Consider the following 576,716-nt stretch of genomic DNA (forward strand, 5'->3'; position numbering starts at 1 on the left):
GCCATCTATCTATCTCTCTATCTATCTATCTATATGTCTGTCTGTCTGTCTATGTATGTATATACTGTATCTATCCATCTATCTAGATAGATAGATACAGTATATACATACATAGACAGACAGTATATATATATATATATACATATATATATATGTATATATATATATATATATATATACATATATATATATATATATATGCATATATATATATATATATATATATATATATATATATATGTATATATATTCTAGCTGTAGTACCCGGAGTTACCTGGGATAGTGACTAGAGGGCGCTTTACACGCTGAAACATCGCTAACGATAGCTAGCGATGTCGGGCGAGATTGCACCCCCCCCGGTCACTCGTGCGACATTTGGTGCTCGCTGCTGTAACAACATCGTACCTGCAGCAGTAACGATATTAAGGAAAGGAGCGACGTGTCAACGATCACCATTTTTGAACGATTTTGCGATCGTTGATCGTCGCTCCTTGGTGTCACACGCAGCGATGTCGCTACCTGGCGCCGGATGTGCATCACTAACGACGTGCCCCCGACGATATATCGGTAGCGATGTGGCAGCGTGTAAAGCACCCTTATGTCTATCGCTCTCCTGCTCTCCCATTCTCACACTCTCTCTCTCGTCTCTCCCACTCTCCCTCTCTCTCTCTCTCTCAAACTCTCCCTCTCTTTCTTTCTCCCACTCTCTCTCCCTCTCATCACCAAAATCATATTAACTGACTGTTATGTTCCACTACCTGGGAAATAATTTAAAGTCTTGCCTTGCCTTGTATGGTATCCCTGTTGCTTCCCTCTGTAATTTGACCCTGCTCATTCCCTGTAGCCCTGTGATGTATGTTTGTTCCCTCCCTCATTCTCCATTTTGTGAGTGTCCCTCCATCTGCAAGCATCATGTGCATGCTCTCTGGAGAAATTATTTCTTTTCACCTGCTGCTATCTCCTTCATAATACAAGATTTTCAGTTTAAAGCAATCCTCTTTTCCTGAAGTCTTCGTACATGAGATGGTGGCTGAGTTTAAACTATCTGAGGAACCGGTATCTACGTAAGTACTGGTCAGGGCCTGGAAAGAGCGGTCGGTTCAAGCACAATAACGTAGCACATACCCATGAATCAGAATACTGACACAAGCTGTCCTATACTAAGAATGTGCTTTGTTGCGTAGAGCAACCAATCAGAGCTCCTATTATTGATCAGTAGCAAAATAGAAATAGAGCTGTGATTGGTTGCTATAGGTCTCCTGATAAATATCCAGGCTAACTGACAAAACAGCCAATACATTGTCTCATAAAGCCGCACACAAGTGGTATACAGGTTAGGTCAAGTGACTTACATTAGCCTCTACAACAGTGTTGGCTAAATGTCATCACTGAAATCATATTAACTCACACATAAGCTGTCCTCTTACAATGTCCTTCTTTGCCATTAGCAACTAATCAGAGCTCCTTGACCTTTAAAAAAATAGAAGCTGAGCTGTGATTGGTTGCTATAGGCCACCTGATAAATATCCAGGGTAACTGCCAAAACAGCCAATATATTACCTCAAACATCCAAACAGTTTTTGTGTGTGTGTGTGTGCGTGTGTCTTTCGGTGTGTGTGTGTCTCTTTATTTGTATGTGTTTCTTTCTGTGTATGTGTCTCTTTCTGTGTGTCTCTTTCGTGTATGTTTCTCTTTCTGTGTATGTGTCTCTGTGTGTGTGTCTCTTTTTGTGTGTGTCTCTTTTTGTGTGTGTCTTTCTGAGTGTGTGTTTTTGTGAGTGTATCTTTTGCCTTGTGTGTCTCTTTCTGTGTGCATGTGTGTGTTTCTTTCTTTGTGTATGTGTCTCTTTCTGTGTGTGTATGTGTCTCTTTCTGTGTCTGTCGATCGCACTGTGTGTCTCTTTCTCTGTCCGTAATAGGCATCTATAATAACAGATCGGTTACCAGCTCCATTGACTTTAATATAAGCAGGTTTTTTGGCAAATAACTGTAAATTGTAAGGCTAAATTTACCAATAAAACATAGTCTATGACTAGAGATTAGCGAGCCTCTGAAGGCTCGAGTTCAGTTCGGTTCGTTGAACGGATGCCCCGTTCGAGAACCATTCGACGAACTGTTCGAGGAACCTCTCGAACCCCATTGAAAACAATGGAAGGCAAACACAAACACATAAAAACACATAGAAAACACCTTCAAAGGTGTCCAAAAGGTGACAAACCACTCCCAAGACACCACAAACACATGGGAAAGTGACAAGGACATATACTCATGCGAAAACAAAACAGCTGGATGAGGAAAAAGAGGAGGAGACACAGATATAGGCATGTCATGCCCTTCTAAAATCATGTAAAACACAGCAAGGGGACTCAAAGCAGAGTCTCCCTTTTTTCCAAAAATTGGGCCCCACAGACACCCTTTCAGTGGCATCACTTGTGCCTCAGTTGCAAACTTGACAGGTAGATTTGCATCAAGCACATTCAAAAATACGCCAGCCTTTACTCTCCCCAGGATGACACAGGGGTAGTAAAGTCCTGGCGGATCCATGACTTGTTCATCTTGATGAACGTTAGTCTGTCCACATTGTCACTGGACAGACGCATGCACTTATCTGTCAGCACACACCCAGCAGCAATAAAGACACGTTCACAGACAACGCTGGCTGCGGGACACGACAAGATCTCCAAGGCGTAAGTGGCAAGCTCAGGCCATTTTTCAAGATTGGAAGCCCAAAATGAGCAAGGCTCTAGTTGCACAGTCATGGCATCGATGTTCATTTGGAGATACTCCTTATCATCCTCTCCAGCCATTGACTATGTGTCAGACTTCTTGTCTCTTGTGGCCTTGCATTGGATGGTCTAAAAAAATTATGAAACGATTCCATAAAATTGCTGTTACCAGCACCAGATACGGTGTTGCTGGTACGGTTTGACTGATAATGACAAGACAGTCCCATGTTTGGCAAGTTACAACTGGGAGATTCACTCCGTGCACCACTGGTGTTTGGTGGAAAAGCCGAGCTAAGATTGAGTAACAGCTTCTGCTGATACTCCTGCATATGTGCGTCCCTTTCTATGGCTGGAATTATTTCTCCAAATTTGGATTTGTACCGGGGATCTAATAGTGTGGCAACCCAGTAGTCATCATCACTTCTAATTCGGACAAACCGAGGGTCATGTTGTAGGTAGTGCAGCAAGAAGGCACTCATGTGTCTTGCGCATCCATGCAGACCAAGTCCTCGCTGTGTTTGTGGCGGTGAGGTGATAACCGTGCTTTCGTTCTCTGACATCTCCCCCAACCTCGTTCAACCGAAATTTGACCAAGGTCTCCCTCATTTGCTGAGTCTTCCATGCCCATTGAGAGTTCGTCCTCCATTTCTTCCTAGGCTCCTGCACCTTCCTCAACATTTCGGCTGCTACCATGCGCCCTTGTTAATCCCTCTCCCCCACCGTCTTATGCCTGCCACCTTGGTGATGCTGAACGTCTGGACCTTGTAGATGTTGGTATCCCCTGCGCATATGAATCCTCCTGTACTTCCTCCCCTTCCTCTTGTCCCACCACCTGACTCCGAATAGTGTTTAGCGTGTGCTCCAGCATGTATGACTGGAATTTTCATGCTGATAATGGCATTTTCAACGCCAAACATATTGGCCGCCATGTCGAAACTGTACAGAAGGGTGCATAGGCCCTTGATCTGAGACCACTCCAGCAGCGTGATCTGCCCCACCTCTGCATCTCGTTGGCCCAGGCTATATGTCATAACGCATTGCACCAGGGGTCGGTGGTGCTGCCACAGTCGCTGCAACATGTGGAGAGTCGAATTCCAGCGTGTCGGCACATCGCATTTCAGGTGATGAACCGGCAGGCCGAAAGACTTCTGGAGCGATGCAAGTCGGTCAGCTGTAGCGATTGAATGGCGGAAGTGAGCAGAGAGGGACCGTGCCCTCAACTGTGTGACTCTTATTTCCAAGACACTTTAAGGTAAAGACCGCCTGATGCCGTTGAGCTCTGCTGCCAGCATAGTAAGGAGGTGTGCGGGATTCCTTGTGCGCAGTTACAACGCGGGTGGCCTGACCAGGCAGGCTTGGGGCGGAGGTGGAGGACCCAGGTTGAGGAGGCAGATGCAGCGGAGGAACTTCTAGATACAGAGGATGGACGCACAAGTCATGGGGACGGCAAGACTTGTTCAGCAGACCCTTCTCCATCTCTCACCATAGTTACCCAGTGCCCAGTCAGCGACATATAACGCCCCTGTCCATGCCTACTGGTCCAAGTATCTGTGGTGAAATGCACCCTGACACCCACAGAGTTTCTCAAGGAAGCGGTGATGTTCTGTGCGACATGCTGGTGTAGCGCAGGCACACCTTTTTTGGAGAAGTAGTGGCGACTGGGCATCTGGTACTGGGGCACTGTGACTGATATAAGGTCTCGAAAATCCTCTGTGTGCACCAGGCGGAAAGGCAGCATTTCGGTAGCCAAGGGCTTACAGAGGGTGAAAGTCAACCTCTTAGCTTTGTCATGGCTCGGAGGAAATGGCCTTTTATTGGTCCACATCTGAGGACCCAGATCTTGCTGCTGTGTGGAGACAGTGTTGAGGAGGGTGTCCCTGGAAAACTGCAGGTCTTTGGGGAAAGTGCAGGCGGAGACATGATGTTGCCTTCATCCAAAGTTGGTGCTCTTGATGTCTGAGAGAGCTCTACACCAGCACTTGTTTCCCCTTCCAAAACAACTGACGACTTGGCAAGCAAACTGCCTGTTGTGGTTAAAGAGGTGGAAGGTCTGCGTGGAAAAACATGTGTGCCAGCTGTCCCCACAGTCATAGAGGATGAAGAGCGCGCGGATGCACTTGAAGGGGCAGACGGTGGTTGGCCCGCTCCGCTAGGCCGCATTGTAGCACGGTGAGCTTCCCACTGGGACTTATGCTTGTTGTTCATGTGACGATTCATGGAAGAAGTGGTGCAGGGCAGTGTGCTGAGGATCTAATGGCTACTGCTGGTATGTGTTAATTATGGGGTCCCGCTCCCATACTCTTTGATTGTAATAATGCTAATGTTGTATTATCTATGGTGCAGTGATTATGATTGATGTGCTCTATACTGGGACATGCTACTGTTCTCTGTGCTATTTAAACTTATGACTTTAACAATGGTCTGTGCAATTTAAATATATGACCTGAATGATGAATTGTACATGCACATCACACTAAGCTGGGAAATTTATCCTATGATATAATACTGATATATGAATATCTATGCATTACCTTGTAGTACGCCTATAGTCTAATCTCCAGCCTGCTTTATATATTCTAAACTCTGGGTTGCACCCTTTAAATGTATAATATATTTTGCTGAGGAATTGTTCCTGTTAATATCAATCTCTGTAGACATCCTAATGTCCATATACTGGTGTGTTGCACACCTTCTACCAATACGGACTACAACTTCTGACCACTGATATAAATTAGCTTCATCTAATTAATACGCTGGGAAATCTATCTTATGACAAAGTTTTGACACATGAACATCCATGTGTTGTTCTGTAGTAACCCTCAGTCAAACCTTTATGTCAGCATTATACATCCCATATTCTGGGTCGTACCTTCTAAATAGATTTAATATATTTGTAGTAGCAAATTTGTATGAAGTACATAAAAAAACATGTTGGCTGAGGAACTGTTCCCATTAATATTAATATTTATTGATATAGACATTTAAGTGTTCATATACTGGTGTGCCATACACGCTCTATCAATACCGATCATAATTTTTGACTATTGGCGTACATTATTAACTTTTTCTAACTTATATGACCAGCGCCATTATACATAATCTCATGCGAAATAGATCCAACACACTGTCCTGTTATATGTATGCATGTTTTTAAAATTCACTTCATGCACTGTGTGCTCTCTAATTATTTATTAATAACAATAAAAATATATTGATTTTGCATAATAATTGTGTCTATGGACTTTATTAGACTATGTAATTGAATACTGGTGGTCATTTTTAGGACTAAATTACAAGTGAGGGACCCTGGTTAATATGATAACCTCAAAATATACATGGATCTGAGGATTCATTTTTTGTTTTTTCGATTCATGGAAGAAGTTGTCAAACTAGTGAGGTTTTGGCCTCTACTTATAGATTGGCAACAAATCTTACAGAGCACATGATTTGGGAGATCCTTTGCGATGTCAATAAAGGACCAGGCTAGGCAAGGGTTAGAGCCCATGCGACCTGCAGAGCCACCTCGACTTGTGCTCAGAGGCAGAGTTGTAGCTGAGGATGCAATTGTTGACATGCTTCCAGTACTCCGACTCTGTCCAGGAAGGTGCAAGGTAACTTTGTCGTCAGTCGCATCCTCCTCCACCGCCTCTGGTGACCTCCTCGAGTGCCTGACTGTGGGTTGACAGTAAGTGGGATCTAAAACTTCATCATCAAGCGTTTTGTTTGCACTCCCCTCGCCCTCAGACCTAATCTCTTCCTGCCCTGACTGAATAGTTAAGTTGTCATCCCAATCAGGTATCTGCATCTCATCGTCATCAGTATGTTCCTCATTGTCTCCACCAACAGGTGTTACAGTTTGGAAATGAGGGTCTACATTATGCTCAAAAACTTGGTCATCAGGGCCTGAATCTGAGTCACAAAGCTTCTGGGCATCACTACAGACCATTTCTTTGTCTGTACTCACTGTAGCTTGGGAGCAGACCTCTGATTCCCAGGCTATAGTGTGACTGAACAGCTCTGCAGACTCAGCCATCTTTGTTACACCATACTCTGCAAGGCGGGTGGAGAGTTGTAGAAAGCAAGTGCGATTGGGGTGACAACTCAGAGGACTGTTGTTTTTTGGATGTTGAAGTTGAGGTGGAGCAGAGGGCACTTGTTGGAGCACTTGAGGTCCATTCAAGCATGTTCTTTATTTGTGCATCATCTACCTTTTGTTACAGTTGTTCGGTTCCGTAAAAAAGGTAGCACATCCGATTGTCCACGGAAAGTAGTAGACATCTTACTTTTGCTGGAAGATGGCCTTTCTTCAGCAGATGTTAATGTAGCTTTCCCACCTATCCCACGGACACAAACTTTTTTCCTTTTCCAACACACCTGTTCCCCATTCCACCAGCATCTGTCCTTTTTGCCACTCATTTTGTTAGCAACAAGATTGGACACTTAAAATGTGGTAGCAAAAATGGAGAGGTGGTGTAGATTGCAGAGGTGGTCTAGCTTTATTGACAGCTGAAGAACCAATACTGACTATCCCAGTCAATTTTAGTATGCCCCTAACAGTGGCAGCACAGTTTGCAATTAGAATTGCGTAGCAAAAATGGACAGGTGTGTAGCATGCACGGGTGCTGTACCATGATTGGCAGCAAAGAAACACTAAGGTAGTATTCCAGTCAATTTTAGTATGCCCCTAACAGTGGCAGCACAGTTTGCAATTAGAATTGCGTATCAAAAATGGACAGGTGGGTATATTGCACGGGTGCTGTGGGTCAGTGGACAGCAAAGGAACACTAACTTAGTATTCCAGACACTTTTAGGATGCTACAAAAAAGTGTCAGCTCTTTGGGGAAATAAAATAACGTGGCAAAACTGGGCAGGTGGGTAGAATGCACGGGTGCTGTGGGTCAGTAGACAGCAAAGGAACACTAACTTAGTATTCCAGACACTTTTAGGATGCCACAAAAAAGTGTCAGCTCTTTGGGGAAAAAAAATAACGTGGCAAAACTGGGCAGGTGGGTAGAATGCACGGGTGCTGTGGGTCACTGGACAGCAAAGGAACACTAACTTAGTATTCCAGACACTTTTAGGAGGCCACAAATGAGTGTCAGCTCTTTGAGGAAATAAAATAACGTGGCAAAACTGGGCAGGTTGGTAGAATGCACGGGTGCTGTGGGTCAGTGGACAGCAAAGGAACACTAAGTTAGTATTCCAGACACTTTTAGGATGCCACAAAAAAGTGTCAGCTCTTTGGGGAAATAAAATAACGTGGCAAAACTGGGCAGGTGGGTAGAATGCATGGGTGCTGTCGGTTAATGGACAGCAAAGGAACACTAAGTTAGTATTCCAGACACTTTTAGGATGCCAGAGAAAGTGTCAGCTCTTTGGTGAAATAAAATTGCGTGGCAAAACTGAGCAGGTGGGTAGAATGCATGGGTGGTGTGGGTCAGTGGACAGCAAAGGAACACTAAGTTAGTATTCCAGACACTTTTAGGATGCCAGTAAAAGTGTCAGCTCTTTGGAGAAATAAAAGAGCGTGGAAAAAATGGGCAGGTGGGTAGAATGCACGGGTGCTGTATGTAGCAGGACAGCAAAGGAAGCCTCACTTTCTATCCCTGCTAGTGAAAAAATGCAGCAAGGATTTGCCTGAGCTGAGGTAGCCAGACGCTGTTATCTAAAGCCCTACACAGCGTTTGCACAGACCTGCCTAGCAGCTATGTCTATGAACGCCTTTAAATCAGCCCTTAAAAGGGCTGAAATAACCAGTAGTCCCTAATCCCTAAAGCGCTGTGTAGATTGCACTGTATCTCTATAGCGCACACAGCAGCAGCAGCGGGAGCGGGAGCGGTGACTGTCACCCACACGCAGCAGAGATATAATGGCGGTGATGAGGAAAATGGCCGTGTCTTATAAGGCAAGGACATGTGACATGCACAGCCTATGACACATGCCCCTGTTTCTCTGGCAAAAATCCACTTTGCAGTGTGTGTCTCTGTGATTTGCTGACAGCCTGGTCCGCCCCACTGTACGCGCCGTTAGGGAAAAAAAATGGCGATCGGCATTCTCTCAACACTCAGCAGCAGCACTGATCTAAACCCTGTCCACCCCGCACACTACACGCTGAATTTTGATAATAGCTTGATTCACAGTGACTCACACTATTATAGTGAAAAGCCAGCTACTAACTAGCTAGGCTTTTTGTTGATCAAACCGTTCTCGAACGCTACTCAAACTGTCGAGTTTTTAGCAAAAGGCTTGAGTTCGTCGAACGTCTCGAATACCCCACAAAATCACTCGAACATGAAATTGGCGAACCTCAAGCCTTGAACATCGCTCATCTCTATCTATGACGTTCCTGAGTCAAATGAGGTGGCTGTGCAAAATTTTGTGATTTCAAATGCGACGGTGCAGAATCCTTTAGTGGAAATACACAGATACAGACATACACACATACGTGCATACACACATACATACATACATACATACACTCAGCTTTAATATATATTTCTCTATCATTTCATTGGGGGACACAGGACCATGGGTTATGCTGCTGTCACTAGGAGGCTGACACTAAGTAGACACAAAAAGTTAGCTCCTCCCTAGCAGTATACACCCCGAGCCGGAGGCGGACTCAGATCAGTTTTTGCTTAGTGTCGTAGGAGGCTGATGTGGGCCGTCTATTTGATTTTTGCGCTTTTTTGCTTTATTTCGGCGCCGCTCTTCGCTCTAACACCTGTCTTCTCATTTTCTGCAGGTATTCTCTCATCACTCATCCTCTGCAGCCCTGTCGGTACCACTCCCCAGGGTCGCAGGGGCTTGAGACTTCGGGCCCTCTCCCCCGCCCATCCCCATGGTACCACTCCCGGGTTTGCGCGAGGGGGCAGAACCTCGTGGCCACCCCTGATTCGCTCTGGGGTATGCGGTATCACCCCAAAGTGCGTACAGGGGCATACAGCAGGGACGGGACCTCTGCAGCGCGTTTGGATCTGATGGGGCCCGCATCGCTGCCTTCTCCTGCGGGGGGGCTCATTCCCCCCCCTCCTATGTCACTTCCCTGCCTCTACACGCTGCCCCCCGGAGCCCGCAGACTTCCAGGACAGGGATCTTCCCTGCCTCTCCCACGGGCTCTGCACATAGGCTGATCTCCCGGAGCCACAGTTACAGGACGGGGGCACTGCATACAGGCAGGGGCAGACCACCCTGCCTGCACCGCATCCATCGCTGGGCCCGGCGGCGCCGAGATCAGGTAGGACCGACCTTCTCCTACCTTCTTCCCTCGGCTGCCTCAAAATTTAGGCCCCGGTCTCGGCCTAGTCGCTCCTGCGTTAGCCACGCCGCCCCGCTGCAGCGCTATTGGCCGCCGAATGTCAGGCCAGTCTCCTCCCACCGCTCAGCCTCCTGGCAGATGGTGGGGGCTCTGGACACTCCGTGTTTTTTCGCGCTCTAACGCGGCTCCTCCCCCAAACTCCTCCAGCGTCCCCTCGCCATTTTAGCCTGCTCCTGGTCCCCTGAGGCTGCAGCGCGCCGGCGATCTCTCTCTTCCTGGCCACGTTCACTCTTGGACTCCCTCTCTGGACTGGTGGGCAGCACACAGGACCTGGATAAGCTCTGCTCCTCTGGAGTAGCCCTCACTAGGTAGCATTCACTTAGTTTAGGGACGATTTAACCCTCTCCTGTCTCCTTCCCAGCAGCCCCAGAGAGAGTACCGTTGCACCATGCCTAATGCGAAGTCTGCCCGACCCAAGCAGGCCCCTTTTGCCCTATTTTTTGCATGCTCCTCCTGCAAGACCAAATTTCCTCTAGGCCAGGACGCCCCGCTATGCTCCGGCTGTTCCGCAGACTCGCAGCCTCTGCAGGACTCCTCTGCCGACGCTTCTGATACTGCAGTCTCCGCAGCGCCAGATGCTACAGGGCCCTGCGTCCCGCCCCCCCCTAACTGGCTGGCATCCCTGTCCCAGTCCGTCGATTCCCTCTCTGAGGCGTCTCGGACCATCGCACAAGCACTGCGCCTGCTGCCGTCGCGCGACCAGACTCCCACAGACCCGACGCAATCGCCTCCGGAGCAGGTGAGCCCCGTTGCAGGGACTTCCTCGGCTGCTCAGAAGCGGACCCAGGGCTCATCTGCAGCGTCTTCCCAGGTTTCACCTTCATCCCCAGGTCCAGACTATCATTCCTCCTGGGAGTCTTCCGACTGCTCCAATGATGATTCTGATGCAGCACCCCTGCTGGATTCAGAGCAGGCGGCTGATGTTCGGCGCATGTTGAATAGCCTGGTAGAAGCAGTAAACCAGACCTTAAAGGTACAGGTGGACACCATCTCCTCCCAGAACACCCAGGTCTCTTTTAAGCGGATGAAGCGGGCCCACAGCGCATTCAGCAGACATCCAGAATTCGCTGAGTTACTGCGTAACCACAGGCAACAGCCGGACAAGGTATTTACCAGCGGTAAGTCCATTGATTTACATTATCCCTTTCCTGAGGGACTTCGAAAGGAATGGGCGGGCTCCCCTGTGGTCGACCCCCCAATCTCCCGCCTGTCTTTTCACACAGTCCTTCCGCTCACTAACGGTACGTCTCTCAAGGACCCCACGGACCGTACTATTGACAGGTTGGCCCGTTCCGCCTTCGAGGCAGCGGGCACATCCCTCTCTCCGGCATTTGCCTCGGTTTGGGTTGCAAAGGCACTGATGTCCTGGGCGGACACGCTACGCTGCGGACTCCGCGCCATTTCGGCCAATCCGGATCTGGTCCACATCTCTTCGCAGATTTCACTCGCGGGTGAGTACCTGCTTAACGCAGCTCTGGCGTCTGCCAATTGCGCGGCCCAGGCCTCCAGCAACAATGTGGCCATCCGTCGAGCCCTCTGGCTCCGGTCCTGGAACGCGGATGCGGCCTCTAAGAAGTCGCTGACTTCCCTGCCCTTCCTGGGGGAGCGACTTTTCGGAGATAAGCTGGACCAGTTGATCTCCGAGGCGACGGGAGGAAAGAGTACATCCCTCCCCCAATTTCGCCCCAAGCGCGTCCAGACTCGGCGTCCCACCGCTCGTTTCTGGCCCTTTCACAGCTTCAACTCCCCATCCCAACCTCGGAAAAGCCGCTCCTCTCCGAGAGACAGGAGGACCCCGTCATTCAAGACCAATACCTCCTGGCGTTCACGTCCCCGCCAGTCCACAAAGTCCTCTTCCGGTTACCGCTGTCGCTCCTCCAAGTGACTCGCGGTCGGCGCGTAACAGCGCCAGACTCGTGGGAGGGTGTCTGTCTCAGTTCCAGCATGTGTGGATCCCCCTGACCGCGGATGCCTGGGTCAGAGAGATCATCATCTCAGGTTACAAAATAGAATTCGACTCAAAGCCACCAAGACGTTTTTTCCAATCTCGCCCTCCCGAGTCTCCCGCGCGGGCTCACGCGTTTTTTCACTCCATAGAATCCCTCCTCCAAGCCAGAGTCGTGGTACCGGTCCCTCCCTCAGAACGTTTCAAAGGGTTCTATTCCAACCTTTTTGTGGTCCCCAAGAAGGACGGCTCTGTTCGCCCCGTCCTCGACCTAAAGCTTCTCAACAGGTCAGTGAGACCTCGGCCGTTTCGAATGGAGTCCCTCCGCTCCGTGATCGCGTCCATGGAGATCGGCAAATTCCTGGCATCGCTGGATATTCAAGACGCCTATCTGCACGTTCCTATAGCCACCTCTCACCAACAGTTCCTCCGCTTTGCGATAGCAGAGGATCACTTCCGGTTCACGGCTCTTCCTTTTGGCCTCGCATCCGCCCCCAGAGTCTTCACGAAGATCATGGCGGCTGCCATGTCCGTCCTACATTCCAGAGGTGTTATGGTTATTCCGTACTTGGACGATATGTTGATCAAAGGCTCTTCCTTCGAGGACTTTCGTCTTGGAGTTCAGGTCACGATCGACACCCTGTCTCGGTTAGGGTGGCTGATCAATCGGAAGAAGTCCTCTCTGACCCCGGCCCGACGGATCACCTTCTTAGGCATGGTATTCGATACCACCCAAGGGCGGGATTTCCTCACACAGGAGAAGATGTCTTCCCTGCAACGAGGACTCCGCGTTCTCCGACGTCGGCGCCAGGTCTCCATCAGGTTCGGCATGCGAGTCCTCGGTCGTATGGTGGCAGCGATGAATGCGGTACCCTTTGCCCAGTTCCACCTCCGGCCTCTCCAGCTGGCCTTGTTGAGGAAGTGGGACAGGTCTCCCTTTTCTCTGGACCGCAGGTTTCATCTTTCACCGGAGACCCACCACTCACTTCGTTTCAAATCCAATGTGGTGGCATGCAGAGCCCAACTCGCGAAAATTGTGTCACTGTCCAAATATTTCTGGACCTAACTGTATATATAATTTTCTCCCAGAAAATTATTGCAGTCATACATGTTCTGATATACACATTTATTTCCATTGTGTGTATTGGAACAACACAAAAAAAAGAGAAAAAAAGGCAAATTGAACATGATTTTACTCAAACCCCCAAGTAACCTTTCCAAAATTTTGAGTAAACAACTTTGTTTCAAGCATGTGATGCTCGTTTAAACTCACCTGTGGCTAGTACTAGGCATGAGCAATATGAAAATCACACATTATATCAGATAAAAAGGGGAGAGGCTGACTCAATATTTGCATTGTGTCCATGTGCCACATTGAGCATGGCGAACAGAAAGATGAGATGAGAACATTTTGAGGACTTGAGAACCAAAAATGTTGAAAAATATACAATCTCAAGGGTACAAATCTATCTCCAGAGATCTTGATGTTTCTTTGTCCACGATGTGCAACATAATCAAGAAATTTACAACCCATGGGTGTATCAGTGTCTACTCAATCTATCCATTGACATTTGCCAAAATGTACATGCATAAGCCAAGATCCTTCTGGTAAAGCATCTTGTGGACAGATGAAACCAAGGTTGAGATTTTTGGTAAAGCACATCATTCTTTTGTTTGATGAAAATGGAATGAGGCCTATAAAGAAAATAACACAGTACCTACAGTCAAATATGGTGGAGATTAAAAGATGTTTTGGGGTAATTTTGCTGCCTATGGCACTGGGTTCATTGACTGTGTGCTAGTTATCATAAAACATGAAGATTACCAAATGATTTTGGGTCACAATGAAGTGACCAGAGTTAGAAAGCCGGGTTTGCATCCTGTGTCATGGATTGCCCAACAAAACAATGATCCCAAATATAATTAAAAAAAATAATAATCCAGAAATAGATGGAAATAAAGCCCTGGAGTGTTCTTAAGTGGTTAGCAATGAGTCTGGCTATAAACTCCATTGAACACCTAAGGTGAGATCTTAAAATTGCCTTTGGGAGAAGACACTATTCAAATATGACAGACCTGGAGCAGTTTACAAAAGAAGAGTAGTCCATAATTCCAGGTGAGAGGTGTAAGAAGATTGTTGATGGTTGAAACGATTGATTGAAATTATTTATTCCAAAAGGTGTGCAACCAAATATTAAGTTGAGGGTGCCAACAATTTTGTCCAGCCCATTTTGGGGGTTTTGCGTGAAATAATGTCCATTTTGGGTTTTTTTCCTCTTTATTTTGTGTTGTTGTTATACATGTGTATAATAATACATCTGTAATTGCTATAATTTTCTGAGAGAAATACTTCATTTTCCAGAACACTTTCAAGGGTGCCAACATTTTTGGCCATGACTGTATATACAGTACTATAGAAAATTCATCTAAGCACAGAACTGTATGTGAAGTCCTGTAAGTAAATGTGGCCCCCCTGACCTGGTCAGGCACTACTGAGTACTGCACCCATGCTGGGACAGTGCTTGCAGGTAATCCTAAGGGCCAGAACGAGGTGCGTATGCACAGACACATAGCAACCAGGTCTCCCACACCTTTAGAGGGGACCCTTGGTTAGTCTCCAGAGAGGGCTAGCCTTCAATTCTTTTCAAGGGGTGTAGTGGAGGGGCTGGGAGCTAAAGTGCAGAGGCTGTCAGGAAAGGAGTGGAGCGAGCCAGTCTGGTAGTGGTGAGCAGCGGTTGCTAAGGGATATGCGCGCTCACACTAGTCAGACCCTGCGCAGTGTAGTGACAGTTGGTGGGGGAGAACGGTCATGTGGTCAGTCAGTCAGACAGTCAGTCAGTATGAGGTTGCCGGTGACTAGGCACGTACGGGGAACAGGTCCGTAGAGCAGATTTCAGTTTTAACTACCTGCTAAACCTGTCGGTGAGGGGAACTACAAGTACCTCACCAACCTTACAGAGTCTGAGCCTCAGCAGCAACGCAGGGACCCAAAAGGGGACAGATCTTGAAGCCGTCTCACCTGGTCCACGCTGCCGGCAAACGGTTCAAAAAGGGGAGAAAAGGCAGTTGCGACTCCCTGGATAGACCCCACGGTACTTCAAGTCAGGGGTTAACCGAACACAGAAGTGCTAGGAAGGCGAGCCAACTAGTTACCCTCAGACTGGTCCGAAGGAGCCCTGGTTCAACCTGGTTTATCTCAGCATCGCCTGGGTCAGCTCACCACAACAACAACTGAAGTGAGTATAAAGCAGTTGAAAGACTTTTGGACTCTGCCTGAGTTACTCCTGACCCGCTATTCTACACACCTGAGCCCCTGGGGCCTGCCTCACTCACGAGAGGCTACAACATCTGACTGCAGACTCCATCAGCCCCAGAGGCTCATAAAATCTGCAGTGGCGGTCATCCATATCCCTGACCGCAAGCCGTGAGTGGCGTCATGACATATGTTTAAAACTGACATACCTGTTTAACATACAGAAGAAATCCTGTGGCGTCCCTGAAGCTGGATTGGTATCCCTTGGGCGACACATGAACATCACTGCATAAGACAAATTTGCACTTGAAAGTCACATGTCAGCTTTGTCTGTTTATAATTTGTGTAAAAAATGTGTCTCTTTTCATTGCAAATGAAAAAGTAATTGAAATGCAAATGAAAATTAGTAACTGTTAGCTATATTTTCTGCTTTATATAAGCCCACAATTATACAAAAAAAAATCTTTAAATATAAAAAGAATGCAGATATCTCTTATTTATATTATTTTGAAATGAGGGTTTTTTTTTACCCTATAGATACGCCCATAGTGAAATACAAAAAAGACACCAGCAACCCAATAAGGAGCAAAAAGATGAGACAATGTCACAGAAATAAATGCTTTTTAATTAATTTATTTATTTATTTCACGAATAAAGATGAAAAAAAATCATTGAAATAGGTTTTCCAATTTATTTTCATTTAATTTGTCATTTCTAGCACACAACTCACCCCAATTCAGTTGGCTTCAATCTCTTCCTGTAAATTTAAAAAGTTTGAAATACTGGAGGAGACAGTAAGGGTTACTTTCAACGATGCGACATCGCTACTGCGATTTCGTCGGGGTCAAATCGAAAGTGACGCACATCCGGCGCTGGTAACGACGTCGCAACGTGTAAAGCCTAGGAGAGAAGATGAACGAGCATGAAACAGTCAAAAACCGCTGATCTGTGTCACGTCGTTCATTTTCATAATGCCGGTGCGTCCGCAGGTATGATGTTGTTTGTCGTTCCTGCAGCTCCATTCATCGCTGTGTGTGAAGCCGCAGGACCGACAAACATCTCCTTATCTGCGCCCGCCGTCCACCGGCAATGCGGAAGGGAGAAGGTGGGCGGGATGTTTACATCCCGCTCATCTCCGCCCCTCCGCTTCTATTGGCCGGCTGCCGTGTGACGTTGCTGTGACGCCGCACGACCCGCCCCCTTAGGAAAGAGGTGGGTCGCCGGCCAGAGCGACGTCGCAGGGCAGATAAGTGCGTGTGAAGCTGCCGTAGCGATAATGTTCGCTACGGCAGCTATCACAAGATATCGCATGTGCGACGGGGTAGGTACTATCGCGCTTGGCATTGCTATCATCGGCTAGCAATGTCGCAGCGTGCAAAGTACCCCTAAGGGTCTTATCCTAAAACACAATCAAACAAAGGTGCTGTAGGGTAGACTCACCTGGCGTGGTTGTGAGAGTCGCAACCACTGTAATGGTATAAATACGGCTGCAGCAGAACCCACGTGGATGCTGTTCAAATTTGGAGAGAAAAGGGTTAATAGACCGCACTGCCATAGAAAAGAGGATCCATGTAGAAGAAATTATTTTATTTGTCTATGCGTTTCAAAACCTTATGGCTTTTTTCTCAGGACAAATCATAGGTGTATGATTTGTCCTGAGGAACAAGCCATAAGACTTTGAAACCCTTAGACAAATAAAATGATTCCTTCTACATGGATCCTCTTTTCTACAGCACCACGGTCTATTAACCCTTTTCTCTCCAAATTTGAACTGTAAATTTAAAAAGATACATCACTCAAGCAATTTTTTTTTCCAAAGATAAAGTACTACTTTAAATCCAAGTCCCCTGCCACCTGTTTTATTCTTAATGTTTGGTATTTTCATCCTTTTTTGGCACTGCTCCTGTCCCGTGGCATCATTTTGTGCCCATAACTTCTGACTGGCTGGAAGTCATAAGTTACATCACAAGCTCGCAATGGAAGTATATGAGAGCCAGAACAAAACCAGAACGAGGGTCTCATAGACTTGTATTAAGTTGTGACCCCCAACGCTCTCCATAAAATACTGTATCTGCAAGAAGGTCACAAATCTCCAAGACCAACCAGAGGGGTGGCGATAGAGGGTGAAGCCACCGAAAAGTGAGTATAATATAGGGTCAGCGAACTTATATTTAAAGCACCTTTCCAGCGGAGTAATAAAAAAAAAATAAAAACGCTAGACTGGTGCTTTAAAGCCCATTTAAGTTACAAAACTTTTCTCTATTCACTTCTTTAATGAAATGGACTGGCATGAATTGGGAAACAGTTTCTCAGGAGCCCTACTCATCATATAGGTGAGTATCCAAACAATGGGATGTACATTTATTTTGTGGATATTCAAAATAGAAATACTCTCTGTTATATTCTATAAATATATACTGAATGGTAAACTTAAGTATATATTTATAAACTATAAAAGAGAGTATTTCTATCTTGCATATCCACAAAATAAGTGTACATCCCATAGTTTGGATACTCACCTATATGATGAGTAGAGATCCTGAGAAACTGTTTGCCCAATTCATGCCAGTCAATTTCATTACAGATGTGAATAGAGAAAAGTTTTGAAACTTAAATAAATTTAAAGGGAAAGTGATCAACATGTATCACCTGATAGCTGAGAACCTTATGGTTTTTTATTTTCCTTATATGTTTCAGATGTAAAAACTTTCCTAACAGGTTAAGAGTAAATATCCTATAAAAATATTGGGAGCTAATTTACCATATTTGCATTTAATAAACAGATTATTTTTCCCACAAAAATTAATGATATAAATAATATTTATAGTCCTCCTGACTTCAGTCAATTTGTCATTATAGTGTTTAATGCAATGATATAAAAGTAAATAAGGGGAACAAAACAAACAAAAAGAAAACAAATCTAGGCAAGAATGCAAGAATCCATCTCTTTTTATGCTTTAACATCTTGTAGTGTACTGCCCCCTCCAGGAAAAAGAGATATCCTTCCAAAGATGTCTGAATTAAGACAACTGATTCAAGAAACATTATGACCATATGTGCACTTTATGATTGTGCTGTAAAACAATATTTGGCCCACAGATGGTAATTTAACAAAGTTTAACTTAACAACTGTAAAAGTCATATATGTATTTTTCATTTCTTTATCCCAGCTATTCCTTCTCAGGAATACTAATTGAAATCTGATAGTCCCTAAGAATTGTAATATTTGTAACATGTTTTTAGGATATCTACGATATAAATAATAATTCACAATATTAATAATTTGTACAGTGTTTTATTGGTTTATATATTGGCTTATTTATTTTAATAGTGCCAGGTTAATATTCATTTTATAACTAATAAAACTGCAAAAGTTTTTTTTATTTTCAAATAAACGTGGCCATGTTTTATATTTTCATAAAAGTGGAATTTTATAGAAATGTGTAAAATGAATTTCAACGTAATGAGCCTGAGAGCTGGAAAGCAGCGACGTAACTAAAGGACTTGGACAGCTGCAACATTTTGAAATCAAACCAGATGTTTATATCAGAAAGAGAGAAAGTACAAGCAACAGGGGCCCAGTGCTTTGTGACGAATGGAAAGACTGTTGTATAAACATGAAAGAGCATGTGATTTCTAAGGATGAGTATGTTTTGTAACAATCACTCCTATAAACATATATAGGAGGTTGTGTATCAAGGGTTTTTTGCACAAAACATTGCCTTTTGAGGCAATGAGAATGAGAATGGAGATTTCTGTAACAAATAGTCAAAGTTTTGTGGTAACAAACAACAGGTAAAAGTTGTCCATCACAAGATTCATAAAAACATGGGACCTAACACTCTATTGATAGATTTTCCAAATGTACTAAACTTTTATTAAAGGTAATGTCCTCTACTTTGCTTAGATTTGTACATATTTTATGTCTGTATAGAAGTAAGGGAGCATTGGCATCTGTTTTTCTGACTTGATTGATATTTTTTGTGGTGTATACAACCTCCACTACAGGAAGTTAAAGGGAACCAATCACCAGGATTTTTGTATATAATCTAAAGCTAGTGCTATACTGGCACTATCAGGCTGATTCTCTACATACCTTTAGTGGTCAGCTCGGATGTTTAGGTTTTGAAATCCAAGAAAGTAAAGTTTATAAAAAAAATTAGCTGCTTGTTGAGTGACAGCAGCAAAGGAGCAGATAAAATATTCATTGTTATCCCCTCCCTCTGTTAGAATTAGTATAAGTAGTATACGAATGATTCTCTTTGTTTTCTGGCAGGACCTGTGTGAGGTTATACCCATGTGACCAGAAGGGATGGGGCCTCAGCCAACAAAGCTAGATACCAGGTCAAATGGGTATGACCTCACACAGGTCCTGCAAGAGACAGAGTGAATCGTTTGTATAATACTTATGTTAATTCTAACAGAGGGAGGGGATAACTATAAATATATGATCTGCTCCATTGCCACTCAACAAGCAACTCATTTATAAACTTTACTTTCTTGTGTTTCAAAACCTAAACATCCGAGCTGACAACTACAGGTATATAATCAGCCTAATAGTGCCAGTATTGCACTGGCTTTAGGTTATATAGGAAAATACTGGTGATTGGTTCCCTTTAACTATACATAGTATTTTCTTCTTAAAGGGAAGGTATCGTCAAAAAAAAAAAATTCCAATAACTGAAAAAATGTAAAGTAATAATGTTTTAATGTTTTGTTTAAATATTATTATTTGTTTTTAATTGAGCAAAATCTAAAAAAAAAAAATTAGAAAGTTTGATATTTTCCACTGTTAAACACTAGGGGGAGCAGCTGCTGAAATCCTACAGAAATCAGACTGTATAAAAAGCTCAGATTACAGCCTGCTGTAAAGTGGGCGGAGTCTGCTCTCCTGTGTGTGATGGCACGCCTCCCTCTCCTAATCTGAGTGTATACAACAGATAACAGAGAATGACATGTAAGGACACAGTGCACAGCCATTTTCCTGGTGACCAGAAATGTCTAAAGTGTCACCAAGGACAGCAGGAGTATCACACAGGATAGGATTAGATACACAGCTCAGCAGACAGTATCACACGATAGGATTAGATACACAGCCCTGCAGACAGTATCACACAGGAGAGGATTAGATACACAGCTCAGCAGACAGGATCCCACAGGATAGGATTAGATACACAGCTCAGCAGACAGTATCACACAGGAGAGGATTAGATACACGGCTCAGCAGACAGTATCACACAGGATAGGATTAGATACACAGCTCAGCAGACAGTATCACACAGGAGAGGATTAGATACACAGCTCAGCAGACAGTATCCCACAGGATAGAATTAGATACACAGCTCAGCAGACAGGATCCCACAGGATAGGATTAGATACACAGCTCAGCAGACAGTATCACACAGGATAGGATTAGATACACAGCTCAGCAGACAGTATCCCACAGGATAGGATTAGATACACAGCTCAGCAGACAGTATCACACAGGATAGGATTAGATACACAGCTCAGCAGACAGTATCACACAGGATAGGATTAGATACACAGCTCAGCAGACAGTATCCCACAGGATAGGATTAGATACACGGCTCTGCAGACAGTATCACACAGGAGAGGATTAGATACACAGCTCAGCAGACAGTATCACACAGGATAGGATTAGATACACAGCTCAGCAGACAGTATCCCACAGGATAGAATTAGATACACAGCTCAGCAGACAGTATCCCACAGGATAGAATTAGATACACAGCTCAGCAGACAGGATCCCACAGGATAGGATTAGATACACAGCTCAGCAGACAGTATCACACAGGATAGGATTAGATACACAGCTCAGCAGACAGTATCACACAGGATAGGATTAGATACACAGCTCAGCAGACAGTATCACACAGGATAGGATTAGATACACAGCTCAGGAGACAGTATCCCACAGGATAGGATTAGATACACAGCTCAGCAGACAGTATCCCACAGGAGAGGATTAGATACACGGCTCTGCAGACAGTATCACACAGGATAGGATTAGATACACAGCTCAGCAGACAGTATCACACAGGATAGGATTAGATACACGGCTCTGCAGACAGTATCACACAGGAGAGGATTAGATACACAGCTCAGCAGACAGTATCACACAGGATAGGATTAGATACACAGCTCAGCAGACAGTATCCCACAGGATAGAATTAGATACACAGCTCAGCAGACAGTATCCCACAGGATAGAATTAGATACACAGCTCAGCAGACAGGATCCCACAGGATAGGATTAGATACACAGCTCAGCAGACAGTATCACACAGGATAGGATTAGATACACAGCTCAGCAGACAGTATCACACAGGATAGGATTAGATACACAGCTCAGCAGACAGTATCACACAGGATAGGATTAGATACACAGCTCAGGAGACAGTATCCCACAGGATAGGATTAGATACACAGCTCAGCAGACAGTATCCCACAGGAGAGGATTAGATACACAGCTCAGCAGACAGGATCCCACAGGATAGGATTAGATACACAGCTCAGCAGACAGTATCACACAGGATAGGATTAGATACACAGCTCAGCAGACAGTATCACACAGGATAGGATTAGATACACAGCTCAGCAGACAGTATCACACAGGATAGGATTAGATACACAGCTCAGGAGACAGTATCCCACAGGATAGGATTAGATACACAGCTCAGCAGACAGTATCCCACAGGAGAGGATTAGATACACGGCTCTGCAGACAGTATCACACAGGATAGGATTAGATACACAGCTCAGCAGACAGTATCACACAGGAGAGGATTAGATACACAGCTCAGCAGACAGTATCCCACAGGATAGGATTAGATACACAGCTCAGCAGACAGTATCCCACAGGATAGGATTAGATACACAGCTCAGCAGACAGTATCCCACAGGATAGAATTAGATACACAGCTCAGCAGACAGAATCCCACAGGATAGGATTAGATACACAGCTCAGCAGACAGTATCACACAGGATAGGATTAGATACACAGCTCAGCAGACAGTATCCCACAGGATAGAATTAGATACACAGCTCAGCAGACAGGATCCCACAGGATAGGATTAGATACACAGCTCAGCAGACAGTATCCCACAGGATAGGATTACATACACAGCTCAGCAGACAGTATCACACAGGAGAGGATTAGATACACGGCTCAGCAGACAGTATCCCACAGGATAGGATTAGATACACAGCTCAGCAGACAGTATCACACAGGATAGGATTAGATACACAGCTCAGCAGACAGTATCACACAGGATAGGATTAGATACACAGCTCAGCAGACAGTATCACACAGGAGAGGATTAGATACACAGCTCAGCAGACAGTATCCCACAGGATAGAATTAGATACACAGCTCAGCAGACAGGATCCCACAGGATAGGATTAGATACACAGCTCAGCAGACAGTATCCCACAGGATAGGATTACATACACAGCTCAGCAGACAGTATCACACAGGAGAGGATTAGATACACGGCTCAGCAGACAGTATCCCACAGGATAGGATTAGATACACAGCTCAGCAGACAGTATCACACAGGATAGGATTAGATACACAGCTCAGCAGACAGTATCACACAGGATAGGATTAGATACACAGCTCAGCAGACAGTATCACACAGGAGAGGATTAGATACACAGCTCAGCAGACAGTATCCCACAGGATAGGATTAGATACACAGCTCACCAGACAGAATCCCACAGGAGAGGATTAGATACACAGCTCAGCAGACAGTATCACACAGGATAGGATTAGATACACGGCTCAGCAGACAGGATAGGATTAGATACACGGCTCAGCAGACAGCTTTTTCTCTGCTTTTCACTTGTCCCTACTGACAGTCTTGGAAAAAAGAAACGTTGATACCATTATTACTGATGGACATAAAAAGAAAAAATTGTAGCAATAATCAAAAGAATAAAAAATAATACAGAGCAAAAAACATCTGGATTCTACTTTTTCTTGTTGTCCCGTTTTGAGTGCCGGACTTATTTTTCTTGTATATATTAAAATAAATACAGTCGTAGCAAACAAACGTTTTGTTGGTTGAAGAATAAAAAGGCATCAATCCGATTGTAAAACAATTTCTTTTTTATTTACAACTGTTGTACACAGAAAAGAAAACATTTTTATTTTTTGCCAAAACGAGAAATGTGTTCTTGAGCAGGAGCACAGAGAATGTCAGGGGAGGTGAGCGCTGATCTGACAGGAGCTCACAGACAGACACAGAGGAAGGAGCAGGTCCACAGCAGCACAGAGGATGTCAGGGGAGGTGAGCGCTGATCTGACAGGAGCTCACAGACAGACACAGAGGAAGGAGCAGGTCCACAGCAGCACAGAGGATGTCAGGGGAGGTGAGCGCTGATCTGACAGGAGCTCACAGACAGACACAGAGGAACGAGCAGGTCCACAGCAGCACAGAGGATGTCAGGGGAGGTGAGCGCTGATCTGACAGGAGCTCACAGACAGACACAGAGGAAGGAGCAGGTCCACAGCAGCACAGAGGATGTCAGGGGAGGTGAGCGCTGATCTGACAGGAGCTCACAGACAGACATAGAGGAAGGAGCAGGTCCACAGCAGCACAGAGGATGTCAGGGGAGATGAGCGCTGATCTGACAGGAGCTCACAGACAGACACAGAGGAAGGAGCAGGTCCACAGCAGCACAGAGGATGTCAGGGGAGGTGAGCGCTGATCTGACAGGAGCTCACAGACAGACACAGAGGAAGGAGCAGGTCCACAGCAGCACAGAGGATGTCAGGAGAGATGAGCGCTGATCTTACAGGAGCTCACGGAGACACAGAGAACGGAGCAGGTCCACAGCAGCACAGAGGATGTCAGGAGAGATGAGCGCTGATCTTACAGGAGCTCACGGAGACACAGAGGAAGGAGCAGGTCCACAGCAGCACAGAGGAAGTCAGGAGAGGAGAGCGCTGATCTTACAGTCTAGGTGTATATGTGTTGTGGCTCTGTGAACAGTGTATATACATATGGGGGGGCTCTAAGCATAGTCATATATATATAGGGGGAAGGGGCTCTAACCACAGTCACATATATATATATACTAGAAGGTGGCCCGATTCTACGCATCGGGTATTCTAGAATTTACGTATTGTGTAGTTCATGTATGATTTTTCATATATATATATATATATATATATATATATATATAGATGTTGTGTGTAGTTACCAAGTGTTTGTGTAGGGCGCTGTACATGTTCTGGATGTTGTCTGGGTGTGATGGGGGGTGAGAGCGGTGTTGTATGTGTGTTGCGTTGTTTGTGGAGCGCTGTGTGTCTGTAGCGTTGTGTGTGTGTTGCGCAGTTTGTGTGTGTGTGTGTGTGGTGTGTTTTGGGGGGAGGTATGTTTTGTGCAATGTGCGTGTTGTGCGGTATGTGCGTATATTTGTGTGTGCAGCGTTGTCTGTGTGTGTGGGTGTCTGTGTAGGGCAGTTGTTTGTGGTTCCCAGTGTGTGTGTGTGGTGTGGTGTGTTGTGCAGTGCGCGCGCGTATGTGTGTGTGTGTGTGTGTGTGTGTGTGTGTGTGTGTGTTGGGGGGGAGGTGTGCACTTCCCATCGTGCTCCATCCGCCATGCTGCGCACTCCCAAACGTGCTCCATCCCCCATGCTGCGCATTCCCAAACGTGCTCCATCCGCCATGCTGCGCACTCCCAAACGTGCTCCATCCCCTATGCTGCGCACCCCCCATCGTGCTCCATCTCCCATCCTGCGCACTCCCAAACGTGCTCCATTCGCCATGCTGCGCACTCCCAAACGTGCTCCATCCGCCATGCTGCGCACTCCCAAACGTGCTCCATCCGCCATGCTGCGCACTCCCCATCGTGCTCCATCCCCCATGCTGCGCACTCCCAAACGTGCTCCATCCGCCATGCTGCGCACTCCCAAACGTGCTCCATCCGCCATGCTGCGCACTCCCCATCGTGCTCCATCTCCCATGCTGCGCACTCCCAAACGTGCTCCATCCGCCATGCTGCGCACTCCCAAACGTGGTCCATCCGCCATGCTGCGCACTCCCAAACGTGGTCCATCCGCCATACTCCGCACTCCCCATCGTGCTGCATCCTCCATGCTGCGCACTCCCAAACGTGCTCCATCCCCCATGCTGCGCACCCCCCATTGTAATCCATCCCCCATGCTGCACCAGCATCAGCCTCTCTACCCGCAGCATCAGCCTTCTGTCCCCAGCATCATCCCCTCTCTGTCCCCAGCCTCAGCCCCTCTCTGTCCCCAGCCTCAGCCCCTCTCTGTCCCCAGCCTCAGCCCCTCTCTGTCCCCAGCCTCAGCCCCTCTCTGTCCCCTCCTCTGGCGACACTCACACACACGATCGCATCCACTCACACACACGATCGCATACACTCACACACACCCGATCCCGACACTCACACACACGATCGCATCCACTCACACACACGATCGCATCCACTCACACACACGATCGCATCCACTCACACACACCCGATCCCGACACACACACACCCGATCGCATACACTCACACACACAGACACTGACGATATCGCACATACGCGCTCACAGTCACAACATCCGGAGATACCACATGCTTCTGGCCATGTGATCCTCCATCAGGTCCTGGAAGGTCACAACAGCACAGTATCGAGGCCGAGAAGCAAGGGATATCGCCGGATGCTGTGAGTGTGTGGATGCGATGTGATGTGTGTGTGAGGTGTGTGTGAGAGTGAGTGTGAGAGTGAGTGTGAGCTGATGTGTGTGTGTGTGTGTGCGTGTGGATCTTCTGCCGCTACAGGACCTCGATGCGCTTGTAACCATGCCAACGTATCCCGTCCCCCGCTCGCACGGGAGCCCACACCACTCCCGTGCGAGCGGGGGATGGGGGGAGTACAGTACTCACCCCCCTTAACAGCCGTGTCAGTTCGGGGAATGCGCGGGGGGGGGGGAGAGGGGGGGGGGAGTACAGTACTCACCTCCGTGACAGCCCTGTCAGTTCGGGGAATGCGCGGGGGGAGGTGGGCGGGGCCAGAGCTAACGTGCGTTGCGTGAGGGGGGCGGGGCGTGGCGTGGCCGAATTGCCAATGCCTGCAGGGTGCCGGGGCGAGAGGCCAATCTGTGGGGGGGGGCGGAGGCTGGGCGAGCGGCTGGCCAATCCGTGTGGGGGCGCAGCCTGGGCGAGCGGCCAATCGGTGTGGGGGGGCGGGGCCATGGCGAGCCCAGCGGCCAATCAGCTTTGTGTCACCGTAAGGACATGTCACGGTGACACTGTCACGGTGACACAATTTTGGAGCATGACAGACAGACAGAATAAGGCAATTATTTATATATATATATATATATATATATATATATATATATATATATACACACATACACACATATACATACATACATACATACATACATACATACACACACACTGATCGGTGGAGGAGCGGCGGTGAAGGAGCGTCGCTAATCGGTGGAGCGGCGGCGCTGATCGGTGGAGCGGCGGCGTCCAGCGGTATAGGAGCGGCGCTGATCGGTGGAGCGGTGGCATGCACCTGAAGATAATAAACCACAGGAGAGTGACGGTGACAGATAACACACATATACATACTGTTACACATGTACACAGACAGATCAGAGCCCCCACATATATACAGACTTAGCAGGCTCTAACCCCAGTCTGTATATATGTGGGGGCTCTGATCTGTCTGTGTACATGTGTAACAGTATGTATATGTGTGTTATCTGTCACCGTCACTCTCCTGTGGTTTATTATCTTCAGATGCACGCCACCGATCCACCGATTAGCGCCGCTCCTCCACCGATCAGCGCCGTTTCTCCACCGATCAGCGCTGCTCCTCCACAGATGAACGCTGCTCCTCCACCGCTGCACGCTGCTCCACAGGTCAGCTCCGGTCCTCCACCGCTGCACGCCGCCGTTCCTCCACCGATCAGCGCTGCTCCTCCACAGATGAACGCTGCTCCTCCACTGCTGCACGCTGCTCCACAGGTCAGCTCCGGTCCTCCACCGCTGCACGCCGCCGTTCCTCCACCGATCAGCGCTGCTCCTCCACAGATGAATGCTGCTCCTCCACCGCTGCACGCTGCTCCACAGGTCAGCTCCGGTCCTCCACCGCTGCACGCCGCCGTTCCTCCACCGATCAGCGCTGCTCCTCCACAGATGAATGCTGCTCCTCCACCGCTGCACGCTGCTCCACAGGTCAGCTCCGGTCCTCCACCGCTGCACGCCGCCCCTCAACGGATCAACGCTGATCTTCAGCTGTCGGTAAGGCTGGTTCTGTTCTAGGAGGCGGAGCTGTTAGGACAGAAGCTGGTGCTGCTTGTTCCTTCAGATCCTGGCGGTAGGGGGAAAAAATACAGCCCAGCCAAAATCGTGGGCTATGGAAAAATGGCGGCTGAACCCACCCACGGCTGGGAATTGGGCAGCCCACATAGGCGTTACCATTTGAGTAGTAACAGAACTAAAGGGGTCGGGATCCGACTACTATCCCCTATGTCCATGAGGTGCTGTAAATTGAGGCTGCACTGTCGTGCTAGAACTTGGAATGTGACATGGCAGCCCCCATTGCCAGCTTTCAAAGATTATAAAAACTGAAAGACATCTTTATTTATTGCAAGATAACATTATAACTTCATGTTATCTTACAAGTAATCATTGTTTGGATTATAAAAATCCGCGACACCTTCCCTTTAAAAGCCTGTGCTCTTCACCAGAGTCTGCTTAAAAAAGTACACTTGGATGCCAACTTTTGCCTCCCACTCCCAAAGGACAAGGTCCCCCAATAAACGTGTTGCCTTACCTCCTGAAAAAAGGCCACAGCAACAATTAGAGACTGGCGGCCTTCCCACAATGAAAGTCAGTGGTATGTCCAACATCCATATTGGCTCCATCTAGTAGAACAAGAAGCTCTGTATAAAGTGGATCTCCTCTAAAAGGAAGAAATCCAAGGATTTGCAGTGGAAGAGCAGAACCTGATGACCACACATTCCCCATAGACTGATCAGGAAAGAACCCATAAGGAACCACAACCTCAAATGTCCTTTTCAGAAATACTGTAGTGAATCTAATAAAAATAAATTAGTGAAAGCTTTTCAGTGCAAAAGTGACCTAAAGGCCATGTCACACTAAGCAACATTGCTAGCAACATTGCTGCTAAGGAACAACTTTTGTGACGTAGCAGCGATGTTGCTAGTGATGTTGCTGTGTGTGACATCCAGCAACAACCTGGCCCCTACTGTGAGGTCGTTGGTTGTTGCTGAATGTCCTGGGCCATTTTTTAGTTGTTGCTCTCCCACTGTGAAGCACAGATAGCTGTGTGTGACAGCGACAGAGCAACAACTAAATGTGCAGGCAGCAGGAGCCGGCTTCTGCGGACGCTGGTAACCACAGTAAACATCGGGTAACCAAGAAGCCCTTACCTTGGTTACCCGATGTTTACCTTCGTTACCAGCGTCCGCCTTTCTCAGCTGTCAGTGCCGGCTCCTGCTCCCTGCACACATAGCCAGAGTACACATGGGGTAATTAACAATTAATTTGTTGTACATTTGCCGGTTCATGCATGTGGTAGTCAAATTATTGCAATTTCTGCCTCTACTGAGTTTTTTACAAAATTCACAGATATCGTAAGTTGAATTATTGTTTGCACTCTCAAAAAAGACCTAGGCTAGGTAACTCATGCCGCCCATGCAAATTGCAAACCTGCAACCGATGCTGGGCAGAGCACTGGCCAGATCCAGAGTTGTGGCTGAGGATACAGTGCTCGCCATAATTGCATCATTTCCTCCTCCTCCTCAACCTCCTCTTCTGATCTAATCAGCTGCGTTCTCTTTCCGGCCTTCATCTATAAGTGATACCGGCTGCCAAAGAAAGGGAGTCGAGTAGCCCATCCCATAACAGAAGTTGTCAGTTGTCTTTGGCTAGGACAAGTCGGTGTCTGTTCAATAGAGCTTTCAGTAACATTATCGCCTATCTCACATACACCTCCACCACTACGCCTGTTCCCTATTCCACCACGATTGTGGAATTTCCCCCTCATGTTTGATGTACCTCTCCTCTTTTCACCAGCTGTTTCACAACCCTAATTCTACACCTGTCTAAATTAGCAATGACTATTTAGATGCTGAAAAGGCAATTTTTGCCTGGACCACAAATTTTGCATCATTTAGATCCTGAAATGGGAATTTTGAGCTGGACCACAGATTTTGCACTATTTAGATGACAAAATAGCATTTTTTGGCTGAATCACATAATTACCACTATTTAGATGATAAAATAGCAATTTTTGGATGAACTACATATTTTTGCAACTATCTAGATGATCTAGAAACCATTTTTTTTGGTTCATTCTTGTTCTTCACCTTTTAGAATTTCACTTCCACACTGCAAGTTGCAGATCTCTTTATTTTCTCACAGAGCCACCACTAATCCAAGTAGCTTAGTCAGCTATCATACTGATATACAAAAAAACCCTTCCATATCACAGTGGGGATCTAGACCATAGACCTACATTTTAAATTTTGTTTTTGGTTTGTTTGTTTCTAGTAGTTTGCATATGTATAAAATTCTACAGATGCAATTTTTCATTTGCATGCTTTACATACCGTATTTATTGTTTGTATCATACCAACTGTCCGTGTATAAAATGGGGATGTTTTCTGTTCTCTGATACTGTTTTTTCTCACAGTGAACCCTTTTTTTTTCTAAATTGAAGGGGAGGTGCTTTGAGATACCTGTTCCCTATATATACCCAGCTATGTACAACTCCTTATATATGTGATTTTTTTTTTTTCACTTGTGGGGGGTTTGTGCTGTTTACGTACCTTAGGGGCCCTCCAAATGCGACATGGTGCCCGCAATCTTTTTCAGCCAAAATTCCTTTCCAAAATTCAAATATTGCTCCTTCCGTTCCAAGCACTCCTATTTGTCCAAACAAAGGTTTCAGACCACATGTGAGGTATCACCGCGCTCATAAGAAAGTGGGTAACAAACGTTGGGGTCAAATTTTTGGAATTACCTCTTGAAAAAGTGAGAAAATTGATGCTAAAGCAACATTTTTGAAAAAAAAGAAAATTTTCAATATGATAACGTAACGTTATCAAAATCTGTGAAGTACCTGTGGGTCTAAAATGGTCACTGTACCCCTAGATAGAAGTCTTGAGAGGTTTAGTTTCCAAAATGGCGTCACTTGTGTGGGGTTTCTGCTCTTTAGGTACCTTAGCGGACCTGTAAATGCAACCTAGTGCCCACAATCTATTTCAGCCAAATTTGCATTCCAAAATTCAAATATTGCTCCTTCTATGCCAAGACCTCCCATTTGTCCAAACAGAGGTTTCTTACCACATGTGGGGTATTGGCGCGTTCATAAGAAAGTGGGTAACAAGTTTTGGGGTCCATTTTGTTGTGTTATTTCTTCTAAAAGTGAAAAAATTTGGGGTGTCACTTTTGGGTATTTTCTGTCACCTAGGCCTCTCAAAGTCTCTTCAAATGTAATGTGGTCCCTAAAAAATGGTTTTGTAAATTCTGATGTAAAAATGAGAAATTGCTGATAAACTTTGAACCCTTCTAACCTCCTGACAAAAAAAAAAATTGTTTCCAAAATTGCTCTGGTGTAAAGTAGACATGTGGGAAATGTTGTTTATTAAGTATTTTGTGTCACAGAACTCTCTGGTTTAACGGTATAAAAATTCAAAAGTTGAAAATTGCTAAATTTTCAAAATTTTTTGCTAAAATTCAATTTTTTTCATAAATAAGCACAAAAAATATTGTACTAAATTTGGTACTAACATAAAGTCCAATATGTAACGAAAAAACAATCTCAGAATCACTGAGACCCATTGAAGCGTTCCAGAGTTATAACCTCATAAAGGGACACTGGTCAGAATTGCAAAATTTGGTCTGGTCATTAAGGTGAAAATTAGCTCCGTCACTAAGGGGTTAATTACTGTACCTTTCAGTAAGTTTGTTCAATACGTTTGTTCAATACTTTTTCCCTGTATCATTTCTCATTTTTACACATAACTTAATTTGTAGACATTTAGGATTTAATTTCTTTGCCTGTGTGGATTGCATGGCTTGTTACCAATATCTGGTGAGAAATTCAAGATCAATAGCACCTTTAGAAGTATATTTACTTAGAAATTGGTGACATCATCAATACTTATTTCATCCTCTGTATATGGTATGTAGAGGTGTATAGTTGTAAGAGTTCTACTCTGCTCAATCAGAGCACCATGGTGGAGGTCTGCTACCTCTGAACAGAAAACTACAAGTGATTCCAGAGGCCTTCCTTTACCTCCTGGACCACACCCTGAGATGGAGATATGGTGAGCAGACACCCCACCCATCTCTTTAGGGTATGTGCGCACTAGGCGTTTTTTTCACGCTGCGTTTCTATGTGCGTTTTTGTCTAAAAAACGCACCCGCGGCTAAAAAAACGCGGTTTGGTGCGTTTTTTGCTGCGTTTTTGCTCACTGCGTTTTTAATCAGTGCACAATGCCATTAAAGATTGTTGATGAAAAAAAAAAAAAAAGGTCTGATGTCATTTCCTTCTTCAAAATGTTCATTGTATGCAGGAGAGCAGACAGCTGCAGAACTAGTGTATGCAGGAGAGCAGACAGCAGCTGCAGAACTACAAGTCTCAGCATCCTCCATTCACTAGTGTATGCAGGAGAGCAGACAGCAGCTGCAGAACTACAAGGCTCAGCATCCTCCATCCAGGACTGTATGCAGTTTTTTGCCCAAAAAGAAAAAAAAAATGACGTGGGCTTCGCCATATTTTTGTATGCTAGCCGGGTACAGCAGGCAGGTACGGGCTGCCCCCAACCCCCAGCTGCCTATTTGTACCCGGCTGGGAACAAAAAATATAGAGAAGCCCTTTTTTTTTAATTATTTCATGAAATAATTAAAAAAAAAATGACGTGGGCTTCGCCTAATATTTGAGTCCAGCCGGGTACAACTAGGCAGCTGGGGATTGGAATCCACAGTGCAGGGTTCCCATGCTTTCTGGGCACCCCCACTGCGAATTGCAGTCCGCAGCCACCCCAGAAAATGGCGCTTTCATAGAAGCGCCATCTTCTGGCGCTGTATCCAACTCTTCCAGCTGCCCTGAAGCCGGGTGGCTAGCTAGGTAATAATGGGGTTAGGGCTAGCTGTATAGCTGGCCCTAAGCCCGAAATTCATGGTGTCACGCCAATATTAGACATGGCCACCATGAATTTCTAGTAATGATAAAAAAAAAACACAACACAGAGAAAAATATTTTTATTAGAAATAAAACACAACACAATTAGTGACTCCATCTTTATTGAAATAAACCCCCCTCCGCAGTAATCCTGGGTCAGGGTCCCGCGCCGTCCAATCAGGATCCAATATCATCTGATCGGTTTGCTGGAAGGCAAAGCGATCAGATGATGTGTCAGGATCAAGTGCCTGAATCACATCATACATCAGCTGATTGCATAAAAGCCGATTATACAATCAGCTGATGCATCAGTAGAAAAAAAAAAAAAAATAATACTCACTTATGTGCTGTGGTGATACCGGCAGCTCCTGGAGCGATCGATTGGACAGGAGTCTGATCCTATACGATCGCTGCCGGAGCTGCCGGTAATCAGCTGATGAAGTCCCCTGACGGCAGGATCAGCTGATAGCCGGCCGGGCGCGAAAAAGCCGGCGACACCGCGATCAGCTGATGCGTCAGGTGACTGCATCAGGTGATCAGCGCCAGGTCCTGCAAGCAAGGTCCTGCCCCGGGGAGACTGCACACAGCCAGAGCGGCGGGACCGGGAGGAGATGGGAGCGGGCATGGCACCGGGACCCTGCGGACAGGTGAGTATATGACATTTTTTTTTCTACTGTTCACTTTGGTTTTCGCCGCTGCCTCCACCTCCCGCCCAGACATGGCGCCGCACGGAGCTGACATGCACAGGACGGGAGGTGGAGGCAGCGGTGACGGTACCGGGAGGATTCATGCTTCTGTGTTTACCAACAGAAGGAATCCTCTTCCTGTACACGTCACTGTAGTACCCACCCCTTGCGTTTATAGCTGCGTTTTTAGTCATAGAAACGCGGCTATATGCGTTATTCATTGCGTTTTTAACATCTCATTGAATTCAATGAGTGAAAAACGCAGTGGAAAACGCAGAAATAATTGACATGCTGCGTTTTTGTGGTCACCACAAAAACGCAGCTAAAAAAAAACGCTGTGTGAGGACAGCACTTCTGAAAACCCATTGACATTGCTGGGGAAGCAATGTCACTGCGTTTTCAGCACAAAAACGCGGTAAAAAACGCCGCTAAAAACGCGGCAAAAACGCCTAGTGCGCACATAGCTTAAAGCTGTGTTCACAAAAACCTGGTCCTGTTAAAAGCTGTTTAACCCTTTCAGCTCTTAGCATCCTGGAGAATATCTGGGTTCACATCACTAAGCCTAATAATCTCAGAGATACATATTTCCCCTCTTGTATTTTACCATTGACCACCTTACACATAAAATAATTGTCATGGTTTAAAATTAAAGGGGTATTCCCATCTCCAAGATCATATCCGAATATGTAGTAGGTGTTATTATTATTATAATAATCTTAGCAAATACCTCCAATTAGAAATGTAGCACAGTTCTCCTGATTAGAGTTGAGCGCGGTTCTAGGTTCGAGGTTCTCCAGTTCTAGGCTCGAGTGATTTTGGGGGCTGTTCGAGATCGAACTAGAACTCGAGCTTTTTGCAAAAGCTCGATAGTTCTAGATACGTTTGAGAACGGTTCTAGCAGCAAAAAGCAGGGCGTTTTACAGCTACAGTGTGCAGGAGCCATCGCTGGCAGCCTGCCAGAAGCTTGTAACCAAGATAAACATCGGGTATCCAAGCAAAGCGCTTTGGTTAGTAACCCGATGTTTATCTTAGTTACGTGCAGGAAGCCCACACTTCCCCGCTCAGCTCGCTCCGCCCCCTCCTGCCCGCGGCATGTACACATATACACACACACACACACACACACACATGGTCCCGCTCGGCTTACCTGCGGTGATGAAGCTCCGCCATCCCGATCTCAGCGCTGTCACTGTTCTCCATGGCCGCCGCTTGTCACATCACGTCTCGCTTCCGACCCGAGACTGACTAGCGGTGACGTCACGGGCCTCTCGCGATACTTGGCTGTGAAGGCGGCGGTCATTGAACTCAGTGACAGGGGCTGTCAGTGTACTGGAGATCAGCGCAGGTAATGTACCTCGCTGACAGCAGCACTTGTCATCCCCTGCAGTGACCTGGGCTGACCCATTGATGTTAGCTCAGGTCACTGCACTGCTCTCCCAGCCAATGGGGAACATCCTGCTCTTCATTGACTGGGACAGTGTGGATCGTCATGGCAACCCCTTGGATTACACCAGACCTGGATTTGTTTTTCATTCTAATAAATTGGTTAAAGAGGGAATGTTTTGGGGAGTGTTTTTTCAAATAAAAATGTGGTTGTCGTCTATTTTTTTTTATTACTGACTGGGTTGGTGATGTCGGGTATCTGATAGACGCCTGACATCACCAACCGCAGGGCTTGATGCCAGGTGACATTACACATCTGGTATTAACCCCATATATTAACCCGTTTGCCACCGCACCAGGGCGCGGGATGAGCTGGGGCGAAGCTCCAGGATTGGCACATCTAATGGATGCGCCACTTCTGGGGCGGCTGCGGCCTGCTATTTTTAGGCTGGGGAGAGTCCAATAACCATGGACCTCCCTAGTCTGAGAATATCAGGCCCCAGCTGTCTGCTTTACCTTGGCTGGTGATCCAATTTTGGGGGACCCCTACGTGTTTTTTTTTCAAAATTATTTATTTAATTTAAAATAACAGCGTGGGGTGCCCTCAGTTTTGGATTACCAGCCAAGGTGAGGTTGCCAGCTGTGGTCTGCAGGCTGCAGCCGTCTGCTTTACCCTAGCTGGCTACAAAACTAGGGGGAACCCTACGGCATTTTTTTTTCCTTTTTTTGGCTAAATACAAAGCTAAGCACCCCTTAGTGCCACATGAAAGGCACCAAAGGGTGCTCCACTTTTTCTCCATTTTTTCTCCACTTTTTCTCCATTTTTTCTCCATTTTTTCTCCACTTTTTCTCCACTTTTTCTCCACTTTTTCTCCACTTTTTCTTCATTTTTTTCTCCACTTTTTCTCCACTTTTTCTCCATTTTTTTCTCCACTTTTTCTCCATTTTTTCTCCACTTTTTCTACATTTTTTTCTCCACTTTTTCTCCACTTTTTCTCCACTTTTTCTCCATTTTTTTCTCCACTTTTTCTCCACTTTTTCTCCACTTTTTCTCCATTTTTTTTCTCCACTTATTCTCCACTTTTTCTCCACTTTTTCTCCACTTTTTCTCCATTTTTTTCTCCACTTTTTCTCCACTTTTTCTCCATTTTTTCTCCACTTTTTCTCCACTTTTTCTCCATTTATTCTCCACTTTTTCTCCACTTTTTCTCCACTTTTTCTCCACTTTTTCTCCATTTATTCTCCATTTATTCTCCACTTTTTCTCCACTTTTTCTCCACTTTTTCTCCACTTTTTCTCCACTTTTTCTCCACTTATTCTCCATTTTTTCCTCCACTTTTTCTCCACTTTTTCTCCACTTTTTCTCCACTTTTTCTCCACTTATTCTCCACTTTTTCTCCATTTTTTTCTCCACTTTTTCTCCACTTTTTCTCCACTTTTTCTCCACTTTTTCTCCACTTATTCTCCACTTATTCTCCACTTTTTCTCCATTTTTTTCTCCACTTTTTCTCTTTACCTTTTCTCCACTTTTTCTCCACTTTTTCTCCGTTCTTTTTCTATGGTCGGTCTACCCATTAGCTCTGCCATGCATACTGTAGCTCTACACCTACTGCACATGTTACTTTATGATTGACATCTCTTTCGTACCAGAGCTGTCTAAGTCTACTCTGACCCCATATTTGTCATTACTATATTGTCCTTGTACTGTATTATGACATTTGTATCATGTGTTTCATTTCTTGCTGTGTTGCAATTTTTTTGCTGCATCCCAATTGTACCTCTACATTGTTCGAGTTTATGTTATTGTTCTCTCACTCTTATGTGATACTGATTATTGTCATTTTTCATGATTACATGCAGATAAGTCCAATCTGACGAAGGCTCAGGCCGAAACGTCATTTGTAACTTGTTTTGGACAAAAACATATATGCTTATGAAAAAAATTTTTTTCTTAATACGGACCAATAAAGAGTGATTTTGTATTACTATCCATTGTGACTTACTGACTTAGTCTGGGAGATTTGGAGTGCTGAGGTTACTCACTAATTTTATCTATTATTACCTCTGAGCACCTATATACCAGTGAGCAGAGCTTCCTCTACAGTAGTTCTCCTGATTAGGCATGCCCTTACCTCATGAGCAGGGCATTGCAGCTTTGGTAGCAACCATTACGACATGGACTCTGCTGCTGTGGACCCGGGGAGAGTGAGTGCAGATTCATTGCACCCACACTCCTCACATGAAGGGTCCGCACTCCTAGAAAATGGGGGATACGTTCCCTGAGTGTCTCCCCCCCAGGTGAGGTTGCCAGCTGTGGTCTGCAGGCTGCAGCCGTCTGCTTTACCCTAGCTGGCTACAAAACTAGGGGGAACCCTACGTCATTTTTTTTTCATTTTTTTGGCTAAATACAAAGCTAAGCACCCCTTAGTGCCACATGAAAGGCACCAAAGGGTGCTCCACTTTTTCTCCACTTATTCTCCACTTATTCTCCACTTTTTCTCCATTTTTTTCTCCACTTTTTCTCCACTTTTTCTCCATTTTTTTCTCCACTTTTTCTCCACTTTTTCTCCACTTTTTCTCCACTTTTTCTCCACTTTTTCTCCACTTTTTCTCCATTTTTTTCTCCACTTTTTCTCCACTTATTCTCCACTTATTCTCCACTTTTTCCTCCACTTTTTCTCCACTTTTTCTCCACTTTTTCTCCACTTTTTCTCCACTTTTTCTCCACTTTTTCTCCATTTTTTTCTCCACTTTTTCTCCACTTATTCTCCACTTATTCTCCACTTATTCTCCACTTTTTCTCCATTTGTTTCTCCACTTTTTCTCCACTTTTTCTCCATTTTTTTCTCCACTTTTTCTCCACTTTTTCTCCACTTTTTCTCCACTTTTTCTCCACTTTTTCTCCATTTTTTTCTCCACTTTTTCTCCACTTATTCTCCACTTTTTCTCCACTTTTTCTCCATTTTTTTCTCCACTTTTTCTCCACTTTTTCTCCACTTTTTCTTCACTTTTTCTCCACTTTTTCTCTTTACTTTTTCTCCACTTTTTCTCCGTTCTTTTTCTATGGTCGGTCTACCCATTAGCTCTGCCATGCATACTGTAGCTCTACACCTACTGCACATGTTACTTTACGATTGACATCTCTTTCGTACCAGAGCTGTCTAAGTCTACTCTGACCCCATATTTGTCATTACTATATTGTCCTTGTACTGTATTATGACATTTGTATCATGTGTTTCATTTCTTGCTGTGTTGCAATTTTTTTGCTGCATCCCAATTGTACCTCTACATTGTTCGAGTTTATGTTATTGTTCTCTCACTCTTATGTGATACTGATTATTGTCATTTTTCATGATTACATGCAGATAAGTCCAATCTGACGAAGGCTCAGGCCGAAACGTCATTTGTAACTTGTTTTGGACAAAAACATATATGCTTATGAAATTTTTTTTTTTCTTAATACGGACCAATAAAGAGTGATTTTGCATTACTATCCATTGTGACTTACTGACTTAGTCTGGGAGATTTGGAGTGCTGAGGTTACTCACTAATTTTATCTATTATTACCTCTGAGCACCTATATACCAGTGAGCAGAGTTTCCTCTACAGTAGTTCTCCTGATTAGGCATGCCCTTACCTCATGAGCAGGGCATTGCAGCTTTGGTAGCAACCATTACGACATGGACTCTGCTGCTGTGGACCCGGGGAGAGTGAGTGCAGATTCATTGCACCCACACTCCTCACATGAAGGGTCCGCACTCCTAGAAAATGGGGGATACGTTCCCTGAGTGTCTCCCCCCCATATTCTAGACGGTCCAGAGTCGTCTTGGGACCCCTTTATTTTTTTTCTTACAATAAATTGGTGAAAGAGGAAATGTTTTGGGGACTGTTTTTTCAAATAAATTTCTTTTGTCGATTTTTTGTTTTTGTTAGTACTGACAGTTTATGATGTTGGGTATCTAATAGACGCCATGACATCACAAACTGCTGGGCTTGATCTCAGGTGACTTTACAGCTAGTATCAACCCGATTTATTACCCCGTTTGCCACTGCACCAGGGCACGGGATGAGCTGGGGTGAAGCGCCAGGATTGGCGCATCTAGTGGATGCGCCACGTCTGGGGTGCCTGCGGCCTGCTATTTTTAGGCTGTGAAGGCCCAATAACTATGGACCTTCCCACCCTGAGAATACCAGACCACAGCTGTCCGCTTTACCTTGGCTGGTGATCCAATTTGGGGGGGACCCTACTTTTATTGTGTAATTATTAATATTTATAAAATAATTATAAAAAAGAGCCTGAGGGGACCTCCACATTGGATCCCCAACCACGGTAAAGCTGCCAGCTGTGGTTTTCAGGCTACAGCCGTCTGCTTTACCCTAGCTGGCTATCAAAAATGACCCAACGTCATTTTTTTTTTTTAACTATTTTTTAAATAGAAAAAATGAATGGGCTTCCCTGTATTTTGATTGCCAACCAAGGTAACGGCAGGCAGATGGGGGTGGCAACCCATAACTGTCTGCTTTATCTGCGCTGAGAATCAAAAATACCGTGGAGCGCTACGTCATTTTTTTAAAGATTTATTTTTACAGCACTGTGATGTCGAGCAATCAAAATACAGGGAAGCCCATTTTATTTTTAGTTATTTAAATAAATAATTAAAAAAAATATATATGGGCTCCCGCTGCATTTTTTGTATTGCTAGCTAAGGGTAATCCAAGCAGCTACTGGCTGCTAACCCCCACTGCTTGGTGTTACCTTCACTGGCAATGGAAAATCCAGGGAAGCATTTTTTATTTTTTTTGCCAAAAAACTACAAAAAAAGGACGTGAGCTTCGCCATATTTTTGTATGCTAGCCAGGTATAGCAGGCAGGTGCTGGAAGAGTTGGATACAGCGCCAGAAGATGGCGCTTCTATGAAAATGCTATTTTCTGAGGCAGCTGCAGACTGCAATTCGCAGCAGTGGGGCCCAGAAAGCTCAGGCCAACCTGTGGTGCGGATTCCAATCCCCAGCTGCCTAGTTGTACCTGGCTGGACACAAAAATGGGGCGAAGCCTACGTCATTTGTTTTCTAATTATTTCATGAAATTCATGAAATAATAAAAAAAGGACTTCCCTTTATTTTTGGTTCCCAGCCAGGTACAAATAGGCAACGGGGGGTTGGGGGCAGCCGTACCTGCCTGCTGTACCTGGCTAGCATACAAAAATATGGCGAAGCCCACATAATTTTTTCAGGGGGCAAAAAACTTCTGCATACAGTCCTGGATGGAGTATGCTGAGCCTTGTAGTTCTGCAGCTGCTGTCTGTCTGTATGGAGAAGAGCAGACAGCAGCTGCAGAACTACAAGGCTCAGCATACTCCATCCAGGACTGTATGCAGAATTTTTTTGCCCACCAAAAAAATGACGTGGGCTTCGCCATATTTTTGTATGCTAGCCAGGTACAGCTGGCAGCCACGGGCTGCCTCCAACCCCCAGTTGCCTATTTGTACCCGGCTGGGAACCAAAAATATAGGGAAGCCCGTTTTTTTTTAATTATTTCACTTATTTCATGAAATAATTAAAAAACAAATGACATGGGCTTCGCCCCATTTTTGTGTCCAGCCGGGTACAACTAGGCAGCTGGGGATTGGAATCCGCAGCACAGGTTAGCCCGAGGTTTCTGGGCGCCTCTACTGCGGATTTCAGTCCGCAGCCATCCCAGAAAATGGCGCTCTCATAGAAGCGCCATCATCTGGCGCTGTATCCAACTCTTCCAACAGCCCTGGAGCCGGGTGGCTTGTTGGGTAATCATGAGTTAATACTGGCTTTGTTTTACTAGCCAGTATTAAGCCAGAGATTCTTAATGTCAGGCACGTTTGACCCGGCCATTAAGAATCTCCAATAAAGGGTTAAAAAAAACACCACACAGAGAAAAAATACTTTAATAGAAATAAATACACAGACACATTAGAGACTCCATCTTTATTACCCCCTGTCAGCCCTCCACGATCCTGCTCTTCTGTCTTCTTTCTTTCTAGTGTAGTAGTAGTGACGATTGTAGTGAGGAAGGAAGATTCACCAGCTCATCACTTGGGGCTGGGGAACCTCATCCTCACTTTAATCCTCACTACAATCGGGAAGCAGCGTGCAGCCTTCACTCCGTGAGTGATCAGTGCTGGCTGTCAGCGGTAACAGCGGTAACGCTGACAGACGCGTTACCATAGCAACGGTGCTCTCGGAGCCGCGGTTAGCAGTGACGTCACCGCTAACTGCGTTGCTATGGCAACGGTGATCTCCGTTAATGACCGGCTGTGTCAGCCGGTCCCTAACGGAACGGGGAGTCGACCGTGTGCTAGAGCATGTCGCCGGTACACGGCGATACACATATGTGCACCGTGTACCGGAGAGATGCACTCGCAGGTCCTACATGACGTGTCATAGTCATGTGACCAGTCTGTAGCCAATGAGATAATAGCCACGTGACTGGTCACATGGCTATTTTGATGTCACGATAGGTCCTGCATCTCTGCTGGCAGTGCCATCACCGGGAGGATTCAGCGATCATCGGATGGAATAGCGGCAGGAGACAGAGTGCAGAAGGGATCGCGAGGACCGGTAAGTGTTATGGCAATGTTTATTAACTGTTTGTGTACGCCTATCATGCATTTTTATGTGTTTGTGATTGCCTCCCATTCTAGCCTATTGGTTCGAGTTCGGTTCGTCGAACGTTCGACGAACCGAACTCGAACGGGACCCCCGTTCGGCGAACCGACCTCGAGCCGAACCGCGACCGGTTCACTCATCTCTACTCCTGATATAGCCATGTCTCTTACCTCATGTGCAGGGCATTGCAGATAAGGTATCCATGGTTATGACCATAATCAGCTAACAAACTGTCTCTATATGAGTGGACGTAATCATGGATACTTAAGCTGCAATGTCCTGCATATGAGATAAAAGACATGGCTATATCAGGAGAACTATACTATATTTGTAATTGGAGGTATTTATTATTATTATTATTATTATTATTATTATTATTACACCTACTACATATTGGGATAGGATCTTGGAGATGAGAATACCCCTTTAAGGAGTGGGGAGAGGAGTGTATGCTTAGACATCCTTTAGCCCTTGAAGTTTTAAGATCCTAGAAATGTCCCTTGATTGACGAGTTCATGAAAAAGTAGGTGTAACATGGTCTAGACTCAGAAACAGAGAACATGCAAATTTTCTTAATGTATTGTGCAGCTTGTAGTAATCTAAAGTTTCATGTAAATACCATTTCTGCTAGAAAAACAATTTCTGGAAAATGGAACGCTTATCTTTTATTACTTAACAAATGGATTCAAGTCGATCCCAATATTTATAGATATAAATATTTTTCCAAGTCTTATTATATATGAGACATTTCAAACTCTTGGTCATTTTACAATAAAAATAATTATTTAAATTTATTAATATTGGGATTTACTAAAATCCATTCATCAGATAGCATAACCACGTGCAAACCTTCAATTTTCCAGGGAATATCCATTTCATACAATGGACCATTCTGTTTACTCATTGTAAAGACTGGCAGCAGCCTATCACTTTATAGATACAATAAGTGCCCCGAGCACAACATGGCAAAGTGACCATACATACTGGGAGTAAGATTTCATAAAAGTCAGATACCTACAAGTCGAGTTATCAAACAAAGCAATGTCCTTTTCTTTTTAAACAGCTTTTATGTTTTCTGTTGTGGGGAAGGGAGGACTTACCTTTACTTACCTTTACAGCTCTTAGAATTTGCACATTTACATTGCATTTGACAACTTTGGAATGGTTCAACAAATGTCTGTCCTACCAGTATGGAGAAGTAGCAATCGAGTGGTTTCTTTTAATTCATTCTGTAATAAGTCAACGAATATATATAATTCCCTAAGGTTTATTTCATTTAGTTGTTTCTTAGTATCTGAAAATTCATGGTATAGATCTCTTCAAATAAGCCATGTGATCACCTGATAACTCTTTGGGAACTACATTTTTTACACTCTCTGAAAGGGTCACCATCAGAAGTTCCTGTATAATAAAATGACATAGATAATACTACATAATTTCTCCAAATAGACACATAAATTACCACAATTACTGATGATGACTAGACAGCTGCATTTATAATTTAGGAGATGAGAGTTCAGCCTCCATGATTGTATATGCTACATAATCTATCATTTTATTTAAGGGATAATGGGTAGTTGGGTTATCACTTTTATTAAAGCACCACTCTAGCAGTTTTTTACATTTTACTGTAGGAATGGTGCTTCACATCTAAGTTATCTGACCCTAATCTTACACTTACATGCCACCGTCTTCACCTTCTTCTACACCACTCCGATACGTCTTTTGCAGTTTGTGACCTTAAAGCGCACCAATCACCAAGATTTTTCTATATAAACTAAACCAGTGCTATACTGACACTATCAGGCTGATTCTATACATACCCTTAGTTGTCATCTCGGATGTATAGTTTTTGAAACACAAGCAAGTAAAGCTTGTAAAATGAATAGTTTTTTGATAGGCAGTAGGTGCCGATCAGCTGATAGCTGGGGTGGGTATTCATAGTGATTCCCGGCCCCTGCCTGTCCGTTCTCCCCCTATCTATTATTTATAATAAATCCATTATAGAAGGCTGTGGCAATAAATCATGGTGGCTAGAAGGACCTTGTTGATGTCATACCCATGTGACCAGAAGGGGAGGACGGACATATAGAGGGGCGGGAATAACTTTCAAAACCAACCTCAGTTATTAGCTGCTGCACCTGCTGTCAATCAAAAAACTATTCATTTTACAAACTTTACTTGATTGTGTTTCAAAAACTATACATCCTAGCTGACAACTAAAGGCATGTATAGAATCGGCATGATAGTGCCAGTATAGCACTGGCTTTAGGTTATATAGGAAAATCCTGGTGATTGGTGTGCTTTAAGGCTGCTCCAGTGTTTCATGGAGTAAGCCGGAGGTCACTCTTCAATGCAAGTCTATGAGAGGCTGGTGTTGCTCTCATAGACTTGAATTGAGCGTTTGTGATGTAATTTCTGACTTCCAGCAAATCAGAAGCTGTGGTTACAAGATAACACCATGGGACCAGAATGGAGTAGATAAAAGGGGAAGACACTGGAGAGCGAGTATAAGAGTAGGAGTAGGGCGCTTAGCATAAAACCACTATTCCAGAGCTGAAAAAAAACAAACTATGGAGTGGTGCTTTAAGCAGACAGATATGGTACTTGCTCTAGCAGGTGATATGATGCTGACACTCTTGTAGTATACATTTGGTCAATACAGTTTACCGGTAATTCTAAAGTGCTGTTAATCAGGGCGTAATCAGGAGGAGGGACTTAGGTAGCAATTACATAGAAGCACTGGTGCCTAAGGGATATCATACGCCATAATAACATTATTATACATTGCACAATGGTGCCTATGGGGGCTCATACGTCATAATAACATTATTATACATTGCACAATGTGTGTGCACATAAATAAGAAATAAACATGAAGTTTTATCCTTCCATTCCTGTGGCGGTGTGGTTCCTCAGCTGGATCATTTCTTCTATTTCGATGTGTGTGCACTCTCACGTTAATTTTGTATTTTGGGCCTAAGAGCTTCAGTTCTGCTTACAATACACAATTATGTCCACTGTCAGTAACATCAAGAGGAAGATTTTTTTTAATGAAAAAAATGCACATATGTCATTCTTGAAATAACTTTATTGTTCTTGTCAGTCCATTGTCGTACACCTGCTTGCTCTGTTTAACTGAACCTGCAATTCAGTTGCCATAATTTATCCATACGCTCTAAAAATATTAAACCTGGGAATGAAATGATTAAAAAATACATAGGAATACTCTGTACAGGAAATAATGATAGTGAGAACATGGTCCATACACTGGAACATATACAATCTGGACCAGAAAATTATTAAATCATCAGAAAACCTTTACAATAACCTTTACAAGAAGAGAACAGTTCATTTTCATTGCACACTGTATGCCAATATTGTTTGTATCACTTTATAATTAATTCACAAATAACACTTATTAAAAAATAGATCACATAATTTGATGTCCTTCAGGTTTTTAAAATTCCCAAACCTGTTGCCTGTAAAATTTGTCCCTAAGAATTGCACTCTTCGCAATGACATGATAGAATATATCGGTACGTGGCGGTGAGCCGGATACCTCCAGAGCAGCGAAGCCTTATTGCTTTCAGCTTAGAGGTTTGCGGCCGACAGCAATGGCACGTGGAGCGAAAAGGTTGTTTTAAAACTGTGCTGAAGGAAACAAGAGGGTCCGAGCGGGAGGTTTGACTGCAGCGTCCTTCACACCGGGCCAGCAAGACCATCTATAAAGTAAAAAGAAAAAGTATAATGAAAGGAAGAGTAAACTTCAATTTCTTAATATTGGTGTTTGAGGGGGTTCTCTAAGAATTCAATTAAATGACATTCCTGATATATTTAACCCCTTCATCCACAAGCAATTTTCCATTTTTCATTTTCATTTTTTCCCCAAGTCTACCAAGAGCCATAACGTTTCTATTTTTTCATCAATATAGCAGTATGAGCGTTTGTTTTTTGCGGGATAACTTGTACTTTTGAATGACACCATTCATTTTGGCACATAGTGTACTGCTCAATTCCACAATGGTTTTTCAGGCTTTTTAAGCCTGCTTTACACGCTGCAATATATCTTACGATGTGTCGGCGGGGTCACGGCGTAAGTGACGCACATCCGGCATCGTAAGGTACATTGCAGTGTGTGACAAATACGTGCAATTGCGATTGAACGGTAAAACGTTCATCGCATACACATCGTACCTTTCTCTAGAATTGCACGTCAGATTGTTCATCGTACCCGGGGTAGCACACATCGCAGTGTGTGACACCCTGGGAATGATGAACAGATCTTATCAGCGTCCTGCGGCTCCCGGCGAACAATGCGGAAGGAAGGAGGTGGGAGGTATGTTTACGTCCTGCTCAGCTCCGCCCCTCCGCTTCTATTGGCCGGCTGCCGCGTGACGTCGATGTGACGCCGAACGTCCCTCCCACTCCAGGAAGTGGACGTTCGCTGCCCACATTGAGGTCGCATGGAAGGTAAGTACGTGTGACGGGGGTTACTCGTTGAACAAATTGAACGTGCCACACATACGATGGGGGCGTTTTTAGCGCTTTTTACATGCTTTTCCATTGCATTTTGAAAGATGCGTTTTGAACATAAAGACACTGCTAAATAAAGTTTAAAGAGTCAAACACAATGAAAAAAGAGAAAAAAAAGAACACAAATTATTGAAATAATAAAGAAAATAGTTATATTTCATATAATTATAGCGTTTTTTTACTATTTAGTGGTAAAATAGCAATACATGTATATTTTTCATTAATTTAATTGTTGGACTATGTGTGTGTGTAAAGGGACATATTATTCCATTATTTTAATGTCAGAAGAGCATGCGTTTTGGAATTCCAAAACGCCTTGTTTCTGCAGCTAAAAAGCAGGTAAAACGCTGGAATTTTGATGTTGGTTGCTTTTTGCTACTTCTCATTAACTTCAATGTTAGCAAAACGCAGCAGAAATGGCAAAAACAATTGACATGCTGCTTCTTTGAACGCATGGTTATTGCCACAAAATATGCAAATTAAACGCAGCGTTTTGAAACGCAAAGTGCGGTCAGGAAATCTTCCTTTTCCATAGACTATTATGGAAAATCAAAACGCATGCTTTTTGGCATGAAAACGCTGCAGCTCAAAACGCTGCGGAAACGCAGGTGAAAACGCAAAGTGCGCACATAGCCTTAGGGACATGGATAGGGGATAATTTCATTGCCTTATTCATTTTGACAAATGTAAGGTTTTTCACCTGGTCCTTTTCATTGTGACACGGCCACCTGCCATGCTGATAACCTTCTATGACATTACAGTGAAGGATAGACACAACAGTACACCCATAGCCAACTGAACCATTTCTTGCCACTGGACAAATCTGTTGACCCAGAAGTGCATGGGATTGTAACTCATGGTATTTTCCTGAGAAAGGACACAGTCTAAGGCTATGTGTCCACGATGCGTTTTTACATGCTTTTCAGCAGCGTTTTCAACAGCACCTTTTTAATGCCAAAATGCATGCGTTGTGATTTCCAAGCAAAGTCTAAGGGAAATGTGGATTTCTTGTGCGCTGTTATAAACGCTGCGTGAAATTTGCATATTTTGTGGGAAAAACTCAGCGTTCAAAGAAGCAGCATGTCAATTGTTTTTGCCATTTGGGCTGCGTTTTGCTAACATTGAAGTCAATGAGAAGTAGCAAAAGCAACAAGCATCAAAATTCCAGCGTTTTATCTGCTTTTTAGCTGCAGAAAGAGTGCGTTTTGAACTACATAAACGGATGCGTTTCTGACATCAAAATAATGGAATGCTATGTCCCTTTACACACACACATAGTACGACAATTAAAATAATAAAAAATATTAATGTTATTTTAGCCATAAATTGTATAAAACCGCTATAATTTTAATAAATATAACTATTTTCGTTTTGATATAAATAATTATATTTGTTTTATTTTTTTTTTCCTTTTTTCACAGTGTTTGTATGTATAAACTTTATTTAGCAGTGTCTTTATGTTCAAAACGCATCTGAGTTTAAGCAATGAAAAAGCATGTAAATCGCACTAAAACGCGGAAAAAAAAATGCACGCGTATTTATCGCATTTTGTGATCAGAACCAACTTTGGCAAAAACCATTTCTGCCAGAGGATGCGTTTAGACTGCAACTAGCTCGACGCATCATGGACACATAAGCCTAAAAGCGTGACTGACCTTGGTTGTTCAGCTGGTGCATCTTTGTTTGCTGACGTGCGGCAAGTTAGTTCATTGGCAGATAAAACATCTAGTCCATCAGGTCAAAAATACCATAGCTATTGGTGCCTTAGTTAATTGCCATAAGATGAACTCTGGCACAAGTGGGGGGAGCACTGGGTCATCACTTGTTCTAGAGCTGACCACAGAATGAAAAGATTTTGCCACAGAGGATCTTTAAGCCGCACATTACTAGTGTTGTGTATCAAAAGTGCCATTCAGCACCTTCGATATTATCACCCTTCTTTTTTTCCAGGTTTAATCTACCACATAATCATCATCATCATTACCATCATTGTCATCCTGGATTCAGCAGACAGTTGAGTCAGTGTGAGTAAATGGCTTTAATGCCTTGCCAACCCCCCCAACCAGGAGATTTGCCTTAGTTCAGAGTGCTACTATCACTGCCAGTGTCCCTGCCACTGTAGCTCATAGAAACAGCAACATAACCTGACATTAGAATTGGGTTCTCCATCTCCTTCGGCACTATGTATTCCAAGTTCAATGGATCATTGTCTATTTCTTCCAAAAAAATCAACTAATCAAGTGAAGTTGTTCTGGTGTATTATCTTCCCTAGACCTAAAGGTACCGTCACACTAAGTGACGCTCCAGCGATCCCACCAGCCACCTGACCTGGCAGAGATCGCTGGAGCGTCGCTACATGGGTTGCTGGTGAGCTGTCAAACAGGCTTATCTCACCAGCAACCAGTGACCAGCCCCCAGCCAGCAGAGACGCATGGAAGCGATGCTGTGCTTGGTAACTAAGGTAAATGTCGGGTAACCAACCCGATATTTACCTTGGTTACCAGCGCACACCGCTTAGCGCTGGCTCCCTGCACACCTAGCCAGAGTACACATCGGGTTAATTACCTGATGTGTACTCCAGCTACGTGTGCAGGGAGAAGGGAGCCAGCACTGACAGGGTGAGAGTGGCGGACGCTGGTAACGAAGGTAAATATCGGGTAACCAAGGAAAGGGCTTCTTGGTTACCCGATATTTACATTGGTTACCAGCGTCCGCAGAAGCCGGCTCACTGCACATTCAGTTGTTCCTCTCTCGCTGTCACACACAGCGATGTGTGCTTCACAGCGGGAGAGCAACAACTAAAAAATGGTCCAGGACATTCAGCAACAACAAGCGACCTCACAGCAGGGGCCAGGTTGTTGCTGGATGTCACACACACCAACATCGCTAGCAACATCGCTGTTACGTCACAAAAGTCGTGCCTAAGCAGCGATGTTGCTAGCGATGTTGCTTAGTGTGACGTGGCCTTTAGGGTGCTCAAGGTTGCGCAATTAAGTTACAGAACAGAAATGGAAGTCATTGATGGAATGAAAATTCCACTCTATGTAGTGGCAGAGGATGTGGACTGAGTAAATTCCAGGTCTGGCGCTGACAGAAGTGACCTATGGAGCCTTGTTCTCTGAATGAGGCTCCATAGGTTGAAGTACAAATTCAGGGGACAACGTGGGACCACTACACAATGAATTAGGTTGTATTTTCATATTATTTTTTTTTAACTAAATTGATGAAGGAAGGATAGTGTGAGGGAGGCTTTATTCACATAGACTATTTTCTCTTGTGCGTGTGTTGTTTTTTTTTTAACTTTTACACTTACTGGGTTAGTAATAAGGGTGTTTGATAGATTCCTCTCCATTACTAACCCCTGGGCTTGAAGTCAGCTGACAATTCACAGTTGACATCATCCCCCTCAAAAAAATTATCTCAATTCCACCTGAAAAATCTGGGGAAGCTCTGTATGGAGGAATAGGCCAAAATCCCTGCTGCACTGTGTGCAAACTTCGTCAAGAACTACACGAAACGTCTTACCTCTGCAACAGGAAACAAAGGTTTCTGTACCAAATATTAAGTTCTGTTTTTCTATTATTTCAAATACATATTACTTATTTCATGCAATAAAATGCAAATTAATTATTTAGAAAACATACATTGTGTTTTTTTTATTCTATCTGTCACAGTTGAAGTGTACCTATGATAAAAAAAATTACAGCTCTTTCCATTCTTTGTAGGTGGGAAAACTTGCAAAATCATCAGTGTATCAAATACTTATTTTCCACACTGTACATCAGGGAGACCCTACTGATCTAAAAGTCTGTAGTATTGAAAGAGTCAACCGTCCTCCTAGGGATTTTGGCTGGTTAATGCATTTACGCACTCGGGAGGGTTCTTGAATTTTGTGTATGGAAACCAGAATACCACAAAGTCTTAATTTTAAAACACACCTCCTATGTTACTACTGATTCACTTCACCACGGGCAATTTTCCTTCTTGTTTTTTTTTCGCTCCTGTTCTTCCGAGAGCCGTAATTATTTAATTTTTCTGTCAATCTTGCCATATGAGGGCTTGGTTTTTGCGGACAAGTTTGACTTTTAAATTAAACCATAGGTTTTACCATATAGTGTACTGGAAAATGGCAAAAAAAGTCCAAGTGCAAAAAAAATTGCAAAAAAAAAGTGCATGATTGTTTTTGGGCTAGTTTATTCACAGTGTTCACTATATGGTAAAACTGATGTGTCAGTGTGATGTCTCAGGTCGGTACAAGTTTGTAGACACCAAACAAGTATAGGTTTACTTTTATCTAAGGTGTCAAAAAAAATCAGAAGTTTGTCCCAAAAAAATGGCACACTTTTTGCACCATTTTCCATGTTCTCAATTTTCAGGCTCTATGGCTAAGTGATGGCTTGTTTTTTGCATCTTGAACTGACGTTTTTAACTTTACCATTTTTGTGCAGAAGCGCTGTTTTAATCGCCTGTTATTGCATTTTGCGCAAGATTTGCGGAGACCAAAAAACATAATTTTGGTGTTTGGAATTTTTTTTCTGCTACGCTGTTTACCGATCAGATTAATTGATTTTATATTTTGATAGATTGGGCATTTCTGAACGCGGCGATACCAAATGTGAATATATTTTTTATTTATTTAACCTTTTAATTTTTAATGTGGTGAATGGGGGGTGATTTGAACTTTTAGGTTTTTTTATTATTTTTTTTTTAAAAAAAAATTAACTTTTTTTTTATTTTAGTAGGTCCCCTAGGGGACTATAACAATCAGCAGTCTCATCGCTCATTCTTTTCTGTAGAAAACACAAAAGCAGCTTTCCTCTCACATATGGCCCTCTGCCGGCTGTAAGAGGAACTGACTCATGATAGCTACAGGAGTCATCACATGCTCTGTGCTACCATGGCAACCATCAGATTCCGATGGAGCTGGATAACTTAACGCTTACCGTGGCCGGCATGTACAGCGCACTGTGAAATTTTCACAGCGCGCTGTAAGGGGTTATCAGGCACGAGTGGGTAGCGAATCCACTCATGCTTGATAGCCGCACATGTCAGCTGTTCAAATCAGCTGACATGTATAGCGATTGCTGCCGGCGGCAGCAGGCAGGGATTAACCTGACACGATCCATGATGTACCCAGTACGTCATGTGTTGTGAAGAGGTTAAGCATAATTTATATGTGTGCCTTAATTATTGAAGGCAATGGATTATATGTCATATTTATACAATGCATTAAAATGACATGTCTGCTTATATTATGTGATCTTCTGTATATGTGTAGCTAAATATAGTGTTTTTTGGATGTGGTTATTTCTGATATGTAAAATGTGCATATTTGTTATAATGCATAATTGGTGGAGGAAGGTTGAACTAGATGGACCTAGGACTTTTTTTCAACTTATGTATCTATCTTATAGAGTTGTATTTGCTATAGCTATGTCCACCCCTCCATCTAGGGTGTACCTTTCCTTACTTAATGAGGCCTAAAACACACTTCCGCATAAAAAACGTCCATGTGACACGGTCCGTTTTTCGGGTCCGTGTTCCGTTTTTTTGGGGCGTTTCTCCGGTACGTATGGCATCCGTGTGATGGCATATGCGAGCCGTGTGTACGTGTAAAATGTCTGTGTTTGTGTGTAAAATGCCCGTGTATGTGTACGTGGAATGTCCGTGTGGAATATCCGTTTGTGTGTTGCACAATGCCGTTGATACATGTCGGCTGACAGCAGACAGTGTTGCGCGATGAGAATGAACTCGGATGAACTTCACCCGACTTCATTGTCATGCCGCGGCTCTGTCTGTGTGCCGCGTACTGATTAGCGGTCACCTGTGAAGTATTCACCAGTGACCGCTAATCCCCCGAGTGACTGAAGTGAGCAGCCGTCTCTCATACTTACCGCTCCCCGATCACCAGCGCGGCGAGGAACAGCTGTGCAGAGAATACGCGGCAACAATTACTTTGATTATGCCGGCCGCTCATTAATCAATCTCGTATTCCCTGCTTTCCCCACCCACAGACGCCTGTGATTGGTTGCAGTCAGACACGCCCCCCACGCTGAGTGACAGCTGTCTCACTGCACCCAATCACAGCAGCCGGTGGGCGTGTCTATACTGTGCAGTAAAATAAATAAATAAATAATTAAAAAAAAACGGCGTGCGGTCCCCCCAATTTTAATACCAGCCAGATAAAGCCATACGGCTGAAGGCTGGTATTCTCAGGATGGGGAGCCCCACGTTATGAGGAGCCCCCCAGCCTAACAATATCAGTCACCAGCCGCCCAGAATTGCCGCATATATTAGATGCAACAGTTCTGGGACTGTACCCGGCTCTTCCCGATTTGCCCTGGTGCATTGGCAAATTGGGGTAATAAGGAGTTAATAGCAGCCCATAGCTGCCAATAAGTCCTAGATTAATCATGTCAGGCGTCTCCCCGAGATACCTTCCATGATTAATCTGTAAATTACAGTAAATAAACACACACACCCGAACAATCCTTTATTAGATAAAAAAACACTAACAAATTGCCTTGTTCACCAATTTTATAAGCCCGAAAAAGCCCTCCATGTCCGGCGTTATCCAGGATGGTCCAGCGTCGCTTCCAGCTGTGCTGCATGAAGGTGACCGGAGCTGCAGAAGACACCGCCACTCCTGTCAGCTCCACTCAGCTAATAAAGGGAATAGTGCGATCAGCTGAGCTGTCACTGAGGTTACTTGCGGCCAACGCTGAATACAGCTGATCGCGCTATTCCCTTCATTAGCTGCGTGGAGCTGACAGGAGCGGCGGTGTCTTCTGCAGCTCCGGTCACCTTCATGCAGCAGAGCTGGAAGCGACGCTGGACCATCTTGGATAACGCCGGACATGGAGGGCTTTTTCGGGCTTATAAAATTGGTGAACAAGGCAATTTGTTAGTGTTTTTTTTTTCTAATAAAGGATTTTTCAGGTGTGTGTGTTTATTTACTGTAATTTACAGATTAATCATGGAAGGTATCTCGGGGAGACACCTGACATGATTAATCTAGGACTTATTGGCAGCTATGGGCTGCCAAAAACTCCTTATTACCCCGATTTGCCAACGCACCAGGGCAAATCGGGAAGAGCCGGGTACAGTCCCAGAACTATCGCATCTAATGTATACGGCAATTCTGGACGGCTGCTGACTGATATTGTTAGGCTGGGGGGCTCCCCATAACGTGGGGCTCCCCATCCTGAGAATACCAGCCTTCAGCCGTATGGCTTTATCTGGCTGGTATTAAAATTGGGGGGGACCGCACGCCGTTTTTTTTAATTATTTATTTATTTTACTGCACAGTATAGACACGCCCACCGACTGCTGTGATTGGGTGCAGTGAGACAGCTGTCACTCAGCATGGGGGGGCGTGTCTGACTGCAACCAATCACAGGCGTCTGTGGGTGGGGAAAGCAGGGAATACGAGATTGATTAATGAGCGGCCGGCATATTTAAAGTAATTGTTGCCGCGTATTCTCTGCACAGCTGTTCCTCGCCGCGCTGGTGATCGGGGAGCGGTATGAGCCGGGGGAAGAAAAAAAACGAGCGCCAATGTAAGCATGACTGAGAACAGCAGAAAAAAAGGTAAGTATACTGAATTTAATTTAAAAAAAAATAAAAATAAGATCGCTAGTGTAAAAACGCACATGCACGAAACGTGCTGAACACGGACATACTCCGTGTGCGGTCCGTGCAGGCATGGACCCATAGACTAAAGCGGGTCCGTGCCTGCGTACTGCCGGCCAAAAAGAACATGTCGTCTGTGCAGAAAAGAGCACACACGTACTTATCACATGGACACACGTTCCGTGTGATTTTACGTGTGGGTGCCATATACCATTGAATAACATGGGTCTCCGTGTGTACGTGTCTCCGGTACGTGCAAATACGTACCGCACACGTACAAAAAAAACGGATGTGTGTTGCGGGTCTGAGAGGGAGTTACACGTGGTGTTTTTTATGCAATAGTCATAGATATAGAAGACTTGTCATTTGTAATTATCTTTGCTATGATTAAGAGTGTGTTATAGCTCAAAACATAGAAGCCAAGGGTTTATATTGCAATTTTATCCATGACTTTTTTTGAGATGTATTAATGAATATAATGTGTTTATAAAAAGAAAAAACATTTTTTGTGGGAGATAGATTTTGTCTAAAAATCGTCCATTTGCAACCGGGGTGCCATCCTTTGGATTCCTTCCATGCACCACAACTAAAACAGTAATGTCCACATGGAGCTGTGAGCTGATGTAACAAGTTTTTCTCTTTCAATCAACCAAGATGAATTATCTGTTAGATGTTACACCATTATGGGTGGAACCATTAAAGGCGAAGTGTAATCAGACCTTTCTATTCTGTTTAAGATAATTTTTATAGCAGTCATATAATTATTGTGAGTGGCCAGTTTTCCAACGCAATGTAACACCTATAAATAGTCTACACAGGATCTTACTTAGATATATATACTTAGGATATATACTTAGGTTACCCTTCTCCTTGTAGAATAACATCCGCATAGGTTACAGAGCATGCCCACAACACTGTCCCATGCAATTCATGGAGTCTTTTACAGTTTACAATGTCTATGGGACCATATACTACTGTATAACTGTTGTAAGGCACATATCTAAAAGTGGTTAACAGTAGCTCAGGCAAAATGGATGCACTTCAAATGTGAATTTTAAAAAATTGACAACAAGAAAATAAAAGCTGATTAGTGTTAAATAATGTATGTATCACCATCAAGTTTTCATTGCTAGAATAAATGATGGATTTCCTTTAGGGAATATTAAATGAACACACTAACGTAACATCCCGTTACAATGCACAATGATGGATGGCACAGTGGCTCAGTGGTTAGCACTGCATTCTCGCAGCGCTGGGGTCCTGGGTTCAAATCCCATCAAAGACAACACTGCATGTAGTTTGTATGTTCTCCTCGTGTTTGCATGTGTTTCCTCCCACACTCCAAAAATATACTCATAGGGAACCTAGATTGTGAGCCCAAATGGGGACAGTATTGCCAATGTATGTAAAGCTCTGTGGAATTAACAGCACTATATAAATGAATAAATATTATTATTATTATTATGAACATGTGATCCTAGCAATGCTTATTCACAATAAAAAAAAGAAAGCAAAAAGAAATCGACTGTTCATCAGTAGAGATGAGCGAACCGGTCCCGGTTCGGCTCGAGGTCGGTTCGCCGAACGGAGGTCCCGTTCGAGTTCGGCTCGTCGAACGTTCGACGAACCGAACTCGAGCTGCATAGGAAACAATGGCAGGCAATCACAAACACAGAAAAACACCTAGAAAACACCCTCAAAGGTGTCCAAAAGGTGACAAACAACTCACAACACATGGGAAAGTGACAAGGACATATACTCATGTGAAAACAAAAGAGCTGGACAAGGAAAAAGAGGAGGAGACACAGATATATGAGTATATGCAAGGAAACATCGATTCCATTATTGTGCAACTTGAGCCCTGCTCATTTTAGGCTTCCAATCTTGATAAATTGCCTGAGCTCGCCACGTACGCCTTGGGGATCTTGTCGTGTCCTGCAGCCAGCGTTCTCTCGGAACCTGTCTTCAGTGCTGCTGGGGGTCTGCTGGCAGATAAGCACACATGTCTGTCCACTGACAATGTGGACATGGCTCTCAGAGGACTTTTCTTCCCCTGGGTCAGCCAGGGGAGGCGAAAGGCACGCGTATTTTTGAGAGTGCTTCATGCAAAGCATCTTTTTCATTTTGAAAAGGGGCATCAACTGATGTCAGTCAAGAGGGGTGTGTGTGGCCCATTTAGTGGAAACGAGGGAGACTGTGGTTGGAGTCCCCTCGCTGTGTCTGTAAAAGAACCAAGATGAACAAGTCATGGCTCTCAGAGGACTTTTCTTCCCCTGGGTCAGCCAGGGGACGGGAAAGGCACGCGTATTTTTGAGAGTGCTTCATGCAAAGCATCTTTTTCTTTTTCAAAAGGGGGCTCAACCGATGCCAGTCAAGTGGGGTGTGTGTGGCCCAGTTAGTGGAAACGAGGGAGACTGTGGTTGGAGTCCCCTCGCTGTGTCTCTAAAAGAACCAAGATGAATAAGTCATGGCTCTCAGAGGACTTTTCTTCCCCTGGGTCAGCCAGGGGACAGGAAAGGCACGCGTATTTTTGAGAGTGCTTCATGCAAAGCATCTTTTTCTTTTTCAAAAGGGGGCTCAACCGATGCCAGTCAAGTGGGGTGTGTGTGGCCCAGTTAGTGGAAACGAGGGAGACTGTGGTTGGAGTCCCCTCGCTGTGTCTCTAAAAGAACCAAGATGAACAAGTCATGGCTCTCAGAGGACTTTTATTCCCCTGGGTCAGCCAGGGGACGGGAAAGGCACGCGTATTTTTGAGAGTGCTTCATGCAAAGCATCTTTTTCATTTTGAAAAGGGGCATCAACTGATGTCAGTCAAGAGGGGTGTGTGTGGCCCAGTTAGTGGAAACGAGGGAGACTGTGGTTGGAGTCCCCTCGCTGTGTCTGTAAAAGAACCAAGATAAACAAGTCATGGCTCTCAGAGGACTTTTCTTCCCCTGGGTCAGCCAGGGGACGGGAAAGGCACGCGTATTTTTGAGAGTGCTTCATGCAAAGCATCTTTTTCTTTTTCAAAAGGGGGCTCAACCGATGCCAGTCAAGTGGGGTGTGTGTGGCCCAGTTAGTGGAAACGAGGGAGACTGTGGTTGGAGTCCCCTCGCTGTGTCTCTAAAAGAACCAAGATGAACAAGCCATGGCTCTCAGAGGACTTTTCTTCCCCTGGGTCAGCCAGGGGACGGGAAAGGCACGCGTATTTTTGAGAGTGCTTCATGCAAAGCATCTTTTTCTTTTTCAAAAGGGGGCTCAACCGATGCCAGTCAAGTGGGGTGTGTGTGGCCCAGTTAGTGGAAACGAGGGAGACTGTGGTTGGAGTCCCCTCGCTGTGTCTCTAAAAGAACCAAGATGAACAAGTCATGGCTCTCAGAGGACTTTTCTTCCCCTGGGTCAGCCAGGGGACGGGAAAGGCACGCGTATTTTTGAGAGTGCTTCATGCAAAGCATCTTTTTCTTTTTCAAAAGGGGGCTCAACCGATGCCAGTCAAGTGGGGTGTGTGTGGCCCAGTTAGTGGAAACGAGGGAGACTGTGGTTGGAGTCCCCTCGCTGTGTCTCTAAAAGAACCAAGATGAACAAGTCATGGCTCTCAGAGGACTTTTCTTCCCCTGGGTCAGCCAGGGGACGGGAAAGGCAAGCGTATTTTTGAGAGTGCTTCATGCAAAGCATCTTTTTCATTTTGAAAAGGGGCATCAACTGATGTCAGTCAAGAGGGGTGTGTGTGGCCCATTTAGTGGAAACGAGGGAGACTGTGGTTGGAGTCCCCTCGCTGTGTCTCTAAAAGAACCAAGATGAACAAGTCATGGCTCTCAGAGGACTTTTCTTCCCCTGGGTCAGCCAGGGGACGGGAAAGGCACGCGTATTTTTGAGAGTGCTTCATGCAAAGCATCTTTTTCTTTTTCAAAAGGGGGATCAACCGATGCCAGTCAAGTGGGGTGTGTGTGGCCCAGTTAGTGGAAACGAGGGAGACTGTGGTTGGAGTCCCCTCGCTGTGTCTCTAAAAGAACCAAGATGAACAAGTCATGGCTCTCAGAGGACTTTTCTTCCCCTGGGTCAGCCAGGGGACGGGAAAGGCAAGCGTATTTTTGAGAGTGCTTCATGCAAAGCATCTTTTTCATTTTGAAAAGGGGCATCAACTGATGTCAGTCAAGAGGGGTGTGTGTGGCCCATTTAGTGGAAACGAGGGAGACTGTGGTTGGAGTCCCCTCGCTGTGTCTCTAAAAGAACCAAGATGAACAAGTCATGGCTCTCAGAGGACTTTTCTTCCCCTGGGTCAGCCAGGGGACGGGAAAGGCACGCGTATTTTTGAGAGTGCTTCATGCAAAGCATCTTTTTCTTTTTCAAAAGGGGGCTCAACCGATGCCAGTCAAGTGGGGTGTGTGTGGCCCAGTTAGTGGAAACGAGGGAGACTGTGGTTGGAGTCCCCTCGCTGTGTTTTACATGCTTTTAGAAGGGCATGACATGGCTTGGAGGTTGACTTTCATCATCTGCAAACTGTTGGCTACCAAAATGCTGCCTTTCCAACAACTGTGGTTATAGACAATGAGGAACATACTGATGAAGATGAGACGCAGATACCCGATTGGGATGACAACTTAAATATTCGGTCAGGGCAAGAAGAGGCTCGGTCTGAGGGGGAGGGGAGTGCAAACACAACAATTGATGATGAAGTTCTAGATCCCACCTACTGTCAACCTACAGTCAGACAGTCGAGGAGGTCAACAGAGGCGGTGGAGGAGGATGCAACCGACGTCGAAGTAACCTTGCGCCTTCCTGGACACAGTCGGAGCACTGGTAGCACGTCTACAACTGCATCCTCAGCCACCACTCTGCCTCTGAGCATTATTCGGGGTGGATCAACAGGTCGCATGGCCTCTAAGCCTTGCCTAGCCTGGTCCTTTTTTGACATAAAAAAAGATCGCCCAAATTATGTGATCTGTAACATTTGGCATGGTTATCTTACTAGAGGTCAAAACCTCAGCAGTTTGACAACTTCTTCCATGAATCGTCACATGAATAAATATCATATGGCCTGGTGGGAAGCTCACCGTGCTGCAATGCGGCCTAGCGGAGCCAACCATCCACCGCCTGCCCCTTCCAGTGCATCCGCACGCTCTTCATCTTCTAGGACTGTGGGGACAGCTGTCACACCTGTTTTTCCACCCACAACTTCCACCACTGTAACCGCAACAGGCAGTTTGCTTGGTAGGTCATCAGTTGGTTTGGAAGGGGAAACAAGTGATTGTGTACAGCTCTCTCAAACATCGATAGCACCAACGTTGGATGAAGGCAACATCATGTCTCCGCCTGCACTTTCCTCACAAACCTGCATTTTTCAAGGGACACCCTACTCAACACCGTCTACACACAGCAGCCAGATCTCTGTCCCTCAGATGTGGTGAAATAAAAGGCCACTTCCTGCGACCCATGACAAAGCTAAGAGGTTGACTCTATCCCTCTGTAAGCTGTTGGCTACCGAAATGCTGCCTTTCCGCCTAGTGGACACACAGGATTTTACAGACCTTATGTCTGTCGCTGTGCCCCAGTACCAGATGCCTAGTCGCCACTACTTCTCTAAGAAAGGTGTGCCCGCGCTACACCAGCATGTCACACACAACATCACCGCTTCCTTGAGAAACTCTGTGTGTGAACGGGTGCATTTCACCACAGATACTTGGACCAGTAAGCATGGACAGGGACGTTACATGTCGCTGACTGGCCACTGGGTAACTATGGTGATTGATGGTGAAGGGTCTGCTGCACAAGTCTTGCCGTCCCCACGACTTGTGTGTCAATCCTCTGTCTGTCCAAGTTCCGCCACTGCTTCTGCATCCTCCACCTCATCTGGGTCCTCCACCTCCGCCCCAAGCCTGCCTGGTCAGGCCACCAGCGTTCTCACTGCGCAGAAGGAATCACGCACCCCTCATTACTATGCTGGCAGCAGAGCGCAACGGCATCAGGCGGTCTTTAGCTTGACATGTCTTGGGAATAAGAGTCACACAGCTGAGGAGTTGTGGTCAGCTCTGCGGTCCGAGTTTAATAAATGGTTGTCTCCACTCAACCTGCAGCCTGGTAAGGCCGTGTGCGACAATGCTGCAAACCTGGGTGCGGCCCTTCGCCTGGGCAAGGTGACACACGTACCTTGTATGGCTCACGTGTTGAACCTTGTCGTCCAGCAATTTTTAACACACTATCCCGGCCTAGATGGCCTTCTGAACAGGGCACGAAAACTGTCTGCTCACTTCCGCCGTTCAAGCGCTGCAGCTGAGCGACTTGCATCACTCCAGAAGTCTTTCGGCCTGCCGGTTCATCGCCTGAAATGCGATGTGGCGACACGCTGGAATTCAACTCTCCACATGTTACAGCGACTGTGGCAGCACCGCAGAGCCCTGGTGCAATACGTCATGACGTATAGCCTGGGCCAACGAGATGCAGAGGTGGGGCAGATCACCCTGATGGAGTGGTCTCAGATCAAGGACCTAGGCACCCTTCTGCGCAGTTTCGACATGGCGACGAATATGTTTAGCGCTGACAATGCCATTATCAGCATGACGATTCCAGTCATTTACATGCTGGAGCACACGCTAAACACTATTCGGAGTCAGGGGGTGGGACAACAGGAAGGGGAGGAACTACAGGAGGATTCATATGCGCAAGACACAACAACATCACCAAGGTCCAGACGTTCATCATCACCAACGCGGCAGGCATGGGACCATGGGGGACAGGGATCAACAAGGGCGCATGGTAGCAGGCGAGATGTTGAGGAAGGTGCAGGAGGACATGAAGATATGGAGGACGAACTGTCCATGGACATGGAAGACTCAGCAGATGAGGGGGACCTTGGTCAAATTTCAGTTGAAAGAGGTTGGGGGGAGATGTCAGAGGAAGAAAGAACGGTTAGCACCTCTATGCCACAAACACAGCGTGGACATGGTCCGCATGGCTGCGCAAGACACATGAGTGCCTTCTTGTTGCACTACCTCCAACATGACCCTCGTATTGTCAAAATTAGAAGTGATGATGACTACTGGCTTGCCACACTATTAGATCCCCGGTACAAGTCCAAATTTTGTGACATAATTCCAGCCATAGAAAGGGACGCACTTATGCAGGAGTATCAGCAGAAGCTGTTACTCGATCTTAGATCCGCTTTTCCACCAAACAACCGTGCAGGTGCAGGGAGGTAATCTCCCAGTTGTAACTTGACAAACATGGGACGGTCTCGTCATCTTCAACAGTCTACACGTACCAGTAGGACCGTATCTGGTGCTGGTAACAGCAATTTAATGGAATCTTTTCATAATTTTTTTTAGACCCTCCTTTGCAAGGCCACCAGAGACAACAAGTCTGACACATAGTCAACGGCTGGAGAGGATGATACAGGAGTATCTACAAATGAACATCGATGCCATGACTTTGCAAATAGAGCCTTGCTCATTTTTGGCTTCAAATCTAGAAAAATGGCCAGAGCTATCCAGTTACGCCTTGGAGATTTTGTCGTGTACAGCTGCCAGCGTTGTCTCTGAACGTGTCTTCAGTGCTGCTGGGTGTGTGCTGACAGATAAGCGCACGCGTCTGTCCAGTGACAATGTGGACAGACTGACGTTCATCAAAATTAACAAGTCATGGATCCAGAAGGAATTTACAACCCCTGTGTCATCCTGGGGAGAGTAAATGCTTGTGGATTTGGAATGTGCTTGATGCAAATCTAGCTGTGAAGTGTACAACTATGGCACAACTGCTGCCACTGAATGGGTGGGTGTGTGTGGGGCACAATTTTTGGAAAAAAGGGAGGCTCCGCTTTGAGTAACCCTTGCTTACATTGTTTTTAAAAGGAGCCAAGATGACCAAGTCATGGTTCAGCAAAGACTTTATCTACCTACCCCGGTGTCATGCTGGGGACGGTTAATTATGGCGTAATTTTGAATGTGCTTGATGCAAATCAAAACATCCTGTTTGCAACTAGGGCACAAGTGCTGCCACTGATGGGGTGTCTGTGTGCCCAATTTTTGGAAAAAAGGTATACTCCGCTTGGAGTAACCCTTGCTTGCTGTGTTTTTTAAAAATGATACAAGATGAACAGATCTGAAGGCAAGATGAAGGCAACATCATGTCTCCGCCTGCACTTTCCTCACAAACCTGCATTTTTCCAGGGACACCCTACTCAACACCGTCTACAGACAGCAGCCAGATCTCTGTCCCTCAGATGTGGTCAAATAAAAGGCCACTTACTGCGACCCATGACAAAGCTAAGTGGTTGACTCTATCCCTCTGTAAGCTGTTGGCTACCGAAATGCTGCCTTTACGCCTAGTGGACACACAGGATTTTACAGACCTTATGTCTGTCGCTGTGCCCCAGTACCAGATGCCCAATCACCACTGCTTCTCCAAGAAAAGCATGCCCGCGCTACACCAGCATGTCGCACACAACATCACCACTTCCTTGAGAAAATCTGTGTGCGACAGGGTGCATTTCAACACAGATACTTGGACCAGTAAGCATAGACAGGGTCATTACATGTCACTGACTGGGCACTGGCAAACTATGGTGAGAGATGGAGAAGGGTCTGCTGTACAAGTCTTGCCGTCCCCACGAGTTGTTTCAATCCTTCTTCTGTATGTAGAAGTTAATACACTGCTTCTGCCTCTTCAACCTCGTGTGGGTCCTCCACCTTGGCGCAAACCCTGTGTGGTCAGGCCACCCTTCCTTGCAACTGCGCACAAGGACTACCACACACCTCCTTACTATGCTGGCAGCAGAGCTCAATGCCATCAGGCGGTCAAAGTTTTACTTTGAAATGTATGGGAAATGTGAGTCACACCGCTATTCCAGAGAATAGTAGTCAGGCAGGGTCAAAACATTAATTGAGGAACAGGAACACAATGGGACGGCCAGGACTTAATCAGAAAACAAGCAGAGGTGAAATGCGGATCGGCCAACAAGGTACATAAACAGCAAGCAGGAAAAGTAGTCAGGTAACAAGCACACAAAATCATAAAACTGAACTGGGGTAAAATTAACCAGAGGTTCATAGCTATGTCTGGCAGTGGTCTGCAGACAGGATGGGCATAAAAAAGGGTGTGGTGTCTTCCCATTGGTTGTAGCTGAATGATGGTATTTCATCTGTGAGATACCCACCAGCTACATTCAGCCAGAGATTCTGCATCTGTCAAGGTAATGCAGCCCAGTGGGTGAGCATAACCTGCGTCCACCTGCGCCGCTGGCATCGACTACTCTCCCATCATCAGCACTATTCATGAAAGGAACACGTTGTCACCTGGCGACCGGAGTACAAATTGACGGAGCGGACTCCGTTGGTGACTTAACAGCCGTGTGCGGCAATGATGCAAACCTGGCTGCGGGCCATCCTCAGGGCAATGTGACACACGTGCCTTGTATGGCTCACGTGTTGAACCGAATTCTCCAGCAATTTTTAAAACACCATCACGGCCTACATGGCCTTGTGCAGCGTGCACGCTCGCTATGTGCTCACTTCCATCGTGCGCACACAGCAGCTCAACAACTTTCATCACTCCGGAAGTCTTAGGGTCTGGCAGTTAAACGCCGGAAATGCGATGTTCCGACACGCAGGAATTGGAATCTGCACATGTTGCAGCGTGTGTGGCAGCACCGCAGAGCCCTGCTGAAATACGGTATGACATATATCCTGGGATAACTTGATCAAGAGGTGGTGCAGATCACGCTGCTGGAGTGGTGTCAGATCAAGGACCTATGCACCCTGCTACACAGTTCACAAATGTCGACGAAGATGTTTAGCACTGGCAATGTCATTCTCAGCGTGACAATTCTGGTCATCTACATGATGGAGCACACTGTAATTATTATTCGGAGTCAGGTGTTGGGACAAGAGGAAGGGGAGGAAGTACAGGAGGAGTCATATGCGGAAGGGATAACAAGATCTACGAGGTCCAGATGGTCAGCGGCACCTATGCGGCAGTCATGGTGAGGGAGAGGGATTAACAAGGGCGCATAGTATCAGCAAAAAGTGTTGATGAAAGTGCAGGAGCCCATGAAGAAATGGAGGACGAACTGGCGATGGGCATGGAAGACTCAGCAGATGAGTGAGAGCTTGCTCACATTTCGGTTGTGCGAGGTTGTGGGGAGAGGGCAGAGGAAGGAGGCACGATTCTCACCTCTCTGCCACCAACACACCAAGGACTTGGTCCTCCTGGATGCACAAGACACATGAGCGCTTTCTTGCTGCACTACCTACATGACCCTCGGATTGTATGAATTTGAAGTAATCCTGAATACTGGGTTGCCACACTGTTAGATCCCCGGTACAAGACAAAATTTGGCGAACTAATTCCTGCCATAGAAATGGACGCACGTATACAGGAGTATCTGCAGAATGTGGTACGCAATCTTAGATCTACTTTTCCACTAAACACCAGTGCTGCACAGAGTGAATCACAACGCTTTGTCATGGATAGGAGGAAATGGTCTTTTACTTGTCCACATCGGAGGGACCGAGGGATGGCTGCTGTGCTGAGATGGCGTTGAGTACGGTGTCCCTGCACAGTTGCACTTTTGGTCATATCCCAAAATGAGTTGAAAAAGGACAGATGCTGTTGGAAAGGGGAACAGGTGTGTTGGAAAGGGGAAAAAAGTTTTGGTCCGTGGATTTGGTGGTTAAGCAACTGTAACATTTGCTGAAGAAACACCATCTGTTACAGTGGGACTGGCAGATTTGGATAAAGTGGTATATAATCTGTGACCGCTATATAACGAAAATTAATAAGAAAAGAAAGAGAAAGGTATATATCCCCATCAGCAGTCAGTGTCCACCGTGCTCCCAGTTGGAAAAGGAGAGGTTGGCAACTGGAAGGTTTGGTGGAGGATACAGAGCTGTGTGGCTATGAAACTAATAGTAGCCTGAACCGAGTTAGACGCCATTCGGATCTGGAGACTGTGAGCCCTGTTAGCGTCACAGGGTCCACATGCCCACCCAGCCCAGGAACTCACTGTTAACAACACAGGGGCCATTGAGTACGCTGACCGTGTGCGTAGGGGCCACACCTGTGGACAGCAGGCGCATCAGCAGCAGCAGGCCTGTTAATGCCACTGGGCTGCACAAGCAGGACAGGTAGGACAGGAGCTGGTCTTAACCGTTCTGCGTTACCAACTGTGGTGGTGGCCTGCATCCACCACCCTATCCCTGCCTACCTCTGGCCTAAAGCCGCAATGGGTTCAACACATGGAGGTGTGCTCTTTCGGAGCATAATAGAAGACTGCGCACCTCCTTGTTGGCTCCAGCCCCTTTTATAACCTGGGTCCGCCCCAAACCAGGGTGAACCACAATGCACCTCCTGGAGACAAAAGTAGAGTGACACGTCATGAGTGGCATAACTAGCGTCCTATTTTGAACCGCAACTTCAATGATGACCTCATGGCTGCCATGACCCAAACACCTCACCAGTCATCGTCTGACCATCAATAATGCGGTGACAAGTCATAGGTGTGGGCCTCTGCAAGCCATTTGGGAGGACACCTGATGCCCTGTGGTCTATATGGGACCCCCACATCAGGGCCAGGGCCAAAGAGTTCATTACCGGACCTAGTCTCTGATGCAGGAAGTGCCTGAGCATGCTCAGTAGCATGAAATACAGTCTCTGAAAAAAGACTATCAGCTTTAGCATGGTGTCTAGGCCTGTGCAAAGAGGCTTTTCACACTTAGTGTGGGAGCATGCGCTGTATCCCGAAAAGAAGACTTAGCGTCAGGAATAACACAGTCAGGCTGAGCATACTTACTACGCAAAACACTGTAATTATGCTGCAGCTGCGGTACATCGGCACACGCATGCGCACTAGCTGCCTCTCCACACTTAGACGTGGAGGGGAAATTGCTCTTGGAGATGCTGTCTATGAACAGAAGGAAAAGCTAAAGGAAGCCTGACTTTCTATCCCTCCGAATTATGAAATGCAGCAATGAATTCCATGAGTTTGCTATAACATTAGCGTAGCAAAATGTGCATGAGGGTGTGATGTAGAGGTGCTAGAAATAGCTTGTCACCAGTGGGGCACTAATGGAATACAACAGCCAGTTCTATGATGCCACTAAATGGCAGTATTTTGTGCTATCATTATAGCTTATTAAAAACAGAGCAGGAGGTTGTCATGCAGAGGTGCTGCACATAGATTTGCAGTAGTGTGAATAGACAAAAGTACAATAGCCACGTTTAGGATGCCACTAGGTACAATGAGTGTTTGCTAGTATAATGGCTGAGTTTAAAAAAGTTTGAGTGTGCAATGCAGGCAGACGTGCTGCAAATATCGTTCCAATAGTGTGAATAGACAAAAGTACAATAGCCACGTTTAGGATGCCACTAGGTACACTGAGTGTTTGCTAGTATAATGGCTGAGTTTAAAAAAAGTTTGAGTGTGCAATGCAGGCAGACGTGCTGCAAATATGTTTACAATAGTGTGAATAGACAAAAGTACAATAGCCACGTTTAGGATGCCAATAGGTACACTGAGTGTTTGCTAGTATAATGGCTGAGTTTAAAAAAGTTTGAGTGTGCAATGCAGGCAGACGTGCTGCAAATATGTTTACAATAGTGTGAATAGACAAAAGTACAATAGCCACGTTTAGGATGCCAATAGGTACACTGAGTGTTTGCTAGTATAATGGCTGAGTTTAAAAAAGTTTGAGTGTGCAATGCAGGCAGACGTGCTGCAAATATCGTTCCAATAGTGTGAATAGACAAAAGTACAATAGCCACGTTTAGGATGCCACTAGGTACACTGAGTGTTTGCTAGTATAATGGCTGAGTTTAAAAAAGTTTGAGTGTGCAATGCAGGCAGACGTGCTGCAAATATCGTTCCAATAGTGTGAATAGACAAAAGTACAATAGCCACGTTTAGGATGCCACTAGGTACACTGAGTGTTTTCTAGTATAATGGCTTAGTTTAAAAAAGTTTGAGTGTGCAATGCAGGCATACGTGCTGCAAATATGTTTACAATAGTGTGAATAGACAAAAGTACAATAGCCACGTTTAGGATGCCACTAGGTACACTGAGTGTTTGCTAGTATAATGGCTGAGTTTAAAAAAGTTTGAGTGTGCAATGCAGGCAGACGTGCTGCAAATATCGTTCCAATAGTGTGAATGGACAAAAGTACAATAGCCACGTTTAGGATGCCACTAGGTACACTGAGTGTTTGCTAGTATAATGGCTGAGTTTAAAAAAGTTTGAGTGTGCAATGCAGGCAGACGTGCTGCAAATATCGTTCCAATAGTGTGAATAGACAAAAGTACAATAGCCACGTTTAGGATGCCACTAGGTACACTGAGTGTTTTCTAGTATAATGGCTTAGTTTAAAAAAGTTTGAGTGTGCAATGCAGGCATACGTGCTGCAAATATGTTTACAATAGTGTGAATAGACAAAAGTACAATAGCCACGTTTAGGATGCCACTAGGTACACTGAGTGTTTGCTAGTATAATGGCTGAGTTTAAAAAAGTTTGAGTGTGCAATGCAGGCAGACGTGCTGCAAATATCGTTCCAATAGTGTGAATAGACAAAAGTACAATAGCCACGTTTAGGATGCCACTAGGTACACTGAGTGTTTGCTAGTATAATGGCTGAGTTTAAAAAAGTTTGAGTGTGCAATGCAGGCAGACGTGCTGCAAATATCGTTCCAATAGTGTGAATAGACAAAAGTACAATAGCCACGTTTAGGATGCCAATAGGTACAATGAGTGTTTGCTAGTATAATGGCTTAGTTTAAAAAAGTTTGAGTGTGCAATGCAGGCAGACGTGCTGCAAATATCGTTCCAATAGTGTGAATAGACAAAAGTACAATAGCCACGTTTAGGATGCCACTAGGTACACTGAGTGTTTGCTAGTATAATGGCTGAGTTTAAAAAAGTTTGAGTGTGCAATGCAGGCAGACGTGCTGCAAATATCGTTCCAATAGTGTGAATAGACAAAAGTACAATAGCCACGTTTAGGATGCCAGTAGGTACAATGAGTGTTTGCTAGTATAATGGCTTAGTTTAAAAAAGTTTGAGTGTGCAATGCAGGCAGACGTGCTGCAAATATGTTTACAATAGTGTGAATAGACAAAAGTACAATAGCCACGTTTAGGATGCCACTAGGTACACTGAGTGTTTGCTAGTATAATGGCTGAGTTTAAAAAAGTTTGAGTGTGCAATGCAGGCAGACGTGCTGCAAATATCGTTCCAATAGTGTGAATAGACAAAAGTACAATAGCCACGTTTAGGATGCCACTAGGTACACTGAGTGTTTGCTAGTATAATGGCTGAGTTTAAAAAAGTTTGAGTGTGCAATGCAGGCAGACGTGCTGCAAATATCGTTCCAATAGTGTGAATAGACAAAAGTACAATAGCCACGTTTAGGATGCCAATAGGTACAATGAGTGTTTGCTAGTATAATGGCTTAGTTTAAAAAAGTTTGAGTGTGCAATGCAGGCAGACGTGCTGCAAATATGTTTACAATAGTGTGAATAGACAAAAGTACAATAGCCACGTTTAGGATGCCACTAGGTACACTGAGTGTTTGCTAGTATAATGGCTGAGTTTAAAAAAGTTTGAGTGTGCAATGCAGGCAGACGTGCTGCAAATATCGTTCCAATAGTGTGAATAGACAAAAGTACAATAGCCACGTTTAGGATGCCACTAGGTACACTGAGTGTTTGCTAGTATAATGGCTGAGTTTAAAAAAGTTTGAGTGTGCAATTCAGGCAGACGTGCTGCAAATATCGTTCCAATAGTGTGAATAGACAAAAGTACAATAGCCACGTTTAGGATGCCACTAGGTACACTGAGTGTTTGCTAGTATAATGGCTGAGTTTAAAAAAGTTTGAGTGTGCAATGCAGGCAGACGTGCTGCAAATATCGTTCCAATAGTGTGAATAGACAAAAGTACAATAGCCACGTTTAGGATGCCACTAGGTACACTGAGTGTTTGCTAGTATAATGGCTGAGTTTAAAAAAGTTTGAGTGTGCAATGCAGGCAAACGTGCTGCAAATATGTTTACAATAGTGTTTATAGACAAAAGTACAATAGCCACGTTTAGGATGCCACTAGGTACACTGAGTGTTTGCTAGTATAATGGCTGAGTTTAAAAAAGTTTGAGTGTGCAATGCAGGCAGACGTGCTGCAAATATGTTTACAATAGTGTGAATAGACAAAAGTACAATAGCCACGTTTAGGATGCCACTAGGTACACTGAGTGTTTGCTAGTAAAATTGCTTAGTTTAAAAAAGTTGGAGTGTGCAATGCAGGCAGACGTGCTCTGCAAATGTCTTTGCACTAGTGGGACTATAGCAAAGTCCAATAGCCACGTTTAGGATGCCACTAGGTACACTGAGTGTTTGCTAGTAAAATTGCTTAGTTTAAAAAAGTTGGAGTGTGCAATGCAGGCAGACGTGCTCTGCAAATGTCTTTGCACTAGTGGGACTATAGCAAAGTCCAATAGCCACGTATAGGATGCCACTAGGTACACTGAGTGTTTGCTAGTAAAATTGCTTAGTTTAAAAAAGTTGGAGTGTGCAATGCAGGCAGACGTGCTCTGCAAATGTCTTTGCACTAGTGAGACTATAGCAAAGTCCAATAGCCACGTTTAGGATGCCACTAGGTACACTGAGTGTTTGCTAGTAAAATTGCTTAGTTTAAAAAAGTTGGAGTGTGCAATGCAGGCAGACGTGCTCTGCAAATGTCTTTGCACTAGTGGGACTATAGCAAAGTCCAATAGCCACGTTTAGGATGCCACTAGGTACACTGAGTGTTTGCTAGTATAATGGCTTAGTTATAATTAGTTGGAGTGTGCAGAGGACAAGAGGGTACAGTGGCAGGATTGTGGTGCTCTGGGTAGAGGAATGGAAGCCTGCCTTTCTATTCCCTCCTAATGGTGAAATGCAGGGAGGAAATCCCTGACCTTGGCTACACAGACGCTGTGGCTGTTTTCAGGACCTGTCACCTATGGCTCTCTGACCCTGCCGGTTTGAGCCCTTAAAAGGACTGCTATAAAGTGCTCTCCCTAAGCTGTCTAACGCTGTGTATGCAGCGCATACAGCTGTATCGGCGATAGGACTCAGGAGGAGGACGGAGCTGCGACAGTGATGTCTGACACCAAAGACGCAGAAGGCAGATAATGGCGTCCTGGAAGAAAATGTCCGGTTTTATAATGCAGGGACATGTGACATGGACATCCTATCACACATGCCGTTGCTTCTCTGGCTCAAAGTCCACTTAGCTGTGTGTGTGTCTGGGATTGGCTGACATGCTGGCCCGCCCCACAAGACGCGCGCGCTTAGGGAAGGAAGACAAGAAAAAAAAAAAAAAAAATGGCGATCGCCATTATAGAAACAGCAGTGATCTGAAGGCGCTGTTCACGCACACTATACACTGAAATGTCATAATAGTGTGATTCACAGAGTGACTTACACTATTACAGCAGAAACCAAGCTATGATTTAGCTGTTTTTTTGCTGCTAGAACCGTTCTCGAACGTTTCTAGAACTATCGAGCTTTTGCAAAAAGCTCGAGTTCTAGTTCGATCTAGAACAGGCCCCAAAATCACTCGAGCCTAGAACTGGAGAACCACGAACCACGAACCGCGCTCAACTCTATTCATCAGGTGAAACTAATTTTTGGGCTGCACAAAAGTTCATTGTTCTCGGCAGCTCATTGTCCTCCCGAGAGCAATAGCAGCCTATGGGCAGTGATTGATGTATTAATTTACAGATCATACGGTGTGCATATAAAACTGGACTTGACTGTGTTAAAGGGAACCTGTCACCGTATTTGGCAACTATAAGCTGCGGCCACCACCAGTGAGTCCTTGTATACAGCATTCCATAATACTGTATATAAGAGCCCAGGCCGCGCTGTACAACTTAAAAAACACTTTTATAATACTCATCTAGGGGGCAGTCCAATCTGATGCGTGTCACTGCTCTCCAGTCCGGCGTCTCTTCTCTCCAGTCTGGAGACTCTTCTCTGCTGAGCTCTCCGTCTTCCATCTACTCAGCCCAGTATGGATGATGCATTTATGTCATCCACACAGGCGACATTGCGATCCTGCTCGGGCACATGTTGATCTGTCCTGCTGAGGGCAAATCAAGGTACTGTAATGTGCAGGCACGAGGAAAGGTTAAAGACGGCCCGCTCATGTGCATTAAAATACTTCGATCTGCCCTGAGTTGGGCAGATCAAAGTGCACCTGCGTAGGGCCTGAATGCCGGCGAGTGAGCATGACGTAGGACGCATCATGCACACAGGCCTCTGAAGGAAGACAGAGATTGCCGCAGAGAGGAGGTGCCAGACCGGAGAGAGTAGAATCCGGACCGGAAAGCAGCGACACCCATCGCACCAGACCGCCCCTTAGGTGAGTATTATTGTGACGCCCTGGCAAAACCAGGTAGTCACAGATAGGCCCCCGCATAGCACCCTTCCCTCACTTAGGTGACACACAGCCGACCTGAAACCCTAGTCACCCCCCCTTAGGGAAAGACAGACACACCAGTGGGCGGACCAGGCAGTTGGATGCTCCCACCCAGAGGTCTAGACAGCCCGGGGCGGGAAAACAAGCAGATTAGTTTGGAGTTCAAGTTGAGAGGAGTGTGGGCTGGAGCTAGGTGTAGCTCCAGCAGAGGAAGTTCAAGTTGAACGGTGCCAGGGTTGGAGCCCTGGTGCCTTTGGCTAGGTGGCAGACGGTGGTCTCCGTCAGCAGGAGACGGGAAGATGGCTCGGCAGATCCGAGGTGGACCGGGACAGGGTTGTAGCCCACCGGTACCAACACGGAAAAGTGACCCAGAAACCGAAGCACAGAAGGGGTACTCGGACCCTGAAGCCAGGACCGAAACCAGCGGCCTAGCTAATTAACCGATTGAGAGCAGGATTATAGTCCTATCCCACCCAAAGTCCCTAAGAGAAGACAACAGTTCACCGTTAGGGATAAGGCCACCGCCAGGGCCCATAGATCCCACGGGCCAGCATCTGCAGGCACGGCTCCTTAGGCAACATCCAGCCAGGAGCGGACTCCTGAGTTCCAGACCAGGCAGTCCACCATACACAAAGCAAGTGCAGAGGGAAAAAGACAGCGACCACCAGCCCGGGTGGGGGACCTGAATACAACCGGCCGTGGCGGCCGGCCACCAGCACCTTGGTTTACCAAAAGACTCGTGTGTTTCATTTACTGTGAGTAACCAACCATTCCCTCGCACGTCCGGGCGCGCCGGCCCTTGCCATCGCCATACCCTGCACCAGGACACTGGGCCCCGGGGCAACCATCCCTACCCACGGAGGGGTTAACATCCAGCTGCCACTACATCTCCCCCGGGTGCCCCACAACAGCAGCGGTGATGTCCCACCTCACCACACACCGTGGGTAGCATCACGAACTTAATACGGCCTAGTCCGTACATCTACGTTCCTCTTTTATTCGGCATGTCTTCGAGATCCCCGGGTCCGGAGACCCTCGAGCCACCCGTAGAAGGGCCGGATCCGAGCAGCGGCGGCTGCTGGTGCGGGGGCGGCACATTATAAAACTGGTCTTTGCTTTCTACACAGAGGCCTAGGCTCTTATATACAGTATTCTAGAATGCTATATATAAGAGCTTAGTGGTGGTGGCCGCAGCTTATAGTCGCCAAATCTGGTGACAGGTTCCCTTTAATAGGCTGTTAAACAACATGTTGCAGTATAAACACTTCTTTAATTCAGTCATATTCAGTCATATATGTAGACAACCTCACTCTAATCAAATGCAATATCATGCCTTCTTGGGATGCCAACTGGTAGAAGATAGAGATACTATACTTGTATACTCTATACACTGTGCTGTATCAAATGTCCACAGTTAATTAAAAGGGGTTGTCTACTACTTAAATAACACCTTCTCATTCCCCTTTGTTCACCCCCATCAAAATAAATAAGCCTTTACTCACCTCCAGTCAGGCCGCGGTCCCAGAGATGTCTAAAAGCCCAGTCACACACAATGACTTGTCAGCGATCCCGACAACGATACGACCTCATAAGGATCGCTGGTAAGTTGCTGGGAGGTCGCTAGTGAGATGTCACATAGTCAGACCTTACCAACGATGCAGTAATGATGAGCGACCTGTATAACGATCTCGGCGGATGTTGGGACCCTGTTAGGAGGTCGTTGGTAAGCGTCAAACACGGCAATGCGCCCTGCCCAGCAGGACATCGCCTTTGAAGAAAATGATCCGGACGATTCGGCAAAGATTAGCGATCTCACAGCAGGGGCCTGATCGCTGGTAGGTGTCACACATAACGAGATCTCTGGCGAGATCGTTGCTGCGTCACAGAAACTGCGACTCAGCAACAATCTTGTTGTTAGTGATCTCGTTGTGTGTGATGGGGCCTTAAATCTGCATTCTTGGGGCCCATGTGACATTGTTATGGCAAGGAAGCCCCAAGATCAATTAGCTCTCGGCATCTGTCTCCATGCCTTTGGACATTTCTGCAGGATATGAGCGCTGCACTGACTTCCTGCTAAAATGTCCGAAGACGGGGAGAAGGAAGTCGGCGCTGATTGGTGTCAGGGCTCGTGTGTAATAACAATGCCATATGGGTCCATGGAACGCGGCTTTACACAATTACTGGTACTGCGGCCGAACCAGAGGAGAGTATAGGCTTATTTATTATTGCGGGGGGAATAAGGGGAATGAGAACGGGTTGTCCAAGTAGTACACAACCCCTTTAAACCATTTTAAAATATTACCACCAAATAATCTGAGAGTTGAGAGATCTATGCGTCCTTCTTTTTAACATCTGCATCCATTATGATTACTGCATGTGTCTTTGCTTAACTCACAAGAACTAGATAAACAGGAGAGCAAACTAGCAAAAGTACAAAAGACCACAGCTAAGAAAATCTTGTTGAAAACTAAATGTAACAACCATTCTCCAAACAATGTAAACTAACACTGAGGCTCAGTCATGCTTGGCCTGTTCTTTATTTCAGCGCAAGAATCTTTGGTTTACATCTTCACAGTTTTTAGGGATAATATCTACAGAAAACTACATATTATGCAAATTAGTATCATTTTAGGTTTTTTTTATAAACATTTTTTATATGTAATGATTTTGAATCTTAAGCATGGTATGCTGTTTACTTAAATCTGTAAATATTTTGTAATTTATGGAGTAAAATTAAAATATCTTGAACAAAAGTGTAGAAAATAATGGCTAAAAGTGCAGGAGACAAGCCATATATTGAAGAAAATAAATAAGAGTGGGAATACAACCATCTGATGTCTAGAAAGGATTTTCAATTGTCCTGTTCAAATACGGTTTACAAAGCAAATTGCTATCTGAATGGATTTTATTGTGAAGCCATCTTTGCATTTAATAAGCCGCGATAATAATGTTTCCTACTATAATAACAAATAACTTAAGCATATATACATTTTTTTATTAATATCATTTCTGGTTTTACATGTAAGTCTTATCAATGGAAAATATTATAGAAATAATGTTCTATTAAAAAAAACATAGGCCATATTGTTTCAAATAACTAATCAAGTGGAAAATAAAGAATCACCTTCTTATCTCACAAACATTATTAGTGGAAAATACAGATAAAAAGTGCAATAATACATCAATATTTAACGTACTAAAGAATGAGGTGCTCCACAATCCATTTTACACTAGTACTAATTCATTTTACCCAGTGACATGAATAAAAAAATCAGTAGTAATAGAATTGATTTTTTAAAAAAAAATCAAGTCATATTTTAAAACATTCCACTTTAATTCCATATAGATTTTTTTTAATCAACTAAAGATGAATGTATTGCTTTATCTACCTCAAAAAATGACAGTTTTGCCCATTCATGACAAGGCACATTTTTAAGGGGTTTTGATGCATGCATTTTTAATACCTCTAAAAATTGTCAGAAAAAAGAAAACAAGTGTCTGTTTTCACATATTGCTAAAATATATTTTAAAATATGTTCCCCTAACAATAATTTTCATATTTCGGTCACAAGTTTGATACGGAGGCTGGGCTAGATAAAGTGATTCGAACTGTTAGTAACGTCCTCTTTTTTTTCCTATGATTTATTTATTTATTCAATTTATTTGCTTATTATGCCCCCAATTTAGTGCATAAAATAATTTTGAGGACACTTCAACATATCAACATTCAAGATATCTTTTTTTTTTATATATCTTATGTCTTCTGTATGTAACTGGGATTTGCATAGCAGCCCCAGTCACATGGGAAATTCAACCTTTTGGCTACACAGCAGAGCTGATCTGGGTCTGTTTGAAATCTACTCCTACCCTTCAATCATATGATCACTTGGGCCAGAGGAGGGAGCACTGTCAGAGCTCTCTAATCTTTTTATACAGTGCTCCTTTATAGAGCATTCAGAATCTCTATGTGGTGTCTGACTTTACGAATTACGATGTAACAACCTTTCAGAACATCATTGCAAGGAACTATGTGAACGACCTATGGGCAGTGCAGAAGTAGATAACTTGTTAATTGTGACATACAGCTCTGGCAAAAATTAAGAGACCACTGCAAACTTGTCTGATTTTTCTCTACATTTTTGAGTAAAATGTAAATTGTTCTTTTATTCTATAAACTACTGGCAACCTGTCTACGAATTTCCAAGCAATACATTTTGTATTTATTTTCTGAAAATGAGAAATTGTCGAAATAACAAAAAAAGCATTGCTTTCAGACCTCAAATAATACAAGAAAAAAAGTTCATAATAATTTAGAAACAACAATACTAATATTTTGTTAATTCAGGAAGAGTTCAGAAATCAATATTTTGTGGAATAACCATGATGTTTAACACTAGAAGTCCCAGAGAGGGGTCTCTACCATTGAAACCCTATGGAGCTCGAAATTCCTGGGACTTCTAGTGTTAATCACAGCTTCCATGCGTCTTGGCATGCTTTCCACCAGTCTTTCACACTGGTGCAAAAATATAAGCAGTTCTTATTTGTTTGATGACTTGTGGCTATCCATCTTCCTCTTGATTACATTCCAGAGGTTTTCAATGGGGTTCAGATCTGGAGATTGGGCTGGCCATGACAGGGTTTTGTTGTGGTGGTCCTTCATCCACACATTGATTGACCTAGCTGTGTGGCATGGAACATTGTCCTGCTGGAAAAAACAGTCCTCAGAGTTGAGGAACATTGCCTGAGCAGAAGGAAGCAACTGTTTTTCCAGGATAACCTTGTAGGCGGCTTGATTCATAAAGTAGCTGCCCAATTAATTTTTAATCAATTATACCTGAACAACATTTTAGCATTTCAAAACTACCATAGATCTCATATTCCTGCACCCAATCTACACCTCCTGGAATAAAACTTCATCACTACTGCATCATACCTCGTGTGTGGTTTTGATGCATTTTCTTGCAAGGAAATGTAGATTGGGTGCACATATATGTTGTAAAAATTTGATTACCAAACTTGCATCTCTTGGCCCAAAAATGCAAAAAAAAAGAAAAAAAAAAAGGCGTTGATGCCATTTCGGTGTAATTTCCTACACCAAATCTGTGCCTCCTGGCAGAAAGCAGCACCAAAACCAATTTTGTGCATTTTTGGGCCAAGAAATGCAGATTTTCTGAAATGTATAAAGCAATTCCTACACCTAATCTACACATCCTGACAGCAAAATCACATCAAAACTGCATCATAATGTGTTTTGATGCCTTTTTTTTTTTACAGGAAGTAAAAATAAAATAAAATAAAAAATTGCCGTTGGTTCCCCCCCATATTATGATACCCAGCACAGATAAAGTATATGGCTACAGGCTGCAGCCCCCAGCCTAGCACTTATCTTGGCTGTGCATCAAAAGAAGAGGAACCGCATGCTTTTTTAAATTATGTAAATAAATTAATAACTAAAACAACAGCATGCAGTCCCCTCTTACAGGGAGGCTGATGGTTTGAAATAAAGATGGAAGGATACTCCAACCATCAGTCAGGGTCCACCGTGCAGTGATGAACCTGCAGCTGATAGCCCGAGGGCGAGACAGATGCACAACAGCGAACACTAGGGATGGATTACATGGGCTGTGTTAACTATCACACAGAACCCAGGATACAACAGATACCTCCATTAACTGCACAGAGGTACAAATGGAAACTAATGCAAAAGCAGACTCCTGAGTGGAACTTAAACACTCAGAGAGGAAGGCAAGCACCCTTGCACTCCTGTTAGACTCACAGGAGTACAGAATCTGGTACTACCTTAGCCACTGAAAGGCAGCACAGTGGCGACCCAGGTACTACCAGAAACCTCAGTGACCTCACAGAGGCCAATAACCCACATACACTGTATGGAGAGGATAAACTGACAATGTTCCCATCACACTGCCAGACATCAGGGCAGATAACTGGACTGTTACTAGGACTGGTCACTTGTCCTATACAGACACCCACTAGCCTGTCTGGTATGCCCCTAGGTGAGCTGCAGCTTACTACAGTACCCCCACATCAGATGTAGTCAGGTCCCAACGCCTCCCTAAGACTCAGTTCACCACTGATAAGGAGACTATGCTGAAGCAACCTTGTTCTAGCATGGAGTTTGATGGCTGCGCACCCATGTGCGCCATCAGGGGTCTTTTAAAACCTTAGCTCCACCTCCAACATGGACGCCCGGTCAATGATGATGTCACCTGCTGCAGTGCTGACCAATCGGAGAGTGCCACATCAGTGGTAATGTCACACATGTCCAATCAGAACATGGCACTTCAGCACTGACATCACCCGCCAACCAATCCGGACGTGATGTGTCAGTCATTACATCACCTGCTGGCCAATCACAACACTGCACATCATCAAGCCTGGTGATGTCACAGAACCAATCAGACATTGCCACATCACCAGCATGTGCTACTTGGGATATAGTCGAAGGATACCAAGTAACAAAGCGCCAAACACATGGGTGAGCCAGACGCTGGGACCGGTGCCTAGATTGAGCAGCACTCTATGTGGCCGGCCCAGAATGGGAAACTTCAGCATGCGAGGACACCCGACATGTATCCCACGAGGCAGGAACATCCTGGTGCATAACAGTTTCCCCCAAATTCTGATACCCAGCCATGATAAAGCCAATAATTGGGGGCTGGTATTCTCAGGTTGGGATGACCCATGGTTATTGAGCTCCCCCCAGCCTAGAAATAGCTGCCCACAGGTACCTGAAATTGTCCCATCCATTAGATGCGACAGTTCCGGAACCTTACCCGGCTTTTCCCAATTGCTCTGGTCAGGTGGCAATCAGGGTAATAAGGAGTTAATAACAGCCCACAGCTGCCTCTGAGCCCTAGATTAGTAATGAGACGTGTCCATGCCCACTATTACTAATCTTTAAGTGAAAAGAAATAAACACAAACATAAAAAAAATTGTTTATTTGAAATAAAAGACAAAAAAGCATCCTTTTTCTCCTCAGCCTGAGAATGCCAGCCCCCAGCTGTCGGGTTTTATCTTTGCTGGGTATTAAAATTGGGGGGAGCCGCATGCAGTTTTTTCAATTTATTTATTTATTTAAATAATTAAAAAAAAAAGCCGCCTGCGGTTCCTCCTATTTTGATACACAACAAAGGTATGCGCACAGCTAAGGGCTGTAGCCTGTAGCCAAATATTTAATTTATTTATACCACTCAGGGTGGGGGCATGTCTAACTGCAACCAATTACAGATGCCGGTAGGTGGGGAAAGCAGTGCATATGCAATGAACGTGAAGTAGTGTTACAGCTGTGATGGAGTCTTGGTAAGTACAGTGCGCTTGCTTCTATCCCCCTATGCCTTCTACTAACATTTTTAATTGCTGGATTCTGGTCCCCATAGACTTATATGGGGACCGAAGTTCATCCCGGAACCGGATTTTAAAAACAGGATCACAGGGATCCGCCGGTCCCAGTTATCTGTGAGTCTGCTCATAGGACATTCACATCAGTGCAGAAAAAAAGATACAAATCAAGCAAACTCCAATTTCATTTGTGGTTGACCTATGATGCAATGAGACATAGCAAAAATTTTCCACTAAAGGTGAACATGAGTTAAGCGGGCTTTGCACGTTGCGACATTGCAAGCCGATGCTGCGATGTCGCACGCGATAGTCCCCGCCCCCATCGCAGCAGCGATATCTTGTGGCCGCCGTCCCGCCTCCTTCCTAAGGGGGCGGGTCGTGCAATGTCAGAGCGACGTCACACGGCAGGTGGCCAATCAAAGTGGAGGGGCGGAGATGAGCAGGATGTAAACATCCCGCCCACCTTCTTCCTTCCGTATAGCCGCCGGTGGCAGGTAAAGTGATGTTCCTCGCTCCTGCGGCTTCACACACAGCGATGTGTGCTGCCGCAGGAACGAGGAACAACATCGTACCTGTCGCTGCAACATAATTTTGAAAAAGTCGGAGCCTACACCGATGATACGATAACGACGCTTTTGCGCTCGTTAATTGTTTCATCTAGGATTTACACACTACGATGTCCAAAGTGACGCCGGATGTGCGTCACTTTCGATTTGACCCCACCGACATCGCACGTGCGATGTTGCAACGTGCAAAGCCGCCCTTACACCCTGCCAGATCGACAAGCAGCATGTGTCAGGCACTGGCTGTATGATTTCATTTAGGTATATATTTTTGACACTAAAATGCTGCAGCGTTTCTGAGAAAAACATACTTTTAAAGCCGCCAAGGACTGAGCTGCTCTTGGACTAGTCAGACAGGAGGGTCTCTGGCTCCTTCTCTATGTCCCTTGCCCTGGAGTGACAGGTATTTTATTACACAAGCATATAAAAAGAGACTTGTCATTACAGGGCAGCAGGCAGGGAGCAGCCACAGGGAATCCAAATGTCCGACTAGTTTCCAACCTTGCTTTTAAAGTATACTTTTCTCTGTAAGCTTGCAGCGTTTTATATTCAAACATACCATGCTTAGATCATGCCGCCATTTCTTCATGCATGCTACCCATGGATCAGCCAGCATGTATCAGCTTTCAGATTCACTTAAGGTTTTGCTATGAATCGCCACATCTTGCTTGGTATTTTGTAAGGTATCTTCTGAGGTATTATTTGTGTTGAATTGAAACAGGTTCTTCAATCAACCCATAACATTTGCTACTGGAAAAAGTACCTCTCGCTGTGGAAAACAGTTGTGGCGCCTGAGGCTTCAGTCGCCACAGGGTACTGCATCTCACTTAAGGTGCAGTACTTATCCCGGATAATGAAAAGGTTAATCGCTGGTGTTTAGCACTTATACAACATTCATAGAAACACCCAGTTAGTGAGCCAGTCATATACACAACAGAAAAAGGAAGTCAGCCAGCCTTTGAAATTCCCGGTTACCAGGGCAACGACAGAGCCCTAGGGTGGAACATACTCCATGTTAGACTACCAGAATCTGCAGGACATTGGGATTGTACGTCCCTGTGGCCACCACCAATTAATGGAGCAGAGTGGCACATAGGGCTCAGGGTTAGGATTACGGTCAGGCCCCACAGCGGACCCGCGTCACCTGCATACGGGACGATAGCTGAGTTAAAAGAAGATTCAGGCCGCGGAGAACCAACACCAAGCGCAAGGAGGAAGGTCTCTCAGTTCACAGCACCGACGTTGACTTTGGACTTCCCCGGGATCGGCTGAGGCCCATCACGGCGGAGACCGGTACACTGAGTGCAGCACCAGAACTGTGAGTAAATAGATCTTGACCTGCACCTGCTGTTTCAGTCTATCATTACCGGCGCCTTCGCCCCGTGCTCTTGTGCCAGCAGCCGACTATCATTTCTGTGGGGAGCAGAACCATCTTTGCTGCGACACCATCAGCCCCGGAGGACATCACCCAAAGTGGCAGCTAATCCCGCGTACCACAGGTGGTGTAACGAGACAAACTTCTATTCCATCATCCTTTACTTTTATTGTACGCCTCAGGGTTACAAAGCCGGGCAGGGCCACCCGTGACATTCCCAGACATGACATCACCAGCCCGGCGATGAATAAAGTTAACCCCTTGCGCCGTGGGTGCTACATTTAGGCATCACTAACAGGATTCCGTGCCCGCAACAACGGGTACTGTGCTCCTTACAGGACTGTGCAAAATGTCTCTTGAGGACAGAATCTGGTGCCCGCGGCCGTGGGTACTGTACACCTAACAGACTGACTGTACACTGGCATCCATTGCAAAAGGACAGGTGCCACGTATACCAAAAAGGGCAGGGGGTGCCCGCCCTTCGTAGGTGGGATTGCAGCGTGGCGCAAAAAACAACACACACAAATGAGGCTGCTGGAAAGGCATGCAAATAAAATGCCCTAAGATACTCCTGAATTTATCCACAATGCAAAGAGCAGAATTAGCCACTTGTAATCTCTAGTAATATAAGGGAGACTAGGGTGTCAATACATCGTTAGTACAATATTGTTATTAGCATCTGAGTAATTAGGATACAAACAGACTATTAGTATGCAGCATCTCTAGTTGGGTCAGGGCCGTATTTACCACTAGGCACCCGTGGTCCCGTGCCTGGGGTGGCAGGTTGCGGGGGGCAGCACCTTCTGGCAGCAAAAAAAATATTTTTTTTATTTAGGGGAGGGGGGAGAAGCACACCTTCATTTATTTGTATCCACGTCAATTAAGATGCGAATGCAGACAAACTGCGGCAGCCGGGCACAGGGAGCTGATTGACCCGGAACTGCCGTCGCCTGCACTTCCGGGGTCACAGGTGAGCGCCAATCAGCTCCTTCCTCTGTGCTGCATCCAATGCTGTGTGGACATCACATGCAGAGCTCACAGCAGGACACCGCGGAGGATGCCGCGATGGAAGCCGGTGTCAGAAGAGGATACTCACGTGAGCCAGGAAGATGGCGGCGGGCACTGGAGCAGGTAAGTGCTCGCAGAGCTGAAGATTCATAAGGAGTGTTTGGGTGATGCAGACCGGAGATCTGCGCATGCGGTGGGGGGAGAGAGGTTGATAGTGGGGGAGATTTGGGGGAAGAGAGGCTGATACTGGGGTAGACTTGGGGGAAGAGAGGCTGATAGTGGGGGAGACTTGGCAGAAGAGAGGCTGATAGTGGGGGAAACTTGGGGCAAGAGAGGCTGATACTGGGGGAATCTGATGCTGGGGAGGCTGATGCTGGGGAGGCTGGGAGGGAGGAGGCTGATGCTGGGGAGGCTGATGCTGGGGGAGGCTAGGAGGGGGGAGACTGATGCTGGGGGAGGCTTATGCTGGGGGAGGCTGATGCTGGGGGAGGCTGGCAGCAGGGAGGCTTATGCTGGGGTAGGCTGGGAGGAGAGAGGCTGATGCTGGGGGAGGCTGGGAGGAGAGAGGCTGATGCTGGGGGAGGCCGATGCTGGGGGAGGCTGGGATTAGAGAGGCTGATGCTGTGGGTAGGCTGGGAGGAGAGAGGCTGATGCTGGGGGAGACTGATGCTGGGGGAGGCTGGAAGGAGAGAGGCTGATGCTGGGGGAGGCTGGGAGGGGAGAGGCTGATGCTGGGGGAGGCTGGGAGGAGAGAGGCTGATGCTGGGGGTGGCTGATGCTATGGGAGCCTGGGAGGAGAGAGGCTGATGCTGAGGGAGGCTGATTCTGGGGGAGGCTGGGAGGAGAGAGGCTGATGCTGGGAGAGGCCTGGAGGAGAGAGGCTGATGCTGCGGGGAGGCTGATGCTGGGGGAGGCTGGTAGGGGGGAGGCTGATGCTTGGGGAGGCTGATGCTGGGTAGGCTGATGCTGGGGGAGGCTGATGCTGGGGGAGGCTGATGCTGGGGGAGGCTGGGAGGAGAGAGGCTGATGCTGGGGGAGGCTGGGAGGAGAGAGGCTGATGCTGGGGGAGGCTGATGCTGGGGGAGGCTGGGAGAAGAGAGGCTGATGCTGGGGGAGGCTGGGAGGAGAGAGGCTGATGCTGGGAGAGGCTGATGCTGGGGGAGACTGGGAGGGGGGAGGCTGAAACTGGGGGAGGCTGATGCTGGGGAGGTTGATGCTAGGGGAGGCTGATGCTGGGGGAGGCTGATGCTGGGGAGGCTGATGCTGGGGGCAGCTGATGCTGAGGGAGGATGGGAGGGGGAGGCTGATGCTGGGGGAGGCTGATGCTGAGGGAGGCTGGGAGGAGGGAGGCTGATGCTGAGGGAGGCTGGGAGGAGAGAGGCTGATGCTGGGGGAGGCTGATGCTTGCGGAGGCTGGGAGGGAAGGGGCTGATGCTGGGGGAGGCTGATGCTAGGGGAGGCTGATGCTGAGGAGGCTGATGCTGGGGGAGGCTGATGATGGGGGAGGCTGATGATGGGGGAGGCTGGGAGGGGGAGGCTGATGCTTGGGGAGGCTATGAGGGGGGAGGCTGGGAGGGGGAGGCTGATACTGGGGGAGGCTGATGCTGGGGGAGGCTGGGAGGAGAGAGGCTGATGGTGGGGGCAGAGAGGCTGATGCTGGGAGGAGAGAGGCTGATGCTGGGAGGAGAGAGGCTGATGCAGGGAGGAGAGAGGCTGATGCTGGGGGCAGAGAGGCTGATGCTGGGGGAAGCTGGGGGCAGAGAGGCTGATGCTGGGGGAAGCAGGGGCAGAGAGGCTGATGCTGGGGGAAGCTGGGGGAGAGAGGCTGATGCTGCGGAAGCTGGGGGAGAGAGGCTGATGCTGGGGGAAGCTGGGGGAGAGAGTCTGATGCTGCCAAAAGAGAGGTTGATGCTGGGGGAGGCGGGGGGGAGAGAGGCTGATGCTGGGGAGAGAGAGGCTGATGCTGGGGGTGCTGGGGGGTGAGAGGCTGATGCTGAGGGAGACTGGGGGGAGAGAGGCTGATGCTGGGGGAGAGGCTGCTGCTGGAGGCAGGGGGAGAGAGGCTGCTGCTGGGGGAGTGGGAGACAGGGGCCAATGCTAGAGACAGAGGACAAGGGTTGAGGGATAGTGCAATGGCAAAATCGATGGGGGGAGTGTAAGGACTCAGAATGAGAGGGGGGCAGCATTGGGAGCTCATTATGGAGAAGGGGAAGCATGTGTGGGCTCAGTATGCAGTGGAGCAATGTAGGGGAGTCAACATCAAGAGTGGGGTAGTGTGTATGTGGGGGGGTGTCTCAGTATAAGCGCTAGTCAGGTGGTCTTAGTATGATGAGTGGGGCAGCATGGAGGTGTCATTATGGAAAAGAGAAAGGCAGCATTAAGAGCTCATGGAGAGGGGCAGCAGGCATGGGACATTGTGAGAAGGGGGCAACATGCATGGGACATTGTGAGGAGGGGGCAGCATGCATGGGACATTGTGAGGAGGGGGCAGCATGATATGAAGACAGTGTGCAGATCATATTTCATAATCGAGGAAGGTGTGGTGGGTATAATTTATAAGGGAGGGCAGTGTGTAGTTTATTAGGGGCAGTGTGACAGTCACAGTAGATAAGTGGGGACGGTGTGGTGGGAATATTTTATACTCATGCTATATTTTGATTTGCCTGTGGTGATCCCTATTGGGGGGGGGGTTAGTGCCCTTCGTTTCTCATTGATACTTTTTCAAGTGTTTTACAGAGTAAATCTGCCTTAAACAGATGTCATGTGCGAAAACTCATAGTTTTACGTTGTCACTAAGGGGCGCGACCACTTAAAGTTCCTAGAGCAGCATCAAGGCAAAATACAGCCCTGAGTTGGGTAATTGTTTTATGTAGGTATAATCCTCATTAATTATACTAATGATGTATTGACACCCTAGTCTCCCATATATTACTAGAGATTGAAATAAAAAAATTTGTTTAAAAGAACTGAAGTCCTCAGTGGTTGATACCTTTTAATGGCTAACTGTAAAGATGGTAATAATTGCAAGCTTTCGAGACTACTCAGGTCTCTTCATCAGGCATGGTATAACACAAAATCTGAAGAGTCACATATTTATACACAACAGGACATAGAATGGGGCAGTAAAAAAAAAACCCAAAAAAAAAACAACCAAGTTATATAAAACAGAACTATCACTAAGGCAGGGGGGCAAACTGTTGTGGCCATACATTTTGCTGAATTTATGGCCACAACAGTTTGCCCCCCTGCCATAGTGATAGTTCTGTTTTATATAACTTGGTTGTTTTTTTTTTTTGTTGTTTTTTTTTACTGCCCCATTCTATGTCCTGTTGTGTATAAATATGTGACTCTTCAGATTTTGTGTTATACCATGCCTGATGAAGAGACCTGAGTAGTCTCGAAAGCTTGCAATTATTACCATCTTTTCAGTTAGCCATTAAAAGGTATCAACCACTGAGGACTTCAGTTCTTTTAATCAAATTTTTTTATCTCTACTGGCTATCATGGTACAAAGATATATTTTACTTGTATAGAGATTGAAAGTAGCTAATTCTGCTCTTTGTATTGTGGATACATTCAGGAGTGTCTTAGGGTTGTTCATTTGCATACCTTTCCAGCAGCCTCATCTGCGTGTGTTGTTTTTTGCATTGGAGGCTCTGAAATTCTATACATTGTTTTTATGTAATTAATATTGTCAATAAAGGTTTTTTTGTTTGTTTTTAAATTTCAACAAAAGTGTATTGGTATTCTAAGTAATTTTTATCTTCTGTATTATATTGTCCCATAGGAAGTTTTTTCAATTATAATGATTTTCAGAATGAGGCTGCTGGAAAGGTATGCAAATGAGTAACCCTAAGACAATTCTGCTCTTTGTATTGTGGATAAATTCAAGAGTGTCTTAGGGTCTCAAATTTATACCAGGTGGTCTCAAACATGCGGGCCGCATGCGGCCCCTCAGGCTGCTTCGTGCGGCCCACAGGCCCATGCCCCTGGTCACTATCGCGGCAGGTGCAGGGGCCGCACCCACTGTCTGCGATTTATGTCGGTGGATCGCTTTACAAATACCTTAGATTCGGGGAGGAGGGGACCTCTGCCTGACCTCAGGAGGGAACGTCGCTCAGCCTATCACAGCAGCTGTAATGTTTCATGAAAATGGCTGAAACATTGAAATCCAGCCATGATCAATGCAGCTATAGCACTGCTCATTGGCTGGAGCTGGGTGACCTCAGTTTCACTCACCCCCAGCTCTGATTGGAGACACCGGCCTTGTGACCGATCTCTCTAATCACTGTGGATCTGGGTCCGGAGACCGCCCCCTCAGCTTCACTCCGGCGTCTGTGGAAGGTGAGGAGAGCGATGGGTAAGTTATAGTGCTACTGCCCACTGTCAGCCTCCACTGCCGCCCCTCCCCCCCATTACTACAGGATGGGGACAAAGTGTGCACATTACTAAGGGATGGGGATAAGGCTGGGGACATTACTATAGGATGGGGACATTACAAGGATGGACACAATACTATTGGATGGGGACATTATTACTATAGACTGGGAACATTACTGTAGGATGGGATAAAAAAATTGTTTAAAAGAACAGAGAGTCCTCAGTGGTTGATACCTTTTAATGGCTAACTGAAAAGATGGTAATAATTGCAAGCTTTCGAGACTACTCAGGTCTCTTCATCAGGCATGGTATAACACAAAATCTGAAGAGTCACGTATTTATACACAACAGGACTTAGAATAGTGCAGTAAAAAAAAAAAAAAAAAAGAACAAGTTATATGAAACAGAACTATCTCTATGGCAGGGGGACAAGCTGTTCTAGCCATAAATACTGCTGCAGTTCAGTGTGAAAGTTTTATTGTCCTTTGATAAGGGTCTGGTCCAGGGCTGTGACATGCTCGGATGGTCAGAGGAGCACATCTTTTAACTGATGTAAAAAGACATGAATCCATGAGACACATTCATTCCTTCTCTGAATGTGTCAAAGGTCATCATAAGTTTGTACTCCCATAGTCTCCTGTCTCTCTGGGACTTGAAGTTTCCTTTCAATACCAGCAATTTCATGTCCATGATGCTGTGGTCTGGGTTACAAAAATGTTTGGCCACAGGTAGATCCATCCTTTTTTCTCTAATTGTGTGGCGGTGAGAATTCATCCTTGTCCTGAGCTGTTGTCCTGTCTCCCCTACATACAGACCCCCAGTTGGACATTTGGTACATATAATTAAGTACACCACATTGGTTGTGGTGCAGCTGAACGTACCTGGGATCTTGTAGTCCTGATGTGATCTGGGAATCTTTATCTTGTCCGTTGTCAATATTAATGGACAGGTCTTGCATTTTTTCTGGTTGCAGGGAAATGTTCCTGTTGATGTTGGAGAGGACAGGGAGCTTCTGACAATGATGCTTCTTAGATTTGGGGGCTGTCTAAAACACAGAAGTGGGGGGTCTGGAAAAATAGATTTTAACCGGGCATCTTTTTGCAGTAATGGTTGTAGTTTCCGTGCAGCTCCTCTAAACACCTCCAGATGTGGAGGTGTTTAGAGGAGACAAATCTGGAAACCCAGGAAGACCCATCATTTCATGTGTGGGCACCCTCACTGAACAAGTCTCTGGATGGGTAGAGGGTATCCTTAAACCCTTGGTAAGGGATACAACCAGCTACATCCAGGACACTACTGACCTATTGAAAAAACTATCAGCAATAGGTCCTCTTCCAGAGGGAACCATCCTTGCCACCATGGATGTGGAATCCTTGTACTCGAATATTCCACACCAGGATGGATTAAATGCTTGCAAAATTTTCCTGGAAAATACAGGAACTGATGCCAATTCTGTGGTGAAGCTTACAAAATTTATCCTCACCCATAATTACTTTGAATTTGACAATGACATATATCTACAGGAGACTGGGACTGCAATGGGAAGCAAAATGGCACCACAATATGCAAATTTTTTCATGGCCAAGCTTGAGAGTGACTTTTTATCCTCTTGTCCTATCAGGCCTCTGGCCTACTACCGTTACATTGATGATATTTTAATCATCTGGACAGAGTCTGAGGAGCAGCTGAAGACCTTCCATGAACAATTTAATCAGTTTCATCCCACCATCAACCTAACACTCAACTACTCCTGCACGGAAATCAACTTCTTGGACACCATCATTAAACTACGGAACAATGAAATACAGACATCCCTGTACAAGAAGCCAATTGACCGTCCAACATACCTGAAATGGGACAGTTTTCATCCAAAACACATAAAAAACTCTATTGTATACAGCCAGGCTATCAGGTACAATCGGATATGTTCCAACAGTACAGATAGAGACAATCACCTTGAGGGCCTCAGAAAAACCTTTTTGAATCAAGGCTACCACCCAAGAACAATTGAAAACCAGATTATAAGAGCCACCAGAATATCAAGAAACCATCTTCTACATTATAAAACCAAAGAAGAGAACAACCGGGTCCCTCTTGTAGTCACCTACAATCCACATCTGGAGGTGTTTAGAGGAGCTGCACGGAAACTACAACCATTACTGCAAAAAGATGCCCGGTTAAAATCTATTTTTCCAGACCCCCCACTTCTGTGTTTTAGACAGCCCCCAAATCTAAGAAGCATCATTGTCAGAAGCTCCCTGTCCTCTCCAACATCAACAGGAACATTTCCCTGCAACCAGAAAAAATGCAAGACCTGTCCATTAATATTGACAACGGACAAGATAAAGATTCCCAGATCACATCAGGACTACAAGATCCCAGGTACGTTCAGCTGCACCACAACCAATGTGGTGTACTTAATTATATGTACCAAATGTCCAACTGGGGGTCTGTATGTAGGGGAGACAGGACAACAGCTCAGGACAAGGATGAATTCTCACCGCCACACAATTAGAGAAAAAAGGATGGATCTACCTGTGGCCAAACATTTTTGTAACCCAGACCACAGCATCATGGACATGAAATTGCTGGTATTGAAAGGAAACTTCAAGTCCCAGAGAGACAGGAGACTATGGGAGTACAAACTTATGATGACCTTTGACACATTCAGAGAAGGAATGAATGTGTCTCATGGATTCATGTCTTTTTACATCAGTTAAAAGATGTGCTCCTCTGACCATCCGAGCATGTCACAGCCCTGGACCAGACCCTTATCAAAGGACAATAAAACTTTCACACTGAACTGCAGCAGTATTTATGGCTAGAACAGCTTGTCCCCCTGCCATAGAGATAGTTCTGTTTCATATAACTTGTTCTTTTTTTTTTTTTTTTTACTGCACTATTCTAAGTCCTGTTGTGTATAAATACGTGACTCTTCAGATTTTGTGTTATACCATGCCTGATGAAGAGACCTGAGTAGTCTCGAAAGCTTGCAATTATTACCATCTTTTCAGTTAGCCATTAAAAGGTATCAACCACTGAGGACTCTCTGTTCTTTTAAACAATTTTTTTATCTCTACTGGCTAACACGGTACAAAGATATATTTTACTTGTAGGATGGGAACAAGTTGAGCACATTACTATAGGATGGGGACTAGGATGGGAACAGTACTACAGAATAGGGACATTACTACAAGGGGACTAGGATGGGAAACATTACTATAGAATAGGGATAAGGCTGGGGACAATACTATAGGATGGGGACAAGGTTGGCACATTACTATAGGATTGGCACATTATTATAGAATGGGGACATTACTATAGGATGGGACAGTACTATAGGATGGGGACATTGCTACAAGGGGACAAGGATAGGGAACATTACTATAAGATGGGGGACAAGGATGGACACATTAATATAAATTGGGGACATTACTATAGGATGGGGACAAGGATGGGCACATTACGATAAGATTGGGACAAGGCTGGGGACATTACGATAGGATGGGGATAAGGATTGGCACATTACTATAACATGGGGACAAGGATGAGTCACATTACTACAAGATGGGGACAAGGATGGGGAACATTACTTAAGGATGGGGAAATGGATGAGCACATTACTGTAAGATGGAGACTAGGATGGGGCACAATACTACAAGGGGACAAGGATGGGCACGTTACAACAAGATGGGGAACATTACTAAAAGATGTTGGTCAAAATTTCTATATAGTGCTAATTGTAAGACTATTAGTTACAAGAAAGGAATAAAATGTAAAAAAAAATGTTATATTTAAAAGAATGTGCATGTTTGCTATAATAAACAAGTGAAAATGTTCAAAATCAGTGATCCAAAGGTGTGTAAAAAAAAAAATGTATATTATATATGGTACCAATAAAAATGTCACTTTGTCCTGCAAAGATTGCGGCCCCCCAACTTATTTTTTTTCCTCTGTGCGGCCCATACACCCAGCCGAGTTTGAGACCCCTGTTCTATACATTGCTTTTATATAAATAATATTGTCAATAAAGTTTATATTAAAACATTATTTTCAACAAAAGTGAATTGGTATTCTAAGTCATTTTTTTGTCTTCTGTATTATATTGTCCTATTGGAGATTTTTTACTGGACTGGTTGCTGTAAATTTAATAAAATCACTGTTTTATCAGCAGGAGATTATTGTGACGCCCTGGCCTATCAGGTCGTCACAGGGTATTGTGCAATCTGCCCTTCTGTACAATATCCACCTCCTCCTTGGTTACGGGTTCCCAACCAATGGTGTTGCCAACATCAGCCAATCAAAATCCTAGGAACACTCTACACCACACCCACCAGACACACCAGTGGACGGCCTGAGTGGAATAGGGTCGCCCACTTGGGGGGTTTGTAAGGGGAGGTCAGGAGTGTCAGGAGTAGATCAGTAGGAGAGAAGAAGTGTAAGATTGAAGGAGAGAGGAGGTCAGGAGCCGGGCTCCTTGGAAGCAACTAGGTAGCAGACGGTGGTCTGGGCCTAGTAGGAGCTGGACCCCCGGTCACAGGGGATTGTGACAAGGGGCACGGAACTGTCAAGGAGGACAGCCGGCGGCCTTGTACCATCACCGGGCTGGGACCAGGGCACGACGGGGTACGTGTACCCTAGGTCAGGGAGTAACTTCAGGCAAGCTGACAATTGACCCGAAGTGAACGGAGCCTTCAAGATCCACTCTCTACCAGCTCCAAAATCGGGGTACTAGCACAACGAGGGGGATAGGACTTTCCACTAAAACGGTCCAGGAAATCCCAAGCGTGAACCCTGAGAGCAAGCTCCCTCAGTTAGCCACACTGGGGAGCGGGACCCAACTAGTTCTACACTACAGGGACCAACTAGCAAGAGAACTTAGTGCCAAGAGGAAAGTCACAGATCATCAGGCAACACCAGTGGGAACAGGACCCAAACATGCTCCCCTCAGCGGCAGCGGTGTCAAGAACTTTGGTTTACCAAGTTGTCGGTGTCAGCTTTATGGACTGAGTGAGTACACAAGTGACCCTTTCATTCCCAACGGCACTCACCAACACCATCACCGAGTCCCGGGGCATCCCCCTACCCGTGGAGGGGTTAATCACCTAGCTGCCTGCTCCATCGTCCTGGGTGCTCCCAGCTGCAGCGGTGGTACTCCACCTTACCACACACCACGGTTGCATCACAAACGTTAAATATACAATCCCCTGTAAATACCCCCTTTATTTGAGTGGCTGCACGACCCCTGGATCCGGACGCCCCTCGAGCCACTGCGGATCTGGATCCGAGCAGCTCGGCTGCTGACGCGGGGGCAGCACATTATCTTTAGAGTCAAGAAATCTGCTGCAATATTGTCCTACTCGTAAGCTTTTTGTAACTCCACTTTCTGCATAAACCATCCTAGTTTTCTGCCTTTGCACAGTGTTCACAGAAAGCTGTCAATCAATTGTGTGGAAGAAGTTTTACACAGCTCAGTATTAAGAGAACTGATAGTCATGCATCAGATTTTACCAAAACTATAGAAAAAAGCCTGACAAAAAACGTGACACATTGATGAAATTAGGGTTTAGGTTTACACGTTATGTTGACAGATTCTTGTTATTGATCAGTTCCAAAACAGAGACACGTAAAAGGAAACTATAGACAGAGCTACTAGAACCAAAGTGATGGAAAGATTTAGTTTATTCCAAATGCAAACTCCCTGAAGGAGGTTTCGATTTCCCCTATTGTTTGGGTGTAATCAGTGTAACATCTTTCGTCACTTCCTACGTTCCGTATTATTTGTTTTTTTAAATTACACTGGGGATTCAGGAAAACCCATAAACCACATTACATTATAATTGCTTGGATTTGACCATTACTAAATGTAATCCTTTGATATGTTGCAGTGAGCAGCAGCGTAAGTCTGTGTTATACAAGGGATTTTGGTGGATATGAAATTACATTTTGAACATGAGCTCTGTTTCTGAAATGTTTCATGTTTTACTGGAAGCGAGCGGGATGTTCATGACAAAACTAATTATTGTGCATCACTGCTAGATTAAAGTTTTCATTAAATAAACTTCTGGTTTACATTACAAATCCTCGTTCGGACGATGCTCTGTAGGGTTGAACATTTTTATTCTTAAGTGGGGGTTTAATTTGGAAACGTTCACCTTGTCTTTGGATAACAATTTGTGATTTATTTAATTATTTCTTTGCTCTCTTGGTAATTGAATTATTTATTTAGACATGATAGAGACAAGTATGGGATTATTGGTTGCAGACTGTTGGTGTTCACAATTTCTTTTAGGCCCCCTTTACACGTCAGTGATTCTGGAACATGTGTTGCAGTTTTTACACGTACCAGAATCATAGGCATACGCAGACCCATTAAAATCAATGGGTCTGCGCACACATCAGTGATTTCTCACTAATGTGTTTACGTGTGGCCACACACGTGTCTGTGTGTTCCACGTGGAGACATGTCCATTTTTTATTGCATCACTGATGTCCCATGGACCACACTATGTTGTAATCCATAAAACACGTACCAGAAAAATCACGTACATTTTAAATAAAAAGCTTTTTAAACTCACCCGTCTTCAGTGTTGCTGTCTTCAGCCGCTGCTATCTCTGCTTCCAGGCCAGCTAATTATGCTCATTCATGTTCACTGCATCATGACTCAGAAGTAACAGCAGAGGGGAGACAGTAGCGGCGGACACATCATCGCAGGAGATATCAGCACCACATACAGCAGTGGAATGGACAGGTGAGTATAAGTGCCTGATTTCCATGTATTATTATGGATAGCACACAGAGGTCATCAAAATCACGGCACACGGAGGGACATATGCACATTTGTCACATCATTGAAAAATGTGTGTTTTTCACTGACTTGTGAAGGGGGCCTATTGTGTTTGGCCTCAAAGGAGTATACTGAGTATAATGTCTCTGAGTCTAAAATAGAAAAATAATGAACATTATTATATAGCTATTTTATGCTCTTTGTTTCCATTGGTGCCTAATGATTAGTGATGAGCGAGTATGCTTGTTACTACTCGGTACTCGCACGAGTATCACTGTACTCGGGCTACTCGGCGGGTACCGAGTAATTTTGCAATACTCGTGCTGTACTCGTGGTCTTCATCCCTGCATGTTGGCGCTCTTTTGAGAGCCAGCCCTCATGCAGGGATTGGCTGGCAGACCACTGCAATGCCACAGCCCTGTTAGTTGTGGAATTGCAGTGATTGGCCGGCCTGCACAGCGTGACCGAGCCTTTATACCGGCGGGCGCGCTGTGCTCTGTACACAGTCATCTCATATTCCCTGCTTTCCACGCCCACAGGCACCTATGATTGGTTGCAGTGAGACACGCCCCCACGCTGAGTGACAGGTGTCACACTGCACCCAATAACAGCAACCGGTGGGCGGGTCTATACTGTGCAGTAAAATAAATAAATAAATAATTTAAAAAAACGGCGTGCGGTCCCCCCCAATTTTAATACCAGCCAGGTAAAGCCATACAGCTGAAGGCTGGTATTCTCAGGATGGGGAGCCCCACGTTATGGGGAGCCCCCCACCCTAACAATATCAGTCAGCAGCTGCCCAGAATTGCCGCATACATTATATGTGACAGTTCTGGGACTGTACCCGGCTCTTCCCGATTTACCCTAGTGCGTTGGCAAATCGGGGTAATAAGGAGTTAATGGCAGCCCATAGCTGCCACTAAATCCTAGATTAATCATGTCAGGCGTCTCCCCGAGATTCCTTCCATGATTAATCTGTAAATTACAGTTAAAAAACACACACACCCGAAAAATCCTTTATTAGAAATAAAAAACAATAACAAAGTCCCTCATTACCAATTTATTAACCCCGACAAACCCTCCATGTCCGGCGTACTCCACAGTCCTCCAGCGTCGCGTCCAGCTCTGCTGCATGGAAGTGACAGGAGCTGCAGAATACACCGCCGCTCCGGTCACCTCCACACAGCTAATGAAGGGAATAGCGCGATCAGCTGCTGTCAGTCAGGTAACTCCCGGCCACCTCTGGATCCAGCGGTGGCCGCGATTAACCTCAGTGACAGCAGCTGATCGCTATACTCACCTCAGTTGGTGCATGGAGCTGACCGGAGCGGCGGTGAGTAGCGCGATCAGCTGAGCTGTCACTGAGGTTACCCGCGGCCACCGCTGCATCCACCGTTGGATCCAGGTAACCTCAGTGACAGCTCAGCTGATCGCTATACTCATCTCATTAGCTGCGTGGAGGTGACCGGAGCGGCGGTGTCTTCTGCTGCTCCTGTCACCTCCATGCAGCAGAGCTGGATCCGACGCTGGAGGACTGTGGAGTACGCCGGACATGGAGGGTTTGTCGGGGTTAATAAATTGGTAATGAGGGACTTTGTTAGTGTTTTTTATTTCTAATAAAGGATTTTTCGGGTGTGTGTGTTTTTTTACTGTCACTTACAGATTAATCATGGAAGGAATCTCGGGGAGACGCCTGACATGATTAATCTAGGATTTAGTGGCAGCTATGGGCTGCCATTAACTCCTTATTACCCCGATTTGCCAACGCACTAGGGTAAATCGGGAAGAGCCGGGTACAGCCCCAGAACTGTCGCATATAATGTATGCGGCAATTCTGGGCGGCTGCTGACTGATATTGTTAGGGTGGGGGGCTCCCCATAACGTGGAGCTCCCCATCCTGAGAATACCAGCCTTCAGCCGTATTGCTTTATCTGGCTGGCATTAAAATTGGGGGGACCGCACGCCGCTTTTTTTAATTATTTAATTATTTATTTCACTGCACAGTATACACACGCCCACCGGCTGCTGTGATTGGGTGCAGTGAGACAGCTGTCACTCAGTGTGGGGGCGTGTCTCACTGCAACCAATCATAGGCGCCGAAAAGCAGGAAAGCAGGGAATACGAGATTGATTAATGAGCGGCCGGCTTTTTCAAAAGAGGAAAAGCCGCCGGAGTTTAGTGAACAGCCGTGCAGCGCCGCGCCGGAGATCGGGGAACGGTAAGTAAGAGAGAGGGGGGAGAATGACCGACAGACTGTGAGAGGGGGACAGACAAGACAGAGAGAGACAGACAGAGCGAGACCGACCGACGGGAGATAGAATGAAAAAAAAAATGACCGACATCGCTAGTAAAAAGCACAAAACGTGCGTTTTGGACATCGGAGTGCCACACAATGTTTTACGTAAAATCTTTCATGTATTATTAATCTCCAAAAGTAACATACACCAGCTCTATCTCACTATTGGGTATGTGCCCATAACATTTCCGCCATTAAAATTCATTTTGGTGTCATTTTGGAAGGTTTTCTGGTGAGTCCGTAAAAATGGCGTAAAACTCGGACAAAATTGTTCACAGCTGTGACTTTTGAGTGATAAATGCTTCAAGGGGTCTTCCCCATGCTGTTGCCATGTCATTTGAGCACTCTTCTGAGACTTTTGTGACATTTTTAGGGTTTCTACATGCTGCCGGGGGTCATTTCACAAAAATACTCGGGTCTCCCATAGGATAACATTGGGCTCGGTGCTCGGGCCGAGTACACGAGTATCTTGGGATGCTCGGCCCGAGCCTCGAGCACCCGAGCTTTTTAGTACTCGCTCATCACTACTAATGATGAGTGTTCAACATCAATAGAAAAACATGGTATTACACATTACATAATGTAGAAACTGTAGCACATTGGCTCAGGGGGACAGTGAAAAATTGGCAAAGTAAGGATATTGGGAAGTTTTTGTAATCTTACTATTTTAGGCACAAATATACTTTATGCAAGTTAATTGAACACATGGGACAACCATGACGGTGTTTAATTGTCTATGTCCAATCCTAAGGAACATTGTCAGTTTACAAACTAGGATATGTCTCTGCAACGTCTTTTAAATATTTCTGATGTATATTTTTTTCCCTCAAGCATCTTTTGTTTCATTTTTTAGGTAGTTTCCTGAGCGCTTTTCCTATGATTTGGTAATGCAGGCCATTTTTCCCCTTCGGTAATATTGCTGCCCAGGCGGTTGTTGCCTATTGTTGTGGTTATGCTTCTGCTAGAGGCTCCCACACTCCTAATAATGATATGTTTTTTTTCTCCCTTTACATTACTCTGTCCATTGTTGTTACCACTTTATCTATTACTAAACATTTTGCACACTAAGTTATAATTATTAATAAAACATTATTATTATTATAGTTATTTACATTTTTACAGACTTTTTAACACCAATTATTAAATCTTTGGTATAAAGGACATAACAATAATTTCTTGGTAGGTACATGACTAAAAATCCAGTACATGGAACAGAGCACACGATTGGTGTAATAATAAAGGATTATCCAGCTTCACGGATACAAACATTTATTGGTGAGCATATAAAATCATGGTAACATTATAGAAAAGTTCATGTTAGAAGCACAAACATCACACTGCATTTGAGAGGCATCAGTGTAAGAAAAATTTGACTACTAAATTATGCAAAATAAAACTTTGTGTTATGCACACGGTGTGAGTGTTTAATGTCTGAACTTTGTCAATTTTTTTTTTTCAAACAACAATTATTCCCCCTTTACAAAAACGATTTGGTAAGAAATGTAAAGACATATTTCTGTTAACCAGCAAGCAAACTGCCTGACATTTATTTTCAGATTTATTTTTTTTTTAAATATTGTGCTGTCTTGCTTAAGCCTGCTTTACACATTGCAATTTCGCATACGATTTCGTATGCGATTTGCAACGCCCCCATCGTATGTGTGGCACGTTTAATTTGTTGAACGTGCCGCACATACGAGTAACCCCCGTCACACGTACTTACCCGTCCATACGACCTCGATGTGGGCGGCGAACGTCCACTTCCTGGAGTGGGAGGGACGTTCGGCGTCACATTGACGTCACGCGGCAGGCGGCCAATAGAAGCGGAGGGGCGGAGCTAAGCGGGACGTAAATATCCCGCCCACCTCCTTCCTTCCGTATTGTGGGCCAGGAGCCGCAGGACATAGGTAAGATCTGTTCATCGTTCCCGGGGTGTCACACACTGCAATGTGTGCTACCCCGGGTACGATGAACAATCTGACGTGCAATTCTAGAGACAGGTACGATGTGTATGCGATGCACGTTTTAACGTTCAATCGCAATTGCACATACCTGTCACACACTGCAATGTAGCTTACAATGCCAGATGTGCGTCACTTACGCCGTGACCCCGCCGACACATTGTAAGATATATTGCAGCGTGTAAAGCAGGCTTTAGGCTATCTAGTGTATGAGAATAAAGAAAAAAAAGGTGTAATTGTAATTCAAATGCTGTAAGACCTTTGCCAACTACAACATTTTACTGATTACTCACACTGAGGCTGTCACTGCTGCTCTCATCTCGCCCATCTCTGTCTCCCCCTGTTCACTGAAACTCGACTATTCGCAAACTGCTACACTCATGTTCTTTACTGCTGAAGTTATACAACACATTACCTTCTGAAGTGTTTGTCTTATATTTTAGGGCTTTCTTTTCCCATTTCTTTTGCTAAGCTGTGAGCTCTGACATACTCTCATTATTCTAAAATTTCATTAAAATGGCTGCTTTCTTCCCATGTGGGTTTTATACAAGCTGGGATAATCCGAGCCTGATTGGGTATGCTATATACCCTGTGATGCCTGAGCTGCAATGCATCATGTGGAAGACTGAGTCTCACACCTGAGGTCATGTCAACCTTCTGAGATTGATTAAATCTAATGCAATGTGTAAAAAGGCAGCAGATATTTTTTGGGTAATTTGCACAAACCAAACACAAATTGTATAAATTGTCCAGGTCCTGGGAATATCAATACTTCTCTTTTCCAATGGTTGTGCTGGTATTTCAGCTAAGTCATGGAATACCACAATACCAGACTGTCATGAACAGCCAGGCGAGTCACTCAGATATCCCGCAGCTGTTCGCTGATTTGTCACGAACACAACTACTTTCTAGCGCCCCCCTTGTCGGCAGGCCACTTTTGGTACTGCAGGACAATCCATAAAATGAGGCTGCTGAGCTAATAATGCCAAATATTGGAGGGCTCACAGCAAGGGTAAATGTATATATCACCGATTCCCGCTAATGGAATATATATATACACCTCGGTACCCTTAATGATAGCACTCCAATAATTGTATGCAATAATAATTACATTGCCACCACCGGACATTTCACAGGCGGTCCAGGCACCCGTTGCAGATAGCATAAGGCCCTTCGGGTTTTTGGATTTGTATATAAAGCATGAGGAAAGAAACTATTAAATTTGATATATTTAATCCAAAATAGAAGGCAGTGTTTATAAAAATATGCAATAATTTACAAAAGGGAACAATACAAATACAGTATAGACAGTTACATAAAAAGTAAAGGTATAAATGTGAAACTTACTAAACTCGTGCCATACATGTGATATCTGAATTTAGGGAGGGAAGGTCTCCAAGAGAAGAAGATGGTAGAGAGACGGTCAGCATCACCACTTACTGATGCCTTCCAGTACTGACTCCCCCCATCAAGGAGCTAATCGCTCTTATGCCCTCAGGTAACCCCCCTCTCTGTGACCTCATTTTACAGTCTCTTGTGGGCTGTGCCAAGATTGTCACAAAGTTCTTTAATTATAGCTTTTCACATATCTTTGCCCCTGGACCACACAGGTGAAAGATATTAGCATCATATTTTATATCTCGATTTTACATTTACATAGATACCAAACACAACGCATGTAGCATGATTTTACTGGCCAATACTAATTTGTCGTGATACTAGCGATCTCCCAGTCAAGCTAAACAGTGCGCTGGGTTCAGTGCTCCACAGGGATTCTGGCAGTATGTTTTTCATTTTACTAGCATTAACGGGCCATATAATAAACTGTATTAGGAGTTTTTCCCTCCAACAGAACAAAGGATTGTCTTTTCTATGCATCCTTTGGCTGCAGCTCTACCATCACCCAAAGTCATAAATACCTAAACTTTCAGGCCGACCAGATAATTGTCATGACGATCTGTAGCTGATGGTGGGGAGGGGGGTAAGGACCCTTCAGGGGTTTTACATGACACAGACTAACTCATTTTGTTTTATTGGCATGTTTTTCACACGTGGTCAAAATTGTTGGTACCCCTCGTTTAATGAAAGAAAAACCCACAATGGTCACAGAAATAACTTGAATCTGACAAAAGTAATAATAAATAAAAAATCTATGAAAATGAACAAATGAAAGTCAGACATTGCTTTTCAACCATGTTTCCACAGGATTTAAAAAAAAATAAAACTCAAGAAACAGGCCTGGACAGAAATAATGGTACCTCTGAAAATAATGGGACAAAAGGGACATGTTAAATCAAGTTGTGTTCACTAATTAGCATTATAGGTGTCTACAAACTTGTAATCAGTCAGTGGGCCTGTGTAAAAGGCTACAGATACTCACAATGATGTTTGGTGACATGGTGTGTACCACACTCAACATTGACCAGAGGAAGTGAAGGAAAGAGTTGTCTCAGGAGATTAGAAAGAAAATTTATAGACAACTATGTTAAAGGTAAAGGTTATAAGATCATCTTTAAGCAGCTTGATGATCCTGTGACTACAGTTGCACATATTATTCAGAAATTTAAGATCCATGGGATTGTAGCTAACCTTCCTGGACGTGGCTACAGGAGGAAAATTGATGACAAGTCAAAGAGACAGTATGAAGAATATTCGGATATGATGAAAATTATGACAAAGGTCAGTCAGCTGACACTATACATATTCTCTTTAAGAAATTCACAGTTTTTTTAATTTTTTTGTACATATTCCCAAACCCCCTTGCAGCTCTGCTAGAAGGCAAGGTGTCAAAATTCAATTAGGATAGTTCCTGAGCCACCACACCCCCTGTGAAATGAATTGTCCTGCACAGGAGATGGGAGGGGAACTCCAGGTTTATAACCTAGCTTCAATCAACCTTCCTCAGCCCTTTCAAACCCGTTAGAAGAGTTACATTATTGGGGAGTGCATATTTATAGAGGAAAGAAGAAGGAGTATTAAAGGGCCTATGCAGTGCAAAAAAGAGAGTAAAGGCTCCTTGTGAATATCAAAATGGTAATTTATTGGACAATCAAGTATAAACAAGGAGACAAAGATCATGATAAACATTAAAAATACGTAAGTGCAGGAAGGAAGTCCCAGAAAAAGGTTCCCAGACCATGGGCCTCTGCCTCAATAGATAACCAAGGTGGATCAGCAGCATTACCATACCATTAAAGAGAACTAAATATAAGTCAATGCTAGAATTGCCGCTTACCCATTAGTAAAGTGCAGTAGTGCTTTGGCAAATGCCAGGGCAGAAGTCCGGTGCAGGGGAAGGGGGCTTCCTTCCCCTGCACCGGACTTCTGCCCTGGCATTTGCCAAAGCACTACTGCACTTTACTAATGGGTAAGCGGCAATTCTAGCATTGACTTATATTTAGTTCTCTTTAATGGTATGGGAATGCTGCTGATCCACCTTGGTTATTTATTGAGGCAGAGGCCCATGGTCTGGGAACCTTTTTCTGGGACTTCCTTCCTGCACTTACGTATTTTTAATGTTTATCATGATCTTTGTCTCCTTGTTTATACTTGATTGTCTAATAAATTACCATTTTGATATTCACAAGGAGCCTTTACTCTCTTTTTTACACTGCATAGACCCTTTAATGCTCCTTCTTTCCTCTATAAATATGCATATGTGGAGTGGCCTGAAAAGAATTCTCTTTATTCCATCTGATACCCTGAAATTTTGTTATTTAATTATTGGGGAGTGCGTCGCCCAAACAAATGAGTTAGGCACATTTTCAGATTCCTGAGGGCCAGACGCACTTAACACATTTTTCTGTAAAATTGTGTGATGTGCGTAGCCCTCAATAATTAATAGCTCCCCAAAAGAAGCCTACAGAGATATTATTTTTACAGTCAATGGATAGATCCATTAATAAGAAGAAATATGATAGTCATATCTTCCATGTAAGATGCTCAGTGGCAGAGCTATGAATGAAAACTGAAAATCCATACTTTAACTGGATAAGTAGAAGACAGCCATGCAAGGTCACCAGGTTGGCGGGGGGCATGTAGTTTGTGTGGATTGATAACCTCATTTCTGCCATTTTACTTTGTCTTTACTTGGGGGTCATGCGTACTACACATATGTGAGGAAGTCCATGAGACCATGGTCTAACAGCGCCCCCACTGTGGCCAGATGCATAAGGTAATTGCTCGATCTGTCTGTCTGTTTGTGACCGCGTCTTACCTGTAAATATATTCTGACATATTCTGTAAATTCCATCCTGTATATATTGTAATATTTAGTATGCCCTTAAGGCAATTAATTATATAATTTAATCTTGAGCTGTTTCCACAATTGGCCTGAGAATAAGAGGGGTACTAGAAAGCGAGTCTCGCCTTAGGGGAAAGGGGGTGTCCTTTCCCCCCCTTTCCCCGGTTCCCTGATAGATGGATAATACGAATGGTAACAAAAGAGCCCAGAAAAACTTCTAAAGAGATTAAGGGTGAACTTCAAGCTCAAGCAACATCAGTGTCAGATCGCACCATGCATTGTTGTTTCAGCCAAAGTGGATTTTATGGGAGATGACCAAGGAGAACACCATTGTTGAAAAAATATAAAAAAGCCAGACTGGAATTTGCCAAACTACATGTTGACGAGCCACAAAGCTTCTGGGAGAATGTCGTATGGAGAGATGAGACGAAAATGAACCTTTTTGGCAAGGCATATTAGCTCAATGTTCACAGCCTGAAAAATGAAGCATATCAAGAAAAGAACATTGTTCCTACTGTGAAACATGGAGGAGGCTCAGTAATGTTCTGGGGCTTCTTTGCTGCATCTGGCACAGGGTGTCTTGAACCTGTGCAGGGTACAATGAATTCTCAAGACTATCAAGGGATTCTAGAGAGAAATGTGCTGCCCAGAGTCAGAAAGCTTGGTCTCAATCGCAGGTCATGGGTCTTTCAACAGGATAATGACCCAAAACACACAGCTAAAAACACCCAAGAATGGCTAAGAAGAAAACATTGGACTATTCTGAAGTGGCCTTCTATGAGCCCTAACCTAAATCCTATTGAGCATCTTTGGAGAGAGCTGAAACATGCCGTCTGGAAGAGGAAACCTTCAAACACGAGAAAACTGGAGCAGTTTGCTCTTGAGGAGTGGCCAAAATACCTGTCGAGAGGTGCAGAAGTCTCATTGACAGTTACAGGAATTGTTTGATTGCAGTGATTACCTCAAAAGGTTGTTCAACAAAATATTAAGTTAAGGAGGGAACCATCATTTGTGTCCAGGGCTATTTCACGAGTTTTATCTTTTAGAAATTCTGTGGAAGCAGAAAAGCAGCAATGTCTGACTTTCATTTGTTCATTTTCATAGATTTTTCTTAATTTATTATTCCTTTTGTCAGATTCAAGTTATTTCTGTGACCATTATGGGTTTTTCTTTCATTAAGCAAGGGGTACCAACAATTTTTACCACGTGTGTATAACATTTACATTAACGGTATCCAATTTGTTCCAGAAATAATACCACCTTTCTCTGATATTGTGCTGTTGTATAGCTCACCAGGCACAATGACTGGACAAGAGAAGCATCTTTTTTTGTCACTTGTTAGGTAATTTCCTGACTGCTGTCCATTGTTATTCCACTTTTTCTATTACCAAACATTTTGTACACTAACATAATTATTATAATTATTATTTATATAATATTTTGATTATTATATGTATTTACATTTTGACAGACTGTCTATTGAGGAACAAAAAAATGAACGGTGCAATTGCTTTTTTCACTTGAAAAAGATGCTAGTACAGATTTGAAACTCGTAGAAATAAACACTATTCAACTCATCTTGGTCCTAAGGATGCTCTATTACAGCAGCACGGCGTAATATCGTGCTATCGTCCAAATTGGTCAACTTTACTGGAAAACATAATCCTCCAGCTACGAGGCAACGGCAGCTGAAATTTTCAGGCGTTCATAGGAGTTGTGTATACACAAAACCTGCTCAGGTGAGCACCTTCTGAAGTGGTACCTGCAGACAAGCTACTCAGGTGAGCACCTTTTAAAGTGGTACCTGTTGACATCCTACTCAGGTGAGCACCTTCAGAGTGGTGCCTTCACACAACCTGCTCAGATCAGCACATTCGGATTGTCGCCTGCACACAGCCTACTCAGGTGAGCACCTTCTGGAGTGGTGCCTGCACACAACTTGTTTAGGTGAGCACCTTATGAAGTGGTACCTGCAGACTGTCACGCTCCCCGGGTCCTCTGCTCCGCTCCCCGGCTCACCTGCCACGCTCCCCGCTCTCCAGCCTCCATTGCCCGCGCTTCCCAGGCCTCCTGGTCCCCGCTCCCGGCGCCCGTCGGCTTCCCAGCCCCAGCCCGGCTCTGCTGCTTCCTCCTCTCAGCTTCCTGCTCTGGCTTCTGGCACCCGGGCCGCGCGCATGCGCATTAGGGCGCGCGCGCGGTCACTGACCCTTTCTTAAAGGGCCAGTGTCCACTGACAGGAAATGAAGCACACAGGTACAGGGTATAAAGGGGTTTAATGTCCAAGGGGGCTGGGCCTGTTCTTCGTGTTTCCCTAGCTAGGAGTCAGGTCTCCTTGTGTTCCTGTGAGATACTTACCTCTCTCTCTTCTAGAGCCGATCCTGCATTGCCATCCGGTCCTGCCGAATCCCGAACCCCGAACGCTGCCTATCTGCCATCCTGACAGTCCGTACCATCTCTGTTCCCTGCGGTGACCCGTCATCTCGCTCCAACGGTTCCGGACCCCGCCTGACATCATCCCGGCTTCCGAACCTGAGCTCCGTCACCCGGACTACCATCAGTGACCCCGTGGTCCCAGGGACTTCTCCATTGTGCTCTTGTGCGCGGACTGTCCTGCTACCTATAGTGCTCTGGCTACCGGACCCCTTGCCCTCAGCGGGGAGTTCGGCCCAGTGGATCCACCTCCCGGGTCTGCCCATCCACCTGGCCCTAACAGTAAGAACAGGCCATGGATCCCGCCGAAGCACTAGCGGCCTTGCATGAGGAACTCCAACGCCAGCGTGAAGTCCAGACCCGCATGCTGAACTTTATGACTTCCGTGGACGCCCGCTTGAACACGCTACAAGCATCGGTCACATCTTCAGCGCCTCGGGCCTCCACTAGACAATCCACGGCCCCAGCTCCTGTGGCAGCCTCCTCGGATGCTTCCAGGCTTCGTTTGGCCTCACCACCCCGGTACGCCGGAGATCCCAAGACCTGCAGGGGGTTTATAAACCAATGCTCCCTCCATTTCACGCAGCTGCCGCATTTGTTTGCCTCCGACCAAGCCAAGGTCGCCTTCATAATGTCTCACCTAGAGGGCGAGGCACTGGCGTGGATGAACCCCTTGTGGGAGAAGGAGGACCCTATGACCAAGAACCTCCAGGAGTTCCTGCAGGCCTTTCGTGGCACCTTTGACGAGCCCGGACACGCCTCCGCGTCTGCCTCATCTCTTCTCCGGTTACGTCAGGGAACTCTGACGGTGGGCCAATACGCCATCCGTTTCCGCACCTTGGCTTTGGAACTCGGGTGGAATAACGAGGCCCTAACCGCCGCCTTCTGGGAAGGACTCTCGGGTCGAATCAAAGATGAGCTGGCTGGTCGTGAGTCACGTACCGTCCACCCTGGATGCCCTGATTACCCTAGCGACTCGAGTGGACATTCGCTTTCAGGAGCGGTCCAAAGAGGTGTCCCGTGAGAGACGTCCAGTACGGCATTCCTCTCCTCCACAGAAGCCCGCCGTACTCCAGTCAACGGCATCAGGTGTCTCCGTCCATGAGCCCATGCAGATCGACCGTGTGCGACAGTCTGAACAACGTCGAGCAGAGCGGCTCGCCAAGGGTCTCTGCTTCTACTGCGGAGAGCGCACACACCTGCTACGCTCCTGTCCAGAGAGGCCGGGAAACTCCAAAGCCTAGGGTTGGTAGGAGAGGCCACCCTAGGTGCTGGGACTCTCTCAGACCCGGTTACATGGACTGTGCAAGTGACAACGGGAGAGATGCGGTTCACAGCTGAGGCGTACCTCGATTCTGGGGCAGCAGGCAATTTCATCCAGCAGGCCACGGTGGACAAGTACCAGGTGCCTGTTACTCCACTCGCCAAACCCCTCGTGATTGCCTCTGTGGATGGGAGACCCCTCTCTGACACCATCTCCTGGATCACCAGGCCGGTCGAACTGCGTATCGGTGCTCTGCACACCGAGAACATCGCTCTCTACGTCCTCCCACACATGTCACATCAAATCCTGCTGGGCCTTCCTTGGTTACGGACACACGAACCTTCAGTCAGCTGGGGCACTGGTGAAATCACCCGATGGGGCTCTTCTTGCCATGAGAACTGTCTGAAGACCATACAACCCATCCGGCGACCTCCGGTTCCAGAGTCCCTACCGGGACTGCCCTCAGCCTATTGGTCCTTCGCGGACGTCTTTGATAAGAAGGAGTCAGAGGTGCTTCCGCCACATCGTCCTTACGATTGTGCCATTGACCTGCTCCCGGGAACTACACCACCTCGAGGACGGATATATCCACTGTCTCCAGCCGAAACAAGGGCCATGTCTACTTACATCACAGAGAGCCTGGCAAGGGGATTCATTCGGAGATCCTCCTCTCCTGCTGGAGCAGGCTTCTTCTTCGTTAAGAAGAAAGAGGGCGACTTACGCCCATGCATAGACTACCGGGGATTGAACCAAATCACCGTAAAAAACAAGTACCCCCTGCCGCTCATCCCCGAATTGTTTGATCGGCTCAGAGGAGCTCGTGTGTTCACCAAGTTGGATCTTCGGGGTGCCTACAACCTGGTCCGCATCCGCTCGGGGGACGAATGGAAGACCGCGTTCAACACTCGCGATGGGCACTATGAATACTGCGTGATGCCCTTCGGCCTGTGTAACGCACCAGCAGTCTTCCAAGAATTAGTGAACGACGTGTTCCGGGACCTTCTCTACGTCTGTGTGGTGGTATATCTGGATGACATCCTTGTCTTCTCTCCGGACCTCCAGACCCACCGAGAGAACGTGCAACTGGTTCTACAAAGACTGAGAGAGAATCGTCTGTACGCCAAGTACGAGAAGTGTGTCTTCGAACAGTCTTCTCTCCCCTTCCTGGGTTACCTCATCACCGATACCGGACTGCAGATGGATCCAAAGAAGGTCTCTTCCATTCTCAACTGGCCTCCTCCTTCTGGACTGAAGGCAATCCAACGCTTTCTGGGATTCGCCAACTATTACCGCCAGTTCATCTCACACTTCTCTGCTCTGACTGCTCCTCTCTCCGCCTTGACCAAGAAGGGGGCTAATCCAAAGGACTGGTCACCTGCGGCCGACGCCGCGTTTGGCTCTCTAAAGCGGGCCTTTGCCTCCTCTCCTGTACTCCACCGACCGGAGTTAAACCGCCAGTTCACCTTGGAGGTGGATGCCTCCTCCTCGGGAGCCGGAGCAGTGCTCATGCAGAAGTCCTCCTCCGGGAAGATGGTGACTTGCGGTTTCTTCTCCAAGAGCTTCTCAGCGCCTGAACGCAATTACACCATCGGTGACCGAGAGCTATTGGCAGTCAAACTGGCTCTGGAGGAATGGCGCTATCTTCTGGAAGGAGCAGTGTACCCCGTTATTATTTACACGGACCACAAGAACCTGGAATACCTGCGGTCTGCTCAGCGACTGAACCCACGGCAAGCCAGGTGGTCCTTGTTCTTTGCCCGGTTCGATTTCCAGCTCCATTTCCGACCCGCGAACAAGAATGTACGCGCTGATGCCTTGTCTAGGTCTTTCATGCCCATGGAGCAGGAGGAGGAGACATCCCAACCCATCATCTGTCCAAGTAAGATTATTCCGGTGGCTCCTGTCACCCTGGCCCAGATACCGCCCGGGAAGACCTATGTCTCTGAGACTGACAGGCAAAAAGTGTTACACTGGGGCCATGCCTCGAAAACAGCCGGTCATGCTGGTCAGAAGAGAACTTGGAGTGCGATTGTACGTCATTACTGGTGGCCATCCCTTCGCACGGACGTCGCCTCTTTTGTCTCTGCCTGCTCCTCTTGTGCCAGGAACAAGACGCCCAAACACCTGCCATATGGCCGTCTTCTGCCTCTGCCTATACCCTCAGTTCCCTGGCAACACATTGCGATGGACTTTATTACGGACTTGCCATTGTCCTCCGGACACACAGTCATATGGGTCGTGGTGGATCGGTTCTCTAAAATGGCCCATTTCGTCCCTATGGCTGGACTGCCCTCTGCCCAGGAACTCGCGGACGCCTATATACATCACATCTTCCGCTTGCATGGCTTTCCATCACACATTGTGTCCGACAGAGGAACTCAGTTCACCTCCCGCTTCTGGAGGGCTCTCTGCAAACATCTGGGAGTGACTCTGGACTTTTCTTCTGCCTACCATCCTCAGTCGAACGGCCAAGTGGAACGGGTCAATCAGATATTGACCTCTTTCTTACGTCACTACGTCAACGCCCATCATGACGATTGGTCCACGCTTCTTCCTTGGGCTGAATTCTCCCATAATCACCACGTCAGTGAGTCCTCCTCCAGCTCTCCCTTCCATGTCGTCTACGGACTTCAGCCTTCTGTCCCATTGCCTGTATCCTCTTCCTCGGATATCCCTGCTGCTGATGCTGTAGTCCGTGACTTCACAACCATTTGGGACTCAGTTAAGGCGTCCCTTGCACGTGCATCCCTGCGGATGAAGAGACACGCAGACAAGAGACGTCTGGATCCTCCGTGTTTCTCCCCTGGAGATCTCGTCTGGCTTGCTTCCAAGTACGTCCGATTGAAGCTACCATCCTACAAGCTGGGACCTCGCTACATCGGGCCGTTTAAAGTCCTCAGCAAGATCAATGAGGTCTCCTACAAACTGCAGCTCCCGGCCACGATGAGGATACCCAACTCCTTCCACGTCTCTCTGCTCAAGCCGGTTGTCCTTGGTCCCTTCTCCGCTGCTGCCAGTTCGGCTCCTCCTCCTATTGCTGATGACGACATCTATGCAGTAAGGGATATCGTGGCCATGAAGACCGTACGGGGTCGGCAGTTCTTTCTGGTGGACTTGGCAGGGTATGGTCCTGAGGATAGGTCCTGGGAGCCCAGGGAGAATGTGGGCACTCCTCTGATCCGTGCCTTCCTGTCCCGGTTGCGGGGAGGGGGGCGTGGGGGGGGGTACTGTCACGCTCCCCGGGTCCTCTGCTCCGCTCCCCGGCTCACCTGCCACGCTCCCCGCTCTCCAGCCTCCATTGCCCGCGCTTCCCAGGCCTCCTGGTCCCCGCTCCCGGCGCCCGTCGGCTTCCCAGCCCCAGCCCGGCTCTGCTGCTTCCTCCTCTCAGCTTCCTGCTCTGGCTTCTGGCACCCGGGCCGCGCGCATGCGCATTAGGACGCGCGCGCGGTCACTGACCCTTTCTTAAAGGGCCAGTGTCCACTGACAGGAAATGAAGCACACAGGTACAGGGTATAAAGGGGTTTAATGTCCAAGGGGGCGGGGCCTGTTCTTCGTGTTTCCCAAGCTAGGAGTCAGGTCTCCTTGTGTTCCTGTGAGATACTTACCTCTCTCTCTTCTAGAGCCGATCCTGCATTGCCATCCGGTCCTGCCGAATCCCGAACCCCGAACGCTGCCTATCTGCCATCCTGACAGTCCGTACCATCTCTGTTCCCTGCGGTGACCCGTCATCTCGCTCCAACGGTTCCGGACCCCGCCTGACATCATCCCGGCTTCCGAACCTGAGCTCCGTCACCCGGACTACCATCAGTGACCCCGTGGTCCCAGGGACTTCTCCATTGTGCTCTTGTGCGCGGACTGTCCTGCTACCTATAGTGCTCCGGCTACCGGACCCCTTGCCCTCAGCGGGGAGTTCGGCCCAGTGGATCGACCTCCCGGGTCTGCCCATCCACCTGGCCCTAACACAGACAACCTACTCAAGTTGACCACTTTCGAAATGGTGACTGCACACAACCAGCTCAGATGAACACCTTCCGGAATGGTGCCTGTACACAGCCTTCTCAGGTGAGCACATTCCGGAGTGCTGCCTGTACACAACCTGCTCAGGTGAGCACCTTCTTGAGTGGTGCTTGCACACAACCTGCTCAGGTGACCACCTTCCGGAGTGGTGCCTGCACACAACCTGCTCAGGTGACCACCTTCAGGTGTGGTGCCTGAACACAACTTCCGGAGTGGTGCCTGCATACAACCTGCTTAGGTGACCACCTTTTGGAGTGGTGCTTGCACACAACCTGTTCAGGTGAGCACATTCGGTATTGTGACTGCACACAACCTGCTCAGATGAGTACTTTTCAGAGTGGTGCCTGCACACAACTTGCTCAGGTGAGCACCTTCTGGAGTAGTGTTTGCACACAACCTACTCAGGTGAGCACCTTCTGGAGTGGTGCTTGCACACAACCTGCTGAGGTATAACACCATCCTTTTACTTTCCTTAAACTCAAAAGGGTATCCCCCGATGATCTGAAGCATTTTTCCTCCCCCCACAGAGCCAAAAATGCAAAAGGTGGAATTATTTCTGGAACAATTTGAATACTTTTAAATAACCTAGTACAGCACCAACAACTATGCCCCTGAACTGTAGCATCAACATCTAACTATGCAGAAGTAGAAAAATAATCTGATGTATGTGACAAATCTATGTTCTAGAAACATTTCACATCACAATGTGTTATACTGTGTTCTAGAGTCAATATTTCTATTAAATTCTTGTTGCTGAATTATGCCAAGATATTCCACAACATCTGTATACAGTTATGTGTTAACTTCAATTTTATCAACTTGTGATGTGTCATACATGATATACTTACATTTGAATGCATGCATTTGGGGAACAGATGTTAATTGTAAATGAAACTAATAAAACAAGCAAACCTTATCTGGTTGAAATATATTTTGATACTTCATGAATTCTTTATGACTAATCTTTACCATTTTACCTAAAAGATATACAGTTTACATGAAGCTATTATCATCATATCAAATTGAAGGAGTTTGTAAACATACTCTGCAATGCTGAAATTGCAACATTGAGAAGGAAAAGTTATGGGATTATGTAAATTGCAGGATCATTAGACATGCTAACAGTATGTAAATAATGAAAAAATTAAAACAACATTTTTAAAACATCTTGATTTATTCAGTATTGAGTATGAGCACCACACTCAGAAATACATGCATTTATGTCTGGTCATGCTATCAATGAAGTTACTAGTGACTATCTGAAGAATTTTCTATCCGCCTGAATGCACTTGGGAAATCATCAAGTTTTAATGTAGGTATCTACTTTGCAATGGATAACCAGTGATGTGCTAAATGGGAGACAAGTTTGGAGATGCTGTAGGCCATAGTAGCACCTTTAGTCTAAGCAGACAGCTCAGAGTAGCTTGATTAGCATATGTGCCACCCCTTCAGCAGGCGAACTGCTCGGATCCGGGGTTGCTGTGGCTCGAGGGTCACTGGACCCGAGGCTCAGCGGCCACTCAATTGAAAAGGGGATATTTACAGGGCATTAGTTTGTGACGCCACCTGCGGGGTGCGGTAATAAGAGAGTACCGCTGCTGCTGAGGGGAGTACCGGGGCAGATGATGTGGGGGCAGGTAGGTGACAGTTCCCTCCACAGGTAGGGAGGCCCCGGTACTCTGGAGGTTTGGTGGATGGTGTTGTGCAGGCTTGCTGGGCAGGAAGGATGCAGGGAGAGGGGCAGTTTACTCACTCAGGTTGTGGTAATGTTAGATGCAACCAATGAAGCAGACCCACACACTGTAGTAAACCAAAGTCTCTGGGTACCACTGAAACTGCGGGGAGCCCGTCCGGGTGTCTGTTCCCACCGGTATCACTTTAATGGTCCGGAGCCTGCCTCCGTGCACAATTTTTATTTGTTCTTGTGACCCTTTGGCCTGAAGCTGTCAGGGTCCCGCTCCATATGTGTAGAAGAGCTATGCTCTCGATGGCTGGCACTTGGGATCTCAGTGGGTTGCATAAGCTGGAAAACCCTATTCCCCTCGCTGTGCTGATGCCTTTGATCTCTGAGGTCTTGGGGAAGTTCAGAAAGAGACTATCCTCCACAGGTTAATTATCAAGGCGCTTGAAGCTTTTCCCTGATCTAGGGTCCTGTACCCCGCCGTGCTCGGTACCGGTCCGGTTATTGGACTTTATGATGCCGCCCTTCCTCCAAGACTAAATCAGTACACCCTTTTCCAATACCCGGTGACCGGGTCTCCGACTCCTCTGGTCCCGGACCACTGTCTGCAACCCAACCTAGGTAACTCCAGGGAGCTACAACTCCCAGCTCCTCACTCTCTGGGAGCTACTACTCTTCTCCCCCTCCAAACTGAAACTGACTTATTTCCTCCCACCAGTCTGCCTAGGTGGGTGGCCCTTTTCCAGCTAGACCAACCCACTGGTGTGTCTGACAGGTCATGATGTGAGGTGTGGTTGGGATTTGTGGTGCTGATGGGAGTGATACCAGTTTTCAGGAACCTGGAACCATGGAGGGTAGGTCCTGCATCATAGAAAGAGAGGATGCAGTCCCCTGTGACACCCCGATATAGTCAGGGGCATCACACGTATGTACAACCTGGCATTGCCCTGTTGAAAAATGGCTTCCTGGATACTTTGGAGAAATGGCGTTACCACTGGTTCTACAACTGATCCAATCTGTACTGCAAGTGAAATTAGGCATCACATACTAAGCCAAAAGCATCCAATTGTGTCTACACAAACCATCACAAAGCATATACATAATATCGAACTATGAAACAGTTGTTCAGCTAGGGGGATCTATTGACCGCATGCCACCACTCTCAAAGGCTAATATTTTGCAGAATTAGACGGTAATGGAAGGCAATCCTTTTCAGCAATGAGTTGCGCTTTTATCTTGGATTCAATGATAACCGGTCATTGGTTTTGAGATCATATGGGCAATGCCATAAACAGACCTTTAATAGGGATTGTCACTCTGTTCTTACTCTCTGAATTATAGTGTGGGGTGGCATATTGAACACATATTGAACCTGTGTGTCACGTGGAGATTTTCACAAACTTCGACAACTGTCATGATGTCATCAGGTTCTGTTCAGGTTACAGATCCTGACAATTAGCCTGAGAAATTCCCTGGAGTCTGGGATCAACACAGGCAGACTGTTACGGTTGCTGCGAGCACTGGAGACTATGTCCAGATTTCTTGCTACTGCACATGTGCGAGCGCTGTAGACTAAGTCTAGATTTCTTGCTACTGCACATGTGCGAGCGCTGGAGACTAAGTCCAGATTTCTTGCTACTGCACATGTGCGAGCGCCGGAGACTAAGTCCAATCTTGGAGCCATTGCACATGTGCGGGTGACATCATCGCTGACACGAGGTCACATGTCTCTGACACCTTCTATGCCGAGTGGTCGCTGGTCATGTGCTTGTGACGTCTTGCTCGGTGATAGGCCAGCATGACGTCACTCCTGTCGTTCTGGCAGCGGATTGGCTCTGGTGTCCTCCATCTTGGATGAGGCACAGAGTCTATATAAGACCCTGACACACGCCGCATGGTGCTCAGTCCTCTTGGTTCATGCATATGAGTAGACGCTCTGTGCGCGTTCCTCTAGGCATTCCTCTGTCTATGCTAGGTGAGCGCTACCGGCAGGGTAGCGTTCTTATACCTTACAGCTTCGGCTGCTGTCCGTATCCTTACCTCTTAGAGGAGCGGACATAGGCAGGTGCCTGAGGCACATGGTCTGGCTGAGCCTTGTGATTCTACTCGTAGGTGGACGTTGCCGCTAGGGTAACGTTCCTTATACTGCGTCTGGCAGTTGTTCGTATCCTCGCACACTAGGGGAGCGAACAGAGGTAGGAGCTTTGTGCGGCTTACGCTGCTGTTCGTCTCTTTTGCACCACTAGAAGAGCGGACCTAGGCAGGTGCCATATCTAGTGGTTCGTGTCCTCGCACACTAGTGGAGCGAACGCAGGTAGGAGCTTTGTGCGGCTTACGCTGCTGTTCGTCTCTTTTGCACCACTAGAAGAGCGGACCTAGGTAGGTGCCATTTCGCACACATTGCCTTTGTCTCTGTGATTATTAACAGAGATCATTCCACACACCCTCCAAGTAAGGGAGGAATTGCTTTACTTACGTATTATATCCTTCTGTGAGTTAACAGAGGTATTGCACTCTGCCATAGTCTGCAGCAAAGTCTTTGCACGGTGGACCCTGACTGTCTGATACTCCTTTCAGTTATTATCAGACAGCCCCCCGTAACATTAGGACTGAGCCAAGGGTCTGGCAGTTATGGCAGAATATCAGCAGTTACACCGTTACATACAATACTTGAGTCACGGCTCAAGAGTATAGAGGATAAACCTCAGACCATGGTGACATCTGCACATGATCCTCGACTTGCTCTGCCAAACAGATATTCTGGTGATGCCAGATCATGTCGTGGTTTCATTAGTCAGTGTCAGATACACCTAGAGGTCAACTCTTCTCGCTTCTCTACGGAGAGGTCCAGAGTAGGCTTTATCATATCCTTACTTCAGGACAAAGCCTTAGAATGGGCGACTCCCCTATGGGAGCGCTCTGATGTGGTTACTCTGAGACATCAAGACTTTCTTGATGCTCTTAAGGCGGTATTCATGGGTCCGCAGGTTACCCATGATGCGGCCCTGAGACTGTTAGATCTATCTCAGGGTTCGTTATCCACTAGTTCTTATGCCATTGCTTTTAGAACTCTGGTGGCAGAACTAGATTGGCCAGAGAAGGTGTTGATTCCTATCTTCTGGAGAGGGTTGGCAGGCTATGTCAAGGATGCCCTTGCTACTCGTGAGGTCCCTGCTTCTCTGGAGGACTTGATCACAGTAGCAACGAGGATCGATGTACGCCATAAGGAACGTAGACTCGAGGTCTCTTCCTCACGCCCTAAGCATCGGGCTATTCCAGTTGTTGAGGGTCCACTACCATCTTCCTCAGCATCTGAAACATCTCCCACTCCTATGGAGTTAGGTCATACGTTCTCCAGACTACGCAAGTCTGGTCCTCCTATATGTTATGTATGTCGTCAGGCTGGGCACTATGCCAACAAGTGTCCTAGTCGTCAGGGAAACTCCCTGGCCTAGTAACCATTAGAGGGGGGTTACTAGAGACGTCTTCTGCACCCTCTAAGTGTTGTATCCCAGGTCAGCTCTCGTTATCTGAGAATACATGGCCTATTATGGCTTTTGTGGATTCCGGAGCTGACGGGATTTTTGTGTCCTCAGGATTTGTAAAGGGACACAGTATTCCCTCTATCATGTTAGAGGCGCCTATTCCTGTCCGTGTTGTTAATGGAACTATGTTGTCTGACTCCATTACATTGAGGACAGTTCCCTTGCGCCTTTCCCTGTCTCAGGGTCACATAGAGGAGATTTCTTTTCTTGTTTTGCCTGAGGGTATAGACGACGTCCTTCTGGGTCTTCCATGGCTTCGGACTCATGCTCCTCACATTGACTGGGAGTCTGACAGCATTATTAGTTGGGGTTCGAAATGTCAGTCCCGATGTCTTCCCTTACCACCTAAGGTCGTTGCGGTTGCATCAACTGATCTCTCTCCCATACCTACACCCTATTTGGATTTCGCTGACGTGTTCTCCAAACAGGGTGCTGAGGTTCTTCCACCCCATAGGCCGTATGACTGTGCCATAGACCTTATCCCAGGTTCGGTTCCACCTAAAGGCAGGGTTTACCCCCTGTCGATACCTGAGTCGGAGGCCATGTCGACCTATATAAGAGAGAGTTTAGAGAAGGGGTTCATTCGTAAGTCTGTCTCTCCCGCGGGAGCTGGGTTTTTCTTTGTTCGGAAGAAAGAGGGTGATTTGCGTCCCTGCATAGATTACAGGGGTCTCAACGCAATCACAATAAAGAACAAATACCCATTACCTTTAATTTCGGAGCTCTTTGACAGACTGAGAGGAGCTCAAGTTTTTACGAAGTTGGATCTGCGGGGTGCGTATAACTTGGTACGAATTCGAAAGGGTGACGAATGGAAGACCGCTTTTAACACCCGAGACGGTCTCTATGAATACCTCGTCATGCCTTTTGGGCTATGTAATGCACCCGCAGTATTTCAGGACTTCGTAAACGATGTGTTCAGGGATTTACTGTTATCCTCAGTAGTGGTGTATCTGGACGACATCCTGATTTTTTCTCCTGATCTGGAGACTCATCGTCAGGATGTCGTTCGTGTCCTTTCCCGTTTAAGGGAGCACTCATTGTTTGCTAAACTCGAGAAATGTGTATTCGAGCAGTCCTCATTGCCTTTTTTGGGTTACATTATCTCACAAGAGGGTCTGGCTATGGATCCTGCGAAGCTCTCTGCTGTCCTGCAATGGTCCGAACCTCATTCCTTGAAGGCGGTGCAACGCTTCTTAGGATTCATAAATTATTACAGGCAGTTCATACCCCATTTTTCTACTTTGGTGGCCCCTTTGGTGGCCTTGACTAAGAAAGCTGCTAATCCCAAAGCCTGGTCTACTGAGACATCTCAGGCTTTTGTGGCAGTAAAAAGACACTTTTCAACTGCTCCCGTTCTTCAAAGACCCGATGAGAATAAGCCCTTCCTCTTAGAGGTTGATGCCTCTTCAGTGGGTGCTGGTGCGGTCTTGTATCAAAAGAACGGTGCAGGTAGAAAAAGGCCGTGTTTCTTCTTTGCTAAAACCTTTTCACCGGCAGAGAGAAACTATACCATTGGGGATAGGGAACTGCTCGCCTTGAGATTAGCCTTGGAGGAGTGGCGTCACTTGCTGGAAGGAGAGAAAAATCCTTTCCAGGTCTATACAGACCATAAGAATCTGACGTACTTACAGACCGCTCAGCGTCTGAATCCTCGCCAAGCCCGCTGGTCCTTGTTTTTCTCCCGCTTTCACTTCTCCATCAACTATCTGTCTGGGAGTAAGAATAACAAGGCAGACGCCCTGTCTCGCTCTATGCTTTCTACCCAGGAAGAGATTGACGAACCTCGTCTTATCCTTCCCTCCAGGGTTTTTCATACGCTCTCCCCTGTGACGTTAGACCAAATCCCACCGGGCAAGACCTTTGTTCCGCCTGATCGACAGAATGATATACTGTCATGGGCCCACACCTCAAAGGTGGATGGGCATTTTGGTATTAGGCGGACACGAGAGTTACTGGAGAGGTGGTATTGGTGGCCACACTTAGCCAGCCACGTCAAGAGATATGTCGGTTCCTGCTACTCGTGTGCTCGCAACCGTCCATTACGGCAGAGACCGGCTGGGCTCTTGCATCCTTTACCAGTGCCAGATAGACCATGGGAGGTGGTAGGCATGGACTTTGTGGGTGATCTTCCATGTTCACAGGGACATAGATTTGTGTGGGTCATTACGGACCATTTCTCCCGGATGGTTCATCTCGTACCGTTATCGAGAATCCCATCTTCCAGGGTACTAGCCAAACTATTCCTCAAGCATGTCTTTAGGCTTCACGGGATGCCAGATCGTATCATTTGTGATAGAGGCCCTCAATTTACTTCCCGTTTCTGGCGAGATCTTTGTAGCCTTCTGCAAATTGAGTTGAATCTCTCTTCGGCATACCATCCGGAGACCAATGGTTTGGTTGAGCGTACCAATCAATCTATGATTATATACCTTCGACACTTTGTTGCTGAGAACCACGATAACTGGTCCTCCCTCCTACCCTGGGCAGAATTTGCCCTTAACAATTCGCTGGCTGAGGCCACTGGGCAGACACCGTTCGTACTCAATAATGGGCAACACCCTAGGGTACCGGTACCGTTTCCCGCTGCTGCACCTCCTCCTCTTGTGGCCGACTGGGCAACTAATGCCAGAGAGGTTTGGGATCGGACTCAAGAGTCGATCCAAGCAGCTAAGGACCGTATGAAGACGGTGTCCGATCGGTTTCGTCACCCGGCTCCTGTCTTTTCTCCAGGGGACTTTGTGTGGCTCTCTTCAAAACACGTGAGACTTAGAGTGAGCTCTGTAAAATTTGCTCCTCGCTTCCTGGGTCCTTATGAGGTTCTTTGACAGGTAAATCCTGTAGTCTATCAATTGAAGTTACCTGTCCATCTTAGGATTCATGACAAATTCCATGTCTCACTGCTAAAGCCGGCTATTTTACCTCACGCTCGTGAAGTGCACTCTCCTGCCTCTGATTCCTCTCGCTCTAGCTATGAGGTACGAGCCATAGTTGGTTCTAAGATGGTTAGAGGGCGCAGGTTCTTCTTGATAGATTGGGAGGGCTATGGCCCGGAACATCGCTCTTGGGAGCCTGAGGAGGCTGTCCATGCTCCCGACTTAGTTGCCGATTACCTGCGTCGCCGGGAGGGGGGCCCTTGAGGGGGAGGTACTGTTACGGTTGCTGCGAGCACTGGAGACTATGTCCAGATTTCTTGCTACTGCACATGTGCGAGCGCTGGAGACTAAGTCCAGATTTCTTGCTACTGCACATGTGCGAGCGCTGGAGACTAAGTCCAGATTTCTTGCTACTGCACATGTGCGAGCGCCGGAGACTAAGTCCAATCTTGGAGCCATTGCACATGTGCGGGTGACATCATCGCTGACACGAGGTCACATGTCTCTGACACCTTCTATGCCGATTGGTCGCTGGTCATGTGCTTGTGACGTCTTGCTCGGTGATAGGCCAGCATGACGTCACTCCTGTCGTTCTGGCAGCGGATTGGCTCTGGTGTCCTCCATCTTGGATGAGGCACAGAGTCTATATAAGACCCTGACACACGCCGCATGGTGCTCAGTCCTCTTGGTTCATGCATATGAGTAGACGCTCTGTGCGCGTTCCTCTAGGCATTCCTCTGTCTATGCTAGGTGAGCGCTACCGGCAGGGTAGCGTTCTTATACCTTACAGCTTCGGCTGCTGTCCGTATCCTTACCTCTTAGAGGAGCGGACATAGGCAGGTGCCTGAGGCACATGGTCTGGCTTGGCCTTGTGATTCTACTCGTAGGTGGACGTTGCCGCTAGGGTAACGTTCCTTATACTGCGTCTGGCAGTTGTTCGTATCCTCGCACACTAGGGGAGCGAACAGAGGTAGGAGCTTTGTGCGGCTTACGCTGCTGTTCGTCTCTTTTGCACCACTAGAAGAGCGGACCTAGGCAGGTGCCATATCTAGTGGTTCGTGTCCTCGCACACTAGTGGAGCGAACGCAGGTAGGAGCTTTGTGCGGCTTACGCTGCTGTTCATCTCTTTTGCACCACTAGAAGAGCGGACCTAGGTAGGTGCCATTTCGCACACATTGCCTTTGTCTCTGTGATTATTAACAGAGATCATTCCACACACCCTCCAAGTAAGGGAGGAATTGCTTTACTTACGTATTATATCCTTCTGTGAGTTAACAGAGGTATTGCACTCTGCCATAGTCTGCAGCAAAGTCTTTGCACGGTGGACCCTGACTGTCTGATACTCCTTTCGGTTATTATCAGACAGCCCCCCGTAACACAGACTTGGTAGTCAACCTGTTGTATGCTGATTCATAGGCAGGATAGCAAAAGTTAATCTCTGCTAGTTTGCTTGCTCCTTTAATCACATGTTATGGGAAGACCTATCACATCTGCTTCCCTCCTACTTATGCTTACTGAATCCTTCCACCCATGCCAGCTATAGTTTATCTTAGTTGGTCTAGTGAGTTGTGGTGTTCCGGACAATCTGGTAGAAGTAGTGCTTATTGCTTTGTGTGGTTGTGAAGTTTACCCCTATTGTCTTTTGTAGCTACCTTCCTGCTCTTGTTTTCCTCCTGATTCTCATAGGGTCTAATCGTGTGTGTGTGTGTGTGTGTATGTGTGCAATGTGTCAGAGTTTTGGTTTTCCTTTGTCTGTTTATATCTGTGGTTTACCTCACACTCCTGTCCTGTCCTTCCCTGGTGGGAGGGGAGTATCAGATTAAGTCTGGTCAGGAGCAGGGACAGTAACGGGACTCAGACATCTTCACCATTAGGGTATCCATGAGGTATGGGATTGCTAGGGCCCCCTAGCAAGAGGGACAGCCTAGGGGTCCCTGTCTCTTGTTATCCAACAGTAACATTGTGACATTGTGTGACCTAAACAAGCTACCATGACCTACAATGCATTTGGACTTATATCCAACCAAGCACATCTGGAATGTTATTGTTCGGCAATTGCAATGGGATCTGCCAGAAGTAGATCTTGTCTAGTATTTGTACAGTAACTAGATAAAAACAGAGAGAAAGTTATGATGCTATAAAGGAAGAATGTCCAAACCAGTGTGTAATGAAGATGGATATTATTAATTTCAACATGTTTCATAGTGTTTCCTCACTTTTTCATCAAGAAATTCACCTGAGGTCACTTCTGACAATTCCCATGCTGGTCTCAGTGTGTCCTGGAGGCTGCGGTGAGGGTCACATGTTCTAATGTCACCTCTCACCATGGCCTCCAGATGTAGCAGAGCCAAAATCGCCATGGAAAGACGTGTGGATTACGTCAGACATGCAGGGGTGTTTTGGGGGTTAATAAAATGATGATAGAAAAGAGGATGTGGTTTTTTATTATTTAAAATAAAGATTTTTGTGTGTTTGTGTTTTATTTACTTACAAGGTTGATAATGGAGGGGTCTAATAGATTTTTGACAAATCACAGCTGACATCAGCCCCATATATTACCTTGATTGCCATTGCACTAGGGCAATGGGGAAAAGATGGGCAAAGCACCAGAAGTGATGCATTTAATGGATGCCCCAACTCTGGGGTGGCTGCGGGCTGCTATTTTTAGGCTGGGAGGACCCAATAACCATGACCTTCCCAGCCGGATAATACCAGTCCCCAGCTTTCTTCTTTATTTGCACTGATTATCAAAAATTATTTTTTTGATTAACAAAAACATCCGGGCACCTGTATTTTTGATAACCAGCCCAGATAAAGCAGACAGTTGGGAGCTTAAGCCCACAGCTATTTGCTTTATCACAAATTGGTGGGTAACCGAATGTCAACGTGGCATAATACTCTGACAACATTGTTGCCAGAAGAGACCTGTATTTCATAGATGCATCCAGGCATCTTATCATGCTGTTTCTCTTCAATTACAGCACTTTTCCATCAATTTCAGCATTTTACAACCCTGCCAGACATCTTGGGAGGGTCTGCCGAAACATTATTCAAGTTTCCTATTGACTTGCATTAGATTCGTTAATCATGATGAATAGACGAATAGTACCAAATATTCAAGACTAATAACCCGAACCCCAATATTTTAGTATTTGCCTATCACTATTAAGCCCTTAATATAACCTGTCCTTATCACCCATAAACACACATAGCAAAATGACTGCAGTGAAGACGTTGTATGGAATGGCAGTCCTGTTTTTCCATATTTAAACAGTGATTACAGGGAAAAGGAAGCAGGACAAGAAAGAAATACTGATGTAAAAATAATAAATGAAAAAAAATGCAATTCCCCAATTGTATGGACAAAAAATGATCGTAGACTTTAAATCCTGTTAGTTTCCTACATGTTATTTATGAGCAGGTAAAAATCTGCTTTAAATAAATTACAACAAGTGGCCTCATAAGAACTTTAGAAAATTAAGCAGAAATAGTAACCCATGCTTGTTTCATGTTACCGTACTGTAAACATTCTCCTTAGGTGTCTGGACATCTAACAATAACAATACTTTCCAGCAGTGTTAAAACTTTTTTTTATGTGTGAACTTGTAGCCAACCTTTTCTAATAGAACCCAGATAAAACAATAACATTGTTGAGTTTAACCACTGCAGCAAATCAAATAACTGGAAATAGTGTTTAGGGTCGATTCATTAAAACTAGCATTGTGACAAATTCATTAAGAAATGCTCACTGCTTAATGAATTTAGCACATCTTTGTAGTGGTGTGTACCTCGACAAAAATGCTACTCCAGTCAGGGACTGGAGTAACATATCTGGCATAAGAGACTCCGGCACTTCTAATAAATTTGACGGGCATAGCTATGCCCCAACCTAACACAGCTCCTCCCCAGATCTACGCAATTTGGCTGAACTTCTTTAAACTAAATGAAATGCCAAAAGTGACCAAATCTTTGTACAAATCCAAATTGCACTAACAAATTACACAACAGATTTCTGGCTTTTATGAATCGGCCCTTATATATTTTCTTTTGAAATCTATTGGATGTATTCACTCCATGAATGACTGAAAACCATAATGCAGGGCATGCAACATTTTCGAAAGTCATCAATGTGCAATTGTGGATCATTATTCAAAATATTCGTTTTGTTTTTGTGTTTGGTTAAGGTCTCATATATGGCAGATGCATGCAGTCAAACACCACATTCAAAATACATGGGAAAAACAGTGCAAGAGTTTAACAGTGAAATCTCAGTATTACTGTAAATTCATGCCTTCATACACTCCCAAATGTGGGCTTTTCTGGAACATGTGGCTCATATTCCGAGGCATTTTATTTGATAGAAAATTAAATATGAAAAATATGAAATGAGAAATGAAATATGAGATATGAAAAATAAAAAAAAAATCACCCGTTTTTTCCCCCATTAAAAATAAAGATAATTTAAAAAAACAAAACAAAAAACATATAAGTGGTATCACTGAGTTCAGAAAGTTCTATCAAGATCTAAAAATAATTAATCCGATTAGTAAACCCTGTAAACAGAAAAGAAATCATCCAAAACACCAAACGTAATATTTTTTTGGTCTCCACAATATCACAAAAATTGCTGTGTTAAGCGATCACATGTCATATCAAAACCAAAATGGTATCACTAAGTAGGTTGTCTTGCTCTACAAAAATAAGCCCTCACATGGATCAGCTGAAAAATGAAAACATTTTGGATCTTTTTGGCTATGTCACATCAGCGCCATCATCACTGATGCATTCCAGAGTTTATGGCTCAACCGCATCACTTCCGGATACAATCTATGACATTCATAATTCACTTCCGCCACTCAAGGAAAAGGGTGTGTGTCTAATCACATTATCCCCACCTCAGGCAACGTGACACTTGTTGAATCAACTCCAGCAGCAGGGAGATGTTTGAGTAGACAATCTTGTTGTCATAGCAACAATGGAAAACATCTTCCTTCCATCCCACATATGTCGAGGCATATGTCCATCACACCCTTTGACCACCCATATTATGAGGAGAAGCCTTGTTGTTGTCAAAGAAACCAAGTTAACCCTATATATAGGTCTGAGATTTAACCCCTTAGTGACGGAGCTAATTTTCACCTTAATGACCAGACCAAATTTTGCACTTCTGACCAGTGTCACTTCATGAGGTTATAACTCTAGAACGCTTCAACGGATCCTGGTGATTTTGAGATTGTCTTTTCGACACATATTGGACTTCATGTTAGTACTAAATTTAGGACAATATTTTTTGCGTTTATTTCTGAAAAAAATTGAATTTTGGCAAAAATTTTGAAAATTTAGCAATTTTCAACTTTTGAATTTTTATACCGTTAAACCAGAGATTTCTGTGACACAAATAGTTAATAAATAACATTTCCCACATGTCTACTTTACATCAGCACAATTTTGGAAATAAATTTTTTTTTTGTTAGGAGTTTAGAGGGGTTCAAAGTTTATCAGCGATTTCTCATTTTTACATCAAAATTTACAAAACCATTTTTTTAGGGACCACATCACATTTGAAGTGACTTCAATAGGCCTAGATGACAGAAAATACCCAAAAGTGACACCATTCTAAAAACTGCACCCCCCAAAGTACTCAAAACCATATTCAAGAAGTTTATTAACCCTTCAGGTGCTTCACATGAACAAAAGCAATGTGGAATGAAAAAAAGCAAAAATTAAATTTTACCTAAAAATGTTGCTCTAACCCAAATGTATTCACTTTTAGAAGAAATAACACAACAAAATGGACCCCAAAACTTGTTCCCCACTTTCTTATGAGCGCGCCGATACCCCACATGTGGTCAGAAACCTCTGTTTGGACAAATGGGAGGGCTCGGAACAGAAGGAGCAATATTTGAATTTTGGAAAGCAAATTTGGCTGAAATAGATTGCGGGCACCATGTTGCATTTACAGGTCCGCTAAGGTACCTAAACAGAAGAAACCCCTCACAAGTGACACCATTTTGGAAACTAGACCCCTCAAGGCTTCTATCTAGGGGTATAGTGAGCATTTTAGATCCACAGGTACTTCACAGATTTTGTTAACGTTACGTTGTCATATTGAAAATTTTAATAATTTTCTCAAAAATGTTGCTTTAGCATCAATTTTCTCACTTTTTCAAGAGGTAATTCCAAAAATGTGACCTCAAGGTTTGTTGACCACTTTTTTATGAGCGCGGTGATACCTCACATGGGGTCTGAAACCTTTGTTTGGACAAATGGGAGGGCTTGGAACGAAGGGAGCAATATTTGAATTTTGGAAAGGAAATTTGGCTGAAAAAGATTGCGGGCACCATGTCACATTTGGAGGACCCCTAAGGTACCTAAACAGCAGAAACCCCGCACAAGTGACCCCATTTTGGAAACTAGGCCCCTCAAGGAATTTATCTAGATGTTTGGTGAGTACCCTGAACCCCCAGGTGCTTCACAGAATTTTATAACGTTGAGCCATGAAAAAAAATAAATAAAATTTTACCACAAAATTGTTATTTCAACCAGGTAGCTTTTTTTTTTACAAGAGTAAAAGGAAAAAATTCAGCATAATATTTATTGTGCAATTTCTCCTGAGTTTGGCGATACCTTATATGTGGTGGAAATCAACTGTTTGGGCGCATGGCAGGGCTCGGAAGGGAAGGAGTGCCATTTGACTGCAAAATTGGCTGGAATCAATAGCGGACGCCAGGTTGCATTTGGAGAGCCCTTGAGGTGCCTAAACAGTGGCTGTCCCCCACAAGTGACTCCATTCTGGAAACAAGACACCTCAAAGCTTTTATCTAGGTGTATAGTGAGCAGTTTGAATCCACGAATACTTCACAGAATTTGATAAGCTTAGGTTGCCATATTGAAAATTTTCATTTTTTTCACAAAAATGTTGCTTCAGCATCAAATTTCTCACTTTTTCAAGAGACAACAACAAACCGTGGACCCAACAGGTTTTTATCCAATGTCTTATGAGCACAGGGATACCCCACATGTGGCCAAAAACCTCTGTTTGGATAAATTGGAGGGCTTGGGATGGAAGGAGCACCATTTGAATTCTGGAAAAGTTGAGATAAATTGCGGGCACCATGTCACATTTGCAGGGCCCCTTGGGTACCTATACATTAGAAACCCCCCACAAGTGACCCCATTTTGGAAACTGGATTTTATTCAGGAGTATAGTAAGCATTTTGAATCCACAGGTACTTCACAAAAATGTTGCTGTAGCAACAAATGTCTCACTTTTAGGCTATGTGGCCATGATCCAGCGACACGGCGTCTAGTACACAGTGTCAGCCTTCCTGCAGAGATGTGAGTGTTGTCCACGGGAGAACGCAGCTGCCCATGCCCACGATTTGGGTTCAGGCCGCTGTGGAGCTCTATGCTACCTGCAGAGAACACTCATCTCCGCAGCATAAATTGACATGCGGAGGCTTGGGAAGCTGCACCACAGGTCAGTGTATGCTGCGGAGAAGAGAAGCACAGTGGGCATGGGATTTCTAAAAATCCTTCCACTGTGCTTCTACTGCACAACGCAGCGTTATGGACGCAGGGAAAACACTCTGCGCCCAAATTGCTGCAAACCCTGATCGTGGGCACACAGCCTAAAATGCTACAATGGATGAATGGATAGATGTCAAACAAATATAACGTCCCACCCCCTGCATATTCTAAGCTGGCGCCCTTTAGTGCCTTTCATGTGGCACTAAAGGGTGCCTAGCCTTGTATTTAGCCCCCCAAAAAATTAATAATTAAAATAAACGACGTGGGGTCCCCCCTATTTTTGATAGCCAGCTAGGGTAAAGCAGACAGCTGTAGCCTGCAAACCACAGCTGACAGCTTCACCTTGGCTGGTGATCAATTTGGAGGGCTCCCCAGGCGTTTTTTAAAAAAAAAACAAAAAAACAAACGTGGGGTTCCCCCCAAATTAGATCACCAGCCAAGGTGAAGCGGACAGCTGGGGTCTGGTATTCTCAGGGTGGGAAGAGCCATGGTTATTGGACTCTTCCCAGCCTAAAAATAGCAGGCCGCAGCCACCCCAGAAGTGGCGCATCCATTAGATGCGCCAATCCTGGCGCTTCGCTCCAGCTCATCCTGCGTCCTGGTGCGGTGGCAAACGGGGTAATATACGGGGTTGATACCAGCTGTAATGTCACCTGGCATCAAGCCCTGGGGTTAGTGATGTCACGGCATCTAAACAGATACCCAACATCCGTAACCCAGTCAGTAATAGAAAAAAATAAAGACAAAAAAAAAATTATTTGAAAAAAAACCTCCCCGAAACATTCCTTTTTCACCAATTTGTTGAAAATAAATAAATTTCGGTCGCTGTAATCCATTTTGGAGGTCCCTCGGCGACTCTGGACCTTCTAGAATATGGGGCGCACGTTCAGGGAACGTATGCCCCATTTTCTGGAAGAGCAAGCTCTCCATGAGCAGTGTGGGTGCAGTAATCTGAGAATACTGCACTCACACTGCCCCGGTCCAACCTAGGGCAGAGTGACCTGCAGTAAACTCATTTCAGAATATGAGGGGCACGCTCACAGAACGTACCCCCCATTTTCTAGAACAGCAGGCTCTCCATGTGAGGAGTGTGGCTGCAGATTACTGCACTCACTCTCCCCCGGTCCACAGCGCAGCAGCAAGGTCAGCGTCCCTGCTTGCAAGGATCCAGCTGACATCTGCTGTCTGCGCATGCGCAGCCAGCTTTCTAGGAGGCGGAGTGATCGCGGGGACGGAGCAGCAGCCAGGTAACGGGGCTGACCGGGGCTGACCGGGGCTGACCGGGGGCTGACCGGGGGACCTGGGGACGACTTTTCTGCCGCATGTGACGTGTCACATGCGGCAGAAAGAGCAGAATGAATGCGGCCGCCGCTGTGCGCTGCGCGCCGCAATCTTGCATGCTCCGAAGGGGGGGAAGGGGGAGCGCTCTAGAGAACCGGAGGGGCTCCGGTGGACCAGAGGGCTCCGGTGTACCGGAGGAGGGGTCAGGGGGAGGACATTTCCCTCCGATCTGAAATGTTTGATCATTTCAGATCGGAGGGAAATGAATGCAGAGCCGGCGGCGGCAGTTTTCTGTGCGCTTCGGCGCCATTTTGACTGCTCCGGAAAAGGGTAGGGGGGGGGACTCTCCGGTACCGGGGGCTTTGGGGACACTAGGGGTTTAGATTTCGTTCTCATCTCACGTTTGATCACGTCAGATGAAAAAGAAATCAGTTTTACCGGCCATTTATTTTTTTTTCATGTGTTCGTCGGTATACGGTGTATACCGCCGATCACATTATCGGGGTCCAAAAAAAACACCCCGATTCATAATCTGGGGGGTCTCAGCTACCCCCGGTAGCTGAAACCCCCAAGATTTTCGGTCACTGGGGGGCGCTACAGGGTTTTTTCGGGAACAGAATAAGTACCCTGTTTTGCCGCCGCTTTAAGTCGTACGGCCGTCGTTATGAGGTTAAGGCACTTTTTATTACCACAAAAGGCAGAAAACAGAATATTCCAAGACTAGATAGAAATGAATCATCAGATGAAAAAAGAAAAATTCCACAGTTTCAAAAGATTATTTTCAAAAGAACAGAGACAGACAAATTCAGGGGGAGATCATTTCCAAAAGAAGGAAAGATGTTAAAGGGAAATTATATTATTTTTTTTTATTATTATTTTTGTTATATCTTGAAAGGATAATATAATGAGATAAACTCAAAAATTGTTAATCTAAACAATCAATAATTATTTATAAAGAAATGCTGATTTCTAAGAGGAACATGGGGCTATGAAATGATAAGGATTAACTTGAACATAAATAATGTCCTTAAGGCCGCTTTACACGCTTCGACATCGCTAGGCAATGCTAGCGATGTCGAGCGCGATAGCACCCGTCCCCATCATACGGCCGATATGTGGTGAGCGCTGCCGTAGCAAACATTATCGCTACGGCAGCGTCACACGCACATACCTGCTCTGCGATGTCGCTGTGACCGGCGAACCGCCTCCTTTCTAAGGGGGCGGTTCGTTTAGCATCACAGCAACGTCACAGCAGCGTCATTAAGTGGCCACCCAATCAAAGCGGAGGGTCGGAGATGAGCGGAACGAACATCCCGCCCACCTCCTTCCTTCCTCATTGCTGGCGGGACGCAGGTAAGGTGAGGTTCCTCGTTCCTGCGGTGTCACACGGAGCGACGTGTGGTGCCGCAGAAACGAGGAACAACATCATTACTGCAGCAGCAACGATATTTGGGAAGAGGGGGGTATGTCACCGATTAGCGATTTTGAACGTTTTTGCAACGACTCAAAATCCCTAATAGGTGTCACACGCAGCGACATCGCTAAAGCGACCGGATGTGCGTCACAAATTCCGTGACCCCAACGAGATCGCTTTAGCAATCTCGTAGCGTGTAAAGCCACCTTTAGGTTCCCCTAATAAATCCTTATTATTTATGTGCACCTACCTCACCACTTGGGTTGGAACAAGTGATGAGTGAGCACTAAAATGCTCCTTACTCAAATCGAGCAGGTCATAACTTAAATTAGAGCAGGGTTTGTACACTAGCACCCTTTAGTGAGGCAATAAAGGGTGTTTTAAGCCTTGTTTAACTTAATAAATAAATAATTTAAAAAAATGGTCCCCTCCATTTTTGATAGAAATTCAAGGTAAAGCAGACAGCTGTGGGCTAGTATTACCAGGCTGGGACGGTCTATGGATATTGGCCCCTTCCTATCCTAAAAATAACAGCCCTGATAGATGCACTAATTCTGGCACTTTGCACAGCTCTTCCCAATTGCCCTGGCGTGGTGGCAATTGAGGGTATATTATTTGGGGTTGATGTCAGCTGTGTAATGTCAGCTGGCATCAAACCCAGACGTTAGTAATGGAGAGGCAACTATCAGCCACCATCATTACTAATCAAGTAAGTTAAAAGAAATGGGACCAATATCTATGGATCTTCCCAGCCTGATAATACTAGCCCTCAGCAGTTTGCATTAGGCTATGTGCGCACGCTGTATTTTTTTGACGCTGCGTTTTTGTGCGTTTCCAACTCTATTACTATTTAATATGTCGAAACGTGTTGGATGAATTTTATTACTATTTGCCTTATTCCTGCCTGTATCTGCTGGATTCCATATGAAATGGACTTTTAAATGTAAGAAATAAAGAAGCTTTTTTCTTATTTTGCCTGTGATCCGCTGGATATTTTGCCTTTTTCTGAATCATGGACGTCCTCATCTGGGATCATCCGTGCAGGATCTAGTGGGTCAGTCCTACATGTATCTCGGGCACTGAGCCGGCTTTTTATGTATTTACTCAAAAATATAGGGAAGCCCTTTTTTTAAAAATTATTTCATGAATTTCATGAAATAATTAAAAAAAAAAGGACGTGGGCTTTGCCGAATATTTGAGTCCAGCCAGGTACAACTAGGCAGCTGGGGATTGGAATCCGCAGTGTAGGGGTGTAGGGTGCCCAAGCTTTCTGTCCACCCCCACTGCGAATTGCAGTCCGCAGCCACCCCAGAAAATGGCGCTTTCATAGAAGCGCCATCTTCTGGCGCTGTATCCAACTCTTCCAGCTGCGCTGATGCCGGGTGGCTCACTGGGTAATAATGGGGTTAGGGCTAGCAATATATTATCAACTGGCCTTAGGCCCGAAATTCATGGTGTCACGCCAATATTAGACATGGCCACCATGAATTTCTAGTAAAGATAAAAAAAACACAACACACAGAAAAATATTTTTATTAGAAATAAAACACAACACAATTAGTGACTCCATCTTTATTGATCTAAAGAAACCCCCCCTCTGCAGTAATCCTAGGTCAAGGGTCCCGCGCCGTCCAATCCAGATCCAATATCATCTGATCGGTTTGCTGGAAGGCAAATCGATCAGATGATGTGTCAGGTTCAAGACGTGAATCACATGATACATCAGCTGATTGTATAAAAGCCGTTTATACAATCAGCTGCTGCATCAGTGCAAAAAAAAAACAACTACTCACTTCTGTGTAGACTCCCGTCCGATTGCTGCAGGACCCGGCGGTAATCAGCTGATGAAGTCACCTGACCGCATCAGCTGATAGTTTAAGCCAGGCGGGCGGTAAAAAGCATGGCCGACTTAATATGATCAGCTGATGCCATCAGGTGCCGCATCAGCTGATAAGCGGCAGGTTCTACAGCCATTGGACGTGTCCTGGGAGTCTGCAGATAGGTGAGTATGAGATTTTTATTTTTTCTACTGTTCACGTTTGATTTCGCAGCTGCTTCCACCTCCCGTCCGGACATGGTATCACTGTACTACCCACCCCCTGCATTTATAGCTGTGTTTTTAGTCATAGAATTGCACTAAAATGCAACTATATTTGCAATTTGCGTTTTTCATTGTGTTTTTGAACATCTCATTGAACTCAATGCATGGAAAATGCCGTGAAAACGCAGGAATAATTGACATGCTGCGTTTTTGTGGGCACCACATAAACACAGCTAAAAAAACGCTGTGTGCAGACAGCAAAAATGAAAACTCATAGACTTTGCTTGTGAAGCAAAATCGTGCAGTTTTCTGAACAAAAACGCACCTGAAAAACGTGAAAAACACACTGTGCGCACATAGCCTAAAGGTACCATCACACATAACGAGATCGCTAGCGAGATCGCTGCTGAGTCACCGTTTTGGTGACGCAGTAGCGATCCCATTAGCGATCTCGTTATGTGTGACATCTACCAGCGATCAGGCCCCTGCTGTGAGATCTCTAGTCGTTGCAGAATGGTCCAGGCCATTTTCTTTAAAGGTGATGTCCTGCTGGGCAGGACACATCGCTGTGTTTGACACTGTGTGACAGGGTTACAGTGACTGCTGAGACCGTTATACAGGTCGCTACTGCGACCTGTATCATTCCTGCATCGTTGGTAAGGTCTGACTGTGTGACATCTCACCAGCGACCTCAAAGCGACTTACCAGCGATCCTTATCAGGTCACACCGTTTTCGGGATTGCTGGTAAGTCGTTGTGTGTGACTGGGCCTTAACTGTGGCTTTTTATCAAAAATAGAGTGACCCCACGCTGTTTTTTTTTTTAAATGTTTATTTAAAGTAGTTAAAAAAACAGCATGGGATCCCTTCTATTTCTGATAACCAGCCAAGGCAAAATTTATTTATTAGGTTAAGCAAGGCTAAAAACACCTTTTAGTGCCATATGAAAGGCACTAAAGGGTGTGAGTGTACAAACCCTACACTAATCTAAGCTTTCCCTCTTACATCAACTCTCTTTGTACTGCTTCTAGAGGACAGTGCACTGAGCATTGCACCCCCTGGTCTCATATAAGACCCGATAATGCAATGTGACAGACGAATCACAATAATGCCATTAGCAAATACAGCAGTACCATGTATGACAGACAATGCTGCATGTTTATTGGCTGTCTAACAGCTGCAAACATGGTGTTTTATCCCCAGTGATACTCAATCAAGTATTACGCAGTACCGAGCATGCTCACTTATCACTAGTTGGAACCCTATTACCTGCATATATGTACCTCCATTCTACGTTGTCTCTCCTTTCCACACCCTATTATTCCCTAATAATCTCAAAGAAAACAACATAGTTGAGCTGCTCATTCAAATGTAATTGTGTAACTGTTTTTTAAAGGGAAAAATCCATTTGGTTTCGTATTATAGAATCTGTTTATCCTAGTTAATTCCTCTTGGTTGTGCCTTTATTCTACCATACATTTTAAAGGACAAATTTAAACCTGTATTCATTGTGTTGACATGTCTTCTAATGTGGTATCCTGTTTGTTTACAAATCTCATTTGTGAATCCTGATTTTACTTCTGAACTCCCATATGATTTTTCCTACATATTCAAGACCACAACATGTTGCTTTACAGATGATGCTTCTTGTACGACAATTGATCATAGATCTAATGTTATATATTTATTTTGATACTGTGCCTCCATAAATTTTCCTGTAAGGTAAGGGTATGCCACACACTCACTACGTATAAAACATCTCATGATATCAGAAGATAGTCAAGTGATAGATTTTGGAGACTATCCCTTAATACTTTCCTTTTCTTGTATGCTATTTGAGGATAAGAGTTAATGACATCACCAATATTATTATGTGTAAGGAGGATAAGCCTGTACTTTTCCAAGATTAGTCTTACCTTTTGAGCTCCATTATTGTTGGTAATGATAAAGATAAACTTAGCGTTGTCTTTCTGATTGTTGAGGTTGAGGGTGAGTAGTTGGCCACAAATATCTTCTTTAAAAAAGTTTGAGGGTATCCACTCTCATTAAATCTGTTTTTTCAGATCTGCTGTCTGTTCTTTAAATATATAATTATCAAAACAGTTTCTATGGATTCTAAAGCACTGACCCTTTTTTTTTTTTTAAAAGCAGGATGGATGTCTGTTCTCCCATTTTAACAATTAATTAGTAGCTGTTGACTTTATGAGTCTGTGTTACCAACATTCCATTGGTGTTTTCTGAATTTTATCAAAAAATGATAGCTTCTCAGCATCTATGTCAAAATTAAACTGTAGATCTAAATTAATATTTAGCCTTACCAAAAATTTTAATAATTGCAAAGTATCATCCTTCCATATCACAAAAGTATCATTAATGTACCTTGGCCATAATACAATTCTTTCTATATCAAGAGTAAATTCATCCCCAAATACAATAGTTTCCGCCCAACAGCTCAGGTTTGTGTACGATGGAGCAAATGGGCTTCCCATAGACATACCACTGTGCTGGTGGGAGGACTTCTGATCAAAAATAAAGGAGTATTTTGTAAGACAAAACTGTAAACTCTTAAGTACAAATGTATTATCTTTCTGAAACTTGCATTCCCTACACTTTAAGAAACAATCAACAGCTTCTAGATCTTTTTCCTGTGGAATAGATGAATAGAGAGCTTCCACATCTATAAATGTGTCTGGTTTCATAGCAAGCACTTCTATCTTTCGGAGTAGATTTGTAGTATCTCGTGTATATAAGTTCAATGTCATGACAAATGGTCTCAGTATTTTATCCACGTAAATACTCATGCTCGAACACAGAATACCAACCCTAAACAATGGGTCTCCCTTTTAAAGAGGTTAAGCCTTTGTGTATTTTTGGCAGGCAATAAAAGTAGATATTTATCACTTGTAAAATAAATTCATGATCATTTTTATCAATTACCCCAGAAGATAAAACTTCTAAAAGAAGTGTTTTAGCTCACTAAGAAAAATATTTGTCGGATTTGAAGAGTTTTCTACAACATTCTCTGTCATCTAAAAGGCCATCTCTAATTAATTTATTATGATTCTATTATTGAAATATAGATATATATTGTTTTCTATAAAATCCTATGGCTCTCTAGTATAATGTTTATGTCACTAGTGGACACAAACAGAAAAGAGACCCTTTTGGTAAACAGTGTATAGGCCCTTTGTAGTCCAATAGCTCATCAAAGTGCATATTTCCACTTAAATTTGAGGTAAATAAGGGACCCTAACCTTGCACCAATGAAATGTCTGCCCCTGGTGTAAATGTGAACAGGGTGCTAGCCAATCTCTTTTTTTCAAATAATCCTCAGCAGTTATGCAGACTGCGGTGTGTAATAGGAGAGCTCCTTTTCTGCAGATCTCAGCTGTGTAGCTGTGATCTGGAGAAATGGAAGAGTGATCAGATTGCTGATTGTTATAGTCCCCTAGGGAATCTAGTAAAATAAAAAAAGTTAAAAAAAGTTTTCAAAATTTAAAAAAACCCAAAAAACTAAAAGTTCAAATCACCCCTATTCTCCCCATTGAAAATTAAAGAGTTAAAAAAATAAAAAAATATACCCATATTTGGTATCACCACGTTCAGAAATGCTCGATATATCAAAATAAAAATCAATTAATCTGATCGGTAAACGGCGTAACAGCAAAAAAATTTACTCAAAATACAATAACAGGCGATCAAAAATTAGCATCTGTGCAAAAATGATGCCATTAAAAATGTCAGCTCAAGATGCAAAAAATAAGCCATCACTGAGCCATAGGTCCAGAAATATGAGAACTCTACGGGTTTCGGATAATAGCTCAAAACGTGCAACACTTTTTTTGGACACGCTTGTGAATTTTTTTAACCCCTTAGATACAAGTAACCCTATACATGTTTGGTGTCTACAAACTCGCACCAACCTCAGGCATCACAGTGATACATCAGTTTAACCATATAGTGAACATGATGAATAAAATATCCCAAAAACTATTGTGTGATTGAACTTTTTTTGCAGTTTTTCCACACTTGACATTTTTTTGCTCTTTTCCAGTACACTATTTGGTAAAACTTATGGTTTAATTTAAAAATACAACTCGTCCCGCCAAAAACAAGCCCTCATATGGTAAGACTGATGGAAAAGTAAAAAAGTTATGGCTCTTGGAAGAAAGAGAGGGGAAAAAAATGGAAAAACGCAAAAACACCTGGGGTGAAAGGGTTAATCTATGTTTTTCTCAAACATATTTCCCTTTAAGATTTTGCTATTTCTTTTGTTCTCTTTTTAAACAGTAAATATTTTGCCATCTGCTGATCCCGAAACAGTTTTTTTGATGCCTGTAAAAAAGCAATTGCTTCTTTTCTTTTTTTGTAACAAAGAACAATTCCCTTGATACTCCCCAAATAGATATTATTTTTGTACCACCCATTGTGAAAAAGCTTCAACTTTTTCTGTGTGTACAGCTTGTATATCAACACCAGCAAAGCAGGTATTTGTCGCCAAAAAGGGATAATTTTTGGACCATATTTACAATTAAAAAACCTAAAATGTTTTTAGTGCAGTGTGTTGTTAATTCAGGCTGGTGGTTTCCACTGATTACCATCTGTTTATTTAATGAGGTCACTTGACATTTCTAAGGATGTTTTTGCTTTAAAAACCTTGAAAGTAGTTCGGTCCTTAAATGCCTTATACTGTGTTGCACATCTTTTCTGGGCAATTAAAGTTTTTGCAGTACTGACTGCAAATCCTTTTTTTTTTACATTTCGCCAAAGCTGGTGAACTGATATTAAAAATTACAAAAGATTTGGTCTTCCGTAGAGATGAGTGGATCTTTGATATTTAAATTTGCGAAAAATATTTGATTTTCGGTTAATAAATTAGCTCGAAGAACATAAAAAAGCTTTAATTGCCTGTAAAACATGTGTAGAACACTTTCTGTTCCCCTTGGAAACAGTTAAACATGTTTTGACCTTTGTAATGCAAACACAGCCTATTTATTGTCCAAATTACTTCCACCTATCTGGTAGGGGAAAACAGATGGCAACCAGAGGTACCCAACAGTGCATTTCACGACACATTGCAATATCGGATTTTTTTGGCTACCTAGATTGTATAAATGGTCTAAAAAGTATCTGTTTTGCGGAGGGAACAAATGCATGCATAGCTGTTGTAGACAGGTGGTGCAAGCAGAAGAAGCTGTGGCATTTACCCATGATTGGGTGTAATAATTATTCCTGTTTGGGGGTATAAAAAGCTTTGTGTAATACTATTGTATGTTTTGAGGATTTCGATAGCGTTAGGGCAATGACAGCCAGAGACGAGTTTGTGGTACAAGATGTTTATGATATGTAACCACGGTAGATACACAACGGAACAAACACAGCAGAACAAACACAGCAGAACAAACACACGAAATACCTTCCCGAAACGGAGCGGAGGGAATTCCCGGGGCCACGCACCGGACTCCCCCAGGGAGACCACCAGAGCGAACCCCTATACAGGGACTGTCCGGCAATCAACCCCGGAAGGCCTAAATGCGCCGCAGCCGGGACACAAGGGGCAAGCGGTAAAGTCCAGAAGTGTCCGTACGGGATGAAAGTCCAGAATGGTTACGAACCGGAAGAAACCGGGCAGACGTGCTGACCAAAGACGGCAGACGGAGTCCGGGCACAGTTTGAAGAAACCGGGTGTGGTCCAGAGTCGGTCGGTAGATTTTCAGGAGGATCCAAGTAGCAGCAGCAGTAAGGCAGGAGCACACAGCAAGCAGTATACTCAGGCACTGGACTAGGCTTAGAGGCGGCCTTTTAAGCAGCTGGACAGGAAGTAGGGCAACAGAACATAAAACTCCATGTTAACCGAGGGCAAGCTTTTTCAAAAGAGGACTGGAAAACCCGGAAACCTGACATTACTCCCCCCCCCAGAAACGGCCTCAGGACGGGTCAGGGCCCGGCTTGTCCGGGTACCGTCGATGAAACTGAGCGATCTTCCGGGGTGCTCGAATGTTACCCAACGGTTCCCAGGAATCGTCCTCGGGGGCGTACCCCTGCCAACGTACCAGATACTGAAGCCGACGACGATGGAGCCGGGAGTCAATAATGTCCTCAACCACGAACTGCTCCTCGCCGTCGACCATCACAGGCGGAGGAGGAGGCACGACACGACCATGAAACGTATTGGGAGAGACGGATTTGAGGAGAGAAACATGAAAGACCGGGTGTACCTTTAGATGGTGCGGTAACCGCAGCCGACAGGCCACAGGGCTCACGATCCCGGTGATCTTGAACGGACCGATGAATTTTTGTCCCAGCTTCTGCGAAGGGACACCCAATCTCAGGTTCTTGGTGGACAACCATACAGAGTCCCCTACCTTATACATGGGTGCCGGTTTCCGGTGAGCGTCTGCCGACCTCTTGTAACGCTCCTGAGCTGTAGCCACAGTGTCCTTCAGAACCTCCAGATTTTGTCGTAGCTCTGTCAATCTGTCCTCCACCGCAGGCACTGAGACCGCAACCGGCGACCTAGGCAAAATAGTCGGATGGTAACCCAAGTTAGCAAAGAAGGGTGTTACCTTAGTGGAGCTGCTCTGAGTGTTGTTATACGAGAACTCCGCCAACGGAAGCATCTTCAACCAATCGTCCTGCAGATGGCTGACATAACAGCGAAGGTATTGTTCCAGGGTTTGATTGGTCCGTTCGGTCTGCCCATTTGTCTGAGGATGGTATGCAGAAGACAAACAGACATCAATCTGGAGTGCCGTACAAAACCCCTTCCAGAACCTAGACGTGAACTGCACGCCCCGGTCAGAGATGATCTCGTCTGGTACCCCATGCAATCGGAATACGTTCTGGATAACCAGATCCACTGTCTCTGAGGCTGAGGGAAGACCGGTACACGGAATAAAGTGAGCAGCTTTAGTCAACCGATCCACCACCACTAAAATGGTATTGTGACCGTCTGAGACGGGCAACTCCACAATAAAATCCATTGAGATAGATCCCCAAGGGCGAGATGGCACGGGTAACGGTTGGAGGAGTCCTGTAGGAGCCACACGAGGGACCTTGCACCGGGCACAAACCACACATGAGTGGACATAGTCCTTTACGTCCTTTAAACAGGTAGGCCACCAGAAGAAACGGTTCAGAAATTCCTGCGTCTTCTGTACCCCCCTATGACCAGCCAACACGGAGTCATGGACCAACTTGAGAACCCGAAGTCTTACGGCCTCCGGGACATAAATGCGTCGCTCTCTCAACCACACACCATTCCGAAGAACAAGAGTTACATTATTCGATTCGGGGGGGCAGCAAGAAATACGTCACCATCATAGGCCAGCTTGATGTCCTTCCACAAGTCCCGGTCCTGGATTACTCCAACGAAATTGGCATCCGATAACACGGTCTGAGACGGGGTTCCAGGCACGGAGTCCACGGCGTGGATTCGGGACAAGGCATCGGCTTTCCCATTACGTGAACCTGGACGGTATGTAACGACAAAATTGAACTGGTTAAGGAATAGGCTCCAACGGGCTTGCCGTGGAGACAGGCACCTGGCAGACTTAAGAAATTCCAGATTACGATGATCTGTGAGTACTATCACTTGCTGCGCGGCTCCCTGTAAGTGGTGTCTCCATTCCTTGAAAGCGGAAATAATCGCTAACAATTCTTTGTCCGCAATGTCATAGTTCCTTTCTGCAGGGGACAACCGGCGGGAAAAGAAAGCACACGGATGTAAGAGACTCTTGTCCCCAGTCCTTTGAGAAAGGATGGCCCCTAATGCGTAGTCGGAAGCGTCGACTTCCACGATAAAGGGAAGTGCGGGATTCGGATGTACCAATATAGGCGCTGAGGTAAAACAGACCTTGAGACGATGGAAGGCTTCCTGGGCCTGGGCGGACCACACAAACTTCTGTCCTTTCTTGGTTAACAGAGTGATGGGACGAACGATCTCTGAAAAATTACGGATAAAACGTCGGTAAAAGTTGGCAAAACCGACAAAGCGTTGTACCTCTTTGATGTTTCCCGGTTCCGGCCAGTCTAGAATTGCTTGTATTTTGCCAGACTCCATGTTCAGTCCCTGAGGAGAGATGACATAACCTAAGAATTGTATCTGTGAGCAATGGAATTCGCATTTCTCCAGTTTGATGTACAGGTGGTTTTCCCTCAGCCGGGTAAGTACGGTCTTGACGTGCTCCTGGTGTTCCTGTAGGGAATCAGAAAAGATTAGGATATCGTCCAGATAAATCACCATGAATTGGTCCATGATATCCCTAAAAATATCGTTAACTAGATGTTGGAAAGCCGCGGGAGCGTTACAAAGTCCAAAAGGCATCACTAGGTACTCAAAATGTCCATACCGACATCGGAACGCGGTCTTCCACTCGTCTCCGGGACGTATGCGGAGTAGATTGTATGCCCCACGGAGGTCCAATTTGGTGAATATTTTTGCCTGTTGGACCCTCTCCAATAGCTCAGGAATCAATGGTAACGGATACCGGTTCCGGATGGTTATTTTATTCAGTTCCCGGTAGTCAATACAGGGTCTTAGAGTCCCCTCTTTCTTTTTCACAAAAAAGATGGGTGCTCCTGCTGGTGAGGTAGACGGACGAATAAATCCCTTAGCCAGACTTTCATCAATGTAGTTTTTTAGTGTTTCTAACTCAGGTGCCGCCAACGGGTAGACATGACCAAACGGGATCTCCGCCCCTGGGAGTAAGTCTATGGGGCAATCATACGGTCTATGCGGGGGAAGCCGATCGGCTTTTCTTTTGTCGCATATGTCCGCAAAGTCGTTATACACCGGGGGTAGAACAGGTACCTGTACAGTGCCCTCCGCATTCGGTGTTACTGGAACCGGAACAGTTGGACTAATGGTCGGAATACTCTGCGGTGGGAAGGATATTTCCTTAGTTTCCCAATCGATGACCGGATTTGTAGACCGTAGCCACGGAATACCTAAAATAATCGGAAAATGAGGAGAAGAAATTAGCATGAAAACAAGGGTCTCCTGCTGACCTGGCTTCATGACGCATTCTAGCGGTACGGTTTCCCGATCAACTGGTCCAGAGATTAACGGAGATCCGTCTACCGTCTCCATGGTAACCGGTGAGGCTCTTTGCTGAGTCCGGATACCGTGTTTCCTGGCAAAAGAGGAGTCCATGAAATTTCCCCCTGCCCCAGAATCTATCATTGCAGAGGTAGGTATTAGCTGTCCCTCCCACCGGATCTGAATGGGGAGCGAGCAATGGGTATATTTCCCTTCCGAGTCCTTCGGTGAGGTTGACATTACAGTCAAGGGAAATACCGCATCCAAGTGTCCACTTGCCTCAGAGATATCGGACTCTGCGTCCGTGTTGTCACACTCTGCCATGGCTGCCAATACCTTATTTGGGCGATTCGGACGTTTCGGGCAGTCGATCAAGAAATGGTCCGATTGACCGCAATAGAAACACAGACGCTCACGGAGCCGGTGTTCGCGACGTTCATTGGTCTCTCGCTTTTGCAGAGAGTCCACTTGCATAGGAACGTCCTCGGCCTCCCGTGGCGTCCTGAGAGCGGGTTCTCTGGAAGGAAATGCAAAGTTGTTTACACGGTTTACAGCTGCCCATTTTTCCTGTCTACGTTCCGTCAAGCGGGTATCAATACGCACACAGTGCTGGAGAAACAGTTCAAAATCCCCTGGAGATTCAGAACGAGCTAACTCGTCCTTGATGGTACCGGACAACCCCTTTCTGAAAACAGACAATAATGCATTGTTTCCCCAGTCGGTGTCTACCACTAACCTCTTGAACTCAGTGGCGTATTCAACTACAGAACACTTTCCCTGACGTAAGGAAAGGAGAGCCGATTCAGCGGTAGCACGGCGATTCGGATCATCAAACATCTGCGCCATTGCGGTCAGAAAATCATCTAGGTGATTTAAACGGATGTCCCGGTTCTCTATCATAGGATTAGCCCAAGCCAGTGCTCGTGAGGTTAATAACATAATTATACATAACACTTTGGACCGGTCAGAACGGTAATAATCAGCATGTACATCAAAAAACAGTATACATTGGTTCACAAATCCACGAAACTGACTACGGTCACCATTGAAACGGAATGGGGGTAACCTAGGCATACCGGCAGCTGATACGGACGTAGTGGGGTCGGCTTCCTGAGCCTCCACTCTGACTTGCAAATCCTGAATAGCCGGACCCAGTACCTGGTGATCATGGCCCAGCTGTGCCTCCACATCTCTAAGCTTAGTCTGCACCACCTCCATCTCCTGCTGCAAGGAGTTAATCATAGAAAAGAGCTGATCTACTCCTCGTGTCTCAGTCATTGCCCCAGCGAAATCCTCTTGTGGCCTGAGTATAATGTAATACTATTGTATGTTTTGAGGATTTCGATAGCGTTAGGGCAATGACAGCCAGAGACGAGTTTGTGGTACAAGATGTTTATGATATGTAACCACGGTAGATACACAACGGAACAAACACAGCAGAACAAACACAGCAGAACAAACACACGAAATACCTTCCCGAAACGGAGCGGAGGGAATTCCCGGGGCCACGCACCGGACTCCCCCAGGGAGACCACCAGAGCGAACCCCTATACAGGGACTGTCCGGCAATCAACCCCGGAAGGCCTAAATGCGTCGCAGCCGGGACACAAGGGGCAAGCGGTAAAGTCCAGAAGTGTCCGTACGGGATGAAAGTCCAGAATGGTTACGAACCGGAAGAAACCGGGCAGACGTGCTGACCAAAGACGGCAGACGGAGTCCGGGCACAGTTTGAAGAAACCGGGTGTGGTCCAGAGTCGGTCGGTAGATTTTCAGGAGGATCCAAGTAGCAGCAGCAGTAAGGCAGGAGCACACAGCAAGCAGTATACTCAGGCACTGGACTAGGCTTAGAGGCGGCCTTTTAAGCAGCTGGACAGGAAGTAGGGCAACAGAACATAAAACTCCATGTTAACCGAGGGCAAGCTTTTTCAAAAGAGGACTGGAAAACCCGGAAACCTGACATTTTGCGCTTTGCTAAATAAAGAAGCAATAGTTTTTTTTCTTCATTCAATAGAGAAATAAAATAAGTATACTGTACAGTTTTGAATGTGAAGAAGCAATGGCCTTTCACCCCCCCCAAAACAATAATTTTGGGGGGTCTATAACTAGTATGCTAATCCCAAAATCATTAGGCAATTACTCAGACATTTTAGCAAGCCATCCAAAAATTATCCCTCTTTTTCTAGAGATAAAACAGTAGTATTGTTTTGAACGTGGAGAAGTTCTGGTTTGTTGCCATTATAGCTTTTAAGAAATTAGCCTTATTTTCTGGCTACCATACAATATGCAACCCTACAAAATAATCACCGGAATAGGATCGATCTGACAACATGGAAACATCAGGCCACATGTTGCTCGTGCTACTGTGATACTGTGAGCAGCCTGCTTGGCCTAAAGGTGCTACACTGGCCTGCAGCATCTTAAAAATCATAAGGGACGTCATTGGCTGGGAATTGCAAAAGGATCTGCCAGAGCAGTCTTTATGATTTGAGTATGTTGTGGCAGAACATTCCTCAGAAAACCATTGATCACCTCATTGATAGCAGCAAATATGTTGGCGCTATAGAAATAAAACTTATTATTATAAGAGTGTAAGTGCATATATTTCTTTGTGAGGAACTTATACTTATGAATCAATATGTTTTCAAAAATTGGTTTCCAATTGGTAACATGTCTCATCGATCCTTTGATTTCCATAATTCCACAACTTTTCCTTCTTGGTGGTAAAAGTTCAATCTTGAGGAGTGTATAATAAGATCTATACCATATAATCCAAAAATCTCTATCCCTATCAGTGTAAAATGTGTGCCTGTAAATGTTCAGTTTTGATTTTTTTTTTTGTATGTTACTTAACTTTATATGTGCTATCTTGATTAAAAACAAAAACCTTCTTAGGCCCCTTTCACACTTCAGTTTTTTGCCATCAGTCAAAATGCGTTGGCTTGATGGATTGACGGATCCGTCGCAGATTGTGGAAAAACTGATGCGACGGAAAATGGATCCATCGCATCATTTTTTTTCAGCCCAACAGTGTTTTTACACCCCATCTGAGCATGCTCAGTTAAAAAAAATGGATCGTCGCCGGATTCCATCATTTGACGGATTACAACGGATCCTGTGCCCATAGACTTGCATTCTACCAAGCGATGGATCCGTCGCTGTCAGTTTTTTCGATGCACACAAAAAACTTTACTGTGCACGTCGTCTCTGTCCATCTGACAAACATTTTTCGACAATGAAATGTGAGGCCATCCGTCGCAATCCATACAATGAGAAAAAATTGATCCAGCGGCATCAGTCATTTTTTTCCAAATTCGACGGATTGTGACTGATTGCAAAAAACTGATGTGTGAAAGGGGGCCTAAGGCGGGCTTTGCACATTGCGACATCGCAGGTGCGATGTCGGTGGGGTCAAATTGAAAGTGACGCACATCCGGCATCGCATGCGACATCGTAGTGTGTAAAGGCTCGATGATACGATTAACGAGCGCAAAAGCGTCGTAATCGTATCATCGGTGCAGCATTGGCATAATCCATAATTACGCTGACGCGACGGTCCGATGTTGTTCCTCGCTCCTGCGGCAGCACACATCGCTGTGTGTGAAGCCGCAGGAGCGAGGAACATCTCCTACCGGCGTCACCGCGGCTTCCGTAGGTTATGCGGAAGGAAGGAGGTGGGCGGGATGTTTACATCCTGCTCATCTCCACCCCTCCGCTCCTATTGGCCGCCTGCCGTGTGACGTCGCAGTGACGCCGCACGACCCGCCCCCTTAATAAGGAGGCGGGTCGCCGGCCAGAGCGACGGTCGCAGGGCAGGTGAGTGCATGTGAAGCCGGCGTAGCGATATTTTTCGCTACGCTAGCTTTCACAAGATATTGTACCTGCGACGGGGGCAGGGACTATCGCGTGCGACATCGCAGCATCGGCTTGCGATGTCGCAACGTGCAAAGCCCGCCTTAGTGTGTATCTCCAAACATCGTAATTGTTTGTTATCATTTCTTTACTATGACATATAATTGCATTGTTTGTTGTAACGACATGCTCCTTTAGTGATGTATGCTGTGATTATATTTCTTCATCTTGAAAAAAAATAAAGATTTAGACATTTAACAAAAAAAAATCTTATTACATATTTCTTAAAGGGATGCCTGTGCTTATGATGGATGCCGTAGCATCCGTAGTATCAATCATTCGTTGATTACAGCTATGCTCCCATGATGAGTCTTGACACTGTATATTTTTGCATAAAAACGCATCTCACAGTTCCAGAAAAGTGTATGGGATATATAGAAATCTCATGCCCAATGTCCTTTTTTACTAAGCGTAACTTGACCTGCCTTGGGGGTTTCAAATCCACAAAATGTAAATTTCTCTTGTGGGTATGCCAGTTTTCTGTGCAGAAAGCCACAGGTAAAAAAATAAATGTACCTGCGTTTTTAGTGCATCAAATACACATGTAATCCGCACGTTAGTATGTCAATAAAGTTTTGTCAAAGCAAAATATCAGGAAGTATAAATAACTAGGCAGCTTTGCATAGCACCAAAAAGAGAAAAAAACAGTAACATCAAAAATGTGCTAAAAATGCATGTTAAAAAATGCACACAAAACCACAATGAAAAAAACGAACTGAAAGTAACCGAACTTAAATAAAAGGTGCAAAAATGGTGCAGAAATTTTGCAACATCAAAATCTCACCTTAATCACATTGTGGAGACGTAGCCTAATATGGTTTCCTTTTTATAGATAATTTATGAAATCCATGGTATTAAAATCAATTTGAAGGGAATCTGTCCCCAGGTTTTTGCCTCCTAATCTTAGAGTAACATGATGTAGGAGTAGAGATTGTGATTCCAGTGATGTGTTACTTACTGAGCTGCTTAGTTTAGTTTGGACAAAATCATTGTTTAATCAGCAGTAGATTATGATTACATTATCATTAGAGGACTACTTGGCATACTATCAGGTAGTCCAGCATATTCATGAGCTCTGTATAACTGCTAGATTTGCAACAGAGAAAACTTTTATTTTATTTTATCAAAATGACAGCAAATAGCTCAGTAAGGGACATATCACTGGAATCAGGATCTCTGCCCCTACGTTATGCTGCTCTTAAATGGGGAGGAAAACCAGGTGACAGATTCCCTTTAACACATGAAAATAAGACATTCTGTAATGTATCTTATTAGAGAAATCTTATTTCTCCTCCTGAACTCAATTTTCATTTTCAAACTTGCAATTTATGGTTAAAATCTGTCTTCATTGAATAATGGTTTTCACATCAGAGGGATCAAAGTTGGTGCTAGTGATGGGCGGACTCGAAAATACCCGGGAGTGACGACTCTAACCAGGTTAAAAAAATCCCGGTTCTGACCTGGAATTGATCCCGGGTATCTGGCCAGAAACTAGTCCCCATAAAAGTCTATGGGGACCAGAATCCGGCAATTAAAAATGGTGGTATAAAGGATAGGAGGATAGGAACAAGCTGGCTATACTTACCAAGTCTCTGGCATGGCTGTAACTGATTTTGTGGCCGCTCATTCCCTTTCGGGGCCAGTCATTACCTTCATTGCATATACACTGCTTTCCCCAATCACCAGCGTCTGTGACTGAATGTAATCAGACGTGCCCCCACCCTGAGTGGCAGCGTGGCAGCTGACTGCTTCCAATCACAGCCGCTGTCTGCGGGTCTATCGTGGTATAAAAATAAATAAATAAAATATTTGGTGTAGAGTAATAAGGGGTTAGTCGCAGCTCACAGCTGCCACTAAGCCCTAGATTAGAAATATGATACTCCCCATTACTAATCTGTAAGTGAAAAGAAATAAACACAAACAAAAAAATCCTTTATTTGAAATAAAATACAAGAAAGCACCCTATGCCAATTTTCTTATTTATTTATTTTTACTGTATGATATAGATATGCAGACAGGGTCTGTGATTGGAAGCGTCAGGCACACTGTCACTCAGCGTGGGGGCGCTGCCTGACTGCAACCAATCACAGACGCTGGTGGGCGGCGGAAGCAGTACATATTCATGAAGAATAATGTGAGGCCCCGGAAGTAGAATGAGCAGACCTGGAAGCAGTTACAGCCTCGATAAGCATAGCGTGCTTGTTTTATATTTTTTACTTTATTTTTCCTTTATTTTTTTATTACCCAAGTGCCGGATCTTGATCAATACCCGGAATTCCCTGAGAATTCCGGTCCCAGGCCCTGCACTCAGGTACCTTTGAACCTAGTGACAAAACCAAGGAAAGACTTACTTGTTAACATTCGGGATCTCTGAATAAGGTTTACAAAATATTTTATTATGATTCAACAAGGGCAAACATCATTAGTAGTGATGAGCGAGTACTAAAAAGCTCGGGTGCTCGAAGCTCGGGCCGAGCATCCCAAGATACTCGTGTACTCGGGCCGAGCAACGAGCCCAATGTTATCCTATGGGAGACCCGAGTATTTTTGTGAAATGACCCCCCGGCAGCATGGAGAAACCCTAAAAATGTCACAAAAGTCTCAGAAGAGTGCTCAAATGACATGGCAACAGCATGGGGAAGACCCCTTGAAGCATTTATCACTGAAAAGTCACAGCTGTGAACAATTTTGTCCGCGTTTTACGCCATTTTTACAGACTCACCAGAAAACCTTCCAAAATGACCCCAAAATGATTTTTCATGGCAGAAATGTTAAGGGCACATACGCAATAGTGAGATAGAGCTGGTGTATGTTACTTTTTGAGATTAATACATGAAAGATTTTACGTGAAAACATTGTGTGGCACTCCGATGTCCCTGAGAAGAGACGTACATGAAGGCCCTTGAGTCTAATGTGCCCATTTTGAGGAAGTGAGTCTTTGTAGTATTTTCCTTTGCCAGGGCAGTCCAAAATTGTGAGGTTCACCAATGCCCCTGCATACAGACGTGCATGAGGGCCTGTAAACCTGAAGTGCCCATTGGAAGGAAGTGGGTCTATTGTAGTATAGCCCTTAGGCAGGGCAGCCAAAAATTGGGAGGCTCCACGTTGTCCCTGGATAGAGACGTGCATGAGGGCCTGTAAACCTGAAGTGCCCATTGGAAGGAAGTGGGTGTATTATAGTATAGCCCTTAGGCAGGGCAGCCAAAAATTGGGAGGCTCCACGTTGTCCCTGGATAGAGACGTGCATGAGGGCCTGTAAACCTGAAGTGCCCATTGGAAGGAAGTGGGTCTATTGTAGTATAGCCCTTAGGCAGGGCAGCCAAAAATTGGGAGGCTCCACGTTGTCCCTGGATAGAGACGTGCATGAGGGCCTGTAAACCTGAAGTGCCCATTGGAAGGAAGTGGGTGTATTGTAGTATAGCCCTTAGGCAGGGCAGCCAAAAATTGGGAGGCTCCACGTTGTCCCTGGATAGAGACGTGCATGAGGGCCTGTAAACCTGAAGTGCCCATTGGAAGGAAGTGGGTGTATTAAAGTATAGCCCTTAGGCAGGGCAGCCAAAAATTGGGAGGCTCCACGTTGTCCCTGGATAGAGACGTGCATGAGGGCCTGTAAACCTGAAGTGCCCATTGGAAGGAAGTGGGTCTATTGTAGTATAGCCCTTAGGCAGGGCAGCCAAAAATTGGGAGGCTCCACGTTGTCCCTGGATAGAGACGTGCATGAGGGCCTGTAAACCTGAAGTGCCCATTGGAAGGAAGTGGGTGTATTAAAGTATAGCCCTTAGGCAGGGCAGCCAAAAATTGGGAGGCTCCACGTTGTCCCTGGATAGAGACGTGCATGAGGGCCTGTAAACCTGAAGTGCCCATTGGAAGGAAGTGGGTCTATTGTAGTATAGCCCTTAGGCAGGGCAGCCAAAAATTGGGAGGCTCCACGTTGTCCCTGGATAGAGACGTGCATGAGGGCCTGTAAACCTGAAGTGCCCATTGGAAGGAAGTGGGTGTATTGTAGTATAGCCCTTAGGCAGGGCAGCCAAAAATTGGGAGGCTCCACGTTGTCCCTGGATAGAGACGTGCATGAGGGCCTGTAAACCTGAAGTGCCCATTGGAAGGAAGTGGGTGTATTATAGTATAGCCCTTAGGCAGGGCAGCCAAAAATTGGGAGGCTCCACGTTGTCCCTGGATAGAGACCTGTTAGGTTCTTAGAGCCTCCGTGCTTGCATTTAAAAAACGCACGTGTGTGCCTGTTGGTGGCAGCTTTCCGCTGCATTTGTGTGAGTTTTGCAAAAACTTGGATATAACGCACAAGTCTAGTGAATAATACACATCAGCACAGCATTGCAAAATGCGCAAGGGCGTTGTCAACGAACAAGGAAGTGGACGTGATGGTGGTGCAGGCAGAGACCGAGGTTGTGTGCAAGCTCTAATTTCGCCACAACAAAGGGCCACATCTAGTCGCTCGCACGTCCTGTCCCAAATTCTTGGGGACCGCAGCAGTACACCGCTCTTGAACCAAGACCAGTGTCAACAGGTTGTTAGTTGGATAGCGGATAATGCTTCTAGTCAGATTGGCACCACCACAAACACTCTGTCTTCCACACGGTCAAGTGTCAGTAGCCGTGATACTGCACCGCACATTTCAGAACCTGATCCTCCTTCCTACCACCAGGCCGAGTACACGTCCACGGACATTACTGATCCCACACTTGTACACTCGGAAGAGCTGTTCGTTCACGTTTCCATTCACAAATTCTGGCCTCTCGCCAGCTCCTGTTGAAGTGGGCCATGACGAGATTGTATGTACAGATGCCCAAATATTTGAGCAGCCACGTTCTCACGAAGTTGGCAACGTGTCTCAACAAGGGGTGGACGATGATGAGACACAATTGTCAGGAAGTCAGGAGGAGGAGCAGGGTGTGGAAGAGGAAGACGACGTGGTGGATGATCCAGTAACTGACCCAACCAGGCAGGAGGATATGCAGAGCGAGGACAGCAGTGCACAGGGGGAGGGAGGCGTAGCATCACAACAGGCAGTAAGAAGCAGAGTGGTGGCCCCAGGCAGACGTCAGGCAACTGTTCCCCGGAACAACACGACACAAGGTGCCTGTACAAATGTTAGGTCTTCCCGAGTCTGGCTGTAATACTATTGTATGTATTGAGGATTTCGATTGCGTTAGGGCAATGACAACCAGAGACGAGTTCTTGGTGCAAGACGTTTATAATATGCAACCAGCAAATATGTACATAAACGGAACAAAAACACAGTAGAACATAAATACAGGAAATACCTTCCAGGGACGGAGCGAAAGGGAATTCCCGGGACCGCGCACCGGACTCCCCCAGGGAGACCACCAAGAGCGAACCCCTATACAGGGACTGTCTGGCAATCACCCCAGAAGCCCTAAATGCGCAGCAGCCGGGACACAAAAGGGCAATAAGTAAGTCCAAAAATGTCCGTACGTGATGTGAGTCCAGAGTGGTATTAAACGGAAGGAACCGGGCAGAAGTGCCGACCAAAGACGGCAAACGGAGTCCGGGCACAGCTAGATGATACCAGATGAAGTCCAGAGTCGGTGTCGGTTGTTTTCCAAGAGGATCCGAATAACAATCAGGAACCAAAAGCAGCAGGGCAGGAGCACACAGGAAGCAGTATACTCAGGCACTGGACTAAGCTTTAGGGGCGGCTTTTAAACAGATGGACAGGAAGTAGGGCAACAGAACAGAAAACTCCATGTTAACAAAGGGCAAGCTCTTTCAAAAGAAAACTGGAAAACCCGGAACTCTGACACTGGCAGTTTTTTAAGTTGGCTCCAGATGATTCTAAAAAGGCCATTTGCAACACCTGCCATGCCAGCATCAGCAGGGGTACCAAAACTAGCAGCCTGACCACCACCAGCATGATCAGGCACATGTCAGCCAAGCACCCGACTTTGTGGGAAGTACAACAGAGTCGAGGAGCAGTGCTTGCTGATGTCACTGCTACGTCTTCGCTGGTTGTGCATGCGAGCCAATCCCCTGTCCATGCTGCCTGCGAACAAGCCTCCTCCACTCCTGCACCTGCAGTTGCCTACGCAGAAAGAACACCATCATCAAGCACGTCCTTGTCCCAGCGCAACGTTCAGTTATCCATTCAGCAAACCTTTGAACGCAGGCGCAAATACACTGCCAACACCCCACATGCCACAGTTCTAAATGCTAACATTTCGCGACTGCTTGCGCTGGAAATGTTGCCTTTTAGGCTGGTTGAGACAGAAGCATTCCGCGACCTGATGGTGGCAGCTGTTCCACGTTACTCGGTCCACAGCCGCCACTATTTCTCCCGGTGTGCCGTCCCCGCATTGCATAACCACGTGTCACAAAACATCACACGTGCCCTGAACAACGCTGTTTCAGCCAAAGTCCACCTAACCACAGACACGTGGACAAGTGCATGTGGGCAAGGCCGCTACATCTCGTTGACGTCACACTGGGTTAATATTGTGCAAGCTGGGACCCAGTCTGAGCGAGGGACGGAACACGTCCTTCACACACCAAGTTTTGCAGGCCCTACCTCAGTCAGGGTTTCACACACACTCTACAGCTCCGGAATGTCATGCTCCTCAGCCTCCTCCTCCTCCTGCGCATCCTGATCCACTTTACCCTCCACACCAGTCCCAAGCTGGAAGTGTCGCGGGCGGAGGAGGGGACGGTGCGCTCTCCCACTGCTCGGGTCCGGCTGACGCTGCTCTATGGCTGCTGCTGCTCGTTGGCTCGAGCGATGGCCGGATCCCGGGGACTCGAGCGGCGCTACTCGCCCGTGAGTGAAAAGGGGTGGTTTGGGTTTTGGGGATATTGTCCGTGACGCCACCCACGGTTGTGGTGATTGTGTGGACACCACCGCTGCTCTGGACGGGGATCCCGGGAGCCTGTGACAGGGAGCAGCTTTGTTGTTATTTCTCCCCTCCGTGGGTAGGGGGGTTGGTTGTCCCGGGGCCTGGTGATGGGGTAGACATGGATGACAGGCGGGTTGCGGGGCCTGATGAGGTGCAGGGTCGCAGGGGCAGCGCTGTGCCGCACGGCACGGAGGTACTCACTCAGCCCAATGATGATGACACAGTTCACGGTTAAACAAGTGGCTGGATGGACGGGTCACTCGGACGGCTGCGGTTGTTCCTCCCTGCAGGTTAGTGATGACTGTCTCTCCCTGCACCTAAGTTAAGTGTTGGTAGTGATGGTTTCCCAACGGTAACCCGCTCCCCGACCTGGATATGGGCCGGAGGAGCCCCTTTTGCCCACAGGCGCTGGCCCTGGGAGACGGTTGCCCTTGGCGATGGCTGTGTCTCCCCTTCACGGTTGTACGGTTGCCTTCTATCTGGACTTGGCTGTTTGGAAACCCTGAGGTTCCCTTCACTAACGGATTTGTCAAATTCACGGCGACACCAAGCCTTGCCGGGATCCGAAAGTCCTCTGCCAATGGTGCTGGCTTCTCTTTGTATACCGGTCCGGTACGGCCGGGTCACCACCCGTCCACGGTCCTTACGGCAGACTCCAATCGGCCTCCACTGCAGACGGTCACCACATCCTGCCAACCTTGCTGTCCTGTCCGGGCCACACACCCGGACCAACTTCAGGCTCTTTGCTGTCACTTTTCTCCTCTCTACTACTTTCCTCCTTCCACTTCCTTAGCTTAACTCTCACTGCCTGTGTTTTCCCTCCTCCTCGGTGGGTGGAGACCAACCGCCTGGCTCCACACCCTGGTGTGGACAACAGCCCCTGGGGAAGGCAACAAGGATTTTGTGTTTTGACTATGATATGCCTGCAGGGAGTGTGGGGTGTTTAAGTGTTGTGCTCTGTGGCCCCTGGCTTGTCCAGGGCGACACAGAAGCACTGCAGCACTGCCTCGGCGAAGCGGCAACAGGCAGTGCTGAAGCTAATCTGCATAGGTGACAAACCCCACAATGCAGAAGAGGTGTGGACAGCTCTGAAACAGCAGGCAGATCACTGGCTCACAACTCTGAACCTAAAGCCAGGAAAGGTCGTGTGTGACAATGGCCGGAACCTGGTGGCGGCTTTGAGGCGAGGCCAGCTGACACATGTTCCATGCGTGGCCCATGTGCTCAACCTCGTGGTTCAGCGGTTTCTAAAGTCATACTCAGAGCTGTCTGATCTGCTGGTAAAAGTTCGCCGCCTGTCTGCACATTTTCGAAAGTCACCTACTGCTTCAGCCGGCCTTGCCGGCTTAAGACGCCGTTTGCATCTTCCGGCACACAGACTGGTGTGTGATGTCCCCACGCGTTGGAATTCAACTCTGCACAAGTTGGTCAGGATATGTGAGCAGAAGAGGGCAGTTGTTGAGTACCTGCATCACCTAAGCCGTCGGGAAATGGGTCAAACTCCACACATAACACCTGAGGAGTGGAGATGGATGTCCGAACTATGCACCATCCGCCAAAACTTTGAGGACTCCACCAAGATGGTGAGCGGCGATGACGACATTATTAGCGTCACCATACCGCTTCTCTGCCTTCTAAAATGGTCTCTGCTCAAAAAACAACCATGATGCATTGCAGGCGGAGCGCGATGAGTTTGAGCAAGAAACAGTAGTGGGTGTGGGTGATGATAACACACAGCCCAGCCTCGTCTCATCACAACGTGCAGTGGAGGACTATGACGAGGAGGAGGATGAAGACATGGAGCAACTCTCTGGCCAAATTGAGGATATGACATGCAGTCATATCCTCGGTTCAGCGTGGCTGGCCAGAGGACAGGGTAGATGATGAGGAGGAGGAGGAGGAGGACAGCATGTTCAGTCATCGTGTTGGTCAGGATACTGAAGTGATGGCTGTTAAGAGTCTGGCACACATGGCTGACTTTATGGTAAGCTGCCTGTCTCGTGACCCTCGCGTTAAGAACATCTTGGCCGACAATCATTACTGGTTGGTAACACTGTTAGACCCACGCTAAAAGGAGAACTTTATGTCTCTTATTCCCGAGGCGGAGAGGTCAGGCAAAATGCAGCAGTTCCAGAAGGCCATAGTCACGGAAGTAGGCAAAGCATTCCCCTCACAAAACGCTAGCGGCATAGGTCATGAATCAGTGGACAACCGAGGCGTACAGCCGAGAGAGGCACAAGTCCAATCCGCCAGAGGTAGGGGAACAGTCTTTAAGATGTGGGACAGTTTTCTCAGCCCCTCACGTACCACAGCCCCTGAGGTGCGGGGTAGTGCCACAAGAAATCCTAAGTTTGCCCAGATGCTGAAGGAGTACCTTGCAGATCGAACAACTGTACTCCGACATTCCTCTGTGCCTTACAATTATTGGGTATCCAAGCTGGACACGTGGCATGAATTGGCTCTCTACGCCTTGGAAGTCCTGGCCTGCCCTGCTGCTAGCGTTTTGTCAGAGCGTGTTTTTAGTGCCGCAGGTGGAATCATTACAGATAAACGCACCCGCCTGTCAACTGTAAATGCTGACAGGCTGACTCTGATCAAGATGAACAAGGGTTGGATTTGGCCAGACTTCACCACACACACCAACAGCAAATTACAGCGGAATTTAAAGTTTGTAACGGGAATTTGCCATGTACCTCCACTCACCCATGGTAACACACTTCTGGACTTTGGCTAATCGCTGGACTGCTCCTCCTTCTCCTCATGCGCCATCATGGTGACCGTTACAATAGTTAAGCCGTTGTTTCAGGTATACCCCCAGTGGTAAATTTTTTCGCCCATTCTTTCTGAATGGGCATTACAACGACAGGAGACCCGCTCCTTTGCAATGGGAACAATGTTTTGAGGCCCTCATGCACATCTCTATCCAGGGACAATGTGGAGCCTCCCAATTTTTGGCTGCCCTGCCTAAGGGCTATACTACAATAGACCCACTTCCTTCCAATGGGCACTTCATGTTTACAGGCCATCATGCACGTCTCTATCCAGGGACAATATGGAGCCTCCCAATTTTTGGCTGCCCTGCCTAAGGGCTATACTACAATAGACCCACTTCCTTACAATGGGCACTTCATGTTTACAGGCCATCATGCACGTCTCTATCCAGGGACAATATGGAGCCTGACGCTGCCACCGACTGCCACACACGTGCTGTTTTTAAATGCAAGCACGGACGCAATAAGAACCTAACTGGTTTTTAGGAGCGACAATTACTGAGAAGTCTGACACTATCAGACACTGCTGACTGACGTGTATTATACACTAGACTTGTGCGTTATATAATAGTTTGTGCAAAACGCGCACCTGTACGCTGCCACCGACTGCCACACACGTGCTGTTTTTAAATGCAAGCACGGACGCAATAAGAACCTAACTGGTTTTTAGGAGCGACAATTACATACTGAGAAGTCTGACACTATCAGACACCGCTGACTGACGTGTATTATACACTAGACTTGTGCGTTATATAATAGTTTGTGCAAAACGCGCACCTGTACCCTGCCACCGACTGCCACACACGTGCTGTTTTTAAATGCAAGCACGGACGCAATAAGAACCTAACTGGTTTTTAGGAGCGACAATTACTGAGAAGTCTGACACTATCAGACACTGCTGACTGACGTGTATTATACACTAGACTTGTGCGTTATATAATAGTTTGTGCAAAACGCGCACCTGTACGCTGCCACCGACTGCCACACACGTGCTGTTTTTAAATGCAAGCACGGACGCAATAAGAACCTAACTGGTTTTTAGGAGCGACAATTACTGAGAAGTCTGACACTATCAGACACTGCTGACTGACGTGTATTATACACTAGACTTGTGCGTTATATAATAGTTTGTTCAAAACGCGCACCTGTACGCTGCCACCGACTGCCACACACGTGCTGTTTTTAAATGCAAGCACGGACGCAATAAGAACCTAACTGGTTTTTAGGAGCGACAATTACATACTGAGAAGTCTGACACTATCAGACACTGCTGACTGACGTGTATTAAACACTAGACTTGTGCGTTATATAATAGTTTGTGCAAAACGCGCACCTGTACCCTGCCACCGACTGCCACACACGTGCTGTTTTTAAATGCAAGCACGGACGCAATAAGAACCTAACTGGTTTTTAGGAGCGACAATTACTGAGAAGTCTGACACTATCAGACACTGCTGACTGACGTGTATTATACACTAGACTTGTGCGTTATATAATAGTTTGTGCAAAACGCGCACCTGTACGCTGCCACCGACTGCCACACACGTGCTGTTTTTAAATGCAAGCACGGACGCAATAAGAACCTAACTGGTTTTTAGGAGCGACAATTACTGAGAAGTCTGACACTATCAGACACTGCTGACTGACGTGTATTATACACTAGACTTGTGCGTTATATAATAGTTTGTGCAAAACGCGCACCTGTACCCTGCCACCGACTGCCACACACGTGCTGTTTTTAAATGCAAGCACGGACGCAATAAGAACCTAACTGGTTTTTAGGAGCGACAATTACTGAGAAGTCTGACACTATCAGACACTGCTGACTGACGTGTATTATACACTAGACTTGTGCGTTATATAATAGTTTGTGCAAAACGCGCACCTGTACGCTGCCACCGACTGCCACACACGTGCTGTTTTTAAATGCAAGCACGGACGCAATAAGAACCTAACTGGTTTTTAGGAGCGACAATTACATACTGAGAAGTCTGACACTATCAGACACTGCTGACTGACGTGTATTATACACTAGACTTGTGCGTTATATAATAGTTTGTGCAAAACGCGCACCTGTACGCTGCCACCGACTGCCACACACGTGCTGTTTTTAAATGCAAGCACGGACGCAATAAGAACCTAACTGGTTTTTAGGAGCGACAATTACTGAGAAGTCTGACACTATCAGACACTGCTGACTGACGTGTATTATACACTAGACTTGTGCGTTATATAATAGTTTGTGCAAAACGCGCACCTGTACGCTGCCACCGACTGCCACACACGTGCTGTTTTTAAATGCAAGCACGGACGCAATAAGAACCTAACTGGTTTTTAGGAGCGACAATTACTGAGAAGTCTGACACTATCTGGACTGTTTTACACTGTGTACACCAGCCCCAGATATGATGAAGGCTGGTATACGGTCACCACTAGGAATGGCTATATACCCTGCCTGCCTGCCTGTATACTGCTACAATAGTCCTGACAAGGACTCTTCTGGTCACTAGCCTGTATTCCGACCTGGCTATACCCTGCCTGTATATAGCAACAATAGTCCTGAGAAGGACTCTGCTACTGTACTCTGACCTGGCTATACCCTGCCTGCCTGTATACAACTAGAATAGTCCTGAGAAGGACTTCTGGTCACACTGTTTGCAGCCCTGCTCCGGAACTAACTATAAAGGGCCGCAAAGCTTTCCCTGAATCAGCGACACTCTCCCTACACTGAATGTCTGAATAGCTGTGAGCAGAGCACAGCGTGCCGGCCGATATAAAGGCTCGGTCACGCTGTGCAGGCCGGCCAATCACTGCAATTCCACAACTAACAGGGCTGTGGCATTGCAGTGGTCTGCCAGCCAATCCCTGCATGAGGGCTGGCTCTCAAAAGAGCGCCAACATGCAGAAATGAAGACCACGAGTACAGCACGAGTATCGCGAGATTACTCGGTCCCCGCCGAGCAGCCCGAGTACAGCGATACTCGTGCGAGTACCGAGTAGTGACAAGCATGCTCGCTCATCACTAATCATTAGCACACAATTAAAACCATTTAAAAGAAACATAAAGAAACACGTTCTTGTAAAGAATCTGTGCTTTCCTCCAACACTATTAGGGCAAATAAATGAATATATTGTGGAATGATCTAGTGGTGCCCTATTCTTTCTTATATTGGACTCGGGTACCTTTAAACCCGCGCGGGTCCAGGTATGGCCATCATTATTCAGGACAAGTTGCAACAGAATGTCTGTGTCTGTCTGTAACTCCTCCCTCCTCCACCCTCTCTTCTCCATGCAATTGTAAAAGCACCAATTGTCATCTTCTATATCAATTATGGAAACATCTGTCTTCACTGAATACAGATTTTATCTATTAATTGAATGTGAAAGATCCATTTAAGAGCAGAAAGAAGCAAATGTCTCTAATAACATATATTACAAAGTTGCTTATTTCCATGTGTACTATTGAATTATGAAGTAAAAATTAAAACACCAATTGCTCTTTAAGGCAACAGAAAATATCTCACTCAGTTCTTTAAAAAAGACTTTGTGTCTTCTACGATAAGAAAAAACAAAAAAATGGTAATGAGTTGTGAGACCTATCCCTAGAAGAAGGAATCTGTTTTTCAGCAATTTTGTGGGTAGGGCTGTGACTTGTGACATGAAAATGGCATGAGAATGAATTTTAATGTTTTCTGCATAAACCAATATATTGTTGTAGTAGAGTAATACTTCAAAATATTAGAACCACATGTTTCTCTGATTATCAAGGTATTGTTTTGTGTGCTTTTGTTTCAAGGATAAAGATTAGTGGTGAACGAGCACTAAAATTATGGTATGTGCATGGTATTTGAATGGAGCAGGACAGATGTTCGGACAGGCTTGACTCAAGTAACGAGTATAATGGAAGTCAATGGAAAATTCAAGCATTTTTCCGGAAGACCTCCATCTCCCAGCATGGACTGTTTGAATTTGTTACCTGTATTAAAGACACCTTTCCACACTCAGTCAATCACACTACAACCTCTCTACCATGGCCAAGACCAAAGAGATGTCTAAGAACACCAAGAAAAAAATTGTAGACCTGCACAACCCTGGGATGGGCTACGGGATAATAGCCAAGCAGCTTGGTAAGAAAGCCACAACTGTTGGTGTAATTATTAGAAATGGAAGAAACACAAGTTGACTGTCAATTTAACTTGGTCAGGGACTCCATGAAAGATCTCACCTCATGGGTTAAGGAGGATTCTGAGAAAGGTCAGGAATCAGCCCAGAACTACAGTGAAGGACCGAGTCTATGACCTGAAGAGAGCTAGGACCACAGTCTCAAAGATTACCGTTAGTAACACACTATGCAGTCATAAATTAAAATCTTGCAGGGCATGCAAGGTCCCCCTGCTCACGCCAACACAGGCCCATTTGAAGTTTGCCAATGATCATCTGGATAATCCAGAGAAAGCATGGGAGAAGATCATGTGGTAAGTTGAGAGTGAGACCAAACTAGAACCATGTCGACATATGTCGTGTTTGAAGAAAGAAGAAGGAAGAGCACAACCCCAAGAACCCAATCCCAACTGTGAAGCATGGGGTGGAAACATCATACTTTGGAAGTGCTTTTCTGCAAAGGGGACCGTATGAGTGCACTGTATTGAAGGGATGATGGATGGCTTCATGTATTGCAAGATTTTTGCCGACAACTTCCTTCCATCGGTAAGAGCATTGAAGATGGGTCATGGCTCAGTCTTCCAGCATGACAATGACCTAAAACACACAGCCAGGAAAACTAAGGAGTGAACTTTTCTAAGGAGTGATTTTCTGGACGTTTTTATGTATTTATTTTGTCAGTCACAGTTGAAGTGTACCTATGATAAAAATTACAGATTTCTGGAGTTTTCGTAGGTGGGAAAAGTTACAAAAACGGCAGTGTATCAAATACTTATTTTCCCAACTGTATGGAGATATATGCTCCTCTCAGATCCAGTTTAGGAAACCACTTGGCCCCTGCTAGTTGATTAAATAAATCAGGAATAAGAGATAGTGGGTATGGATTACATACTGTAAAATCCCACAGCAATGGTTAATTGGAAGCCCTTATGTGACCCTTAGAGAGACTCTTTTTAAGGCACCTCTTTCAGTGAGAGAGATTAAACAGACAAGATTTAGGCAATTTTGTCCCTCGTATAAATTTGATAGTACAAATCACATGACCTATGCGGGTGAAGAACTTCACATTCAGTCTCAGAAAAATCATCCCCAAAATCCTGAATAAAATCTGGATGAATTGAAGAGATCTCATAGATGCCAGGGATTTAAATAAACAATTCAAAAACAAACATTCCCCCATGACTTAACCTCACGAGTCTCTCAGTTGATGGTGGGATTGTGTTTCACCTACCAGGGCATACCCAACACAACTTTAGCTGTTAAGGAAGGAAACAACATAAATGAAATTTATTCTGTGTGTGACACAGCCACTGTCATACATACATTCTCAACATTAGAAGCAACATTACTTTCAGTAAAGGGAGAATTATCAATTGCGGATACTTGAATAGGAAGACTGATGGTAGAAACTGTGTACCGACACTCAATAGCAAGATCACTATCAATAAGAACCAAGGCGGAGCCTGAATCATCAAGTGGAGAGGTAATTATAATTCCAGATTTAGTTACCAAAGACTTTTGTAAAAATTAATCAGTAGCTTGCATGAGCGATAACTTCAAACCTTTAGAATCAGTGTCTTGCATATTAATGATTTTTCTTTCTTTAAGCTTAAGAAATTCATTATTGTATCTGACACATTGAAACATTACACGGTCCACTCGATCACAGTATAGATAGAAATGAGCAGGTGTCCCAGGTTCAAATCCCTGCTTGGTCTCTCTGCAGGCCCCAATTTCAATGTGTTCTTCTGCCTCAATAGGATGAGACTGAGAAGTCACTGAAACACCCTCAAATTTAGTCTTATCCCTAATCCCTTATCCCAAATGCACTCTCAGTGACATAGTTTCTTTGAAGGACAATGAGGAAGGACTATAAATCATCATATCTCCTATCTGACTAGAGTCAGGCAGAATTGACTGTGGAGAGCTGAGCGATTCCAGGAGGTTTCCACTGACCAGTATCTTATCTAAGAGCAGTAGTCCTCCCCTTTACGATTTTAATGAATCAACCTGTGAATCATTGATTCAGCAACAGAAACCTTATCGGGATTATCAAATATGAGCCTGAGAGCAAAAAACAGGTGTTAACTGAGGAAAAAATTGGGGAATCCTTCTGCAGAGAAAATGAAGAGCAGAAGAGCACAATATATATATATATATATATATATATATTTATAAATATAAACACCACATTTCAGCACATTACCTCCACAATAGTACCAAAGAAATAGCCCAGCGTGCCAAAAACCATATTGCAAAACAATTCCTTCTGCACCACTAAATGAAAATCTATTCCACTCACGCAGTGATTTCATCATCATTATCACTATAACCCCTACTTCCCACCACACCTCCACTGGTAGCCCCACACATACATATACACGCTAGTAGAAGCAGCAACACCTCTTCCACAGACATAGTCTGGTAGCAACATCATATCCTAGTTAACCACTGAAGAAGGATGGTCCCCTTATACAATCCTTCCTCTCGGTCAGCATTCTTTAATCTTCTCCCAAGTGCTGCTGAAGGCAAGAGGGAGTGTACATAGAGCTATCAATGATGCTGTAAGTGGTAGTTTACAGAGTGCTATCAATGATACTATAGGTGGGTGTGTACAGAGAGCTATCAATAATGCTGTAGGTGTGAGTGTACAGAGAGCTCTTGAGGTTCTTCTATCTATCTTCTATCAACTATCCTGTAGTTAAGACAGGAGGAGGAAAGATCCGGCATCCAAATGCCATAAAATCCAGATTTACTGTATTAGAAATACTCTTAAAAAACGTTCATTCCATAAAAACAATTAAGGACATGTAGATCCGAAACACGTATATGTGTGAACGTGGATATTCCTCTTTATTGCATTTTCCTGTTTTTATGGAATAAAAGTTTTTTAAGAGAATTTCTAATAAATCTGGATTTATGGAATTTGGATGCCGGATCTTTCCTCCTCCTATGTTACTTTCCAGTGAGACAGCTGTTATCCGCTGCACGGTTCCATGCATGGATCGGTGAGCCGACTTCTAATCCTTTTAGCTTGAAAGATCCTGTAGTTAACTCGCAGTCTTCAGAGTTCCCACTACCTCTGTGCGGCTACAGCTGAGTGCAGGCCTTGATGGCAGGACACCATTATTTAGAGCTGGACGGACTGGGACCAAAAAAGAGCCCTGGCACACAAATCCCACAATCCCACATATAACACACCTCACTACTCACTTAAAAAAGTTATTTGAAGAGCCACATGTGAGTGATCAACCACAGCTCAATTTACATGGTGCTACTCAAAGATACCTTTCTCAGGATTGTGAAGGTCTAAGTGGTCAGATGTGCAGTGAATGAAAAGTCATCCCGATCCACAAGATAATGGATTACTTCCAAACTTGGGATTACCCATTTAAACAAAATTTTCACATTTTATTTTTATTAAGAGTGTAAATCCAATGCAGCCTATCCAAAAACAGAACAGGAGAAGCAGCACTCTGCAGTGTATATATACAGAATAATACATATACTGAGAATTTCAGCCAGTATACAGAACAGGAGAAGTGGTATTATGCAGTGCATATATATATATATATCAATATTGAGAATTGTACCCAAAAACTATGCCTTTTCATCATACAGGTGACAAAAAGTTATATGTATATAAAAATGGTATCACTGAAAATGTCATCTAATCCTACAAACAACAAGCAACCAAAACAAAAAATAAAAAAAAAACTATAGCTTACAGAATACAGCAATGCAAAAACATTTTTTTTTCTATAAAATTGTTTTTATTATGTAAAAGCGACAAAAACAATATAAATGTGGATCCCTTGTATTTGTAATCACCCAAAGAATAAAGCTGTCTAATCACTTTTACAACATGATCAATGGTGTAAAAAAAAAATTCTGAATGGTTGTTTCTTCTTGATTCTACCTCACAAAAAGTGGAATAGAAAGCCATCGATAAAATATTAAATGGACCAAAATGGTACCAATAAAACCTCCAATTCATCCCACAAAAAACAAACCCTCACCTGGAGGGAAAAAACTTTATTATGTAAAAAAAACAAACAAACATTTTTTTAGTGTGATAGTAGCCAAACCTTAAAAAAACTATATAAATCTAGTATTGCTGTAATCGTACTGACCTGAGGAATAAAGCCATCTTATCACTTTACCGCAAAGTGAACAGAGTAAAAAAAACAAAAAAAACCTCTTCAACTGCTGTCGATTTGTTTATCCTGCCTCCCAAAGATTGCAGTAAGGGTCAGTTCACATTTATCCTGTACTCTATGCTCAGTGCTTACACCAGCGGTTATGTGTAAATCTCTGACAATTGTGATTTACACAAGAATTACAGTAAAGTAGTTCATTGTAACATAGGAGAGGAAGTCACTTTGAATTGCTGTCTGGCCTGTGGTTCAGCATTGTCCATCTTTTTATGTGTCTTTTTAGGTGTGCACGAAAGGACGGTCAACAAGTGTTTTGTACATCTTTCAAAAAAGGGACAGTGCTAAATAGAGGCCAAATGGAGTCTGGTGTAACTCTGCCGCTTCATTAGTGAATGGATCCATTAGTGAATGGATCCATTGGGGGTTTCATATGAATCACATATTTCAGCATAGTGCACAGGATAAATATGAATTGATCCAAAATGATCTGTACTCAAATTGCCACAATATAGATTTCAACTCAACCCACAAAAAACAAGTCCCCACTCAGGTCCGTCACCAGTTAACGGAAATATTGGGGGATTCCACATTACTAGCAGCAGCCAGGCTCTAGAAAAGCTCTATGGCTCCCTCCCTTCAAAAAAGAAATTCAGCAAAATCTACTCTTCCAAATCCAAATGCCCACCTTCTGAGCACCTCAATGTGCCTAAACCACATGTAGCATCCACATGTTTGGCATTATTGTAGTGAGTACAGCCGGCTTAATTTGTGGGATGTGTGTCTCCAGAAGCTCGAGCTAGGAACAATGTAAGGTCACTACAAGGGCTTATTTGCAATTTTTAATTCTGCAATATTCACTTTGTTTGAACCTATGGGTGCTGAATGGTTAATACACTACTTGAATGTGGTTTTGAGCATTTTTGGGGGTGCATTTTTTTAAATTGGTGTCACTTCGAGGTATTTTCTGTCATATATGCCCCTCAAGGTCACGTCAAATGTGATGTGGTCCCTAAAAAAATTGGCTTGTAAATATTGTTATAAAAATAAGAAATTGCGCATAATCTTTTAACCCTTCTAACTTCCTAACAAACAAAAAAGTTTAAAAAATGATGCTCATGTAAAGTAGACATGTGAGAAATGTAACTTAATAACTATTTGTGTGACATAACTCTCTGGTTTAAGGTGCATAAAAATTGAAAGTTTGAAAATTGCGAAACTTTCAAAATGTTCGCCACCATTCTGATATTTTTACAAACTAATTAAAAAAAAAAATGTCTTAAATTTACAACTATCATGAAGTACAATGTGTCATGAAAAAGTCTCAGAATCACTGGCATCCATTCAAACATTTCAGAGTTATTACCATATAAATTGATATTGGTCAAAATTGTATAATTTGGCGAAGTCAGAAATGTAAAAACAGGCTTCAGTGGTGAGAGGTTAAAGAAGAGTGTTCACTGCAATTTTTTATTGTGATCCTAAATAGGTTTTGCTGTAAATTTATACCCTGATTAAACATATTTTTAATAAGAAATATAATTCAGTGCTATATAGACTAACACAATAATCATCTAGCCTAATTATAAAATGTTGCAAAATATATACAATAAAAGAGCAAGAGAAACCATGGTGACTTTACCTTTGCAGTGCATTTGTGCTGTGGGTGATTGATGGAATCCACATAATGGTGCCTCATACATCGGGCAGGGTCTGATTCTGTGATGAAAGTGTTACTTTTTTTAATGTTGGCATTAGTTAATATTGCTATCAGGGACAGTGCAGTAATCCATGAGACTAGAACATAGTTTCCCATTGTTTTCAATTTTTGTTTGAGCACAGAAAGTCAGGACCTTAAAAATGTAGGATCCAAAAGTATAAGTTGCTTGGTGTATTTAGATGAGAGTCAACTCCTTTCATTATCTTCGCTGTAGCCATTGGTCTTGGAGCTTTGGTTGGATAAAAAAGCGGTAATCCATTTTTGCATCTGCTGGAGGGTTGAACAAAGAAACATCTATTATAACACTGAATAAAATAAGCAGAAAATAAACTTTATCTGTCTACAGTGGTTGAAATAAGTATTGAACACATCACCAATTTTCTAAGTATATATACTTCTAAAAGTGCTATTGACATAAATTTCTCACCAGATGTTAGTAACAACTCCTCCTATCCACAGAGCCAAAGAAAGCAAACCATAGATGTCCATAAATTAAGTTATGTGCAATAATGAGAAATGACACATGGAAAATGTACTGAACACATGAAGAAAGAGAGGTGCAACAAGCCATGGAAAGGCATGACACCAGCTGAAATCTATGAATATTTAAAAAGCAATCCTACCACTTAGTGCAAAATTAATATCAACTGGTTCAACTGAAGGCTTATAAAATAGTGTCTCATTACCAAGGTGCCACATAAGAAACAATTCATGATGAGTAAAACTAGTGAGCTGCCTCAAGACCTTCGCAAGTTTACTGTTGTAAAATATATTGGTGGCATTGATTTCATATAAGAATTTCTAAACTACTGAAGATTCCAGTAAGCACTGTTAAGGCCGTAAAATACAAACGTGTAAAGAACATAATTTTACCATAAACTGGCCACAACCAGGTGCTCCACGCAAGATTTCAGACAGAGTGAAAAGAATTATCAAAATAGTTGTTCAAGAGCTAATAACCACCTGAAAAGAGGTACAGAAAGACCTTGAATCATTAGGAACAATTGTTTAAAAAAAAACGGTAATGCACTCAACCTTAATGGCATGTATGTGCAGTTGTGCACTCAACACACAAGACTCCATTGTTGAACAAATAGCATGTTCAAGCACGTTTAAAGTTTTTTCAGCAACATTTAGAGAATATTGTCTGGTCAGATGAGACTAATATTGAACACTTTGGATGCCATAATAAAAACCATGTTTAGAGGCCAATAGACACTGCATATCACCCCCACACACCATAGTGTGGAGCTATTTTACTGGTACTAGCAAACTTCATGTGGTTGAAGGAAGGATGAATAGATAAATGTATTGAGACATTCTTGATAAAAATCTGCTGCCATTTACCAGGATGATGAAGATGAAATGTGGGTGTACATTTCGGGAAGTCAGTGAACTCAAACAAACAGCCAAGTAAACTCAACTTTTTCAGAGAAAGAAAATAAAGCATTTAGAATGGACCAGCCAATCACCTGACCTGAATCCAATAGAAAATGTATGGAAGGAACTGAAACTCAGAGTTCATAGAAGGAGCCCACTGAACATGAAGAGTGTTTGTGTGGAAGAATCGTCCAAAATCACACTTGAGCAATGCATGGGGCTAGTTTCTTCTACTGGAGACACCTTGAAGCCATCATGCCATCACCAACAAAAGCTTTTGTATAAAGTATTAAGTAAATTTCAATAAGCATGTTCAATACTTTTTCCTTTAGTAATTTCTTACTATTACACATCACTAAGTTTATAGACATCTATGGTTTGATTTCTTTGTCTATGTGGATTGGATGGTTGTAATCGACATCTGGTGAGTAATTCATGTAAATAGCACTTTTAGAAATATATTTACTTAGAAAATTGGTGACATGTTCAATACTTATGTCACTTGCTCTTTCTAATTTCTTTATCCTGTCTGTTCTTAAAAATGCACAAAAAAATTTGGTAGACAAAATAGCCTGACACTTCTTCTGATGAAAGCCTAGATATTTTTGGCATTCTCTTAACCAAATCATCAAGTAGCTAGCCACCAAGGATGTCTTCTCAACAGTCGTGAAGTTATTTCCAATATATAGTATATGTGAGCACTTGTTGGCTTTTACTGTCTTCTATGTCCAACGTAACCTAAGCACTCTTTGATTCTCCTTTTCTTAAAGCAGCTCCTACACATTCTCAATGTATGTTTGGGCCATTGTCTTGTTCAAAACAAAGGATGATCGAACTACAGTTGAAAATCAAAATTATTCAACCTCAATTTCAAATTTGTTGGTTTTTTTTAGCAATTTGACAAACTTTCTGCTGTTTCCAATATATCACCAAACAAAAATAATTTAAATAGCTTAACACAAATAATATAACAAATGATATCTCCACGTTTAACGCAAAATGACAGTTTTAATAACTGCTGCAGTCTCAGAATCATTTAACCCATTCTTGACAAGTGCCTTTAGTATTTAGTAGAGCAACTTTGGCTTAAATGACCTCCTGTAAATGTAGCATGAAACAAAATCCAGAAATGGCACACATGAGGTTAAAAGAAATGCAGCCTGACTATATGTATGGGTGGGCTAAGGATGTTCACTTGGATGGGTTCTGCTACAGTAGGTACAGCTCCAATGTAGGCATGTAATGTAGTAAAGTTGGATATCACTTTTACCAGTGTGGACACTGGTTGAGGTGCAAAACTCAAGATGACCACTGAATGAAACAGCAATAATGACAACTAGTGTCCACCTTAGTGGAAAAGTCTCCTGAATATACAACTCATATCAGGGTTCAAAGATCCCTTAATCAAGTAACAGAAGTGTGACACTGGTCCGTAAGAAAAAGGTTATTAAACCACGACAAGTGCTTTATTTTCGGGATACTTTTCCAAAAAAGTGAATAGTTATCATTATTGCGGCTTCATTGAGCCATCAAATGAAGCTTTGCACCTGAACCAGTGTCCAGTCCTGTGGCATACCAAGCCATATTCCATCTTCTATTGATGTAAGGCTGAACTGACATGAGCATAAGGCATCCGATGCGAAAACTGTTGCGAGCGTGAGCCGAGTGTCATGCTACTGTGACACAATCTTGCGATCGGGTCACAGCTGCGAAGCTGAGGGTGGGCGCTGCGGAGGAGAGGGAGGGGTTAATCCCCCAATCTCATCCATTGTCAGGCTGTGGGTATATTGCACTGCACTGGGATAACATCCGAGTGCAGTCCGATGTATCTCTCGCACCCATTCACTTGAATAGGTGCGTGTGATACGGCTCTCGCAGAGAATCGCAGCATGCTGCGACTTTTCTCTCATCCAGAATCTGGATGTGAGAAAAGCTGACCAACTGCTCTCCCTCATTGACTAGCATTGGTCAGAGTGCAATGCGAGATTTTCTCACATTGTACTCTTCCGATTTCAACGCTCGTGTGAGGGTGCCCTAACTGTGATGCACAGCGATGAGCAGCTTATGACAGTTCTCCTAATTAATCTTAGCTCATACCTCAATTCCAGTGGTTTCCAGTTCAGTAATAATCTTTGGTTATTAATAAAGCTGGGTGAACTCACAAAAAAAAAAAATGGTACTGGCGGGTCCTGCTCTCTTTTTAAAAAATACAATCCGGTCCAGAATCCTGCCCCAATATGTCTATGGGGATGAGAATCTGGAGATTAAAAATGGTGGTAGAAAGGATAGAGGAATGGGAGCGCAAGCGGTGGACTTACCAAGGCTATGGCATGGCTGTATGCTGCTCCCAGGCCTCACATTCACTTCCTGGGTTGTTAATTACAGTCACACACACCCCCAGCCTGAGTGGCAGCATATCAGCTAACTGCACTCAATCACAGGCGCAACGACAGCCGGTCGGCGGAGAAAGCAGTGTAACTGAAGGAGCCAATGCTCTCTAGCATCTACCATGAGGCTAGAATGGCCAGGCTCCTTCCATTTTAATAGGCATGACTGGCTTGGTTAGTGGGCATCGTGATGTTTCCTCTCATCCACCATAATCATGCCCCACCTGTACTCCCCCTATCTGGTGTTCTTAACCCCAGTTCCCCGTTTCTATTATAAACAACTCCATGCCCATGTGGAGTTAGAAAAATAATGTTTTTTTCTGGCTGGAAATATTGTACATCATGTGATAAGGGCATGTTGAAATTACAATACATCTTGCTGGAAGGAGCCAATACACTCTAGCATCTACCGTCAGTGTAGTGGTATAAAAATAAATGAATAAATAAAAGAATTGGTGTAGGGTCCTCATGGTATTCTGATACCCAGCACAGATAAAGCCCATGGCTACAGACTCATCGCTGCGCTCATCTTGGCTGTGTATCAAAACAAGAGGAACCACATACAGCTTATTTTCAATTTAAATAAATAATTAAAAAAAAAAACCCTGTGTAGTTCACCCCAATTTTGATACCCAGCTAAGATAAAGCCCCACAGCTGGGGGCAGGTATTTTCAGGCTGGGTAGACCCAGCCTAAAAATATTAGGCTGAATGGACACCGGCGTTCACAGGCGAAGGATAGTGGAGTGGGTGAATGAACTGGCTGATAAACCGGAGTAGGTAGTGTATACGTCAGGGAATTAGATTAGGGTTAGGGTTGGACTCTGGTGACAGAAGGGTAACTAATCGGAAGCCGCAGGTTGTAGACAGGTTCCGCGTTTATCCTGTCTGGAAGTGGTAAACACTGCCTAGAAAATAGAATATAAAACTACCGTGCTACTAAGTAGAATGGGAAAAGGATGTGGAAGACAAGGTAAGGTGTGTAGTAAATAAAGTAAAACTAGTTAGAAAGTGTAACTTGCACAATAAATAAGGAAAGGTATGTGAAATAAAAAATGTTTATTAATTTCTTAGAATTAGATAATTAAAAAATATTTTGTCTAAAAATATCAATTGAAAATGCCAAGCTCCAGATGTCCGGGCAGGGAGCTGGGTCGGTGTAGGACCTGTAAAATGAAAAGAGGAGGGCTGTGTGAGTGTCAAAAAATTGACAGATATTATGATATGTTGTACAGTGTTTAAATGAAAAAGAATTCTTGGAGGCTGGATGCTGATATTTTTAGGCAGGGTCTCCTCAGCCTGAGACTACCAGCCCTCAGCTGGCTTTATCATGGTTGGGTATTAAAATTGGGGGGACCGCATATTGGGTTTTTTAAATTATTTATTTAAGTAATTGAAGAAAAAAAAAAAAAGCCGCATGCAGTTCCTCTTCTTTTGATACACAGCCAAGATAGGCATAGGACTGAATCTGCAGCCTGTAGTTGTATGCTTTATCTGTGCTGGGTATCAGAATATGGGAGGACCTTGCACCAATTGTTTTATTTATTTTTATACCTCAATACTGACCCTGATATAGCGTCTCTCAGTGATTGCAGGCAGGCACTGTCACAGGCTGGGGGTGCGTCTTTCTGCAACTAATCACAGACAACAAAGAACGGCCGGTGGGCAGGGAAAGCAGGAAAAGCCTTGTGCATGCGATAAGCCTAATGCACAGCACAGGAAGTGAATGCGCGACCTGGAAGCAGTGTGCCACCATAACACGGAGCCTTGGTAAGCATGAAGCGCTCGCTTCATTCTTGTTTTCTTAATTTTTCCTTTTTTTTTTTAAATTTCCCTAGTGCCGAATCCTGATCAAGCACCAAGAATCCTGGACATGGGCCCGGCACCCGGGCATCTTTGAAACCACGCGGATCCGGACTTTTACTGTCCAGGTCTACTCAGCCCTAGTTGTTAAGCAACTGGTCCAAAAAGAATAAATCATTGTCTTCCACAAACAAGGAAACGGATTTAAAAAAGATAGCAAAGGCTTTGAATGTTCATAGGGTTACAATTTGAAACAGGGTTGACAAGTTAAAAGATAATGGAACACTAGCTACAGTTAAAGCAAAACTGACTACACTACCCAGACACAGCAGAACAAGGAAGTTATCACTGGCTGCCTCAAGGTTCCTGAGCAGCCAGGTGGTCAAAAACACTTGAGTGCTTTTGATACAAAAAAACTGTGTATCAAAATTTGGTGGCAGCAGTCACTGAGGTTTGAGTTTGCACAGTAAGATCTCTATGTCAAAGCTCCAAGATGTACACCTCTTCTGAAAGAAGAACACAAGACATGTAAGCACCAGTAAGCTCTTAAAAATAAGCCACAGAAGTTTCAGAATTCTGTGGAGTGATGAAAGAAAAAATGTCATGCCTATTTATCAGTGGTATGTCTAGAAGAGGAAGAATGAAGCATATGTTGAAAAGAACATCCTGCCTACAGTGCAGCCTGGTGGTGGCTCTGTGATTCCCCGGGGTTGCTTTACTTTCTCTAGCATTTGAAAGTTGCTGTATTTGGAGGACAAAATACAATTAAATGTCAGGAAATCCAAGAAAAAAAATATTCCTTCTGTAAGGATTCTGAAGCTTGGGGATTATTGGACCTACTAACAGGACAACGATCCAAAACTTTCCTCAGAGTCTACTAAAGGTTGAGTTCAGAAGAAATCCTGGAAAATTCTGAAGTGGCCATCACAGAGCACCACAAAATATTTTGGATTTAAATAATGCATTGCATCACACAAACACAGACATATTTGTCAACTAGTGGCTCTAGACTATGAGGAATGGGCTAAGATTACTCAAAAATTATACCAAAAGCTGTTTATGGAGGTGTATCACATTTACAGCAGGTCACAAAAGCTATGGGTTACTCTACTTAATTCACTTTCTTTGCACCAAACAAAGGCACAGAACTGGAGATGACTGACACAAATTCAGCACAAATTCTACTAAAAGTTACAGTTCACCAGAATCCACAGTGTTGGTAATTTGATTTTCTTGAATTCAGGAAATTGGTGTCTGGCCTCCATTTTGCTTTTTTTCTTTTTTCTAAAGCAGGGGTTAAAAAATGTTAATTATACTCACCTTTCCATTCCAGTCCTACACTCACTCCCACTGGTCTTCTGGTGCTGATTACTTGTACTATAGCATGCCCCTTTGATGATTAGGCCATATGAACCTCCTTGCCTTTATTGACAAATGTCATGATCTGGGGCGCAATGGAAATCATAGATAGCATGATAACATAGCCATGATCATAATCTCTGATAACAAAGAATGATGTACGAGTGACTCAGTCATCACTGAACATGCTGGAGACTTTAGATTCAGCACTGAAGGACCAGAAAGAGCAAGCGGAGGACCTAGCAAGAAGCTGCATCAGCAGAACAGGTGAACGGAAAGGTGACTATAATATATTTTTTTGAATCCCCTCTCAGACCTCCATTTCTGATGCTTTGGGGTCTGGAAACACCTTAGAGCACCTTAAACATCTCTTAGGGTAAGTGCCCACAATCTATAGACACTGTGTTCTTGATACAGTGTCTTCCCTCCTGCGGAGATACTAGTGTTCTCTGCTGGAGAACACAGCGGTCTGTGCCCAAAATCAGGGCTCTGGGCACTGCAGATTTTTTCTATGTTCTCCCCGCTGAGAACACTTGCGTCTCTGGAAGCATAAAGTGACATGCTGCAGCTCAGAAATCAGCTCCGCATGTCAGTTTATGCTGTGGTTAAAAGGGGCATAGTGGGCATGTGATTTCTATAAATCCCATCCACTGTGCTTGTACGGTACAATCCACTGTTTTGGATGCAGCAAAAATATGCTGTGTCCATAATGCTATGGACTCTAATTGTGGGAATGTACCCTTAATGTCTACCAGGACACTATTAATTTGCATCAAATAAATTTGATGTGAATCAAATTCCCCTGCCAAATTTGAGCAACTCTCCCAAAATTTGACTTTCAGAGGACTAGATCATCTCGGTTTTGAACTCATCAGACAGAATGATGGGTGTCCAACTGATGAGATCATCACAAATGATCATATTGATGGAACTAGGGTAATAGTTACAGGGGTATTTGGATATATTTACATGTGCAGTTATTTGTTGTAGAACTTTCTGTGAAATAGTGTTCCGCTAATCTAAATGAGATTGTTTCTGTAGCATGTATATGGATTTCTGCTTAAATTTGTAAATGACAGAAAAATGGTCCAGCAAATCTATTGCAAATTTACCTCTACAGCAAACATACATTCTGTGTAATTTGTCATACATTTTAGGATCTCTGCAGTCATTCAATAGTACTTTCATCATTTTGGTTAAAATTCTGTCCTGATCATATAATAGACAAACTGTTGCATGAAATTGATGCAAGATACCTATCTATACTGTAACTGTATTTTCATCACATGACCAAGACATATATATGCCCGCTAATCATGAAGCCCTAGTAATATTCTAACACTTTCTACAATGGAAAAATGCTGTTGGCTATAACATGTTTTTCAAATCAGGGGTACACTGTAATATCAAAATAAATGCATAAAAATGCCTACAAATGTGTTGAAATTGCTGTTTACTTGGCCATAAAGAACTGAATAACTAAGCAAAACACTAAATTCAAACACATTCTGCTGCTTAATACCAAAACCTATTGTACAGCATATTAATATTTTGTTAGTAATTTGCCCCATATGCGTCTCAATCCCTATAAACTGCTTTTTATTAACTCTTGGCAATAATGCGAGTTTGGAATCTAAGAGAACAATATGAGTGTACATATGAATGAAACAAACACTGCCACAAAACCTTGGGTCAAAAACTTGCTCTGCATAAAAAAACATCGTACATGATCCTTGCCTGATGGCACTTCCTCACTATTGATGTGTTAAGAAGCCATGTTACAATTAGAAACAGATGAATGTAAGTGATTAGCTTTGCCAAGACTTTAAGACATTGGGTTAAGCTGTAAAATACATAAAAAATGTATGTTACAATGTTAACCCCTCACATTAAGAATAGAACTTCAGTTTTGTCAGACTGAGATATTTAATAATTAATTGATACAACATGACTGAAAAGCATTCTGAAATGCAAGAATATTACAGTTTTTGTTACAACTAGTAAGTAGTCTAAAATCATACAAAAAAGCAAATAAAAAATATCTAAAAGTTAGAGTAAACATGTATGTATTATCTGATTAACACCTTAACGACCAGGGACATACCAACAAATCCCTAGTCATGTTGCGATAGTCACTACCGGCTGCTGTGGCGAGTCTCCAGGAATCCGTGCACATGTCAGCTGATTTAATCAGCTAACATGTGTGCCTCGCAGGCGTGGGTTGATGCGAGATCCACCCACACCTGCTTCTCAGTTAAATCATGCTACCAAAGTGCAGCAGCGTGATTTAAATGGCCACGGCTGGGATGAGCTTCCCGACCGCCATCGGCAGCCCTGTGAAGTGACCACAGAGTGCCGATGGTTGCTATGGTAGCGTCGGGTCATGTGATGACCCTGACTCTTCCATACCATAGAAAGGAGTAAGGTACCTCAACTGTCGTGTTTTTGGTGCTCAGAAGTAAGTGTGGCAATAATAGTATAATAGTAACAATAAACTCCAGCACAGAATAAAATATTTTGTACAACAAGGAATAATGTCTACTTTACTAACAAAAATAATGAGGAAACAATACACATAAAAATGAGTATCCACCATCTGTGTATACACCTCTGACATTTCGTCTAAATTGTAGCCTCTATCAAGGACTATCTAAATTAAAATGCAATAAAGATACATCAGTCAAAATGTAACCTAAATATGTTTTGACTGATGTATCTTTATTGCATTCTAATTTAGATAATCGTTGATAAAGGCTACAATTTAGCGGAAACGTCGAAGGTGTATAGACAGGTGGTGTATACACATTTTTGTGTGTATTGTTTTCTCATTATTTTTGTTATTAAAGTGGATACTATTCCTTTTTGTGCAAAAGATTTTATTGTGTGCCAGAACTTCCATACCGTAGCTCCTCCAAGAGCCGCGCGAGTGGCGATCTTAAAGGAACAGTACCCTTTTTCTGATCAGAGCTTTGCAGCTCTGATCAGAAAAAGGGCAGCAGCAATCACACTGCTGAGCCATATTGTCTCCTAGGGGGACTAGTAAAATATAAAAAAGTTATTAAAACTTTTTAAAAAATAAAATAAACTAAAAGTTCAAATCAACCCCCCATTCGCCTCACTGAAAATTAAACAATAAAAAATATATACACATATTTGGTATCACTGTGTTCAGAAATGCCTAATCTATCAAAATATAAAATCAATTAATCTGATCGGTAAACTGTGTAGCTGCAAAAACTTCCAAATGCCAAAATTACAAAATTATTTTTTGGTCATTGCAAATTTTGTGAAAAATGCAATAACAGACAATCAAAAAGACACTTTTTGGACAAACTTCTGAATTTTTTTCAACGCTTTAGATAAAAGTAAACCTATACTAGTTTAATATCTATAAACTCGCACCGACCTGCGGCATCACACTGACACATCAGTTTTACCATAACTTAAACATGGTGAATAGAATACACCAAAAATAATCGTGCAATCACACTTTTTTTTCAATTTTTCCGCACTTGGAATTCTTTGTGCCCCTTTCCAGTACACTACATGGTAAAACTCATGTTTTTAGTTAAAAGTACAACTCATCCTACAAACAACAAGCCCCAATATGGCAAGATTGACGGAAAAATAAAAAAGTTAAGGCTCTCCAAAGAAGGGGAGCAAAAAACAAAAACGAAAAATGGAAAATCGCCCCGTAATTAAGGGGTTAATATAATATTAATTAGTTATGGATTGTTATAAATGTCAATGCTTTAAAAAACACAGTTTATGCGATTTCTTTTTATGTGTGTCATGAGGACAATTACGTTGGAGACTCCAGCAGTAGTCTGACATCATGTGTATGTCCCCTATGCTTTGATATCCCTCCTCCATCACCTTCATATCCTGGTGGAACCTCTTGTTTTGTTCCTCGCTGAAGTCTTCAAGTTTATCTGAAAATCTGTTTAAATGGCTATGGAGATAGTGCATCTTTATGTTCATATTAACTTCCAAATTTCTGAAGTTAATGAGAGTATCTTGCACCAGTTTTTCATAATTGAATTCTCTGTGATTACACAAGTAGTTATTCATAACAGAGACAAAACTCTTCTAGGTCGAAGCCTCAGAGTCATTCATGCATGTTACATAGTTACATAGTTACTAAGGTTGAAAAAAGACCTAGGTCCATCTAGTTCAACCTTCCTCCACCAGTTCTACATTTGGTCACTTAGTCATTTATAACCAACAATGTTGTGTGTACTGAGGAAATCATCCAGCCCTTTTTTGAAAGCTGTTATAGTATCTGCCATTACTACCTCTTGTGGTAGGGTATTCCACAGTCTGACTGCTCTAACTATAAAGAACCCTTTCCTATTTAGCTGCCGGAATCTCTTTTCTTCCACTCGCAGTGAGTGCCCCCTGGTCCTTAGTATTGTTTTCGGAAGAAATAAGTCATTTGCCAGTCCTTTATATTGACCACACATATATTTATACATATAAACGAGATCTCCTCTGAGACGTCTTTTTTATAAGCTAAACATATCTAACTTTTTCAACCTATCATCATATGGGAGGCCTTCCATTCCTTGTAGTAGTCTAGTTGCCTGCCTTTGAACTGACTCTAACTTCTGAATGTCCTTTTTAAAATGTGGAGTCCAAAACTGGACCCCATATTCCAGATGTGGCCTTACAAGTGATTTATAGAGAGGTAACAATACGTTGGGATCCCGGGATCTAATCTCTCTTTTTATACACCCTAGAATCTTGTTTGCTTTTGCAGCTGCTGCTTGACATTGAGTGCTGCTGCTCAGCTTATTTGTAATGAGAATACCCAAGTCCTTCTCCTGTTCTGTAGTCCCGAGTTTACTTCCATTTAATGTATACGCAGTTATAGGATTACTCCGTCCTAGGTGCTTTACTTTACATTTATCAACATTAAATCTCATTTGCCAAGTATCTGCCCATTCTGACATCTTATCCAGATCTTTTTGTAATATTGTACTATCAAGTTCAGTTTTTAATATCCTACATAGTTTTGTGTCATCAGCAAAGACTGACACTTTACTATCAATCTCATCCACAAGGTCATTAATAAAAAGATTAAAAAGAATCGGTCCTAGCACAGATCCCTGTGGCACCCCATTGCTGACTATAGCCCATTTAGAGAATGTACCATTTATGACTACTCTTTGTTTCCTATCTTTTAGCCAATTCCTTACCCAGTTGCATATAGTTTCCCCCAGTCCTTGCTTCTGGAGCTTTAGTATAAGGCTATTATGTGGTACAGTATCAAATGCCTTTGCAAAGTCCAAATAAATCACATCAGCTGCATTACCAATATCCAGGTTTGCACTTACCCCCTCATAGAACCCCAACAGGTTGGTTAGACACGACTTATCTTTCATGAATCCATGCTGTCTGTCAGATATTATATTATTTTCTGCAACATATTTTTGCATGTCATCCCTTAAAATGCCCTCAAAAACTTTGCATACTACTGATGTCAGGCTTACTGGACGGTAGTTGCCTGGATCTACCCTCTTACCTTTCTTAAATATCGGTACCACATCAGCAATCCTCCAATCCTGAGGCACCAACCCTGTTACAAGTGAGTCTAAAAAGATGAGATACAGCGGTCTGTCAATTACGGAGCTCAATTCCCTCAATATTCGTGGATGAATGCCATCTGGCCCTGGGGATTTGTCAATGTTTAATTTACTCAGACGTAGGCGTACTTCTTCTTGTGTTAAATTAATTATATCGGGTGGTGAACTTTGATTTTTCACTTGTTGAATGATCCCTGGTACAGTCAGTTCCTTGGTGAACACAGATGAGAAATGCCTATTTAATATCTCAGCTTTTGTTTGTCATCTATAACTAACTTGTTATTATATTTTAAGGGGCCAATACTATTGTGATAAATATGGAATTTTTTCATGACTTTACAAATATGAGGACCCTCAAAGATTCCAGATTTTAGTTTCTCCATATTCAGTCCAGAGATTAATCTAAAAATGTACTTGAAAAAATTACCCAATTTGTCCAAATCCCTAACAAATCGCTTTATTAATCTTAGCTTAATATGAAGCGGTGGGAGAATGATCATGTTCTTTAGAGATGAATGGTTCCATGGAGGTTCGGTTCGCTGGCAGCCAAGGAGCCAAGCCTCCACTGGCTCGTGTGTGATCCAAATCCTGGAGCAAGTAACTGATTGGCAGTTTGAGTCTCCTCCCACAAATAGTCATAAGCAGATCACTTCCAGGGGGAAGAGTGGGCGGACTTTTTCAAACAATTTTTTGGGATGCACACTATGTGATCACGGTGTTGTTACCCCCAATGCGAGCCATTCAAACACTGCAAGAGGCTCGCACAGAGCTGAGCACCAAGTATACCTGAGCACAGCATTGCTCGCGCGAATTAAGTGTGCACGTACAGCATCCAAACCCCAAACCCGAACCTTGATTTATTTAAGTTGGTGTTCGGTTCGAAAATTAAACCTCAAGTTCGTTCATCTCTAATGTTCTTGTCCATCAGTGGCTTATTGATGTTATTTGTAACACCCCCACCAGGGCCGTAGGGCACTCAGAATCGGTCCGGTTCTGTTTGGGAGGCGGTCACGGCGGCAGGGCCCAACTCCGTGATCCTGACGGTGTCATTTTAAATGAGGAGGGAATATATTTACAGGGGATAATGAGTCGTGACGCCACCTGTGGTATTTGGCAACGTATAGCTGACGCTGCTGAATCGGGCCGCTGAGAAAGATGGTGACGCAGCTAAGATGGTACAGCTCCCCACAGGTGGAGCTGGGCCCTAGGGCAGCCGCAGGTAGTCTTTAGCAGATGAAGTGTTTGAATAGCATGGGGCTGGCAGTGTGGACAATTAATCCAGGAATAGAAAAGATCTCCAGCTTCCAAATGCATACAATCAATTTATTTTATTCCAAAAGTTAAAATCCAACATACAGGACTTGATCCAAAATAGTAAGAGCAATTAGAAATGCAACGCGTTTCAGACAGGATGTCCTTTGTCAGAGCATATAGCTTATGTTTCCTAAAGGCTCACTTTTAACCTTTAGGGGTTGAATGACACAGGTGGTATAATCAAATAATCCCAAATTATTGTAAATCAATTTTGTAACAAAATTGATTTACAATTTATTTAATATTACTATTTAATGATCAATGCATTATATTTTGTATTTGTACATATTTTATAAAGCCTTTACGGGTATTATACTGCCATAGCTTGGTACTAATTTCCCCTTCATTTAGGATTATTTGATTATATCACCTGTGTCATTTATCCCCTAAAGGTTAAAAGTGAGCCTTTATGAAACATAAGCTATATGCTCTGACAAAGGACATCTTGTCTGAAACGCGTTGTAATTCTAATTACTCTTACTATTTTTGATCAAGTCCTGTATTTTGGATTTTAACTTTTGGAATAAAAGAAATTGATTTTATGCATTTGGAAGCTGGAGAGCTTTTCTATTTCAAGTCCCTGCACCAGCAGCGCCGTTATCCTTGCTTCTAAAACAGGGAGGTGTTCCTATACAGGTGAGCTGGTTAAAACCCTTTCTTCACAATTAATCAAGGACACAGCGAGGTGCAGTCATTAGCTGTTTTACTCACAGTTGGCAGTTCCAGGTTAACATGGCTGGCAGGCCAAATACAAATACTGCCCTTGGAATGCTGAGTCCTGCGGTAATGGGATCCAACCAATCCCTAGGTAACTTGGGAGGCACAAAACCAATGTCCCTTTCTGCAGTCCCTTTCCTGGTCATCTTCCTGTGCTAGCTTCTCCCTCCTGCCCTGCGCCTCACACACAGTGCCCTGAGCCGGTGTCCGTGGGCCTTACCTGGGAGGCTTCTCTGCCCTGTACCCTAGCCCTCTGTGGTTGTCTTTTCAGCAGATTCGTGTGTGGCTGTGGCTTTGGCACATGAACATACCTCAACCTCCGGTTTGCTAGCTGACCTGATTGTTCTCCAATAGTCTGGGGGCCGGTCCCCCTTTGCAGCTTAGTCCCTCCACGCTGGTGATTCGGATGTGGATGCGAGCCCACGGGTGGATCTCCCACTGCCCGTGGCTCAAGGACCCTTTCTTCCTCTCCTGTTTCCTTCTTGTCCATGGACGAGCTCCACCGGCTCCAGTCCTCAGGACCTCTTTCTCCCTTCCATCGTTGGCCTTCTTCGTTCTTGTTCTCCCTCGTTTTGCCTCTCACGTATTCTACCTAATTCCACCCACTACCTAAGCCCCACGTCCAGACTAGCTCCGGTGCTGTGCTCTCCCTTAGGAGCAATCTTGCCCTCACCCTAGCCTGAAGTGATGTGTCTATGCTGTGAGTGTGTGGACAACGACCTGTGCCTCTTCCTTACCAAGGAATGGGGTATCACACCTCTGGCTGAGGTGTAGTACCTCTGTAGCGACTGGACCCTCAGGGGTGCCACACTCCCCACCGCAAAGCCCAGCAAGTCCTCGGACTGGAACAGAGAAAAAAATCACAACTGGTGTTAAGTAGTGATGAGCGAGTATGCTTGCTACTACTCGGTACTCGCACGAGTATCACTGTACTCGGGCTACTCGGCGGGGACTGAGTAATCTCGCGATACTCGTGCTGTACTCGTGGTCTTCATCCCTGCATGTTGGCGCTCTTTTGAGAGCCAGCCCTCATGCAGGGATTGGCTGGCAGACGACTGCAATGCCACAGCCCTGTTAGTTGTGGAATTGCAGTGATTGGCCGGCCCGCACAGCGTGACCGAGCCTTTATACCGGCGGGCGCGCTGTGCTCTGCTCACAGCCATCCAGACAGTCAGTGCAGGGAGAGGGTTGCTGCTTCAGGGAAAGGTTTGCGGCCTTTATAGTTAGTTCCGGAGCAGGGCTGCAAACAGTGTGACCAGAAGTCCTTCTCAGGACATACAATAAGTTGTATACAGGCAGGCAGGGAATAGCCAGGTCGGAGTACAGTAGCAGAGTCCTTCTCAGGACTATTGTTGCTATATACAGGCAGGGTATAGCCAGGTCGGAATACAGGCTAGTGACCAGAAGAGTCCTTGTCAGGACTATTGTAGCAGTATACAGGCAGACAGGCAGGCAGGCAGGCAGGGTATATAGCCATTCCTAGTGGTGACCGTATACCAGCCTTCATCATATCTGGGGCTGGTGTACACAGTCTAAAACAGTCCAGATAGTGTCAGACTTCTCAGTAATTGTCGCTCCTAAAAACCTGTTAGGTTCTTAGTGCGTCCGTGCTTGCATTTAAAAACCGCACGTGTGTGCCTGTCGGTGGCAGCGTACAGGTGCACTTGTGTGCGTTTTCACAAACTATCTATTATATAACGCACAAGTGTAGTGTATAATACACGTCAGTCAGCAGTGGCTGATAGTGTCAGACATCTCAGTAATTGTCACTCCTAAAAACCTGTTAGGTTCTTAGTGCGTCCGTGCTTGCATTTAAAAACCGCACATGTGTGCCTGTCGGTGGCAGCGTACAGGTGCACGATTTGCACAAACTTGGATATAACGCACAAGTCTAGTGAATACACGTCAGCACAGCATTGCAAAATGCGCAAGGGCGTTGGCAAGGAACAAGGAAGTGGACGTGATGGTGGTGCAGGCAGAGGCCGAGGTCGTGGGCAAGCTCTAATTTCGCCACAACAAAGGGCCACATCTAGTCGCTCGCACGTCCTGTCCCAAATTCTTGGGGACCGCAGCAGTACACCGCTCTTGAACCAAGACCAGTGTCAACAGGTTGTTAGTTGGATAGCGGATAATGCTTCCAGTCAGATTGGCACCACCACAAACACTCTGTCTTCCACACGGTCAAGTGTCAGTAGCCGTGATACTGCACCGCACATTTCAGAACCTGATCCTCCTTCCTACCACAAGGCTGAGTACACGTCCTCGGACATTACTGATCCCACACTTGGACACTCGGAAGAGCTGTTCACGTTTCCATTCGCACATTCTGGCCTCTCGCCAGCTCATGTTGAAGTGGGTCATGAAGAGATCGTATGTACAGATGCCCAAATATTTGAGCAGCCACGTTCTCACGAAGTTGGCAACGTGTCTCAACAAGGGGTGGACGATGACGAGACACAATTGTCAGGAAGTCAGGAGGAGGAGCAGGGTGCGGAAGAGGAAGACGACGTGGTGGATGATCCAGTAACTGACCCAACCTGGCAGGAGGATATGCAGATCGAGGACAGCAGTGCACAGGGGGAGGGAGGCGTAGCATCCCAACAGGCAGTAAGAAGCAGGGTGGTGGCTCCAGGTAGAAGTCAGGCAACCGTTCCCCGGAACAACAACACGACACAAGGTGCCTGTACAAATGTTAGGTCTTCCCGAGTCTGGCAGTTTTTTAAGTTGGCTCCAGATGATTCTAAAAAGGCCATTTGCAACACCTGCCGTGCCAGCATCAGCAGGGGTACCAAAACAAGCAGCCTGACCACCACCAGCATGATCAGGCACATGTCAGCCAAGCACCCTACTTTGTGGGAAGTACAACAGAGTCGAGGAGCAGTGCTTGCTGATGTCACTGCTACGTCTTTGCTGGTTGTGCATGCGAGCCAATCCCCTGTCCATGCTGCCTGCAAACAAGCCTCCTCCGGTCCTGCAGTTGCCTACGCAGAAATAACACCATCATCAAGCACGTCCTTGTCCCAGCGCAGCGTTCAGTTATCCATTCAGCAAACCTTTGAACGCAGGCGCAAATACACTGCCAACGCCCCACATGCCACAGTTCTAAATGCTAACATTTCGTGACTGCTTGCGCTGGAAATGTTGCCTTTTAGGCTGGTGGAGACAGAAGCATTCCGCGACCTGATGGCGGCAGCTGTCCCACGTTACTCGGTCCCCAGCCGCCACTATTTCTCCCGGTGTGCCGTCCCCGCGTTGCATAACCACGTGTCACAAAACATCACACGTGCCATGAACAACGCTGTTTCACCCAAAGTCCACCTAACCACAGACACGTGGACAAGTGCTTGTGGGCAAGGCCGCTACATCTCGTTGACGGCACACTGGGTTAATATTGTGGAAGCTGGGACCCAGTCTGAGCGAGGGACGGAACACGTCCTTCCCACACCAAGGTTTGCAGGCCCTACCTCAGTCAGGGTTTCACCCACACTCTACAGCTCCGGAATGTCATGCTCTTCAGCCTCCTCCTCCTCCTGCGCATCCTCATCCACTTTACCCTCCACACCAGTCCCAAGCTGGAAGCACTGCAGCACTGCCTCGGCGAAGCGGCAACAGGCTGTGCTGAAGCTAATCTGCATAGGTGACAAACCCCACAATGCAGAAGAGGTGTGGACAGCTCTGAAACAGCAGGCAGATCACTGGCTCACACCTCTGAACCTAAAGCCAGGAAAGGTTGTGTGTGACAATGGCCGGAACCTGGTGGCGGCTTTGAGGCGAGGCCAGCTGACACATGTTCCATGCGTGGCCCATGTGCTCAACCTCGTGGTTCAGCGGTTTCTAAAGTCATACCCAGAGCTGTCTGATCTGCTGGTAAAAGTTCGCCGCCTGTCTGCACATTTTCGAAAGTCACCTACTGCTTCAGCCGGCCTTGCCGGCTTTCAGCGCCGTTTGCATCTTCCGGCTCACAGACTGGTGTGTGATGTCCCCACGCGTTGGAATTCAACTCTGCACATGTTGGTCAGGATATGTGAGCAGAAGAGGGCAGTTGTTGAGTACCTGCATCACCTAAGCCGTCGGGAAATGGGTCAAACTCCACACATAACACCTGAGGAGTGGAGATGGATGTCCGACCTATGTACCATCCTCCAAAACTTTGAGGACTCCACCAAGATGGTGAGTGGTGATGACGCCATTATTAGCGTCACCATACCGCTACTCTGCCTTCTAAAACGGTCTCTGCTCAAAAACAAACATGATGCATTGCAGGCGGAGCGCGATGAGTTGCAGCAAGAAACAGTAGTGGGTGTGGGTGATAACACACAGCCCAGCCTCGTCTCATAACAACGTGCAGTGGAGGACTATGACGAGGAGGAGGATGAAGACATGGAGCAACTCTCCGGCCAAATTGAGGATATGACATGCACACCAGTCATATCCTCGGTTCAGCGTGGCTGGCCAGAGGACAGGGTAGATGAGGAGGAGGAGGAGGAGGAGGACAGCATGTTCAGTCATCGTGTTGGTCAGGCTACTGAAGTCCTGGCTGTTAAGAGTCTGGCGCACATGGCTGACTTTATGGTAAGCTGCCTGTCTCGTGACCCTCGCGTTAAGAACATCTTGGCCGACAATCATTACTGGTTGGTAACACTGTTAGACCCACGCTACAAGGAGAACTTTATGTCTCTTATTCCCGAGGCGGAGAGGTCAACCAAAATGCAGCAGTTCCGGAAGGCCATAGTCACGGAAGTAGGCAAAGCATTCCCCTCACAAAACGCTAGCGGCATAGGTCAGGAATCAGTGGACAACCAAGGCGTACAGCCAAGAGAGGTACAAGTCCAATCCGCCAGAGGTAGGGGAACAGTCTTTAAGATGTGGGACAGTTTTCTCAGCCCCTCACGTACCACAGCCCCTGAGGTGCGGGGTAGTGCCACAAGAAATCCTAAGTTTGCCCAGATGCTCAAGGAGTACCTTGCAGATCGAACAACTGTACTCCGACATTCCTCTGTGCCTTACAATTATTGGGTATCCGAGGTGGACACGTGGAATGAATTGGCTCTCTACGCCTTGGAAGTCCTGGCCTGCCCTGCCGCTAGCGTTTTGTCAGAGCGTGTTTTTAGTGCCGCAGGTGGAATCATTACAGATAAACGCACCCGCCTGTCAACTGAAAATGCTGACAGGCTGACTCTGATCAAGATGAACAAGGGTTGGATTGGGCCAGACTTCACCACACCACCAGCAAATGAGAGCGGAATTTAAAGTTTGTAACGGGAATTTGCCATGTACCTCCACTCACCCATGGGTACACACTTCTGGACTTTGGATAATCGCTGGACTGCTCCTCCTTCTCCTCATGCGCCACCATGATGACCGTTACAATAGTTAGGCCTTTGTTTCAGGTATACCCCCAGTGGTAAACTTTTTCGCCCATTCTTTGCAGAATGGACATTACAACGACAGGAGACCCGCTCCTTTGCAATGGGAACAATGTTTTGAGGCCCTCATGCACGTCTCTATCCAGGGACAACGTGGAGCCTCCCAATTTTTGGCTGCCCTGCCTAAGGGCTATACTATAATACACCCACTTCCTGACAATGGACACTTAATGTTTTGAGGCCCTCATGCACGTCTCTATCCAGGGACAACGTGGAGCCTCCCAATTTTTGGCTGCCCTGCCTAAGGGCTATACTATAATACACCCACTTCCTGACAATGGACACTTAATGTTTTGAGGCCCTCATGCACGTCTCTATCCAGGGACAACGTGGAGCCTCCCAATTTTTGGTTGCCCTGCCTAAGGGCTATACTATAATACACCCACTTCCTGACAATGGACACTTAATGTTTTGAGGCCCTCATGCACGTCTCTATCCAGGGACAACGTGGAGCCTCCCAATTTTTGGCTGCCCTGCCTAAGGGCTATACTACAATAGACCCACTTCCTTACAATGGGCACTTCAGGTTTACATGCCCTCATGCACGTCTGTATGCAGGGGCATTGGTGAACATCACAATTTTGGACTGCCCTGGCAAAGGAAAATACTACAAAGACTCACTTCCTCAAAATGGGCACATTAGACTCAGAGGCCTTTATGTACGTCTCTTCTCAGGGACATCGGAGTGCCACACAATGTTTTACGTAAAATCTTTCATGTATTAATCTCAAAAAGTAACATACATTAGCTCTATCTCACTATTGGGTATGTGCCCTTAACATTTCCGCCATGAAAATTCATTTTGGTGTCATTTTGGAAGGTTTTCTGGTGAGTCCGTAAAAATGGCGTAAAACGCGGACACAATTGTTCACAGCTGTGACTTTTGAGTGATAAATGCTTCAAGGGGTCTTCCCCATGCTGTTGCCATGTCATTTGAGCACTCTTCTGAGACTTTTGTGCCATTTTTAGGGTTTCTACATGCTGCCGGGGGTCATTTCACAAAAATACTCGGGTCTCCCATAGGATAACATTGGGCTCGGTGCTCGGGCCGAGTACACGAGTATCTTGGGATGCTCGGCCCGAGCCTCGAGCACCCGAGCTTTTTAGTACTCGCTCATCACTAGTGTTAAGACATTCAAAAATTTTAGAAATGCATTTCAACAGGTAACAATTAAACTTTTCATCCCTTTATGGGAGGCACTATTACTTTAACGTTACAAAAAAACACTAAGATATAACTCCAGGAGTCCATGGTGACACACTCTCGAATGTTCCTTACACCGCTCCAAATACAAGCAGCAGTATGGGGGACCCATCACCAACAAACCCCCAATGTAGGCTCTGGGCGTGGCGACAGAGCATCGCCTGACCATCTTTTGGTTCTTTGGCCACACCAGACGGGTTTTTGCTTTTGTGGTCTATTAAATCTACTAGGGAGCATGTCTAACCAGTGCTAATTATTTACAATGAGTTCAGTTGTTCACTGTCCACAACTTAAAAGTCCTCAAAATGTTCATAGGTAAACATTCCTTATCTAATTAACTTAACTGTGATACTTTTATACTATATAACATAATCTATCTACTCACTTTACAGTCCACAGTTCCATGTATAGTGTTTGTGTTTCCTGGTCACACTGCACCTTTTTGCAGCTTGATACAGCACCCAGGTCTGGCACTGCTGGTGCATGCTCCATGTCCATGAATTTTCACGTCCAGAGCGTACCATCCCCTTTCTCCTCCTTGTCGCATGTACGTGACTACATCACTCAGGTACAAGTCACTGTCTGGGTGTCCTTGCAACAAGTCTGACTCCACTTCCAACGGGTGACAAAAATGTCTAAGGGCAGTCCTGGTTCCTTAATGAAACCCCAGCCCCTCTCCAAGTCAAAGTGAACCACTGTCCCATGTCTCAGTGGCCCTTGCTGCGCAGGACTGGACTTATGGAGTCTCTTCTTAGCCTGCATGTTTTTGGCCTCCATGGCTTCCCACTGGGCTTGGCGTTCTTCTTGCTCCGTTGCTAATTTGGCTACCTGCTGCTGGCAAATCTTTTCACTGGCGCTGCAGGGAATCGTGCCTTGGCCCCCGTCCTTAACTTCTGCACTGAAGATCCCCCAGCCTTCTCCTTCCTCACTCCATAAGATGGCTGTCCCCATTCCTTATGCCTCCCGGGGTATGGTCATTGGCTGTAAAGGGATCTCTAGTCCTTCCCCACTGTTGGACATCTGAGCCCAGGCCCAGTAACGTGAGACCTGACTGGGTGCAGGAGCCTTTGGGGTTGCTAGGGGTCCCACTAAAGTGTCCTCGGCTACCGGGGCAACAATTCATTCTGCAACCGTTACCTTTCCGATGCCGGTCTCTGGTGATGTCGCTTTAGAAGTTGCTCGTCCCTCCACCACTTTCTCCAGAGGGGACTTCCGCCATCTCGTCACCACTTTCACCTGAACCTCCACCAGCCAACGGCTAAGCTCCTCCATCTCCTTTTCCATGAAGTCCGGGTCTAATGTGGACAGCTTCACTAGTATCTCTTCTGGACAGCTGGGGGAGTCCATGACTTCCACCCCCCGATCCAGGCCTTTCTGGTCACCTGTCGCCATCACACACACTGGGTCCTTCATCTGCATAGATGCTCCATTCCTCTCCCTTACTTTTCTGTCTGCTTCCTGGGAAGACGGAGCTCTTGAGTCATTTAACAAGTTTATTTTCTCTGCAGCCTCTGCGGTCGGTGGGAACGGCTCTTCCTGCCGTTTTGTGGTCCGACCCACGAAAGGAAGACTCACCCCTCCCCTCTGGTTACACATGGCGTCTGTTCTTTTTGTTAGACACTATTACACAGTCTTTCACACAGTCTCTAGACACACAGTATCCATTGTAACAGGCATGAAATCCTGTTTGTGATGCCAAAATTTGACACGCCCACTAAGGGGTACTTTGCACACTACGACATCGCAGGTGCGATGTCGGTGGGGTCATGTCAAAAGTGACGCACTTCCTGCGTCGCTCTCGACATCGTAGTGTGTAAATCCTAGATGATACGATTAACGAGCGCAAAAGAATCGTAATCGTATCATCGGTGTAGCGTCGGCGAATTCCATAATTACGCTGACGCGACGGTCCGATGTTGTTCCTCGTTCCTGCGGTAGCACAAATCACTGTGTGTGAAGCTGCAGGAGCGAGGAACATCTCCTACCTGCGTCCACCGGCTATGCGGAAGGAAGGAGGTGGGCAGGATGTTTACATCCCGCTCATCTCCGCCCCTCCGCTCCTATTGCCACCTGCCGTGTTACGTCGCTGTGACGCCGCACGACCCGCCCCCTTAATAAGGAGGCGGTTTGCCAGCCAGAGCGCTGTCGCAGGTCAGGTGAGTGCATGTGAAGCAGCCGTAGCGATAATGTTCGCTATGGCAGCTCTCACAATGATATCGCAGCTGCGACGGGGGCGGGGACTATCGCGCTCGGCATCGCAGCATCGGCTTGCAATGTCGTAGTGTGCAAAGTACCCCTAAGGCCATAGGGCACTCAGATTAGGGCCAGTTCTGTTTGGGAGGATCAATTAAAAAAAATACGTAGGTTCCCTGTTGAATTTTGATCGCGTCAGGTAAAACCAGGCAGCTGGGGGCTGGGATTCTCGGCAGCCCACAGCCGCCCCTGGAAATGACGCATTGTTTCTTAGCGCCATTTCCAGGTACTTTACCCAGCTCATCCAGTGGCCCTGGTGGCGGTGGCACGCTGGGTAATAAAGGGGTTAATACCAGCTTTGTATTCTCAGATGGTACTAAGCCTGAAATTCATGGTGTCACACTAAATTAGACATGGCCACCGTGAATTTCTAGTAAACAGTAAAAAGAAACACAACACAGAGAATTTTTTTTATTAGAAATAAAACAAAAAATTATTTAGAGACTCCATCTTTATTATAAAAATCCTTAGTCCGACGTAAGCCACAAGGATAGCAATGTCAGCTTCATCACTCTGCACAGACACAGTCTATACAAAGTGAGAAGTATAGAGAGCCATGTAGCTCTGCTACATCACTTTGTACAGAGCGAGAAGCAGGCTGACAGTGAGGGTATGATTGCACGTGTGTCTTGCACTGCATCACCCTGCAAAGCCTGTGGCTCTCAGGACAGGAGTGCCTCAGCTGCATGGAAATACATGCAGCTGACCGCTCCTGTCGGGAGATTGTGCGCCGTGATGCGATGTGATGCTTTGATGACATCATAGTCATGTGACCAGTCTGTAAGCCAATGTATGTACAACATTCACACCAGAGTGGTCACGTCATGGATGGTTCTTTAGGCAGTGGTGCTTACTGGGGGGCACAGCAATGATCGGACGGGGAAGCAAAAGTGGCCGGGAAACAGAGTCTGCAGGATGCGTCGCGGGATCTGTAAGTATGATCATAATGTTTTTTAATAGTGTTTTTTTTAAAGCCCCTGGACCCGATCTTGACCTGATCTGTAACACGAGCTTCCCAGGAAAGCTCGTGAGCGGGATTCTGTACACGATCACTATGTGATCGGTACAATCCCCGAATTTTACAGTTCGGGATCGCCCATCACTATTTATAAACCATCTATTCTCCACAGATGTAGCAGAATACATCAGGATTATTGATGCAGGCTCTTCTTGATGAAGTCATAATTTTTGGATGTATTGATATACTTATTCATACAAAAATGTTTAGGTATAAACCAAAACTTGGTTGACAACCTCTTACTGTAGCCTATTTTCCTCAGCAAATTCACAGCAGAATTCTGGCTAAAAGGGTCACTTTACAGCATTGTAGACCTATAAATTGAAATACAAAATAATTATATGGGAACATTGGGGAATGCATGATTTTCATGGATGTCAGTTATCTAAACTAATAGAACCAATTCAGCAAAATTAATGAGATTTTTTTTTATTCAGCACCCTCAAAATATTAAATCTATTAAAAAAAACCTTAGCACCTGAAAAAAAATATTTTTTGCACACCTATGTTATATATAGCTCAGTTATTGAAGTGGCTGCTCCTTTCTATAGGTGACTTTTGCACTCAGTAGGTAGAGTTTTTGTTTTCCCCTTTTGATTACTTTTTGCAATGTAATCTGAAGACAGCAGGCCATAGAGGCTTAAACACAGATTTCAGTGATATGTCATTTATTAAGCTGTTTGCTGTTTTTTACTTACAGTGAAGGTTTTATCACTAGGACATTAACATTACTAAGACTAGATACCTTCGTGCTAAGATGTCAGACCATGCCCCCTCCTAAGCGGCTCACTGTCAAATAATAGTGCCCAAAGAGTCACTCTTCAAGATGCAGCAACCATATAGTCGCTAACATGCGGCAACCTGATAACTCACTATATAATCTGTTACTATAGCAATGGCGGTCAAAACCAAGTGCACAAGTAACTGGCGCCTCATTTATGAGACTTGTCTCACAGTAAGATTGTTCTGGTTGCCTATAGGCACTGTAGAAGTATCTGGGGCCTCATACATGAGAATTGCCTCACAGTAAGATCATTCTGTTTGCCTATAGCCATTGCAGAAGTAACTGAGGCTTAATTTATGAAGAATTCCTCACAGTAAGAGCGTTCTGGTTGCCTATAGGAGCTTTTAGCATTGAAGCTGTTGACACAGTGTTTGCCCAAAGGGTCATTAAAAAGCAACAACGCTCAAAGATTCATTCTTAAAGGGCAGCAACCATATAGTCATAAATTGGAGCAACCTTATAAGTTGCTCTAAAGTCTGTAATTATACAATAAAATCGTTCTGGTTGCCTCTAACCACTTCAATGGTAAATGGGGCCTCATTTATGAAAATTGTGTCACAGTAAGATCGCTTTGGTTGCCTATAGCAACCAGAGTACAGCTTTCATTATTGAAATGGCTGAGGTAAAGTGAAAGCTGAGCTCTGATTGGTAGCTATCTAGAACAGTTTGAATGTGAGCTAGTTTTCATAACTGAGATTTGAGGTCCTTCAGTACACATTTTCTGCTTTCTTAAAATGCCACCCAAAAAATGGCTATCTATTGGGCAAGTTAATCCAAAAGCTAAGAAAGCAAAACTGTCTAAACAGCTGAGACTAGTGAACAACGCGAGTCTCAGCCTGAAAGGAAACAGAATAACTTTAATATTTAATAAAAATATGTTTGAAGAGTTGTTGTTTGCCTCAGTGCTATGACAAATTTGTAAAAATAAACAAATACTAATGGCAAACTAACAAAAAGTTGAAAAAAACCCACAAATTTTAAACACTGAAGATGTCAATTTTAGGGTGAAGCTGAAAATGTAACAATAGCAAGCGTAACCAGCAATTTAACATATAATTTTTCGCTATTGAAGCCTTGGGTATTTTACTGGTGAGTACTGCAATTCATCTCTTACAGTCATATGAAAAGGTTTGGGCACCCCTATTAATGTTAACCTTTTTTCTTTATAACAATTTGGGTTTTTGTAACAGCTATTTCAGTTTCATATATCTAATAACTGATGGACTGAGTAATATTTCTGGATTGAAATGAGGTTTATTGTACTAACAGAAAATTTGCAATCCGCATTTAAACAAAATTTGACCGGTGCAAAAGAATGGGCACCTCAACATAATAGTGACATTAATATTTTGTAGATCCTCCTGTTGCAAAAATAACAGCCTCTAGTCGCTTCCTGTAGCTTTTAATGAGTTCCTGGATCCTGGATGAAGGTATATTTGACCATTCCTGTTTACAAAACAATTCCAGTTCAGTTAAGTTTGATGGTCGCCGAGCATGGGCAGTACGCTTCAAATCATCCCACAGATGTTCAATGATATTCAGGTCTAGAGACTGGGATGGCCATTCCAGAACATTGTAATTGTTCCTCTGCATGAATGGCTGAGTAGATATGGAGCGGTGTTTTGGATCATTGTCTTGCTGAAATATCCATCCCCTGTGTAACTTCAACTTCGTCACTGATTCTTGCACATTATTGTCAAGAATCTGCTGATACTGAGTTGAATCCATGCGACCCTCAACTTTAACAAGATTCCCGGTGCCGGCATTGGCCAAACAGCCCCAAAGCATGATGGAACCTCCACCAAATTTTACTGTGGGCAGCAAGTGCTTTTCTTGGAATGCCGTGTTTTTTTGCCTCCATGCATAATGCCTTTTTGTATGACCAAATAACTCAATCTTTGTTTCATCAGTGCACAGGACCTTCTTCCAAAATGTAACTGGCTTGTCCAAATGTGCTTTTGCATACCTCAGGCGACTCTGTTTGTGGCGTGCTTGCAGAAACGGCTTCTTTCGCATCACTCTCCCATACAGCTTCTCCTTGTGCAACGTGCGCTGTATTGTTGACTGATGCACATTGACACCATCTGCAGCAAGATGATGCTGCAGATCTTTGGAAGTGGTCTGTGGATTGTCCTTGACTGTTCTCACCATTCTTCTTCTCTGACTTTCTGATATTTTTCTTTGCCTGCCACTTCTGGGCTTAACAAGAACTGTACCTGTGTTCTTCCATTTCCTTACTATGTTCCTCACAGTGGAAACTGACAGTTTAAATCTCTGAGACAACTTTTTGTATCCTTCCCCTGAACAACTCTGTTGAATAATCTTTGTTTTCAGATCATTTGAGAGTTGTTTTGAGGAGCCCATGATGCCACTCTTCATAGGAGATTCACATAGGAGAACTACTTGCAAGTGGCCACCTTAAATACCTTTTCTCATGATTGGATACACCTGCCTATGAAGTTCAAAGCTCAATGAGGTTACAAAACCAATTTAGTGCTTTAGTAATATAAAGAGTCCCTCACCACTTTCAAGTCCACACTAACTGCTGCAAAACAAACCTACTTCTCATCCCTCATATCTTCTTTCTCTCACAACCCTAAACAGCTATTCAACACTTTCAATTCTCTCCTCCGTCCTCCGGCACCACCTCCCTCTCCTCTCATCTCAGCTGAAGACTTTGCCTCTTTCTTCAAGCGGAAGATTGACAACATCAGAGCAAGCTTTGGCCCACAATCACCACAGCCCCTCATCATAGCTACTCATCCCTCTTCCTCCAAATCCAGCTTCTCCACTATGACAGAAAACAATCTCTCCACTCTACTCTCAAGATCACATCTAACCACCTGTGCACTGGACCCACTCCCATCGCACCTCATCCCCAACATCACCGCAGTCCTCATCCCAGCCCTAACCCATCTCTTCAACCTATCACTAGCAAGTGGTGTATTCCCTTCATGCTTTAAACATGCCTCTATTACACCCATCCTCAAAAAGCCCTCCCTTGACCCATCCTCTGTGTCAAACTATCGCCCCATATCCCTTCTCCCCTACGCCTCAAAACTACTGGAACAGCATGTCCATCTTGAATTGTCCTCATACCTCTCCTCCTGCTCCCTCTTTGACCGGCTTCAATCTGGCTTCCGACCACATCATTCTACCGAAACTGCCCTAACCAAAGTCACCAATGATCTACTAACCGCCAAAGCCAAGCGACACTATTCTATCCTCCTCCTCCTGGACCTGTCCTCTGCCTTCGACACAGTAGACCATTCCCTCCTACTACAGATTCTCTCATCTCTGGGCATCACAGACTTGGCCCTATCTTGGATCTCCTCATACCTAACCGACCGAACTTTCAGCGTCTCCCATTCTCACACCACTTCCTCATCTCGCCCCCTACCTGTCGGTGTCCCTCAAGGCTCAGTTCTTGGACCCCTGCTGTTCTCCATCTACACCTTCGGCCTGGGACAGCTCATAGAGTCCCATGGCTTCCAGTATCATCTCTATGCCGATGACACACAGATCTACCTCTCTGGACCTGACATTACCTCTCTACTAACCAAAATACCACAATGTCTCTCTGCTATTTCATCCTTCTTCTCTGCACGATTCCTAAAACTTAACATGGACAAAACAGAGTTTATTGTCTTTCCTTCTCCTCACTCATCTCCTCCAACAAGCCTTTCCATCAAACTTGATGGTTGCTCACTCACCCCAGTCTCACAAGCTCGTTGCCTTGGAGTGACCCTCGACTCTGCTCTATCCTTCAAGCCACACATCCAAGCCCTCTTCAACTCATGCCGATTACAACTCAAAAATATCTCCCGGATCCGTGCTTTCCTTAACCAAGAATCTGCAAAAACATTAGTGCATGCCCTCATCATCTCCCGCCTCGACTACTGCAACCTCCTGCTCTCTGGCCTACCTTCCAACACTCTTGCACCCCTCCAATCTATCCTAAACTCTGCAGCCCGCTTAATCCACCTCTCCCCTCGCTACTCCCCAGCCTTGCCACTCTGCCAATCCCTTCACTGGCTTCCCATCGCCCAACGACTCCAGTTCAAAACATTAACCATGACATACAAAGCCATGCACAACCTGTCTCCTCCCTACATCTGTGACCTAGTCTCCCGGTACCTACCTGCACGCAACCTTAGATCCTCACAAGATCTCCTTCTCTGCTCCTCTCTTATCTCCTCCTCCCACAATCGTGTACAAGATTTCTCCCGTGCATCCCCCATACTCTGGAACGCTCTACCTCAGCATATCAGACTCTCCCTTACCGTGGAAAGCTTCAAGAGGAACCTCAAGACCCACCTCTTCCAACAAGCCTACAACCTACAATAGCCCTCAGTCCAGTAGACCACTGCACAACCAGCTCTGTCCTCACCTATTGTATCATCGCCCATTCCCTGTAGACTGTGAGCCCTCGCAGGCAGGGTCCTCTCTCCTCCTATACCAGTCTGTCTTGTACTGTTAATGATTGTTGTACGTATACCCTCTTTCACTTGTAAAGCGCCATGGAATAAATGGCGCTATAATAATAAATAATAATAATAATAATAATAGTAAGTCAGTAAAAAGTAGTTAGGAGTGTTCAAATCAAGAAATTGATAAGGGTGCCCATACTTTTGCACCGGTCAAATTGCACATTTTCTGTTAGTACAATAAACCTCATTTCAATCCAGAGATATATTATATATTACTCAGTCCATCAGTTATTGGATATATGAAACTGAAATAGCTGTTGCAAAAACCCAAAGTGTTATAAAGAAAAAAGGTTAACATTAATAGGGGTGCCCAAACCTTTTCATATGTAATATATAGTTGAGACCAATTTACATACAATATCTAAAAAGACACATATGCATGTTTTTCTCACTATCTGACATGAAATCAGAATCAATCTTTCCCATTTTAGGTCAATTATGAACCCATCTATATATATAATTGCCTTATTCTGTCTGTCTGTCTGTCATGCTCCAAAATTGTGTCACGGTGACATGTCCTTACGGTGACACAAAGCTGATTGGCCGCTGGGTTCGCCATGGCCCCGCCCCCCCACACGGATTGGCCTCTCGCCCCGGCTGCGCCCCCACACGGATTGGCCAGCCGCTCGCCCAGGCTCTGCCCCCCCCCACAGATTGGCCTCTCGCCCCGGCACCCTGCAGGCATTGGCAACTCGCCCACGCCACGCCCCGCCCCCCTCACGCAATAGACGTTAGCTCTCCCCCCCCCCCACATTGCCCGAACTGACACGGTCACGGAGCCACGAATCCCAGGTGAGTACTGTACTCCCCCCCCTTTCCCCCCTCACCAACGGGAGCCCACATCAGCGTACGCCGCCGCCGTATGCTGGTGTTGGCTCCCGTGCGAGCGGGGGACGTGTTGCGCTGGTAACCATGCTTGCATAGTTACCAGTAAATCAAGGTCCTGCAGCGGCGGGACTTCCAGACGCACAAACATAACAGCACACACACACGCATACACACACACATCAGATCGCACTCACTCTCACAAACACCTCACACACACCTCACACACACCTCACACACACATCGCATCCACATACTCACAGCATCCGGCGATATCGCTTGCTTCTCGGCCTCGATACTGTGCTGTTGTGATCTTCCAGGACCTGACGGAGGATCACATGGCCATAGGCATGTGGTATGTCCGGATGTTGTGAGTATCAGCGCGTATGTGCGATATCGTCAGTGTCTGTGTGTGTGAGTGGATGCGATCGGGTGTGTGTGAGTGGATGCGATCGGGTGTGTGTGAGTGGATGCGATCGGGTGTGTGTGAGTGGATGCGATCGGGTGTGTGTGAGTGGATGCGATCGGGTGTGTGTGAGTGGATGCGATCGGGTGTGTGTGAGTGGATGCGATCGGGTGTGTGAGTGTCGGCAGAGGAGCACGGCGTGCTGGAGGAGGCTGGGAGCAGAGAGGCTGATCATGGGGAAGGCTGGGAGGAGAGAGGCTGATGCTGGGGGAGGCTGGGAGGGGGAGGCTGATGCTGGGGGAGGCTGGGACGAGGGAGGCTGATGCTGGTGGAGGCTGATGCTTGGGGAGGCTGATGCTGGGGGAGGCTGGAAGGAGAGAGGCTAATGCTGGTGGAGGCTGATGCTTGGGGAGGCTGATGCTGGGGGAGACTGGGAGGGGAAGGCTGATGCTGAGGGAGGCTGGGAGGAAGGAGGCTGGGAGGAGAGAGGCTGATCCTGGGGAAGGCTGGGAACGGGAGGCTGATGCTGATGGAGGCTGGAAGGAGTGAGGCTGATGCTGGGGGAGGCTGGAAGGAAAGAGGCTGATGCTGGTGGAGGCTGATGCTTGGGGAGGCTGATGCTGGGGGAGACTGGAAGCGGAAGGCTGTTGCTGAGGGAGGCTGGGAGGGGGAGGCTGGGAGGAAGGAGGCTGGGAGGAGAGAGGCTGATCCTGGGGAAGGCTGGGAAGGGGAGGCTGATGCTGGGGGAGGCTGGAAGGAGAGAGGCTGATGCTGGTGGAGGCTGATGCTTGGGGAGGCTGATGCTGGGGGAGACTGGGAGCGGAAGGCTGATGCTGAGGGAGGCTGGGAGGGGGAGGCTGGGAGGAAGGAGGCTGGGAGGAGAGAGGCTGATCCTCGGGAAGGCTGGGAAGGGGAGGCTGATGCTGAGGGAAGCTGGAAGGAGAGAGGCTGATGCTGGGGGAGGCTGGAAGGAGAGAGGCTGAGGCTGGGAGGAGAGAGGCTGATGCTGGGGAAGGCTGATGCTGAGGGAGGCTGGGAGGGGAAAGCTGATGCTGGGGAAGGCTGGGAGGACGGAGGCTGGGAGGAGAGAGGCTGATCCTGGGGAAGGCTGGGAGAGGGAGGCTGATGCTGGAGGAGGCTGGAAGGAAAGAGGCTGATGCTGGCGGACTCTGATGCTGGGGGAGGCTGGAAGGAGAGAGTCTGAAGCTGGTGGAGGCTGATGCTTGGGGAGGCTGGGAGAGGGAGGCTGATGCTGAGGGAGGCTGGGAGGAGGGAGGCTGGGAGAGGTAGGCTGAGAGAAGAGAAGCTGATGCTGGGGGAGGCTGATGCTGGGGGAGGCTGGGAGAGGGAAGCTGATGCTGGGGGAGGGTGGGAGGAGGGAGGCTGGGAGGAGAGAGGCTGATGCTGGGGAAGGCTGGGAGGAGAGAGGCTGATGCTGGGGACAGAGAGGAGAGGCTGATGCTGGGAGGAGAGAGGCTGATGCTAGGATGAGAGAGGCTGATGCTGGGAGGAGAGAGGCTGATGCTGGGAGGAGAGAGGCTGATGCTGGGGGCAGAGAAGCTGATGCTGGGGGCAGAGAGGCTGATGCTGGTGCAGCATGGGGGATGGAGCACGATAGGGGGGTGCGCAGCATCGGGAATGGAGCATGATGGGGGGGTGCGCAGCATCGGGGATGGAGCACGATGGGGAGTTCACAGCATGGGGGATGGAGCACGTTTGGGAGTGCGCAGCATGGCGAGTGGAGCACATTTGGGAGTGCGCAGCATGGGAGATGGAGCACGATAGGGGGTGCGCAGCATAGGGGATGGAGCACGATGGAGAGTGCGCTGCATGGGGGATGGAGCACGATGGGGAGTGCGGAGTATGGCGGATGGAGCACGTTTGGGAGTGCGCAGCATGGCGGATGGAGCACGTTTGGGAGTGCGCAGCATGGCGGATGGAGCACGTTTGGGAGTGCGCAGCATGGGAGATGGAGCACGATGGGGGGTGCGCAGCATAGGGGATGGAGCACGATGGGGAGTGCGCTGCATGGGGGATGGAGCACGATGGTGAGTGCGCTGCATGGGGGATGGAGCACGTTTGGGAGTGTGCACCTCCCCCCAAAACACACACACACACACGCGCACGCGCACTGCACAACACACCACACACCACACATCACACACACACACACACTGGGAACCACAAACAACTGCCCTACACAGACACCCACACACACAGACAACGCTGCGCACACACAGCACCCAACACACAAACACCGCGGCACACACAAATATACGCACATACCGCACAACACACACATTGCACAAAACATACCTCCCCCCAAAACACACCACACACACACAAACCGCGCAACACACACACAACGCTACAGACACACAGCGCTCCACAAACAACGCAACACACGCAACACACATACAACACCGCTCTCACCCCCCGTCACACCCAGACAACACCCAGAACATGTACAGCCCCTACACAAACACTTGGTAACTACACACAACAACATCTATATATATATCTATATATATATATATATATATATATATATATATAACAAAAATCATACATGAACTACACAATACGTAAATTCTAGAATACCCGATGCGTAGAATCGGGCCACCTTCTAGTATTATTTATATTTGACAAGTGCCAGAATAATGAGACAGAGAGAGAATGTTTTAAAGCATTTGCATTACTTTCTGCAAAGTAAAATGTTTACATACACTAAGAGTACTATGCCTTAAAACAATACGGAACAGCCCATATGATGATGTCATGTCTTTGGAAGCTTCTGATGATGTCATGTCTTTTGGCAACATCTGAGTTAGAGACACATCTGTGGATGTAATTTAATGCACAAATGAAACACACTGCTTCTTTGTGTAGAATCATGGGAAAGTCAAAATATATCAGCCAAGATCTCAGGAAGAAAATTGTGGACTCTACACAAGTCTGGTTCATCCTTGGGTGCAATTTCTAGATACCTAAAGGTGCCTCCTTCATCTGTACAAACAATTATACACAAGTACAAACAAGATGGGAATGTTTAGTAATCATTCCACACAGGAAGGAGATGGGTTATGTGTACCACAGTTGAACGTGCTTTGGTCACACATGTACATATTAAGCCAAGAACAAAAGCAAAAGACCTTGTGAAGATGCTGGCGGAAGCTGGTAACATTGTGCTATTATCCACAGTGAAACGAGTACTGAATCAACATGAGCTGAAAGGCCACTGTGCCAGGAAGAAGCCATTATTCCAAAAGAAACATAAAAGAACAGATTAATGTTTGCAAATGCACACAGGAAAAATACCTTCATTTTTGGAGACATGTCCTGTGATCTGACAAAACTAAAATTGAACTGTTTGACCACAATGACCATCATTATATTTGGAAGAAAAAGGGAGAAGCTTTGAAGCCCCAGAACACCATCCCAACAAAGGTGGCAGCATTATGTTGTGGGGTTGCTTTGTTGCAGGAGGAACTGGGGCACTTCACTAAATAGATGGCATAATGATTTAAGAAGAAGATTATGTGGCAATACTGAAGCAACATCTCAAGAGATCAGCCAGGAATTTAAAGCTTGGGCAGAAATGGATCTTCCAAATGGACAATGACCCAAAGCACACTGCCAAACTGGTTAAAAAGTGACTTAAGGATAACAAAGTCAATGTTTTGGAGTGGCCATCATAAAACTCTGATCTCAATCCTATTGAACATTTATGGGCAAAGCTGAAATGGCCGGTAGGAGCAAGGCAGCCTACAAACATGGCTCAGTTACACCAGTCCTGTCACGAGGAAAGGGCCCAAATTCCTACCTACAATTGTGAGAAGCTTGTGGAAGGATATCCAAAACATTTCACCCAAGTCATACAGTTTAAGGCTATGTGCGCACAGTGCGTTTTTCGCGGCGTTTTTGCGCGTTTTTCGGGTGCGTTTTTGGCCTCAAAACTGCAGCACGTTGCTTCCCCAGCAAAGTCTATGAGTTTTCATTTTTGCTGTCCGCACACATCTGTTTTTTTTACCTGCGTCTTTGAGTTAAAAAAAAAAATGGACATGTCAGTTCTTTCCTGCGTTTTTCTGCGTTTTCCGCCCATGCAATGCATTTGAAAAACGCAGCAAAACACAGAGATCAAAAACGCAGCAAAACGCAGCCAAAAACGCACCAAATCGCGGCAAAAACGCATGCGTTTTTTTATGCGTTTTTTTGACGCAGGTGCGTTTTTGTGCGTTTTTAGCGTCCAAAAACGCACAAAAACGCAGCGTCAAAAAGACACAGTGTGCGAACCTAGCCTAAGGGCAATGGTACCAAACACTAATGAAATGTATGTAAATGTTTGACTTTGCAGAACGTAATAAAAAGGCCTTAAAACATTCTCTCTCTTATCATTCTGGCATTTGGCAAATATAAATAGTTTTAGTTCCTAATTGACCTACAAAGGAAAAGGCTTATTCTGATTTCATGTCAGATAGTGAGAAAAACGTGCAGATGTGTCCTTTTAGATAGTGTATGTAAACTTCTGGTTTCAACTGTATGATTTACACCTTTCTTCTGGGCATTATAATTATCTTTGCTTAGCACTACTGAAATGTATGAGGTAGTGTTTTCTGTTGAGTGCCTATACTGGTGCATGTGGATAAGAAAGTCTGAATTGTCTCGAAATCTTGCAATTTATTACCATCTTTTCAGTCAGCCATTAAAAGGTATCAACCACTGAGGACTTTCAGTTCTTTTAAACATTTTTTTTGGGGTGGGGTGTGTATATTTATCAAATCTAACCTAAAACCTGTGTTGAATTATGACATTGGGGGGAACTGCAACAATGTAGAGTCAGTATGGGTAAATGTACATGGGGAGGGGAATAATGGAAAAATGCTAATTGGAGTTTGCTATAAGCCTCCTAACATACCTGAACAAATAGAGGGTGAAATGCTGGAACAAATTGAAAAGGCAGCTAATAATAATAATCGGGTTCTTATTATGGGGGATTTCAACTATCCAGACATACAGTGGGATATAGAATCTTCTGGTTCTGCTAAAAGCTGTAAGTTCTTATCTACTATTCAAGACCATTTCCTCTCTCAGATGGTAGATGAACCGACAAGGGGTATAATCTGCTGGATCTGGTCCTGTCAAATAGACCGGATACAATTTCAGATCTACAGGTCCGGGAGCACTTGGGCACCAGCGATCATAATATGATAAGCTTCAACGTAATATTCAATAGAACATTTCAAAGGGGAAATGCTAAAACCTGGAATTTTAGGAAAACTAATTTCAACAAATTAAGGGAAGAGCTTAAATGTGTAGATGGGACAAAGCCATGATAACTGGGGATACTGAACATAAGTGGGGTAAGTTTAAGAATATACAGTGGTACCTTGCTTAACGAGAACAATCCGTTCTGGGACTGTGCTTGATAATCAAGGTACTCGTTCAGCAGAGCAAGATTTCCCATAGGAAATCATTGCAATGCTGACGATCCGTTCCACAACTTCTAAAATGTCCCATCTTGGTCCCCTATTCTGTCATTCCACACATGCACAAACATGCACAACCACACACAAACACACACAAACTCACACAAACACACATGCACGCATGCACACACACATATTATATGCTCACCTTACCTTCCGTTCCATCGCCGGTCTGCTGGGACTTGCTGTTCTCTGGTACGGGGCCGGGCTGTGTAACGCGTTACCATAACGACGAGGCAGGAACTTCCCGGCCAGAGCGCTGATGTCAAAGGCAGAGCCGCTTGCCTCTGATTGGCCAGCGCTCTGCCTTTCATTAGCGGTGACAGGAAGTTCCTCCCTCGTCGCTATGGATGCCGATACACAGCGTGGACTTGAGCGCAGCGGCGCACTACAGCACCCAGGAGGCCGGCGATGAAACGAAAGGTAAACATATTATGTTATATTATATGCTCACCTTACCTTCCGTTCTATCGCAGGCCTCCTGAGTCTTATAGTTCGCCGCAAGGACGTCGCGATGTACCCGGGAACTACAAGAACCATGAGGCCGGCGGTGGAACGGAAGGTAAGGTGAGCATAATACTGTTTGTGTGTGTTTGTGCGTACATGTGTGTGTTTGTGTGGACTGCAAGTGCGGGTCAGAGTGTGGTGGATGGACGAAACTAGAAGTGTGTGCGGTGAGAATTTCGCTCGTACAGCAAAGCTTTCTCGTAAAGCGGGATACAAATTTACAGAAAGCTTTCCTTGTTAAGCAAAATTCTCGTTAAGAGGGTTACTCATTAAGCGAGGTACCACTGTACTACTAGAGTCCTGTAAAAAACTTATACCCTCTGGTAATAAAATGTCCAGGAATAAAAAGAAACCACTATGGATAAATAAGACTGTAAAAAGTATAATAAAACAAAAACAAACAGTGTTTAAAATCGTAAAGGCTGAGAATACAGAAATAGCATTTCAGAAGTATAAAAATATCAAAAGGAAATGTAAAAAAGAAATCAAACAAGCAAAACTAGCTACTGAAACAAAAATCGCCAATGCTATTAATATAAATCCCAAAATCTTTTATAAATACATTACTGCCAAAAGGAAAACAAAGAATAGTATTGGCCCCTTAAAATATAATAACATGTTAGTTATAGAGGACAAACAAAAGACTGAGATATTAAACAGGCATTTCTCATCTGTGTTCACCAAGGAACTAACTGTACCAGGGATCATTCAACAAATGAAAAATCAAAGTTCACCACCCGATATAATTAATTTAACACAAGATGAAGTACGCCTACGTCTGAGTAAATTAAACATTGACAAATCCCCATGGCCAGATGGCATTCATCCACAAATATTGAGGGAATTGAGCTCCGTAATCGACAGACCGCTGTATCTCATTTTTTTAGATTCTCTTGTAACAGGGTTGGTGCCTCAGGATTGGAGGATTGCTGATGTGGTACCGATATTTAAGAAAGGTAAGAGGGAAGATCCAGGCAACTACTGTCCAGTAAGCCTGACATCAGTAGTATGCAAAGTTTTTGAGTGCATATTAAGGGATGACATGCAAAAATATATTGCAGAAAATAATATAATAACTGACAGACAGCATGGATTCATGAAAGATAAATCGTGTCTAACCAATCTGTTGGGGTTCTATGAGGGGGTAAGTGCAAACCTGGATACTGGTAATGCAGCTGATGTGATTTATTTGAACTTTGCAAAGGCATTTGATACTGTACCACATAATAGCCTTATACTAAAGCTCCAGAAGCAAGGACTAGGGGAAACTATATGCAACTGGGTAAGGAATTGGCTAAAAGATAGGAAACAAAGAGTAGTCATAAATGGTACATTCTCTAAATGGGCTATAGTCAGCAGTGGGGTGCCACAGGGATCTGTGCTAGGACCGATTCTTTTTAATCTTTTTATTAATGACCTTGTGGATGAGATTGATAGTAAAGTGTCAGTCTTTGCTGATGACACCAAACTATGTAGGATGTTAAAAACTGAACTTGATAGTACAATATTACAAAAAGATCTGGATAAGATGTCAGAATGGGCAGATACTTGGCAAATGAGATTTAATGTTGATAAATGTAAAGTAAAGCACCTAGGACGGAGTAATCCTATAACTGCGTATACATTAAATGGAAGTAAACTCGGGACTACAGAACAGGAGAAGGACTTGGGTATTCTCATTACAAATAAGCTGAGCAGCAGCACTCAATGTCAAGCAGCAGCTGCTAAAGCAAACAAGATTTTAGCGTGTATAAAAAGATTAGATCCCGTGATCCCAACGTATTGTTACCCCTCTATAAATCACTTGTAAGGCCACATCTGGAATATGGGAACCAGTTTTGGGCTCCACATTTTAAAAAGGACATGAAGAAGTTAGAGTCAGTTCAAAGGCAGGCAACTAGACTACTACAAGGAATGGAAGGACTCCCATATGAAGAGAGGTTGAAAAAGTTAGATATGTTTAGCTTAGAAAAAAGACGTCTCAGAGGAGATCTCATTTATATGTATAAATACATGTGTGGTCAATATAAAGGACTGGCAAATTACTTATTTCTTCCAAAGACAATACTAAGGACCAGGGGGCACTCACTGCGAGTGGAAGAAAAGCGATTCCGACAGCTAAATAGGAAAGGGTTCTTTACAGTTAGAGCAGTCAGACTGTGGAATGCCCTACCACAAGAGGTAGTAATGGCTGATACTATAACAGCTTTTTAAAAAAGGGCTGGATGATTTCCTCACTACACACAACATTATTGGTTATAAATGACTTAGTGACCAAATGTAGAACTGGTGGAGGAAGGTTGAACAAGATGGACCTAGGTCTTTTTTCAACCTAAGTAACTATGTAACTATGGTGCACAAAATTTAATTATTGTGTATAATATCTAAGCCCTACTATGGAAATGTGTATGAAAAAAACCTTTCATTACATTACCATGTTCGGCATAGGACTTTATCAATGGCAATGGATAAATATATAATATAAAAAAGCCCTCAAAATTGTTACATTTACATTCCCTTCCACATAAATGAGTATGAAAGAATAGAGGTATAACATTTTGATTTTGGCTATAGGATACTTCTGCACTATAAATACTCCTGTTTGGCTTGGCTAGCTAAAATAATAAATTATTTTCTTTAAAGGACTCTTGTTATCTTCTATTCAGTGTTTAAATAAAACCCGGAATCTTGTAGGTGGCTATGCCCTGAGAAAAATCCTATCTTTCCTGTTAAAATCCATTAGGTATTTTTCACAAAATCATCCTGTATTACATCAATCAATGTAGCACCCTTTACATGGCCAAGTGGCTCAGTACACCTTCTCATGTACATACAGTATCTTCAGCCTATCTCCAACTTTGTCTACTTTAACCAACAGTGCTGGCTTCACAAATGTCAGTGCTTTCTCCAATGACATCTTGCCTACCTCGTAAAATTACCAGCACATGTACATAACAGGCATCAAAAGGTCTTCAGGAGAAATGCTGTTATTTGCACATGCGCCAGTACTTTTACAAACGGTGTCAGATTTCATTAGAGACAGAGCTAGTTCCCTTGAAGCCAATGCTTTTAATCAAGCAGGACATATAAGCTGAAATCATATACCCAAGACAGTGCAACAAACGATTCAGTGACACTGAAGGTGCACCAAGCACCTCATTAGCATATTGAAATAAAGGACGATTTTGTCAAAATAAACCAGTGGATTTTAAAAGAAATTGTAAAGTTATCTACAAGGTGCATTGCTTGGTTGAGTGATAACAGGCTTTCTTTGAAGCATATATCCAGTGATCTAGGAAAAAACCTTTGCAGACTTGTGGTCAGCCAAATGTTTATTTAGACCTGCATTCAACTGGAAGTTATTATTGTTCCCTTCCATGATATAGATATGAACATCAGTATGTTCATCAACAGATATGGTATATGTATAGCTGCCAGCCATTCCAGATTCAGGGGGACTGTCACGATTTGAGGACTCAGTCCTGCTGTTTTGGCAAATCAAGGTTTTGTCCCAACTCACTCTCACTGTCTCTGCTGGGTCCATTGCTCCTCCTTCTCAAAGACAGACCTGGCTTCTCTCTGCACAGATGAATTAAATAAAGAATTCTCCTCTTCTTAATGTTCGAAGGCATCAGCTCTAGCAATGAGCCATTGTTCTTAGGAGAATTTGGTACACTTGAGCTGTATTGCAGGCAGTGAACCCAGAAGCACATTATTCAGGTACATAGAAAAACATTGCTATTTACAGATGTTTGTCTATGTACCTGTATTATATAGGTGAAGAAAAATTATTTTTTTTTGTTTCCTCTAGTACTGCTAAAAATAAGATAAAACAGTTACAAAAATTGCATCGCTAATCCCAATCGTCCTTGATGAAGCAGGACAGTCCTGTATTTTGGTCTACACACTGCAGCCTCAGAGTTCTGCTGAATGTCCCTCACTGCCACCACCGCTTTGACGTCTCCTCCGACCACGGTTGAAAGAAATGGAAGTTGGGCATGGCTTGGAATGTGGATGGGGCATCGTCAAAATTTGGCACATAATTTGTCCCTCTTTCTGTTTTTCAAAAGTTAGGGAGTTTGTATATTATCTACTTAATGATGTAAAGGTTGAAGAAAAGCAGCATTCTAAGTATAAACTGAGATTGCAAGTTTGTAGAAACAGTGACTATGACCGAGGCTCTACTTCTGAATCTGCAATAACGCAGGTAATGATAAAAAGTTAATGCTTTAGGGTCAGCACACACGACGAGTAATACAGAGTGAGAGGATTGCGATAAAAAAATCGCATTCTACACGGACCAATATTACACCATGGGGCCGCTCCCATGAGCAATTGTTTTCTCAGCCCTAACCGGACCGAGGAAACAGTCACAGCATGCTGCGGGTGTAATGCGATCTTGTTCCACTCGCACGCATTCAAGTCTATGAGGCGAGAGTAACATTGCATTGCTCTCGCGTTACACCGGTGTTACGAGAGATCAGTGCGATTCTCGCATCAGCCGGCAACGGAGGAGATAGGGAGATAAATCCATCCCTTTCCTCTGCAGCGCCAGCTCTTCCCTCTGCAACTGTAGTCTGATCGCACGATCGGACCACAGTCGCATGACACTCGCATGACACTCGGCTCCCGCTGTGCTGTGAGTGTGTCAGGAGTGTCATGCGAGCACTCACAGTAATTCCCGTGTTGCCTCAGCCTTACAGAGCTACTAAATATAACAATCATAGAGTATATAGAAGTTTTTATTAACTTTAATAACTTAGACAAATAGTATTTGGAGTGAATAAATATTTTCACTTGCCATGCATAAAACCTGTTTATCATTTTATTGCTGAAGAATTTATTTTCTGAGATGAGCTATAGAGAAAGTCTGTTTATGCTGGTTTTTAACAATTTAATAGAATGAGATACTTTGCTGTCATATGTGAAGAAGATGGCTATCAATCAGTCCACACTCTACTCATCTGCTTTCTCTGAGGACAGATAGGATCTCCTATTGCCAGAATTCAGAGCTTTTATTGATTAACTATAATAAGATTTAAATAGCTGTCTACAAGCTGGAATTTTGGCTTTACACCCTTTACTGGGCTTTGCATCAAACACAGCATGCAATTGTCTCCTGAATTAATTTTTTGTCGGCGCTTATACTTTGATGGAATTTATACTTTTTATCTAAGTTTAATGGGCTTTAAACGTTTTCTAAAACAGGTAAATAATTCATAGATATTACTAAAGCCTGCTTTACACGCTTCAATAGATCTTTCAATCCGTCGTCGGGGTCAAGTTGTAAGTGACGCACATCCGGCATCGTTCGTGATGTATTTGCGTGTGAAACCTACATGCGATCGATATTGAACGAAAATACGGTGATCGCATACACGTCGTTTATTCCTCATACATTGGACGTTTTGTTGTATGAACCTAGTGAATTGTAACGTGTGACATCCCTCATACGATTTTGATGTCTGATGCTATGTGCGCAGGTGTGCGCTCTGCACCGCAGCTTAAAAAAGGTCTGCTTCAGAGCGCAGCTGAAAAGCTGCGTTCTGAAGCGCCTCACAATGTCTGTCATGCACTAATCTCTGTCAGTCCGTCACTATCTCTGTCCCTCTCTCTCTGTCCATGTCAGTCTATCCCTTTTACCCCCCCTCTCATACTCACCGATCCCCGATCCCCGGCGCTGCTCTGCACGGCGTTCACACTGCTCTGGCGGCTTTTACTGTTTTGAAAAAGCCGGCCGCCCATTAAACAATCTCGTATTCCCTGCTTACCCCGCCCACCGGCGCCTATGATTGGTTACAGTGAGACACGCCCCCCACGCTGAGTGACAGGTGTCACACTGCACCCAATCACAGCAGCCGGTGGGTGTGTCAATACTGTGCATTGAAATAAATAATTAAATAATTAAAAAAAAACGGCATGCGGTCCCCCCCAATTTTAATGCCAGCCAGATAAAGCCATACGGCTGAAGGCTGGTATTCTCAGGATGGGGAGCTCCACGTTATGGGGAGCCCCCCAGCCTAACAATATCAGCCAACAGCCGCCCAGAATTGCCGCATACATTATATGCGACAGTTCTGGGACTGTACCCGGCTCTTCCCGATTTGCCCTGGTGCGTTGGCAAATCGAGGTAATAAGGAGTTATTGGCAGCCCATAGCTGCCAATAAGTCCTAGATTAATCATGTCAGGCGTCTATGAGACACCTTCCATGATTAATCTGTAAATTACAGTAAATAAACACACACACCCGAAAAATCCTTTATTAGAAATGAAAACACAAACATATACCCTGGTTATCCACTTTATTCAGCCCCAAAAAGCCCTCCTTGTCCGGCGTAATCCAGGATGATCCAGCGTCGCTTCCACCGCAGCTGCATGGAGGTGACCGGAGCTGCAGCAGACACAGCCGCTCCGGTCACCTCCACACAGCAAATGAAGACAGCCGCGCGATCAGCTGAGCTGTCACTGAGGTTACCCGCGGCCACCGCTGCATCCAGTGACAGCGGGTAACCTCAGTGACAGCTCAGCTGATCGCGCGGCTGTCTTCATTTGCTGTGTGGAGGTGACCGGAGCGGCTGTGTCTGCTGCAGCTCCGGTCACCTCCATGCAGCTGCGGTGGAAGCGACGCTGGATCATCCTGGATTACGCCGGACAAGGAGGGCTTTTTGGGGCTGATTAAAGTGGTGAACCAGGGAATGTGTGTGTGTTTTTTATTTCCAATAAAGGATTTTTCGGGTGTGTGTGTTTATTTACTGTAATTTACAGATTAATCATGGAGGGTGTCTCATAGACGCCTGACATGATTAATCTATGACTTATTGGCAGCTATGGGCTGCCAATAACTCCTTATTACCCCGATTTGCCAACGCACCAGGGCAAATCGGGAAGAGCCGGGTACTGTCCCAGAACTGTCGCATATAATGTATGCGGCAATTCTGGGCGGCTGTTGGCTGATATTGTTAGGGTGGGGGGCTCCCCATAACGTGGAGCTCCCCATCCTGAGAATACCAGCCTTCAGCCGTATGGCTTTATCTGGCTGGTTTTAAAATTGGGGGGGACCGCTCGCCGTTTTTTTTAATTATTTAATTATTTATGTCACTACACAGTATAGACACGCCCACCGGCTGCTGTGATTGGGTGCAGTGTGACACCTGTCACTCAGCGTGGGGGGCGTGTCTCACTGTAACCAATCATAGGCGCCGGTGGGCGGGGTAAGCAGGGAATACGAGATTGTTTAATGGGCGGCCGGCTTTTTCAAAACAGTAAAAGCCGCCGGAGCAGTGTGAATGCCGTGCAGCGCCGGGGATCGGGGATTGGTGAGTATGAGAGAGGGCTGCTCAATTCAGTTACTCAGGAGATTAGTGGTCACCGGTGAGTCTTCACTGGTGACCGCTAATCAGGAAGTGACACAGACAGAGCCGCAGCATCACAATGAAGTCGGGTGAGGTTCACCCGAGTTCATTCTGACAGTGCGGCTCTGTCTGTGTCTGCTGCCATCTGCCATTCACCGCTGCTACATGGCTGTCTGTGTCTGCTGTCAGCGGCCATGTAGCAGAGCTGAATGGCAGATGACATAGTAAAAACGAATCCCTACACATTACACACGCTTGGCAAGTCAATAAATAAAAAAAAAAAAAGGTGCCCAATGCATTTGTCACAGAACACATGATCTAAAGGATCGCACACAAAATTGATCAATTTAACATAGACTACTAACGCACGTGTGACAGCAAATGAACGACCTACGTGCAATCTCATTAGATCGCATATGCGACCTGGGCGTGTCACATCGCATACGAGATCGCATACCTAATTGTAAGGTGTAAAGCTGGCTTAAGAGAATTCAGCTAAAAGTTTTATTGTATATTTTAAAAGATATGTAGCTGAAAAATGTGATGATAAATAGAACCTAAATATTACCTGTGAATTTAGATATTAACATTATTCTAATTAATTTTATGAATTCACACTAACTTTAAAAGGTTGTCCACTACTTTTACATTGATGGCCTATCCTTAGGATAGGTCATCAATGTTTGATCGGATGGGGTCTGACAGTACGCACCTCTGCCGATCAGGTATTTTCGGTCCTGGCGGCAGCAGCCGGAAATGCTCAGTTCCGGAGTTGCTTTGTCTTCTACTATTGACTGTAGCCAGCTAGGTACTGCAAATGTGCCTCCTATTCTAATCAATAGGAGGCAGTTGTGCAGTACCCAGCCGTGGCCACTACCAGAAGACGGGGCAGATCCAGAAGTGAACATTTCCGACTGCCTGCTGCCGCCACCAGGACTGAGAACAGCTGATTGGCGGGGGTGCCAGGTGTTAGACCCCAGCCGATCAGACATTGATGACCTGTCCTAAGGTTAGGCCATCAATGTAAAAGTAGTGAACAATCTCTTTAAGCTCTTTGTGAGTAATTCATCATCCCTCTGCGCCAAGGTAATTTCAACAAAAATGTTGTGACTTTAAATCAGTCTTGCCACTTTTTTAAAAAGTGAGTAGGACTTTATAAAAGAGTGCAAGATAACTGCACAACAATTATATATACTATATTGTAGTATAAAACTCATAAATTGTAGGTGAAGTCAATGTAAGCTAATGGAAGGCGTAGAATCATTTTATGGAAGACCACACAAAGATCTTGTATGTGCCTCTGAAGAAATTTTGTGCACCTTACTTTAGAAGAAATTTATTGCAAGACTTGCGTATGAAACCCCCTATTATATGTTGAAAATTATAATGTCTCAATATGAGTAGTAAATTATGCTATTCAATGTGTGACGCCCTGGCAAAATCAGGTAGTCAGAGAAGTAGTCCACCCTCCTTGATACCACCGAAAACCCACACCCAGGTACAACACACAGCCATTAAAGCCTAGCCAGCCTCTCGTGATAATAAGGACACACCAGTGGGCGGGATCAGGTGGATGAGAACGCCCACCTAGGGGTCCTGAGGTGTCAGCGGCAGGAACACAACAGACAAGTCAAGTTGGGACACTAGTCGAGTTCAGGTTGACAGTTGAGGAGTAGTCAAGTCTGACCGAGAAGTAGAGTCAGGGGTAGGGGCCCCTGGACTACCTGGCTAGGTGGCAGACAGTAAACAGGGCCACAGGTGACAGAGATCCGGTTGCAGGAGACCTTAAGTGGACGGGGGCAGGGTTGTAGCCCACCAGTACCGACAGCGGGAATCCGGTCCAGAGGCCGTGCACAGACGGGGTGCCTGGACCCTAGGACAAGGAAGGTTGCATGCCCCTTGTTAATTAACCAGAAGAGGATGAGGTTTCAGGCCTTGTTTTCCAGAAGCCCAGAGAGCGAAACAGAAGCCCAATGCGGGGGATAGGGTGTCCGTCAAAACCCACAGAAATCCCAAGGGTCAGATTTCGCGGTCCACAGCTCCCAAACATACACAATACCGGGAGTGGACTTCCCCGTTCCATGCGGAGTCATCCCACAGAAGACACAAACACAGAGTGCAGCAGGAAGGGATCCCTGTTTGCTACACCCGGGTGTGGGACCCTAATACACCCACCAAAGGCAACTTGGTTTTCCACTGGACTTGTGTGTGATTATTGAACTGTGAGTACACCATTGATCCCCGGTCCAACCCGGCACGCCACCTCCAGCAACCATTACTCCCGTGTACCAAAAGGCCCTGGGACTACACCTCCCCTACCCATGGAGGGGATCCCATCTTGCTGCACCGCTCCATCAGCCCCGGGCGTCCCATCACCAGGCTGCGGTGGTGTCACCATCCCTCACCACAACCCATGGGTGGAGTCACCGACACATCAATCCCGTGTAAATATCCCCTTCCGATGGTTGTGAGGACGGACGGCTGTGCGAGCCCGGGTCTGGTCACCACTCGAGCTGCAGCAGCGATCCCGTATCCGAGCAGCTGCAGAAGCGGCAGCAGCCCCCGCCCGCAACAAATGTATAAGGATTGAGTAAAAAAAAACATTTCAGAATGGGAGCATATTGAGAACATATGTTCAACTTACTGAATTAGTCAAAGGAAATTTGTCAGCAGGTTTTTGCTATGTAATCTGAAGACAGCAGGAGATAGAGGCTTAAATACAGATTTCAGTGATGTGTCATGTATTAAGCTGTGGCTATTTTTACTTATAGTGAAGGTTTTATCACTAGGAAATTATCATTACTGTGACTAGCTGCCTCATGTCAAATTGTCAGATCATGCCCTCTCCCACCATAAGCAGCTCACTGTTAACCACTTCACCCTGGATGATTTTCCATTTTTTATTTTGCTCCCCTTCTTCTGAGAGCTGTAACATTTTTATTTTTCCGTCAATCTTGCAATTTGAGGGCTTGTTTTTTGTGGGATGAGTTGTACTTTTAAATTAAACCATACGTTTTACCGTATAATGTACTGGGAAATGGCAAAAAAATTCCAAGTGCAGAAAAACTGCAAAAACAGTGTGATTACATGATTTTTTTGGGGGGATATTTTAGTCACCATGTTCACTATATGGTAAAACTGATGTATTGGTGTGATACCTCAGATTCTCTTGAGTTCACAGACACCAAACATGTATAGGTTTACTTTTATGTAAGGGGTTAAACTAAATTCAGACGTTCGTCCAAAAAAGTGGTGCACTTTTAATGCAATTTTCCACGACTCATAGCGCTCTAATTTTTTGGTATCTATGGCTCAGTAATTACTTATTTTTTGCGTCTCAAGCTGACAATTTTAATTGTACCATCTTTGCGCAGATTCTACGTTTTGATCACCTGTTATTGCATTTTGCGCAAAATTTGCAGAGACCAAAAAGCATAATTTTGGCGTTTGGAATTTTTTGGCCACTACGTCATTTACCGATCAGAATAATTGATTTTATATTTTGATAGATCGGGCATTTTTGAACACGGTGATGCCAAATATGTGTATGTTTTTATTTTTTAACCCTTTAATTTTCAATGGGATAAAAAGGTTATGATTTTAACTTTTAGGGGTTTTTTTATTTTTCAAAACTTTTCTTTTAATTTTTTTATTTTACTAGTCCCCTAGGGGACTATAAGGACCAGCAGTCTGATCACTCATTCATTTCTGTTGATCACAGCTACACAGCTGAGATCAGCAGAAATGCTTGTCTCTTGTAACAGGCAGCACTCGGCCGGCTGTTACAGGAAGTGAGTCATGATAGCTACAGGAGTCATCACATGACCCTGTGCTACCTTTGCAACCATCGGCTCCATGTGATCACGATATGTGACTTCCGATGGCAAGGGTGTGTGTTTACCGCTGCGGGGATTTAAATCATGCTGTCACATTTTGACAGCACAATTTAAGGGGTTAGCAGATGCGGATGGATCGTGGATCCACCTGCGCCTGCGAGGCACACATGTCAGCTGTTCAAATCAGTTGACATCTGTGGAGATCCCCATCAGCAGCCCGCAGCAGCCAGTGGTGATTACGCCTTGATTGTTTAGGATGTACCAGTATGGCCGGCGGTTGTTAAGGGGTTAATATACAATATACAGAGAGCTATGGTGTGATTGGGGTGAGCTTTGGGAGCTCTACTACATGCTGCATCTAAAGCCTGCTTTACACGGTACGACCGATTGTGCGATTTCACAATCGATCGTACCCGCCCCCGTCCTTTTTGCGTCACGGGCAAATCGCTGCCCGTGTCGCACAAAGTTACTAAACCCCGTCACACATACTTACCTCTCGTGCGACCTCGCTGTGGGCGGCGAACGTCCACTTCCTGGAGTGGGAGGGACGTTCGGCGTCACAGCGACGTCACACGGGCGCCGGCCAATAGAAGCGGAGGGGCGGAGATGAGCGGGACGTAAACATCCCGCCCACCTCCTTCCTTCCACATAGAGCCGGCGGTGGCCGCGGGAGGCAGGTGAGCTGCTCATCGTTCCCGTGGTGTCACACGGAGCGACGTGTGCTACCACGGAAACGATGGGCGACTAAAGTAACCGATATTATGGAACCTAACGAGCAGTACCCGACTCACGATTTGTGAGCGATACTGCGTCGCTAGGAGGTGTCACACAGGCCGGCATCGCCAGCGATGCCGGATGTGCGTCACAAAAACCGTGACCCCGACGATCTATCGCACGATAGATTGCCTGGTGTAAAGCAGGCTTTAGAACTCTGTCTCAACTGCTGCATCCAGTAAACGAAGGGACATATCTTTGAAATCAGGGTCTCTTTTCCTACATTATGTTGTTGTGTGTTGCTGTTAAGGCCACTTTACATGCGGCGATTTATCGTGCGATCGCATGTGCGATCGCACCCGCCCCCATCGTTTGTGCGGCACGGGCAATTTCTTGCCCGTGTCACACAAAGTCGGTAACCCCCATCACACGTACTTACCTCCCGAACGACCTCGCTGTGGGCGGCAAACATCCTCTTCCTGAAGGGGGAGGTACGTTCGGCGTCACAGCGATGTCACACACAGTAGCCTCCCAATAGAAGCGGAGGAGCGGAGATGAGCGGGACGTAACATCCCGCCCACCTCCTTCCTTCTGCATTGCCGGCGGCCGCAGGTAAGCTGCAGTTCATCATTCCCGGGGTGTTACACGAAGCGATGTGTGCTGCCTCGGGAACAATGAACAACTGGCGCGCAGAAGGATGATCGATTTTTTGAAAATGAGCGACGTGTCAACGAGCAACGATAAGGTGAGTATTTTTGCTCGTTCACAGTCGCTTGTAGCTGTCACACGCTACGATATGTCAAACGATGCCGGATGCAGGGCCGGATTATAGGCGGGGCAGACGGGGCTCCCGCCCAGGGGCCCCCACCACAAGAGCTTCTGAGGGGGCCCCCACCACCATCAGTGTGGGCGCCATTTTATTAACGCCGCAGTGTGGTTCAGGACCGCACTGTACCTTTAAAGAATTTCAATCCCGGCCGTCACTTTTCTGCAGACACGCCCACTGCACGCTCTGTGGGCTGCGTCTGCTAGGATGACGTCACCGCGCACCTGTTGCTGCTTCTAAGTTCCTGCCGTAGAGGAGCTTGTGGGAGGACCGGAGGTCTCAGTGGATCCCGGTAAGTATGATTAATCATGGTGCCGGCCGGGCAGGAGGCTGCAGTGAGGAGGGAGCAGGACGCCGCTGATAACTCCAGACCGGTTCCATAGTGTCAGCGGCAGCTCTGCCCGGGATCATTGTGAGTTATTGCCGGAGTCTGAACTGCAGCAGATCAGGTCGGGCTGTCAGTGCCGGGTCATCGGCTGCAGCCTCATCTCTCCCTTGCAATAACTCACACTGATCTCCAGCACAGACAGCACTACACAGAATCCTGCACTGATCACATCTGAGCCTGCAGCACACATTACACTATATGGCCCATATTACATATAGAATATGTTACATCCTGTCCTGTAGGCCCAGGTGTGATCAGTGCAGAGGATTGTATATCTGTGTACATGGTATACCGCATCCAGTGTACAGAGTAGTGTGATATACTGTGTACACACATCAGATGGTATATAATAATGTGTATATTGTATAACATCTGGTGTCTGTATCACAGTAAACCCGGTCAAATTTCGGGGGGCCCACTCGCGGTGGCAGGAGTGGCGTAGCACTAGTAAGGGGGGCCCGGTGCCCGCGCTGCCTCTCCCCGCCGAGGATCGCGCTTTCAATTGTATCGGCATCGCAGCTGCCGATACAATTGAGAGCAATGATGAGATGGAGCGGCGCGCTCTCTCTCATGATTCTCGCTGTGTCTGTCGGCATTCTGACAGCTCTGCAGCAGAGCGTGGTGACGTGATCACTGCGCGCCTGCTGAGAGGTCAGAGAAAGCGACAGCAGTGGACACGCTGAGGAGACTGGAGGAGCGGGGGAACGAGGAGAAGTGAGTATGTACAATCACTGTGGCCAGACGACCATGGGGGTGCATTAAATGATATGGGGGCTGTATACTACATGAGGGTGCCTAATGCTATCTGGTTCTGCACCAGGGCTGTGGAGTCGGTAAGCCAAACCTTCGACTCCGACTCCTCAAATTCTCTTGCACCGACTCCGACTCCGGCTCCGACTCCGACTCCGGCTCCGACTCCGACTCCTACATATATTTCTTATAGTTAGGTGAAAAATTTATTGTAGTACATGAATATGTGTATGTGAACATCAGACATTTAATAATTTTTATGATACAATAATCAAGATATTTGGATAGAACATAAAATATATTTATTGGAATATAACTTTAGAACACAAAAAACTGTAATAAATTGTAAATATGTAATACACTATGTAATATACAGTAGATTACATATATATCTTGTGTGTGTGTATATATATATATATATATATTATATATATTACATATTTACAATTTATTAGTTTTTTTGTGTTCTAAAGTTGTATTCCAATAAATATTTTATGTTCTATCCAAATATCTTGATTATTGTATCATAAAAACAATTAAATGTCTGATGTTCACATTGTACTACAATAAATTTTTCACTTAAATATAAGCATTATACTAAATGTTGTTATTTAGTAAAATATTCAGCACATTCTGCATTGCACTCCTGTCCCCAATTTATTATATATTTTAGGAGTCGGAGTCGGTGCATTTTATACCGACTCCGACTCCGACTCCACCAAAATGAGCTCCGACTCCGACTCCACGACTCCGACTCCGACTCCACAGCCCTGTTCTGCACTGTGCTATATATGGACTGTATACTACATGAAGGTGCCTAATGCTATCTGGTTCTGCACTGTGCTATATAGGGGCTGTACACTATATGAGGATGCCTAATGCTATCTGGGTCTGCTTTTTGCTATATACGGGCTGTATACTACGTGAGGATGCCTAATGCTATCTGGCTCTGCACTGTGCTATATAGGGGCTGTATACTACGTGAGGATGCCTAATGCTATCTGGCTCTGCACTGTGCTATATAGGGGCTGTGAACTACGTGAGTGTCTAATGCTATCTGTCTCTGCACTGTGCTATATAGGGGCTGTGTACTATGTGAAGGTGCTTAATATTATTTGGTCTGCTCTGTGCTATATAGGGGCTGTGTACTATGTGAGGATGCCTAATGCTATCTGGGTCTGCACTGTGCTATATAGGGGCTGTGTACTACATGAGGGTGCCTAATGCTATATGGGTGTGCATTGTACTATATGGGGGGCTGCATAGTGCCATATGGGGGCTGCATAGTGCCATATGGGGGCTGCATAGTGCCATATGGGGGCTGCATAGTGCCATATGGGGGCTGCATAGTGCCATATGGGGGCTGCATAGTGCCATATGGGGGCTGCATAATGCCATATGGGGGCTGCATAGTGCCATATGGGGGCTGCATAGTGCTACATGGGGGCTGCATAATACTATATGGAGGACTATGGGAGCTTCATAACACTATATGGAGGAATATGGGGGCTGCATAATACTATACCCCCAGAGTTGTATGTCCTCTACACCACAGAGCTGTATATCCCCAGAGCTGCATGTCATCCCCCCACCTCAGAGCCACTGCCCCCCTCTAGAGCTGTATGCCCCCCATTGCTATGTACCCCTTTCCTCAGTAATATGGATGTCCCCAGTAATGTGTATGTCCCCAGCCTCTCTTGTGATGTATATACAACAGTGTTAGTGTTCTCTGTGCGGCCATGTCTGTTAGTGTCAGCCACCAATCAGCGTGGCACAGACACGTGCCCAGGAGGAGCTGGATGGAGACAAGCGGGGAGGTGAATGAGGCTGTTGCCGGCTTCCCAATATTAAAAATTAGATAAAAATATAAAAATTTGTCTGTGTGTGCATGTGTGATGCGTATCTATGTGTCATCTATGTATGTCGGTGTGTATGACTGTGTCTAGATTTATGTCTGTTTATATGTGTTTTTGTGAATTTGTCTTTAAATATATACTGTATGTGTACGTATGCCTGTATGTGTATGTACAGTATCTGTGCATGTCTATGTGTGGATGGGGCCCACTGAGACTTTTTCGCCCAGGACCTACAAAAACATGGAGCCGGCCCTGCGTGTACCAGTCATGTATTTTCCTGTACACTGTACAGGGGCGTACCTTTGGGGGGCATGCGGCATATTTGTCCCTGCACAGCAATCAGGGGGGCACCATTGGAAAATGTGAGGCAGCAGTATGGTGGGAGAAAATTGTAACTGGACAGTATTGGGAAAGAAAAGTGTGCGGGGCATAGAATGGAGACTGGGTAGTGGGGGAGGGGGGATAAGCAGTATAGAGAAGGGGCAGTATGGTGGCCAGTGTGAGGGCACAGTATGGAGGACACAGTATGCTGAGGAGAGGGAATGTGAGACTGAGGTGCAGTATAGAGAAGGAGCAGTATGGTGGCCAGTGTGAGGGCACAGTATGGAGGGCACAGTATGCTGAGGAGGGGGAATGTGAGACTGAGGTACAGTATAGTGATTGTATAGTGAAGGAGGTAGGCAGTATAGAGAAGGGGCAGCATGGTGGCCAGTGTGAGGGCACAGTATGGAGGGCACAGTATGCTGAGGAGGGGGAATGTGAGACTGAGGTGCAGTATAGTGACTGGATAGTGAAGGAGATAGGCAGTATAGAGAAGGGGCAGCATGGTGGGCAGTGTGAGGGCACAGTATGGAGGACACAGTATGCTGCGGAGGGGAATGTGAGACTGAGGTGCAGTATGGTGACTGGATAGTGAAGGAGGTAGGCAGTATAGAGAAGGGGCGGCATGGTGGCCAGTGTGAGGGCACAGTATGGAGGGCATAGGATGCTGAGAAGGGGGAAAGTGAGACGGAGATACAGTATAGTGACTGGATAATGAAGCAGGTAGGCAGCATAGAGAAGGGACAGCATGGTGGCCAGTGTGAGGACACAGTATACTGAGGAGGGGGAATGTGAGACTGAGGTGCAGTATGGTGACTGGATAGTGAAGGAGGTAGGCAGTATAGAGAAGGGGCGGCATGGTGGCCAGTGTGAGGGCACAGTATGGAGGGCATAGGATGCTGAGAAGGGGGAAAGTGAGACGGAGATACAGTATAGTGACTGGATAATGAAGCAGGTAGGCAGCATAGAGAAGGGGCAGCATGGTGGCCAGTGTGAGGACACAGTATACTGAGGAGGGGGAATGTGAGACTGAGGTGCAGTATGGTGACTGGATAGTGAAGGAGGTAGGCAGTATAGAGAAGGAGCAGCATGGTGGCCAGTGTGAGGACACAGTATGGAGGTCACAGTATGCTGCGGAGGGGAATGCAAGACTAAGGTGCAGTATAGTGACTGGATAGTGAAGGAGGTAGGCAGTATAGAGAAGGGGCAGCATGGTGGCCAGTGTGAGGGCACAGTATGGAGGACACAGTATGCTGCGGAGGGGAATGCAAGACTAAGGTGCAGTATAGTGACTGGATAGTGAAGGAGGTAGGCAGTATAGAGAAGGGGCAGCATGGTGGGCAGTGTGAGGGCACAGTATGGAGGACACAGTATGCTGAGGAGGGGGAATGTGAGACTGAGGTGCAGTATGGTGACTGGATAGTGAAGGAGGTAGGCAGTATAGAGAAGGGGCGGCATGGTGGCCAGTGTGAGGGCACAGTATGGAGGGCATAGGATGCTGAGAAGGGGGAAAGTGAGACGGAGATACAGTATAGTGACTGGATAATGAAGCAGGTAGGCAGCATAGAGAAGGGGCAGCATGGTGGCCAGTGTGAGGACACAGTATACTGAGGAGGGGGAATGTGAGACTGAGGTGCAGTATGGTGACTGGATAGTGAAGGAGGTAGGCAGTATAGAGAAGGAGCAGCATGGTGGCCAGTGTGAGGACACAGTATGGAGGTCACAGTATGCTGCGGAGGGGAATGCAAGACTAAGGTGCAGTATAGTGACTGGATAGTGAAGGAGGTAGGCAGTATAGAGAAGGGGCAGCATGGTGGCCAGTGTGAGGGCACAGTATGGAGGACACAGTATGCTGCGGAGGGGAATGCAAGACTAAGGTGCAGTATAGTGACTGGATAGTGAAGGAGGTAGGCAGTATAGAGAAGGGGCAGCATGGGGGCCAGTGTGAGGGCACAGTATGGAGGGCACAGTATGCTGCGGAGGGGAATGCAAGGCTAAGGTGCAGTATAGTGACTGGATAGTGAAGGAGGTAGGCAGTATAGAGAAGGGGCAGCATGGGGGCCAGTGTGAGGGCACAGTATGGAGGGCACAGTATGCTGAGGAGGGGGAATGTGAGACTGAGGTGCAGTATTTATATCTAAATGCTACAGTTCGTGCTCTACTGTTATGGTTAAAATGTTAACGTTATTGGGCCCCCACCAGATTTTCTGCCCAGGGGCCCCCACCAACCTTAATCCGGCCCTGGCCGGATGTGTGTCACTAACGACGTGACCCCGACTACATATCGTTAGATATATCGTAGCGTGTAACGGGCCCTTTAATGAGATAGCAAATACCTAGTGACAGATTACCTTTAATCATTTCTAGTGCTATATATGAATTAAAAAGCCAAAATGGCTCAGAGTAAGTTTATTTTGGGCAGATTTATTGTAAACATTTCTGTAACTGTCCCATTGATCTTTATGGCGCTTGCTGTAGAACCAAACCATATTCAGTTGTATGGAACAAATCTACCACTTGTGTTTGAACATACAATTTGTATAATCAATTTTTCAAAGCTTTAAAGCATATTTAATATTTAAACGGAACATGTCAAGTTGAAAATGGTATCTGATCAGGATGGGATAGAGCAGGAAGAGCTGATTGTATTGATGTACGTTTTTGTTAAGATACTTTCAGTAAAATTTCCATTTTATTCATTGAAATCCCTAGTGTTCAGATTGATATGAGTTCAGTGGGTGGTTCTACTAAGTAATCGACAGTCTTCCATGTATGACTATGATAGCTGTCAATCAATGAGTAGGGCTGGTCACTAGACTCATACAAACACCAGGGAACTCAATGAATAAAATGCAAGTTATACGTAATTTTCTTTAGCAAATCGATATATCATTCTGTATACCACTCTGTTCAGGTTCTCCTTCTCTATACCATGTTGTCCATAAAAAAGACTGCAGGTACAACACAACACAGGGTCCCTTTAAATCTTGAAAAGAACTGATGTTAATAACTAGTATAAAACTATTTATGTATTAGAATTATTATTAGTAATACATACAACCTGGCATACTCCTTATCACCTACCAACTGGAGTGATAGCTCACAAGTTATTTTCTGGAAGGCCTCTATAAACAGTCCTGTTGAATTATCTGTCTGTAAAAAGAATCATATTCAAGCCTAGCTTGAGAAGAGCCAGCTTTGGTATAGAATTTATTCATGCTCTAGATAAGATTAAGTATTTATTTTCAGAAAAGTTATATTTAGGACAGGACCACCATGCATGAATCTATGTTACTATCTTTTTTGCAAGCTGTCCCATATTCTTTAGCATAGTACATACAGTATAAATTGTTACGAGGGGGACCCGGGGAAGCGTGCCAAGATGGGGAATGGACAGCTTCCGCCGGTCAAGGTCCACTGTGCGGTGTAAGGGACCGCTGCTATGGTGGGTGAAGAGTGAGCGGGTTGCTGCTAGCGATCGTCTGGAATGTCACAGACGATCTACGTACACCGGTCTGCCCTAACCCGTGAGCAGTGGCGTAACTACCGCGGTCGCAGCGGTCGCGATCGCGACCGGGCCAGGGCGGTTTGGGGCCCGCGGGGACCCGGCAGATCAGCAGCCAGCTCCTCTCAGTGAGAGAGAAGCTGCGCTGATCTATCACAGTGCACGCGCCCACTATATGACCCGCTGCCGCCCCCGACACTGGGCCCTCCTGCCCGATGTCAGCGGCGGCACCGGGGCCCCCCTCCCCCGTCACCGCGCACAGTAATAATGAAGCAAAGAGCGGCCGGCGCCGCTCTGCATCATCATTCTGCCCCTGTGCCTGTGCGGTGACGTCACTCCTGTGCGACTGCTGTGCTAAGTGCACAGAGCGCAGGGAGGGAGGACGCCGACCGCAGCACCGGGAGAACGAGCAGCAGTGGAAGGAGAGCAGGGACTCGGGAGTACAGCATCAGTGGAACAAGGAGACGTCAGGACAGAGCAGCAGTGGAAGGAGGAGAGCGGTGAGTACTTGGTTTTTTTTTTATATATATATGAGTACACGGTGGTCAGAGGCCTGGAGTGGGGAGGCTGCATTATACTGTACATGGAGGCCTGGGGTGGGGAGGCTGCATCTGTACATGGAGGCCTGGGGTGGGGAGGCTGCCTGATACTGTACAAGGAGGCCTGGGGTGGGGAGGCTGCCTGATACTGTACAAGGAGGCCTGGGGTGGGGAGGCTGCATGATACTGTACATGGAGGCCTGGGGTGGGGAGGCTGCCTGATACTGTACAAGGAGGCCTGGGGTGGGGAGGCTGCATGATACTGTACATGGAGGCCTGGGGTGGGGAGGCTGCCTGATACTGTACAAGGAGGCCTGGGGTGGGGAGGCTGCATGATACTGTACATGGAGGCCTGGGGTGGGAAGGCTGGATGATACTGTACATGGAGGCCTGGGGTGGGGAGGCTGCATCTGTACATGGAGGCCTGGGGTGGGGAGGCTGCCTGATACTGTACATGGAGGCCTGGGGTGGGGAGGCTGCATGATACTGTACATGGAGGCCTGGGGTGGGGAGGCTGCCTGATACTGTACAAGGAGGCCTGGGGTGGGGAGGCTGCATGATACTGTGCATGGAGGCCTGGGGAGGCTGCATTATACTGTACATGGAGGCCTGGGGTGGGGAGGCTGCCTGATACTGTACAAGGAGGCCTGGGGTGGGGAGGCTGCATGATACTGTACATGGAGGCCTGGGGTGGAGAGGCTGCCTGATACTGTACATGGAGGCCTGGGGTGGGGAGGCTGCATGATACTGTGCATGGAGGCCTGGGGAGGCTGCATTATACTGTACATGGAGGCCTGGGGAGACTCCATTATACTGTACATGGAGGCCTGGGGAGGCTGGCAGCATTATTATACATGGAGGCCTGGGGAGGCTGGCTGCATTATTATACATGGAGGCCTGGGGAGGCTGGCTGCATTATTATACATGGAGGTCTGGGGAGGCTGGCTGCATTATTATACATGGAGGCCTGGGGAGGCTGGCTGCATTATTATACATGGAGGCCTGGGGAGGCTGGCTGCTATATTATACATGGAGGCCTGGGAGGCTGGCTGCTATATTATACATGGAGGCCTGGAGAGGTTGGCTGCATTATTATATATGGAGGCCTGGTGAGGCTGCATAATAAACATGAAGGACACCTTATACATTGAATATAGAGGTGTAATATACATAGAGGTCTATGAGGCTGCATTATACTGGAGGTCTATAGGGCTGCATTAAAATGGAGGTCGGGGGGGGGCTGTATAATACAAAATGAAGGGACACCTTATACATGGAATATAGGGGTGAATTATACATGGAGGAGTATGGGGCTGCATAATACCATCTGAAGTTTTATGGGGTTGTGTTATAATACATATAGGACTATGGGGGCTGCATTATAATATATGGAGGACTATGGAGGCTACCTTATACACGGACTATGGAAGTGCATTATAAAACATGGAGGACTATGTGGTGCAGTATAATATATGGAGAACTATGGGGTGAATTTTAATACATGGAGAACTATGGGAAATGCATTATAATTGAAGGGCTACTTTATACATGGAAGATTATGGGGGTGCATTATAATATATGGAGGGCTATGTATCTGCATTCTAATATATGAAGGGTTATGTGAGACCCTTTATACAATTATTTGGAAGGCTATGTGGGGGCTGTTATAGTATTTTGAGAACTTTATACAGGGGGGACAAAGATACAAGTATGGGATGGAAATGTTTTGTGCTGAGGGAAAAAGGCTCTTTCCCTCAGCAGCCAACTTTCCCATGCTCTGCTATACATCTCTCAGCACCCAGCTTTCTCATGCTCTGCTGTACATCTCTCAGCACCCAGCTTTCCCATGCTCTGCTATACATCTCTCAGCACCCAGCTTTCCCATGCTCTGATATACATCTCTCAGTACCCAGCTTTCCCATGCTCTACTGTACATCTCTCAGCACCCAGCTTTCCCATGTTCTGCTATACATCTCTCAGCACCCAGCTTTCCCATGCTCTGATATACATCTCTCAGCACCCAGCTTTCTCATGCTCTGATATACATCTCTCAGCACCCAGCTTTCCCATGTTCTGATATACATCTCTCAGCACCCAGCTTTCCCATGTTCTGCTATACATCTCTCAGCACCCAGCTTTCTCATGCTCTGATATACATCTCTCAGCACCCAGCTTTCCCATGCTCTGCTGTACATCTCTCAGCACCTAGCTTTCCCATGTTCTGCTATACATCTCTCAGCACCCAGCTTTCTCATGTTCTGATATACATCTCTCAGCAGCCAACTTTCCCATGCTCTGCTATACATCTCTCAGCACCCAGCTTTCCCATGTTCTGATATACATCTCTCAGCACCCAGATTTCCCATGTTCTGATATACACCTCTCAGCACCCAGCTTTCCCATGCTCTGATATGGGAAAGCTGGGTGCTGAGGACAAGATAAATATCAGAACATAGGAAAGCTGGGTGCTGATAGAGGGATTTCAGGGTGCTGTGGGTGAGAGCCAAGTGTCAGCGTCATTATCCTGTACCCCGAGTGTCAGTGTCATTATCCCTTACCCCATACCTCCCAACCATCCCGGATACAGCGGGACTTTCACGCTTTACGTTGTTTGTCCCGTTGCCACGATCGGGACGGCCGGCTCCCGGGCTCCGCCCACCCACTCTCTCTCCGCCTCCCTGCTTTTCCCTCCTACCATCCCAGTAGACGTGGCATAACAGAGAGGAGCGCTGCCTGTGCTGCTGCTGGTACAGTAAAATCTCCCCAGCGCTGATTTCCCTCCCTCCCCCCCCCTCACCCCCGGCCGGAGCCTCTCTGTGCGGTCGGCCGGCCTCCTGTCTGTGCGGTCGGCCGGCCGCCTTTCTGTGCGGGCGCCCCCCGGCCGCCTGTCTGTGCGGGCGCCCCCCGGCCGCCTGTCTGTGCGGGCGCCCCCCGGCCGCCTGTCTGTGCGGGCGCCCCCCGGCCGCCTGTCTGTGCGGGCGCCCCCCGGCCGCCTGTCTGTGCGGGCGCCCCCCTGCCGCCTGTCTGTGCGGGCGCCCCCCTGCCGCCTGTCTGTGCGGGCGCCCCCCTGCCGCCTGTCTGTGCGGGCGCCCCCCGGCCGCCTGTCTGTGCGGGCGCCCCCCTGCTGCCTGTCTGTGCGGGCGCCCCCCTGCCGCCTGTCTGTGCGGGCGCCCCCCTGCCGCCTGTCTGTGCGGGCGCCCCCCTGCCGCCTGTCTGTGAAGGCGACCGGCCACCTCACTGTGTGGGCGACCGGCCGCCTCACTGTGGCTCCCTGCGTGTCCATGCTGGAGGCCCGCCGGCTGCCTGCGTGTCCATGCTGGAGGCCCGCCGGCTGCCTGCGTGTCCGTGCTGGAGGCCCGCCGGCTGCCTGCGTGTCCGTGCTGGAGGCCCGCCGGCTGCCTGCGTGTCCATGCTGGAGGCCCGCCGGCTGCCTGCGTGTCCATGCTGGAGGCCCGCCGGCTGCCTGCGTGTCCATGCTGGAGGCCCGCCGGCTGCCTGCGTGTCCATGCTGGAGGCCCGCCGGCTGCCTGCGTGTCCATGCTGGAGGCCCGCCGGCTGCCTGCGTGTCCATGCTGGAGGCCCGCCGGCTGCCTGCGTGTCCATGCTGGAGGCCCGCCGGCTGCCTGCGTGTCCATGCTGGAGGCCCGCCGGCTGCCTGCGTGTCCATGCTGGAGGCCCGCCGGCTGCCTGCGTGTCCATGCTGGAGGCCCGCCGGCTGCCTGCGTGTCCATGCTGAATGGGTGTGGATGGGGAGTGGATATGGGCGTGACTGTGAAATGGGTGTGGTTAGGGGGCGTGGCCTAAAAATTTGCCAGCGCGCCGCAAACTTTGTCCTTATTTTCCTTCTTTAACAGTTGGGAGGTATGCCTTACCCCAAGTGTCTGTGTATGTGGAGGGGGGGCCCAGGTCTAAACTTTGCACCGGGGCCCATCCAACTCTAGTTACGCCACTGCCCGTGAGGGTTGTATGGCAGGGATCACACGGCTCGGTGTACCTGTTGCACGGGGAAGCACAGAGGTGCCCACGCACGTGTGCCAGTGGAAATCACGAGAATATGGCACGAGGGTAGCACAGAGGTGCCCACGCACGTGTGCTTTCAATAACCAGGTGAGTCCGGTGGAGACTCGAGGAGCTCACCTGGAACAGGAACACGGCCTGTCGAAGGAGCTACTGCCGGAGCAGCAAGGCAGGGACACGGCCTGCAAACCAGGTGCTGCCTAAGCAGCAAGGGCCAAGCCCACGGAAGACGATAATGCCTGAGCAGTGGCGTGGCAGCACGCTGCCAGACATCCAAACATAGAAGGACGGTCGCGCGCCGCCATGATGGCAGGAGGGGCTTTTAAGGAGGTGTCGCTCCAGCCAAGGGCGGGCGCGAGGCGGAGATGACGGACTTGACCCAATCAGGATCCACGACGTCCCAGCCTGGCCAGTCAGGATTCACCACGTCACCAGCCTCGTCATCAAGCCGTGTGACGTGAGTGGGCGAATCAGGACCCACCAAGCATTGCACATGCTCACCCTCCTGCCTCTGGGAAATAGAGGCGGGATCCTCGGTCTCACAATGTGTAGAGATAACGGGAGTCTCACTGCTTCCCTGAGCAGAAAACCTCTGCACATTGCGCAACCTCACAGACCTTCGGGGCTGCTGAGCAGGAGGAGCCGCGGCAGGCAAGGAATGGGAGACCGCCTCATTTCTTGCAACAGGAGTACCACTAGGTGTCACCCTTGTGCTGCCTCTCTGAGGAGGTTTCTCCTGCACTCTGCGCAGTCTGGCAGACCTTCAGCGCTGCTGAGCAGGAGCGCTCGTGGCAGGCAAGGAGACTGCCTCATTCCTTGCCACAGGAGACCCACGAGGTGTAACATTACCCCTCCGTCTAGGTCCCCCCCCTGCCCGTGCTCGAAGGCCGCTATCAAACCCGGGGCGTGGATATGATCCTCCAAATCCCAGGATCTATGCTCCGGACCACGGCCGACATACTCAACGAGGTAGTACCTCCTGCCCCGTATGACTTTTGTCTCCACAATCTTCGCCACCTCAGGGTCATCGGACGGAGAGTCGGTTTGAGGCGTCAGGGACCCCGAGAACTTATTAAGTCGTACGGGTTTCAGGAGGGACACATGAAAGGTGTTGGCTATAGCCCAGCGTGGAGGGAGCTGGAGTCGGTATGCCACCGGGTTTACCTGCTCTAGTACTTTAAACGGACCCAGGTACCTAGGGGCGAACTTGGCTGCCTGTACCCGTAGGTTAACATTCTTAGAGGACAGCCACACTAGGTCACCAGGGGCGAAGGATGGTGTCGGGCGGCGGCGCACATCAGCTGTTGTCACCATCCGGTCTTTAGCCCTCTTAAGGGCCTCTTGGGTGTTATCCCAGATCTCCCGGGCCTCGGTCGCCCAATCCTCCACTCTAGGATCGGGTGACGTAATGGGCATCGGAACCGGGATTCTGGGATGTTGTCCGTTATTGAGCAGGAACGGAGTCTGGCCAGAGGATTCATGGACCGAATTATTAATGGCAAATTCGGCCCAAGGAAGGAGGTTAGCCCAGTTGTCGTGGTGCGCGGAGATAAAATGGCGGAGGTAAGTTACCAAGGTCTGATTGGTCCTCTCCACCAGTCCATTGGTTTCGGGATGGTATGCGGAGGAGATGTTCAGCTCTATCTGCAGGAGCTTACAGAGCTCTCTCCAGAAGCGAGACACGAACTGGGGACCCCGGTCGCTCACCACCTTGTCAGGCATGCCATGCAGCCTAAATACATGCCTAATGAATAAGGTGGCGAGAGCACGTGACGTCGGGAGTCGTGGGAGAGGCACCAAGTGGACCATTTTAGAGAAGTGATCCGTGATGACCCATACGACCTTGTGGCCTGCTGACTTGGGCAGATCTCCCAGGAAGTCCATTCCCACAACTTCCCAGGGACGATCCAGCACTGGCAGTGGGTGAAGAAGACCTGCCGGTCTCTGCCGGGACAGCTTATTCCGTGCACACGACATACAGGCTCCCACATACTCCTGTATGTCCTGGGGTAGTCTCGGCCACCAATAGTGCCTGGTCACAAGGTCTCTGGTCCTTTTGACCCCAAAGTGACCCCCGACCTTGGAGGCATGGGCCCACGATAGCACCTCATTCCGTAATTCAGGGGGAACGAGGGTCTTGCCAGGTGGCACCTGGTCCAAGGAAGTGGGAGTGACCATCCTCAAGCTGTCCGGGGGTAGTATAAGACGAGGCTCCTCCTTGTCCTCCTCCAACACAACCATACAACGTGACAAGGCATCGGCCCGTACGTTTTTCTCACCGGCCAGGTGGCGGATAATAAAGCGGAACCGGGAGAAGAACAAGGACCAACGGGCCTGCCTTGGGTTCAGGCGTTGTGCTGTCTGGAGGTATGTGAGATTTTTATGGTCGGAAAATACTTCAAATGGATGCTTCGCACCCTCCAGGAGATGCCGCCATTCCTGGAATGCTAGTTTCATCGCCAGTAACTCCCTATCCCCTATGGAGTAGTTCCTCTCGGCCGGAGAAAAGGTTTTGGAGAAAAAGAAACATGGATGCTTCCTTCCTCGTTCGTCTTTCTGGTACAGGACTGCACCAGCACCGACCGAAGAGGCGTCTACCTCTAGTAGGAAGGGTTTGGAGATGTCTGGACGATGAAGGATGGGAGCTCTGGAGAAGTAAGTTTTGAGAGTGTGAAATGCCTCTACCGTTTCCCGTGTCCATGCTTTGGGATTAGCGCCCTTGCGGGTAAGGGCAATGATGGGTGCTGCCACCGTCGAGAAGTTGGGAATGAACTGGCGATACTAATTGATAAACCCCAAGAATCGCTGGATCGCTTTCAGCGAGCGGGGCTCAGGCCATTTCATCACTGTCTCCAACTTCCCCGGATCCATTGCTAACCCCTGACTGGACACGATATACCCCAGGAACGGCAAGGATTCACGTTCAAAAACGCACTTTTCTAGCTTAGCATATAACGAATGGGTGTGGAGCCTCTTAAGTACTCGGATGACATCCCTCCGATGGGTGGCAAGATCGGGGGAGAAGATAAGGATATCATCCAGGTATGCAACCACGGAAAGATACAAATCCCGGAAAACATCATTCACAAAGTCTTAAAATACGGCGGGGGCATTGCAGAGTCCGAAGGGCATTACAAGATACTCGTAGTGACCGTCCCTGGTGTTGAAGGCGGTCTTCCACTCATCGCCCTCTCGGACTCGCACTAGATTATACGCCCCGCGTAGATCCAGCTTCGTGAAGATCTTTGCCCCACGGAATCGATCAAATAACTCCGTAATGAGGGGCAAAGGGTATTTGTTTTTGATCGTGATTGTATTTAATCCCCTGTAATCGATACAGGGGCGTAGATCCCCTTCCTTCTTTTGCACGAAGAAGAACCCCGCACCGGCCGGTGAAATAGACTTGCGAATGAACCCTTTTGCCAGGCTGTCCTGAATATATTTGGACATAGCCTCCGTCTCTGGAGCAGAGAGGGGATACACTCTGCCCCTAGGGGGCTTGGAGCCTGGCTTCAGGTCTATTCGGCAATCGTATGGCCGGTGGGGAGGAAGAGTATCTGCGGCCCTCTTGGAGAAGACGTCCCTGTAGGCCTCATAAGGTGTCGGTAAACCTGGCTCCCCTGTATTCCCTGAGGACCCAACCGACCTAATGGTAGCGGGTGGTTTCCGTAGTCACGAGGTGCTCCCTACAGGATCCTGCCCATGATGAGATCTCCCCTGTTGCCCAGTTGAGTATAGGAGCATGCTGTCTCAACCAGGGGAGGCCCAGTAGGATCTCATCCGTCCCCCCTGGAAGCACCAGGAAGGACACCTGCTCATGGTGTCCTGGTGGTACTTCCATCCTGAGAGGGATGGTGATCTGGGTGATGGAATCGACTAGTAGGGACCCGTTGACTACCCGAACCCTGAGTGGCTTGGGCAAGAGAACCAGGGGAACTGAGTATCGGGTTGCCAGGGAGGTCGAAATGAAATTGCCATCAGCGCCTGAGTCCAGGCAGGCCAGAGCAGAGAAGAGAGTAGTGCCAAACTGCAACTGGGCGCTGATAGTCAACCTAGAGGGAGAAGCAGCGTCCAGGAACCCCCCTCTGATGGAAACTAGACGCTGTCTTTTCCCGACGGTTTGGGACATCGGGTAGCTATGTGTCCCCTCTGCCCACAGGAAAAGCAGATGACACCAGACCGAGAACCTGGGGTAGAGGAGACCGCTTTGGACACCTCCATTGACTCCTACAGAGCTGGCTGGGAGACCTGTCTGGTGGAAGATGGGAGCCAGACGCTTTTTGGGATGGGAGCCAGACGGCCGTGAGGACGTGGGTGCTGAAGAGACCTCGAGCCTCCGCTCCGCCTGGTGGATGTCTATGCGAGACGCAACCACAATCAAGGACCCTAAAGTAGCAGGCACCTCACGCGTGGCCAGTGCGTCTTTGACGAACCCTGCCAGGCCCTCCCAGAACACAGGGACAAGGACCTTATCCGGCCAGTCCAGCTCTGCGACAAGTGTCCTAAAGTGTATGGCAAAGTCCCCGACTGAAGCGGACCCTTGCCGAAGTGGTAGGAGGCGCAGCGCGGAGTTGTGGGTGACTTGAGGCCCGAGGAACACCATTCTCATGGCCCCAAGATAGGCTGCTAAGAGTTTTACCACCCGATCTCCGCGCTCCCACAACAGCGTGAACCACTTCAGCGCTCTCCCTGTGAGCAGGGACTGGACGAAGGCTACCTTCGCCTTCTCGGTAGCGCAAAGAGTCGCGGACAGCTCTAAGTAGGTGGTGACCTGGTTTATAAAGCCACGGCACTCGGAGCTGTCCCCGCTAAAGCGCTCTGGAAGCGCAAGGCGAGGAGACCTTCCGCCCAATAGCACAGCCTGGGTAGCCGCCTGGGTGGCGACTGTCGTCAGAGTAGTCTTGTCGGAGGAAGACTGCTCCACTGCTGCCAATCGTGATTCCAACTGCTGCACATAACGCAGCAACTGCTGCTGCTCTTCAGCCATAGCCAGACCTTTGGCGCGACCGTAATGTTACGAGGGGGACCCGGGGAAGCGTGCCAAGATGGGGAATGGACAGCTTCCACCGGTCAAGGTCCACTGTGCGGTGTAAGGGACCGCTGCTATGGTGGGTGAAGAGTGAGCGGGTTGCTGCTAGCGAGAGTCTGGAATGTCACAGACGATCTACGTACACCGGTCTGCCCTAACCCGTGAGGGTTGTATGGCAGGGATCACACGGCTCGGTGTACCTGTTGCACGGGGAAGCACAGAGGTGCCCACGCACGTGTGCCAGTAGAAATCACGAGAATATGGCACGAGGGTAGCACAGAGGTGCCCACGCACGTGTGCTTTCAATAACCAGGTGAGTCCGGTGGAGACTCGAGGAGCTCACCTGGAACAGGAACACGGCCTAAGGATTTTTTTATAATAAAGATGGAGTCTCTAAATGTTTTTTTTGTTTTATTTCTATTAAAAAAATGTTTTATGGCTTGTGTTTTTTTTTTAGTGTTTACTAGAAATGCAAGGTGGCCATGTCTAATTTGGCGTGACATCATACATTTCGGGCTTAGTACCATCTGGGAATACAAAGCTGGTATTAATCCCTTTACTACCCAGTGTGCCACCACCACCAGAGCCACTGCTCGAGCCAGGTAAAGCCAGGTAAAGCACCTGGAGATGGCACTAAGAAACAATGCACCATTTCCAGGGGCGGCTGCGGGCTGCCGATAATCCCAGCCCCCAGCTGCCTGGCTTTACCTGACTAGCAATCAAAATACAGCAGGAGCCCATGCATTTTTTTATACAACACAGAGAAATTTTTTTTTATTAGAAGTACAACAAAAAAAAGCATTTACAGACTTCATGTTTATTATAAAAAACTCCTTAGTCCAACGTAGTCCACAGGTATAGCAATGTCAGCTCTGCTTCATCACTCTGTACAGAGCAAGAAGCAGGCTGACATTGAGGGGGTTATTCCACTTGCGTCTTGCATCGGTATCAGCCGGAATGGACTGACTCCTGTCCGGAGTGCTTCAGCTGCATGGAAATATATCCAGCCGATCGCTCTTGTCAGGAGAGTGTGCAGCGATACCGGGTGATGGGATGCAACAGTTGCACAGTGACAGTCAAAGTTCAGTTAACAGGACCTTCAATGATGTCATAGCCATGTGACCAGTCTGTAAGCCAATGTCTGTATAACATTCACACCAGACTGGTCACATGGCTATGACGTCATGGAAGGCCCTGTAACCCGGGGGCACAGCAATGATTGGACTCGGAGGCAGAATCGGCCAGGAGACAGAGTCTGCAGGACGCGTTGCGGGACCTGTAAGTATAATGAAAATGTATATTATTAACTATATTCTTTATTTTACAGCCCCCCCACCCCATTCCATATCTGTAAAGACCGAGATTGGTGTTCGGACGCAAGTTCGTGTTATCTCTATCCCATTCTCGATCTTTACAAAATGATCAGGCAAAGCTCCTGATCCCGACCATCGGGGGAATCGCCCATCACTAGTAACAAAGTATGACAAATCCAGCACTGTATTGTGTCTTCCATTAAATTTACAAATATACTGTACTCCTTTTTTATGTAGTAATTTGTTTTAAACTTTTGCTGTCAATATTGATGAAATATATTACCAATTTTGTAAGATATTTTATGGTTACACTTTGTATTATGTTTTCTTTTGAGTTGTAAAAGGAAACGAGAAAAAAAAATTAAATATAAATCCTCAATACAGAAATGAAATGGTACAGTATTCTAATTTATTATCTTACATACCATCGTATATAAAGCAGCTATATACCTTCAAAATTAACCTAGCAGAATCAAAAGTGTTTGAAAGTAAAAAATGTTGTGGCATACTTGGGTGAGGAGTTCAACTTCAAGGAATTTAGCTAAAATTTAAATTATGTGCGACAGATGATTTATCTACGGTAATAAATCAGAAGATTGCTGTGTTGCATATGTTAGTTTATATATATATATATACATATATATAATTAATATATATATACATACAGTATATATATATATATATATATTTTACATATATATTATTTTTATATATATATGCTGGAGTTTTATGTATATATATATATATATATATATGTACTGCTCAAAAAAAATAAAGGGAACATTTTTTTAGCAGTATATATATACATATAATATATATATAGAAATTTATATATATATATATATTTATATATATATATATATATACATATATATATATAAAACTGAATGTGTGTGTGTGTGTGTGTGTGTGTGTGTGTGTGTGTGTGTGTGTGTGTGTGTGTGTGTGTGTGTGTATGTCCGGGATTGGCATCTGCACCGTCGCAGCTACAGCCACAAAATTTTGCACACTCACTCTTCTGGACCCCGAGAGCGTCATAGGCTATGTTTTGAGGGGAAATTTTAACCCCCGCGCTTTACAGTTATTCACCAAAAAACCTGCCTCCATTAAAGCAAATGGAGCTGGGAGCCACAGTGCAGCCACAACTTCAGAAGAATGCGCAGCCACGCCCTTAGGCTAAGTTCACACTTCCGTTGTTTTGTATCAGTCACAATCCGTCGCCTTGAGGAATTACGGTATCCTGCAAAATATTTTGCAGGATTCCAGTTTTTCCCCATAGACGTCTATTGGCGACGGATTGTGACTGATGATGCTGCGTTGCATCCGCTGCCTCGCGGTCAGTTGTTTTCTGACTGACCGCCGGGCGGGAGCAACGCAGCATGTAACGTTTTTTTGTGCAGTGGAATCCGTTGGATTTCGCTGCGCATGCGCTCTCTGGCTCCCCACACAGGTAACCAGGATAAACATCGGGTTACTAAGCAACGCGCTTTGGTTAGTTACCCGGTATTTACACTGGTTACATGTGCAGGGAGCCCGCACTAAGCGGTGTATGCTGTTAACCAAGATAAATATCGGGTAACCAAGCAAAAAGTGCTTTGCTTTTACCCGATATTTACCCTGGCTGTGCACGGAGCCAGACACTTCACCACTCGCCTCCGCCCCCTCCCTCACTCAGCATGTACACACACACACACACTTACACTCACACTTACACTCACTTGTCCTGTAGTCCCCGCGGCACTGACGTCCACCAACCCCGAACTCCGCCCCCTCGCGCTCCGCCCCCCCCGCACACTGCATGTGTACATATATACACACACACACACACACACACACACACACACACATACATACACACACACTCTTACACTCACACTCACCTGTCCTGCAGTCCCCGCGGCACTGACGTACTCAATGCCACGGCCCCACTCGGCTCCACCCTTCCCGAATTCCGCCCCCCGCACACAATGGAATCCGACAAAGAATTCTGTTCTTTGTCATCCGTTGTCATCCGTTGTACAGCACATCAGTCACATGCGTCAAGCGACGCATGTAACTGATGCAAAACAACGGAAGTGTGAACTTAGCCATATATGGAATTTTGGCGTGTCACAATGCAGCCAGGGAAACAGACAGACACAGACAGGGAAAGAGGCAGACACAGATAGGGTAAGAAACAGACATAGACAGGGTAAGAGACAGACACAAAGAGACAGACACAGACAAAGAGACAGACTGACAGGGAAAGAGACAGACAGGGAAAGAGAGGGAAAGAGAGACAGGTTAAGAGACAGACATAGACAGGTAAAGAGACAGACACAGACAAAGAGACAGAGACAGACACAGGGAAACAGACAGACAGGGAAAGAGAGGGAAAGAGACAGACAGGGTAAGAGACAGACAAAGACAGGTAAAGAGACAGACAGAGACAGACAGGGAAAGAGACAGAGGGAAAGAGACAGACAGGGAAATAGAGGGAAAGAGACAGACAGGGAAAGAGAGGGAAAGAGACAGACAGGGAAAGAGACAGAGATAGATAGACAGACAGGAAAAGAAATATATAGACAGACAGGGAAAGAGATTGAGACAGATGGAGAAAGAGACAGTCAGAGACAGACAAGGAAAGAGACAGACAGACAAAAAGACAGAGAGAGAGACAGAGAGATATATATGGAGGGGGAGACAGACAGAGAATGGGAGAGAGACAGTTACTAACCGGGCAGCGCCGGGTGCCATGTTGTGAGGCGAAATTTTAACCCCACGCGTTCCAATTTACCAATCAATTTTGCCCCTATCTACATAATGGGGAAAAAGTGAAACGAAAAAAGTGTTGGGGGCAAATTGACAGCTTCCAGTATATACCATACAGTTGCTAATGTGGGGCCCCGACATGGGATACTCACCACACTCAGGATATGAACACACACACAAAATGCGCCACACACTACCACGTACTTGAACACATATACCACCCTCAGCACACATTTCACCACACATACACCAACCTCGCCACATAATCGACCTAAAACACATCTATTTGTTTTGTGGTTTTTGTGTGCAGAATACATTTTTGTTAATACATTCTATTTTGTTAACAGCAGTTATTAACCTGGGCGAAGCCGGGTATACAGCTAGTATATATATAAAATTATTTGGTTCTCTGGTAAACTCATAGGGGGCCTATTCATTAAGATTGGTAAAGTGCACTTCGTCTTAATGAAGGGCTTTCTAGAGTACAATGAGCTGAATTTATTAAGAGGCGCCGGCCGCTTAACAAATCTGATGCATCTTTAGAGTGTCATGTGCTTCCGTGCACCTCCTGAGAAGTGCCAGTCCTGTCAGTATTTGGAGTACACAAAACACCAGAATTTTTAATGAAGTAGAAAGGTAGCCAAGGCCACGAACAATCTCATCCGACTCCTCCAAAGCTCTGGCAGAGCTGCTTTAAATTAAAATGAAAATGCCAAAAATGCCAACATTTTTATGCAACAAGTTGTGCTAAAATGTTATTTTTTCAAATCTTTTACTCTTTCAAACGTTTACTTTTTAGCTTAAAAGCTTTGATGAATCGGTTCCATAGAGTTTTTATCTACTGCAGAATAAGTTCAGCTTGGACCAAAATACAAGCAATAACCTTGGAACAGCTATGGCTGTTGTCTGTGTTCTTATACAACTAAGGGGCACTTTGCACACTGCGACATCGCAGGTGCGATGTCGGTGGGGTCAAATTGAAAATGACGCACTTCCGGCATCGCATGCGACATCGCAGTGTGTAAAGGCTGGATGATACGATTAACGAGCGCAAAAGCGTCGTAATCGTATCATCGGTGCAGCGTCGGCGTAATCCATGATTACGCTGACGCGACGGTCCGATGTTGTACCTCGCTCCTGCGGCATCACACATCGCTGTGTGTGAAGTCGCAGGAGCGAGGAACGTCTCCTACCGGCCTCACTGCGGCTTCCGTAGGATATGCGGAAGGAAGGAGGTGGGCAGGATGTTTACATCCTGCTCATCTCCGCCCCTCCGCTCTGATTGGCTGCCTGCCGTGTGACGTCGCAGTGACGCCGCACGACCCGCCCCCTTAACAAGGAGGCGGGTCGCCGGCCACAGGGACGTCGCACGGCAGGTGAGTGTGTGTGTGAAGCTGGCGTAGCGATAACTTTTGCTACGCCAACTATCACCACATATCGCTGCTGCGACGGGGGCGGGCACTATCGCACTCGGCATCGCAGCATCGGGCTGCGATGTCGTAGTGTGCAAAGCCCGCCTAAGAGCTATTGCTCCACCATACACACTTATCTTAGCCAAGACAGAAAAACAGATAGACAGAATAACTTGAAAATGTATTGGCCTCTATGGACATTAGATTTCTAAGACAAATCCGTCAATTTCAAAGGGATTAGTCAATTACTGTATCCAATGAGGGTTTCTCAACTGATGGTGGTCACAATAAAGTTTGGGCAGTTTAAATGTTAGAAAAAACTATTCTTTTGATCTACAGGTTAATATGCAGATAACAGAGTATTCTGCCAGTGCATTAGTTCAGTTTCCCCATAGAGAACACAAAAACCTCAAGAAATGTATGTGCATGGGTGAGTCAAGTAAGATAGCTGTTGGTAAAACTGTCTTTGACCAACAAATCTCTATGGTGTATGGGCACCTTTACCCAAATTAGACTTGTGAGCTGTGTGTCTGTTAATCTCAACAGCTGAACCATTTTTTCAAGCAGTGAGAGTTTAGTTTGGGTATTATGTGAGCTAGCAAGCCTGTCGAGATAGGAATTGTGACTAGGATGCAGTTCCGCTCTATATAACATGGCACCCTGACAACTTCTTCCTAATGAATGAAGAAGAATGAGACAGAGCACAGTTTAGATTTTTGGCAGATAGGCTCTAATTAGGATTTGAAATTAAGGTGAAAGGTTTTTGTGTTTTTTTCATTCAGAGTATACTTTTTGTTACTAAAGTTGTTTTCCAGAAATATAGTGCCAGTGGTACAAATGGCTAACCGTATCTCTGAAGAAGGTCACCAGGCACATACGTTTTTTATCCCAGTGCAGTACTACTTATCATTTTTTCCCTAATTGTGCCCCTGATGATTGAAACCACATATGGCTTAAACACCCCACTAAACTTGAAGACTATCACTGACATAGGAGGGCACAACAGCTAAATATCTGCTAGCTAAGGAACAGAGACTTATACCTCACACAATGGTCTTGCAGAAATTAAATTATTAAAATATTGAAAGGGATGGGCCTAAGTCACTATTGCTCGTATTGCTAACCAAAGTCATAATATTGAGTTCCTGGACCATTGATTTGCGGTTATCTTTTTTCATGGTTGTTGCTTGAGTGTTTTCCATCTGATGGTAAATGATTACATTACTTTAATCATTCACAAATGGTAATACCCCCTGTCTAGTTGACGCACTTAACCAAACTCTGTTAGAAATTATTTAGCATGTGTGTTATATTTTTCAATACTTTTGCTAAGCTTTAATATTGTTATACTGGCTGTTACAGATAAAAGTATAACTAGCTATCCATTTATATTCACTTTTGCCAGTTGTTTTATATTTTGCTATTGTGATAATGCTTTTTCTCTGGATTATCCAAAATGACAGAATTTACAAATTTCAAAATGATTTTTTACTATCTGCAGTTAGTCATATTTGTTTAATGGAATTATACATTGTTCTATTAAATTTAAGAAAATGGTCAAAACTACATGATGAATTTAGGAAAACTCTTTTGGAATAAAAATCACTTTTTAACTCTTTACATCACCACTTGGGTAACTTACGTTGGTGCTCGAAAGTTTATGAATCTTTCATAATTTTCAACAATTCAGCATGAATTTGACTTAAAACTACATCAGATTTTCACTAACGTCCTAAATGTAGATAAAGAGAATTATCAAACTATCAAACAAATGAGTCAAAAATATGAAATGCGTCATCTTTCATATTGAGGAAAATGATCCAAAATCATGTCTATAAGTGGAAAAAGTATGTAAACCTTTTGTTGGAGTAGAAGATAATTTGAAGGTGAAAATAGGTTTTTGACACCTAATCTGAGAGGGCCACAGATCCTGATGCTAGCGGTGTTTCACTTACTGGGCTGCATAGTGTAGTTTTCATAAAATCACTGTTTAATCAGCAGTTTATTATCATGAACTACATGGCGTGCTGCCTGATAGTCCAGAATGCATGAGCTCTATATAACTGCTAGTTCTGCAGCAGAGAATACACTGATTTTATCAAACTGACAGCAAACAGCTCAGTAAGTGATGCATTACTGAAATCAGGGGCCCTGTCTCAACATTATGCTGCTCTCAGATAGGGTTGGGAAATTCCCTTTAAGCACCACCTGAGGATGGGCAGCTGATTCAATTGTATACAAATCATTGGAAGAAATATCTATTGCAAGTAGGTGCAAAACAAATGTTCTGGTATAATAGCTTTGATGAATCTGAGTCTAAAGGACGCGTCACATATACTTACCTTCCTAGCGACGTCGCTGTGGGCGGCGAACAACCTCTTTTTTAAGGGGAAGGTTCGTGCGCCATCACAGCGATGTCACAAAGCGGCCCGCCAATAGAAGTGGAGGGGTGGAGAGCAGCCGCATTAGCGACATGCCCACCTCGTTGCCGGAGGACGCAGGAACGCTGTTGTTCGTCGTTCCTGAGGTGTCACACATAGCGATGTGTGCTGCCTCAGGAACGATGAACAACCTGTGTCTAGCACCAGCAACGATATTTTGAAAATGAATGACGTTTCAACGATCAATGATTAGGTGAATATTTTTGATCGTTAGCGGTCGCTCGTAGGTGTCACACGCAACGACGTTGCTAATGAGGCCAGATGTGCGTCACGAATTCCGTGACCCCAGTGATATCTCGTTAGCGATGTCGTTGCGTGTAAAGCAGCCTTAAGTGTTAGTACGGAGTTACACTTGCGAGTGACTCACGTGTAATATGCACGAGTCTCGCATTGCATCACCTTGCACAGCCTGCTGCTCTCCTGACTCGAGCATCTCAGCTGCATAGAAATACATGAAGTTGACCTGCTCCTGTTAGGAGAGCAGCAGGCTGTGCCGGGTGATGCAATGCGAGACTCACATGTACTACACATGAATCACTTGCAAGTGTGACTCCAGACTTATTCACATATTTTGCAAGCAATTAGCACAAATAAAATTTCTTGAGAAGATTCAGCGAAGCCAGTGAATTTGAATTTCTAAAGATCTGTTTATCTCTAGTACTAATTACGTTAAAAATAAAATAAGCCATCCAACTAATTTCTTTACATTCTAAAAGAAAATGAGAAAATAGTTTAGCTATTGAAATGCGCAGTCAGCCAGGCCAATGTCTTGTGCTGTCACATGACATGGATTAAACTGCTAGCAGATAATGTGGGAACATAGCCAAATTGTACAAAATTAGGACATTACATATCTTACTATTTAAAACTTTGTCTTGTATAATATTGTTTGGCTGGAAAACTGTTTAACTTAGGGTATTTTATGACTCCAGCATATTTAATGATATTTTTAAAAATATTTATATTTTATTTAATATTTTTAAAAAAGATTGAGGAAGGAATAAAGATTAGCTTAAAAAAAATTAATATGCTGCATACCAGGTACTCCATTTTTTCACAATTTCTGGCACAATTCTAAAACACTTTAGTAAATCCCTCCCTAACCATTTTTTTCTATGCATGAATTTGAAAATTCAAACAAGCAGAGACCAATAAGTCACTACTACATGAATAAACTGTCTAAGTAGTTAACAGTAGGTGTGACAGATCAAGAACAGGATACCCTGATCAGGCCACTTCTCAGGACTAGTGATGGGTGGACTGACAGATAACCGGGACTGGCGGATATTGGGGGACTGAGACCCTCCCATTACTAATCTGTAAGAGAATGTAAATAAACACAAACCGAAAAAATACTTTATTTGAAATAAAATACAAAAAAACACCTTTTTTCACCCCTTTTTTAGCCCAAAAACACCCCTGCAGGTACAATGTAATCCACATGCAGTCCCACAACGATTTCAGCTCTACTACTTCAGAACTGACAGCGCACGATCATGGAATATGACTGCTCGCTGTGAGCTTCAGGCAGAGAAAGAATGAGGCACAGCGATCAACGTTGATGTCACTCAGGTTAGTTGCGGTCACAGCTGGAGGTTCCAACGGTCTTCCATCTGTGACCGCAGGTAATCTGAGCTCAGGGAACCTCAGGTGACTCTATTAAACTCAATGAACTAAGCTGCATCCCCTGGTGGTAGAAAACCACTTTTTGTTTGCCAAGAGATGAACATTTGGTGCTGAAATTTTTAGGCTAAGATCGCACTTTGCGTTCTCCTATTTGCAGTTCTAAACGCACGTTTTGGGCTTAATTGATTTGACCAAAGTTGCTTTTTCCAGAACTTTAGCGCTGAAAACGCATGCGTATTTACAGCGTTTAAGATGCGTTTTCAGCTCTTTTTACATGCTTTTCCCCTTGCGTTTTGACAGCTGCGTTTTAAACATCAAGACTCTGCTAAATAAAGATTAGTGAAACAGACTGAAAAAAGAGAAAAAAATAAGAAACAGATATAATTTATAAATTAACAATGAAATTTGTTACATTTCTTGAAAATATAGCGGATTAATAAAATTTATTGCAAAAATAGCAATGGAAACATAATTATCACTAATTTAATTGTCGGACTATGTGTGTGTGTAAAGGGACATATTATTCCATTATTTTAATGTGTGAAAAGCATGTGTTTTTGAAATTAAAAACGCAGTGTTTCTGCACCTAAAAAGCATGTAAAACGCTGGAATTTTGATGTTTGCTGCTTTTTGACACTTCTCATTGACGTCAATGTTATCAAAACGCTGCAGAAATGGCAAAAACAATTGACATGCTGCTTCTTTGAACGCATGGTTTTTGCCACAAAATCTGCAAATTAAACGCAGCATTTAGAAATGCAAAGTGCGGTCTGAAAATCAACATTTACCATTGACTTTGCTGTAAAATCAAAACGCATGCCTTTTGGCATGAAAAAGGTGCAGCTCAAAACGGACCTAAAAAGCAGCTGAAACGCAGGTGGAAACGCAAAGTGCGGTCTTAGCCTAACACCATATTCCTACACCCATTCTAAACCTCTTGGTAAAAAAAAAAAAAACGCATCACTACCGCATCATACCTCATGTGGTTTTTGTGTTTCTTTTCCAGGAGGTGTACATTGGGTGCATGAATGAGGTGTGATATTTCATCACCATATTTGCATCTCTCGGCCCAAAAATGAAAAAAAATAATGTTTTTCTGCCAGGAGGTGCAAATTTGGTGCTGAAATCTGGTGCAGGCATTTCAGCACCAAGTTTGCACCTCCTGGCAGAAAACTGCACCGAGACCGCAATAAAAGCTTTTTTCTTTACATTTTTTGGGCCAAAAGATGCAAATTTGATGATTACATTTTAACACCATATTCATGCATCCAATGTACACCTCCTGTCAAAAAAACCACATGAAAACCACATGTGATATGACACGGTAGTGATGCGTTTTTATTGGCAGGTGTAGATTAAGTGCATGAATATGGTGTAAAGATTTCAGCACCAAACCTACATCTCTTAGCAAAAAAATGTGGTTTTCTCTGCCAGCAGATGCAGGTCTCACCTGAGATAAGGTAACTGACTTTACTTGAGGTCACCTGAAGTCAACTTACCTGCTGTCACAGGCGAAGGACCATAGGAAATTACCTGAGTGATGTCACCACTGATCACGTGCCTCAGTCTCTGCTTGAAGTCCGAAATGGGTGGTCATGGTCCATGATTGCGCTCTGTGACTTCAGATATGTAGCAGAGCTGAAAATGTTGTGGGACCTCGTGTAAATTACGTCAGACCTGCAGGGGTGTTTTTCAGTTTAATTAAGTGGTGAAGGTGTGTTTTTTGTATTTTATTTCAAATAAAGGATGTTTTCTGTGTTTGTGTTTATTTGCTTTCACATACAGATTAGTAATGGGGGAGTCATAGACCCTCCCCATTACTAATCTAGGGCTTAGTGGCAGCTGAGTGTTGTAGCTCATTTTTACCCCGATTGCCATCCCACCAGGGCAATAGGGAAGGGCTGGGAAATGTTCTGGGATTGTCACATGTAATGAATGCGACAATTCTGCGCGGCTACAGACTGCTATTTTTAGGCTGAGGGGTGGCCCAAAAAGCATGGGTCTCCCCAGCCTGAGAATACTAGCCCCCAGCTGCCAGGCTTTATCATGGCTGGGTATCAAATTTGGGGGGACCGCACATTGTTTTTTTAAATTATTTATTTAAATAATTTAAAAAATAAGTTGCATGTGGTTCCTTCTATTTTGCTAGTCAGACAAGATAAGCACACGGCTGTGGGCTGTAGCCTGTAGCCATAAGCTTTACGTGTGCTGGGTATTATAACATGGGGACCCCTACAAAAAATATTTTATTTATTTATTTTTACTGTACGATATGGACCCGCAAACAGCCCCTGTGATAGTTTGCCGGCAGACGCTGTCACACAGGCTGGAAGCACATCTTACTGTAACCAATCACCAATCCAGGTCGGCAGGGAATGTAGTGCATATGCATGATCCTAATGTGCAGCCCCAGAAATGAATGGGCGGCCATGGGAGCAGTATACAGCTATGACGGAGCCTCAGTAAGTATGAAGCGCTTGCTTCAGTCTTATTTTCTTTATTTTTCCTTTATTTTTTTTTTATTTCCCAAGTTGATGGATCCAGATCAACACCCAGGCCCGGACCCAGCACTAGGGTAAGTTTGAAATCTTGTGGATCTGGACTTCTACAGTCCAGGTCTGCTCATCACTACTCATGACTTAAAACTGCATTAATTGAAAAGTAGAAATAATTTTGCTTTAGAAAGGTGACACTGATTTATTCTGTTATCATTTAGACTTTTTTGGATACATGAAACTTTAATGGATTCCTTTTTCTTTTAAAGTTACTTTACTTTCTTGACAAGTGCAGAATCAGTTGACTATTGACAGGGATTCATTCATGCCATTAGTAAAAATATTGCTATCAATCAATATAATGAGTAGTTTTACAAGGAAATACCATAATTACAAAATAATAACATCAAATTCTGTATACTCTTCCTTAGGAGTTATGTTTTCAATTATTTTTCATCTAAAAACCAAAAAAATTTAATTTAGAGCATAATTATCCAATACATATGTAAAGTGTGAAATGATGAGTTGCAGACTCAGTCTCCCTTACAGTCAGAATGTTTTATGGTTTTAGATCTGTTATGATGTCTTGCTCTGTAACATGCATATAAAACCTTTGGCACGCTGGGCTATGTTTTTGTATTAGAAAGGCAAGAAACATCATAAGATGTGAAATGTTTACCCCTCTTATGTAGGCTAAAATGCCAATCAATGGAAGGTTTTTATTTTTAAGTTTTTTTACTTTTATTGAGCAGTATAGTTTGTAAGCCGGGACGCTTTGAATACTTTTAAACATTGTGAAAAAGTTTCAGGCATAATAATGGTGTACCAGGAATCTTAAACATTATCAAGATAATATGGTCCTTCAGATTTCTATTATGAATTTTGTTATTTTTCTGTTTTTCTTAATAAAATCTGCAGATGTTACTGCCATGTATATATATATATACATATAGAAATACATGCAGCTGACCTGCTCCTGTCAGCAGAGCGTGCGGCTGTGCAGGGTGATGCGATGCGAGACTCGCCGAGTCACTCGCATGTGTGACTCTTGCCTTACATAGAAACCCTAGTTATAAAAAAATCAAATTTTATTGTAACCTATTTAAAAGTATTAAGACCGCATTAAATACATTCAATATCACTTATGATATTTTACAGTGCAGAGTAAGGAAAAAAGCAGATTCCCTACAATGAATTGCTCCCTCCTGTGCACTACTTGGCAACAGAGGTCAGCACGCTAATTGGACAATATGGTGCCCCCACTCACCGATGACTGTCTCTACCCTAATCCTGTAAAGCCCTACAAAAATAAGATAGAAAAGTGCAGTGTTTCCCCAATGTCGGTTCATCAGGAGGCTGATCCTTCAATCTAGTGGCATAGATAAGAGACCACAGACATGCCGCAAGTTATGGCTAATAGTAGGGTAATATCAGCCATATCTTGCAGCCATATCTTGCCGCATGTCTGTGGTCTCTTATCTTTGCCACTAGATTGAAGGATCAGCCTCCTGATGAACCAACATTGGGGAAACGCGTCAAGACATGGGGCTATGGAATACAGATAAGTACATGATTTTGGGACTGTGCCTGTGAATGCTTTAGCATAATAATGGATCTAATAGCCTTTTTTGACCTTATAGATGTGCAGGATTGTATAGAGGTCAATTGTAAACCCTGCTAAGTACATTTATATCACTGTTGTTTTGACCGATGCACTTTCCTATCTTATTTTTGAAGGGTTTTACAGAGTAAGCGTGGGGACAGTCGTTAGTGAGTGGGGGCAACATATCGTCCAATTACGGTGCCAACTTCTGCTGCCAGGTAGTGACCAGGAGGGAGCAATTCATTGTAGGGAATCTGCTTCCTTCTTCATTACTGTGCGCTGTAAAATATCATAAATGTTATTGAATGTATTTAATGTGGTCTTAATACTTTTAAATAGGTTACAATAAAATTAAATTTTTTATAAGTAGGGTTTTTGTGTTAGACATTGATACTCACCCTTGGTAGCTATTTTTTGTGTGATATTTATACTTCATAGGCAGGCAAGTAAGAGTTAACCTCTGCTAGTCTGATTTTTCCATCTTCATGAAAGTTTGTGAAATCTCATTCACATTGATGTAACTGTAAAGACAAATGGGTATAAAGTACTGTCACGCTCCCCGGGTCCCCTGCTCTGCTCCCCGGCTCACCTGCCACGCTCCCCGGCTTCCCTGCGTCGCTCCCTGGCTCCTCTGTCCGGCGTCCGCCGCTCCCCAGTCTCAAGCCTCCATTGCCTGCGGTCCCCAGGCGTCCTGGTCCCCGCTCCCGGCGCCCGTCGGCTACTCAGCCCCAGCCCGGCTCTCCTGCGTCCTGCTCACCGCTCCCTTCCCTGGCTTCTGGCACCCGGGCCTCGCGCATGCGCATTAGGGCGCGCGCGCGGTCATTGACCCTCTCTTAAAGGGCCAGCGTCCACTGACAGGAAATTGAACACACAGGTACAGGGTATAAAGGGGTTTAGTGTCCAAGTGGGCGGGGCCGGCCTGTTCTTCGTGTTTCCTAAGCTAGGAGTCAGGTCTCCTTGTGTCTCTGTGATATACTCACCTATCTCTCTTCTAGAGCTGCTCCTGCCTCGCCATCCGGTCCTGCCGACTCCCGAACCCCGAACGCTGACTATCTGCCATCCCGTCAGTCCGTTCCATCTCTGATCCCTGTGGTGACCCGTCCTCTCGCTCCATCAGTTCCGGACTCTGCCTGACAACACCTCGGCCTCCGAACCTGAGCTCCGTCACCCGGACTACCATCAGTGACTCCGTGGTCCCAGGGACTTCTCCATTCTACTCTGTTGCACGGACTGTCCTGCTACCTGTAGTGCTCCGGCTACCGGACTCCTTGCCTTCAGTAAGGTGTTCGGCCCAGTGGATCCACCTCCTGGGTCTGCCCGTCCATCTGGCCCTAACAAGTACCAAACAGGTGCACTAGATGAAGCAGTGCCTACTTGGCTGTTTACGTATGACTTATGGAAAAAGTGGAGCATGGTGAATACAGAAAGTCCTTATGCAAAAGCTGTTGATGTGGTGAAGAAAATTATCAAGACAATAATATTAATACCACTGCTCCCTATACATTATTTACACCGACTGAATATGCAACAAAGTTAAAATGTATATACTTACAGCTTCTTATGTAAATACTATTGTGAATTTGTTTTTCCTTAGCGGTATTTGCATGAGATTTTATGAAATCTCAATCACAGTGCAGATACTTTAAGGCCCCCTTCACACATCTGTGTCTCTGGTACGTGTGAGGTCCATTTTGACACGTACCGGAGACATGGGCACATGTAGACCCATTAAAATCAATGGGTCTGCGCACACGTGCGTGTTTTCCTATGGACCATGTGAAGCATACATGTCCATGTGCTCCCCATATTGACATGTCCGTTTTTCTCCGGCAGCACGGGTGTCACATGGACCGCACGGATGTGCTCCGTATGACATCAGTGTGACACGCACCAGAAAAAAAACACATTTCTGTGAAATAAAATGAATTTCTATACTCACGTTCTCCAGCACTGCTGTCTCTGCCACTGCTGTCACTTGCTTATGACCCCCGCTCATTATGCTCATCACATATTCAATGCACTGAGCCCTGGAAGCAGCAGTGCGGGAGACATCAGCACCATGGACAGCAACGTCAGGGACAGGTGAGCATAAAATTCCTGTTCTCCGTGTATTATCACGGATAGCACACAGAGAACATTCGTGTGTCTAAATCATGGCACACAGAGGGCAGTACGCACCTTTTACACGTCCGTGCAAAATGTACATGGTTTTCACGGATGTGTAAAGAGGCCTAAAGTGTTCACAAGAGTTCACATGACTGTATAAAAAACTGGGCTTGTAAACTGGCGTCTCCATTCTTGTGTGGCACACTTATATAGTGCTGGGCAGCCCACCTAGTTTAATAGCATGGGCGTCATCAATAGGCTGTAAGCCAGACACTTGTGCACCTACATGTGTGAACGGCGCTATAGAAGCCATTTGTATGCAATTTTAATACTAAGCAATTGTGACGCCCTGGACTAGCCAGGTAGTCACAGACAGGCCCTTGCACAAACACCCATCCCCTAACAAGGTAACAGCAGCCAACCTAAAAACTCTGAGTCACCCGTCTCAGGTCTTGACATTCACACCCGGGGGCGGAGCAAGGCGGTTGGCCATCCCCACCGAGGAGTTCGAATAGCCTGAGGTGGGAAAACACAACAGATCTGTTAGGAGGGAGAGGAGAGTGGAGTAGTTAGAAAGGAGAGGAGTTAGAAGGAGTAAACGTCTGTCAGGTTTCTGGGTCGTAGCCTGGATACCCTGTGGCCAGGAGGCAGACGGTGGTTGCCGCCTGCAGGAGCCGGGAAGACAGCTGGTGGAACCGTAAGGGACCAGGACAGGGTAGTGGCCCGCCGGTACCGAACCGGGGAACCGACTGGAAACCAGAGCACCAGGAGGGGTACTCAGACCCAGAACAAGGCCCAGAAGCCACTGGAGCAAGTCGAATTCACTGATTGGGGTCTGGACCTTAGGTTCTTTCCCACCCAAGTCACGACTGCAGACAACAGCCCAATGAGGGGGATAGAAAGCCACCGCTCAGGCAGAGAGATCCCATGGGCCAGAGTCTGCGGGCAAATGGGCTCTCCCGACACACACAAAGCTGGGGAGTGGACTACCGTCGCTGAGGCATAGGCAGTCAAAATCTACAAAATGAGGTGCAGGAGAAAGGCGGGAACCACCGAAACGGGTGGGGGACCAGACGCAGCCGGCTGCGGGCACCGACCACCATCTTTTTGGTTTACCAGAGACTCTGGTGTATCTGTCATAGTGAGTACAACAGTGCCCTCGGGCCACGCACTGCACCGCACTAACACGCCCGCACCTCGCAACCACCGGGCCCCTGGACCATCACCCCCTGCCCACGGAGGGGTCAATACCAGGCTGCACAACACCGTCCCCAGGAGCCTAGTTAATGGCAGCAGTGGTGTCCACACTCACCACAACCCGTGAGTGGCGTCACGAACTTAAATCCCTAAACACCACGGCCCCGGCCGTGATCCTCCCCACCGAAGATCACCCCCCTCATGTAGCGCCAGCTTCCCTTCAGAGCGACGTGACCCCCGGGTCCGGAGGCGCTCGAGCCACCCACCGATGAGCCCGGATCCGAGCGGCTCGGCTGCCAGCCGAGCCCCGGGGCGGTACACACCCACCTCCTCCATGGAGTAGCAGTGTGTGAGTGGATTCTCCATCAATGTTTTGCACCTGTTGCCTCCATCTTTATAAAGGGTTTTGCTGCATCCGGTTAGTGCATTTGATTCTGCGGCCTAGCCAGGTAAACATCGTTGCCCTTTGCTCTGTGATTTTTTTGTATAAGAAATTATACAAGAAAAAAAAAATAGGCTGATTTTTTGCTCATTTCTCATTTTTGAGCAATCTGTTTTTATACAGCAAAAAAATGGCAAAACTATATACAGTTTCTTATTTTAAAGAATTGCAATGTAGCCATCAAGATCGAATGCCTTATGTAAGGAATCTGATATTTCTTCTTTGTGCAGCCATAGGCTTGAATAGGCAAGTCTCATCCAATACACAGAAGAAACTAGAGAATGCTGTGATTATTTTTTGATTCCTGAAAATATATTGGTCATCTGCATTTTTTCAGACAGCACTCGGACTGAAAATACTCCCGTGTGTACCTGCCCTAATACACAGCAGATTTTCTGTATGCAATTCTGTGTATTAAGCCAAATTTTTGGATGCGCAAATCAGCTTATAAGGTTCGATGAAACATATTCTAACATTAGATAGTCAAGATGGCCAGAGCAAATAACCATCTCATGACAGACTGATCCGTGAATACTTATTGTTAGTATTATAACATCAAAGCTGTTGGGAAAAAGACCAAAGAAAAGAATGTTAGCCAGAATGTTAAAAGTCAATCTCATAGGATCTGCATGTGGTCTCTGAGACTTCTGTATCTCACACTGATTTACAAGCCTGTCTGGGATGTAGAAAACTCGAAATGTAGTCTCTGAATAATACCACATTTATGAGCTTAATAAATGATTATTTATACAAAAATACTATTTTGTAAGTTTTTAAGTCTTGCACAGAATTCTTCAGTGTTTTATGTGTCTTCTGTGTTTTCTTTGGCTCCTTATGACAACATTGCTGCTTTTGAAACCTCACAGCATGTGACTAGGTAATGTTTGTCTTAGTTTTGTATCATGGACACATGTGAAATACATTAGCATAGCACCTTAAATGACAGCCTATCCCTTTTCCCCCTGCTCTGGAGAAGCTCTTCAGGGACATGGAAGTCAGCTAAAGTGGGCGGTGGGGGAAGCAGCTGCCTTTTCGTTTTCACGCAGTTCCAGTAAAGGTGAATGAGGCTACATCTGTAACTAACTATGATGAATGCTAGGAATGTCCACATACCAGTCTTACACATGTGTCAACTTAAATGTATTCTAATGACAATTACTATTTGAGAGAATTCAGCTCTTCAAACTGTGACTTGGACAACTCAATGCTAATGACTTGTGGAGGATAATATATATTTGGAGATATGTGTAGTCTATGGGCTTTAAGCTCTCATGATTTCATGCTCCAACTGTTTTTCTTTCAGCTGAAGAAAAATATAGTTGAGAATTTAATGAGATGTGACACATAAAACTGAGAAGCACTAATATGCTAATTGGTTTCAGCCTACAAGAATATACACTGATCAAGTTGTGCAATAAGACATTAAACATGGTAAAGATCAATATGGGCACATCATGTAAAAGTGCAAAAGATTATGTGCAGAAGTTTTGAATATCATAGAAAAGTATGTTCAGGATAAAAAGAATAATGGCTGTTTTCTGACAAAAAATGTGGCAAGTATGTCTAGAGTTAGTGAGTGGTACTGCACTTCAATGGAATGAAAGGTATGAAACCTAATAACCAGGACGATGCTCCTTTAAAAAGTCTGCCAAGCCTGATGTTTGGATTGGCTTTTGCAACTGAATGCTGCTGTGTGCTGCAACCAAAAACACCTGTCATGATGAGTGGCTCCCGTCTTTCAGAGACTTGTGACATTTTTGGGAACTGAGTCTCACATTTCCCTATTTTAAATGTGCTTGCTTTCTGTTGGTGCAGCAATGGTTAATGTAATTCTCTTTGCTGGTAACAGATAGTTAGTCCAATCTCAAGAGCACCCGGTTTGTGACCACTCCTACAACCTTTAAATAGTGACATGTTCCATCACATGATGTCAGTTATAGAGCAATCACTCTGAACTGGCCACCACGGAGAGAGGATATATTTGGAAATTGCTGGAGCCCAGTCTTCTGCAGCCATGGTGTTTGGCTGCTATCTTGCTGTTTGCTGATATTCTTTTGTCTATGTTCCCCTGTCTGTCTCTCTTCCCCTGTATTGTTTTTTTTAGTGATGGCATCTAGTGCACTTGTAACGTGGTGCATGGATGGAAGTCATGGGCGAGGTATTTCTCTGCTACAGCCCGACACGCTACATGAAAATGGGGGTCCTGGCTGGGTGTGTGGTGCACTACAATAGCGATACACCTTTTCAGGCCGCATGTTTCCGATGGCTTTAGCCAGCCAGGACTACAGTCCCTGGCAAACGTTCTGTCTCTTATCCATGTTATGTAAATAAAGGCTTATAACCTGACTTTAAATTCATCCATTGGTTTCATAAATTACTCTTTTGAAAGCTAAAACCCTTCTAAATTTGGTTTAGGTTATAAAAATAAAGTTGCTGCAAAGCTCAAATATTGATCATGTAATGAACACAGAAAGGTCAGATTTTGGCAAGACAAAAGTTTTGTCGCCCAGAGAAAGTAATGTGAGATTCAAACAAATAATTAACTTCTAATACAAAGATATGTTGCATAACATTAGTGAATGAAGTTGTGGTGCTATTAGAGCCATATTTAATATTTTGTGTGACTTCTATGAGCTTGAAGGAGTGCATCCATGCTGTTCAAAAATGATTCATACAAGTTATTGATGAAGTCATCAGGAATAGCAAAGAATACAGTCTTACATGCCTCCCAGAGTTCATCTAAATTCTTTGGTTTTGTCTTCCAAGCTTCCTCTTTCATCCTACCGGAAACATGCTCAATGATGTTCATGTCTGGTGACTGGGCTGGCCAGTCCTTGAGCACCTTGATCTTCTTTGCCAGGAGGAACTTTGTTGTAGAGTTGGATGTATGAGATGGAGCACCATCCTGCTGCAGAATTTGACCTCTTTTATGATTGGGAATGTAAGAGGTAGCTAATACTTCTTGATATTTTAGGCTATTGATACTGCCTTCCACCTTGCAAATGTTTTGCAAACCCCCATACTGACTGTAACCCCAGACCATGATCTTTTCACCACCAAACTTAACTATTTTCTGGATCCATACAGACTCCAGTAGCTCACCTGCAGTATTTGTGGTGGCTGTGGTGTAATTAACTGAAGATTCATAAGAGAAATCCACCTTCTGTCACTTTTCCAGCGTCCATGTGTTTAGCAAGCTGTGGGACTTGGCAAATGCTACACGTTTTTTTAATTGCTTTTTGTTTAGTGCTGGCTTCTGGGCACTGATTCGACCATGGAGGCCATTTCAAGACAGAATCCTACAAACTGTTCTAGGTGACACAGGGACTTGAGGTGGCCTTTTGGAGCTCTTCTGCAGTGGAAGAGGGGCTGGCTTTGGATTTTCTAACCAACAGCCGTTTCTCCTGAGCAGTTGTCTTGCGGTGTCTGCCAGACCTGGGCTTGTCAAAAACATCTCCAGTCTCTTCAAATCTTTTTTTAATTCTTTGTACTTGACGCTGATACACATTAAAGGTGCCAGCCACCTCTGCAGTGGATCTGGTCTTCAGCCTCTTGATAATCAAGACTTTGGCCGCAAGGTGGACTTTTGTCATGTTGGCAGAGGTCAAGTTGCAGTTCAACTGAAGGTCTGGGGTGCTGGGTTTCTTTTTATACACACCCACTAATTAACCGATCATTTAGTGAGCACAGGTGAGGATGTAAACTAGGATTGGGTGCATTATATGACAAGGCATCAAAACTTTTTTTCTTGCCAAAATCTGACCTTTCTGTGTTCATTAAATGATCAATATTTCAGCTTTGCAGCAACTTTATTTTCATAACCTAAACCAAATTTGGGAGTGTTTCAGCTTGCAAAAGAGTAATTTATGAAACCAATGGATGAATTTAAAGTCAGGTTATAAGCTTTAACTTACATAACATGGATAAGCGACAGAACTTTTTTTGTCAGGGACTGTGGATGGAACACAGTTCCAGAGAGGAAACCACAATTTCTTTACAAACACAAAGTCTTTACTGAACAGATGGCTGATAAGAATACCATACACGCGAAAGTGGGCACATTGCTTCTCGGACATTTCATAAGCATTAAAGAGTAACTCCAGACATATTCCTGCAGCATGTTTATTCTCATATGTCCTTACACTTCCACATAACCTGAGCAATTCACCACCACCCAGCTCCACCTGACATCACAGTCCTCTAGAGTCGCTCCGTCCTCTTTGAGGCTCCGCATCATATTCCTCTCCCATAGAGATTGTGCCAATTTGGCTGGACCAGGCTAATTGCCTCCTGACGCTTCTGGATCTGCCATGCAGGACTATCTATTCGACTCACACCCTGTTTCTTCTAGGCCCCTCCCTTCTTGAGCTATAAGCCATTAAGGGCTGCACTGCTGAGCTTAAGATTAGTCTCTCGGTCATCCACTTACTCAGTGGATTCAGAGCCGACTCCAGTCACTCTGTATTGTAGATGGATCTTTTCTCTGCTCTGCTCAGAATCTCGCTTACATGCCTCTTGGTCTCCTCTCCTGTTACAGTTTATCCACAGCATGCGGCTCTGCTGTTCCTCAGACCTGACGTCTGTTTCTTTCACAGGCTGGGCGCTAACTGATGTTCCCACAGCAACCGTTTCTCTTGCTCAGCACTAGCACCTCCCCTATAAGCTAATCCCAAGATCCCTACTATCAACTGTCTGTTGCAGATTTAACCTTTCAGCTGCAGACCTATAATACCTTTTTAGGGTAAGTTCACACAGTGCGTTTTTCGCGGCGTTTTTGCGCAGTTTTCGGGTGCGTTTTTGCTCAGAAAACTGCATGACTTTGCTTCCCCAGCAAAGTCTATAAGTTTTCATTTTTGCTGTCTGCACACAGCGGTTTTTTTCAGCTGCGTTTTTGTGGTGCCACAAAAACGCAGCATGTCAATTATTCCCGCGTTTTTCACTGCGCTTTTCATCCATTGAGTGCAATGGGATGTTGAAAGACGCAATGAGAAACGCAAATAGCTGCGTTTTGGTGCGTTTTGGTGCGTTTCTAAGACGAAAAACGCAGCTATAAACGCAGGAGGTGGGTAGTAAAGTGACGTGTACAGGAAGAGGATTCCTTCTGTCAGTAAACACAGAAGCGTGAATCCTCCCGGTACCGCCACCGCCGCTTCCACCTCCCGTCATGTGCATGTATGCTGCCGTGCGGCGTCATGTACGGGCAGGAGGTGGAAGCGGCTGCGAAAACAAAAGATAACAGTAGAAAAAAAAAAAAAAAGTTATACTCACCTGTCTGCAGCCTCCCGGTGCCAAGCCCGCTCCCAGATCCTGTCATGGTATCGCCGCTCCGGCTGTGTGCAGACGGCTGGGAAACCTCCGATAGATGCAGGACCTGGCGATGGATCACCTGATGCAGTCACCTGACGCATCAGGTGATCATAAGTATCGCGGTGACGCGGGCGCCCGGCCGGTTTAAGCTATCAGCGGATGCGTCAGGAGACTTCATCCCTGATTACCGGCAGCTGCTGCAGCGATCGGACGGGATCAGACTCCCGCCCCATTGCTCCAGGAGCTGCCGGTAATCAGCACATAAGTGAGTATTTTTTTTTTTTTTTGCACCGATGCATCAGCTGATTGTATAGAAGCCAGTTTATACAATCAGCTGATGTGTGATGTGCTTCAGCCCCTAGAAACTGAAACATCATCTGATCGCTTTGCCTTCCAGCAAACCAATCAGATGATATTGGATCCGGATTGGACGGCGCGGGACCCTTGACCCAGGATTACTGCGGAGGGGGGTTCTTTATTTAAATAAAGATGGAGTCACTAATTGTGTTGTGTTTTATTTCTAATAAAAATATTTTTCTGTGTGTTGTGTTTTTTTTTTATCTTTACTAGAAATTCATGGTGGCCATGTCTAATATTGGCGTGACACCATGAATTTCGGGCTTAGGGCCAGCTATACAGCTATCCCTAACCCCATTATTACCCAGCGAGCCACCCGGCATCAGGGCAGCTGAAAGAGTTGGATACAGCGCCAGAAGATGGCGCTTCTATGAAAGCGCCATTTTCTGGGGTGGCTGCGGGACTGCAATTCACAGCGGGGGTGCCCAGAAAGCATGGGCACCCTGCACTGTGGATTCCAATCCCCAGCTGCCTAGTTGTACCCGGCTGGACTCAAAAATTGGGCGAAGCGCACGGCATTTTTTTTTTAAAATTATTTCATGAAATTCATGAAATAATTAAAAAAAAAAGGGCTTCCCTATATTTTTGGTTCCCAGCCGGGTACAAATAGGCAGCTGGGGGTTGGGGGCAGCCCGTACCTGCCTGCTGTACCCAGCTAGCATACACAAATATGGCGAAGCCCACGTCATTTTTTTTGTTTGGGGGGGGCAAAGAAATCCTGCATACAGTCCTGGAAGGAGGATGCTGAGCCTTGTAGTTCGACAGCTGCTGTCTGCTCTCCTGCATACACTATTGGATGGAGGATGCTGAGCCTTGTAGTTCTGCAGCTGTCTGCTCTTCTGCATACACTAGTGGAGAATGAAGAACACATTGAAGAAGGAAATGACATCAGACCTTTTTTTTTGTTCACTGATAAAAAACGCATAAAGACGCAGTGAGCAAAAACGCAGCAAAACGCAGCAAAAAAACGCACCAAATCGCGGCAAAACGCGTGCGTTTTTGCCGCGTTTTTTGACGCGGGTGCGTTTTTGTGCGGTTTTTGCCGCAAAAAACGCACAAAAACGCAGCGTCAAAAAAACGCAGTGTGTGAACCTAGCCTTAAGCCTCCTACATTATATACTACATAGTATTACACCTTATACCAATACACATACATTACATCTTCAATACTGCTACACCTCTACATAGTAACAATCTCTACTCTACTATAATGTATACATTACAATACCTTACACTATTCATTTCTACATAACATTACTTTGTATCTTATCATATACACTGTGTGTAGAATTATTAGGCAAATGCGTATTTTGATCACATGATACTTTTTATACATGTCCTACTCCAAGATGTATAGGCTTGGGAGTCAACGTCCAACTAAGTAAATCAGGTGATCTGCATCTCTGTAATGAGGAGTGGTGTGGTGTAATGACATCAATACCCTATATAAGGTGTGCTTAATTATTAGGCAACTTCCTTTCCTTTGGCAAAATGGGTCAGAAGAGAGATTTAGCGGGCTCTGAAAAGTCCAAAATTGTGAGATGTCTTGCAGAGGGATTCAGCAGTCTTGAAATTGCCAAACTTTTGAAGTGTGATCACCAAACAATCAAGTGTTTCATGGCAAATAGCCAATAGGGTCGCGAGAAGCGTGTTGGCCAAAAAAGCCGCAAAATAACTGCCCATGAATTGAGGAAAATCAAGCATGAAGCTGCCAAGAGGCAATTTTCCACAAGTTTGGCCATATTTCAGAGCTGCAATGTTACTGGAGTATCAAAAAGCACAAAGTGTGCCATACTCAGGGACATGGCCAAGGTAAGGAAGACTGAAAAACAACCATCTTTGAACAAGAAACATAAGATAAGACGTCAAGACTGGGCCAAGAAATATCTTACGACTGATTTTTCAAAGGTTTTATGGACTGATGAAATGAGAGTGACTCTTGAAGGGCCAGATGGATGGGCTAAAGGCTGGATAAATAAAGAACATAGAGCTCCACTCCGACTCAAATGCCAGCAAGGTGGAGGTGGGGTACTGGTATGGGCTGGTATCATCAAAGATGAACTTGTGGGACCGTTTCGGGTTGAGAATGGAGTGAAGCTCAACTCCCAGTTTCTTGAAGACAACTTCTTCAAGCAGTGGTACAGGAAGAAGTTGGTATCGTTCAAGAAAACATGATTTTCATGCAGGACAATGCTCCATCACATGCATCCAACTACTCCACAGCGTGGCTGTCCAGTACAGGTCTAAAAGATGAAAAAATAATGACATAGCCCCCTTGTTCACCTGATCTGAACCCCATAGAGAACCTGTGGTCCCTCATAAAATGTGGGATCTACAGGGAGGGAAAACAGTACAGCTCTCGGAACAGTGTACCTCTCGGAACAGTGTCTGGGAGGCTGAGATGGCCAATGGTGAAAGGATAGACTCAGTGGAGGCTACGATGGGTCGTCCGGGAGGTTGCTGTAAATTTTTATGAATCTTGGGTAGAACATAAAAGACGGGTGTTACGGGGTTAGATTTGATGAGATACTCAGCCAATTTCTTATCAATCGTGCCCTGTGATAAGTGGTAATCCACAATGTCCCTGATCCGATCGCGTATTTGAGGAGTGGGGTCTCGAGGGACGGGCAAATAAGTAGAGTTATCACGTAGTTGCCTGTAAATCTCAGAGAGGTAATATGTTTTGTCCAGAATGACAATGGAACCCCCCTTGTCAGCTGGCTTAATTACAATACTTTTGTTGTTTTTGAGTTCCCTGATGGCTTTGTCTTCTTCAGGGGTATTATTGTGCCTGATCTTATATTGGCCCTTATCAATATCCTGCAAAATTTTATTCATATCATTGGAAACCAGAGAAATGTAAGTCTCAACGGGGTGATATGACCTGGGGGGATGAAAGGTACTCGTAAGACTGAGTTTGAGATCCCGGAGACTGAAAGTGCCAGAACCCAGACTTACGTCCTCAGGGATCGTGTCCCCCTCTGAGGAGGCAAAATGGGCTTTGAGACGGAGATTCCTGAAAAAGCGTCTCATCTCCTGGTTTACCCTGAAGGGATTGAACTTAGGAGTGGGACAAAACGAGAGACCCCTTTGCAACACCTGTGATTCAATGGGTGAAAGGTTGTATGACGAAATGTTAAACACCAAGTTATCAATAATATTGTCATTTACAGTGGTCATACCTGTGATCTGGTCTCTTCTGTTTTAGCGGTCACATGAGAGGCACTCACTTCCCCACATCACGGAGGTCTGTATGCCACTCCTCACTGTACTATGTGTGACTCACTACATCCAGCAGTCCTTTACACAGCTTAGCGCTGCAGTACCAACCTTCACCACCTCCGGCCCTATGCACAGCATGACAGTGTCAGTGCGCATGCGCGGACTTCACCCGATCTGCTCATGCGCCGGCATGCGGTCCATTTGGACGCCATTTGCGTTCCACACCGCAACCAGGAAGTCAGCTTCACCTGTAGCTGATTTTCCCATCACACCGTGCATTTAAGACGGCGTTTTTACATAGACCAGCGCAGTAGCCAGCCACCATTCCCACTGGACACAGGTCTGCATCATCTTATACACCAGGTATTATTATGACCTTTTCTTTTTTGACCGTTAGTCTATGTCTCTATTCATTAGGTTCTCTTTGCTCCCCATAGGTCTTTGACCATTTTCAAGTTCTTGCACAGGGCATTATTTCCACACAGGCTGTCTCATTTTAGAGGTACTGTTATGTGATTTATTCAGTTTGGTCCACGGTCTAGTGAATTGTCAGTACACCATTGCATTAACCTCTGTCTGTTTGTGTTACAAGTCCACAGCGTATGTGTAATACCGGCACTGGCAGTCAGGATAACTCCTGTTGTTCCACTACCCCTTTAAGAAGGTTTTCCATATGACTTTTTTCACTGCTGCTCATAGATTGTGAGTGATATTAGTCATTTTCATGGAGGTTGTTCACCTCATTGAATGTTATACAGTTTGTGGAATTATCTCATAAGATCTCTCTATTTTATAGAACATTAACCTGCGGCATTATGTGCTACATGCCTTAAAGCTAATCATTGGTGTCACAAGTTTCCAGAGACATATTATCTCCTGCACACCTTTCCATGCTGTTTGACAGGTAGTGAACAGAGCATAATTAATTCCAGAGACACATCTCTCTATTCACTGATATATTTATTCTAGAATTCCTCCATTAGGTTCTTTACTCACTAGTGAGACTGGCATGGCATCTATACAGTAGCCAATCATTGGACAGGTACCTTGTCTTATTTTTCTCATATACACTTATCTTTACCTTCTCCCTCCTTTTCCCTCTTCCCCCTCCCCTCCCCCCTTCCCCCCCCCCCTTCCCCCCCCCCTTTACCTCTTCACCCTTTCTACAATCCTTCCTCTTCCTTTCTTCATGTTTTACCTTTTCTTCACTCTCTTTTACCTATATCCAGCTACGACATGTGATTTTCTACCTTAGTGGACTACCACTATACGATTACCCCATAGACTTTGACTGGCTGATCCCGATTGTCTATTATTCAGTCACAGGTATTCACATATCACTCGCTAGTCGATCACATGTCCAGAATCACTGTAAAGGTTTCCTAACATAATTATCTTTTTTTCACCTAGTGCTCATACGCACCTAATATTTCCTCTTCATATGAGTGGTGACTCGTATTGCTTCTTCTCGAGTATTATGCACATATTGATTCCTCCACCTCATAGGTATGTCCGTTTGTTCGTCTCTTCTGTTATATACATGATAAGCTTCTAGTTTGTAAATAATTACTTCGGATGATGTTCTCTCCTCTTGGGTGTATATATATGTTATTACCCCATATGTCTGTGACTTTGTACCTTGTCATTGTAACGTATACTATATGTCTTTTTGTGCACATTGTATATGAGTAACCGGAGCTGTGTCTCCTGGTAATTATTTCCTGTATTATGTATTAATTTCTGTTTTTTATGTTCTCTTTCTATAGTCTGATTGATTCTCTTGATAAAGGTCAAGGTGTGACCGAAACGTCGAGATAAGACTATCACACAATAAAAAATATCAAAAATACCCAGACATTGTTTCTCTTTCTCTTGGAGTGCCGGGGATAATTTTGTATTTTGATCTACTGACTGTTTCCCCAGAGCACCCGAATATATAGTGAACCAGGTTTATACGATTCACTGAGTGAATAGACTGCACGGGAGCAGCAGTGTTCTTCCTCCCATGCAGTGCTGTCTGATGTAGCAGAGCTGCGTGGGTTGAAGGAGAAAGAAGACAGAAGAGCAGGATCGTGGAGGGCTGACAGGGAGTAATAAACATGGAGTCTCTAAATGTGTCTGTGTATTTATTTCTATTAAAGTATTTTTTCTCTCTGTGGTGTCTTTTTTTTTAACCCTTTATTGGAGATTCTTAATGGCCGGGTCAAACTTGCCTGACATTAAGAATCTCTGGCTTAATACTAGCTAGTAAAACAAAGCTAGTATTAACTCATTATTACCCAGCAAGCCAAGCTGACAGTGTCGTGTGGATTACTTTGGACCTGGATTGTTGTTAGGGAATTAATAAAAAGGTAAATGAGGTGGTTTTTTTGTCTTTTATTCCAAATAAAGGATTTTTCGTTGCGTGTGTTTCTTTACTTTTACTAACAGGTTAATCATGTAAGGTATCTCGCCTGGCATGATTAACTCCTTATTACCCCGATTGCCACCGCACCAGGGCAATTCGGGATGAGCTGGGTAGAGTCCCGGGACTGCCGCATCTAATGGATGCGACAATTCTGGGTGGCTGCCTGCTGATATTGTTAGGGTGGTGGGCTCCCCATGACGTGGTGCTCACCATCCTGACAATACCAGCCTCCAGCCGTGTGGCTTTATCCTGGCTGGTATTAAACATAGGGGAAACCGCATTTTTTTAATTTATTTTACTGCATGATATAGAGCCGCTCGCCGGCGGCTGTGATTGGTTGCAGTGAGACAGCTGTCACTCATCGTGGGGGCGTGTCTGACTGCAACCAATCATGGGCGCCAGTGGGCAGGGAAAGCACGGAATAACTAATTGAATAATGAAGCGGCAGCCGTTTTCAAAAGAGTAAATGCCTCTGGAGCTTTGTGACAGCCGTGCAGCGAGACGCCTGTGATCGGTGAGTAGGAAAGAGAGAGGGATTGTACTGGGGATGCAGGACGCATGCAAATACGCAATGTGCGCACATATACTTACTGTGAAAAGCCACGCTTTTGGTGATCAAACCGTTCTCGAACATAACTCGAACTGCCGAACTTTTAGCAAATCTTTCGAGTTCATCGAACCTCTCGAACACACCCCCCCCCCCCAAAATCACTCGTACATGAAATTGGCGAACCTCAAACATCGCTCATCTTTAATGGGACGCAGGACGCATGCAGATACGAAAGGTGCGCACATACTTACTGTGAAAAGCCATGCTTTTGGTGCTCGAACCGTTCTCGAATGTAACTCGAACTGACGAACTTTTAGCAAATCGTTCGAGTTCGTCGAATGACACGAACACCTCCCAAAATCACTCGAACATGAAATTGGCGAACCTCGAACCTCAAACATCGCTCATCTCTAATAAGGAGGAAGGTTTCTGCCAGACACATTTATCAGATTAAGGAAGCAGCAGCTAAAATACCATTACAACGCAGCATACATGTATTTGAAGCTCATGATGCCTCTGCAGTCCCACAAATCTCAAGGTACAGCATCCTCCATAGGCTTACAGGCCACCACTAAACAGTGCTCACAAGCAGAAATGGTTGTATTGGGCCCAGACATACAGTGGGTACGGAAAGTATTCAGACCACTTTAATTTGTTTCATTGCAGCCATTTGGTAAATTCAAAAAAGTTCATTTTTTTTCATTAATGTACACTCTGCACCCGATCTTGAAAGGAAAAAAAAACAGAAATGTAGAAATTTTTAAAAAAAAGAAAAACTGAAATATCACATGGCCATAAGTATTCAGACCCTTTGCTCAGTATTGAGTAGAAGCACCCTTTTGAGCTAGTACAGCTATGAGTCTTCTTGGGAATGATGCAACAAGTTTTTCACACCTGGATTTGGGGATCCTCTGTCATTCTGCCTTGCTGATCATCTCCAGTTCTGTCAGGTTGGATGGTGAACGTTGGTGGACAGCCATTTTTGGGTCTCTCCAGAGATGCTCAATTGGGTTTAGGTCAGGGCTCTGGCTGGGCCAGTCAAAAATGGTCACAGAGTTGTTCTGAAGCCACGCCTTTATTATTTTAGCTGTGTGCTTAGGGTCTCGGTATTGTTGGAAAGTGAACTATTGACCAAGTCTGAGGTCCAGAGCACTCTGGAAGAGGTTTTCTTTCAGGATATCTGTTCCATGAATAAGAACTAACGACACTGCGTTATGTCAAAACGCATTGGATGAACTGTGCCTTGTGGATGCTGTCTATCCATTTTTAAAGCGATGAAAATAAAGGAAAGTTTTTAATTCATCTGCCTGTGATCTGCTGGATTTCGTTACTTTGTATCTGCTAGTATCCCCTTGTGCCTGGGATTTCCGTGCAGGATCAGCTGGTCTACTCCTCAGACTTACACACCAGAGCAGTGAGCTCGAACACGTTTCTTTTTGCACTCTGCCATAAAGGCCCGACTGTAGTTATAGTTGACTTCCTGCAACTTTCTCCCATCTCCCTACTGCATCTCTGGAGCTCAGCCACAGTGATCTTGGAGTTCTTCTTTACCTCTCTCACCAAGGCTCTTCTCCCACAATTGCTCAATTTGGCTGGATGACCAGGTCTAGGAAGAGTTCTGATGGTCCCAAACGTCTTCTATTTAAGGATTATGGAGGCAACTGTGCTCTTAGAAACCTTGTGTACTGCAGAAATTCAAAAATTCTTTTGTAACCTTGGCCTTCTGCCTTGTCACAATTCTGTCTCTGAGCTCCTTGGGCAGTTCCTTTGACCTCATGATTCTCATTTGTTCTGACATGCACTGTAAGGTCTTATATAGACAGGTGTGTGCCTTTCCACTTCAAGTCCTATCAGTTGAATTAAACACAGCTGAACTCCAATGAATGATTAGAACCATCTCAAGGAGGATCACAAGGAAATGGACAGCATGTGACTTAAATGATTGTCTGAGCAAAGGGTCTGAATTCTTATGACCATGTGATATTTTCGGTTTTCTTTTTTAAAAAATTTGCAAAAATGTATACATTTCTATTTTTTTCGGTCAAGATGGGGTGCAGAGTGTACATTAATGAGAAAAAAATGAATTTTTTTGAATTTACCAAATGGCTGCAATGAAACAAAGAGTGAAAAATTTAAATTGGTCTGAATATTTTCCGTACCCACTGTATATAAAGACTAATTTTAGGTGCTGTGCAACCCTTGATGGTCCAGGTGGATGGCTTGTGAATGGCCACCGTGTCCCAACAGGGCTGCGACATTAACAAGGAGATGAAGAAGTCTTGTTTTGGGCCAGTATCATTGGAGTGCTGCTGGTAGGCCCAATTAGGATCTTGAATGTGTGAAAATGACCTCAACAAAGTATACAGAGTTTCTGCTTGACTATTTTCTTCCAAGGTACAAAAAAAACATACTATCCGTAGCAAAATTATCTTCATGCATGACAATGCATCATCTTATGCTACAAAGAATAGCTCTGAATTGTAAAAGGAGAGTAACTCTTGGTGGTGTGGCCATCAGCATCCCCTGACCTGAACCCTTTTGAAACTATTTGGAGTATCCTCAGTCAAAACATCTATGAGATATGGAGGCAGATCACATCAAAACAGCTGCTTTTAGAGGCTATTCTGATATCCTTCAAAGAAATCATAAAAATTCAACCAGAAACTATCCGAAAACTCTCAAGTTCATTGATTCTGAAAATTGTGAAGGTGCTATCAAAGAAGGGGTCTTATGTTAACATGTAACTTGGCCTGTTATGGTCAGCACACACAGCAAGTAATAAAGAACGAGTGGAATGCGATAAAAAATCACATTCCACTTGATCCAATATTACTCTATGGGGCCTCTCCCATGAGCGATTGTTTTCTCAGCCCTAATCGGACGAGAAAACAGTCGCAGCATGCTGTGTGTGGAATGTGATCTTGTTTCACTCACACCCATTCAAGTCTATGGGGTGAGAGAAACATCGTATTTCTCTCGCATTACACCGGTGTAACGTGAGAGCAGTGCAATTCTCACATAAGCTGGCAATGGAGGAGATAGGGAGATAAATCCCTCCCTCTCTTCCGCAGAGCCGGACCTCCCCTCTGCAGCACCAGTCCTCCTCTCCGCAGCTGTGGTCTGATCGCACAATTGGACCACAGTCACATGACACTCGCATGACACTGGGCTCCTGCTGTGCTGCGAGCGTGAGCCAAGTGTCATGCGAGGACTCACTCTAATCCCTATGTGGCCTCAGTCTAAAGGCTACTTTACACACTGCGATATCGGTCCCGATATCGCTAGTGTGGGTACCCGCCCCCATCTGTTGCGCGACACGGGCAAATCGCTGCCCGTGTCGCACAACAGCCGTCACACATACTTACCTGTCCGGCGACGTCGCTGTGACGGGCAAACCGCCTCCTTTCTAAGGGGGCGGTCCGTGTGGCGTCACAGCGACGTCACTGAAGCGTCACTGAACCGCCGCCCAATAGCAGCGGAGGGGCGGAGATGAGCGGGACGTAACATCCCGCCCACCTCCTTTCTTCCTCATAGCGGCCGGGAGGCAGGTAAGGGGAGCTTCCTCGTTCCTGCGGCGTCACACGCAGCGATGTGTGCTGCCGCAGGCACGAGGAACAACTTCGTTACTGCTGCAGTAACGATTTTTAAGAATGGACCCCCATGTCGCCGATTAGCGATTTTGCACGTTTTTGCAACGATGCAAAATCGCTTATCGGTGTCACACGCAGCAACATCGCTAATGCGGCCGGATGTGCGTCACAAATTCCGTGACCCCAACGACTCCACATTAGCGATGTCGCAGCGTGTAAAGCCCGCTTTAGGCTATGTGCGCACGTTGTGTCGTGTCCCTGCAGAAATTTCCACAGGGATTTGACAGCACATGTGCGCATCAAATTGCTGCAGAAATACTGCATAATGATTGTGCTGGGGACGCAGGTCGCATGCATTTATGCTGCGGTGCAATATGCAGTGTAAATGCATGAAATTCGGCAACGTGTGCACACAGCCTTAGGCCTCTTTCACACATCCCTGAAAAACACACACGTTTTTCACGGACATGTCAGAGGGGAGTATTGCCCTCAGTGTGCTTGGTGCATGGCCTACATGTGTTCTCCGTGTGTTATCCGTGATAACACACGGAGAACGGGAACTTTCTACTCATCTGTCCCTTGCGTCGCTGTCCGTGGTGCTGATCTCCGGTCTCCGGTCCTGCCGACTCTCCGCTACTGCTGCTTCCGGCTGCAGTGAAGTGAATATTCAATTAGCATAATGAGTGGCGGTTGGCAGCAAGTGATAGCAGCGGCAGAGACAGGAGGGCAGGAGAAAGTGAGTAATGTTTTGTTTTTTTTCTCACAGACACATGTCTTTTCTCTGGTGCGTGTCACACGGAACACACCCGTGTGGTCCATGTGTGTTACGTGGGACACATTTGCGTTCCGTGTGACACCCGTGATGCCGGAGAAAAACGCACACACGTAAGTACGGAACGGACAGACGTTCCATTCGAAAATACTCCAAAACATTAGGAATACATAGGTCCACGTGTGTACGTGTCTCCGGTACGTGACAAAACTGCCAAACACGTACCGGAGGCACATACATGTGAAAGAGGCCTTAAGATGTTTTCAATTGGAAAATCTTTTAATTTCAGTAAATGCGACCTCTTAATGCTGTAAGCTCAACAAATTACCATTTTCGGTTCTGTACAACCTATAAAATATTTGGAAACTCTATTGTGCATAATAATTTGGAACAGTGCCTTTTTTGAGTTTCTTATAGTTTTGAAAAAATACTGTTCTCAATGGAAAGTTTAGCCGATAAAATTTGAGTTATATTCTAACGGTTGATGATTTGAACTTTATATTGACTTGTTAGCATCGACCATTTATGAAAATCAGAGAAAAATAGCATTTGCATAGTACTTTGGAAAGTAGTGTAAAAATAAAGCATATGTAAAGGTATATAAATTTGCTATCACCATAATTATACTACTGACCTACAGAGTAAAGTTAATAATTTTTTTGTGCAGTACGTGAATAGTGTAAAATTTGTGTAAATAGTCACTATATAACAGTTTGTAATACATACATCAAACAATTGGTAAACTAGCAGGTCTGAGGAGCAGTAGATGCAAGTTGTAGGAATCAGTGGAGTTTGAAAAGATGATTTTAGCTGAAGACACTGGAATATAGCAAACTCTAAATAAGCAGCAACTGAAGACAATGCAAACTGAATACTCAGACACACAACTGTGCCTAAGTGGATCTTATATGGTCTTGAATGAAGATTGCAGTGAGGTCTTCTGTGCAAGTAATGAAACCCAAGTGGGATCGTTGCAAAGGACGGCATCCACAGAGAAAGTAGAGACACTGGACTTTGGAGTTGAGATGAGTGTGTAACAGATTCTTATTTAAACCAAAAACCTCTATTTTCTTAAGTAATAAAAAATAAATAAAACCATATAAATTTGGTATTGCAATAATAAAGCTGATCTACAGAATAAAATGTACACTTTATTAGTAAAGCACAGTAAATAGCGCAACATTTAAAATGAAAAAAGCATTGGCAGAATTGCTGTTTTGTTTACATTTCCTCTCATAAAGAGATAATAAAAGTTGTTTTTTTTAATAGGTTATATATACCCTAAAATGACGCCACTGGCAGATACAACTCAAGCCCTTATATAACTACCGTATTTTTCGCTTCATAAGACGCACTTTTGTTCCCCCAAATTTTGGGGGAAAGTAGGGGGTGTGTCTTATAATCTGAATATACGGATTATATACTGCAGGGTCCAGGGGAGGTGGGGGCCACTCTGAGCCATGCTGGAGGCTGAGGGAGGCTGGTAGAGGCAGGTGAAAGCTGCGGGCGGCAGCATTAGATCTCCTGCTCCCGCTCATATAATATGCACAGCCACTGTCCATCACCGTGGTGCTGAAACCGCACCGCGGTGATGGGCTGGGGGAGCGGCGCATATTATATCTGTCTGTGTTTCCCTTTGATCGCACATGCCCCCCTGTGTTAGCTATGGCCCCCATGCTGCTGCCCATAGTAAAATAAAACACTCTTTCCTTACCTCCTCCTGCATGTCTCCCCGTCTCCCTCCTGCTGCTGTGATCAGGCACGCCGAGATATCTCTCTGCTGCGCCGATCACATGACCAAACCAAGAACCAGGAAGTAGGAAGTGCAGGAGACTGGAGGAGCTCAACCCCACTGAGGGAGACACGAGGGAAGACAGTGCTTGAGAAGGTAAGGAAAGAGTTTATTTTACTAAAAGCAGCAGCATGGGGGCGATATCTAACACAGGGTGATGTGTGCCAGCCACAGTGGACCGTGTGTCAGCCACAGTGGGCCATGTGCCAGCCACAGGGGGCCGTGTGCCAGCCATAGAGGACGTGTGCCAACCACAGGGGGCCGTGTGCCAGCCATAGAGGACGTGTGCCAGCCATAGGGGACATGTGGCATCACTGGGGGCCGTGTGTCAGCCACAGGGGGCCGTGTGCCAGCCATAGGGGCCATGTGCCAGCCATAGGGGCTGTGTGCCAGCCATAGAGGACAAGTACCAGCAATAGGGCACATGTGGCATCACTGGGGGCTGTGTGCCAGCCACAGGGGGCCGAGTGCCAGCCACAGGGGGCCGTGTGCCATCCATAGGGGCCATGTGCCAGCCATAAGGGACATGTGGCATCACTGGGGGCCGTGTGCCAACCATAGGGGCCGTGTGCCAGCCATAGGGGCCGTGTGCAAGCCATAGGGGATGTGTGGCATCACTGGGGGCTGTGCGCCAGCCACAGGGGGCCATGTGCTAGCCATAGGGGCTGTGTGCCAGCCATAGAGGATGTGTGCCAGCCATAGAGGACATGTGGCATCACTGGGTAATGTGTGCCAGCACAAGGGTGCTATATTCAATATAAGGTGGCCATATCCAGATTAAGCGGGCTAATTTTAGGATGGGGGGCTATGAGGGACATATACCCTTTATGATTTGTTAGACAGACACTGGCATTATAAGACATACCCCATTTATTAAAAAAACTCTCTATTCCTTCACCAAATTTGGGGGTGCGTCTTATAATCAGGTGCGTCTTATAAAGCGAAAAATACGGGTCATTGAAAAAAAAATTGCTAGAAGAGACAAAAAGGCGCAAATAGACTTTTATCCTGGTGGTACCAGAATAATAATTACAGGGAATCACTCACCCGGGGCAGTTGTGTGAATTACAACTACTCTAAGTGCAAAAAAACAAGACCACAAACCCTGTAGATGAATACGTTGTACGGAAGGGAGACGGAAAAGGGTTAACCTGTGCGGTGATGCCATATTCATCAGTGGTTTTTGACTCCTGATGAAGGAGTCATTTGGACTCTGAAACGCGTTGAATAATAAAAGTCATGAAGACTAACCCATGGATTCATGTCCTGCTTTTATACACGGCAGCGCGATTAACCCTTTCTTTCCTCCGGTTACTATTTACCTTTTAAGACATGAAAAAATTATGTCGTTTTGGGTCAGATTTATGCAAAAATATGGAAAATACTAAAGGGTTCACAAACTTTCCAGCACTGCTGTAGATGTAGTTAATAAAGCTAAAATTAAATACATAGGACATTATCTTTAATGCCAGTATTATTGGAAATTATGTTCTTTAACAAAAATGTCAAACATATTCTTCTTGTGCCACCATACCATTCCCACTGCTTAAATAATTAGTTACATAGCTACATAGGTTGAAAAAAGACCTAAATCCATCTAGTTCAATTTTCCTCCATCAATTATACATTTTGCCACTAAATCATTTATAACAGACAATGTTGTGTGTCCTGAGGAAATCAACCAGCCTTTTTTGAAAAGCTGCTATAGTATCTGACATTACTACATCTTGTGCTAGGACATTCCACAGTCTGACTGCTCTAACTGTAAAGAACCCGTTCCTATTTAACTTCCAGAATCACCTTTCTTCAACTCGCAGTGAGTGCCCCCTGGTCCTTAGTATTGTCTTTGGAAGAAATAAGTCATGTGCCAGTCTATTATATTGAACACACATGTATTTATACATATAAATGAAATCTCCTCTGTTTTTTTTTCTAAGCTAAACAAATCCAACTTTTTCAACCTCTCATCATATAGAGGCCTTCTATTCCTTGCAATAATCTAGTTGCCTGCCTTTGAACTGACTCTAACTTCTTAATATCCTTTTTAAGGTGTGGAGCCCAAAGCAGGATCCCATATTCCAGATGTGGCCTTACAAGTGATTTATTGAGGGGTAATAATATGTTGGGATCACGGGATCTAATCTCTTTTTTTATAGACCCTAAAATCTTGTTTGCTTTTGCAGCTGCTGCTTGACATTGAGTGCTGCTGCTCAGCTTACTTGTAACCAGAATCCCCAAGTCCTTCTGTTCTGTAACCCCAAGTTGACTTCCATTTAATGTATATGCAGCTGTAGGATTTCACAGTCTTAGGTGCATTACTGTACATTTAACAACATTAAATCTCATTTGCCAAGTATCTGCTCATTACGACATCTTATCCAGATTGTTTTGTAATATTGTACTATCAAGGTCCATTTTTAATATCCTACATAGTTTGGTGTCGTCAGCAAAGACTGACACTTTACTATCAATACCATCCACAAGGTCATTAATATAGAGATTAAAAATAATCGGTCCTATAAAAATAATACATTTTATCCTTTACAGTTCTGGCCACAACTACATGGATCAACAGATTGATGAGATAATAGTGCATGCTTAAACTTCATACAAATGGATTAGTGATGAGCGCGCATTAAAATGCTCAGTACTCAAATAGAGCAAATTGGACTGGAATCAAGCAAATTGATTTCCATTTTCCTTCCCCCAGCAGCTAGCCCTACAATGAAAGCAGCTACCAGCAATATTGAAAGGGAATAGAACAGATATAGACCTCTAAAGGACTTATGGTTTTAGGTTGCAGCAGCAAGAACTATAAGGCTACAATCCCTGCCTACATGCCTCTAATACACTATCCCTTCTCCATTAGCTCGCCCTACACTAATTGCAGCTAAGAGCAGCATTACTAGAAAATACAATAGATTTACATTAGCCCTGAAAAGAACTTTTGGCTTAATGTCGCAGCAGCAGTCTATAAAGCTAGAATCCATGCCGACATACCTCTAATACATTACCCCTTCTCCAGCCCTTCACTAATTGCAGCTAAGAGTGGTATTAATATAGAATATAATCTACTTTAATTAGCCCTGAAAAGGACTATTGGTTTAATGTGGCAACAGCAGGTACTGTAATGCTATAAAGCTGGTGTCACACATAACGACGACGACAACGACGTCGCTGCTACGTCACCATTTTCTGTGACGTTGCAGCGACGTCCCGTCGCTGTCGCTGTGTGTGACATCCAGCAACGACCTGGCCCCTGCTGTGAGGTCGCCGGTCGTTGCTGAATGTCCAGCTTCATTTTTTGGTCGTCACTCTCCCGCTGTGACACACACATCGCTGTGTGTGACAGCGAGAGAGCGACGAAATGAAGCGATCAGGAGCCGGCACTGGCAGCTGCGGTAAGCTGTAACCAGCGTAAACATCGGGTAACCAAGGGAAGACCTTTCCCTAGTTACCCGATGTTTACGCTGGTTACCAGCCTCCGCTCTTGCTGCCAGTGCCGGCTCCTGCACTGTGACATGTGGCTGCAGTATGCATCGGGTAATTAACCCGATGTATACTGTAGCAAGGAGAGCAAGGAGCCAGCGCTAAGCAGTGCGCGCGGCTCCTTGCTCTCTGCACTGTGACATGTAGCTGCAGCACACATCGGGTTAATTAACCCGATGTGTACTGTACTTAGGAGAGCAAGGAGCCAGCGCTAAGCGCGGCTCCCTGCTCTCTGCACATGTAGCACAGCGACGTTATGATCGCTGCTTCTGCTGTGTTTGACAGCTAAGCAGCGATCATAACAGCGACTTACAAGGTCGCTGTTACGTCACCGAAAATGGTGACGTAACAGCGACGTCGTTGTCGCTGTCGCTTAGTGTGACACCAGCTTTACACACTGTCCCTCCTCCAGCAGAAACTCTCCCTACACTATTTCAGGGTACAGTGTGCCGAGCATGGCGTCATCGGGTCTTATATAGAACCAATGATGCGATCCGACCTGCCAGTCCTAGCATTACCATGATTGGCAGACAATTTCTGCTGAAAGTCAGCTGCAAAACATGCGGGGCAGGGACACAAGTACCAGGATGTTCGATTGAGTATCAAGCGTCTCATGCACCCCGATGCTAAATCAAGTACCGAACAGTGCCGAGCACGTTCGCCAACACCACTATGGATCTGTGTGGAACCGCAGGTCAACAATTTGCTTTATTCTTCAGGCACAAAGTGAATTACCTTGCATTCATTTACACATAACCCTATTTATATATAGGATAGAAGAAGACTGCTGTGACACTCAGAAATTCTGAAAATGGGAATATGCATGTCTTGGAAAGAATGGAGTGTTGCCCTCCATTGCATATAGCTGAATATGGTACTGTGCTGAATCAAGTGGGTCAAGTAAACACACTCATACCGCATTCAGTATACTAAGCATTGCCAGGCCCCAATCTTGGGATAGCTGGGTATCCCAGTAATCACCAGTAAGTTATCACCTATCCTAGGAAAGGGGATAACATTTAATCCTGGATATACCCCTTTAATATTTTTATTCTCATTCAATAACTTTTTATAGATATGATATATGATATATTGGGCAAAAAAAACAAAAAACAAAATGGTTTGTTGGCTATCGTAAGCAAACTGCAGCTAAAATGTTTAGACTGGTTAAACAGTGATCTCTTGATAGAGATCTGCTCATAGTATACTTATATACTTTTAGAAAACTTTGAAGTGAAGTCCAATCTACTCTACTTTTTAGAAAAGTGAACTTTATCTTAAACAATGGGCACATGTAACAATATCAAATGCCAGAAAATGTGTATTACATACAATATGAATGGTCTGTGTATATTTCTGCTCAATACTTTACAAAAAGTTACAAGGTTTCCTTTTCATAATCCAATTACAAGTCAATAGCTGTCAAGCAATTGCCTTGATCTTCTTTTGAAGAGGTGGATAAACCACATAGCCCACAAAGCAACATAAATAAATAATTTTGGAAGTACCCTCAGGGCTATTGCCATATTATTAGATCTTTACTAGATATTTTTTTCCTTACACATTATACAATGTTGACAGCAAAGTTTCCCTTAATAACAAGTTAACTATACTGAACAGATTGTTACGATTACAGGAATAACAAATATTTAGATTTTATTTACTGGTATATATTTTATTTTTAAAAAAAAGTGTATAAACATGTGATTTATATAATTGGTTTCATACGTTTCTAGTAGCGTTTTTTTTGCAGAAGAAACCCTATCATTTTACTTTTCAGATTTTCTTTTACCCATAATGTACGTACACAAATCTATCTAAATATACCTATACAGTGGGAAAAATAAATATTTGATACACTGCCGATTTTGCAAGTTTCCTAACTGTCAAAGAATGGAGAGGTCTATAATTTTTATCATAGGTAAACTTCAACTGTGACATACAGAATCCCCACCAAAAAGCCCCAGAAAATCACATTGTATGATTTTTAAATAATTAATTTGCATTTTATTGCATGAAATAATTAATTTTTTTAATTTTAGAAGATGCGCCAGATTATTAGATACAGCCCAAATTTAGAGACAGGAAAAAACATTAAAAAAATGGGGGTGAAAAAGGAGTCTGTCCTATAATCCGGTTGTATCTTATCAATAGGGGTAGTAGAGATGGTGGAGCAAGGTCACAGGAAGTAGGGCGATGCTGCGGCAGATGTTCTGGCTATTCTCACTGTGGGCGCTGTGAGGCAGGAGCCATCCAGAAAATGTTGGTGGTGCAGGCTTCAAAGAAATGGCTTGGAGTCAGTGTATTGAACTCTCAGCTCAATAAGGAGCTGAGATCTCATTTGTGCATGCACCCCATCCGGGCGGAATTTTTCTTAAGTCCGCTGCTGGGAGATCAATGGGCCAGGGGTGGCACTTGCGCAGATGAGATCTTGGCTCGTCATAGAGCTGAGAGCCCAATCTGCGCACGAGCCAACTCTTTGGGAGCAATTTCTTTGAAGCCTGCACTGTCAATATTTTCTGGATGGCTCCTGCCACACAGCGCCCGCAGTGAGCATAGTCAGGACACCCATTGCTTCACCTGCATCACCGCCCTATTCCACCACTGCCTCTGCCTCCTGTGACCCTGCTCCACCAACCTCCGGTAAGCTACAACTGGATTATAAGATGCAACCCCCATTTTACTCCCAAATTTTGAAAGGAAAAGTGCGTCTAATCCGAAAAATACGTTTTTTTGAAACAAAGAGAAAATAGAACTTAATATTTGGCACGGAAACCTTTGTTTGCAATTACAGAAGTCAGATGTTTCCTGTACTTCTTGACCACGTTTTCACACACTGAAGCAGAAATTTTACCCCACTCCTCCTTACAGATCTTCTCCAGATCTTTCAGGTTTCGAGGCTGTCACTGGGTAACATTGAGTTTCAGCTCCCTCCAAAGATTTTCTATTGGGTTCAGGTCTGGAGATAGGTTAACCCACTCCAAGACCTTGAAATGCTTCTTACAGAGCCACTCTTTAGTTGCCCTGTCTGTGTGTTCTCGGTCATTGTCATTCTGGAAGACCCAGCCATGACCCATGTTCAAAGCATTAACTGAAGGAAGGAAGTTGTAGGCCAAAATCTTGTTATACATGACCCCATAAATACTCCCATCAATATTATGCTGTCGTCTTGTCCCCTTTGCAGAAAAGCACTACAGAGTATGATGTTTCCACCCCCATGCTTCATTGTTGGGATGGTGTTCTTGGAGTTGTACTCATCCTTCTTCACAAAGCACAACAAGTGGAGCTGATAGCAAAAAGTTCCATTTTTGGTTTCATATGACCACATGACCTTCTCCCGTGCCTCCTCTGGATCATCCAGATAGTCATTGATGAACTTCAAACAATTCTGGCAAAGTGTGGGTGTGAGCAGGGGGACCTTGTGTGTTCTGCAGTATTTTAATCCATGATAGCATATTGTGTTACTAAGAGTAATTTTTGAAACTGTGGTCTCTTCAGGTCAGTAACCAGGTTCTCCTACGTAGTTCTTGGTTGATTCTTGACTTTTCTAAGAGTCATTCTTACCCCACGAAGCAAGATTTTGCATGGAGTCTCAGACCGAGTAAAATTAACAGTCATCTTGTGTAGAGATGAGTGAACCTTAGGCTTGAGGCTCAATCTCAGAAAATTATGTGAAAATCACCATGGTGATTATCGCACTGTGCTTGTGACTGAGGGATTACCTGCATTGTGCGTGCTGCGGGAACTGTTTGTTCAGCTCAAATATGGCTTACATTTTTCACTGTTATCAGATGTTTAATTCACGGAAAATTTTGTTGCTTGCTGGTTGGTAGGTAATCAAATACGTATTTCATGCATTAAAATACAAATTAATCATTTAAAAATCATACACTGTGATTTTCTGGGTTTTTTGGAGGGATTCTGTCTGTCACGGCTGAAGTGTACCTACTACCTAAAAATTACAGGCCTCACCATTTTTTATAGGTGGAAAAACTTGCAAAATCGAAGGTGTATCAAATACTTATTTTTCCCACTGTACATTATGCCTCTAAAGAAGAAGAATACTATTTAGATATTTAAGCAGAGAAAATTATCTTATACATTACAGTGCAGCCTGTGACTCACTGTTAGAGTTTCTGCCTTCCAGTCTAATAGCTATAAGTTTCCAGGTAAGACCTTCTACTTGAAATAATGAATGAAGCTACACATATTGTGTCCTGTAATTTATATAGGGCAGCTTCAGCATCCGCATATATCAGAATTACTTGGCCTACTTGTCACTGTACAGTTGAACCGGCTGAGCATGAAATATGTCTGACCCTGTGTCTATTTACCAATACATTACATGGAAGAGTAAATGGTCTTGTTGAGGACTATGACTTGTTCCACCAAAAACAAGCTCTCATATATCTATATAAAAAAGGTTTAGGCTATGTGCCCACGTTGCGTTGTCCCTGCAGGAATATCTGCAGCGATTTGAACAGCACATGTGCGCTTCAAATCGCTGCAGAAACACTACGTAATGATGCAGTGAAAAACACGATTTCATGCGCTCTGGATGCAGCCCCCACTATAGACAGAGCGGGATCTGCATCCAAAGCTCAAGGGATAAGTGACATGTTTCTTTTTAGAACGCAGCGATTTGGCAGCATGCAAATCGCTGCGTTCTAAAATGCAACATGCGTATGGATTATGCACAATCTTTATAGACGCAGGCCGCATGCAGTTACGCTCTGGTGCAGAATGCAGCGTAACTGCATGCAATACGCACACGTGGGCACAGAGCCTTATCGTTCTTAGAAGTCAGGTTTTAAAAAACAAAAAGTGAAACTAAAAACTAGCTATGCCAGAAAGAGGTTAAAACTATGCAATTTTCATATGATACATTCACCATAACAATTGTGAACGGTTCATAATTTGATAATATATTCCATGATCATCATTTCATTTTCATAAAACACACAAATTATGTTCTATTGGGAAAGTTTCATAAAATGTTTTTCTGCGTTGCTCTATAATTTTGTTTTTTTTGTCTTTTTTTTATTATTATGAAAAGTTTGTCTATCTTTACACACTATGGCACCAATTTATCATTTGTGAGATTTTTTAAAATACTTTTCTTTTTTGTTTTTTTATATTTATTTCTGCTTTCTGTGCCAAATGTTTCAAAATCAGATGGAACGGGGGGAGATTGAGTGTATGCCACGATGTTATCTATCACCAGAAAACCAGATGTTGATTATTTCATCTCTTTATTCTTTTATTCAGGTCAACACATTTCAGAAAACACTGTCTCCTTCATCAGGACATCAAGAAAAAAATCAACAGTATATATACACATACAGATACGTCAGAGGTCCGCCCGCTGTATTTCAAACACTGCAGAGACAATCAACTTATCCAACAACGACAAACTGATTACAAGCATAACATAATAAAAAGTAGCTCTGAGAGTCCTGGAAGTGTGACATTTTAAATGTCGCAACAATAAAAATTGCAAAACGGAAAAAAGAAAAAAGACAAAACAAGAATAATTGCAAAAATTTTTTTTGACAAGAAATCAGAATGAGGAGGGTCTAGAACTCTGATTGTAGTGAGACAAAAACTGGAGACCCTGTTCACAGACCTATAAGGGATGATGGTGAAAAATGGGAAGATAAGATGGATGTGGTGTCCTTTGTGTTAAAAAAGGGGGGCAGGGGGTTCTTGTCGTGGAAAAATTAATATAAATTATTGATGAAATAAAACATATGAAAAAACTTGAATTGTGTATTATTTGTCAAAAAGAAAAAAATGAAAAAATTACGAATTATGCAAAAATATGGAGTTGAACACTGTGAGGGACAGGTGTAGGAAAAGTACTAATGAGTAGAAAGTGTTTGAGAGGTTTCCATTATTGGTTCAGCTATAATATACAATGCACAATGTATATCTTCAAGGATCGCATGCGGCAATTGTACATATAAAGATGACAATTGAAAGGGTTAATGAAATGAGCGAAAAAACAATGAGTGGGACAAATGCTTCAAATGTCCCACTTCCAGGACTTTCAGAGCTTTTTTTTTATTATGTTATGCTTGAAATCAGTTTGCCATTATTGGATCAGTTGATTGTCTTTCCGGTATTTAAAATACAGCGGGCGGTCTTCTGACGTATCTGTATGTGTGTATATATAGGTTTTCTTCTCTGTAGTAGACTGTTAATTTTTTTTCTTGATGTCCTGATGAAGGAGATAGTGTTCTCTGAAATGCATTGACCTGAATAAAAGAATAAGGAGATGAAATAATCAACATCTGGTTTTCTGGTGATAGTGCGGCATACACCCGATCTCTCCCCCGTCACGTCTGACTCAGCACTCCGGGGCTGCGGCTGTCTTCATCTTTATGTGCATTTAGGAGTGGTGACTTACACAACCCTAATAGATGAGTGGAATTACCTAGTTTTTATCTGTCACCTTTTCTGGTAAGACCCTATTCTGTGCTTCTATCCACAGTATTTTGCTTAATGTTTCAAAATGACACACATGGGTTAATGAATTTACTGCAAAATCAAAGATGCTTTTTTTATACCTTTTTGGTAGCAGTATGTCACATGATCCTTTAAAATGTCACAATTTAGTTTTCACCTGCGCAAAAATAAAATTAGATAAAGTTCGTACTCCAATAAATTACTGTTTTACTGTATTAAGTTGCAAGTGATGAATTAGGTAAGACATCTGTATAAGAAAAGCCCTCATTGTTGGAAATAAAACAGATGAAATCAAGTAATGTTAGTTTAAAAAAAATGAGTAGATTGAATAATGAGTAAGGTCCAAACATAAAAAGTCACTATTGTAACCATTTTTAATCCAGAAAAAGAACAGAAATATAAAGATAAATTGGGTTTTCGTAACTATTTATTGATGAATGAGGACCCAAAGTTTAAACATGCTCTAGCTTTGGTAAACCAACAAGACTAGCCTTATTTTGGTGCTCATAGGTTAATTAGTTCCCGCCTTCTTTTTCAAGAATCAGAGTAAGGCCTCTTTTACACGTCCGTGAAAATCACGCACGTTTTTCACGGACGTGTCAAAGGTGCGTATTGCCCTTGGTGTGCCGTGTGTATAGCACACGTGTGTTCTCCATGTGTTATTATTATTATTATTATTATTATTTATTTATAGAGCACCATTGATTCCATGGTGCTGTACATGAGAAGCGGTTACATACAGAGTACATATACAAGTTACAATAGACAGACTAGTACAGAGGGAAGAGGACCCTGCCCTTGCGGGCTTACATTCTATAGGATTTTGGGGAGGAGACAGTAGGTGGGGTGGGGGTCGGGCGGCAGCTCCGCACGGTGGTGGGGCGGCAGCTCCGCACGGTGGTGGGGCGGCAGCTCCGCACGGTGGTGGGGAGGCGGGGTCATTGAAGGTTATAGGCATTTCTGAACAGATGAGTTTTCAGGTTCCGTTTGAAGTTTGCAAGTGTAGTAGATAGTCTGAAGTGTTGAGGCAGCGAGTTCCAGGAGACTGGGGATGCTCGGGAGAAGTCTTGGAAGCGGTTGCATGAAGAGCGAATGAGAATGGAGGAGAGAAGGAGATCTTGGGAGGACCGGAGATTATGTTTTGGAGTGTAGCGAGTTCAGAGATATACGGAGGAGATATACGGAGGAGACAGATTATGGATGGCTTTGTAAGTCAGTGTTAGTAGTTTGAATTGGATACGATGGAAGATTGGGAGCCAGTGAAGGGACTTGCAGAGAGGAGAAGCAGGGTGGTATTGAGGCGAGAGGTGGATCAGTCGGGCAGCAGAATTAAGGATGGACTGGAGAGGGGCGAGCGTGTTAGCAGGGAGACCACAGAGGAGGATGTTGCAGTAGTCGAGGCGGGAGATTATGAGAGCATGCACTAGCATTTTTGTAGATTGAGAATTGAGGAAGCGACGGATTCTGGAAATATTTTTGAGTTGAAGACGACAGGAGGTGGTGAGGGATTGAATGTGTGGTATGAAGGACAATGCAGAATCAAAGGTCACTCCGAGGCACCGAACTTTGGGTGCTGGGGAGAGCGTGATGTTATTTATTGTAATAGATAGATCAGGTAGGGAGTGTAGGTGAGACGGAGGAAAGATGATCAGTTCAGTTTTGGCTACATTGAGCTTTAGGAAGCGAGAGGAGAAGAAGGAAGATATAGCAGATAGGCACTCTGGGATTCTGGACAGCAGAGAAGTGACATCTGGACCAGAGAGGTAGATCTGAGTGTCATCCGCATATAGGTGGTACTGGAAGCCATGGGACTTTATGTCCCAGGCCAAATGTATAGATGGAAAAGAGTAAGGGTCCCAGGACAGAGCCTTGAGGGACACCAACAGAGAGAGGACGGGGTGAAGAGGTTGTGTGGGAGTGGGAGACACTAAAAGTGCGGTTGGAGAGGTATGAAGAGATCCAAGAGAGGGCGAGGTCTCTGACACCAAGGGAAGAGAGGATCTATAGTAGGAGGGAGTGGTCAACAGTATCAAAAGCTGAGGATAGGTCTAGAAGTAGGAGTATAGAGAAGTGATTGTTGGCTTTGGCAGTAAGTAAGTCATTTGTGATTTTAGTCAGGGCAGTTTCAGTGGAATGATGTGGATGGAAGCCGGACTGTAGATTGTCAAAGTGAGAGTTAGAGGAGAGGTGGGAGGAAATTTCAGCATGGACGTGCTGTTCCAGGAGTTTTGAGGCGAATGGGAGTAGTGATATGGGGCGATAGCTGGCAGCAGAGGTTGTGTCAAGGGAAGATTTCTTTAGGATGGGTGTGACTGTTGCATGTTTAAAGGCAGAAGGGAAGGTACCAGTTGTTAAAGATAGGTTGAAGAGATGGGTTAAGGCTGGAATAAGGATAGTGGTGAGGTTGGGGAGGAGGTGGGATGGGATGGGATCAAGTGCGCAGGTGGTGAGGTGCGCTTTTGAGAGAAGATGTGCAAGCTCTCCTTCGGTTATAGTGGAGAGGAAGTTTATGGGGGAGGAGCAATGGTCTGTTATATGAAGGGGTTGTGGTGGTTGAGCAGAAAAGACTTGTCTGGTTTGGTCGATCTTTTCTTTGAAATATGTGGCAAATTCTTCTGCGGAAATGAGGGAGGTTGGAGGGGGCCGTGGTGGGCGAAGGAGGGAGTTGAAAGTATTGAATAACTGTTTGGGGTTGTGTGTTAAAGAGGATATGAGGTTTCTGAAGTATTCCTGTTTAGCGGAGGTGAGGGCCAAGCGAAATGTGTGAATTGCATTTTTGAATGTGGTGAAGTCTTCCTGGGAGTGCATTTTCTTCCAGCGCCGCTCTGCAGCCCTAGACACTTGCCGCAGTTTTTTAGTGAGGCTGTTGTGCCAGGGTTGTCTATTGATTTGTCTCACTCTGCCATGGACAAGAGGAGCAACTAAATCAATAGTTGATGTGAGAGTGGTGTTGTAGAAAGTGGTGGCGCTGTTTGTGTCGTGGACTGAAGATATGGAGGACAGTGGTAGGATAGAGTCAGAGAGGATGTGTATGTTGACGTGTGCGAGGTTTCTGCGAGGGTGTGATACGTGCTGGACAGGGGGGGCAGGTGAGGAGGACAGGGCTGAGAAGGTCAGTAGATGGTGGTCAGATAAGGGGAGAGGGGAGGTAGTGATGTTAGATTGAGAGCAGAGACGGGTGAAGATAAGGTCTAATGTGTATCCATCTTTATGGGTGGCAGAGGTGGACCACTGAGTTAGACCAAAAGATGAAGCGAGGGAGAGGAGTTTGGAGGCTGCCGACTGGCGGGTGTCAGTGGGGATGTTGAAGTCACCCATGATGATAGTGGGAATGTCAGCAGAGAGAAAGTGTAGAAGCCAGGCAGAGAACTGGTCGATAAAGGAAGTGGTAGGGCCCGGGGGTCTGTATATGACGGCCAATTGGAGGTTGGAAGGAGAATAGATGCGGACAGAGTGCACTTCAAAGGAAGGCAGGACAAGGGAGGGTAGAGGTGGGATTGGATTAAAGCTGCAGTTGTTAGAAAGAAGGAGGCCCACTCCTCCACCTTGTCTATTGCCAGGGCGAGGAGTGTGGGTGAAGTGGAGGCCGCTGTAGCACAGCGCAGCAGGGGAGGCAGTGTTGGATAGTGTCAGCCATGTTTCAGTGATGCCCAGAAAGGATAGGTTGCTAGAGGTAAAGAGGTCGTGAATGATGTGCAGTTTGTTACAGACCGAACGGGCATTCCACAGCGCTCCAGAGAGAGTGGGTGGCGGAGTGGGTGAGAGGGGAATGGCTTTTATATTGGAGAGGTTGCGGTAGATACTAGTAGGTGGGGAGCAATAGGGGGGTGATAGAGAGGAGTGTCCCATCTGGGGGGGTCCAGGATTGGGAGATATGTCACCAGCAGTGAGGAGAAGTAGAGAAAGGGAGAGCAGGTGGGAGCAGGAGAGTGGACGGTATGGTCTGCGTGTTATTAAGAGAGACCTGAGATTTAGGAACAGGTCAGCAGATGAGGACAGGTGGGGAGGTAAGAGGGAAGGGGAGATAAATATTTGTTTGGAGAGTGCTGGGGTGTGGGGATATCGAAGGAGAGTGAGGAGGAGTGGAGCAAAGACTGTGAGGGCATAGGTGAACATGGTGTGTTTAAGGTTAACATATGGGAATATGAAAAAGTGTAAGGGGAAAAAAATGCAAGTAACAGACACACAGTTAAGGTGGTAGCGCTCACCTTCTGGTCACTTCTGGGACATTTCTGATTGCCCACTTAGAAAATCCCACTTATGAAATCACACAGACCATGGTCAGAACAGACCAGTGCCAACAAATTTATACAACTCTAGAGGCCTAGAAAATGACTCAGGTGTGAGCAGAGGGGAGGGTGATAGAGGAAGAGAGCTCTGAGAAACACACCAGGGGTGAATTAGTAAGTACAAACTAAGGCTACTTTCACACATCCGGATTTTTGCTCTGCGGCATTGTGCCGTATTGTGCCGCAGGGGCTTGCGTTCGGTCCGGTTTTTGCCACATGTGGCAGATTTAGCCAATGCCGCGGCCGGATCGAACGTTCCCTGCAACGTTTTTTGCTCCGGCAAAAAACACCGCATCACGCCGCATCCGGCCGCTGCGGCGCATTTTTCAATGCATACCTATGGAGGCCGGATGTGGCGCGATGCGGAAAAAAACGCATCCGGTCGCCGCATGCGGTTTTTTCCACTGCGCATGCTCAGTAGCATGCCGCAACCGGAAAAAAAACCGACAGGCCGCATGTAAAAACTTATGCAACGGATGCGGTGTTTTCGCCGCATCCGTTGCATAGTTTTCACAGCCGGATTGAGCCGCAGTGCTCAAACCGGATGTGTGAAAGTAGCCTAAGAGAAAGATTTGGACTACTTCACAGCTAGAAAACGAACTACTTAAGATGCTGAAGAAATAGACAGGTGTGAACCAAGAACAAAGAGTTAGAAGAATATGAAATTCAGATAGGGATGGCACTGGTTGGAGCAGTATCACATACCAGAAGAAATAACATAATAACACACGGAGAATGGGAACTTTCTACTCACCTGTCCCTGGCGTCGCTGTCCGTGGTGCTGATCTTTGGTCTCCTCCCTGCTGACTCCCCGCTGCTGCTGCTTCCGGCCGCAGTGAAGTGAATATGCAATGAGCATAATGAGCGGCGGTCGGCAGCAACTGACAGCAGCGGCAGAGATAGGAAGGCTGGAGAAGGTGAGCAAAGTTTTTTTTTTTTTTCTCACAGACACATGTCTTCTCTCCTATGCGTGTCACACGGAACACATCTGTGTGGTCCGTTTGCATTACATGTGACACGTTTGCGTTCCGTGTGACCCCCGGAGAGAAAACGGATATGTCACCGTGAGAAACACATGCACACACGTAATACGGAACGGACACACGTTCCGTGCGAAAATACTTACGTGTGTCCAAAACCATAGGAATACATAGGTCTACGTGTGTACGTGTCTCCGGTACGTGAGAAAACTGCCAAACACGTACCGGAGGCACGTACATGTGAAAGAGGCCTAAGATTGTGACACTAAATACGAAATCCTTAGGGTACATGTGTGAAGCCCCACAGGTGTTGTGTCGGTGCATTACCTTCAGGGACTCCACGTAGCTGGTGCTGGTCACAGGTAGGAGATCTTCGGTTTTGATCGTGACGCCACTCTCAGTATTGCGGTCAGTAGGGACCGCCACTGCAGGTTGAGGGTCGCCTGGGGCTGATGGTGTGTGCAGTTAGTTGGAATAGCCTCCTGAGAGTGAGGCAAGCCCCAGGGCCCGGTGTAGGTTTGTAGTACCACAAGTCGCAGAATGACTCACACAGGCAGAACTGTCTTTCAAGGGCTTTACTCACATTTGATGGCAGGGTGAGTAGCCCGGGCGTAGCTGAGATGAACCAGATGGGAACCAGGTATCCTTCAGGCTGACTTTATGAGGGTGACTACTGACTCGCCTTCCTTAGCCCTTGGTGGTTTGGGGTGACCCCGACTTTGAGTCCCTATGGGGGTCACCCAGGGAAGATGCTGCAGCCTCTCTCCCCCTTTTGTTTGCCGTTTGCTTGTTCCCCGGACCAGGCCACTCCAGCTGCTTGCCTCCTGTGACCTATGGGCCCTCACTGCGGTTACGTGGCTGCGGCTTTTGTGGTGTTGTGGTGTGGGCTTTGAGAGCCCCACACCGGCAGGTTTAGCAGAAGAAAGCTGGATCTATCTTCGCTTCGGGATCTGCCGCCCGGTTGGGCCTGGTGCTCTCTAGCAGTCTCCTTACTTCCCACTCCGTGCTTTCTCTCTAGCTGAAGCTGGCTTTCAGGTAGCACTCCTAGTTGACCGTTCTCCCCCGTCAGTAGCCACTGCGCGGGCGCTGTTAGACAGCAACAGCCCCACAGGTCTGCTCCTCACTGAGCCCTCTGGAGTTCTCTGCTCTAACTGACTCACTGCTCCTCCTCTCCTGTTCTTGCCTACGCCACCTAGCAACCAGACTCTCCACCACACCCCTTGAGAGGAGATGGAGGCTTTTGGCCCCCTCCACTATTCCAGTGAAGGTCAAGGCTTTTCCCCCTCCTGGGATCCCCAGGGGTCCTCTCATGGGTACATGTGTGAGACCTGATCACTATGCGCCTGTGTTCCACACCCCTGTCAGCCTTCTGGATTACCTGTATTGTACTGTCCCCAGCATGGGTGCAGTACTCAGTGGTGCCTGACCAGGTCAGGGGCGCCACATTCCCCCTTAGTTATCACCAGCACGTCCTCGGGCTGCAAGACAACATTTTTAAAATGCATAAAACATTAAAACATGTAAAACATTTTTAAAAGCACCAGGTACCATACATCACCACCCTCCACCCACAAGTCCGTTAACCCACCCAAAACCCTTTCACGTTGGCCGCGACTTCAGCCACTTCTGGCAGGATGTAGAGGCGGCTTACATGGGCTGGTGGTTTCAGGGTATACCTGGCCTGGTGGATCCGCGCCTTCAGCCTCTTCTGGCAGGATGCAGAGGCGGCCTCCACAGTTGGTGCTGACCAGGTACCCTCTTTGTGGTGGAGAGCCAGGCCCCATAAACAGGCATGCTCTCTGGTTGCAGGTGAGCCAAGGCCCTATATACGGACGGGCTCCTCCTGGTTGCAGACGAGCCAAGCCCCTAAACAGGCTGACTCTGGTGGTGGTGGTGCCCCTTTGGTGTAACTATTTACACTGCGAGAGTTTGTGGCTATAGCCAGTTCATAGCCTTAAGGTTTATGGTTTTCTCACAATAGTTTTTGTGGGCACATGCTTAAACGTTGCAAAACAAAACTTTTCAAACTGGTCAAAACAGTAACTTCTCTTCTTACTTTACTTTACTTTACTCTTCTTTACCAGGGCTTGAGCCTGTATGGCGGTGGCACCTGCTGCTTTCCTGCTCTCTGTCGTCGTCTGTGGTCGTCTCATCCGTAGGTTCTTTTTCTCTGCTTTGTCTTCCTTCTCTTTCTTTAGGACTTTGTGTTACGTCCAGGGCATACAATCCTCTTTCACCTTGATGCATAGTAAACTGGACTGAATCTCCCATCTTTAGATTTCTGCCAGGGTGTCCTCTGGGCAGATTAGCTCTGACGTCTCTCCGATTGACAAATATCCCTTCTTTGATACCAGGTGCTACGATGAATCCATATCCACTTCTCAGATTAAAATCCTCCACTACTCCTCTGAAAAGGGGTCCTCTGGCCTGGGCTTTGGACCTTCTCAGGGCTCGTTTTTCTTGCAGGTCTCTGGCGGTGACTTCTCTCTGCTCTGGAGATGACGGTGCAGAGGATAGTTGCATTCTGTTGCGGTGTGTCTTACGGGCTGGATTCTGTAGGGTGCAGCTCACAAACTCCCAGGTAAGGCTTTTGGGCAGATCTTCTTCTGCAGATGGTGTCAGGTCTTCCTCATCCCAGCGGGAATAAGGCAGCATCTCTGGCTCTGGGTATGGCTCTGGAGTCAGCCCCTCAACCTCCTGGCCTCCTCCCCCCCTTAGTTCTTCCTGGCACTCCTTGGGTAGCAGTGCTGGGGATGGACTTCTTTCTGCCGGCCCAGGTGGGGAACTCTTTGCCGTGGTTGCTGCGGGAGCTGTCGGGATACTCTTTGGGGTGTGCGGAGGGAGCATGTACCGCTCCACCATCTCCCGTGGGAACTTAGCTTCCAGGTCGGCTTTTAGCTGCCAGTATGCGGAGTCCTCACCTACCAGGGATTGCCTAGCAGGGACTTCCTGAACCTGGGGAGCCTTGTCTGCTCTGGCCTTGCGGGCCGGGGTAAATGGTACGTCAGCCTTGTCTTGGCGGGCCGCGCCTGGCATGGCGGCGGCCTGGTCTTGGCGGGCCGCGCCTGGCATGGCGGCGGCCTGGTCTTGGCGGGCCGCGCCCTGTATGGCGGCGGCCTGGTCTTGGCGGGCCGCGCCTGGCATGGCGGCGGCCTGGTCTTGGCGGGCCGCGCCCTGTATGGCGGCGGCCTGGATCGGCGTCGCAGCTGCGATGGGGTCTGTGCAGGCTGGGCTGGGCATCGCTGCAGGAACCGGGTCTTGGTGGGCTGAGCAGGGCATCGCTGCGGCGGCCGGGGCTTGGCGGGCCGAGCAGGGCATCGCTGCGGCGGCCGGGGCTTGACGGGCCGAGCAGGGCATCGCTGCGGCGGCCGGGGCTTGACGGGCCGAGCAGGGCATCGCTGCGGCGGCCGAGGCTTGACGGGCCGAGCAGGGCATCGCTGCGGCGGCCGGGGCTTGACGGGCCGAGCAGGGCATCGCTGCGGCGGCCGGGGCTTGACGGGCCGAGCAGGGCATCGCTGCGGCGGCCGGGGCTTGACGGGCCGAGCAGGGCATCGCTGCGGCGGCCGGGGCTTGACGGGCCGAGCAGGGCATCGCTGCGGCGGCCGGGGCTTGGCGGGCCGCACCTGGCGTGGCTGCGGCCTGGTTCAGCGTCGCCGCATCGGGCGCCTCTTCAGGGACCGCGGGCGTGGCAGCAGGGGTCGGGGCATCCGGGCCGGCAGGGGCAACACTGGACTCACCCATCGGTAGCAGCATCGGGGTCTGAGTCGTCACCGCCCGGTCTGGCACTCGGTGCGCGGCTCTCTCCTCGTAGGCCCGAACCGCCGCGGTCATCCATAGGAACTCCTCGCGTCCCTCTCTGATCAGCCTTCCGACCCTGGCTTCCAGTTGATCGCAGAACTCGGCGAGCTCCCGACACCACCAGGCAGCGGAGCCTGGCTCTGGGTCTCTGCACTCAGACGCCATTTTCATTAGCAAGCTGCTGGCTTCTCTCCTGCTCCGCCGTCTCCGGACGCTTCCGCTCTCTTCGCTGGCAAGCTCAGAACCCTGCAGGGGATCTCTGGGTAGCCACACCTCTTCGTGGGCGGTAACTTCTCCCAGCGCGGGCTGCTGTTGTTTTTCAGCGCGCTTTTCATGGTGGCAATATGGCGGCGCTTCCAATTTTTCAAGCGGACCGCTCAGGCACATGGTCACCTGTCTGAACAGGTCTAGTCCTTATCCTGTTCGTGACGCCAGATGTGAAGCCCCACAGGTGTTGTGTCGGTGCATTACCTTCAGGGACTCCACGTAGCTGGTGCTGGTCACAGGTAGGAGATCTTCGGTTTTGATCGTGACGCCACTCTCAGTATTGCGGTCAGTAGGGACCGCCACTGCAGGTTGAGGGTTGCCTGGGGCTGATGGTGTGTGCAGTTAGTTGGAATAGCCTCCTGAGAGTGAGGCAAGCCCCAGGGCCCGGTGTAGGTTTGTAGTACCACAAGTCGCAGAATGACTCACACAGGCAGAACTGTCTTTCAAGGGCTTTACTCACATTTGATGGCAGGGTGAGTAGCCCGGGCGTAGCTGAGATGAACCAGATGGGAACCAGGTATCCTTCAGGCTGACTTTATGAGGGTGACTACTGACTCGCCTTCCTTAGCCCTTGGTGGTTTGGGGTGACCCCGACTTTGAGTCCCTATGGGGGTCACCCAGGGAAGATGCTGCAGCCTCTCTCCCCCTTTTGTTTGCCGTTTGCTTGTTCCCCGGACCAGGCCACTCCAGCTGCTTGCCTCCTGTGACCTATGGGCCCTCACTGCGGTTACGTGGCTGCGGCTTTTGTGGTGTTGTGGTGTGGGCTTTGAGAGCCCCACACCGGCAGGTTTAGCAGAAGAAAGCTGGATCTATCTTCGCTTCGGGATCTGCCGCCCGGTTGGGCCTGGTGCTCTCTAGCAGTCTCCTTACTTCCCACTCCGTGCTTTCTCTCTAGCTGAAGCTGGCTTTCAGGTAGCACTCCTAGTTGACCGTTCTCCCCCGTCAGTAGCCACTGCGCGGGCGCTGTTAGACAGCAACAGCCCCACAGGTCTGCTCCTCACTGAGCCCTCTGGAGTTCTCTGCTCTAACTGACTCACTGCTCCTCCTCTCCTGTTCTTGCCTACGCCACCTAGCAACCAGACTCTCCACCACACCCCTTGAGAGGAGATGGAGGCTTTTGGCCCCCTCCACTATTCCAGTGAAGGTCAAGGCTTTTCCCCCTCCTGGGATCCCCAGGGGTCCTCTCATGGGTACATGTGTGAGACCTGATCACTATGCGCCTGTGTTCCACACCCCTGTCAGCCTTCTGGATTACCTGTATTGTACTGTCCCCAGCATGGGTGCAGTACTCAGTGGTGCCTGACCAGGTCAGGGGCGCCACACATGCCCACGATCAGGACCCACCGCGAGTCTTTTCCACAGGTGACTACAGGAGACTGCAGCTGCCCGTGCCTATGATCAGGGTTTGGACAGTTGCAATCTCTCTCTTCTGTTCTCCCTGTAGAGAATGCTTGCGACTTCGCAGCAAACAATTGACATGCTTGCAGGTCAGGAAGCCGCACCACAGCTCATTTTACACTGCGGGCAGTGCACGCACAGTGGACATGGGATTCCTAGAAATCCCATTCACTGTGCTTGTACTGTACAATGCAGCATTTTGGACGCAGATGAAACATGCTGCATCCATAACGCTGTGAACACTGATCGTGGGCACATACCCTTAAGAGGCATAACAAGAATTATAGAAAGCATAAGATGCTCTCGTTTAGTTCCAACCAAGGACAACTTGGAGTTTATACATTCTTGCTGAGTTTAGGAGGGTTTCCTTTGGGTACACTGGTTTCCTCCCATACTCAAAAGACATAGGTAAATATATTGTAAGCCCAATGGGGAAGGTGATGATGATGATGATGCCTGGAAAGTGCTAAACGGCACAGTCTCTTACACTGCAATTTGCTAACATGTGACTCCGGCTCCTTCGTGAGATCCAACTTAGGCTATTTTTACTTTGCAAAAAAACAAAAAAGCTCACTGAGAAGGGGGCCACACCCCATGTCTTATGGCCAGTGTGAACTTGAGCTTACAAGCTACATGTATACCAACTCATACTCTGGCTCACTTTTTTTTTTTGTAGTCTTTTGTACTCCGTACAAATAGGGTGTGGCCACCTTCTCAGTGAGCTGGGGATTTCATCGTATGCTTCCCATGGCTGTGTGTCCAGTTGGGACCCAGCTACTCTCTGCCCTTATTCAGATTGATCTCTGTTGACACATGGTGAGGTTTTAATATTAGAGAGTGTAGGTACTGTCTCAAATCGGTACACCTTGTCGCCGGGGGGTGGCTTTACACTTTTTTGATCAAAAATAGTGTTTACTAAGAACCCTATGTTTATTTATATGCATTATGCTTCTATTTGGTTACAGCAGGGCATATGTTCATATTATTTTTTTCTATGTTTTTTTATTTTTACTTTGCATAGCCCAGCACAGAGACCCATGATATGAAACTAATTTGGAAACTATACAGTATAACCAATACTCAGATTCTTGCCCACTGCTTTGACCTCTTTCCACTTTTTATGCCTCTGCTCTGCTCTCTCAGGCCGCCTTCACACATCCTTGTCTCCGGTACGTGTGACGTCTGTTTTCACATGCACCGGAGACACAGACACATGTAGACCCATTAAAAGCAATGGGTCTGCGCACACATCTGTGTTTTCACAAGGACCGTGTGTCCATGTGGCGCACACAAATGTCTGTGTACTCCATAAAGTGACATGTCCGTTTTTCTACAGCAGCACGGATGTCACACAGACCGCACACTTATGTGATCCATGTGACATCAGTGTGACACGCACCGGAAAAAACATGTGCCACATAAAATAAAGAATTTTTGTACTTACCTGTCTCCGGCACTCTCTAACTCATGTTTCTTACGGGCTCGCTGATTATGCTCATTGCATATTCACTGCACTCACCTGTAAGCAACAGCAGCGCAGGAAACACTAGCGCCAGGGACAGGTAAGTATACAAGTTCATGCTGTCCGTGTGCTATCCGGATGTCACACGCCTAGCACACTGAGCGCACACGTAGAACACATACACAGTCACATGCACAGACAAACGCACCTACGTCACAGACTGTGAAACACTTGTGTGTTTTATGTGGACGTGTGAAAAAGGCCTCACGCACAGTAGCCATCTTTGCGCATTACCCTCTTACGGCTCTCCCCAAAACACCCACTTTGGGAGCCAACTCCTCTTGTTGTGTGCCCTCTATTGCAGGTTACAATGACATAAAAATACTATGTATAAAACTAATGTCTAGACATTGGGTTTCATTTTAATCTGAGTATCTTTTCTCCAGAAATAAGTAGTGTTAAGGCCCGTTACACACTGAGACTTTCTAGCGATCCCACCAGCGATCCCAACCTGGCCGGGATCGCTACAAAGTCTCTGGTGAGTCGCTGGTGAGCTGTCAAACAGGCAGACCTGGCCAATGACACAGCAGCGATGTGACCTGCAGAACGACCTAGCTAGTCATTGGGGACATGTCAAAGCAGCTATTTGAAAGGGAAGTCTCTAACGAAGTTGTAGTAACGGTGTCAAACACAACGATGCATGCTGCGCAGCGGGAAACAAAGGACCAAAAAATAGTCCTGAAAGATTTGTAGCGATCAGCAACCTCACAGCAGGGGCCAGGTCGCTGATGCGTTTCACACACTGCAATGTCGCTGGGGAGGTCACTATTACATCACAAAACCGGTGACATTACAGCAATGTTGTTAACGATGTTGCAGTGTGTAAAGGGCCTTTATAGGGGTCTGGATAATAAATCCACTATAAAAATAATAAGGATCACATGCATGAAGGAATCCAGACTGATAGTCTGGCGCAAAACAATCTAACACCCAGATTAACCTTTCAGTTTACATAATTACCTAGACAAATATTGTCACCTAAAAGCCTTTAGCCTGAATTTCTAGTTGCTATACTACAATGTAAACATATACAATCATTTTGCCCACAAAATACTTGCTAGAGCCATGTGTGTCCATGTTACAGATTCAAACCTCAGCCCAAATGTGGGTTTAAGGACTCAAACTGTCAACTTTGTAAATCTTTACAATGCTGTCAACTTAGGTCCTTTAACTATTAGTTGGGCTACAAGTTGCATCAGTAAAAAAGAAGCTCAAATATAACAGTGTTATGACCATAAGAAATTGTATACTCAGGAAAAAGCCTGATTACGTAAACCAAAATGCAAAATGCAGCAACGATAAAAACAAGAATATCTACAATGATGAAGGCTTATTTTAGTTCAACAACAAAACAATCGTAATAGAAATTTTGCTTTGTCAATGCTCATCAGTTAAAAAAAAATCAATGTAGTTTGCTTCTGACCTTTCAGTGCAGAATTTCTAGTGTTCTTTACAATCACTGGATGTTCCATCTTTGTTGTAAGAAATAAATTACATACTGCACAGAGTGATTACTATTATTGACCACAAAGCTCTATTCAGAGGTAAAGAACATTAAAAAAAAAGTATGAAAATACTGGGCTTATTAAATGTGTACGGCATGGAAATGACAAATATAATCTGCCACAACAAAGAAATTGAATTCTGTATGTAACATAGTCACAGAATAATATAAGGTATTAAAGTATTGATGAGTTAGTAGACAGCACACTCAACACAATACTGGTTGCCTATTGAATGAGCAGTGTTTTATGATCACAGAATCAAATTCACTATATTAATGCTAACAGCAGAATGAGAAATTGTTTGAAAAATCCTTTTTGTAGAGTGTTTTTATACACATTTGTTAACTTGAAAAAGTCTTTATCAGATTTTCATGATTATTATATTGTCGCTAGACCTTGTATTGTGGTTAAAAGGGCATCACTACGGAAGATGGACATACAGTCAGGGCCAGAAATATTTGGACAGTGACACAAGTTTTGTTATTTTAGCTGTTTACAAAAACATGTTCAGAAATACAATTATATATATAATATGGGCTGAAAGTGCACACTCCCAGCTGCAATATGAGAGTTTTCACATCCAAATTGGAGAAAGGGTTTAGGAATCATAGCTCTGTAATGCATAGCCTCCTCTTTTTCAAGGGACCAAAAGTAATTGGACAAGGGACTCTAAGGGCTGCAATTAACTCTGAAGGTGTCTCCCTCGTTAACCTGTAATCAATGAAGTAGTTAAAAGGTCTGGGGTTGATTACAGGTGTGTGGTTTTGCATTTGGAAGCTGTTGCTGTGACCAGACAACATGCGGTCTAAGGAACTCTCAATTGAGGTGAAGCAGAACATCCTGAGGCTGAAAAAAAAGAAAAAATCCATCAGAGAGATAGCAGACATGCTTGGAGTAGCAAAATCAACAGTCGGGTACATTCTGAGAAAAAAGGAATTGACTGGTGAGCCTGGGAACTCAAAAAGGCCTGGGCATCCATGGATGACAACAGTGGTGGATGATCACCGCATACTTTCTTTGGTGAAGAAGAACCCGTTCACAACATCAACTGAAGTCCAGAACACTCTCAGTGAAGTAGGTGTATCTGTCTCTAAGTAAACAGTAAAGAGAAGACTCCATGAAAGTAAATACAAAGGGTTCACATCTAGATGCAAACCATTCATCAATTCCAAAAATAGACAGGCCAGAGTTAAATTTGCTAAAAACACCTCATGAAGCCAGCTCAGTTCTGGAAAAGTATTCTATGGACAGATGAGACAAAGATCAACCAGTACCAGAATGATGGGAAGAAAAAAGTTTGGAGAAGAAAGGGAACGGCACATGATCCAAGGCCCACCACATCCTCTGTAAAACATGGTGGAGGCAACGTGATGGCATGGGCATGCATGGCTTTCAATGGCACTGGGTCACTTGTGTTTATTGATGACATAACAGCAGACAAGAGTAGCCGGATGAATTCTGAAGTGTACCGGGATATACTTTCAGCCCAGATTCAGCCAAATGCCGCAAAGTTGATCGGACGGCGCTTCATAGTACAGATGGACAATGACCCCAAGCATACAGCCAAAGCTACCCAGGAGTTCATGAGTGCAAAAAAGTGGAACATTCTGCAATGGCCAAGTCAATCACCAGATCTTAACCCAATTGAGCATGCATTTCACTTGCTCAAATCCAGACTTAAGACGGAAAGACCCACAAACAAGCAAGACCTGAAGGCTGCGGCTATAAAGGCCTGGCAAAGCATTAAGAAGGAGGAAACCCAGCGTTTGGTGATGTCCATGGGTTCCAGACTTAAGGCAGTGATTGCCTCCAAAGGATTCACAATAAAATATTGAAAATAAAAATATTTTGTTTGGGTTTGGTTTATTTGTCCAATGACTTTTGACCTCCTAAAATGTGGAGTGTTTGTAAAGAAATGTGTACAATTCATACAATTTCTATCAGATATTTTTGTTCAAACCTTCAAATTAAACGTTACAATCTGCACTTGAATTCTGTTGTAGAGGTTTCATTTCAAATCCAATGTGGTGGCATGCAGAGCCCAACTCGCGAAAATTGTGTCACTGTCCAAATATTTCTGGACCTAACTGTAAATTGTGTAATGCTTGCCTCGATGGGAAGCTAGACAATGTGACGTAGTGTGAAGTTAGTAATTAGATGGTGCTGGAAGCATTAGTGTACTGAGAGAGCAGAAGGAAAGTCAGACTAGCAAGAATCAGTAACCAAGATTACATAACAGAATACAGGGAGCAGGCATAAATGAGGTCAAGATACAGGCCAAGGGTTAGGACACCATGAACGTACATATGTGATGCAAGGAGCAAGCAGGGACGTGGTCAGGAGTAGAGATGAGCGAACCGGTCCCGGTTCGGCTCGAGGTCGGTTCGCCGAACGGAGGTCCCGTTCGAGTTCGGTTCGTCGAACGTTCGACGAACCGAACTCGAACCACATAGGAAAAAATGGCAGGCATTCACAAACACATAAAAACACCTAGAAAACACCCTCAAAGGTGTCCAAAAGGTGACAATTAACTCACAACACAACACAAACACATGGGAAAGTGACAAGGACATATACTCATGCGAAAACAAAACAGCTGGACAAGAAAAAAGAGGAGGACACACAGATATATGAGTATATGCAAGGAAACATCGATTCCATTATTGTGCAACTTGAGCCCTGCTCATTTTAGGCTTCCAATCTTGATAAATTGCCTGAGCTCGCCACGTACGCCTTGGGGATCTTGTCGTGTCCTGCAGCCAGCGTTCTCTCGGAACCTGTCTTCAGTGCTGCTGGGGGTCTGCTGGCAGATAAGCACACGTGTCTGTCCACTGACAATGTGGACATGGCTCTCAGAGGACTTTTCTTCCCCTGGGTCAGCCAGGGGAGGCGAAAGGCACGCATATTTTTGAGAGTGCTTCATGAAAAGCATCTTTTTCATCTTGAAAATTGGGTCAACTGATGCCAGTCAAGTGGGGTGTGTGTGGCCCAATTAGTGGCAACGAGGGAGACTGTGGTTGGAGTCCCCTCGCTGTGTTTCTAAAAGAACCAAGATGAACAAGTCATGGCTCTCAGAGGACTTTTCTTCCCCTGGGTCAGCCAGGGGACGGGAAAGGCACGCGTATTTTTGAGAGTGCTTCATGCAAAGCATCTTTTTCCTTTTCAAAAGGGGGGTCAACTGATGCCAGTCAAGTGGGGTGTGTGTGGCCCAATTAGTGGCAACGAGAGAGACTGTGGTTGGAGTCCCCTCGCTGTGTTTCCGAAAAGAACCAAGATGAACAAGTCATGGCTCTCAGAGGACTTTTCTTCCCCTGGGTCAGCCAGGGGACGGGAAAGGCACGCGTATTTTGAGAGTGCTTCATGCAAAGCATCTTTTTCAAAAGGGGGGTCAACTAATGCCAGTCAAGTGGGGTGTGTGTGGCCCAATTAGTGGCAACGAGGGAGACTGTGGTTGGAGTCCCCTCGCTGTGTTTCTAAAAGAACCAAGATGAACAAGTCATGGCTCTCAGAGGACTTTTCTTCCCCTGGGTCAGCCAGGGGACGGGAAAGGCACGCGTATTTTTGAGAGTGCTTCATGCAAAGCATCTTTTTCCTTTTCAAAAGGGGGGTCAACTGATGCCAGTCAAGTGGGGTGTGTGTGGCCCAATTAGTGGCAACGAGAGAGACTGTGGTTGGAGTCCCCTCGCTGTGTTTCCGAAAAGAACCAAGATGAACAAGTCATGGCTCTCAGAGGACTTTTCTTCCCCTGAATCAGCCAGGGGACGGGAAAGGCACGCGTATTTTTGAGAGTGCTTCATGCAAAGCATCTTTTTATTTTTCAAAAGGGGGGTCAACTGATGCCAGTCAAGTGGGGTGTGTGTGGCCCAATTAGTGGCAACGAGAGAGACTGTGGTTGGAGTCCCCTCGCTGTGTTTCCGAAAAGAACCAAGATGAACAAGTCATGGCTCTCAGAGGACTTTTCTTCCCCTGGGTCAGCCAGGGGAGGCGAAAGGCACGCGTATTTTTGAGAGTGCTTCATGCAAAGCATCTTTTTCATCTTGAAAATTGGGTCAACTGATGCCAGTCAAGTGGGGTGTGTGTGGCCCAATTAGTGGCAATGAGGGAGACTGTGGTTGGAGTCCTCTCGCTGTGTTTCTAAAAGAACCAAGATGAACAAGTCATGGCTCTCAGAGGACTTTTCTTCCCCTGGGTCAGCCAGGGGACGGGAAAGGCACGCGTATTTTTGAGAGTGCTTCATGCAAAGCATCTTTTTCTTTTTCAAAAGGGGGGTCAACTGATGCCAGTCAAGTGGGGTGTGTGTGGCCCAATTAGTGGCAACGAGAAAGACAGGGGTTGGAGTCCCCTCGCTGTGTTTCTGAAAAGAACCAAGATGAACAAGTCATGGCCCTCAGAGGACTTTTCTTCCCCTGGGTCAGCCAGGGGAGGCGAAAGGCACGCGTATTTTTGAGAGTGCTTCATGCAAAGCATCTTTTTCTTTTTCAAAAGGGGGGTCAACTGATGCCAGCCAAATGGGGTGTGTGTAGCCCAATTAGTGGCAACGAGAGAGACTGTGGTTGGAGTCCCCTCGCTGTGTTTCCGAAAAGAACCAAGATGAACAAGTCATGGCTCTCAGAGGACTTTTCTTCCCCTGGGTCAGCCAGGGGAAGGGAAAGGCACGCGTATTTTTGAGAGTGCTTCATGCAAAGCATCTTTTTCCTTTTCAAAAGGGGGGACAACTGATGCCAGTCAAGTGGGGTGTGTGTGGACCAATTAGTGGCAACGAGGGAGACTGTGGTTGGAGTCCCCTCGCTGTGTTTCTAAAAGAACCAAGATGAACAAGTCATGGCTCTCAGAGGACTTTTCTTCCCCTGAATCAGCCAGGGGACGGGAAAGGCACGCGTATTTTTGAGAGTGCTTCATGCAAAGCATCTTTTTATTTTTCAAAAGGGGGGTCAACTGATGCCAGTCAAGTGGGGTGTGTGTGGCCCAATTAGTGGCAACGAGAGAGACTGTGGTTGGAGTCCCCTCGCTGTGTTTCCGAAAAGAACCAAGATGAACAAGTCATGGCTCTCAGAGGACTTTTCTTCCCCTGGGTCAGCCAGGGGAGGCGAAAGGCACGCGTATTTTTGAGAGTGCTTCATGCAAAGCATCTTTTTCATCTTGAAAATTGGGTCAACTGATGCCAGTCAAGTGGGGTGTGTGTGGCCCAATTAGTGGCAATGAGGGAGACTGTGGTTGGAGTCCCCTCGCTGTGTTTCTAAAAGAACCAAGATGAACAAGTCATGACTCTCAGAGGACTTTTCTTCCCCTGGGTCATCCAGGGGACGGGAAAGGCACGCGTATTTTTGAGAGTGCTTCATGCAAAGCATCTTTTTATTTTTCAAAAGGGGGGTCAACTGATGCCAGTCAAGTGGGGTGTGTGTGGCCCAATTAGTGGCAACGAGAGAGACTGTGGTTGGAGTCCCCTCGCTGTGTTTCCGAAAAGAACCAAGATGAACAAGTCATGGCTCTCAGAGGACTTTTCTTCCCCTGGGTCAGCCAGGGGAGGCGAAAGGCACGCGTATTTTTGAGAGTGCTTCATGCAAAGCATCTTTTTCTTTTTCAAAAGGGGGGTCAACTGATGCCAGCCAAATGGGGTGTGTGTAGCCCAATTAGTGGCAACGAGAGAGACTGTGGTTGGAGTCCCCTCGCTGTGTTTCCGAAAAGAACCAAGATGAACAAGTCATGGCTCTCAGAGGACTTTTCTTCCCCTGGGTCAGCCAGGGGAAGGGAAAGGCACGCGTATTTTTGAGAGTGCTTCATGCAAAGCATCTTTTTCCTTTTCAAAAGGGGGGACAACTGATGCCAGTCAAGTGCGGTGTGTGTGGACCAATTAGTGGCAACGAGAGAGACTGTGGTTGGAGTCCCCTCGCTGTGTTTCCGAAAAGAACCAAGATGAACAAGTCATGGCTCTCAGAGGACTTTTCTTCCCCTGGGTCAGCCAGGGGAGGCGAAAGGCACGCGTATTTTTGAGAGTGCTTCATGCAAAGCATCTTTTTCATCTTGAAAATTGGGTCAACTGATGCCAGTCAAGTGGGGTGTGTGTGGCCCAATTAGTGGCAATGAGGGAGACTGTGGTTGGAGTCCCCTCGCTGTGTTTCTAAAAGAACCAAGATGAACAAGTCATGACTCTCAGAGGACTTTTCTTCCCCTGGGTCATCCAGGGGACGGGAAAGGCACGCGTATTTTTGAGAGTGCTTCATGCAAAGCATCTTTTTATTTTTCAAAAGGGGGGTCAACTGATGCCAGTCAAGTGGGGTGTGTGTGGCCCAATTAGTGGCAACGAGAGAGACTGTGGTTGGAGTCCCCTCGCTGTGTTTCCGAAAAGAACCAAGATGAACAAGTCATGGCTCTCAGAGGACTTTTCTTCCCCTGGGTCAGCCAGGGGAGGCGAAAGGCACGCGTATTTTTGAGAGTGCTTCATGCAAAGCATCTTTTTCTTTTTCAAAAGGGGGGTCAACTGATGCCAGCCAAATGGGGTGTGTGTAGCCCAATTAGTGGCAACGAGAGAGACTGTGGTTGGAGTCCCCTCGCTGTGTTTCCGAAAAGAACCAAGATGAACAAGTCATGGCTCTCAGAGGACTTTTCTTCCCCTGGGTCAGCCAGGGGAAGGGAAAGACACGCGTATTTTTGAGAGTGCTTCATGCAAAGCATCTTTTTCCTTTTCAAAAGGGGGGACAACTGATGCCAGTCAAGTGCGGTGTGTGTGGACCAATTAGTGGCAACGAGGGAGACTGTGGTTGGAGTCCCCTCGCTGTGTTTCTAAAAGAACCAAGATGAACAAGTCATGGCTCTCAGAGGACTTTTCTTCCCCTGGGTCAGCCAGGGGACGGGAAAGGCACGCGTATTTTTGAGAGTGCTTCATGCAAAGCATCTTTTTCTTTTTCAAAAGGGGGGTCAACTGATGCCAGTCAAGTGGGGTGTGTGTGGCCCAATTAGTGGCAACGAGGGAGACTGTGGTTGGAGTCCCCTCGCTGTGTTTCTAAAAGAACCAAGATGAACAAGTCATGGCTCTCAGAGGACTTTTCTTCCCCTGAATCAGCCAGGGGACGGGAAAGGCACGCGTATTTTTGAGAGTGCTTCATGCAAAGCATCTTTTTATTTTTCAAAAGGGGGGTCAACTGATGCCAGTCAAGTGGGGTGTGTGTGGCCCAATTAGTGGCAACGAGAGAGACTGTGGTTGGAGTCCCCTCGCTGTGTTTCCGAAAAGAACCAAGATGAACAAGTCATGGCTCTCAGAGGACTTTTCTTCCCCTGGGTCAGCCAGGGGAGGCGAAAGGCACGCGTATTTTTGAGAGTGCTTCATGCAAAGCATCTTTTTCATCTTGAAAATTGGGTCAACTGATGCCAGTCAAGTGGGGTGTGTGTGGCCCAATTAGTGGCAATGAGGGAGACTGTGGTTGGAGTCCCCTCGCTGTGTTTCTAAAAGAACCAAGATGAACAAGTCATGGCTCTCAGAGGACTTTTCTTCCCCTGGGTCATCCAGGGGACGGGAAAGGCACGCGTATTTTTGAGAGTGCTTCATGCAAAGCATCTTTTTATTTTTCAAAAGGGGGGTCAACTGATGCCAGTCAAGTGGGGTGTGTGTGGCCCAATTAGTGGCAACGAGAGAGACTGTGGTTGGAGTCCCCTCGCTGTGTTTCCGAAAAGAACCAAGATGAACAAGTCATGGCTCTCAGAGGACTTTTCTTCCCCTGGGTCAGCCAGGGGAGGCGAAAGGCACGCGTATTTTTGAGAGTGCTTCATGCAAAGCATCTTTTTCATCTTGAAAATTGGGTCAACTGATGCCAGTCAAGTGGGGTGTGTGTGGCCCAATTAGTGGCAATGAGGGAGACTGTGGTTGGAGTCCCCTCGCTGTGTTTCTAAAAGAACCAAGATGAACAAGTCATGGCTCTCAGAGGACTTTTCTTCCCCTGGGTCATCCAGGGGACGGGAAAGGCACGCGTATTTTTGAGAGTGCTTCATGCAAAGCATCTTTTTCTTTTTTAAAAGGGGGATCAACTGATGCCAGTCAAGTGGGGTGTGTGCGGCCCAATTAGTGGCAACGAGAGAGACTGTGGTTGGAGTCCCCTCGCTGTGTTTCCGAAAAGAACCAAGATGAACAAGTCATGGCTCTCAGAGGACTTTTCTTCCCCTGGGTCAGCCAGGGGAGGCGAAAGGCACGCGTATTTTTGAGAGTGCTTCATGCAAAGCATCTTTTTCATCTTGAAAATTGGGTCAACTGATGCCAGTCAAGTGGGGTGTGTGTGTGGCCCAATTAGTGGCAACGAGGGAAACTGTGGTTGGAGTCCACTCGCTGTGTTTCTAAAAGAACCAAGATGAACAAGTCATGGCTCTCAGAGGACTTTTCTTCCCCTGGGTCAGCCAGGGGACGGGAAAGGCACGCGTATTTTTGAGAGTGCTTCATGCAAAGCATCTTTTTCTTTTTCAAAAGGGGGGTCAACTGATGCCAGTCAAGTGGGGTGTGTGTGGCCCAATTAGTGGCAACGAGGGAGACTGTGGTTGTAGTCCCCTCGCTGTGTTTCTAAAAGAACCAAGATGAACAAGTCATGGCTCTCAGAGGACTTTTCTTCCCCTGGGTCAGCCAGAGGATGGGAAAGGCACGCGTATTTTTGAGAGTGCTTCATGCAAAGCATCTTTTTCTTTTTCAAAAGGGGGGTCAACTGATGCCAGTCAAGTGGGGTGTGTGTGGCCCAATTAGTGGCAACGAGAGAGACTGTGGTTGGAGTCCCCTCGCTGTGTTTCCGAAAAGAACCAAGATGAACAAGTCATGGCTCTCAGAGGACTTTTCTTCCCCTGGGTCAGCCAGGGGACGGGAAAGGCACACGTATTTTTGAGAGTGCTTCATGCAAAGCATCTTTTTCTTTTTCAAAAGGGGGGTCAACTGATGCCAGTCAAGTGGGGTGTGTGTGGCCCAATTAGTGGCAACGAGGGAGACTGTGGTTGGAGTCCCCTCGCTGTGTTTCTAAAAGAACCAAGATGAACAAGTCATGGCTCTCAGAGGACTTTTCTTCCCCTGGGTCAGCCAGGGGACGGGAAAGGCACGCGTATTTTTGAGAGTGCTTCATGCAAAGCATCTTTTTCTTTTTCAAAAGGGGGGTCAACTGATGCCAGTCAAGTGGGGTGTGTGTGGCCCAATTAGTGGCAACGAGAGAGACTGTGGTTGGAGTCCCCTCGCTGTGTTTCCGAAAAGAACCAAGATGAACAAGTCATGGCTCTCAGAGGACTTTTCTTCCCCTGGGTCAGCCAGGGGAGGCGAAAGGCACGCGTATTTTTGAGAGTGCTTCATGCAAAGCATCTTTTTCATCTTGAAAATTGGGTCAACTGATGCCAGTCAAGTGGGGTGTGTGTGGCCCAATTAGTGGCAATGAGGGAGACTGTGGTTGGAGTCCCCTCTCTGTGTTTCTAAAAGAACCAAGATGAACAAGTCATGGCTCTCAGAGGACTTTTATTCCCCTGGGTCATCCAGGGGACGGGAAAGGCACGCGTATTTTTGAGAGTGCTTCATGCAAAGCATCTTTTTCTTTTTCAAAAGGGGGGTCAACTGATGCCAGTCAAGTGGGGTGTGTGTGGCCCAATTAGTGGCAACGAGAGAGACTGTGGTTGGAGTCCCCTCGCTGTGTTTCCGAAAAGAACCAAGATGAACAAGTCATGGCTCTCAGAGGACTTTTCTTCCCCTGGGTCAGCCAGGGGACGGGAAAGGCACACGTATTTTTGAGAGTGCTTCATGCAAAGCATCTTTTTCTTTTTCAAAAGGGGGGTCAACTGATGCCAGTCAAGTGGGGTGTGTGTGGCCCAATTAGTGGCAACGAGGGAGACTGTGGTTGGAGTCCCCTCGCTGTGTTTCTAAAAGAACCAAGATGAACAAGTCATGGCTCTCAGAGGACTTTTCTTCCCCTGGGTCAGCCAGGGGACGGGAAAGGCACGCGTATTTTTGAGAGTGCTTCATGCAAAGCATCTTTTTCTTTTTCAAAAGGGGGGTCAACTGATGCCAGTCAAGTGGGGTGTGTGTGGCCCAATTAGTGGCAACGAGAGAGACTGTGGTTGGAGTCCCCTCGCTGTGTTTCCGAAAAGAACCAAGATGAACAAGTCATGGCTCTCAGAGGACTTTTCTTCCCCTGGGTCAGCCAGGGGAGGCGAAAGGCACGCGTATTTTTGAGAGTGCTTCATGCAAAGCATCTTTTTCATCTTGAAAATTGGGTCAACTGATGCCAATCAAGTGGGGTGTGTGTGGCCCAATTAGTGGCAATGAGGGAGACTGTGGTTGGAGTCCCCTCGCTGTGTTTCTAAAAGAACCAAGATGAACAAGTCATGGCTCTCAGAGGACTTTTATTCCCCATGGTCATCCAGGGGACGGGAAAGGCACGCGTATTTTTGAGAGTGCTTCATGCAAAGCATCTTTTTATTTTTCAAAAGGGGGGTCAACTGATGCCAGTCAAGTGGGGTGTGTGTGGCCCAATTAGTGGCAACGAGAGAGACTGTGGTTGGAGTCCCCTCGCTGTGTTTCCGAAAAGAACCAAGATGAACAAGTCATGGCTCTCAGAGGACTTTTCTTCCCCTGGGTCAGCCAGGGGAGGCGAAAGGCACGCGTATTTTTGAGAGTGCTTCATGCAAAGCATCTTTTTCATCTTGAAAATTGGGTCAACTGATGCCAGTCAAGTGGGGTGTGTGTGGCCCAATTAGTGGCAATGAGGGAGACTGTGGTTGGAGTCCCCTCGCTGTGTTTCTAAAAGAACCAAGATGAACAAGTCATGGCTCTCAGAGGACTTTTCTTCCCCTGGGTCATCCAGGGGACGGGAAAGGCACGCGTATTTTTGAGAGTGCTTCATGCAAAGCATCTTTTTCTTTTTTAAAAGGGGGATCAACTGATGCCAGTCAAGTGGGGTGTGTGTGGCCCAATTAGTGGCAACGAGAGAGACTGTGGTTGGAGTCCCCTCGCTGTGTTTCCGAAAAGAACCAAGATGAACAAGTCATGGCTCTCAGAGGACTTTTCTTCCCCTGGGTCAGCCAGGGGAGGCGAAAGGCACGCGTTTTTTTGAGAGTGCTTCATGTAAAGCATCTTTTTCATCTTGAAAATTGGGTCAACTGATGCCAGTCAAGTGGGGTGTGTGTGTGGCCCAATTAGTGGCAACGAGGGAAACTGTGGTTGGAGTCCCCTCGCTGTGTTTCTAAAAGAACCAAGATGAACAAGTCATGGCTCTCAGAGGACTTTTCTTCCCCTGGGTCAGCCAGGGGACGGGAAAGGCACGCGTATTTTTGAGAGTGCTTCATGCAAAGCATCTTTTTCTTTTTCAAAAGGGGGGTCAACTGATGCCAGTCAAGTGGGGTGTGTGTGGCCCAATTAGTGGCAACGAGGGAGACTGTGGTTGGAGTCCCCTCGCTGTGTTTCTAAAAGAACCAAGATGAACAAGTCATGGCTCTCAGAGGACTTTTCTTCCCCTGGGTCAGCCAGGGGACGGGAAAGGCACGCGTATTTTTGAGAGTGCTTCATGCAAAGCATCTTTTTCTTTTTCAAAAGGGGGGTCAACTGATGCCAGTCAAGTGGAGTGTGTGTGGCCCAATTAGTGGCAACGAGAGAGACTGTGGTTGGAGTCCCCTCGCTGTGTTTCCGAAAAGAACCAAGATGAACAAGTCATGGCTCTCAGAGGACTTTTCTTCCCCTGGGTCAGCCAGGGGACGGGAAAGGCACACGTATTTTTGAGAGTGCTTCATGCAAAGCATCTTTTTCTTTTTCAAAAGGGGGGTCAACTGATGCCAGTCAAGTGGGGTGTGTGTGGCCCAATTAGTGGCAACGAGGGAGACTGTGGTTGGAGTCCCCTCGCTGTGTTTTACATGATTTTCGAAGGGCATGACATGCCTAAGAGGTTGAGTTTCATCATCTGCAATTTGTTGGCAACAGAAAGGCTGCCTTTACACCCTTTTGAGACCGAGGATTTTCGAGACCTTATGCCCATTGCAGTGCCCCAAGAGCCGATGGCCAGTCGTCACTCCTTCTCCAGGAAAGGCGTGCCCGCGCTACCACAGTAGGTCGCACACAACCTCACCAATTCCTTGAGAAACTCTTTGTGTGACAGGGTGCATTTCAACACAGATACTTGGACCAGTAAGCATGGACAGGGGAGTTACATGTTGCTGACTGGGCACTGGGTAACTATGGTGAGAGATGGAGAAGGGTTTGCTGTACAAGTCTTGCCGTCCCCACGACTTGTGTGTCAATCCTTCCTCTGTATGTACAAGTTCCTCCACTGCTTCTGCCTCCTCAACCTCGTGTGGGTCCTCCACCTCGGCCCAAACCCTGTGTGGTCAGGCCACCCTTCCTTGTAACTGCGCCCAAGGAATCCCACACACCTCCTTACTATGCTGGCAGCAGAGCTCAAGGCCATCAGGCGGTCAAATGTTTACTTTGAAATGTAGGGGAAATGTGAGACACCGCTGAGGAATTGTGGACGGTTAGCTCTGGAGAGTGAGACCGAGTTTCATCAATGGTTGTCTACAGTCAACCAGCAGTCAGGGAAGGTCGGGTGCGACAATGATGCAAACCAGTCTGCGACCCTTCTTCAGGGCAATGTGACACACGTGCCTTGTATGGCTCACGTGTTGAACCTGATTGTCCAGCAATTTTTAAAATACCATCCCGGCCTACATGGCCTTGTGCAGCGGGCACACTGCTGTGTGCTCACTTTCATCCTTCGCACCCAGCAGCTCAACAACTGTCATCGCTCCGGAAGTCTTAGGGTCTGGCGGTTAAACGCCGGAAATGCGATGTTCCGACACGCAGGAATTGGAATCTGCACATGTTGCAGCGTGTGTGGCAGCACCGCAGAGCCCTGCTGAAATACGGTATGACGTATACCCTGGGCTAACTTGATCCAGAGGTGGTGCAGATCACGCTGCTGGAGTGGTGTCAGATCAAGGACCTATGCACCCTTCTACACAGTTTCCAAATGTCGACGAAGATGTTTAGCACTGGCAATGCCATTCTCAGCGTGACAATTCTGGTCATCTACATGATGGAGCACACTGTAAGCATTATTCGGAGTCAGGTATTGGTCCAAGAGGAAGGTGAGGAAGTACAGGAGGAGTCATATGCAGAAGGGATAATAAGATCTACAAGGTCCATACGGTAAGCGGCACCTAGGCAGCAGTTATGGTGGGGGATAGGGATTAACAAGGGCGCATAGTATCAGCAAAAATTGTTGAGGAAGGTGCAGGAGCCATGAAGAAATGGAGGACGAACTTGCGATGGGCATGGAAGACTCAGCAGATGAGTGAGAGCTTGCTCACATTTCGGTTGTGCGAGGTTGGGGGGAGAGGGCAGAGGAAGGAGGCACGATTCTCACCTCTCTGCCACCAACACACCAAGGACTTGGTCCTCCTGGATGCACAAGACACATGAGCGTCTTCTTGCTGCACTACCTACAACATGACCCTCGGATTGTACGAATTCCAAGTCATGCTGACTACTGGGTTGCCACACTGTTAGATCCCTGGTACAACGCAAAATTTTGCGAAATAACTCCTGCCATAGAAAGGGACGCACGTATGCAGGAGTATCAGCAGAAGGTGTTACGCAATCTTACATCTGCTTTTCCACTAAACACCAGGGTGCACAGAGTGAATCTCAATGCTTTTTCATCGATAGGAGGAAATGGTCTTACTTGTCCACATCTGAGGGACCGAGGGCTGGCTGCTGTGCTGAGACGGCGTTGAGTACGGTGTCTCTGCAGAGTTGCATTTTTGGTCATTTACAAACTGAGTTGAAAAAGGACAGATGCTGGTGGAAAGGGGAACAGGTGTGTTGGAAAGGGGAAAAAAGTTTGTGTCCGTGGGTTTGGTGGTTAAGCAAAAGTAACATTTGATGAAGAAACACCATCTGTTACGGTGGGACTGGCAGATTTGGATAAGGTGGTATATACTATGTTACCGCTATATAACGAAAATTAATAAGAAAAGAAAGAGAAAGGTATATATCCCCATCAGCAGTCAGTGTCCACCGTGCTCCCAGATGGAAAAGGAGAGGTTGGCAACTGGAAGGTTCGGTGGAGGATACAGAGCTGTGTGGCTATGAAACTAATAGTAGCCTGAACCAAGTTAGACGCCACTCGGATCTTGAGACTGGGAGCCCTGTTAGCGTAACAGGGTCCACACGTCCACCCAGCCCAGGAACTCCCTGTTAACATCACAGGGGCCATTCAGGACGCTGACCGTGTGCATTGGGGCCACACCTGTGAACAGCAGGCGCATCAGCAGCAGCAGGCCTGTTAATGCCACTGGGCTGCACAAGCAGGACTTGTAAGACAGGAGCTGGTCTTAACCGTTCTGCGTTACCAACTGTGGTCGCGGCCTGCATCGACGCCCTATCTCTGCCTACCTCTGGCCTAAAGCCACAATGGGTTCAACACATGGAGGTGTGCTCTTTCGGAGCATAATAGAAGACTGCGTACCTCCATGTTGTCTCCAGCCCCTTTTATAACCTGGGTCCGCCACAAACCAGGGTGGACCACAATGCACCTCCTGGAGACAAAAGCAGAGTGATACGTCATGAGTGGCATAACTAGCGTCCTATTTGGAACCGCAACTTCAATGATGACCTCATGGCTGTCATGACCCAAACACCTCAACAGTCATCGTCTGACCATCAATAATGAGGTGACAAGTCATAGGGGCGGGCCTCTGCAAGCCATTTGGGAGTGGCCTGGCCACATCGTCAGGACACCTGATGCCCTGTGGTCTAAATGGGCCCCCCACATCAGGGGCAGGGCCAAAAAGTTAATTACCGGACCTAGTTTCTGATGCAGTAAGTGCCTGACCATGGTCAGTTGCATATAATACAGTCTCTGAAAAAAGACTATCAGCTTTAGCATGGAGTCTATGCACAACACAGGACTTAGACCCGGCACGGAGTGCAAGTACCTGTGCAAAGAAGCTTTTCGCACTAAGTGTGGGAGCATGCGCTGTAGCCCGAAATGAAGACTTAGCCTCAGGAATGGCACAGTCAGGCTGAGCATACTCACTAGGCGAAACACTGGAGTTAGGCTGCGGCTGGGGTAAATCGGCACACGCATGCGCACTAGCTGCCTCTCCACACTTAGACGTGGAGGAGAAAGCAGCCAGCTGGACAACCCGAGGCACAGGCCTAAATGGCAGTTGATGCCTGGGCGCAACTGAAACCGCAGCAGGCTGCTTGCGTTTAAGGCGTCACCGTTTTGTAACAACAAATAACATCAAAAAGAACAGGTGTACTTCTTCCCATGGATAATCTGATATGATCCCTTTTTTCATGGACACGACCATCGCTAACAAATGTAGATGAGGCCAAATCAGCAGCTGCTTCAATGGATCTGAATTGCTCCATAAAGTGGCCTCTCCCCCACCCCAATTTCAAGATCCCAAATACTCCATTCCTCTGTGGTGTCAATCCAATCGCACTTCCTTCCTAACAGCTCTCAAGTTTCCACCAGCCCTGCTGAGTATGGGGTGACAGAGATGGTTGAGTTTGCATAGCTGTTCAGTCGCACTATAGCCTGGGAATCAGAGGTCTGCTCCAAAGCTGCAATGAGTACAGACAAGGAAGTTATTATTTTTATTATTATTGATTTATAGAGCACCATTTATTCCATGGTGCTGTACATGAGAAGGGGGTTACATACAGAATACATATACAAGTAACTATAGACAGACTGGTACAGAGGGAAGAGGGCCCTGCCCTTGCGGGATTACATTCTAAAGGATTTTTGGGAGGAGACAGTAGGAGTTGTTTAGGTTGAGCGTCAAGTACGTATGGTGGTGGTGTCATTGAAGGTTATAGTCATTTCTGAACAGATGAGTTTTCAGATTCAGTTTGAAGCTTGCATTTGTAGCATATAATCTAACGTGTTGAGGTAGCGAGTTCCATGAGACAGGGGAAATGATCTGCGCAGATAGCCTGAAGCTTTGTGACTGGGATCCAGGCCCCGATGAAGAAGGTGCTGTGCCTAATCTACACCCTCATTTCCAAAAATTAAATCCTCCTGGTGGAGACAATGGGGAACATGATGAGGAGCACAGATGCCTGATTGGAAGGACAACTTTACTATTCGGTCAGGGCAGGAAGAGGTTGTCTCGGAGGACTCAGGACGAGGGGAATGAAAACACACAGGGTTATTGATGAGGTTGGTGACAACACTTACTGTCAAACCAAAGTCAGCCAGTCGATGAGGTCAGCAGAGGAGGTGGAGGAGGATGCTACTGACGACGAGGTTACGTTGCGTCTTCCTGACCAGAGACAAAGTACTGGAAGCACGTCAACAACTGAATCCTGGACCACAACTTTGACTGTGAGCAGATGTCGTGTTGGCTATGCAGGTCGCATGGGCTTTAAGCCTTTCCTAGCCTGTGAATTTTTGGACATCGCAAAGGATCACCAAAGTCATGTAATCTGTAAGATTTGTCAACAATCTGTAAGTAGAAGGCAAAAACTCACACTTTTGAGTACTTCCTCCATGAAGTATCACATGGATATGAATTGACAGCGTGAAGGTGTGTTGCTCAGCTTTAGCAACTGTCAACGCAATATGCTTATTTGCCGTTCATTGCATGCATTGTTGCAGACTACACACAAGGGGCTGCTGTTTTTTTGGATCTGCCTTTGGTCACTATAGCAATATAAAATTGCTCTTCGGGTGTGGACTTGGAGATGCTGTCTATGAACAGAAGGAAAAGCTAAAGGTGTGTGTTACAGCAAGGAGCCACCGCGGAAACACTTCGTTCAATTGTGAGGGGAGTTGTGTTGTACTTTGATGATGAGCACTGTAATGTCAGTGAGCAGCATCCTGTGCCACAGACCAACATTCTTACGGTGCTGTCTATACTGTTTACCGTGAGAGGAGCGTAAAGTCTGTATTTCTGGCAACTGGACATCACAGTACCCGGGTACGGTAGGCTGTGCCCAGACAATAATGCGGGCACGCAACACTTTGTTTTATTAGCAAAACACATATCTGTTCTGGGTAGGCCGACTATATAGACAATAAGACTTGCTGCCTCTGCACTGTCAAATTGTCACGTACAGTTTAAATCATAGAGGGACAGCAACACATGTTTGCATTGACTGTTGCTTTTCAAGATTTCCATGACTGTGTTGCAGAGCTGTGTGGTTTGCATTCACACTGTTATCATCTACAATATCTGTGAGGCTTCAGCTAACAAGGGTATTCAGGGGGGGTCATGTGTTTTGTCTATGTTTAGGTAGATAACTTGTAAGCTCTTGTGATGCGCCACTGGTAAGTCGTGTTCGCACACACACACACACACACACGCACAAACACACAATTACTGCTACACAGAGGGATTAGCAGGTAGTAGGCAACAGAATAGATTGTTCAATTATTTTAATTGTATGCATGGTTCTTATTGTTTGTTTTGGTAAAGTTAAACAATCATTTATCAACCCAACTGCCTAGAGTCCTTTTCCTTTTGCCTGGTTTTGCTGCATACTGGGGATCCCACCCTGTACACGACTTAAAATGAAGCATAAGTCGCAATGTGAATTTCACTGTGCTAAAATGCAGCCTAGCGTGCCTGTGCAACCACCGCCTGCCCCATCAAGTGCATCTGCGTGCTCTTCATCCTCTGTGACTGTGGGGACAGCAGTCACACATGGTTTTTCACACTGAACTTCCACTCCTTAACCCGCAACAGGGAGTGTGATTGGCAGGTCATCACTTGTGTTGGAAGTGGAAACAGAACGTATTGTTGAGCTGTCAGACATCGAGAGAACCATCATTGGATGCAGGCTACATTATATCCACACCTGCACCTTCGTCACAGATTGCCTGGACTACCTGCAGTTAATAATTGCATTCCAGAAATGGAAAGGAGTGTAGAATGCACATGTGTTGTACCTTGCTTGGCAGCAAAGGAACACTAACTTAGTATTCCAGACAATTTTAGGAAGGCAGAAAAAGAGTCAGCTCTTTGTGCAAATTAAATAGCGTGGCAAAAGTGGACAGATGGGTACAGTGGCCGTGTTCTGTGGGTACCAGGACAGTAAAAGAAGCCTCACTTTCTATCCCTCCTAATGATCAAATGCAGCAAGGAATTCCCTGAGTTTGCTATAAAATTAGCATAGCTAAATGTGCAGGAGGGTGTCATGCAGAGGTGCTAGAAATAGCTTGGCACCAGTGGGGCACTAATGGAATACAACAGCCAGTTCTATGATGCCACTAAATGGCAGTATTTTTTGCTATCATTATAGCTTATTAAAAACAGAGCAGGAGGGTGTCATGCAGAGGTGCTAGAAATAGCTTGGCACCAGTGGGCCACTAATGGAATACAACAGCCAGTTCTATGATGCCACTAAATGGCAGTATTTTTTGCTATCATTATAGCTTATTAAAAACAGAGCAGGAGGGTGTCATGCAGAGGTGCTAGAAATAGCTTGGCACCACTGGGGCACTAATGGAATACAACAGCCAGTTCTATGATGCCACTAAATGGCAGTATTTTTTGCTATCATTATAGCTTATTAAAAACAGAGCAGGAGGGTGTCATGCAGAGGTGCTAGAAATAGTTTGGCACCAGTGGGGCACTAATGGAATACAACAGCCAGTTCTATGATGCCACTAAATGGCAGTATTTTTTGCTATCATTATAGCTTATTAAAAACAGAGCAGGAGGGTGTCATGCAGAGGTGCTAGAAATAGCTTGGCACCAGTGGGGCACTAATGAAATACAACAGCCAGTTCTATGATGCCACTAAATGGCAGTATTTTTTGCTATCATTATAGCTTATTAAAAACAGAGCAGGAGGGTGTCATGCAGAGGTGCTAGAAATAGCTTGGCACCAGTGGGGCACTAATGGAATACAACAGCCAGTTCTATGATGCCACTAAATGGCAGTATTTTTTGCTATCATTATAGCTTATTAAAAACAGAGCAGGAGGGTGTCATGCAGAGGTGCTAGAAATAGCTTGGCACCAGTGGGCCACTAATGGAATACAACAGCCAGTTCTATGATGCCACTAAATGGCAGTATTTTTTGCTATCATTATAGCTTATTAAAAACAGAGCAGGAGGGTGTCATGCAGAGGTGCTAGAAATAGCTTGGCACCACTGGGGCACTAATGGAATACAACAGCCAGTTCTATGATGCCACTAAATGGCAGTATTTTTTGCTATCATTATAGCTTATTAAAAACAGAGCAGGAGGGTGTCATGCAGAGGTGCTAGAAATAGTTTGGCACCAGTGGGGCACTAATGGAATACAACAGCCAGTTCTATGATGCCACTAAATGGCAGTATTTTTTGCTATCATTATAGCTTATTAAAAACAGAGCAGGAGGGTGTCATGCAGTGGTGCTAGAAATAGCTTGGCACCAGTGGGGCACTAATGAAATACAACAGCCAGTTCTATGATGCCACTAAATGGCAGTATTTTTTGCTATCATTATAGCTTATTAAAAACAGAGCAGGAGGGTGTCATGCAGAGGTGCTAGAAATAGCTTGGCACCAGTGGGGCACTAATGGAATACAACAGCCAGTTCTATGATGCCACTAAATGGCAGTATTTTTTGCTATCATTATAGCTTATTAAAAACAGAGCAGGAGGGTGTCATGCAGAGGTGCTAGAAATAGCTTGGCACCAGTGGGGCACTAATGGAATACAACAGCCAGTTCTATGATGCCACTAAATGGCAGTAATTTTTGCTATCATTATAGCTTATTAAAAACAGAGCAGGAGGGTGTCATGCAGAGGTGCTAGAAATAGCTTGGCACCAGTGGGGCACTAATGGAATACAACAGCCAGTTCTATGATGCCACTAAATGGCAGTATTTTTTGCTATCATTATAGAGCAGGAGGGTGTCATGCAGAGGTGCTGCACATAGATTTGCACCAGTGGGGCACTAATGGAGTACAACAGCCACTTCTTGTATGCCACTAGGTACACTGAGTGTTTGCTAGTATAATGGCTTAGTTATAATGAGTTGGAGTGTGCAATGCAGGCAGACGTGCTGCAAATATCTTTGCACTAGTGGGACTATAGCAAAGTCCAATAGCCACGTTTAGGATGCCACTAGGTACACTGAGTGTTTGCTAGTATAATGGCTTAGTAACAATGAGTTTGAGTGTGCAATGCAGGCAGACGTGCTGCAAATATCTTTGCACTAGTGGGACTAGACAAAAGTCCAATAGCCACGTTTACGATGCCACTAGGTTCACTGAGTGTTTGCTAGTATAATGGCTTAGTTATAATGAGTTTGAGTGTGCAATGCAGGCAGAGGTGCTGCAAATATCTTTGCACTAGTGGGACTATAGCAAAGTCCAATAGCCACGTTTAGGATGCCACTAGGTACACTGAGTGTTTGCTAGTATAATGGCTTAGTAACAATGAGTTTGAGTGTGCAATGCAGGCAGACGTGCTGCAAATATCTTTGCACTAGTGGGACTAGACAAAAGTCCAATAGCCACGTTTAGAATGCCACTAGGTACACTGAGTGTTTGCTAGTATAATGGCTTAGTAACAATGAGTTTGAGTGTGCAATGCAGGCAGACGTGCTGCAGATATCTTTGCACTAGTGGGACTATAGCAAAGTCCAATAGCCACGTTTAGGATGCCACTAGGTACACTGAGTGTTTGCTAGTATAATGGCTTAGTTATAATGAGTTGGAGTGTGCAATGCAGGCAGACGTGCTGCAAATATCTTTGCACTAGTGGGACTATAGCAAAGTCCAATAGCCACGTTTAGGATGCCACTAGGTACACTGAGTGTTTGCTAGTATAATGGCTTAGTTATAATGAGTTGGAGTGTGCAATGCAGGCAGAGGTGCTGCAAATATCTTTGCACTAGTGGGACTATAGCAAAGTCCAATAGCCACGTTTAGGATGCCACTAGGTACACTGAGTGTTTGCTAGTATAATGGCTTAGTTATAATGAGTTTGAGTGTGCAATGCAGGCAGAGGTGCTGCAAATATCTTTGTACTAGTGGGACTATAGCAAAGTCCAATAGCCACGTTTAGGATGCCACTAGGTACTCTGAGTGTTTGCTAGTATAATGGCTTAGTTATAATGAGTTGGAGTGTGCAATGCAGGCAGAGGTGCTGCAAATATCTTTGCACTAGTGGGACTATAGCAAAGTCCAATAGCCACGTTTAGGATGCCACTAGGTACACTGAGTGTTTGCTAGTATAATGGCTTAGTTATAATGAGTTTGAGTGTGCAATGCAGGCAGAGGTGCTGCAAATATCTTTGCACTAGTGGGACTAGACAAAAGTCCAATAGCCACGTTTAGGATGCCACTAGGTTCACTGAGTGTTTGCTAGTATAATGGCTTAGTAACAATGAGTTTGAGTGTGCAATGCAGGCAGACGTGCTGCAAATATCTTTGCACTAGTGGGACTAGACAAAAGTCCAATAGCCACGTTTAGGATGCCACTAGGTTCACTGAGTGTTTGCTAGTATAATGGCTTAGTAACAATGAGTTTGAGTGTGCAATGCAGGCAGACGTGCTGCAAATATCTTTGCACTAGTGGGACTAGACAAAAGTCCAATAGCCACGTTTAGGATGCCACTAGGTACACTGAGTGTTTGCTAGTATAATGGCTTAGTTATAATGAGTTTGAGTGTGCAATGCAGGCAGAGGTGCTGCAAATATCTTTGCACTAGTGGGACTATAGCAAAGTCCAATAGCCACGTTTACGATGCCACTAGGTACACTGAGTGTTTGCTAGTATAATGGCTTAGTTATAATGAGTTGGAGTGTGCAATGCAGGCAGAGGTGCTGCAAATATCTTTGCACTAGTGGGACTATAGCAAAGTCCAATAGCCACGTTTAGGATGCCACTAGGTACACTGAGTGTTTGCTAGTATAATGGCTTAGTTATAATGAGTTGGAGTGTGCAATGCAGGCAGAGGTGCTGCAAATATCTTTGCACTAGTGGGACTATAGCAAAGTCCAATAGGCACGTTTAGGATGCCACTAGGTACACTGAGTGTTTGCTAGTATAATGGCTTAGTTATAATGAGTTGGAGTGTGCAGAGGACAGGAGGGTACAGTGCCAGGATTGTGGGGCTCTGGGTAGAGGAATGGAAGCCTGCCGTTCTATTCCCTCCTAATGGGGAAATGCAGCGACGAAATCCCTGACCTTAGCTACACAGACGCTGTCTCTGTTTTCAGGACCTGTCACCTATGGCTCTGACCCTGCCGGTACGAGCCCTTAAAAGGACTGATAGAAAGTGCTTTCCCTAAGCTGTCCAGCGCTGTGGATGGAGCGCATACAGCTGTATCGGCGATAGGATTTAGGACGGAGCTGCGCCAGTGATGTCTGACACCAAGGACGCAGAAGGCAGATAATGGCGTGCTGGAGGAAAATGTCCGGTTTTATAATGCAGGGACATGTGACATGGACATCCTATCACACATGCCGTTGCTTCTCTGGCTAAAAGTCCACTTAGCTGTGTGTGTCTGGGATTGGCTGACATAATGGCCCTCCCCACTACACGCGCGCGCTTAGGGAAGGAAGACAAGGAAAAAAAAAAAAAAATGGCGATCGCCATTATACAAACAGCAGTGATCTGAAGGCGCTGTTCCCGCACACTATACACTGAAATTTCATAATAGTGTGAGTCACAGAGTGACTTACACTATTACAGCGGAAAGCCAGCTAGGAATTAGCTGTTTTTTTGCTGCTAGAACTGTTCTCGAACGTTTCTAGAACTATCGAGCTTTTGTAAAAAGCTCGAGTTCTAGTTCGATCTAGAACAGGCCCCAAAATCACTCGAGCCTAGAACTGGAGAACCTCGAACCTTGATCCGCGCTCAACTCTAGTCAGGAGGAGGTCTGAGGTCAGAAGCCAGAAGGTAATGACAAGGTCCAGGGGGCAGGAAGAGTAAAGTCAATAACAGTCCAGGTTGAAGTAGCCAAGATCAGGTAAGAAGACCCAAGCACTTACTGCAGAGCAGGAAATATGACTGGCATTGTTCAAGCTGAGCATGCTGTGACGACATGGACTCTCATGGGTTAAAGTTTCTTAACATTCAGCCAGACTATTGTTCTTATGTGTGCTAAGTCATGTTTGCTTAGCTATTGCTCCCCAGACTTTTCCAGTAACCATTGTATTGTAGTTGTGTATTGATAATGTAATCACCTTAGTAGCCATTGTCTAGTCGGTGACTTGTCGACTCCATGTAGATATACTGAGTCTTTCTATGCACATCATTTAAATGAACATTATCCATGCAGCTTGAAATTCATCCAATGGGAGAAGAAATCTTGTCCAACCAATTGATGAGGACGCAGTGTATCCTAAGGGAAGGTTATGGCTATAAAAGGGACTTCTTTAAGCCACCAGGGTGGATGAAGGTTGTTGATGGATGCTGATGGATCCAGTCTAAGCTCTTTGGAGCTGACTAGAGGATCAGGATATCTTATGGCTTCAATCTAGGGACTCCGGATCTGGTTGGAGACCATATCCACAGCCTAGGGATTTCGACTCCGGCTGCCAGGATTGTAACATCATACCAGGACTACCTAAGGAGGACACTCAGGTTGGGACAGTTCAGTCACCTGTTACAGACTTTGCAGACCTCACACAGCTTCCTAAATCTGGCTTTATTCCTTTCTCGGTGGGTGCCCGCCAAAAGCGGGGTGCTGCTGGACTGAAGTAAGCGGCCCTGGAACCTCTGAGGCATGGACATTCTAAATCCCTGGTGAGCCAGCGGAAGGGTGAGACTCTGTTGCCTGTTACATTTGTGTGTTTTGCTGGTTATGTGTTATGTGCCGTTAATTGTTTGGGGATCCAATAAAGTCTAATTATTGTGGTTCCCTCACACTGTGTTGTCTGAGTAGTGTTACGCCCACTGTTAAGGAGGCCGGCGTTCAGTTGGGTTGAGCCCTGTGCCACGCTGTCTTTCTAAAGGCGGCGGGTTTTAGTGGACGAGAGCACCCACTGAGCCCCGTGTCTCCACACATGCTCCCTAATAAAGTGGAGCAATCATCCGGAATGCGGAGCATATGAGCAAGCCCCTCCCAGCACCAGCGTAGGACCCGGTGAGAGGAAGCAACCCGTCCACAGGAGTGCAAGACAGCAGAGCATTGACTCCACAGGAAAGCATGACAAAACGTCACAGCACAAAAGATGCACCACAAATCAGAACCATGGCAAATTGTTTGTATTATCATTATCATATGGGGCGCTGGATTAAGAGAGTTATCCAGGCTTTTCACAAAAGTCTGCAGTCATTCTGTGAGGATTCACTAGTGCCAGCAGTGAGACTGAGTAGTCATGTGACCACAGGTATGTGATGTGTACTCTCTCAGCCACAGTCCAATCAAACGTGCACAATCTCAATTAATTCACTTGTGTAAAGCAAGACTGCCCACATCTAGTTGGAGTGTGGCCAGAAGAATGCATGTCGCTGCTGGCAGTGAAAATGTAAAGATTTGCAAGACTACAGTCCCACAGAGTGACCGCAGACTTTTGTGGAAAAACTTGGACAACCCCTTTAAGTAGGGATTGTCCAGTAGCAAGCAACACCTTGAAGACAGGTTGGTGATTTCACTCTTCAGGCAGGATTTACATCCGTTCATTCTAATCCATTGGTGCTAGTAAGTAACCGAAGACTGACTTTTTCAAATGAATTACTCATAATAGTCATCCAACATAATGAAAAAGAACATTTATTCACCCATGCAACATTTTGGCTGCTAATGGGAAACTTCATCAAGCTCTACTTAGAAGCCAAAATATTGCATGGTTGACTAAAGAGTAATTCTCTGATGACATTTGTATACTGCCGGTCTTCCGATTAGTTGCATCTTCAAGTGAGACTCAAGTAAGGAATTCATTTAGCTGATTCTCTTGAGATAGGAGAAGATATTCCCCTATCTTATAGGACAAGAAAAAAATATTCCATACTGAAATCATGAGAAGTGATGCATTCTCGGCACTGCTCTGTACTTGATCAAGCATTGGGGTGCTCGAGACGCTCAATATTAGATCGAGTATTTTGCTACTCGGGCACCATGCTTAAGTTCCTGCCCTGTATTTTTAAAGCTTTTTTTCAAGCCACTAAACGTGCGGGGATTGGATGTCAATCAAGGTAATGCCGTAGCCATTTTGACTACTGGTACTACTGGAATTGGCTGGCCTCATAGTGTTATCGGTTCTATATAAGACACAGTGATGCCATGCTCGGCGCAACATACCAAGAAATAGGGTAGAGTTTCAGCTGAAAAAGGGTCAGTGTTTTATAGCGTCACAGAACCTGCTGGTGCCACATTAAACCTAAAAACCTCTTTAGGACGTCTTCAAATATATACTGTTCTATCAAAATATTGCTATTAGTCTGCAATAAATGTAGGGTTAGCTTCTGGAGTAGGGATAGCGTATTAGAGGCATGTTGGCAGGGAATCTAGCCTTACATATCCTTGCTGCTGCTAAGTAAAAAATCTATTCTATTCTCTAATAATATCTTTCTTATTTGCATTTGGTGTACGTCAAGCTGCTGGAGAAGAGATAGTGTATTAGAGGCATGTAGGCAGGTATTCTAGCCTTACAGACCTTGCTGCTACTACATAAGAAATCTATTCTATTCAATAGTAATACCACTTTTGTATGTATTTAGTGTAGGGCAAGCTGTTGAAGAAAGGATAGTGCATTAGAGATACGTAGGCAGAGATTCTAGCCATACAGATCTTGCTGCTGCTACATAAGCAATATATTCTATTCTATAATAATACCACTCTTATCTTTATTTAGTGTAGATCAAGCTGCTGGAGATGGGATTATGTATCAGAGGTACTGTATGTAGGCATTGATTCTAGACTTTACAGACCTTTCTAATGCTACATGAAACCAAAAATACTTTTCAGCTTTACATCTCTTCTATTTCATATTAATACCGCTGTTAGCTGCATTCAATGTAGGGATAGCTGCTGAAGGAGGAAGCAGCTGTAACTGACTTGCGTAAATGGGTGTACATGCGGTGTACCGTCCCAAGTAGTTCAGGCAAATCTGGGTAGGTTTTCAGAAACCGCTAAACCACTTAGTTGACTATGTAAGCCAGGCCTGATATGTGTGTGAGCTGACCAAGCTTCAGAGCCATCGCTCAGTTACAGCCATTATTACACACGACTAAGTCTGGGTGTAGATTAAGCAGCGAGAGTCCTAGTTCTGTCTGATCTATTTTACCTTTCAACAACTCTGCAGAAGTGTGCTGTTCATTATCTAAAGAAATTAGTTTCACCAAAGCCTGTTGCAGTCTCCCTGAGGCAGTGCTGCAGGGCTTACAGCTGGTGACTTATATGGATGATGTGCTTGGAGATGACAATTCAGAGATAGAGGAGGGGGTGCAGCAACTGCTGTAGAAGGTAGGGGAAACCCTGATGGAATGAGGACCTACAATCCTCAGCGTCGGTAGCATGTATGCCTTCCTAGGTTTTAACGATGTCCCTGGCTCCATAAGGTTCATCCAGTGTGCCATCAGACAAATATAGTATCCCTGTTCACAAGCACTTGCCCACATGTTGGTCCTTGAGTGGACCTTCCTAGTAACAGCGTTGGTTAGGACACGAACATTGTTATGGGATGTGCTGGTGTAAGATGCGAACTGCACACCGAGAAAAATAGCGGTGTCTGGGGAATGAATACTGAAAGAAAGCCACTACCATGAGTTTGCAGAAAGCATCCACAAGTCTAAACGGCAACATTTCCAGGTCTAGCAATCTGGAAATGTGAACATTTAGTGTAAGGGCCTGTGGATGCGTGGGTGGGTGGGTATTTATGTTTGTGTTCCAAGGCTTGGGGTAAGAACAGCTATTGGTACAAAGAATCAGAAAACGTTGCTGATAGTACTTGTGAATATGCAATGTCAGGTACAGGGCAGGAGGCATCCAAGCATAGCAAATAGCTTTGGTGAAGAGTAGTGATGAGCGAGTATGCTTGTCACTACTCGGTAGTCGCACGAGTATTACTGTACTCGGGCTACTCGGCGGGTACCGAGTAATTTCGCGATACTCGTGCTGTACTCGTTGTCTTCATCCGTGCATGTTGGCGCTCTTTTGAGAGCCAGCCCTCATGCAGGGATTGGCTGGCAGACCACTGCAATGCCACAGCCCTGTTAGTTGTGGAATTGCAGTGATTGGCCGGCCCGCACAGCGTGACCGAGCCTTTATACCGGCGGGCGCACTGTGCTCTGCACACAGCCATCTCATATTCCCTGCTTTCCCGCCCATAGGCGCCTATGATTGGTTGCAGTGAGACACGCCCCCACGCTGAGTGACAGGTGTCTCACTGCACCCAATCACAGCAGCCAGTGGGCGTGTTTATACTGTGCAGTAAAATAAATATATAAATAATTAAAAAAACTGGCGTGCGGTCCCCCTCAATTTTAATACCAGCCAGATAAAGCCATACAGCTGAAGGCTGGTATTCTCAGGATGGGGAGCTCCACGTTATGGGGAGCCCCCCAGCCTAACAATATCAGTCAGCAGCCGCCCAGAATTGCTGCATACATTAGATGCGACAGTTCTGGGACTGTACCCGGCTCTTCCCGATTTACCCTAGTGCGTTGGCAAATCGGGGTAATAAGGAGTCAATGGCAGCCCATAGCTGCCACTAAATCCTAGATTAATCATGTTAGGCGTCTCCCCGAGAAACCTTCCATGATTAATCTGTAAATTACAGTTAAAAAACACACACACCCGAAAAATCCTTTATTAGAAATAAAAAACAATAGCAAAGTCCCTCATCACCAATTTATTAACCCCGACAAACCCTCCATGTCCGGCGTAATCCACAGTCCTCCAGCGTCACGTCCAGCTCTGCTGCATGCAGGTGACAGGAGCTGCAGAATACACCGCCGCTCCGGTCAGCTCCACACAGCCCCTGAGGTGAGTATCGCGATCAGCTGCTGTCAGTCAGGTAACTCACGGCCACCGCTGGATCCAGCGGTGGCCGCGATTAACCTCAGTGACAGCTCAGCTGATCGCGATACTCACCTCAGTTGCTGCCTGGAGCTGACCGGTGCGGCGGTGAGTAGCGCGATCAGCTGAGCTGTCACTGAGGTTACCCGTGGCCACCGCTGCATCCACCGCTGGATCCAGGTAACCTCAGTGACAGCTCAGCTGATCGCGTAGCTGTCTTCAGTTGCTGTGTGAAGCTGACCGGAGCAGCGGTGTATTCTGCAGCTCCTGTCACCTTCATGCAGCACAGCTGGATGCGACTCTGGAGGACTGTGGAGTACGCTGGACATGGAGGGTTTGTCGGGGTTAATAAATTGGTGATGAGGGACTTTGTTAGTGTTTTTTATTTCTAATAAAGGATTTTTCGGGTGTGTGTGTTTTTTAACTGTAATTTACAGATTAATCATGGAAGGAATCTCGGGGAGACGCCTGACATGATTAATCTAGGATTTAGTGGCAGCTATGGGCTGCCATTAACTCCTTATTACCCCAATTTGCCAACGCACTAGGGTAAATCGGGAAGAGCCGGGTACAGTCCCAGAACTGTCGCATATAATGTATGCGGCAATTCTGGGCGGCTGCTGACTGATATTGTTAGGCTGGGGGGCTCCCCATAACGTGGAGCTCCCCATCCTGAGAATACTAGCCTTCAGCCGTATGGCTTTATCTGGCTGGTATTAAAATTGGGGGGACCGCACACCGTTTTTTTTAATTATTTAATTATTTATTTCACTGCACAGTATACACACACCCACAGGCTGCTGTGTTTGGGTGCAGTGAGACACCTGTCACTCAGCGTGGGGGCGTGTCTCACTGCAACCAATCATAGGCGCCGAAAAGCAGGAAAGCAGGGAATACGAGATTGACTAATGAGCGGCCGGCTTTTTCAAAAGAGGAAAAGCCGCCGGAGTTTAGTGAACAGCTGTGCAGCGCCGTGGCAGTGATCGGGGAACGGTAAGTAAGAGAGAGGGGGGAGAATGACCGACAGACTGTGAGAGGGGGACAGACAAGACAGAGAGAGACCAACAGAGCGAGACCGACCGACGGGAGATAGAATGAAAAAAAAAATGACCGACATCGCTAGTAAAAAGCACAAAACGTGCGTTTTGGACATCGGAGTGCCACACAAGGTTTTCACGTAAAATCTTTCATGTAATAATCTCAAAAAGTAACATACACCAGCTCTATCTCACTATTGGGTATGTGCCCTTAACATTTCCGCCATGAAAATTCATTTTGGTGTCATTTTGGAAGGTTTTCTGGTGAGTGTGTAAAAATGGCGTAAATCTCGGACAAAATTGTTCACAGCTGTGACTTTTGAGTGATAAATGCTTCAAGGGGTCTCCCCCATGCTGTTGCCATGTCATTTGAGCACTCTTCTGAGACTTTTGTGACATTTTTAGGGTTTCTACATGCTGCCGGGGGTCATTTCAGAAAAATACTCGGGTCTCCCATAGGATAACATTGGGCTTGGTGCTCGGGCCGAGTACACGAGTATCTTGGGATGCTCGGCCCGAGCCTCGAGCACCCGAGCTTTTTGGTACTCGCTCATCACTAGTGAAGAGGCAGTGGTGTCACCCAAAGACACTGATTGTGGGCCTAGACATTCAGACCACCCAGTCGGATGCTTTGATGACTTGTGCCTGAGCATGCTGGTGGGAGTCAGGCTGATAATGGTTAGGCCCTGGCTGATATTGGTTCAGCACAAGTTGAAAATTACTATTCTTTTATCGGTCACACTTTCTTTAAAAAGTGACAGACTGGTGTACACCTAACCCATGGACTTGAAACTTGCCTCATGTGGGTGCTCTTGGGAACAGTTGCCCACCTTCTCCAAGTGGCCACCCCATTCACTTGAACTGCATTGTTCAATGGGATAGGTCAGCAGGATCAGGTTTTAGGGGTCCAAATCCTGGCACCCAAAAAAATCAGCTATGTGAAGGGTCTGCAGTTCACCATATATGGAACAGGTCTATAGAGATTAAAGGTGGAGAGTTTTCAGTACAAGTCACATAATAAAAAATGCTGGCCACTTCCAATGCTCTGCAGCCCTTTTACTTTTCAGCTTATCAGTGAGAGTGCTAGAAGTTTGGGTTCATTTACATGTCTGATTTTTGAAAGTGCTATCCATGATTTTCATAAAAACCCCCTGCCCTGTTATGTGCTCACCTTACGGCGGCTTCCCTTTTTTACCAATGCCATACCTGTCCCGAAGTGCCATTTTGTGACAGTTATATCTGATTGGCTGGAAGAAGTCAGAAGTTACATTACAAGCTCCCAATGTATCTCTATAAGGGCAGGAAAGATGCTCTCATAGACTTGTATTGAGTTGTGACTTTTCAATTTGAAGTTTTTTTGGAGTATGCTAAAATATAAGCTCTACTCCAAAAATAAGCCCTAGTTGCAGTTCAATAATGAAGTGTCCAAGAAAAAGTGAAGCACAACACTTAGAAGATATTTCCCAAAAGTGACTCATATGAACATTGGCGACAGTCTCGCTTTCACAGGAGTACTGTCATTACAGACACATCAGCTGATTCCTCGCTGACACGACAACTCACTGGCATCCTGCGATTGCATTGCAATCCCGTCAATAAGGGCTCAGAAGAGCACGCCCCTTGCTGGAGCGTGTTAATTGCCGCTGTCAGAGATTGACAGCGGCATTTAACAAGTGAACAGCCGTGGGCAGAACACTGCTCCACCCATCACTGTTAGAGGTCAATGCTCAATGTGCTTACCTACAAGCTCTGACCTCTAGAGTTTTGTAGAACATGAGACGTCATATAATATGCATTATCACTATTTATAAAGTGGCAGCATATTTCTGCAGAATGTACTGTATTCACTCATATCAGTCCATGTCCCCAGTATGTCTCACAATCTAATTTCCATGTCTCAGGCACATATGGTAGGGTCAATTTCATAGGAAACAATTAATCTAAGTATAGTTTTAGAGTCTCAAGGGAGACCATGAGAATATGGGAGGAACATACAAATTCCAAGCAGATGTTGCCATTGTTAGGTTGAAATCTATGCCCAGGCATCCATACACAAAGCTGACGTTAACAGAAATGAGATACAGATAGATAGATAGACAGATAAATAGACAGATAGATAGATAGAGACATAAAAATGTTGCCTATTATGCCCTGTGGCCAGGTAAATGATAGACAAGCAAGCAGAACTACAGGGATCCCTGATATAGTAATAGCCAAGAAGGTGTTCTGAGAGTTCAAAAGAGCAAATATGGAGGCAGCACTTAATGTGTCCAAGTATAAAACTAGGGGGGTTTTGGCAATATTCTCACAATGAGATTTTGATGTTGGAGATTTTTTGCATCATTTTTTCATCTATTAAGTAAAGTAGGCTACTTGTATTTTTTATTGCATTTTTTAATGCTTTTTTTTACTAGTGTTTTTATTGCGTTTTTGATGCTGCTTTTGTTTTTGTCTCTTTTTGATATGTCATGTTCTAAACAAAGGTGAATTGTTTTTGATACTTGCTGGTATTTGGCTTTTACAAAATTTTATTGATATTGTCGTGCAGATGACATGTTTTTATTATACCTTTCTGCTGTGGAAATGCACCAAGAACTTGTATGGTTTTTTACCTGTGGATTTTTGGCATCAAATCTAATGCAAGTCTGTGGGAAAAATCTGCACATATAACTCAGTGTACCTGCAAAGAAATTGGCATGTTGCAGGTTTGATACAAGCACTGCATGTCAGTTTACGCCAAGATTTCTATAAATCCTATCCACTTTGCTGGAACTGTAGGACACTGCATTTTTAATACAGCGAAAATACGCAGAAACAAAAACTCACCAAAATTTCATCATGGGCATACAGCCTAAGGCCCGTTTCACACGTCAGTGAAAAACACTGTTTTTCACTGGCGTGTAAAACACGCACATGTCCCTGCGTGTGCCGTGAATCATGGCACACGTAGGTTGTCTAAGTGCAATCCGGGCGCCGTTCTCCGTGGCCCATGACTGCACTTAGAAAACAACTCACCTGCGCCCGCTCCCGCTCTCCATGGTGCTGATCGCTCCCGCGGTGCAGCATCCGGCCGGACCCCCGCAGCAGCTGCTTTCGGGTCGGCTGTGTCGCGCATCATGAATTTGCACGACAATAATGAGCCGGCTCAGAAGCAGCAGGGAGAACGGGCTGCAGAGGACATCGCTGGACGCCGGGTGAGTAAAATTGATTTTTATTTTAAAAGCACGTTTTTTTCTGGCACGTGTTTCACAGACCACACCACTGCGTGGTCCGTGGAACATCAGTGATGCCAGAAAAAAATGGACATGTCTCCGTGCGGCAATCACGGACGATCTGCGTATGTCAGTGATTCTGGTATGTTTTTAAAAAAGCACAAACGTCCCAGAATCACTGACGTGTGATTAGGCTTTAGGCTGAGGCCACACGGGGATTTGTGCATTTCCTTGCATGACACTTGGCTCACGCTTGCAGCACAGTGGGAGCCGAATGTCATGCGACTGTGGTCTGATCCTGCGATCAGACAACAGCTTCGGGAGGTATGGCCAGCACTGCGGGGAGGGCCGGTGCTGCGGAGGAGAGGGTCAGCGCTATGAAGGGAGGGCCAGCACTGCGGAGGGGAGGGCCAGCGATGCGGAGAGTAGAGAGGGATTTATCTCCCTATCTCCTCCGTCGTTGCTGGCTGATACGATTCTCGCACTGCCCTCGCATTACACCAGTGTAATGCGAGTGCAATGCAAAGTTTCTCTCGCCCCTATAGACTTGAATGAGTGCAATTGAAACAGGATAGCATTTCACCCACAGCATGCTGCGATTGTTTTCTTGGTCCGATTAGGACTGAGAAAAAAAAATTGCTCATGGGAGCGGACCCATAGAGTAATATTGGTCCGGTTGGAATGCGATTTTTTATCGCATTCCACTCGCTCTGTATTACTCGCCGTGTGTGCTGACCCTTAGGCAAAGTGGATGGATTTTATAGAAATCTCTTACCCACTATGATTTTTTTAACTCAACGTAAACTGACCTGTGGTGTGTGCTTAAAATCCATAATATGTTAATTTATATTGTGAGTACGCTGCATTTTATGTTTGGATTTTCCCTTAAAATTGCATTAGATGCAGATTATCCACAGGTAAAAAAATGCATATGCGTTTTAGTGCACTTCACCTGCGGAATTGAAAAAGTTAATCTAATCCACTCATAAATGTATCCAGGTGCAGCCAAATCATTGGTGCAGCCAGTCTAGCTGCATATGGGCCTAAGAAGTAAAGGGTGCTTTACATGCTGCGACATCGCTAACGATATATCATTGGGGTCACGTCATTAGTGATGCACATCCGGCGTCGTTAGCGACATCGCAGCATGTGACACCTAGCAGCGACGATCAACGATCGCAAAAACGTCAAAAATCGTTGTTCGGTGACACATCGCTCCTTTTCATAATATCGCTGCTGCTGCCGGTACGATGTTGTTTGTCGTTCCTGCAGCACCACACATCGCTGTGTGTGAAACCACAGGAATGACAAACATCTCCTTACCTGCGTCCACCGGCAATGAGGAAGGAAGGAGGTGGGCGGGATATTCCGTCCACTCATCTCCTCCCCTCCGCTTCTATTGGACGGCTGCCGTGTGACATCGCTGTGACGCCGCACGAACCGCCCCCTTAGAAAGGAGGTGATTCGCTGGCCACAGCAAGGTCGCAGGGAAGGTAAGTCCGTGTGACGGGTGTAAGCGATGTTGTGCGCCACGGGCAGCGATTTTCCCGTGAAGCACAACCGACAGGGGCTGGTACGCTTGCTAGCGAGATCGCAGCGTGTAAAGTGCCCTAAAGGGTGTCCACTTCTACCTCCAAAGGAGGTGGAGTTGTGCATTTTTATGAGCTCTAGGGCTGCAAAAAGCTCATATTCTCTTCTTGCACAGTGGTGCTTTTCTGTCTGTGTCCACCAGTGACAGTATTAATAAACCTTTGTAAAAGTCAAATGCCAGGAAGTATAAAAACAAAGCAGCTTAATTTAAAACATGACATACCTAGAAGAAACAAAAACCGCATAGTCAAAAATGCAATAAAAACATGTAAAAAAAATGCACTGTAAAATAAATTAAATAATGCAAGTAACCCAATTTGTCTAATAGGTGCAAAATACTCACTAAACACTCATTGTAGGAATTAAAAAAAAAAAACCTCTTACAAACAAGTAGCGTTTCCAAAGGGTATGTCACAGACACTGCCTGAGAAACCTGTCAGAAAAAGAAGGAACCTCTGCATTTCTATATAAAAACAGCTTGCTATGCATACGTCAATGCTTTTCAATGTCTTTTAACCACTTCAGATTCCCAAAGATGCAAGAGGTTAAAAGAAGTGAAATGTCAATTCTTATGGGGGTCTTCTGCTTGGAATACACTCTGTTTTTTACCATACACTTAACACTAGAAGTCCCAGAGAGGGGTCATTTAACATTTCTACCTTTGGAACCCAGAGACGAGTCGAATGACCTGAAGGATGTTAGCTAACATCCTATAACATGGGCGCCATGGTGGCTCAGTGGTTAGCACTGCAGTCTTGCAGCGCTAGGGTCCAGGGTTCAAATCCCACCAAGGACACTATCTGCAAGGAGTTTGTATGTTCTCCCCATGTTTGCGTGGGTTTCCTCCCACACTCCAAAGACATACAGATAGGGACTCTAGATTGTGAGCCCCAATGGGGACAGTGTTGCCAATGTATGTAAAGCGCTGTGGAATTAATAGCGCAATATAAATGAATAAAATTATCTATATATATATATATATATATATATAATTGCCTTATTCTGTCTGTCTGTCTTTCTCCAAAATTGTGTCATTACGGTGACAAACAGTGGATTGGCTGTTCGCCTCGCCTCGGCTCCACCCCCCCCCCCCTCACGCATTGCACGCACACTCTGGCCCGCCCCCTGCCCGAATTCCCCAAAACGACACGGAGCCTCGACTCCCAGGTGAGTGCTGTACCCCCGGGACCCCACACCAGCGTACGCAGCCGACACATACCCTCGCATTGCTGGAGTTGCTGGTGTGGGCTCCCGTGCGAGCGGGGGGCGGGGTACGCTGGTAACCATGTAATATTGCGTTGCATGGTTACCAGCGTACACCGGCTCCCAGGTGAGCGCATCAAAGTCCTGCAGCGGCGGAACACACACACACATAAGAACAGACACACACATCAGATCGCATCCACACACTCACAACATCCCGTGATATCGCTTGCTTCTTGGCGGCGATCCTGTGCGTGCAATGACCTTCCAGGACCTGCCGGTGGATCACATGGCCAGAAGCATGTGGTATCTCCGGATGTTGTGTGTGTGCGCGCGCGTGTATGCGATCGGATGTGTGCGTCTTGGTAGAAGGCAGAGGAGCACAGCTGCTGGGACCGCTCACCGGAGGGCACAGGCAGAAGTGGGGTGTGAGTGTATGCGATCAGATGTGTGCGTGTATACTGTCTGATGTGTGACTGTGGAGCACGATGGGGGGTGCGCAGCATGGGGGATGGAGCACGATGGGGGTGCACACCTCCCCCCAAAACACACACACACACCGCCCTACACAGACACCCACACACACAGACAATGGCACACACAAATATACGCACATGCCGCACAAAACATACCTCCCACCAAAACACACACACACCCCACACCCACACAAACCGCACAACACACACACACACACACAGCGCTCCACAAACAACACTGCTCTCACCCCCCCGCCACACCCAGACAACACCCAGAACATGTACAGCCCCTACACAAACACTTGGTAACTACACAGAATAACATCTATATATATATAACAAAAATCATACATTAACTACACAATACGTAAATTCTAGAATACTACCCGATGCGTAGAATCGGGCCACCTTCTAGTTATTATTATAATCACCGTCTTTTGTTCTGTAAGTAAGGCCATTACTGTCGCACCATAGGAGGTTGTTGTTTTCCATTGAGTTTAGCCATTTAGTTTCTAGTTAGTTCTATTCAGTTTATTGTATGTCATTTGACCCTCTTTCGGGACTTCAGGCGTGAGCTCGAAATTTCTGGGACTTCTAGTGTTAAATGAGGAAGCGAAAAATACACCAGAAAGGCGCTGGGACATCTTCGGAGCATTTTGACATAGATTTTGCTTTTAAAAAAATATTAGTGGCGCCTTCATTATTTATTGACATGAAAAAAACACTGGAAAAAAATAAAAGTTAAAAAAATGTAAATCCCTAGAAAAATACCCTAGGGGACAAAACCATTGGAAAAATGCTCCAAAAAACAATCAAATAATCAACACAAAAGAGACTTCAGGAAAAAAAAAATGGCAAATGTTTCCTAAAGCATCCATTGCTTTGTAGGAGATGGTCGAGTACCTGCAATGTAAAACGATGTTTATGTTTTATGATGTAAAGTAATTGGAATCAATGTTTAAACAGAGTGTAAAAAAAGACAGGTTTTAGGTAGGAGATAGGTTTTAGCATGTGTGGAGTGCAGATGTGTTTTATTATAAGAATGTTGACACCTAGTGGCCGGTTTATATACTGTACAAAGGCCATTTACTTTAGACCAGGAAGGGTTAACAGAATCTGTCAACACTTTGAGGTTTTTACTCTGTTAATATGGGCATTCTGGTTATAGAATGCTGACAATAGTCTTACCTTTATGTTTCATATCGGATGCCTTGTTGTGGAAAAATCATCTTTTATCGCTTTATGTAAATGAGCTCTTCCAGGCTATGGGGCGGATGCTGTCTGGAAGATAACTCCGCCTCCAAAGCTGATTTTAAATATAAAGGGCGTCACCAGTGTGAGAAAAGTAACTGACACAGAACAGGAGAAATTAAATTTGACTTCTATCACATTTTTTGCAGCTCCCTGAGCTCTACTTTATTGCATCAATGTTACAACACTGCCTGTAAGATAGAGGCTGAAGCTGAGCGGAACCTGCAGAAGTGTCAGTTATAATCACATACAGCTCTACAGTGACAGCAGAGAGCGGCCATCACACATCACACTGGTAACGTCCCCTTTATCTAAAATAAGCTCTAGAGGTGGGGAGTTCTCCCAGGCAGCATCCTCCCCATAGCCTGGAAGAGCTCATTTATATAAAGTGATAAAAGATGATATTTCCAGGCATCTGATATAAAACATACAGGTATGACTTTTTTCAACATTCTATGACCTGTATGCCCATATTATTAGTTTAAAAATATCAAAGTGATGACAGATTCCCTTTAAGAGTAAGCTTGAGGGAAGAGTAAAGGGATGTAGAGTAGCAATTTTTAGTGAGTAGACAGATAGAGGGTTTCTGAACAGAAAGAGAAAAGAATGCTGGCCTAGGGGCTAGGGCCATTTCCTTAACCCCAAAACCATATCCTGCATGTCTGGAGCTCTTTCCTGGAGGCTTTATGAAGCCATGGCACAAAAGCGGGCAGGAAGCCTGGTTGAGGGAAGAGAGAATGACCCCAAAAAACTGAGGATCAATGTTAGAAAAGCTGGGTGTATAGAAGGAGAAAGGGAATCTGCCTCAGCACCCATTGTGGAAGTATGTAGGTAAGAAGATACCCTAGTCAGACAGGAGAGAATATCAAATACTCTGTATGTCATGCAATGGTTGATGGTTACAAGTAAACAAAGTTATACTAAAACAAAAAAAAACTGAGTAGTGTAATTCCTGGGTGACAGCTCCTAAGGTTGAAGATGGAAATATGGATGCCGGCCAAGAAGTAAAAGTGACCTACCCAGACCTCCACACATGCCCAGGGTCCCGTTTGCAGAGTGAGGCACCTGGGGGCGTGGGCCGTCTTACTTTAGTTTGAAGAACTCAGAAGGTTTGCCGAGTTTAAAAGACGAAAGTTAAAACCCTGAAGTGACTTCCACTAGAAAATTTGTCACTTCTGACTACCTAAAAAAAAAAAAAAAGGGGTTGTCCACTACTTGGACAAGACCTTCTCAGTTCCTGTTTCCCCCAAGGAAAATAACAACACCTATACTCACTTCTGATGCAACACTTTCGGCACTTGCTCTTCTGGGCATGCGTGACATAACGGTGGATTGGTGCCAGTATCAGAAGTAAATACTGAATAGGAGTTATTTTTCTTGGGGAAACAGGGATTGAGAAAGGGTTGTCCAAGTAGTAGACAACCCCTTTAGTCGCACCACTTGAGTGCAGTCTTCTTATTTACTCTTTTACATTCCACAATAGGTTCAAATGTGGATTTGTTTTAATGACTTAGGTAATATAAACCTATTTAGTGTCATTTTAACCTAATAAACTTCAATGTGCAGTAATAGTCATTTATATTGAAAAAGGCCATGAAAATAATTTCGCTGTTAATACCTCTCCAAAGCTTATAAGAGAAGCAAAGAAAATAAACAATGCCGGGAGGCACATTAAGCATGCAGCTAAAGTGGAAGTGATTGAAGTGCTGCCCATCAGAGAAACAGTTCAATGTCGGGCATGCACAGACGGCCAGCTGTTCTAAGGGCTCATAACCTTCTCCTTTATTGTTCTGCTCAGTTAGAGGTGGGGCATGAGAGGGATTCCAAACATAGCACATGTTTATACAGAAATGTTAATATGTTCCACACTCTCACATACATAAAAAGGAAATAACAGCTGATCAGAATCAAACTAGACAGCAATCTCTGACAACACTCATTGGGAGAACTGTGGAAAATCCAGGAGAGCTGATCACCCACAGGGAGGGAAGAGTAATCTAACTACAGCTGCCCTTTTATCTAGGGATCATCACAATTTAAGCACCCAATGGAAAGACAAAAGTATTTAGCACCAATCTTGCCAGTGCCCTAATGTTAATGCCTTTGTCTGGGTTTGCGAATTCAACATTATTATTTACAAAGCATTCTACCAGCAGGTGACATTCAATACAGTTTTCCATCATTGATCTTTCACTTTGTGATATTTAGTTTTTTGATGTACATATTTTTGGATAAAGAGCATCTTTTTTTGTTTAAAATAGATTTTTCTTCTATTGTTAAGATGCAACCAAAGAGAAACAAAGCTCTACATAAGAGCTGCAGACATAAAATGATAGCATTTCATTTGTTAATTCTAAATAAATAAATTTGAGCCATATAAACTATTATAAAATATTAATATTTTTACCTTTAAAAATGAATATTGAAAATTTAGATGCTAAAACAAATAGCTGGGAGAGCAGAGACAGCAGTATGTTACTTATGTATTATGACCTAAAGGGGTATCCCCATCACAGATCTTTATGGCATATTCAGGATTGATGAGTCCCACCCATGGGTGGAATAAATAGGGTTTGATGAACAGGGTTGTATCTTGCACCACCGTGAATGGAGAGGCGGCCGTGCATGCGCAGCTCTATAGTCACCTTTATAGAATGTCTAAAAATAGCCAAGCAGATATACTGTTGTGTGGATATGCTGAAATGATCTCAGATGGGAATATCCCTTCAAATATCTCTTAGTATCAGAAGCCATGAAGACTATGTAGTAAAGTAGCGGTGGCAGTGGTGGAAAACAGTTTCAAATTAAAAACACCTTTCTACCTTTCATGGCTAAAGTAGACTATGTCATGGTGGAGAATTACTGGTGGTTTGTTAGAGACTTAAGAGGGTAATATATACTGAGCTAGTCAAGAGCCAGGGACCATATACTGTGTATATATATATATATATATATATATATATATATATATATATATATATATATATAAAGTTTAAATTAAAATAAAGAGGACAAAACATCCACATCTAATATTCTCATTTTTTACATTTTGTGTTTGCTGGTGGCAGATCTCAGGGACCTTTGTGAGTAGATAACTCATTTTTATCTAGTACCTGATTGCAGGTCATTACATAACCTATGTAAAGAGGAGAAACTAATATAGGCTGGAAAGTACCGACCTCCCACGTCAACATCTACAAGAGAGAGAGTAAGCAGACCCTCTCTGCACCCAGTGATTTGTGACGTATGATCATGATCTCAGGAACTATATCTTAACAAAATGTACAATACATGCTCTCCGTTATTTCAGCCATTATTACAGAATATCACATAACCCTTAAAACAACAACTGCTATATAGAAAATACAGGTACTTATTGCTCAAATAGACCAATTCATCTCAGCCCACCAACATTTGCATTGGACTCAGAGCTTATACCATGTAATCATTACTTCTGGCTGATTTAGGCCAGTATCAGATGAGTATATAAAAAAGAATAATCATCTATGCGCCATCCGTTTTCCATCCGTGTGACTCTCGTATTTATACATCAACATTTTAAAATGAACATGATGAAATACAGTTTCTTAGGAAATAATGACAATGTATCTGTAAAAATTGGATGTTCCGTATGGGAGTTTATATTTTTGCTGCACCCTCAGACTTGAATGGGCGCGTATCATCCAATATGGAGAAGAGAATAGTGCATTGCGTGAGTCTTTTTCACACACACGTCATCTGAGCAATCCTATTCAATAACATTGGTAGGTGTGTTGTTCAGCTTTTACTTGGGAAGCACACGTCCCTATAATACCCTTGTCTGAACGAGCACTGTGCACTTGACACACACTACCATAAATAAGCACAATTGAATGATTACTCCTTTGTACTTGAGTTAAAGATACATTTATGTCATTGGCTATATTATGACAGCACATTTTATTGTAGTCTAACAACTTGTGTAATGCCATTTTCCTTATATCTCATTCTGACTACTGATTTAACCTAAATACAGCTTACATCCCTTAATTTCTTTATCCCTCAATCACATGTTCTTTGAAGCATTTTTTTGCATTGTAACTTATTTTACTATAAAGCTTTTACTACTGTTTTGAACCCCATAATGATAGAGAATGATGTTTCTACACCAATAAATAATTTGACTATAAACAGTACGTATTTATTGTTTTTGTCCACAGCGTATGTCTATCTTACATTATACTCTTTTTACTTCTATGGAGATGAGTATAAATAAGTATATCCAAAGTATTAAATATTTAAGTCCTGCTACTTCAGTTCAATAGCTTTTAAAAGGAGCTCCTAAATATTTTTTTTATTATTATTTTATTATTATTATTATTATTATTATTATTATTATTATCATTCAAGCACCTCTTCATACATATGAACCAAGGTTAAAAGATACATAATAAATCTATTAATTACTGGCTTCTAAATAAGCACTTTTTTGTATGTAAAATTCAGATTTCCTTACCTTTTCAATGTCCTTTCCACGATCCCCTTATAACTTCCATTCTTAATCCAAATGTTTGGAAAAAAAAATAATGTGCAGCCCAGAAATATTTTAAAAATCTTGTATTAGTCCTCTATAGGAAAGACAAAAAAAAAAGAATGTGATAAATGTGATTTCTGCACTCATTGTCTCCCATCAGTGCCCTGAGCCCAGCATCTTAGCTGCCTAGTTCACACTTAGAACATTTGTTGTGCCTCTGTAACTAAGTCCACTACTAAATATACTTGTCTGAGGTGCTGCCAACACAAACACGGTATATTTCCTCCTAGCCGGTAGCCAATCATAGACCCCCATGAAATCCTTCCTAATCCATAACCAGTGCACTTGAATCCATGACAAAGCTTCTCTAACATTAATATAAATATTATTGTTTAAATTAAAAGAGGTGCCGCCGGCGTGACACACGTAGCTTTAAATAAGTCTTGCCTATTGTTCCTGTCATCCCAGATATCCCAGGCAGATGCTGTGCAGGAGATCAGTGAACATATGTAATCACAAGAGAACAGGCTCATTGAAATTAGCAAGTGAAGCTTCAGAGGCTGCTCTGAAAGCACAAGGCACTGAGGCATCCATAGGACTTTATAGAGAGTGAGAGGCACAGGAGACGTGAGGTGTTTGTCTCTGGTCACGCTCACTGTAAGCACAAATGTACAGGCAGGTTGGGTAGAACTTTATAATTAACAGATGTTCCAAATCTCCCACAGCCTCCTGACTTCCAAGCAGTCTGTCCCTGCGCCTGTGGCTCCCAAGCCATATCACACTCGCTCCCTCTACGCTCTAAGCTTCTTTTTGCTCTCCTTCGAGTCTCATTTTTTCCACTCTTCTCTCTCGCTAAACCCTCTCCTACTTTCTTTCCTTTTGTCACTCCCTGTCTTTTCTCCTTTTCCATCACTTTCTCGTCTATCTAGATCTTTTCCATTCCCACCCTTCTCATTATAAATAAGGCTGTACTAACTATATCTCCAATCTGTGTACTTTCCATGTTCTCCGAAACACAGTCAGAAGCCATGTAAAAAAATTAATAGTCAAAGAGAAGGGAAACAAACTGCCTAACTGTGTTAATATTCCGAAGAAAAAAACGCTCAAATCATGACAACCACATTAATCTAGAAGAGCCGTTGGCCATCGGTATTGATATGCAGGAAAAGAAGTTCGGATTGTAAAGGTGTGCATAAAAAAATTATTTGATTTATTCCATAGAATTAAAAAAGATTAAAATCCTCTGAAATACTGACGCGTTTCTGGTTTATTCTGCAATACCTGAAAAGCGTCAGAATATTTAATCTCCTCCTATAATGGATTTATTTTTTTTTCATTCTATGGAATCAATAAAATATTGTTTACACACCTTTCCAATCAGAACTTCTTTTCCTTTATAAAAAAAAAAATCTTTATTTTCTTCAACAATCATTCAAGCAGTCAGCAAGAAATTAAATTGTGACCCATTTTATCTTATGCATTATTTTAGCAGTTTCCTAGTCATTTACAATACTTAAGTGAAGAATATTGTGATAGACCTAAAGGTTTGTAAAACAAAGACATAGCCACATTAGTTATTAGCGGAACCAAATATACTATACTGTATTTCATTTGTAGAGTTTAGTAGTCATGCCAAATAGTGCACAAGGGAAATAAGGTTTATAGATGGTTACACATCTTTGCTTATGTAACATTTAGACTCCTTTTAATATATCTATTACTAATTTAATCCGCAGCTGCTGGGACTCTATATGTCTCTATACCGCAGTGTTTCTCAACTCCAGTCCTCAAGACCCACCAACAGATCATGTTTTCAGGTTTTCCTCAATCAGGTTTCTAGGATTTCCTTAATGTTGCACAGGTGATGGAATAATTCCCTGTCCAATATTGAGGAAAACCTAAAAACATGATCTGTTGGTGGGTCTTGAGGACTGGAGTTGAGAAACACTGCTATACAGATTCACAGCTTTGGAGACGCATGACTCATAAGGGTTAATATACGTATATGATATCTCTGTATTATACAATGTACTGTGTATAATCCCTCTCGCTCTTGTTCGGCCTCTTCCCCCCCTAGCCCACTCTCCTCTTAGCACACGTCACACTCTGACCCTTCATGCCAAAATGTTCTCATTAATTTTCTCTCTCATTCTTCTTTCCTAATTTCCTCACCTTGCCAATCTCTCATCTCTCTCTTATTTCTTTCTTCTTAATTTCCTCCCTCTGTCACTTTCTCCCTTTTCCCCTTGCTCCTTAATTTCCTGTCTTTAATCTCCTTCTGTTCCATTTTCTTAGTTTATCTCCATATTTCCCTCAATCTCCTTTCCTTGTAATCTCTTTCCCTGTTCGGTTCACTCACTTCTCTCCTTCTTTCTTCCCCTGTCTTGCGTGGATGGCAGACAATAAGTTGGAGCTGTAGTCAGAGCAGAAGAGAGTGGGGTAAAGTGAATGTCAGATGGACAAGAGCCATTGCAGTCATATATCAATCAGAATAGCAGCAAATGGGAGTACCAGGGAAACATGAAGCCCTCCTTATCTGGGAAATCACTAAACACAATTTGCTGAAATAACCACAAACTAGATTCACATGTTTACGAGCCTCATAATGCGCTGGTATAAACTAGAGAGGAATGCTGGTTTTAAGTGCTGTTCTCAAATAAATCATCCCAGCTAATGTCTCTTTATTGTAATAGTTCAGGATAAAAGCAGTAATTTGAAGTTCCCTGTTTCCTGCATACAAGATAGATATAGAAGAAAAAAGAATTAACACTCTTGCTTTTTCCAAACAATAATCCTTGAATAGTTTTTTTAATCTATTTTTTTTTAAATCCTCCTAGGCTTTCATGACCCCTTATCAAATATCCTTCAGGATGGTTTTAGACGGCCGTATGAAAACTTGGTCCAGTCACGTCCGCAAAGTACACATGTGGTTCCGTGTGCTTGTCGGCATGACAGACAAGTGCAGGAGCTGCTGTAACGGTCGTTTCCCTGTTTTTGGAAACTAGTAACAGTCACTCATCTCTATTAGGTTATCCACATTTAAATGTGGTTTCATTTCCTTCAGTACATGAATGGTTAATATCTGTTTTTCTGCTGGTAATATCTCCAGCAGTCTCTAGCTGAGTATGTCAGCTGCAGTAGCTTTGTAGTCACGCTCTTCAGGTTTAAATAGAGGTGTTACCCAGCAATCCCTACTGAAGATACAAAGCCATTTGTTCTCTGGCCGCATTGATATAAGGACCTCTATGCTTGTTCCTGCATTTGGACTATCCTATGTTGTTTTCCCCTGTTCGTCTTTCCTTTCCCTGTGTGTTTTATTGCAGCGGTGAAGCTAGTGTCTACCACCAGCCAACGCACTAGCCAGGGCTACTACAGGGTTTTACTTAGGGCCTCAGGTTCCTGTTCGGCAATAGTTGAGGAGACTGTATAGGGCCTGGTTAGGAGCATAGGGTCAGTGGCAGGTGAGTGCAGGAGGTGCTGACCTACCCCTCTCACTAGAGCTAGGGTCCAGCATTCTTATTGTGTCCCTGGTGTTCCCCCATGCCTGTTGTACTGTTGTTTATATTTTTGTTGTGGATCCAGACATCAGTTGGTCTGAACGCATCTGCCACGTGTCAAAGCATGACAGCTACCCGCCATTTACATACTTAAATCAGATCCATAAATCATAGTAATGTAGTGCATGCCACAATATTTTTCCACAGAGACCATTGTTTTATGTGGAAAATTGGCCATGTGCACTGACACACTGGCTATACTGGGTGTGTGTGGGGTCCATGGTGCACATGGATATGCTTTTATAATACACTCGTCGAGTGAGCCATTAAGGTCCATTCACACATCAGTATTCTGGTCAGTATGTTGTATTAGTATTTGTAAGCCAAAGCCGGGAATTGAACCTTTAGGCCACATAGACACGTTGAGTATTTGGTCAGTTTTTTTCCTCAGTATTTGTAGCCAAAACCAGGAGTGTAAAAAGTAGAGGAAAAGTATAATAGAAACATAAGCACCACTTCTGTATTTATTACGCACTCCTGGTTTTGGCTACAACTACTGAGGATAAATACTGACCAAATACTCAGTGTGCACGTGGCCTTAGAGGAATTTGCGCCTCTTTTTTTTTTCTTTGGCTCAATATTGAGTATTTTGTGAGTTTTTTTTCCTCAGTATTTTTAGCCAAAACCAGGTAAAAAAATTCCAAAGTGGTGCGCGAGTTTCTATTACACTTTTCCTCTGATTTTTCCACTCCTGGCTAAAAATACTGAAGTAAAAAACTCACCAAATACACAACATGTGGATGTGGCCTTGGAAGCATTTGCACCTCCTTTTTTTTCTTTGGATCAACATTGAGTATTTGGTAAGCTTTTACCTCAGCATTTCTAAACATTTGAAAAACTAGGAGTGAGCAAAAAATGCAGAAATGGTTATCAGTCTAAGGGCTATTGTTTCTTCTTGCAGAATCCCAAAATTAACATGAAGAGTCTTACAGGCCAGTTATTTCTCCCTTGGAAAAAGGAGTTCACATAAGCTCTTTACAATGTAGTAGAAAAGTGTCTTACTTTTGCCACCTATTAAACTTGGCCACCTTGTAAGGTCGGAGTCACACCTGCGAATGACTCAGATCCGCATCACCTGACATTGCCTGCTGCTCTCCGTGTGCCGCTGCGCCGGGTGATGCCGATGCGAGAGTCGCGAGAGTCACTCGCAAGTGTGATTCCGGCCATAGTAAATATATGTCAATTCTTTAATGTGCCTTGCTACATGACTAAGGGCGGCGTCACACGGTACGATCTATCATGCGATCGCACGAACGATTGTACCCACCCCCGTCGTTTGTGCGTCACGGGCAATTAGTTGGCCGTGGCGCACAAAGTCGTTAACCCCCTGTCACACGCACTTACCTCCCGGACGACGTCAATGTGGGCGGCGAACATCCTCTTCCTGAAGGGGGAGGGACGTTCGGCGTCACAGCGACGTCACACAGCGTCCGGCCAATAGAAGCGGAGGGGCGGAGATGAGCAGGACGTAACATCCCGCCCACCTCCTTCTTTCCGCATTGCCGGCGGGGCGCAGGTAAGCTGTGTTCGTCATTCCTGGGGTGTCACACGGAGCGATGTGTGATGCCTTGGGAACAATGAACAACCGGAGCACAGAAGGAGGACCGACATTTTGAAAATGAATGACGTGTCAACGAGCAACGATAAGGTGAGTATTTTTGCTCGTTCACAATTGTTCGTAGCTGTCACATGCTACGATATGTCTAACGATTCCGGATGTGCGTCACGGAATCCGTGACCCCGACGACATATCGCACGATATATCGTAGCGTGTGACGCCGGCCTAAGGATATTTAGCAAAAAACTCCTCCATCTGCACTTGACTGTTTCAAGGTTTTGCCCTAATCAGTGCAAACTAAGGTACTGGTTGGCAGAGGGAGAGGGTATTGTTTGTCCTTGTGGAACCCTCAAATTAGCTTGGATAAATATCCTACATTATTTTACAGGGCTCATTAAATAGTCAACATTTCTACTTTGCATAGTTGCCTTAGAAAGTACTTAGTAAGAGCAGAGGGTCTTTAAATTCTTCTTCTTTATTAGGTACATCCAAGAACCACATTCAGTACAGTCCTTGGCAGTGGTTTTATTTACTGTACAATGTAAAAGAGATTGATTCTAATGAATGCTGACTAGATATGACTGAATCGATTCAATGCTGATTGAATTTGTTTGAATGTTATGAAATTCACAGTTCCTGGCAAACTCAAACATTTTTCAATTCGATTTGCGAGAATCGTCAAAAAATGTCCTTTATACACATTATAAAAGTTTGTACAAAAGGCTCCATGACCTCAGGCATTACATACCTTGCAGGTATCAAATCACATGGTCTACCGCAGCCAATTGGAGGGCCCATCATAGCCTGTATAAAAATAGAGGCAGGGAATGCAGCAGTCAGTTTAGGATGATTTACGATAGAAAGAGTACCTAAGAACTCACAGCCCAGCAGTAGAGATAGATACATCTCCAAAACATTATACAAATAGTCCTGACAGTAATATGTTGTACAACTACACTGAATAGTTTATAATCTGCAAATTATACAGAGATTTAATTGATCGTGGGGGGCGGAGAAAGAGCGATAGGAGAGATTCCAGCAGCAGTGCCAGACTGTGTGTGATTAATCAGTGATATGGTTTACCTGCATTTGTCCTGCTGCATTTCAATTTCAGTTACACATTTTATTCTTCATTCTTAATGCACCAAAAAAAATTAGTGTCAGTCAGTGCTAGTTAGTCATAAGTGAAGAAAAAAATAATTATTTGACAAAAATACATTTTTTCCCTAAATCCAGACATATAATTGCGACTGTGTAACTCAAAAAGTGTACATCAAACAATTTTTCTCACACGTTTTACTTATCAATTTTTACAACCATTCATGAAAAAAAAAATTCTGTACCCTCTTACATCTGCTGAATTTCTTTCATAATTTTGTGATTTTTTAGAAAAATTGTTTAATATTGTTGAAAAAGTAATATATATATACTGTACATTAATACTTTTATATGATGTTGTCAAGTAAGTTATCACCTCTAGTGGCTTTTAAATAGACTACAAGTAAAATAAAATGAATATTGAACTTACATTATATTTGCTATAAAATAGAAAGCTACCAATGATCTAATCCAAGAAAGTATTAAATATTGAAGTTCCAAAAGGCACTGGAACAAAATTAAAAAAGGATATGTACCAGGAACAAAAGTAATAATGCAAATTACTCAAAAGTATTTAACTTTATTGAAGTCTGTTCTTTTAGATATGTGATCCAGGATAGTGCCAAGTCTGTGATACCAAGAGATGAGAGAAGGACAAAGTAGTGTTCTTGGGGCCCAAGTGACATTATTGTGACAAGCTAGCTCTGAGACCAATCACCACTAGCTTTCTGCTCCCCATCATCATATGATTAAGTAATTAACAGGAAGTGAGCACTGCGGCTACCACTCACTTCCTGTTAATTACTTAGGTGTCCGAAGCCTAGAGACAGAAGCCAGTGATGATTGGTAGCAGGTCTCGCTTGTCCTAACAATGTCACATGGGCCCCAGGAATGCGAATTTCGACTTTGCTGGAACGGAGGTGAGTATAAGTTTTATTATTTTTATGGGGGTGCACATGGGAAATAAGGAGGGATTGTCCTAGTAGGGGACAACCCCTTGAACTTGCTTTCCATTGTGGAAATCAACTCAACTCTCTTGCTCAGAGAAGACATACTGCAGGTGTCATGTTATACAGCTCATAAACCTCTATGGCGAGGGGAGGAGGAAGAAAAATGAGAAGCAGGGAAGGGACAGAGGCTGCCAAAAAAACATTGTGCAGAGCTCTGTAACAAGGGTTGTGGGGATTAAGGGTAAACAATATTTAGTTTACTTCATTTTATACTAGTCGGAGCCCTTTAATACATTGAATCCTTTATTGATGTTTAATTGGTAAAGTCCCTAATGGGGCTCACGTTAAATTTTTCATACGTGAGATACATAAACGAGGAACAATATTATACAATCTTAGTTTGCATGTATCTAAAATGTAGAAGTAACAAGAGTAAACTAACCCCATGGACAAGGAGACCAATGTTATTCTTTTTGACTGTTCAGAGGAAATTTTTCCAATGGACCAAATATTCATTCACGTGAACAAAATCTCAGGATGCATCATTCTCTTCTGTAGCTTGGATGAGACTCGCCCATTCAAGTTTTTGAGCACCCCCCAAAAAAATTGTATTCCATACAGATCAACCATAGAGTAATAAAATCAATTTTTATATATATATATATATATATATATATATATATATATATATATATATATATATATATATATATACAATTGTGTGAACTTAGCCATAGATTAAAAGATAAAATGTTTTGCACATTTTTATTATGAATGGATTGTAAGCCTTGTGGGACAAATAAAAAAAGCATCCTAGAGAAGCAGAATGTCAAAAAGCATTAATCTAAAGTAAATATAATGTAATATTTCAAAATCAAAGAAATAACTGATTGAATGTTATTCCAATAATGAACTCTAACTCCATCTGACAGGATAAGATGCTATAGGGCCTAGGAATTGGAGCACACACAGGCCTATGGCTTTGAAATCATCTTCATTGTGAATATGGATCCATTGCAGCCTTCAGCACGTTTTATGCATCTAGATACATTGAAGTATCCTAGAAAAAGAAGCATAATAAAACTCCAATTCTGTAGATTTGATTTAGATCTGATTTAAATCTGTACATTATAAGAATTATCATTTTCTTCTCGTGGCTTTCTCTATTAATAGTGTATAACCCTGTTTCTAATAAATCTGCGACACAGTTGTGGGCAGTCATATTACTTTACATGTGTGGGGAGCACGTTACATTACAGAGCTTTTATAAGCACCTTTATAAGGAGCATACCTAATTTTGTAGGCTCAGATGCCTTTAAAGTCTATATATTGATGATAGCAGAAAAAAACACACTACGAACATAGAACTTTATGGCATAACACACATGCTCCATTGGTATAGGGCTATACAACTTCTGTACACTCCCATAAGATCCTTTGGACTCCTTATGTGCTCTCTGTATGAGTGTATCTAGCCCACAAGCCATGCTTTTTTATACCTCTCAATTTCTTGAGTTTGATGGAACTTGTATATCATTTAACAGATAAAAACCATGTTCATCTATATGTCATACAGCTTAGGTAGCTCTGTAGAAGTTCTGGTATGTATCCATACAAAACCGATCCCTAATGGCTTTTGAACATGGCAGAACTACTTTTATGAAGTATATACAGCCTCTGTGCTCCACTGTGTTTCCGTAACATGCTTTGTCAAGAAGTTGTTTTCCCTTTGTATTAATACTTCTAGATTAAATTTGCTCTACCTCATGCTATATCCGATTGTGTAAGAAAAAAATGCTGTGACGCTTAGACAGGATCTGAGGATCTATGAATAAATTTGAAGGTCTAGGAAGGTACGAAAAGGGTGCGTAAAGGGCTTGTCCAGTCTAAAATGACAAGTCTGCAGTCCCTCTAAGTGACTGCAGACTTGTGAATCTTCACATCACATGCATTGTCAGCTGTGAGGATTTTCTGGTGTCAGATACAGGAATGGCGGTCACGTGGTTGCAGGTATGTGATATGCAGACCCACGGTAAGAATGTGTCAAGATGGGAACAGCCCCGGTTAATGTAAGTGAATTGAACGTGGTCGCACCCACAGCGTCGGACTGGTTACCAGAGGAATCTCCAGTAATGCCAGGCCTGGATTCAGTTACCTGCTTTGCATCCGGAACTCTCACTTCCAGCCTGGGCTGATCTCAGAGTTTGCAGGACTGCACCGTGAGTGCCGAGTTTTTGATTCCCCGGCGATTGCGGTTCAGTTAACGACAGCTGCGGACAGGCTGGGCTGATCTCCGGAGTTCAGGTGAGAGCACCGGAGATCAGCCCGGCCTGTCTGCAGCTGTCATAAACTGAACCACAATCGCTGGGGAATCAATAACTCGGCGCTCATGGTGCAGTCTAGGCTGCACTCCGGAGCTCAGGTGAGAGCTTCGGAGTTCAGTGCAGGTAACTGAATCCAGGCCTGGCATTACTGGAGATTCCTCCAGTAGCCAATCCGACACTGTGGCACCCATAGAATGACTGAAGACTTGCCATTTTAGACAGGACAACCCATTTAATTTCTGCTCTGTACAGTTCAAAGGTTGCAATAAGCCATCTAAATGAAGCCTAATACTGTATGTTAAGACTGGGGGCCTCCATCCCATTACGCTATATTGTTGTCTTTATGAATGCTTTATGATTTGTATAAGAACGTCCTGTACCTATATAACCTTTAATAATATTTAACCTTTATGTAGAATACATAATACTGATCCATAGTAAGACATAAATAACTGATGATGTTAAATAGTTATCACCTGTCACAGGTCTTATCATGACGCATTACTCCTTAATCAAGAAGGAAAGGTTTTAAGTAAGTCTCACACGTCTTGAAGACTGTCCTATATAACCCCTTGCTTCTATCATAATCCTTTCTCCGACTTCAGTGATAGTACATAATCCAGTCTATTTCTAACTCTGGATATAGACAGTACAGAAAATCTTAGCATATGTTACTAACATTGCCTATGACAGTGTTTGTCACAAGGAAAATGGTCATTAATGAGACTATCATAATTGGGGAAAGCATCATATACTAATAAAATGTAATTATAATGTAATTGGTACTGGACTTCAGTAAAGAATTTTTAAAGCAGATTACACATGGAAAATCTTCTACTAATCGTCTGCTTGTGAGAATGACCTAAGTAATATGTGCACGGGGTAATGAAGCCAAAGGAAGGTAAATCATATAGGTGGCATTGAAATGTTTTTGCAATCTAGTACCTAGATACAGTTATGTCCAGAAATATTTGGATACTGGCACATGTTTTGGCATTTTTAGCTGTTTACCCAAAAATATTTAAGATAAATTAATGAAATTAATATTGACTTAATCCCTTAAAGACCGGGAGTTTTTTAATTTTTTTGCGCTTTTTCCACCCCTTATTCCAAGAGCCATAACTTGATTATTTTTTCCATCGATATAGCCGTGTGAGGGTTTATTTTTGCCAGATGGGTTGTACTTTTTGAAAGACACCATCCATTTTGTTGCATGGTGTAATGATAAGCAGGAAAAAAATTCCAAGTGTGGTGAAATAGCAAAACAAATTGTACAATTTTTAATTTTTTATTTCAAGAGTTCATTTTACCATAAAAATGACCTGGCAATTTTATTCTCCAGGTTAGTACAATTATGTAGATACCAAACATGTATAGGTTTTGTTTTATTTATTTAAATAGTGGAAAAAAAATCTAAAATTTTGAAAAACAAAATCCTGCTTGTGTCGTGACTCGTGAGTTTCCAAGAGCTGTAAAGTTTTTAATTTTTGGGATATGGAGCAGTGTGAGGGCTGTTTTTTTTGCATCCTGAACTGATGTTTTTATTGATGTTACTTTAGGGTATATACAACATTTTGATCACCTGTTATTAATTTCTTTCTGTTATTGTGGCGGCCAAAAAACTGCAAATCAGCAGTTTTGATGTTTTCTTTCTCACTGTTCTGTTTACCGATCAGATTAATTTATTTAATATATTGATAGAACAGACTTTTACTAAGGCCTCCGTCACACTCACGTGCCGCCAGTACGTGTGGGCTTTTTTTTTCACGTACCGGAGAAACTGGCCCATGCGTTCCTATGTTTTGTTATTGTTTTGGACACACGTAAGTATTCAGGAACGGAACGTGTGTCCGTTCCGTACTTATGTTTGTCTGTTTTTAAAAATCGCTGACATGTCCGTGTTGCTCTGGCAGCACGGGTGTCACACGCAACCATACCACACGGATGTAGTGTGGATGCGGTCCCACGTGACACACGCCGGAGAAAGACACGTGTCAGTGTAAAAATAATAAAGACACATACTCACCTCCACCATACCTGCAGTCTCTGCCGTGGCTGTCCCCTGCATCCGTCCCCCAGTGAATTTGAACAACGCTTCTCCTTCACTGGGGGCCGGACGCAGCGTCAGCGGGGCGTGGCTTTGGCCGTACGCTGTCATTCAGCACCACAGACAGCGCCGGAGGATGCAGGTAGGCGGGACTTTCTGTTCTCCGTGAGTTATAACGTATAACACACGGAGAACACGTACGAGCCACAAAAACGGACAAAACCACCCCTTTAAATAAAAAAAATAGTGGCCTGCAGAGGCCAAATCACAAAGATTCAGTCACTGTCCAAATATTTCTGGACCTAACTGTATGATGTATCCATCTTTTAAAGGCCATGTGCGCACGTTGCGTTTTGTCATGCATTTCCGCAGCGTTTTGAGCTGCAGCGTTTTAATGCAAAATTGTTTGCATTCTGATTTCCAGGCAAAGTCTATGGAAAATAGGCATATTGTGTGCGTACAATGCATTTATAAATGCAGCGTTTTTGGTGTAAAATTTGTCAAAATCTCTGCGTTTGAAGAAGCAACATGTCAATTGTTTTTGCCATTTTGGCAGCGTTTTGCTAACATTGAAGTCAATGAGAATTATCGAAACGCATCCTAAAGAAATTTCTAGCATTTTACATGCTTTTTTGATGCTAAATGCATGCTTTTTTGTCAAAATTAAAGCATGCGTTTTTGGCATTATAGTGAGGTCAAGAGGTTTCCATTTGCCCTCACATCCATTCCCACTTTAAAAAAATGAGTCAAACAATAATTTTACTTTATTTTAAACATAATTATTAAATCTCATTAATCATTTTCGGTAAATTATCTTATAGTGTTTGATTTCAAGTTTATTATTTTTTTTTTTACTATTTAGTTGTGCATTTGTATTGAAAACGCATCTCAATTTAAGCACTGAAAATGCATGTAAAACACGGTCAAAACGCGTCAAAAACGTAATAAAAATGCATGCGTATTTCCTGCGTTTATTTGGTCAAAACCAAATTTGACAATGACAAATTCTGCCAGAGGATGCGTTCATTTCAGCAAGTAACTGAACGCAACGTGCGCACATGGCCAAAAAGCTCTAACACTACTAGACTACGGTATTTGGCGGTTTTGAAAAAATTATTGTGCTCCAATGCATTTTTTGCAAAGTTATATATGAATGTGTTTTCACAAAATTACATTATCTAAACTTTTATCTTACCATTGTAGTAATGTATCCACGTCTCAGTGTGTGCTAAATTAATTGGCACCACCATTAATATCCATGTGTATTAGGTGAATCTACAGGTAATTTGAGATGTGTGAACAGACTAGTGATCACTCAGCTGTCTGCACCATGTTCAGCTGGTCAGTAAAGAAAGGATTCACTCCTGTCCTGCGACCTCCGAGTGTGAGTGACAGTTATATCTTCTGCCAAGGATTCCATTATTATAGAACACCCATTGGATGAACTGGATTTCAGATGGGAATTTCTCACAAGAAGTTTGACAATATCAGTTGATGTTGAAGGGAACCTGTCACCTGTTTTTTTCCATATAAACTGCTCCCACCACCAGTAAAGGCTGCTTTACATGGTACGACCGATTGTGCAATTTCACAATCGATCGTACCCGCCCCCGTCCTTTTTGCGTCACGGGCAAATCGCTGCCCGTGTCGCACAAAGTCAGTAACCCCCGTCACACATACTTACCTCTCATGCGACCTCGCTGTGGGCGGCGAACGTCCACTTCCTGGAGTGGGAGGGACGTTCGGCGTCACAGCGACGTCACACGGCCGCCGGCCAATGGAAGCGGAGGGGCGGAGATGAGCAGGATGTAAACATCCCGCCCACCTCCTTCCTTCCACATAGAGCCGGCGGCGGCCGCGGGAGGCAGGTGAGCTGCTCATCGTTCCCGTGGTGTCACACGGAGCGGCGTGTGCTACCACGGAAACGATGAGCAACTAAATTAAACGATATTATGGAACCTAGCGAGCAGTACACGACTCACGATTTGTGAGCGATACTGCGTCGCTAGGAGGTGTCACACAGGCCGGCATCGCCAGCGATGCCGGATGTGCGTCACAAAAACTGTGACCCCGACGATCTATCGCACGATAGATTGTCTGGTGTAAAGCAGCCTTTAGCCCGTATATAAAGCATTCTAGGATGCTGGATATAAGTCCCCAAGCTGATCTGTATAATATAAAAAATAATTTTTATTATACTCGCCTACAGTGTGGTACAATCCAATGGGTGACACTGCTCTTGATCCACCTCCTCTTTTCTTGCGATCGCCATACTCTTTCCCTGCTTCGTGTGCATGACGCGTCCTACGTCATCCACACAGTGTTCTCCTATTTGCTCTTGCGCACGCACACTTCTCTCTGCCCTTCTGAGGGCAGAGCAAAGTATTGTAAAGCGCATGATAGAGCGGTCTTTGATCTTTCCCTACATCTGCGAATTACAATATTTTACTCTGCCCTCAGCAGGGCAAAGGGAAGTATGTGCAAGAGCGCGATGGAGGACTCTGTGTGGATGACGTAGGACGCATCATCCACACTGAACTGGGAAGGATGACAGCGATCACAAGCAGAAAGGAGGTGCTGGATCAAGATCAGCAACACCCATCAGACCGGACCGCTTCACAGGTGACTACAATAAAAACTCTTTTTTATGTTATACAGATCAGCTTTGGGTGACTATATACAGCATTCTGAAATGCTGTATTTATTTATTTATCTCACTTGCATGGCGCTTTACAGATGTGATCATCCATGTACCCAGTTGGGCTGACAATCTAAAGTCGCTATCTGTATGTCTTTGGAGTGTGGGAGAAAACTGGAGTACCCAGAGGAAACCCACGCAAATACGGGGAGAACATACAAACTCCTTGCAGATGTTGTCCGTGGTGTGATTTGAACCCAGGACCGCAGCGCTGCAAAACTTCAGTGCTAACCACTTATCCACCGTGATGTATATATGGGTTTACTGGTGGTATCCGCAGTTTAAAGGGAACCTGTCAGCAGATTTTTCCCATATAATGTGGTGTAAATGTGTTATTTAGTTATATAAAATAATGGGAAAAAAAATCCTGGAAAATCTATTTAACTTTTCACTAGTATAAATACTGAAATTTTAAGCAACATAAATATTTTAGTTACCATTTTATTAGTCCTAACAAAGGCATCTGGACCAAAGTGAAAACATCCAAGCCATTTATGTGCCAATTTTGATTAAATTAATGTTAGAAAAAAAACTATTGAATACATACATCTGTAGGCCAAATGTTCATTTATACACTGCCTAGTGTCTATGGGCAAACCAAATACATCGGGTGTAATAAGTATTGAACACGTCAACATTTTTCTAAGTAAATATAATTCTAAAAGGTGCTATTGACATGAATTTCTCACCCAATGTTGATAACAACCCATCTAAACCACACAGGCAAATAAATCAAACCATAGATGGCCATAAATTCAGATATGGGTAATTATGAGAGATGACACAGGTAAAAAATATTGAATACATGAAAGAGGTACAAAAAACATGGAAAATGATGACACCAGCTGAAATCTTTCAGTAAATAGAAAGCAATCCTGCCACTTAATGAAAAATAATATCAGCTGGTTCAACTGATGGCTTATTATAAGGTGTCTCATTACGAAGGTGCCACACAAGAAACATCTCATGATATGATAGGTAAAACCAGTGAGTTATCTCAAGACCTTCACAATCTTATTGGTGTAAAGCACACTGATGGCCTTGGTTACAGCAATATTTCTAAACTACAGAAGGTTCCAGTGAGCGGTATTGGGGCCATAATCCGCAATTGGAAAGAGCATAATTTCACCATAAACCGACCTCCACCAGGTGCTCCCCACAATAATTCAGACAGATAAGTGAAATGGTCAGAAGAGTTTTCCAAGAGCCAAGAACCACCTGTTAAGAGCTTCAATAAGACATGGAATGAATAGGTGAAATTGTTTCAAAGAAAACAATAAGTAATGCACTCAACCTCCATGGCCAGTGTGCACGCTCCCCACGCAAGACTCCATTGCTGAATAAAATGCATTGTCAAGAGTTGCTCAATAACATATAGATAAGCCTGTGAAATATTGGGAGAATATTGTCTGGTTAGATGAGACCAAAATTGAACTCTTTGGATGCCATAATACACGTCATGTTTGGATATTGAACACATGACACGTGAACTGATTTACTACTATATAAAATCTAATATATAAAGCTGAATATGTGTGTGTGTGTGTGTGTGTGTGTGTGTGTGTGTATGTCCGGGATTGGCATCTGCACCATCGCAGCTACAGCCACAAAATTTTGCACACTCACACGTCTGGACCACGAGAGGCTATGTTGTGAGGTGAAATTTTAACCCCACGCATTCCAATTTACCAATCAATTTTGCCCCTAACTACATAATGGGGAAAAAGTGAAACGAAAAGTGTTGGAGGCAAATTGACAGCTGCCAGATGTGAACAAGGAGGACTTAAAGAATGAGAGCGATGGCGCCAAAGGTATATACCATACAGTTGCTACGGTGGGGCCCCGACATGGGATACTCACCACACTCGGGGATATGAACACACACACAAAATGCGCCACACACTACCACGTGCTTGAACACATATACCACCCTCAGCACACATTTCACCACACATACACCAACCTTGTCACATAATCGCCCTAAAACACACACAAGTCTGGTATTATCCTTCAAAAATAAAAATCTGATTAATAAGCAGCCAAACTACAAGAACAACAAATGTACCATATAGGAAATACGGCAGCTGTCAGTCCCATGACCTGTCTATTATGTGTATGTGTGAGCTAATATATACTGTCAGGGGGGGAGGGCTTTCTGTTGCCTCGTGCCTGTTGCCTATCAGGCTGCCAATAGCAACCAATTACAGCTCAGCTTCTATTTTGCTACAGTTAATTAATCTGAGCTCTGATTGGTTAATATAGGCAACAAAGGACATTCTCAGTATAACAAAGCTTGTGTGAGGTAATAGGATGTCAGTTAGGGTGTGTTGGTGGAAAGGCTGATGTCAGTCACATTACCTCTATGTGAGAGGATATAGAAACTGTCAGTTACAGACTATTTTTACCACAATAATGCCTCATAAGAAAAGGAATTCCTAGGCACGAATGTCATCTGATGCGAAAAGAAAAGCTGCCTTATGGGCAAAGGAAAAATGTGAAGACTGAGAAACAAGGCTGGCACACATGAGAACAGTAGCTGCTTCCTCAAGAGCCAATGAACTTTCTTAGGAGAGGGAAAGCGAGGCTTGCAGACAAGAGAACAAGAGCTGCTTCCTCAAAGGCCAATGAACTTTCTGAGGAGAGGGAAGCGAGGCTTAAAGACATGAAAACAAGAGCTGCTTCCTCAAGAGCCAATGAACTTTCTGAGGAGAGGAATGCAAGGATTGCAGACATGAAAATAAGAGCTGCTTCTTGAAGGGTCAATGAACTTTCTGAGGAGAGGGAAGCGAGGCTTGCAGACATGAAAACAAGAGCTGCTTCCTCAAGAGCCAATGAACTTTCTGAGGAGAGGGAAGTGAGGCTTGCAGATATAGAAACAAGAGCTGCTTCCTCAAGGGCCAATGAACTTTCTGAGGAGAGGGAAGAGAGGCTTGCAGACAAGAGAACAAGAACTGCTTCCTCAAGAGCCAATGAACTTTATGAGGAGAGCGAAGCGAGGCTTGCAGATAAGTGTGCAGAATAAATTTTTGTTAATACATTGTATTTTGTTAACAGCAGTTATTAACCCTGGCGAAGCCGGGTAGCACAGCTAGTGTACTTATTATAATGAAGGTGTTTAGTGCATAAATTGGCCAATTCAAGAGAGCCCATCAGCCATGGCAAGGCGTCTTTCTTTGATAAGACCGTAAACAAATATCATGCCTCTCCCAGGCTAAAAACTTACAAATTAATGGGCAGGTAGAATCCAGCATTATTCAAAAGCTAGCCTTAAGCTGATGGGAGGTGTACTCAGTCAGAAAAGGAGGTATTCAATAGTTAATACAAAAAACAAAAACCTGACCAGCATCTCTAAACAAAGTAAGTGTGAGAAGGTGCAAGCTGCTATGACTATTTTGGAAGCCAAAAGGCACTGCATATCACACCAAAAACACCATACCAACAGGGCAGTTTGGAAGCGGGAACATCATGGTGTGAGGCTGTTTTTCAGCATACAGCACTGGAAACTTCATATGATTGAAGGAAGAATGAATGGACAGATATACTGAGACATTCTTGATAAAAATCTGTTGCAATCTATCAGGCTGATGAAGAGGAAATGAGGGAGGACATTTCAGCAAGACAATGATCACAAACACACAACCAAGGAAACTCTCAATTGGTTTCAGACAATGAAAATAAAATTAGAATGGCCCGGCCAATCACCTAACTTGAATCCCATTGAAAAACTAAAGCTCAGAGTTCATAGAAGAAGCCCAATGAACCTTCAGGATTTCTATAGTATTTGTGTAGAAGAATGGACCAAAATCACACCTGAGTAATGTAAGAAACTAGTTTGTCTGTACAGGAAGTGTCTTGAAGCTATTAAAGAGGTGGTCCACTACACAGCATAGTTTCCACACATTGATATAAATCTCATAAAGAAGGCTTTTCTCAAATATCTTGTGTAGTCAATTGTGCCTCTAAGCAGCACCATTGAAGTCCGATCATCCCATCACGTGACCCCAGTCTCCATGACCTCTGAGATCCGGTGATGTCATGCCAACTTTCAGTTGACCCCACATCACCGAGGCGGGCTTCAATCTCCTTGAGTGACTGAGCTGTGGGCAGAGTTTCACCGCTTGTCACAGCCCAGCATCGCTCCTACTTGCGGCGCTCTGCAGCAACGAGAGAGAGCGTGAGATACTGGGCTGTGACAAGCAGTGAAACTGCGACCACAGGCCAAAGGAAAAATTGAAAACAACTTTTAAAAGCAACTCTATTTATTTAGCTTTGAGAATGAGTGCCACATACAGAACTATTGCTGCTGCAGTGGTGCAGTAATTTCTCCAAAGTATCTCAAGAGACATTTTTCAACATGATCATGCCCAGATGCATGTTGTTCCTGCTGCTATGTGCAGTGAGCTAGAGCAGCATGGTATCTAAATGTGGTAGGGCAGCATGATGCCTCAGTGGTTAGCACTGTTGCTTTGCAGCACTGGCCTGAGGTCAGATTCCACCAAGAACAACATCTGTAATAATTTTGTATGTTTTCCCTAGGTTTGTGTAGTTTCCCTCTCAGTACACTGGTTTCTTTCAACAACACAATGATAGGGAATTTAGATGTGAGCCCCAATGGGGACAGTAATAACAATATCCCTTCCCTTGTCTCACCTTGCGCCGACCTTGGTGGAGCACGACAGCCTTGAGCTGCCCTGGAATGGTACCTGGTGCCTATCATGACACAAGATAATCCTCACCATCAGAGGCTTTGGTGAAGACTGGGTAGGAACTTAGTCATGCCTCTCCCAGGGTAAGGGGTACTTTGCACACTACGACATCGCAGGTGCGATGTCGGTGGGGTCAAATTGAAAATGACGCACTTCCGGCATCGCATGCGACATCGTAGTGTGTAAAGGCTCAATGATACGATTAACGAGCGCAAAAGCGTCGTAATCGTATTATCGGTGCAGCGTCGGCGTAATCCACGATTACGCTGACGCGACAGTCCGATGTTGTTCCTCACTCCTGCAGCAGCACACTTCGCTGTGTGTGAAGCCGCAGGAGCGAGGAACATCTCCTACCGGCGTCACTGCGGCTTCCGTAGGATATGCGGAAGGAAGGAGGTGGGCGGGATGTTTACATCCCGCTCATCTCCGCCCCTCCGCTCCTATTGGCCGCCTGCCGTGTGACGTCGCAGTGACGCCGCACGACCCGCCCCCTTAATAAGGAGGCGGGTCGCCGGCCAGAGCGACGGTTGCAGGACAGGTGAGTCCATGTGAAGCTGCCGTAGCGATAATGTTCTCTACGGCAGCTATCACAAGGATATCGCTGCTGCAATGGGGGCGGGTACTATCGCGCTCGGCATCGCAGCATCGGCCTGCGATGTCGCAGCGTGCAAAGTACCCCTAAGTCTGGTTCTGGGAACATTGGGTCTACAGCCCTCTCTTCCTTCCATCCCTATACCATGACGCTCTGTGAGGGAACTCTGACAATAGTTTCTGTGTGGGCACTCTTAAAATTTTGGCTCTGTTGGGGAACTCTGAAAACTGGCTCTGTGACGGCACTCTTAAAATTTGTTTTCTTACTCCCATTATGCTTCCTTTTGCAGCTCCCTAGCCCTTAGGCTATGTTCACACAGGGCTTTTTTGGTAAGTTTTTGCTGTGTTTTTTAGCTGCAGATTTGCTTTAGTTTTATGCAAATCCATGCTTATAAAAAGCTGCTTTTTACAGTCCCAGCAAAGTCTAAAGGGGGCTTTACACAGTAGCGATATCACTAGCAATTTGTAGCAATATCGACCGTGTAAGTACCCGCCCCCGTCGCGCATGCGATTGTTTGTGATCGCTGTCGTAGCGAACATTATCGCTACGGCAACGTCACACATACTTACCTGGTCGGCGGCGTCGCTGTGACTGCCGAACAATCCCTCCTTCAAGGGGGAGGGACGTTCGGCATCACAGCGACGTCACCGCAATGTCACTAAGCGGCCGGCCAATCAAAGCGGAGGGGCGGAGATGAGCAGGATGTAACATCCCGCCCACCTCCTTTCTTCCGCATTGGGGCCGGCTGCAGGTAAGGAGACGTTCCTCGCTCCTGCGGTGTCACACATAGCGATGTGTGCTGCCGCATGAGCGATGAACCACCTGGATAAACAACCCTTACTGATTTTTGAGTTTGGGACGACCTCTCCATGGTGATCGGTTTTCACCATTTTTGAGGTCGCTTAAGGTCGCTGGTCAGTGTCACATGCTGCGATATCGTTAATGACGCCGGATGTGCGTCATTAACAACTTGACCCCGACGACAAAACATTAACGATATCGTAGCGTGTAAAGCCCCCTTAAGAGATTTCTGAAATCTCATGCACACACACACAAACACATAAGGTTTTTTTTTACTGACTGTTTTGTCAAATACCTGCGTTTTTGGTAAGGTTTTTAAAGAATAAGCATGTCAATTTTTTGCTGCAGATTTGCTGCGTTTTTTCATTGATACAACCCATTTTGTAGAAAAAAGGAGCAAATCCACACCAAATCTGCAGCAAAAACGCCACTAAAAAACGCATGAAAAACGCACCAAAAACGCAGATAACTTAAAGGAGATTTCCTGCCACAAGATCAGGTTTTGGTTATAAAAAAAACTTACCAAAAAAGCCCTGTGTGAACATAGCCTTATTATGACCATTTTAGGCTATGTTCACACAGGGCTTTTTTGGTAAGTTTTTTACCTGACCAAAAACTGATCTTGTGGCAGGAAATCTCCTTTGAGTCATCTACGCTTTTGGTGCTTTTTTGGTGCGTTTTTTAGTGGCGTTTTTGCTGCAGATTTGGTGAGGATTTGCTGCTTTTTTTCTACAAAATGGGTTGTATCAATGAAAAAACGCTAAAAATCTGCAGCAAAGAATTGATATGCTCATTCTTTAAAAACCTGACTAGAAACTCATGTATTTGACAAAACAGTCAAGAAAAAAATCCTGATTTGTTTGTGTGTGTGTGCATGAGATTTCTGAAATCTCATAAACTTTGCTGGGACTGTAAAAAGCAGCTTTTTATTAGCATGGATTTGCATAAAACCAAGGCAAATCTGCAGCTAAAAAATGCAGCTAAAACTTACCAAAAAAGCCCTGTGTGAACATAACCTTACAGTCCAAAAGTTCAGGTCAGCTCTGGCTTCAATTGGGTTCAGTGAACAAGGTAAAGTTCAGGTTAAGTTCTGGTATAAAATCAAACTTTTAACTATAGTTCGGCAGAATACAGCAACTATGAACATCAACAGGTCCACTCATCCCTAATAATAATACCTTGGCATACAGTGTCTGTGTATTTGTCGCACATCTGGGATTTAATGGTCATCAATTGCAAAGGGAGCTGTCAGCAGTGGAACTTTATGATTTCAGTGCCCAAATGCATTCAGCGTTGCAGAACAATCTTCATACATAACAACCTCATTGATAGCATGCCAAGGCATGGCACTATGTGTATTTTTGCACATAGCACTCAAAGTCTATAGCAAAGAAATTTTGAATTTTTTTTTTCAGATTTTCATCATTTGCATATCATTAACATGTCTAACGATCCTGTGATTTCTACAGAACTATACGACTTTTCCTGCTTGGTGTTGCAATATATTTGTTGAGGCTTGTATATTTTGATACCTCCTGTGGTTCATTTTGAGTGTATTTGAAGACTTTGCTCATTTTTGCTGAAACTAAATTCAGTTGATATCATGTTTTATATACTGTTAGCCTTAAAAATTTAAAATGTCCAGAGTTATGATGCTGCGTATTCATACATCTGGCAAATTTACATCTGGATACACTTTTTCACTGCAAAAAAATATCCCTGGCCCATATATACAAAAGTAAGCATATAAATTATGTTTGCACTATATATATATATATATATATATATATATATATATATATATATATATATATACCTAAAAAAGTAATAGATACATAATTGTTTATTTTTCTATAAATATAAAAACATGACACAAATGTGGAAAAAATGCAGCCAAACTTACAGTAATTTTTCTTGTAATGTTTAGTCCTAAGTCACGCTCCTATAATTATGTAGCTGAATTTGAGAAGCTTAGTTTTGGTGTTTTGCATTTTTTCTATAAACTACAGGGACAGTTAAGTGCTTCCACTAATAATCTTGCTTTAAATCCAGAAGCATCAGGGTTCCAAATTCTAGGAAAATAAACATAATGAGTTAAAGATTTCCTTAAGTTACAGGAAATCCGGAACACATGAGAACCAGTGAAAATTATTTGCATAATGTATTCCAAATCACACCCATAAAACACCCATCTCATGTTATATATCATGTTATAAAGAACTAACAATTTAGGAGTTCTATGTAAATAAACTTCTTGCATAAAATAGCTGTATAAGTAAGGTTATAGTCCACATTTTAAGATGTTTTTTGTACTGCTCCAGTGAGTCTAGAAAAAAAATTTATGTGAATGAAATAATTTTAAAGTATGCTACCATTTGTGTACACAGCACCTATGCAGACTTATGCATCTTTATGGCTGCAGCCTGCAAACTTTGTGTAATATCATCATGCAATGTCATCTAACTCTTAAGGGGGCTTTACACGCAACAATATGTCGTCGGGGGTCACGGAATTCGTGACGCACATCCGGCGTCGTTAGCGACGTCGTTGCGTGTGACGCCAATGAGTGAGTGTTAACGAACATAAATACTCACCTAATCGTTGATCGTTGACACGTCGTTCATTTCCAAAATATCGTTCCTTGTTCTGGATGCAGGTTGTCCGTCGTTCCTGAGGCAGCACACATCGCTGTGTGACACCACGGGAACGACGAACAACAATGTACCTGCGTCCTCCGGCAACGAGGTGGGCATGTCATTAATGCGGCTGGTCTCCGACCCTCCGCTTCTATTGACAGGCCGCTGTGTTACGTCGCTGTGATGGCGAATGAACCTCCACCTAACAAAAGAGGTTGTTCACCGCCAACAGCGACGTCACTAGGAAGGTAAGTACGTGTGATGCTTCCAAGCGATATTGTGCACCACGGGCAGCAATTTGCCTGTGACGCACAAATGACGGGGGCGGGTGCTTTCACAAGCGACATCACTAGTGATGTCGCTGCGTGTAAAGCGCTCTTTACTTTCATTTGGATTTCAGTTCTGTGGCTAGAAAATTATATTACGGAACTTCGTAAATTGTACTCACCATTCTCTGCTTGGATGAATCCTCGTTATTTTTCCAGTATGAGTTCAAAATTTCTAACACTTGCAGATTCAACATTTATGGTCTTGGCGTGTAGAGTTTCTAAATGACTTAATCAAGAAAAGTTTTTACATGCAATCCAGACATTCTCTGGTAATTGGGTGACAAACCTTAACTATCGCTCTGATTACTTCGTCATATCTCTGATAGTGTCCTTTGTGTTATCCCTGGTTTTGTCACTTGGTTATTTATCTCATCTCTAGATTTTTCTTAGGCTTGGTGTCTGTGATTTTGGTTTTCTCGCATCTGACCAATCCTCTGTTCCGAACTTGGCAACAGGTGACTAAACCTTCTTTTTTTTCCTGAACAATCTGAGTAATCCAGAGAACCATAAACCAGAGCATTCGAAAAGCAAACTCCAGATCCCTGCATAGAGGTAAATAGCTCATACACGTGATTCCTTTACTAATCAGTTTTCAAAATAGAAAGTCCACTATCACCATCCCAGAAGTGTGTGATCTAAGGTCACTTGCAGAAAGCGTATACGCCCAAAATTGGTGCAAAACAGAGCACACACTGACTCCATCTGCTCCATTATAGTCAATGGCCCCGTCAGCACATGCATCTGAAACACGTTTTGCCGGGCTGTTCAGATGGAAGCTCCGACGGGACCACTGAACGTAGGTAAAAACTAAATGTAAAAGCTTCCTAAGTCCTTTTTTTGTTTACATATGTAGTAAACTAATTAATTACATATCCAATGATCAGTTCTCCTTATGCTCTACTTTTGCAATTTTGCTCTGCTTGTATCTACTTGAAAAATACCTAGGAGTGGCTGAATCTGAAAGTCTTGATATCTTTTATTATTGTACCCATCACATGAACTGCATTATTTCCCTTGCTATACAGTATCCACTATCTTTTTTATTTTTTTAACGGCCTTCAACTTGATTTTGAGCCATGGCGACTTGATGGATGTAGACCTTGTTCAAGCCTACATAAGTCCACCAGAGACTTCTCTGCCGTTTTCTTGATTATATCAAGCCATCGGGTTGTTGGTCTTCCTCTTCGCCTTGTTCATTATATTCTTCCGCCCATGATGTCTTTGTGCATTGATTCACATTAGCTAGAGAAGACAGGATTAAAGCATCCCAATACTATGGTAAGACGAGACCATCAAGATGACTGGAATGTGATTTATTTCTACGTCTTTCAGAGTTAAGATATCTCCTGCTTGAGGAAAATCACAACTTCCGTTCCGTATGTCTTTGGAATGTGGGAGGAAACTGGAGTACCCGGAGGAAACCCATGCAAACATGGGGAGAACATACCAACTCTTTGCAGATATTGTCCTTGGTGGGATTTAAAATTGTTATATGCTTTGGCCTTTTCCATCATCCATCTAATGTTAGCAATTACATCTCTTGTTCCTCTGCCTTTTGTGAATCATGTTTGTTCCCCTGGTAGCTCTTTGCCAAAGTAAGGCTGTAACCATCTTAGCAGGATCTTCAGTAGTATTTTGCTGGCATTAAGTATGCACTAACTGCATATGAGGTATGCACTAACAGTTGAGAGTAGAAGAAATAAAATTTATTCTTCGGTTATCCTTGCCAGAATAGTTGATCCAATGTTCGCTTGACTAGAAATGTCCAGATTGAGTCCATCTGAGTTCACTAATTCCAAGTCAAGCAAGTCCTTTTTTGTCCAATGTTTTTTTTTTTACAAATTCAACATTTAAAGTGCTGTGAAAGTGCTGTAAATTTTTTCTGAAGTGAAAGCTACTTACGTAAATGAACATGAAACCTCTCTGGATGGCATCTGTTTCAGCCAACTATTTACCACTTTTATGCCCCATTCACTTCTGCCCCTCAAGATAAAAAAATGTATTAATATTAATTGTGCCTCTTCCTTTTGCCTGACTTACGGCTCATTCAGACAACCCCAGCACTCGTACCTCTGATAGTCTACTAATCTACCCATATGTCCATGATTTTTCTCTTAGACAGCAGGGCTGATGGAAGATCGCAGAGCTGTCCGATTTTGATCCTACTACTATATCAAAAATGACAATGCAAGTCTGGAAAAATCAGACAGCAATTGGATGACATTGCCACTGATTGTCAGAAAGGAAAAGGTGGAGAAACTTTTGTTTTGCGTATACATGTATGAGAAAAACTGATGATCCGCAGTACAAATTCTGCTCAAAGTCTGATCAAAATCTTATCAACAAAATTTATACATTTTGCTTGTACTTAAAAAATACTGACATCTGAATGAGACTTTAGTTTGTGTTCACATCACATATATGATGTATATTTGGCATGTAAGCTATGCTTCTTATTTACCCTTTAAACAAATCAAAATTCTTAAATTATTCTTAATAAAAAAGGTCAGTGGAACCTCTGTTAGGAGTCTCAACACGGAAAATAGCCAGATATCCCTCCGGGAAGGACCTAGCCAAGGAGGGGCTCTTTTTAGGAGACCATCATAACCACCATATTAATTGGCCCTTTTTGTCGTTATCTAACTCATTGACAAGTTTAAAGAAATGACAAGGGAAATACCAAGGCCAGGTATCCATCCACAGACAGCTGTTTTGGGGTATTGCCCCTCATCAGTGTTGAGTAGGATTCTGGCTAGGTGGGAGCAATGCCTAGTAGACCAGCAAGACAAAACAATCACTGATCTTGGGGAGACCAGCCAGAGAAAACACTGCCAGCAGCCAGCAAAGGCGCTCAACACAGTGAAATCCTAGGTACATTGCCCCCTGGGAAGTATTCAAATAAAAAAAGGTCCGTGGAGCCTCTGTTAGGAGTCTCGACACGGAAAATAGCCAGATATCCCTACGGGAAGGACCTAGCCAAGGAGTGTCTCTTTTTTCCATGTCGAGACTCCTAACAGAGGCTTCACAGACCTTTATTGATTTGAATACTTCCCAGGGGGCAATACACCTAGGATTTCACTGCGTAGAGCGCCTTTGCTGGCTGCCGGCAGTGTAGAACCAAAACAGCATGTTTTGTTGATGCGGTTTAGGTGTGATTTGTTTACTAGGAGATGCATACTTGGTGCAGAAATGTCTGCAACCAAAAACTCAATGTGTGCACATAGTCTAATTCGGTAATCCAGCATCCGGCATTGGATTCAATTACTTCACCTGAGGTCAGAGCTTGGTTACCCAAGGTACCCCAACTGTGACCTCAGGTGAAGTGAGTTAAGGTGAAGTTATTGAACTCAATGCTGTATTACCGGATTAGACATTTTGCACACGTTGAGTATTTGAGGGCAGACATTTCTGCACCAAATTTGCATCTCCTGGCAAAAAAATGGACAAAAACCGCATGCATTTTTGATGCAGTTTCAGCATGTTTTTTAATGCCAGGAGATGCAGATTTGGTGCATGCAAAATGTCTGCAACCAAATACTCCACATGTGCATATAGCCTAATGCGGTAATCCAGCATTGAATTCAATAACTTCACCTGAGGTGAGGTTACTGAGTTTAATATATTCACCTTAGGTAAACTCACTGACGTCACTGCTTAGAGCTGAGGTACTGTCAGTATGTCCCTGTGGCCATAGTGATCGGACACATTTTCTAATATGACTGCCCACTGCGACCTCAGATGTAGCAGAGCTGGGATCATCTTGGGACATTGTAGTGTGGATTATGTCATACCTCAAGTGGTATTTGGGGGGTTAATAACTTGGAGAAAGATATTTTTTCTATGTTTTGTGTTTATTTTTACTTACACAATTAGTAATGGAGGGGTCTCATAGACCCCTCCCTATTACTAACCTCGGGCTTGATGATAGCTGTGATTTTTTTGACAAATCACAGCTGTCATTAACCCCTTTTATTAACCCAATTGCTACCACACCAGGGCAATTGGGATGAGCCAAGTAAGTGCAAGGAATGGCGCATCTCATGGATGTGCCAATTCTGGAGCGGCTGTGGGCTGCTATTTTTAGGCTGGAAAGGGTCCAATAACCCTGGGTCTCTCAAGCCTGTGAATACCAGCCCCCAGTTGTCTGCTTTATCTAGGCAGGGTATCAAAATTAAAAGGGACTGCACGCCGTTTTTTAAATGTCTTTATTTAAATAATTTAAAAAAGCCACGTGGGGTCCATCCTATTTTGATACAGGGCCAAGATAACGTACACAGCTGGGGGCTGCAGCCTTCAGCTGTCTGCTTTATCTGTGCTGGATATCAAAATACAGGGGACCCCACAACATTTTATTCCAATTATTATTTTTATTTTTACACTCCACTTCTGCGACCCAGACAGCTAGTCTGAGGGCAACCAATCTCAGATTCTGGCATTCCAGCAGTCTTACTGCAACTAATCAGACTCTGTCACAGAAGGTGGACGGGGGAAACAGTGAATGAGCATGAGATTTAATGAGCGGACTCTGAACCAGTGTGACAGTCGCGCGTAGACTCGGTAGGTATAATTGTCCTACTTTAATCCCCATTTTGCTTCCTTTTTTTTAATCTACATGGTCAAACCCGAACAGCAACACAGACTTCCATGAGAAGTCCATGTACAGATACAAGGTGTCTGATATGGACCCCAAACTTTACAGTTTGGCTTCGTTCATCACTATTCTTTAGGCCTTCCCCTGGCCAGGACACACTTTAAATAGTACAAAAACAAAGTAATAGAACAGCATAAAAGATTACATATTCCATGCAACAGTATTCAGTAAAATACATGTATGTTTAACATGGGCACTAGAGATGAGCCACCCCTCTAGCGTTCGAGTTCGGTTCAGTTCGTCGAACGTAGGCTCCGTTCGACGAACGTTCGACGAGCCGTTCGACGAACCACTCAAACCCCATTGAAAACAATGGAAGGCAAACACAAACACATAAAAACACATTATACATGTACACATACAGTTAATAAACAATGCCATAACACTTACAGGTCCCCACGACGCGTCCTGCACTCTGTCTCCTGCCGCTTTTCCTTCCGATAATCACTGCGTCCTCCCGATAACCAGCACTGATGATAGGACCTATCGTGATGTCAAAATAGCATGTGACCAGTCACGTGTCTATTATCTCAATGGCTACAGACTAGTCACATGGCTAGACGTCATGCTAGGTCCTGTCAGTGCATCTCTCCGGTACGCGGTGCTCGTTCCAGCATCTCCGTGTACTGGCGAAATGCTCTGGCACATGGTCAGCTTCACCCTTCCTGCATGTGTGCGCTCTTTACAGAGTCAGCCCACATGCAAGGACTGGTTGCCACAGCCGGTGAATAACGGAGATCACCGTTGCTATAGCAACCCGCCTGTCAGCGGTGATGTCACTGCTTACAGCCCGCAGCTTCTGCTCACTCACTGAGTGAATAGACTGCACGGGAGCAGCAGCGTCTTCCTCCCATGCAGTGCTGTCTGATGTAGCAGAGTTGCATGGGTTGAAGGAGAAAGAAGACAGAAGACCAGGATCGTGGAGGGCTGACAGGGATTAATAAGCATGGAGTCTCGAAGTGTGTCTGTGTATTTATTTCTATTAAAGTATTTTTTCTCTGTGTGGTGTCTTTTTTTTAACCCTTTATTGGAGATTCTTAATGGCCGGGTCAAACTTGCCTGACATTAAGAATTTCTGGCTTAATACTAGTTAGTAAAACAAAGCTAGTATTAACTCATTATTACACAGCAAGCCACCCGGCTTCAGGGCTGCTGGAAGAGTTGGATACAGCGCCAGATGATGGCGCTTCTATGAAAGCGCCATTTTCTGGGGCGGCTGCGGACTGCAATTCGCAGCAGAGGGGCCCAGAAAGCTCGGGCCAACCTGTGCTTAGGATTCCAATCCAAAGCTGCCTAGTTGTACCTGGCTGGACACAAAAATGGGGCAAAGCTCATGTCAATTTTTTTTTTAATTATTTCATGAAATTTTTGAAGTAATTAAAAAAAGAGCTTCCCTATTTTTTTAGTTCCCAGCCGGGTACAAATAGGCAGCTGGGGGTTCAGGGCAGCCGTACCTGTCTGCTGTACCTGGCTAGCATACAAAAATATGGCGAAGCCCACGTCATTTTTTTGGTGGGCAAAAAACTCCTGCATACAGTCCTGGATGGAGTATGCTGAGCCTTTTAGTTCTGCAGCTGCTGTCTGCTCTCCTGCATACACTAGTGAATGGAGCATGCTGAGCCTTGTAGTTCTGCAGCTGCTGTCTGCTCTCCTCCATAAAAACAGGCAGCAGACAGCAGCTGCAGAACTACAAGGCTCAGCATACTCCATCCAGGACTGAATGCAGGAGTTTTTTGCCCCCCCAAAAAAAATTACATGGGCTTCACCATGTTTTTGTATGCTAGCCAGGTACAGCAGGCAGCTACGGGCTGCCCACAACCCCCAGCTGCCTATTTGTACCCGGCTGGGAACCAAATTTAATTATTTCATGAATTTCATTAGATGCGGCAGTCCCGGGACTCTACCCAGCTCATCGAAAATTGCCCTGGTTTGGTGGCAATCGGGGTAAAAAGGAGTTAATCATGGCAAGCGTCTCCCCGAGATACCTTCCATGATAAACTGTAAGTGAAAGTAAATAAACACACACAACGAAAAATCCTATATTTGGAATAAAAGACAAAAAAACACCCTCTTTCACCATTTTATTAAAATTCCCAAATACCCCTCCAGGTCCGAAGTAATCCACACTAGACTGTCAGTTCTGCTACATGAAGATGACAGGGAGCACCGTACTACACGAGCGCTGTGTCTTCTCCACGTAGAACCTGAAATGAATTGCGCTGTCACCAAAGACTTCAGTCTGCAATGCAGACATCAAGATTACCAAATCTGCCTATGTTTCCGGCGGCTGCTGGGTGATATTGTTAGGGTGGTGGGCCCCCCATGACGTGGCGCTCTCCATCCTGACAATACCACCTCCAGCCGTGTGGCTTTATCCTGGCTGGTATCAAATATGGGGGGAACCGCATTTTTTTTTTTTTTTTTTAAATTTATTCATTTATTTTACTGCACGATATAGAGCCGCCCGCCGGCGGCTGTGATTGGTTGTAGTGAGACAGCTGTCATTCCTCGTGGGAGCGTGTCTGACTGCAATCAATCATGGGCACCGGTGGGTGGGGAAAGCAGCCATTTTCAAAAGAGGAAATGCCGCTGGAGATTTGTGACAGCCGTGCAGCGAGACGCCCGTGATCAGTAAGTAGGAAAGAGAGAGGGATTGTGCTGGGGACGCAGGACGCATGCAGATAGCAATGTGCGCACATAGCTTTACTGTGAAAAGCCACACTTTTGGTGATCGAACCATTCTCGAACGTAACTCGAACTGCCGAACTTTTAGCAAATCGTTCAAGTTCATCGAACGTCTCGAACACCCCCCAAAATCACTTGAACATGAAATTGGCGAACCTTGAACCTCGAACATCGCTCATCTCTAATGGGCACGTCAAATTTTGAATAGACAATTATAATCCATAAAAACAGATCAGAATACCACATGCTCTGATTTTTAACAGTCAGTACACTCACACCCATGTTGTCTCTCTGTGTCTTAACTTAGTACAGTGTATAGAAATTTGGCAGTAATTGTACCCATTAACTCATTTGTATCCAGCTATAACAATTGAATGAACAAACGCTCTATAAGTATGTGATTTTTTGTAATTTGTTCAGTCATACACATGTACATGTCTTCTCAGATCTTTTTAATCTTTAAGAAATTGGCAAAACTTTAAACAGGCGAAGTAACAAATTACTAGGGAAAGGTTTTTTCAAAGCATCAATGGGATCTTCAATGAAGCCAACATGAAGTTGTGACCTTTTGTGTGATACTCCTATCAAGCTGAATTAAAAACAAAGTATTTTTTATTACAGTTTCATCATGTGACAAGCAGATGTCTTCACTGTGTGTTCAGAAAATTGCAAGTATACTTCTATGGCTGTATTAACCATTTATAGACAAAGCTGAACTGGAACTAGCAAGTTATATATATATATATATATATATATATATATATATATATATATATATATATATATATATATATACATACAGTATATTACGAAAATTACTATGCTCCTCACATTTTAATATTTTATTAAATTTCCAATGACAACATTGAAGATATGACAGTGACAATGACGTAGTGTATAACAACAAAATGAAAGGGATGTATTCACTGTAAAAATATATATATATCTAATATATAAAGCTGAGTGTATGTGTGTATGTGTGTGTGTATGTATGTCCGAAACGCCGACAATGAGGACAAACTAACCTCTTGGAGACAAGATACACCAGCAAGGGTGAGATTGTGAGATTCCATTTTGTTAATCAGACAATGCTAGGGTAGCAAATTTATTATTATAATCCCTGGACATTGTTGATTGTATTCCGGGTTTGGAGTACCAGCTTGGTTTTGATTGGACATCTGTTAGGTGTCTTGGTTATCTACCCCCCTCTTTACCAACCTGAGGGTGGTGCTGTATGTTATTATAAACACTGCTGCAGTGGAGACACTGGAATGAGTGAGCAGTGTCTTTTTGAGTAAACCAGCTTGTGCCTTCTCGGTTAGTTGTGACACCTGCTAGCACCATCTGTCATTTGGTGTAATGTCATGCGGCAGGGTGTGCTAGTCCCCTTGTTGATACTGGAGGACTTTGCAGCACGTTAAGTTCTGAAGCTGACTATATTTTAATTAGAGGCAAGGTGATCCTTTCCCTATTTTAGAGGAACTAATAAAAGTTAATTTTTATGTATATTTTGCTGTATTTTGGTCTTTCATCTTATATACCATACCAGTGGCTGTATATAGTTGAAGGTTATGCGTGAGGTTATATGATGTTGGTGGAGAGATGGATAGAGAGACAGAAAAAGACAGGCAGAGACACAGACAGAGACAGATGGGGAAAGAGACAGACAGACAGACAGACAGACGGGGAAAGAGACAGCCCTGGAAAGAGACAGACAGGTAAAGAGACAGACGGGCAAAGAGACAGACAGGCAAAGAAACAGACAGGCAAAGAGACAGACCTGGAAAGAGACAGCCCTGGAAAGAGACAGACGGGCAAAGAGAAGGACCTGGAAAGAGACAGACTGGGAAAGAGACAGACCTGGAAAGAGACAGACCTGGAAAGAGACAGACGGGCAAAGAGATGGACCTGGAAAGAGACAGACGGGGAAAGAGACAGACCTGGAAAGAGACAGACCTGGAAAGAGATGGACCTGGAAAGAGACAAATGGGGAAAGAGACAGCCTTGGAAAGAGACAGCCCTGTAAAGAGACAGACGGGCAAAGAGACAGACGGACAAAAAGACAGACGGGCAAAGAGACAGATGGGCAAAGAGACAGACAGGCAAAGAGACAGATGGGCAAAGAGACAGACTTGGAAAGAGACAGCCCTGGAAAGAGACAGACGGGCAAAGAGATGGACCTGGAAAGAGACAGACGGGGAAAGAGACAGACCTGGAAAGAGACAGACCTGGAAAGAGACAGACGGGGAAAGAGACAAACAGGGAAAGAGACAGCCCTGGAAAGAGACAGCCCTGGAAAGAGACAGCCCTGGAAAGAGACAGACGGGTGAAGAGACAGACGGGCAAAGATACAGATGGGGAAAGAGACAGACCTGGAAATAGACAGATCTGGAAAGAGACAGAAAAAGACAGACGGGAAAGAGACGGATGAGGAAACAGACAGACGGGGAAAGAGACAGACAGACACACACATAGAGACAGACACAGAGATAGAGAGAGACAGACAGACACAGAGATGGAGACAGATAGACTGATACAAATACAGACAGAGATAGAAATAGACAGACATAGACATAGACAGACAAGGAAAGAGACAGATAGAGAGACAGACAGCAACACACAGACAGAGACTGGGAGAGAGACAGAGAGACAGTTACTAAGTTACTATCCCGGGGAACGCCCGGGTACTACAGCTAGTGTGTATATATATATATATATATATATATATATATATATATATATACAGTATATACATTGCTCAAAAAAAATAAAGGGAGTACTTAAACAGCACAATGTAACTCCAAGCCAATCACAATTCTGTTAAATAAAGTTATCAAGCAATACTAATTGTGAATCAATTTCTCTTGCTGTTGTGCAAATGGAACAGACAACAGGTAGAAAAAATGGGCAATTAGCAAGACAGCCCCACATAAAGGAGCAGTTGTGCAGGTGGTGACCACAGACCATTTCTCTGTTCTTATGCTTTTTGGATGTTATTTTGGTCAATTTGCATTTTGTCATTGCTCTCACCCCCTAGAGGTTGTATGAGATAGTGTCTACAAGCCTCAGAAGTTGCACAGGTAGTGCTGCTCATCCAGGATAACAAATCAATGCAAGCTGTGGAAAGAAGATTAGTTGTGTCTGTCAGCACAGTGCCCAGAGCATGGAGCAGATTATGTGACAATACTAAAGCAACAGCTCAAGACATCAGCCAGGAACTTAAAGCTTGGGCAGAAATGGGTCTTCCAAATGGACAATGACCCAAAGCATACTGCCAAACTGGTTATAAAGTGGCTTAAGGATTCCAAAGTCATTGTTTTGGAGTGGCCATCAGAAATCCCTGATCTTAATCCTATTGAAAATCTATGGGCGAAGCTGAAAAGGCTGGTGCGAGCAAGGCGACCTACAAACATGGCTCAGCTACACCAGTTATGTTAGAAGGAATGGGAACAAATTTCAACCAACTATTGTGAGACGCTTGTGGAAGGATATTCAAAATATTTGACCCAAGTCATACAGTTTAAGGCAATCGTACCAAATACTAATGAAATATATGTAAACTTTTGACTTCGCAGAAAGTAATAAAAATGCCTTAAAATATTCTCCCTCTTTCTCCTCATTCTGGCATTTGGCAAATATAAATAATTTTAGTAATCATAATTGACTTAAAACAGGAAAGGTTTATTCTGATTTCATATCAGATAGTGAGAAAAACATGCAGATGTGTCTTTATAGATAGTGTATGTACATTTCTAGTTTCAACTATAATTTATTTTGAAACCCACTTTAACTTCTGCATAAAGTATATCAGTAAATGTAGCCAACTAGTCTGCTAAAAATGGGAGCTACTCATATTCAGTATTAGTTTCCCACAAACTCCGACTTAGGACTCGCTCACAGAGTGCAAAACTCGGACATGTGTTTGAATGTTAATCTATATTGCAGTGTCGATCAGCCCGTTTTTTTTCATGCCAATTTGGCATGAGAAACTAAATCGCAGCATGCTGCGTGTTGCAGCACAAGTCGTACAATGCACATTCATTCAAATCCATGGGTGAGTGGAAATCATTGGACTGCACTCGTATAACATTTACGATGAAATTTATAAAGATGACATTTACATGTACTGACTGAATGGAAAGATTACATATTTTTTGTTCTCAATCTTCTCCTCACCTATTTTACGATTCTCGCATGCAAGTGAATCAGATCACACTAAGCTGACACTCTGATCAAACTTTGATGATGATGATGATGATTGTATAATTGATCCGATTCCCTTGAGTGAGAAAATCTATGCTTATGTAACCGCAGCCTTAAGGAGCACCTATCACAAGTCAGTGACTGACTTTCTTTACTTAAATTAAATCTGTCAGTAGGTTTTTGCTATGTAAGCTGAGGACAGCAGCTGGAAGAGTTTAAAAAAATCAACTGTGCTTTTCTTATCAGTGTGTGTACAATTGTTTACATAAAGTAAAGGGTTTATTACCCTGCAGGGCCAGACTGGGACTAAAATTCAGCCCTGGCATTTGGGGGTACACAGGCTCACTTTTCATGTGGTGAATGTGTAATATATTTCTGCACTTGTATATATGAGTATTGTATGGCATTATGTGAGCACTGTATGGTGCTATGGGAGCACTGTATGGCATTATGTGACACTGTATGGCACTGTGAGCACTATATGGCATTATGTGAGTACTGTATGGCACTAAGTGAGCACCGTATGGCATTATGTGACACTGTATAGTATTATGTGACACTGTATAGCACTATGTGAGTATTGTATGGCATTATGTGAGTACTGTATGGCACTATGTGACACATTTTTGCAGTGTGTAGCAGACCTTGATGTATTTTCTGCTCTTTGCTTCCCTGATTTGTGGATTGTTCCGCCACATACCTGTGCCCTAATCACTCTACAAGAGCTGCAGTCACTACAGGGGATTGTACCTGTGCAGACAGGTTCAGGACTAATATCACTGATATCACACTAATTAGTCCTCGATTAATGACTCCGCGCCCCTCCCGACACACACACACACAATACAATGTACCCCCATTACCCCTCCCCACACACACACATACAATACAATGCACCCCCATTACCACTCCCCACACACACAATACAATGCACCCCCATTACCACTCCACACACACACACACACACACACACACACACACACACACACACAATACAATGCACCCCCATTACCACTCCCCACATACACACACACACACACACACACACAATACAATGCCCCCCCATTACCCCTCCCCACACACACACACAATACAATGCACCCCCATTACCACTCCCCACATACACACACACACACACACACACACACACTCACACAATACAATGCACCCCCATTACCACTCCACACACACACACACACACACACAATACAATGCACCCCCATTACCACTCCCCACATACACACACACAATACAATGCACCCCCATTACCCTCACATACACACACACACACACACACACAATACAATGCACCCCCATTACCCCTCCCCACACACACAATACAATGCACCCCCATTACCCTCACACACAATACAATGCACCCCCATTACCCCTCCCCACACACACACACACACACACAATACAATGTACCCCCATTACCCTCACTCACACACACACACTATACAATGTACCCCCATTACCCATCTCCACACACACATACAATACAATGCACGCTCCATTACCCCTCCCCCACATACAATACAATACACCCCCCATCACTCTCTACACACACACACACACACACACACAATACAATGCACCCCCCATTACCAATCCCCCATACACAATACAATGCACCCTGCATTACCCCCTCCCCAGACATAATACAATGCACCCCCCATCACCCCTAAACACACAAATTAGGAAGGAGGAAGCTGCGGTCATCGGCACTGCCACCGCCGCGCTCTTCAGCAGTGTGACAGTACTAAGGACCAGGGGGCACTCACTGCGAGTGGAAGAAAAGCGATTCCGACAGCTAAATAGGAAAGGGTTCTTTACAGTTAGAGCAGTCAGACTGTGGAATGCCCTACCACAAGAGGTAGTAATGGCAGATACTATAACATCTTTTAAAAAAGGGCTGGATGATTTCCTCAGTACACAAAACATTGTTGGTTATAAATGACTTAGTGATTAAATGTAGAACTGGTGGAGGAAGGTTGAACTAGATGGACCTAGGTCTTTTTTCAACCTAAGTAACTATGTAACTATGTAACTATGTGTGCAGGCCGGGCACACTATCACATAGCAGAGCTGGCACAGCACAGCGCTGCCTCCTGGTCCTGCTGCAGCTAGTGTGTCTGGCATGCACACACTGCTGAGGAGCGCGACGGTGACTGCAGATACAGCGGCCCACTACAGGCACCGGCCCACTACAGGGACCGGCCCATCTGGCATTTGCCAGAATTGCCCTATGGTCAGTCCAGGCCTGTTACCCTGTGATTACCATTACAGGACTAGAAACTCACATGCAGGACAGTCCGACACACCACCTGTTGTGAGAAACACCTCACATTCAATGCACAATCAAGAGCCTGGTGTGGGTGGCAGAGGTGTATCTAAGCTGTCCAGCACCCGGGCAAGAATACCATTTGGTTCCCCAGCACCTCCACCACCACCACCATGTGGTTTAAGTGGTCATCATGTGACCAATCATTCATATGTGATTTGCACACTTACAGTCACGTGATGACGAGCTGCTCTTAATAATTCTCTCAATGTTCAATGAGAAATGTAGGAAGAAAAGCTACAGTAAGGCTATGTGCCCACGGGACTTTGTACCTGCGGATATATCCGCAGGTACGTCCGCAGCAATCCCACAGCAGCTCCCCGGAATACGCAGCTATCCATTGCTGCGGGATTCCAGTGAAATAGCTGCGATAAACCTGTGGACATTCGTGCGACTTACCTAGTCCCGGCCTCTATCTTCATAGTGGAGAGATGGGACATCCGCAGGTATTTCCGCAGGAATAATTGACATGCAGTTACGTGCAGCTGTGGGACATCCGCAGCATATTCCGCAGCCGCACATACCGCAGCATGGACACAGACACTCCCCATGTCCCATAGGATAACATGTCTGTACTTGTTAAAACCTGCAGATCTATCTAGAAAATCCAGATAAATCCGCAGGTTTTCCGCGGGAAAATCTGGGGGTACATTGTCCCGTGGGCACATAGCCTAATTGTCACATGCAAGTATGAAAATAACATATGAGTGGAATGGCCAGATGATGTCTGCTGAAATCAGGAAGCAGAGCTGAATCCTGACAGGGAGTATATTACACAGCTAGGATTGGGCTACAGGGCTTAATTTTATAATAAATGGCTTGTCCAGGTTTGAGATGAAAGTCTACAGTGACTAAGTGACTGCAGGTTTCTGAAATGTCATAGCGAGCACTGCACACTTATACGTCCATGTTTTTAGACACCAAGTCCTCTGTGTGAATGAGTTTCCTAAAAAGTGAAGAAGGCTTAATAACCTAGTGCTGAGCTTTATTTGATCTTTGCATATAAACATACATCTATGTTGTCTGTAAACAGGACGCAACATTCAGTTTGTTCCTTTCTCACATATTTGACTCCATTTAAGTTGCACAACGCCTTTGAGTTTGCAGAAATAACTTTAGAAATGCGGCTCATTCCTTAATTGGTTGGGATAGTTGACGATCACAGATAATTTGCACATCATTAACTTACATAAACATTCCTAACTCTGTGCCCTTTATAGCAATGTGGGAAATATAACATTTCCTCTTCTCCAAAGGATTGTAAAAGTTAGTTAGATTGTAAAGACTAGGGGAAATAGATGCTTGCTTGCTGAGAAGCTTGGAAGAATGGGGTAAACATGGCGACGCAAGTAATGCAAAGCTATTTTATGGAGAGATATACTGTCTATGACTTTGACTCGTGTAATCAAAGTAAAGAAAGCGAAAAATCCATATTACAGCTTACAGACTCAGACCCTACAAAACTCTGCTGAAGTGAACTTAGATCAGTATTAATGTTATATTCCTTGATGTCATCTTGTAAATTAACAGAGAGAAATTTTAGAATGGGGCTTTGTAAACCGCGCCAAAGATCACTGATGAAATCTTGGATTAATGTAAACTTTTTATTCTTGCACAGGTCTACGCGTTTCAGGAGACCCTGCTCCCTTCCTCAGGACCAAACAGGCATAAGTTACATCAAATCTCTTTTGAGATTTGATGTAACTTATGCCTGTTTGGTCCTGAGGAAGTGAGCAGAGTCTCCTGAAACGCGTAGACCTGTGCAAGAATAAAAAGTTTACATTAATCCAAGATTTCATCAGTGATCTTTGGCGCGGTTTACAAAGCCCCATTCTACAATTTCTCTCTGTTATCAGCCACCTGGGGTACTGCTGCCTTTGATCCGGATTTATGCTGTTACAGGAGTTGTGCCTTTCACAACCATCTTTGGTGAGTAGGATCATCTCCTTTATCACCCCCTGTCTGTCAGGGTAAGACCCTATTGCGCTTTTTTGTCTGCAGGTTCTTTTTATCTATCTTGTAAATTAAAGCAGTTATATGATCACTGAAAAACACATTTTTTTGAAAGTTTTGCTTCCTTGCAAATTTGAGGTGTTATGATAAACCCATTCGAGCTAAGCAGAAATATAATTTCTGGTAGTCTGTATCCTATAGAAATTTTGAGAAACATGAGATAACGTTTTACTGATTATGAAGCATTTAAATGTTACCCGCAGCATTAGTTCAACTGACGCAAAAGGGTTTTGCTGCTGATTTTCATTTGTACCGAATGTCCGGTGCCTCTCGTATTAGTGTCATGTAATAGTCAGCTAGCATTGATGAATTCCAGTAGCCTTGATAACACTTTTCCACGGTGGCAATATCTTGGTGAAACCGTTCGCCATTATTGCCACTGACTGCACCAAGATTTTCAGTAAAGATTTCCAAATGTGAATGCAGAAAATTAATTTTCAATGGCATATTGCACTTCACTTCGTATTGAATTGCAACCAATTCAATGTAGTTTGGTGCTCGATACTTTCCAAAAATTTTCTCAGAAACATCCTTGAATTATTTCCAAGCAATTTTCTCAGGACCTACCAGCAGCTCTTCGAAGTGCTTGTCATTCATGATTAGAGATGAGTGATGCTCGAATCGAACCGTTCGCTAATTTCAAATTCGAGTTGTTTTGGGCGATGTTCGAGTTGTTCGACGAACTCGAACGATTTGCTTAACGTTTGAATTAACGTTCGATAACGGTTCGATCACCATAAGTGTCGCTTTTCACAGTAAGGATATGTGTATGAGTCCTGTGTCCCCAGCACAATCCCTCTCTCTTTCCTACTCACCGATCAGCTGCATGGCTGTCACAAAGCTCTGGCGGTTTTTCCTCATTTGAAAATTGCTGCCGCTCATTATTTAATCTCGTATACCCTGCTTTCCCCGCCCAGCGGCGCCCATGATTGGTTGCATTCAGACACACCCCCACGTTGAGTGACAGCTGTCTCACTGCAACCAATCACAGCCGCCGGGTCTATATCGTGCAGTAAAATAAATAAATAAATAATTAACCCATTACGACAGCCTTACGGAGATAAACGGCAGGAAGAAATAAGTGTATAGCACCCACCAGCGTCAGAAAATCTCCGGGGTTTCAGACCCTGGGGATCATGATTCAGGCCGGTTTTTCCGGTCCCCACTCACGTGACCACTGGTATACACCGTATACCGATGATCACGTTACAGTAAATGACAGTAAATGACAGTGCCGGTAAAAAATTATTTATCTCCCATCTGGCATGAACGAAAATGTCAGATGGGAGATCAATTTCCTCCCCAATCCCCCGTGGTCCCCCGGTGTCGCCAAAGTGCCCCCCCAACCCCTAACCCCCTCCCGGAAATCCAAGATGGCTGCGCACAGCAGCGCGCCAGCCGCATTCACCCTACTCTTCTGATTTCTGTCGCATGTGTCATGGCACATGCAACAGAAAACTCCCCCCAGGCCCTGCCAGGTCACCACCTAAAACCACCCCAGTGTTCCCCGGTGTCCCACGGGACCTGTGCAGCGTTGATCCCCGCGGCCCCCTCCTTCACAATAGATGTTGCCGCATGCACAGAGCGGCTGTCAGCTCAGCTTCCTCTGTTCAGTCACAGTGAGATGCTGAGCTCACAGCACGGACTCTGCTGCTGTGGACCCGGGGAGAGTGGGTGCAGATTCTTTGCACCCACACTCCTCACATGGAGGGTCTGCACTGCTAGAAAATGGGGGATATGTTCCCTGAGCGTGCCCCCCATATGCTAAAAGGTCCAGAGTCATCGTGGGACCCCTTATTGGAAACTGTGGACCAGATTTTTTTTTCCTTACAATAAATTGGTGAAAAAAAACGGAAAGCGCAAAATTGGACGGTCATGAAGGGGTTAAAGGCTCTCTTTAAGGGTCCTATTAAAGGCTCCCTTAAAGTTACCAGGTTGAAAGCTGCCGCTAGACCTGATGCCTGTGAGCTCTATTAACCTGCCGGGAGACCCTGTGGCTGAGAGCTCCAGTAACCCTCATTTTGTTTGTTTTGCAGCCCCCTCACATCATTTGCAGCCCTCCTACATAAGTTTTGCTTCCCATTGAATCTAATGGGATTCTGTATGTTCGTCAAACTTTTGCCAAACTGTTCGGTCGAACTCCAGGTCATTTGGCGAATCCGAACAGAGCCTTGAAAGGTTCGCTCATCTCTAATGATGAGTCAATCAAAATATGGCATTGTTTCAGCTCATACTCACAACCCTACGCTGAGAACCATCAATCAATGTCGGTGCAGAAGCTCAGGTTGTCAGTTTCAATGAAATGCAAGGAATTCATGCCTTTGCTTGCTTAAAAATTACATAACACTACATCTTGTGGACAATACATGGACAACCTGAAAATCTGAAAAAAAAATCGCTCAAACAGAAGATTTCAGAAAAACGGTAAAGGAAAATTTCAAATTTATTTTCGTGATTAGAAGCTCAAATTACATAAGATTCACCCAAAAGTGCTCATGAAGCAAAATGTTCATTGTCCAGTATAAGCTAATATTAACTGGATTCTCCATAGAACGAGATATACAGAGATTGGTTTTGCACAGATATGTGAATTGCAGCCATATGTCATCTACACATTGGTCTCTACTGTGGACAGTGATTGGCTCCTGCAGTCACAATACTGATGAGTGAGTGTGTTCAGCACTAATCGAGCATCGGGTGTTTGGGCACGCCTTGCTTGAGTCCCCACCCTGCACGTTCTGAGGCTGTTTTTCTGCCAATAAACATGCAGATTGCATGCCAATCACAGTAATGCCATAGACATGTTGCCTACTGGCATTACTGTGATTGCCTTCCCTCATCTGGTCTTATATGAGACCTGGGGGTACAATGCTCAGCATATTGTATTTCAGGGAGAGTTGACGTAAGATGGACAGCTTAGATTAGAGCAGGCATATAGGCAGGGTTTAACACTTGCACACTTTAGTGCCTTTCATGTGGAGTTAAAGGGTGTTTTTAGCCTAGTTTAATTCAATAAATGAAGAATTTAAAAAAGCCCCCATTTTTCATAGACAGCCAAGGTAAAGCAGAGTTGCGGGCTGCTATTATGAGGCTTGGAAGGCCCATGGTTATTTGACCCTTCCCAGCCTACAAATAGTAGCTCGCAGCCATCCCATCCATTACTTACACCAATTCTGGCACTTATCTTTGGCGCTTCCTGATTGCCTTGGTGTGTTGCCAATTTGGGTAATATTTTTGGAGCTTGATGTCTGTGAATTGTGACCACTACACAATGGATTACATTGGATTTTCATATTATTTGTTTTAATAAATTGGTGAAAAAGGGATAGTGTGGGGGTGCCTTTATTCAAATAAACATTTTTTTCCTGTGTGTGTGTTATTTTAACTTTACACTTACTGGGTTAGTAATGGGGTGTATGATAGATGCCTCTCCATTACTAATCCCTAGGCTACTAATCTGATAATTCACACCTGACATCAACCCCAAAATATATTACCCTGATTGCCACTGCACAAAGGCAATAGGGAAGCATCTAGGCGAAGCATCAGAATTGTAATCTAATGTGACAATTTTGGGACGGCTGTAAGCTGATATTTTTAGGCTGCAAAGGTTCAAATAACCATGGACCTTCCCAGCCTGATAATGGTAGCACACACCTGTCTGCTGTATATTGCCTGGTGATCAAAAATGGGGGGACACCACCGCATTATTTTTAAAATTATTTATTTATAAACAAATAAATAATTTAAAAAAAACAGTGTTCAATCCTCTCTGTGTTTTTTTAACTTGCCCATGTAAAGCAGACAGGTCTACTTTACATTGGCCGGCAATAAAAAAAAAATTGAGGGGACCCCATGCTTTTTCCTTTAATTATTTATTTTTTTTACTTCCTAGCAGTGACTTGGGAGTTAGAGATGCGTTCATGCATCTTCTCCATGCATTTTTTTGGCCTCCCCAGCCCGCTAGTGGGGTCTGCAGGAAAAATGCTCGAGTTTATACTCGTTACTCAAATCGAGTGGGTCCAAGCGTCGGACCTGCTCGATTCAATTAACGAGCATTTGAAAACTTTAGTGCTCGTTCATCACTGGTAAGGAAAGGGTGGGAGTTGTTGTTACCAGTCATCAGACTGCGGCTCATACAGAAACCACAGTGCTGATGAGACATAGTCAGCATCCCACATAAACGTTTACATCCAGCAGGTACCTTGTAGGTGACATCTTCTCTGATTAGAGTCGATCTCATCCTTTATGTCTCCGTGTTGTACAGACACCATGATGTGTTTTCATGCTCACAGCTAGTCTCTTTGGATATCCCGCTTCTCTGTTTTCTGTAGCACATCCCGACACCGTGCGCTTAAAAATAAAAGTATCATTATACTGCCCCAAAAATATAAATATCTCACTTGCTACACCCATGAATAAATGATTGCCCCTCACTTTGCTTCCTGCACAAAATATCCCCCATACTGCCCCTCTCAATAATCCCCACACTGTTCCTCTCCATTACATCCCTCTACACTGTCCCCTCTCCACAATATCCTCCATGCTGCCCCTCTCCATAATATCTCTCCTCCACACTGTCCCTCTCCGTAATACCCCCCCCATTGCCCCTCTCCATAATATCCCCCACACTGCCTATCTCTTTAAACCCTTCATGGCCTTTGATGAATATATCCTTAATGGTGCCCTGGTACTTAAAGACCCATGACGAATATATCCGTCATGGCGAAATCGAGGCCCTGGAGCCCCGGTGACCGCGATCGGTTTTCAAGAACTGTAGATTCAGGAAGGAGAGGACCTGTACCTAACCTCAGGAGGGGTGGTGTCTCCTCCCCGGACCTACGGAGGCTGGGATTTGGCTGACGAACGCCGCTCAGCCAATCACAGCCAGTGTAATGTTTCAGCCATTGAAAATGGCTAAAACATTGAAATCCAGCTATGATCAGTGCAGCTATAGCACTGATCATTGGCTGGAGCTGGGTGACCTTTGCTGCACCCTCCCCCAGCTCTGATTGGAGAGATCAACCTTGTGACCGATCTCTCCAATCACCGTGTATCTGGGGCCGGTGATCTGTAGGTGATGGCTCTCCTCAGCTTCTCCGTCCATGGAAGCTGAAGAGAACGATCCCTGCGGGTGACCATTGGTAAGTCACTGGCCCCAATCCACCGCTGCACCCGATCATCTGCCGCTGCAGCCACTGCCCCAGATCATCTGCTGCCCTCCATCTGCTTGCGCCCCTGCACCTCCATCTGCGGCGCCCCTGCACCTCCATCTGCTGCGCCCCTGCACCTCCATCTGTGGCGCCCCTCCACCTCCATCTGCGGCGCCCCTGCACTTCCATCTGTGGCACCCTTGCATCTCCATGTGCTGCGCCCCTGCACCTCCATCTGCTCCGCCCCTGCACCTCCATCTGCTGCACTCCTGCATCACCGCTGTCTGCTCCTTTGGCTGCCCCCATTCATCAGCCCCTGCTCCCCTGCATCTGCCGCCATCCCCCTGTATCTGTCGCCGCCGTCCCCCATCAGCCACTGCCCCCCTGCATCAGCCACTGCCCCCCTGCATCAGCCACTGCCCCCCTGCATCAGCCACTGCCCCCCTTAATCTGCCGCTGCCCTCCCCATCAGCCACTGCCCCACCGCATCTGTTGCCACCCTCCCCCATCTGCCATTGCCCCCTGCATCAGCCACTGCCCCCCTGCATCTGCCACCGCCCTCCCCATCAGCCACTGCCCCCCTCCATCTGCTGCCGCCCGCCCCATCAGCCACTGCCCCCTGCATCAGCCACTGCCCCCCTGCAACTGCCACCGCCCTCCCCCATCTGCCACCGCCCTCCCCCATCAGCCGCTGCGCCCCTGCATCTGCCACCGCACTCCCCCATCAGCCGCGGCCCTCTGCATCTGCCACCACTCTCCCCCATCAGCCGCTGCGCCCCTGCTTGAGGATTTCATCATGCTGCTGCACATCAGGGAAGGGGCTCATGATCACCCTGAACATCTGCCTGTGGACCAGCCGGGGGATTTTGCCTCTCTGCACCTAGCACAACCCCTGTCTGGCTGCAAAGCATTATGAGAAGGCCTGCACAGCGACACAAAATGACACAAATCCACCACAGATCATCCACTGCTCACCATTCCCTATGTAGCAAATGAAAAAGAAAAAAAGATAATAAAAAGCAGTATGTAGGACTATATACAGCAGAACATAATAGTTTACCTATGAATTCACCACTGTGAAGGTGCATCCTTATGTCTCTGCTTAAGCTTCACTCTGCTCCTTCCGCCTCCTCTTTTCTTTCCACATAGATATTATCAGACAGCTGCAATTTGATCCCTCGGCAGTCTATCTTGTCTTTAGGCCTTCTTCACACATCCGTGTTTCCAGTACTTATGATGCCCGTTTTAACACGTACCAAAGACATGGACACACATAGACCCATTAAAATCAATCCACACTGCGACATGCCAGTCTTCCTCTGGCAGCACTGATGGGTGACAGTGTGACATGTACCGGAGAAAACACATGTCTTTGAAGTAAACTTATTTTCTATACTGAACTGTCTCGGCGCTGCTGTCATTTGCTTCCTGGCCGGCTCATTATGCTCATGAATATTCACTACATTGCAGACTCGGAAGTAGCAGCAGTACCAGAGACAGCAGCGCTGGGGACAGGTGAGTATACAAGTACATGCTGTCCGTATGCTATGCGGATGTCTATATGCACCTACACCACGGACCGTGTAAAGTGTGTGAAAGAGGCCTTAGCAGGATGGATTTGAGCTGTTTTTAGAGAAAATGATGCACTAATGAGGTGGAAGAGGGGAAGACATGTTTTATAAGTGAATAAAGAAGAAAAAATAATTCTGATTCTCTGATAAGAAATATTACAATTTGCTAAATTTCTTAGATTTGCTTGTAATTACTTGTATTGAATTATGAAAAGTTTGTGTGACATCTGTGCTATTGTCTGTCCCCTCTTTTTCCAAAAATATGGTAGCCATGCCCCTGCTTTATTGTTGGGATTTGTTTTTCCATAAAGCTTGCGGTTAATTCCTGGATGGTTAGTATTATTGGCCGGGGCAATACTACTTAACAATTCAGAGGCAGTCATAGTGAATTCTTTCTCTGGTTGCTTGCAGATTATATAACTCTTATTCAGCTTATAATATTCCTGTCCTGACTTCAGTCTGTTTCCTGATCTTTCTTGTGTCTTCTGATTTTACAACATGTATGCCCTCCTGATTCTTACCCTGTGACCTGACCACTATTATCAGCTGCACCAACAGCCAGCAACAACGCAAAGGACTCACCCCAGAGCCTTTTTATATAACCACATTCTTGTACAGGGGTTTAAGAGTGAAGGTCATGGACCTGATGGTCAGAGTAGCCAGTGCAGACGCTATCCATAGTTGCCTTTTTGAGAGCTGACCACGACCGGTGATCACTGACACTACCATAGACCAATGTGCTTTCATCATATAAGGAATCACACAACTTTTCATCTTTGGACATCACTATTTTATATATTGTAGATATTCATCTTGTTTTGATGTTTTCAGACAAACATCTTCTACTTGAAAAGTTACTGAGTGAGCATTTTTAACAATTACATTCTGGCAGTCAGGTCACAGAGTGTTGGATGAACAAGTCACTATAGTGAAACACATCATGTTTGGCAAGCGTTGTAAACACTTTGATATCAATCCAGTTATTTTATCTTCAGGGTGTTTGTTTTGGTCCTCTTATTTTAGAAGAAACAATGATGGCTGCAGATGGTTTTTACTAGTTCGCTTGTTTTAATTAAAGTGAATATAAAGCCAGATTGGATAACTTGCATGTTTAGAATACATTTTTCTCATTAAAAGATCAATCAAAATACAAATTTATCCTAACCATAATTTTCCCCTCTATCACAGAACTACTCAATGTCTGAAGTAATGGGGGTGTACATAAGTCACTGACAGACATCTCTTTTCCTCTCCAGAAAAGTTTGACAACAGTATCTAATTGGTCTCAGAGTAGAGATGGGCGAACACGCAGATGATAGATTTCAGCAGATCCTAATGGACTTAAAAAAAAGTCTGGTTTGGGACCAGACTTGAACCTGAACTTGAGCCAAGACATCGAATCCCATGCAACTCTATAGGGACAATAACATCATTGTTATAAAATTTTGCTAGTAAGGGGTAGGGGGCTGTAAAGCAGGAGAATTATACTTACTGAGTCTTCCGCACGGCTGTCACACTATTTTTGGGTCCGCTTGTTAGCTCTTGCGCATTTTCATTGCTCCTCCCGCCCACACTCTCTGCTGGCGTCTGTAATTGATGGATTGCAAAAAAATAAATAATTGAAAAAAAATATCGAAGGGTCCACCATATATTGATACCAAGGACAGATAAAGCAGATGCCTAAAGGTTGCAGCGTTAAACCGTGGGCTTATCTTGGCTGTGTATCAAAATGTAAGTGACCCCATGTGGCTATTTTAAACTTATTTAAATAAATAATTTTAAAAATCGGCTTACAGTCCTCTCCAATTTTGATACCCTGTCATGTTAAAGTGGACAGCTGGAGGCTGGTATTCTCAGGCTGGGGAGGCTGAAGTGCTAATATGTTAGTGGCCATCAGGAATCTATATTAGTTGTCTGTCTTTAAGAAACCCTTTACGATATTAGACTGTAACAGTTTAGTTTATATTAGCTTGTTTTTCTGTAATGTTTCCAGACACCTGGAGTTCTAGTTCTAGTATCAATATTTAGTGAGAAAGTACATGTTTATAGTATCACCCAGTACCACATAGTTCTCCTATCAATGTTTAGTGAGAATGTACATGTTTATAGTATGGTAAAACATCTGAAACCAGGAGCTTTTGGCACGTCCCATCCTGTGACGTATTTGTCCGGTGTAGATTGACATTTGAAGACTTGGCCACTCAGAAGAGGGATACTATATTGGACAAATGAAACCTGTTAGAGTTTGTTTAACAATTGGTTATGCAAGCATTTGTTTTCAAGTGAGATATAAACTGGTGAAGATTTCAGCGAAGGCAGAAGCCTGTTTACCTGTGCAGGGGGATGCCCCTGACACTACAGTGTGGATCCCAGGAGTTTCTCTGTTCGCTGTCTTGTTTCTCACAGCTGATATTCCCAGACAGATGATGTCTTGCTCCTGGTGAAGTTTCTTCTATGTAGTGTGCAATGTAAGTACTTTACCTTTGTGATTTATATTATGCAAAAGTGTACTCAATATCACACTATTTCCTATTTTGTGTAATCATTGAATCATTATAATAAAATTAATCGCCTTCTTTAAATCCATATCCGATCCCTTTAAATACTTGGCAAAACAGAGGCCCATGGTTATTGGGCTCCCCCCGGCCTAAAAATAGCGGCCTGCATCCACCCATAATTGTCGCATTCATTAGATGCGCCAATGCCGGCACTTTATCCAGCTCATCCAATTGCCCTGGTGCGGTGGCAATCAGGGTCATATAATTCTCCTGTTTTAATCTCTATTTTGCTTCCTAAACAGTAACATGTACTTCCCTGAGGAGTCCGTGTTCGGGGTCCATGCACGGACACTGGGTGTCCAGTCCGGATCCCATACTTTACACTTCATGTTCACCTATCACTATCCCTGGCAATAAAATCATTGGGTGCCTAAACGTAAACTGCATGTTCCTTCACTTCCCCAATATTTTTTGTTGAGGAGAGCATGGGGTCTCCCATAGACTTCAGAATGTTGGCCAGACTCAACGAGATAGCACATGTATTATACAGGATGAGGTTGGCCCTAAAGGAAATGCCAGAGACATTCAAGCATAACACTTGCATTTCAATGAAGCACACAAGCATAGTCTATAGTCATTAAAGTCAGTTGCAGTTTTCACATGTTTACCATCTGGTTCACTGGAATAATTTTTATGTTTTGTGTTCTTAAAGTCTAGCTCTCTACTCACTATTCACTCATCCATGCTCATGAATGGCATGTAGAGAGACTTCACTCTTCACCGCCCCGCACTCACAGATCAGGAGGAATCCTCAAGCTTCAAACATGGTTACCCCAAGGACAACAGAATATTCTTGCCACCTCTGTTGTAAGGCTTACAACTATTTGCTGCATGCTACAGCATGGTCTAGATATATACACAATCCCCCAGCCAATGCATACAAGTTACCTATGAGCCTGGCTTTTCCAGGGTAATTAAAGGGAACCTGTCAGGTGCAATATGCACAATGTGCACCATGAATTTGTAGACAAAGGGGTGATTGACATCAAAAACCATAAAGAAAAAACCCCTAAAATTGCAATTTTAATAATTTCAATTTAAAACAGATAATCCCCACACAACAAAACACATATAAACATATAGGACAGTAGATCTCAAATAGTTTTTCACTTGGCCGCTAACAAGGGTTCTTCTGTAAAAAAACACCAAGTAAATGACAATTGGGGAAGAAGAAGTCCCCTATGTGGCCAAGTAAGGTGATCCATTGTCCAAATACTATTCACAATTAATATTGCTGCCCATCATCAATATGTGGTGAAGGTATAAACGTGTATAACTCGTTTGCAGTGCAACAAGGGTGTGGCCAAGCTGTTTCCTAATCTGGCCCTACCTAGCCGCGGAGGTTGGCACCCTATATCCAGACGCAAATGGCGCCTCCGCTCAACGAAGGCTCACCCTTCTTTCCCTCTGCTGTTCTCAAGTGCAGCTGGACTGGGAAAGGGGGAGTGCGGGGAGGTTGCACTGCACTACACTCAATAGACAATTACCAGACACACACAATACTTGAGGCAGTATAAATTCTATCACAATGGTGTTTTGAATGGACCATGTAATCACACAATATACCTCAACAGACAGTATCAAATTACTATTTGTACGGTACTAAATGCTCTAAATCAAATACATAATAATGCTTCAAGTTTCATATATGAACTGTTATGTTTACTAAATATACATACATGATATCAGAGAATAGTTTTCGTGCAAAATAATCCTCGGTCAAAATAGAAACACCAAAACCCTCCTGTAGGAAACTTAAAGGGTTAACCAACAAGTGTCCACAATTCTCAGTGACACTCCAAAAGAATACAATTAAACCCAGGTGACCCATAAGACAGCAGATAGGTCACCCTTCACAGTCATAAGGGGCTGACATCAAAAACATGCCTAAATGGTGCATAACATCTGAAAGGAAAAAGGGGGGGGGGATGCTTCATAGAAGATACAAATGCACACACTTCACAGAAGGCAATTATGTGAATAGAGCAAACAATGAGGATGAAAAAAGACACGGTCCAAGTAACCACATTAGTTATTATATTTTCTCGTAGTTATCATAGTGATACTTAGCTTCCTTTAGAAGTCGTCTAAATAGGGGTTCAGTGACCCATCGTCCAAATTGATTACAGCAAGGCCCAATATGCACCCAGAGCCACGAGCAGTTCTGGGTGCATATTAGTAATCCCTGCCCAGCAGTAACTGCACATGCCTCCCTGTTCCAATGGAAGATAGATGCGCCCTGAGCATGATCCGGGAGTCTTTAGCACTGTACCTCACTGAAGCCAGGTAGCTTACAACCGGCATCAGTTTAGTGTGCATGATCGGAAGTCCTGGGTACTCAGGATCATGCGCAGTGCACATCCATCCTCCGCCAGCCGCCATGAACAGTGAGGTATGTGCAATGTCGCTGCGCATTCATTATCATGTTAATACGCCCACTGGGGCATCAGATCAGAAGATATGTGCAGAGAAAGATGTAGGTTCGGTGTTCAAGCCCACATCAAATGCAGGACCATGATCCATGAAGGACATAGTATATCATGGGTCGTTAAGGGGTTAAGAATCACATGTATTCAGTTCCCTATAGTCTGATAGCCTTAAATGAAATCCTGAGAAACCAATTGCCTCCAGAAGTCATCTAATTGATTAATTGAGTCCACCAGTGTGTAATTTAGTTTCAGTAAAATTACAGCTTTTCTGTGAAGGCCTTATAAGTTTGAGAACATTAAGGATCAAATAGCATCATAAAAACCAAAACACACCAGACTGGCTAGGGATAAAGTTGTGGGAAAAAGTAAAGCAGGGTTAGGTTATTAAAAAATAGCTCAAGCTCTAAATATTGCACAGAACATTGTTCATTCCATCATCCAAAAATGAAAGTATTCCAGAACTCCAAATCTATGAAGACATGGCAATCCACCTAAACTGACACCCCAAGCAAGGAGAGTACTACACAGAGAAGCAACCATGAGGCTCATGGTCACTGTGGAGGAACTGCAGAGATCCACAGTTCAGGTGGGAAAATCTGTCACAGGATAACTATTAGTCATATACTCCACAAATCTGGCTTTTATGAAGATATGGTCAGAAGAAAACCATTTTTGAAAGCAAACCTTAAGAAGTTCCATTTGCATTTTGCAACAAGCCATCTAAGATACACAACTACAATGTGGAAGAAGATACTCTGGTCAGATGACTGTACTAAATGCAAAACATTATGTGTTACACTGCACATCACCCTGAAAAGACTATTTCCACCATCATTTTATTGCAGAAAAAATGTTCATAAAGGTCCAGAAATTGGTGCATTCCTTGACTGACGGGTGCAGCGGGGTGGGTCTTTGTGGGTCAGGTCCTCTGTGTAAATTTCTCCTCCGGCGTCCTCCTGGTTTGTCCCTTTTCTTTATTTAAATTTTGCGCTACACCGCCTTTGCCGGTGAGTGTGCAATGCTTCAGTGCATGCACATACCACAATCTTTGGTGCCATTTTATTGAAGACAGTGTGGAGAAGAATATGAGTGGCATTGGCCCATGCACAGATTTAAAAAAAATTCAGTATGTGCATGTGCTGCACAAGTAAAAAAAAATGCACCAATGTCTGGACCTTTATGAGCATTTTTTTCCATGTACATTGTGCTTGTTGCATTAGAGAGCCAGGACCTCTGAAAGTGGTGGTCGGTAGGCCCCGTAGTAATAGTAACTGAAAGAAAAGTACTGTTTATTTGTTTTACGCTCCCTAGTTTTGTTTGCGCTTGTTGCACTCTCCTCTGCTAGAATACCAAAGACTCAGGCAGAGTCGAGTCCACTCATTGCCTGCCCATTGGCATTGCCCCTCGCCCTTTGAACATTTCCCCCCTTGCTCTATGGATGGTTCCCTTGTCCCTTAAAGATTGCCCTTTTATCCCAAAGACTTTGTCCCCCTTTCCTCAACGACTTTTGATAGATGGACTTCTGTTCATCCCTGGTGCTTCAGGACAGTATTGTTTGTGCAGCATTGGCATCCACAGAAAGGGGAGCAGGAGAAAAGGACTTACAAACCCTGAGGAATGGGTCCCGGACTGGGTCCCACTACACCTCGACGGGTAGGCTCATGTTTTGCCCATGGCAGAAAAAGATTGACTGTCACTGATGGGCAATTTGTTACAAGACACTTTCGTAAGGTTATCGTCCAGTACCCATATGACTAAACAGACTTAAAACTAAAAAAAAATATGTGTTTTAATAAACTTGTTTTTTCTAGTAAATGTCTGGCCAGAGATTGCCAGATTTAAGGATGGAGGTATGTAGGAGGTGGGCAAATTACCTTACTCCTACTAAGTATACTGTGTCTATATGTGTCCAAGGCAAAAAGAAGTTTTCCAGCAGCACGTCCGGTAATATAAAATCAATCTTTATTCCATAGTCTTTAAAATTAGGACATCAATAAACAAAAGAGGGGGCCATGCCCTCATAACCCTCAGGGTTGTTAGATTTTATAATACCGGATGTGCTGTTGGAAAACTTCTTTTTGCCTTGGATCTGCACTGAATCACTGACATTCAGCCTTCCGTACACCACCTGATCTAACTGACCTCCCGGGAAGATGATCTACTTTAGGCTATGTGCGCACGTTGCGTACAGTTCACTGCAGAAATTTCTGCAGCGATCTGAAGAGCACATGTGCGCTTTAAATCGCTGCAGAAATGTCCGTAGTGAAGCCGATTCCATGCGCTCTGCCTGCAGCTCCTCCCATAGACAGAGCAGGAGCTGCCGGCAAAGCGCATGAAAGAAGTGACATGTCACTTCTTTTTACGCAGCGCTTCGGCAGTAGCCAAAGCGCTGCGCTCTAAAACGCCACGTGCGCACGGCCCCTGCACAATCTCCATAGACTGTGCAGGGGACGCAGGATGCATGCAGTTACGCTGCGCTACAAAGCGCAGCGTAACTGCATGAATGTACGCAACGTGCGCACATAGCCTTACATGAGCTGAATACACACTTTTCTCCTCTTATCTGTGTCTCTCTCTCTCTCTCTCTCTCTCTGTATGTATGTATGTATGTATGTATATATATATATATATATATATATATATATATATATATATATATATAATATATATATATATATATATATAATATATATATATGTATTGTGACAAGGTGACCGAGTGTGTTTTGGAGCAGTGTATGAGAAGCACTGCATGAGAAGCAGCTTCTGAGGGAAGAGAGGCTGTTTACCTCAGAGAGGTCTGAAACCTCTGGAAGGAACCCGTCTGAAGGAGCAGAGGGTTGGCTTCACACGTGAGTGAGTGAGTGGATGCTGAGAGAGCTCCACTCAGATCAAGGGTATCTGAACTGAGCGGGAGCACCGTGCGTTTAACGGACTTGAAATCCGTCTGTATTTGTAATTTTTTTTGGAGAAGCGGTTTATGGTGTTGTTTTTTAATAAACCACTGGACTTTTAAAGGGACTTGTGTTCCTATTTTACCTCTGAGATGCAGCCAACGGCGTGACCCCCATCATGTGAGCAGGCAATGGCTTACAATTGGTGCTAGATTGCGGGCAGTGGTCCAGGAGCACACATAGGAGGCTCACAGCTGTGGATTGTGGTGGATCAGCCAGGTCCACGAAGTTTGCTGCACACTGCAGAGGTGCTGTTACTGTGGATCAACCGGCTACACAGTTTTTTTTTTCTCTACTTCTGTCTAAAACAGTGTTTCTCAACTCCAGTCCTCAAGACCCACCAATAGATCATGTTTTCAGATTTTCCTCATTATTAGACAGGGAATAATTCCATCACCTGTGCAATGTTAAGGAAAACCTGAAAATATGATCTGTTGGTGGGTCTTGAGGACTGGAGTTGAGAAACACTGGTCTAAAAGCTGCAAGGAGGTGTTGCGGTGGATCGGCGGGTCCACGAAGACTCCGGAGTGGTGGCCATGAGTGAAGCAGCAGTTGCGGCTGTAAGGAGGGAGATGTTGAGGTACCTGATGCAGGTCGCATTGCAGCGGGAGCTGCAACAGCAGGAGCTGTGTGAACTGTATGACCGTGCAGTATTGAAACAAGTGCAGACATGGGGTGCCAGGAGGACACCTGGCGCACTTAGGTACTGTGTGAACTGGGACATGAGAATCCCCTTGGAAGACCATGGAATGTATCCCCTCTAGACTGGGTTGCCCAAAAGTAGGTGGAGTCCCAAAAAGGGGTGGTTGCCCAAACGAGGATGGAGTCCGAGAAAGCGGTGGTCACCAAAAATGGGGTGGAGCTTCCTAAGTCCAAAGGGGTAGTGGCCTGCGGTGTGGACTTTGGCTCCAGAGAGGAACCACAGGAATGTTCCATTAAAGTAAATGAAGAACATATGACTGTGCTGTTAGACCCTGTGAGCTTTGTTGACCCTTGTAAGGGCCATGCACGATGTAGACTCAATTCCTGGAAAACTGATTAAAGTCAGTGGCAGTTATGGGAATGGTAAAGAATATCCAGTGGCCAGAGTGGTCATTGAAACTGTCAAAAGGTTTTGAGCTTTGTGATGTGGCTATAGTCCCAGACTTGTCGCATCCCGTTATAATTGGCCAAGACTGTGGTGTATTTTGGGACTTGTGGGAGCTGGGGAAAGTGTCCGGGAGCTCATTTAAAAATCGGAGTAGTTCTAAGGAAGCCCCATCACAGCTGGAGGCTGAAGGGGTTCCTTGTTGTATTTTTCTGTGTAAGAAGGAGGAGAGAGTGCCTCCTAGAGGCGACAGTCCTAAGTTAGAGGTGACCAAAGAAAATGGGGGACATGCCCAACTTAGTGACATGACCTTTAAAGTAACAAATGATAGTGTGACCGTTAAAAATGGGAGAGCTTCAGAGAGGGTGGCCAACACCTGGTTAAGTGGGGACATGTTAGTCCAGGACACCAGGGGGAGTGACGATGACTCCGTAAAGAAATTGACTCTAATAAATCGACAAACAAGTACAGTGAGGTACAGATGAGTGAGAAGGGTAAACCCTCCTCCCAACGCCGAAGACGTAATAAGCGTCGAGAGGTAGCGCAAGGTATACCATCTGAGGGGTCAGAGAAGGCTGAGTTCCTTGTTGAGGAAGGCTCGTTGCTAGTGACAACCGCTAGTGTAGAGTCAGACAGCGAGGTCCTGAAAAAGAAAGGAATCAGAGACTGAACTGACACACTGTGACGACAGAGATCAGCAAGGTGAAATCACAGAAAAGGAGCCAACTTAGGAAGTAAGAGTGGTGTCCCCTATGATTTCCAAGCATGAAGCTGATGGTCTGTCAAGTGAGAGTGCTATTGGAAATGAACTCCTGGAGAGTGTTGGTGGAGGAAAAATCCACATCGGTCATGGTGAGCAGACTGGTGAACTACCTAGTGCTGAAGGGTGTGACACCCTGGCAGGAAAAGAAAAGGCTGAAGGTGACACTACAGAGACTCAAGAGGAAGTCGAAGGTAATACAGTGAAGACCCAAGAGACAGCTGGTGCTGCAAAAGTGACAAGGGCCTCTGCGGAGGTGCAGTCTGGACCAGAGGTCTCCTCTGGAGCTGAGAGCTTGACTGACCTGGCTGGTAAGACCAAGATAGAAGACATGAAGATTGACTCAGCTAAGAGTAAGAATCCCAAAGGCTCTGAAGCTGGGGATGAACCTGAGGAGTGTGTAACTGAAAAGGTGGAGCCTTTGGTAAGGGAAAAAGATGGATGCAAAAGACCCAAAGATCGGTCTGACAGCCTTGACGGTAAAAGAACCCGTCCAGTCTTTAAGTGCATTGTGGATGTGCCTGAAGATTTGAGAGAAGCCTGTGCCAGTGAGACGGTGCATGAAAAATTCAAGAAGGCCAAAGGAGCCTGAAAAGTGTACTTTGCTCCAGAGACTAATCATTTGGTGGTGTGGTCTGTAAGTGAGGCTACAAAGAAGCGGGTGGCTATCCTGAGGGACATGCACCTACAGTGTCTTTGTACAAAATGGTTGCTCACTGTACGGAAGGAAGAAGCCACTAGACGCTTGGAATGTATGAAGCAGCTGACCGCAGCATTTCAAGAAGTGGTGACTGTGAAGAAAGAGTTAATTGGGCTTGCAATACGAGCACTGAGAAGTAACATTCAGCAAGCAAGGAAGATTCCAGGTGTTACAGCTGTTGAAGTGGAAGAAGACAGTGGAACATTTCAAATTTACGGAGAGACTGCAGAAGCGGTGAAAACAGCTCGGAATTTGTTGGAGTTCGTGGAACACTTTATTCAGGTACCCAGAAAACTTGTCTGGGTACCTGATTGGAAGAAATGGAAGAGCCATGCAGGAGATGATTGATAAATCTGGTGCCACAAAGATGAGAGTTGATGTGTATAATGAAGACAGGCTACCCTATGAAGTCGGTATGGTTCCAATTATAATTGTAGGAACAAAGGACTGTGTTGATAATATGCAAGTTCTCCTAGAATACCGCCTGGGATACCTAGAAGAACTAAGACAATTAAATCTGGAAAGACAGACGATTGCAGAGCAACTTCATCAAGTCGGTAGGAGGTGGCGACCACTTTCAGGCCGGGGCCCTGAGAAGCAGTGTTGGCCAGCTGATAAATGTGTTGTCTCAAATGGCAGTAGAAGTTTGTCCTCTAGTGAACGGAGCCAAGGTCATAGAAGACCCACCTATGCTTTGGGATATAACACAGACTGTGTAGGGTCCACACCCTCTAAGATGAAATCCGAAAGAAAGGATGAAGGGACTGATGTGTCCACTGCCAAAGACTGTAATAGGAAAAGGTGGCAACGGAAAGGTGACTGAAAATGCATGGAAAGAAGATGCCATGAAAAAGCTGCAAAATGAGAGTGTGCAGGGTCTAATTTTGGCAGGTCTTCTGTTAGCTCCGTGCTGAGGTACCCCAACAGTAGCCGCTCTAGTGGACTGGCTAGCTCAGGGTCAGACCAGACGGTAGTTTCGACTAACAGTAGGTCTCACTACCACACTAACTGTCGCAGGCGGGGAAGGACGCCGCTGCACTGCACTCGCTAACGCTCGGGTCCGGCGCTGATGCGATGGCTGCTTGGTGGCTCGAGTGGTGGGCCGGATCCAGGGACTCGAGCGGCGCTCCTCACCCGTGAGTGAAAGGGGGTAGTTTGGTTTGGGGATTTGGTCCGTGACGCCACCCACGGGTTGTGGTGAGGTTGGGCACCACCGCTGCTGGTGACGGGGATCCCGGGAGCGATGGCAGGGAGCAGCTGGGATGTTGTTTTCCCCCTCCGTGGGTAGGGGTTGGTGGTCCCGGAGCCCGGTGAGATGACGTAGAGGCAGGGTTGGATGGGTGCAGGGTCGCTTGGACTGCGCAGCGCGGTGCCAGACTCCCCGGTAGTCCTCACTCAGCCACAAAGGTACGCAAAGTCTCTGGTAAACCAAACGGCTAGATGGACGGGTCCCGCAGCCGGCTGCTGTGGCTTCTCCTGGATGGTTAGTGGTGGCTGCCTTTCCCTGCACCTTTGTGTATGTTCGGTCCCGATGGATTCCCACCGGTAACCCGCTCCCCAGCGTGTGTATGTGCCGGAGGAGCCCTTTTGCCCGCAGGCTCTGGCCCTTGGAACTCTAGCTGTGGCAGTAGCTGTATTTCCTTTTGCTGGTCGGACGGTTGCCTTCACTCGGGTCTTGGCTGTTAGGAAACCCCTGGGGTTCCGGTCACTGACGGATTTGACCTCTAATGGCGACTCCAAGCCTGGTCGGGGTCCGTAGGCCCTGCCTGTGTGTGCTGGCTTCACTTCTCTCCCCGGTTCAGTATCAGCGGGTCACCGCCCGTCCCCGGTCCTACGGTTCCGCGTTGATCTGCCTCTCCTGCAGACGGCCACCACCATCTGCCAACCTTGCTCCTAGTGCCCGGGCCACACACCCAGACACGGTCAGTTTGCTCCTCTCCTACCACTTCCCTAACTGAACTCCACTCAACTGACTTCCTTCTCCCGCCTCCAGGACTGTGAACTCCTCAGTGGGTGGGGCCAACAACCTGGCTCCACCCCACCTGGTGTGGACATCAGCCCCTGTAGGGAGGCAACAAGGATTTTGTGTCTGGCTGATGTGCCTGTCTCAGGGTGGGGGTATGTGTTGTAGTACCTGTGACGACCTGGCTAGTCCAGGGCGCCACATTCCCTCTTGGTTAAATGCAGACCGTCTGCGGGCTGCCCGTCTATCACCGGTTTTATTTTTCTTTTTAACTGTAAAAATAATAAATAACATTTAACGGTAAACATTAAGCATACTTCAGGTCATCTTGAATGTTGCAAAAACATAGATATTTACATTTTTAATAACAACGGATGGACGGCTTCCGCTCTCCCACCCAAGCAACCTAGCCCCGATGCTGCCCCTAAGAAGTGGGCAGCACCCTTTGACCCCAGTCCAGATCCAGGCTGCCCGAGCGGGAACGGGTACGGTGCCTCGCACCCGGCTGTCACTTCAGGGGACCCCACGTCCATGGGGGGGCCCCTGACCCCCGGAGGATTGCCACCAGTTGTGGTAGTGGCGTGCCTGGGCCATCTCTTTCCTCCAGGCCCATCCTCCAAATCAGCCTCTCCGGAGGCGGCAATGGAAACATGCCCCAACATATTTACAATCCCACAAGTTCGTGAGTGCCCTGTGTTAGGGCCAGGTGGACGGGCAGACCCAGGAGGTGGATCCACTGGGCCGAACTCCTTGATGGTGGTAAGGGGTCCGGTAGCTGGAGCACTACAGGTAGCAGGAGAGTCCGTGCACAAGAGTATAATGGAGAAGTCCCTGGGACCACGGAGTCACTGATGGTAGTCCGGGTGACGGAGCTCAGGTTCGGAAGCCGAGATGATGTCAGTCGGAGTCCGGAACCGTTGGAGCGAGATGACGGGTCACCACAGGGATCAGAGATGGTACAGACTGTCAGGATGGCAGATAGGCAGCGTTCGGGGTGCGGGATTCGGCAGGACCGGATGGCAAGGCAGGATCGGCTCTAGAAGAGAGAGAGGTGAGTATCTCACAGGAACACAAGGAGACCTGACTCCTAGCTTGGGAAACACGAAGAACAGGCCCCGCCCACTTGGACACTAAACCCCTTTATACCCTGTACCTGTGTGCATCATTTCCTGTCAGTGGACGCTGGCCCTTTAAGAAAGGGTCAATGACCGCGCGCGCGCCCTAATGCGCATGCGCGCGGCCCGGGTGCCAGAAGCCAGAGCAGGAAGCTGTGAGGAGGAAGCAGCAGAGCCGGGCTGGGGCTGAGAAGCCGACGGGCGCCGGGAGCGGGGACCAGGACGCCTGGGAAGCGCAGGCAATGGAGGCTGGAGAGCGGGGAGCGGCGGAGACCGGACCGAAGAACCGGGGAGCGAGGCAGGGGAGCAGAGGAGCGTGGCAGGTGAGCCGGGGAGCAGGGCAGGGGACCCGGGGAGCGTGACAGTACCCCCCCACGCCCCCCTCCCCGCAACCGGGACAGGAAGGCACGGATCAGAGGAGTGCCCACATTCTCCCGAGGCTCCCAGGACCTATCCTCAGGACCATACCCTGCCCAGTCCACCAGGAAGAACTGTCGACCCCGTACGGTCTTCATGGCCACGACATCCCTTACCGCATAGATGTCGTCATCGGCAATAGGAGGAGGAGCCGAACCGGCAGCAGCGGAGAAGGGACCAAGGACAACCGGCTTGAGCAGGGAGACGTGGAAGGAGTTGGGTATCCTCATTGTGGCCGGGAGATGTAGCTTGTAGGAGACCTCATTGATCTTGCTGAGGACTTTAAACGGCCCGATGTAGCGAGGACCCAGCTTGTAGGATGGTAGCTTCAATCGGACGTACTTGGAGGCAAGCCAGACGAGATCTCCAGGAGAGAAACACGGAGGGTCCAGATGTCTCTTGTCCGCGTGTCTCTTCATCCGCAGGGAAGCACGTTCAAGGGACGTCTTGACAGAGTCCCAAATCGTAGAAAAGTCACGGACTACAGCATCAGCAGCAGGAACATCCGAGGAAGAGGATACAGGTAAAGGGACGGAAGGCTGAAGTCCGTAAACGACATGGAAGGGAGAGCTGGAGGAGGACTCACTGACGTGGTGGTTATGGGAGAATTCAGCCCAAGGAAGAAGCGTGGACCAGTTGTCATGATGGGCGTTGACGTAGTGACGTAAGAAGGAGGTCAAGATCTGATTGACCCGTTCCACTTGGCCGTTCGACTGAGGATGGTAAGCTGAAGAAAAGTCCAGAGTCACTCCCAGATGTTTGCAGAGAGCCCTCCAGAAGCGGGAGGTGAACTGAGTTCCTCTGTCGGACACAATGTGTGATGGAAAGCCATGCAAGCGGAAGATGTGAAGTATATAGGCGTCCTCGAGTTCTTGGGCAGAGGGCAGTCCAGTCATAGGGACGAAATGAGCCATTTTAAAGAATCGATCCACCACGACCCATATGACTGTGTGTCCGGAGGACAATGGCAAGTCCGTAATAAAGTCCATCGCAATGTGTTGCCACGGAACTGAGGGTATAGGCAGAGGCAGAAGACGGCCATATGGCAGGTGTTTGGGCGTCTTGTTCCTGGCACAAGAGGAGCAGGCAGAGACAAAAGAAGCGACGTCCGTGCGAAGGGATGGCCACCAGTAATGACGTACAATCGCACTCCATGTTCTCTTCTGACCAGCATGACTGGCTGTTTTCGAGGCATGGCCCCAGTGTAACACTTTTTGCCTGTCAGTCTCAGAGACATAGGTCTTCCCGGGCGGTATCTGGGCCAGGGTGACAGGAGCCACCGGAATGATTTTACTAGGACAGATGATGGGTTGAGATGTCTCCTCTTCCTGCTCCATGGGCATGAAAGACCTGGACAAGGCATCAGCGCGTACATTCTTGTCTGCGGGTCGGAAATGGAGCTGGAAATCGAATCTGGCAAAGAACAAGGACCACCTGGCTTGCCGTGGGTTCAGTCGCTGAGCAGACCGCAGGTATTCCAGGTTCTTGTGGTCCGTGTAAATAATAACGGGGTACACTGCTCCTTCCAGAAGGTAGCGCCATTCCTCCAGAGCCAGTTTGACTGCCAATAGTTCTCGGTCACCGATGGTGTAGTTGCGTTCAGGCGCTGAGAAGCTCTTGGAGAAAAAACCGCAAGTCACCATCTTCCCGGAGGAGGACTTCTGCATGAGCACTGCTCCGGCTCCCGAGGAGGAGGCATCCACCTCCAAGGTGAACTGGCGGTTTAACTCCGGACGGTGGAGTACAGGAGAGGAGGCAAATGCCCGCTTCAGAGAGCCAAACGCGGCGTCGGCCGCAGGTGACCAGTCCTTTGGATTAGCCCCCTTCTTGGTCAAGGCGGAGAGAGGAGCAGACAGAGCAGAGAAGTGAGGGATGAACTGGCGGTAGTAGTTGGCGAATCCCAGAAAGCGTTGGATTGCCTTCAGTCCAGAAGGAGGAGGCCAGTTGAGAATGGAGGAGACCTTCTTTGGATCCATCTGCAGTCCGGTATCGGAGATGATGTAACCCAGGAAGGGGAGAGAAGACTGCTCAAAGACACACTTCTCGTACTTGGCGTACAGACGATTCTCTCTCAGTCTTTGTAGAACCAGCTGCACGTTCTCTCTGTGGGTCTGGAGGTCCGGAGAGAAGACAAGGATATCATCCAGATACACCACCACACAGACGTAGAGAAGGTCCCGGAAAACATCGTTCACCAATTCTTGAAAGACTGCTGGTGCGTTACACAGGCCGAAGGGCATCACGCAGTATTCATAGTGCCCATCGCGAGTATTGAACGCGGTCTTCCATTCGTCTCCAGAGCAGATGCGGACCAGGTTGTAGGCACCCCGAAGATCCAACTTGGTGAACACACGAGCTCCTCTAAGCCGATCAAACAATTCGGGGATGAGCGGCAGAGGATACTTGTTTTTCACGGTGATTTGGTTCAATCCCCGGTAGTCTATGCATGGGCGTAAGTCGCCTTCTTTCTTCTTAACGAAGAAGAAGCCTGCTCCAGCAGGAGAGGAGGATCTCCGAATGAATCCCCTTGCCAGACTCTCTGTGATGTAAGTAGACATGGCCCTTGTCTCGGCTGGAGACAGCGGATATATCCGTCCTCGAGGAGGTGTAGTTCCCGGGAGCAGGTCGATGGCACAATCGTATGGCCGATGTGGCGGAAGTACCTCTGATTCCTTTTTATCGAAGACATCCGCGAAGGACCAATAGGCCGAGGGCAGTCCCGGTAGGGACTCTGGAACCGGAGGTCGTCGGATGGGTTGTATGGTCTTCAGACAGTTTTCATGGCAAGAAGAGCCCCATCGGGTGATTTCACCAGTGCCCCAGCTGACTGATGGCTCGTGTGTCCGTAACCAGGGAAGTCCCAGCAGGATTTGATGGGACATGTGTGGAAGGACGTAGAGAGCGATGGTCTCGGTGTGCAGGGCACCGATACGCAGTTCGACCGGCTTGGTGATCCATGAGATGGTGTCAGAGAGGGGTCTCCCATCCACAGAGGCAATCACGAAGGGTTTGTCGAGTGGAGTAACAGGCACCTGGTACTTGTCCACCGTGGCTTGCTGGATGAAATTGCCTGCTGCCCCAGAATCGAGGTACGCCTCAGCCGTGAACCGCGTCTCTCCCGTTGTCATTTGTACAGTCCACATAACCGGGTCTGAGAGAGTCCCAGCACCTAGGGTGGCCTCTCCTACCAACCCTAGGCTTTGGAGTTTCCCGGCCTTTCTGGACAGGAGCGTAGCAGGTGTGTGCCCTCTCCGCAGTAGAAGCATAGGCCCTTGGCGAGCCGCTCTGCTCGGCGTTGTTCAGACTGCCGCACACGGTCGATCTGCATGGGCTCGTGGACGGAGACACCAGATGCCGTTGACTGAAGTACGGCGGGCTTCTGCGGAGGAGAGGAATGCCGTACCGGACGTCTCTCACGGGACACTTCTTTGGATCGCTCCTGAAAGCGAATGTCCACTCGAGTCGCTAGGGTAATCAGGGCATCCAGGGTGGACGGTACGTCACGGCCAGCCAGCTCATCTTTAATTCGACCCGAGAGTCCTTCCCAGAAGGCGGCGGTTAGAGCCTCGTTGTTCCACCCGAGTTCCGAAGCCAAGGTGCGAAAACGTATGGCGTATTGACCCACCGTCAGAGTCCCCTGACGTAACCGGAGAAGAGATGAGGCAGACGCGGAGGCGCGTCCGGGCTCGTCAAAGGTGCCACGAAATGCCTGCAGGAACTCCTGGATGTTTGTGGTCACAGGATCCTCCTTTTCCCACAAGGGGTTCATCCACGCCAGTGCCTCACCCTCTAGATGGGACATGATGAACGCGACCTTGGCTTGGTCGGAGGCAAACAAATGCGGCAGCTGCGTGAAATGGAGGGAGCATTGGTTTATGAAACCCCTGCAGGTCTTGGGATCTCCGGCGTACCGGGGTGGTGAGGCCAAACGAAGTCTGGAAGCATCCGAAGAGGCTGCCACGGGAGCTGGAGCCGTGGATTGGCTAGTGGAAGCCCGAGATGCTGAAGATGTAATTGACGCTTGTAGCATGTTCAGGCGGGCGTCCACCGAAGTCATGAAGTTCAGCATGCGGGTCTGGGTCTCACGCTGGCGTTGGAGTTCCTCCTGCAAGGCCGCTAGTGCTTCAGCGGGATCCATGGCCTGTTCTTACTGTTAGGGCCAGGTAGACGGGCAGACCCAGGAGGTGGATCCACTGGGCCGAACTCCTTGATGATGGTAAGGGGTCCGGTAGCTGGAGCACTACAGGTAGCAGGAGAGTCCGTGCACAAGAGTATAATGGAGAAGTCCCTGGGACCACGGAGTCACTGATGGTAGTCCGGGTGACGGAGCTCAGGTTCGGAAGCCGAGATGATGTCAGGCGGAGTCCGAAACCGTTGGAGCGAGATGACGGGTCACCACAGGGATCAGAGATGGTACGGACTGTCAGGATGGCAGATAGGCAGCGTTCGGGGTGCGGGATTCGGCAGGACCGGATGGCAAGGCAGGATCGGCTCTAGAAGAGAGAGAGGTGAGTATCTCACAGGAACACAAGGAGACCTGACTCCTAGCTTGGGAAACACGAAGAACAGGCCCCGCCCACTTGGACACTAAACCCCTTTATACCCTGTACCTGTGTGCATCATTTCCTGTCAGTGGACGCTGGCCCTTTAAGAAAGGGTCAATGACCGCGCGCGCGCCCTAATGCGCATGCGCGCGGCCCGGGTGCCAGAAGCCAGAGCAGGAAGCTGTGAGGAGGAAGCAGCAGAGCCGGGCTGGGGCTGAGAAGCCGACGGGCGCCGGGAGCGGGGACCAGGACGCCTGGGAAGCGCAGGCAATGGAGGCTGGAGAGCGGGGAGCGGCGGAGACCGGACCGAAGAACCGGGGAGCGAGGCAGGGGAGCAGAGGAGCGTGGCAGGTGAGCCGGGGAGCAGGGCAGGGGACCCGGGGAGCGTGACACCCTGCAAGTTCTCAGGCATGTCCATGAAGAGTTCCTCATGCAACGGTACAAAGGGTCCCTACGGGGACAACTTGCCGGCAACGGCCGGATCAATCACGGTGTCAATCAGGTTATTTTCTTGGTTGATTCACTCATTTACTTATTTACACATTCAACATATAACACCCCTAAATGGTAGTTTCCCTGTACATAAGCGGGGGTCGGCCTTGGTTGGGGCGTGTGGACCTTCGGGGCCCACTGTTAGTGGGGACAGGCAGTGGGGCGGAGGAAACAACTGGTTCTTCTTCCCGTCTATCGTGTGGGGCAGGCGGAGACACAGGGGAGCTGGGTACAGGAGCATCCCTGGGCACTGGTTCATTGGCGGCTACTTCCATCTCTTTTTCCTCCACAGGTTGTGGGAACAGTAGCACGGGAAGAATCACTGCGCCGTTCTGCGTAGGCCAATCTGCCGGGAAATCGCCCATCATGGTGTGGATTACCTCTTTTTCATTCTCCCCAGCCGGTCTGGGGGCCGGAACTTCAGTTGCCACCCTCAACGGTGGTGGGCACCTCTTCAGGTGGTCCCTGGAAACCATGGCCGAAGTCTTCCCCTGGTCATGACTGATCTGGTAGGCCTTCCCGTTCTCCCATTCAGTGGGTTGTATAACATAACATACGGGGTCTTCTCCCATTGGTCATCCAGCTTATGGGTTCTTCTCTTTCACTTCAGTACTACATCCCCAGGCTGAAAGGGCTCTGCAGGGGCCTTCCTGTTGAAGCACTGTTCTTGCTGTCCCCGACTCCGGCAGAAGTTCTTTTCTACGTATTCTTGGACTTGTCGGTACTGCGCCCTCCGCCGGGTGTCCCAGTCAGCAGTGGAAGGAAGGGCCTCTGGAGCCTCCAGATCCATTTCTAGGTCCACCGGCAACCGGCCTGGTCGGGCTCTCATTAGGTACGCGGGCGTGCACTTGGTGGAGCTGCTAGGAATATTATTGTACATGTCTACCAGATCGGGCAGCTTTTCCGGCCATAAGTTCCGCTCTTTCAACGGCAGGGTCTTAAGGAGGTCCAAGACCAGATGGTTCATCTTTTCACACATGCTGTTAGTCTGGGCATGGTACGGGGTGGTCCGGATCTTTTTACAGCCGTATAACTGGCAGAATTCCTGAAACACTTCTCCTTCGAAAGCTGGACCCTGGTCGGTCAGCACCCTCTCCGGGTACCCATGTGGTCGACAAAAGTAGGCCTGGAAGGCTCTGGCTGCAGTACGCCCGGTCATATCTTTAACTGGGACAACCACCATGAATCTCGAATAGTGGTCTACAATGGTCAGAGCGTAGGTGTACCCACTTCGGCTAGGGGTGAGCTTCATGTGGTCGAGGGCGACCAGCTCCAGCGGTTGATGGGTAATTATTGGGCGTAGGGGGGCCTTCTGGCTAGCTTCGTCCCTTCTTCTCAGCGTGCAGGGACCACACTCCCGGCACCAGGCCTCTACCGACTCCCGCATCCCACTACAATAGAACCGTTCCCTCAACAGCATCTCCAGCTTCTTCCACCCAAAGTGCCCGGCACCGTCATGGTATGCTTGCAGAACAGTGGGCACGTTAGCCTGGGGAGCCACCAGCTGGCGAACCTTCTCATGGGTCTTCGGGTTGATCAATTCCCGATACAGCTTCCCCTGGTGCAGGTACAGCCGGGCTCGTTCTCTCCACAGTCGTTGGGCCTCGGCGGGGGTGGCAGGGTCTATTCCGGCAGAGCCTTGTTCCACCAGGGTCTTGACCAAGTGGACAGCAGGTGCTTGGTCCTGGGCTTCTTGCCACCCTTGGCTGGGCAGCGGATCTAAGTTCACTTGTTGTTGCTGGACATGCAACTTCTCGGCTGGCGGCCGGTGGAACGCAGGCAACTCGATTTCTTTGAGGTCATCATCGTCCGGCCCCTCTCCCAACAGGTGGGGCATCCGGGAGAGTGCGTCTGCGTTAGCAATTTTTTGGCCGGCTCGGTTCTTGATGGTGAAGTCATAGTTAGCCAACCTGGCCACCCACTGCTGCTCCAATGCACCCAGCTTAGCTGTATCCAGATGGGTTAGCGGGTTATTGTCCATATAAGCAGTGAACTTGGCTGCCGCTAGGTAATGGCGGAATCGCTCGGTGATGGCCCACACCAGTGCTAAGAGCTCAAGCTTGAAAGAGCTGTAGTTCTCAGGGTTCCTTTCTGTAGGTCAGAGTTTCCAGCTAGCATATGTGATCACCTTCTCCCTTCCGTCCTGGACCTGGGATAAGACTGCTCCCAAACCTACATTACTGGCATCGGTGTAGAGGATGAATGGGAGACTGTAGTTGGGGTACGCCAGGATTTCTTCCCCGGTCAAGGCCGTCTTTAGCTGACAGAAGGACTCTTCATGCTTTTCTTCCCATGCCAACGGGGTTCCAGGGGACCTGCCACCCTTGGTCTGTCGCACTAGGAGGTCTTGCATGGGGGCGGCCATCTTCGTGTACCCCTTAATGAAGCGACGATAGTAGCCCACCAGACCCAGGAACTGTCTCACCTCTCTCACCGTGGTCGGCCTCGGCCAGTCCTGAATGGCAGTGATCTTTTCGGGGTCTGGGGCGACGCCTTCCGCGCCCACCACATGTCCGAGGTACTGCACCCTGGCTTTCAATAGATGGCACTTGGAGGGCTTCAATTCAATTTCATCCCGTACTTGGCAAGGGACGCGAACACCTCAGCTAGGTGCTCCAGGTGGGCTTCATACGTCTGTGAGTATACAATTACATCGTCCAGGTACAGCAAGACGGTCTCAAAATTCAATGTCCCAGACAGCATTCCATCAGCCGTTGGAAGGTTCCAGGGGCGTTGCACAGCCCGAACGGCATGCTGTTGAATTCACAGAGTCCCATGGGTGTAGCGAAGGCAGTCTCCTCGCGGTCCTTGGGTGCCACGGCCACCTGCCAGTACCCACTGCTGAGGTCCAGGGTGGAGAAGTAGTTAGCGGTTCTCAGTGCGGCCAGTGACTCTTCAATACGAGACAGAGGATAGGCATCTTTATGCGTTATCTGGTTAATCTTCCGGTAATCCACACACATCCTCATGGTGCCATCCTTTTTCTTTACCAGCACCAGTGGGGCGGCCCAGGGACTGCAGCTATCCCGAATAACCCCCACCTCCTTCATGTTCCTCAACATGTCTTTGGCGCATTGGTAGTGTGCGGGTGGGATAGGTCTGTATCTCTCTTTAATGGGGGGATGCTCGCCGGTGGGGATGTGGTGTTGGACCCCTTTAATCCGCCCAAAATCTAGTGAATGTTTGCTGAAAACCTGCTCGTACTCCTGTACCACCCGGTATACCCCTTCTTTGTGATGTGTGGGGGGTAACATCAGTGCCTATATGTAACTCTTGACACCACTCATCTAACCGCTCAGGGGATGTGTAGTGACTGGCAGAAGGCGGTGAGGTCGGGGGAACGGCCTCCTCGATGGTGTGGGGGTCTAGGGTAAGCAGCTTGGCAAGGGTAGCGTACCGGGAAAGCCTGACCTCCTCCTCCCCACAGTTTAACACCCTTATGGGCACTCTTCCCTTCTTAACGTCTACTACCCCTCGGGCGGCCATTACTGTGGGCCAGTGTTCGGAGGGCATGGGCTCTACCATGGCTGGGTAATCACGCCCCTGGGGACCTACCGCTGCCCTGCACCAAATCATCATTTCACTCCTGGGAGGCACAATCAAAGGGGCCGCATCCATCACTCTCACTCCCCCAATCTCCCCTCCTGTTGAGTTCACTTGCTGCCGATACATCAAGGCCCGGATCTCACGCTGCACAGCCCTCTGTCGGCCTCCTGCTGCGGTGGCGACCAGCTGCTGCAGGAGGGTCAGCACCTCACTCATGCAGTGCTCCATCACATTAGTCCCTAGCACTACCTTCGGGTTATGGTTGCTGGGTTCATTCATTATCACAATCATTCCCTGGTGCTGCAGTTCAGCCCGTCCCACGGTCATGGCCACTTGTTCGTATCCCACTTGGGTCAAGGGGAGTCCATCAGCTACGATCAGTGTCATGCTACCGTCCGGAGGGGCAAGTTCATCATCCCCCCAATACCGCTTATATAGTGTGTATGGTATCGTGGTTACCTGGGATCCAGTGTCCAGGAGTGCCATCAGCAGGATGCCGTCTACTGCCAGAGGGATGATGGGACGGGCTCCAATGTACCGGTCCCGCCAGTCTGGGGGGCCACTGGGTTCTACTCCTGAGGATTGGCCCTTGGCCCCAGGGGTTGCTCGTTTAACGGACACCGTCAGGAGTAGTGGCTGGGCTTGCTGCACCTGTAACAAATTGGAAGTCCATACCGTGAGTTATTGGCCCTTCTCCGCTGCATCCAGGGGACGTCCTCCGGGCTGTCGGCGAGCTGCATCCTCCCCGGGAGTTTGGATCTCGTCGGAGGCTGGAGTGCGGCGAGGATCTTGGCGAGGTCTCCATCCATGCGACGGACCTGAGCAGCCAGCTCCTCCATCATTCCTCCAGGGGCTGCAGGGGCCGAGGGAGCTGGGAGAGGAGGGGCTACCAAGATGGGAGCCTTCTCAGCTGGCCATGGGCCGCTTCAGGGACGTTGGACACTGGGGGCTGCAGAGCTTTGATGGCCCGTTCTTTCAGCACGGCAAAGTCCAGGTTAGGGTGTTCTACGGCCCACAGCCGGAGCTGCTTGCGGTCCTCCGGGGATCCTAACCCCTGCACGAACTGCTCGACTAACATTTTGTTGCTGTCCGCATCATTAATGGTATCCACCCGCTTCAGCGTACGGAGGGAAGTTTTCAGGCGCAAGGCATAGTCTCTAATACTATCTGCAGAACGTTGTCGACATTGATAAAACTGCATCCGCAGCTCGGCTTCGGTGCGGGTCTCGAAGGCAATCTGAAGCTTTTCAAAGATAGTGGCCACGGAGGACCGGTCCCCCTCGGTCCAGGTCTCCGTCTCCTGCTCAGCCGCGCCGGTTAGCTGCCCCAGCACTACCGCTGCACGTTGCTTATCGGTCAGAGGATACAGTTCAAGGACCGGGTTAAGCTTCTTCCAGAAGAACTGTAAAGCATCAGGTTTCCCGTCGTACTGCAGCAGCCAGGTAGCTCCGGGCACATAGGGCAACAAGAACGGCATCACCTGAGCAATGGCGGGGGCCACGGCCTCCCCTGCTCGTGCGACCGGAGCACGGGCTGGCCCATTTCCATCCACGGGTGCCGCTGCGGCTGCGACCGCCGCTCCTCCAGTGGCTTCGTCGGGCGCAGACATCTTGTTACCGCCCCCCCTTGGTCTTTTCTCGGCACCTCCTCTTCAGGGGCGGGGCTTCGGCTTTCGCGCCTCCACTGCTCGAGAAGACGCTAGAGCGGGAAAATCTTCATGCCCAAGATGGCGGATTCTGAAATTTTTCGGCCGGACACCGCCGGCGGGGCACAAGGCGCACTTCTACCAGCCGGCAGAACGGTAAGATCCTGTTCGTGACGCTCAGTCACGGGCGGGGAAGGACGCCGCTGCGCTCGCTAACGCTCGGGTCCAGCGCTGATGCCATGGCTGCTCGGTGGCTCGAGCGGTGGGCCGGATCCGGGGACTAGAGCGGCGCTCTTCACCCGTGAGTGAAAGTGGGTAGTTTGGTTTGGGGATTTGGTCCGTGATGCCACCCACGGGTTGTGGTGAGGTTGGGCACCACCGCTGCTGGTGACGGGGATCCCGGGAGCGATGGCAGGGAACAGCTGGGATGTTGTTTTCCCCCTCCGTGGGTAGGGGTTGGTGGTCCCGGGGCCCGGTGAGATGACGGGGAGGCAGGGTTGGATGGGTGCAGGGTCGCTTGGACTGCGCAGCGCGGTGCCAGACGGCCCAGTAGTCCTCACTCAGCCACAAAGGTACGCAAAGTCTCTGGTAAACCAAACGGCTGGATGGACGGGTCCCGCAGCCGGCTGCTGTGGCTTCTCCTGTACGGTTAGTGGTGGCTGCCTTTCCCTGCACCTTTGTGTATGTTCGGTCCCGATGGATTCCCACTGGTAACCCGCTCCCTAGCGTGTATGTGTGTGCCGGAGGAGCCCTTTTGCCCGCAGGCTCTGGCCCTTGGAACTCTAGCTGTGGCGGTAGCTGTATTTCCTTTTGCTGGTCGGACGGTTGCCTTCACTCGGGTCTTGGCTGTTAGGAAACCCCTGGGGTTCCGGTCACTGACGGATTTGACCTCTAATGGTGACTCCAAGCCTGGTTGGGGTCCGTAGGCCCTGCCTGTGTGTGCTGGCTTCACTTTACTCCCCGGTTCGGTACCGGCGGGCCACTGCCCGTCCCCGGTCCTACGGTTCCGCGTTGATCTGCCTCTCCTGCAGACGGCCACCACCGTCTGCCAACCTTGCTCTTGGTGTCCGGGCCACACACCCGGACACGGTCAGTTTGCTCCTCTCAAACCACTTCCCTAACTGAACTGCACTCAACTGACTTCCTTCTCCCGCCTCCAGGACTGTGAACTCCCCAGTGGATGGGGCCAACCACCTGGCTCCACCCCACCTGGTGTGGACATCAGCCCCTGGAGGGAGGCAACAAGGATTTTGTGTCTGGCTGATGTGCCTGTCTCAGGGTGGGGGTGTGTGTTGTAGTACCTGTGATGACCTGGCTAGTCCAGGGCGCCACATAACCATTTGAGGCAGTCTGACAGTGAGGCGTCTCTAAGAGGCGGGTTGACTGAACAGGGTTTGGTATCAGTGACAGACTGGGTTACAAGGGTCGGAGCCCAAGGCAGGCAGAGAAGGGTCTCTCGTCTGGAAGTGTATACAGGTGCCAAGCCCGTCGGCTTTAGGTAGAGGGGGATATGTAACAAGGCAACCGCTTATATTGTGAATGACAGGTATGTACCACGGAAGTGGTGTGATCCTGAGAGTTCTTTCTAGTACATGTAGTACCACATCTTCCTATAGTATTGAATGGGCCAGGATTACGGATGGCTAAGAGATGAGTGGGACTGGCCATCCACATACCCCTGTCTATGGGTGTGTCAGGTTTCCGGGTTTTCCAGTCCTCTTTGGAAAGAGCTTGCCCTCGGTTAACATGGAGTTTTATGTTCTGTTGCCCTACTTCCTGTCCAGCTGCTTAAAAGGCCGCCTCTAAGCCTAGTCCAGTGCCTGAGTATACTGCTTGCTGTGTGCTCCTGCTTTGCTGCTGCTGCTACTTGATTACCTTTGGATCCTCCTGAAAATCTACCGACCGACTCTGGACCATACCCGGTTTCTTCAAACTGTGCCCGGACTCCGTCTGCCGTCTTTGGTCAGTACGTCTGCCCGGTTTCTTCCGGTTCATAACCATTCTGGACTTTCATCCCGTACGGACACTTCTGGACTTTACCGCTTGCCCCTTGTGTCCCGGCTGCGGCGCATTTAGGCCTTCCGGGGTTGATTGCCGGACAGTCCCTGTATAGGGGTTCGCTCTGGTGGTCTCCCTGGGGGAGTCCGGTGCGTGGCCCCGGGAATTCCCTTCGCTCCGTTTCGGAAAGGTATTTTCATGTGTTTGTTATACTGTGTATTTCCGTTGTGTATTTACCGTGGTTACATATTATAAACATCTTGTACCACAAACTCGTCTCTGGCTGTCATTGCCCTAACGCTATCGAAATCCTCAAAACATACAATAGTATTACAGGGTGTGTCTGACACAGGTCTTAATTAGCTTGTTTGGCACATGGAGTCAGAGTGTGTTTTGGAGCAGTGTATGAGAAGCACTGCATGAGGAGCAGCCTCTGAGGGAAAAGAGGCTGTTTATCTCAGAGAGGTCTGAAACCTCTGGAAGGAACCCCACCTGAAGGAGCAGCGGGTTGGCTTCACATGTGAGTGAGTGAGTGGAGGTTGAGAGCGCTCCATTCAGATACACTTTCTGAACTGTGCGGGTCTACCATGACTAAAACGGACCTGAAATCCGTCTGTATTTATGTTATGTTTTGAGGAGCGGTTTATGGTGTTGTTTTTTAATAAACCACTGGACTTTTAAAGGGATTTGTGTTCCTATGCTACCTCTGAGATGCAGCCAACGGCGTGACCCCCATCACGTGAGCAGGCAATCGCTTACAATATATGATATAATGTATAATGTGTTTTGTGTAAGTTCTTTTATTACAAAAAAAAATTGCATTGTCATTATGTAAAGTATAGGAATATTAAGTAGCATAATATGGAGTAAGCTATAGATAAGTGCCAGCCATAGGAATAATAATATTAAAGAATGTTTTAAGATAAGATGTAGTGCAACGTAGGGACAAAGTGTGCAGGAGAGGGTTAAGTGGTAGATAGAGAGTGTTAGTAATAGGAAGTATTATGTGCAGGTGTTAGCAGCTCATATATGGATACTGTGGTAGCCTGAGAGAACATAGTGGGAGGAGCAAGGAGTGAGCTTTCAGACAGGCCAGAGAAAGTCAGAGTAGTTCTGCATAGGGGCACCTTTGATAACAAGCTCTGTTTCAGAGTCTGCCCAGGCCTCAGGAGGAATCCTCCATTGTGTCCCATGGGTATGCCAAGCCGCAAAGGCAAGAGAAGGGGAACGTAGAAGTCAAATTTGGCTGCTGGAGGCCTAGTACCTAGAGTGAGGGCTAAACGGATGGTTGCTCCATAGAACAGCAGCAGAATGGTAACACAGGAGGGAAGTGGCATGTCTGTCCTAGAAAGTTTATTGGAAGGTATTGCTCATAAAGATTTTTGTTAAATAAAAAAATTGGAGTTTGAGTTAAAAGGAAATAGTTTCTGTGATGTGTTTCCCAGCTATGACAGTAACTGGCGGCGGGGTTCCGGACTGGCCACTAGAGTTTAGCGCGGTTCGCGGTTCGAGGTTCTCCAGTTCTAGGCTCGAGTGATATTGGGGCCTGTTCTAGATCGAACTAGAACTCGAGTTTTTTGCAAAAGCTCGATAGTTCTAGAAACGTTCGAGAACGGTTCTAGCAGCAAAAAAACAGCTAATTCCTAGCTGGCTTTCCGCTGTAATAGTGTAAGTCACTCTGTGACTCACACTATTATGAAATTTCAGTGTATAGTGTGCGGGAACAGCGCCTTCAGATCACTGCTGTTTGTATAATGGTGATCGCCATATTTTTTTTTTTTTTTCCTTGTCTTCCTTCCCTAAGCGCGCGTGTAGTGGGGCGGGCCAGCATGTCAGCCAATCCCAGACAGACACACAGCTAAGTGGACTTTTAGCCAGAGAAGCAACAGCATGTGTGATAGGATGTCCATGTCACATGTCCCTGCATTATAAAACCGGACATTTTCCTCCAGCACGCCATTATCTGCCTTCTGCGTCCTTGGTGTCAGACATCACTGGCGCAGCTCCTATCGCCGATACAGCTGTATTACGCTCCATACACAGCGCTATACAGCATAGGGATAGCACTTTCTATCAGTCCTTTTAAGGGCTCGTATCGGCAGGGTCAGAGCCATAGGTGACAGGTCCTGAAAACAGAGACAGCGTCTGTGTAGCTAAGGTCAGGGATTTCCTCGCTGCATTTCCCCATTAGGAGGGAATAGAAAGGCAGGCTTCCATTCCTCTACCCAGAGCCCCACAATCCTGGCACTGTACCCTCCTGTCCTCTGCACACTCCAACTCATTATAACTAAGCCATTATACTAGCAAACACTGAGGAAACTTAGTGGCATCCTAAAAGTGGCTGTTGGACTTCTGTATTGTCCCACTAGTGCAAAGATATTTGCAGCACGTCTGCCTGCATTGCACACTCAAACTCCTTATAACTAAGCCATTATACTAGCAAACACTGAGTGTACCTAGTGGCATCCTAAACGTGGCTATTGGACTTCTGTATAGTCCCACTAGTGCAAAGATATTTGCAGCACGTCTGCCTGCATTGCACACTCAAACTGATATTTACTAATCCATTATACTAGCAATTTATGCTGCCAGTTTAAGGGCCGTAGTTGCATTGTCAGGGATATTTATTCTTTATTATTCTGCTGTTAATAAAGCTAGACCACCGCTGCAATCTACACCACCTCTCAATTTTTACTACAACATTTTCAGTGCACAATCTTGTTGCAATCAACATGAGTGGCAAAATGACAGATGCTGGTGGAAAGGGGAAGAGGAGTGGTGGAAAAGGAAAAAAAGGGTTTGTCCGTTGGGAAGGTGGCAAAGCTCCATTATCATCTGCTGAAGATAGACCATCTACCAGCAAAAGTAAGATGTCTACTGCTTACCGTGGACAATCCGATGTGCTCCCTTTTTTACGTACACGAACAACAGGAACAAAGGTAGATGATGGCCAAAAAAGGAAAATGCTTGAATGGATCTCAAGTGGTCCAACAAGTGCCCTCTCAGCCACTTCAAGTACCGCATCCAAAAAACACCAGTCCTCTGACTTGTCATCCCAATCAAACTTGCTGTCTCCCAGCTCTGAAGTCTGCAGAGCTGTTCAGTCACACTATAGCCTGGGAATCAGAGGTCTGCTCCCAAGCTACAGTGAGTACAGAACAGGAAATGGTCTGCAGTGATGCCCAGAACCTTTGTGACTCTGATTCAGGCCGTGAGGACCAAGTTTCTGAGCATAATGTTGACCCTTTGTCACAAACTGTAACACCTGTGGTTATAGACAATGAGGAACATACTGATGAAGATGAGACGCAGATACCCGATTGGGATGACAACTTAAATATTCGGTCAGGGCAAGAAGAGGCTCGGTCTGAGGGGGAGGGGAGTGAAAACACAACAATTGATGATGAAGTTGTAGATCCCACCTACTGTCAACCCACAGTCAGGCACTCGAGGAGATCAACAGAGGTGGTGGAGGAGGATGCAACTGATGACGAAGTTACCTTGCGCCTTCCTGGACAGAGTCGGAGTACTGGTAGCACGTCTACAACTGCATCCTCAGCCACCACTCTGCCTCTGAGCACTAGTCGGGGTGGATCAAAAGGTCGCATGCCCTCTAAGCCTTGCCTAGCCTGGTCCTTTTTTGACAAAGCAAAAGATCGCCCAAATTATGTGATCTGTAAAATTTGTCATGGTTCTATTAGTAGAGGTCAAAACCTCAGCAGTTTGACAACTTCTTCCATGAATCGTCACATGAATAAATATCATATGTCCCGGTGGGAAGCTCACCGTGCTGCAATGCGGCCTAGCGGAGCGAACCATCCACCGCCTGCCCCTTCTAGTGCATCCGCGCGCTCTTCATCTTCTAGGACTGTGGGGACAGCTGTCACACCTGTTTTTCCACGCACAACTTCCACCACTGTAACCGCAACAGGCAGTTTGCTTGGTAGGTCGTCAGTTGGTTTGGAAGGGGAAACAAGTGAGTGTGTACAGCTCTCTCAGACATCGATAGCACCAACGTTGGATGAAGGCAACATCATGTCTCCGCCTGCACTTTCCTCACAAACCTGCATTTTTCCAGGGACACCCTACTCAACACCGTCTACACACAGCAGCCAGATCTCTGTCCCTCAGATGTGGTCAAATAAAAGGACACTTCCTGTGACCCATGACAAAGCTAAGAAGTTGACTCTATCCCTCTGTAAGCTCTTGGCTACCGAAATGCTGCCTTTCCGCCTAGTGGACACACAGGATTTTAGAGACCTTATGTCTGTCGCTGTGCCCCAGTGCCAGATGCCTAGTCGCCACTACTTCTCTAAGAAAGGTGTGCCCGCGCTACACCAGCATGTTGCACACAACATCACCGCTTCCTTGAGAAACTCTGTGTGTGAACGGGTGCATTTCACCACCGATACTTGGACCTGTAAGCATGGACAGGGACGTTACATGTCGCTGACTGGGCACTGGGTAACTATGGTGATAGATGGTGAAGGGTCTGCTGCACAAGTCTTGCCGTCCCCACGACTTGTGTGTCAATCCTCTGTCTGTCCAAGTTCCGCCACTGCTTCTGCCTCCTCCACCTCATCTGGGTCCTCCACCTCCGCCCCAAGCCTGCCTGGTCAGGCCACCAGCGTTCTCACTGCGCAGAAGGAATCACGCACCCCTCATTACTATGCTGGCAGCAGAGCGCAACGGCATCAGGCGGTCTTTAGCTTGACATGTCTTGGGAATAAGAGTCACACAGCTGAGGAGTTGTGGTCAGCTCTGCGGTCCGAGTTTAATAAATGGTTGTCTCCACTCAACCTGCAGCCTGGTAAGGCCGTGTGCGACAATGCTGCAAACCTGGGTGCGGCCCTTCGCCTGGGCAAGGTGACACACGTACCTTGTATGGCTCACGTGTTGAACCTTGTCATCCAGCAATTTTTAACACACTATCCCGGCCTAGATGGCCTTCTGAACAGGGCACGAAAACTGTCTGCTCACTTCCGCCGTTCAAGCGCCGCAGCTGAGCGACTTGCATCGCTCCAGAAGTCTTTCGGCCTGCCGGTTCATCGCCTGAAATGCGATGTGGCGACACGCTGGAATTCGACTCTCCACATGTTACAGCGACTGTGGCAGCACCGCCGTGCCCTGGTGCAATACGTCATGACGTATAGCCTGGGCCAACGAGATGCAGAGGTGGGGCAGATCACCCTGATGGAGTGGTCTCAGATCAAGGACCTATGCACCCTTCTGCACAGTTTCGACATGGCGACGAATATGTTTAGCGCTGACAATGCCATTATCAGCATGACAATTCCAGTCATTTACATGCTGGAGCACACGCTAAACACTATTTGCAGTCAGGGGGTGGGACAACAGGAAGGGGAGGAACTACAGGAGGATTCATATGCGCAAGACACAACAACATCACCAAGGTCCAGACGTTCATCATCACCAACGTGGCAGGCATGGGACCATGGGGGACAGGGATCAACAAGGGCGCATGATAGCAGGCGAAATGTTGAGGAAGGTGCAGGAGAACATGAAGAAATGGAGGACGAACTGTCCATGGACATGGAAGACTCAGCGGATGAGGGAGACCTTGGTCAAATTTCTGTTGAAAGAGGTTGGGGGGAGATGTCAGAGGAAGAAAGAACGGTTAGCACCTCTATGCCACAAACACAGCGTGGACTTGGTCCGCATGGCTGCGCAAGACACATGAGTGCCTTCTTGTTGCACTACCTCCAACATGACCCTCGTATTGTCAAAATTAGAAGTGATGATGACTACTGGATTGCCACACTATTAGATCCCCGGTACAAGTCCAAATTTTGTGACATAATTCCAGCCATAGAAAGGGACGCACTTATGCAGGAGTATCAGCAGAAGCTGTTACTCGATCTTAGCTCGGCTTTTCAACCAAACAACCGTGCAGGTGCAGGGAGTGATTCTCCCAGTTGTAACTTGACAAACATGGGACGGTCTCGTCATCTTCAACAGTCTACCCGTACCAGTAGGACCGTATCTGGTGCTGGTAACAGCAATTTTATGGAATCTTTTCATAATTTTTTTAGACCCTCCTTTGCAAGGCCACCAGAGACAACAAGTCTGACACATAGTCAACGGCTGGAGAGGATGATACAGGAGTATCTCCAAATGAACATCGATGCCATGACTTTGCAAATGGAGCCTTGCTCCTTTTGGGCTTCAAATCTAGAAAAATGGCCAGAGCTCTCCAGTTACGCCTTGGAGATTTTGTCGTGTCCAGCTGCCAGCGTTGTCTCTGAACGTGTCTTCAGTGCTGCTGGGTGTGTGCTGACAGATACGCACGCGTCTGTCCAGTGACAATGTGGACAGACTGACGTTCATCAAAATGAACAAGTCATGGATCCAGAAGGAATTTACTACCCCTGTATCATCCTGGGGAGAGTAAATGCTTGTGGATTTGGAATGTGCTTGATGCAAATCAAAACATCCTGTTTGCAACTAGGGCACAAGTGCTGCCACTGAAAAGGTGTCTGTGTGGCCCAATTTTTGGAAAAAAGGGAGACTCCGCTTTGAGTAACCCTTGCTTACATTGTTTTTAAAAGAAGCCAAGATGAACAGAGCTGGGATCAGGAAAGACTTTGCTACCTACCCCGGTCTCATCCTGGGGACGGTTAATTATGGTGTATTTTTGAATGTGCTTGATGCAAATCTAGCTGTGAAGTGTATAACTGGGGCACAAGTGCTGCCACTGAATGGTTGGGTGTGTGTGTGGCCCAATTTTTGGAAAAAAGGGAGACTCCGCTTGGAGTAACCCTTGCTTACATTGTTTTTAAAAGAAGCCAAGATGAACAGAGCTGGGATCAGGAAAGACTTTGCTACCTACCCCGGTCTCATCCTGGGGACGGTTAATTATGGCGTATTTTTGAATGTGCTTGATGCAAATCTAGCTGTGAAGTGTATAACTGGGGCACAAGTGCTGCCACTGAAGGGGTGGGTGTGTGTGGGGCCCAATTTTTGGAAAAAAGGGAGACTCCGCTTGGAGTAACCCTTGCTTACATTGTTTTTAAAAGAAGCCAAGATGCACAGAGCTGGGATCAGGAAAGACTTTGCTACCTACCCCAGTCTCATCCTGGGGACGGTTAATTATGGTGTATTTTTGAATGTGCTTGATGCAAATCTAGCTGTGAAGTGTATAACTGGGGCACAACTTCTGCCACTGAATGGGTGGGTGTGTGTGTGGCCCAATTTTTGGAAAAAAGGGAGACTCCGCTTGGAGTAACCCTTGCTTACATTGTTTTTAAAAGAAGCCAAGATGAACAGAGCTGGGATCAGGAAAGACTTTGCTACCTACCCCGGTCTCATCCTGGGGACGGTTAAGAATGGCATATTTTTGAATGTGCTTGATGCAAATCTAGCTGTGAAGTGTATAACTAGGGCACAAGTGCTGCCACTGAATGGGTGGGTGTGTGTGGGTCCCAATTTTTGGAAAAAAGGGAGACTCCGCTTGGAGTCACCTTGCAGTGTTTTACATGATTTTAGAAGGGCATGCCATGCCTATATCTGTATCTCCTCCTCTTTTTCCTTGTCCACCTGTTTTGTTTTCACATGAGAATTTGTCCTTGTCACTTTCCCATGTGTTTGTGTTGTGTTGTGAGTTGTTTGCCACCTTTTGGACACCTTTGAGGGTGTTTTCTAGGTGTTTTTATGTGTTTGTGATTGCCTGCCATTGTTTCCTATGCAGTTCGAGTTCGGTTCGTTGAACGTTCGACGAACCGAACTCGAACGGGACCTCCGTTCGGCGAACCGACCTCGAGCCGAACCGGGACCGGTTCGCTCATCTCTACTGGCCACTGAGGAGACGCAAGTAAGTGTCGCACCCCAAGGCCAGGGTGGAATACATGCACAACACCAGATTGAAGGAGAGTGGAGCGATGCCGGCTATCACCCGGCTCCCAGTCATCTACATATTCACACTGACCTCGAATACCATAATGCCAGGTCTGTTTTACAATATAGTGAACATGGTAAATAAAAAATAAAAAAACAATTATGGAATTGAATTTTGTTTTCCAATTTTGCACCACTTGGAATCTGTTTCCCATTTTCTAGTACATCATATGGTAAAATGAATGCTGTTATTCAAAACTACAGTTCCTCCCACAAAAATCAAGCCGCCATATGGCTACACTGAAGGAAGAAGTAAAGTGTTATGGCTTTTGAAAGAAAGGGAGGAAAAAACCCCACAAAAAAATGGAAAATTATTATGTTGTGAAGGGGTTAACAGGCTGCATTTTTAGTGGCAAAATGGGTTTTCATTATTTTTGTGCTCTATTTTGTATTTGTTTTACTTTTTTGTGTGTTTTGTTTAACTTTTTTTTACTTTTCACTTAGTATCACTGTGGTAAATTAATATTTTTTACTTCTATCACTTGTGTACTACAGTGCTGGAGTCCTGTTAGTGACTCATTGACACAGCCTGCTAGAACTGGGTTATAACTGGGTCTAACAGACCACCGTACACTGGGATCATCAGATGACTTTGGGGTGCGATGATAACTTAGCACCTTTGATTACGATTGCAGGGGCTGATGGTGTTGAAGGGATCTGTATCAACCCTCTTCAAACCATTTAGATACTGCTGTTACAACGGACAGTGGCATTTAAGGGGTCAATCAGCCCAGATCGGTTGTAAAACCAGTCGGAGCCAATGCCATAGAATATCAGATGTCATATATAGCTGTTGCTTAGAGAATTTTTGCCTGCTGGGTGATTCGGATACACATAAACCTCATCGCCTTGAAAAAACAGCGCAGAAAAGGCTTTAGCCTTTAACGACCACCTCAAAAAAGGAGTATCAGTGGTCATTAAGGGTTTAGGGACTACTCTTTACACATATTACATGTTCTTCTGCCAATTAAATGCTACCATAAATCCCCATACTCACACATAGAAACACACAAACTGATACCTATACATATTTACACACTCTCAATCTAACCTATCTCAGATTTGTCATCCTGGGCAGATCACAGCTTCCTCGTCTTATTCAGCTGAGCTCTGCTCTCCTTCGTCCTGTGACTTATGCCCCTCCTTCTCCTGAGCCGACACAAGAGGCAGCTCTGCTCACTGAAAATGGAGCATGCAATGTATGTAATGTATCCTTATCAGTGTTGGGTGGCCTGGCTCTTCTCCCTACAGCATGGGAAAGTATGTCACAGTCGCCCCACTGCAGTCTGCCCTCTGGGAGGCAAGATGTAGCATTCTAGGCAGGTGTCTACCTACAACGGGTCCAATTAGATGTGAAACAGTCGTCGTTCGTGAGAGGGCCTGCACCCAGCTCCTCTCCCGTCATTTTATCTTGTACGCAATAAAGAAGATTTTCGGCCATAAGATGGAGAGTGCGGTGTCATTCTTTTCCCTGGACCTTATACTGGATACCTTCTGTTTACGTGACGAGCACCCCCGGGCCGTTGTTTCACATGGAGTACCTGAGCAGATTCTCTCCTATGCAACACCTGACTAGGTATTGCTTGGTAGTGCGGGACCTTTCTCTTTTGTGGGTGTCTACCCTACCTACCCCTTGTCCTGGCCCTGCTTATGTAATATATCTGTCTATATATTTGTAAGGAATTTACATATTGATTTTATTTTGTATTTTTGACATTGGTAGAATATGGGAAAACTGTATTACATACATTGAGCACAATGTGGAAAACGCTTATAATGTACAATCAATGACCTGAAGTGCCCTAATAATATGGAATTTTACATATATAATACAATGAAAAACAACTTCAGAAAACTAATATATCCGTCAGCATAACTATTCTTTAATTTAAATAGTCTTCTTTCCCACATTGCTCCTTAGTATCATTTAAAACGGCTAAGAATGTATTCTTTCATCGTCTCTATCGTTTTTATATAGAACATTCATTGCATTCTCAGCAATAGCTTATTAATATATGAGGTAATCTGAGGTAATGCTAATATAAAATTGGGACAGTGCATGTGATACAGATACAAAAATAAGGTTTTAATACTTGTGTTTAGACTCAGAATGTTAGTGCTGTCCTTTCTCAGTATGTTAGTACTGACTCCACTTCAAAGTTGCACTTGTTTATGTTACTTCAACGCATAATTCATTACCTTTGACTTATGTTTTACTTAGTGTCTGCATTAGGTCTCTTATTTTACTGTACAGTGGATATAAAAAGTCTACACACACCTGTTAAAATGGCAGTTGTTGTCAAGTAAACAAATCAAACCAAGACGAATCATTTCTGAACTATTTCCACCTTCAATGTCACCGATAATCTGGACAAATCCATTTAAAAACAAACTGAAATTATTTTGAGAGGGAACATGAAAATAATACTAAAATACTGTTGTTGCATAAGTGTGAACACCCTGTCTTATAATTGGGGATGTGGTTGTGTTCAGAATTGGTCAATCACATTTATCTAGTGATGAGCGAATGTATTCGTTACTATTCGCTATTTGCAGAATAGTAGGGTACTCTGGATATTCGTTATATTGCAAGTAATGGTCTACTCGCCTCGTTGTATTCGGATGTTCCGCCCAGCCATTTTGGCGCCTGATTTGCATCCAATAAACATGCTGGGATTGTTAACCAATCACAGTAATTCCGCAGCCTTCTTGGTTGTGGCGTTACTGTGATTGGCTGGCCACAAAACGTCATGGGCTCTATAAAAGACCTTCCACCGCTATTTGGCGCACACTACGTCTGGAGCCTGCTTTGTATAAACGTAGGGATAGAGTGAGAAGCTCCTAGAGAGAGTGTGGGCCTCCTAATAATACAAAAAGCCGTTTTCAGGGCTGCCTGTAGTGTAGGTCAGTGCAGCATTCAGAGGAACAGATTTCCAAGTAGGGAGAGTGTTTAAAGCAATGTGTGTCACTACCTCCATCTTACCTTCCAGAAAAAAGAAGCCCTTTTAAGAGCTGATAGCACTGAAGAAAGTCACAGCAGGGAGTGAATAGATTGTGGATTAGGTAGGGAATCGGGACCTGTTTCCACAATATTTAGGGGTTCACTGCCTGACTTGTGGCATCCAGATCACCCACATTTATACGTTGCTAGTGGCTTTTGCAAATAATTAGAAAGCAAGACTTTAGCAATCAGTGCTACCTGATACAGTAAAGCATCGTTCCTGTTTCCACAATAGTTAGGGTTTCACAGCCTGACTTGTGCAGTCCATCCACAGCAAGTCACATTCATACGTTGCTAGTGGCTTTTGCAAATAATTACAAAGCAGGACTCTAGCAATCAGTGCTGTCTGGTACAAAGTACTCACTTGTACTTTCTGCACAATATTTCCGGGGTCCAAGTTTGCTTGGCTTGGGCTATCAACATCTGCAAATATGTCAGCAAAACTCAAAATGTAAAAAAAAGGCAGTTGTTTAGGGACAGGGTCATGGACGTGGGCATGGTGTTGTCAGTGGTGGGCAACAAGGTACTGAGTCTGTGTCAGGTCAGAAGAAGCTTGATGCATCCACCTTGCTCCTTGCCAAATTTCCCAGTTTGGAACGTAAACGTGTGTGGAAGCCAGAAGAGCGAGAGCAGATTCTGTCTTGGATGGCAGACAAAGCCTCTTCGCATTTGTCAAGCAGCAACCAATCTTTCATGCCCACACAGTCTACTATGGATACATAGAAAGCTGGCCCATCCAGTCCTCAATCTGGTCCCCCTCCCCCCCCCATCATCAGTCACAGGAGACATATGACTGCAAGCTTGGCCCCTCTGAGGATCTGTTTTGTACGTATCCTTTGGTTTATTCTGGCCTCTCACCGTGCACCATTGAAGATGGACGTGAGGAGGTGGCGTACGTTGATGTGCAAGTATTTGAGGACCTATGGCCAGAAGAAAGTCACTTTGAGCAACATGATTTACTATCTCCAGCAGTGGAGGCTGATGATGATGAGACACAGTTGCCATCAGGTCAGCCTACAATTTTAAGTAGGAAGGAGGATGAGATGGAAGATGAGGTGGTTGATGATGAGTCCACTGATCCGACTAGGAACGTTAACCTGCACAACCAACACAGCAACACAGAGGAAGATATGTAGCACCAACACAGGCACCAAGGGGTAGTGTTTTGCTCCGAGTGAGAACTGGGTCAACTGTTCCCAAGAGCACCCCCACTGTGGCCCAAGTCAGGGCAAGTGGGCGTTTAACCGCTGTCTGGAATTTTTTTTTCTGAAAGTCCTTCAGAGAAAAACATTGTAATCTGTAGCATCTACCATGCCAAGTTGAGCAGAGGCCAGGTCAAAGGCAACAAGAGCACCACCAGTATGCGGAGCCATATGGCAGGCAAGCACCCCAGTAGGTGGGCAGGACACCGGGTACCAAATTTGTATCTTCGGGTCAAACCACTGCCATGCCACCTGTGCTACAACCTTCACAAACTGCTGTCCAGGAAGCAGGCTTTCATACATCCTGCCCACAAGGAGAAATTGCACAGACACAGCAAACATCAACCACATCCACTTCCTTGTCCCAGGGAAGCGTCTAGTTGTCCGTTTCTGAAATCTTGAAAAGGAAGCATAAATATCCAGTCACGCACCCACAGGCAAAACCTAAACTTGCACATTGCCAAATTGCTAGAGGTGGATATGTTGCTGTTTAGGCTTGTGGGAACACAGTATTTCCGTGATCTCTTTGTTGTGGCTGCCCCATGATACAGTGTTCTGAGCCACCACTATTTTGCCTGTTATGCCATCCCCACGTTACACAAGCACGTGTTAAACAATCTCAACCGTGCTTTGACCAACGCCTTAACTGGGAAGGTCCACCTAACAATAGACACGTGGACAGGGACGATACATATCTGACACTGGGTGAACCTTGTGGAAGCTAGGGCAAAGTCGCAAACTGTAACATCACACATCCTACCCACGCCCAACTTCTACCAGCATTTCCACCTCCTCATATGCCCCTTCCTGTCTCCCCTCTTTCTCCTCCTCCTGCTCCTCATCCTCTGCTGAATTACCCTTCTCATCACTGCCAAGCTGGGAGCTGTGCAGCAGCGCATCGGAAAAGCGGCCACAGGCTCTGCTGAAGCTGATCTGTTTAGGTCACAAACTACGCACTGCAGCAGAGCTGTGGCAAGGTATAAAGTAGGAGATCGATCAGTGGGTATCCTCGCTGCACCTGCAACCCAGCCTGGTCGTTTGCAACAATGGGCATATCCTGGTGGCAGCTTTAAAAGTCGGCAAGGTGGTACATGTGCCGAACCTAGTTGTTCAGAAATTTATGAAAACATACCCTGGCTTGCTGTACCTACTTGAGAAGGTGTGCCGTATTAGTGCCCATTTCCGCCATTCCTCTACTGCTTTTGCTGGTCTTACAGTGCTGCAAAAGCGCTTTAATTTGCCAAGTCACAGTGTGGAACTCTACATTCTATATGTTGGAATACTAGCTTCAACATGCCCATCATACTGAGAGTCAGCCACCACACATAACAACTGTTGAGTGAGTGTGGATTGCTGATACTTGTGAGGTTCTTGAGAATTTCAAGTACTGCACCAAGCTTGTGATCGGTGATCAGGCTATTATCAGCTTAACCATCCCGCTACTGTGTCTATTGAAACAATCACTGCATAATCTCAAAGAGGAAGCTTTGAGTACCCTGCATGAGGCTATGGAGCCAGATTCTCAATGGGTGATACTACCCAGCCCAGACAATATTCTGAGGCAACATTGGGTGATGATGTGGAGGATGAAGAGGAAAAAGATTTGTTTTTCTGTGCTACCCAGGGGACTCCCAATGCTACACAGGGGACTCTCAACCCTAGCTTCATGTCTGTCCAGTATGGATGGGCTGGAGAGGAGGAGGTGGAGGAGGAGGCAAGTCAGCGTTGGGAGAGGATGAGTGTTGTTCCTCCTGGTGGGGATACAGAACCTTTGCCTGTTTGCAGCTTGGCCAACATACACTGCGAGTGAAAGAAAAGTGATTCTGGCAGCTATATAGGAAAGGGTTATTTACAGTTAGAGCAGTCAGACTGTGGAATGCCCTACCACAAGAGGTAGTAATGGCAGATATTATAACAGTTTTTAAAAAAGGGCTGGATGATTTCCTCACCACACATAACATTGTTAGTTATAAATGACTAAAGCCCACTTTACATGCTTCAATATATCTCACAATCCGTCGTTGGGGTCAAGTTGTAAGTGACGCACATCCGGCATCGTTTGTGAGGTATCTGCGTGTGACATCTACTTGCGATCAGGATTGAACGCAAAACCGTTGATCGCAAACACATCGTATCATTCTCTAGAATTGAGCGTTTTGTTGCATGAACCTAGTGAATTGTAACGTGTGACATCCCTCATACGATTTTGGTGTCTGATGCTATGTGCGCAGGTGTGCGCTCTGCACCGCAGCTTAAAAAAGGTCCGCTTCAGAGCGCAGCTGAAAAGCTGCGTTCTGAAGCTCCTCACAATGTCTGTCAGTCACTAATCTCTGTCAGTCGGTCACTATCTCTGTCCCTCACTCTCTGTCCATGTCAGTCTATCCCCCTCTCTCATATACTCACCGATCCCCGATCCCCGGCGCTGCACGGCGTTCACACTGCTCCGGCGGCTTTTACTGTTTTGAAAAAGCCGGCCGCCCATTAAACAATCTCGTATTCCCTGTTTTACCCGCCCACCGGCGCCTATGATTGGTTGCAGTGAGACACGCCCCCACGCTGAGTGACAGGTGTCACACCGCACCCAATCACAGCAGCCGGTGGGCGTGTCTATACTGTGTAGTGAAATAAATAATTAAATAATTAAAAAAAACGGCGTGCGGTTCCCCCCAATTTTAAAACCAGCCAGATAAAGCCATACGGCTGAAGGCTGGTATTCTCAGGATGGAGAGCTCCACGTTATGGGGAGCCCCCCAGCCTAACAATATCAGCCAACAGCCGCCCAGAATTGCCGCATACATTATATGCAACAGTTCTGGGACTGTACCCGGCTCTTCCCGATTTGCCCTGGTGCGTTGGCAAATCGGGGTAATAAGAAGTTATTGGCAGCCCATAGCTGCCAATAAGTCCTAGATTAATCATGTCAGGCGTCTATGAGACACCCTCCATGATTAATCTGTAAATTACAGTAAATAAACACACACCCGAAAAAATCCTTTATTAGAAATAAAAACACAAACATATACCCTGGTTCACCACTTTAATCAGCCCCAAAAAAGCCCTCCTTGTCCGGCGTAATCCAGGATGGTCCAGCGTCGCATCCAGCGCTGCTGCATGGAGGTGACCCGAGCTGCAGCAGACACAGCCGCTCCGGTCACTTCCACGCAGGTAATGAAGACAGCCGTGCGATCAGCTGAGCTGTCAGTGAGGTTACCCACTGTCACTGGATCCAGCGGTGGCCGCGGGTAACCTCAGTGACAGCTCAGCTGATCGCGCTACTCACCGCCGCTCCTATCACCTCCACGCAGCAACTGAGGTGAGTAGCGCGATCAGCTGAGCTGTCACTGAGGTAACCTGCGGCCACCGCTGGATACAGTGACAGCGGGTAACCTCAGTGACAGCAGCTGATCGCGCGGCTGTCTTCATTACCTGCGTGGAGGTGACCGGAGCGGCTGTGTCTGCTGCAGCTCCGGTCACCTCCATGCAGCAGCGCTGGATGCGACGCTGGACCATCCTGGATTACGCCGGACATGGAGGGCTTTTTGGGGCTGATTAAAGTGGTGAACCAGGGTATATGTTTGTGTTTTTATTTCTAATAAAGGATTTTTTCGTGTGTGTGTGTTTATTTACTGTAATTTACAGATTAAACATGGAAGGTGTCTCATAGACGCCTGACATGATTAATCTAGGACTTATTGGCAGCTATGGGCTGCCAATAACTCCTTATTACCCCGATTTGCCAACGCACCAGGGCAAATCGGGAAGAGCCGGGTACAGTCCCAGAACTGTCGCATATAATGTATGCGGCAATTCTGGGCGGCTGTTGGCTGATATTGTTAGGCTGGGGGGCTCCCCATAACGTGGAGCTCTCCATCCTGAGAATACCAGCCTTCAGCCGTATGGCTTTATCTGGCTGGTTTTAAAATTGGGGGGAACCGCACGCCATTTTTTTTAATTATTTAATTATTTATTTCACTACACAGTATAGACCCGCCCACCGGCTGCTGTGATTGGGTGCAGTGTGACACCTGTCACTCAGAGTGGGGTGTGTCTCACTGTAACCAATCATAGGCGCCGGTGGGCGGGGAAAGCAGGGAATACGAAATTGTTTAATGGGCGGCCGGCTTTTTCAAAACAGTAAAAGCCGCCGGAGCAGTGTGAACGCCGTGCAGCGCCGGGGATCGGGGATTGGTGAGTATGAGAGAGGCTGCTAACTTCAGTAATTTAGGAGATTAGCGGTCACCGGTGAGTCCTTCACTGGTGACCGCTAATCAGGACGCGACACAGACAGAGCCGCAGCATGACAATGAAGTCGGGTGAAGTTCACCCGAGTTCATTCTGACAGTGCGGCTCTGTCTGTGTCTGCTGTCATCTGCCATCCAGCTCTGCTACATGGCTGTCTGTGTCTGCTGTCAGCGGCCATGTAGCAGAGCTGAATGGCAGATGACATAGTAAAAACACATCCCTACACATTACACACGCTTGTCAAGTCAATAAATAAAAAAAAAAAAAGGTGCCCAATGCATACGTCACAGAACACATGATCTAAAGGATCGCACATAACATTGATCAATTTAACATAGACTACTAACGCTCGTGTGACAGCAAATGAACGACCAACGTGAAATCTCATAGATCCCGTATGCAACCTGGGCGTGTCACATCGCAAATGCGATTGTACAACTAATTGCAACGTGTAAAGTGGGCTTTAGGGACAAAATGTAGAACTGGTGGAGGAAGGTTGAACTAGATGGACCTAGGTCTTTTTTCAACCTAAGTAACTATGTAACTGTGTAACTATGTAACATGGCACAGTTCATGTGTAAGTGTCTGTGGCAAGACCCTCATGTGATACACATCTTATCCAACAACCTTTACTGGTTAGCCACCTTTCTGGACCCATGGTACAAGGAGAAATTTCCTTCTCACCTTTTGGAGTCATCAAAGTGTTGCACAATGGAATCCTTCAAGGAGGTCGTTGTAGATCAGTTGATGAAAACATCACCCTCAGACAACGTTGGCGGCAGAGTTACCGGCTCTTTTCAATACCAAGGATTAATGGGGAGAGACAATAACACCAGGTCCAACAGAGGTGGGGGGAAAATGTGAGCAAACTGGACCATTTTCAATAAACCAGGACATCAGCAAGGGCTATCTGTGCCTGTAACAATGTCAAGGAAGGAGAAGTTGCACAAGATGGTCAAGGGGTACTTAAGTGACCATACCAAGGCACTCCTTCCTCTCCACAGAAAATGTAGACAGACTTAGGCTACTTTTACATCAGCGTTTTTTTAACTGTGGCAAAAATGGATTTTTTGCCGTAAAGCTGGATCCTTTACAAATGTGTTGTCATTTCAATTTGACATTCTCTTTTTTTCTTTCTCTTTTTCTCTTTCTCTCTTTCTCTCTTTCTCTCTTTATCTCTCCACCCTGCGCTGCGGATTCCACATCGTTTTTTTTTAATTATTTTTTCATGAAATAATTAAAAAATGGGCTTCCCTATATTTTTGGTTCCCAGCTGGGTACAAATAGGCCTGCTGTACCTGGCTAGCATACAAAAATAGGGTGACACCCACGTAATTTTTTTTTTTAGTGTTGGGACAAAAAACTTAAAAAAAAAAAAAAGGGATTCCCTGGATTTTCCATTGCCAGTGAAGGTAACACCAAGCAGTGGGGGTTAGCAGCCAGTAGCTGCTTGGGTTACCCTTAGCAATAGAAAATGCAGCGGGAGCCCACACATTGAGGTTTTTGTTTTTTATTTTTTAATGAATTTAAAAAAAATTGACATGGGCTTCGCCCATTGAGCACCCGAGCATTTTACTGCTCACTCATCCCTACTTCTGACCACACAGCCAGCAGAACAAGTAATCAGATCAGCTGACTCCTGTGTCGGCTGATTACTTCTTCTGCGTCCCCCTGCATCCATCGCAGCGTGTGCTGGCTGTGAGGTCAGCTGAGCTCGGCTGGCACTGGAGTCCGCTGATCTGAACTCAGTTGAACTCCAGCCCGCACACTCTGCAATGGATGCAGCGGGACACAGAACAAGTAATTGGCCGACACTGAAGTCCGCTGATCTGATTACTTGTTCTGCTGGATAAGAGGTCAGGAGTTCAGCTGAGTTCAGATCAGCGGAGTCCAATGCTGGCCGAACTCAGCTGACCTCACAGCCCGCATACGCTGTGATGGATGCAGCAGGACACAGAACAAGTATTCGGCCGACACTGGAGTCAGCTGATCTAAACTCAGCTGAACTCCTGACCACATAGCCGGCATACAGTCACACGTGATCGGCAGCAGGCAGTGACTGCTGTTAACGTGCATCCATCACAGCGTGTGCGGGCTGTGAGATCAGGAGTTCAGCTGACTCCCAATTAGCTGACTCCAGTGCCGGACGATTAAATTCTGTGTCCCGCTGCATCCATCGTAAGTAGAAGGAGAAGGATCCAGTAAAATAACAATTGCGGTTGCATGCATTGTATATTCAATCCACAGGATCCAGTCATATCCGTTTGCGTTGTTTTGCTTAATGGCAAAAAAACGCTGATGGGAAAATAGCCTTACTCTGATTAAATTCAATAAGGACTGGATTTCTTCACAGTTTGCAATCCCTCCAGATGAGAGCAAGCCAAACTAAATTCCCCCAAAATGTTCATTTTGACTACTGCTATTAACATCTACCCCTTCCCATATCAAGCCTTTTCTTTCCTTCATCAACCATGACTCAGGCCATAGGCCTAATGTTTTGTAAACACTATGCACATTGTGCAGTGGCAAAAAAAACAGGACAGTACTCTTACTCCAGCCTAACTAATATTTGTCATTGGAGGCTCTTGTGATGGGGACTTCCTGCGTCAAACATGGCTCAGGCCATAGGACTATTTTTTTTTTTAAACAATGCACATCCATGGGACAACTGTATCCTTTCTGTTCTGTATACAGTCCGTTTTACATCCATGTACCTTCCCTTCCGAGGGTTACATGCAGTCAAAAGCTAGAAAGATAAATAGATAGATATACGTATATAATGTCCCACTCCCCTGCATTTTGTAATCTGGCACCCTTTAGTGCCTTTCAAGTGGCACTAAAGGGTGCTTAGCCTTGCATTTAGCCAAAAAATAAATAATTAAAACAAACGACATGGGGTCCCCCCTATTTTTTTGTAGCCAGCTAGGCAAAAGCAGACCACAGCTATCAGCTTCACCTTGGCTGGTAATCCAAAACAGAGGGCACCCCACGCTGTTATTTTAAATGAAATTAAATAAATAATTTAAAGCAAAGCAAGTGGGGTCCCCCCAAATTGGATCACCAGCCAAGGTAAAGCAGACAGCTGTGGTCTGGTATTGTCAGACTAAGGAGGTCCATGCTTATTGGACAATGGCCAGCCTAAAAATTGCATGCTGCAGCCATCCCAGAAGTGGTGCATCCATTAGATGCCCCAATCCTGACGCTTTTCCGCAGCTCACCCATTGCCCTGGTGTGGTGGCAAATGGGGTAATATATGGGGTTTATACTAGTTGTGTAATGTCACCTGGCATCAAGCACTGGCACTAGTGATGTCACGGCATCTATCAGATGCTCGACATCACTAATCCAGTCAGTAAAAAAAAAAACAGACAACAAAAAAAACAAATTATCAGAAAAAACACTCCCAAAAACATTCCCTCTTTTACTAATTTATTGAAAAGATAAAACAAATCCGGGTCTGGCATAATCCAATAAGGGGGTCCCACGACGATCCATACCATACTCACTGTCCCAGTCAATGAAAAACAGAATGTTCTCCATTGGCTGGGAGAGCAGTGCAGTGATCTGAGCTGACCTTATCAGGTCAGGTCAGGTCACTGCAGGGCATAACGAGCGCCGACATCATGAGGTTAGCTGAGTTCATTACATACAGTGATGAACTCCACTGAACTCTTGACGTCAGCGCTCGTCAAAGAGTTCCATGGCCACCACGTTCTCACGCAAACTGTCCCGTGAGCCTGTGACGTCACCGCTAGTCATAATCTCGGTCCACCCACTAGACTTGATGTGAGAACGTGGCATCATGTAAGTCAGTGACAAGCGCTGATGTCACGAGTTCAGCGGAGATCATCACAGCAGGTAATGATCTGAACTAACCTCCTGATGTCAGCGCTCGTCATCCCGCAGCTGCTTACACACTGCTGTGAGTCACTGCAGGGCTGGCCAGGGCAGTGTGACATAGACTGCAGGAGCACCGATAGACTGAAGTCACACGGAAGTTCTTCCGTGTGGCTTCAGGGGATCCCAGAAACCATATGAGTCAGAAATGCTTACAGGCCTATTCTTCAAGCTCTCTCAATTCAGTTTCATCATTTTCCCATCCATTTCAGCCTTTTCCTCAGGCCCTCAGACCTCTTTGTTGGGTCCAGCAGAAAATGACTCGCATTTTCCATTGACTTGAATTATACTCGCTATTCAGAACAAATACGCGAGTATAACAAAGTACTCATTACGAGTATAGCGATTACGAATAGTTTGGTAATCCCTCATCTCTACAATTATCTCATGTTAAATAGTAGTCAGCTCACAGCTGTCATCATTTAAAGTGATTCTAATTAACCCCATATAAAGTTTAGCTTTTCTAGTTGGATTTACCGGATATTTTTTTAGTTGTATTTTACACCGTGAAAACTATCATAAAGAAGTGACTTCAATTTTACAAAAAAAAGTGACATTTTGTAGAATTGAATGTATCTCAAAAATTAATGATGCACAGACAAGAAGAAAATTGGTCAAGAGGCTCCCAAGTGGTCTACAACAACATAAAAGGAGCTGAAGGAATTTATGGCAAGTACAGGCTATGTCCTGAATTTGACAACAATCTCCTGTATTATCCATATGCCTGGCCTATGAAGTAGGGTAACAAGATGGAAGCTGTTCCTTGTGAAGAAAGGAAAGACGGGTGTCATGCCACGCTCATCACCAAATCCAGGAGGGAGATAATGTTAATCCATGTCTTTTATTCACAAAGAAGATACAGGTCAATGCGTTTCAAGGGTCACAGCCATAGAAGCACAAGGACGTGCGAAATGGCCGTCGTCCATTAGGGGGCCTGCACTCGTCTCTCTCCCCACTACTTTTATCTGCACATGATGATGGAATAAAGCACTTTGGAAAATTGGATGCTGTCTGCCGTAGATTTCTGCTTCCTGGACATTGGTTTGGTTTGTTAAGACAGTATTGGATGGAAACTCCCCATAAAACATGTTATGTCCGAACATACCCTAATGCTTTTCTGTCCTATATTCAGTGAGAATTCAGCTTTAAGGAGAGGATACAGAGTCCATTGTACAATATAATCTATGTATTACTTTCCCAGTATGTGCTTCAGTGAAATTGAGTATTTTTATATAATGACTACACTAGATTTTCTCTATTGGATTTCATTACACATATTACAATACTAAAGCATATAAATATTCACCTTTTCAACATGAAAATGAGCTAACGACTATAAATCAAACCTTATAAAATGATTATCCTTAAACAGGATGAATGGCCAAGTTTCTATACACTAAACTGTATATTTAAATCCTGTCAGCTAATTGCTTGACTTTCAAACATTGCAGTTTTCGCTTATATTTAGTGTCTGTTTTTCATTTTCTATGAACTGCTTTGCCCTTAATATACTAGGAAAACAAATACATCTGGCAAATTGAATGTAATTGACAAGTCTCTGTAAATTTTACAATTTAGCTTTTCATTGGCTTTAAGGGAAGCAATTCAGTTTGTTTTCTTTGCAATTTACTCACTTTGTATAGTAACATTTTATTGTTACATATGAATTTTGATGTTTAATGTATTTTTGTGTTTTGATGAAATTGTATTGTTTTTCTCAGCAATTCTCAGAATGTACAAAGATATATTTTTATAATTGTAATGTGTTTACTATGTTTTATAAGCAATGTGTGTGTCTCAGCCTAATTTGGAATTATTGCACTTCATATACATGTTTATTTTCTATGCTTTTGGGACTTTTTCTTCCATTAAACAATGTTATGGTGAAAGTAGTGTGCTTTACTTGCAGTACTTATAACTACCTAGAATAAAAAACCTGAAGAGTTACTGCAGACAGATGTCTTGGGCTACTTGGTAACTTGCTGTCCTGCACAAGATTTCACAATGGCACAAAATACTTCCAGAGTCACAGAAAATTCAGCCATGCCTCCTTTTTGCCACTGGCATTACGGTTATTTTAGTTCCATAATTTTATTACTTGCAACTAGTTGTGTAGCTCAAGCCTACAAGCCTAATCGACTGTTTATTACTATACAATGCCATGGTCATTGACAATCCAGTGTGCAGCTCATGATATGCTTTTGTACCACCCCGCACTCGGCTGCAGCCGAGCCGCTCGGATCCGGGCTCGTTGGTGGGTGGCTCGAGCACCTCCAGACCCGGGGTCACTTTGCTCTGAAAGGGGATGCTGGCGCTTTTGGTGGGGGTTAGGTAGGTGCACGGCCGGAGCCGTGCTTGAGTTCGTGACGCCACCCACGGGATGTGGTGAAGATAGACACCACCGCTGCAGTTACGGGGCACCCGGGGGAGATGTTTATGCAGCAAGTTGTTAACCCCTCCGTGGGCAGGGATGGTGGCCCCGGGACCCATTGGGGGTAGCTGGGCGGTGCAGGGTGGTGTGCGTCTGGATGGCATTGTTGTACTCACTGTTATTGACACATACAAGTCTCTGGTAAAGCAAGTTGATGGTGGTCGGTGCCGCAGCCGGCTGCGTCTGGTCCCCCACCCAGTTCGGTGGTCTTGGCCGCTGGCCCGTGGGATCTCTCTGCCTGTACAGTGGCTTTCTATCCCCCTCGGTGGGCTGTTGTCTTCAGTCGGGACTTGGGTGGGATTGTCCTCACTCCTTACAACTCCTTGCCGTCCTCCACCAGGGGCTCCGACCCCCGATGGCGCCTTCTGCGACTCCGACCGCAGCGGCGTTCAACAAGTCGGGCAGGGTCCTCTTCGTCCCACCCATATTCAGGATGGCGTCTCCCGGGAACTTGGGGACTTTCAACAAAGGCGGGAGCGGGCACTTTAAAACTTCTCAATTTTAACTTTTAACTTCGGGGGTTAACTTATAGATGCGGCTACCATTGCAGGGGACCGTACTGCGCTATCTTCGGACGGGTTATCGGGCTCCTCTTCCAGGTGCAATACATCCCCAGGCTCTGGACCTCCAGAGGGAATGGCGGCGGGGGAAGCGTGGACGGCCCCCCTTCTTTCATGAGCTGCGCTACACTGAGCTCACTTGTCACGGTACTGGCGGGTTCCAGCTCCCAGCTGATGAGAGACGACATGGGGGTCTGCGTGGCTTTGTCTCGGCGCTGCACGGCTGCGGCGGCCCTCTACTCATGGGCACACACCATGGCAACCATTCTCTGGACCGCCGCTTTCCAGTCGACCACCTGTTGCAAGGTTTGCGCTCTTACCCGGACGCAGAATCGGCCCAGTTCCCGCTCCAACCAGGCAGCGGTTCCCGCGGGGAGCTCGTTCGGGTCGCGGTCCTCTGCATCAAAAGCTACTCCACCTCTGCCGCTTCTGAGCCCTGCCACTCTGGTGGTGGGCGCCGCTCCGCCGACTTCATTCTGCATCCACATCTTTCCGCATCTCCCCCTTGGTCTTTTCGCAGCACCCCCTTCTTTGGCCAGTCAGTTTCGCTTTTCGACCGCGCGCTTTGCTGCACGGCCGTGTTCCCAGGGGGCGGGGCTTAGGCTTTTGCACCATTTCTGCAAGGAAGAAGACTCTGGCAGGAATCTTCGAGCCAAAAGATGGTGGCAAGATGGCTGATTCTGCAAATTTCGCAACGAATCACCGCTGAGTTCACTTCAAGGCGCACTTCACTAGGTAAGTGAATAGGTAAGTATCCTGTTCGTGACTCCAGAAGAGTTGATGTGTACCGCCCCGCACTCGGCTGCAGCCGAGCCGCTCGGATCTGGGCTCGTTGGTGGGTGGCTCGAGCACCTCCAGACCCGGGGTCACTTCGCTCTGAAAGGGGATGCAGGCGCTTTTGGTGGGGGTTAGGTAGGTGCACGGCCGGAGCCGTGCTTGAGTCCATGATGCCACCCAAGGGATGTGGTGAAGGTAGACACCACCGCTGCAGTTACGGGGCACCCGGGGGAGATGTTAAAGCAGCAAGTTGTTAACCCCTTCGTGGGCAGGGATAATGGCCCTGGGACCCGTTGGGGGTAGCTGGGCGGTGCAGGGCAGTGCACGGCCGGATGGCACTGTTGTACTCACTGTTATTGACACACACAAGTCTCTGGCAAGCAAGTCTCAACAAGCAAGTTGATGGTGGTCGGTGCCCGCAGCCGGCTGCGTCTGGTCCCCTACCCGGTTCGGAGGTCTTAGCCTTTCTCCTGCACCGTGTTGTGTAACTGTGGACTGCCTGCGCATTAGCGATGGGAGTCCGCTCCCCGGCTTTGTGTATGTCGGGAGAGCCCTTTTGCCCGCAGACGCTGGCCCGTGGGATCTCTCTGCCTGTGCAGTGGCTTTCTATCCCCTCGGTGGGCTGTTGTCTTCAGTGAGGACTTGGATGGGAAAGGACCTATAGTCCAGACCGCAATCAGTTAATTAACTGGTCTGAGTACCACCCTGTGTGCTCCGATTTCCAAGTCTGTTCCCCGGGTCGGTACCGGCGGGCCACCACCCTGTCCCGGTCCACCACGGTTCCACCAAGCCGTCTTCCCGGCTCCTGCAGGCTAAGGCCACCATTTGTCTTCATAGCCAAAGGTGCCCGGGCTCCAACCCCGGCACCTGTCAGAATGTCACAGGCCTGTCCTACAGGCCTGACCTCCTCCACTCCTCAACACTAAAACTGATCTGAACTGACTGTGTCCTGCCTCAGGCCCTCTGAACTCCTCGGTGGGTGTGGCCAACCACCTGGCTCCGCCCCCTGGTGTGTTCATCAAGCACTGAGGGAGGTGACTAGGTTTTAATGGTTGGCTGATGACACCTTTTTGGGGGACAGGTGTTGTGCGGGGGTCTATCTGTGACTACCTGGCTAGTCCCAGGGCGTCACACTTTTATCAAACTTCCCTGTATGGAGCAAGGTTTTGGCAAAGTTTTCAATTTGGCACATTTTTAGCCAAATGTGCAATTTTTTTTAAAGGATTTAAAGTTTTGTTCCTAAAACGTTACTGTTATAAGGGGCCTGATGGGACATTAAACTGTGTGGAAGTTATATACATCATACCGTGTGAGTGGCTGTTGGGCCATCACACTATGTTGTGGGTCTGTGGGGAATGAATGTGTCAGCCACTCTCGTGGCTTTATACTATGTTGGAGGTCTGCAAGAGCATCCTACTGTGTAGGAAGCATTAAGTATATCCCCCTGTTTGGAGAGGGTGTGGGGGCATTATAGTATATGTCTGTGTAGATAATTAAACTGTGTGGTGGGGCTGTGGGGTATTATACTATGTGTGAGGCTGTTGGGGCATCATAGTGTAATTGAGAAGCTGTGGGTCAACATACTGTCACACTCCCCGGGTCCCGACGCCGTCCCTCACTCACCGCTCCGGTCCCCGGCCACACAGCTCACTCTTCCCCCTCTGCGTCCTCCATGCTTCCTGTCCCCCGCTCCCGGCATTCCCTTGTGACTCAGGACACACTGTCGGGCTCTCCTGCATCCTCTGCACCGCTTCCTGCTCTGGTCTCCGGCACTCGGGCTTCGCGCATGCGCATTAGGGTGCGCGCGCGGTCATTGACCTCCTCTTAAAGGGCCAGCTTTCCAGAAACAGGATATTGCCAAATTCAGGTACAGGGTATAATAGGACCTTCCTTCCATGTGGGCGGTGCCTGTTCAACGTGTTTCCCTAAGCTAGGTGTTCAGGTCCCCTCTTGCCTTGTCTCCAATTAACCCTGTGTCTTTCGCAGAGCCTGTCCTGCCACTCTAACCCGGTCCTGACCACGGTTCGCCCAGGAAGTCTTTCGGTGACTGTCGGCTGTGACCCCACCATCTTCTTCAGCCTGAACTCATCTCCGATCCTTGTCTTTACCCGCTGATCTCTGCCCTCTTGTTCAGCTGGACCTGGATCCCGCCTGACATCTCTACCCGGCACCTGAACCTGGACCTCGTCATCTGGACTAGCTCCAGGAGCTCCGTGGTCCCAGAGACATCTTCATCCCAGTCTCCTGAAGGACTCTGTTCCTGTACCGTTAGTGCTCCGGCTACCGTGCATCTAGGCCCTCTGGTGGGGTGATCGGACAGTCCCTGTACAGGGGTTAGCTCCGGGTTGCCTCACTGGAGGAGTCCGGTGCATGGCCCAGAGTATCCACCACCAGGACATAACACATACAGTGAAGTAGGTCACTGTGGGGGCCATCATACTGTATTGGCAAGCTGTGGGTTGATCGTAATATGAGAGGATAACTGGGGTACCATACTGTGGGGCATAATTCATAATTCTGTGGGAGCATCATATTATGAGCTATTATACTGTTTGGGATTAGTGATGGGTGGACCCGGACTGTGAAAGTCCGCATCTACGCAGGTTCATAGGTACTCGAGTGCCGGGCCTGGAATACTCAGGGAACTACGGTTAATGATCTGGGTTCGGCAGCTCGGGTAATAAAAAAAAAGAGAAAGAAAATAAAGAAAACAAGTATAAAGCAGGCGCTTTATATTTATGTGACGCCCTGGCCGGGCCAGGTAGTCACAGATAGGGGCCCGGATTACACCTGTCCCTCATAGGTAACACACAGCCAAACACTAAAACCCTAGTCACCCTCTCAGGGCTTGATGGACACACCAGGGGGCGGAACCAGGCAGTTGGAAGATGCCCACCTAGGAGTCTCAGACAGCCTGAGGCAGGAAAGTAACACAACAGTTTCAGAGTTCAAGTTGGAGAGGTGTGTGGGCTGGAGTTGTGTGCAGCTCCAGCAGAGGCGAGAAACCAATTTGAGCAGGTGCCGGGGTAGGAGCCCCGGTACCTTTGGCTAGGAGACAGACAGCGGTCTCCGTCTGCAGGAGCCGGGAAGACGGCTCGGTGGAACCGAGGTGGACCGGGACAGGGTTGTAGCCCGCCGCTACCGACCCGGGGAACCAACTCGGAAACCGGAGCACAAAGAGGGGTACTTAGACCCTAAAGCTAGGTCCAGAAGCTACTGGGGCTAGCTAATTAACTGATTGAAGCCAGGACTAGAGGTCCTGTTCCACCCAAAGTCCCGACTGAAGACAACAGCCCAACGAGGGGGATAGAAAGCCATCACCACGGCTCAGAGATCCCACAGGCCAGCATCTGCGAGCAACGGGCTTCTTAGGCGACCACAAGCTGGGAGTGGACTCCTGAATTTGCAAGCACAGGCAGTCCACCATCACACATAGGTGCAGGAGAAAGACGGAGACCACCAGCCGGGTGGGGGACCAGACTGCAGCCGGCTGCGGGCACCGACCACCATCACCTTGGTTTACCAGAGACTCGTGTGTTTACAAATAGTGAGTACATCAGCAGCCTCCGGTCGCCCATCTCCCTGTACCGCCAACCAACCCCAACGGGTCCCGGGGCCACCATCCCTGCCCACGGAGGGGTTAACAACTTGCTGCCAAACATCTCCCCCGGGTGCCCCGTAACTGCAGCGGTGATGTCCACCTTCACCACATCCCGTGGGTGGCGTCACGAACTTAACACGGCTCCGGCCGTGCACCTACATACCCAAACCACAACCCCCCTTTCAGTTGAAGTGACCACGAGACCCCCGGGTCCGGAGACCCTCGAGCCACCCACTGAAGGTCCGGATCCGAGTGGCTCAGCTGCCGAGCACGGGGCGGTACATTTATTTGTCCTATTGCAATCTGGGTGGTCATGTATTATGGCCACTCGCTGTCACTTCAGATGTAGCGAGGGTCCCTGTATAGATTATGTCGGACCTGGGTGTTTGGGGTTAATAAAGCAATGAAAGTGGTGGGGTTTTTTGCTTTTTTTCAAATAAAGGATTTTTTTGGTGTTTGTGTTTATTTATTTTCACTTACAGATACGTAATGGAGGGGTCTCATAGACACCTCCCATTACTACACTGTGTGAAGAATTATTAGGCAAGTTGTATTTTAGAGGATTTTTTTATTATTGATCAACAACTGAATGAACCCAAAAGACTCATAAATATCAAAGCTTAATATTTTTGGAAGTTCGAGTGGAGTTTTTTTAGTTTTAGCTATCTTAGGAGTTTGCGCAGGTAACTATTACTGTGCAGAATTATTAGGCAACTTAATAAAAACCAAATATATTCCCATCTCACTTGTTTGTTCTCACCAGGTAAACCAATATAACTGCACAAAATTTAGAAATAAACATTTCTGACATGCAAAAACAAAACCCCCAAAAATTAGTGACCAATATAGCCACCTTTCTTTATGATGACACTCAACAGCCTACTGTCACGCTCCCGATGCCTCAGCACCGCTCCTTACCCGCTGATCCGGTCGCACCATCCCGGCACCGCTCCGTACCCACTGATCCGGCCTCACCGTCATTGCACTGCTCCTTAACCACTGATCCAGTCCACGTGTTCACCGGTCATGGCTGCCGCTCCCGTTCGTGCTCTCCTGTGTCCTGCTCCTGGTCTTATGAGTCTGACTCTGAGTCTTAGCCACATGGTTCTGTATAGGACCAGGCCGCGCCCACTCTCCTGGTCTTATAGGCCCAGCACACCTGCAGCAGGAAATGACATGAGGCTGTGCTGGGTATATAAGACTGGCCTTTCCATGTGGGCGGCGCCTGATCAACGTGTCTTGAAGCCTTGTCTTGTGAGCTAGGTGCTCAGGTCCCCTTGTGCCGTGTCCTGGACTACTGTTTGTCTTTCCTACCCGGCACCTGTACCAGTATACCGTACAGTCTTAGGAACTCCGTGACCCCAGTGACTTTGTTCTTCCCGTCCCCTGTGGGACGCGGCTCCCATCCCGGCCACGCCAGTGTACCCAGTGTACCCTGCCCCCCGGTGGGGTGCTCGGTCCAGCGGATCCACCTCCTGGGTTTACCAGTCCTCCCTGCCCTGACAGATTGATCAGGCCATGGATCCCGCTGGAGCACAAACGTCTGAGCTGGCTGAACTACGCCAGTAACTGATGCAACAGCGTGACACCTTACACCGCATTCTGAAGTTCCTGACGTCTGTGGACCACCGGTTGTATACGTTACAGACCGCCGCCTCGTCTCCGTCGACACAGCAGACAGCGTCTAAGTCCGAACCTGTTCTCCGCTCGGCTTCGCAACTCCGCCTCGCTGCTCCGCCTCGCTATGCGGGGGATCCCAAGACCTGCAGAGGCTTCTTGAACCAGTGCTCCCTGCATTTCAAGTTGCTTCCCTATTTGTTTGTTTCAGACCAAGCTAAGGTGGCCTTTCTAATGTCCCATCTGGAAGGCGAAGCGATGGCCTGGATGAATCCTTTGTGGGAGAATGAGGACCCAGTGACCACTGACCTCCTGGAATTCCTGCAGGCCTTCCGTGATACCTTTGATGAACCGGGACGCACCACCGTGGTTACCTCCTTGCTCCTCCAGCTACGCCAAGGAACCCTGACAGTGGGCCAGTACGCCATCAAGTTCCGCACGCTTGCCTCCGAGCTAGGCTGGAACAACGAGGCATTGACAGCAGCCTTTTGGGAGGGCCTGTCGGGCCGCATTAAGGACGAATTAGCCGGTCGTGACGTTCCCCGTACTTTGGACGCTCTGATATCCCTAGCCACCCGGATTGACCTCCGTTTCCAAGTGTGAACCAAGGAAGTATCCCGGGAGAAGCGACCAATCCGTCACATCTCCGTTCCGCAGAGGTCTACCGTTCCCCCGCCACTGCCGTTCTGCGATTCTACTCCTGAACCAATGCAAATTGACCAACTGAGCCAAGCTAAGCAACGCCGTGCAGAGTGACTCGCCCAGGGCCTGTGTTTCTATTGTGGAAGCGGTTCACATCTGCTCCGCTTATGCCCTGAGAGACCAGGAAGACCCCGAGTCCAAGGGATGGTGGGAACCACCACCCTTGGTACCGGAATCCCCTCAGTCCCGGTTACTCAGACTGTCCAGATAACGACTGAGAAGACCCGGTTCACGGCAGAGGCTCACATTGATTCGGGGGCAGCGGGTAATTTCATTCACCAATCTACAGTGTCCCGATACCAGATACCTGTGACCCCGCTTGCCAAACCCCTCTGGTTCGCCTCCGTGGACGGAAATCCGTTATACGAACCCGTCATATATACACCCGAACCCGTGAGACTCTGTGTTGGTGCTCTGCACACGGAGACTATTACTTTTTATGTCATCCCGAGAATGGCTCCCGCGCTTCTGCTGGGTCTGCCCTGGCTACAACTCCATGACCCTGACATCAGTTGGCACTCTGGCGCAATCACTCGTTGGAGTCCGTTGTGCCAGGATACCTGTCTACAGCCTGTTCCTCGGTCCCTGTCACCTGGGCCTGTCATGTCACAACAGGAGGAAGAAGTGACGACACAGTCCAGCGTCGTACCACAACTCCTGTCTCTTGTACCTGTGGTGCCACCGGAACCAGAAGAGGAGACGACGCAGTCCAGCGTCGTACCACAACTCCTGTCGCCTGAGTCCTTGGTGCCACCGGGCCCTGATGAAGAAACGACGCAGTCTAGCATCGCTCCACCGTCCCTGGCTATTGAGACTTCGATGTCCCCGGCCACTGAGGATGAGACAATGTCCTGTACCCGGTCCGAAACGCCCGATCCAGTCGTCCACGACCCCGGTCCTACTTCTGTCTGTCCTCCGCTTCCCGTTGCCCCCGTTGCCACTACTGGTAGATCGTCGGCTAAGCGTCGTGCACCCAAGAAGGCGGCACGGGGTCAGCGGTCCTTCCCCGCCTTTGCCTTGGTTCCCGGTCCGGTGACTCGATCCGGGGTGCCCCTGGGGTACTGTGCACGGAGGGGGGGCATAGAGGGGGGGGTACTGTCACGCTCCCGATGCCTCAGCACTGCTCCTTACCCGCTGATCCGGTCGCACCATCCCGGCACCGCTCCGTACCCACTGATCCGGCCTCAACGTCATTGCACTGCTCCTTAACCACTGATCCAGTCCACGTGTCCACCGGTCATGGCTGCCGCTCCCGCTCGTGCTCTCCTGTGTCCTGCTCCTGGTCTTATGAGTCTGACTCTGAGTCTTAGCCACATGGTTCTGTATAGGACCAGGCTGCGCCCACTCTCCTGGTCTTATAGGCCCAGCACACCTGCAGCAGGAAATGACATGAGGCTGTGCTGGGTATATAAGACTGGCCTTTCCATGTGGGCGGCGCCTGATCAACGTGTCTTGAAGCCTTGTCTTGTGAGCTAGGTGCTTAGGTCCCCTTGTGCCGTGTCCTGGACTACTGTTTGTCTTTCCTACTCAGCACCTGTACCAGTATACCGTACAGTCTTAGGAACTCCGTGACCCCAGTGACTGTTCTTCCCGTCCCCTGTGGGACGCGGCTCCCATCCCGGCCACACCAGTGCTCCGGCTGCCGTGTACCCTGCCCCCCGGTGGGGTGCTCGGTCCAGCGGATCCACCTCCTGGGTTTACCAGTCCTCCCTGCCCTGACACCTACCATCTATAGATTCTGTCAGTTGCTTGATCTGTTTAAGATCAACATTGTGTGCAGCAGCCACCATAGCCTCCCAGACACTGTTCCAAGAGGTGTACTGTTTTCCCTCCCTGTAGATCTTACATTTTATGAGGGACCACAGGTTCTTTATGGGGTTCAAATCAGGTGAACAAGGGGGCCATGCCTTTATTTTTACATCTTTTAGACCTTTACTGGCCAGCCACGCTGTGGAGTAGTTGGATGCATGTGATGGAGCATTGTCCTGCATGAAAATCATGTTTTTCTTGAATGATACTGACTTCTTCCTGTACCATTGCTTGAAGAAGTTGTCTTCAAGAAACTGGCAGTAGGTCTGGGAGTATAACTACACTCCATCCTCAACTCGAAAAGATCCCAAAAGTTCATCTTTGATGATACCAGCCCATACCAGTACCCCACCTTCACCTTGCTGGCGTCTGAGTCGTAGTGGAGCGCTCTGCCCTTTACTCATCCAGCCTCTGGCCCATCCATCTGGCCCATCAAGAATCACTCTCATTTCATCAGTTCATAAAACCTTTGAAAAAGCAGTCTTAAGATATTTCTTGGCCCAGTCTTGACGTTTTATATTATGTTTCTTGTTCAAAGGTGGTCATTTTTCAGCCTTCCTTACCTTGGCCATGTCACTGAGTATGTCATACCTTGTACTTTTTGATACTCCAGTAACGTTAGAGCTCTGAAATATGGCCAAACTGGTGGAAAATGCCATCTTGGCAGCCTCACGCTTGATTTTCCTCAATTCATGGGCAGTTATTTTGCGCCTGTTTTGCCCAACACGCTTCTTGCGACCCTGTTGGCTATTTGCCAAAACATGCTTGATTGCTCAGTGATCACGCTTCAAAAGATTAGCAATTTTAAGTCAGCTGCATCCCTCTGCAAGACATCTCACAATTTTGGACTTTTCAGAGCCCGTCAAATCTCTCTTCTGACCCATTTTGCCAAAGGAAAGGAAGTTGCTTAATAATTAAGCACACCTTATATAGGGTGATGTCATTATACCACACCCCTCCTCATTACAGAGATGCACATCATCTGATTTACTTAATTGGTAGTTGGCTCTTAAGCCTATACAGCTTGGAGTAGGACAACATGTATAAAAATTATCATGTGATCAAAATACTCATTTGCCTAATAATTCTACACACAGTGCAATCTAGGGCTTAGTAGCAGCTGTGAGCTGTCAATAACCATTAACCCCTTATTACCCCAATTGCCACTGCACCAGACCAGTCTTAAGGCCCCTTTACACACTGCAACATCCCAAACGACATCGCTGTAATGTCACCGGTTTTGTGACGTAATAGCGACCTCCCCAGCGACATTGCAGTGTGTGAAACACATCAGCCACCTGGCCCCTGCTGTGAGGTTGCTGATCACTACACATCTCTTAGGACCATTATTTGGTCCATTGTTTCCCGCCGTGCAGCATGATCGCTAGAAAGTCTCAGTGTGTAAAGGGGCCTTTACAGCGACTTCGTTAGCGACTTCTTCCCTTTCAAAAAGCTGCTTTACAATGTCCCCAATGACTAGCTAGGTCATTCTGCAGGTCCGTATCGCTGTTGCGTCATTTTCCAGGTATGCCTGTTTCACAGCTCACCAGCAACTCATCAGAGACTTTGCAGTGATCCCGGCCAGGTTGGGATAGCTGGCGGGATCGCTAAAATGTCTCAGTGTGTAAAGGGGCCTTTAAATGGGCACTGGCATCCGGCTAAATATCTGGGATAAAATCATGATTGAATTCGAAGTAGGTGTTTTTAATTTGGTGTAATCGCTTACACACTCTCTGATGCTGATCACTGGAAGTCCAACATGGCACGTCATGGCAAAGGAGGGTCAGTGTTATGATCTGGTAACCGTGGACAATTACAAAAAATCCCATTAATAAAGAAAATACAAAACCACAAGAGTGGTTGGAAACTAAGCTGACCGCAATTGCCTATCTATCAGACAACACTAGAAGTAGCAGTGGGATGTTCCTAATACACCTAGACACCTCGTCGCTGCCTCAGAAACTTGCTACACCTCAAAGATAGAAATGAGGAATCCTAACTTGCCTCAGAGCAGTCCCCAAAGAAATAGCAAGCCCCCAACATGCAACAACGGTTATGTAAGAAATCACAATAAATATATAGATTAGCAAAGGTGAGGCATGACTTACTACATACAATAGGACAGGACAGATAACTGATTGCGGCCAGCAAAAAACCCTGCAAAAAATACCAAACTCATGATAGGAAAAAAATACTAAGACCACACGGTCTCTCCCCCACTATATTAGGTACTCTTGTGCCAGACACTTTAAACAGAACTGCTGATATAATGGGAAGGAACAAAGTCACAGAACAAATAATATTCTAAAGTGCAAATAATCCAAACATGAACAGGGAGCAATTTCCCTTTCTTGCTGGTGGAACTGCCCTGCTCACAGAAGCAGAAAGACAGATTCTCACATACAAGAAACAAAACACAGAACCAAATGGAATAATTAAATACAACCATGGACATCAGTAGATGCCCAAATTAGAGGAGTGACGCAAAGAAACAATAAAAAAACACCTTTATTAATATTCATTAAAAATATTTAAAAATGAGCAGAAGGCACCGAATTTCAGCAATTAAGCACAGAAACTAGCAAACTTATCTGGAGTAGATTCAGGCACAGAAGAAATGGGAGAAACTGAAGGGAAAACTCCCAGACATCTTCAGAAGCAGTCAGGAAAACATTATCACCGGCAGCCGCCATGCAGAAAATGCTCTCCTAAATACACTAGGCTGATTTGCAATAGGATTTCCTGGATTCCCAATTAACTCCAACACCTGTCTGGGTCATAGATTCAGACTCAGCTTCAATACCATTCCTGGCCACCAGAGGGAGCTCCCCACCATCACCCACTCGGATGACATTCACAACAGGTCAGCCTGTCAGAGTTGTTGCTGTGCATAAAGATGATCTAGGCCATCTTTAAAAAAAATTCAACACCCTGAAACTGAGCTGCACAATGCCCTGTGGTCTTATGAGACTAAGATAAACTTATCTGTTTGCAACCAGGTGAGGGGTACAAAGACAAATGTCTTTTTCCTATAGTCAAGCATGGTGGAGGGAGTGACATGGTTTTTGTCTGCATGAGTGTGGAGAGCTACAGTTCATTAACGTCAACATGTGTGACATAATAAAGTAGAGTATGATCCCCTCACTTCGGAATTGGGGCCGTATTCCAACATGATAGCGACCCCAAACACACCTCCAAGATGAACACTGCCTTGCTAAAGAAACTGAGGGTAAAGGTGCTGGACTGGAAAGTATGTGTCCAAACCTAAACTCTATTGAGCATCTGTGGGTCATCCTCAAATGGAAGGTGGAGGAGCACAAGGTCACTAACATCCACCAGCTTCTTGCTATCATTAAGAAGGATGGAAGAGGATTCCAGATGCTCCTTTGAAGCTCTAATGATCTCCTTGCCCAAGAGAGTTAAGGCAGTGTGTGAAAATAATGGTGGCCACAGAAAATGTTGACACTTTGGGCACAATTTGTAGATTTTCTCTTAGGGGTGTACTCACTTTTGTTGCCAGTGGTTTAGACATTAATGGCTGTGTGTTGAGTTAGAGGGCACACCAAATTTACACTGTTATATCAAAGTGTCATATCTTCTGTGATGTCCCATGAAAAGATATAATAAAATATTTACAAAAATTTGAGAGGTGTACTCACTTATTTGATATACTGTATGGTCACTACAGAAAACAAAAAATGGTTAGGTTACAGAACAAGATTTACATAAGTAACATCTTAATTTATAATATGCAGGTTTACTATAAATGTATATTCTGTAAAAGGCTTATAACAGTAGAACATTTTGAAAGTATTTTCTATATTGGTGCCCCATTCAATCTTAAAGGTAAGGTGTCGCGTTTTTCTTTTTTTGTAATAATAATAGGGATTATGGAATCAAGTATTTTTAATACAAAATTAAATTGACTGTTTAGGCTATGTGCGCACTAGAGCTTTTTACCCGCGGATTTACCCGCGGATTTGCCGCGGAAATTTCTTGAGAAATGTCTGCAATCTTTGTGCAGACATTTCCCAGCAAATTCTATGGTAAAAAAAAATAGCTGTGCGCACTGGTGCGGATTTTTCTCAAGAAATTTCCGCGAGAAGAATTTCTCGAGAAACTTTCTTGAGAAAATGAACATGTCCATTATTTCCGCAGGTACCCTGCGGATTTCGGCAGTACAGCCTGCAAAAATCCGCAGGGAACCACCCGCGGGAAAATCGCGGCAATTCCGCGGCTATTCCGCGGCAAATCCGCGGCAAATCCGCATGCGGATTTGGTGCGGATTTTTTCCGGAGGTCCGGAAATATTTCACTCCCAGAAGTTTCTCAAGAAATTTTCTTGAGAAACTTCACATTTCTAGTGCGCACATAGCCTTATTTAGTTTTTTTTAATTCTAGTTTTACTGAAACACTGGGGGCTGCCATCTTGGATTTGCGGTGTGTAACGACAATTACTCACCGCATTTATGGCAGCACCCTGGGCATTGGATCTCATAGTCATCCGATCCCAAAACTTAACATGCAGAGCTCCCTGCTGTGACCTGGACACACCCCCTGGGCTGTCCAGATCACAGCAGAGGGAGGAATTGGCGTCATCTTTGTGAAGCTCACAGCATATGCTGTGTGTTGCAATTTCCCCCTGTCACCAGGGATTTGTAAGCACCGGCCGCTGCCGCTACCCCCCCCCCCCCCACTCTCCCCGCCGCTACCCTCCCCCCGGTTTTCACCACCACTATCCTCCCCCCGCTCTCCCCTTTGCCACTACTTTCCCCCCTACCCCCACCACTCTCCCCTCCGCTGCTACCCTCCCCCGCCACTTCCCTGCCACCACCACTCCCCCTGCTCTTGTGTGCTCACCTCGGGCCTCCACTCCTCAGCTCAGCAAAGCACAGTATACTGAAGAATGCGGTATACACGTGTGTGCATGCGTGCGGCAGAGCATTGCGGGTGTGCGTGCGGCAGAGCATTGCGTGCATGTCTAGCACCCTGGAAAACCAGGTAGTGGCACATATAGGCCTCCGCAGAACACCAATTCCACAAAGGGTTACAGCAGCCGACCTGAAACCCTAGTCACCCCCCTTCAGGGAAGTACAGACACACCAGTGGGCCAAACCAGGCAGATAGGGAATGCCCACCTAGGGGTCTGGAGAGCCCGGGGCTGGAAATTAGTCAGAGATAGATTAAGTTCAAGTTCAGAGTGGAGGTGCCAAACTGACAGGTGCCAGGGTCGGAGCCCTGACACCTTGGCTAGGAGGCAGACGGTAGCCAGGGTCTGCAGGAGACGGGAAGACGGCTGCGAGGATCCAAGGTGGACTGGGGCAGGGTTGTAGCCCGCTGGACCGACACCGGAGAACCGACCCGGAAACCGTGTGCACAGAGGGGGTACTTGGACCCTGAAACCAGGACCGGCACCGACGGTCTAGCTAATTAACCAATTGAGGGCAGGATTATAGGTCCTGTCCCAACCTAAGTCCCAAAAAGTAGACAACCACCCACCAAGAGAGATAGGGCAACTGCTAGGGCCCGTAGATCCCAAGGGTCAGCGTCAGACGGGCACGGCTCCCAACCAGAGGACCGGGACCGGACTCCTGTGTTTCACACCAAGAAGTCCTATCTACAAAACAGTGCAGAGGAGAGAGACTTTGACTACCAAACCCGGGTGTGGGATCAGATACACCCGTCTGCGGCAGCCGGCCACCATCACCTTGGTTTACCACAGGACTCCTGTGCTTTATTCCACTGTGAGTAACATCCCCGGCCTGACTGGGCACACTGGCCCCTGCAATCACAATCCCCAGCATAGAGACACTGGGCCCCGGGGCATCCATCCCTACCCACGGAGGGGTTAACATCCAGCTGCCATCACATCTCCCCGGGTCTCCCATAACCGCAGCGGTGGTGCCATACCTCACCACACACCGTAGGTGGCGTCACAGACAACTTAAAACCAATCCCCTACAAATACGTCCCCATTTTATTCGGAGTGTCCGCGCGACCACCGGGTCCTGAGAACCCCTCAAGCCATACCATAGATCTGGATCCGAGCAGCGGCGGCTGATGGCGTGGGGGCGGCACACGTGCGTGCGGCAGAGCATTGCGGTTGTGTGTGCAGCAGAACATTACAGGCGGGAGTGTGTGTATGCAGCAGAGCATTGCAGGCATGCATGCGGCAGAACATTACAGGCGGCAGAGCATTGCGAGCGTGCATGCAGGCAGCAGAGCATTGTGGACATGCGTGCTGCAGAGCATTGGGGTGGGCATGCATGCAGCAGAGCATTGCATGTGGGCATGCTGCAGAGTATTGCAGGCAGACATGGGCACAGCAGACCATTGCTGGACCGGGCCGTGCAGAGCACTATGTGGGGAGCACTATGCAGTTGTCCTTGGTGACACTTTAGACATTAGGATTACTTTGCGGTCACCATCAAAATGGCTCCACATTGTGATCCTAAAATTCATCTTTCCTTATCTTTTTGGAAACACCCAGATTGGGAGGGGGAGGTGACATCACACACAGGAGAGCAGATTCTGCCCACTTTTACTGCAGCTGTAATGTGAGGTAGTTCCACAGTAGTTCTACGGTAGGATTTCAGCAGCTGCTACCCCTAGTGTTTGAGTGGAAAATATCAAACTTTTTTAAATATATTTTTCTCAGTTAAAAACAATTAATAATATTTAAACAAACCATTAAAACATTAATACTTTATATTTTTTCAGTTGTTGAATTGTTTTTTTTTTTTTTTTGGACGACACCTTCCCTTAAATAAATGTGTGCCTTTAAAGCCTGAGACTTCAGTCGTTATTAGAAGTGATATTTTATGTTGTATTTGGAGAAAACAAATTTGAAAAATATATTAAATCTTGTAAAATAATAAAAGGACATTATTAAACAAATGTCCAAAATGTTATAATACAATAAAATGTAAAAAGTATTAAGAGATTACATTATAATTTCATCTGCAGGATCACAACGGCAGTATATTAGGCACAGGACTTGCAACCGCACCTTGACTCTGGAGGCTACGTGGGCCCATCAGGTCTCGGCCCATATGAGATGACAAATTCGAATCAAAACTGCTGTTTGTTGGGGCCCTGTTGGACTTTGTACATTGGGGTCCATGAACTTAAGATATGCCTCAGCATATCAGCTTTGTTAACTTAAAGCCTTTGATGTCTCCTAGCATTACTTATGATAATGTTAAATTCCAGATTTTGAACAAAACACACTTTTTTGTAACTATATCGGTATTTTTATTGTGCCTCCAGGTTTAAGATGTAATTTTTATCATGCAGTCATCATGTAACAGCTTTTCCCTTGATATACAGACGAACATCAATATTAGTAACATTAGTAACAAATGTTTGGAGATAATGTATAATGAATGCTGATATTGGAGCTGCTTGCTGAAATTTTGCAGAATGTTCCTACGCTAAAGTTTTACATTTCTTATCTTGGCAGCAGTCCAGGCTGGAGAAAGTGATTAAAGTAACTACATAAACAGTCATGTATAACGTCTTTGGCCACTCATGCTCTTTAATCCCAACCTTTCATGCTAGTAAAATCAAGAGAAGAGATAAACGTAACAAAGAATTGTAATATAGAACAAGAAAGGCATAATAATACAAACATAATAAAGTCATCTACAAGTGCCATTATTGCTTTCCATATAGGATTTACTATGTAGGAAAGATGAAAAAATGTCAAACACCACTGGCATAGACGAGAAAGATTTATCGCTACAATTTTATGAATTTTGAACAATATAATGTAGGAAAATTAGGGCTAAGGACACATGGCGAGTAAAACGCAGCGAGTGGAATGTGATAAAAAATCGCATTATACCCGGACCAATGTTACTCTATGGGCAGGCTCCCAACAGCGATTTTTTTTCTCAGTACTAATTGGACAGAAAAAACAATCGCAGCATGCTGCGGGTGGAATCCAATTAGTTTTCAATCAAACCCATACAAGTCTATAGGTGCGAGAGAAACATCGCACTGCACTCGCATTACACAGAAGGGCAGTGCGATATACATATCAGCTGATAATGGAGGAGATAGGGAGATTAATCCTTCCCTCTCCTCCGCATCACCCGCCTTCTCCTCCGCAGCTGTGCTGTGATCACAGGATTACAGCACAATGGCATGACACTCGGCTTACACTCGCAGCAGAGCGGGAGCCGAGTGTGATGAGAAGCACTCGCAGTAATGCTCGTGTGTCCTTAGCCTAACGCTTCACCTATTTTGTGTAATAATTAGAAAATAACAGTTTCATGAGTATCAAAGTGTAAAGTGTACCCCATGCAGAAGGATACAATAGAGAGAAGTACCTCAACAGCGTAGAGCTACCCAGATAAAAAAAAAACCTTTCTCCCTAGTACCTACCTTGTAATATTGCTGAAATAAAGGGATATAGACATAATAGCAAATAAACATGAGGAAAAACCTCACTACAACTATAATTTTATTAGATTATATTAGAGCTACAGTAACAATTAGAGATCATAGCACTAGAAAAAGTATTTAAGCAACAATCTTAAACCAATTAAAAATATTGCATAATGACACAAGAAGTAAGTTAGACAATTGGTTGGCACTCTAAAATTGGACCACAGTGGCGCCCCTGTGCCAGAAAGAGTCCCTATAATGACCCTATTGATAGTATACAGTCATGGCCAAAAATTTTGAGAATGACACCAAAATTATATTTTCACATGATCTGTTGCCCTCTGGTTTTTAATTGTGTTTGTCTGATGTTTACATCACATACAGAAATATAATTGCAATCATATTATGAGTACCAAAAGGTTATATTGACAGAATGAGTTAATGCAGCAAGTCAATATTTGCAGTGTTGACCCTTCTTCTTCAGGACCTCTGCAATTCTCCCTGGCATGCTCTCAATCAACTTTTGGATCAAATCCTGACTGATAGCTGTCCATTCTTGCATAAGCAATGCTTGCATTTTGCCAGAATTTGTTGGTTTTTGTTTGTCCACCCGTCTCTTGATGATTGCCCACAAGTTCTCAATGGGATTAAGATCTGGGGAGTTTCCAGGCCATGGACCCAAAATCTCTATGTTTTGTTCCATGAGCCATTTAGTGATCACCTTTGCTTTATGGCAAGGTGCTCCATCATGCTGGAAAAGGCATTGTTGGGCGCCAAACTGCTCTTGGACAGTTGGGAGAAGTTGCTCTTGGAGGACATTCTGGTACCATTCTTTATTCATGGCTGTGTTTTTAGGCAAGACTGTGAGTGAGCCGATTCCCTTGACTGAGAAGCAACCCCACACATGAATCGTTTCAGGATGCTTAACAGTTGGCATGAGACAAGACTGGTGGTAGCGCTCACCTCTTCTTCTCCTAATAAGCTGTTTTCAAGATGTCCCAAACAATCGAAAAGGGCATTCATCTGAGAAAATGACTTTACCCCAGTCCTCAGCAGTCCACTCCCTGTACCTTTTGCAGAATATCAGTCGGTCCCTGATATTTTTTCTGGAGAGAAGTGGCTTCTTTGCTGCCCTCCATGAAACCAGGCCTTGCTCAAGCAGTCTCCGCCTCACAGTGCGTGCAGAAGCACTCACACCAGCCTGCTGCCATTGCTGAGCTAGCTCGGCACTGCTGGCAGTCCGATCCCGCAGCTGAAACAGTTTTAAGATACAGTCCTGGCGTTTGCTGGTCCTTCTTGGGCGCCCTGGAGCCTTTTTGGCAACAATGGAAGCTCTCTCCTTGAAGTTCTTGATGATGCGATAAATTATTGACTGAGGTGCAATCTTTGTAGCTGCGATACTCTTCCCTGTTAGGTCATTTTTGTGCAGAGCAATGATGGCTGCACGTGTTTCTTTAGCGATAACCATGGTTAACTGAAGAGAAACAATGATACCAAGCACCAGCCTCCTTTTAAAGTGTCCAGTGGTGTCATTCTTACTTAATCATGTCTGATTGATCGCCAGCCCTGTCCTCATCAAAACCCACACCTGTGTTAATGGAACAATCACTTAAACAATGTTAGCTGCTCCTTTTAAGGCAGGAATGCAATGATGTTGAAATGTGTTTTGGGGGTTAAAGTTCATTTTCTTAGCCAATATTGACTTTGCAAGTAATTGCTGTTAAGCTGATCACTCTTTATGACATTCTGGAGTATATGCAAATTGCCATTAGAAAAACTTAAGCAGTAGACTTTGTAAAAATTAATATTTGTAGCATTCTCAAAACTTTTGGCCATGACTGTAGAGCAGTGATGGCGAACCTATGGCATGTGTACCAGACAGGTCACGTAGAGCCCTCTCTGATGGCACGTGCGCTGTCGCCTCATCCAACCACTTTGAACTGCTGGCGTGATCACGCTAGCAGTTCAAAGTTGTGTCGAAGCAGAGGAGATATTAATCCTCGCTCCCACACTCACTCTCAGTGTACGAATGTCATTAAGCATGGCACTGACGTCATGACGTCTTGTGGCTCCGTGGGATGAGCAGCAGTGGAGCGGGAGAAGGAAGGTGAGTATGGTTTTTATTTTTTTTACTGTGTGCGATGTGATGGGTGCTCATATGTACCAGGATGCGGCCAGGATGGGGGATATATACCAGAATGAAGAACATTTACCAAGATAAGGGACATACACTAGGATGGGATATATTTACCAGGATGGTGGATATTTTATCAGGATGGGGGACATTTTAACAGGGTAGGGGACATTTATCAGGATGGAGGCTCATATTTACCAGAATTCAGCCATATACCAGGATGAGGGACATTTTACCATGATCGGCAACATTTTACCAGGATGGGGGACATTTTACAAGGATGGGAGAGATTTACTATGATTGGGGACATTTTACCAAGACAAGGGACTAGAGATGAGAGGTGTTCGAATCGAACTGTTCGCCAATCTCAAATTCAACCTGTTTTAGGAAATGTTCGAGTCGTTCGACGAATGCGAACAATTAGCTTCAAGTTCGACAGTTCCATGTTATGATCGATAACGGTTCGATCACCAAAAGCGTAACTGGCTTTTCACAGTAATACTGTCATTCAATGTTAATACAGTGGAACCTTGGTTAAAGAGAACAATTCGTTCTGGGAGTGTGCTTGTTAACCAAGTTACTCGTTTAGAAAAGTAAGATTTCCCATAGGAAATCATTGCAATGCAGAGAATTCCTTCCAACTTGTAAAATGTCTCATCCTGGTCTCCTATTGTGCTATTCCACACATGCACAAATAAACACAAACACACACAAACATACACGCACACACACATATTATGCTCACCTTACTTTCCGTTCCATCGCCAGCCTCCTGGGACTTGCAGTTTGCCGGTACAAGATGTGTATCGGGTAACCATCGCGACCGATGCCGAAACTTCCACTGCCAGACCGCTGATGTCAAAGGCAGGAGCCGCTTTCCTCTGATTGGCCAGCGCGCTGCCTTTGAGTAGCGTCTGACAGAGGAAGTTCCTCCCTCGTCGCGATGGTTACCCGATACACGTAGTTCACCGCTACAGGATGTGTATCGGGTAACCATCGCGACAAGGAAGGAACTTCCTCTGTCAGACGCTACTCAAAGGCAGCGCGCTGGCCAATCAGAGGCAAGCGGCCCATGCCTTTGACGTCAGCGCTCTGGCAGCGGAAGTTCCGGCATCGGTCGCGATGGTTACCCGATACACATCTTGTACCAGCGAACTGCAAATCCCAGGAGGCCGGCGATGGAACGGAAGGTAAGGTGAGCATAATATGTGTGTGTGCGTTCGTGTTTGTGAATGTTTGTATGTGTTTTTGCATGTTTGTATGTGTTTGTGTTTGCCTGCCATTGTTTTCAATGGCGTTCAAAGGTGTTCGAAAGTGTTCGACGAATGTTTGTCGAACGTTCGATGAACACACCCGCCATTCGATGAACCGAACCGAACTCGAACACTAGGATGGTGGCTCATCTCTACAGGGGACGTTTTACCAGGATGGGGGATATCTTAACAGGATAGAGGATATTTTACCAGGGGGGGAGCATTTTACAAGGATGGAAGCCATTTTAATAGGATAGGGGACATTTTACAAGGATAGGGTACATTTTACCTGCATGGGGGACATTTTACCAGAATGGGGCACATTTTCCACCGTGGGCGATAGGGTATCCGCAAACACCCACTGAGATCCCAAGGGTCAGTTTTCACAGGCACGACTCCCAACCACAACAGCACCGGGAACGGACTTCCCCGTTCCATATGAGGTTGTCCAGAATTGAAAAAGTTACAGAGTGCTGGAGGAAGGGACATCGGTACACCAGCCGGATGTGGGACCCGAGTACACCCGAACGCGGCAACCAGCCACTGACACCTTGGTTTACCAGCAGACTTGTCTGCATTTATTCAACAGTGAGTACACCAACACCCCCGGTCCGGCCTGGCACGCCACCTCTGGCCTACATCACCAGGACACTGAGCCTCGGAGCATTCACCCCTACCCACGGAGGGGTCTAATATCTAGCTGCCACTCCACCGCCCCGGGTGCTCCGCAATAGCAGCTGTGGTACTCCATCTTACCACACACTGTGGGTGGCATCAGAAAGAATCTACAACAAATCTCCTGCATATATTACGCCCCTTTTTATTTGCGTGTCCTCACGACCCCCAGGTCCGGAGACCCCTCGAGACACTGCGGATCCGGACCCGAGCAGCTCGGCTGCTGGTACGGGGGTGGCACACCTCAAAACCTGGCATCACAAACAGGATTGTAACCCATCTGTCTACCTGGTGGAAGTGTGCCTTGTTTTGGAATGGAAACGGTGCTCCGTTTCAAAATTTTTGGACAGTCGCCATTTTTGCCGCCATTTTTGGGCGCGAAAAACACAAGCCAGGCGTCTTCTTCCCCGAAAAAGGCGCAAAGTTGAAGCCCCGCCCCCTGGAAACGCGGGCAGAAGTGAGTGACTCCCCAGACAGAAAGCAAAAAGAACAGTGGCTCCCGCGAGACTGCTGTCGAAAAACCAAGGGGGAGGACAGAAAAAGCGGCATGTGACACGAGAAGATAATGGGCAGGGACTCCAGAACTTTGCCAAATCCCGTTCCTAGACAAGCAAGCGGCAGGATGTCTCAGGGGTCCGGCAACCAGCAAGTGGAGGGGCCCATTCCTGGGACCGCCGACTGGATTGAAGCACAGACAGAGAGGATGTGTCGGACGATCCAGGCCAGGCGCATTTTATTATCACACGATGGACCACCGAGATGAAGGGCTTGGCTGCCGCTGTCTGGGCGCGCGAGATGGAGATGGCCTCGGAGGAGCGGGTAAGCAGAGACCCACGCCCCTATGTTCCCCAGGAACTGGCCATCTCGGCTGAGGGCCTTGGCCTGCTACCGTCCGCCACGTCACCTCCCTCGCCGCCATGTCCGCAGCCAATGCCCCGATCGGCCCGTTACTTCAAACACCGGCAGCGGAACCCGTCCTGTCTGAAGCAGAGGACCCTGAAACTAGGACCTCGGGCCCTACCTGCAATCCCGCTCCGACACCTATCCCGGCCCTGAGCCGGGATAGGTGTCTTCCGCAGTCCGGAAGACATCCCCTCCGGCCCCGAGCCAGGCCGGAGCCTCAATGACGTCATTCCCAACCCCGGCAGTCCGCCCAGCCGCAATGGAGATGGGGACGGCTCCGGCAGTCCGCCTGGCCGCAACGTAGATGATGACGGCTCTGGCAGTCCACCCACCCACAAGCCACCCGCAGCAACCGCGCAAGTCGTTACCCAGTGCTCAGTCCCGGCTGTGGAGCAGCCGGGATATATCTGCAGGGAGGCAGAGAAGGCCAATGAGAAATGGGGCCCTCGGCAGAGTGAGAAGCTGGTTGTAGCCGGCACCGGCGGCATCCGTGTGGGCCAAGTCCCTGAGCAGAAGGAGGAGCATGGAGCCCGTGCCCCGTACTGTGAGCGACAAAGCAACAGCTGAAGCAGGAGATCGCTGCCTGGGAAAAATGCAAAGCCAAGGTGCTGGCGCGCACCTATCAGGAAAAGGTCAACTTGTGGCAGGCTACCTTCCAGGTGTGGGGACCGACCCATCAAGGGCAAGTACGCCACTCTAACCCCCAAAAGAGAAGGGGGGTTTATCTACGAGCCGGGACTCAATTCCGAGATTTTCATGTCCCGGAGGGATGTGGCCCCTCATCTGCCCACAGGTCACCCAGACCAAGAGTTGGAGCCCGGAGACCTATTGAGTTACACCCGACACTGTGGAGAAAGGGGGTGGTTCGCCCTTAATGTTAAGAAGTGGGTGGTGGTCGATGGGCAGCCATGTCTTCAACACCCCTCACAGTCCCCTGTTCTAAAATAAGCAGTAAATGGTAGCGGTTTCCGGCTACCTGTTAAACCTTTACAGTTAACCCCGTTTTCCGTTACAAATGGACCAAGACCTCAGGACTGGTGAGGTCAACCCAAAAACTTTCTTGGGTCCTGTAAATACAACTACCTACTTTCTTGTTACTCCTCACCTGCCCAGCCTCTGGAGAGGTAGATTGGAGGAAGAGCCTGCGGTGGAGTAGGCCAAAGCCTAGCCACTACTGAAACCGGTGGCTGAATCTCCAGGCCAAGGGTCCCCGGACTTAGGGCCCTTGAGATGGACTGCCGGGTAAGGAACTTTTTACTCGGACCGTGTAGGCGTTACCCGGAACTCCTATGGACTGGGGAAAAGGGGTGCCCACCATTCTTAGTGGTGGCACCATGGAACCAGGTTGTTTGGGTGGCGGGTGAAGAAAAAGGGAAAGTAATGTGTTTCATGTTTTGCAATGTTAAAGAAATGTGCCTCCCATAAAGGGAAGAAATGTTTAAAATGTTTTTACTATTTTCCCGTTTCTTTTGGAGAAAAATAAACATCAGTGGTTGGACAGCCCGCGGACAGGATGTATTTAACCAAGGGGGAATGTGACGACCTGGCACCGCCAAGTGGTCACAGAAGAACACCACACCCCACACCAGGTACCATCTGCCACAAAATCCTAGCCAACCCCTCGGAGTAAGAAGGACACACCAGTGGGCGGGACCAGGTGGATTGGGAGCGCCCACTTAGCGGTCTAGAGGATCCGGGAAAGGGAACCAGTGGAGTGGAGTTCAGTTTTAAGTTGAAGCTAAGTGGAAGCCGGTACCGACAGTGGAGATCCGGTCCGGAAACCGTGCACAGGCGGGGTACCTGGACCCTAGTTATCAGACGGTTGCAAGCCCCTTCTCTAATTAACCAGGCCGGGAGCAAGGTTCCAGACATTGTTCCAAAGTGTGAGCCTAGATAGAGGGATACGGCAGCCCACCGTGGGCGATAGGGTATCCGCAGACACCCACTGAGATCCCAAGGGTCAGTTTTCATAGACACGACTCCCAACCACAACAGCACCCGGGAGCGGACTTCCCCGTTCCATACGACCTTGTAAAACTGTAAAGGGGAAAAAAGCGCAATAGGGTCTTACCCGGTATGAGGGTGGACATACGAGGTTGTCCAGAATTGAGAAAGTTAGAGTGCCGGAGGAAGGGACCTCGGTACACCAGCCGGGTGTGGGACCCGAGTACACCCAGACGCAGCAGCCGGCCACTGACACCTTGGTTTACCAACAGAATTTTGTGCATTTATTCAACAGTGAGTACAGCAACATCCTCCGGTCCGGCCCGCCACGCCACCTCCAGCCTACATCATTCCCCATGTCCTGGACACTGAGCCTCAGGGCATCCACCCCTACCCACGGAGTGGTCTTACATCTAGCTGCCACTCCACCGCCCCGGGTGCTCCGCAATAGCAGCGGTGATACTCCCTCTTACCAAACACTGTGGGTGGCGTCATGAAGAATCTACAACAAATCTCCTGCACATATTACGCCCCTTTTTATTTGAGTGTCCTCATGACCCCCAGGTCCGGAGACCCCTCGAGACACTGCGGATCCGGACCCGAGCAGTTCGGCTGCTGGTACGGGGGTGGCACACTGTCAGTGTTTGACAGAATGATATAAGTTGACACGCCCTGCCCCAGGGCCGGGGGTACTCGGAATCGGGCCGGACTAGTTCGGGGATGTCAGCGGTGGCAGAGTTCGGCTCCGTGACCCTGGCGGTGTCTTTTAAATAATAAACAAAGGGGGATGATGATGGGAGTTGTATTTTGAGAGATTTTAAAGTTCGTGACGCCACCTGTGGTTTTGCGGCTATGTGAGCCGCCGCTACGCTGCGTGTGACGATGGCACAGCTGAGGTAATCTTGCTCCCCACAGGTGGAGCGGGACCCCGGGGTGACCATTGGAAATATGAAAAATCTATGAGGGCAGGCTGTGACACAGGAGGAATGGGAACTACACTGTGGCTTTGCAATAACAGTCTTTTACTCACTGTACAGGTTCTCATTTAAAAGCTAGATTAGTCCACCATGGTATGATGCTATGCCCAGTGATGGGCATCCGCCGATCCCGAGTAAGTCTGAGGCCAGTACCGGTTCTCCTTTGTTTGCCTTTTCTGGTCGTTTCGTCTGTGCTGACTCTCTCCCGCCGGTCCTGCACCTCCACACACAATGCCCTGAGTCAGGGGTCGTGGACCCTCAAAGAGAATTCTGCCTGCTTGGCCTCCCGATCCTCTGTGACCCCCTCCAGTGAATTGTTGTGCTTCTTGTGGCCCAAAGGTGCATACAGCCACCCTGGCCTCCACTGTAACTAGAAACTCCTGAAGTCTCTTCTTAGCCCAGGGACCGGGACCCCGCCTGAGACCAAATCTCTCCACTGGGAGATGTTGCCCGTGAAACAAGACTTTAGGGGAGTCTGACACCCCTCCCCAAACTCTCTAGGACTTTCTCCCCAATGCCACCAAGGCCGAGGAAGACCCCCAGGCTCTGGACCCCCAGTCGGTCTCCTCCCCGCTCCCAACTCGCTGACTCACTGACACTGTCAATGGTCAACTGTCAACTTTTAAACTTAGCTCCACCCATTTTACCTCAGACAGCTCACCCACCAAGCTCCCCCCCTGGATGGTTCTAGAGAGAGTGCACGGGGCTTAAGTGCCATAACCAGACTACTGGTCGCTAAGCATTAATTGGACCTGTCCCAGCCCTGATCTAATGTGTGAGCTAAAAATTGGGTGTCTGAAGGTTTTTGGTACGTGAACCGGTAGATGGCCTCTTTCTTACCCAGGATGGAGCACCATACCTCTGACCTCTGTGACAACAGTAGCCTCAGGGGCGCCACACAAGCCATTAACAGGCACATGTGGATCTCTGATTCACCTGTATCTGTTAGTCACACATGATTCCAGTGATGGATCACTTTTAACAGAGAGCACTCCTACCAGAAATATGGAATTGTGCACGAGCCCTTAGGGGCACTTTGCACACTGCGACATCGCAGGCCGATGCTGCGATGCCGAGTGCGATAGTGCCCGCCCCCGTCGCAGCAGCGATATGTGGTGATAGCTGGCGTAGCGAAAATTATCGCTATGCCAGCTTCACACACACACTCACCTGCCGTGCGACGTCCCTGTGGCTGGCGACCCGCCTCCTTGTTAAGGGGGCGGGTCGTGCGGCGTCACTGCAACGTCACATGGCAGGTGGCCAATCGGAGCGGAGGGGCGGAGATGAGCAGGATGTAAACATCCTGCCCACCTCCTTCCTTCCGCATATCCTACGGAAGCCGCAGTGACGCCGGTAGGAGATGTTCCTCGCTCCTGCGGCTTCACACACAGCAATGTGTGCTGCCGCAGGAGCGAGGAACGACATCGGACTGTCGCGTCAGCGTAATTATGGATTACGCCGACGCTGCACCGATGATACGATTATGACGCTTTTGCGCTCGTTAATCGTATCATCGAGCCTTTACACACTACGATGTCGCATGCGATGCCGGAAGTGCGTCATTTTCAATTTGACCCCACTGACATCGCACCTGCGATGTCGTAGTGTGCAAAGCCCGCCTTACAGTGAAAACCTGCATCGTAAATAATACAGTTTAAATGTCCCACGTGGTAAAAAGGTATGCAGCCCATATTATGTCACTGTGATTGAATTTTCTTAATCAAAAAAATTACAGTGACATATTTCGCTAAACAAAACTTTAAACAAGGTAATACATAGGAAATCTATGTAAATACTTTTATGGCAAAAATACAAAAGTATTCTAGGAGTGCTATCTGCATTGTGTAACCAGAGAAATTATAATTACAAGCTTTCAGTGCACAGAGGCTCCTTCATCAGGCGGCTTACAAATTAATGATCAAGACAAGATCATGACACTTAAAACATGTCATAGATAAGATGTTTTAACTGCTCCTTACTGCATTTGTGTGCAGCATCTACAGCATCTAAAGAAAAGGGGGTTTTACTTTTTTCATCTCAAACTTTACCAATTAGGTAATCTTTGTTTAATGGGAGAAAAGGGGTTGATTAATTTTTTTTTACATAATAATATTATTTTATATATATATATATATATATATATATATATATATATATATATATATATATATATATATATATATATATGTATATATATATATACTAGCTGTACTACCCGGTTTCACCCGGGTTAATAACTGTTACAAAATAGAATGTATTAACAAAAATGTATTCTGCACACAAGAACCACAAAACAGATAGATAGAAATGTAATTATTAAAAGGCAAAAACTAAGCTAATATAAGCATTTCACGACATATATTTCAACAACACAGATATTCCACACAGATTTAACTAAATTGGACAAGTTCTCCGTCTGTCTCTTTCCCCGTCTGTCTCTTTCCCCATCTGCCTGTCTCTGTCTCTTTTATTGTCTGTCTCTATCTACCTGTTTCTTTCCCCATCTGTCTCTTTCTAGGTCTGTCTCTTTCCCAGGTCTGTCTCTTTCCCCGTCTGTCTTCCCATCTCTTTGTCTGTCTTTTCCTGTCTGTCTCTTTCCCTGTCTGCCTGTCTCTGTCTGTCTCTTTCCTTGTCTGTCTCTATTTCTCTGTCTCTTTCCCCGTCTGTCTCTGTCAAGGTCTGTGTCTTTCCCCATCTATCTTTGTCTGTCTCTCTGGCTGTCTCCTCCTTCCCTTTCTGCCTGTCTCTGTCCCGGTCTGCATGTCTGTCTGTCTCTTTCCAGGTCAGTTTCTTTCCAGGTCAGTCTCTTTCCAGGTCAGTCTCTTTCCCCGTCTGTCTCTGTCTGTCTCTGTCTGTCTCTCTGTCTGTCTCTGTCTGTCTCTCTCTGTCCGTCTCCCCACCGACATCTTATTACCTCAAATATAAGCTTCTTATACTATGAATGTCTTTTGTTCCTATAGCAACCAATCACAGCTTCTACTAATAACATGTAGTTCCAGGCTCCATTTACTTTAATGGAGGCATGTTTTTTGGAGAGTAAATCTAAAGCGCAGGGTTAAATTTTCCTGTCAAAACATAGTCTACGACGTTACCTGGGTCACATGAGGTGTCTGTGCAAAATTTCGTGATTGTAAATGCGATGGTATGGATACACTTTTTGTTTCACTTTTTCCCCATTATCTAGATAGGGGCAAAATTGATTGGTAAATTGGAACGCGCGGGGTTAAAATTTCGCCTCACAACATACCCTTTGACACTCTCGGGGTCCAGATGTGTGAGTGTGCAAAATTTTGTGGCTGTAGCTGCGACGGTGCAGATGCCAATCATGGACATACACACACACACACACACACACACACACACACACACACACACACACACACACACACACACACACACACACATACATACACACATTCAGCTTTATATATTAGATTATTTTTTTTTGGGGGGGGGAGTGTGTTTGTTAATCCGATCAGGGGTCTTCAACATGCAAAAATCTAATTTCTATTAATTTTGCACTGTGTGTGTATAAACAACAGCAAGGCATTCATCTGCTTCCAAAAATGGATAATTTTTAGACCATTTACACAATACAAGTATTCCACAAAGTGTGAAACTGCTTGATTATCATTACTTGACATCCATTTTTTACTGGCCAGATAAGGTGAATCACAAAAAGGGTGTGTTTGTAATACATATCCCAAAATGGGTACAATAACCTTAAGGCCCCTTTCACACTCCGGTGATTCTGGTACGTTTGTGCTTTTTTTAAAACGTACCAGAATCACTGACATACGCAGACCCATTATAATGAATGGGTCTGCTCACACGTCAGTGATTTGTCACTGCACGTGTCTCCGTGCAGCGTACCCGTGTGTGCGTGATTGCTGCACGGAGACATGTCCATTTTTTTCTGGCATCACTGATGTTCCACAGACTACGCAGTGGTGTGGTCCGTGAAACACGTGCCAGAAAAAAACTTGCTTTTAAAATAAAAAACATTTTAACTCACCCGGCATCCAGCGATGTCCTCTGCAGCCCGTTCTCCCTGCTCCTTCTGTGCCGGCTGATTACTGTCGCGCATATTCATTATGCGCGACACAGCCGACCCGGAAGCAGCTCCTGCAGGGGTCACCGCCGGCCGGATGCTGCGTCGCGGGAGCGATCAGCACCATGGACAGCGGGAGCGCGCACAGGTGAGTGAATCTCTAAGTGCAATCATGGGCCACGGAGAACGGAGCCCGGATTGCACTTAGACAACCCACGTGTGCTGTGATTTTCGGCACACGCAGGGACATGTGCGTGTTTTACACGCCAGTGAAAAATGTCACTGGTTTTCACTGACGTGTGAAACGGGCCTAAGGGGAATAAAGAGTATTACATACATATTTTCTATACTTTTTATTTATGCATTACTCGGTGAATTTACTTTCTGCATATCGATTAGTTTGGAAAATTTGTAGAAGCTGTTGAATTCGAATTTGAAAAGAACTGCTAGATTTTCTTAGCCAACAGTTTACAAACTTTCATATTTGGTAATATTGCTTTAAGTGGTTATACCTCAAGAAAAGGTATTCCCTATCTGTGTGATAGAGAAACACTTGCTGATTGTTAGGATCTTACCAATTGCTGGGATCTTACCCCTGGGACCAATAAAAATCAAATGCTTTGGCCTCTGGAACTCTACAGTCCTGTTTTGACTGGAATGGTGGTGCGAAGTATCTATATTCAGCATTAACAGTTATACACAGTTATACATTAGATAGGGGATAATTTGTTGATCATTGAGTGTCTGACTGCTGGGGCCGCCAGTGATTATGAGTAGAGTTGAGCGCGGTTCGAGGTTCTCCAGTTCTAGGCTCGAGTGATTTTGGGGCCTGTTCTAGATCGAACTAGAACTCGAGCTTTTTGCAAAAGCTCGATAGTTCTAGAAACGTTCGAGAACGGTTCTAGCAGCAAAAAAACAGCTAATTCCTAGCTGGCTTTCCGCTGTAATAGTGTAAGTCACTCTGTGACTCACACTATTATGACATTTCAGTGTATAGTGTGCGTGAACAGCGCCTTCAGATCACTCCTGTTTGTATAATGGCGATCGCCATTTTTTTTTTTTTTTCTTGTCTTCCTTCCCTAAGCGCGCGCGTGTAGTGGGGAGGGCCATTATGTCAGCCAATCCCAGACACACACACAGCTAAGTGGACTTTTAGCCAGAGAAGCAACGGCATGCGTGATAGGATGTCCATGTCACATGTCCCTGCATTATAAAACCGGACATTTTCCTCCAGGACGCCATTATCTGCCTTCTGCGTCCTTGGTGTCAGACATCACTGTCGCAGCTCCGTCCTGAGTCCTATCGCTGATACAGCTGTATGCGCTCCATACACAGCACTGGACAGCATAGGGATAGAACTTTCCATCAGTCCTTTTAAGGGCTCGTACCGGCAGGGTCAGAGCCATAGGTGACAGGTCCTGAAAACAGAGACAGCGTCTGTGTAGCTAAGGTCAGGGATTTCGTCGCTGCATTTCCCCATTAGGAGGGAATAGAAAGTCAGGCTTCCATTCCTCTACCCAGAGCCCCACAATCCTGGCACTGTACCCTCCTGTCCTCTGCACACTCCAACTCATTATAACTAAGCCATTATACTAGCAAACACTCAGTGTACCTAGTGGCATCCTAAACGTGGCTATTGGACTTTGCTATAGTCCCACTAGTGCAAAGATATTTGCAGCACCTCTGCCTGCATTGCACACTCCAACTCATTATAACTAAGCCATTATACTAGCAAACACTCAGTGTACCTAGTGGCATCCTAAACGTGGCTATTGAACTTTTGTCTAGTCACACTAGTGCAAAGACATTTGCAGCACCTCTGCTTGCATTGCACACTCCAACTCATTATAACTAAGCCATTATACTAGCAAACACTGAATGTACCTAGTGGCATCCTAAACGTGGCTATTGGACTTTTGTCTAGTCACACTAGTGCAAAGACATTTGCAGCACCTCTACCTGCATTGCACACTCCAACTCATTATAACTAAGCCATTATACTAGGAAACACTCAGTGTACCTAGTGGCATCCTAAACGTGGCTATTGGACTTTTGTCTAGTCACACTAGTGCAAAGACATTTGCAGCACCTCTGCTTGCATTGCACACTCCAACTCATTATAACTAAGTCATTATACTAGCAAACACTCAGTGTACCTAGTGGCATCCTAAACGTGGCTATTGGACTTTTGTCTAGTCACACTAGTGCAAAGACATTTGCAGCACCTCTACCTGCATTGCACACTCCAACTCATTATAACTAAGCCATTATACTAGCAAACACTCAGTGTACCTAGTGGCATCCTAAACGTGGCTATTGGACTTTGCTATAGTCCCACTAGTGCAAAGATATTTGCAGCACCTCTGCCTGCATTGCACACTCCAACTCATTATAACTAAGCCATTATACTAGCAAACACTCAGTGTACCTAGTGGCATCCTAAACGTGGCTATTGGACTTTGCTATAGTCCCACTAGTGCAAAGATATTTGCAGCACCTCTGCCTGCATTGCACACTCCAACTCATTATAACTAAGCCATTATACTAGCAAACACTCAGTGTACCTAGTGGCATCCTAAACGTGGCTATTGGACTTTGCTATAGTCCCACTAGTGCAAAGACATTTGCAGCACCTCTACCTGCATTGCACACTCCAACTCATTATAACTAAGCCATTATACTAGCAAACACTCAGTGTACCTAGTGGCATCCTAAACGTGGCTATTGGACTTTTGTCTAGTCACACTAGTGCAAAGACATTTGCAGCACCTCTACCTGCATTGCACACTCCAACTCATTATAACTAAGCCATTATACTAGCAAACACTCAGTGTACCTAGTGGCATCCTAAACGTGGCTATTGGACTTTGCGATAGTCCCACTAGTGCAAAGATATTTGCAGCACCTCTGCCTGCATTGCACACTCCAACTCATTATAACTAAGCCATTATACTACCAAACACTCAGTGTACCTAGTGGCATCCTAAACGTGGCTATTGGACTTTGCGATAGTCCCACTAGTGCAAAGATATTTGCAGCACCTCTGCCTGCATTGCACACTCCAACTCATTATAACTAAGCCATTATACTAGCAAACACTCAGTGTACCTAGTGGCATCCTAAACGTGGCTATTGGACTTTTGTCTAGTCACACTAGTGCAAAGACATTTGCAGCACCTCTGCCTGCATTGCACACTCCAACTCATTATAACTAAGCAATTATACTAGCAAACACTCAGTGTACCTAGTGGCATCCTAAACGTGGCTATTGGACTTTTGTCTAGTCACACTAGTGCAAAGACATTTGCAGCACCTCTACCTGCATTGCACACTCCAACTCATTATAACTAAGCCATTATACTAGGAAACACTCAGTGTACCTAGTGGCATCCTAAACGTGGCTATTGGACTTTTGTCTAGTCACACTAGTGCAAAGACATTTGCAGCAACTTTGCTTGCATTGCACACTCCAACTCATTATAACTAAGCCATTATACTAGCAAACACTCAGTGTACCTAGTGGCATCCTAAACGTGGCTATTGGACTTTTGTCTAGTCACACTAGTGCAAAGACATTTGCAGCACCTCTACCTGCATTGCACACTCCAACTCATTATAACTAAGCCATTATACTAGCAAACACTCAGTGTACCTAGTGGCATCCTAAACGTCGCTATTGGACTTTGCTATAGTCCCACTAGTGCAAAGATATTTGCAGCACCTCTGCCTGCATTGCACACTCCAACTCATTATAACTAAGCCATTATACTAGCAAACACTCAGTGTACCTAGTGGCATCCTAAACGTGGCTATTGGACTTTGCTATAGTCCCACTAGTGCAAAGATATTTGCAGCACCTCTGCCTGCATTGCACACTCCAACTCATTATAACTAAGCCATTATACTAGCAAACACTCAGTGTACCTAGTGGCATCCTAAACGTGGCTATTGGACTTTGCTATAGTCCCACTAGTGCAAAGACATTTGCAGCACCTCTACCTGCATTGCACACTCCAACTCATTATAACTAAGCCATTATACTAGCAAACACTCAGTGTACCTAGTGGCATCCTAAACGTGGCTATTGGACTTTTGTCTAGTCACACTAGTGCAAAGACATTTGCAGCACCTCTGCTTGCATTGCACACTCCAACTCATTATAACTAAGCCATTATACTAGCAAACACTCAGTGTACCTAGTGGCATCCTAAACGTGGCTATTGGACTTTTGTCTAGTCACACTAGTGCAAAGACATTTGCAGCACCTCTACCTGCATTGCACACTCCAACTCATTATAACTAAGCCATTATACTAGCAAACACTCAGTGTACCTAGTGGCATCCTAAACGTGGCTATTGGACTTTTGTCTAGTCACACTAGTGCAAAGACATTTGCAGCACCTCTACCTGCATTGCACACTCCAACTCATTATAACTAAGCCATTATACTAGCAAACACTCAGTGTACCTAGTGGCATCCTAAACGTGGCTATTGGACTTTTGTCTAGTCACACTAGTGCAAAGACATTTGCAGCACCTCTGCTTGCATTGCACACTCCAACTCATTATAACTAAGCCATTATACTAGCAAACACTCAGTGTACCTAGTGGCATCCTAAACGTGGCTATTGGACTTTTGTCTAGTCACACTAGTGCAAAGACATTTGCAGCACCTCTACCTGCATTGCTCACTCCAACTCATTATAACTAAGCCATTATACTAGCAAACACTCAGTGTACCTAGTGGCATCCTAAACGTGGCTATTGGACTTTTGTCTAGTCACACTAGTGCAAAGACATTTGCAGCACCTCTACCTGCATTGCACACTCCAACTCATTATAACTAAGCCATTATACTAGCAAACACTCAGTGTACCTAGTGGCATCCTAAACGTGGCTATTGGACTTTAGTCTAGTCACACTAGTGCAAAGACATTTGCAGCACCTCTACCTGCATTGCACACTCCAACTCATTATAACTAAGCCATTATACTAGCAAACACTCAGTGTACCTAGTGGCATCCTAAACGTGGCTATTGGACTTTTGTCTAGTCACACTAGTGCAAAGACATTTGCAGCACCTCTACCTGCATTGCACACTCCAACTCATTATAACTAAGCCATTATACTAGCAAACACTCAGTGTACCTAGTGGCATCCTAAACGTGGCTATTGGACTTTGCTATAGTCCCACTAGTGCAAAGATATTTGCAGCACCTCTGCCTGCATTGCACACTCCAACTCATTATAACTAAGCCATTATACTAGCAAACACTCAGTGCACCTAGTGGCATCCTAAACGTGGCTATTTGACTTTTGTCTAGTCACACTAGTGCAAAGACATTTGCAGCACCTCTACCTGCATTGCACACTCCAACTCATTATAACTAAGCCATTATACTAGCAAACACTCAGTGTACCTAGTGGCATCCTAAACGTGGCTATTGGACTTTTGTCTAGTCACACTAGTGCAAAGACATTTGCAGCACCTCTACCTGCATTGCACACTCCAACTCATTATAACTAAGCCATTATACTAGCAAACACTCAGTGTACCTAGTGGCATCCTAAACGTGGCTATTGGACTTTTGTCTAGTCACACTAGTGCAAAGACATTTGCAGCACCTCTACCTGCATTGCACACTCCAACTCATTATAACTAAGCCATTATACTAGCAAACACTCAGTGTACCTAGTGGCATCCTAAACGTGGCTATTGGACTTTTGTCTAGTCACACTAGTGCAAAGACATTTGCAGCACCTCTACCTGCATTGCACACTCCAACTCATTATAACTAAGCCATTATACTAGCAAACACTCAGTGTACCTAGTGGCATCCTAAACGTGGCTATTGGACTTTGCTATAGTCCCACTAGTGCAAAGATATTTGCAGCACCTCTGCCTGCATTGCACACTCCAACTCATTATAACTAAGCCATTATACTAGCAAACACTCAGTGTACCTAGTGGCATCCTAAACGTGGCTATTGGACTTTTGTCTAGTCACACTAGTGCAAAGACATTTGCAGCACCTCTACCTGCATTGCACACTCCAACTCATTATAACTAAGCCATTATACTAGCAAACACTCAGTGTACCTAGTGGCATCCTAAACGTGGCTATTGGACTTTGGATAGTCCCACTAGTGCAAAGATATTTGCAGCACCTCTGCCTGCATTGCACACTCCAACTCATTATAACTAAGCCATTATACTAGCAAACACTCAGTGTACCTAGTGGCATCCTAAACGTGGCTATTGGACTTTTGTCTAGTCACACTAGTGCAAATACATTTGCAGCACCTCTACCTGCATTGCACACTCCAACTCATTATAACTAAGCCATTATACTAGCAAACACTCAGTGTACCTAGTGGCATCCTAAACGTGGCTATTGGACTTTTGTCTAGTCACACTAGTGCAAAGACATTTGCAGCACCTCTACCTGCATTGCACACTCCAACTCATTATAACTAAGCCATTATACTAGCAAACACTCAGTGTACCTAGTGGCATCCTAAACGTGGCTATTGGACTTTTGTCTAGTCACACTAGTGCAAAGACATTTGCAGCACCTCTACCTGCATTGCACACTCCAACTCATTATAACTAAGCCATTATACTAGCAATTGATGCTGCCAGTTTAAGGGCCGTAGTTGCATTGTCAGGGATATTTATTCTTTATTATTCTGCTGTTAATAAAGCTAGACCACCGCTGCAATCTACACCACCTCTCAATTTTTACTACCACATTTTCAGTGCACAATCTTGTCGCAATCAACATGAGTGGCAAAATGACAGATGCTGGTGGAAAGGGGAAGAGGCGTGGTGGAAAAGGAAAAAAAGGGTTTGTCCGTGGGGAAGGTGGCAAAGCTCCATTATCATCTGCTGAAGAGAGACCATCTACCAGCAAAAGTAAGATGTCTACTACTTACCGTGGACAATCCGATGTGCTCCCTTTTTTACGGACACGAACAACAGGAACAAAGGTAGATGATGGCCAAAAAAGGAAAATGCTTGAATGGATCTCAAGTAGTCCAACAAGTGCCCTCTCAGCCACTTCAAGTACCGCATCCAAAAAACACCAGTCCTCTGAGTTGTCATCCCAATCAAACTTGCTTTCTCCCAGCTCTGAAGTCTCCATCAGCCCTGCACAGTATGGTGGAACTGAGATGGCTGAGTCTGCAGAGCTGTTCAGTCACACTATAGCCTGGGAATCAGAGGTCTGCTCCCAAGCTACAGTGAGTACAGAACAGGAAATGGTCTGCAGTGATGCCCAGAACCTTTGTGACTCTGATTCAGGCCGTGAGGACCAAGTTTCTGAGCATAATGTTGACCCTTTGTCACAAACTGTAACACCTGTGGTTATAGACAATGAGGAACATACTGATGAAGATGAGACGCAGATACCCGATTGGGATGACAACTTAAATATTCGGTCAGGGCAAGAAGAGGTTCGGTCTGAGGGGGAGGGGAATGCAAACACAACAATTGATGATGAAGTTCTAGATCCCACCTACTGTCAACCCACAGTCAGGCACTCGAGGAGGTCAACAGAGGTGGTGGAGGAGGATGCAACTGATGACGAAGTTACCTTGCGCCTTCCTGGTCACAGTCGGAGTACTGGTAGCACGTCTACAACTGCATCCTCAGCCACCACTCTGCCTCTGAGCATTATTCGGGGTGGATCAACAGGTCGCATGGCCTCTAAGCCTTGCCTAGCCTGGTCCTTTTTTGACATAGAAAAAGATCACCCAAATTATGTGATCTGTAAAATTTGTCATGGTTCTCTTAGTAGAGGTCAAAACCTCAGCAGTTTGACAACTTCTTCCATGAATCGTCACATGAATAAATATCATATGTCCCGGTGGGAAGCTCACCGTGCTGCAATGCGGCCTAGCGGAGCGAACCATCCACCGCCTGCCCCTTCCAGTGCATCCGCGCGCTCGTCATCTTCTAGGACTGTGGGGACAGCTGTCACACCTGTTTTTCCACCCACAACTTCCACCACTGTAACCGCAACAGGCAGTTTGCTTGGTAGGTCGTCAGTTGGTTTGGAAGGGGAAACAAGTGAGTGTGTACAGCTCTCTCAGACATCGATAGCACCAACGTTGGATGAAGGCAACATCATGTCTCCGCCTGCACTTTCCTCACAAACCTGCATTTTTCCAGGGACACCCTACTCAACACCGTCTACACACAGCAGCCAGATCTCTGTCCCTCAGATGTGGTCAAATAAAAGGCCACTTCCTGTGTTATGTTTAGCGCTGACAATGCCATTATCAGCATGACGATTACAGTCATTTACATGCTGGAGCACACGCTAAACACTATTCGGAGTCAGGGGGTGGGACAACAGGAAGGGGATGAACTACAGGAGGATTCATATGCGCAAGATACAACAACATCACCAAGGTCCAGACGTTCATTATCACCAAGGCGCCAGGCATGGGACCATGGGGGACAGGGATCAACAAGGGCGCATAGTAGCTGGCTAAATGTTGAGGAAGGTGCAGGAGAACATGAAGAAATGGAGGACGAACTGTCCATGGACATGGAAGACTCAGCAGATGAGGGAGACCTTGGTCAAATTTCAGTTGAAAGAGGTTGGGGGGAGATGTCAGAGGAAGAAAGAACGGTTAGCACCTCTATGCCACAAACACAGCGTGGACTTGGTCCGCATGGCTGCGCAAGACACATGAGTGCCTTCTTGTTGCACTACCTCCAACATGACCCTCGTATTGTCAAAATTAGAAGTGATGATGACTACTGGCTTGCCACACTATTAGATCCCCGGTACAAGTCCAAATTTTGTGACATAATTCCAGCCATAGAAAGGGACGCACGTATGCAGGAGTATCAGCAGAAGCTGTTACTCGATCTTAGCTCGGCTTTTCCACCAAACAACCGTGCAGGTGCAGGGAGTGATTCTCCCAGTTGTAACTTGCCAAACATGGGACGGTATCATCATCTTCAACAGTCTACCCGTACCAGTAGGACCGTATCTGGTGCTGGTAACAGCAATTTTATGGAATCTTTTCATAATTTTTTTAGACCCTCTTTTGCAAGGCCACCAGAGACAACAAGTCTGACACATAGTCAACGGCTGGAGAGGATGATACAGGAGTATCTCCAAATGAACATCGATGCCATGACTTTGCAAATGGAGCCTTGCTCCTTTTGGGCTTCAAATCTAGAAAAATGGCCAGAGCTCTCCAGTTACGCCTTGGAGATTTTGTCGTGTCCAGCTGCCAGCGTTGTCTCTGAACGTGTCTTCAGTGCTGCTGGGTGTGTGCTGACAGATAAGCGCACGCGTCTGTCCAGTGACAATGTGGACAGACTGACGTTCATCAAAATGAACAAGTCATGGATCCAGAAGGAATTTACTACCCCTGTGTCATCCTGGGGAGAGTAAATGCTTGTGGATTTGGAATGTGCTTGATGCAAATCAAAACATCCTGTTTGCAACTAGGGCACAACTGCTGCCACTGAAGGGGTGGGTGTGTGTGGGGCCCAATTTTTGGAAAAAAGGGAGACTCCGCTTGGAGTAACCCTTGCTTGCTGTGTTTTTTAAAAGGAGCCAAGATGAACAGAGCTGGGATCAGGAAAGACTTTGCTACCTACCCTGGTGTCATCCTGGGGACGGTTAAGAATAGCGTATTTTTGAATGTGCTTGATGCAAACCTAGCTGTGAATTGTACAACTGGGGCACAACTGCTGCCACTGAAGGGGTGGGTGTGTGTGGGGCCCAATTTTTGGAAAAAAGGGAGACTCCGCTTGGAGTAACCCTTGCTTGCTGTGTTTTTTAAAAGGAGCCAAGATGAACAGAGCTGGGATCAGGAAAGACTTTGCTACCTCCCCTGTGTCATCCTGGGGACGGTTAATTATGGCGTATTTTTGAATGTGCTTGATGCAAATCTAGCTGTGAAGTGTACAACTGGGGCACAACTGCTGCCACTGAAGGGGTGGGTGTGTGTGGGGCCCAATTTTTGGAAAAAAGGGAGACTCCGCTTGGAGTAAGCCTTGCTTGCTGTGTTTTTTAAAAGGCGCCAAGATGAACAGAGCTGGGATCAGGAAAGACTTTGCTACCTACCCTGGTGTCATCCTGGGGACGGTTAATTATGGCGTATTTTTGAATGTGCTTGATGCAAACCTAGCTGTGAATTGTACAACTGGGGCACAACTGCTGCCACTGAAGGGGTGGGTGTGTGTGGGGCCCAATTTTTGGAAAAAAGGGAGACTCCGCTTGGAGTAACCCTTGCTTGCTGTGTTTTTTAAAAGGAGCCAAGATGAACAGAGCTGGGATCAGGAAAGACTTTGCTACCTACCCTGGTGTCATCCTGGGGACGGTTAATTATGGCGTATTTTTGAATGTGCTTGATGCAAATCTAGCTGTGAAGTGTACAACTGGGGCACAACTGCTGCCACTGAAGGGGTGGGTGTGTGTGGGGCCCAATTTTTGGAAAAAAGGGAGACTCCGCTTGGAGTAACCCTTGCTTGCTGTGTTTTTTAAAAGGAGCCAAGATGAACAGAGCTGGGATCAGGAAAGACTTTGCTACCTACCCTGGTGTCATCCTGGGGACGGTTAATTATGGCGTATTTTTGAATGTGCTTGATGCAAATCTAGCTGTGAGGTGTACAACTGGGGCACAACTGCTGCCACTGAAGGGGTGGGTGTGTGTGGGGCCCAATTTTTGGAAAAAAGGGAGACTCCGCTTGGAGTAAGCCTTGCTTGCTGTGTTTTTTAAAAGGAGCCAAGATGAACAGAGCTGGGATCAGGAAAGACTTTGCTACCTACCCTGGTGTCATCCTGGGGACGGTTAATTATGGCGTATTTTTGAATGTGCTTGATGCAAATCTAGCTGTGAGGTGTACAACTGGGGCACAACTGCTGCCACTGAAGGGGTGGGTGTGTGTGGGGCCCAATTTTTGGAAAAAAGGGAGACTCCGCTTGGAGTAACCCTTGCTTGCTGTGTTTTTTAAAAGGAGCCAAGATGAACAGAGCTGGGATCAGGAAAGACTTTGCTACCCACCCTGGTGTCATCCTGGGGACGGTTAATTATGGCGTATTTTTGAATGTGCTTGATGCAAATCTAGCTGTGAAGTGTACAACTGGGGCACAACTGCTGCCACTGAAGGGGTGGGTGTGTGTGGGGCCTAATTTTTGGAAAAAAGGGAGACTCCGCTTGGAGTAACCCTTGCTTGCTGTGTTTTTTAAAAGAAGCCAAGATGAACAGAGCTGGGATCAGGAAAGACTTTGCTACCTACCCTGGTGTCATCCTGGGGACGGTTAATTATGGCGTATTTTTGAATGTGCTTGATGCAAACCTAGCTGTGAATTGTACAACTGGGGCACAACTGCTGCCACTGAATGAGTGGGTGTGTGTGTGGCCCAATTTTTGGAAAAAAGGAAGACTCCGCTTGGAGTCACCTTGCGGTGTTTTACATGATTTTAGAAGGGCGTGCCATGCCTATATCTGTGTCTCCTCCTCTTTTTCCTTGTCCTGCTCTTTTGTTTTCACATGAGTATATGTCCTTGTCACTTTCTCATGTGTTTGTGTTGTGTTGTGAGTTGTGTTGTGAGTTGTTTGTCACCTTTTGGACACCTTTGAGGGTGTTTTCTATGTGTTTTTATGTGTTTGTGAATGCCTGCCATTGTTTCCTATGCGGTTCGAGTTCGGTTCGTCGAACGTTCGACGAACCGAACTCGAACGGGACCTCCGTTCGGCGAACCGACCTCGAGCCGAACCGGGACCGGTTCGCTCATCTCTAATTATGAGATTGTGGCTCTAGAACCTTGTAAATGGATTTCTGTCATCCAGTATTGAATGCAACGAAGGTGCACATTAACAAGCTTTATTGTCTATGGGAAAGTGACCTTCTTGGTGAGATAGAGCTCTGATCTCACAATTGCTGGTGGTCCCATTGGTCTGATCCTTAAAAATCATCAAATCCCCTATATCCAGTTGTTTTTTGAGAATAACTGTTTAATACTAGAAGTCCCAGAGAGGAGTCATTTAACATTTCTACCATTGGAACCCTATGGAGCTCGAAATTCCTGGGACTTCTAGTGTTAATGGTGGTTATAGATGCTTTTGTATTTTCATGCGTTCAAACCCTTCACCATTTTAACGTTGCTTGGGCCAAAGTATATTGAGACATTTTTTTACATTTGTGCAGATTTTTTTGTACAGATATGTATGGTTATGCCAAATGTTTACAAATTGATTCTATGGCAAATTCAAATTTATGTTTTACCATTACGTCAAGTTGACCTGTCCTTGCACTATTATGAGTGAAAGGATGACTGTACACAGCCGCAAACCTACCACAACTGCAATAATTACAACCCCAGTAACTACATGTCTTGCAAAAACACAGAATGAGCCATCAAGTTGATTGCATTAACACAAAAAAGTTACTAGTTCTTGTCTACTGAATTAAAAAATAGAAACAGTTGTACAGTGGGTACGGAAAGTATTCAGACCCCTTTACTTTTCACTCTTTGTTTCATTGCAGCCATTTGGTAAATTCAAAGAAGTTAATTTTTTTTCTCATTAATGTACACTCTGCACCCCAGAAAAAAAAAAGCGAAATGTAAACATTTTTGCAAATTTATTAATCAAAAAAAACTGAAAAATCACATGGTTATAAGTATTCAGACCCTTTGCTCAGTATTGAGTAGAAGCACCCTTTTGAAATAGTACAGCCATGAGCCTTTTTGGGAATGATGCAACAATCTTTTGCCATTCTTCCTTGCAGATCCTCTCCAATTCCATCAAGTTGGATGTGAAAGTTGGTGGACAGCCATTTTTAGGTCTCTCCAGAGATGCTCAATTGGGTTTAGGTCAGGGCTCTGGCTGGCCCAGTCAAGAATGGTCACAGAGTTGTTCTGAAGCCACTCCTTTGTTATTTTAGCTGTGTGCTTAGGGTCATTGTCTCGTTGTAAGGTGAACCTTTGGCCAATTCTGAGGTCCAGAGCATTCTAGAAGAGGTTTTCTTCCAGGACATCTCAGTACTTGGCCGGATTAATCTTTCCTTCATTTGAAACCATTTGTCCTGTCCCTGCAGCTGAAAAACAATCCCATAGCATGATGCTGCCACCACCATGTTTCATTGTTGGGATCGTATTGGGCAGGTGATGAGCAGTGCCTGGTTTTCTCCACACATACCACTTAGACTTATCACCAAAAAATTCTATTTGCATCTCATCAGACCAGAGAATATTATTTCTCATAGTCTGGGAGTCCTTCATGTATTTTTTTTTTTTGCAAACGTTATGCGGGCTTTTATATGTCTTGCACTGAGGAGAGGCTTCCGTCGGGCCACTCTGCCATAAAGGCCCAACTGGTGGATAGCTGCAGTGATAGTTGACTTTGTGGAACTTTCTCCCATCTCCCCACTGCATCTCTGGAGCTCAGCCACAGTGATCTTGGAGTTCTTTATCTCTCTCATCAAGGCTCTGCTCCCACGATTGCTCAGTTTGGCTGAATGGTCAGTTCTAGGAAGAGTTCTGGTGGTCCCAAATGTCTTCCATTTAAGGATTATGGAGGCCACTGTGCTCTTAGGAACCTTGAGTACTGCAGAAATTCTTTTGTAACCTTGGTCAGATCTGTGCCTTGCCACAATTCTGTCTCTGAACTCCTTGGGCAGTTCCTTTGATCTTATGATGCTCATTTGGTCTGACATGCACCGTGAGCGTGAGGTCTTATATAGACAGGTGTGTGTCTTTCCAAATCAAGTCCTATCAGGTTAATCAAACACCATTGGACTACAATGAAGGAGTAAAACCATCTCAAGGAGGATCACATGGAAATGGACAGCATGTGACTTAAATATGAGTGTCTGAGCAAAGGGACGGAATACTTATGACCATGTGATATTTCAGATTTTCTTGCTTAATAAATTTGCAAAACTTTCTACATTTCTGTTTTTTTGTGTCAAGATGGGGTGCAGAGTATACATTAATGATAAAAAAATAAACTTTTTTGAGTTTACCAAATGGCTGCAGTGAAACAAAAAGTGAAAAATTTAAAGGGGTCTGAATACTTTCCGCACCCAGTGTATAGAAATGAATGAGCAATCAGACTGCTGATCCTTATAGTCCCCTAAGGGGACTAGTAAAATAAAAACATAAAAATTCAAATCATTCCCCATTTGTCCCATTGAAAGTTAAAGGGTTAAAAAATAAAATATATACATATTTGGTATCGCTGAGCTTAGACACACCAGATCTATCACAATATAAAATCAATTAATCTGAGCCATAAAAAAATTACAAACGTTAAAATTACATTTTTTGGTCACCAGAAATTTTGCGCAAAATGCTATAACAGGCGATCTAAAGGTAACATCTGTGCAAAAAATGGTACCATTAAAAGCAAGGTGTCATTGAGGCCCAGATCCAAAAAAATGAAAATGCCACAGGTTTCTGAAAATGGCGCAAAAAGTGTGCCACTTTTTTTGTACAAAGTTGTGAATTATAACCCCTTAGATAAAAGTAAACCTATACATGTTTGGTGTCTACGAATTCATACTGACCTGAGCCATCACGCTGACACATCAGATTTACCATATAGTGAACATGATGAAAAAAATATCCCAAAAACAATTGTGCACTTTTTGCAATTTTTCTTCAATTGGAATTTTTTTGCTGTTTTCTAGTAAACTATATGGTAAAACTAGTTTTATTTAAAAATACAACTCGTCTTGCAAAAATAAACAGAAAAATGGAAAATTGCCCTGGGTGAAGGGGTTAATGATATTAGTAATATTTATGCTTTTACATTTTGTGCTTCCATTTATTTATTTGGGTTTATCAGTGTATTCAGTAATACATTTAGCCCCCACATATGGAGTGTAGCTATTGGTGAATTTAAGCAGGTAAACTCAGTGATGTCACCGCTCACTGCTGCAGCTCAGGTAGTGTTTGCCTGAAGCTGCAGCAGGCGGTCATGCTCTATAATGTGCCCATGTGCTGCAACTTCAGTGTGTAGCAGACCTAGGATCGTTGTAGGACATCGTGGTGGGTATTACATCGGACTTGGGTGTTTTGGGGGTTAATAAATTGGAGAAAGAGGGTGCTTGTTTTTTATTTATTTTTTAATTTTTAAAAAATCAGAGTTGTGAAACCCCCTATTAGTACCCCGATTGCCACCACTCCAGAGCACCAAAATTGTCTCATCAAATGGGTGAAAAAATACAGGGACGCCTACAGGCTACTACTTTTAGGCTTGGGGGGGAGCAAAAAATCATGGGCTTTCCTGGGCTGAGAATACCAGCCCCCAGATGTCTGCTTTATCTTGGCTGGGTATCAGACATGGGGGGAAAATGCATGTCTTTTTTTAACTACTTATTTAAATAATTTAAAAAAGAGCCACATGGGGTCCTTGATGTTTTGATACATAGCCAAGATAATGCACACTGCATTATTATTACTGGGGGCTACAGCCTGTAGCCATCTGCTTTATCCCAGCCCCCAGCTGCCTGGATTTACCTGACTGGCAATCAAAATACAGCAGGAGCCCACGCATTTTTTTTTTTTAATTATTTTTTTAAATAAAAAAAAAAATAATGGGCTTCTTTGTATTTTGATTGCCAGCCAAGGTAAATCAGGCAGACGGGGGTGGCAGCCCCTAGCCATCTGCTTTATCTGTGCTGAGAATCAAAAATACCGCGGAGCGCTACGTCATTTTTTTAATGATTCATTTATTGTTACTGTATTGTGATATCAGGCAATCAAAATACAGAGAAGCCCATTTGTTTTAGTTATTTAAATAAATAATAAAAAAAAATATGTGTGGGCTCCCGCTGCATTTTCTATTGCTAGCTAAGGGTAATCCAAGCAGCTACTGGCTGCTAACCCCAACTGCTTGATGTTACCTTCACTGGCAATGGAAAATCCAGGGAAGCCTTTTTTTTTTCTTTTAATTTTTTTTGCCAAAAAATAAAAAAAATGACATGGGTTTCACCATATTTTTGTATGCTAGCCAGGTAAAGCTGGCAGGTACGCAACCTCCAGCTGCCTATTTGTACCCTGCTGGGAACCAGAAATATAGGGAAGCCCTTTTTTAATTATTTCATGAATTTCATGCAATAATTTAAAAAAAAAACGACATGGGCTTCACCCAATTTTTGTGTCCAGCCAAGTACAACTGCACAGCTGGGAATTGGAATCCTCAGCGCAGGTTGGCCCAAGCTTTCTGCCCCCCCCCCACTACGAATTGCAGTCCGCAGCCACCCATGAAAATGGCGCTTTCATAAAAGCTCCATCTTCTGGCGCTGTATCCAACTGTTCCAGCGGCCCTGGTGCCGGGTGGCAAGCTGGGAAATAAGGGGTTAATACCAGCTTTGTTTTTGAGATTCTTAATGTCAGGCAAGTTTGACCCGGCCATTAAGAATCTCCAATAAAGGGTTAAAAAAATACACCACACAGAGAAAAAATACTTTATTAGAAATAAATACACAGACACTTTATTAGAAACAAATGCACAGACACACTCAGGGACCCCATGTTTATTACTCCCTCTCACCCCTCCACGATCCTGGATTCTGTCTTCTTTCTCCTTCAACCCATGCAGGTCTGCTATATCAGACAGCACGGGATGGGAGAAAGAACGCTGCTGCTCCCCGTGCAGTTTTATCACTCAATGAATGAGCAGAAGATATGGGTTGGTAAGCGGAGACATCACCGCTGCCACCGTTGCCATAGTAACCTGATGGGTGATTTACTATAGCAACGGTGATCTTCGATCACCAGATTCCCGGCGCTGCTATTCATCACCGGTTGTGGCAGGCAATCCCTGCATGTGGACTGACTCTGTAAAGAGCGGCGACATGCAGGGATGGGGAGCCGACCATGTGCCTGAGCATCTCGCTGGTACACGCCACTTGTCGAGTATACCGAGTACTGAGATGCTTGGGCGAGCACCGTGTACCGGCGAGATGCACTGACAGGACCTATCATGACATCATAGCCATGTGACCAGTCTGTAGCCAATGAGATAATACAACATTCACACGTGACTGGTCACATGCTATGACGTAACGGAAGGTCCTTTGGTTACCGGGCAGCACAGCGATGATCAGACTCGGAAGGAGAAGCAGCGGGAGGCAGAGTCTGCAGGACGCGTTGCGTGACCTGTAAGTATAATGACAATGTTTATTATTAACTATATTCTTTATTTACAGCCCCCCCCTCCCCATCACATAACTGTAAAGTCCAAGTACGGTGTTCGGACGCAAGTTTGCGTTATATCAGAACCCGAATGCGAACTTTACAAAACATTCTGGTGAATCTCCCGAACACTGAACATTGGGGGGTTTGCCCATCACTAATCACAACCTCACAGAGAAGTTAGTGCATGGACTACTGTTTTCTACTACAGCAAGAGCAGACTGATAAAGTACAATTTACTAAACCACCAATGAGAAAAAGAAGATTTTTAGGAATCTGCTGCACTTACACTGATAAATAAGCCTTATGATGGGTCGATTTAAATTAAAGATACAGTCAGGTTGAAGTCCATAAAATTAAATGATCATAAATAATTAAAAGAAGCAACAATGTGCCTCAAGATTGATAAAGGACATAGAAAATAGAAGAGAGTGGGTTATGCAATGTCTTTTTAAGTCATCTCTTGATCTCTCTCATGAGCTATCCTATCATTAATGTGTTGATATTTTCTGTTCATCGCCTTCAAAACTCAATAAGACAGCATGAAATAATAAAAACAAAAGCAGATTGGCATGTCAGTTCATTTGGCAGATAGAGGATACCAGAAGTCGTTATGGAAAGGATGCTTCAATTAAAATCTGTAAAACAGATGGTCTGATGCATTCTATCTAAACTGACCTAGAGCTGGATTGAAAATAATAAAAAAAAGACTGCAGAATAAATTAAGTAAAAACATAAATGCCTATCCGGCTGGGGAAGATGATTCCTTTGTTTTTTTCTCACATTCTAGTGCGGGTGAGCTGTAAACATTTACTTTAAAAAATCATTAAAGCATGAAATGTTTAACAAACAAGAAAATAAAACATCATTAAACATTACAGAGGATGCTCCTCATTAAATGTGGACACAGTCATGATTAGATTAGTCTTCAGTAACATTACTGGATGACAGTCATCTGGGTTCAGATTTGATCATCATTTACTGTACAACAGGATGAACTTGCCATTCAGTTATCACTTGTGAATTAGATGAGCATATTGTCAGACAATAAAACGTGACATTTCAGTCATCTCACGAACATGGGATTGCATATGGTTTACTGGTATGTCGTTCTTCGCCGATGTGACATGATGGCTACACCATTGAGGAGTATCATTACGCCTCAATAGTGAGTGCACTTGATCAGTGTGAGCAGCATTTTGAATGCATCATGTTTTCACTCCATCAAAAATGCTGCATTGTGCAGTACAAACACAGTGGATGGGATTTATAGAAATCCCTGCCCACTGTGCCTCTTTTAAATGCTTTGTAAACTGTTGGATGTGCAGCTTTTCGAGTCACAGCATGTCAAGTTATTCTTGTGAAAATGCTAGTGCTCTGAGCAGCAGAATACAGCGACATTACGCTGCGTCAGTAATCCTGATCATGTGCACAGACTGTACATTCTGCCCAGGACGCTAGTGACTCTAAGGGCTCATGCGCACGTAACTGCTGAATATTCTGCAGCGATTTGACAGCACATGTGCACTTCAAATCGCTGCAGAAACACTGGGAGCTGTATCCATAACGCACAAATAATTGACATGCTGCTTTTATGAACGCACGGATTTGGGTCAAAAATTTAGCACCCAAATCGCTGCGTTCAAAAAAGCAACGTGCGCACGTCTCATGCACAATCTTCATAGATTGTGCAGGGGACGCAGGACGCATGCATTTATGCTACAGTGCAATATGCATGTAAGTACGCAACGTGCGCATGAGCCCTAAAAGAGAAAACATGCTGCATCCAGAACACTGGAGCTCCAAATTGTAGGCACATACCCTTAGAGGTATGACCATCATATACACTACTACGGCTTTCGGTGGAATATATGGAAAACTTAAAAAAGTTTGCACTATAATGACATTTTTTCATGAAAGTTGCATATTTAAGTCGAAGCATACAATGGTGATTTCCTCATCTCAAACAATTTGTTGAAATAAAAACCAACAATAGTGGTGGGTAGCCATGTGGCCTAGAGCATCTACAAGATGACTCATCTGATTTACATTTTGATGCTTCTATGATTTGTCTCTCTGGCCACTGGGCCTGCACTGTTGCTTATATGAAACACTATTAGGCTGGTTTCACACTTGTGTTGTTTTAACGGATACGGGTTCCGTCACAAATGTAGTACAGTTCATTTATTTACAGTGGAAGCGTGACACCATGTGGACACATGCAGGTAGTGTATGAAGCACACAATAGCATGGTGTCGTGCTTCCACTGTAAATGAATGAACTGTACTACATTTATGACGGAACCCGTTCCCATCAAAATAACTCAAGTGTGAAACCAGCCTTAAGGCCGCTTTACATGCAACGACATTGCTAACGAGATGTCGTTGGGGTCATGGAATTCATGACGCACATCCGGCCTCGTTAGCGACGTCATTGCGTGTGACATGTATGAGCGACCACTAACGATGCAAAATACTCACCTAATCATTGATCGTTGACACGTCGGTCCTTTCCCAAATATCGTTGCTGCTTTTGGATGCAGTTTGTTCGTCGTTCCTGAGGCAGCACACATCGCTACGTGTGACACCCCAGGAATGACGAACAACACCGTACCTGCGTCCTCCGGCAACGAGGTGGGCGTGACTTTCCTGCGGCTGCTCTCCGTCCCTCCGCTTCTATTGGACACCTGCCGTGTGATGTCGCTGTAACGCCGCACGAACAGCCCCCTTAGAAAAGAGGCTGTTCGCCGGCCACAGCGATGTCGCTAGGAAGGTAAGTCCGTGTGACGGGTACTAGCGATTTTGTTCGCCACTGACAGCGATTTGCCCATGATGCACAAACGACGGGGGCTGGTGCGATCGGCAGCGTCATCGCTAGCGATGTCGCTGCATGTAAAGTGGCCTTTACATCCATCATGGTGGTTTGCATATATTGCTCAGTTATTGTATCCTTTCTCATCACAATGTTTGAAACAATTGTATTTATCACCCCTAATTGTTTATAATGAAAAACATTTTATGTCATACCTTAGTGGTGGCAACACATATATTTTTTTGAGGTACATAGATTTCAATATGACTTAATTTGACTTTTTTTGCAACCCCTTTTTGTGATGTAATCCTTACTGACTGTGTCATTGTCGATCCTCTGTCCCCCTGGTATATTATTACCATCTGTTTAAACACCTTTGCTGTATCTATTTTAAATAATTAATTTTTTGAACTCAATAAAAATCTTATGATATGAATATTTATTAGACTTGGTCACCTTTTTCAATCAGTATGTATGATTGATTTTCTAGGGTTTTATATCTTATATAAATATGTTTGAATGGTCTGACTTGACACTTGGGTGCCTCACTCCTCCCTCATATGTGCCTGGAGTTGTGTGGCATTCACCATCCAGCTCAGAAGGGCATTATTCACAGTGAAGTCGTCATCTGTGTGGCATGTGGTCAAAGGATGTCCACTTCTAAGCCTTTCTGTGACTCTTTCAGTCTCTATCTCAGTTGTAACCTGCTGATGACACTCTGTGACACTAAGCTCAGTGGCCACTTCCATCTGAGAATATCCTACTTAAAGCTTGCAATGGCGTGGTATAGTCGATCAATTGTTAGGCGTTGTCTTGGTCTCATGATGTCAAAATGTCAACAGCATGTTTAGAAGGACTGTTTAAATAGCAATTCTAATTGAACTCCAAAATGTATTGGGCGATTCATGGATCAAACACCTGTTGTGAATTTTGCCAATAAGCTTCTTGTTAGAGAATAGCAAATTGTGCAAAAAGTACTGAAACATTGAACAGTTGGAATGCATTTTAGGATAATCCACAGATTTCACGAGAATGCCAAATATCCCAAACTTTGTTAGAAGTGTACATGCGTCAAGACTGACAAATCAGTATTCTATCTGCAATCCAATGGTTAAATGTCTTGAACATCATGTTATATCCTTGAAGTTTGTTACAATAAACTCATTCAATTCACAAGTGATAACTGAGGGTTAAGTTTTTTCTATTATATTGGAAGGGATTGAGACCAAACCAGAGCATTAAAACCTTGTTTCTAGAGTGCCATATTCTATCCTCTGAAGCAGGGATCTCAAACTGCAATATCAACTTCATTAAACGAGCCACATTCCTTGAAAGACGAGGTGATGTTTTTGGTGATTTTTTTTTCTATACAACTTTTTGATCACATTTAATTCCATTCTTCACTTGTCAATATAATAGAAAAGCTACATATTTGCCATGTTTATTTCTATACAGTGTTCATCATATGGATTATGGTACAGTTCTGTATCTTAGGTCATTCCAGACACTGCAAAATTTGTACTTTTTATGTTTACTTTTAATTTTACATAAAACAGCATTTCTATAGATGATTTTTTTTTTCCATTTTTTGAATACTTTATTTTACTTTTTTAACCTCTCTACTGCAGGACATGAAATCTGTTTTACACTTATATTTCGCCTTATTGCAAATCCTTACAGGTCACCATAGCAGGCTAATAAGAAAGCCGCGGAGACACCATCACGTGTTTCTCAACGCTGACAGGAAACTAGCCAGGTCTTTCACCGGGAAGGAACAACCACGGGAAGGGCAGTCTCCAGTCAAGGAGACCACCTATACCAAACATGGTATCCATCCACAGACAGCCGTTTCGGGGTATTTGCCCCTCATCAGTGTGGAGTAGGAATCTGGCTAGTGGGGGCAATGCCTAGTAAAAGACTACTTAAGCAAGCATTGTTGACCTTAGGGAGATCAACATATCCACTGCGGAGACACCATCACGTGTTTCTCAATGCAGTGATTCTAGAGCATTACCCCCTGGGAAGTATGCAAATAAGAAAGCCACGGAGACACCATCACGTGTTTCTCAACGCTGACAGGAAACTAGCCAGGTCTTTCACCGGGAAGGAACAACCACGGGAAGGGCAGTCTCCAGTCAAGGAGATCACCTATACCAAACATGGTATCCATCCACAGACAGCCGTTTCGGGGTATTTGCCCCTCATCAGTGTGGAGTAGGAATCTGGCTAGTGGGGGCAATGCCTAGTAAAAGACTACTTAAGCAAGCATTGTTGACCTTAGGGAGATCAACATATCCACTGCGGAGACACCATCACGTGTTTCTCAACGCAGTGATTCTAGAGCATTACCCCCTGGGAAGTATGCAAATAAGAAAGCTGCGGAGACACCATCACGTGTTTCTCAACGCTGACAGGAAACTAGCCAGGTCTTTCACCGGGAAGGAACAACCACGGCAAGGGCAGTCTCCAGTCAAGGAGACCACCTATACCAAACATGGTATCCATCCACAGACAGCCGTTTCGGGGTATTTGCCCCTCATCAGTGTGGAGTAGGAATCTGGCTAGTGGGGGCAATGCCTAGTAAAAGACTACTTAAGCAAGCATTGTTGACCTTAGGGAGATCAACATATCCACTGCGGAGACACCATCACGTGTTTCTCAACGCAGTGATTCTAGAGCATTACCCCCTGGGAAGTATGCAAATAAGAAAGCCGCGGAGACACCATCACGTGTTTCTCAACGCTGACAGGAAACTAGCCAGGTCTTTCACCGGGAAGGAACAACCACGGGAAGAGCAGTCTCCAGTCAAGGAGACCACCTATACCAAACATGGTATCCATCCACAGACAGCCGTTTCGGGGTATTTGCCCCTCATCAGTGTGGAGTAGGAATCTGGCTAGTGGGGGCAATGCCTAGTAAAAGACTACTTAAGCAAGCATTGTTGACCTTAGGGAGATCAACATATCCACTGCGGAGACACCATCACGTGTTTCTCAACGCAGTGATTCTAGAGCATTACCCCCTGGGAAGTATGCAAATAAGAAAGCCGCGGAGACACCATCACGTGTTTCTCAACGCTGACAGGAAACTAGCCAGGTCTTTCACCGGGAAGGAACAACCACGGGAAGGGCAGTCTCCAGTCAAGGAGACCACCTATACCAAACATGGTATCCATCCACAATGGTCAACAATGCTTGCTTAAGTAGTCTTTTACTAGGCATTGCCCCCACTAGCCAGATTCCTACTCCACACTGATGAGGGGCAAATACCCCGAAACGGCTGTCTGTGGATGGATACCATGTTTGGTATAGGTGGTCTCCTTGACTGGAGACTGCCCTTCCCGTGGTTGTTCCTTCCCGGTGAAAGACCTGGCTAGTTTCCTGTCAGCGTTGAGAAACACGTGATGGTGTCTCCGCGGCTTTCTTATTTGCATACTTCCCAGGGGGTAATGCTCTAGAATCACTGCGTTGAGAAACACGTGATGGTGTCTCCGCAGTGGATATGTTGATCTCCCTAAGGTCAACAATGCTTGCTTAAGTAGTCTTTTACTAGGCATTGCCCCCACTAGCCAGATTCCTACTCCACACTGATGAGGGACAAATACCCCGAAATGGCTGTCTGTGGATGGATACCATGTTTGGTATAGGTGGTCTCCTTGACTGGAGACTGCCCTTCCCGTGGTTGTTCCTTCCCGGTGAAAGACCTGGCTAGTTTCCTGTCAGTGTTGAGAAACACGTGATGATGTCTCCGCCGCTTTCTTATTTGCATACTTCCCAGGGGGTAATGCTCTAGAATCACTGCGTTGAGAAACACGTGATGGTGTCTCCGCAGTGGATATGTTGATCTCCCTAAGGTCAACAATGCTTGCTTAAGTAGTCTTTTACTAGGCATTGCCCCCACTAGCCAGATTCCTACTCCACACTGATGAGGGGAAAATACCCCGAAACGGTTGTCTGTGGATGGATACCATGTTTGGTATAGGTGGTCTCCTTGACTGGAGACTGCCCTTCCCGTGGTTGTTCCTTCCCGGTGAAAGACCTGGCTAGTTTCCTGTCAGTGTTGAGAAACACGTGATGATGTCTCCGCCGCTTTCTTATTTGCATACTTCCCAGGGGGTAATGCTCTAGAATCACTGCGTTGAGAAACACGTGATGGTGTCTCCGCAGTGGATATGTTGATCTCCCTAAGGTCAACAATGCTTGCTTAAGTAGTCTTTTACTAGGCATTGCCCCCACTAGCCAGATTCCTACTCCACACTGATGAGGGGAAAATACCCCGAAACGGTTGTCTGTGGATGGATACCATGTTTGGTATAGGTGGTCTCCTTGACTGGAGACTGCCCTTCCCGTGGTTGTTCCTTCCCGGTGAAAGACCTGGCTAGTTTCCTGTCAGCGTTGAGAAACACGTGATGGTGTCTCCGCAGCTTTCTTATTTGCATACTTCCCAGGGGGTAATGCTCTAGAATCACTGCGTTGAGAAACACGTGATGGTGTCTCCGCAGTGGATATGTTGATCTCCCTAAGGTCAACAATGCTTACCATAGCAGGCTGACCTGAAGGCTGTTACTTGGTCTCGGGTTGCTCTCACAACCTTGTATGTCCCCCATTGTCCGGTAATACTGTTCCCAATTTATTATAATATTGTCCACCAATATTGTCCCTACTATGTAATAATGTAATGTCCTCGCCCGCCCTGCGATAATGTCATCCGCCCTGGCCCCCATACAGTAATAAAATCCCCCATCCCATAATAATGCTTCCCTTTCTTGCTCCTCTCCTATAATAGCCTCAGTCTGGGGCCTCTTCCTGTAATCATGTCCCCCATCCTGTAATAATGTCATTTTCCTGGCTTCTATCCTGTAATAATGCCCCCCATCCTGTAATAAAGTACTCTGTCCTGGCACCTATGTTGTATTAATGTCTTCCATCCTGTAATAGTATCCCTCATTGTGGCCCCCCTGCAGTAATAATATTCTCTGTCCTGGCCCACATCCTGTTTTATTGTTCACCATCTTGTCCCCCATCCTGTAATAATGTCCCCAATCCTGACATCATTATGCAATTATGTCCACCATCTAGTAATAATGTCACCTATTCTTTAATAATTGTCTTTAATCCTGCACCCCATCCTGTAATAATGTTCTTTGTCCTGGTCCCCATCCTGTAATAATGTCTCCCACCCTATGACCATCCAGTAATAATGTCTCATGTCCTGGATCCCATGATGGTGCCATTTACAGACCCTTCAAAGTGCTAGAACAGAAAAATACTAAAAGTGATCACTGTTACACCTCGTGGCTCTCTGGTTGCAAGGAATGAGGTAGTCTCCCATTCCTTGTCTGCCACGAGCCCTTCTGTTTAGCAGCGCCGAAGGTCTAGGAGACTGCGTGGTCTTCAGGAGATGCCTGCTCACAGACACAGCAGACGGGTGACACCTAATGGTTCTCCCTTTGCAAGGAATTAAGCGGTCTCCCATCCCTTGCTTGCCACGTGTCCTCCTGCTCAGCATCACAGAGGGTCTGAGAGGTTGCGCAGTGTGCAAAGGATGGATGCTCAGGGAAGCAGCAGGACTTCCCTTATCTCTGCACATTGTGAAACCGAGGATCCCGCTTTTATGACCCAGAAGCAGGAAGATGAGCATGTGCCCCACGTGACGTCTTCTGATTCGCTCACTGATATCACACGGCCCGATGACGAGGCTGGTGATGTGCTGAATCCTGACTGGCCGGGCCAGGACGTCACGAATCCTGATTGCGTCACGTCCGTCTCGCGCCCGCCCTTGGGTGGAGCTACGCTTCCTTAAAAGCTCCCCCTGCCTTCATGGCGGCGTGTGATCATCCTTCTATGTTTGGATGTCTGGCAGCGTGCTGCCATGCCACTGTACAGACGTCATTGTCTTTTGTGGGCTTTGCCCTTGCTGCTTAGGCAGCACCTGGTTTGCAGGTCTTGCCCCTGCCTTGCTGCTCTGGCAGTATTCTGTTTAGCAGGCTGTGTTCCTGTCCCAGGTGAGCTCCTTGAGTCTCTGTCGGACTCACCTATTACTGAAACACACGTGCGTAGGCACCTCTGTGCGTCCTTGTGCAACAAGTACACGGAACGAGGAGCCCTGAGCCATACAACCCTCACGGGTTAGGGCGGACCAGTGTACATAGATCGTCTGTGACATTCCAGACGATCACTAGTAGCAACCCGCTCACACTTTCCTGACCATAGCAGCGGTCCCTTATACAGCACAGTGGACCTTGACCGGCGGAAGCTGTCCATTTCCCATCTTATAAACTGAAAAATAAGGAGCGCTGATAGTGTAATACCAACAGATCAGTGAGGTAGATCAGGAAAAATACACTCACCTGAAAAGGTTGTGATAGTCACAACCACTGATAGAGCATAGGATGATGGCGTCTGCTGCAGCCCCACGTGGATGTGCATACAAATCAGAGTGAAGAGGGGGTTAATGCCGCGCATCAGCCAAAATGAAGATGTAGCACGTTGATGTTTTATTATGGAATAAAAGAATACGTTTATAACATCAACGTGCTACATCTTCATTTTGGCTGATGCGCGGCATTAACCCCCTCTTCACTCTGATTTGTATGCATTTCCCATCTTGGCACGCTTCCCCGGGTCCCCCTCGTAACATTGCGGTCGCGCCAAAGGTCTGGCTATGGCGGAAGAGCAGCAGCAGTTGCTGCGTTATGTGCAGCAGTTGGAGTCACGATTGGCAGCAGTGGAGCGGTCTTCCCCCGATAAGGCTGCTCTAGCGACAGTCGCCACCCAGGCGGCTACTCAGGCTGTGGAATTGTGTGGAAGGTCGCCTCTCCATGCGCTCCCAGAGCGCTTCAGTGGGGATGGCTCCGAGTGCCGTGGTTTCATAAGCCAGGTTACCACCTACTTGGAGTTGTCCGCGACTCATTACGCTACTGAGAAGGCGAAGGTAGCCTTCGTCCAGTCCCTGCTCACAGGGAAAGCGCTAAAATGATCAACGCCGTTGTGGGAGCGCTGAGATCGGGTGGTGAATCACCTTCCAGCTTATCTTAAGGCCATGAGAAAGGTGTTCCTCGGGCCTCAAGTCACCCACGACTCCGCGCTGCGGCTCCTATGCCTTCGGCAAAGGTCCACTTCAGTCGGGGACTTTGCGGTGCAATTCAGGACACTCACCGCAGAGCTGGACTGGCCAGATAAAGTCCTGGTCCCTGTGTTCTGGGAGGGTCTGGCAGGGTTCGTCAAAGACGCGCTGGCCACGCGTGACGTGCCGACCACCTTAGAGTCCTTGATTCGGCTTGCCTCTCGTATAGACATCCGCCACGCGGAGCGGAGGCTCGAAGGTCTCTTTGGCACCCATGTCTACCTGGCCTACAAAGCCTCTGACTCCTCTCCCCCACCAGACAGGTCTCCCAGCCAGCCCTGTTGACGACCCCGTGGAGTCAATGGAAGTGTCCAAAGTGGTCTCCTCTACCACAGGTTCTCGACCTTTGATCGATTGCTTTGCCTGTGGGCAGAGGGGACATATAGCTACCCGATGTTCGAAACCATCAGAAAAAAGACAGCGTCTAGTTTCCATCAGAGGGGGGATCCTAGACGCTGCCTCTCCTTCTAGGTTAACCATCAGCGCCCAGTTGCAGTTCAGCACCACTGTCTTCTCTGCCCAGGCTTGCTTGGACTCCGGCGCTGACGGCAATTTCATTTCGGCATCCCTGGCAACTAGGTACTCTGTCCCCCTGGTCCTGTTGTCTAAACCAAACAGTATCCGGGTAGTCAACGGGTCCCTACTTGTCGATCCCATTACCCAGATCACCGTCCCTCTCAGGATGGATGTACCACCAGGCCACCATGAGCAGGTGTCCTTTCTGGTGCTTCCAGAAGGGACGGATGAGATCCTACTGGGACTCCCCTGGTTGAAACGGCATGCTCCGATACTCAACTGGGCAACAGGGGAGATCTCGTCCTGGGCAAGGTCATGTAGGGAGCACCTCGGGACCACCGGGCCACCCACTACCCTAGACCAGGTGCCACCTGGCCAGACCCTCGTTCCCCCTGGGCTACGGAACGATGTGCTGTCCTGGGACCATCCCTCCAAGGTCGGGGGCCCCTTCTGGGCCAAAAGGACCAGAGTCTTAGAGGCCAGGCATGATTGGTGGCCGGTGGCCGACGGCCGACTCCTCGTCCGACGACCCTGAAGTAGCGAGGCTGGTAAAAACAAAAGTTGTACAGGGCAAGAGGTACTTCCTCATGGAGTGGGTCAGTCATGGACTGTAGCATAGGTCCTGGGAATTGGAGGGTCATGTCCATGCCCCGGGTTTGGTGGCAGCCTTCGAGCGCAGGCAGGAATGGGGTCCTAGATGGGGGGGTATTGTAACACCTCGTGGCTCTCCGGTTGCAAGGAATGAGGTAGTCTCCCATTCCTTGTCTGCCATGAGCCCTTTTGTTCAGCAGCACCGAAAGTCTAGGAAAATACATGGTCTGCAGGAGATGCCTGCTCACAGACACAGCAGAAGGGTGACACCTAGTGGTTCTCCCTTTGCAAGGAATGAAGTGGTCTCCCATCCCTTGCCTGCCATGTGCCCTCCTGCTCAGCATCACAGAGGGTCTGAGAGGTTGCGCAGTGTGCAAAGGATGGATGCTCAGGGAAGCAGCAGGACTTCCCTTATCTCTGCACATTGTGAAACCGAGGATCCCGCCTTTATGACCCAGAGGCAGGAAGATGAGCATGTGCCCCACGTGACGTCTTCTGATTCACTCACTGATATCACACGGCCCAATGACGAGGCTGGTGATGTGCTGAATCCTGACTGGCCGGGCCAGGACGTCATGAATCCTGATTGCATCACGTCCGTCTCGCGCCCGCCCTTGGGTGGAGCTACGCCTCCTTAAAAGCTCCCCCTGCCTTCATGGTGGCGCGCGACCGTCCTTCTATGTTTGGATGTCTGGCAGCGTGCTGCCACGCCACTGTACAGATGGCATTGTCTTTTGTGGGCTTTGCCCTTGCTGCTTAGGCAGCACCTGGTTTGCAGGTCTTGCCCCTGCCTTGCTGCTCTGGCAGTATTCTGTTTAGCAGGCTGTGTTCCTGTCCCAGGTGAGCTCCTAGAGTCTCTGTCGGACTCACCTATTACTGAAGCACATGTGCGTGGGCACCTCTGTGCTACCCTCGTGCCATATTCCTGTGACTCCCGCTGGCACACGTGCGTAGGCACCTCTGTGCGTCCCCGTGCAACAAGTACACCGAACGAGGAGCCCCGAGCCATACAACACTCACGGGTTAGGGCGGACCGGTGTAAATAGATCGTCTGTGACATTCCAGACGATCACTAGTAGCAACCCGCTCACTCTTTCCTGACCATAGCAGCGGTCCCTTACACCGCACAGTGGACCTTGACCAGCGGAAGCTTTCCATTTCCCATCTTAGCACGCTTCCCCGGGTCCCCCTCGTAACAGATCACCTTTTCAAAATCACATTCATCGATTAATCCATCTACAGGTGCAGAGAATAAATTGGCCCCACACCATTGCCATATATGTATAAGCTAACTGCAGTTTAGTCACACTTTGCAGCTTAGAAGAAAGGGGGGTTGAGGGGCACATGGACACTGTAATGCATATTTTACTGAATTTTATTTTGCAGAGATATCCATGTAGCGCCCTGAGACCCTCAGGGCACTACAGGGAACTCCATCCTCTTGGGGATGTAGGACCTACCCTCTGGGACCTAGAGTACCAGTGCCTTTTCCACCAAAACATAATCTAAATCCTAGTTCTCTTCTCCACACTGGGCATAGAGGGTTAACCACGTAAGGGAATGGTCACCATGGAAACGAGTCCCTGGGTATAGCCAGCCTGGTGGGAGGGGTCAGTCAGTCAGAGAGTGGTAGAGAGTCAAGTAGCACACAGGAGAGGTGTGCGGACGTGCCTGAGCTGGGTCCGTGAAACAGTGACCCCGGAGGCACAGGAGAGAGGTTACCAGGACGGGTACCAAGATACCGCTGGGACCGAAGCATGCACAGGGCAAAGGACCCTAGGTGAAACATAAGTTTTAGACTGTTTGGCAAATACTTGCCCAGTGAGGACACCTTCACGGACTTCACCGAACCAGATAATCCGGGGGCATCAGCAGTAAACTAGGATCGGGGTTCGGACACTTACCTCCCTGCAGGGTCCGCACTGCCCACCGTACGGAGGAGACTGTACTCCACAAGGGATAGTTGGGGTCCCAAAACGCTCCACACTACGGGGACCCAATCTACAGGGAGTGCCGGGAACAGAACAACCTGGGTCACTACATTGGCACTGGTCCTCTGGGGACCTGAACCAGCTACTCCTGGGTCTACAGTGAGTAGAGACTGTTAAATCCAACCTGGTGTGGTCTCCATTATTGCCCCACTACATCTCTCAAGCATAGCCCTACCTGCGGGGGGCCTACCATCACAGCTGCCACTACCACCAGCCCTGGGAGTGCCTACATTAAGCAGCGGCTGTTCTCCATCTCTAACCACAACCTGCAGGTGGTGTCACATGACAACAAACTCTTAACTCCCCTATAAATACCCCCCATTAACAAAAGGGGCCCAGAGCCTGGGATCGGACAACGGCCACCAGAGTGACATTCCCAGTAGTTACCGCCTGGGACCGAGTACCCCCTTCTCTGGGTGCTACAACCAAGTTGTATTTACAGAGTCTTTGATCTACCTGTGCTATGGAAACCCACTATTTTTCAGTTGAAAAATGATGAATCAGATTGAGGACTGTGGGATGAGTTGTAGTTTTTTTCTTACCATTTTGGGGAACGTATCATTTTTGATCACCTTTAACACTAGACTAAGATTTATCCTGCGCTCTCTGCTGAATACATGTCAGGCCTCCGCCACACATCCGTGAAAACCACGTCCGTGTAAAACGGTGGCCGCGAGTTACCTGACTGACAGCAGCTGATCGCGCTACTCATCTCATTAGCTGCATGGAGGTGACCGGAGCGGCGGTGTCTTCTGCTGCTCCTGTCACCTCCATGCAGCAGAGCTGGATGCGACGCTGGAGGTCCGTGGATTACGCCGGACATGGAGGGTTTGTCGGGGTTAATAAATTGGTAATGAGGGAATTTGTTTGTGTTTTTTATTTCTAATAAAGGATTTTTTTCGGGTGTGTGTGTTTTTTTACTGTCACTTACAGATTAATCATGGAAGGTGTCTCATAGACGCCTGACATGATTAATCTAGGACTTATTGGCAGCTATGGGCTGCCAATAACTCCTTATTACCCCGATTTGCCAATGCACCAGGGCAAATCGGGAAGAGCCGGGTACAGCCCCAGAACTGTCGCATATAATGTATGCGGCAATTCTGGGCGGCTGCTGACTGATATTGTTAGGGTGGGGGGCTCCCCATAACGTGGAGCTCCCCATCCTGAGAATACCAGCCTTCAGCCGTATGGCTTTATCTGGCTGGTATTAAAATGGGGGGGACCGCACGCCGTTTTTTTAAATTATTTATTTATTTATTTCACTGCACAGTATAGACACGCCCACCGGCTGCTGTGATTGGGTGCAGTGAGACAGCTGTCACTCAGCGTGGTGGGCGTGTGTGACTGCAACCAATCACAGGCGCCGGTGGGCGGGTAAAGCAGGGAATACGAGATTGATTAATGGGCGGCCGGCTTTTTCAAAATAGTAAAAGCCGCCGGAGTTATTGTAACAGCCGTGCAGCGCCGCGCCGGAGATCGGGGAACGGTAAGTATGAGAGAGGGGGGGGAACTGACCGACAGACAGCTAGAGGGACAGATAAGACAGAGAGACCGACCGACAGACATAGAGACCGACCGACGGACTGAGGGAGAGAACGAAACAGAAAAAGAAAAAAGACCGACATCACATGAAAAAAGCACAAAACGTACAGGGAGCAAACAGAGATGTGTCCGTGTCACTCGGACGTGCGCACAGACCCATTGACTTTCATTGGGTCCGTGCTGCGTGTTGCGTGCAGAAAACGGACATGCTGGCGTGAGACACGGACCAAAAAACGCATCACGGAGACGGACTCACGGACATAACCAAAAACGCAATTGTAACCGCTGAGATATAGTAACATTGGTGCACGTTTCGCCGTGTCTCCAGTATACACGGAAATGGACCAAACACGCACGTGTTTCACGGATGTGTGTTTCAGGCCTCAGAGTTTCTGTCTAAATCCCTCCAAAAAAGATTCTGATGAAACCCGATGGAACCATTCACTATAATGAGGAGGAAGGAGCCAATTTTAACTCTGTTTGGCCTCTATTCCAGTGGAGTCCCATTTTGTTACGTATATACAAAAGCATGGTCAACCACACTTTTGTTTTCTATAAAGATACCTAAAAGATAGACAGAAAGGAGGCCAAAGTGTCTCCATCTATTTCATTATTGTGAACAGTTCCATTCAAGGTTTCAGTTGAGTTACCTATTGTGAGATTTAGATGGAACTCCAAGATAAGTGCTCACCGTACAGCACAAGATAGTTGTAACACTAATTTTATACTTTTTGAGAGGTGGAATAAAAAATATACAGTAAGTCAAGAATTGTTTTTTTTCCTCTTTTTTATGGAATTCACTTCCCGAAAAAAATTATATGGTAACTTTATTCTCCACAACTTTAATTCTCAAGTCAGTACATTCACACTACCAGACCTACATAGATTTTTTTTGTTACTTTTGCACACTAATAATATGTGCATGTCTATTAAACTTGATCATACCTATCGAATTTTCAAACAGAAGTGTCAGGAAATTCAAAAAAATACTGTCTGTTTATTCTAAAGGGGTTTTTTGTCTTTTTTCTACTGTAAAATTATATTTACAAATTTTTGATCAATTTTTATTCCATTTTTTGTGTGTCAATATGGCAAAGTTAAATTTTTGGCCTGTTTATATATATTTTTTATGGTGTTCACCATACTGTCTAAACGATGTGACGTTTTTATATGTTGTGACGTTCCATATCCAGTGATCCCAATTAAATGTATATTTTTTTTGTTTATTTTTGTTTTTACATAAAATTCTATTTTTAGTAGTGAAACAGTGTTCCATTAGTTTTTGTGCTTTTTTTGTGTTTTATAAACTTGTTTTACATTTTTTACTTAGTCTATCTATGAGACTTAAATATTTTTCACTATGACCACTCATTTAATAATGCAGGGCATAACAGGCCATGGCACCCTGAGGCCATTATTTGGCCTTGGGTTTCTGTGGCAACCATCGAGACCCAAAAACAAACAATAGGTCAAACCCACCTGGCAAATATTTTAAAAATGTCAACACAACTTCAGGTTATCAAGGATCTAACTACTGTATATATACTTTGTAAGAAGTAGTAGGTGAAAGGACTTTCCGCCGCAAGCTTTTAAAGAATAAGATGACTCAAATATCATAATCTACGCTAGACACAGTATTCATTCTTTAGTAAATAAAAGCCAAAAAACTGTAGCAGCACACAACAGCTAGTCTTACATGGTTTCACAGGACGCAATGTGTCAGGAAGGGACACCCCTTTCCTCATGCGTGTTACCCATTAATCAATTGAACTGCCTTGTAAGCACCAGTAACCATAGATATAATAAAAATGATCAAAAGTTTAAATATAGTTTAAAAAAATGTTTTAAATATCTTTAGAATTTAAACAAAATAGCGAGTGATCATAGAAACACATTGAAAGTGTAACTTTGATTTAACCCTTATGGTTGTAAAGTTTCAAGATGAACTATCTAATAAACCTGACATTGTAACAATTTTCTTTTATTAGCTGTTATATTCCGAATCATATCAATTTCTTCTAACCTATAATGAAACCATAGACTGATGCAACTGGAGTTCAAAAGGACTCTGCTTTTTTTTTCGTGGTTTCCATCTTTTCAGATAGGCACAATAGCATAGTCTACTACTTGTGAGTTGTTTTCAGCCTCCCCCAAATTCATCAAGCAAGCAGGTTGCACATTAGTTGCATTAGGGTAGAAGCTGGCACAACATTCAAAAAATCTACTAAATATATTTAGTTTACCAAACCTATTAGTCGGCCAGGCTCACCACTGTAGAGAAGAAAAAAATTGATAAATTAAAGTTAACCTGTCCCCAGGCTTTTCCCTTATGAGCTGCGGCCACTACTAGTGAGCTCTTATATACAGCATTCCAGAATACTGTATATAAGAGACCAGGCCTCTCTATAGACCGTGAAAAACATATTTATAATACTCGCCTAGGAGACAGTCCTGTCCAATGGGTGTTGCTGCTCTCGGTCAGGCGCCTCCTCCATCTTGTGGGACTGCCGTCCTCCTGCCCAGCCCCGTGTGCATGATGCATCCTGCATCATTCACTAAAAGGCCCCCATTGTGCTCCTGTGCAAAACTTTGATCTGCCCAGCTGAGGGCAGATCAAAGACCTGAAGTGTGCATGCGCACAAGTGGTCAGTGACCTTTTCTTGCGCCTGCGCATAACAGTACTTTGATCTGCCCTCAACCAGGCAGATCAAAGTGCGCATACGCAGAAGCACAATGGAGACCTCTCTGTGAATGATGAAAGATGCATCAAGCACATGTGGCTGGGAAGGAGGATTGCGATCGCACAAGATGGAGGAGGCGCCGGACCAAGAGCAGTGACACCCATCCGACTAGACTGTCTCCTAGGTGAGTATTATAAAGGTGTTTTTCACATTCTACAGAACAGCCTGGGCTCTTATATACAGTATTCTGGAATGGTGTATTGTTACGTCACCGCCGGAGTCTGCTCCAGCGACTTCTGCTCCGATCGCCAGGCAACGCCGTGTTCCTGCCGTGGATGGTGCTGGTGATGGGAGAGAAGTCGATGCCAGCGGCACAAGTGGGCACAGGCTCCGATGATCCACTGGGCTGGGTTAGCTTGGGATCTGCAGTACTGCTGGCTGACTGTGGGTGGCATGTGTCTTCCAGCTGAAGTTGCCAGCGTTCAGCTACAGCCAATGGGAAGACACCACACCCTTCTTATTTCCCCTCCTGTCACATGATTACTGCCAGAGATAGTTCTGATTTTCCTGGCTCCTGTTACGTCCTATTCTGTTGGTGATTCCTGTGTTGACTTCTGTGTGTTTTTGACTACCCTTCTGCCTACTGTTTTTGTACCTTGCTGCCTGACCTGGATCTGACCTCTGCTACGTTTGCTGACTACGTCACTGCCTGCCGATTCTGTCTCTGTTCCGCAATTCCTGGTTTGACCCTGCCTGACTACTACTCTCATCGGACTGCAGCCTTCCACAGGTAGTGATCTCCAGGGTCCTGTGTAATTCCAAATCCCTGTATAGGGGTTAAAGGGTTTCAGGGTTCTGGGGGTCCTACTTGGTGAGTGGCTTCCCTCTAGCTTCCCCTTTACAGCCCATCTGAGTCTGTGGATCCAGGCAGGCGTTACATGTATATAAGAACTCACTGGTGGTGGCTGCAGTTCATAAGGGAAAAACCTGGTGGCAGATTCCCTTTAAAAAAAACTGTCTTTTTTTGATTGGAGCCTCAACAACAACATGACAAGCAGAAATTAGCCAACATGTCCAGAAGCTGAATCTGAAAATTGACAAATATTACTAATATTGACTTAATTTTAATGTGTCTAAGTGAAAATGTTTATGCTCGCAGAGGCAACAACACAGCGCAGATTTTTCTTAAGAGGATTAGGCCAGTAAGACACAGCAGTTGTTTTTACATCCACACACTCATCCTACAAGTATAAGAAATGTTGTGTATTTCATTTACATCATTCTATAAGACTTTATCACATTTACATGTCACTTCACCATTTGGAATTCCTGTATGAATTGATATATTCTATTGCATATGTGACCCATGACATGGTGATCACAGGGAAGACTATTCTCCTTATGGAGACCTGACAAACCAGTCTGGCTGTCAGTAAGGGGACTTATAGCTGCAATGCCCCTCTGGGAATTTTTCAAATTGTCCCTCCAGTGAGGACAGAGACAAACTCTAGCGCCACCTATTGGAAGAAGCAATCCTAAAAGTCAAATGTGGCTTTTTAAACAAGCCTTTACATAAGACTTAAGGGTGCTTTACACGCTGAGACATCGCTAGCGATTGCTAGCGATGTCACGAGCGATAGCACCCGCCCCCGTTGTTGATGCGATATGTGGTGATCGCTGCCGTAGCGAACATTATCGCTACGGCAGCGTCACACGCACATACCTTGTCAGCGACGTCGCTGTGACCGCCGAACAATCCCTCCCTCAAGGGGAGGTGCTTCGGCATCATAGCGATGTCACTGAGGCGTCACTAAGCGTCCAGCCAATAGAAGCGGAGGGGCGGAGATGTGCAGGACGTAACATCCCGCCCACCTCCTTCCTTCCGCGTTGCTGGTGGACGCACGTAAGGAGATGTTCGTCGTTCCTGCAGTGTCACACATAGCAATGTGTGATGCCGCAGGAATGACGAACAACATCGTACCTGTGGCAGCAGCGATATTAAGAAAAGGAGTGACGTGTCAACGATCACCGTTTTTGAACGATTTTGCGATCGTTGATCGTCGCTTCTTGGTGTTACACGCTGCGATGTCGCTACCGGCGCCGGATGTGCGTCACTAATGACGTGACCCCGACGATATATCGGTTGCAATGTCGCAGCGTGTAAAGCACCCTTTAGGATTTACTGTATTTGCCAGATCAGAATCCCAATTTGCAGACGCGGTGTTTCGGGGTGATTGCCCCTAGTCAGTGCAAAGTGGTGGTCAGCATTGTGCAGTTATTTCCTTTGGCTTACAGTTTTATTAAAAAAATATATTTTATAAATTATTTCTTTAAACACAATTAATATTGTAAGTTGCTTATTCAATCAATATGTTTTAGAAGCTCTGAATGCCACTATGTAGAGTCCAGACAATGGTCCATTGTACACACTAGAGGCCCCACACACAATAGACTGCCAATCTACATTTTTTGTTCTTAACTTGCTCTTATAGCACCATTATATTCCAAAGCACTTTACAGACATTTTATTATCATTCCTGTACGCATTGGCGCTCACACACTAAATTCCCTTTTAGTATGTCTTTGGAAAGAAACCAAAGGAAACCATGCAAACACAGAGAGAACATACAAATGCCTTGGAGATGTTGTCCTTGGTGGGATTGGAACTCAACATCCCATTGCTGCAAAGCTACATTGTTAATTACCCAGCCACCACATTGCCCACATTGGATATGGCACACAGTCTAATGTGTCTATGGGGCCCCTCATACAGATGATTATCAAGGGAGTTAAGGCTCTGGCATATCTAATTTCGGATTGCAGATCCTTCGGTTCGCCACCAGATAAGCCACCACCAGAGGAGTTTGGCAGTGGCTTTCTCATGGAGAACACAGGAGAACTCGGCAGAGCCATAATTCAGCTGACAGTTATCTAAAGTATTGCGAAATTTTGGGAGGTTTACTTTCTCCTTGTAGAGATATAGTCATAACTTATAAGGAGGAAGAATAAATCAATGATTTAAACAATGGTGTTAAATAATTTCAAGACTTTGTTTTGATTTAACGTTTTCTTGTTGGCTAAAGCAACATTAAATGTGTAACAATTATTTCTCTAGTTATAAAATGTTTTGGAATATGTTTTCATTATGAGAATATTATAATCTCTTGATTATTATTATTATTATTATTATTATTATTTGATCACAAGTGGGTTGTCATTGCCTGAACTTTTGCCACTGTTATTGTTTTGGAATTTGAGCCACCTGGAAGATAATCTCAAGCTCTTGTGGGCCAGTCTGACCCAGGGATTTGCTACCCTAATATATACTGTATACATCTTAATCAATGTACAAATAAAAACTCTAATAAACTCCTAATATTTTTTAGTTTTCTATTAGAATAGTGGTTTGAAACTAAAATTTATTTTAATTCTCAATGTCTATCTGTTTAATGTAATAATCTAGCTTTTCTAATATGTCTAATTAAAAATTCCTTAGTATACCCTTTCTATCTAACTGCCTTATTTTATTTTTACTTATTCCGTTTTGCTTGCGAACCCACCAGTGCATGCTTTGTTACTTAAACATGATGTAATCAGGAGGCAAAGGCTGCAATCACTGCCGAAGGCTCCATCTCCATCAAGTAAAGAAGTATCACCAGTGATGTCAACTTCAGGGGTTGGGCTAGTCCTTGCTTTACTGAGCATGTGTCACTTGTCAATTCTACAAGCTCCTTTGTCACTATGCAATATTCTTTTCAATGCACAATGACAATGCTCTACCTTGCCAGCTCTAATGAGGAATGGCAAGCCGGCAAGAGTGTGCACTCTCCGTGTGCTTTGTAGGTAGAGAACATGATGAGCATAGACCAACGACATCCCAAAAGTGATGTCAGTTTCAGGGGTTAGCCTGGTCTCTGCTCTCCCTATTCACCATGTTTTTTCCAAACAATGCACACTGACAGTGCACCCTCTTGACCACTCATCACTTCTCATTAGAGCCAGAGAGGGAGAGAACACTCATTGTGCATTGAAAAAATATTGCACAATGACAAGGGAGCTTGTACCTAGTACACATCAGAATTGACAACAGATGCATGCTCAGCAGAGCAGTGACATGCCCAGTTCCTGAAACAGCATCTCTGATGACACTTCATTTCATGATGGGGATAGAGGCTGCAGCAGTGACCGGAGTCTTTACGTCCCTGATGATGTCCTGTCTGAGTACCTCAGCATGCACTGTGGATTCTCAAATGAAATGTCTCAAAATGGAATTAGATAAAAATAAAACAGTAAGATGAGAGAGGGAATGGTATGTGTGACGACTCAGCGTCAAGAAGAAATACAGTATATGGCCATTTGTGTGGGGGTGAACTATTCTTAATTATGCCAAATATATTGTTCAATAGGTTAAGGGTCATGAGCCATTGTTTCACGTGGGACTGTTCGGTGCTCTTTTTGTAAGTGAACTTGTGGAATGCTTGTTCGTTGCGGGCTGCATCAGCACCCAGCGGTTTAGGGCACTCTCACATATCCGGCTTTTCACCAGTTTGACGGATGCGGCGCATGCCAGTACAGTATGATACAGTACAGTGGCAGCGCCGCAACTTCCAGGTCACATGCTCCGGTCACATGATAGCACGTGACCGTAGCTTGTTGCGCGACCATTGTACTGTATACACTGTACGGGAGCGCGCTGGATCCGACAAAGTGAAGAAAAGCCGGATGTGTGAAAGCGGCTTTACTAGTCTGTGTCATCTGGAGGAAAATTGAACTAGCATACAATGAGGGAACAGTCATGATTATCTTCCCCTAATCCTGTGGGACACAAAGACTTAAAATGGGAGCTGATGGATATAAAAACAGGCCTGCGTCTATCACCAGTGATTGTTCAAGACTTTAGTCTAGGGACCATCATTCCAGCTGGCAAATTACAAAACTGCTCCACTACCCAACACTGAGTCCATGAATTTGTTTGGAGAATACAGGTCAGGACTATTTGGTCACCTGGCCACATCCTTCGCTGTGCTTCATCAGCATTCTACGTTTGCCGCTATCTCCTCTCAGTGGGAACACACCAAAAGTGGGGTGCTGCTCGCTGGGATAGTGGCCCTAGATGGCTCAAAGTCATGGAGGTTTATTATCTGGCGAGTCAGAGTAAGATTGACACTCTAATGCTTCCACCATCTTGTGTTCTTGCCGGCAATATACTCCATAATTTTGTCTGTTGGGAACCCAATAAGTCTAACCAGAGTGTGCTAATCTCACCTTGTATTGTTTGAGTAGTGATCTGCCTATGAAAAAGGAGTATCGGCGTTTGATGGGATAAGGCCCAGTCTGTACAGTCTTTCTAAAGACAGCCAGGCCAGAAGACAAGACCACCCCTGACCCTTGTGTCTCCATAGTATAGACTTTTAAATTAACTTATATTAGAAAATAGGTTTGGATATTACAATGAATAGATAGCCAATCAGAGTTAAAATCAATGTTAAAATTGGACCACCCCATTAAAATGTTTGTGTGTATTCACAGGCTGTGAATGATACCGTAGCATTTTTTTTATGATGCCAAAACACTATTCTTATACATTGTAGCAAAATGTAGCTGTGCAAATGTGGGTTTCAAGACACCACTGCCTTCTGGAGTGGCGCTTTAAATCAAAGTGCCCTGTCCTTTATCATATACTCACATTCCAGCATCTTCATTTTTTAGCAACACCTCTCCGGTCCAGCTGCATCATCTTGTAACTGTAATTTCTGACTGGCCAGAAGTCAGAAGTTATATCACAAGCTCCCAATGCATCTCTATGAGAGCCAGAATGAGGACAGAACAAGGCTCTCATAGAGATGTATTTAGATGCTCAATAAATCCTGAAGCACACCAGCAGGTCACAAATCGGCAGAGACCAACTAGAGCAAGGGCAACAAAAGGTGAAGCTGCCGAAAGGTGATATAAGACAGGGGTTCAGGGGACGTACATTTAAATCACCACTCCAGCGGTGCCATAAAACGGTTCTTTAATTCTTGTTGCATAGGTGGATTTATTTTTACTTTCAATGACAATATGCCATCAATATCTGATCAATGGTGGTGCCAGCCTAAGAAAAAAGTGCTGCAGCCACTTCAACTTCTCTCAGGCACTATTACAAGCTAAGTGTTGGCCTGGGTAGATAATAGAAATACAAAACAACAAAAAGTCAGCTCACCTGAAGTGTGTGGCAAACGTGGAGCACGGATGAACGCTCTGATAAACATGAAAAATCAAAAAAACATAGTGGAAAAACTGCAGTTCTGGAGCTGGAGTTTTTCACTATCTCTTTTAGATTGAGACACAACACCATTTAAGCAAATTCAATTCCTAAATATAATCAGGGTATGAGAGCTCTGTGTCAGTGACTACCTTTAAGCTATGTGCCCACGCTGCAGAAAATGCACGGATTTTGCCGCGGATTTCTCGCGGAAAAGCCGCGGATTTTCCAGAAATCTGCAGCACAGCTACTCCCCAGCCATTTCTATGGCATTTGGGAAATGCTGTGACCACGCTGCGGATTTTTCCGCAGCGGAAATCGTGCGGATTTTCGTGCGGAAAAATCTGCAGCATGTCAATTATTGTTGCGGATTTTCGTGCGGATTTTGCCTATTCAATTGAATTAAAAAAAAAAATCGCAAAATCCGCAACAAAATCCACGTCAAATCCGCATCAAATCCGCACCTATGAAAAGGTGCGGATTCCGGGGGAAAGCTGCGGATTTTGATGCAGAAAAATCTGCAGATACAGAGTCCCGTGGGCACATAGCCTTGGCTTCTTTTTTTACAAAGCCATATCAAGTCTTAGGGCTCACCCATGTGAGAATATACATTGGACAAATGCCAACCAGCACTTTTTTTCTCATGCCGACTCGACATGAGAAAATATTTGCTGTATGCTGTGATTGACAGTGTATATCGGACGGCGCAAACCCATTCAAGTCAATTGGTGCCGACAAAACATAGAGTTGCATTCGGATGTTATTCAATTTACACCAACAGACAATGAAGATGATGGAGAAATTACGTTCTCCATCTTCTCACCTGTGCTCTGATTCTTGCAAGCGATAGAATCAAATCACAGTAAATGGCTTAAACTTGGCTTAACTCTGATTATTCTTTAGCATAATTGAGGTTACTCTCTCGAGAGACCATAAACTCTTGTGACCTTGGCCATACAGAGAGGTACATAAGCCTCCAATTTCATCGCTTCTAAAGGAGAGTCTGATAGAGTCTACGCAGTAATTGTCATGTGCATGATCCATGAACTTTTGTGTTGTATTTTTTGGTATATTTTGGTAAGTAAATATTATATCAAAGATATAACACAATGTTACAGAACTGAGTTCAACAGCAAAAATAAAGGTTCATTCTGTCAACATACCCAACACTGACGCAGGCCTGGTTTTATTATGGAGGAACATCTTGTATAGCTATAAACACTTTTGTTTGCTAAAGGGTATAAACCCTTATTGTCTAACAATTCAGTGTGACTGCATGCACTTCATCAATGTTGTCCCATTGTTTTACTGTCAAAGTATCTGTTTATGTGTTTACGTAGAAAACAATATTGGATGTTTGTTTGCAGTATGACCCATTAACTTTAACCTGACAACATTTGGCAAATGCATATTTAGACATTGTCTTCAGTAAGGTCCATTTATCATCTCAACCATTTGAAAAGTAAAATATATGAATTTCAAACATTAACTCAAACTCAGTAATAAAACTTTGAAGAGGTCAAATGGAGTTGTGGCTTCAACCTATAGATCCAGATCTGCTACTGATGTCAGACATTGGCAATTCCTTCTGTTCAACCATGTATTATGCAGCAATTTTTTTATTCTATTTGAGTTGAGGTTGATTGAGGACATTGTATTGACATTTGGTGGCCAGTGATGGGCAAATAGAAACTATTCGTGTTCGGATAATGCTTATCGAGTACTATTCCAGTATTAGTCACAACAAGAGGAATGCTCCATTTCCCCATTGAATTGCATTAGGTTCTTTATTCGTGATGAACACCAGAATAGTACTGTGGGATTTGTTATGAGTAATCTGAGCTCGAATAGTTACTATTCACCCATCACTATTGGTAACTACAACACTGATGCATTGCTAGTTCTACTCTCAGTTTGGTATACAAATCTAAATAAAATTGTTTAAAAACAAAAGTCATCAGTGGTTGATACCTTTTAATGACTAACTGAAAAGATATATATAATAATAATAATTTTATTTATTTAGCACTATTAATTCCACAACGCTTTACATACATTGGCAACACTGTCCCCATTGGGGCTCACAATATAGAGTCCCTATCTGTATGTCTTTGGAGTGTGGGAGGAAACCGGAGAACCCAGAGGAAACCCACGCAAACACAGGGAGAACTCCTTGCAGATGGTGTCCTTGGTGGGATTTGAACCCAGTACCCCAGCGCTGCAAGACTGCAGTGCTAACCACTGAGCCACTGAGCCCATATATAGCAAGTTTGTCTTATTTACTGCTCTATTCTATGTCCTGTTGTGTATAAATATGTGACTCTTCAGATTTTGTATTATACTGAGCCTGATGAAGAGACCTGAGTAGTCTCGAAAGCTTGCTATTATTACCATCTTTTCAGTTAGCCATTAAAAGGTATCAACCACTGAGGACTCTCAGTTTTTTTAAACAATTTTTTCTATCTACTGGCTAACACGGTACAAAGATATATTTTACCTGTTTACAAATCTATGCAGTCTAATGTAGGCTCATTGAGCAACACAGCTGAACAGCAATGTAACACAAAGTAGCAAACTAGAGAGATTTGTGCTCATGAGTATTACTTAAGCGGGCTTTACACGCTACGATATTGCTAGCAATTTGCTAGCGATATCGTACGCAAAAGCACCCGCCGTCGTGTGTGCGATTTCGTGTGATCACTGCCGCTGCGAACATTATCACTACGGCAGCGTCACACGCACTTACCTGGTCGGCGGCGACGCTGTGACTGCCAAACAATCCCTCCTTCAAGGGGGAGGGACGTTCAGCATCACTGCTACGTCACCGCAACGTCACTAAGCGGCAGGCCAATCAAAGCGGAGGGGCGGAGCTGAGCGGGACATAACATCCCGCCCACCTCCTTCCTTCCGCATTGCAGCCGGCGGCAGGTAAGGAGACGTTCCTCGCTCCTGCGGTGTCACACACAGCGATGTGTGCTGCCGCAGGGCGAGGAACCACATCGATAATCAACCATTACCGATTTTTGGTTTTGGGACGACCTCTCCATGGTGAACGATTTTTACCATTTTTGAGGTCGCTGGTAAGTATCACACGCTGCGATATTGTTAATGACGCCGGATGTGCGTCACTAACAACGTGACCCTGACGATAAAACATTAACCATATCGTAGCGTGTAAAGCCCCCTTTAGACTTGATACAATTATATCCACCTCTTGGCTGACAAAAAACAAGCTATCTATGGGATAATGTATATAATCAAGTGTTCTCATTGCTCGACAGCAGACTAATATTTAGAAATTGGTAAAGTATTGAAATCTCGAGGATAAAAAGTAACTTAACTATGCTTAACTATGAATTTATGTAGTAAGTAAACCCTTAGGGGTACTTTGCACGTTGCGACATCGCTACTGCGATATTGTTGGGATCAAATCGAAAGTGACGCACATCCGGCGCTAGTAATGACGTTGCAACGTGTGAAGCTTAGATGCGCCGATAAACGATCGCAAAAAAGTTGAAAATCGGTGATCTGTGTAGCGTCGGTCATTTCCGTAATGTCACACCAATAGGAGATACAATGTTGTTCCTCGTTCCTGCGGCAGCACACATCGCTGTGTGTGAAGCCGCAGGAGCGAGGAACATCTCCTTACCTGCCTCCACCGGCTATGTGGAAGGAAGGAGGTGGGCGGGGTGTTTACGTCCTGCTTATCTCCGCCCCTCCGCTTCTATTGGCCACCTGCCGTGTGATGTCGCTGTGACGCCGCACGACCCGCCTCCTTAGGAAGGAGGCGGGTTGCCAGCCAGAGCAACGTCGCAGGGCAGGTAAGTGCGTATGAAGCTGCCGTAGCGATAATGTTCACTACGGCAGCTATCACAAGATATCACATGTGCGACGGGGGCGGGTACTATCGCGCTCGGCATCGCTATCATCGGCTAGCGATGTCGCAGCGTGCAAAGTACCCCTTAATGTTAATTCACATACATGTACTTGTCTGCGTACCATGTGTTAATGTCTGCCCATGTATGAGTGCCTGTTTTCACATGTGTGCATATCTACATACTGTATGCATGCATGTCTGTGTCTTGTTCGTGTGTATGTCTGCCTGTGTGTGCATGCCTGCGTACCGTATGTGTGCATGTTCATGTTCTATATGTTTACAAGTCTGTGTACAGTGTTTGCATATCTGCATATTGTATGTGTGAATGTTTGTCTGTGTGTGTACCGCCCCGTGCTCGGCGGCAACCGAGCCGCTCGGATCCGGGCTCACTGGTGGGTGGCTCTAGCATCTCCGGACCCGGGGGCCCCGTGGTCCACTTCGATCTGAAAGGGGGGCTGGCGCTTTTAGGGGGACGTAGGTGTACGGCCGGAGCCGTGTTTGAGTTTGTGATGCCACCCACGGGATGTGGTGAAGGTAGGCACCACCGCTACAGTTACAGGGGCACCCGGGGGAGATGTTATGCAGCAAGTTGTTAACCCCTCCGTGGGCAGGGATGGTGGCCCCGGGACCTGTTGGTGAGGTAGTTGGGTGGTGCAGGGAGGTGCGCAGCCGGAGAGCACTGTTGTACTCACAGTTAGTAATGTACACGAGTCTCTGGTAAACCAAGTTGATGGTGGTCGGTGCCCGCAGCCGGCTGCGTCTGGTCCCCCACCCGGTTGGGGGTCTCTGCCTTTCTCCTGCACCGTGTTGTGTATTTGTGGGCTACCTGTGCTTCAGCGTCGGAAGTCCGGTCCCCGGCTTTGTGAATGTCGGGAGAGCCCTTTTGCCCGCAGACGCTGGCCCGTGGGAACTCTCTGCCTGTGCGGGGGCTTTCTTTCCCCCTCGTTAGGCTGTTGTCTTCAGTCGGGACTTTGGGTGGGAAAGGACTTATAGTCCAGACCGCAATCAGTTAATTAACTCAGTCCAGTTGCTTCTGGACCTCGTTTCAGGGTCTGAGTAACCCCCTTTATGCTCCGGTTTCTGAGTCGGTTCCCCGGGTTGGTACCGGCGGGCCACTACCCTGTTCCACCGAGCCGTCTTCCCGGCTCCTGCAGGCTGAGGCCACCGTATGCCTCCTAGCCAAAGGTGCCCGGGCTCCAACCCTGGCACCTGTCAGACTGCTGCAGACCTGGGCACAGGCCGGCTTCCACTCTACTTCACCTCCACTAACAGACAGGCTACTTTTCCCGCCTCAGGCTCTCTGGACTCCTTGGTGGGTGGGGCCCCCTGGTGTGTCCAACAAGCCCTGAGGGGGGTGACTAGTTTTTAATGGTTGGCTGATGACACCTTTTTAGGGGACAAGTGTTGTGTGGGGCTCTAACTGTGACTACCTGGCTAGTCCAGGGTGTCACATATGCATATCTGCATATTGTATGTGTGTATACTGTATGTGTGCATGTCTGCATACTGTATTTATGCATGTCTGTGTACTGTATGTGTGCATGTCTGCATACTGTATTTATGCATGTCTGTGTACTGTATGTGTGCATGTCTGCCATACTGGGAAGATGTTGGATGTGATACATAGCTAGCAGCTACGTGTAACAACAGTGATCAGAGCTTGCCTTGATTACTGCTTTTTTAAGTATTTAAATGCCCTTATCAATCACAGACAGCTGAAATGGCCAATACATGCAGTCACCAGCTTCCATTAGCCTCCCTGTGATGCAGTTGTGGGTTGCTGATGAGTTGCCATGTGTTGCTACTATGTAGGTTGTACTATAAAGCCTAGTCTGAGGTTGGGCTCCTTGGAAGATGTCACAAAGTGCCAAGACATTGTTACAGCACGCTCACTTTGTAGTGAGCGTTGACTATAACGACTCCTTGCACCAACCCTATGACATGAAGCAGAGTGGCGGCAGGGGGAATGAACCTTAATTTTCTCCCTGTTGTCAACGCTTTTCCAGTAAACCAGCTAACGAGGCTTTAAATGTTATTTACTTGCAGATAATAGCATTTCTCAAGGTGACAACAAGTTCCTTATAACTATATATTGCAATACTGTTGAATTGATGTTTAAGCAATCAGATGATTACAAGTTCAAGTACCCTAAGATACTAAAAAAATACTCTAAAATATAATCAAATTTGAATCAAAAAACATATTTAATATTGCTGCATCCATAAAAATCCAGTCTAATACAATATAAAAGAAATATATCCATACAGTAAACACCATTAAAATTAAGAATTAAATTGCCAGAATTGTGGTTTTTCAGTCACCATATCGCCCTACATAATTGCAATAAAAAACAATCAGCCTGTCATACTTACTCCAAATTAGTAACAGTAAAACCATCAGCTCAGGGTGCAAAAAAACTACTTCTATCACAACTGAAGTGACAGAAAAATAAGAACTCTATGGGTCTCAGAAAATGGTGACAAAAGCAACTTTTTAGTTATTGTTCCTCAACTTCAGTCCTTGAGGCCCGCTAATAGATCACGTTTTCAGGATTTTCTAATTATTGCACAGGTGATAATTCCTTGATCAGTGCAATAATAACCCCTTACTGACGAAAAGAAAACCAAAAAAGAATATTCAAAAGGCATAAGAATCATAGAAATTTTTATTAGTTATAAAAACATACACAAAATTTAAAAACCACATGAAAAACACAAACAAGAGGGGAGGAGGGCAAGAATTAATATAGGGTGGCCAAAAATGTATAGCAATAATATGCATGTGGATTGGTCTCCTGCATGAATTTTGATGAAAGGCAGGCAATTGTTATATCAGGACTGAGATCCAGATTATATCAGGACTAAGACCCAGATTAAATCAGTCATGATAGGTAGGTGAAACAACATTACCAAACAGACATGGAATAATTCTGTCTAGGATATTGAGAGAAAATCTTCCCTAAACGCAATGTCAATCAATAGTATACACTGTAACTATAACATGTATAAATGCATATAAAGAATGCATGTAAAAAGTATAGGCAGGGAAAAGAAATCATTAGCCCAAATTTCTATATAAAGGAAGGAAGGGGTAATTTAGCTACAACTAGCTGCTGCCATATATAATCAGTTGTTGAACCAATACAATGGTAAAACCATGCAGGTGGATGATTTACCAAACCACTAAAAGGTAACCAGCCATGCCCGAAAATACTTACCGACCCCTCACACCACTCCAACGACCGTTTCGCAACCGCTTCGTCAGGGAGTGAGGTGGAGGGGTCGGCAAGCAGACTATATGCTCCTTTGACAGCTGATTCTAATAGCGGAGACATCTGATTATCGGGCGGTACATAATGCGAATGCCCCGTACAGAGCACGGCAGTCGGAGGTCCGCCCGCATACACCAAGGGCGACACGTCACCGTTGATGATGCAGGACGAGCCGCCAATCACCGGACTCCGCACGAGCAAGCGCACCGTACCGCTCAATGTCTCCAGCCGCCATTGATGAATAGGTCACCGCTAATAGGAGTAGAGCCATCGCTGAAGAAAATGGTAAGGATGATTTCCTTACTGACGAAGCCTGTTCACACCTTCCTGACAAGGAGATATTTTACAATTCCAACCAGTGTGTCTTGAGTTGGTAATAACTCTAGAACACTTCAATGGATCCCAGTAATTCTGAGAGTTTTATTGTGGCACATTGTACTTAATGTTAGTTGTAAATTTTGGATTACATTGTATATGTATATTTGTGAAAATATTAGAATTTTGGCAAACATTTTGCAATTTTCAAGCTTTAAATTTTGATGCCCTTAAGCCAGAGAATTACATTGCACAAAATAGTTAATAAATAACATTTACCAAATGTCTACTTTACATCAGCACCATTTTTTAAACATAATTATTTTGTGAAGAATTTAGAAGGGTTAAAAGAGTGTCAGAAATTTCTTATTTTTCCAAAAAAATGTACAAAACAATTTGAAGTTATCTAAAGGGCCTATATGACAAAAATACCCAAAAGTGACATTATTTTAAAAACTGCACACCTCAAAGTGTGCAAAACCACAATTCAACAAGTTTATTAACCTTTTAGGTGCTTCACAGGAATAAAAGCAAAGTGGAAAGAAAAAATTCTTTTTTTCCACAAAAGTATTGCTTTTGCCCCAAAATTTGCATTTTTATAAGAGTAACAGGAGACACTACACCATGCAATTTGTTACACAATTTCTTTTTAGTATGCTGATACCCCATATAAGTTGGAAAACTACTGTTTGGGCACAAGGCAAGGGTCAGAAGGGAAGGCGTGTCATTTGACTTTTGGAACGTAAAATTGTCTGGAATTAAAAGCAGACGGATACCGTATCCAAATATAAACATGCATTACTGGTATGAAAAACATGAAAAAAAATTGAGATACTTAGCACACAAAAATGGGCACATAAAACTGGCCATTTTTGTGTGCTAAGTATCTCAATTTTTTCATGTTTTTTCATTGCAGTTATGCATGTTTATATTCCTATATTCATTGTTTACATATCCTTGCACTACAGAGTGCAACTGTCTCTTTTTTGTTAATATATCTCATTCTCAGTATGCACCTGTTCACACTTCACCATGTTCCAAATTATTATGCAAATTATATTTTACTCTGATTTTCCTAAATGGTCGGTGCAAATGACAGTCAGTCTAATAAAAGTCATCACCTGTTGGAGTATACATCGAATTTTATTGAAGTAACCTCCCAATGATAACAGTATAATCTTCAAAATTAAAAAAAAAAACAAATGCACTGCTCAAAATTATTAGGCACAGTAGAATTTCTAAACATTTTATACATTTTAAAGAACTGAAATTGCTCATTTGTGGAATTTGCAGCATCAGGAGGTCACATGCACTGAAATAAAAAGCTATTTAACACTAGAAGTCCCAGAAATTTCGAGCTACCCCCTGAAGTCCTGAAAGAGGGTCAAATGACCCTTAGTCCAAACTGAATAGAACTAACTATAAACTAAATGGCTAAACTGAATGGAAAACAACAACCTCTTGTGGTGCGACAGTAATGGCCTTAATTACAGAACAAATGATATTAATTATAAGATGTTAGCTAAAATCCTTCAGGTCATTCGACCCGTCTCTGGGTTCCAATGGTAGAAATGTTAAATGACCCCTCTCTGGGACTTCTAGTGTTTAATCCAAAACATCCTACAAGGCCAAGTTACATGTTGACATAGAAACCCTTTTTTGATATCACCTTCACAATTCTTGCATCCATTGAACTTGTGAGTTTTTGGAGGGTTTCTGCTTTAATTTCTTTGCATGAGGTCAGAATAGCCTCCCAGAGCTGCTGTTTTGATGTGAACTGCCTCCCAACCTCATAGATCTTTTGCTTGATGATACTCCAAAGGTTTTCTATAGGGTTGAGGTCAGGGGAAGATAGTGACCACACCATGAGTTTATCTCCTTTTATGCCCATAGCAGCCAATGACACAAAGGTATTCTTTGCAGCATGAGATGGTGCATTGTCATGCATGAAGATGATTTTGCTTCTGAAGCCACATTTCTGCTTTTTGTACCATGGAAGAAATTTGTCAGTCAGAAACTCTATACACTTTGCAGAGGTCATTTTCACACGTTCAGGAACCCTAAAGGGGCCTACCAGATGTCTCACCATGATTCCGGCCCAAAAATGACTCCTGCACCTCCTTGCTGACATTGCAGCCTTGTGGGACATGGTGACCATCCACCAACCATCCACTACTCCATCCACCTAGACTATCCAAGGTTGCTCGACACTCATCAGTAAACAAGACTGTTTAAAAATTAGTCTTCATGTATGTCTGGGCCCACTACAAACATTTCTGTTTGTGAGCACTCGTTAGGGGTGGCCGAATAGTAGGTTTATGCACCACAGCAAGCCTTTGAAGGATCCTACACCTTGAGGTTTGAGGGACTCTAGATGCACCTGCAGCTTCAAATATCTGTTTGCTGGTTTGTATTGGCTTTTTAGCAGCTGCGCTCTTAATCCGAGGGACTTGCCTGGAAGAAACCTTCCTCATTCTGCCTTTATCAGCACGAACACGTATGTGCTCAGAATCAGCCACAAATGTCTTCACAGAACGATGATCACGTTTAAGTTTTCGTGAAATATCTAATGTTTTCATCCCTTGTCAAAGGCATTGCACTATTTGATGCTTTTCGGCAGCAGAGAGATCCTTTTTCTTTTCCATGTTACTTGAAAACTGTGTCCTGCTTAATATTGTGGAACATCCAGTTTTCCTTTTATTGGGCTCACCTGGCAAACAAATTATCACAGGTATAAAACCTAAAGGTTATGATACGCTATAAAGATGTGGTATAGAATCAAAATCAGAGGTAAACAGACAAAAAGGACCAGAAGAGATGTATTGTCAAATATAAAAATAATTTATTAGTACAAAGGAGATAAAACAAGTGCACAGTGGTAGCAAGGAAAGATGGAAAGACCCTTGCTCAGATACAAAATCCACAAAAATACCTGGAGGAACAACAAGATGGCAGTAACACCTGCTAACAAGGCATGAGTGCATGTACTATATGCCAATGATAAACTAAGCTGCCGCGGAGAGAGTAATGAATTACAACAGAGGAATAAATCTGTGTCTCCCCATGGGCTATTCCCCCCAAGGAAGGATAGCTTTAAACGGCAGAAGACACGATACCTTGAGAAATGATGAGAGCAGGAAAGAGCGGGCAGACCAGGCGTGGGGCTTCGACGCGTGTTTCATCGAAAGGCTTCGTCAAGAGACACCTCCAAACAAAGCCTTCCGGTGAAACACAGTGGCAGCATGCAAAAGTGAAACTGGCTGCAAGAGGCCGGATGGGGGCTGGTAGAATGCACCCTGGTATGCGGAAGCGACACCAGCCCTGCAACACTTAATCTGCAGACCAGCACGAGACAAGATGTGTGTTCCTCCATCCCGCAGAATCCTACCCTGGCTTGAAACGGAGCTGGATCTGCTGTGTCTCTGGATGCAGCTGCAAATTATCTAGCAGATCGAGGACTGGCGTAGGGAGATGATGGGGATAGTGGCGGCGGTGCAGACCCAAGCAGAATGGGCCCTGCATGAGGAGTGGCACCAGGAGCCGGTAAGCGAGGCATCATCCTCAGCCCCACTAGCCCTCACGGTCATGAAACCAGCAACATCCATGCCCGCTGACCCACTGGTAACACTGGATCCTCCAACCGCGGCCAGCCCAGACCGGGCCGTGGCGCCTCAGTCCATGGCCAGACCAGACCAGGCCGCAATGCCACCGTCCACGACCAGACCAGACCTAGTTAGGCTGCGGGAAGCCCTGGAAGGCCCAACGACCACAAGAGAAGACACCGGTGACCAGCCTGACCTGCTAACGGTGATCTGGATGCGGGTTATTTGGGTTCAGGGAGCATCAGGTTCAAGAGGGAGTCCGGTATGACTGCTATGGCACAAAGGGCTGCCGTGAATGAGGAGGCCTGCCAAACCATCATCTGGCAGCTGAACCAGGAGCGACAGGCTCGGGCTGCCAAGAAAAGGTAAGTGGTCACCCGCGACTTGCAGGAGAAGCAAAGCCTGTGCCGAGGCACCTGGAGTGCCCGTGGGGTCCGGTACCAGGGCACCATGGATAAATTCGACCCACACAAAGGTTAGGGGTTTATTAAGGAGCCCGGGATGCATGCTGGCACCTTTGTGTCCCGCAGGGATGTGCTGGACTACCTGGCACAGGGACATCCGGCTCATGACCTGCACCTGGGTGACATGGTCATGTACACCAGGCATCATGGAGAGAGGGGCTGGTATGCCCTTGATGTACAGAAGATCCGAGATCTGTCCCAGCCAACTCCTCCTATTCACCCACCATTTCCAAGGTCTTCTACGCTGTGGTAGCGGAACTAGGCTACCCCAGCAGTTGTTGTTGTTAAAATGTTATGTGTGCACTTGTCATTCCTTCTGAAAATGTTTACCTAATCTGAAAAATGTTTTGAAACTTTTGAATCATTCTGGAAAAGTAACCTGATTAACCTGTTTCACAAAGTTAATTTAAATATGGACCACGGCTGCAGGACTGGCAGCAGCCAACACAAACTTGTGTTTTTGTATATAGTTGCACCCAGTGTGCCTTCCAGAGTAATCCCAATGTGCACCATCAGGACATTAATCCCGCCACCAAGGAGAGAAAGATTGGAGGAAAGGTCTGGGATAGAGAAGGCTCAGACCCAGACATTGTCACCAAAGGGACCAGTGACCTACCTCCTCGAAGGGTTTTGGGGAACCAGGACCTTTTTGGGTAGTGGGTTGATGGCGGGATGCTCGTTGTTTGCAACGTTCAAGAAAAGTGCCTCCCCTGTGTGAGAAGAATGTTATAAAGTATATTAACCATTTAACTTTTACCATTTTCCTTTGCGGTTATAATAAAACTCTACCTTGTTTACAGCCCAAGGACATGCTGTGTTTAACCAAGGGGGAATGTAGCACCCTTGAGACCCTCAGGGCACTACAGGGAACTACAACCTCTTGGGGATGCTGGACCTACCCCCCCTGGGACCTGGAGTAACAGTGCCAATTCCACCAAAACACAACCAAACCCTAGTTCTCCACTACACACTGGGCATAGAGGGTTAACCACGTTAAGGGGATGGTCGCCATGGGAATGAGTCCCTGGGTTTATCCAGCCTGGTGGGAGGCATCAGCAGTCAGTCTGTAGTCAGTCTAGAGAGTGAAGCACACAGGAGAGGTGTGCGGACGTGCCTGAGCTGGGTCCATGTAACAGTGACCCCAGGGGCACAGGAGAGAGGTCGCCAGGATGGGTACCAGAGATACTGCTGGGACCAGAGCACGAACAGGACACAGGGCCCTAGGTCAAATGTCAGTTTCAAACGGTTTGATGAATACCTGCCCGGTGAGGACACCTTCACGGACTTCACCGAACCAAATAATCCGGGGGCATCAGCAGTAAACTAGGATCGGGGTTTGGACACCTACCTGTTACACCTCGTGGCTCTCCTGTGGCAAGGAATGAGACAGTCTCCTTGCCTGCCACGAGCGCTCCTCCTCAGCAGCGCCGAAGGTCTGCCAGACTGCGCAGAGTGCAGGAGAAACCTCCTCAGAGAGGCAGCACAAGGGTGACACCTAGTGGTACTCCTGTTGCAAGAAATGAGGCGGTCTCCCATTCCTTGCCTGCCGCAGCTCCTCCTGCTCAGCAGCCTCGAAGGTCTGTGAGGTTGCGCAATGTGCAGAGGTTTGCTGTTCAGGGAAGCAGTGAGACTCCCGTTATCTCTACACATTGTGAGACCGAGGATCCCGCCTCTATTTCCCAGAGGCAGGAGGGTGAGCATGTGCTATGCTTGGTGGATCCTGATTCGCCCACTGACGTCACACGGCTTGATGACAAGGCTGGTGACGTGGTGAATCCTGACTGGCCAGGCTGGGATGTCGTGGATCCTGATTGGGTCAAGTCCGTCATCTCCGCCTCGCGCCCGCCCTTGGCTGGAGCTACACCTCCTTAAAAGCTCCTCCTGCCATCATGGCGGCGCGCGACCGTCCTTCTATGTTTGGATGTCTGGCAGCGTGCTTCCACGCCACTGCTCAGGCATTATCTTCTTCTGTGGGCTTGGCCCTTGCTGCTTAGGCAGCACCTGGTTTGCAGGCCGTGTCCCTGCCTTGCTGCTCCGGCAGTAGCTCCTTCTACAGGCCGTGTTCCTGTCCCAGGTGAGCTCCTCGAGTCTCCACTGGACTCACCTGGTTATTGAAAGCACACGTGCGTGGGCACCTCTGTGCTACCCTCGTGCCATATTCTCGTGACTTCCACTGGCACACGTGCGTGGGCACCTCTGTGCTTCCCCGTGCAACAGGTACACCGAGCCGTGTGATCCCTGCCATACAACCCACACGGGTTAGGGCAGACCGGTGTACATAGATCGTCTGTGACATTCCAGACGATCGCTAGCAGCAACCCGCTCACTCTTCACCCACCATAGCAGCGGTCCCTTACACCGCACAGTGGACCTTGACCGGCGGAAGCTGTCCATTCCCCATCTTGGCACGCTTCCCCGGGTCCCCCTCGTAACATTACGGTCGCGCCAAAGGTCTGGCTATGGCTGAAGAGCAGCAGCAGTTGCTGCGTTATGTGCAGCAGTTGGAATCACGTTTGGCAGCAGTGGAGCAGTCTTCCTCCGACAAGACTGCTCTGACGACAGTCGCCACCCAGGCGGCTACCCAGGCTGTGCTATTGGGCGGAAGGTCTCCTCGCCTTGCGCTTCCAGAGCGCTTTAGCAGGGACAGCTCCGAGTGCCGTGGGTTTATAAACCAAGTTACCACCTACTTAGAGCTGCCCGCGACTCTTTACGCTACCGAGAAGGCGAAGGTAGCCTTCGTCCAGTCCCTGCTCACAGGGAGAGCGCTGAAGTGGTCCACGCCGTTGTGGGAGCGCGGAGATCGGGTGGTGAATAACTTAGCATCTTATCTTGGGGCCATGAGAATGGTGTTCCTCGGGCCTCAAGTCACCCACGACTCCGCGCTGCGCCTCCTACGACTTCGGCAAGGGTCCGCTTCAGTCGGGGACTTTGCCGTACACTTTAGGACACTTGCCGCAGAACTGGACTGGCCCGATAAGGTCCTTGTCCCTGTGTTCTGGGAGGGCCTGGCAGGGTTCGTCAAAGACGCACTGGCCACACGTGAGGTGCCTGCTACTTTAGAGTCCTTGATTGTGGTTGCCTCTCGCATAGACATCCGCCAGGCGGAGCGGAGGCTCGAGGTCTCTTCAGCACCCACGTCCTCACGGCCTAAAAAGCGTCTGGCTCCCATCTTCCACCAGACAGGTCTCCCAGCCAGCTCTGTAGGCGACTCCGTGGAGTCAATGGAGGTGTCCAAAGCGGTCTCCTCTACCCCAGGTTCTCGGTCTGGTGTCATCTGCTTTTCCTGTGGGCAGAGGGGACACATAGCTACCCGATGTCCCAAACCGTCGGGAAAAGACAGCGTCTAGTTTCCATCAGAGGGGGGTTACTAGACGCTGCTTCTCCCTCTAGGTTGACTATCAGCGCCCAGTTGCAGTTTGGCACTACTCTCTGCTCTGCTCTGGCCTGCCTGGACTCAGGCGCTGATGGCAATTTCATTTCGACCTCCCTGGCAACCCGATACTCAGTTCCCCTGGTTCTCTTACCCAAGCCACTCAGGGTTCGGGTAGTCAACGGGTCCCTACTAGTCGATCCCATCACCCAGATCACCATCCCTCTCAGGATGGAAGTACCACCAGGACACCATGAGCAGGTGTCCTTCCTGGTGCTTCCAGGGGGGACGGATGAGATCCTACTGGGCCTCCCCTGGTTGAGACAGCATGCTCCTATACTCAACTGGGCAACAGGGGAGATCTCATCATGGGCAGGATCCTGTAGGGAGCACCTCGTGACTACCGAACCACCCGCTACCATTAGGTCGGTTGGGTCCTCAGGGAATACAGGGGAGCCAGGTTTACCGACACCTTATGAGGCCTACAGGGACGTCTTCTCCAAGAGGGCCGCAGATACCCTTCCTCCCCACCGGCCATACGATTGCCGAATAGACCTGAAGCCAGGCTCCGAGCCCCCTAGGGGCAGAGTGTATCCCCTCTCTGCTCCAGAGACGGAGGCTATGTCCAAATATATTCAGGACAGCCTGGCAAAAGGGTTCATTCGCAAGTCTATTTCACCGGCCGGTGCGGGGTTCTTCTTCGTGCAAAAGAAGGAAGGGGATCTACGCCCCTGTATCGATTACAGGGGATTAAATGCAATCACGATCAAAAACAAATACCCTTTGCCCCTCATTACGGAGTTATTTGATCGATTCCGTGGGGCAAAGATCTTCACGAAGCTGGATCTACGCGGGGCGTATAATCTAGTGCGAGTCCGAGAGGGCGATGAGTGGAAGACCGCCTTCAACACCAGGGACGGTCACTACGAGTATCTCGTAATGCCCTTCGGACTCTGCAATGCCCCCGCCGTATTTCAAGACTTTGTGAATGATGTTTTCCGGGATTTGTATCTTTCCGTGGTTGCATATCTGGATGATATCCTTATCTTCTCCCCCGATCTTGCCACCCATCGGAGGGATGTCATCCGAGTACTTAAGAGGCTCCGCACTCATTCGTTATATGCTAAGCTAGAAAAGTGCGTTTTTGAACGTGAATCCTTGCCGTTCCTGGGGTATATCGTGTCCAGTCAGGGGTTAGCAATGGATCCGGGGAAGTTGGAGACAGTGATGAAATGGCCTGAGCCCCGCTCGCTGAAAGCGATCCAGCGATTCTTGGGGTTTATCAATTATTATCGCCAGTTCATTCCCAACTTCTCGACGGTGGCAGCACCCATCATTGCCCTTACCCGCAAGGGCGCTAATCCCAAAGCATGGACACGGGAAACGGTAGAGGCATTTCACACTCTCAAAACTTACTTCTCCAGAGCTCCCATCCTTCATCGTCCAGACATCTCCAAACCCTTTCTACTAGAGGTAGACGCCTCTTCGGTCGGTGCTGGTGCAGTCCTGTACCAGAAAGACGAACGAGGAAGGAAGCATCCTTGTTTCTTTTTCTCCAAGACCTTTTCTCCGGCCGAGAGGAACTACTCCATAGGGGATAGGGAGTTACTGGCGATGAAACTAGCATTCCAGGAATGGCGGCATCTCCTGGAGGGTGCGAAGCATCCATTTGAAGTATTTTCCGACCATAAAAATCTCACATACCTCCAGACAGCACAACGCCTGAACCCAAGGCAGGCCCGTTGGTCCTTGTTCTTCTCCCGGTTCCGCTTTATTATCCGCCACCTGGCCGGTGAGAAGAACGTACGGGCCGATGCCTTGTCACGTTGTATGGTTGTGTTGGAGGAGGACGAGGAGGAGCCTCGTCTTATACTACCCCCGGACAGCTTGAGGATGGTCACTCCCACTTCTTTGGACCAGGTGCCACCTGGCAAGACCCTCGTTCCCCCTGAACTACGGAATGAGGTGCTATCGTGGTCCCATGCCTCCAAGGTCGGGGGTCACTTTGGGGTCAAAAGGACCAGAGACCTTGTGACTAGGCACTATTGGTGGCCGAGACTACCCCAGGACATACAGGAGTATGTGGGAGCCTGTATGTCGTGTGCACGGAATAAGCCGTCCCGGCAGAGACCGGCAGGTCTTCTTCACCCACTGCCAGTGCCGGATCGTCCCTGGGAAGTGGTGGGAATGGACTTCCTGGGAGATCTGCCCAAGTCAGCAGGTCACAAGGTCGTATGGGTCATCACGGATCACTTCTCTAAAATGGTCCACTTGGTGCCTCTCCCACGACTCCCGACGTCACGTGCTCTCGCCACCTTATTCATTAGGCATGTATTTAGGCTGCATGGCATGCCTGACAAGGTGGTGAGCGACCGGGGTCCCCAGTTCGCGTCTCGCTTCTGGAGAGAGCTCTGTAAGCTCCTGCAGATAGAGCTGAACATCTCCTCCGCATACCATCCCGAAACCAATGGACTGGTAGAGAGGACCAATCAGACCTTGGTAACTTACCTCCGCCATTTTATCTCCGCACACCACGACAACTGGGCTAACCTCCTTCCTTGGGCCGAATTTGCCATTAATAATTCGGTCCATGAATCCTCTGGTCAGACTCCGTTCCTGCTCAATAACGGACAACATCCCAGAATCCCGGTTCCGATGCCCATTACGTCACCCGATCCTAGAGTGGAGGATTGGGCGACCGAGGCCCGGGAGATCTGGGATAACACCCAAGAGGCCCTTAAGAGGGCTAAAGACTGGATGGTGACAACGGCTGATGAGCGCCGCCGCCCTGCACCATCCTTCGCCCCTGGTGACCTAGTGTGGCTGTCCTCTAAGAATGTTAACCTATGGGTACAGGCAGCCAAGTTCGCCCCTAGGTACCTGGGTCCGTTTAAAGTGCTAGAGCAGGTGAACCCGGTGGCATACCGACTCCAGCTCCCTCCACGCTGGGCTATAGCCAACACCTTTCACGTGTCCCTCCTGAAACCCGTACGACTTAATAAGTTCTCGGGGTCCCTGACGCCTCAAACTGACTCCCCGCCCGACGACTCTGAGGTGGCGAAGCTTGTGGAGACAAAAGTTATACGGGGCAGGAGGTACTACCTCGTGGAGTGGGTCGGCCGTGGTCCGGAGCATAGATCCTGGGAATTGGAGGATCATATCCACGCCCCGGGTTTGATAGCGGCCTTCGAGCACGGGCAGGGGGGGGGGCTAGACGGGGGGGTAACGTTACACCTCGTGGCTCTCCTGTGGCAAGGAAGGAGACAGTCTCCTTGCCTGCCACGAGCGCTCCTCCTCAGCAGCGCCGAAGGTCTGCCAGACTGCACAGAGTGCAGGAGAAACCTCCTCAGAGAGGCAGCACAAGGGTGACACCTAGTGGTACTCCTGTTGCAAGAAATGAGGCGGTCTCCCATTCCTTGCCTGCCGCAGCTCCTCCTGCTCAGCAGCCTCGAAGGTCTGTGAGGTTGCGCAATGTGCAGAGGTTTGCTGTTCAGGGAAGCAGTGAGACTCCCGTTATCTCTACACATTGTGAGACCGAGGATCCCGTCTCTATTTCCCAGAGGCAGGAGGGTGAGCATGTGCTATGCTTGGTGGATCCTGATTCGCCCACTGACGTCACACGGCTTGATGACAAGGCTGGTGACGTGGTGAATCCTGACTGGCCAGGCTGGGATGTCGTGGATCCTGATTGGGTCAAGTCCGTCATCTCCGCCTCGCGCCCGCCCTTGGCTGGAGCTACACCTCCTTAAAAGCTCCTCCTGCCATCATGGCGGCGCGCGACCGTCCTTCTATGTTTGGATGTCTGGCAGCGTGCTTCCACGCCACTGCTCAGGCATTATCTTCTTCTGTGGGCTTGGCCCTTGCTGCTTAGGCAGCACCTGGTTTGCAGGCCGTGTCCCTGCCTTGCTGCTCCGGCAGTAGCTCCTTCTACAGGCCGTGTTCCTGTCCCAGGTGAGCTCCTCGAGTCTCCACTGGACTCACCTGGTTATTGAAAGCACACGTGCGTGGGCACCTCTGTGCTACCCTCGTGCCATATTCTCGTGACTTCCACTGGCACACGTGCGTGGGCACCTCTGTGCTTCCCCGTGCAACAGGTACACCGAGCCGTGTGATCCCTGCCATACAACCCACACGGGTTAGGGCAGACCGGTGTACATAGATCGTCTGTGACATTCCAGACGATCGCTAGCAGCAACCCGCTCACTCTTCACCCACCATAGCAGCGGTCCCTTACACCGCACAGTGGACCTTGACCGGCGGAAGCTGTCCATTCCCCATCTTGGCACGCTTCCCCGGGTCCCCCTCGTAACACCTACCTACCCGCAGGATCCGCACTGCCGCCGTACGGAAAAGGAGACTGTGCCCCAAAAGGGACAGTCGAGGCCCCCAAGCGCTCCACGCTACAGGGACCCAATCAACTGAGAGTGCCGGGGACAGAGCAATCTGGGTCACTACATTGGCACTGGTCCTCCAAGGGACCTGAACCAGCAACCCCTGGGTCCACAATGAATAGAGACTGTTAAAGACAACCTGGTGGGGTTTCCATTATTACCCCCGTTACATCTCCCAGACACAGCCCTACCTGCAGAGGGCCTACCATCACAGCTGCCACTACCACCAGCTCTGGGAGTGCCCACATTAAGCAGTGGCGGTTCTCCATCCTTAACCACAACCTGCAGGTGGCATCACATGACAAAAATGTTTATCTCCCCTGTAAATATCCCCACTTACAAAAGGGGCCCAGGGCACGGGACCAGGTAACAGCCACCAGAGTGACATTCCCATTTGTTGTAGCCTGGGATCGAGTAACCCCTTCCCTGGGCACTACACATACATACCTTTATCACGTGTGTGTTTTTCACTGACGTGTGAAAGAGACTTAAAGATGATACAAAAACGTTTACCCCATAAGGTATAGCCATTTTACTCTGTATTTTTTTGGTTCAATGTGTTCCTTGTTTTTTTGGGTTTTTTTTTAAAACAAATAAACTGTTTTCTTCATAATATCCCAGAGAATAGATCACATACTTATTTGCTGTTATTTGTGAAATTACCACCATATTCCGTACTGGCTGGCGGTGCTGTGATCTTCACGTTCTTAATGACATATAGAGCTCTTAACAGGGAACATAATGAACTAGCATAGACTTATTAAAGTTCTCCCTGAAGATCAGAACATGATTGTAAAACATGTTCAGAAACCACATTAGGATGTTTGACTATAATTTGTAACAGATTCTACTTTGTGGCATTTTTGTTCTAGAAAGAAAAAGTTCATGCTGTACTTAGTAAAGTAATGGTAATGATGCCATAATAATGCCTGGAGGGTTTCTTACTGTCTAATTTCCAGATCACTTAATATCTGATTTACAGTCGGCTTCAGGTTTCCGTTCTTTGAGTATGAAATATAAGTCATGTTTCTAAGTATGGTCCGTACAGCATGTAACTAGAGTGAGGTTTATCTTCTAAAATACCTTTTTACAGGTTTAAACCAAAAGTAATTTATTCTTTCATTTCATAACCAGACATATTGTTATAGAAGCTCCTGAGGAGGCACACAGGAAAAGGAAGACACACTCGATATTTTGAAAATATGAGACACCGTCATGGCATTTTCTGTGAACCCTATCAATGACCAAGAGAATTGCATGATAAAAGATCTGCAACACCCAATTATACCCAAGAGAAAGTGTACCCTATTTTTTTTCTTTTAAAATAGATTTTATTTTGCATTTTGAATATGAACAATAAAAAACAAATATAAAATACGTTAAGTAGTCAGCACCTAAAAGGCTAAAGCTAAAATAACAGAAATACAGTGGTGCTTGAAAGTTTTTGAACCCTTTAGAATCTTCTAGATTTCTGCATAAATTTGATCTATAACTACTAGTGATGAGCAAGTGTGCTCGGCACCGTTCAATGCTTGATCAGGCACCGGGGTGCTCGAGACGGTCAGTACTCTATTGAGTTTTGTGCGGGTACTCAACATACTCGAGTTGCCCTGCAACCCTCTCTCTGTCTATCGGAAAAATGCTCGAGTTTCCCCATTCACTTCCATTATACTCGGTACTCGATCAAGCATCAGGTTGTTTGAGACGCTCTGTATTCGATTGAGTATCGCAATGGTACTCAATCGACATGGTTGATTCACTCGGAAGCTCTTGCTCTCTCTCTCTTAGGGTACTTTCACACTTGCATTTATTTCTTTCCGTTACAATCCGCCCTTTTGGAAAACAGCGGAATCCGTTAACGGATTCCGCTGTTTCTCATAGACTTGTATGGGTGACGGATTGTACCAAAAGGACCTGCGTTGCTTCCGCTGGGCGACGCTCCGTTGCTTCCGCCCAGCGGGAGGAACGCAGCATGTAACGTTATTTTGAGCAGCGGAATCCTCTGGATTTCACTGCGCATGCTCTTTTTTTTTTTTTTTTTTTTAAATCAAACTTTATTTTGGCTTGCGCTGGCCGAACGTTCAGCTGAGCGCCCGGCCGTCGGCAAGCGACAGCGCTCAGCTGAGCGACCGGCCGCCAGCATGCCCGGCCGCCGGCAAGTCACAGCGCTCAGCTGAGCGCCCGCCGGCATGCCCGGGCGCCGGCAAGTGACAGCGCTCAGCTGAGCGCCCGCCCGCCGGCATGCCCGGGCGCCGGCAAGCGACAGCGCTCAGCTGAGTGACCGGCCGCCAGCATGCCCGGCCGCCGGCAAGCGACAGCGCTCAGCTGAGCGCCCGCCCGCCGGCATGCCCGGGTGCCGGCAAGCGACAGCGCTCAGCTGATCACCCGGCGGCCGGCTACTGGGAGCGATCAGCTGATCACCCGGCGGCCGGCTGCAGGGAGCGATCAGCTGATCACCCGGCGGCCGGCTACTGTGAGCGATCAGCTGATCACCCGGCGGCCGGCTGCAGGGAGCGACCAGCTGATCACCCGGCGGCCGGCTACTGGGAGCGATCAGCTGATCGTTCACAATAGTCTGCCGCTGGTAAAACTGTAAAAAAAACAAAACAAAACGAATTGCGTTGTTTTGCAGCATCCATTGCATCCGTTGTGCCACTATATGCAACACATCCGTTGCATCCGTTACACAACGCAATGCAACGGATACCGTTCAACGCAAGTGTGAAAGTACCCTTAGGGAGGAATGCTCGAGTTTTTTTTTTTTATTACACTTGGCACTAGACACTAGACTCGAGCAGGTCCGAGCATCCAAACTGCTCAATTTGAGTACCAAGCACTCGAGCAGTTTAGTGTTTACTCATCGCTAATAATTACAACAAATTTTCACACAAGTTCTCAAAGTAATTAAAAAAATGAAATCAAACAAATTAGTTAAAAATATTATATTGCCATTTTTGAAATTCATTGAAATTCATTTTTGCAATGTCACTTGTCTGTGAGTGGTAAAGTATGTGAACCTTTTCATTTAGTATCTGGTGTGACTCTCTTGTGCAGCAATAACTGCATCTAAATGTGTCAGGTAGTTATTGATTACTGCTGCGCATCAGCCTGGAGGATTTTTAGGCCATTCGTCCATACAAAACAGTTTCTACTCTGTTACATTGCTCCCATGAACTGCTCTCTTCAGGACCTACCACAACATTTCTATGGGATTAAGGTTAAAACTTTGATTCTGCCATTACAAAACTTTATTCTTCTTTAACCTCTTGTTTGTTTGGAGATGTGGTGCCTGACCGTACCTTTCATTTAAAAGCTTAAACCAGTTTATTCACAAAAGATATACCATTTTGTTGCAAATATAACACTATCCTTCTTTCTGGATAACAGGAAACAAAAACACGGTTTTCAAGTCTTTCTTAGTTGCTGTACGCTCGCTAAGATCCATACACATCCATTCTCCAGTATCCCAATGAAGCTATGTCCGGCTCTACCCACTGACCCTAGTCAGATGAAGCGAACCCTCAGTTCCCTCTGAGGGTTCCTTCCAGAGTGGTTAAATCTCTACACACCAGTCAGGACTCGCAAATCTTCTCTTCCCTCAGAGGATTCTGTAATCCTAAAAAAAATATGTAGTTAAATAGATACATGCTCGGAAGGAAAGATAGGCAGGTGGTATTGTGGCATGTATGGTTGTTAAACTGGACTAATAAAACAGTTATGCAAAATGTTAACCTTTTTTATTTCTTTAGATATATACAAGTGCATCTCAATAATTTAGAATATCATCAAAGAGTTAATTTTTTTTCAGTTATTGAATACAAAAAGGGAAACATATTATATAGAGTCTTTACACACAGAGTGATCTATTTCAAGTGTTTATTTCTGTTCCTGTTGATGATTATAGCTTACAGCCAATGAAAACCCAAAAGTTGCTACCTCAGAAAATTAGAATACTTATCACAAACACCTTAAGTCTTACCAAACATTTAAAATGGTCCCTTAGTCTGGTTCAGTAGCCTACACAATCATGGAGAAGACTGCTGATTTGAGATATGTCCAGAAGGCAGTCATTGACACACTCCACAAGGAGTGAAAGCCACAAAAGGTCATTGCTAAAGAAGCTGGCTTTTCACAGAGTACTGTATCCAAGCATAATAATAGAAAGTTGAGTGGAAGGCAAAAGTGTGGTAGAAAAAGGTGCACATGCAACCAGGATAATCGCAGCCTTGATAGGTTTGTTAAGAAAAGCCTATTCAAACATTTGGGAGAGATTGACAAAGAGTGGACTGCTGCTGCAGTCAGTGCTTCAAGAGCCACCACACACCAACGTATCCAGGACATAGGCTACAACTGTCACATTCCTTGTGTCAAGCCACTCATGACCAATAAACAAGGCCAGAAGTGTCTTACCTGAGCCAAGGAGAAAAAGAACTGGACTTTTGATCAATAGTCCAAGGTGTTGTTTTTAGATGAAAGAAAATCTTGCATTTCATTTGGAAATCAAGATCCCAGAGTCTGGAGGAAGAGTGGAGAGGCCACAATCCAAGCTGCTTGAGGTCTAGTGTGAAGTTTCCACAATCAGTGATGGTTTGGGGAGCCATGTCATCTGCTGGTGTTGGTTCACTGTGTTTTATCAAGACTAAAGTCAGTGCAGCCGTCTACCAGGAAATTTTAGAGCAATTCATGCTTCCTTCTGCCATCAAGCTTTTTGGAGATGAAAATATAATTTTCCAACAGGACTTGGCACCTGTCTACACTGCCATATGTACCAATACCTAGTTTAATAACCACAGTATCAAAGCAACCAGGGCATCCAGAACACCTCAGCACTGCTACAGACTGATCGCCTCCATGCCACGACGCATTGATTCAGTAATTCATGCAAAAGGAGCTACGACCAAATATTAAGTGCATTTATTGTACATACTTTTCAGTAGGCCAACATTTCTGAGTTTAAAATAATTTTTTAAGTTGGTCTTATATAATATTCTAATTTTCTGAGATAATGACTTTTGGGTTTTTATTGGCTACAACCCATAATCATCATCATTAACAGAAATAAACACTTGAAATAGATCACTCTGTTTGTAATTACTCTATATAATATATGTGTTTCACTTTTTGCATTGAATAACTGAAATAAATTAACCTTTTAATGATATTCTAATTTATTGGGGTGTACCTGTATGTCCTCATCATGAGCACATCCTGGGACATATAGTCCCCATCCTGGTATATGTCCTTATCCATGGTTCCTTCCTGGTATATTAAACCCTGTTCTGTCTGCAACGCATAAAATAATCCCAAAACATTCTACTAATCTCCCTCTGCTTCCATGCTTTGCGACATCCTCTACCGCCAGCACCCACTGGCTATCAGCTGACATCGGCGTTCACGCTATGGTGATTGACTTCACTGTCATGCTTCCCCAGTCAAGTGCACGTAAAAAAACCTCAGCTGCTGGACGCTGTTTGGCCATGTATGCCAGTGTTGCCATTGTATGTAAAGCGCTGTGGAATTAATAGCGCTATATAAATGAATAAAATTATTATTATTATATATCGCATGCATGACTGACAATCAACTCATGATTTGAAATACAGGCGGTTTAAGACGTGAATACCTGTTAGGAAGGCATTCCCCCAAATTCCTCCTTATCATCGCGACCTCTGCAACTTCGATCATTAGGTCCCTGTGAATTGGAATTCAGTTTTTGCCCACTATTTTAGGAGCCAATGCCCACATAAATAGCCCTGTTGGATAGAATTAGTGGTGGGTAGCAGATATGTCAATGCAATTAAGTGCTGAATAAAGTGCTGGAAAATATATATGCAGCTAGTATTAGATTAGCCAGTACCATATAATATGGTTTGTTGTGTTATAGTTCAGAAGGAGAGTATTATTAGAATTATCGATGGAGATAGATTGGGTAAGAATTAGATATGGTATTATAAAGTAAGCATTAAATATACCTTGGAAAATATTAGATTGAGTTATATAAAAAGTGCATTCCTAGAAGGCTAGAAGGCTGATATATAATGACATTCAGTTTTTCCCCATTATTTTAGGAATGGGTACTCGCTTAAATAGTTCCTTGAATACAAGTAGAGGTTGATATATTTTCTATCAATGCACTTATGTTTGGAAAGCCAAAGTTTATAGGCTTATCCCCTGCACCCCAACGCACATTTCATGGTTGCATCACTTCATCAGAAGATCTGGTTTATAAATATGAGACGATCAATGAAAGCATTCGCCTAGGTACTGGGCGTGTATGTAACATGTGTTTAACAGTGTGTAATAGTTAAATGTTGACTTCCTGTTCAGGTGCTGTGCATGCGTCGCACGTGCATTCCCTGTAATGAGAAACCAGGTGGTCGGACTGCTGGAACACAAGCGTCAGGTGCCGTCAGGGAGACGGCACCTGCACAAATGTCCCAAGGGACTGCAGGCATAGGAAGGCATGGGGGGAAGAGATAAGAGAAGAAATGACAGAGAAAAAAAAGGGAGAAAAGAGAGGAAATGGGAAGCATTTCAGTTGCTTAGATGAATACCTAATGTCATATTATTTTACACTGGGAGTCATCGCTACTTTAATGGTCTTATTTTACGTGAACAGTCCATTGATGTCAAATGGAATGTTGCAATCTGTCAGTTCTCCTATGGTGCTGCTATAAGGGAATTAAACACTTGTATGGCAGAGAATACAGTGGATCTTTGGGGATTCTGATAGTGAACACACTGTTTGTTAATATTTTACTTATATTACTCTTTTCAGATTTTTGTGAGTCTACTAAGGATAACTGGGTTTATTTGTGAAGCATAAATATAACAAATATTTGAAGAAAAAGTAAGAATTAATTTCTGTTTATTATTCTGTTTTCTTCTAATAATCTTGACTGTATTCCAGGTCTGCAACTTCACATTTTCATACGTTGCGTTTTTGACAGTGAAGACTATTTATGAACCACGGCAAATAGTACATGTTACCCTTATTACCTGTGCTAAATTGATTTACGTACCAAAGCCAGTTAAACTTGTAAAGTATTCTTTAGCTTTGCACCTGCTGTGCACAGTGTCAAGCCAGATTTCCTCTTCTTTAGAAAGACAGACATGTTCATGAATATCATATAACATGTTTTCTTAGCAATCTATCATCGCATTGTAAGTAGCTAGTACATATAGATTAGGCAAGTCTGGGTGCTGGAGCATTGCACGGTGCTGCAGACTCAAATTCCTGAGCCTACATCTCAGAATAACAGTACCTTATTGATTCATGGTTACTCTTAAAATATACTTCAAATCATTCCTGAATAATATCAGATGTGGAATATTCACACTATGATTAAAGTAGAACTCCAGTTAAAGCCTCCTAGGATATGCATCTCAGTGTGTTAACTCAAGTTTCTAATCTTAAAGGGGTGGTTCACCCATTTCATTACTGGACAAAATAATTAGACGGGAGGCCACCACCCCTAAGTGGGATCTCCTAGGTACAAAACAACATGTAGGAACAAAAAAAGAGGAAAAAAAGATTGTACCTAAAAAATTGGGATCACCACACTGGGATCATTACTGGCCACATCGATACTATGTTGAGAAACAAGGTTTCTCTCAAATACATTGTGTTGCCAATAGTGCCTGTGAGTGGTGCTATTGCGGTCTGCTCATCCCCATTGCCTGACCACCTGGGCTCCATGTGATGTCACGTCAACTGAGGCGGGACACAGTTTTCCTGAGTGACTGAGCCGGGGGTGATGTTTCATCACTCATCACAGCTCAGCGTCACAGTGAAGCATCTCCCTGCTCCCTCCTTCACTGCAGAGCACTCAAGCAGGAAAGTGGCTGGGCTGAGTCGCTGGGCTGTGATGAGTGGTGAAACACCTCCCACAGCACAGTGACTCACGGAGACTGGGGCCGGCCGCGATGATGTCAGGTCAACAGGAAGTTGACATAACATCACTGGATCCCAGAGGTCAAGGAGCCCGGGGGTCACGTGAAGATGGTGAGTGGACCGCAATAGAGCTGCTCACAGGCACTATTGGCAAAACAAGGTATTTGAGAGAAACCTTGTTTCTGAATGTTATATCGAAATGGCTAGTAATGAAAAGGGGTGAACCACCTCTTTAAATAAAAAAATAACACCCAATGTTAGTTGCCTCATTCAATTTCAGGGTCCACCCCCGGTGCATCACCATCGACATGGAGGATCACAGGATGAAAATTACAAAAACCAAAGAGGTTATACAATACAACCTGGAGAGGAGCTACAAACATCAAAAACACAAAAACATAGTGTAATCTTCTGTCTGGTCAAGCTGGCCCTCCCACATAAATCTGCAGCTGTCGATACTCCAAACCTGGTGTTACGGGGGCTGCCTGATAATGAAAACCAAAGGGATATCAGACAGTCAGGGTCCACCGTGCAAAGTCTCTGCTGCAGTGTATGGCAGAGGATATGTTAAAGTGTGAGGAAAAGTATATAAGTGTGCCACTGTAAATAGTAATAGCACAAGTGCAGAGTGCAATACCTCTGTTAAACTCACAGAGGAATATAATTCGAAAATAAAGCAATTCCTCCCTTACTTGGAGGGTGTGTGGTATGGTCTCTGTTAATGGTCACAGAGACAAAAGCAGTGAGTGTGAAATGGCACCTACCTAGGTCCGTTCCTCTAGCGGTGCCAGGAGACGGACAGCAGCGTAAGCCGCACAAAGCTCCTACCTGCGTTCGTTCCACTAGTGTGCGAGGACACGAACCACTAGATCTGGCACCTGCCTAGGTCCGCTCCACTAGTGGTGCAAAAGAGACGGACAGCAGCATAAGCCGCACAAAGCTCCTACCTATGTTTGCTCCCCTAGTGTGCGAGGATCCGAACAACTGCCAGATGCAGTATAAGGAATGTTACCCTAGCAGCAACGTCCACCTACGAGTAGAATCACAAGGCCCAGTCGGACCATGTGCCTCAGGCACCTGCCTATGTCCACTCCACTAATAGGTAAGGATACGGACCGCAGCCGAAGCTGTAAGGTATAAGAACTCTACCCTGCCGATAGCGCCCACCTAGCATAGACAGAGAGATGCCTAGAGGGACGTGCACAGAGTGTCTACTCTCATGCATGAACCAAGAGGACTGAGCGCCGGGCGGCGTGCGTCAGGGTCTTATATAGACTCTGTGCCTCATCCAAGATGGAGGACACCAGAGCCAATCCACTGCCAGAACGACAGCAATGACGTCACGCTGGCCTATCACCGAGCAAAGCGTCACAAGCACATGACCAGTGACCAATCGGCATAGAAAGTGTCAGAGACATGTGACCACGTGTCACAAGCACATGACCAGCGGCCAATCAGCTTAGAAGGTGTCAGAGACATGTGACCTCATGTCAGCGATGATGTCACCCGCACATGTGCAATGGCTCCAAGATAGGACTTAGTCTCCAGCGCTTGCACATGTGCAGTAGCAAGAAATCCGAACATAGTCTCCAGTGCTCGCACATGTGCAGTAGCAAGAAATCCGAACATAGTCTCCAGTGCCACAGCAACCGTAACAGTATCTCCCCCTCAAGGGCCCCCCTCCCGGCGACGCAGGTAATCGGCAACTAAGTCGGGAGCATGGACAGCCTCCTCAGGCTCCCAAGAGCGATGTTCCGGGACGTAGCCCTCCCAATCTATCAAGAAGAACCTGCGCCCTCTAACCATCTTAGAACCAACTATGGCTCGTACCTCATAGCTAGAGCGAGAGGAATCAGAGGCAGGAGAGTGCACTTCACGAGCGTGAGGTAAAATAGCCGGCTTTAGCAGTGAGACATGGAACTTGTCATGGATCCTAAGATGGACGGGTAACTTCAATTGGTAGACTACAGGATTTACCTGTCGAAGAACCTCATAAGGACCCAGGAAGCGAGGAGCAAATTTGACAGAGCTCACTCTAAGTTTCACGTGTTTTGCAGAGAGCCACACAAAGTCTCCCGGAGAAAAGACAGGAGCCGGGCGACGAAACCGATCGGACACCGTCTTCATACGGTCCTTAGCTGCTTGGATCGACTCTTGAGTCCAATCCCAAACCTCTCTGGCATTAGTTGCCCAGTCGGCCACAAGAGGAGGAGGTACAGCAGCGGGAAACGGTACTGGTACCCTAGGGTGTTGCCCATTATTGAGTACGAACGGTGTCTGCCCAGTGGCCTCAGCCAGCGAATTGTTAAGGGCAAATTCTGCCCAGGGTAGGAGGGAGGACCAGTTATTGTGGTTCTCAGCAACAAAGTGTCGAAGGTATATAATCATGGATTGATTGGTACGCTCAACCAAACCATTAGTCTCCGGATGGTATGCCGAAGAGAGATTCAACTCAATTTGCAGAAGGCTACAAAGATCTCGCCAGAAACGGGAAGCAAATTGCGGGCCTCTATCACAAATGATACGATCTGGCATCCCGTGAAGCCTAAAGACATGCTTGAGGAATAGTTTGGCTAGTACCCTGGAAGATGGGATTCTCGATAACGGTACGAGATGAACCATCCGGGAGAAATGGTCCGTAATGACCCACACAAATCTATGTCCCTGTGAACATGGAAGATCACCCACAAAGTCCATGCCTACCACCTCCCATGGTCTATCTGGCACTGGTAAAGGATGCAAGAGCCCAGCCGGTCTCTGCCGTAACGGACGGTTGCGAGCACACGAGTAGCAGGAACCGACATATCTCTTGACGTGGCTGGCTAAGTGTGGCCACCAATACCACCTCTCGAATAACTCTCGTGTCCCTCTAATACCAAAATGCCCACCCACCTTTGACGTGTGGGCCCACGACAGTATATCATTCTGTTGATCTGGCGGAACAAAGGTCTTGCCCGGTGGGATTTGGTCTAACGTCACAGGTGAAAGAGTATGAAAAACCCTGGAGGGAAGGATAAGACTAGGTTCGTCAATTTCTTCATGGGTAGAAACCACAGAGCGAGACAGGGCGTCTGCCTTGTTATTCTTACTCCCAGAGAGATAGTTGATGGAGAAGTGAAAGCGGGAGAAAAACAAGGACCAGCGGGCTTGGCGAGGATTCAGATGCTGAGCGGTTTGTAAGTACGTCAGATTCTTATGGTCTGTATAAACCTGGAAAGGATGTTTCGCTCCTTCTAGCAAGTGATGCCACTCCTCCAAGGCTAATCTCAGGGCGAGCAGTTCCCTATCCCCAATGGTATAGTTTCTCTCTGCCGGTGAAAAGGTTTTAGCAAAGAAGAAACATGGCCTTTTTCTACCTACACCGTTCTTTTGATACAAGACCGCACCAGCACCCACTGAAGAGGCATCAACCTCCAAGAGGAAGGGCTTATTCTCATCGGGTCTTTGAAGAACGGGAGCAGTTGAAAAGTGTCTTTTTACTGCCTCAAAAGCCTGGGAAAGCTCAGTAGCCCAGACTTTTGGATTAGCACCTTTCTTAGTCAAGGCCACCAAAGGGGCCACCAAAGTGGAGAAATGGGGTATGAACTGCCGGTAATAATTTATGAATCCTAAGAAGCGTTGCACCGCCTTCAAGGAATGAGGTTCGGACCATTCCAGGACAGCAGAGAGTTTCGCAGGATCCATAGCCAGACCCTCTTGTGAGATAATGTAACCCAAAAAAGGCAAGGATGACTGCTCGAATACACACTTTTCGAGTTTAGCAAACAATGAGTGCTCCCTTAAACGGGAAAGGACACGAACGACATCCTGACGATGAGTCTCCATATCAGGAGAAAAAAATCAGGATGTCGTCCAGATACACCACGACGGAGGATAACAGTAAATCCCTGAACACATCGTTTACGAAGTCCTGAAATACTGCGGGTGCATTACATAAACCAAAAGGCATGACGAGGTATTCATAGTGACCGTCTCGGGTGTTAAAAACGGTCTTCCATTCGTCACCCTCTCGAATTCGTACCAAGTTATACGCACCCCGCAGATCCAACTTCATAAAAACCTGAGCTCCCCTCAGTCTGTCAAAGAGCTCCGAAATTAAAGGTAACGGGTATTTGTTCTTTATTGTGATTGCGTTGAGACCCCTGTAATCTATGCAGGGACGCAAATCACCCTCTTTCTTCCGAACAAAGAAAAACCCAGCTCCCGCGGGAGAGACAGACTTAAGAATGAACCCCTTCTCTAAATTCTCTCTTATATAGGTCGACATGGCCTCCGACTCAGGTATTGACAGAGGGTAAACCCTGCCCTTAGGTGGAACTGAACCTGGGATAAGGTCTATGGCGCAGTCATATGGCCTATGGGGTGGAAGAACCTCAGCACCCTGTTTGGAGAACACGTCAGCGAAATCCAAATAGGGTGTAGGTATGGGAGAGAGATCAGTTGATGCAACCGCAACGACCTTAGGTGGTAAGGGAAGACATCGGGATTGACATTTCGAACCCCAACTAATAATACTGTCGGACTCCCAGTGTCAGAGTTCCGGGATTTCCAGTTTTCTTTTGAAGGATCTTGCCCTTTGTTAACATGGAGTTTTCTGTTCTGTTGCCCTACTTCCTGTTAATCTGTTTAAAAGCCCGCCCCTAAGCTTAGTCTAGTTGCCTGAGTATACTGCTTCCTGTGTACTCCTGCCCTGCTGCTCTCGTCTCCTGATTGCTGTTTGGATCCGGTTGAAACACCTGACACCAGCTCTGGACTTCACCTCTCATCCAACTGTGCTCGGACTCTGTCTACCGTCTCTGGTCGGCACTTCTGCCCGGTCCCTTCCGTTCATATCCACCCTAGGACTCACATCACGTACGGACATTTTTTGGACTATATCTGTTGCCCTTTTGTGTCCTTGCTGCTGTACATTTGGGCCTTCTGGGGTGATTGCCGGACAGCCCCTCTATAGGGGTTCGCTTCTGGCGGTCTCCCTGGGGGAGTCCAGTGCGCGGCCCCGGGAATTCCCCTTTGCTCTGAACCCGGCAGGTATTTACTGTGTTTATGTTCCACTGTGTATATTCTGTTCTGTGTACATATTGCGGTTACACATTACTTATTATATTTTGTTCTGTTTACATACTGCGGTTACATATTATAAAACGTCTTTTGCACCAAGAACTCGTCTCTGGTTGTCATTGACCTAACGCAATCGAAATCCTCAGTACATACAATAGTATTACATTATACTCAGGCCCATAAGAGGATTTCGCTGGGGCAATGACTGAGACACGAGTAGATCAGCTTTTCTCCATGATTAACTCCTTGCAGCAGGAGATGGAGGCGGTGCAAACTAAGCTTAGAGATGTGGAGGTACAGCTGGGCCATGATCACCAGGTACTGGGTCCGGCTATTCAGGATTTGCAAACCAGAGTGGAGGCTCAGGAAGCCACCCCCACTACGTCCGTATCAGCTGCCGGTATGCCTAGGTTACCCCCATTTCGTTTCAGTGGTGATCGAAGTCAGTTCCGTGGGTTTGTTAACCAGTGTATACTGTTTTTTGATGTACATGCTGATTATTACCGGTCTGACCGGTCAAAAGTGTTATGTATAATCATGTTGTTAACCTCACGAGCACTGGCTTGGGCTAATCCTATGATAGAGAATCGTGATATCCGTTTAAATAACCTGGATGACTTTTTAACAGCAATGGCGCAAATGTTTGATGATCCTAATCGCCGTGCTACCGCTGAATCGGCTCTGCTTTCCTTACGTCAGGGAAAGCGGTCTGTCATCGAATACGCCACTGAGTTCAAAAGGTTAGTGGTAGACACCGACTGGGGAAATAATGCGCTATTACACTGGGGAACGCAATTTTTTAGGAGTTAGGTCAGACAACTGTTCTTAATTAATTTTTGGATGCTGAATCCAGAAATGATCTCATTTTTTCTCTATCACGTCAAGTTTTTGAACTATAGGATTTTTGTCTTCTCAAAAATATGTAAACTACTGTACCTAAAAAGTGTTTTGTTTTTTTTAAATAGTACAAATATGAACAAAAAATGAAATATATAAGAAATAGGCATGACAAATATGTTTTTTAACACTATCATGATTTTTACAAAGTATATGAGTCGAATTGTACTCAGATAAAAAGTCTTATTATAGAAATCAGTGCAATTGTGCTTCTATGGCAGGTAAGTTGAGGAGGAAAAACTTGACATGATAGAAAAAAACTGACTACATTTTTGGAATCAGCATGCCAATTTTAGTATAAATCAGCTCAAAAACCTAACTCAACAGAAATGTTTTTTCAAATTGTTCCCCAGTGTTATCAGTGTTCAGAAAGGGTTTGTCCCGTACCATCAAGGACGAGTTAGCTCATGCCGAATCTCCACGGGATTTTGTACTGTTTCTCCAACACTGTGTGCGTATCGATACCCGCTTGACGGAACGCCGACAGGAAAAATGGGCAGCTGTAAACCGTGTAACCAACTTTTCGTTTCCTTATAGAGAGCCCGCTCACAAGACGCCACGGGAGGCCGAGGATGTTCCTATGCAAGTGGACTCTCTACAAAAGCGAGAGACCAACGAACGTCGTGAACACCGGCTCCGTGAGCGTTTGTGTTTCTATTGTGGTCAATCGGACCATTTTCTGATTGACTGCCCAAAACGTCCAAATCGCCCGAATAAGGTACTGGCAGCAATGGCAGAGTGTGACAACACGGACGCAGAGTCCGATATCTCTGAGGCAAGTTTACACCTGGATGCGGTATTTCCCTCGACATTGATGTCAACTTCACCTAAGGACCCAGAAGGGAAATACACCCATTGCTCGCTTCCCATTCAGATACGGTGGGAGGGACAGTTAATTCCTACATCTGCTATGATAGACTCTGGGGCAGGGGGAAATTTCATGGACTCTTCTTTTGCCAGGAAACACGGTATCCAGACTCAACAAAGATCCTCACCAGTTATCATGGAGACGGTAGACGGTTCTCCATTAGTTTCCGGACCAGTTGATCGGGAGACAGTACCCCTTGAATGTGTGATGAAACCAGGTCAGCAGGAGACCATTGTTTTCATGTTGATTTCTTCTCCCCATTTTCCGATAATTTTAGGAATTCCTTGGCTGCGGTCTACAAATCCAGTCATCGTTTGGGAGACTAATAAAATATCCTTCCCACCCCAGAGTGGTCCGACCATTAGTCCAACTGTACCGGTTCCAGTAACACCGAATTCGGAGGGCACTGTACAGGTACCTGTTCTACCCACAGTTTATAATGACTTTGCTGATATATGCGACAAAAGAAAAGCAGATCGGCTTCCCCCGCATAGACCGTATGATTGTCCCATAGACTTACTTCCAGGGGCAGAGATCCCGTTTGGTCATGTCTACCCGTTAGCGGCACCTGAGTTACAAGCACTAAAAGATTACATCGATGAAAACCTAGCCAAGGGATTTATTCGACCTTCTACCTCACCAGCAGGGGCACCCATCTTTTTCGTGAAAAAGAAAGAGGGGACTCTGAGACCTTGTATCGACTACCGGGAACTAAATAAGATAACCATCCGGAACCGGTATCCGTTACCGTTGATTCCCGAACTATTGGAGAGAGTACAACAGGCCAAAATATTTACTAAATTGGATCTCCGTGGGGCATATAATCTACTCCGCATACGTCCCGGGGACGTGTGGAAAACAGCTTTCAGACGTCGGTATGCACATTATGAGTATCTAGTGATGCCTTTTGGACTTTGTAACGCCCCAGCGGCTTTCCAACACCTAGTCAACGATATTTTTAGGGATATAATGGACCAGTTCATGGTGATTTACCTGGATGATATCTTGATCTTTTCTGATTCCCTACAGGAACACCAGGAGCACGTCAAGACAGTACTTACCCGTCTGAGGGATAACCACCTGTATATTAAACTGGAGAAGTGCGAATTCCATTGCTCAAAGATACAATTTTTAGGATATGTCATCTCTCCTCAGGGACTGAACATGGAGTCTGGCAAGATATGGGCAATTCTAGACTGGCCGGAAACGGGAAACATCAAGGAGGTACAACGCTTTGTTGGTTTTGCTAACTTTTACAGACGCTTCATCCGTAACTTTTCAGAGATCGTCCGTCCTATCACTCTGTTAACCAAAAAAGGGCAGAAGTTTGTGTGGTCCGCCCAGGCCCAGGAAGCTTTCAATCGTCTCAAGGTTTGTTTTACCTTAGCACCAATACTAATACACCCGAATCCCGCACTCCCTTTTATTGTGGAAGTCGATGCTTCCGATTATGCATTAGGGGCTATCCTTTCACAAAGGACTGGGGACAAGAGTCTCTTGCACCCGTGTGCTTTCTTTTCTCGACGGTTGTCCCCTGCAGAAAAGAACTATGATATTGCGGACAAGGAATTGTTGGCGATTATTTCTGCTTTTAAGGAATGGAGACACCACTTACAGGGAGCAGCGCAGCAAGTGATAGTTCTCACAGACCATCATAACCTAGAATTCCTTAAATCTGCCAGGTGCCTGTCTCCACGGCAAGCCCGTTGGAGCCTGTTCCTTAACCAGTTTAATTTTATCGTTACATACCGTCCAGGGTCACGTAATGGGAAAGCCGATGCCTTGTCCCAAATCCACGCCATGGACTCTGTGCCTGGAACCCCGTCTCAGACCGTTTTATCAGATGCCAATTTTGTTGGAGTAATCCGGGACCAGGACTTGTGGAAGGACATCAAGCTGGCCTATGATGGTGACGTATTTCTTGCTGCCCCCCCGAATGATGTGACTCTTGTCCTTCGGAATGGTGTGTGGTTGAGAGAGCGACGTATTTATGTCCCGGAGGCTGTAAGACTTCGGGTTCTCAAGTTGGTCCATGACTCCGTGTTGGCAGGTCATAGGGGGGTACAGAAGACGCAGGAATTTCTGAGTCGTTTTTTCTGGTGGCCTACCTGTTTAAAGGATGTGAAATACTATGTCCACTCATGTGTGGTTTGTGCCCAGTGCAAGGTCCCTCGTGTGGCTCCTACGGGACTCCTTCAACCGTTACCCATACCATCTCGCCCTTGGGGATCCATCTCAATGGATTTTATTGTGGAGTTGCCCGTCTCAGGTGGTAACAATACCATTTTGGTGGTGGTGGATCGGTTGACAAAGGCTGCTCACTTTATTCCATGTACCGGTCTTCCCTCAGCCGCAGAGACAGTGGATTTGGTTATCCAGAATATATTTCGATTGCATGGGGTACCGGATGAGATCATCTCTGACCGGGGCGTGCAGTTCACGTCTAAGTTCTGGAAAGGGTTTTGTTCGGCACTCCATATTGATGTTTGTTTGTCTTCTGCATACCATCCCCAGACAAATGGGCAAACCGAACGGACTAATCAAACCCTGGAGCAGTACCTACGATGTTATGTCAGCCATCTGCAGGACGATTGGTTGCAGCTGCTTCCTTTGGCGGAGTTCTCGTATAACACTCAGAGCAGCTCCACTAAGGTAACGCCCTTTTTCGCTAACTTGGGTTACCATCCGAATATTTTGCCTAGGTCACCGGTGGCGGTTTCGGTGCCAGCGGTGGAGGACAGATTGACGGAGCTACGACGGAATCTGGAGGTTTTAAAGGACTCTTTGGCTTCGGCTGAGGAGCGTTACAAGAAGTCGTCAGACACTCACCGGAAACAGGCACCCATGTATAAGGTAGGGGACTCGGTGTGGTTATCCACCAAAAATCTGAAATTAGGTGTTCCTTTGCAGAAGCTGGGGCAGAAATTCATTGGTCCGTTTAAGATCACCGGGATAGTGAGCTCTGTGGCCTGTCGGCTGAGGTTGCTGCACAATTTAAAGGTACACCCGGTCTTTCACGTTTCTCTGCTAAAACCAGTTTCCCCTAATACGTTTCATGGTCGTATCGTGCCTCCTCCTCCACCGGTGATGATTGATGGCCAGGAGCAGTTCGTGGTTGAGGACATTATTGACTCCCGGCTCCATCGGCATCGGCTTCAGTATCTGGTACGTTGGCAGGGGTACTCCCCCGAGGACGATTCCTGGGAACCTGTGGGTAACATACGAGCGGCCCGGAAGGTTGCTCAGTTTCATCGGAGGTACCCGGACAAGCCTGGCCCTGATCCGTCCTGAGGCCGTTTCTGGGGGGGGAGTACTGTCAGAGTTCCGGGATTTCCAGTTTTCTTTTGAAGGATCTTGCCCTTTGTTAACATGGAGTTTTCTGTTCTGTTGCCCTACTTCCTGTTCATCTGTTTAAAAGCCCGCCCCTAAACTTAGTCTAGTTGCCTGAGTATACTGCTTCCTGTGTACTCCTGCCCTGCTGCTCTCATCTCCTGATTGCTGTTTGGATCCGGTTGAAAAACATGACACCAGCTCTGGACTTCACCTCTCATCCAACTGTGCTCGGACTCTGTCTGCCGTCTCTGGTCGGCACTTCTGCCCGGTCCCTTCCGTTCATATCCACCCTAGGACTCACATCACGTACGGACATTTTTTGGACTATATCTGTTGCCCTTTTGTGTCCCGGCTGCTGTACATTTGGGCCTTCTGGGGTGATTGCCGGACAGCCCCTGTATAGGGATTCGCTTCTGGCGGTCTCCCTGGGGGAGTCCAGTGCGCGGCCCGGGAATTCCCCTTTGCTCTGAACCCGGCAGGTATTTACTGTGTTTATGTTCCACTGTGTATATTCTGTTCTGTGTACATATTGCGGTTACATATTATTGTGTATATTCGGTTCTGTGCACATACTGCGGTTACATATTATAAAACGTCTTTTGCACCAAGAACACGTCTCTGGTTGTCATTGCCCTAACGCAATCGAAATCCTCAGTACATACAATAGTATTACACCCAGTCAATTAGAGGATCATGTGCAGATGTCACCATGGTCTGAGGTTTATCCTCTATAGTCATGAGCCGCGACTCAAGTACTTGTATGTAACGGTGTAACTGCTGATATTCTGCCATAACTGCCAGACCCTAGGCTCAGTCCTAATGTTACGGGGGCTGCCTGATAATGAAAACCAAAGGGATATCAGACAGTCAGGGTCCACCGTGCAAAGTCTCTGCTGCAGTGTATGGCAGAGAATATGTTAAAGTGTGAGGAAAAGTATATAACTGTGCCATAAATAGTAATAGCACAAGTGCAGAGTGCAATACCTCTGTTAAACTCACAGAGGAATATAATTAGAAAATAAAGCAATTCCTCCCTTACTTGGAGGGTGTGTGGTATGGTTTCTGTTAATGGTCACAGAGACAAAAGCAGTGAGTGTGAAATGGCACCTACCTAGGTCCGTTCCTCTAGCGGTTCCAGGAGACCGGCAGCAGCGTAAGCCGCACAAAGGTCCTACCTGCGTTCGCTCCACTAGTGTGCGAGGACACGAACCACTAGATCTGGCACCTGCCTAGGTCCGCTCCACTAGTGGTGCAAAAGAGACGGACAGCAGCATAAGCCGCACAAAGCTCCTACCTATGTTCGCTCCCCTAGTGTGCGAGGATATGAACAACTGCCAGACGCAGTATAAGGAACGTTACCCTAACAGCAACGTTCACCTACGAGTAGAATCACAAGGCCCAGTCGGACCATGTGCCTCAGGCACCTGCCTATGTCCGCTCCACTAAGAGGTAAGGATACGGACCGCAGCCGAAGCTGTAAGGTATAAGAAGGCTACCCTGCCGATAGCGCTCACCTAGCATAGACAGAGAGATGCCTAGAGGGACGTGCACAGAGCGTCTACTCTCATACATGAACCAAGAGGACTGAGCGCCGGTTGGCGTGCGTCAGGGTCTTATATAGACTCTGTGCCTCATCCAAGACGGAGGACACCAGAGCCAATCCGCTGCCAGAATGACAGCAATGACGTCACGCTGGCCTATCACCGAGCAAAGCGTCACAAGCACATGACCAGTGACCAATCGGCATAGAAGGTGTCAGAGACATGTGACCACGTGTCACAAGCACATGACCAGCGGCCAATCAGCTTAGAAGGTGTCAGAGACATGTGACCTCGTGTCAGCGATGATGTCACCCGCACATGTGCAATGGCTCCAAGATAGGACTTAGTCTCCAGCGCTTGCACATGTGCAGTAGCAAGAAATCCAAACATAGTCTCCAGTGCTCGCACATGTGCAGTAGCAAAAAATCCGAACATAGTCTCCAGTGCCACAGCAACCGTAACACCTGGTCCTATAAAGCCAATTGATCACAGCAGCAGGTGCATGAGCAATGATTTGTCCTGCAATCTAGGCAGGAGGAGGCAAGGAAACCATACACCGCACTCCAAATTATTATAAATGATAGTTTTCCCTGACTTTTCCTAAATAGTCAATGCAAATGAGTCAGTATAATATTCAAACCATCAATTGTTAGAGTATAAATCAAATTGTATTGTACAAACCTCCCAGTGAAAACAGTATATATTCCAAAAATCAAAAACATCACAATTCACTGTTCCAAATTATTATCCACAACAGAGTTTCCAAACATTTTATAGGTTGTAAAGAACTGAAAATGGTAATTTGCAGAATCAAGGTGTCATATTTAATTAAATCAAAGGCTTTTACAATTAAAAACATTTTAACAAGCCAAGTTACATGTTACTAAAACATGTCTCCACCACCTCCTTGCTGATGTTGCAGCCTTGTTGTGACATGGTAGCCCACCACCAATCATCCACCATCCCATCCATCTGGATGATCCATTGTTACACAGCACTCATCAGTAAAGACTGTTTTAAAGTTAGTCTTTATGCATGTCTATACCCACTAGAACAGTTTCTGATTGTTAGCACTGTTTATCTGTTTATGCACAACTGCAAGCCTCTAAAGAATCCTACAACTTGAGGTTAGGTAGACTCAGAAGGCACCAGAAGCTTCAAATACCTGATTGCTGTTTTGTAGTGGTATTTTAGCAGCTGCTTTTTAATCCGATGAATTTGTCTGGTAAAGACCTTCCTCATTGCATCTTTTTTTTTCCCACAAACTCATCTGTGCTGTGTATCAACATCACAGAAAAAAGGCAGCCAAACTTACCAATACTTTGTCCAGACACACATGCACAATAGGATGCAGCAGGCCCCCGCAATCATAAAGGCTGGGTCATCACAAGGACAAAATACAAATGAAACAACCACTTGCTAGCCCTTCAAACTTCCGTCGGGAGGCTGACTAGTATTCCAAATTCACACAGGCTTGCATAAGGTGCCATTTACCCATTACGGGAGATGCATCTCTCTCCGAATAACAGCATATTACCAATGTCCCAACTATTAGATCAGGCGGGCTGCCCAGTACCATATGTGCACCCTGTGGGGTTATCTGGAGTGCTTTTTGACACATTATTCAGTTGCTCAACCCATTTACAGAACCCAATAATTGTGAATGATAGGATATTACAATTAAAGCCTGACAAATTATCACCCAATGTATATAGGCCTTTAACCCTTTACCAACATATGACTTACAATTACATCATATGCTGGCTCCCTGACTTTGACATGGGCCTACATGAGTCCACATCTCTGTTGACAGATGATGGCTGTGTCATTCACCCATCATCTGCCTCTAACCTTTTAAATGCCAATTGTCATTGGTGTCGGCAGGTGGATGTGCCATTCTAACCGCCCATCAGAGCCATGTGGCGTGATCATAGGGAACTGATGGGTTGCCATGACAGCCAGGGGTTTGCTGAAGACCCCATGTCTGTCAAAGCAGTACTCCTGTGAAGCCAGCCTGTGGCTTATGTTAATCGGAAACTGGCAGTTTTGATATATAGCACAAGCGATCAGCTGATCCCAGTTTTAAGTCTCCTAAGGGTACAAACAAATAAAATTAAAACTTATGGAAAAAAAATTATATTTATATATAAAAGGGCAAAAAAAGAATAAAAGGTGACCAAACAATTGTATCCACCTCAAAATTACATAGAAAAACAAGCCCTATCAGCTTCAGTCCCTAAAAATGGAAAACCTTACACCTCTTGGAAACTGGTGACAGAAGTAAACAATTATTATACAAGTTTCACCTAAATAAAACAGAAATGTGTATTTTTGGCATCAGTGAAAGTGTTCTGACCTGAAGTAACATATTTCTATGCAATTTTTACCATAATATGAATGCTGTAAATAAATAAAAAAAAATGCGCTTTTTTTTCTTTTTTTTGCTATTTGCAATACTTGGATTTTTTTTTCCTGTTTTCCAGTACATCACATGATGATATGGATGCAGTAGTTAAAAATGTTTACTTGTCCTGCAAAAAACAAGTCTTCACATGGCTACGTTGACAGAAAAATAAAAATAACTTAAGCCATAGGTCTTGGAAGAAAGACAGGAAAATGCAAAATTGTTGTGAAAACAGAAATTGACAGTGGCGAAACGGGGTAAATTTAATTAATAAAGATGTGATTGATGTATAGTTAGGGTACAGGGGGTGTAAATTTCCTTAATGTCTAGTCTAAGATCTCCTAAAATCCACAATTCTGGGAGTTAAGAAAAACAAAGTGAGCTAAGAACTGGTAACATTTATAGAAACTTGAAAAAGTATTCATACCTCGTGATATTTTCCACATTTTTCACATTAGACCCACAAATTTAAATATGTTTTATTGTGATTTCATGTAAAATCACATAAAAAGCATCTTCTTAAACATGCTACCTGTGTCCCATACAATATATATGGAAGAAGGTGCTCTAGTCAGAAGAGAGCGAGATAAAACTTTTTGAGCTAAATGCAAAAACTATGGTGTTGGCACTATCATACTGTTGGGATAGTTTTATTTAGCAGGGACAAAGAAACTGATCAGAGTTGATGAGAAGATGGATGGAGCTAAAAACAGAGCAATCCTAGAGGAAAAACTATTTGAGGATTCAATAGACTTCCCACTGGGGTGTAGGTTCACCTTCCAGCATGCCAACGACCTTAAACATACTGCCAGAGCTATAATGGAATGGTTTAGATCAAAGCATTTAGATCAAACCCTCTCTTTTTCCAGGGGGTTCCTTCAGAGAGGTTTCAATACCTCTTTCCATGGTTTAGCAACTGCTACACACCAATGTCTGTCAGTGCAGAACACCTCTCTCAGATGCTCCTTCTCAAAGACTGACCATGTGCCAAACAAACAGTTTCATTAAAATATATGAGACACATCAGAGCCACCCATTTCTTTAGCTTTACATAGACCTGGCCCTTGAAAATGCCTTAACAAAACTTTGCACTACAGGATTACATCCCAAAGGACAACCACCTCTGTGATACATACCAGTCATTTACAATATAGTCACTCAGCATTTTACATAGCCCCCCTCAGCATAAAGCCATGGGACTTGGCATCATTCCTTTCTAGACCAAAGAGTCCTCTCTGTCAACTTTGAGCTGCAGCCCTTGAGACACAGTCTGTCACTATCACCAGACCCTTTTTAGTCGATCCATCTCTTAGATACACCTCTTTGTCAGACCTCTCTTCATGACCGCCTCCAATGGTTAGTGTGGTAGTCGAATATACTGTCTGGTCTGACTCTGAGTTACCTAATATGCTACCGAAGCTACTGTGAAGGTCCTTCAGCATCAAGCTGACAGAAGATTTACCCCTTTTATATCTTCCACATCATCTTTTTGCAGATCTATTTTGGCCTCTTCTTCCAGGACATCTTCAGCATTTTACTATCACCACTAGAGACGCATCACTCCCTACATCCTTTCTTTCTGATTCTGTATCAAGGGAATTGCCCCTTCCAGCATATAACCTGCTTCCTCTGACATCCGAGGCTACACATTTACCAGGTAGACCACAATTTTCCTTCTATGGCCTAGACCCAAAAACAGTCGACGCCTTATACTAACTTGACAAAGTTCTTCCGCAATCCATCGTCCTTCCAGATTCAACTGCCTCAGTTCTTCAAGGTATCCAAGGTGATATTCAAGGAGAATCTGTATATATTCAACACAATACTTTGTTCCCACAATGACAAATGAAACATATCAACGTCACAGGATACCTTTCTTTCATTATCTCCTTCAATTCTCACTTTTACAACTCCCAATTTATCCACGAGCTCCAGAATGACTTTTCTATTTCTTCCAATAACTTTCCAAACAAAATTTCATTGCACCTGGATGAACCTTTCCACAAATTTCAAAAAACATGGGTGCTTCTGCACTCTATCTATCTATAACTTCGAAACGTTCCACTGTTTTCTTCCAATTTGATAGCTGTAAAACCCAAAACCTTCCTGGCTTGTTGAACATTACATCTCAGTGCTCGTATTACAAGCCTAATTACAACAACCATTTGGTGAAATGTGGCAGTAAGCTGCATCATACGCTCTAAGGCTAAGTTCACACAGGGCATCTTTTGCAGCATTTTTGGTGCGTTTTTGAGGTCACAAAGATGCACCAAAATGCATGCATTTCCTTCTCCTAGCAAAGTCTATGAGATTTCAATTTTGCTGTCCACACTTGGCATCTTTTGTTGACTGCATCTTGGCTGCGTTTTTCAAGATCCAGCCAAGATGCAGCATTTCAATTCTTTTTGCATTTTTACCGCGTTTTTGAGCCCTCCAGTCAATAGATTTGACTTAAAAACACATTGGGCAAAAGGCAGTAAAAACGCAGTTAAACGTGTCAAAATGCGGTAAAAACACATTGCGTTTTTTATGCGTTTTTGCCGCGGTGCGTTTTTGGTGCATTTTAAGATACACTCAAGATGCACTCAAAATGCACTGACAAAAAACATGCCGCGTGTGAACATAGCCTTAGTGTCTGGTAGCATCTTCCTTTTTTACAGTGATCATCCATATCGTACGAACACATTGTAGGTGCATGTCACTTAGGATAGCCACCCACTTCTTTGTGTCTTCACTTGCAAACCACACCACCAATTGACTAGCCCTTTGGGCAAAGTACACTTTACAGGCTCCTATGGCCTTCTTGAATTTTTCATGCACCATCTTACTGGCACAAACTTCTCTCAAGTCTTCAGGCACATCCACCATGCACTAAAAGACAGGACTGATTCCTTTACCTTCATGGCCATTGGACTGTTCCTTTGGTCTTTCACACCCATCTTCCTCTTCTTTTCTTCCCAAAGGCTCCACCTTTTGAGTTGCAGTCTCCTCAGGTTTAGCCACAGCTTCAGAGCCTTTGTGTTTCTCATCACCTTTGTCCTCGGGTTTCTCAGTACTCTGAGCCATGTCCATCTCTATGTCTTCAGTCTTGGCTCTATCAGCAGGTTCAGTTGAGCTCTCAGCTCCTGATGAGACCTCTGGCCCAGATTACACTTCCTCAGTGGCTCTCTTCACTTCCACAGCTTCAGTTGTCTCTTAGGTCTCCATCCCATCACTGTTAACATCTTCTTTGGTCTCTGCAACTTCAGAGGTTTTCTCGCAATCCATCCCCTCACCCTAAAGTTCTCAGGAATCTTCAACAGTTTTGGCGCTGTTTTCACTGTATACCAGCCCCTTCACTGGTTGGATCACTGATCTGCTCACTGTGACCTTTGTTGATTTTTCCTGTACTAACACTTTCCATGATTCCTTCTCCTATAGCATTCTTGAGGATTTTTTCTCTTATAGCACTCTCACGAATTTCTTCTTGTATAGTACTCTCTAAGGACTTCCTCTCCTCCAGTGCTCTTTCATATTTCATCTCCTACAGCACTGTCCAGGATTTCTTCTCCTACAGCACTCTTGCCTGACAGATCATCAGCTTTACACTCAGAAATCGTTGCGGAAACCAATATTACGTCCTCTTTTGACTGTTTTTCTGTGCTTTTCTCAGGGGAAAAAGTGAAGGATGCTCCATACCAGGTGACACATGTTGCACAGTTACTAATTATGAATGGCTTGGAATTGCCGAGAAGGGAAGAAGTCGGTGCTTGGACCTGTAGCAGGATAGTCGTGTGAGCAGCGGAGTTGGCTTACAGCTGTCAATCCAAGAGCCACCCCAATAGAGACCACATCTGAGAGAAGACCCAGGCAAGACCAAATCAGAGAGAAGTTCCAAGAGAGAAGAGATCCGGGAGAACACCCAAGAGGGACCAGATCCAAGTTAAGACCCCCATATGAAAAAGATATCATCAGATTCTGCCTTAGATGTATCAAGAAATGAAGGATGTGTTGTCACACATACTACAAAACAGTGTGATACAAGAAAGCCAATGCTCATCATGTTGGCCTGGAAGGGACTCTGAGGTTCTGTGTGGACTCCTGCACGGTCTGAGTTTCACACCCTCTGCCAAGGATAGAAGAATCCCTGTTGGCAATAGGTAAGGCTAGATACTTCTCCTCTCTCAATTTGGCCAGTGGCTACTGACAAGTTCCCATGGCTAAGTGTGATCAGTTGAAGACGACTTTCATTTTCCCTATGGGACTGTTCGAGTTTAATCTGATACTATTCAGACTAATCAATGCCCCAGGGACATTTCAATTGATGGAGAGCTCTCTTGGAGACTTGAACTTTGAGGCAACGCTGATATACTTTGATAACATAATAATATGTTCCACTACGTTTAAAGAACATCTTGCTATACTCAGACAGGTGCTAGAGCGGCTTCAGAAGCATGGAATGAGGATAAATCCTCAAAATTGCAAAATTTTCCAGAAAGAAATAGAATATCTAGGACATACCATCTCCAATGAAAGTGTGTAGCTGACAAAGGAGAAAGTGGCAGTTGGACAGAAGTGGCACCCAAAACACTGAAAGAGCATTTCTGGGCCTATTTCTTTGTCTATTGCAGTATTATTGAAGATTCATCAAGGATTTTGCAAAGACTGTGGCACAATTGCATGAACTGTTAAAGGGGATGACAGGACGTCACAAGTCGGCCGATGCAGTGGGACCCGAAACAGGAAGAAGCTACCAAGCACTAAAGCTAGTATTGACAAATGCTCCTATTCTGGCCTATGTAGATTTTTTTCAACCATTAGTGTTATACACGAATTCGAGTCTCTAGTATCTGTGCTGGCCCAGATCCAGGAAGGACAAGAATGGGTGAATGCTTATGCCAGTCAATCCCTACGGGACATGGAGAGAAATCCCAAAAGCTACCCCTCATTCAAATTAAAACTGCTAGCCCTAGTGTGGGCTATCAGTGAGAAATTTGTAAAACATCTTTTGGGGTCTGAAGTTTATCTGCGGACTGAAAACAACCAACTTACACATTTAAAAAAATGCAAAAATGGGAGTACTGGAACAACAGTGGGTTGCAGGGATGTCAAAGTATTGGTATAATACCACCTATAGAGTGAAGGCTGAAAATACCCATGAGGATGTACTCCTTAGAGTGACTCATGAGCAATTGGTCCAGGATGTGGACAAAGAGCTGGAGGGGGATGATTCAAAAAACCCTGGATTTCAGGCACTTTGTGGTTGTGGATAGAGATACGCAAACCAATGGATATTCTTGATTGCCAAACCAGCACGGATTAAAAAAAAAAATCGAATTTGGCAGCCGAACTTGACCCTGGAAAACGCACCCCATACAAGTCAATGGGGACAAGAAGTTCTGGGCTGTAAAATGGTAAAAAGTAAGCACTAGGGGGCTACAAATTGTCGTTAAATGTTAGTAAGAGCAGGATAATGACTGATTTCTCTCAGTGAGAGAAACAAAATTAAAATTTTGTAGTTGTGATACCTTTAATGGCTAACTAAAATATTTTATTTTAGTTAGCCTTTATAATGTATCACAACTACAAAATTTTAATTTTGTTTCTCTCACTGAGAGCAATCAGTCATTTTTCAACTGGCTAACACGGTACCAAAACCTTTTTCTTTTAACTAAGAGCAGGATAGTAAAGCTATGCGCGCACGTTGCATAATTGCATGCAGTTACGCTGCGATCTGCACCGCAGCGTAACTGCATGCGTCCTGCGTCCCCTGCATAATCTATGGAGATTATGCAGGAGACGTGCGCACGTGGCATATTAGAGCGCAGCGCTTCGGCTGCTGCCCGAAACACGCATTTTAAGAAATGACATGTCACTTCTTTCATGTGCTTTGCATGCAGTCCCTGCTCTGTCTATGGGACGGGCTGGGAGGGGTTACATGCAGAGCGCATGAAATCGGCTTTTGTTTCTGCAGCAATTTGAAGCGCACGTGTGCTGTTCAAATCGCTGAAGAAATTTCTGCAGGGCCAGTACGCAACGTGCGCACATAGCCTTATACATACCATGTTCCCGGAGGATCACACTGCAGTCAGACTCTCTTCCAGGCCTGTTAATTAAGATTCATCAATACTCACTGCTTCCCCTGCACACCCTCTGTGATAGTGTTTGTGATTGGTTCCAGACTGCTAGACACACCCCCACCCTGTGTTCGTGTCAGTGATTGCTGGCAGTCAATTTGCTGTATAGTAGTGTAAATAGAAATAAATAATTTAAAAAAATGACATATGCTCCCTTCATATTTTGATAGATAACGTGGATAAAAAAAAACCTACAGGCTGCAGTCCCACCTGTGAGCTTTACTGTGGTTGGATATCAAAAAAGAGGGGGAAAAAAGGTGTAGGGTCCCCCCATTTTTTATATCCAGCCACAGTAAAGCAGATAGGAGGGGGCTAGTATTATCAGGATGGAAGGAGCCATGGATATTGCTGCCCCCAAAACATTAGATGTGCCTGTCCTGGCGCTTTACCTGGCTCATCCCAAATGCCCTGGTGTGGCAATCGAGGGCAATATAAGCTACGATCAAGCCCTAGATTAGTAATTGGAGGTGTCAATAAGACCCCCCATTACTAATCCTGTAAGTGAAAAGAAATATAACACAAACACCGAAAAAAAAATCCTTTATTTGAATTAAAATACACACACCCTCTTTCACCCTTTTATTAACCCCTAAAACATCCTTGCAGATCCGTTGTAATCAATACGAAGTCCCACGATGATCCTCAGCTCTGTTACATCTAGAGGCTGCAGAGAGGGAAAATATGTCCGCTCTCCGCAGGCCCTGGGAATCACTGACGGGGAACCCAGCTGTGAGGTGACATTACTAAGTTCAGTGAAGGTCACACCCAGGCTTCCCCGCTGTTCCCAGTGAAAATGCTGCCAGATTGCGGGTCATGACTGTGATCCACAATCTGTCAGTCTGGCTGCTCTTCAATTTTCATTGAGAGCATCATTGCTTATCCCTAGTTGTGAATATTGTCTGTTGATGACGGGCCATTTCACGAAGCTTGCAGTCGTAACTCCAACCTGGGACCAGACAGCCGAGTCAGCGGCAAGAGCCATCTGTCAAGACTTCATCCAAGTATATTGATGCCGGAAGAGGATCCACTCAAATCGAGGACCATGCTTACAGGGAAGAAACATGGAAGAACTGTATCTCCTCTACTGCATTAAGAGATCCAGAACTACACCCAACCAACCTCATAAAAATGGGGCCTGTGAAAGTTTCAATAGAATGTTAATACAAATTTTGAGAGCATTGGAAAATGATAAGAAGATGAAGTGGCCTGAATTTGTTTCAGAATTGGTGTGGGTGTAAACAAGCAAGCTCACGCCATGATCAGGTACATGCCCTACACGTTGCTGCTTGGCCATAACAGCCATGAGATCACTGAGCTGAAAATTAACCCAGAAGAAGATTGCACAAGATGAATACGTCCAACTGAATGAGGCAACACAGGCATTTATTGTAAATGTTGAGGAGACTGGTTGGTCAAAGATTCCAAGAGATTAACCATCCTGATGTGACCCCAGTACAGGAGGCACCACTACAGCCACAAGATCAAGTGCTGATATGACCAAAATGCCCTAGGGGCAGGATGGATTACAGATGGAATGTAACTGAGTAACAAGATTTTCACCCTGAAAATCCAGTGTTTGAGGCTCGACTTGAGAGGGAAGAAAAGGCACCAGGAAGGGTATTACACAACAACATGCTTTGTCTCTCTGTGTGTGAAGGGGAGAGAGTGGTTGAGTCTGAGTGTTCCTGAGGAGACAAACCCAGAGGGGCCTCGCAGAACTAAATGTGCTTAATGGGGGTATTCCAGTCACAAGACATGTGGAAGACGATTTCATCTGGCAGTGCATCATTGTCACACTAGAAACGGAGAAGTACCAAGCGAACGGAGAAAGGAAAGGGAAACCCTGTGTCTAGGGAAGGGGGAAATGGTGACCCTTCACCAAGCCTACCGCTGGGCCCTGGATTCCCTCACTGCCCTAGATAGGTTCCACGCCTATGCACCAAGCCAAATACCTGACCCTAAGCTGACCCTGATCTTGCCCTAGGTAGGGAGTGGATGGGATGAGCTCTTCGTCAAATCCACTAGGCACCAAAGGACACAATGGGATAACAAACAAGGGAAAACCACAAACAACATCTCTAGTTGTCTCAGGGAGAGAAGCTGCAACAACCACCAAGAATCTCCTGGTGTATGCAAGACACCTGCTTTCATTGAAGACTTGATAAAGATGTATCAACTATCACCAGCACCGAGTAATAGGAAGTGAAGGTATGTATAGACAAGGAGAGTACTGATAAATAGCAGGTGACAGATTGAACAACGCCCCGGGATCCTAAAGGGGAAATGGATGAAAACCAAACAGGAATGATAGAAGGTCAAGGAGTAGTTTGTACAGCCAAACGCTGTGACCTTCTATAGCCGGACACACAGGACTGTCTGTCACCTGTGACACATCTGTGACAATCATACCAAAAACACAAGAGTGTGTGTGACGCCCTGGCCTATCAGGTCGTCACAGACTATTATGCAATCTGCCCTTCTGCATGATATCCATCTCCTGCTTGGTTACGGATCCCTGACCTTTGGTGCTGCTAAGAACAAGCTAATCAAAACTCTAGGAACACTCTGCACCACACCCACCAGACTAACCAGTGGCTGGCCTGAAGGGAATTGGGTGGCCCACTTGGGGGGTTGGTTGAAGGGGAGGTCAGGAGTGTCAGAAGACAGTTAGTAGAGAAGTGACTCTCGAGAGGAGAGGTCAGGAGCTGGGCTCCTTGAGACTACTAGGTGGCAGACGTTGGTCTGGGCCTGGTAGGAGCTGGACCCCGGTCACAGGGGATCGTGACAAGGGGCACAGACTGTTGAGGAGGACAGCTGGCGGCCTTGTGCCATCACCGGGCAGGGGCCAGGGCACGACGGGGTACGTGGACCCTAGGCAAGGAAGTGGCTTCAGGCGTCCTGGTAATTTACCCGACGAGGACGGAGCCTTCAAGATCCATTCTCCACCCGCTCCAAAATCAGGGTACTAGCGCAACGAGGGGGATAGGACTTTCCCACTACATAGTCCAGAAAATCCCAAGAGTGAACCCTGAGAGCAAGCTCACCCAGTTAGCCATACTGGTGAGCGGGACCCGTTTACTTCTATGCTATAAGGGACCAATTACAGAAGAGAGGTGCCAAGTTCAAGGTCACAGGCTAACAAGCAACACCAATGGGCACGGGATCCAGGCGTGCTCCCTCCCTGCTGCAGTGGCATCAAGAACTTTGGTTTACCACGGTTGTCAGCGTTATTGGACTGAGTGGGTACGCAATTAACCCTTACCGGCACAACGGCACCTCCCCGGTACCATCACCAAGTCCCGGGTCATTCCACCCTACCCGTGGAGGGTTAATCACCTGGCTGCCCACACCATCACCACCGGGTACTCCCAATCGCAGCGGTGGTACTCCATCTTACCACGCACCACAGGTGGCGACACGAACTTTAATCATACAGCCCCATGTAAATACCCCCCTTTTCTGTTGAGTGGCCGCATGACCCCGACCCCCGGGTTCGGAGACCCCTCAAGCCACCACGGATCTGGATCCGAGCAGCCTGCCTGCTGACACGGGGGTGGCACACCTCAATTTTTGGCGTCACGATCAGGATCCGAGCAGGACCCACTTACCTGTGTGATGTGCACCTTAGAATCGAAAACCGCGAGTCAAGATCCCTTTTCCCGCCAATTCCGCCATATTACGCCATTTTTTCGCACCAAAAACGCCATCTTCCCCGTGATAGCGAGCAAAGCAGAAGCCCCGCCCTTCGTCCTGCGTGTGAGGCCGGACCCGGAAGTTCCCAGAGGGCCACAGCGCGCGAAGGAGTGCTGAGTGAAAACCGAGGGGGCGCGCGAAGATGTCGGCGCCAGACGATGGAAGTGTGGAGCGGCGGCAGTGGGACCCAAGACGGTTGTTCCCATAATGCCTGTAACTCTGCCCTATGTGCCAGGCGCTGCCTGGCTTCCTCAGTATGATGGCCGACCAAACGCGCTGCAGGGATTCAAAAAGAACATATGTAATGTACTTGATATGTACGTCCTAACCGGACGGCAGCGGGCGTCTGTAGTGCTCGGGCAGCTAACCGGTGCTGCAAAAATGGAAGTGGAGACATGGACTGAGGCGGATAGGGTCTCAGTACCCGCCATCTGCAGAAGATTGGGAGCTGCCTTTGAAACCCGCACTGAAGGGGAGCTGGTCACCGGAACGTGCTGTTCCCGGGACCGTGAAATGGATAGAGGAAGAGACGGAGCAGCTTTGCAGGAGAATGCGGACGCAGTTTCTATTTATCTTGAACCATTGGAGGGAAGAGATGAGGAGCCTGGTTGTGGCGGTGCGAGCCCGTGAAACAGAGATCCCGCGTGAAGAGAGGGTAAGCGGTTACCCAGTTCCTACTGATTGCCCAAATTCGGCCACAGTGGCTGAGGGATCTGGACCAACCCCGCTCGTGGCGAGCCCTTCACCGTCACCTACCCCATCCTCGGCGGACGCCGAGCTGCCCACACCAATCCCGGCAGCGGAACCTTCGGTGCCTTTAAACAAAGCTCCAGCTGCAGAAACCGAGGTGCTGTCCCTCGTTCCAGTCACAACAGTGGTCACCCGGACCCCAGCCAGACCAGACCCGGACACATTACCGGGCCCGTCCTCAGAGGCGTAGCACCAAGACCCTTCAACCCCAGCTGTGCAGCAGTCGGTTCTTCCATCTGCCAAGGAGGAAGTGGAGCCTAAAGATCTCCCGGTTCCACTGCCTTGCGGCATCCCGATGGCTGTTGGGGCCGCAAGAGTTTGTTTAAAACCAGAGCCAGCTAGGGATCTGAAGCCGGACGCTGACGCCCTCTACTGGGAACGACACCAACACCAGTTACAAGCTGAGATCACCACACGAAACCGGCAACGGCGGGAGCTTGTCACCCACAACAGAGCAGAAAAGGAGCAGGTGAGGAGCGCTGCTTGACGAATAAGAGGGCCAAGGTGCCGTGGTCTCGTGGATCGGTTTGACCCCGAACAAAGGTGGGGTTTCATCCGAGAAGCAGGCCTCACAGCTGGGGTGCTTTTTTATAGCAAGAGTGGACCATTCATATTTTTATAGCATGAAAAAATATTAAAATATAACTTTTAATAGTGCTTACTAAAAATGATGTATAATCATAGTAAAAACGGGAATATAAAATGAATTACCTAATCCCCAGGTCACTAAGCTCATGGGCACCACAATGGGGAGTTGCTGTGCCCTGTAGTATGCTAATTTGCTCCTGGGCTGGTGGGAGGAAACCATCATGTTTGGGGGTGAGACGGACACAGAGGACATAGCCCTCTGGGTCAGTTTCATTGATGACATTTTTGTTATTTGGAAGGGTGATGTCATCGGCTTTGAACAATTTGTTGGGAATTTGAATCAAAAAAGCATTGGTCTCACCTTTACATATGAGGTGAGTGATCAAAGGCTTGCATTTTTGGACATTTCAGTCGAAAAAGGTCCAGATAGTAGATTTCTAACAAGTACCTTCCGCAAAGAAACTTCATCAAATTCTCTACTGAGATGGGAGAGTGCCCAACCATATGCTCACAAAAAAAGGGATACCTAAAAGCCAATTCATCAGAATGAGATGAAACTGTTCAGATAATGAACAGTTTCTGCAACAATCGAGGGATCTAAAAACAAGGCTAGATGAGAGAGGCTATCCCAAGCATATGGTGAGTGAAGCCTTTGAAAATGTCAAAAAAATGGATCGGACCATGATGTTGACCTCTACACCAAAAGACTCTACAATCACAGAGTTTACGCGACTCATTACCACCTATAATAATGGCTCTACACATCTGAGGGAATTCATAGGTAGATACTGGCCGATTTTAAAAATGGATGAAACCATCAGTCAGTTGATACCTAATGGCCCTTCAATAACATTCAGACGAGCACGGTCATTAAAAGATAGATTAGTACATAGCCATTTCAAGGATGTAGGAAGAAGAGTGCAGAATAACGTAAAAGGATGCTATAAGTGCCACAACTGCAATATGTGTAACATGATAGAAGAGGGCAAGGATTTTGTAGACCTAAATACCAACAATATATATCAAATCAGATCATTGATTACATGTAGGACAAAAGTGGTCATTTATAGAATAAAATGCTGCTGTGGTAAATACTATGTAGGCAAAACAATCAGAGAGTTGAGGAAAAGAGCAGGGGAGCATAGGCGAGATATTATCAATAAAAGAGATACCACTGTGGCGCGACATGTGAACACCGTACACAATGGGGATCCAAAATCTATCTCAGTAATGGGTATCGACCATACAGATCCTCCATGTAGAGGTGGGAACTGAGACAACCTGTTGCTGAGGAAGGAATGTTTTTGGGATATTTAGGCTAAATACGGTTGCACGACATGGTTTGAACGAGCAACTATCTTTTGTTCCTTTCTTTTATACACAATAGATCTAGGGTGAGTGTAGGAGGGACAGTCAACATTGAGCGGGGGCGCCATATGCGTAGGAACTAGGGTGCCAACCTCCGCAGGCTAGGAAGGGTTAGTGAACAGAATGAGATAATAAGGTTAGTGAGCACGCTTGGTGGTGGGTACTGTCCTTTAAACCTCTAAATCTCCCCCTTTTTCTACCAAAAGCTACCTGTCATATTTATAATATGATAACGGTGAAATAGCCCTATGGCTGCTCTGAATCTTTTTCTCCCCTGGAGTGTATTCTTTACACATGCCAATTAGGTTGAAACTATAATAATTTTGGTGTGGACTTCAACTACCATGGTCTGATCCTAATAAGATCTAGGATGGTTGGGCCACCATGAGAGATGAGATTTGCATTGCAAGTTTTGTGTAGTCATCTAGTTAATGAATCAATGTTCTATCAGTTCTGTTTTTAAATTATATCTCTACATAACATCTATAAACCTTATTGGTGTAAAGACAGAATATTGAAATAACACTAAGGCTTGAAGGGATCGGTGTGTATTTGGTTTTGTACCAGGGCATATATATATATATATATATATATATATATATATATATAAAAAAGGAATTCTAAGGGCTATGTAGAGAACACACTATGGTGCCTATATTAAGTGTTAAATTCTTTGAAGAAAATATGCCATTGGCCGATTGATACTATCACTGTAAAAATGAAATTTCTGTGTTTTACAGTGATTAGGCAGTAAATATTAAGTAGAATGATCACTGCCATAGAACTACGTAGAAGGATCAAATGAGCGCTGATATCTCTATGTTTGATTAAGGAGGTCTGTGCAGGTTGCACAGCGCTGATAGAGAGGATGGATTGAATGTGTGGAGCGCATACCTTGCGTTCCACACACTTCCTCGTTTGCAATGGGCGGTCTCCCGATTCACGTGATGCGGAGATGAGATCCGATCATGTGACCCTTCCAATTGATTGCGATGCAGTGAGCATGCGCAATGGATATAAAATGGCGGCGCCCATAGTGCTCAGCATGGCGCACTAAGAATATGAATGTCTGTGGACACGTTATGGTGAGTTGATTTTCTATTGTAATATAGTGGGCTAAGGTGTTTATTGGAGGAAGAATTAATAAAGGTATGTTGTTTTGATTGCAGTTCGTTATGGGCACTTGATTTTGAATGAGACATTATGTGGAATTAACTAGTGGCTGACCAGACGTGCAGAATCCAAGTAACATAGGCTCCCCTGATGATTTTCAAGTGAAAAAGAAACGCGTTGGGAGTTACATGATCTCTGCCTGGTTTATAATTTGGAGGATGGAGCGATAATATACCTAAGGAGGTTTATCAGCATCTCCACGTCTGATGAATTTATGAATAGCCCACTTTGTGGTGAGACTGTTCCATTTTTACAATGATCATTTATGGTAAAAAATGACATGTGTATGAGCAATGGTATGTTATCTCACTATTTTTCCTCTGAAATTGGAAGTTTCTAAGATAGATTGTGGAGGGCGGTTCCCTGTGATAACTATCTTTGAAACAACTAGGGAATATTAGCAATAAGCCTGACCTAGAGAGGAAGTTTGTTGTTTGCGTCGTACCCGATTTCTTTGGTCCATTTGAGCTTAGTGACCTGGGGATTAGGTCATTCATTTTATATTCACTTTTTTACTATGATTATACAACATTTTTAGTAAGCACTATTAAAAGTTATATTTTAATATTTTTTTCATGCTATAATAATATGAATGGTCCACTCTTGCTATAAAAATCATTGACTTTTTGAGGGGTGTTTTTTTGAGTATCGTGCTATACAGAACAGCTGGGGTGTTTGTGTCCCGGCGGGACGTAGCACCGCACCTCTCCTGGGGGCACCCCAAGCGCAAACTCCAACCTGAAGAAATGGTCACCTACACCCGGCATTGCGGAGAGCGGGGCTGGTATGCCCTGGAGGTGACCAAGCATGCGATGCCTGAAGAAGAGTTTGTGGCGGCGTTAGTAGTACGTAGTCGCAAGGAAGTGTGGCTACGGGACCCAGTAATTTAAAAAAAAAATGTTGAAGTACCAGTAGTTTAATGATGCCATAGAAATGTTAGGTATCGGTGCTTTCGTTTGTTGTTTTTCACAGTTTGTTATTTTTCATATAGAAATGTTAGTAAATAAGTGCCTAATTAACCAGTTTTAATGAACAGAGTGAAAATTACCAGATTTGCTAGAAGATTGCAAAAGTGTGTACACCCGGTACAGAGACTTCGTTAGTTTTTATATTTAGTAAACATAGACCATGGTCATAGGACTGGTTGTGACCAACACAGACTTGAGTATTGTATAAAGTTGAACCTCCTGTGCCTACCAGAGTCGTCTATCACAATGCCCACGACCTTAACCTGGTCACGGACCCACCATAGGTATGCAGCGGGTCAGGTTGTTTGGGTGGCGGGTTAACGGGATCCGGGACACTGGGACTGGACTGTCGTGGGTAGATGCTGCAACGGAGTAGATGGAGTCTCCACTACCACTAAAACTGGTAGTGTCACGAGCGGGGAGGGCGCTGCGCTCACCACGCTCGAGTCCAGCGCTGTGGCTGCCGCTGCTGCTCGGTGGCTCGAGCGGTGGGCCGGATCCGGGGACTCGAGCGGCGCTCCTTGCCCGTGAGTGAAAGGGGGTAGTGTGGTTTGGGGGATTTAGTCTGTGACGCCACCCACGGTTTGTGGTGAGGTTGCTGCTGTTGACAGGGATCCCGGGAGCCATGGCAGGTGTCACGCTCCCCGGGTCCTCTGCTCCGCTTCCCGGCTCACCTGCCACGCTCCCCGCTCTCCAGCCTCCATTAGCCGCGCTTCCCAGGCCTCCTGGTCCCCGCTCCCGGCGCCCGTCGGCTTCCCAGCCCCTGGCCGGCTCTGCTGCTTCCTCCTCTCAGCTTCCTGCCCTGGCTTCTGGCACCCGGGCCGCGCGCATGCGCATTAGGGCGCGCGCGCGGTCACTGACCCTTTCTTAAAGGGCCAGTGTCCACTGACAGGAAATGATGCACACAGGTACAGGGTATAAAGGGGATTAATGTCCAAGGGGGCGGGGTCTGTTCTTTGTGTTTCCCAAGCTAGGAGTCAGGTCTCCTTGTGTTCCTGTGAGATACTTACCTCTCTCTCTTTTAGAGCCGATCCTGCATTGCCATCCGGTCCTGCTGTATCTCAAACCCCGAACGCTGCCTATCTACCATCCTGACAGTCCGTACCATCCCGGTTCCCTGCGGTGACCCGCCATCTCGCTCCAACGGTTCTGGACCCCGCCTGACATCATCCCGGCTTCCGAACCTGAGCTCCGTCACCCGGACCACCATCAGTGACCCCGTGGTCCCAGGGACTTCTCCATTGTGTTCTAAGTGCACGGACTGTTCTGCTACCTAAAGTGCTCCGGCTACCGGACTCCGTTCCCTCTTCGGGGAGTTTGGTCCAGAGGATCCACCTCCCGGGTCTGCCCATCCATCTGGCCCTAACAGTAAGAACAGGCCATGGATCCCGCCGAAGCACTAGCGGCCTTGCAAAAGGAACTCCAACGCCAGCGTGAAGTCCAGACCCGCATGCTGAACTTTATGACTTCCGTGGACGCCCGCCTGAACACGCTACAAGCCTCGGTCACATCTTCAGCGCCCCGGGTCTCCACTAGTCAATCCACGGTCCCCGCTCCCGTGGCAGCCTCTTCGGATGCTTCCAGACTTCGTTTGGCTTCACCACCCCGGTACGCCGGAGATCCCAAGACCTGCAGGGGGTTTATAAACCAATGCTCCCTTCATTTCACGCAGCTGCCGCATTTGTTTGCCTCCGACCAAGCCAAGGTCGCCTTCATAATGTCTCACCTAGAGGGCGAGGCGCTGGCGTGGATGAACCCCTTGTGGGAGAAGGAGGACCCTATGACCAAGAACCTCCAAGAGTTCCTGCAGGCCTTTCGCGGCACCTTTGACGAGCCAGGACGCGCCTCCGCGTCTGCTTCATCTCTTCTCCGGTTACGTCAAGGAACTCTGACGGTGGGTCAATACGCCATCCGTTTCCGCACCTTGGCCTCGGAACTCGGGTGGAATAACGAGGCCCTAACCGCCACCTTCTGGGAAGGACTCTCGGGTCGAATCAAAGATGAGCTGGCTGGACGTGACGTACCGTCCACCCTGGACGCCCTGATTACCCTAGCTACTCGAGTGGACATTCGCTTTCAGGAGCGGTCCAAAGAGGTGTCCCGTGAGAGACGTCCGGTACGGCATGCCTCTCCTCCACAGAAGCCCGCCGTACTCCAGTCAACGACCTCTGGTGCCTCCGTCCATGAGCCCATGCAGATCGACCGTGTGCGACAGTCTGAACAACGTCGAGCAGAGCGACTCGCCAAGGGTCTCTGCTTCTACTGCGGAGAGGGCACACACCTGCTACGCGCCTGTCCAGAGAGGCCGGGAAACTCCAAAGCCTAGGGTTGGTAGGAGAGGCCACCCTAGGTGCTGGGACTCTCTCAGACCCGGTTACATGGACTGTGCAAGTGACAACGGGAGAGACGCGGTTTACGGCTGAGGCGTACCTCGATTCTGGGGCAGCAGGCAATTTCATCCAGCAGGCCACGGTGGACAAATACCAGGTGCCTGTTACTCCACTCGCCAAACCTCTTGTGATTGCCTCTGTGGATGGGAGACCCCTCTCTGACACCATCTCCTGGATCACCAAGCCGCTTGAACTGCGTATCGGTGCTCTGCACACCGAGAACATCGCTCTCTACGTCCTCCCTCATATGTCACATCAAATCCTGCTGGGCCTTCCTTGGTTGCGGACACACGAACCTTCAATCAGCTGGGGCACTGGCGATATCACTCGATGGGGGTCTTCTTGCCATGACACCTGTCTGAAGACCATAAAACCCATCCGGCGACCTCCGGTTCCAGAGACCCTACCGGGACTACCCTCAGCCTATTGGTCCTTCGTGGATGTCTTTGATAAGAAGGAGTCAGAGGTACTTCCGCCACATCGTCCTTACGATTGTGCCATTGACCTGCTCCCGGGAACTACACCACCTCGAGGAAGGATATATCCATTGTCTCCAGCCGAAACAAGGGCCATGTCTACATACATCACAGAGAGCCTGGCTAGGGGATTCATTCGGAGATCCTCCTCTCCTGCTGGAGCTGGCTTCTTCTTCGTAAAGAAGAAAGAGGGCGACCTACGACCATGCATAGACTACCGGGGATTGAACCAAATAACCGTAAAAAACAAGTACCCCCTGCCGCTCATCCCCGAATTGTTTGATCGGCTCAGAGGAGCTCGTGTCTTCACCAAGTTGGATCTTCGGGGTGCCTACAACCTGGTCCGTATCCGCTCGGGGGACGAATGGAAGACCGCGTTCAACACTCGTGATGGGCACTATGAATACTGCGTGATGCCCTTCGGCCTGTGTAACGCACCAGCCGTATTCCAAGAACTAGTGAACGACGTGTTCCGGGACCTTCTCTACGTCTGTGTGGTGGTATACCTGGATGACATCCTTGTCTTCTCTCCGGACCTCCAGACCCACCGAGAGAACGTGCAACTGGTTCTACAAAGACTGAGAGAGAATCGTCTGTACGCCAAGTACGAGAAGTGTGTCTTCGAACAGTCTTCTCTCCCCTTCCTGGGTTACCTCATCACCGAGACTGGACTGCAGATGGACCCAAAGAAGGTCTCTGCCATTCTCAACTGGCCTCCTCCTTCTGGACTGAAGGCAATCCAACGTTTTCTGGGATTCGCCAATTATTACCGTCAGTTCATTCCTCACTTCTCTGCTCTGACTGCTCCTCTCTCCGCCTTGACCAAGAAGGGGGCTAATCCAAAGGACTGGTCACCTGCGGCCGACGCCGCGTTTGGCTCTCTAAAGCGAGCCTTTGCCTCCTCTCCTGTACTCCACCGTCCAGAGTTAAACCGCTAGTTCACCTTGGAGGTGGATGCCTCCTCCTCAGGAGCCGGAGCAGTGCTCATGCAGAAGTCCTCCTCCGGGAAGATGGTGACTTGCGGTTTCTTCTCCAAGAGCTTCTCCGCCCCTGAACGCAATTACACCATCGGTGATCGAGAGCTATTGGCAGTCAAACTGGCTCTGGAGGAATGGCGCTATCTTCTGGAAGGAGCAGTGTACCCCGTCATTATTTACACGGACCACAAAAACCTCGAATACCTGCGGTCCGCTCAGCGACTGAACCCCCGGCAAGCCAGGTGGTCCTTGTTCTTTGCCCGGTTCGATTTCCAGCTCCATTTCCGACCAGTGGACAAGAATGTACGAGCTGATGCCTTGTCTAGGTCTTTCATGCCCATGGAGCAGGAAGAGGAGACATCTCAACCCATCGTCTGTCCAAGTAAGATTATTCCGGTGGCTCCTGTCACCCTGGCCCAGATACCGCCCGGGAAGACCTATGTCTCTGAGACAGACAGGCATAAAGTGCTACACTGGGGCCATGCCTCGAAAACAGCCGGTCATGCTGGCCAGAAGAGAACATGTAGTGCGATTGTACGTCATTACTGGTGGCCATCCCTTCGCACGGACGTCGCCTCTTTTGTCTCTGCTTGCTCTTCTTGTGCCAGGAACAAGACGCCCAAACACCTGCCATATGGCCGTCTACTGCCTCTGCCCATACCCTCAGTTCCCTGGCAACACATTGCGATGGACTTTATTACGGACTTGCCATTGTCCTCCGGACACACAGTCATATGGGTCGTGGTGGATCGGTTCTCTAAAATGGCCCATTTCGTCCCTATGGCTGGACTGCCCTCTGCCCAGGAACTCGCGGACGCCTATATACATCACATCTTCCGCTTGCACGGCTTTCCATCACACATTGTGTCCGACAGAGGAACTCAGTTCACCTCCCACTTCTGGAGGGCTCTCTGTAAACATCTGGGAGTAACGCTGGACTTTTCTTCTGCCTACCATCCGCAGTCAAACGGCCAAGTGGAATGGGTCAATCAGATATTGACCTCTTTCTTACGTCACTACGTCAACGCCCATCATGACGATTGGTCCACACTTCTTCCTTGGGCTGAATTCTCCCATAATCACCACGTCAGTGAGTCCTCCTCCTGTTCTCCCTTCCATGTCGTCTACGGACTTCAGCCGTCTGTCCCATTGCCTGTATCCTCTTCCTCGGATATCCCTGCTGCTGATGCAGTACTCCGTGACTTTACAACCATTTGGGACTCAGTTAAGGCGTCCCTTGCACGTGCATCCCTGCGGATGAAGAGACACACGGACAAGAGACGTCTGGATCCTCCATGTTTCTCTCCGGGAGATCTCGTCTGGCTTGCTTCCAAGTACGTCCGATTGAAGTTACCATCCTACAAGCTGGGACCTCGCTACATCGGACCGTTTAAAGTCATCGGCAAGATCAATGAGGTCTCCTACAAACTGCAGCTTCCGGCCACGATGAGGATACCCAACTCCTTCCACGTCTCCCTGTTGAAGCCGGTTGTCCTTGGTCCCTTCTCCGCTGCTGCCAGTCCGGCTCCTCCTCCTATTGCTGAGGACGACATCTATGCGGTAAGGGATATCGTGGCCATGAAGACCGTACGAGGCCGACAGTTCTTCCTGGTGGACTGGGCAGGGTATGGCCCTGAGGATAGGTCCTGGGAACCCCGGGAGAATGTGGGTACTCCGCTGATCCATGCCTTCCTGTCCCGGTTGCGGGGAGGGGGGCGTGGGGGGGGGGTACTGTCACGCTCCCCGGGTCCTCTGCTCCGCTTCCCGGCTCACCTGCCACGCTCCCCGCTCTCCAGCCTCCATTAGCCGCGCTTCCCAGGCCTCCTGGTCCCCGCTCCCGGCGCCCGTCGGCTTCCCAGCCCCTGGCCGGCTCTGCTGCTTCCTCCTCTCAGCTTCCTGCCCTGGCTTCTGGCACCCGGGCCGCGCGCATGCGCATTAGGGCGCGCGCGCGGTCACTGACCCTTTCTTAAAGGGCCAGTATCCACTGACAGGAAATGATGCACACAGGTACAGGGTATAAAGGGGATTAATGTCCAAGGGGGCGGGGCCTGTTCTTCGTGTTTCCCAAGCTAGGAGTCAGGTCTCATTGTGTTCCTGTGAGATACTTACCTCTCTCTCTTTTAGAGCCGATCCTGCATTGCCATCCGGTCCTGCTGTATCTCAAACCCCGAACGCTGCCTATCTACCATCCTGACAGTCCGTACCATCCCGGTTCCCTGCGGTGACCCGCCATCTCGCTCCAACGGTTCCGGACCCCGCCTGACATCATCCCGGCTTCCGAACCTGAGCTCCGTCACCCGGACCACCATCAGTGACCCCGTGGTCCCAGGGACTTCTCCATTGTGTTCTAAGTGCACGGACTGTTCTGCTACCTAAAGTGCTCCGGCTACCGGACTCCGTTCCCTCTTCGGGGAGTTCGGTCCAGAGGATCCACCTCCCGGGTCTGCCCATCCATCTGGCCCTAACAGCAGGGAGCAGCTGGGATGTTTCTCTCCCCTCTGTGGGTAGGGGGGTTGGTGGTCCCGGGGCCCGGAGAGGTGACGGGGAGGCCGGGTCGGGCAAGGTGCAAGGTCGCTTGAACTGCGCAGCGTGGTGCCGGACGGCACGGTAGTACTCACTCAGCCACAAATGAATGCAAAGTCTCTGGTAAAACAAACGGCTGGATGGACGGGTCCCGCAGCTGGCTGCTGTGGTTTCTCCTGGACGGTTGGTGGTGGCTGCCTTTCCCTGCACCTTTTGTGTATCTTCGGTCCCGATGGCTTCCCACTGGTAACCCGCTCCCCAGCGTGGATATGGGCCGGAGGAGCCCGTTTGCCCGCAGGCTCTGGCCCTGGGAACTCTAGCTGTGGCAGTAGCTGTATTTCCCTTGTGCTGGTTGGATGGTTGCCTTCAATCGGGTCTTGGCTGTTTGGAAACCCCTGGGGTTCCGGTCACTAATGGATTTGACCTGTTTAACGTCGAATCCAAGCCTGGTCGGGGTCCGCAGGCCCTGCCGGTTTGTGCTGGCTTCACTTCGCTCCCCGGTTCGGTACCGGCGGGCCACAGCCCGTCCCCGGTCCTACGGTTCCTTCGGTTGATCTGCCTCTCCTGCAGACGGCCACCACCGTCTGCCAACCTTGCTCTCGGTGCCTGGGCCACGTACCCGGATACAGTCAGTTTGCTCCTCTACTCCTACTCCTACTTCACTCCTCTCACTTCGACTTCCCTAACTGATCTCTCCTGCCTTCCTTCTCCCGTCTCCAGGACTGTGAACTCCTCAGTGGGTGGGGCCAACCGCCTGGCTCCACCCCACCTGGTGTGGACATCAGCCCCTGGAGGGAGGCAACAAGGATTTTGTGTCTGGCTGATGTGCCTATCTCGGGGTGGGGGTGTTGTGTTGTAGTCCCTGTGATGACCTGGCTAGTCCAGGGCGCCACAGTAGCGTCCCACCGTTGAGGAGATTAACTCTTTAAAAATTTAGTAATGTTTAAGAAAAGTGCCTCTTCTGCGTGGGATAAAAATGCAAATAAAAATATTAACCCTTTTCTTACTCTTTCTACTGTTGAAAAAAAATAAATAAATAAACCTCTGGTGTCCTGTAGCTCGGGGACGAGCTACATTTAACTAAGGGGGAATGTGATGCCCTGGTCTATCAGGTCTTCACAGGGTATTATGCAATCTGCCCTTCTCCATGATATCCATCTCCTCCATGGTAATGGATCCCTGACCTTTGGTGTTGCTAAGAACAAGCTAATCAAAACCCTAGGAACACACCGCACCACACCCACCAGACATACCAATGGCTGGCCTGAAGGGAATAGGGTTGGCCACTTGGGGGTTGGTTGAAGGGGAGGTCAGGAGTGTGAGAAGACAGTTATTAGAGAAGTGACTCTCGAGAGGGGAGGTCAGGAGCTGGGCTCCTTGAGACTACTAGGTGGCAGATGTTGGTCTGGGCCTGGTAGGAGCTGGACCCCGGTCACAGGGGATTGTGACAAGGGGCATGGACTGTCGAGGAGGACAGCCGGCGGCCTTGTGCCATCACCGGGCATGGGCCAGGGCATGACTGGGTACGTGGACCCTAAGCCAGCGTCAGCATTATTGGACTGAGTGAGTACGCAATTAACCCTTACCAGCCAAGGGCACCTCCCCAATACTATCACCGAGTCCCGGGGCATTTCCCTCTACCCTTGGATGATTAAAAACCTGACTGCCCACACCATCGCTACCGGGTACTCTCAATTGCAGCGGTGGTACTCCATCTTACCACGCACCACGGCTGGCATCATGAACTTTCCACACCATCCCCTGTAAATATCCCCCTTTTTATTCCGGGTGGCCGCGCGACCCCGATCCCTCGGGTCCGGAGACCCCTCGAGCGACCGCGGATCCGGATCCGAGCGGTGGTGACAGGCTGCTGACACGGGGGCGACACATGTGCTTAAATTCTGGCAACATTAAGGCCGCCTCTGCAGAGCATCAAGAGTTGAGGACTGGCGAGTTTAAAGCAAGGTATGTAAGGAAGTAGACGGGATAGAAAAATCACACAGTTAATGTGTCACAGAGTGTCCGCAGACAAACAGCGCTATCTGCTGGTCAGAAATTACAGATGAAGCACAAGCAGGAACTTAAGAGTTTGGTGCATTTTTTCTCAGAGAAAAGATTAAAGGAGACGCCAGGTCAGGTGACAGCTGTGATGCAGTTACTAATTATGAAAGGCTCAGAAGCGCCAAGTACGGGAGGAGTCAGCGTCTTGACCTGTAGCATGACTGTCACACTGAGTTTTAAGCGTTCTTTACACGCTGCGATATCGGTACCTATATCGCTAGCGAGCGTACCCGCCCCCGTCGGTTGTGCGACACGGGCAAATCGCTGCCCGTGGTGCACAACATCGCTAACACCCATCACACGGACTTACCTTCCCTGCGACATCGCTGTTGCCGGCGAGCCGCCTCCTTTCTAAGGGGGCAGTTCGTGCGGCGTCACAGCGACGTCACACGGCAGCCGTCCAATAGCAGAGGAGGGGCGGAGATGAGTGGCTGGAACATGCCGCCCACCTCCTTCCTTCCTCATTGCCGGTGGACGGAGGTAACAAGATGTTCGTCGCTCCTGCGGTGTCACACATAGCAATGTGTGATGCGGCAGGAACGAAGAACAACATCGCTACGGACCAGACAACGATTTTTCATAAATAAACAACCTCTCTCAGACAAATGATTTTTGCCTCTTTTACGATCGTTTAAGATCGCTCCAGCCTGTCACATGCTGCGATGTCGCTAACGACGCCGGATGTGCGTCACAAACACCATGACCCCGACGATACATTGTTAGCGATGTTGCAGCGTGTAAATGGCCCTTTACACAAAACTCGCCGACTGCCATGGCAGCATCAGACAATGTTTGTATTGCAGATTCTGAAACTGAAACTATTTGTGCTAGCCATCGCTTCCTCCTGCATCAACGAATGGTATCAAGTGGGGACTGAGGCTGCGCTTCAGAGAAAGGAGGCAGTCAGCATGCCAAGTGTTCAGAGTAACACCAATTGCGACTTGCTGTCTAGTTGGTAGTATTATTGACTCTTGTTGTGTCCCTTGTGACATTTGGTGTAGCCTACATAATGACAACAGTGATGGATACAGTAGTGACACTGATGTGTCCCAGTTTGGAATGTTAAGACTAAAACATTAGTGATGGTCACCATTACTTAAAGATAAACATAGATCTATAGTGTGTAAATAGCTCTGTATTTAAATCCTAATCATTTGAATTGCTGTATTTTACTGTATCAGGATGGAAGGAACCATGGATATTGCTGCCCCCAACACATTAGATGTGCCTGTCCTGGCGCTTTACCTGGCTCATCCCGATTGCCCTGATGTGGAAATTGGGGGCAATATAAGTGATTTGTTAGCTGCGATCAAGCCCTAGATTAGTAATTTGAGATGTCAATGAGACCCCCCATTACTAATCCTGTAAGTGAAAAGAAATAAAACACAAACACCAAAAAAAATCCTTTATTTTAATTAAAATACACACACCCTCTTTCACCCTTTTATTAACCCCTAAAACAACCTTGCAGATCCGTTGTAATTAATACGAAGTCCCACGATGATCCTCAGCTCTGCTACATCCAGAGGCTGCAGAGAGGGAAAACATGTCCGCTTTCTGCAGGCCCTGGGATACACTGACGGGGGACCCAGCTGTGAGCAGATGACATCACTAAGATACAGCCTTACCAATTATACAGGGTGAGTTATGAACTGTTTGTATAATATATTCTTCCGTTTTCCTGACCAGAAAAGGAAGTGGCATTGCTGCCTAATGGTTTTGAAAATACATCTAGCTGTATATGACTTTTTTAACCAACCTACTTTTCAACATGCATCAGAACACGACATGCTATTTGTTAGAGCACATATTTTTTCCAGTTTAATACCGTATTTTTCTACACGGCTAAGTGATGTAAAGGTCAGATAGGTAATATTGTGTTATTTCCTATGTTACATCTCGTTAATGTGATTTAATAGGGTAAATATCAGGAACAGTTTACTTCCTCTATTCAACATTCAGTCTTAATGAAAGACATTCCTGAGTAGCTGTTTATCTCTTTTAATGTTGATGTTGAAGGTCCCATTGGGAAAAAAGAAGCATACAATGTAGTGAGGAATGCCAACTGGTGACTATTCATCACAACCGATTTCTCAAGCAGCACATCTACCTGAGACCATTTATCACTTCACTTTTGTAAGTGGAGCTCAAATAAATCAGGATGTTGGAGGCCAAATGCTGTTCCGTCAGACTGTTAGTGTTTAATTTATGGAGCTTTTCTAAAGCATGACTCGAGAGTGTTTACTTTACCTAATCTCCAATACCCAGGATGTGATCTAAACTCTATGGCTGATATTTCAAAGATCGTATTTTCAGGTTATAGCTTAAATTGGAAAACAATTACCGTATATGGAACTTAAAATTTACAACATTAGAAGGTCATACAATGAGCTATGGAATAGAATACATGTCATAAGTTAGGCTTAATGTTTATACTATAAAGGAATAATTTCAATAAGTTTTGTTATCAGGATCAATATTTGTAAGAATTACATTTTGTAAAATTGAAGACTCATATCCATCAGGTGGGTACCATGATGGCTCAGTGGTTAGCATTGTTGCTTTGCAGCACAGAGGGCCCGGGTTCAAATCCCACTGTGTCGCCCCCGCGTCAGCAGCCAGGTTGCTCGGATCGGGATCCGCGGTGGCTCGAGGGGTCTCCGGACCCGAGGGTCGGGGTCGTGCGGCCACTCGGAATAAAGGGGGAATATTTACAAACGATAGTGTGGAAAGTTCGTGACGCCACCCGTGGTGCGTGGTAAGATGGAGTCCCACCGCTGCAATTGGGAGTACCCGGTGGCGATGGTGTGGGCAGCCAGGTGTGTAACCCCTCCACGGGTAGGAGGAATGCCCCGGAACTCAGTGATGGTGACGGGGAGGTGCCATTGGGACGGAAAGGGTCACTTATGTACTCACTCAGTCCAATAACGCTGACACCGACAACTGTGGTAAACCAAAGTTCTGGACACCGCTGCCGCTTGGAGGGAGCACACCTGGATCCCACGCCCATTGGTGTTGCCTGTTGGTCTGTGACCTTTACCTTGTAAATATAAAGGAAGAGAAAGCGCATATGAGAAGCACCCGTGGATTATCTTAAGTTTATATATAAAAAACTGCTCACCTTAAGATGTTGTGCGCCCCCGCACAACCCCAGTTGCAAGTTTATTAATCCTCCAGGTGAGGGAATTCTCTCCACTTTTATTACCGCTGGTGTGGTTACTCAGTCCAGGCTTAGTATCGCTCCTGGCTCCTTGAATCCACTGGCACCATGGATCTTGAAGCACTTGTGCGATCTTCCATTCTCCTGCTAGGGTGTTCTGATTCAACTTGGCAGGTCCTTTAATCTAAGCAGCTTCCTTCCGAATTTCCCTTTGAGGGAGTAGGCAATATATGAAGATAGGTGCTTCGGTCTGATGGAGCGCTATTAAAGTGGCTGCCAGTTGTTTAAAGGAATATACTTTAATATGAACTCCTGTTATTACACTACGCGTTTCTGCAATCCACTGTTGCTTTCATCAGGTATAGCAGGAGCTTCTTACAAACATTACATTTATAGATAAACAACCCCACAAGTGAAACTTCTGGGTGTGCCATAAATTAAATCATTAGGTCATTAGCCCTTTAACTCCTTGGGGGCTAAGATCGTATGATAAAACATTAGATAAAGAGTTAAATACAAACATTAAATGGAAAACATTATATCAAAAATTAAATAAAAATAATTTGTTTAAAATATATTGTTTTAAATATATAGGTGTGTGTAAGCACATATATTAAAATCTTTATAGTGTGGGATATTTTTTCTATAGCTTTAAAAGAATTTTTCAACTTTGGTTTGTCGCGCTGCTGGGGGGACCGCAGGGGGCATCGCGCTTTCTGTAGGACAATCTATAATTCCTACAATAACTTTCACATCATTTCTATGTAATAAAGAATAAATTGAAAAAGATAAAATACCCCCTCACTTCCCTTCATATGAAAAATAGATCCAAGTGCAATAATGGATGATTAAGTGAATAAATGGAGGAACATAATGGTAATTATTTATTAAAATAGACACAGAGTGTAATATAGAAAAGCTATGATATACAGATTTTAAGTGCTAATTATATTATTTCTATAGCTATTGGATAGTTGAAAAATTCTTTTAAAGCTATAGAAAAAATATCCCACACTATAAAGATTTTAATATATGTGCTTACACACACCTATATATTTATATATTTTAAACAATATATTTTGAACAAATTATTTTTATTTAATTTTTTATATAATGTTTTCCATTTAATGTTTGTATTTAACTCTTTATCTAATGTTTTACCATACGATCTTAGCCCCCAAGGGGTTAAAGGGCTAATGGCCTAATGATTTCATTTATGGCACACCCAGAAGTTTCACTTGTGGGGCTGTTTATCTACAAATGTAATGTTTGTAAGAAGCTCCTGCTATACCTGATGAAAGCAACAGTGGATTGCAGAAACGCGTAGTGTAATAACAGGAGTTCATATTAAAGTATATTCCTTTAAAAAACTGGCAGCCCCTTTAACAGCTCTCCATCAGACCGAAGCACCTATCTTCATATATGTGACCTTTACCTTAGTGTCGCGGGCGGAGGAGGGGACGCTGCGCTCACCCACTGCTCGGGTCCGGCTACTGCTGCTGCTGCTGCTCGGTGGTGGCTCGAGAGGTGGGCCAGATCCCGGGGACTCGAGCGGCGTTCCTCGCCCGTGAGTGAAAGGGGGAGGTTGGTGTGTGGTTTGGTATTGTCCGTGACGCCACCCACGGTTGTGGTGAAGTTGTGACACCACCGCTGCTCTGGACGAGGATCCCGGGAGCGATGACAGGGAGCAGCTTGGATGTTGGTTCTCCCCTCTGTGTGTAGGGGGGTTTGGTTGTCCCGGGGCCCCGGTGAGGGTTTGGGGATGACAGGCGGGTTACGGGACCTGGTGAGGTGCAGGGTCACGGGGGCAGCGCTGTGCCGCACGGCACGGTGGTACTCACTCAGCCAGTAATTCACACGGAGTCTCTGGTCAAACAAACGGCTGGATGGACGGGTCCCACAGGCGGCTGCGATTGTTCTCCTCCCGGTAGGTTGATGGTGACTGCCTTTCCCTGCACCTGTGTTGTTTTTACGGTTCCAATGGCTTCCCACCGGTAACCTGCTTCGCCAGCTTGGATGGATGCTGAGGGAGCCCCTTTTGCCTGCAGGCTCTGGCCCTGGGAACTGTAGCCTTGGCGGTGACTGTGTTTCCCTCTACGGTGTGAGCTGTTGCCTTCAGTTGGGTCTTGACTGCTGGGAAACCCCGGAGGTTCCCTTCGCTAACGGATTTCACCGGTTTTACGGCGACTCCTAGCCTGGTCGGGGTCCGTAGGCCCTGCCGGATGGTGCTGGCTTCTCTTCACTCCCAAATCCGGTACCAGCGGGCCACTGCCCGTCCCCAGTCCGTACGGTTCACTCCAATCAGCCTCTCCTGCAGACGGTCACCACCGTCTGCCAACCTTGCTGTATGTGCCCGGGCCACACACTTGGACATGGTCAGTCTCCTCTACCACCACTTCGCTCTCTCTTCTCTAAAACTGATCTCTCTCCACTCCAAAACTGCACTGACTTCCTTTTCCTGCCTCCAGGACTGTGAACTCCTCAGTGGGCGGAGCCAACCGCCTGGCCCACCCCCTGGTGTGGACATCAGCCCCTGGAGGGAGGCAACAAGGATTTGTGTTTGACTTAGATGTGCCTAGCCGGGGTGTGGGGTGTGTTGGTGTAGTACCTGTGACGACCTGGCTTGTCCAGGGCGCCACATTAGCACCTAGTCTCCTGTTTGGTCCATTTAGCTTGAAACTAATCGGGTCCCGCTCACCAGTATAGCTAATTGGGTGAGCTTGCTCTCAGGGTTCACGCTTGGGATTTTCTGGACCTCGTTGCGCTAGTACCCCGATTTTGGAGCAGGTGGATAACGGATCTTGAAGGCTACGTCCTCATCGGGTAAATTGTCAGGACGCCTGAAGCTTCTTCCTGACCTAGGGTCCACGTACCCCGGCCTCTGCCCAGTGATGGCACAAGGCCACCGGCTGTCCTCCTCGACAGTCCATGCCCCTTGTCACGATCCCCTGTGACCGGGGTCCAGCTTCTACCATGCCCAGACCAACGTCTGCCACCTAGTAGTCTCAAGGAGCCCAGCTCCTGACCTCTCCTCTCGAGAGTCACTTCTCAACTCACTGTCTCCTGACACTCCTGACCTCCCCTTAACCAACCCCCCAAGTGGGCGACCCTATTCCCTTCAGGCCGGCCACTGGTGTGTCTGGTGGGTGTGGTGCAGAGTGTTCCTAGGATTTTGATTAGCTTGTTCTTGGCAACACCAAAGGTCAGGGACCCATAACCAAGGAGGAGTTGGATACTGTACAAAAGAGCAGATTGCACAGTACCCTATGAAGACCTGATAGGCCAGAGCGTCACACCACCATGCCCCGTTTTTGTGTGGATTTCCTCCAGCCAGGTTTTCTCATTTCCGACTGAAGTCATACTAATTGAGAATTTAGATCGTAAAGCCAATGATAATGTCTGTAAAAGCGCCATAGAGCTAATGTATGTGGCTATATATAAGTGAGTAATATTAATAACTAGCTGTAGTACCTGGCATTGCCCGGGATAGTAACTAAGTGTCTCTCTGTTTCACTCCCACTCTCTAATTTTGTCTGTCTGTCTCACTCTCTCTGTCTCTCTCTATCCATCTCTCTCTGTCTTTCTCTCTGTCTCTATCTGTTTCTCCACTGAAATCATATTAACTGACACATAAGCTTCTTATACTAAGAATGTCCTTCATTGCTTATAGCAACCATTCACGGCTCCTATTAATGACCTGTAGCTCCCAGCTTCATTGACTTTAATGTAAGCAGGTTTTTTGGTGAATAACTGTAAAGCGCAGGGTTAAAATTTTCCCTCAAACATAATCTATGACATTCCCTGAGTCAAATGAGGTAACTGCGCAAAATTTTGTGATTGTAAATGTGACAGTGCGGATTCCTTTAGCGGACATACATACATACACACACACACATACATACACTCAACTTTATATATTAGAGAAATAAAAAGCAATATAGCATAACTGATTACTGAATAATATCTAGATCTATAGTAATTTCCAAACAGGTGATAGACCACAATTAACAAAAATAACAGTATATTAGTTTTAATTTAGACCATCATACTTTAGCATCATTATTTTTGAATAATAATAATAAAAAAATAAATAGTAATAATTTTAAAAACATATGATGTGGTATAGACAAACAATTGTTTAAAAGATACATTTGTCAAGGCACACTCACTGGACATTTCTGCTAACAATCTATAAGCAATACAGTTTACATTCGAGGGATAGAAGTGAGTGTACTGCTCGTGACATGTGGAGGCAAGATTGGAATACTGGCTGGAGAATTGTTTAGGCTAGGTTATACGCTTGAGGAAGCAGGTACATATTCAGTGAGTGTGTGAAGCCCCACAAGTGCAGTGTCGGTGCATTACCTTCAGGGACTCCACTCAGCTGGATCTTGTCACAGGTAGGAGATCTTCTTTTAGGATTGTCGTGACGCCACTCTCAGAATTGCGGTCAGTGGGGACCGCCACTGCAGGTTAAGGGATGCCTGGGGCTGATGGTGGGTGCAGTCAGTTGTAATAGCCTCCTGAGAGTGAGGCAAGCCCCAGGGCCCTGTGTAGGTGTGTAGAACCACAAGGCGCAGAATAACTCCACACAATCAGAATGTCTTTCAGGGGTTTTACTCACAGTTGATGGCAGAGTGAGTAACCCGGGCGTAGCTGGGATGAACCAGGCTGGAACCAGGTATCCTTCAGGCTGACTGATGAGGGTGGCTACCGACTCGCCTTCCTTAGCCCTTCTGTGGTTTGTGGTAACCCCGACTTTTAGTCCCTATGGGGGTCACCCAGGGAAGTAGCTGCTCCCCTCGTTTGTTTGCCGTTTGCTTGTCGCCTGGACCAGATCACTCCAGCTGCTTGCCTCCTGTGAACTATGGGCCCTAACTGTGGCTACGTGGCTGCGGCTTTTGTGGTGTTGTGGCGTGGGCTTTAAGGGCCCCACACCGGCAGGTTTAGCAAGGAAAGGTGGATCTATCCCCGCACCGGGATCTGCCGCCCGTTTGGGCCTGGTACTCCCTGACAGTCTCCTTACTTTCCACTACACTGCTCTCTCTCCAGCTGTGTGTGGTGTTCGGGCAGCACTACCAGGTGACCGTTCTCCCCCGTCGGTAGTCACTGCGCGGACGCTGTTAGACTGCAACAGCTCCAGGGTCTGCTTCTGCTCTTCCTGAGCTGCACACTAAACTGGCTCACTCGTGGGACCTGCACTGCTGCTCCTGTCTGAGCTCCACTTCCATGCTCCTCACTCCTCCACACTCTGCTTCAGACTGCCCTTCTCCTCCTCCTTCCTCTTTTCCCTTTTGTGCCTGCCTACGCCACCTAGCAACCAGGCTCTCTACCACACCCCTTGAGTGGAGATGGAGGCTTCACCCCCTCCACCCCTCGGGTGGAGGTGGAGGCTTCGCCCCCTCCTGGGATCCCCAGGGGTCCTCTCAAAGGTACATGTGTGAGACCTGATCACTATGCGCCTGTGTAGTCACACCTCGGTCAGCCTTCTGGATTACCTGTATTGTACTGTCCCCAGCATGGGTGCAGTACTCAGTGGTGCCTGACCAGGTCAGGGGCGCCACAAGTGTTTGATGGCTTGTGGGGTTGGAATTAGGATACAATATGGGTTGAAATTCCAAAAGAGAAGGGAAGTGTTAAAGAAGTCTTATATCCTAGAGTGTGAGAATGAGATATATTGGTTTTGGCAAAACAGTGACTGCAGATGGGGAGATATTTGTTAATCAAAAAAGAAATGTCGAATGGGGCAAAACTGGATAAGGGTTTGTAGGTTAGGGTAAGAATTTAAAATATATTTGGGGTAATGTTCAGCTTATATATAAATTAGGCCTCAAAGATATACTGGAAAATATATTTGTTGGAATGCCACAGAGGTGTGTGTTAAAGTTGTCATCTGTGCTTTATTTCAGATGATTTCCGCTGCTGCATACAGGAACTCTCTTTAGATCTTTGCCAATGGCAGACACTGGCTAATCAGAGGACAGCCGTTGATGTCGTTGTATGAGTTCCTCTGCGCAGCGGTAGAAATCAAGTGAAGTAAAGTGCAGATGGCTGCGGCCCCTGGCATAGGGGACAAGGATATGAACAAGAATGGACACATTACTACAAGGGTGACAAGCTGGGCACATTACTACTGAGGACAAGAATGGGCACATTACAACAGAGGAAAGGAATGGGCATATTACTACAGGGGACAAGATGGGCACATTACTACAGGAGACAAGGATGGGCACATTACTACAGAGGACATGGATGGGCACATTACTACAGAGGACAAGAATGAGCACATTACTACAAAGGAAAAGAATGGGCACATTACTACAGAGGACAAGAATGGGCACATTACTACAGAGGACAAGGATGGGCACATTACTATAGGGGACAAGATGGGCACATTACTACAGGGGATAATAATGGACACATTACTACAGTGGACAAGAATGGACATTTTTTTCGAGAACTAACACACCACTCAAGTTATTCTTGCTTTTTTACAAATTTTGACACACCAAGCTTAAAATGTTAGCCATCACTGGGTTAGACCATTATCCATTTTGTAGTTGGTCATATAAAAATTATCAAAGAGATAGGAAGACAAGTCAGGGTCTCCAATTCATTAAGGTATTTACTCCAGATTTCTGGGATAAAACTGTTTTGAAAAGTTGCAAATAATTTTGAGGTTTTGTGAGGCTGTACAAAAATTTTGCAACTTTTGGCATTTTTACAACAGTTTCAGCCAACAAAATGGGTGTAGTTGGGGCAGCAAGGGGGTGGATTGGGGCATGGCAATGGCTGCTCATCTAATTCATGACAAGTTGTGGCATATCTTACTCCACAGATCCTACTCCCTTCAAACAATGCCGGTCTTGATGAATCAAGGCAAGAGTGAGTTTGAATGACAATGCAAGCAGCATTATGGGATGGTAGTTGGAGAGGGCTAAGTGATATAAAGATGGCTACGTAAAGGTAATAAAAAGGGATGGGGTGAAAGCAAAAGAGCAGTTAGAATATGAGATGAGAAAGGATAGGAGCAGGGTGTTAAAATGAGGGTAAGAAATAAGGAAATAAACTAGTTTTTAGTGGATTTGAGTAGAAGGATTAGAGAAATGGTACAAGGAGCCAAGACATCAGCCAAGGTATTTAGATACACAGTTGTAGCAAAGAAATAAATATTTGCCCCAGGCGAAGAAGGGCCAAAAACAAGGTCATGAGTATAGCCAAATTTGTGTGGAATGAGCAGACATTCTAGAGTGTGCAAATTACAGTTGTGGATGTGGGTAAAATTGCTATGTGGGTGATGTTGTTTATACTGATGTTCTGTTAGGTGGGAGGACTACATGAATTTCTGCATTAGACAGCAGAAAAGCTACAATTCCACTATTCCATCTGGTGCTATAAAACAAAAACGTTTTCAGTTGCTGCTAGTTTGTACTAAAATATGTAACTGTTCGACAAACCAGGTGCAAAAAGCAGAGGACTCCATTACATGAACAGTATAGGGGCTCCTTGATTTCTAATTACTAATATGATGGTACAAAAGGCATGACAATCCCTATATCCACTGTTACCTACTTGTGATTTCACAGTTGTGGAAAAACAGTTGTGATATCATAATATCCTATGTGGCTGAAAGCCATATGTGATGTCATCGTTAATTAGCAAACAGTAACTCACATGGTCTGTTTACTCGTGATGGGCGAACCCAAACTGTAAAGTTCGTCGTCCATATTGGATACATAGTATCCGTGCATAGAGCTCCAACACAAAGTTCTCAGTGAACTCCATGTTACTGTTTAGATTCAGCCACCCAAATGATTAAAAAAAAAATAAAGGCAAAAGAAAGAAAATAAGGAATAAAGATTTGGTGCAGGAATTTGGTGTATAAATTTCAGCACCAAATCTGCATCTCTTGGCAAAAAAAAATGTACAAAAAAGAAATTGACACCATTTTGGTGCAGTTTTCTGCCTGGAGATGCAAATTTTATGAAGAAATCTGGTGCAGACATTTCAGCACCAAATTTGCATCACCTGGCAGAAATTTGCACCGAAGTGCCATCAAAACCGTATTTGTGCAGATTTTGCCAAGAGATGCAGATTTGGTGCTGAAATTTATACACCAAATTCCTGCACCAAATCTGCATCTTCTGGCAAAAAAAGCACAAATATCGCATCAATACCACATAGCCTCTAGATGTGGGGTTTTGCCAGAAGATGCAGATATGGTGCAGGAAGTTGGTATATAAATATCAGCACCAAATCTGTATCTCCTGGCAAAGTATCGCATAAAAACTGCATTGTGATTTGATGCGGGGGTTTTTTTGCCAGGAGATGCAGTATTCGTGCAGGAATTTGGTGTATAAAGTAAAGCTCCATATCTGCATCTTTTGGCAAAAAAACCAATGGTTTTCTGCCAGGAGATGCAAGTCTCATTGAACTGAATGAGTTCACCTGAAGGGAGGTCACTGAGTTCAATGAGGTCACCTGAGGTCAGTTTACCTACATTCCCAGGTGGGGTACCATTGGAATGTACAGCTATGACTGCAGAAAAACTGAGTGATGGCACTGTTCACAGCTGCAGCTCAGCTAAGGTACCGTCACACATAACGAGATCGCTAGCGAGATCGCTGCTGAGTCACGGTTTCTGTGACGCAGTAGCGATCCCGTTAGCGATCTCGTTATGTGTGACATCTACCAGCTATCAGGCCCCTGCTGTGAGATCTCTAGTCGTTGCAGAATGGTCCAGGCCATTTTCTTCAAAGGCGATGTCCTGCTGGGCAGGACACATCGCTGTGTTTGACACTGTGTGACAGGGTCACAGTGACTGCTGAGATTGTTATACAGGATGCTACTGTGACCTGTATTGTTCCTGCATCGCTGGTAAGATCTGACTGTGTGACATCTCACCTGCGACCTCCCAGCGACTTACCTGCGATCCCTATCAGGTCGCATCATTTTCGGGATCGCTGGTAAGTCGTTGTGTGTGACTGGGCCTTTAGCCTCTGCCTGAAGCCACAGTTGGCAGTCATATTTTCTAATGTGCTCGCACACTGCAAATTCAGTATGTACCAGAGCTGGGATCATCGTGAGACCTCGTGTGGATAATGTCGGAACTGGCTGTTTGTGTAACGACATGGCAAAACCAGGTAGTCACAAACAGTTCACATCCTCCTTGTCACCATCAGAAGTCCACACTTAGGCATAACACACAGCCATTAAACCCTAGCCACCCCCTCATGATAATAAGGACACACCAGTGGGCGGGATCAGGAGGTTGTGAACTCCCACCTAGGGGTCCTGAGGTGTCAGGCGCGGGAACACGACAGTTCAGTTCAGTTGAAGTTCAAGTGAGGATTTGAAGGGAGAAGTTGAAGTGTGGAGAGCTGACAGCAGTGTAGTCAGGGGCTGTAGCCCTTGGACTACCTGGCTAGGTGGCAAGCAGTGAGCAGGGCCACAGGTGACGGAGATCCCGTCGCGGGAGACCTAAAGTGGACCGGGGCAGAGTTGTAGCCTGCCGGTGCCGACAGCGGGAATCTGGTCTGGAGGCGTGCACAGTCGGGATGCCTGGACCCTAGGATAAGGACGGTTGCAAGCCCCCTCGTTAACTGACCAGCCAGGGACAAGGTTCCACACGTTGTCCCATAAACTGTCCAGATAGAGCGAAACGGAAGCCCAACGTAGGCGTCAGGATGTCCGCCAGAACCCACTAAAATTCCAAGGGTCAGCTTTCGCAGGCCACAGCTCCCAACACATACAGAACCAGGAGTGGACTTCTCCGTTCCATGTGAAGTCATCCAAAAGGAAAGACAAACACAAAGTGCAGGAGTTAGGGATACCTGTTCATTCACCTGGGTCCAGGACCCGAATGCACCCTCCTAAGGCAGCCAGCCACTGGCAACTTGGTTTACTACTGGACTTGTGTGAAATTACTGAATTGTGCATACACCATTGTCCTCTGGTCCAGCCCGGCGCGCCACCTCCTGCAGCCATCACTCCCGTGTTCCATCCTCGGGCCCCGGGACTACACCTCCCCTACCCGTGGAGGGGAGCCGACCTTGCTGCCCCGCTCCATCAGCCCCAGGCGTCCCATCACCAGGCAGCGGCAGTGCCACCATCCCTTACCGCAACCCACGGGTGGCGTCACAGACACAACAACTTCCCTGTAAATATCCCATTTCCGACGGTTGTGAGGACAGGTGGCCGTGAGAGCCCGGGTCCGGTCACCACTCGAGTCGTAGCAGCGAACCCGGATCCGAGCAGGCCACCGAGAGAAAGAAGCGGTAGCGGCCCCCACCCGCAACATTTGGGATTAATAAATTGACGAAAGAGGGTGGGTTTTTTGTATTTTATTTCAAATAAAGAATTTTTTTCAGTGTTTGTGGTTATTTCTTTTCATTTGCAGTATTAGTAATGGGTCTCATAGACGCCTTCCATTACTAATATGGGTCTCAGTGGCAGCTGTGAGCTATCATTAAACCCTTATATTACCCCAATTGCTACTGCACCAGGGCAATTGGGATGAGCTGGGTAAAGTTCCAGATGCTTTATCTGCACTGATTGATTTATTTATTTTTAAACTATAGAGACGCAGACAGCATGTGTGATTCCAACAAAGCACAGATGCTGTCACACAGGGTGGTGGTGCGGTCTGACTGCAACCAATCACAGACGCTGGGAATGACTGTGGGCAATGAAGCAGAGAATATGTATGAGAGTTAATGAGCAGACCCAGAAGTAGTGTCACAGTCGCTCGGGAAAGTAGGGAAGTGTCGCTGGTGGGGAGGGTGCTGCGCTCACCACGCTCGGGTCCGGCGCTGCTGCTGTTGCTCGGTGGCTCAAGCGGTGGGCCGGATCCGGAGACTCGAGTGGCACTCCTCGCCCGTGAGTGAAAGGGGAGTTTTGTTGGTGCTTGGGATGTTGGTTTGTGATGCCACCCACGGTGTGTGGTGAGGTTGGGGCACCACCGCTGCTCTGTACGGGGATCCCGGGAGCGATGACAGGGAGCAGCTGGGATGTTTCTCTCCCCTCCGTGGGTAGGGGAATTTTGGCAGTCCCGGGGCCCGGAGTTGTTGTCTGTTTGGTGGATTGCAGGGCTTGGCCAGGTGCAGGGTCGCGGGGCAGCGCAGTGCCAGACGGTACGGTGGTACTTACTCAGCCAGTAACGCACACGGAGTCTCTGGTAAAACAAACGGCTGGATGGACGAGTCCCACAGACGGCTGCGATGGTCACTCCCGGTAGGCTGGCGGTAACTGTCTCTCCCTGCACCGGTGTTATGTTCTCGACCCCGATGGCTTCCCACCGGTAACCCGCTCCCCCGCGGTATGTTGGCTAAGGGAGCCCCTTTTTGTCCACAGGCTCTGGCCCTGGGAGCTCTAGCTCTGGCGGTAGCTTTATCTTCCTCACAGTTTGGACGGTTGCCTTCAGTCGAGTCTTTACTGCTGGGAAACCCCGGAGGTTCCCGTCGCTGACGGATTTGACCGGTTTAACGGCGACTCCTAGCCTGGTCGGGGTCCGTAGGCCCTGCTGGATGGTGCTGGCTTCTCTTCGCTCCCCGATCCGGTACCGGCGGGCCACCACCCGTCCCCGGTCCTTACAGTTGTGCGTCAATCGGCCTCTCCTGCAGACAGTCACCACCGTCTGCCAACCTTGCTGTTTCTGTGCCCGGGCCACGTACCCGGACACGGCCAGTCAGTTCCTCCACTACTACTTCCCTCACTCTCGCTCTACACTCAACTGCTTTCCTTTTCCCGCCTCCAGGACTGTGAACTCCTCGGTGGGGGGAGCCAACCACCTGGCTCCGCCCCACCTGGTGTGGACATCAGCCCCTGGAGGGAGGCAACAAGGATTTGTGTCTGACTTAGATGTTCCTAACCGGGGTGTGGGATGTGTTGTTGCAGTACCTGTGACGTCCTGGCTTGTCCAGGGCGCCACAGAAGTATAAAGCTCCTGCTCTAAAAAACTTAGCCCTTTCTACCACCATTTTAGTGCACAATGTTTGGGTCCGCATAGACTTATATTGGGGTTCGTCATCTGGGCAGATGTTCAGGTTCAAGTCTGGTTCCGAACCGAACTTTTTAAAAAAAAAATCTGGCTGGACCCACCAAACTCGAACATCTGCAGGTTCGCCCACTCTACTGTTTTCCCATAGTTGTAATGTCTCTCGCAGATTACCTCGATGAAACCCAACTATAGAAACATATCTATAAGGTTACAGTCACATACACTGCAAGAACCATATACAGTATTTCCATCTGTTTCTGTCATGGCCGTCTGTCTGTTGTAGTAACTAATGAAAGGTTCTGGGCCAGAGTCTCTTTGCCTTGAGAGACTCTGCAGATTAAATGTATTCTCTTTCCTTTGGTGAGGAGAGGGTTAATGTCAGTATTCCTTGCCAGCAAGTATTTTCATTATTTTCTCAGGTGTTTCCGGTCTGGACCACTGCCAGACCACTCCCTCTGCTCCTAGTATAGATAGAGTGCCGGTTATTCACATTCATTTGGATGCTCTGCCTGGAGGTGGAAGGAGGTGGAAGGAGTTGGTGGAGCCCTCTCTGCAAGTTGCCATGTTGGCTGCAGTCCTGGTGCTGACTGCAGTTGTCTATTGTATTTCCCCTCTCTATCTTTCCAAGGCTATTATTGGGTCTGCCAGGGTCTCAGGTATTCTGTTCGGCGACAGATGCGGAACCTGTATAGGGACTGGCTAGGAGTGTAGGGTACAGCTGCAGGTGAATGAAGGAGGTGTCCCATCTTCCCCCTCACTAATGCTTTGGTCCACCATTCTTAAAGTGTCTCCAGTGTATTCCTTGTGTTGTAGTGTGTTGCATTGTGCGCCATACTTCTGTTGTCAACCACGCGACAGTTTCTCATGATAGCTGGATACTAGACCACCTGTTCATGTCATGACTGGTACTAGAAAATCCTTCAAGATCTGTTCTAATTCATGAGCAACTATGAGACATGGATAGGTAGATTTAGCCATGGACATGGGATCTAGAATAACATTATTATCTTTCTTTAAGACAGTGGTCCCCTTCTTTGCACAGCCCCTTACTATATGTCACCAACCAGTTACATTCCCTAAAGAAGATATTGGAACTCAGCTAGACTGGTTATATACAGTGGGGAAAATACATATTTGATTTACTGTCAATTTTGCAAGTTTTCCTCCTACATAGAATGGAGAGCTCTGTAATTTTTATCATAGGCACACTTCAAATGTGACAGACATAATGGCAAAAAAAATCCAGAAAATCACATTGTATAATTGGTAAATAATTAATTTGCATATTATTGCATGAAATAAGTATTCGATTACCTACCACCCAGCAAGAACTCTGGTTCTTACAGACCTGTTATCTTTTCTTTAAGAAGCCCTCCTCCTACTCATTACCTGTAACAATTGGACCTGATTGAACTTGTTTCCTCTATAAAAGAAACCTGTCCACACACTCAATCAATCACACTCCAACCTCTCCACCATGGCCAAGACTAAACAGCTGTCTAAGGACACAAGGGACCAAATTATAGACCTGCACAATGCTGGGATAGGCTACAGGACAATAAGCAATCAGCTGATGCAAGTACAGTGGAACCTTGGTTTACGAGAACAACCTGTTCTGGGAGTCTGCTTGAAAACTAAAGCTGGTGTCACACACAGCGACAACGACAACGACGTCGCTGCTACGTCACCATTTTCTGTGACGTTGCAGCGACGTCCCGTCGCTGTCGCTGTGTGTGACATCCAGCAACGACCTGGCCCCTGCTGTGAGGTCGCCGGTCGTTGCTGAATGTCCAGCTTCATTTTTTGGTCGTCACTCTCCCGCTGTGACACACACATCGCTGTGTGTGACAGCGAGAGAGCGACGAAATGAAGCGAGCAGGAGCCGGCACTGGCAGCTGCGGTAAGCTGTAACCAGCGTAAACATCGGGTAACCAAGGGAAGACCTTTCCCTGGTTACCCGATGTTTACGCTGGTTACCAGCCTCCGCCGCCCTTGCTGCCAGTGCCGGCTCCTGCACTGTGACATGTGGCTGCAGTATGCATCGGGTAATTAACCCGATGTATACTGTAGCAAGGAGAGCAAGGAGCCAGCGCTAAGCAGTGCGCGCGGCTCCCTGCTCTCTGAACTGTGACATGTAGCTGCAGCACACATCGGGTTAATTAACCCGATGTGTGCTGCAGGAGAGCAAGGAGCCAGCGCTAAGCGCGGCTCCCTGCTCTCTGAACTGTGACATGTAGCTGCAGCACACATCGGGTTAATTAACCCGATGTGTGCTGCAGGAGAGCAAGGAGCCAGCGCTAAGCGCGGCTCCCTGCTCTCTGAACATGTAGCACAGCGACCTTATGATCGCTGCTTCTGCTGTGTTTGACAGCTAAGCAGCGATCATAACAGCGACTTACAAGGTCGCTGTTACGTCACCGAAAATGGTGACGTAACAGCGACGTCGTTGTCGCTGTCGTTTAGTGTGAACCCAGCTTAAGTTACTCGTCTAACAAAGCAAAATGTCCCATAGGAAATAATGCAAGCTCAGACACTTCATTCCACAACTTGTTCAATGTCCCATCCTGGTCCCCTATTGAGCCACTCCACACATGCAAACACAAACACACACACACATATATTATCCTCACCTGAACTTCCGTTAAATCATCAGCCTCCTGGTTCTTGTAGTCTGAAGGTACAAGATGTGTATCGGGTAACCATCGCGACAATGGAGGAACTTTCGCTGTCAGCCGCTTCTCTAAACACATAATATGTGTGTGGGTGACAGCGGAAGTTCCTCCATCGTCGCAATGGTTACTCAATACACATCCTGTGCCGGCGGACTACAAGAACCAGGAGGCCCGAGAGAGAACGCAAGGTAAAGTGAGCATAGTGTGTGTGTGTGTGTCTATACACTGCAAGAGCGGGTCAGAGTGCGGTGAAAGTACGGAACCGGAAGTGTGTGCAGTGAGTATTTGCTCATACAGCAAAGCTTGCTCGTAAACTGAGTTACAAATTTACAGCAAGCTTTGCTCGTATAGCGAAATACTCGCACACCAACTTACTCGTAAACTGAGTTTCCACTGTATTCGAAAATGGAAGAAGCACAAAATGACTGTCAATCTTGCTCACTCTTGGCACCATACAAGATTATGCCTCGTGGGGGTAAGGATGACTTTGAGAAAGGCAGGAAACAGCTCAAAACTACAATTACATGAATAGAGATCCCAGTCTCCAAGATTACCGTTCGTAACACACTACGCCGTCATGGATTAAAATCCTGCGAGGCACGTAAGGTTCCGCTGCTCATGCAAGCATATGTCCATGCCCATTTGAAGCTCACCAATGACCAGCCGGATCATCCAGACAAGACATGGGAGAAGGTCATGTGGTATGATGAGACCAAAATACAACTTTTGGTTTCAACTCCACTCGCCATGCTTGGAGGAAGAAGGATGAGTACAACCGAAGAACACCGTCCCAACTGTTAATCATTGGAGTGGAAGCATCATAATTTGGGGGTGCTTTTCTGCAAAGTGACAGGACAACTGCACCGTATTGATGGGAGTATGGATGGGGTCATGTACCACAAGATTTTAGCCAACAACATTTTTCCTTCAGTAAGAGCATTGAAGATGGGTTGTGGTTCAGTCTTCCAGTATGACATTGACTCAAAAAACACAGCTAGAGCAACTATGGAGTGGCTCTGTAAGAATAATTTCAAGGTCCTAGAGTGGCCTAGCCAGTCTCCAGACTTGAACTCAATAGAAAATCTTTGGCTGGAGCTGAAACTCAATGTTGTCCAGCAACAGCCCCAAAACTTGAAAGATCTGGAGAAGATCTGTACGGAGGAGTGGGCCAATCCCTTCTGCAATATGTGAAAACTTGGTCAAGAACTACGGGAAACATCGGACTTCTGTAATTGAATACAAAGGAATATGTACCAGTTCCGTTTTTTTATTGTATTAAATACTTATTGTATGCTATAAAATGCAAATTAATTATTTAAGAATCATACCATGTGATTTTATGGATTTTTTGGGGGGATTCTGTCTCTCTGAATTGTAAAGCACTGCAGAATATGTTGGTGCTATAGAAATAAAGATTATTATTATTCTAAATACAACAAGAAAAAAATTATGCACAACATCTCATATATCAGGTGACCCATTAATCATAAAGCCACTCCATAATCAGTAATTAGAAACCAAAAAGAAAAGCAAAGGAGATTAAATGGCTAAGGATAAAAATATATTTATTTATTCATTAGTCAATAATTATATCATTAATAGTCATTAATGAAAAAACACATATTTAAAACAAGGTGCTACTAGATGTTCACAGAAAGAATTTTTGTGGGGGGGAGGGGAAAGAAAATTCCCAGTCTAATCCCACAAGAGGCAGACACAAAGGTACAAAATATAGGGAGGCACAGGGAGAGTACAAAATTTAGTGACTGAATAGAGGGCAATAGAAATAGGGAAAGCTATTGCACATTCTTAGCTATCATATTACTCATTG

The 576,716-nt window shown here is 46.0% G+C and overlaps 1 protein-coding gene and 1 pseudogene across 4 annotated transcripts; one reads left to right on the forward strand and one right to left on the reverse strand.

The window, feature by feature from the left end:
* Positions 1-44,242: 44,242 nt before the first annotated feature.
* Positions 44,243-330,248, reverse strand: NDP (norrin cystine knot growth factor NDP). Of its 4 annotated transcripts, none has more exons than XM_075333535.1 (4): positions 330,163-330,248; positions 327,786-327,897; positions 161,347-161,694; positions 44,243-44,890 (listed from the first exon to the last, which is right to left on the reverse strand). In XM_075333535.1, the coding sequence occupies exons 3-4, from the start codon at positions 161,518-161,520 to the stop codon at positions 44,663-44,665; spliced, it is 402 nt and encodes a 133-aa protein (XP_075189650.1). In that variant the 5' UTR covers positions 161,521-161,694; positions 327,786-327,897; positions 330,163-330,248; the 3' UTR covers positions 44,243-44,662. The 4 variants fall into 4 exon arrangements, with proteins under 4 accessions (XP_075189650.1, XP_075189651.1, XP_075189652.1 ...); XM_075333536.1 differs by lacking the exon at positions 330,163-330,248 and adding an exon at positions 328,251-328,465; XM_075333537.1 differs by lacking the exon at positions 330,163-330,248 and having other exon boundaries at positions 161,347-161,691; positions 327,786-328,187.
* A 53,589-nt stretch (positions 330,249-383,837) lies between these two features.
* On the forward strand, positions 383,838-385,257 carry LOC142288259 (RNA-binding protein FXR1 pseudogene; annotated as a pseudogene).
* The last annotated feature ends 191,459 nt before the right edge of the window (positions 385,258-576,716 follow it).

This window comes from Anomaloglossus baeobatrachus, chromosome 2 (genome assembly GCF_048569485.1).
Source record: "Anomaloglossus baeobatrachus isolate aAnoBae1 chromosome 2, aAnoBae1.hap1, whole genome shotgun sequence".
NCBI classification, from domain to species: Eukaryota; Metazoa; Chordata; class Amphibia; order Anura; family Aromobatidae; genus Anomaloglossus; species Anomaloglossus baeobatrachus.

Bases quoted from the DNA above. Each gene is read 5' to 3' on its own strand.
- NDP (XM_075333535.1), bottom strand. From the start codon at position 161,520: ATGGGAAACTATGTTCTAGTCTCATGGATTACTGCACTGTCCCTGATA. The intron at 44,891-161,346 runs GTAAAGTCACCA...TTTACTTTATAG, and splicing joins AGCACAAATGCACTGCAAAG to ATGGTCTTGCTGGCCCGGTG.